This window comes from Schistocerca americana, chromosome 2 (assembly GCF_021461395.2).
Source record: "Schistocerca americana isolate TAMUIC-IGC-003095 chromosome 2, iqSchAmer2.1, whole genome shotgun sequence".
NCBI lineage: Eukaryota > Metazoa > Arthropoda > Insecta > Orthoptera > Acrididae > Schistocerca > Schistocerca americana.
The window spans coordinates 571,898,967-572,417,069 of NC_060120.1; the positions used below are offsets into that span (position 1 = coordinate 571,898,967).

At 39.8% G+C, this 518,103-nt stretch overlaps 2 protein-coding genes and 1 non-coding gene across 7 annotated transcripts; 1 reads left to right on the plus strand and 2 right to left on the minus strand.

The window, feature by feature from the left end:
• Positions 1-30,036: 30,036 nt before the first annotated feature.
• LOC124595801 lies at positions 30,037-315,140 on the minus strand. Of its 3 annotated transcripts, none has more exons than XM_047134690.1 (10): positions 315,102-315,140; positions 230,455-230,553; positions 210,760-210,899; positions 182,123-182,174; positions 179,095-179,235; positions 163,610-163,849; positions 142,732-143,085; positions 83,741-83,836; positions 61,032-61,189; positions 30,037-31,189 (listed from the first exon to the last, which is right to left on the minus strand). In XM_047134690.1, the coding sequence occupies exons 3-10, from the start codon at positions 210,880-210,882 to the stop codon at positions 30,398-30,400; spliced, it is 1,956 nt and encodes a 651-aa protein (XP_046990646.1). In that variant the 5' UTR covers positions 210,883-210,899; positions 230,455-230,553; positions 315,102-315,140; the 3' UTR covers positions 30,037-30,397. The 3 variants fall into 3 exon arrangements, with proteins under 3 accessions (XP_046990646.1, XP_046990647.1, XP_046990648.1); XM_047134691.1 differs by lacking the exon at positions 315,102-315,140 and adding an exon at positions 246,893-246,956; XM_047134692.1 differs by lacking the exon at positions 315,102-315,140 and adding an exon at positions 244,423-244,470.
• Positions 53,476-53,550, plus strand: Trnas-cga. Its single transcript has one exon. It is a non-coding gene; the product is annotated as a tRNA-Ser (tRNA).
• A 6,752-nt stretch (positions 315,141-321,892) lies between the features above and the next one.
• LOC124596091 (myoneurin-like) lies at positions 321,893-392,876 on the minus strand. 3 transcript variants are annotated; one of them, XM_047135085.1, is made up of 6 exons: positions 392,629-392,876; positions 362,465-362,700; positions 359,148-359,274; positions 358,410-359,055; positions 340,239-340,931; positions 321,893-324,731 (listed from the first exon to the last, which is right to left on the minus strand). In XM_047135085.1, exons 4-6 carry the CDS (start codon positions 359,034-359,036, stop codon positions 324,483-324,485), a joined length of 1,569 nt encoding a protein of 522 aa, XP_046991041.1. In that variant the 5' UTR covers positions 359,037-359,055; positions 359,148-359,274; positions 362,465-362,700; positions 392,629-392,876; the 3' UTR covers positions 321,893-324,482. The 3 variants fall into 3 exon arrangements, with proteins under 3 accessions (XP_046991041.1, XP_046991040.1, XP_046991042.1); XM_047135084.1 differs by lacking the exon at positions 359,148-359,274; XM_047135086.1 differs by lacking the exons at positions 359,148-359,274; positions 362,465-362,700.
• Positions 392,877-518,103: the final 125,227 nt, after the last annotated feature.

Here is a 518,103-nt window from a genome sequence, read left to right on the forward strand (position 1 = left end):
TCAAGGAGCTCCAGCACTTTCTAGGGACAGTTAATTATTATCGCCGTCATCTACCTCGGGCTGTGGAGATTCAGGCTCCACTGATGGACGCCTTGGCAGGCACCAAGACTTCTGGATCTTGGCCGTTCCATGGACCCCTGCTACGACTGACTCTTTCACTGACCTCAAAAATCTTCTTGCCGAGGCCTGCACCATCACGCATCCTCATCCCAAAGCGCAGCTTTTCATCACCACAGACGTGAGCGATGCTGCCACCAGTGCTGTCCTTAGCCAGACAGTCAACGGCCAAACTTCGCCTCTGCAGTTCTTCTTGCGCAAGCTCCCCAATGCACAACAGAAATATTCTGCGTTTGACAGGGAGTCGCTCGCGGTCTACAAAGTGATCAAGCGTTTTAAGACTGACGTTGAGGGACGCCCTTTCTATGTTTTAACAGACCACAAACCCCTGGCTGCAGCCATTTCAAACCTGCCAGCTGACCCGCCTCCTTGCCGTTTCACATACATGGACTTCATATCTCAGTTCACCACCGATGTCAGACATATAAATGGTGCTGACAATATAGTTGTTGATTTCCTTTCGCGAGTTGATGCCGCTCATTTGCTATTAGACCTCTCTGAACTCCCTAACCTCCAACTCACTGACGAGGACACACAAAACCTGATTTCAGACTCTACCTCTTCACTACACTTCGTCCGCACTACCTTCCCTGGCATTTCTGGTGAGATCTGGTGCAACGACAGTACAGGCACATTATGCCCCCTCATCCTAACTATGCTCTGTCGAGCTGTCTTCAACGCACTGCATAATTTAGCCCACCCCGGTGTTCGTGCATCCGCCCACCTCATAGCGGAGCACTTTATGTGGAGAAATGTCAACAAGGATTGCCAGCAATGGGCATGCTCCTGCGTTGCGTGTCAATGCTGCTGTGCTGGCCGAAGTGGCCGTGCAGTTCTAGGCGCTGCAGTCTGGAACCGCGAGACCGCTACGGTAGCAGGTTCGAATCCTGCCTCGGGCATGGATGTGTGTGATGTCCTTAGGTTAGTTAGGTTTAACTAGTTCTACGTTCTAGGGGACTAATGACCTCAGAAGTTGAGTCCCATAGTACTCAGTGCCATTTGAACCATTTTTTTGCCAACGCTGCAAAGTACACAAGCACACTTCACCCCCCCTCGGTGCCTTTTCGATCCCTCCTGGGTGTTTCCAGAATATTCACATTAACATTGTCGGCCCTCTCGCCCCCTCTAATGACTTTTGTTATGCTCTCTCCTATATCGACCGAACAACCCGCTGGGTCGAGGCTGTCCCCCTCCCCAATATCACAGCAGAAACTGTCGCTCTAGCTTTCATCTAGTCATGGGTATCGCATTTCGGATGTCCAGCTATCATCACGACTGACCAGCGCAGACAATTTTAGTCGGCCCTGTTCAATGAGATTTGTAACATTTGCAGCATCCGGCACATCTATACCACAGCATATCACCCGCAAAGCAACGGGCTAGTTGAGAGCTGGAACTGCACTTTCAAGGTGGCTCTTCAACGCCACGACTCTCTTTGGACAGAGGCCCTTCGCCTTGTGCTACTCGGCATTCGTGTGACCTATAACGAAGACCTCAAGGGCACAATAGCCGAGTTTGTATACGGCCAGAACATTGTTGTCCCTGGCGAACTTGTGAGCCCTTCTGCTTCTCGCCCTCAGTCTGACTTACCTTCCTTCTTGGACCACATTAGACGCCACTTCATCAACCTCCACATCCTTCCGCCCACCAGCCATTCCTGCCCTAAGGTGGTTCACGTCCTGAAATCTCTGAACAATTGCAAGTATGTCATGCTCTGAGATGACACTGTCCGTGCTCTCCTCCAACTCCCATATACCGGCCCATATCAAGTCCTCCGGCGCTCAGCCAACACCTATGACATCCAGATAAAAGATTCAGCTGTTACAGTCTCTCTCAACAGACTTAAGCCTGCTCATGTTGAGCCCGCTTCCACCCCTCTTCAGGTCAAGACCATGCCACTCACTGTCGTGGCTCACGACGCTCCAACCACTCCCTCCATGTCGGACATACTCACTCAGTCGAGTGACTTCCAGCTCCAATTGTCGAGCTCTTTTCCGACCTCGCCCTCTACTCTGGTCTCACGCACTCCGTCGAGTAATCACATGCTCCCCACGTCGAGCTTACCTACGGTCACGCCCTCGCCACTGGGCCCTTCTCCGGTCCCTTTGACCTCTCCCCCATCACCTGCCTCACCCTGTTGAGGTTTCTCATGCAGCCCCCCCCCCCCCCCCATCTTGAACGTGCCCTTGCTCGAGCTGTTTGTGCCTGTCCCCCCGGACATAATCCATGACATCTCTATACAACTACGCAATGACACACTGTTCGTCATGTGTTTCCCTTCACCTGGTGCTCATGACACAACCTCTCCCATTCCCTGCCACCTGGTGAAGTGTGTTCCCCTCTCGCCCGACGTCGACCTGGACATGCTTTGTGTGTTTGACACGCCCGGCAGAGACATCATTGTCGTCACTCCGTTCCTCCCACAAACCTCCAGCCTACCTGTTGCCGCACGACCAGCATGCCCAGTACGATGCCCGGTGCACTTCAACGACATCCAGGTTCGGTGGCCGGACCTTCCTTCACGACATCTACCCACACAGCTCCCCAACAACACTGTCGAGCTGACCATGGTCCGGCTCCTGCGGACCACCCCTGCTGACACCATAGTCAGCCCCCCCCCCCCACCCTCAGCCTCTCAGAAGTACTCCGTACTGGGGGGGGGGGGGGGGGGGGGGGACGGCTATGTGGCATCAATGAGATCGACACCAGTATTGATCTGAGCATCATCTTTGAACTGAGCAAAACATTATCTTTGTGTAGTTCGGCCATCCAGTTCTGTGTAAGCCTTACTTGTGTGAAGAGGTGAATAAATGAACTCCTGATTATAAGGTGTTGTTTGGTGTATCTCACTTGAGCATCCACCTCACATGAAAATGGAGGCAAAATTCTGACACAAAAATAATGGGTCTTAAATAATTTTAGCTGAACAGAAAAAATTACATAAATACTGAAATGGCTAATTACGTGAAACATTTGTACCTTTTACTAAGACATGATTTGTATACTTGCTCAGTAGTGTTCTAACTTTAAAACTGGACATTTTCAAGTTCTATATTGTAATATGATTATATTTACATTTGTGAACTTCACAGTCCTTGGCCTCAGACATTTAAATAGTAATTTTGCAAATAGTGGAAACTGAAAAACATTAAGCAAGCTCCTCACAATAAAATGTGTACTACATGCATATTAATACAATATCTGTCAAAAAGTACAGCAAAATTTTAAAAAATCAGTGCAAAATGTCATTATGTTTACATTACTAGGAAAATGAAGTAAAAATAAAAATAATTCAAATAATCAGTTTTGCATTTATACAGCAGGGAAGTGCACAAAACTTAACACAATGTTTCATAACAGTGTAATGCAAAACCAGCAAAAATGGATATCAATCAGACACAGAAGCAAAATATAAACTACATAAAATAGTATTACAACATTTCACAACAATTGTTTCAGTTCCCCAGAACTGGAAAAAATTTAATATTTGTAGCTTGCATAGCAAACTACAGTTCCATAACACAAATATACCTTCATTTAACAATACAGTATAAATTCCCAAAGTACATAAAATGTCAAAATGTTGTAAAGTATTCAGTATCACTTTACCTATTTAATTATATACTAAATTAAATTTTTCCTTTATAAAAGTGCTAATCAGTGCATCATTAAAAAAATGACATACTGTGCTGTCATTGTTTCATCCTCATGATTGTTTCTTTCATTTATTGCTTGTTTTTACCTTGTAACTAATTCACTTTAGCTGCTTGGTTACATTAAGTAGCTGGTGCTCCTTTTCTAGATCTTTGAAACTGGCTGAAAACCATTGGTGGAAGGACACCTTCAATAACGTAGTCCACAAAGTATTAAGAGTTTAATTTCATTCACTTTTAGTACCACTTTTATACAACTGAAAGTCACTGATTATGGCCAGGTCCAGCCTCATAAATTTCTATAAATACAGATAAATGAATAGCAACATATTGCAATAACTCATAGTTATTACTGTTCAGTCATAGAGCAGTAGATCTAACTTCATTAAGATAATTAGTAATTGTTTAGTGTGGCATAAGAATAATTACCATTATAGTTACAGACTGAAATGCTATGTAAAATGGCAACACAATCCAACTAGGATAACACAGTGCCTTCCAAGCTCAGAAGACACACCATGACACACCACAACTAAAGGGAATTGTACAATAAATGTATGCTTCCACTAATTAACACTGTCTATTGCTGTATTTGGTTGTTATTATAACAGTACATTATTGTCAAAGTTAACCACAGTCATGACAATTCACAGTGCGAAGTAATTACACAATAATCTAATCCTCCCACTGCAACCAAGAACCAGCAACAAAGGAGTGTCCCCTTCAGCACCAGTATGACCCCAGACTGGAATAACTGAACTGCATCCTTCACCAGGGCTTTGATTACCTATCAACATGCCCTGAAATGAGACACATCCTGCCTGAGATACTTCCCACCATTCCTGAAGTGGTGTTTCATTGCCCATCCAACCTTCACAACATCCTAGTCCATCCCTATGGCACTCCCAATCCCAACCCCTTGCCACAAGGATCATATCTGTGTGGAAGACCTGGGTGCAAGACCTGCCCAATCCACCCACCCAGTACTCTCTATTCCAGTCCTGTCACAGGTTTATCCTACTGCATCAGGGGCTGAGCCACCTGTGAAGGCAGCCATGTCATTTACCAGCTCTGCTGCAATCATTGTACAGATTTCTTTATTGCTATGACTACCAACCAGCTGTCCACCAGGATGAATTACCACCTCCAAACTGTGGCCAAGAGGTAAGTAAACCACCCTGTGGCACAGCATGCAGCTGAACATAACATGCCTGATCGCAAAGGCTGCTTCACCACCCATGCCATCAGGATCATCCCCCCACCCCACCAAATTTTCTGAAATGTGCAGATGGGAGTTATCCTTACAACACACTATCATTATTATCCTGACCTTAACCTGTGGTAACATACTGTTCCCACACCCTCCACCCAACAGTTACCACCCCCTCTGTTCTATTGCCTCCTCCCCATTCTTGTCTGCCACCAAGCACCCACACATGTTTCCCTGCTCCTCTCCTTTCTTTTCCACTTCCCTGTCCCACAACCTCCTGATACTGTGTCTGTACACTACCAGACAGCATTTGTCTCTCCCCACTCACACACTACTATCCCTTCTACTTCCCCGCCGGCTCCAGATTGCTGCTTGCATCCCACGTGATGCTGCATTCTGGTCTGAGATGCTGGAATGGGCATTCATGTGTGCATGAGGTATGCTTGCTTGTGTGTATGAATGGTTTGTGTTTCTCTTTTGCAGATGAACATTGTGGGTGAAAGCTTTATGTAAGTGTCTTTTAATTATGCCCGTCTGCAACTTAACATGTCTTCTTTATGGTAATTAGAAATTGATCTTCTCCTATGTTGCTGATATTCCTACCTGGAGTTGCCATTGTTACATGACAATGTTATTAAGTCAATAAGTGAGACACAACAAGACATGACATCTGAGTTTCGGTCTTCAGCATTCCTTGGGAGCTGTGAGCAGCCTGGGGTCTCTATGATGCTACTTGCAATGATGTCACAGGCTGCCTGCCTGCTGTTTGTGACACACAGCTCAAAAGGAATACCTTAGAGAAGAATACAGCAACTGTAGAATATGAAAATGAAACAATTCTAAAAACAAAATTAAGTTAATTATCTCCTTAACAAGAAACATTCTACTTCTCAACTCATTCCACTTGATCATTTATTTGAAGCTACACAACATGGACATAAAATCAACATATGTAAGGGAGACCTTGGATTCTTAAATATGTCACCCCTAATAAATGAAGAAGCAGGAAAGGAAGTAAAAAAGAAAACAAACCAACATATATAAAAGAGAAATACTTTTACAATATTGTGAAACAATAAATCAAGTTATGAAGACCTTGAACTCCTCCTTGTCTTCAGAGATGATAAGTGAGCCTTTTATTTATTTGTTTTACTTTTTTACATGTTACAGGAGTAATAAACAGCTGTAGTTGTGGTCTGAAACGTTTGTACCTTTACAACCTTAAGGTGATCAGTCAATGTATCACTTAAAATATATCAGTCACTTAGTACAGCACCTGTGGTAATTATCATTAGCAAGCTCATTAAACAAACATTAGAACCCAAGGATCTCAGTTTGTATTTGCATCCAAAGACATACATAACACTTCTTGGTATGTCCTTATGAAGCTTAGTTTCCATTTTAAAATCCAGTATAATCACTCCCAAAACCAAATAAAAAGTCATATACAAAAGGGAATAACATATCACAAACAATTTACGTCATGTGAATGTTAATTTCTCATAACCCATTCCTGATAAAACTTCTCTAAGTCAGAAATGATATTTAGCAACTCATAATATGGTTATAAGTGGACAAACTGAGGAAGGTTTAGTTTCTGCTCATTACGATGTTGTCAGTATTGATACTAATGTAGACATTCTACACCTCTTTCAATATATTGTTCACCCTTGGCATACCTAAAGCATGCATAACAACTTCATAATCGAGAATAGACTTCTCATCTTAGAAGTGCTACTTAACTCACTCTATATATGCATCAATATACCTTTATTGGTGTGGAAACCATCATAGGGAACAAAAACAATTTTTTTTTGTTTTATTGATGGGTTCACTGCCCAACTTATTACCTCATGTTGAGTTCAGTCCTAACATTCTCAACATCAGTACTTATAACATAATCACCTTCCTCTTGCTGCCACTCAGTGAGGGCACCTAAAACTCACACCATTTCATTAATACCATAACAGTATTAGCATACATTAGCCTTACCTCTGACATAATCAGTGGGTTACCATCATTATATCAACTCTGCTAAACTAACTAGATACTATTTCTGAATTAATTAATTAATTAGTTATAAAGTGCCTAATAAGCTTGTTACACCTTACAATTCTGAAAAGAAATGGACTGTTACTTAATCACTCTTTAATTTCTTATGAATGATCATAAATCCTGGGTATTATATATACACTTTTCTTTGCTGGTTGTTGAGTCAATTTATACTAAAAACTTGCTCATTGTCTTTCCACATTTGTCACTTCTCTTGCAACTTTTTAACAAAGACTACGTCTCCCATGCTCTATGATATAGGGGTGTCTTTTGCCCATCCCTTTTACCATTTTTCAGCTTCCCTAGTCATCTCTTCTTTAATAGTCTTTGTTGACATCGACTGGAGGGCAGAGTTTTCTTCTGGCCACTTAACCCAATTCAAGAAGGGTTCCCTGTCTACTTGTTGTCCTATTACCTCTACTGGTGACATCTTAGAGGCTGAATGTGACAATTCATTGAATTCTAATTCCAATACACTTACTAATTGTGTCCACTTTGAGTGTTCAGTTGCGCATTAAGTTCAGACCAACAGACCCAGTTACCATATAACCCTTTCTGATGGATTATTCTGTCCACTTGGAGTGTTCAGTCGAGCAGTAAGTTCAGAACAAATGTTCCAATTAATGTACAAAAATCCCACTTAATGTATAACACTTTCTGATGGATTACTTTGTGGATGGTAGAGTGAAATCAAAATATGATTTGCATTCTCACATGTCAAAAACTTCTTGAATTTCTTGGATGTAAACTGGCTCCCATTGTCCATTAACAGGTTTTTAGGTTTTTCCAACTTGTTTAAAACAGTGATCTCATTTACTATGCTGTTGTTGTAGCTTTTCTTAAAGGGTACAACTTCATCAACTTAGAGCAACACTTACAAGTGACCAGGATGAATCCCATTCCTCATGGCCCTTAGGCACTGGGACACAGAAATCCATTGCTACCAACTCCCAAATATCTCCTGGAATAATAGTACACAGCAATGTGTGTACACCCGAAGTATTTATTTTTACCTTTTGGCATATCTCACAGAAGCATAATATTTTCTTTACCTGTTAATTCATGGTTTTAAAGCTGCAGTATGTTTTCATATGCATGATACATTTCTTTCATCCAAAGTGTGCATAACCTGAGCAGCAAGTCGTATACTCCTAGCTCACTCATTTGTTACATAGTTTAATTCTTAATTTCTTTGCGTGTTTTTGGTACTTGCATTGTGTAATTCATAAATTTCGGGCGTATTATAGTATTTGAGAGTTGTAGCATCGCGTTTTAGTACCTGAATAGTGTAAATTCGCGTAGTCGTTTGTCTACTGTTTTGTTTTGAACGGCCAGTGTCGGTTGGTCGCAGTCAGTGTGCTCCCTGCCGCCGTTGGATAAGCAGCTGCAGCAGCAAGTCGTATACTCCTAGCTCACTCATTTGTTACATAGTTTAATTCTTAATTTCTTTGCGTGTTTTTGGTACTTGCATTGTTTAATTCATAAATTTCGAGCGTATTATAGTATTTGAGAGTTGTAGCATCGCGTTTTAGTACCTGAATAGTGTAAATTCGCGTAGTCTCCATCCGCCGCCGAGCAGTGTCAGCAGTGCGCAAGTAGCAGCATTACTGCATTTACTAGGCAATCTTGTATTTTAATAACCGTTTAAATTTTGTCGATTTGTTTGCGCTCTCTGAAGATTAGTTCAGACGTTCTTAGCAAAACAGTTTTTAGCATGGATAGGGACTGCAACTGCTGTGTTCGGATGCAGGCTGAGTTGGCATCCCTTCGCTCCCAGCTTCAGGCAGTGTTGGCTTTGGTCACACAGCTTGAGGCTGTTGCCAATGGGCATCACTGTGGGGGTCGGGATGGGGGTTTGTCGGGGACGGCCAGCTCGTCCCACGCATCCCGTGATCGGACTACGACTGTGGTTGCCCGGGATACTGCCCGCATTGAGGCTGATCCCTCACCTGTGGTAGAGTGGGAGGTCGTTTCAAGGTGTGGCAGGGGGCGAAAGACATTCCGGAGGGCTGAACGGAAAGCCTCTCCAGTTTGTCTGACGAACCGGTTTCAGGCTCTGTCTCAGGCTGATACTGATCTTCGGCCTGACATGGCTGCTTGTCCTGTTCCAGAGGTTGCCCCTCAGTCTGCAAGATCCGGGCAGTCGCAGAGGGTGGGCTTACTGGTAGTTGGGAGCTCCAACGTCAGGCGCGTAATGGGGCCCCTTAGGGAAATGGCAGCAAGAGAGGGGAAGAAAACCAATGTGCACTCCGTGTCCATACCGGGGGGAGTCATTCCAGATGTAGAAAGGGTCCTTCCGGATGCCATGAAGGGTACAGGGTGCACCCATCTGCAGGTGGTCGCTCATGTCGGCACCAATGATGTGTGTCGCTATGGATCGGAGGAAATCCTCTCTGGCTTCCGGCGGCTATCTGATTTGGTGAAGACTGCCAGTCTCGCTAGCGGGATGAAAGCAGAGCTCACCATCTGCAGCATCGTCGACAGGACTGACTGCGGACCTTTGGTACAGAGCCGAGTGGAGGGTCTGAATCAGAGGCTGAGACGGTTCTGCGATCGTGTGGGCTGCAGATTCCTCGACTTGCGCCATAGGGTGGTGGGGTTTCGGGTTCCGCTGGATAGGTCAGGAGTCCACTACATGCAACAAGCGGCTACACGGGTAGCAGGGGTTGTGTGGCGTGGGCTGGGCGGTTTTTTAGGTTAGATGGCCTTGGGCAAGTACAGAAAGGGCAACAGCCTCAACGGGTGCGGGGCAAAGTCAGGACATGCGGGGACCAAGCAGCAATCGGTATTGTAATTGTCAACTGTCGAAGCTGCGTTGGTAAAGTACCGGAACTTCAAGCGCTGATAGAAAGCACCGAAGCTGAAATCGTTATAGGTACAGAAAGCTGGCTTAAGCCAGAGATAAATTCTGCCGAAATTTTTACAAAGGTACAGACGGTGTTTAGAAAGGATAGATTGCATGCAACCGGTGGTGGAGTGTTCATCGCTGTTAGTAGTAGTTTATCCTGTAGTGAAGTAGAAGTGGATAGTTCCTGTGAATTATTATGGGTGGAGGTTACACTAAACAACCGAACTAGGTTAATAATTGGCTCCTTGTACCGACCTCCCGACTCAGCAGCATTAGTGGCAGAACAAGTGAGAGAAAATTTGGAATACATTTCACATAAATTTTCTCAGCATGTTATAGTCTTAGGTGGAGATTTCAATTTACCAGATATAGACTGGGACACTCAGATGTTTAGGACGGGTGGTAGGGACAGAGCATCGAGTGACATTATACTGAGTGCACTATCCGAAAATTACCTCGAGCAATTAAACAGAGAACTGACTCGTGGAGATAACATATTGGACCTACTGATAACAAACAGACCCGAACTTTTCGAATCTGTATGTACAGAACAGGGAATCAGTGATCATAAGGCCGTTGCAGCATCCCTGAATATGGAAGTTAACAGGAATATAAAAAAAGGGAGGAAGGTTTATCTGTTTAGCAAGAGTAATAGAAGGCAGATTTCAGACTACCTAACAGGTCAAAACGAAAATTTCTGTTCCGACACTGACAATGTTGAGTGTTTATGGAAAAAGTTCAAGGCAATCGTAAAATGCGTTTTAGACAGGTACGTGCCGAGTAAAACTGTGAGGGACGGGAAAAACCCACCGTGGTACAACAACAAAGTTAGGAAACTACTGCGAAAGCAAAGAGAGCTCCACTCCAAGTTTAAACGCAGCCAAAACCTCTCAGACAAACAGAAGCTAAACGATGTCAAAGTTAGCGTAAGGAGGGCTATGCGTGAAGCGTTCATTGAATTCGAAAGTAAAATTCTATGTACCGACTTGACAGAAAATCCTAGGAAGTTCTGGTCTTACGTTAAATCAGTAAGTGGCTCGAAACAGCATATCCAGACACTACGGGATGATGATGGCATTGAAACAGAGGATGACACGCGTAAAGCTGAAATACTAAACACCTTTTTCCAAAGCTGTTTCACAGAGGAAGACCGCACTGCAGTTCCTTCTCTAAATCCTCGCACAAACGAAAAAATGGCTGACATCGAAATAAGTGTCCAGGGAATAGAAAAGCAACTGGAATCACTCAATAGAGGAAAGTCCACTGGACCTGACGGGATACCAATTCGATTCTACACAGAGTACGCGAAAGAACTTGTCCCCCTTCTAACAGCCGTGTACCGCAAGTCTCTAGAGGAACGGAGGGTTCCAAATGATTGGAAAAGAGCACAGATAGTCCCAGTCTTCAAGAAGGGTCATCGAGCAGATGCGCAAAACTATAGACCTATATCTCTTACGTCGATCTCTTGTAGAATTTTAGAACATGTTTTTTGCTCGCGTATCATGTCATTTCTGGAAACCCAGAATCTACTATGTAGGAATCAACATGGATTCCGGAAACAGCGATCGTGTGAGACCCAACTCGCTTTATTTGTTCATGAGACCCAAAAAATATTAGATACAGGCTCCCAGGTAGATGCTATTTTTCTTGACTTCCGGAAGGCGTTCGATACAGTTCCGCACTGTCGCCTGATAAACAAAGTAAGAGCCTACGGAATATCAGACCAGCTGTGTGGCTGGATTGAAGAGTTTTTAGCAAACAGAACACAGCATGTTGTTATCAATGGAGAGACGTCTACAGACGTTAAAGTAACCTCTGGCGTGCCACAGGGGAGTGTTATGGGACCATTGCTTTTCACAATATATATAAATGACTTAGTAGATAGTGTCGGAGGTTCCATGCGGCTTTTCGCGGATGATGCTGTAGTATACAGAGAAGTTGCTGCATTAGAAAATTGTAGCGAAATGCAGGAAGATCTGCAGCGGATAGGCACTTGGTGCAGGGAGTGGCAACTGACCCTTAACATAGACAAATGTAATGTATTGCGAATACATAGAAAGAAGGATCCTTTATTGTATGATTATATGATAGCGGAACAAACACTGGTAGCAGTTACTTCTGTAAAATATCTGGGAGTATGCGTACGGAACGATTTGAAGTGGAATGATCATATAAAACTAATTGTTGGTAAGGCGGGCACCAGGTTGAGATTCATTGGGAGAGTGCTTAGAAAATGTAGTCCATCAACAAAGGAGGTGGCTTACAAAACACTCGTTCGACCTATACTTGAGTATTGCTCATCAGTGTGGGATCCGTACCAGGTCGGGTTGACGGAAGAGATAGAGAAGATCCAAAGAAGAGCGGCGCGTTTCGTCACAGGGTTATTTGGTAACCGTGATAGCGTTACGGAGATGTTTAATAAACTCAAGTGGCAGACTCTGCAAGAGAGGCGCTCTGCATCGCGGTGTAGCTTGCTCGCCAGGTTTCGAGAGGGTGCGTTTCTGGATGAGGTATCGAATATATTACTTCCCCCTACTTATACTTCCTGAGGAGATCACGAATGTAAAATTAGAGAGATTAGAGCGCGCACGGAGGCTTTCAGACAGTCGTTCTTCCCGCGAACCATACGCGACTGGAACAGGAAAGGGAGGTAATGACAGTGGCACGTAAAGTGCCCTCCGCCACACACCGTTGGGTGGCTTGCGGAGTATCAATGTAGATGTAGATGTAGAACCTAAGTTTACACGCAAAGTAGGTAATTCTATATTGTATTTAGGAATGCATAGTATTGTTCTTATGAAACAAAATTTCTTCATGTATCTTCCAATTTTCATCCTGATCTGAGTTGTTTTGTTGTACATTTTGAATGTGTCTATTTAAACCACTATCTTGATGCTGTAGCATTGTTAAGATTCAACTCAGCACTTTAATTTCTTTTCCATATGGACTCATGGTGAGGCTGACATGTTAAAATCCCTGGAATATCTAAATACCTTCTTCCAATTAAATTTCACATGGTCCTATTCCTAATCCCATGCCCCTTTCCTTGATGTTGATCTCGTACTCACTGAAGGCCAGTAACACACTTCTGTCCACATTAAACTTACGAACAAACAATATTAGTTACATTTTGACACTTGCCATCCTTTCCATGTGAAATGTTCCCTCCCATACAGCCTTGATATTCAAGGCAAATGTATTTGTTTGGATGCAGACTGTTTACAGCAATACATCACCACTCTTTCCTCATTCTTCATTGGACATAATTACCCTAACAGCCTAGTTCAAAAGCAGATTTCCTGGGTCATCTCATCCAATCCTGGTACTACTGATCCCTCCAAAAATCATAACCAGAACCATTATTCCCTAATATCATGCCTGAAATTGAGATACATTTTCTCTGAGATTCTTCCCATCCCACCTATAATAGCTTTTCGTCACCCTCCCAATCACAGCAATATCCTTCGCAGACCCTATGCTCCTTCCACAACCATTTCCCTACCCTGTGGCTCCTATCTCTGTGAGCATCCCTGCTGTGTGACTTGCCCTATGCACCCTCCTCTACCAACCCTGTAACTGGCAAAACATATACTTTCAAAGGAAGAGCCACCTGTGGAACAACACGTTGTAAACCAGCTATTCTGCAAAAACTGTTCAGCCTTTTACACTGGCATGACTACCATCAGTTTATCAGTTAGGATTAATGGGCGTAGGCAGATGGTGTATACTGGCAACACACAATGTCCTGTTGCAGAGCAAGCTCTACAACATGGTAGTCATGACCTCAGTACCTGTTTCACCAAATGAACCATCTGGATTCTTCCTCCAGACACCAGTTTCTCAGAACTCCATTGGAACTAGCACTACAACATGTCCTTGGTTCGTGAAATCTTCTCGGGTGATCAGCCGAGTAAAGGCGTCGTCTTCTTGCGAGAAGACGACGCCTTTACTCGGCTGATCACCCGAGAAGATTTCATGAATGGAATACGCCGAGAAAGTCTCAAATCACATGTCCTTGGTTCTCACCACCCACCTGGCCTTCATTTATGTTAATTTCTTCCATGTCAGCATTTATTCACAGCACCTACTCTTTTCTTCACTCTGTTTTAGTTTTCTAAATCTTTCATTTTCTGACCTGTCTATTTTTCGTCATCCCCCTCCCACCTCTGATATGTACAATGCACTTAGCTTTTCACTTTCGTTAACTTATCCATGATAATTTTAGCAGTAATCTCTGTCTTGCATATTATTCTGTCATCCACCTTTATGTTCTCAGGTTTTCAAATCTAGTCCAGTGCAGTCCCCAAAAATCAGTCTCTCCTTCTCTGTCCAGTAAGTCTCCCCAGACCCACAATTCTGAGTGACTTTTCCTAAACCTCTCCAGTCCTTTTCCTTCACCCCTCTTCCTACTTCTTCAACCCTTCTGTTGGAAGAAGGAGCCACTGGCTCTGAAAGTGTGCGTAATTAAAACTTTCCTTTATGTATGTGTTCTGCCACCGCTTGGTGAGCAGATTTTTTTCTATGCAATTACACCGAATATCTTTTTCATATTTATTAATTTTCAAGTAATGTATAGCAAATGTTCCTCTTTCCTTTACATCTTTGTTTGATTGTAAACTAACAGCTACTCTCAATAAGGCATCAGGTTCTATGTTGTCTTTCCCTTTCACATGCCTAATGGAAAACTTAAATTCCTGCAAAAAGAGAGCCCATCTGGTGAGTCTACTGCGTAAAAGTTTGCTTTTTAGCAGAAATATTATTGCATTAAGGTCACTATGTATTATAGTTTCATTGCCCACTAATAAGTATTTAAACTTCCTGAAAGCCCACACTAGAAATAACGCTTCTTTTTCTGTGATAGTATAATTCCTTTCATGGTTTGTGAGCATTCTACTGGTGAAATCTATTGGACTGTCCCCTAATGTCTGTTTCACAACATGTTCTTGGAATAAGGAGCATCCCAGACTGTAGTTGGATGTATCTGCTGATGGGTGGAATGGTAATGTGACGTGTGGATGAAATAGTATAGGTGAATTTTCTAAATTTTCCTTTATAGCGTTAAACTCCTCTGTGCAATGTCCATTTCAACTTCAAGATATGTTTGCTTTTAATAACTTCAAAAAGTGTGGTGCATTCAGTACTGCTTGGGGAAGAAATTTTCTATGAAATCCTATGTTAAATGTGTTTTATTCATCTCCTAATGTACAGCACTTCAGAACATATGTATTATGTACACTTATAATGTTACTTTGTGAAGAATTTATTTATTTAAAATTTGTAAAATTTACACTATTTATAATATTTGCAACCACTATAACTATCACAAATTTTTATTCCATTTTAGGGATCCAGGTCAAAGTATCACTTCATTCTTCATGAAATCTCCCACAGAGTAATAGCACCTCCCAATTAGAAAATCATGTAATTTGCTTTTTAAAATATTTATGTTCATATTCATTACATCATACCCTTTTGTTGTGTTGCGAGTTTTCATGGGTATATACTAAATACACTCCTGGAAATTGAAATAAGAACACCGTGAATTCATTGTCCCAGGAAGGGGAAACTTTATTGACACATTCCTGGGGTCAGATACATCACATGATCACACTGACAGAACCACAGGCACATAGACACAGGCAACAGAGCATGCACAATGTCGGCACTAGTACAATGTATATCCACCTTTCGCAGCAATGCAGGCTGCTATTCTCCCATGGAGACGATCGTAGAGATGCTGGATGTAGTCCTGTGGAACGGCTTGCCATGCCATTTCCACCTGGCTCCTCAGTTGGACCAGCGTTCGTGCTGGACGTGCAGACCGCGTGAGACGACGCTTCATCCAGTCCCAAACATGCTCAATGGGGGACAGATCCGGAGATCTTGCTGGCCAGGGTAGTTGACTTACACCTTCTAGAGCACGTTGGGTGGCACGGGATACATGCGGACGTGCATTGTCCTGTTGGAACAGCAAGTTCCCTTGCCAGTCTAGGAATGGTAGAACGATGGGTTCGATGACGGTTTGGATGTACCGTGCACTATTCAGTGTCCCCTCGACGATCACCAGTGGTGTACGGCCAGTGTAGGAGATCGCTCCCCACACCATAATGCCGGGTGTTGGCCCTGTGTGCCTCGGTCGTATGCAGTCCTGATTGTGGCGCTCACCTGCACAGCGCCAAACACGCATACGACCATCATTGGCACCAAGGCAGAAGCGACTCTCATCGCTGAAGACGACACGTCTCCATTCGTCCCTCCATTCACGCCTGTCGCGACACCACTGGAGGCGGGCTGCACGATGTTGGGGCGTGAGCGGAAGACGGCCTAACGGTGTGCGGGACCGTAGCCCAGCTTCATGGAGATGGTTGCGAATGGTCCTCGCCGATACCCCAGGAGCAACACTGTCCCTAATTTGCTGGGAAGTGGCGGTGCGGTCCCCTACGGCACTGCGTAGGATCCTACGGTCTTGGCGCGCATCCTTGCGTCGCTGCGGTCCGGTCCCAGGTCGACGGGCACGTGCACCTTCCGCCGACCACTGGCGACAACATCGATGTACTGTGGAGACCTCACGCCCCACGTGTTGAGCAATTCGGCGGTACGTCCACCCAGCCTCCCGCATGCCCACTATACGCCCTCGCTCAAAGTCCGTCAACTGCACATACGGTTCACGTCCACGCTGTCGCGACATGCTACCAGTGTTAAAGACTGCGATGGAGCTCCGTATGCCACGGCAAACTGGCTGACACTGATGGCGGCGGTGCACAAATGCTGCGCAGCTAGCGCCATTCGACGGCCAACACCGCAGTTCCTGGTGTGTCCGCTGTGCCGTGCGTGTGATCATTGCTTGTACAGCCCTCTCGCAGTGTCCGGAGCAAGTATGGTGGGTCTGACACACCGGTGTCAATGTGTTCCTTTTTCCATTTCCAGGAGTGTAGTTTGAGCACTGAAATTTAAGCAATATGAGGCAAGCGTAAAGTTTTTTTTATGTACTGTGTTGTATGAGTGTTCTAAATGGATGCTCAGTTGATAATAATGAATGAAACAATGTTCTGGGGTAACTCATCTTTAAGAAATAAAGTGTTCATTGCTCAAAAATGTTTTGTAAGAATGATATGTAGTTCTTACCCATGATCATTTCTTAGACATCTGTTTAACATGACTGGGCAGTCTGGTCACTGCTTCTCAGTATATTTATTCATTCATGACAACTGTGGTAAATAATCCACTGCAATTCAAAAGGAACAACAATGTACATAAAACCAGAAGGAAAACTGGCATCCATTACTCCACTTTAAGGTTGTCTTTAGTACAAAAAGGGGTGCACAATGTGGCAATTAAAATTTTTGATAACCTATCCAGTGATATAAAATGTCTGACACGCAATATCTACATCTACATCTACATGGATACTCTGCAAATCACATTTAAGTGCCTGGCAGATGGTTCATTGAACCGCCTTCTCATTTCTCTAGTATTACAATCTTGAATGGCAAGCGGGAAGAGCAAACAGCTATATCTTTCTGTACAAGCTCTGATTTCCCTTATTTTATCATGGTGATAGTTTCCCCCTATGTAGGTCAGTGTCAACAAAATATTTTCACATTTGGAGGAGAAAGTTGGTGACTGGAATTTCGTGAGAAGAATCCGCAGCAACAAAAAACACCTTTGTTTTAATTATGTCCACCCCAAATCCTGTATCATTTCAGTTACACTCTCTCTCGTATTTTGCGATAATACAAAACATGCTGCCCTTCTTTGAACTTTTCAATGTACTCTGTCAAACCTATCTGGCAAGGATCCCACACCATGCAGCAGTATTCTAAAAGAGGATGGACAAGCATTGTGTAGGTAGTCTCCTTAGTAGATCTGTTACATTTTCTAAGTGTCCTGCCAATAAAATGCAGTCTCTGGTTAGCCTTCCTCACATCATTTTTTATGTGTTCCTTCCAATTTAAGTTCTTTGTAATTGTAATTCCAAGGTATTTAGTTGAATTAATGGCCATTAGATTTGACTGATTATCATGTAACCAAAGTTTAGTGCATTCCTTTTAGCACTCATTTGGATGACCGCACACTTTTTGTTATTTAGGATTAATTGCCAATTTTTGCACCATACAGATATCTTTTCTAAATCATTCTGCATTTTTTTAATCATTTGCTGACTTTATTAGTTGGTAAATGACAGCATCATCTGCAAGCAACCTAAGACAACTGCTCAGATCGTCTCCCAAATCATTTATATAGATAACCAACAGCAAAGTGCCTATAACACCAGAAATCACTTCTGTTTTACTCGATGTCTTTTCCTCAGTTACTAAGAACTGTGACCTCTCTGACAGGAAAGCATGAATCCAGTCACATAAATGAGATGATATTCCATAAGCACGCAATTTTACTACAAGCCGTTTGTGTGGTACAGTGTCAAAAGCCTTCCACAAATACAGAAGTACAGAATCTGTCTGAAATCCCTTGTCAATAGCACTCAACACCTCCTGTCCAATAAAGTAAAATTTGAAAACAAACTGAAAAAGTTTCTCTTTGACAACTCCTATTCTGTAGGGGAGAAAAAAAATACTTATAAATGTTTAGCATATTGCCATATTTACAAATTACTTGGAGATGTGAATACAGAATGACACATTTGCACATCATTACAATTTATCATGCAAATGACTCATGGAACATGAAACTAACTAACTGGTTTAAACATAATGTGTTTTATTTTATTTATTTTTTATTTTATTTTTTATTATTATTTCTTTTTCTTATTTTTATTTTATTTTATTTTTGGTCCCTTGAATCATCAACAGTAGAGTGTACAAAAGATATTGACCATTCATTAGTTACTATACACATTCCTTGATTTTTTCTTTTTTTCAGATATCATTTTAACAAAAGATAAAATTAGACAATATTTTCTTACTCTCCACATTTTATAACAACAATCTTAATCAGTGATGCAGTTTTGTTTTCTAGGTATTCCCTTACTGTATAGAAGCAGAGTTCGACCAAATAATCCTTCACAGTTGGTTAGAATTTGTTTAAGTCCATTATTATTTTTGTGGATTTGGGTAGCGCATTGTACAATTTGATGCCAGGGGTGGAGTATGCCTTACTGTCATAGTGCTGTGTTTGTCTTTTGTACATGTACATCTTTATTTGTCTTGTGTGGTAGCTATGTACAGATTCATCATGGGTGCTTCTCAGTCTGCCACTGTTTAGTTTTTCTTTTATAATAATTACATTATCAAGTATATAAATACTTGGAAGTAGTAATATTTTATTTTTTGTAAATAGTGTCTTGCATGATGATCTTTGATCTAACCCTTCCATTAATCTAATAATCTTTTTCTGCAAGCTAAACTATTTCTGACTAGCTCCTCAATTTTCCCAAAACACTGCACCATATTTGAATGTTGAATGAACAAAAGCAAAATATATGGTCCTGAGATTATCATGTGATATACAGTTTCTTATTACTCTCATTGCCAAACATGTTTTGCTCAGTTTTTTGTTCGCATAGTCCACATGTGTATCCCATTTCATGTTTTGTTGAATCTATATACTGAGAAATTTTGTACTCCCTGTTTTCTCAATTTTTTGTCCACTTATTTCTGCAGGAGGATTTGGTGGTATCCTATTCTGAGTGGTGAAAATGTTCATTTCAACAGTTTTTTCAAGATTTATAATCAAACTCTTTGCATCAAAGTATTGTAGTATCTTCCCTGTGATGGTCTTAATGTCATTTACAAAGTTTTCTTTGCTACTTCCTGTAATTAACATGCTGGTGTCATCTGCAAATTGATATAGCTTACTGTTTTTACTGTTTGTATGTAAACTGTTTACATATAGTAAGAAGAGAATTGGATCCAATATGGAATCTTGGAGAACTCCATGTTTCACCACTAATAGATCTGACTGGTGAGGTTTGACTGTTCCATGTACTTCATGTGTTATCTCTATGAGCTGTTTTCTTTCATGGAGGTATGATTTAATCCAGATTTGCACTGCTCCCCTAATACCCCAGTTTGAATCTTACCTAGTAATTTATCATGACTGATGGTATCAAATGCTTTCGACAAGCCTAAGAATATGCTTGCGGTATGTTCCTGCCTATCTAGGGCCTGTAGAGTTTCACACAGAAAAGAAAAAATTGCTGTTTCAGTAGAGTGATTTCTGCTAAAACCACGCTGAAATGCCATTAGTGTATTGTATTTATTTATGAGATTTGACAGTCTTTTATAAAAGAGTTTCTCAAGAATTTTTGAAAACACGGACAGTAGAGAAACTGGTCTGTAGTTTGACACCTCTTCCTGGCTTCCTTTTTTGTGTAGTGGTTTCACTTAAGCTATTTTTAAACATGTTGGAAAGCTGCCAGATGAGAAGGACACATTTACAAGATACATCAGTGGTTCAGAAATTAAGTCCACAGATTTTTTTACATCACAATCTGGTATGTTTTCTACTCTTGATGAATGTTTTGATTTTAGAAGCTTGATTTCTTGCTGCACTTCTCGTGTATTAGTTCGTATGAGAAATATTGTGTTTTCTATCTATTCAATTTTTGATGTTATTTGTAAGGGATGTTTATGGGTGACCTTTTGCTTGATAAATTTTTCTGCCAAATTTACTAAGTAATTGTGAACTATATTAGCTACCTCCTTCGATTTGCAAATAGTGTGAGAATTTTCATTCAACTGTATATTATTAGTTTTTGTTTTGTTACTTCCTGTTTCTTTCTATACAATATTCCAAACAGCTTTCATTTTATTGGATGCATTTCTTATGTATCTGTCATTTCCCATCATTTTGGCACTTTTTATTATGTTCCTCAGACTTATTTCATAGTTTATAGACTACCTATCAAATTCTGGTGTTGTGTGTCATGATTTTGTAACTTCGTAGCAGAATTCTTTCTCTGCACATGATTTTCTGATACCTGTAGTGATCCATTTGTTTGTGTGAGTGATTTTTCATGTCCTAATTTTAAATGGAATTGCTACATCAAAATGATATTTAATTGCATACATTAAGATATTAAATTTGTCAGATATATTTCCAGCAGCATAAATTTGTTCCCACGATTCTTTCTTTAAATGATTTCTAAATATTTAAATTTTCTGATGTTTGTAAGATCTGGTCTCATATGTCTCATTCAATATTGAAACTTATGGTTCGTCGATAGTGGTCTCCAAGTCCAGTGTTTATTATTTCTGCTTTGTAATGTTGTTGATTATGGTTAATTATTATTTAGTCTATTGTGGATTTTGTAGAGCAAGTTCCTCATGTTGGGGAATGTATTGTGATTTTCATGTTGTAAGGAACTATGAGATTCAATAGTTCTGTTCTTATTTTATGAGGTTTGCTAAAGTCTATACTGAAATCACCGCATATGAGGAGTGTTTGTTTATTTTTTAAAGTTAGAATAAACGTTTTTTTCCATATGTTGAAGAAAGTTTTTTATGTCTTCATCAGGAGATCTGTAAATGCATACTACAGTTTTTTGTGTAATGGTAATTCTATGGATGATGTCTCAAAATCCTTTCCCTATTTAGTGTCTTCAGTTGTTCTGTATTTTTGTAAGCTATTCCTTTTCTGACAAAGATGCAGTTTCCACCACATTGAAGTTGCTTTTTACAAGTGTAGTCTCCCAATTCATAGTTTGTTATGTTTATAGTTTGTAATATATCCTCTCTTAACCAGTGCTCATTAAGACATAGCACAGAAGTGTCATTTAATTCATTTGAAGCATTATTTCCAATTCTATTAATTTATTGCACACAGACTGAACATTCTGATGGAACAGCATATAATTATGAACCATTTTTTTCTGGATTACTAGGTTGAGCACTTACCTTTGCTTTGCTTTCTGACTTCTTCACTTAAAACTTCTGGGCTGATAGTCTGTGGTCAATGTATAAAACTCTCCCCTGACGTTTTGTCTCCGACTGCGGGAGACATCCTCCAAGGTAAAGTGGCAGACTGACATGAGAACTTGAGGAAGCAGTGATTGTATAGGCAGTACAGAGGGCACCACTGTCCATCATGTGGTGTCGGCTATGAGACTGTCTCTGGTAATGCCACTATTCTCGACTGAAAGCAATCGACCATCACGCTTGCAATGCAATGCTGAAATCCAAATTTTATCCAGTTTAACATCTTCGTCTTTCCTGTTAAAATTATCATGGTGTTTATCAATCTTGATAGCCTATCTATACATTTGTGCTTAATAATGTGAGGTTTTAGATATGACGCTCATCTCGCAGAATTTTATTTCATGATCACCTTCCTGGTAAACATGGTCTGCTACAGCTGATTTATCCATGTGACCCATGCGGCAATTCCTCTTATGTTCAACAAGACAGTTGTTCACACTTCTCTTTGTGGTACCAATATAAACCTGTCCACAACCACAAGGAATTTTATATACCGCCAGTGTAGCCAAAAGGTGTCATGCATCTTTTGCCGATCTTAAATATTCTTTTATTTTCCTGGTGGGCTGAAAATAGATGGACCAACACACGAGTTAGCTAAACACCTTGCCTCATTGCTGTAATCTTCGCCTGAAGATGATGGAGATGCATTCCATCGAAACGTTGCTATGAGACGATGATGCTACTTGGCTGACAACCTGTGAAGACATCATATATAACAAGCTATCCTATGCATAGCGGATATTTTTCCTACCAATATTGTGGCATTATTCTGACCCTGCCTCACCACAACCTACTTTCAATACAATAGTGACTTTTACAAACAGATTGATGGGGTGGCTATGGGCAGTCCTCTTAGTCCTACTGTGGCTAACTTGTTTATGGAGGCTTTTGAACAATGGGCATTACACACTGCCACTAAGAGACCAGCCAGATGGTATCGCTAAATTGATGACATGTTTGTAGTATGGACACATGGAGCAGATGAGTTGGATGCCTTCCTGATACATTTATGCAGCATTAATTCAAAAATCCTATTTACTAAAGAGACAAAGAGTAATGGGCAATTGAATTTCCTGGATGTGTTTGTGATTAAATGACAGGACGGAATGTTTGGCCATAAGGTGTATAGAAAGGCCACACATACTGATTGTTATCTGCTTAAAGACTCCACCACCACCCTAGACAAAAAAAGAGGTGTAATGAAAACCTTGGCAGGAAGAGTGCACAAAATTTGTGAACCTGTTTATTTAAAAGATGAGACAGAATGTCTACAGTCATCTTTCATGAAGAATGGCTATTCTAGCAAGCGTATAAATCGAGCACTTCACTCTAGGCAGAGAATCAGGAGCAATGACAAACAATCGCCCAAAGGCACGGTTTTTCTTACATTGGAAAAGTGTTAAGCAAGTAGCGGGTGGAGCATATTTTCAGACCTGCCAGGAAAATAGAAGAATATTTAAGATTGGCAAAAGATGCACGACACTCTTTGGCTACAATGGTGGTATATAAAATTCCTTGTAGTTGTGGACAGGTTTATTTTGGTACCACAAAGAGAAGTGTGAACACCCATCTTGTTGAACATAGAGGAATTGCCGCCTAGGTCACACAGATAAATCAGCCATAGCAGAACATGTTTACCAGGAAGGTGATCACGAAATAAAATTCAGCAAGATGGGCATAATATCTAAAACCTAGTATTATTATGTGTGCTTGTATAGAGAGGCAATCTAGATTGATAAACACCATAATAATTTTAACAGGAAAGATTAAGGTGTTAAAATGTATAAAATTTGGATGTCAGGGTTGCACCACAAGCGTGACAATCAATTACTTTCAGTCAAGAATGTTGGCATTACCAGAGACAGTCTCATAGCCAATACCACGTGATGGACAGTGCCTATATAATCAACGCTTCCTTGAGTTCTCTTTGCAGTTCGGTGCTTTACCTCGGAGGATGTCTCCCGCAGTTGGAGACGAAACGTCAGGGGAGAGTCCTATACATCGACCACGGCCTATCAGACCAGAAGTTTTAAGTGAAGACAATGCTGATTGTGAAAGCCTACATTGTACTTCTGACTTCTGTTTTTCATTTTTTTCTAGTACCATTAGATGATCTGTTTTACTGGCGGAAATACATCTAATGTTTTTTAGTCTTATTTATAAATTATCACCCCCTTTAGTAAAAGTCAGTCTCTCTTGTTTCTTATGAAAGCACACACATCAGCCTACACTTTACTGAAAGTTTTGGTGCCTAATCTATTCAGATGGACATTGTCCTAGACACTTTTTGGTAACAAACTTATTAAGATCTATAAATACACTCCCTAAAGTATCACACAGATTTCACACCCAGTCATTTATCCTGTCTCTGTAGCTATCACTCACTGATATTTTGAGTAAAATTCCACTTGGATCCAGGATAGGTATTTTTGGTTGTTCTGATTATGTTTCTTGGTTTGTTAATTAGCTCACTTTCACAGCAGCTGCGAAGAGAATCCATACCCACATGCACAAAAGCATCTTTATTTATTTTGGTGCTGGCCGTTGTTTCACCTTCCTTTACTTTTTGTTGGTACTGAAATTGTTTTTCAGGTGTTTAGTCATCTGATGTAGCCCAATTCCATGTCGAACATTGATTTTACACTTCGGGACTTTGATTCGTTTCATAAGAGAATCGCCAAGTAACAGAAATTTGTTTTCGATACACTGCTTCTCTTCATAATTAGTGGTTCTCTTTATGTTTCTTTCATTTTTCCATTTGTATATCTTTGATAGTTTCACACGTTTTGAGTCGTTTTTTTCTTCATTTTCAGCATTTGTAGGATTATTTTTCGCTTTTTGCGTCATCATCAGAGAATGGTTAATATTTTGTTTATAGGGTTTAGTATACGATCATTTTTCACAACAGAATTTCTCATTTTCTTCATGAATTTCACTTGTAGTCCTACATTTAACAACTTCAGGGTATGTTTTCTTCTCTCTTGAAAGTTTCACATTTTTTTCTTTTAATAATGCAGTTTCGTTTCTGAGAGTTTCCATATCACTATTTAATTGCTTAATGGTTTTGTTTTTCGAGCTCACAGATTTCATCAGTTCCAACTTTTTTTCACATTCACAGTCATTACACAACCACAAAAAAATCGTCATTAATAAATTTTAAATTAACTTTTGCACATCTTTCATGTCACCAGAAGTTACATTTCAAACAAATGACGCCCTTCTGAACACATTTTGCACATTCCTTACATGCTGAAATGTTGTGCACAGGTTGTTTTGTGGATATTGATGTCTTACAGCACTGATCTATCACTGCCATCTTCTAAATCTCATCTAACTGTTTTGGTAAGGTCGCACAACTCTGTTAAATTCTCACATTCACCCATTGCTGCATCAGATCTGAGTTTGGCGATTGTCCTGTTCCTATACTTCCACATGACATAAATAAATCACTGTATTATCTTGATGCGTCCAAGCACTCAAGAGTCCAGTGCAGAGGTTCACTGTTGGTCATTGTATTACCGTCAACTACAACTAATTTTTATATTTAGCATCAATCCATCCACAGCGATTTCATTGGCTTTGCTTCCCATGGAATAATTTCTCTTTCTTGATCTGTAAACACCTTGGAGAGAGCACCCATATGACCCCCTCCCTGTTATTGTGAATAACTGTTAAAATTTTCAAATTTGAAAAATATCATATTAAGTACATTTTTTTGGCATCTGATACACTAGCATAGAGCAACTAATAAACCTGTATGAAAGAAAGTCATGCACTAAGAAATTATATTTTACTCAACAACGTGGCTCATTGTAAGAATGATTTTCATCTATGCAGAATGATCCAGGTTTTTGTCTCTGAGATGAGGACACTGGGTGCATAAAATGTAACATTTTTATGTTTCCATACTGTCAAAATTACAAATAGTTGTCAACAACAACCACAACACTCTCCTATCAAGCACACACTCCAACTTAAACATACAACACAATAGAATAGACTCCAGACTAATACTATAAATATGCACCAAAACATGTTAAGTCAAGAAGACAGAGATACGAAATTGTCAGCACAGCAATCTTACGTAGATTTTTACATCCATAGGAATTTATATATGTTTAATTTCTTAATGTTTTCAAATTATTACTGAAAATAATTCACAGAAATAATGATGATAACAATAATAATTATTAATTTAAATATCTTTCCAAAACTTAGAAAATGCATAGTTAGTTGTGATACTTGCTGACCATGTGTTTTTATGATCTCTTTACTAGAAAAATAAGAAGTAAATATTTTTATAATTGCAGGGAAATGTCTGTGTATAGTGTGATCTAGTCATCTTAGAGTATTGGATACTCTGAGTATTTGTATGTTTCGAGTACCCTAGTTATTTGCACGGAGTACTCTAGTTGTTTGCGTGTGTTGTTTATTCCAGTTCTAGCGAAAATAAGGCTCTGCCCAGTTGCATTACAAGCTGGAGGTCAACAGTGTGCAAAGATGGGAGCCAATAGAGGTGAAAAAATCTTCACTCCATAAGTCACTTCAGGCTCCAGTCACAACCCCCTATCCAGCTCAAAAAAGACAGTGGTGCTCTGTTGACAAAATTATGAACTACCAACTGAGATAAGACTATTCCTCCCCTCAAGACTACTACTGACACCTACTCCCTTGCAGGCAGGATCAGACAGCACTCCAAACACATATGATCAGCTAGCACTATGCTCATAGTGCCAGCACCAGTACCCAAACGTACTGATCATGATGACATGTAACTGGTCCTTTTCATCCGATAGTTGTTCAGATCCTCTGCTGAACCCAAGTATGATTACAGTCACCCAATTTAAGAACCTCTGGCTGTATAGCCATTGAGTAAAGGCACAGTCCCATGAAGAGTGCAGTCAGCATGTGAGGTGCACGTGGGCACTGACACAATACCACTGCACCACTGATAAAAACAATGACTGGTTGCCCATCAGTGACTCTCTCATTTGGTACATTATACTTTTATCTATGTACTAAATGGTTTTTCAGTGCCTGACCCTGCTTGTTTCTGTTTCACAATTATGACTATCTCGGTATGGAATTTACAATATATTTCACTGTATTCTGAACTTTATTTTGTACTATGTCATGACCAGCCATATGGAACTACATTTGTTTCACTGTTCTCTGTATCACCGTCTGTGGAAGTGATCATCACAAATGATCAGTGCAAGTTATCAACACCTTCTGTGACATACTAACACTAACCCTCCACTTTTCTGTAGTCTACTGTTCCTGTACTGATTACTGTTCATATATCAACTTATCTACAATTTGTTGCACCCCACACAGATCTACAACAACATGTATCATAGCTAATATAATCATCCCATCACAAACTCTTCTTGGATACTGGTCTGAATATGTTGTTGTTGTTACGGTCTTCAGTCCTGAGACTGGTTTGATGAGCTTTCCATGCTACTCTATCCTGTGCAAGATTCTTCATCTCCCAGTACCTACTGCAGCCTACATCCTTCTGAATCTGTTTAGTGTATTCATCTCTTGGTCTCCCTCTACGATTTTTACCCTCCACACTGCCCTCCAATACTAAATTGGTGGTCCCTTGATACCTCAGAACATGTCCTACCAACTGATCCCTTCTTCTGGTCAAGTTGTGCCACAAACTTCTCTTCTCCCCAATCCTATTCAATACTTCCTCATTAGTTATGTGATCTACCCATCTAATCTTCAGCATTCTTCTGTAGCACCACATTTCGAAAGCTTCTATTCTCTTCTTGTCCAAACTATTTATCGTCCATGTTTCACTTCCATACATGACTACACTCCATACAAATACTTTCAGAAATGACTTCCTGACACTTAAATCTATACTCGATGTTAACAAATTTCTCTTCTTCAGAAACGCTTTCCTTGCCATTGCCAGTTTACATTTTATATCCTCTCTACTTCGACCATCGTCAGTTATTTTGCTCCCCAAATAGCAAAACTCCTTTACTACTTTACGTGTCTCATTTCCTAATCTAATTCTCTCAGCATCACCCGACTTAATTCGACTACATCCCATTATCCTCATTTTGCTTTTGTTGATGTTCATCTTATACCCTCCTTTCAAGACACTATCCATTCCATTCAACTGCTCTTCCAAGTCCTTTGCTGACTCTGACAGAATTACAATGTCATCGGCGAACCTCAAAGTTTTTATTTCTTCTCCATGGATTTTAATACCTACTCCGAATTTTTCTTTTGTTTCCTTCACTGCTTGGTTTGAATATACCAGCAATAAAACCCACAGCAGTTGTATTTGACAAATCATTTACTAGTGCCCAAAGTCATATGTTGATTGGAGATGACATATTATGTACAATATTTCACTTTCATCTGCTGGGAGTGATATTTGGCTCTCAATTGAGATAGATCCCTTATATTTTTAACCTTATAAATAATTGTAATAAAATCAGCAATTTATTGAATCAATAATTTGACTTTGGTAAACACCCCCAAATTATAATATTTTACATCTCAGTAATAAGCTCCAAACGTAATATGGATGTGCTCTGCATTACAGTACTTATGCTACAGTAAAAACCAAAATGTTTTGGAAAAACTGGATATATTACAGTTTGATTACGCACACACTTGTGGGAGCTTTGAGATTTACCACAGGAAATGCTCTGCTGGTGGATGTCAAAGAAAAACCACTGCATATAAAGAAACTAATACTAGCAGGTAGATGTTTTTAGGACATTATAAGTGATAAAACTGCACTAAGCTATTACATATTTAGTGCAGCACACAAATACACCATGATATACTTATAGTACATAGCATGAAAATATTTTCTCTTTGATTAAACTAGTGTCAGTATTTGATCAACAGTATATAAACTCTCTGAAACTACTTCCAGTTAATTATATGAATAAACATAATACCTAGAAACCCAATATCAGTTCAAATTATACCATCTTCAATGATAAAACAGAAATTGAGAGTATCCCACTGGTAATCTACAACAGTTGTACTACACCTGTAAAACAAGAAAAATATATATTTCCACAATCTGTTTACAGGTGTACTACAGCATTTATAGCTGCAGCGAAAGAAATTTGTACCCAAAAAACACATATGCATAAGAAATTACTATTGCATACAATTCGCTTTTCAGAACCATAAATTAAACAACACTTCTGCTGTTTACACCATAAATATTGCTCAAAAACTAGAAAAATATTATAGGAGAGATGTAATAATAAACTTCCTGTGGTAAAAGGTCACTATAGTAAAGAACTTGACAAGAAAATTGATAATCTTGCCACGCAAACAGCCATAAACAATAACATTATTCACATAACACTCTCATGCCACAATTTTCTTAATATAATAAAGAACAAAACATATACAAAATGCCAAAACAGATGTACAGTAACAAGTATGTAGAGAGCTCAGATCTATAGATGCACTAGGAACATCATAATATCAATAAACATTATGCAGTGCAATCACGGCATTGTTTTGGTTCATCTTCATGAGTTGAACATAAACAGCATCAGGTTTCCTGGTTGTGACAGTAGTTCATTGGAAAATTTAAATCATGTGCTTCCTTCTTTAAGAATAAACCACATACATAAAAATTACTTTTTAACCTCAAACTGCTAAAATCATGTTACCCTACCAATGTAAAGCTAATTCTAACAGACTCCAGTTTGCTGATGTTTTCCCATATTCCATCTAGAAACTCATTTAACAACAAGTTAATACAATTACCATTATTTTTATCATTTAGCCAGTAAAACACATTGCTTCTGTGACTATATCACTCTACTATTGATGCAAAATATATTTTATATACTTTTTAAAAAATGCTGTTAACAGAAATTTGTTCAAGCTGGAGAGTTCTGTATGTGTATGTGGTGCTTAAAGTTTTGCATGCAGTGTGCTTTGTTTGAACTGTTACTTATTTGAGACAAAATTTGTTTATATTTTTAGTGTGATATTGTGACTGAACAAACTGAGCAAAATAAATACATAAAAATAATGCAAAAATTCAAACCATTTAAGAAAAAAGTCCAAAACCATAACAGAGTAAAAACGAACTGAAAAATAGGAGAAATGCCATCACAATTCAAAGATTTGTATTTTTTAAATTTAAAAATCTCTTTGAAACATACATTTGACAGTAATTTCAAAACTATAGTTGATATAATTCACATGAGACATTAATAAAATGTTACATTGCCTACTAGATATCTAAGTATAACCAGAAAGTCTATGGCTGATGAGTATGAAACAATGACAAAATAGAGATTGTTATTAGTGGCAAACAATATTCAGGCTTCCTCTTTTGTATTAATGAACATGAAAGGAGACACAATTGGACACAAATATAAATTAATTTTCTTTAAAAGCCATGCAGAATCTACATGCAACACTACAATGTGGAGGTAACCACATGTGGGATCAGGATATGTACAATAAGAAATTAGCATGACTCTAAGCTACATGGTGAACATTAAATTTGAGAAACATTTCTTTGGTATTGTACTGGCCTTGAATGGAATGGATTGTGGGTTATGGGAGTTTACAGTAATCCATCCAGGTCAAGAAATTTATCTACAGAAGTAACAAAAGCATCTCTTGAGAAAGCATGTGTATTTATAAGATGCTTAGAATCTTCATCAACAGTTTCTCTTGAGGAATGGGTACTGTGTTCATTTCTTTGAAGTAGTTCTTGCAAGCTCTGGTATTCTTGATCTAAATCACTTCTTGATTCTTTCACAGGAACATCTGTTATATTGCTAATATGTTCAGCAATATTATGGGCAGGAGCAGAAACTGATCTCTCTGTGGTATTATTAATATGTTCAGCAATATTATGAACAGGTACTGTTCTCTCAAGAAAAGCACTCATAACAAAATTATCCTCTGTAGTACTTAAGCTAACACCTTCTTCTTGTGCAACTAATTTCTTCATGGTCTCAATGTTCTTACACAGCTCTAAATAATCTGGAAGAGACTTGTATCCTGTCCATCTATTCACTCTTTTAGGCACTTTTAATTTTAAAGGTTGTCCTCTTACACTGCTCACACTTTTGTGTACATATATAACCATATCATCAAACTGTTTCATCAAATTGAAATTTTCATGACACTTTGTTTTAATTGGGACATCATTTTTCAAATTATATGGAAAACTAATATTAAAAAATTTAACAGCTGAAGAACTTCTCTTTATTGTTTCCTCTACAACTGTCATACCAATTTGAAAAATATTGTTATAAGTAGAACAGCTTTTATTTAGAGATGACAGTGCAGAAACAACTGCAATGTAGTCCACCTCTGAAACTGCCCTGTTGTACCAAACCAATGGATTCTGAAACAGAGTACAACAGCAACTTGAGATTGGTCAGCATCATTGTCAAAACATTTTTAATCAATTAAATCACAATCCGAAACATCTGTAGTGTAGATTCTACGTGTTGTTTCAAGGTATACTGGAAAATATTGAAGAATGTAACACAGACAAAAAAACAAATGCACTACAAGCAAAAATATTACATACACCAGGCAACAAAAAAAAGGGCAATATGGGATACAATGAGAGAGGACACTGATAGAGTCAGAGAACAGGAGTAGTACATAATTTTAAAAGTAAATGATACATTGGTAACAGTTGTGCTGTGTGCTATAAAACTTTATAACAAGTATTTTTTACCTGTTACTAGTATTGAAAAAAATGGAGTTTTCAGGCTCAGTTAATTCTGCCATAAAATAATTTAGAGCAGTCATTACACATAGCTTCAGTAACATGAAAGTGACTATTTCTGCAGCAGAAGAAGTAATATCCAGCACAAAATCTATAAATAGTGAAAAATGTCTAGTGGATAAGACAAAATATCAACAAAGGAAAATAAAAACTGTTCTTCTGGATTTAGTGAGATATTAAGTTACTTATGTAACCCATAGCTCATCACAACAATGCTTCCCATTTGGCTGAAACATGCCAAAATCAAGTTCCTATATAATAAAAGAGATAAAAGAACATCATCAAACTTCTGCCAAGTTCAATTATGTATGCATCCTCAAAAATTTTGTAAAAGTATAATTTGGATTCCTACAGGGTTCTGATGCTGAAAATATATACAGCAAGAATGTACTTAATTCATTAGATAATTAATTACAATCTAGTACTATTTTATGTGGTCTGTCAAAGGAGTTTGACTGCATAAGTTATTAAATGCTTTTAAGTTGATTAAAATACTATAGTATGATAGGAAATGCCATTCAATTGTTCAAAACATTCTCACTAACAGGAAACAACTGTGTCACTAGGAAAATTCACTGTACTATGGTATTAGAGCATCCTACTGGGGACTAATTATATCTGCTATTCCACAAGGTTCCATCTTAGGATCCTTACTTCTTCTTGTGTGAAATAAAGACCTTTCAGTCAATAACACTGCCATGTGCTAACTGTGTTCTGTTTGCAGATGAAGCAGATAAATAGCACAAAAAGTTTAGTTTTAAAAAACATGTTAATTAAATTTTCAAGGATATTAGTGAGCAGCTTCCATCTTATTCATTGTTGATAATATTTAGAAATATACATTATATGCACTTCATATCTTCGAATAAGCTTCTTCCCAGTTTATGACTTATATATAATGATAAGCAGATAAAGGAAATTGATGGTGTTAAATTCTGGAGACTACAACTAGACAATACATGGCTACAACAACCTAAGAATTATGTAGTGCAATATAGTATATACATATTTAATTGAATAGATAAAAACATCTACTTACCAAGCAGCGGCAGAACACACACATAAAAGACTGTTATGGTTGGCAAGCTTTTGGAGCCAGTGGCTTCTTCTTCAGGCAGAAGGGTTGAAGGGGAAGGAAGAAGGGTGAAAGAAAAGGACTGGAGAGGTCTAGGAAAAGGGGTAGATTTTGGGAAAGTCACCCAGAACCACAGGTCAAAGAAGACTTACCGTAGAGGATGAGAAGGAAACACTGATTGTTGGGGGCTGCATCAGATGAGATTTGAAAACCTGAGAGCTTAAAACATCATTCAACAGGATATTGCGAGTTGACAGTATATACCCACTGCCTATACCCTCAATTATGATGAATGGACATAGGCAGAGAGTATATACTGGCAACTAGCAATATCCAGTTTCTCAGAACTCTGCAGGTGAGAACTAGCACTACAACATGTCCTTTGTTCTCACCACCCACCTGCCCTTAATTTACGTTAATTTCTTCTGTCTCAACTTTTCTTCAGTGTAACTACTCTTTGCTTCACTCCCTTTTAGTTTTCTACTTCTTCCATTGTCTTTCCCGCCTATTTTTCATTGCCCCCTCCCACCCCCCTTATTTACAATGCAGTTAGCTTCTCACTCTTATTAACTTGTGCACGATGTTTTATTAGTAATCTCTGTCTTGTATATCACCCTGTCTTCCACCTTTAAGTTCTCAGTTTTTCAAATCTCATCTGATGCAGTCCCCAACTATCAGTCTTTCCTTCTCATCCCGTATGGTAAGTCCCCCCTAACCTGCGGTTCTGGGTGACTTTCCCAAAATCTACCCCTTTTCCTAGACCTCTCCAGTCCTTTTCCTTCACCCTTCTTCCTTCCCCTTCAACCCTTTCACCTGAAGAAGGAGCCCTGGCTCCAAAAGCTTGCCAACCACAACAGTCTATTATGTGTGTGTTCTGCCGCTGCGTGGTGAGCACATTTTTTATCTACCCAGTTAAATAATTTGAATATAATAGAGGGAAACATTCCACATGGGAAAAATATATCTAAAGATTCTGTAACTTACCAAACGAAAGCATTGGTACGTTGATAGAAACAATAACAAATACAAACACACACACAAATTTCGAGCTTTCACAATCCACGGTTGCTTCATCAGGAAAGAGGGAAGGAGAGGGAAAGACGAAAGGATGTGGGTTTTAAGGGAGAGGGTAAGGAGTCATTCCAATCCCAGGAGCGGAAAGACTTACCTTGGGGGGGAAAAGGGACAGGTATACACTCACACACTCACACACACACACATATCCATCCGCACATAACAGACACATAATTTCATCAATAATTAATTTTGTTGTTGTTATAGTATACACACATTTATATGTTTGTGAAAAGTTTGATGTTAACTTTTAAATGATTTATATTTCAAGTTTTTTACTTATTCCACATGCTTGAGGACCAGTTCAGTTAGGATCAAAGGAAGGAAGATTTGCATGTTGTAAAGTTATTGTTTTTAAGTGCCTCATGCAAAATGTTTTCTCTGTAGTTCATTTGTGAAATAAAATTTTCAATAACCAAGGTGACATTTTCAATGTATAAACTGCAAGCAATGTACATTTTTTTCTCTCAAACACAGAAACATAATGACCATTTTTCTTCAAAATGAGATTATACTAGAGTCAATTTACAATGACTGTTCCAAAACTACTTGTATTCTGATTAATAAAACAAAATTACTAGGTGTTTGGCAACATCTGATTGAACATAGCTATAGCTTGCCAGTGACTGATGTTAAATAAATGTTTAGTAATGATTATTGCTGGTTGTTGACACATCAAAGGTGGCTTACCAATGTCTGATTGTGGTACTATACCGAATGTCCATTTAAAGATTTGTGAAAGAAATTTTTTACATAATGTTGAAATACAGGTTTTTACAAAAGACAGGAATTGTTTGCAATACTAATTTATATTTGGCAATGAAGTTATTGTGTTTCATATTTGGCTTTGTGTCCATTAAACTACTGCTATTTTTAAAAGTAAATTTTTAGGTATGCAAAACTCATCATGTTTTCTCAGTAATACCAAATATTTTATGTACACAGAAATCAGGAATACAAAATGACAGTAATGGATTTTTAAAGGTCTACATTTTAAATTCCAAAAATCTTTGTGCCTTCAGATCACAATATTTGTGAAGAGTAATATTTCCTGAACTACTGAACATTGAAGGAAGATAAAATATTTTTAACAAGAAGAAAAACAAGGATTTATGCTGAGGTATGTCAGTCTTGAAAAAACATTTAGTAGTGGAGTCAGATTTTATAAGTGCACATGATTTTACTGTTCCAGTATATTAAATTTTGAAGATTTCCTCAAGAAAAATATTTATATACAGAATATTTAAAACATTATAATCAACCAAATGTGAATTATTCTTTGAACGTTAATGACTAAAATATAAATCATGTAACAGAATTTTAAGATTTCATGCAAATATGGTTTTTGGATTAGATAAGAAAAACGAAAAGAAAAAAAATAGTATTTATGTTAGAGCAAGTGGAATTATCCGATCTGGTTGTTTCAACATCTCTTCCTTTTAAGTATGTATTTCTTGTTTATATGACATGTTCTACATCCCTGAGGTCCCCTTCAATATGGATTTCAGGAACATGAATTACGTACATTGTGGCGTCTTCAGACAATAAGAAAAATGTAAGCAAGACTATGTGAGCATTGAATTTATAGCATCTTTTGTAAAGTGTGTGTTATCTTTGTACCTTTGTTCTTTGACAGTCAGGTTTGGTTCTATGTTTGTGTTGCTCTGTGGAGTCTATACATGTGTTCAGTTAATGTGTATTAGTTGTAAGAATAAAGTGTACAGTTCATCACATCCAGTATACATCCTTTTATTGAAGAGGAAATCATAAATTTCCCACAATGGTGACCCAGAACTGTAAGATTATTTTATACAAGTGTATAGCTACAAACCGTTCGCAACATGGCTTCCACCAACTGCTCTTCTGTAAAAGAAGAAACTCAGACTCAACAGCAAGATTCTACTACAACATCTGCAATGACTGCAAGCAACAGAAATCACATTGCCAATAGGAACATCAAGATTACTCCTTTTGGCCTACAAGTGCTTAATTGTTGTTAATGGATGTGGAAGCCACCTTCTGTTTCCACGGCATTATGTTGGGCATGGAACAATTCACCATAGTTACTGCATAATTTGACTTAAGTGTTAGTGGACAACTAGCATACATATTCCATCAAAAGTCTTTTGCAGTTCTAAAGGAAACAAGTTTGCATCATTTTGTGCTGCTGCCACAATCACAGCTCCATAAGATCATTGATGGTAAGGCAAATGTCAGTGGTTCTCCCTCCCAAGTGCTCCATTCACTGTGTGTGCTGGCTGGACAGGTCCTACTGTCGGAACAATCTCTCAACCGTTATGGCTCCATTGTTTACTTCTGCATGTAGGGCTATTTTATTAGCCTTCACAGATCTTTCCAATAGATGAACTTGGACACAGAGCTGATGCTATTGCTACTGCTTGTACAGATGTTTCCACCGCTGTTACTGGGTTACAGGGGAGTTGTCAATTGATGACAGCACAAATCTTGGAGGTCCAAGCTCTCTGCAAGGAGGAACAGAGTTCCATCATGCTGTTGCATAAGGCCAATGCTTCATTGTATTGGCTGATCTCCACTATTTCCAAACAACTGAGAGTGGCCTCCAAACAGCTACATGACCTCCACTGTATGGCCCCTACATGAGACAAGTGTGTTGCTGATACACCCCCTCTTCCAGCGAACAGTGTGATAGTTGACAATGACCTTGGCCTCTGGCTGCTTTGGGAATTTCTGGTGCTTACAGACCCAGACTTGGCTATGTGTAACTGCTGCCATTTAACTAAACATTTCATTCCCACTACCCTTGTCATCCTGTCGCTGCAAAGCCAAGATGCCTGCTCCAAATAAGCTGCCTTCAGGTCAGTCAGAATTTAATAAGATTCTTTCCAATGGTTTCGTGGTTCAATCTCACAGTGCATGGAGTTTGCTACTATACATAGCAAAAAAAGAGGAATAGTTCCTGGCATTTGTGTGGTGATTACAGAGGGTTAAATGCCCGTACCATCCTGGTTGGATACCCTGTGCCAAACAGAGCTCATTCAACAGCAATGTGGTTGACATGTGCCCTCAGTGTTGCCAACTGCACCAAAGCTATTTTTCAGAGTCCAATGGCCAAGTAGGACAAACATAAAACTACCAATTACAACATCATTCAGACTTTTTGAACACAACACTATGTCTTTTGGTTTACATAATGCCACACAAACTTGGCAGCACTTTATGTATGAGGTCCTCCATGGGTTGCTGTTCACCTTTTGCGGTATGGATGATATTTTGATCTACTTGAAGAGCCATGATGAGCACCACCAACATTTTCATCAAGTGTTCAAGAGGTTACAGAATTTAAGTTTTGTAATAAATATAGAGAAATACACATTTGCCAGACAACAGGTTCAGTTTCTTGGATACATGGTCTCACATGCTGGTATTATGCTGCTGCCTGAAAAGGTGAATGACATTATGTAGCTGTCACCCATCTTCAAAGGTCTCCAGTATGTCCTACAAACATCATTTGCCTCACTTGGACGCCCTTCAAAATGTTATTAACCTCTTACTAACTAGCAAAAACTCATCAGGCAAACAACACATCCTGTGGACTTCCACAAGCTTAACTGGTTTCAACTCCATGAAGAATGCACTTGCTAACGCCACATTGCTCATACATGCAGTTGCGATGGCAGCCATTTCTTCAATGGTTGACACAAGCCAGATTGCCATGTTTTGCAGCAATGTGTTTAATCTTCCTGGCAACCTCTGGCATTTTTCTCAAAAGGTCTGTCACCACAACAGCAATGTTGGACTGCTTTTGATATGGAGCTGTCAGCTATCTACTTGGCCATCAAGCATTTCCGGGTGTGGCTTGAGGGACACTTTTTTTGCTGTGTTCATGAATCACAAGCCCCTTACATCAATGTTCCACTAAGTCATACAGTTCAGCTCCCTGTGTCAGCGTCAGCAGGCAGATTTCATTGCACAATTTACCACTGACATCTGACACATCTCTGGCCAGGACAACGTCACCACCAACGATTGCATTGATTGCAGCTATAGACTGGACTGGGATGCCTTGGCTGCTGATCAAGATCCAGATCCCTCCCTTCGTCAGTGTCACCATGATCCATAATCAAATGATTTTGGTCTTGAACTCCTTTCTCTGCAAGGTACTCACAGAAATGTATGGTTGCAAAAATGTTCACCCCCTTATTCTGGCTAAATGGCACCACTTCATTTTTTACATTTTTCACAACTTGTCTCACCCAGGTATCATGGATAGCACTAAATTAGTGACTGATAAGGTCATCTAGGCTGTGTTGCAAAGGGATTGTTGGCAGTGGTTGACACAAATGTCAGTCTTCAAAAACTGCTTGCCATGTTTCTGTTCCTCTCTCTTCTTTGCCTTCCCCTTCAGGAAGATTTTCACACATCCACTTGGATATTGTCGGCCTCCTTCCCCCCCTCTTATGGTTTCTGCTACCTAGTGACAATAATAGATTCATAAGGTGGCCTGAGGCTTTTCTGGTCACAAACATTTCTGCTCCCTCCATTTCCCAGACCCTGCTTACTTCTTGGTTTCATGATTTGGCACCCCTCAGATTATTGGTACTGACAAAGGTAGTCAATTTGGTTGCCTTTTGTTTGACAAGATTATGCATGTGTATGAGTGTGGTCACATTGGTACTATGAGCTACCACCTCACCAGTAATGGGATAGTAGGGCACCTTCACCATGCTTTAAAGATGGCCTTGACATGCAATTATGTTTCTTGGCTTCACACCTTAACTGTGGTTCTTTAAGACCTTCACACTCCTGTAAAAAGAGGGTATCAGTTGCTCTATGGTCCAGCTTGTCTACGAAGAGTTGCTGAGGGTCCCGGGTGAATTTTTCCCCCACCCCTCTTCCTGACCTTCATGTTGGAGACTTTGGACTCTTTTACAGTTGCTGAAGAAAACAAGAATAAATCTACATCATGGAGGTACAAATACTGACCAGGTTTGTTTTAATGACCACATTAATTCATGCCACACTTTGTTTTGAGCTGATTACATGGAACTGATTACATGTTAACTGATTGGCGCTGGTGCTGCATGAATACTTCAAGCAAAACTGAGCATACAACAGTGGCTCCATATGGGCTTTATATAGGTTTTGCTACAATGTTCTAATTGTTAAAAACAGAATTTAAAGAATTAAAAATAATATTGATAGATAACAGTACATTAAACAACAGTGAATAAATTATAAAATAAAATTACATTATATAATGTATGGAATTCATTATATAGCAGTCTCATTCAGAATAAAAATAGTCAGATATGTAATTATAACAATACATATTACATTTTATTGGATTATTCATAAAATACAGAATATAAATTGTTCCTTGCATGTTCCTTGTGCTGGAGCATGCCTTCGCCAGCACACCGGTCAACACTACAAAACATTGTAAACCAGGCACTGAACTAAACATGCCTATGACAAGAGAAGACCAAACATGCTCTCAGGACACATGCTGATAATGTCCCCTGGGCAGCATTGCATATAGGCCACCGCCACTGACCGACCTGTCAATAACTTGATCTCAGTACCTAAGTATGTCACATCGGGACTCAGTTTGTGTTCCATCTCAATACATCACATTGTGCTCTTGTCTCCCACAGTGATAGTCATCACCTCACACCTTAGGGAATGTTAGCCACTGCTTATAGTTGTGATATGGACATGGACAAGATTCAAGAATTAGTACATGTTATTCGATTGCTGTTAACCACAGAACTTCAGATTGGACATTATGGAAGTTAAGTACTCCATTTGGTTCCTGTAATAAAGTGTATTTTAACCACATGTACATCTTGAGTTGTAATGCGAGGAAACTGACCACCCACCTATAATAGCACCCTCTCCCCTTCCAACCAGGAGCCGCAAAACATTACACGAGAGCACAACCACAACAAATGGCAATGAGTTAGATCAACAAGTTTAGTTGCTTTTCAAGTGTTCGAGGTTGCTGCAGGAGAACTGTTGTTACACTGATTCTATTTGTTCATTTGTTCTTTTGTTGCATGTATTAAAGGAGGGGAGCTGCAGAACTAATCTATTACTATTTTTAAAGGCTTTTCACATTACTTTTCTATTTGTCTTTTCATATTTTGCTGTAATTTGTTGGCGTTAGAATGGCTACATTGCCCCCTGCTCTGGAAATAAATCAGATTTTTCAGTTTCAGAACCAGTAGATCACCACATTGCTGTCTACTGTACAGCAATTGCTTGCTGCACAAGCTGTGTTAGCTGCCCAACCATCCAACCAACCGATTCAACAAGTGCCACCAAACAACATCCCACCATTTCAGCATTTCAATGAAAAAGAAGAGGAACAGCTTGAATATCTCATCCAGCTCCAGGCCCACTGTCAAGTCCATTGAATTCAAGGTACTGTGAAATCTCATTATTTCCTGTCTATTGCAGGAACCCCTGTGTTTTGCTTAATTCAAAGGCTCTTCCCTACATTATCTCCAGACACACTCCCCTATGATGAAGTAGTGAGTGCATTAAGTCAGTATTACGAACAACAGATTCAGGTCATGGCAGCCAGATGTTTTGCCTTAAGAAAAAGCCAGAAGAGATGTACCATCAGTTGTATACTGATTACATTGTCCCACTATTTTTGAAGTGTAAATTAAAATGTGGTTGTAGCAACTTTTAAAGTGACTCGATGATCCGTGATGTGATCACATACAATGTCCCTGACAGCAGAATTAGGGAACAGATTCTCAAGTACTCAGATCCTTTGCTGCATCAAGTGTTGCAAATATTAGAACAAATTGATTCCAGCGCCACAGCTGCCAATACATTTGATCAGGTCCTGATTTGTCGGCTCGAGTCGCATCTCGCCTGCGACTGCCCTATTCAGCTGCCAGAAGGAGCACACACACAGATGCGCAGACAGCCTAGTAAACAAGCAGCCAGGCCTGTAAATCTAGTGAAGTCTTGTCATCACTGTTTTGCTCACTATAAGTGGCAAGATTCCTTGTCATGCAACATGACATTACTCATGTGAAAAGAAAGGTCATGTCCAGGCAGTTTGCTTGCAATGGCAAAAGAATGCCAATGCTGTCCTCTCTCACAACAACAGGTCTCATGCTTATTCTGTGTGTGCAGTGTTTTCAAAACCAACTACAGTTTCTAGCAGTAATCCAAGTAAGGTTGTGCCCTCATCTCACCCCAGTGGAGTGCGATGCCATTCCAACAAACTATTTGTAACATTACAAGTTTTTGGCCATCGCGTTGACTTCCAATTGGACACATGTGCTTCTGTAGCTTTGCTTAATCATGGTACATACAAACAGTTAGGTTCCCTACACCTATCAAAATCTAGCATGCACCTCAATGCATACAACAGACAGGAAATCCCAGTACTTGGACAGTGTAGTTTGCACGCCACTTGCAAATCACAGTAGGGCAGTGAAATTTACTGTGTTGCAATCAAGAGACAGTGAAACCATTTTTGGCTTAGATTCATTTGACTTGTTTGGCTGCATCGAAGACAATGTAGTCTCAGTGAGTGCTTTTAATCCAAAAGACAGTGCAGCTAGATTGTTTAAGGAATTTCCTGAACTCTTTTCTTGTGGACTTGGAAAAGCTAATAATTTTGTAGTGCACATTACCCCGAAAAACAATACACAGCTTAAGTTTTTACAGGCTCAGCCCATTCCCATTGCTTTACAAGACAAAGTACCCAGTGAATTAAAAGAATTGCAATACAATTGTGTGATTGCTCCATCACAAGCAATGACTGGGCAAGTCCATCGGTTTTGATGCCCAAGCCTTCTGATCAAATTCACATTGACTTGGCAAAACTACAGTCAGTCCACAGCCAATAATTGACACTTATCTGTTGCCTCACCCTGAGGAACTTATGGACAGGCTTGGCGCAGGCCATTACTTTTCTAAGACAGATTTGCATGATGCTTATTTGCAGATACCACTAGATAAAGACTCACAGAAAGTGTTTGTTATTAAGACACACTTAGACCTGTTCAAGTATTTGCGTTTGCTCTTTGGCAGTGCCTCCACACCCACCATTTTTTATGTTACTTGGTACAGCTGACTACTCAAGTGCTGTTCTGTTCGAACTACCTGGGCAATATTCTCATCTCAGGTCATACGCCAGAGGAGTACATTGCCAATTTGCGTACTCTTTGCTGAGTGTTGTCAAATGCAGGACTCAAATGTCATCTCGAAAAGCGTTACTTTATTCAGACAGAACTACAATACTTAGGTCATGTGATCAACAGTCAGGGTGAGTACTACCCTCAAATCTCATTTACTTGCAATTCATGACGTGGCTGTTCCTCACAATGTATCTGAACTGCAGTCAGTGAGTGCTAGGCAAGTTGGCATACCATACTACGTACCTTTCATTATGAATGCTTCACATATCATAGCTCCATTGCAACACTTACATCAGAAAAATGTGCCTTTTGTGTGGACCAAAGAGTGTCACAATGCATTTCAGAAACTGAAAAATGCCTTGCTCAGTGACAGATGTTTAGTACACTTTGATCCTGCCAAACCAGTGATTTTGCAAGTAGATGCTTGCTCTTATGGAATCAGTGCTGTGCTTTTGCACTGAATTGGTGTCAAAGACAGATCTGTTGCTTTTGCCTCAAAGTTATTAACTAAAACTCATTGCAATTATTCACAAACTGAAAAAGAAACTCCTGTTATTGTATATCGTGCGACAAAATTCCATCACTATCTGTATGGTCACAAGTTCTATTTAGTGACAGATCACAAGCCTTTGCAGTCCTTGTTTCACCCATCAGAGCCGGTTCCTTCACATATTGCTCAAAAATTGCAACAGTGGGCTTTGCTTCTCCCCCAGAATCAGTACGAACTGGTGTACAGATCTATAGCACAGCATTGTTTCCGATCAGCCCCGACTCTGATTTTGATTCCTCTGATGCATCTTGTTGCCAGATTGACATGCAGGCCTCTGAATTGCTGCAATCTTTTCCACTGAATTACAGAAAAACTGCACAGGGCATGGAAGGGGACCGTAATCTGATGATTCTGTTACACTACATTCACATGTCTTGGCCTTGCTCATTGAACAGTATTCAGAACTCAGTAGTGTGCCGATACTTTGCTCATCGGCATAACCTTTCAGTACAACAAGGTGTGCTCTTAGTACACTCTTGACAGTGGACAATCACATGTGCTCGTTCTCACAATGTTGCAAAAGGATGTGTTACAGCTGTTTCACCAAGGACACTGGGGAACTGTTCACACTAAACAGTTAGTGCGCTGGCACTGTACTTGGCAGGGCATGGACACCTACACTGAACAGATGATGGCACAGTGCCGTGCATGCACGGAAAACCAGTCTGCTCCATCACAGACATTCTCAGCTTGGCTTAAGACTCAATACCCACGGCAACAAGTGCACATAGACTTTGCAGGACCATTTTGGAACACTCGTTGGCTCATAGTGGTAGACTCTTTTAGCAAGTTTCCATTTGCAGTGCCTATGAAGTCTATCATATCACATAACATTAAGCAAGTGTTGTTCTCAATTTTTTGCATTTGAAGGATTGCCTGAAGTTATTGTTATGGAAATAGACCTCAGTTCACATCAATTACTTTGAACAGTTTTGTGAATGAAATGGCTTTCACCATCTAACAAGCGCTCTGTTTCACCTCAGTCCAATGGAGAAGCAGAATGCTTTGTACACACTTTCAAACAACAGATGGTAAGCTTCACACCTTTCACACATGGGAACAGGCACTGCAACTCTTTCTCACCTCCTATCACTCCCACTCATGTGTCGGATCATCACTGGTGGACCTTCTGCATGGCCGCTGTCATCAAACGCTGCCTCACTTGCTGCACCCACCATGGCATCCAGCATTGCCGATGGTCCACAAGTATCGCTTTGCACCAGGTTCTCTATAGGGTTTTTGGCCAACGTCAGTGATGGGAATGGGGAGAGATCTAGAAACACACTGGCACAAATATGTATCTAACTGCAGGTCCTGATGGTTCGTAGTACCATCACCAGAATCAAATTTGCATTTGTTGTTTGCCACATGATTCTGCTGTTCTTCTTTCTCAGATTCAGAACCTCTAGGGGCCACCCATCCTTCACAGCCGTGCACTGGTGCCATCATGAAACCGCAGAACAAGTCAGTGGCTGTCTTACCCTCATCTCTGCTGTTGCTACTACCTGAATCAATGGACTTGCATGTGCCATTGTTGTCATTGTCCCAGGAGATGCCCTCAGGACTGAATGTGTATCCTGAGCAGTGTTTTTTGGAGGATGCTCCTCTGCTCTCACAAGCCAGATGGCGGGGTACAGCCAGGAGTACACCATCCTCCACAAGTACGGCTCCCAGCTCATCACTACATCCAGCTTCCTGCATCCCCTCCCTCCCCCCGCCCAGCCATTGTCATTCACATCTCCAGTACATCACAATGGTGCAGCATTTTGAGGGGGAAGAATGTGCTGGTGAACACCTTCACCAGCATACTAGTCAGCAATAACAAAAATTGTATAACAGGCACTAAACTAAGCATACCTATGACAAGAGAAGACCAAGACATGTCCCCAGGCTACATGCTGATAACACCCTGGGCCGCATGCACATAGGCTGCCACTGCCAACCGAGCTGTCTTAATATCTCAATATCTTAAACTCAGAATCTCAGTACGCCACTTCAGGACTCAGTCTGCATTGCATCTGAATAGTGCTCTAGTTTTCCACAGTGATAATCATCACCTTGCACCTTAGCTAGCAGTGAGGAAATGTTAGTCATTGTATGCAGTTGTGATATGGACACGGACAAGATTCAAGAATTAGTACAGGTTATTTGATTGCTGTTAACCAACTTCAGATTGGACATCACTGAAGTTAAGTACTCCATCTGGTTCCTGTAATGAAGTATATTTTAACCACATGTGCATTTTGTGTTGTAGCGGTTGTAGTGAGAGGAAACCGGCCACCACCTATCATACCACCCTCTCCTCATCCAGCCAGGAACCACAAAACGTTATGAGAGGGCACAATTACAACATTCCTAGTTGGGATGAGTTGGTTTACTTTCATAAGCAGCTTTAAATCACCCTGACTACTGTCAAACGACTGACAGCTCCTGCAAATTGGTGTGTTGTAAGAGCTCCTGAGAGTCATGTACCTGTGATACCTATATGGAGATATCTAATGTACTATCCTCTGCCATGGATCCTGTCTCCTCTGCAGGAAGTACAGGGTCAGTCATTCCTGTCCTCTTGACTGTGAGAGGCATGCCAATCGTTGATCTAGGTGTCCTGCACAAGGTGGACAGGGACCAGGGAGGACTCAGGGTGTTGTACCGATCCCCCTAACAAACAAGTCTGTGGTGCTGTCTTTCAGTTAAACTGAAACTTACCCAGTGGGACTCACTTCAAGTGTTTTAGCGGTCTATTAATCATCGGCAGTTTAAACATATGATAAATGATGGTATCTCTTAGGGAAATGACAGAAAAGTGCACCAGGTGCACTCAGTGTGTATGCCTGGGGGCCTCATTTGACATGTTGAAGAGGTTATTCCAGCAATCAATAAGGGAACAAACTGAAACCAACTGCAGATTGTGGCACACACTGGAACAAATGGTGCCTGTCGTTTGGGGTCTGAGGTCATTCTTGTGTCATTCCAGTGACTGGCAGAGAAGGTTCAGAAGACCAGCCTTGATCATGGAGTTTCAACAAAGCTCATAATTTGCAGCATTGTCTCCAGAACTGATCATGGGCATTTGGATATGAGTTGAGTAGAAAGACTGAACCAGAGACTTTGAAAGTTCTGTGACAAGCTAGACTGTGACTTTGTGGGCTTGTGCCATAAGGTTTGAGAATAGCTGAAGGATCCCCCTAAATGGGGCACCAGGGGTGGGTATAAAATGATAATTGGATCCTTCTATCCCCCACCAGTCTCATCTCCTGATGTAACCAAAAACTTCAGAGAAAACTTCAGTTCACTTGAACGTAAGTTCTCCAATCACACTACAACCGTTGGTGAAGACTTTAAATCATCCAACAATTAATTGGGAAAATTACAATTCTGTTAGTTGTGGTCATGATAAGACATCCTCTGAAACTTTACTAAATGCTTTCTCTGGAAACTATCTTGAACAGATAGTTAAGAACCCTATTCATGGTAGAAATATATAGGATCTAATGTCAACAAATGGACCTGACCTCTTTGAGGATCCCCACATCGAAACTGGTGTCAGTGACCATGACACGGTTGTGCAACAATGATTACCAAAGTACAAAGGAGAACTGAAACAAGCAGAAAGATATACATCTTTATCGGACTAGATAAAAAATCAGTAACATCATATCTCAATGAGGAACTTGAAACTTTCAGCATAGGTCAAGAGCATGAAGAGGAACTCTGCCTCAAGTTTAAGAAAACAGTTGACCATGCACTGATAGGTATGCACCCAGTAGAACAGTTCATAATGGGAGGTATCCTCCATGATATACAGTCACTGTAAGGAAACTTCAAAAGAAGCAGAGATTACTATATAATAGGTGTAAAACAGAGCATAGGGCTATAGATAGGGAGATGCTGAAAGAAATTCATTTGGCTGTCAAGAGAGCAATGCATAATGCCTTCAATGACTGCCATAGCAGAATACTGTCAAATGCCATTTCACAAAAATCTCAAAAAAATTCTGGTCATATATAAAGAGGGAGCAAAGTTAGTGTCCAGTCCCTAGTGAATGAGACAGGAACTGAAATTGAGGGCAGCAAAGTAAAAGCTGAAATGTTTAACCCAGTTTTCAAATGTTCCTTTACAAATGAAAACCCATGAGAACTGCCCCAATTTAATCCTTGTACCACTGAAAAACTGAATGAAATAAGTATTAGTGTCAATGGTGTTGATAAATAATTGAAATCATTAAAACTGAAGAAAGCTCCAGGTTCTGATGGAATCCCTGTCAGATTCTAAAATGAATTTGCAGCTGAGTTAGCCTCTGTTCTCACTATAATCTATCATACATCCCTCAAACAAAAAACTGGGGCCAATTCTTGGAAAAAGGCACAGATCATCTGCAAGAAGGGTAGCAGAATGAATTCACAAAACTACCATGCAATATCCTCGACATCGTTTTGTTGTAAAATCTTAGAACATATTCTGAGCTCAAACATAATGAGATATCTTGAACAGAATGACCTCCTCAAAGCCAATAGCACATCAATCATGTGAAACCTAACTTACACTTTTTTCACTTGACATGCTGAATGCTTTGGATCAAGGCAACCAGGTAGATGCATTGTTTCTTGATTTCTAAAAAGCAAATTTCTCAGTGCTATACCTACGCTCATTGTCACAGGTATGGTCATATAGGGTATCAAGTGAAATTTATGACTAGATTGAGGACTTTTTGGTAGCAAGGACACAGCTTGTTATCTTGGATGGAGAGTCAATGTCAGATGTAGAGGTAACTTCGAGTATGCCCCAGGGAAGTGTGTTGGGACCCTTGCTGTTCATGTTGTATATTGATGATCTTGGAGACAGTATTAATCGTAAAATGAGGCTTTTGCTGATGATGCAGTTATCTATATTGAAGTATTATCTGAGAGAAGACGCGTAAATATTCAGTCAGATCTTGATAAGATTTCAAAATGGTGCAGAGATTTGCAACTTGCTCTGAACATTCAGAAATGTAAAACTGTGCACATCACAGAATGAAAAAAACATAGTATCCTATTACAACAATACCAATGAGTCACTGTTGGAATCAGCCAACTCATACAAACCTGGAGTTAACACTTTGTAGAGATGTGAAATGGAATGATCACATAGGTTCACTCATGGATAAAGCAAGTGATAGACTTCAGTTTATTGGTAGAACACTGACGAAGTGCAATCAGTCTATAAAAGAGATTTCACACAAATCACTCATGTGACCCATCCTAGAATACTGATCAAGTCTATGAGGCCCATAAGAGATAGGACTAAAAGGGGATACTGAATGTATACAGAGAAGGGCAGCATGAATGATCACAGGTTTGTTTAATCAATGGGAGAGTGCCACAGAGATACCAAAGGAACTAAAATGGTAGACTCTTGAAGACAGATGTAAACTATCCCAAGAAACTCTGTTAACAAAGTTTCAATAACCAGCTTTAAGTGATTACTCTAGGGATGTACTACAACCCTCTACATATCACTTGCTCAGGGACTGTGTGGATAAGATTATAATAATTACTGCTCACACAGAGACATTGAAACAATCATTCTTCCTGCACTCCATCTGTGAATGGAACAGCAAGAAACCCTAATAACTGGTACAATGGGATATACCCTCTGCCATGCAACTCACAGTGGTTTGCAAAGTATAGATGAAGATGTAGATGTAGACGAAGACGTTTCCTATCTTTAATAAAAATGTACTTCATTTTAGTAAAACAATTTTTTTTTCAAAATTGAGTTGGGCACACAGGATATGTTTAGCAATTTCATGGTTACCCTTGTATTGCAATTAGATTTTCTTCTTTTTTTAATTGCATTAGTTTTAAACTATACAGGATGAAGAGAATTTCATGCACTCGGACTTCGCAGGGTGATTCCTCACATACTAGCAATACAAATATGTCTCTCATAAAATTTCATCCTGCACATATTTCTGGTGGTAAATGGATGTTAAAGACAGACAATTTGGCAACACTGTAATCACATACATGGTAACTATATCTGTTAGCAAATTGCAGCAGCACTGTGCAGCTGGTGCAATGGATAGTGTTTTGGGTGACCATGCAGGAGGTTGAGTGTTTGACTCTGGGTCATGGCATATTTGATTTTATTTTTCAGGTTCATTCTGCCATATAATCCTTTAGTATATACCATTTATCAAGCCACCTGTATCTGACATTTATATAGTGCAGTGTTTTGTAATGCTGAAGATAATGAAAATGTGATCAGGCACAGTTGAAACTAATAGAATAGCTACAAAAACAATATAAGTTTGGAGATGCTAATGATGACTGCACGGTTAAATAACTTAACATCTACTAGTTACTTATACTACATGTGGTATGTCTGCTCATATATAACACACACTAGCAACCAGTGACAATAATAATTTCCATATTAATGACCACATGACATTTACAAATGAATATGTTGTCCTCAAAGCAGATGCCCAAAGCAACCCCTACTGCATGTCAAAACATTGTGCAGTCTGCTGGATCATACAGCTCTGGACTCATCGCAACATGGCTGCATCCACAGATACAAGAGCAGCACAAACATGCATTGTCAGTTCTTCCACGTGCCAGTGAAGTAGAACACACAGGAAGAAATCCAGGTGATTTAGGTCAGATGAACAAGGAGGCCATACAACTGGACCACCCCATCCAAGCCATTTTCCTGGAAATGTTCTGTCTAAATACTGTCACACATTAATTCCAAAGTGTGGAGGTGCACCATCATGTTGGAAGAACCTCTGCCAAACATGAAGTTGTACATCTTCCAGTGCATTGGGCAAACAGCTTGAGTGGAATGCACAATCAGTCAACCGGTCAGGCAATGAGCAGGGACCCAAATTCCCATCTTCCAATTTCCACCCCAGAGGTTAATGCCAAAGTGAACTTTACAGTTATGGGTGACGTGCGGGTTAATGTCACATCAATGGTGGGCATTGTGCACACTGAAGACACTATCACAAGTGAATGCTGCTTCTTCTGACTATATTGTACTGTTTATGAAGTTGTGGTTGGCTTCCTATTGTTGCTGGAACCATTCACAAAATTGCAACCACAGACAACATCTACGGGATGCAGGTGTTGTGTTAAAGAAAAATGATAGGAGTGCAGCCCATGCTCGTACAGCACATCAACGACCATGTGTTGTGAGACACCAAGCTGCCTTGCTATGCTAAATGTACTCTGCTGGGATTCTTTGTGTATGACTTCCAGAATAGCTTCCTCAGAAGCTGGAGTACGGCGAGTCTGTGGAGGACCTCCGTCATGCAATGGTGGAAGAAGAGAGCCTGTCTCTTGAAGGTGAAGCTCCAGATGATGAAACACATTTTTATCTGGATGATGTCAACCAGAATAGCAAGCAGAAAAATCATGAGCAGAAACACCAGCCCAGTTATCAAATGCACCAAGGACTAGAAGCATATTCACATATTCGTCATTTGTGCATGTCATACATCTGCCACACTGTTTTAGGATTACAGAAGAAGAAACTACGATATGTGTGTGTGGATGTACATGGAGTCTGTCACAGGTGCATTACTCCATTACCAGCTAGTCCGTGTCTGGTGAACAGCACATGCAGTATAAACTTGTCATTAGTCACAGCAGGCTGTTCCACCTAACATGTATCACCTCTCTTACAGCTTTTGTTCTGCGTGACTCATATTGACACTGCTAATTGTGTAACAGTCATTTAAGAATTATTCTTTTTTCCTAATAGTAATGGACATCATGTTTCCACATTTCCATCATCATCATCAACAACAACAACAACAACAATAATAATAATAAGGCATCTGCTCCACATGTCAGTGGCTGCCTCAACCAACCTCCTGATCTGGAAAGTCAGGTTGTACTTGGCAGCATGTCATATATCTAACTACTAAACATCATGATGGTACAACAAGAAAAATCTCATTACCCCGGGCCCCAGTCAATAGACTGTGACCGTCATGAGCATCGGATTTCAGGGGCTCACAGACATCATGAGAAGAATCGGAGCTTCTCAAACTCCCTCACGACCAAATGCAAACACTACATCGGCACACTCAACTGATGAAGACAGGAAAGATGAAACAACTCACAGACACTCTCGAAAAATTTCAAATCAAAATATGTGCACTGCAAGAAACATGATTCACAGACGAAGACCATTTCAACATGGAGAACTTTAGAATATACAAAGGAAAACCATCAAGACAATTGAAAAACCTATGGCTTTTTAACACAGGATTTGCAGTATACAAGTCCATCACGGACAGCATAATCAACTTTTCATCACCAAACGAAAGAATCAGCACCATCACAGTGAAATCAGCCAACAAATCCTACACAATAATCAATGCACATGTACCGACTAATGACTACAACAGGACAAACTCGGACGAAATTGATGACTTCTGGACAACAGTGGAAGAAACTATCAGGAAAACTCCTGCACATAGAGTCAGAATAATACTGGGAGACTTCAACGCTAAACTCAGAAAAGAAAAGACGTACCACAGGAAAACATACTCCACACAAGGACACAAACAAAAATGGAAAACACCTGATAGACTTTTTCAAAAGCCACGAACTCGGCATTATGTCAACAAAATTCAAGAAACCAACATGGGAACTTACCACATGTAAATTCCCCAGCAGAAAGCATGAACTAAAAATCGACCATGTAATAGTCCAGAAAGACTCACAAAAAGAAATTTTGAACATAGACACACATAAAGGCTACTTCAACTCAGACCACCACCTACAATAGATCAGGATTCGTCTTTTGCCCAATAAAAGCTCCAGAAGAACAAAATTGTTAGACCAGATCCAGAATACCTTACTTTAAACCAGACATAAATATTAGACCAAATTAAAATGGAGAAAAAGACAGACTGGACACAACTTTCAGTAATAATCTGAGACGCCATGAAACTAGCACAAGCATAGCGTACAAGGAAAAACTGTTGGTGAAACCACACATGTGACCAAGCTATTGACCAATGAATCAGTGCATGGTAAAAATTTAGTAGCCATAAATCCCAAGAGAATTGTATGAACTTCCTGAAAACACAGAAACAATCAAGCAAAATCATTCGCAGTGAAAAACGACAGTATGATAAACGGCGACTGACGCAGATCAAATCGGACTTCACGAAGAACAATACAAGAAACTTCTACAGAACATTCAGAGAAAATATGACTGAATATCAACCACCCAACTTGTGCTTCAGAAGACTGGATGGAACCATAGAAACCAATACCAAAAACAATTGTGACATTCTGGCAAGTACTTTGAAAAACTCCTCTACACAGACCCCCCTATGGAAGAAATGATGACAGAAACAAGCACATACAATCCAGATAGTGAACCTCCAACCCTAGAAGAAGTTAAAGAAATCAAGTCACTCAAGAATCATAGAGCACCAGGAGAAGATGGCATCATCATGGAAATCTGGAAGATACAAGACCCAGAACCCACCAAAAACATCCACAGGATCTTGGAAGATATCTGGAAGACCATGAAAATTCCTGACGACTGGAAAACTGCCCTGATTCACCCACTACACATAAAAGGTGACAAGACTGACCTGAACAACTACAGAGGAATATCTCTACTACCGGTCACATACGAGACCCTCTATAAAGCTTTAATAAGCAGACTAGAATGCCAGACTGACCACTTGATTGGGGAATAGCAAGCAGGCTTCCGTAAAGGGCGGTCTTGTGTGGAACAAATTGGAACCTGAAAATGATTTTACAACACAAACAGAACCTTATCATTACCTTTGTCAACTTCAGAAAGGCGTATGACTCTATCGATTGGAAAACTCTCTTCAAAATTCTCGCAGAATACAAAGTAGACAACAAAACATGGACTACCATAGACCAAACCTTGACCAATACGACCTCCAAAGTAAAGTTCTGTGGGGAACTATCAGAGACCTTTGAAATTCACACAGGTATCTGACAAGGCAACGGCCTCTCACCTCTCCTTTTCAATCTAGTGTTATATAAGGTAATAAAAGAATGGGAAACATCACAACAGGGTATAAGCTTAGGAAACCTACAGATTAAATGCCTGGCTTTTGCAGACAACTTGGCGATTGTCACAAAAGGTATAAATGAAACAAAAGTTGCTATTGAAAAACTACACAAAATTGCTTCCAAAACTGGACTACAGATCCCTTACAAAAAGACACAGTTTATGAGCACAGAGAAACTCTCATCTCTGAACACAAAGTACGGCATGATTTACAAAATGGCAAACTTCAAATACCTTGGTGACACACTGCAAACGAGCAGACATAACGGAAACTCAAATGAAGAAAGAAAAACTAAACTGGACAAGGCATACAAAGTAGTGTGGCATCACTACAACAAGAAGTCTATCTCACAAAAAGCCAAATTATGCCACTACGAAATGGTGGAGCTCCCCGAGATACTATATGCAGCAGAGGCCACACTAATCCTAGGGCATACACGTATCAGACAACTAGAAAAAGTACAACAGAAAATACTTAGGAAAATATTTGACACAACTAATAACAATGTTTATTGGCCACTCACATACACTGAGCCTGCAGCAGTGTGGAGGATGGAGGAGGTGCAGCCTGCAGTGACTACAATCTGTTTACTCAAGTCTGAAACACGGAATTAACCCATATATTCTTCTGATTGAAACAGGTACTGTGTCTTGGTGTGAGTGTATCAAAATTTCCTAGTTACCATTTACAGATCATTTCCTGACAAGCCAAGCAGTTCTGAAATCTCTGTTACCCCTGTAATGAGCTCAATGATCATCACAGAGTACTATAAAATCCTTGTGCGGCTAGGGGAAAGCAACAGGGTAAATGTGATATGGATCTCTAGTAACACAGGAATTAGTGGCAATGAATGAGAGATGGACCTGCTAGGGTAAGGAGAATGACTATAGTGTATTTGAAACTGTTCACAGGAGAGCTTCTGTAAAGTTTGGAGGTAGGAGACGAGGCACTGGCTGAAGTAAAGCTGTGAGGATGAGGCGTGAGTCGTGCTTGGATAGCTCAGTTGGTAGAGCACTTGCCCGCGAAAGGCAAAGGTCCCGAGTTCAAGTCTCGGTCCAGCACACAGTTTCAATCTGCCAGGAAGTTTCATATCAGCACACACTCCGCTGCAGAGTGAAAATCTCATTCTGTATAGTGTATTTGTTGGACCAGAACCTGCTGTCCAAATCATTGTTAAGGTAATGGTAAAATCTAAATTACGTAGACAGATTGGGAGGCAGCAAACAGAACATTGGACTAAAACCCCAAAACATAAATGTGAAAAGCTAATTAATGATGCAACCATGATTAAAGAGAACTTTTATAATCCTGAGCTTGAAGATGAGGCAGATTAAACTCGTGGCAGGTTGAATGAGTGGCCATGGGAATTTCAAGAAACACCTGTACATGGTGGATGCAGGGAAAGAAGTCCATAAGTGTAGACTAAATGATACTTCATCACAGTTACTGTTTCTATGTGAAACACTGGAGATGGAGGTAAGAAATCAAATGAAATGCAATTACTCCAGCAAAAAAAATGCAATTACTCCTCCATAAGCCACTGGAGACCACAGGTCCCATATCACGAAAAGCTCAAAAACTATACCAAACAATCTCTGACATTTTGTCAGTGGATTTAGAGTTCACTCTGTATATAACTCATTTTGCAAAGATTCAAGAATTAAATTGGGGTGGTATTTCTAGATTTCCTTTTGTAAAGGAACACATAAATGGAGTTCAGTATTACAATGTTTGTTTCCTGCCCTCAGTTTTATTTCTTGTGTCATCTATGAGTGCCTGGTTATGGACCACCTTAACATATAACTGCACATTCTTTGGGTTTTGTTAGAGCTCTTTTTGTAAGATTCTGCTCCACTAGTCACTTAAGGCTTCACACATTGTCCATCTGACAGACAAACATATAGTATCATATCCATATGCTTTGTTTTATGCCGCTTGTGGACTAGTCACTTTATCTTTAGGATTTTATTTATGAAAATTGTATACAGGAGGATCTCTCCAATTGTTAACCGGTTTATTAGGTACACATTTATCCAGAGCTTGGTCAACAATTCTTCTAAATTTCAATTGAGTTTCTCTACATGCTCTTACCCAGAGCTGTCTTTTAAACTACGCTATGGGACTTGATATTACTGTCCTTTTTTTTTTTTAGTTTACTGAACTTGTAAATCTTTCTCCTTGGTTTAGTTGTTCTTTTTATTTTTGTAGTCACTGCTGCTACAACTGAATCATGGTCAATAATACAACTTGCAATGTGAGCATTACAAAGAGTTCAAGTTTATTTGTGGATACAAGATGTAATATATTTCTTCCATGGGTGGGCTCCTGAACATTGTGCTCTAAATAGTGTTCAGAGAGAGTGTATCATTTTATATTGCAGAATATCTTGTCACACTCATCACTTACAAAAATCTTATTGGCCCAATCAACTGCTGGAGCTTAAAGTCTTCTTCAATGACAGCAATATGATTGGGGAAATTATGTACTAGCAAACTGAGATTTTTTCTAAGGTTTCTTGTTACCTCTGTGAGTGTGTTTAGTGATCTATGAGAGAACTGAATTGTAAGTTTTTGCCCACCCTCAATACTGAATCTGGCCCAAATTATCTTGCAAGCAGCTTCAGTTTCTGTCTTGGTGTATTTGTTTTTCCTGTCCACTGCAACAAATACATCATACCTGTTTTCCACTATCCTATCCTTTCAATATGCACTCATATTTAAACCAAAAATGTCACTTCTGTCAATTCTCAGTTTTAGCCAGCTTCACTGCTTTTTACAGATGCTTCAAAGTCTGGCTCTTTGTTGCAACTGCTTTGGTAGCTGATGACAAGGATTATGATAGTCTCTTTTGTGTGAGTGTGTGTGTGTGGGGGGGGGGGGGGAAGGGGGGAGGGATGACATATCTTTTGGTCTTACACTAATGTTTCAGAGTATCCTGCAACTGTCAGGCTCTGGATCAGACAGAGAGTGCTCAAATCTAAGAAACCCTTCTGTGTACTCCACACACAGTCAGCTCCTCGGGTAGCAGTCTCTGATGTGTTGTGCAACCGCGACCTATTTAGGGGGACTTTACAATTTTCTCCTCTGTTATGCCATTCACGAAATTCATTGCCTAATTTGTCACAGAACTTTTGATGTCTCTGGTTCTAACTTTCCATTTAACTCAGAACCAATGAGCCACAATCAGTTATGGGGACAATTGAGTAGATTGTGAGTTTCACTGAAATTCCACAAATGTGCTGATCTTCTCAATCTTCTTTGCCAGTCATTGGAATGATCCAAGTTGGACTTCAGATTCCATATGACAGGCATCTTGTTTTCCAACATATACCTTAATCTGTAGCAGGTTGCACCTCTTTTCCTCAATGAGTGCCTGCACAGTCTATTCGATATTTTGAATGAAGCCCCTGTGTACACATATCAGATAATCCTTCCCATCCCTTGTTGCCATTTCCCTAAGGTCATTTCCCTTCAGGATAGAAAAGGCAACACCCAAGCCTCTGCAGCTGAATTAAATTATTTTTTTCTCAACAGCAGTCAACTCTCAAGTTGTGATAAAATATCAATCGCAAAATAATATCATCTAAACAGATATATTTTCTGTAAAATATGTTTCTACACACAAAATATAGAAAGCAACCATGTGAGAATCCCTTTGGAGGTACTAGTTAAATATGGAGTAAGCACACACATGATTAAAAACATTGTTTTACATTATTATGGTATTTCAGTTCTAACAAACATCTTCAGTCTCTGTCCTATTAGTGGTACACCTCCTACTGAGTGGAACCAAAGCTTAATTCAGCCAATAACTCAGAAACACTACCAGCCTTGGAGTAAACTGTTCATGAATAGCTGAGAGATTACCTTAAAACTTATAACATCCATGAAAAATACTAATCAGGCTTTGAAAACACCACAGTGTGGCACCTGCATCAATCAAAGTGACTGACATCAAAAATGTCTTTGACAGATGTAAAGTCATAATTTATAATTTTCACACTGATTGAACTCAGGAAGGAATTTGATGTGCTCAATTTGACATATTACTTATTAAAATGAAACAACTTAATTTCTCAAACAATGCAATACTATATTTTGACAGGTACCTCAAAAGAAGATGTCAAAGAGTCATCTGTATGTCAGAGAACTCATCACAGGAAAACATCTTTATGATTTATCGTGCAAAATGATCCATGGAAAATGAATCTAACCCACTAACTGTAGTCACTGGAATTGCTAAAAGTTCAAACTCTGGACCACTGCTTTTCTCATTCTATATCAATATTTCATGAGTTCTTTACTCTCTTAACTACTCAAGTGCTGGTGGTATCCAATCGTACACAAGCGCCAGCACTAAGAAAATTACTGCCGCTCGATCAAGTGTGAATCGCAATCTTTCTCTATGAAAAGTATAAACCATGGGTCTTGAACTAAACCCTAAGAAGTCACAGGTCATCCTCACATCTCATCAAAAGTTGATTAGTCAATATTTTTGTGTAAGTCCCTTCTATTCTTGTCAATGGTAGCCAGTAAACATTTCAAGAAACAGGAATAATCTTGGATGAGCATCTAAACTGGAATGGACAAATTTATGCAGGTAAAAGAAAATCTCTCTCCTATCTTCATAAAATACAAAAATTTAGAAAAATATGTCCAGTTTTTAGTCTTGCTTAGTATTTACCACTGTGATATAGTTCGACATGGCACTGATAAGGAAAACTCCACATGGCACCATCCGGAAATGCATGCTCACATAAGATATCTGTGGATTATATCAGTCCTTCCTATCCTCAGTTGGATGGATGTTAATTGGTAGATGGCATGATTTTCAAATGCTCTATTTCCTTCATCAGTTTCCTAGTCATTGGTGTGTTCAAAACCTCTTCTAATACATCAGACTTCTGTCATCATACTACAAGTACAATAAAAGATAAAATACATCTAGCATCTTGGCTGCACCTTTGCATAACACTAACTCTTTCTCCATTTCCTTCTCCTTTTCAGCCACACACCTGTGGAACAAATTATCCTGTAACCTGTGTCTTATCCAGAACCTATCTGCATTCAAGAGAAGATTAAAGCTTCATTTTTTTAATAACTAGTATAGCTTCCATCACTATGCTTTCCTCATTGCTTTCTATTTTCTTCTTTCCATCTTTCTGCTAATTTTACCCTAATATTCCTGGCATGCTTCCCTTTGTTCTTCAAGATGGTTGTTTCCATTTCATGCTCAATATTTTGATAAGTGACCTACCCATCTTTTCCAGGTACTGTGAGTTTTGTTGTTATGTGTACTCACTGTCTGGATTCCAACCAGACTATTGATCTTACTCCACTATTTATAGCTCAGATTGATTTCTGATACACACTACACCCTTTGTTGCTCTTTTGTTTTTAAGAGCTCGTACTGATATTATGTGAAATGTAAATTCATTCAGTGTTTTCCAACTATAGTGGATGTGTTTGCCAAGATTTTAATAAATTTAAACTGAAACCTCCATCCCTATTTATTTCCTTTATTTTGACAGACTCCTTAATTATGCTGTACCAGAAGCTTGCATTTGCACTGCAGTATTGGTCTCATTATACTTCATGACTATTACAAGGCAGTGTTTGGTGACAGCTAATTTACTTGGCTGAATATGTCTTTGACATTCCTTGCATCTCTGCTTGACTGTTCTGATAGTCTGCAAACATAAGATGTGCCCATTCACATGGAATGCAATACACAACCAGTTTTTGGAGACATAGATCATCTTTAACACTATACAGAATACTTTTTGTCTCATCTGAAGGGGGTGAAACACAATGGATGCCATGTGTCTGTAGGAGTCTACCAATTTACAATTTTGCTGGATATTAGGCCAGCAGAAAGCAGATAATCAATTTTTGAATTCTCTTCCTCAGTCTCAGTTTCAACCCTTCTCTCAGGCATTCTTGATTTTGACTGCCTCACCTATTCAGTTTGATGATCTGAGTACCCATTCTTCCGTAACACTATATTTAGGTGTTGTAATTCTTTGGTGATCAGAGTTTTTAGTATTGAATTTTTTTGTGATGGATGGTGATGCCTCAAGACATGGAGACAGAGGTCAATGTGTATAGATTTTCTCTATACATTGTGACTGAAGGATCCTACTGTTCTTCTCTTAACTAACACATTGAGGAAAGGATACTTAGCCTTCTGTTTCAACTTCCTTCATGAATTTAATATTAAAATGTGTGGAGTTTAAATGCTCCAGGAACTCTTTAAGCTTTCCTGCACCATGTGGCCACACTTTTTATGTGTCATCTATGTACCAATAGAAACACATTGGTTTCAACTTGGTGGATTATAGTGCTTCAAAGCAGTTCATGAATAGGTTCATCACAACATGCAATAACTAACTACCCAATCCCATGCCATCAGTTTCTTCATAGTATTTTCTGTCAAATGGTAAATAAGTAGATGTCACAACACATCTAAAATGTTAGATTAGAGATAAGATTAGATTAGTTTTTCGTTCCATAGATCTATATATTGTGTTCTGTTACACAATCGTCAAATTTTTCTGAGGTTAGTTCCAAAGAATCAGAAAGTTGAACTCTTGTAAAGAGGGAGACTACATTGAAACTGAGCATAATATCTGTATCCTCAGACTGCAGTTGACTACAGCAGTTTACAAAATCAGTGGAGGAGCAGATGTGGTGTTTGCACTGCCCCACATATACCCTGAGAACCTATTTCAGGTATTTTTCCAGGTATATAGGTGCACCAATATTACTAACTATGAGTCTTAGAGGAATAGCTTCATTGTGTACCTTAGGAAGGCTGTAGAGCTGTAGTGGCACTGCTGCTCATGTTTTAAGACCTTTAATGATGTTAGGTATAAAAGCTGGCCAGCCATCATATTCCCCAGAGACAGAAAATGCTAAGAGAATTTATGTTACACAGAATATCAGTATGAGATCTGAAAAATAAAAGAACATCAAAGGGCAAAATAGGTGTCAGGAATCAAATTCAGCTATAAATAATGGTGTGAGACCAACAATCGCTCACAGACTGGAGGATTCCAGGCAGCGAGTACATACAACAGCAATACTCGCAGCACCTGTAGAGCACAGCTGGATCTGCCACCACAATATTGTTGGTAAAATGGAAACAACAATTTTACAGAACATACAGAAGTGCACTACTAATGAACTACACCTAGAAAACCTGAGAGATCACGTTACCCTAATATTTCTTGCTCTTCTTCTGACCAGTCAATTTCTTCTTCACACTGATTCCTTCTGTACTGTTCGTCATTCACTTCTACTACATGTGGCTACTCATATTTGACAAAATGTAATGAGGAAATTGCTTACTGGTAATAAGACTGATATTCTTAAATTACATATATATGTCACTATACATTTTGTCACAATTATTATTATTGTTATTACTATCATCATTATATACTGCTCACGTAGCACAGAAACTGCAATGGGTACTCACTGAGGATGTCTTGTTAGACATAAGAGAGGGCTTGACGTCCCTAATCTTACAAGATGAAATTCATGAGTAAATAAATAAATGAAAGTTATTTGCTGTACATTTAAACTGTCAACAATTAATGTGTCCCTACCCTTGTACACTTGTTTCCTTGTAACATGTGTCAGAGCAAGTTGTTAACCTTATATATAGCCACACTGGATTCTCAGCACATTACTGTTTATGATTTAGGTATCTGAATTTTGTCCTATATTGAATATAGTTTCCATAATTCCATTATTATGAGTATGATACAAAGTGGAATGACAAATAATAGAACATTATTGAAGTATTAATGTGCAGAGCAGAGGTTTATTTACACACAGTGAAATTCATCTTTCAAATAGCTTAACAAATGTGCTACTGGAATGAGAAACATGGAAAAAATTATGTAGCATAGTCTACCTCCTAATAGTTGATGAAAAATTGAACTAGCAACCAAAAGTGTTTAAAGATTATTTTTAAATGAAGTATTTTTTTCAACATTTGATATTGTGTAGAAGATCCTATAGGATGAAATATAGCTCTCATGTTTTATCACGTGTAGTGATCATGGCACCTTTCATGCATCTGGTAATCAAAATTGTCGCTAACTAAATGATTCATGATATTCTTGGAAGCAGTTGTCAGTACCTCAGTTTGCTTTAAAAGGCTATGACATGAGTTCCCTGAGACACTCTACATACTTATCCAGACAACAAGGAATACTTTGGTATTCGTAAATGTCTCCAGAAGATGAACCCATAGCATACATGGTAAAAGAAGTTAGAAAATTAAGCAAAATTTGATTGACTGATATTTTTAATACTCTAAATTTTTTAATGAACAAATTAACTGCAAATAATGCAATGGAGCTGCAATGATGGTACAAAACATTAAGTAACTCATGTGATATAGAATGACAGTTATCATTAAAACTATTCTTCTACAGTCACACTGAAGGTACAATTGTTTTCAGTTGTGAACATTCATATGTATCACAGAAATGACATGTACAGATCTAGTATTATTTTCCATTTGATACTCACCTTTTCTTTTGATTTTGCTATATCAGTGTCAGCAAACAACACATCAATTCCACAACAGTGAGTCATAAGTTTCACAACACCCATAATTATTTGGACATGAATATCATGCACTGGGTTGTAAACAAGTAGGACTGTTGGGCGCCTGTAGCTGTTACCATCTAAAAAATTGAAACAAAGATATTAATCTGTGAAAAAAGCTACAGGAAATTGTTGATGCTAAATCATTGCTATGATACTTGTATCTAAAGCCATTAAGGCTCTTAAACAAACATGGCATATTATAACAGCTTTCAGTTTTCTCCCAGTTTAATGTTCATTTGCAGGTGTACAGATTGTTTATGTTTTGATTTAGGTAACATACATTACTGCTCCATGTCTTATCTTCTTCCAGCCCTCCATGCCCTAACAATTTTCTTGAGTTTCTGATCCATTCTTCGACAAGCATGTTGTCAAGGTTAATGCATATATTCATCAGTTTGGTTGCCCTTTCATTCTACCAAATGGAATCTATCACCTCCTTCATTATCTTATCATTTGTCATACTCTTCCCATGTCATGATAAGCATATTCAAGATTTGATGAAGTTTGTTGTATCTTAAGAAAACTACCAATGAGTTTGTAATTCAGTATCATGCCCTGTCTCTATTCCTTTGTCAACTCAGGGATTCACTGCTTCCTCCCCCCCCCCCTTCTCCCCTGCCCCACCCTCCCCACTTACAAGGGCTATTCATAACTTAACTTCCAACTGGCTATTAAAAACAGAAAAAATAGATAAATTCTTTTATCTACAATCTTTTCTCACATGTTGACATAATTTCCCCTCATAGTTACCAACCTACCATACCATAACACTGGCTTCTTTATTTCTCCATCAAAGAATGGTGTTGCCCAACACTTCAATCAGTCATTGATAGCATCCATGAGGCCACTGTTGGTCATGAAGTACTAAGCAGCAAGCCAGGCCTTTGTCCTGGGGAAGACATCTATGTCACTTGGCGCCATGTTTGGGCTATAGGGAGGATGTTGAAAAATTTTCCAGTAAAAAATTCTGAGTTTTCTTTCATTCAATTTGCAGTGTGGGGCCATACGTTGTTGTGAAGGAGAAGGATTCATTCAGTAATCATCACACACTATTTATTTTGGATTCACCTTTGAAGTTTTGTAAGTCTAACAATAAACCTGTGATTTCCTTTGCAATTTCAAAAAACTGTAACCAACATATTGCAGTTTGACAGTGTCTGCTTGAATTTCTTGAGTATACTGAGAGACTGATAGTGCATCCACTGTTTGAACTGTTCCTTAGTCTGAGTACAGATACTGCACCTCTGTCTCATCCCTACTCAGAAATTCCTTCCCCTCTAAATAGCAATGCTGAAGAAATGTCAAAGCTGAACCCATTCTTTCAGATTTGCGCGTATCAGTTAGAAATTTCAGAACACACCATGCTTAAGGCTTAAAAGTAACCTAATTTTATGTGATAATGTTAAAGAGTGTTGTTATCAAAATCTGAGAGAAATCTTCAGAAATTTCAGAAACTGTAAACTGATATCACATACAATTTCATCAAGTTGTTTCATGTGTTCATCAATCACATCTGAATGTCTTCCTCAACTACTTTCATCAGCCATATCAGTGTGACCAGCCTTGAATTTTCTGCATCGCTCTCTCACTCATAACCCCATCCCCATACACACAGCACAACTAATGATGAATCTCAATAGCATTGGCTCCTACTGCTTGCAGAAAGGAAATGGCAGAAAGTATCTCCGAATTGGTGGGTGGCTATATAATATTATTCAATTCAGTCACTTGCTGCTACACACTGTCAAACAAAACAGACAGCTGACTAACACAACATGACCTCCAGAGTCTTCTTTTCCAACCACAAAATGCTTTAAAGCTACAATTACTTGTTTACATTTAATAGCCAATCAGAGGTTTATGAAATGCCCTCAAATATACTCTATGCAGTTTTGATTCTCTTTTGTTGTGGTATATTGTTCTTAAGTGACTGATTTCAATATGAGAAGTGTTCTTTGAATTTTATTGTTATTTGTTGTTTCTTAAAACCCAGAAAGAATATTTCACTCTACAGCAGATCATGTGCAAAATAATAATGACTTGGTATAAGCTAACCATGACTACAACCAAACAGAAGAACTCCTTGGTCTTCTCAAGACACTGACACAAGTCCTGACTTTCATCTCTTAATTTGTTCATAACATTACTGCAGTAGTTTGCCATCCTATATTCTAGCCTTCACTATTGTAAATCTTTCAGGCTACTGCAATGACAAACTGAAGTCTTAAGATCAGACACTTATAGTGGAAGTGAAAATGCCACAAAGGCTGCCTACATCACTTTAAAAGTAATCTACACCTCTGACTTGTAGTTCGGGTTCCAGATACGTTTTTTTAACAATTGCTTGTGATAATATTTGTTCTAAAAGTAATTTATTAGTTGATTTATACCCATCTTCATCTTATGATGCTACTGTTTTGAATGGTCGGTTATCCTTGTGTTTATGTTTTGCATTGAAGTCTCTCAACTGAGCCGGCCGAAGTGGCCGTGCGGTTAAAGGCGCTGCAGTCTGGAACCGCAAGACCGCTACGGTCGCAGGTTCGAATCCTGCCTCGGGCATGGATGTTTGTGATGTCCTTAGGTTAGTTAGGTTTAACTAGTTCTAAGTTCTAGGGGACTAATGACCTCAGCAGTTGAGTCCCATAGTGCTCAGAGCCATTTGAACCATTTTTTTCTCTCAACTGAATGTGTTTACATCTCATGGCAAGCAGTTAGTCTTGGAGCAGATCTGAAAGCTAAGTACTGATAAATCTTTTAGTGTGCTGCAGTTAGTTATTTATCTTAGAGGTTTTCAAATGATATTTCTTGCTGTTTCTTGTGAAATATCTGTAGATAAAACTTTTGAAAACTTCACCCACTGTGTAGTAATCTGTTTTGCTGAGTGCACCAGTGGGCACTTGAAATTTTTGTTTTAGACAAGTATTCATGTGAAGTCTTTGTAGTAGTAGCATTAGTAGTTGAGTTGTAGTGTGATTAGTGTGGTGTAACATGGTATTCTTCGGAATACATGTTACACCTTTATCCTCTTAGGCTGACGATAGATGTTCACAGTAACTGCAAATATATTTTAGATAGTTTTAAGTGGGAAAGTGGGAAACATACTTTGGTTTAAAATGGGTACAGATGGGGTGCAAAAGCCACCTGTTCCAGACATAGCAAGGCACAATGGGGATTGCATGTCTCAACATGCTGTGGTGGCTCGCTTGTGCTTTGGCTTCATGGCTTGGTGGTGTCTTGGAAGTCTCAGAGGAAAAGAGGATGGCAAGAAAAAATGACAGAATGGCTGAAAATCAGTTCTGAGAATTGTTACTTCTGATTTAGTGATCTATATTACAAGCATTACATGCACATGTTGTGACTTACTGAAGACTATTCATTATGAAAGAACTGTTTGCTGTAAATTGTAATCAAGTTTAAGATTTTGTTGTAAATATGGAAGAGCTCACACAGAACTGCATTTGTCATTCAGTAGCTTGCATAGATTCAAGCTCTCTTTTAGCACCTGCACATCATAAAAAGGTGAAGAAGTCTGACAGCATGTCCCCATGGCACTGCACAGTAAAATCATCATAAAAGTAATAAACTTCAACAAAGGAGATCAGAAATTATTTAGGAGGTAAAGCAAACACACACACATCAGTGTGACGGATCATGCAGGGAGTGTAACCACACAACCAACCAAATAGTAACGCTTCAGTAGTAATAATTATATTCTTTCTAGATAGTAAAATTTGTAATCACTGTCATTAGATTATAAAAATGTTTTACTGTGGTAATAATGTGATATTTGTGCAAAGTACTTTTATTTAGCTGAATGGAGTGAGGAATCCAAGGGGCATTCTGTTGAGATCCTGTCCTGGAATTGCAGGATATGCAGCAAAAATAAATAAATTGAGGAGCAGAAGTGTGTAAGATCTGTGCCTATCAGGTGCATTCAGGAAATGCAAGTTAGGAACTAGATAGGATCAGAAGGGAGAAAGGGACTGGGATTGGGAACTGGCAGTTGGTTATAAGGCTGCTAAGAGAATGACATATTCAGACAATTTCATTTTGCGTATCACCAATGTATTTGATCAACATTACAGTTTAGTGCAGAGCAGTCTCTTGCTGCTGTAAGTGTAGGAAACATGCAGCAGATATCCACAGTTAAGAAGTCAGATATAAATTCAAATAGAAAGGAGAAGACTCTGCTGTTATATAGTTCTCATGGGAGTGGTGAGGCCAGCAATTGCAGGAAATGTTGGACAGTGAGTACCAGGTCACCAGCACTGTAAAGCCTACTGCAGGGTTGGTTCACATGATGGGTAACATATGGGAGTCATACAGGAAGTTTACAAAAGAGGATCAAATAGTGATTGTGGGTGGAGCTGGGAATAGTCTTAGCAGGTACAGGGAGTAGGGCACAGGAGTTGCCCTGGAAAAGACTGCTACTCATATTGGTGGCAGAAATGTGTAGCTCATCCAGCTGTTTCAGCATCATGATCATCCTCATCTTAATACTGTTGTTAGGCATATTAACATGAGTCTTGAGAAGGCACTGATGGTGAAAGGTATGCCTCACATTGCAGTGGTGCCATTTGAGTCTATCAACGGATTTTGCATTCCACTAGGCACGGCTTGTAGCTCAATAGGTATGGGAAGAGGACATTGGCATATTTTATTGTTGATAGTGTACAGGGAATGTGGGGGATCACTCATGGGAAAATTCCTGCAGTAGTTGGCATTACAGCTGCATATTTTTAGACTAAAGTCAGCTGATAGGTATCCTTGCTTAAGGGAAGTCTCTGTCTTCAAAAAAGGACAGGCATCAAAATCCTGAAGGAATTAGCATACATTTCCAACTCATACGGGTACTGGAGATAAGGTTAAGGAACTTAAATATGTTGGCCCTGGCATTTGGTATATCACAGTACCATTTACATAATGTGCCAATTCAGAAACTTCCTATACCAAGATACTTCTTAGCTTGCTATTTTTCAAGGACCTCTTTGCATAGTGTGCTTGTATGTGAAAAATAGTATTTCTTTTGAATAATAGTACCAGTAATAATAACAGTTTTTCAAGGCAATCTCTTGTTTTCACACATAGACCTACACAGCAAAACAATAAACTATGTCATCTTTTTTGTCATACTGAATACATGTATATTTTATTACACAATGTTTTAGAAAAGTTCTGCCTCTGAGGCTGCCATTTTCAGTACTGATATTATTTTTTGTGGAGTTACCAGAAATAGTAACAGGGATTTCATTGTCACAGACTACCAAAGATGGATCACTTTTACTGCTAAATGCTGTCGATTCAATATCACTATCACCATCACGATTACCAGTCGAAGTCCTTTTGTATTTCACTACAAATTTATCCATTTTAACAATTTTGACATGCAAGACTAAAGATATAATACACTCCTGGAAATTGAAATAAGAACACCGTGAATTCATTGTCCCAGGAAGGGGAAACTTTATTGACACATTCCTGGGGTCAGATACATCACATGATCACACTGACAGAACCACAGGCACATAGACACAGGCAACAGAGCATGCACAATGTCGGCACTAGTACAGTGTATATCCACCTTTCGCAGCAATGCAGGCTGCTATTCTCCCATGGAGACGATCGTAGAGATGCTGGATGTAGTCCTGTGGAACGGCTTGCCATGCCATTTCCACCTGGCGCCTCAGTTGGACCAGCATTCGTGCTGGACGTGCAGACCGCGTGAGACAACGCTTCATCCAGTCCCAAACATGCTCAATGGGGGACAGATCCGGAGATCTTGCTGGCCAGGGTAGTTGACTTACACCTTCTAGAGCACGTTGGGTGGCACGGGATACATGCGGACCTGCATTGTCCTGTTGGAACAGCAAGTTCCCTTGCCGGTCTAGGAATGGTAGAATGATGGGTTCGATGACGGTTTGGATGTACCGTGCACTATTCAGTGTCCCTTCGACGATCACCAGTGGTGTACGGCCAGTGTAGGAGATCGCTCCCCAAACCACGATGCCGGGTGTTGGCCCTGTGTGCCTTGGTCGTATGCAGTCCTGATTGTGGCGCTCACCTGCACGGCGCCAAACACGCATACGACCATCATTGGCACCAAGGCAGAAGCGACTCTCATCGCTGAAGACGACACGTCTCCATTCGTCCCTCCATTCACACCTGTCGCGACACCACTGGAGGCGGGCTGCACGATGTTGGGGCGTGAGCGGAAGACGGCCTAACGGTGTGCGGGACCGTAGCCCAGCTTCATGGAGATGGTTGCGAATGGTCCTCGCCGATACCCCAGGAGCAACAGTGTCCCTAATTTGCTGGGAAGTTGCGGTGCGGTCCCCTACGGCACTGCATAGGATCCTACGGTCTTGGCGTGCATCCGTGCGTCGCTGCGGTCCGGTCCCAGGTCGACGGGCACGTGCACCTTCCGCCGACCACTGGCGACAACATCGATGTACTGTGGAGACCTCACGCCCCACGTGTTGAGCAATTCGGCGGTACGTCCACCCGGCCTCCCGCATGCCCACTATACGCCCTCGCTCAAAGTCCGTCAACTGCACATACGGTTCACGTCCACGCTGTCGCGGCATGCTACCAGTGTTAAAGACTGCGATGGAGCTCCGTATGCCATGGCAAACTGGCTGACACTGACGGCGGCGGTGCACAAATGCTGCGCAGCTAGCACCATTCGACGGCCAACACCGCGGTTCCTGGTGTGTCCGCTGTGCCGTGCGTGTGATCATTGCTTGTGCAGCCCTCTCGCAGTGTCCGGAGCAAGTATGGTGGGTCTGACACACCGGTGTCAATGTGTTCTTTTTTCCATTTCCAGGAGTGTATAATTTCAAGCACATATCAAACAGAACACAAACTAACATCTAGCAATCTACATGTTCTGACTTCTGACTGCTTCATTGTTTGTTCGGTTGTTGAAGTCTGGAAATTCAAATTCAGTATAAGTTGCACCTTATCCAACATTTCACAAGGAAAAATTCTCTTGCTGACTGTCGCATTTTGTGATTGTTGCAGAGCTGTCAATTAAAGCACAAAGAACTTCACCAAGTTATTGTAAGTGCTGTCCATTTACGGAATTTTTTAGCTATAAGGGATGGGGCACTCTTTGCAGCAGGTATGTCAGCTCACTGGTAACGTATGTGGTTGAATCAAAATGTTTTCTCAAAAGAAAGTAGAAATAAAAATCATACTTCGTAATATAAACATTTTCACCATATCATACCCAACAAGTTTCATTTCTAATTATTTAATGCAATAATAATAATTAAATGTTAGTGCCTTCTGTTTACACTATTGACTTAACAAGCAGCATTCCCTTAATATTTCGACTTTTTTTGAAAATGGTCACTTAATTTATATGTCAAAGTGGATTTTAATTCCTACATGAATTCAATTAGTTGTTTGTTTTAAGATAACCTTTTTACAAAACTGTGTTACAAAAGCCAGCCAACCATCAATGCAGTGAGTGAGTTACAGCCAAGAAGCAAACCTTTATAGTGCCAATCCAGTTGGGTAAGATGAAAATGTGTACATATATACATACATATATTTAAAGAACTGTAACATAAAGAAAAAAAGAATACTGCAATTTTCAATGAGGTATGCTGTGCAAACCCACTCAAATTTTGGGGATTGCTTGAGCAACTGAGCATACCCGTAGCAAGTGCCTATGCCTGCAGTAGTTTTATTGAATGGCCCTAAAACATCAATCCCTAAAAATTTGAATGCTGCTAATGCTTCAGGTAACTTCTACAATGGTATCCTTGTTTGACATGACTCTGCTCCCTGTGTGCATTGTATGCAATTCCACGCATACAGGTTTACGTCTGTCTGCCTACTCTTTTATCAATGCCTTTCTACTACTCATCTATTGGTAGATCTGCAACCTTCATGACTCACTACTATGTGATAATGAGCTTCTTGTTGCACTCTATTCCTTAGCTTCACTGGTACCACTACCAATGATCCCAATTTCCTTTCTCTGCATAGCAACCCATCCTGCAAACAAAACTGTGTCTGCTTAAAATACTTGTTACATTCATCATCCACTCTCTGAGCAGTTTGCAATCCCTTATGTTCATCACCCCCAATATGTAATACTGCTACTTTTCTACTTGAGCCACCTGCATTTCCATACCTCTTCTCAGGTTTATGTGTGACTTCAAAAGCAAATTCACTTAGTCTTTGTGCCCATCGCATAAACCTAGTAAAAGAATCCTTTAACCTCAATAATCGTTTTAATGCCACATGACCTGTTATTATTCTAAACTTTAATTGTGCAGATAACATTTGAAATATATGATTCCATAAATAAAGCTTAACATCTCTTTCTCTCTCATGAACCCTTTCTTAACAATTGTGTCATTGGTCTGGAAATATCTGCAAATCCTCTTACAAACCACTGGTAATAGTTCCTGAGTCCCAAGAATGATTGCAACTCTCTTACAGATTCTGGCACAGGAAATTCAAATACAGCTCTAATTAATCTTGGGGTCTGTCTTAACCCGATCTAGGTATGCTACATCTTCCATCACAAAATTACGCTTCTTTGTACTCAATATTAACTTTGGTGCTTTAACCTTAGGCATATTTTCCTTAACCACTGCATATACTGTTCCATGTCACTCCCATAGACAATTATGTCATCAAGATACACTAAGCATTGCCATGGTTTTAACCCTCTGAGCACTCCATCCCACACTCTCTGAGATATTACAGTTGCATTTTTTAATCTGAATGGCATTCCCAGGATGCTGAAAATGCTGTTTTGTGTCTATCCTGTGGTGCAGCCTCCGTCTGGTCACTCTGGAGTTACAATCAACTGGAGGTACAGTTGTAATAATTTAAGTTGTCTGGAAAACTCAGATGTTATGTGATACAAGCTACTGTATGAGGAGAGAAAAGGTAGAAAAATGTCATGATTGGTGCATTCTAAAACAGAAATAACACAAAAATAAGAGAAGAAAAGTCAATTAAGAACAAATGTAGAGAGATTCAAAATAAAAGAAATTTAGCAGGGCAGTTGATGAGCAGATAGGGAGGAAGTAAATTAGGATGACGAGACAGTGGTAAGTTAGCTTAGATGAAAAGATGCAGAGAAGCAAGTCTTGTGAGAATTGGAGACAGTAAAAAAAAAGAGGGGGGGAGAGAAAATGGCAAGACAATTAAGATAATGGAGTTCACATTATGTGATCTTACTGAGTTTAGACACATACACTATGTTGGTATTTACTTATTTGTTTATACCTCTAGTTCGATAGGACCAATTTGGCGAGCTAATCTCCATGGTCATGGAACAAGTCAGTACATAAAATTACATGAGAAAAATTAGTACAAAATAAAATAAAATTTGTATGAATCCTGTGCAGATGACAAGCTGCTGAGTATATATTAGCATAATCAACAACATATGACAGGAACTTCCTTAATGTGGAAAGTTTGAGGATTACTGCTAAGATTTTTTAAATTCTTATGCTAGGCTATTGAAAATGGGTATTACTGCTAAGATTTTTTAAATTCTTGTCATAGGTTATTGAAAATGGGTGCAGCAGATTAATACGTGCCTTTGTCCTCAAGAGTCAATGATATATGGCCCAAACACAGAGTGCATTTCTTCCTACTATTAAGTGAGTGAAAGCTGCTTATTATTCTTCTTGAGAGACCAATATCAGAATCCCAAGACTGCTGTACAGGGGTCAGCAAGAGGTTCATGAATTTACACCACATATTGCTCAAACTGCCCATTTCTGAACCAATAATACTGTTTGTGAGTTACTCTGGACTATAGTGCCTAATGTCATAAGTGAATGAAAATAAACAAAGTAGACTAATGTTTGCATTGGGCTATCACTTATTTCAGATACCGTTCTGATGGTAAGTAATCAGCATTCAGTTTTTGAACTAAACCCTGAACATGAGCTTTCCATGGCAGCTTACCATCTATCTGAACACTTATGAGTTTGATGAGTTTGAATTATTCAGGCTCGCTAATCATATACCCACTCTGTGTAATCACAATGTCAGTTTTAGCTGAATTGTGTGTTAGAAACTGAAACTTAATATGATTTAACATACATTTATTTTCTACTAGCTGAGAAACCCAGTACTTCCTGAGTATTTATTTATATACATGCCCAAGACTTCATACACATGGAGTTTATTTTTGACTTACTAAGCTTCTACATAAACAATGTTTGAAGTAATATGATTGGGGACATGAATGAAGATATTGTTTGCTTCAGCAACAGGGGAGAGAGCCACATAGAACTGGCCATGCGAAAAGCATCTGATACTAAAGCCCATGCCAGCAATATGCAGCATCTGGCCTTGTGCTTTGTTTATGATCATGGCATACCATAAACCCACCAAGAATTATACATGTTTAAAGCTCATCAACTGAGTGCAATCTAGGGAGACAGGTGTGTGCATGTGAGTGACTGAGTGTATGTGTGTTTGTGTGCATGTTTTTCCAAAAATCTTGAAAAAGGAAGTTTATTCCGAATGCTAGCAAAACTCTGTACCTTTTGTTCGTGTAGCTGTTGACGATCCAGTGCTTCTGCCTTTTGGTGAGTCATCTTCTTTATTCCTAAATAATTCATAATTCTCAACCAGAACTTTCTGTATACACGCACACACACACACACACACACACACACATACACACACACATTGTTCTCCCAATAATAATACCTGAGGCAACCCCCACTTAACCTTGCCCCAATCAGATGCTACCTCACAGCCATTCTCATCACTGTGGAGAATGACATTAAGCTGTCTGTTCTTTAAGTATGAGAGGAACCAGTTGAGTACTACTCCCCCTTTTCCATAATGGTCCAACTCCTATAGCAATATTTTCTGATCAAAACAGTCAAACACCTTAGTTAAGTCTCAGAAGATGCCTAATGTTCACAACTTTTTGTTTAATCCATCCAGTGTTTCTCAGAGAAAAGAGAATATGATGATTTAAACTGTTAAACCGCTTCTAAAACCAAACTGTACATTTGACGCCAATAATGTGAAATGAAAAGACCACTTATCCTTATAGTAGCCTTTTCAATAAGTTTTTCAAACACTGATAGCACAGAAATAGGTCTAAAAGTGTCTTTATTGTCCCTTTCTCCTTTTTTATGAAATGGTTTCAGTACTGAGTACTTTAATTGTTCAGGAAACTGACTATTTCTAAAGGGAAAATTTCAAATATGGCTAATTCAGGGCTAACATATGCAGCTCAGTGCTTTAGTAGCCTGCCAGATACCCTGTCATATCCATGAGAATCCTTTATCAGTGATTTAATTATTGATTGACTCAGTGCTCCGCCCCACCCCCCACCACCACCACCACTGCCATTGCCAGTATAATGAGATGTATTTCAGATAGCGGTCTTGGATAGACGTTTTCTGAGAGAGTTGTAAGATTCCTTGTAAAAACTAAGTTTTTTATTTAATTCACCTGCTATATTCAGAAAGTGACTGTTAAGTAATGGGAATATACCTGCCTTGTCACTAACAGACCCATTTTTTCTACATACTGACTTTTTATTCTTGACCTTGTGCTGATGACTGAGCATATGGATTTAATTTTATCCTGAGAATCAGTTATCCTATCTGTATATCACGTATTTTTTGCCTTCTTCATGATGTTTTTAGCAACTTACAGTACTGCTTGTAATGTTCTATACCAGCTCGATGGTGACTGTTGCTAATGTTTTGAGGTAATTCCCTCTTTGTTCTACTTGATATCCTTATCTGATTACTCAGACACCTAGGTTGCCTGTTAGTGCCAGTAGCCTGTTTTAAATGATCTCATAGAAATCCTTTCTCAAAGAGCATGAAAATGTGTTGAGGAGAGCAATTCAGTTATTATTTATGTTATCAGATTTTTATGCACCCTGTCACTCTTGTTCCATAATGGGGGTTTAAAAAGTCACTGTTGCCAATGGATTAACAGTTGTAAATAGTTTGTAATTATATTTAACATGCATGTGTGTGCAAACTCCTTTTAGTGTTAAAATTTATACATTATGGTCTGAAAGGACATTTACCCCTTAACTCAAGCAATGTCCCTCTAGTAAGTATGAATGAACATAAATGTGATCTATAATTGTGATACTGTGCCCCTGCTTTCTGGTTGGAAAGTACACAGTCTGCATCAGATGATAAGAATTTAGGAACTCTTCCAACATTTTTTTCCTTGTACAATCTCATGAAATTAATACTGAAGTCACCACATACAGATAATTTTTGGTACTTTCTATAAAGTGAACCAAGAATTCTCTCTAGTCTGAATGGAAATGTTATGAAATCAGAGTTAGGGAAATACAGGTATCTATAATTAGAAGTTTAGTATCATTACATTCAACTGCTCCTGCACAATATTCAGTGACTTGTTCAGTACAGTACTTTTATACATCAACAGATTCCTATAATGCATTTGTTAAGTATGCTTTAAGAACTGGTCTCTTGCTCTACAGCAATTCAAATCTCATGAAAAATGTAATTTGCATATGTGTTAAGTTAGTACAAATATTTCTATGAAAAATAGAGTAAATATTCTTTCATCATTTAGTCATTCTAAAACAAAAGAAATGCAGTCCAATACTGTTTGTTTAAGGAAAATGTTTACTTCAGTATTGTGCTTGGTTTGCCAAGGATTGGCCTTATGTAGTCATGTTGATGAATCTGGCAGTCTTCTGAAATTATGTTCTGAGGATATACCTGAACTGAAACTATGGCTTGATTAGACTAGTTTCAGGTTGATGTCTCATGATATAATTAATGAAATTGTAACATTGTTAAGCATGTCTTTTTCAGAGAATTCTGATGCAACAAATAAAAGAATATGATTTATATGCAATAATTTTGGACGAGACACCTGATACATCAATTAGAGAGCAGATGTCTGTTTTTTATCACACTGTTGACCAAAATTTTGCTGTTCATGAGTTGTTTTGTGGTTTTTATGAGCTCACAATAACTGATTCAGTTATCCTGCTTAAATCTCTGAAGAATATATTATTAAGATATTCTATTTCTCTGAACAATTCTCACAGGTTGTCTGCAAGGGTTACAGTCAAGGATAAAAGAAATTGAACCCAGGGCTATTTACATTCACTGCTTAGCTCATTCGCCAAATTTTGTTGTTCAGGACCCATTTAATAGCATTTCAGGATTAAGAGATATTCTGTCAATTCTCAAAGATTTGATTTCATTTATTTGTGGTTCACCCAAGAGCCTTGGAAAATTCAAAAATCTTAAACAATTGCTTTCATATTCTCATGACAATGAAGCAGCTCAAGTTTTAAGACCATTCTGTCCAATGAGATGGTGCATGCGTATTGTGTCTCTGTTGTGCATAGATAATAATTATGAAGTTCTTTTGCAATTTTTTAGAGATACGCAAGATGAAAGAAATGATTCTGGTGCAGAAGCTAAAGGATTTCTAAAATATCTGCAAAAATTTGAAACTCTGTTTCATATCACTTGCTTGTAATTATGTAGATGCCGTTTAGTCTTCAACAGAAGGAGTTGGAAATACAGATACATTTTATTCACTTTGGGAATATGCTAAAGAAAAGTGTGAGGCATTGCAATTAAGTCTCTCACTGTCTCACACCCTAGAAAATTGTCATTAAAATTAGGAGGTAGTGACAAGCATAAATTATCATATATTCAAGAAAAGCAGTGAATTTTAGTTTCTGATGTAGTGGATCAAACAGTAAGCAGCTATAAAACAGATTTCCATCCAAGACAATGGCACATTTTGTTAAAATAGAACAGTTTTTATCAGGCAAAGAAGATATTAGTTACATTACTTCTTTTTACGGTGACTATTTTGACTGTGTAAAACTGATTCTTCATAGAGATATTTCGCTGGCTGTGGTAAAACAGCACAATGTTACACTAGATAATTTTGAAAGTGTAGTGCAATATTTGAGTAGGACAGAAGATGGCAAGTGTGTAGCTCTGAAGAACATGATACCAGAATATGTAACATTGTTGCAACTTCTTTCAACGATACCTGTATCGAAGTGTACCACAAAACAATCATTTTCTGAACTTCAAAGACTGAAAATGGACACCAGAGCCATCATGAACCAAGAACAGTTAAATTATGTAGCATCAGTGAACATTCATTCCAATCTCACAAGGGAACTGAAACTGGAACCTCTAATTAATTCATCAACAAAACAACAGTCTCTCCCTATTCAGGTGACTGAGCACATATTTTAAGTTAATTTTACATCATTTACATTTACTGCAACTATATAGGGAGGAAATATGAGTTTTAAAGTGTAACATAATAAGCATATCGCAAGATTTTCAGAAGTTGGCGCCTATGCCTGCACGGAATAAGTATGTACTCACAATCATAGATCATTTTTGAGAAACATAGAGATGGTCATGATGCCAAACTAGCAGGCAGCAACAGTGGAACAAGAACTAGTGAATAATTGGATGTTGAAATTTGGAGTGCCTGAAACAATAATAATGGACCAGGGAACAAACTTCCATGTCAGATCTATTCAAGAAATTGTGTAAGCTACTGAATGTGAAGAAGTTGTTGATGAGTCCTCTCCATCCACAAGCCAATGGAAGAACAAAAGAGTGCCTAGTACAATCGGGAATATGCTTGAATATTACACTGACTCTCATCACACCAATTGGAATGACTACTTGAAGATATGTGGTCTCCGCCTACAACTCAAAACAGCAAAAAATACCTTATGAAGTAGTATATGGTCATAAAATGCCACCACCATTCAACATATTGAAAGTGAAGAAAGGGGAGACTGGAGAGACTGTTAAGGAATTTGCCAGAGTGATTACGGAAATTTGGAAGAGAGTACAGAAAGCAAATACATAAGCACTGGAGAAACAGAAAGAAGCAGTAGGTCATACGGCAAGAATGCCCCAACATAAGGTTGGTCAGTGGGTGATGCTATCAACTTCATATACGCCAAAGAGAAAGGCAAAGAAGTTTTTTGCAAAGTATTGGGGGTCATACCAAGTGGCAGAGACTACATTGCCTCTACATGTGGCAAAGACTATGTTCCCATAAATGTCAAGATTCAATTGCTGACAAGAACAACAATTTGCATGTAGGGTGGTTGAAACCTTTTCAAGGAAGTCTGGGAGTTATTCCAGAGATAGTAATGCAGAACAGAAAGGGAGAGTGAGGAGAAAGGTATTTAAAGATGAACAAGGAGTTGTGAATGAAATGGTAATGAGGAACACATATGGATTAAGACCTAGAAAATAGTCATTTAATATTTTTTGGGGGGTTAGGTATTGATTTAGTGTAATTAGTATGAGGGCTATTCAGAAAGTAGGGAACGTTTCCATCTGATGCCGCTAGATGTGCACCGATCGCGTATATTTTGGTATGTGCATGCTCAGCAGTTCGGTCGGTATCCATCCATGACAGAGGGAACATCTCTGCATGTCTGTTTTTTTTTTATATTTGAATTTGAAGTGTTCATTGTGAGGTGCAGTCTGTGATAGGATTTTTGTTGGCAAAAAACCTAAAACCTAAAGAAATTTATCGTGAACTGTGCGAAGTGTACGGAAACAATGTAATTAGCAAATGTTCCATCCATAAATGGTGCATTCGGTTTAAAAACGGCTGAACCAATGTTCATGATGAAGAGAAGAGTGGATGCCTGAGAATTGTGACTGACAATCTTGTCACAAAAGTTGATGAAGCGATTTGCTTCACAATAACGGAACTTTCGCTTTCTTTTCCACAAGTTTCACGGACTTTGTTGTTTGAAGTTGTCACTCAAAAGCTAGGAGGGCATGACTCACTGGCTGAACTCTCAGGCAGCAGAATTTTATGATGAAGGTATTTCAAATCTTGTCCACCACTATGATAATTGCCTCAATGTGTTTGGTGACTATGTGGAAAAGTAGTATGTCAGTCAGATGTATATAATAAAATGTATTTCTTGTACTTGGTTTTTTTTTTAGTTCCAAAATGTTCCCTACTTTCTGAAGAGCCCTCATATAAGCAGCTGCAGAGCAGCAATGAATTTACAGGGGAGGAAAGTAATAGGTATTCCTGTCCTTAGGTGAGTTGCAGAGAAGGCGAGATGATGTGATTCATAGAGGGCTACTGATCTCCAGCAGGGTGGAAGCATTGCAGGAAGATGTAGTGGCCACCAGTCATCCCTGGGTGATACACGTGGTATTCAATGCATATCAGATGCATAATGAGGTGAGAAGATTGGAAGATGCATTCGACAAATTCCAACAGGGAATGGAAAGGAATGGCATATTCAAAGCAACTGCCAGGGTATGTGAGAGAATACATGGGGCAAATGAGAAATTAAAGAGTGAGATGACCTAGGTACTGGAGGTTATTACACATATGCAAAGGAAGAGAGTTTGGATCAACGCCGGAGGTTTATGAAAACAATATTTGGCACTGCTAATGAGGAAGACATTCGAAAGGTGAACGACACCATAGAAGACGTTAACTTGTGGGCAAAAGGGAACAAAGCCATGAGTGATTGGCACATTACGCAGATTGCAAATTTAGAGAAGGACATATTAAATAACATGCGACTACTACAAAAACTGACTGCAGAAGTAATGCAGTGTACCAGAGCTACAGAACAAGCAGTTAATCAGAATATCAGGGCACTACAACCTGAAGCAGAAGTCTTAGATAGGAAAGTAGTAATGACAAAATGGTTGCAGTCTGTAGAAGATAGAGTTTAGAAAGCATGAGGGAAAGTAACAACAGGAGGCTATCCAACAGGCTATTTAGATGGTCTAAGGAAAGCACAGAAAGATCTACTGCCAGAGTTGGAGTTTGTTTTAGAACCTGAGCACAAAAATTTATCTTTTTATTTTAAGGTAGCCACAGTATCAGTGAGAAGTGATGGAGTGAAAATTTCCATTTCCATTTCTAAACCAGTAGTAGGGAAACAAGCATGTCACAAGTGCTACATAGTTCATGCATATCCTGTTAAGTGGAGCACATTGAAGAAATATCTAAGAGTAGAAACAATGACTATTATTAATTGTAAATGACAAGGGAAGATATGTAGAAATGAAAGGAGCAAAGTTACAAAAAATGCTACCAAGGACAAACAATAGTTTGCTGAATATGGAAATAAGAGAGGGGCAGGATTCCTGCACAGTGAAATTGCTAATGAGACAAAAGGAGGTAAGAGAATGTAATAAAGAAGTGATTAAGCCAGAATTTCACTTTCAGCAGGTCAAGGCCCATTAGTTGTACGCTACTTTTGACAAGATTGTAGTAGTGGCAAGTTGTTTCTAGCGGGAGAAGCTTATGTCTGCAAAGAGACTAGAATTAAACAGGAGCAGTCTGTTATTAAATGGAACAGCATGTGAGATAATGGGGCATACTTTCCATCTGCCCACCATAATTTATACCAGGAAAATCAGTATTGAAAGACATACCAACCACCTCAGTGGCACCTGTTCTGCTGAGCATAGTAGCAGAAGGAAGATGAACACACACAGTGTATTATTAAGAATAATATCTTGTAAGTTTGGAATAGAGAACTAGAAGTTATTGTGCAAGAAGCCTAGTAATGAAATAAGTTCCATGGTATTTGAGTTAAGGAGCAGGTCAAGGGGTGCTGTAGAAATATGTAAAATTAAGTGATAGGGTTACAGAATTCTACTATCAGAATATTTCTTAAGAGATGAACCAAGGCCAGAAGGTTGAGTTACCAGAAACTTTAACATAAAGGATAATGTAGTTTGATTGACATAAGGGACCAGGGCAATGTAGCTTATAAACCATATTCAGTCAAACCAATATGCAAGAGTGGAAGTGAGTTGCAACAGAGTCAGTCGCAGGCAGGCAGGAGTGTTATGCATTGCGATGCAAAACACAGCCGATAGGTACTGTGAAGGAGCCAGCTGGGTGCAGTATAGCAACAGCCAACACTGCAATATGCTAGTGGAAAGATGGATACCTTTCCTCACTGGCCATGATGGATGTGTTAAGTGCACATGCCTGAAGCCCAAAATTAAGATAGTCTGGAGCATGTAAGTACTCAGCCATTCATGTATTAAATTATTCTCGTCTCAGTACCGCAACCTACACCATGAACCTGTGACACACGGAGCAACATCCCAGAACGCAGTATGGGGTCTACTATTTGATCACAGGATGGGACAGCCTACCCTGAGTCAAAATAGCAGGGAGCTGCTTGCTCACCTCCATAGTATCACCAGCAGTGCTGCTGTGCTTTCATCACAGTTGCAGCCAGAGGCATTGTTGACAGCAGCATTTGAGTGATGCCACACTCAGCCCCTCTTTTTGCGGTGTCAGTAATGGTGGATATTTATTGTTTAGCATGAGAGACAACTGCACATCTCCACCAAGCTGTTTCTGACATACTACAGCTGAGAGCTGGAATAAAAAAGTTAACTGAACAAATCCGCTGTCATTCTGTCATCTCATTTCACTCTCCACATGTGAAAATCCATGGATCATATAACAATCTGTTTGTATTCATAATTTTTTTCTCAACTCTTCCTACAAACAAAAACTACCTTCTGCTTTCTGCACACTCACTGATACCGAACCTTCCCTATGCTCTCCCATTGTGGTAAGAAAGCCAGAAAATTTGTAAAGGGAAATGCAACAACTGAATCTAAATGAAGTTGGAGTCAGTGAAGTTAAATGGAAATAAGATAAAGATATTTGGTCAGATGAATTGAGGGTAATATTTCTGTTTGATGTGTGTTGCCTACTGTGAAATACCCATTACAGTCACTGGCTGGAGATTGATTCCTGCCTCCTTCAGTTATCCAACATTTGACATTTTTAATATCTGGAAGGTTTTGGGCATTACAAGATTTGTAGAATATTGGAATTTGCCAGAACATTTTACACGTGTATAAATAGGCACACTCCTTGCTGAGGCAGGTAGTTCAAGTTGGTGTGTACTACTGTTTGTGCTTAATAACCAAGCTTTCAATGTGAAGTTGATGACCTTATACTTGTAAGTAAACTTGATTTTAGATTCTATATGACATAGGTTGGTGGGTATCCTTGAAATTGACAATGCCTTCCCTCTGAAAGGCTGCTCGAAAAGCTATTGTGTTAATGAGCAAAACCCCAAATACAAACCAGTACATTGCTCATACAGTCTCCATTGTCAAGGTCTCAATGGATGCAAAAGCATCAGTAAATCAGATATATACACTCCTGGAAATGGAAAAAAGAACACATTGACACCGGTGTGTCAGACCCATCATACTTGCTCCGGACACTGCGAGAGTGCTGTACAAGCAATGATCACACGCACGGCACAGCGGACACACCAGGAACCGCGGTGTTGGCCGTCGAATGGCGCTAGCTGCGCAGCATTTGTGCACCGCCGCCGTCAGTGTCAGCCAGTTTGCCGTGGCATACGGAGCTCCATCGCAGTCTTTAACACTGGTAGCATGCCGCGACAGCGTGGACGTGAACCGTATGTGCAGTTGACGGACTTTGAGCGAGGGCGTATAGTGGGCATGCGGGAGGCCGGGTGGACGTACCGCCGAATTGCTCAACACGTGGGGCGTGAGGTCTCCGCAGTACATCGATGTTGTCGCCAGTGGTCGGCGGAAGGTGCACGTGCCCGTCGACCTGGGACCGGACCGCAGCGACGCACGGATGCACACCAAGACCGTAGGATCCTACGCAGTGCCGTAGGGGACTGCACCGCCACTTCCCAGCAAATTAGGGACACTGCTGCTCCTGGGGTATCGGCGAGGACCATTCGCAACCGTCTCCATGAAGCTGGGCTACGGTCCCGCACACCGTTAGGCCGTCTTCCGCTCACGCCCCAACATCGTGCAGCCCACCTCCAGTGGTGTCGCAACAGGAGTGAATGGAGGGACGAATGGAGACGTGTCGTCTTCAGTGATGAGAGTCACTTCTGCCTTGGTGCCAATGATGGTCGTATGCGTGTTTGGCGCCGTGCAGGTGAGCGCCACAATCAGGACTGCATACGACCAAGGCACACAGGGCCAACACCCGGCATCGTGGTGTGGGGAGCGATCTCCTACACTGGCCGTACACCACTGGTGATTGTCGAGGGGACACTGAATAGTGCATGGTACATCCAAACCGTCATCGAACCCATCGTTCTACCATTCCTAGACCGGAAAGGGAACTTGCTGTTCCAACAGGACAATGCACGTCTGCATGTATCCCGTGCCACCCAACGTGCTCTAGATGGTGTAAGTCAACTACCCTGGCCAGCAAGATCTCCGAATCTGTCCCCCATTGAGCATGTTTGGGACTGGATGAAGCGTCGTCTCATGCGGTCTGCACGTCCAGCACGAACGCTGGTCCAACTGAGGCGCCAGGTGGAAATGGCATGGCAAGCCGTTCCACAGGACTACATCCAGCATCTCTACGATCGTCTCCATGGGAGAATAGCAGCCTGCATTGCTGCGAAAGGTGGATATACACTGTACTAGTGCCGACATTGTGCATGCTCTGTTGCCTGTGTCTATGTGCCTGTGGTTCTGTCAGTGTGATCATGTGATGTATCTGACCCCAGGAATGTGTCAATAAAGTTTTCCCTTCCTGGGACAATGAATTCATGGTGTTCTTTTTTCCATTTCCAGGAGTGTAGATCAGGCATTTTTTTGGCAAATACTGGCAAGGGCCAAGACAAAATAAAAACATTCTACAGAACAGGTGGAATGACATATCTGTTTTGTCAACATTTTCTTCTTGTTCAGATTATGCAACCCAGATCTGGGACAAATTTCAAGGCGGAAGTGCAGGGGGGGGAGGGGGGGGGGATATGTATATAATAGCTATGTACCTCTACACAAGAACCCCTCTCCCCTCTGTGGCATATAAAGAATCGTTAAGGAGAAAGCTTTTTGATCTACAATTGGAAACATTTATGTTGAAACTTCCTGGCAGATTTCATTCTGGAAACATTTATGTTATTCGTCACAAATATTATTACAAAGGATATTGTGTCAAAGAGTGTTATAGCTGCATATTTTTCCTCTCCCCTTTCTGTGTCAAAGTTATAGTCACAAAGTAAATCAAAATATGATGGAAACTGACATTGTTTGACACCTAATGAATGGTATGGCAGATAAGATCTATCAGGCACTCCTTTTGGAAAGTATCACCATAACAGAGGATTTCATTAAATGGTACCAGCACAATGTGGCAATTCACCAGCAAAGGACATACAAAAACACACAGACATACTTTTGAGTGTCATTCCGATGACTGTCACAGAAGAGTACCAGGATCTAGCACCACTTATACAGCAAATATTAAGTGAATAGATACAAGGATTTATGGCATCTGTTAATGTCAAATGCAGTTGACAGGAGGCAGCAGTTTGCTAAACCCAGCCAGATAACCTGTAGGACGAAGCTCTTTGTTGTACCATTGTCAAGGCCACTCCAGTCATTCCTGTAATCATATTGCGACTCCAGCTGTTCTCTCACCTGCCAAAATCAGGAAAACTAAATAAGGCAACCATATATGGAAGTGATGCTACCTCCATAATCTACAGTTACCACGACAGTGAGAAATCCACATTAACATTATAATTAACATTGAATAGCCACTGTCAGACTAATTTAGAGGTTTCTGTATGTGTCTACCTGCGATTCCTATCTTATACTTTTGTAAGAACTGAGATTGGTCCTGGTATTGTTATGAATATTAATAATTCTGCAAAGCAATTAAAGTATTTAAATGTAGTGCTGAGTATGGTATTTGAAATTTTATCATAAAACCAATTTAGAGCAATTCAATTAAATTCTGCTGGAGTGCAACCCAGTAATCACATGTTAGTACTGATACAGGATGTAAGAAGCAGACTATCACAAGAAAAGGAAACATTCTTTTCCAAAAGAAGTATACTAATATTGGCCATAAGCCTTAACTTGAAAAGGAAATTTCTGAGAACATCTATATGGAGCTCAGCAGCTTGATCACTGGGAAACTGGAGATGAAGAAGTATTTAAGAGTTGGTATCACAAAAGTATCATCAAATTTAAATGGACTGATAAGATAAGAAATGATGATGTTGCCTGCAGAAACAGTGAGGAAAGAGTATGTGGAAATACTTACTAGAAGGAACAGGATGATTAGACATTTGTTAAGACATCTGAAATTAACTTTCAGGGTTTTTTTTAAATACTTTCCATTTCTTATGCAATCATCAAGATATCTACTGCTGAATATAGACCTCCTATAGTCCTTCCAACAAACTGTAGTCCTTAGTGATACCCACTCATGCCACTTATGCAGGTTTTCAGTCACATCATGTTAAATAGGAGCATATTTTGGAAACCTCAAAAACTGATGCACAAAAATCCTATTCATTAAAAGCCTTGATTAGTTATACAGTCCTGATTTCATAATGAGACATTTTCTCATTATGCTATTATACCTGATCTAGTTCACAATCCACCATGTACATATTCACTATCATTTGCATATAACACAGATTTGTTGTGTCATCCTATATGAGTGCAGCAAATGTAATAGCAAGTAACTGACAAATCTATTAAGCTATTGTACATTTTACATGACTGTCTAGGGCAACAAACTCAGGTACATCACAAAATATTAAATGCTAAAAATATAATTCAGTAGCAACATACCCACTGTTCTGTGCTTTGTGGTGCAATATATGTATGACAATGCCAACACAATTAAGAAACACAATGGAACCACAATGAAAGGAAGAGCTGTGAGACCTGCAAGAAAAGTTGCTCATTACCAAAACAATAAGAACCACATTCCAATAAATACTGAAGCTCATTTATTAATTCTTATTGTAATTCAATAAACAAGTTACAACTGTACAACAGTTTAAGTGTGTAAATAAATAAATATTAGCACTTTATCCATAGAAACACACCTGAATTTAAACAACATCTTAATTTGTTTCATTTTTAAATGGTAAAATTTCTAGACAATAACAAAGAACTAAACTGCACACTACACAGTAGATTGTAAGAGGGAGGTTGTCATTTAATATTGCAGTAATGTTAAGGGCATTGGTAACAGAGCATAATACTATCTCAGTGAAACAAGGATGTGGAAATAGTTCAGCTACAGCCTCTCTCAACACGTAATCTCGACATTCACATATAACATTTGAGGAGAACCATCTACATGGTCAAGGAGAAATTGAACCCAGTTACTCTCAGTTACCAGGTCGGTAGATTAATACATTACATTCAGAACTATGAAAAAGGTTGTATATGTATGACAGGCTAGGAGACACCAGAAGGTTTCAGACTGATTACATAATGATAAGACAGAGATTTTATAGACCATGTTTTAAACATAAAAACACTCCCGGAGGCAGATGTGGACTCTTACCATAGTTTGTTAGTTATGACCTGCATATTAAAAGTGAATAAATCACAGAAAGGTGGAATATTAAAGAAGTTGAATCTGTATAAACTGAAAGAGGCATATGTTATTGAGAGTTTCAAAGGCACAATTAGGCAACAATTGGTGTAAACAGGGGACACAAATATAATGTGAGATGAATGGGTAGTGTCAGAGATGAAATAGTGAAGACATCAGAGGATCAAATAGGCAGATACACAAGATACAGTAGAAATATTTGAAGAACACAGAAAATATTGAGTCTAACTGACAAAAGCGGAAAATACAAAACTGCAACAGACAAAGCAGCAAAATGGAATACAAACATCTGAAACTTCTGAAGTTGTTATAATGCCATGCTGCTGTAAAAGTAATGTGCTAATCAGTAAATCTGAAGGAACTGACAGTTTGTTGGACAGTCCTAATTTTCTTTACACTAACGAGTCTAACTTTTTCAAAAGCTCACTAATCACAAAAATTCCATAATTTAAGTTTTGTCATTTCTACATCTACATATATACTCTGCAAACCACTGTGAAATGCACAGTGCAAACCATGTCCCATTGTACCAGTTATTATGGTTTCTTCCTGTTCCATTCACATACGGCATGCTGTAATTAATCTAATCTTGTCCTACAATCCCTACAGCTGTGATATGTAGGGGTTGTTGTATATTCCTAAGAGTCATGAGTTATAGCTGGTTCTTGTAACTTCGTGAGTAGGCTTTCTCAGGATAGTTTACGTCTATCTTCAAGGGTCTTCAAGTTCACTTTCTTCAGCATCTCAGTGACAGTCTAACAATGATCAAACAAACTTGTAGCCATCTGTACTGCTCTTCTCTGTTTATGTTCAATGTTCACGTTCTGTTTATGTTCAATGTTCATGTTCTGTTTATGTTCAATGCTAGTCTTATTTGATATGCATCCCACACACCTAAGCAATATTCTAGAATGTGTCGCGTGAGAGATCTGTAAGCAATTCCCTTTGTAGACTTATTGCATTTCGCAAGTGTGCTGTGAAGACTACCACCTCCTTTACCCACAACTGAGCCTGTGTGATTATTCCATGTCATACCCTGACATCATATTACATCCAGATATTTGTATGAGTTGGCCAACTCCATCTGTGGCTCATTGATATTATAGCCATAGAACACTACATTTTTTTCATTTTGTGAAGTGCAAAGTTTTGCATTTCTGAACAGTTAAAGCAAGTTGCCAATCATTGCACCACTTTGAAATCTTGTGAAAATCTGACTGAATATGTATGCAGCTCTTTCAGACAGTACTTTGTTATGGACAACAGCACGAAGTGCAAAATTTCTGAGTTTACTATTAATATTGTCCACAAGGTCATTAATGTACAACATGAACAGCAAGAGTCCCAACACACTTCTCTGTGGCACACACAAAGTTATTTACACATCTGACAATGACTCTCCATCCAAGATAAAGGGCTGCATCCTCACTATTAAAAAATCATCAATCCAGTCTCAAATCTTGCTTGATACCCCATAGGTAATAAGTGTAGATGTGGTACTGAGTCAAATGCTTTGTACAAAATCAAAAAATACTGCATCTACCTGACTGCCTTGATCTAAATCTTTCAGTATGCCACAAGAAAAAAGTGCAAGTTGGGTAATGCATGATTGAAGTTTTCAGAATTCATCCTGGTCGACATGGACAAAGTTATTTTGTTCAAGATATCTCATTATCTTTGAGCTCAGGATAAGCTCTAATAAGAATAACAAATCTATGCCAAAGGTATTGGACAGTAATTTGGTACATCACATCTTGTAACAGGTGATGACCTTTGCTTTCTTCCAACTACTGAGTGATCTAAAACAGATTATAGTAAAAAAAAAAAAAAAAAAAAAAAAGTATTGAATCTGATAGTGATTCCTCAAACCCTGTAGCTTTTATCAATTTTAATGGAATCAGTTGTTTCTCAACAAAACTGACACTAATGCTTGTTTCACTCATATTTTCAGTGGTATGAGGATCAAATTGGAGCAGTTTTCCTGGGTTATACCTTTGTAAAGAAACGTTTTAAAATGGGGTTAAGCATTACAGCTTTTGTTTCGCTACCCTCAATTTCAGTTCATGTCTCATTCACGAGCAACTGTACACTAATTTTGGCACCACTAACAGGCCTTACATATGACCAGAATTTCTTTGTGTTTCGTGAAAGATCATTCAATGAAATTCGTCTAAGGGCTTCATGCACTGCCCTATTGACAGCCAAATGAATTTCATACAGCATCTCTCCATCTATACCCATATGCTTTGTTTTACACCCATTATGCAGGAGTCCCAGTTTCTTTAGCGGTTTCTTTACAATGACAGTATACCATGGAGGTTCCATACCATTATGAACTGTTCTACTAGGTATATATCTGTCCAGTGCATGGTCAACTATTGTTTTAAACTTGAGCCACAGTTCCCCTATATGCTCCTGTCCTGTGCTGAAACTTTCATGTTCCTCATTGAGATGTGACACTACTGATTTTTTATCTGGTTTACTGAACATATATATCTTTCTACTTGTTTTAATTCCCCTTTGTACTTTGGTAATCATTGTTTCCACACCTTCCTCTTGGTCATTGATAGCAGTTGTGATACAGACATCCCCAAAGAGGTCAGGTTTCATTGCTCTCATTATCTCTAGGTATTTCCATCATGATTGGGGTTCCAAACTATTTGTGCTAGAGAAGGCATTTAGTAATGCTACACATGATGTCGTGTAACAGCCACAAGTAACAGAACTGCAATTTTTCCAGTTGACTGTTGAATGATTAAAGTCTTCATATGTGGTTACAGTATGACTGCGGACCTTCTGTACAAGCAAACTGAGGTTTCCTCTCAAGTTTTCGGTTACATCATGAGGTGAGTCTGGTGGGTGACAGAAGGATCAAAATTGCCTTTTTTTGCCCACTGAGTCTTGCCCACTGAGTGTTGCCCAAACAATCTCACATGCAGCTTCACTTTCTAACTTGCTGAATTTACATTTCTTGTCTACTGCAATGAATACACCACCTCCATTTCCCATTAACCCAACATTTTGATGTACACTTAAATTTTTCTCAGAAATCTCAGTGCTATCAATTTCAGGTTTCAACCAGTTTTCTGTACCTAGTAATATGTGAGCTTCACTGCTTCTAAGGAGTGCTTCAAATTCTGGAACTTTGTTGTGAATGCTTTAGTAGCTAACTATTATGATTTTAATCTCTTGCCTGTGGAAGGCATGCTTTTGGATCTTACAATCACACTTTTGGGTCTCCTACAGCTTTTGTTATTTGGAGTGGAGAGTTGCCTAATCTAAAAGAATCCTTGAGTGCACCCCTCACACAGTCAGTTTCTGATTTGTAGTGCATGCCTGCTTGACATTATATTTTCGTTACTCTAATTTTCTTGAATCAATAAAGCAATTGTTTTTTCCAAATAACCCACTAAGTAAAAACTTTACCAAATTATAGAAATTATAGATCTGGAAAATTTATATGAAAATAGGTGATCCTCTGTGTAGGTGTGCAATGTATCAATCCAATAGTACCTTGAACGTTAATACTTTTCTGTCATGAAGTTAAACAAAATTATTTCTGGAGGCAATAACTTGATATCACTATTAGATATGGCTCTTTTAGTATTAAACTAAAATATAATTACCACAGTCACAAAATATCCATACACCTGTCTTTATAAACACCTTCCAGACAGCAAAACCTCGGCAATCATCATAGTAATATCATGTGGTTAATAATGTTTTATTTGTGAACCTCTTTGGGAAAAGTCTGCAGTTCATTAGCATCCACATAACAAATCAATGTCACTTTGCACAAATTTGTGAATGTATAATGTTCACATTTGAAGCATATCATTAATATGTATCAATCTGTGAATTCAGTAACATGTCTTCATCCTGTATAGTTATTCTGCTAACTATTGCCATTTGTGAATTTATTGAATGGTGTACTAGCTTTTGTAGCTTACTGACCTGTGCACATACAGAAACATCCTACAATTTAAAAAAGGCTACTCATCACAGTAAACTCTAAGATGATAAATATGAAGAGGAACTGCAAGCCAAATTCTGCAATTTTGTGTACAACATTTAATAATCATTCATAATCATCAACAATAACAGGAGGAGTAGCAAAGCAAAAAATCCATCAAATTTATGAGGCAGAGGCAGGTCAGTAAATTCCAACCTCCACATATCCATCAGCACAAGTAACACCTCTCAATAAGCAATAATCACACTGGTGTCACTGTGACTTTGATAGTGTGTATCTGGGCGTCTATGTCATTGTGTGTACTTTCTATGAAAAACAGAGTCAGAGTGCAAAACCTAGTGAACACTGTTTCCTGTTATGTGTTCCATGCACCAGACATATGCCTACTATACATGAGTGGATGCTTTCTCTGATTTTATGTAGATGTCTGCAGGTTGAAATTTCCAAGAATGCAAGTAATTTCAAAAGAGAGGATGGCTATAGGCTTCCAGCATCACGGCTCCCTGCCATCAAGGAAGTGAATGTGTGGCCACAGTTTGTGAGCAATATAAACAACGTGCTGCAAGTCACCCCCGCGGACAATAATATTTTGTGTACACATTCCCTCCTTCTTGCTCTGTTCATTTTGCATCTAGCCAATGATGATGGCCAACCAATAGCAGTCAGAGGAATTTCAACCAATAACCCTTCTCCAGTGTAAGTGTGGAATAGTGGCTTTCTATCCAATGACGATTGGCCACTACTAGTATCCACAAGAGTTTAGCCAATAATGCCCCTTCTTCTGCATCAGTATGGGAATATTAACCTGCAATGATGGCCAGCAATGGTAGCCACAAGAATTTTGACCAATACTCCCACTTCTCCAGCACAAATGCGGGGAAACTCTCCTTTATAAGAGAATGTGACACTGGTCTCTGACAGTGTTCTAGCAATAGTGGCAAGAAGATACCAGCAGAGGGGTCAAAACATTCATTATTTTAGAAAGAAATACGATGCGGCCTAACAACCCAGAGGATTTTAACTTTAGTGGCAATGGTCACGAAAGCCTGCAGACTTACATAAGACTCTTCTTATCAATGTGCAGAAAAACTGATGCATGTTTTCCATCATTCCCCTTGTGTGAATGGGAAATAAACCACAATGTCATAAAAATGTGAATAAGTATCTTCACTTATGCTGAAAAACCTTGACCTTAACCTCACATTCTATAGAACAAGAAGATGATGTTTGGAACCACAAATGTATTGAAAAAAAGGTATTACAATTTTTCTACTCAGTGCAGCAGCCATTTCAGAGCTGTTATTTACACTGTTGTTCCCAAAACATATAATTACACATTTATAATCTGTTTCCACTATCTGAAAAAATGCCATTTATTCTAATTAAGTTATGTAATAATGGCTTTTGAATGGGATGTAGGGAATGGTAGTATTAGAAGCAGCAGTGCTGCAAAAAGCAGCAAGTTTATGGCAGCTCCTTGAGAGCTCAGCAGATAACATTGTCAAAAATCTGCTGATGCTTTTCTAGAATTCAGCGGAGAAGAGTCTTCAACTCACAGCATCCACAATGATGGCTGCAACTGCACAACAGGAGCCTCTCTTTCTTTCATAGGGGACTTCAGTGTCTGGGACCTATTCATGTCGGATCACAGCACACACTGTAGGTTTCTCTCTCTTGCACCATTAGGACTAGGGCCTATCACTCTTGTAGGACAAAAACACAATTTACCTATGATATCCCAAAACAAATTGCTATCTCCCTAAAGAAAAACCCCAAATGTTGGAGTGATGTGAATCCCCCCCAGAAGTCCATATCCTATCCACAAGGCACAAGTGATGGGTGATCCCACCTAACACTGATATCCTGCTTTCCAATGCCAAGAGCTTGGTGAAGAATGCAGGAGCAAGATACCCAATACAATTACATTTGACAGAGACAACAAAGATTGCACTAAATGTGCCCACATTCACAAATGTTGCACAACACTGCGATGTATCCTGTCAATAGGTAAATCACTAGCACAGACCTAGAAACAACTCACAATTTAATATCATTGCCAACACCTGACTAGCATAGCAGTAGTGATTAAACAGCAAGAGACAACTTCAACCATTCAGGGGCAGCACAGAACACAGCTACTCCAGGCAATGTACAGCCCATAACAAATCTGACTGGGTTTCCAGTACTCATGATAAAGTAAGGCGATTGGAGTCACTTAGGCAACACATTCATGAATAGGCAGAAGCCCCTCACTTACCACATTGAACTATCAAGGGAACACACAGCACTGTGAGTGCCAGTAAGAGCATATTAAATAAATTACTGAATTTCCTTAAAGAACATCTGAAGAAAAGACACAGCCAGGGCTGGTTCAAGAACATTTTTGCACACAAGTGACTTAGCATTTGATGCCCCCTCTCCCCTTTCTCTTTCCTCAAAAACTTTTGCACATGTCAGTTTTAGCTACTAATTGTGATTTACTCTGTATACAAATCTTGCACTTGGGCTGCTCTGGTACCTCTCTGAGCTTAGCGCTCCCAGTGGCTGCTACTAAGTGTGATCTTCTCATATAGGAATACTACAGTTATGGTGTCTCTGGTGTCCCTCTCAGCTTGGTACCCCAAGAGCAAGTGTGTTGCTCTGACCTTAAGCCAACTCTGGACACAGCTGTAAGCAGGCAATGCTATTGACAGACAAACATCAAATGTGACAATAAAAAAGAAACTCCTAAACCTTAGCTGGAACTACAAAAGTGTGAGCCAAATGATGGGGTTCCATGCACGCATATCACTTGCAAAACCCTGTGGAGTTGGCTTATATGGCTAAATTCATGACCATTTTAAAGGTAAATTGTCTTGTAAATGTGACTGTAAAGACAGAAATATTTGAATCAATAAATGTCCCCCTTCAGTGTCGCTACTGCCAGAAGTTGGGACATACAGCCTTACACTATGGCTTGGCACCACACTACCACAAATGCAATGGCAGCTACTGTGTCCAACAGCACAAATGAAGGCAAACCAGTGCACACATTTGCATCAACTGTGGAGGCTCACACATGCCCAACTACAGGGGGTGCATGTCCTACAAGGAGGCATAGAGGCTAGCCACCAAGTGGTGTGTGGCGGAGGGCATAATTCACGCCAAAATCGTATTTCCCTCCCCTCTGTTCCACTAGCATATCGCGCAAGGGAAAAATGACTGTCTGAATGCCTCAGTACGAGCTCTCATTTCCCTTATCTTTGAATTGTGATCATTGCATAGAGGCACAAAAATACCAAGAACATGACACCAATAACAGCATTCATTACAAAACCAGATCCACGAGCAGTGAGGTGTAGTGACTCCTTTGGGGTCCTGTGCACGGCGCAGAGCAGGAGGACCTTCAGCACCAATAAATCACACATGCCACATCACTAGCAGCAACAACATCACCCATACAACCAACACATGAAACAGTACTTGTATTGTGTTCAACACAAGAAACAGCTCATAACAGAGAATATGGACTACTGTAACATGCAGGAGGACAAGACAAACACACTCATATGATGGAAACTCAAGCCACAGAGGAGGGGGAAAAGTGATACATCAAACAAAATGGGCTGCTCACTAAATTCCAAAATCCGATCTTCACCGAGGATGTAGAGCATATATTATTACCACCAACTTCCAAATTGTGCAAAAGGGGAACACACCCAGTACCACAACAACAACACCTACAAGACAGCCAAACGCAATCACACAAATGAGACAGTGAGACTGACACACACAAAACACACCCCCTAACAATAGATATGTCACAGGTGTCAACAGATATGAATCATGTCACCAACACAAAAACCTGATAACACCCCACAGCCACATAAGACCAGTGGTCATAAAAGACCTGCCCGGCAACTCACAGTATGACACAAACACCTCACAATCCACAAGAGAGAGTTAGTTTTCACTAAAGTGAGGTGTCACAGGATGTGGGTGCTGCGATGTTTCCATATGTCTGGTTATGGTTGGCCGTCATGCCGGCGTGGGCATGGAGGGGCTCCATCTCTTGTTTTAAAAAAAAATGCTGTTCTATCATACTGACTGACTAGGTGACAGAGCAGAAAGTATAGCAAGTATTACACACAAAGATACTAAGCACAGGGCATTGACCTCCCTGAACTCAAAAAGCTAGAGGCCACAGCCCTCAGGATCAAGTTCAATGGAGCCCACATTGCACTATACAACTCACCAAGAGACATTCAGATATGTGACATCAGCATGCTACTCAAGACTGCCACTGCAAGTCGTCATTGGAGATCTTACTACTAACCAGCCTGAATGGAATTCATATCTGCATCAACATGGCAACAGGGGCTGTGATCCTGGACATCAAAAAGTCTTTCAACTATTTCCAGCACAAAGGACTCATTTTCAAACTCAACAACCATGGTTTCTCCATAAGAATCTTATGTGTCATACTCTCATGTCACACAAACAGAAGTTTCAGCACTGACATTCAAGAGAAACGACCAAGACAAAATTGCATACAAGTCAGAGTACTTCAAGGTAGAATATTAAGGCCCCTATTGTTTAACCTCTAAATTAACAGTATCCTAGTGACACATATCATGGCGATAGCCATCTACACAGATCACACCATCATCCTAATACACAATTGGAAACCATCAGACACTAATTCATGACTATAGACAGTACTCAGAAGTGTCAAGTTGTGGCTGGAGAAATGACATGTCAGACTAAACATCACACTTGTGTGACGCATTTCTGTTCACATATAGACTGAAACAATTGCACAAACACTGAAACTAGGGACAAATCACACTACAAGCAAAAACATTTCTGTGAGAAATTCAAGTATTTATGTGTCTGGTTGGACCAGAAAGTCACTTGTGGGGGGGGGGGGGGCTGGGGGGGGGGGGGGGCGCACATACAACAGATTACCAACAATGCACATGCAAGGCTCAGACAACTCTATCCAATGTTTAACAAGCAAATTACACTGAATAGGAGGGTGTCAGTGGCCTTGTACATGGCAATTATTAGACCAATGATAACATATTCTACACCAGTCTGGGGATTATGCAGCTAAAACACATCTGCACCACCTGTATGTCATATCGAACAAAGCTCTACAAATCTTAAGCAATGCTCCACAATACACATACAATGTGGGTAGGTGCAACAAATTCCGGTTTGAGGTCCTCATGGAAGTATTCAAGAAACTTTCCACACTTCTCTGAGACACCACTGAAGTTATTTCTACATCTGCTGATGACTCTGAATCCAAGATAAGTTATTTCATCCTTCCTACCAAAAAATCCTCAATTCTGTCAAAAATTTTGCTTGATGTCCAATATGAGTGTACTTTTCATAATAAGCTGAAATGTGGTATTGAGTCAAATGCCTTTCAGAAATCAAAAATTACTCCATTTACCTGACCAGCTTGATCCATGACATTCATGACGTCATGTGAGAAAAGTGCAAGTTGGATCATCATTGATGTTTTTGGAACTCACACTGGTTAGCATGGAAGAGGTTATTTTGCTTGAGAAACATCATTCCCTTTGAGCTCAGAATATGTTCTGAAACTCTTCTAGAGTTGGATGTCAAGGATACTGGATAGTAGGTTTGTGAATCACATTTGCTACCCTCTTTGCAGACATGTGTGACCTAGCTTTCTTTCAAATAATGGACACAATTCTCTGTCTGAGAAATCTACAGTACATATAGTTAAAACAGGGGCTAAATCAACCAAAAATTCATATATAATTTGATAAAGATCCCCTCACGCCCTCAACACCACTGAGAATATTTCACTGATCTATTAAATGGCTCCTAGATTTTCCTTTGTAATGGAATATTTTAAAATCGAGTTAAGCACTTCTGCTTTTATTTTGCCACTCTTAGTTTCAGCCTCACATATGAGTTACTGGATTTGTTGTCTGCCAAGGACCTCTTTGAGGCCTTCACATACCAGAATTACCCTCCCAATCTCATGCAGAAACAGATCTCCTGTGCCTTATCTCTCCAGTCACACACCATCTCCCAACATCCCACCACCCAGCCACAAAGGAGCATTTCCTTTGTGACTCAGTACCACCCAAGATGGGAGCAACTGAATCACATTCTCCGCCAGTGTATCGACTACCTCACTTTGTGTCCTGAAATGAGGAATGTCCTTCCCACTATCCTTCCCACCCCTCTCACAGTGATATTTTGCTGCCCACCAAAATTTAAAAATATCCTTGTCCATCCCTACTCAAACCTGCTTCCAACCCTTTGCCTCATGGTTCATGTCCCTATAGTAGACCTGTCTCATACATCCTGTCACCACTACCGACTTGCAGTCCAGTCAAAAGCATCATCTATCCCATCAAAGGCAGGGCTACCTGTGAAATCAATCATGTGATCTATAAACTAAGCTGCAACCACTGTGCTCCATATTATGTAGGCAGGACAACCAGCAAGTTACCTGTCCACATAGATGGTGACCGACAGACTGTGGCTAAGAGACAGCTGGACCACCCAGTTCTTGAGCATTCTGCCCAACACAACATTTTTCACTTCAATGACTACTTCACAGCCTGTGTCTTCTGGATCCTTCCTACCAACACCAGCTTTTCTGAATTCTGCATCTTGGAACTTTGTTAGTCACTGTCCTTCACCCTCCTATACCCTTACCTGTTCCTACTCCATCACCACACAGCCTTATGTTCCGTCAATGGACACACACAGTCTTTTTACTTCTCTCCTTTTCAGCCCTCCCTCCCTGCCATTATCTAACCTCATGACTCCAGCTAGCTGCCACACCCTCTCCCTCTCTCATCCCTGCATGCTCCCACAAGCATGTTTAGCATCAAGTATTTGTAGAAGTCTGAACAACTATGGAGATACTTCAAAATATGTCAGCAATGATCTTTCAGCAAAGTAAACTAATCTTGACATCAGTAATTTCTACATTGGCAGTGTATCATCTGCTGGATTATTGCCAGGTCCCAAATTAATTATAGTGTCTGTTCACCATAGCCCTGACAGTAATACTGATGTCATCACAGAGGCACTAGACAGAACAATCTCCCATTTGCAAAAATACAGTCAACATAAAATTTTTATCTTTGGGGATATTAACATTGACATTAGGGTCACAACAACAAAGGGCTTATACTTGCTTAATGTCCCCAGGTCACACAAAACATTTTGCACAAATAAAAAGTCTAAAAGACATATCTGGACAATGTTATAACAAATGCAGAAAGAAATGTGTAAGAAATAGGGCTTTTTAATACCCTGTATCTATTAGATCATGAAGGGATATTGTTAAAATTGCTGACAAAAAATCCCACAGAGTAGTGTGAAAAACCTAAGTAAGTTAGAATTTTTAATGATTCTCATATCAATGGTTTCAGATCACAGCTGTGTATGATGAATGGTCCAACTTCCTGTCTCAATTTACAAATGTTGATGAAGCTTTTGGTAGCTTTGTTAATCTTGTATCTAATGTGGTTAATTAGTGCTGCCATAAAGTATTAAAAGGACACACAGGGAAACCAAGCAAAAGTAATCATATTAGTTTACATTGATGGTTCCACCTGACCTCAAAAAGTCAAGAACACAGGTCATCAAACTCTATAACATATAAAAGAACAGTGAAGAAGATACATTTCAGTACCTTTAACTAAAGAAAAGGTACTGATCAGAAATTATAAAATAGAAGTGAATGCAAATGATAACTATATTCAGCAACCACAAAATAAATGCAAGGCTGCTTGGAGAATAATCAAAGCAGAACTGGGTAATACTAACAGAGGCACTTTTGACACTGCGAATATAACAAGCAATGAAATGAGCAACTCCTTTATTAATTCTGGTAACAAGGGACACCCCACTCAACAAAATTACAACTATAAATCAGGCATTAATAAACATTTAGAAAAAAAGTTATTCATATCACACAACAAACATGCAATGTCATTCAAGTGGGCAGAAGCTGCTGCCACTAATGAAGCATGAAAGAATCATGAAAGAAGGTTGTATACATGGAAGAGGTCTGGAGACAATGGAAGGTTTCAGATAGATTATATAATGGTAAGACAGAGATTTAGGAACCAGGTTTTAAATTGTAGCACATTTCGAGGGGCAGATGTGGAATCTGATCACAATCTACTGGTTATGAACTGTAGATTAAAACTGAAGAAACTGCAAAAAGGTGGGAATTTAAAAGGATGGGACCTGGATACACTAAAAGAACCAGAGGTTGTACAGAGTTTCAGAGAGAGAGTTAGGGAACAACTGACAAGAACAGGGGAAAGAAATACAGTAGAAGAAGAATGGGTAGCTTTGAGAGATGAAGTAGTGAAGGCAGCAGAGGATCAAGTAGGTAAAAAGATGAGCGCTAATAGAAATCCTTGGATAACAGAAGGTATATTGAATTTAACTGATGAAAGGAGAAAGCCTAAAAATGCAGTAAATGAAGCAGGCAAAAAGGAATACAAACGTCTCAAAAACGTGATTGACAGGAAGTGCAAAATGGCTAAGCAGGGATGGCTAGAGGACAAATGTAAGGATGTAGAGCCACACATCACTAGGGGCAAGATAGATACTGCCTACAGAAAAATTAAAGAGACTTTTGGAGAAAACAGAACCACTTGTATGAATATCAAGAGCTCAGATGGAAACCCAGTTCTAAGCAAAGTAGGGAAAGTAGAAAAGTGGAAGGAGTATATAGAGGGGTCTATACACGGGTGATGTTCTTGAGGACAATATTATAGAAATGGAAGAGAATGTAGATGAAGACAAAATATGAGATATGATACTGTGTGAAGAGTTTGACAGAGTAGTTCCATTAGAACTACTGACAGCCTTGGGAGAGCCAGACCTAACAAAACTCTACCATCTAATGAGCAAGATGTATGAGACAGGTGGAATACCCTCAGATTCCAAGAAGAATATAATAATTTCAATCCCAAAGATAGCAGGTGTTGACAGATGTGAAAATTACCGAACTATCAGTTTAATAAGCCACGGCTGCAAAATACTAACAAGAATTCTTTACAGACGAATGGAAAACTGGTAAAAGCCGACCTCGGGGAAGATCAGTTTGGATTCCATAGAAGTGTTGGAACATGTGAAGCAATACTGACTCTGTGACTTATCTTAGAAAATACATTAAGGAAAAGCAAACCTACATTTCTAGCATTTGTAGACTTAGAGAAAGCTTTTGACAATGTTGACTGGAACACTCTCTTTCAAATTCTGAATGTGGCAGGGGTAAAATACAGGGAGCGATAGGCAATTTACAATTTGTACAGAAACCAGACAGTGCTTATATGAGTCAAGGGGCATGAAAGGGAAGCAGTGGTTGGGAAGGGAGTGAGATAGGGTTGTAGCCTATCCCCGATGCTATTCAATCTGCATATTGAGCAAGCAGTGAAGGAAACAAAAGAAAAATTCAGAGTAGGAAATAAAATCCATGGAGAAGAAATAAAAACTTTGAGGTTTGCTGACAACATTGCAATTCCGTTAGAGATAGCAAAGGACCTGGAAGAGCAGCTCAACGGAATGGACAGTGTCTTGAAAGGAGGATATAAGATGAACTTCAACAAAAGCAAAATGAGGATAATGGAATGTACTCTAATTATACCGGGTGATGCTGCAGAAACTAGATTAGGCAATGAGATGCTTAAAGTAGTAAATGAGTTTTGCTATTTGGGGAACAAAATAACTGATGATGGTGAAAGTAGAGAGGATATAAAATGTAGACTGGCAAGTATAGATTTAAATGTCAGGAAGTCATTTCTGAAAGTATTTGTATGTAGCGTAGCCATGCATGAAAGTGAAAAGTGGACGATAGATAGTTTAGACAAGAAGAGAATAGAAACTTTCGAAATGTGGTGCAACAGAAGAATGCTGAAGATTAGATGGGTAGATTACATAACTAATGAGGAGGCACTGAATAGAATTGGAGAGAAGAGAAATTTGTGGCACAACTTGACTAGAAGAAGGGATGGTTGGTAGGGCATATTCTGAGGCATCAAGGGATCACCAATTTAGTACTGGAGGGCAGCATGGAGTGTAAAAATCATAGAGGGAGACCAAGAGATGAATACACTAAACAGATTCAGAAGGATGTAGGTTGCAGTAGGTACTGGGAGATGAAGAAGCTTGCACAGCACAGAGTAGCATGGAGAGCTACATCAAGCCAGTCTCTGGACTGAAGACCACAACAACGACAACCTAGTCTACACAAAAGAAAACCAAGAGAGCTACAGATTGATGCAATCATTCCATTGTTACAATACACATCACAAAGAAAAGATTGATCATGCCTTTACAAGACTAAACAAGATTCACAATAGCTCTACATACCATGGAGTAAAACTGTTCAACGCACTGCTACCAGAAGCACATCCTACCTCGTTAAAAGCTCATTGAAAATGTTCTACAAAATGGGTTTAAAAAAAAGCTTCCTTTGCCATAAGGGAATGTTTTGACTGTGTAATGCAAGATCTAAAATTTTAACTTATACTCACTGTATGTTTGTATGCACTTCTACATGATTTATCTGTTTACCATACAGCGGACATGTTGAGTCGTGATAGGCACAAAAAAAGATTCACACAATTATAGTTTTCGGCCATTAAGACCTTTGTCAGAAATAGACACACATACACACATGCACACACACACTCACACAAGTGCAACTTGCACACACGTCTGCAGTCTGAGGCAACTGAACAACAGATATCACAATGCAATGCGAGCAGCAGCACCAGTGCAGGATGATGCACGATGGGGGTGGCGACTGGGGGGGGGGGGGGGGGGTAAAGGGGAGGCTGGGGGAAGAAGCAGGAGGGATAGTATGGAGGGGGTAGTAGATAGTGAAGTGCTGTAGTTTAGATGGAGGGCAGGAGAGAAGGTTGGGAGGGAAGGGGGGGGGGGGATAAGTAGTGGAAAGGAGAGAAATAAAATACTGCTTGTGGGGGTGAAATGACAGCTGTGTAGTGCTGGAATGGGAACAGGGAGGGGGCTGTATGGGGGAGGACAGTGACTAACGAAGGTTGAGACCAGGAGGGTTAAGGGAACGTAGGATGTATTGCAGGGAAAGTTCCCACCTGCGCAATTCAGAAAAGTTGGTGTTGGTGGTTAGGATCCATATGGCACAGGCTGTGAAGCAGTCATTGAGATGAGGGCATATCATGTTCCGGCAGCGTGTTCAGCAACATGATAGTCCACTTGTTTTTTGGCCACAGTTCATCGGTGGCAATTCATGCTGACAGGCAGCTTGTTGGTTCTTATGCCTACGTAGAATGCAGAACAGTGGTTGCAGCTTAGCTTGTAAATCACATGACTGGTTTCACAGGTAGCCCTGCCTTTGATGGGATAGGTGATGTTAGTGACCGGACTGGAGTAGGTGGTGGTAGGAGGATGTCTGGGACAGGTCTTGCATCTAGGTCTATTACAGGGGTATGAGCCATGAGTTAAGGGACTGTGAGCAGGGGTTGTGTAAGGATGGACAAGTATAGTGTGTAGGTTCAGTGGACGGTGGAATACTACTGTAGGAGGGGTGGGAAGGAAGAAGGAAGAAGAGGAAAACAAATTTTGATTCATCCACTAGCATTACCATAACTTAAAAATATGTACACACCACAATAACAGACTAATTACCTATTAATAGCAGTTTAAATATTATCACTGGAGTCTTCATTACAGATAATGCTAAATTAAAATCAGTGCCTAAAATGCACTTGGGTTTGTCTGTGTGACCCAAAACTTGCATTGATCAACAAAAATATCGCCCAAATGGCAATACCTGCAGTTTTTTTAAGAAATTGTTCAGCATTCTATCATTAAAAGCCCAAATGGAAAATACTGCCCAATCTGGTCATCAGGGTGGTACTCAGTTATGAAAACCATTTCTGGTATAAAATGATAGGGTGCGGTTTGTGGAGAGTGGAAAGGGTAGGTGATGACAGCACAGTCTATAGTTCATTTGTTTCTAAAAGATTTTTTCAGTGACTGCTTGAGTTCATCTGAGCCAACTGCATTCTGCATGTCTGCCCCCCCTCCCTCCCCTTTCTTTCATCCACAATCTATTTACACTGTTTCAATACTATAGTAACTGATGACAGGAATTTCATGCACAATTAACTCTTAAAATATGCATGCATTCATGCACTAGCAATTGACCAAACATGTACATTTAAAGATAGAACATACAATATCAGAATTTCGTCTTTTCTTGTAATGCATTTTATTTTACTTTAAAACAATATACACTCCTGGAAATGGAAAAAAGAACACATTGACACCGGTGTGTCAGACCCACCATACTTGCTCCGGACACTGCGAGAGGGCTGTACAAGCAATGATCACACGCACGGAACAGCGGACACACCAGGAACCGCGGTGTTGGCCGTCGAATGGCGCTAGCTGCGCAGCATTTGTGCACCGCCGCCGTCAGTGTCAGCCAGTTTGCCGTGGCATACGGAGCTCCATCGCAGTCTTTAACACTGGTAGCATGCCGCGACAGCGTGGACGTGAACCGTATGTGCAGTTGACGGACTTTGAGCGAGGGCGTATAGTGGGCATGCGGGAGGCCGGGTGGACGTACCGCCGAATTGCTCAACACGTGGGGCGTGAGGTCTCCACAGTACATCGATGTTGTCGCCAGTGGTCGGCGGAAGGTGCACGTGCCCGTCAACCTGGGACCGGACCGCAGCGACGCACGGATGCACGCCAAGACCGTAGGATCCTACGCAGTGCCGTAGGGGACCGCACGGCCACTTCCCAGCAAATTAGGGACACTGTTGCTCCTGGGGTATCGGCGAGGACCATTCGCAACCGTCTCCATGAAGCTGGGCTACGGTCCCGCACACCGTTAGGCCGTCTTCCGCTCACGCCCCAACATCGTGCAGCCCGCCTACAGTGGTGTCGCGACAGGCGTGAATGGAGGGACGAATGGAGACGTGTCGTCTTCAGCGATGAGAGTCGCTTCTGCCTTGGTGCCAATGATGGTCGTATGCGTGTTTGGCGCCGTGCAGGTGAGCGCCACAATCAGGATTGCATACGACCAAGGCACACAGGGCCAACACCCGGCATCATGGTGTGGGGAGCGATCTCCTACACTGGCCGTACACCACTGGTGATCGTCGAGGGGACACTGAATAGTGCACGGTACATCCAAACCGTCATCGAACCCATCGTTCTACCATTCCTAGACCGGCAAGGGAACTTGCTGTTCCAACAGGACAATGCACGTCCGCATGTATCCCGTGCCACCCAACGTGCTCTAGAAGGTGTAAGTCAACTACCCTGGCCAGCAAGATCTCCGGATCTGTCCCCCATTGAGCATGTTTGGGACTGGATGAAGCGTCGTCTCACGCGGTCTGCACGTCCAGCACGAACGCTGGTCCAACTGAGGCGCCAGGTGGAAATGGCATGGCAAGCCGTTCCACAGGACTACATCCAGCATCTCTACGATCGTCTCCATGGGAAAATAGCAGCCTGCATTGCTGCGAAAGGTGGATATACACGGTACTAGTGCCGACATTGTGCATGCTCTGTTGCCTGTGTCTATGTGCCTGTGGTTCTGTCAGTGTGATCATGTGATGTATCTGACCCCAGGAATGTGTCAATAAAGTTTCCCCTTCCTGGGACAATGAATTCACGGTGTTCTTATTTCAATTTCCAGGAGTGTACAACAACCAGTTTTTTTTTTTTCAAATTCTGCACCGACTGGGGTGGCTCTGTGCACTGAGCCCCTGAGCTAGGAATCCCTGGATTCAGAAGACAAGGTGGTTCGTACCCATCTGCTGGCAACTTTGAAAATGGTTTTGTGTGGTTTGTCATTTTCAATTTAGGCAAATTCTGGGATTGGTCCCTTACTGTAGGGCACAGGCATCCCTTCTGAATTCATTACTTTCCTGTCAGATTCCAATTCCCTTAAAGATACAGTCTCTCTGCTTAAATGACAAGAGCAGCATTGAAGGCAACCCAAACATCTCTTTGGACACACCAGGCACTAAAAGCCACAAGATAAATAAATAACAATCCAAATTTGTCTTGTATAGGCTCCTGTGTTTGTCTGCCGAGACATTCTTTAATGCAAAAAATGATCTTTCTACATTGCAGGAAGTGATAGATGCACACTTGAATGAGGAAATGAGGGAAATTGTAAGGCTGAATAATTCCAGAACCTATGCATTTATGCCACAAAAAAGTTTTCTAGCTTCTCTGATGGTCATAGATCTCTTCACTGTAACAGTTGTGGCAGTCACAGTCATATTTATTGTCAAGCATTCTTTGCTCATCATGTGTGCAGCTTGAACACTAAAATGTTATTCCTGCTGAACCTCTAATAGTGGTATTATGTTTTACTTGACTTGCTGGATTGGCCTCAGGTGATGTGGAGTTGATTGTCCTAACACTGCTGTAGAGTAAATTATTTCCACAGCACAATTGGCCTCTCATGATATGGAGGTGAGTTGTCCTCAAGCTGCTGCAGAGAAAATTGTTCTCACAGCAGGTCAGGCCAAAATTTTGTTGGCCTGTGGCATGGTTGGTGGGCTAGTTCCATGTTGAGCCAATTGTGGGATTGACCCACTTTTCATACAAGACATGGGCACTCTGCTGGATTCTGCACTACAAAAGTGGAATTCCAGTGTCTCTGTGCAGCAGATGAGTTGAATACAGCCTTGGGAGGTGCAAAGCAGTTTCAGAGATTGGTTCTGCACTCTCTGCTATGCAAGTCAGTGGCCTTCTCCCAAACCACAGCTACATACTCCAACACTGTCAGTAATGATTACAGTGTCCCAAAAAATTCACACTCAACCATCCTTGACTGCTTCCTCAGCTAAAAAACAGACTGACAGAAGAAGAGTGTAAAATGACCTTGGAGGGAGAATGGAGATTGGAGCATAACTACTTTTTAGTGTTTTGTGAAAAAAGTAACAAGATTATTTCACTAACAAAACACTACAGCAGCTTATTTTCTAGAACTTTATTAAGTTCACAAGACTGGTTTTGGCCTTTAATTTAGGCCATTATTAAGTTTATCTGAAAGTTATGCTGTAGAGAAGCAATGTCAAATGACCTCATTTGACTTTGCTTCTCTATAGCATACACTTGATAATGGCCTAGTATAATGGCCAAAACTGGTCATGTGAACTTAATAAAGTTGTAAAAACAGCAACTGGAGTGGCATTTCATCAACTACACAACAGTAGCCGCATCAACAGTAACATCCAGACATGGAAAAACCAATAATGAGAATATTTCTCTGCTTTGCGAAAACTCCTAGATCATTGTTGAATAAAACTGTTTGTAATTCTTCATGGAAATTTTCAGAATAAATGAAAAACATGAATCTTTTTAAGGTCCTCTTTAGCAAAATCACCCCTACGCCCCCCCCCCCCCCCCCCTTTTTACAAAATCCTGGCTGCATGCCTGCAAGAGATAGTGGCCATGAGTGTGTGTGTGCTGTTTTTGTGTCACTGTGTGTGTATGTTGTCTAATGCAGAAGAAGGCTTTATGGCCAAAAGCTTAATTATTTAGTACTCTTTTTGTTGTCACTGTCTGCAACTCAACATCTCCACTATACGGTGAGTAGCAATCTACCATTTTCAGAATATTGTCATTATTCCGTCCTGGATTTTTCATTGTTTTATTACTATCTGTTTGTGATAAGAACTGCTATTTATCACATGTGAACTATAAATTTAAAACACTGGTTGCTGATATATGTTTATTTGTCTGTTTTCCCATGTACCCAGCAATATGGACACTGAGTAATATAATAACAGTGCATGAAGAACTAGAAAGGACAATCTACAAAGAGATACCACATGGCAGTGGTTGAGGATTTCTGAAAAGGAACTCGCTTTTGTAGTGAGTGTGACATATCTGCAACTACATCAATACTCTGCAAGCCATGTGATGGTGTGTGGTAGAGGGTACTTCTCGCCATTTACCAACAGTTCATGGGATGAAAGACTGTCAGTAAACTTCTGCATTAGCTCTAATTTCTCAAATTTCCTCACTGTGGTTATTTTTCAACATATGTAGGAGGAAGTAACACATTATCTGACTCTTCCTGGAATGTACTCCCTCATAATCTCAAATGTAAACATCTCTGTAATGCACAATGGCTCTCTTGTGGTATCTGCTAATGGAGTTTGATGAGCATCTCTGAATGCTCTTCACATTGACTAAATAAAGTGGACTACTGTTCTTTGGATCTCTCTCTCTCTCTCTCTCTCTCTCTCTCTCTCTCTCTCTCTCTCTCTTCTGAGTCCTAGCTGCTAAGACTGATGAGCAGTACTGAAGAATTGGCCTAACAAATGTGTTGTACACCACTTCTGTCATGGATGAGTTACATTTCCTTGAGATTCTTCCTATGAATCTATGGCATCTGCTTGTCCTAATATTTGTTTTATGTGGTAATCCTATTTAATACATCTCCAGATGGCTATTCCTAGATACATTGAGGGAGACATTGTTTCCAGCAATTTGTCATAAAAAGCATAATTGTACCACAGTGGATTTCTTCTCCTATCTGTGTGCAATATGTTAGATTTATTTATGTTCAAGGCCAATTGCAAGTCCCTGCACCATTCAGTTATCACTACAGGCTCCTGACATTGTCAACAGCATCATCTGCAAGCAGCTGTATGAAGCTTTTGACATTTTCTGCTAGATCACTTATATATGCTTTAAACCGTAACGGACCCATCACAGTTACTTATGGTACTTACTCTGGAAATTCCCTTCACATCTGTGAGTTTTGTTCTCTTAAGAGTGACATGTTGAGTTCTCTTTATAAGGAAATCTTGAAATTATTATTATTATTATAATTATTGTCATTGCAGGACAGTATAAAATGCCTTCTGAAGTCAAGAAACATGGCACCAACCCAAATGTCAATGTCTATTGTGCTGTGGATCTCATAAATGAACAGAAGGAGCTGATTCACAAGGTGTTTGTTTATGGCACAAACGTTTATTTTTATAGAGGAGCACAAAACATGTTCCATAAGCCTACAGCAGACTTACATCAGTGATATAGGCCTACAATTGCGTGTGTCAGTCTTATGACCCTTCATGAAAATGTAAATAACCAGCACTTTTTTAAAGTCACTAGACACACTTTGTTGCTACAGTGACCTATGATAAACTGTTACTATAGGAGGAGCAAGTTTCTTTGTACCATCTTGATAGACTCTTATGAATGTTTCATTTGTTCCAGATTATTTTCCACTATAGTCGTTTTCCTATTCCGTGATCACTTATTTCAATATTTGCCAGTTTGGCATTCATACAATGATTACAATGATTACAAGGAGAAAATGTATTATCATATGCCTTGGTGAGACAATTTTGGAAGACCAGGATCAGTATTTTGGCCTTCTCTCTGTCATTTTCCATTCTGATGCCAGTATAGTCACTGAGTGACTGAATAGATGATTTCAAACCATTTTGATTTTACATAAGAGCAAAACCTCTAGGGTTTTTTTAGCCAGATTGATTGGCAACATTTCCTTTCAAAGTTATTGAATGCTTCTCTGACTCATCTCCTTACGTTCATTTGTGCTTCATTCAGCTTTTGTTTGTCAGCTAGGTTTTGACTTCTCTTCAATCTCTAATGAAACTCTCTTCATTTATGTAGCAGTTTACTAACATGGCTATTAAACCACCATGGGACTTCCCCATCCCTTAAGGCCTTGTTCAGAACATACTTATCTATGGCATACTGAAGAACAATCTTTCATTTGTGCTTTACATCCTCATCCTCAGCACTGAATATTTGTTGTTAACTTCCCAGATACTTAGTAATTTCCATTTTGTCATTTTCGCTAACAAAAAATATTTTGTACCTTTCTTAAGTCATAAAACCTTGATCACTGATACTATCACAGCCTTACGATTACTGAAATCCTGTCTACAATAACTGAGTTTAAAGTTCAAGTCTGTTTGTTGCTAGGAGGTCTAAGACATTACTTTCATAAGTTGGTTCTGTAACTATCTGCTCGAAATAACTTTCATATAACACATTCAGAATAATGTAATACAAATCCATGTCTCTGGCACCAGTTTTGATTGCATGACTCTCCATTCTATAGCTGACCTACAACAACAGAATGTTCAGCAAACTTATTCACAAAATTCAGCAAGTTCTCACTGAAGGGCTCTGCCACTACAGTTCCTAATGCACGCTGTCCCATTTTCGACCCACCTTTAATATATAGCTTCACCTAAATTAATTCACATTCAGAATTCATGCCAACCTCACTAGGTATTATCAAATTCTTTACTCCAATAAATATGCCACTACCTTTGGTGTCTAACCAATCTGAATTTAATTGCTATCTGGTACTGGTTTCAATCACCTTCCTGTTCCTACTACTATCTGGGCATCATTTCCTTTAATAAATTATACTTATTCTAGGACCTTATCATGGATGCTGCTGCTGTTTACTAATAACATATCAACCTCTCTATTTCTGACCTGCAAGAATGAACATTCTCTGAGAGTAATGTGCTGGTTTATCTTCAAGTTTGGCAGGCAACTCATCACTAAATACAAGGGCAGGGAGTTCCTCTGACCTAAGAGACCTCCACGTGCATGCCATACATACTCTGCTACACTTCCTGCTTGCAGTGTAAGCCTCACCCGTTAAGGGGAACCCTATAATTCTCCACCAGATAGCAGAAGTCAAGAAACTTGCATCCGATACCATCACAGAATTATCTGAGCCTTTGGTTTAGATATTCCACTCTACTCCAAACTAGAGGACCATGATCAACTCCAAGTACAATGCTACAAATAGTGACCTTAGCATCCTCCCTGCATGCAATGCTAGCTGCCTTCTCCAAATCAGTCATCCAACAAAAGGAAATCAGGATGGCCTCAGAACCCAAGTGACAGGTGTCATTTGTACCAAATGAAACATGATTTGCAGCCAATTGCACCCAGTGCATTTAATAACTACTATCAAAGCCTCCTCCACATCTTGGGCGAGACCCCCTGGCACACTAGCATTCTTTCCTGACTTACTTGCTACTTCTCTGAGGGGCTACATTATCTGTTTAACATTGGAGTTCCCAATGGCTAGCATACCTGCCCTCTGTGCTTGTTTGGAATGGGCAGGAGAATCGGCCACTGGCCCAACAGGAGAGACATCCCATACTGTCTCAGAAGTGTTATCAACACTTAGTAGCACCTCATACCTGTTGCTAAGGATAAGGAACCAGCAGTATGGCCACTTCTCACTTTTGCCCTCTGCCCAAAGTCATGCAAACCCACCACTCACTCATATGTAATGGCTGACCAGTCATATGTTGCATATCGAAAGATGCAGAGACAGAGGGTTACAATGGGATTCCAATGGTACCAAAGGTGTTGCAGGAGTCATCACTGGTGCAATCGTGCCACTGCAGCATTCGGCAGTAGCATGAAACCTGTTGACTCTGGCCAACATAGCTTCCAGACTTTTACAGACAATTCTCCTTGTGTCCACACACAACTAGTACAACCTCTATGCATACTGTATGGTGTAAAAACTATATAAAATATCAAAGTCTACAAACAAAGCAGTCAGAACTAACTGGAAAAGAACAGATAGACCACCAAAAAAGAGAAAGTTACCAAACAGTGGTACTGTTTAAGTTGAGATGTTTACAAAGTATAAATGAAAAGAATAAACAAACAGGAAAATTTGGTCTGCGAAGTTCTCACTATATGCTAAGGTTACAAAATCTGCACACTATTAAAACAGATATAACTACTGAAAACAGATGTATCAGTAGTTATTTTTCACAAGAAACTCAGCGTGCATGAAGGCTACTGCAGGAAATAAATATGCAAGCTCTAACTGTATGAGGGGCATTTAATAATTAATGCAACACATTTTTTTCTAAAAGCAGGATGGTTTCATTCAGGATTCCAATACACCATTTTAATTTTCACTCTTTCAGGTAAACAACCCTATTTTTTAACATGACCTTCATTCAATGTGATGGCCTTGTACCACCTTTCTGGGAGGGCTCATTTGCCTACATGGTACCATTCTAATGGTTGACAGCAGACTTCAACATCTTGCTGTTGCAATAACCTGTTCATCACATGTGTACTGCTTCCCATGGAGTGCACCCTTCTTTGGGCCAAACCAATGGAAATCAGAAACTGCAATACCAGAGTTGTAGAGTGGATGAGGAAGAACAGTCTGGTGAAGTTTCGCAAGCACCTATTGCATGAGACTCCTTGCATGAGGCTTTGCTTTGTCATGGAAAAGGAGAAGTTCATTCGCATTTTCATGGTGATGAACACACTGAAGTCATTTCTTCAATTTCCTGAGCATAGCACAATACACTTCAGAGTTGATCATTGTGCCATGAGAGAGGAAGTTAAACAGAATAACCTCTTCAGGTCTCAGAGGACCATCACCATGACTTTACCTGCTGAGGCTGCGGCTTTGAATTCTTTGAATGAGAGGTAGTGTGGTGCCACTCTATGGATTGCCATTTTGTCTGCACTTAAAGTGATAAACCCATGTTTCATTGGCTGTGATGATTTTCAACAAAAATTGTCACAATCAGCCTTGTAACATGCAAGTAACTCCATATAAATGGTCCTTGATTACTCTTTATGATCTACTGTTAGGCAGTGAGGAACCCAGCAGGCACACATCTTTGAGTAACCCAACTGGTGGATGAGTAAGTCAGCACTACTAATTGAGATGTCCACTTGAGAAGCATGGTGTTTGATTGTGATCACCTCAAATGAGAGTGTCGTAGCTGCATGCAGCCGGTTGGCATGAGGAAGATCATGTAGGTTCATGCAACCTTGTTGTGATGAGATGCCTCACCCAAGACTCACCATGTTTTAGTTCACTGCCAGGTGTCCATAGACATTCTGCAAGCACCTATGAATATCCGCAGTGCTCTGGTTTTCTACCAAAAGAAATTCAATTACAGTTCTCTGCTTGGAATGGACCTCCATTACATACATAATATTTAAAGCTGTGTATAGTGCCTCCACCAAATGGAACTTCATGAAACTAAAGGGACTGAAGTGGAAATATTCCGTGATGTTCCACAAAAAATTCCACATTTTAAAAACAAAACTTCCCAGGAAAAAAGTGGTGCATTACTAGTTAACTCCCCTTGCAAATAAACACTAGCCAATCAGATAAAAACAAAGATAATATTCACTTCTTGGCAGAAGCTTGTGAAAAAAGCACTGAATTGAAGTAAATGCAGTGTACTAACACAAACTGCTGGCAGTGCTGCTACTGAATTTTCCCCTCATTTGGGTAACTGGACTTAGACTGACCAATATAGCACTGTTTACAATAGTTGCACTTTCAAAGTGAATCAAATTACAGTGGTGCTAATTGCAGTGTGAAGCTACACAACAGATTGTCTGCAGCTCATGGTCGTGCGGTAGCGTTCTCGCTTCCCACGCTCGGGTTCCCGGGTTCGATTCCCGGCGGGGTCAGAGATTTTCTCTGCCTCGTGATGACTGGGTGTTGTGTGACGTCCTTGGTTAGTTAGGTTTAAGTAGTTCTAAGTTCTAGGGGACTGATGACCATAGCTGTTAAGTCCCATAGTGCTCAGAGCCATTTGAACCATTTTTACACAACAGATTCATCTCACACAAAAGCTACTGCAGGAAATAAATGTGCAAGCTCTAAATTAAATAAACACTAGCCCATCAAATAAAAACACATATAATAATCACTTTTTGGCAGAGGCTCATGAAAAAAAGTCACGAACTAAACATTGTGTACTGACACAAACTGCTGGTGCTGCTGCAGCTGTTGAACATTCCTCTCTTGCCTGGGTAGCTGGACCTAGACATAATTAAAATGTCAACTTCATTGTTTTAGCTCCACAACAAACAAGGAATGAACTGAGTCATTTCAGATTGTTTGTACAAAAATGCTGAAAAATTTAAAAATTATAAAACCATACACGAATTTTTTATTTGTATTCTGAAATTTGTAGTTTTTTTTAATTTTAACTAAACTTTTTGTAAAATGCTGATGAGCTTTACATTCATTATTTAATCTATGTATATTATAAAGAATATTTGTATGCTTTATCTCATAATATTTCCTTATTTCAAAATTTCTGTGTAAGATGATGACTGTAGTATGTAGGTGTTTCTTTTACAATGGTTTACTCAGTTGAATTTTTTTCAGTATTTATCTGCATAACCAAAAGTGAGGTAATGCACAGGAGCAAGGTGGACACATCCCAACTGTTCTAGTACCACTGCTGACAGGAGTATTATTTTTTTTCTTTACTTGATTCTATTGTATGAATAACAGATGTACATTTGTTATATAAATTATCTATTTTCTTATTTAAGCAGAGAATCTTAAAGTTTTATTGTCCAGAAGATAATTTCATGATTACTGATGCTTATAGCTTAATTACGGGCAAAGTTTAACCAATTTGTAAAGTGTGGTCTGGAGAATTATGTGTCTAGTAATTGGATTTAGGACAGAAAAGACAATGATTTAATAACAAGATTCAGAAAATGCTGAAGAACCAGAAGTTGTTGTGTTCTTAGTTCAAAAGAGAATGCATAAATGATGACAAACAAAAGTTAGTAGAGATTTGTCTGTCTGTGAAAAGATCTATGCTGAATCACAAAACTGCCACCGTCATAAGTTATCAAAAGATCTGGCAGAGATCCTGAGAAAATTCTGGTCCTACATAAAATCATTAAGTCGGTCTAAAGCTTCCATCCAGTCACTAATTGACCAGTTTGGTGTGGCAGTTGAACACAGAGAAATGAAAGTCCAAGTTTTAAATTTCACATTCAAGAAATAGTCCACTCACGAGATTCATACAAATACGGTCATTTGACCATTGACCAGACTGCCATATGGATGACATAGTAATCAGCATCCCTGGCACAGAGAAACAGCTGAAAGGGTCGAAAACAAATAAATCACCTAGTCTGAAAGGAATCCCAATTCAGTTTTGCAAAGAGTACTTTATGCCATTGGCACCTTACCTACCATCCATTTATCAAATCTCTCACCCAGGGCAAAGTCCCAAGTGACTGGAAAAAAGTGCAGATATCTCCTGTATATAAGAAGGGCAAAAGAGCAAACACACAAAATTACAGGCCAATATCCCTAACATCAGATTACTGCAGAATCCTTGAACATATTCTCAGTTTGAATATAATCAATTTTCTTGAGACTGAGAAGCTTATGTCCACAAATCAGCATGGTTTTAGAAAGCATTGATTGCGCAAAACTCAATTTGCACTTTCCTCACCTGATATACTGAGAACTACAGATGAAGTGCAACAGGCAGCTTCCATATTTTTACAGTTCTTGACCGCATTTGACTTGGTACTATATTGCAGGCTGTTTAAGTGAGTACAAGCATCTAGAATAGGTTCACAGATATGTGTGTGCCTCAAAGTCTTCTTAAGTTATACATCCCAGTATATTGTCCTTGATAGCAACTGTTTATCAGAGGCAAGGGTATCACCAGGAGTGCTCCAGGGAAATGTGACAGGACTTCAATTATCCTCTATATACAGAAATGATGTAATGGACATAGTGGGCAACAATCTGCAGTTGTTTGCTGTTGATGATGTAGATTGTAGATTGTATTTTATTGGTCCTGTTGTCTACATAGCAGCTTATGCATAAGACATTGGACAAGTCAAGTTATAAATATACAGGCTGAAAGTCATTTCAAGGCATACATATTTAAGCTTACAATAATACACTTTACACATAAGTATTTATATAACACATTTCATAAATTTAAATATTCTTCAATGGAGTAAAAGCAGTGATGCTGTAAATAGGACTTTAGAGATTTTCCAAATGTATTGACCTCAGTGATAGCTTTTATGTTTTCAGGAAGTTTGTTATAAAGCTTAACTCCCATGTGAAAAGTACCTTTTTGGCACAGTGTCAGATTAGATTAGATTAGTTTTTCGTTCCATAGATCCATCTTGATGAGATCCTCGTGGACGTGGAACATGTCACTTCTCAACCAAAAAAAAAAAAAAAAAAAAAAAAAGGCTGAAATAACAATACTAACAGTATGAATATATACAATACATCATTTGTTTCTATTAAAAAATTCGTCAATGGAGTAGAAGGAGTTAGCCACTAGTAAGTCTTTCAGGCTCCTTTTAAACTGTTCTTTATTTGTAACTAAATTTTTTATGTTTGCTGCCAAATTATTGAAGATGAGTGTTCCTGAGTAGTGGACCCCTTTTTGAACTAAAGTAAGTGCTTTTAAGTCCTTGTGCAGATCATTTTTGTTCCTGGTATTGTGCATATGAACTGAGCTGTTTGCTGGAAAATGAGATATATTTTTTAGGACAAATTTCATTAAGGAGTAAATATACTGAGAGGCAGAAGTTAGTATACCCAGTACACTAAGGTGTCAAAGCTCAGTGACTCTAGTAAGATACAACATTACTTAGACAATATCTCTAGTTGTTGTGATGACTGGCAGCTAGCTCTAAATGTAGAAAAATTTAAATTAATATGGATGAGTAGGAAAATCAAATCCATAATGTTTAGATACACCATTAGTAGTGTCCTGCTGGACACAGTCATATTGTTTAAATATATGAGCATAATGTTGCAAAGTGATATTAAATGGAAAGAGCATGTGAGGATTATGGTAGGGAAGGTGAATGGTCAACTTCAGTTTATTGGTAGAATTCTAGGAAAGTGTGGTTCATCTGTAAAGGACACTGCATACATGCTAGTGTGACCTATTCTTGAGTACTTCTCAAGTGTGTTGGGTTAAAGGAAGACACTGAGGCAATACAGAGGTGGGCTGCTAGATTTGTTACTGGTAGGTTCAAACAACATGTAAGTGTTACAGAGATGCTTTGGGAACTCAAATGGGAATCCCCAGAGGGAAGGCGACATTCATTTCAAGGAACACTACTGAGAAAATTTAGAGAAACGGCATTTGTAGCTGACATCCAACATACGAGGCGTATTTTTCAAGTAAGTACCGTTTTGAAATTTAAAAAAAGATGTGCTAAGATATCTCAATAATTTTATTTTTACATGAAAGCCTATACCTTAATCTACTTTTCTACATAATTTCCGTCAATATTGAGGCACTTGTCATAACATTGTACCAGTTTTTGAATACCCTCCTCACAGAAGTCTGCTGCCTGACTTGTTAACCACTGCATCACCACTGTTTTGACTTTGTCATCATCTTGAAGACGCTGACTGACCACATGTTTCTTCAATTGCAGGAACAGATGGTACTCACTGGATGCAAGATCGGGGTTTTACGGAGGATGATCCAGAGTTTCCCATCAAAAAGATGTGATGAGATCTTTGGTCTGATTCGCCACATGGGGACGGGCATTGTCTTGCAGCAAAACGATGCCCTTGCTCAACTTCCATGGACTATTGCTTTGATTCTCGTGTCGTGTAGGTCAACCATGTTTCATTGCCCATAACACTTTGGCTTAAGAAATCATAACCATCATTGTGGTACCGCTCAAGGAAAGTCAATGCACTGTCTAAACGTTTGGTTTTGTGCACATCTGTCAACATTTTCGGTACCCAATGTGCGCAAAATTTTCAGTAATTCAAGTGCTCAGTCACAATGCCATACAAAACACTATGAGGAACATTAGGAAAGTCATCATGCAAGGAGGAAATTGTAAAGCGTCTGTTTTCTCTCACCTTATTGTCCACTTCCTGCACCAAACTTTCATTAACAACCAAAGGACACCCACTCCATTGTTCATCATGCACATTTGTGCGGCCATCTTTAAATGCTCTCACCCACTTTCATACCATTCCATTACTCATAATGCTTTCTCTGTAAACTGCACAGATCTCATGATGAATATTGATCACTTTTAGGCCTTTAGCACTAATAAATCTTATAACAGCCCGAACTTCACAGTCGGCGGGACTCACGATTATCGGAGGCACCTTAAACATTCAGTACACAACGTAAATAAGAAGGAATCAGACTGTAATGGTGTCAGTGCATGGACTAAGGTACAGGCTTTCATGTAAAAATAAAATTATTGAGATATCTTAGCATGTCTCTTTTTAATTTCAAAATGGTAGTTACTTAAAAAACACGCCTCGTACATTGCACATAAGGCTAAGATATGAGAAATTAGGGCTCATAAGGAGGCATACAGGCAGTCGTTTTTATTTAGTGAAAAAGGAAAGGGAATGACTAGTAGTGGTATGGGATACCCTCTCCCACACACCATATGGTTTATTGTGGAGTATATATGTGGATATAGATAGAAATGATTTTTAAGAATAAATATCCATAATTTCAGGATCAACACAAATGCATGTAGACAGAATTTGGAGTAAGCTAATATGTGGCTTTGATTGAATCAATGTACATCATCTGAAAGACCTTGGGTTCCTCTTTTCAGCAAATAGCTTACTTTTTCAAAAAACTTCCAATTTCTAACAGTAGTCACAATCAAATTTCTCATCTTCTAGAATGACATAATTTTAACTGGCAATCCCAAACACCGGTTGACTTGTTTTGTAGCCCTAATTTTTTTGATTGCAAAAATGCCCACTTGTATGAGATATACATGTTATTTTGCTAATTACTTGATCTATAAAATTTGATATTTTAACAATTTTTCTGGGAGTTGTGAATCCCCATGGAAATACATATCTTATTCAAAATGTAGTCCTCATAATACTGTCAATTTCTCAGTTATCCAATCTACAATTAAATTATGTTACTCTTCTGATTTTTGTAATTCCATATCAATTAATTTGGTAGCTTCTTGCTATAAAGTAATGTAGAATAACGGTTTACAAATGTTATTCTTACACACTTCTATAAATAGTTGTACTGAACAATGCTTCAGTCAGTTTCTATTTAGTTATTAACATGCAAACATATCAGTGTCAAATCCATCTGTGATTTTCATTCATTTCATCAACATCTCTGAAATCCACTTTTCTGTTAGGCAGTCGCTGTGCAGTATCGACAATGTCTTCATTGACCACATATGGCATGCCACATTCTACTTATACACTACTGGCCATTAAAATTGCTACACCATGAAGATGACGTGCTGCAGATGCGAAATTTAACTGACAGGAAGAAGATGCTGTGATACACAAATGATCATATAATGTAAGCTTTCACGGCCGGTATTGTCTTCACTTAAAATTTCCAGGCTGATAGGCCGTGGTCGAAGTATAAAACACTCTCCTGACATTTCGTTTCCGACTGCGGGAGACATCCTCGGAGGCAAAGCGGCGAACTGCCGCTTTACCTCCGAGGATGTCTCCCGCAGTCGGAGACGATACGTCAGGAGAGTGTTTTATACTTCTGCATTTCTTCTTGTGGTAGCAGTTTTAATGGCCAGTAATGTATATTCACAGAAGAAGCATTTAAACCAGTTGCCACAAATGTATACTTTGCCCAGGCAGAATCTTTACTGTGATATGGCATAATCTTTTGGGGAAATGCATCTGCCACCAAAAGTTGTTTTATATGCCATAAGAAAATTGTAAGAGCCATAGAAAATATTGCCTCAAGAAGTTCATGCAAGCCCTTATTTAATAAACTTCACATCCTTCCACTACCATATCTATGTATCTTACAAGTAATGATAATTGTTAGGAAAATCTTATAAAATAGTAACAATCTTGTATCAACTAACCAGGGTACCCATCTGTATAACACAAGGAGAAAGCAGGATATTTTATTTTCAACGTGCATGCACAACACTAAAACAGAATGAAGCACTGCAAACAGGAAACAGACTATACAGTAAGCTACCTAATAACATTAAAATGCTAAAAGTTACTTCAAAATTTAAAACTGCTGTCCATAAATATTTATTGCAAAAGTGTCGTCATAGTATAGATGAATATCCTTAAACATAAAAATTTGTTTCCAAATGTTAAAAAAAGAATGAATAAAATGTTAATCAAAAGTTTTACATAAAAAAACTGATTGAATTACTTGTGTTAAATATTATGTATGAAAGCTAAATTTTCAGCTGTGATAATATTAAGCCTAAATCAATGTAAATATTCTTATATAATTTTAAAATGTGTAGTGTAAATCACAGTTTGTCCAGTAACATATTGTATACTTTGTCCAACAAATGATTAAAAGGACCAATAAAAAATGAAATGAAATGAGAACGAAATCATATCTCCAAAATACTGTTTTATGTATTGCATAGTTTTTCTATGATGAATTTTGGAATGTTAAATCCTTTGCCAATTAATACTGAAATATGCTAATTCCATTAAAAAGAAAGTGGTAATTTAGCCACTGCAATAATGGAAACTTTAACACTAATGCACAAATGCTTTATAATTTTATACGAAAATATGGTTGCAATATGTACTAAAGTACAGCAAATTAAAAATTGTTTACATTATGAACAATCTATTTCATCATTAAATATAATTCAATTAAGTTATGGTCTTTTATAAACTTATTATTACTCCAGTCACTATCATACAATGATTAATGTGAGTTGAAAATGTAGCTATAACTATAGATATATGCTTATGTAAAGAAATTACATTATACCATTATCTTCAGCAATCATCTTTAATTGGGTACTTCAATATACAAATCTCAGTGTATTACATTGTAATATCATTTAGTTTCAATGCATATGATAGACATAGAGGAGTTATGGGAAAAGTTTAAATTGATTGTCAATCATGCTCTGGAGAAGTATGTGTCAAGTACATAGATTAAGGATAGAAAAGACCCACTGTGGTTTAGTTCAGTACAAAGAAAATTCTGAGAATACAGAGATTGTTGCACTCTCAGTTCAAAACTGAACACAGAAATGCTGACAGGCAAAAGTTAGAAGTAATTTGTGCATCTATAACAAGATCAGTGCTCAAAGCATACAACTCCAACTATCATACATTTGTGAAAGATCTTGCCAATAATCCTAGAATTATCTGCTCCTACCTAAAATTGCTAAGTGTTTCGAATGCTTCTATTCAGGCACCTACAGATGAATCTGGTGAGTCAATACAAGATGGCAAAAGAAAAAATTAGTTTTAAATTTCACTTTCAAAGAAAATAATTCATGCAGGAGGATCATACAGACATACTATTGTTTGGCTGCCGCACAAACTACTGTATGAAAGATATACAGACAGACATTCCTGGTCTTGAAAAATAGCTGAAAGATTTTGATAAAAAATAAGTATCCAGTGCCAGATGGAATCTCAATTTGGTTTTACAGAGAGTACTCTTTTCTATTGGTTCCTTACTAACTTTGCACATGTCATGAGTTTGTCGCCCAGTGAAAAGTCCCAAGCAACTGGGAAAAAGCATGGGTGGCAGCCATATGTGTAAGAAGGGTAAAATAACAGACCCACAGAAGTACAAAGCAATACCCTTAACATTATTTTGCTGTTAAATTCTCAAGCATATTCGGAGTTTAAATATAACAAATTTTCTTCAGGCAGAAAAGTTTCTATCCACAAATCAGCACAGACTAAGAAAGCATTACGAAAGTGAAACTCAATCTCACACAATATCCTACAAATCACAGATGCAGGACAACAGGCATACTTCATATTCTTAAATTTTCAGAAAGCATTTGACACAGTGCCACACTGTAGACTGTTAATGGAGGTTCCAGCATATGGAGTAGGTTCTCAGATATGTGAGTTACTCAAAGACTTTTCAACTAATACGTAACAGTATGTTGTCCTAGATGGCAATCGTTCATCATCACAAAGGTACCACCAGGAGAGGCCCAGGGAAGTGTGACAGACCAGCTGTTGTTCTCTACTATATATATAAGCTATCTGACAGATTGGGTGGGCAACAATTTGCGACTCTTTGCTGATGATGATGTAGTGTATGGGAAACTGTAGGAGGATACAGAATGAATGGATCGAGTTTCTATTTGGGATTGATGAATGGCATCTCGCTATAATTGTGGAAAAATGCCGATGAGCACAAAAACAATCAAATAATGTTCAGATACAGTATTAATGGTGTGCTGCTTGACGCAGTCACTTCTGCTAAATATCTAGGTGTAACACTGTAAACCAGTATGGAATGGGACAAGCATGTAGGGAGTGTGAATGATTGGCTTCAGTTTATCGGGAAAATTCTCACAAAATGCATATCATCTAGAAAGAGACTGCATACGAACTCTTGTGTAATCCATTCTTGAGTATTGCTTGAGATTTGACATCCCCACCATGTTGAATTAAAGGAAGACATTGAAGCAATTTGATAGGATGCTGTTATATTTGTTATCAATAAGTTTGATAAACACACAAGTCTTACAGATATGCTCCATGAACTAAAATGGAAATTCTTGGAGAGAAGGTGACACTCTTTTCAAGAAACTATATTGAGAAAGATTAGACAATCAGAATTTGCAATAAAGTGCACAGATATTCTATTGCCACCAGTGTGTACCTGGAGTAAGGACCACAAAGACAAGAAATGAGAAATCAGGGTGTAAAGTTAGTGACCAGTTACTGTACCTCATTGCACAGTTCACTTTCAGAAATCTTCATCAGCTAATTAACAGGCTTGTTGAGAGTAAATACAGACTCAATATCACAACACAGTCAACTAAACATCTCTTTTGTTTACATTTATTGCTTTAAGCCAATGATGATCAGCTTTTAATTAGTAACATATTACATGCCTGCACTTCAAGTAATCCATTAGCGGCTTAGCAGAGTAGTAATCCATTAGTGGCTTAGCAGAGTTTTTAAGTGCTAATATGGATAATGAACATAGTTACTTTACAACAGAAATTGCAAACTCTGAATAACATAGTGTCACACAAAATGTACACTTTTTCATTACATGTAACGAACTAAGACACTAACTTCACATTTTAATTGATTGGTGCTAACTGACTAATGACATAATGACTGTACACTTTGAATAGCAGACCTAAACTAATAACATGGCGTCTATTCTCATTGAATGTTTGTTCACCACTATCTAAAAATTGCATGATGAAAGATAGATTGTGTTTGAGTTCAATGTTTATCTTCATTGACTAAGTTTTTGTGTGTGACACCGTTTATAGATGCTGGAATTACTGAACTATACAAACTGGTAAAATACTAAGCTATTCCATTTTAAATATTAACATAAATCAACTTAAAAAACAGGAAAATTAAAATGGACAAAGATACAATAGGCAGTGAAGTGAGCTTGTTTAACTAATATCTAGATAATTAGAAAATGGCAAAATTACTCAATTACTCAATTTACACAGCAACGCCCAGTCCATCCTTAGGTCAACCCTGTTCCCAGTTCTGTAAGATGCTGGCCTTCCCACTGTGGATAACCCAGAAGCAAGACATACCTGAAACACTCTCTTATGACCCAGCACAATTTAGTCACTAGCATTTCTTGTTCTAATCAAGGTAGGGCCACATGTGAAAGCTGCCAAGTTATATACCAATTGGGGTGCACTCACTGTACTTTATCCTACACTGGGATAATGCTGGACCAACTGTCTACACACACAAATGACCACTCTGCTCAAGTGCATATTAGAAATAACAAAAGATCTATGATACAACATTCACACACTCAAAAGCCTTGGCTAAGTTGTCTCATATGATGATGAAAAGTTTTAAAGGAAATGAAAATAATGATTGAGAGGATAGGCAACCACTCTCCTTAAAGACCTCCTTCTTTGAAAAAGTGAGGAGTTTTTAGAAGGCATACAAAGATACACATGTTAAAATACGGCATAGCACTATAAACATCATTTATGAAGATAGGAAACAGTAGGAATTCTACACAATGCTCAGGAACAAACTTATTGTTCATTTTAGTGCCACAGGTAAGTTGTAATTGTTGCTTGAATGTAGTATGTGTTGCTTGGCAGCGCCTGTACTCTGCTTTAGATGGACAGCAATTGTTAAGCAGCTAGAGCCTCAGGTTTGTACACTGGATTTAGATTAGCTTCTCTTATGTGTTTCCATTTGAAAATAAACAGTAAATAAGTTATGTGTGAGTGCAGTGGTTTTTTTTAATAATTCCTGTACTGTATATTGAGCAATCAGTAAAGGAAACAAAAGAAAAGTTCGGAGTAGGTATTAAAATCCATGGAGAAGAAATAAAAACTTTGAGGTTTGCTGATGCCATTGTAATTCTGTCAGAGACAGCAAAGGACCTGGTAGAGCAGTTGAACGGAATGGACAGTGTCTTGAAAGGAGGATATAGAATGAACATCAACAAAAGCAAAATGAGGATAATGGAATGTAGTCGAATTAAGTTGGGTGATGCTCAGGGAATTAGATTAGGAAATGAGACACTTAAAGTAGTAAAGGAGTTTTGCTATTTGGAGAGCAAAATAACTGATGATGGTCAAAGTAGAGAGGATATAAAATGTAGACTGGCACTGACAAGGAAAGCGCTTCTGAAGAAGGGAAATTTGTTAACATCGAGTATTGATTTAAGTGTCAGGAAGTCATTCCTGAAAGTATCTGTATGGAGTGTGGCCATGTATGGAAGTGAAAATGGATGATACATAGTTTAGACAAGAAGAGGATAGAAGCTTTCAAAATGTGCTACAGAAGAATGCTGAAGATTAGATGGGTAGATCACGTAACTAATGAGGAGGTATTGAATAGAATTGGGGAGAAGAGGAGTTTGTGGCACAACTTGACTAGAAGAAGGGATAGGTTGGTAGGAGGGATCAAGGGATCACCAATTTAGTAATGGAGGGCAGCGTGGAGGGTAAAAATCGTAGAGGGAGACCAAGAGATGAATATACTAAGCAGATTCAGAAGGATGTAGGCTGCAGTAGGTACTGGGAGATGAAGAAGCTTGCACAGGATAGAGTAGCATGGAGAGCTGCATCAAACCAGTCTCAGGACTGAAGACCACAACAACAACTACAGCATGTACTGGTTTTTGTATTTACCAGAAACAGTCTCATGCATATTAGACACAGTAACACAGTAATGTATTTGGATGCCATTACTAATGCCACTGATTCAATTCAAAAAAGTCGGCATAAAAAAATAACACTCAGTAGTGCTTCACAGCCTATGGCGACAGCACTAAGCACAAAGATTATTGAGCACCTAAAGTCTGAAGTTTGTGCACTGCTCCTGGTTTAGTTTTTATGTAAGCACATCCTAGTCTTTGACTTAACTCATTTGCTCTTTAAAGATCTAAGTTCAAGTATGAATCTGCAGGAATTGTGATCACTGCAAGACTGTGATGAAGGTGTTGGCATTTGTTCATGGATAGTTGGATGCTGCGTTGGCCACTGTTGACCTGACTCACATAGCCAAAGCCAATGGTGGTGTGGATGGAATGGCACCACAGCCTCCAATTGCAGATGTGCAACAGAGGTAGCAAGCTACTCTCATTGCTGTCATGGTTTGCAGAGAACCCAGTCCAGCATCAAGCAGTCATCTGATGGTGGCAAGCAAGATGTGTTCAGATCTGGACCTCTTTCATGAGGGATGTTGTCTATGACTAATGGCCAAAAGACTAGGCCCCTACCAATACCTCTAGATAACAGGTGTCAGGCACTTCTCACACTGACAGCTAGATGGAGCCAAGAGGTCTTGCATCTCCAGCTTGTGCAGTATTCTCTCCTCTGACGTGGTCTGGGAACCTGCAGTGGGGAAAGATTGGCTTGTTAGATGCAAGGAGCTTCACTGTTAGGAACATGATGGAATCTTTTACGAAAATAGTGTCATAGGAGAGAGAAGACCCAAACATGCACTCAGTGTGAGGCATTGTGCTCTGGAGCAATACACAGTACATTTTACAGTCGGCTGCAGATTGTCATTTGTGATATTTGTCATCTAGGTTCAGAGACCTTTCCAGTTCTGTATTAATGACTGGTGGACGTGGTGAAGACAGCTAGCCTCACTCATGATGTCTCTGCATAGCTGTTGATGTGCGGCCTTAGTACAGAAGTGATCAAGGTCATCTGGATTGGAAAGTCTAAACCACAGGTTCCTTCAGTTCTATAATGAGAGCACCTATTGATTTCTTGAACTATGCCACATAATAAAATTTGTAAAGTCATCTTGGATAGATCAAGTGTGCACTTTAGAGTGGAAATCAGTCCACTCTTTTAAATGATGGTGTATTTTCAACAAACTCACAGAACTCTCAAAGAAAGTAGTCAACCTCCCTGCCCCCCTGCCCCACATCAAACTAGGAACTGAGAGTTTGTTAATATCCAAAGTGGAGAGCAAGACAGTTATCAACAACACATGGAAAAGATTTTGGGAAAGGTGGATTACCCTATATTGGTGTGTTCATGGCAACAAGTAGAAGCAGTAGTTCCAGCTGGGTGACTGTGAACTACCACGAGCCAGCATAACCAGGGTCAGAGGACATACTTTAGTAGGTGGAAATTTCTACAGATAGCCAGATTGGGACATATCAGTTTAGAGAGTCATCTGAATATAGCTTAAAATAGATAGAATATAAATGCACCAAGCATATGATAATAGTTGGAGGTGAAACAAGTACTGTATCATTGAAAGAAGTACAGAGGCAGCGAATGTGCCGGGGCTTAACCCCAGTTCATTACTACCAGCACCACGTCATGTAACGCAACTGTGCTTGACATACAAAGGATTGCACCATAATCTAATGGCATAATTAAAAATTAAAATAACTTTCCCAAACTTTGTCAGTGTATGCTTAGATATATTAACAATAACATTTTAAAGTCTCAGACTGATCGAATGAATATGTCAGGCAAAATATATGATATTATTAAAAAAATAAGTGGCACTAAATTATAAAACCAGAAAGCTAAAACTGATCAGAATATGCAAAACTATGTCACAATTCAAAGTTGCAAGCCTCAAGTTGATCAGAGCAAGATTTTTTGTCAAAATTGGTGTTTTTACAAAAAATTGATGGCACTTAACATCAGACTAAAAAATATGAAAATTCATATTTAACCTAAGTTACATGTAAAAACCTGCTATGTGTGACACCAATAAGCTACCTGTATTAGTTTTCAGTTTATTTATTAAAAACCAAAAGTCAAACACCTGCATGTGCTGTGCTTTGGAGGAGCAGAGCTGGGCAGACATGAAAGCATTTTCAGTAAAAGTAGGAAGTGAACTCAGGAGAAATGTAAACCATCCTGGATTGCTTAGATTTCATGGAAGTTACTGTCTGTGTGCCACCCGTAATGTTGACAAAACTGTGTGGCAATTGGTGAGATAATTTTTTTCACTTTTAAGTAAACAATTAACTTTAGAAGATTTGAAGTCAGGGTGATAGACCATTTTACTTGGAACTTCCTGTAGAAGTCACATCTGAACTATTAATAGTTCTGTTTCTGAAAGTGATATTATTATTATTATTATTATTATTATTAGGGATATTATTATATTTTGTGTGTGTGAACATTTACAGAATATATGAATCAGTTAGAACTCAAAACTTTCATCTATAGTCATAGTTCCTGATCCTGCTTAGTAAATAGCAAATAGGAACATTTTCCTTCAGTGAGTACAAAGAGAAATGTGGACTTGCAGACTGGAAATTATGTTCAGTACGTTCTCCATCACCTCCTGGCTGACTGCAAAAATAATTTGCAGGCTCTTCAAAATGGCAAAGGTAGGTGTAAGCATGCGCAGACAATTTAAGTGCCCGTTATAACAACAGTAAAAAGAATTAGGATATTTATCTGATGCTCCCCATACAGTTTTAATCAGCCAGGAGATTGAACTGTGGAAGTGATCAGTACAAAACTGGGAATTCGTTTGGCACTAACAGGATACCAACGAGGAACATGCCAAAACCAGTGCAAGAAGAGTTTTAAGATTTGCTCAAGAGTGTGGACTAAAATGTGAATGTTAGCCACACCACTGGTGCTGAGATTAGAAGAAGATGTGCATCATCACAGAGTTGTGTGGTCCTGCAAGTTACCTCCAAGCTACTGCATGTGCTCATCGATGCCTAGGCCCCACTGCGCTACTGCTGTAGGTGATACCTGCTGCCATCTCACCATCATAGCTGCTGCTGCTTCCTGCATTACATCACAATGTATCGCATCACATCTGCGGGTACACCATGCCAGCATCACTTGCCAGGTCAAGCAATTAAGTAAAGATGAGAATATTTATGGTATTTGATAACTGCTCGTAACAGCTATTAAAAATGGAATCTAATAATAAGGATGATTTGAAAGTTAAGACAGAACCAGTATCTGATGATGAATCCTCAGAAACAGAAATTAAAATTAATGAGGATAGTTCTGTCAAAGTAATAAATCCAAAATCTGAAGGTGATATGTCAAAAGTAGAATCAGAAGTAAATTTCAATGTTACTGCAAAGTTAGAACCATTTTCTTACAATTATGTAATTGAAGTTGAAGTCACACAAGAAAAGAATTAATAGAATTATCATATGATGAAAGTGAGTTCAATATTTCTGAAATTTAGCCAAGTTAGGGAATGCTAGAAACTCCTTTAAAACCAGATGAAATGCCGAGTAGTAAGGTACAGGCACCAAATTGGATGCAGTTACTGTTTTCTGTGCTTGAATCACATCAAAAAGAACTGAACAATAATATGCAATCCAGTAGTAAATACTTAAATAAGGTTGAATCTAGTAATAATGAACTAAGGGACAAAAAGAACTCAAAACTGAGTAACTTAAATAAGATTGATTCTAATCACCATGATAAGCAAATCAGCTACAGCTAACTAAATTGCATAGCATTTTCAAAAGTGAAATTGGTGAAGTTCGCAAAGATTTCAAAGATGCAGATGACATGGAACGAGACTGTTGGAAAGAATAGGTAATGAATCCAAACTTTGCTCTAATTGGTTTGAGGAAGTAACTAATAAATAAAATGCTTGTCAGAAGGATATTAAGAAAGTGAAATCTGTGTGTGTGAAATTATGTGAGGATGTTGAAAAATATTTTTTCTGACAGAGTGGAAGCAGAAGAATGTGAATGTTAGAAGTATGGAAGATCAGAATACATGATCTAATTATCACAGTGAAGGCCATTGTAGAGGTAAAGGAGGTAAACAAGCATCATGCTTCCACAATAATTATTAAGATGAAGGTAGGAATATAAATAATGTACCACTGATACAAGATGGAAAGCAGAATGCTACCCAATCTGATTCTGAACCGAATGCATACAATAGGCAGGTGTGGGAAACCAAACCCCATCTATGAGGAAACCGGCATTCACCAGGCAGAAACAGTAACACAATCAGTAACAAAAACATAGACCACAGTTAGTCAGCACATGCAAAATGATGACAGGGGTGATAAAACAGGAACAGAATATAACATTAATGTGCTAAACCACTCTCACTATCTAGTTCATAGCATTTTGGACACATTAGACAAATGGGACCAGAAGGAGAAAGAAAACATTACAGATAATAGGGAATAACAAATTGACTGGTTTAAGTCAGATGAGTTCGAAGATGAAGTAAAGGCTTACATCTTTGACAATAATGGTAATCTGAAGGCTAAAGTTTTAGTGGAGAAAGTAGAGTCAGTTTTGCAAGATTCTGAGGAGGAGGAGTTGTTGGATGAAGGTGGTAGCAATAATAATGAGATCAGATACATATTAGCTGTATTGGCCTGCCATAAACTGTAAAAGCAAACAGTATTATAGATAACAAGGTTGCACAGAGATGGAGTTGCTGAGAGGAAGAGATTAATTTAGCTGATGTGCAGCAAACAAAATTGGAGGAATTCATCAAGTGCTTCAATTTAAAATTGGTGGACAGGTTGCAAAAGGCAGCTGCAGATGTAGAGGTTGATGACCCTGTGAATATAAGCATAAATGTACTTGCAAATGATCAAAATTACTTTAGTTGGAGACAGGCTGAAAAAGATTTATTAGAAGACTTTCATGAGGACCTGTTCAAACTAGAATAACTTACCCTACTATAAAAACTAACATCTCAGGAGTAACACTGTGTTGTCTTTTTGATAGTGGCAGCAAATCAAGTGCTTTGTACCAAGCATTCCTTGACACTATTCCTCATAAGAATGACTTAACTGTCAGAAAGTAAGTGGTTTAAGAATAATAGGTACTACTGGAAAAGTTTAGACCAGTACAGCATGAAGTGTTGATACCAACTAGTATAGGTAACACAATAATAGATCATCCTTGTTTAATTGTCCTCAGTTAAGTCTCAAAATGTTGAATGGTAAAGACCTTTAAATGAAATATCAAAGAAAGATTTACTTTGATCAGAGCTGTGTTAACTTTACCAGATTCTCGAGTGATTATGGAGTCTTTCATTTGAAATTATGTGGGCAGAAACAATGAAGCATGCGAACTGTCTTTGACAGTAAAGAGAAAGATACTAAATTTGGAAATAACGTCCTGCATGCTAATGCAGAAGAGAACTATATCCTGGAAGCAACAGAGCTAAGATACTGTCAACAAATCAAACTTCTCATAAAAACAGGGCAGAATTAAGGGAAGTGTTAACCACTCATCACAATGTATTCCCAAATATACCTGGTGAAGTTCTATATCTACATCTACATCCATACTCTGCAAACCAGCATGAGGTGCATGGCAGAGGGTACATCCCATTGCACCAGTCATTAGGGTTTCTTCCTGTTCCATTCACGTATGGAGTGGAGGAAGAATTGATTGTTTGAATGCCTCTGTGCTTGCAGTAATTATTCTAACCTTATTGTCATGATCCCTATATGAATGATACATAAGGGACTGTAGTATATTCTTATAGTAATCATTTAAAGCTGGTTCTTGAAACTTTGTCGATAGACTTTCTCAGGATAATTTAATCTTCAAGAGCCTTCCAGTTCAGCTCCTTCATTATCTCTGCGACACTCTCTCATGAATTAAACAAACCCGTGACCATTTGTGCTGCCATTCTCTGTATACACTCAATATCTTCTATTAGCCCTAACTGGTACAGGTCTCACACACTTGAGCAGTATTCAAGAACTGGACACACAAGTGATTTGTAAGCAATCTGCTTTGTAGATTGATTGCACTTCCCCAGTATTCTACCAATTACTTGCAGTCTACCACCTACTTTGGCCATGACTAAACCTACGTGATCATTCTATTTCATATCCTTACAAAGTGTAACACCCAAGTATTTGTTCAAGTTGGCCAACTTCAAGAGTGATTCATTGATATTATAGTGATAGGAATACTACATTTCTTTGTTTGTGAAGTGCAAACTTCTACATTTCTGAACATCAATGCAAGTTGCCAATCTCTGCACCACTTTGAAATCTTATCAAGATCGGGTTGAATATTTATACAGCTTTTTTCAGATAGTATTTCATTATAGATAAATGCATCAGCTGCAACAAGCCTGATTTTACTATTAATATTGTGTGCAAGGTCATTAATATACAACATGAACAACAAGGCTCACAACACACTTCCCTGGGGCACACCTGAAATTAATTCTACATCCGACAATGACCCTCTATCCAAGATAATATGTTGCATGTTCTCTACCAAAAAGTCCTCAATCCAGTCATAAATTTCACTTGATACTTAAAGGGTATGAATGCCTTTGAATGAAAAGCCGGGCAGGTATTTTTCAAGAAACCTCATCAGATACATGTTACAAGAAAGCAAGCTGTTACGAAAGAAATTCAATGTATGTTGGCATGGTGTGTCATTGACCAAGTGACTATTGAGAATAATAATCCTCTTGTTGTGCCTAAGCATGGCAGAAGTGTCAGATTAATACTGGATGCATGCTGGCTAAATGAAATTGTAATGAGAGAGTGGCTGTCCTCAAAATATGGATGAACTCATACAAAAATTCTGAGGAGTTATGTATCTTACATCAATGGACATAACATCTGGCTACTGGAATTTGCCCCTGGCAAAAGAATAATGTAAATATTTAGCTTTTTGGATGAAGAAGTGTGCTACCAATATAAAGTATTCCCATTTGGATTAAATATTTCTGTGTGTGCCTTTGTAAGAATGACGGATCACATGGGGCAGGAATTGTTAGATCAGATGACTATTTATGTAGACAACTAGCTACACCCAGCGAACTTTGTTCTGTCTCTGAAAATCTTTATATGTTATAGCTGAGCAGGCAAATGTTGTTTTGCCATATAAATTATCTCTAGTCTATACGAATAATGTATACGTGTAACACAATGTATACCCGGCAAACTTCGTTCTGTCTCTGAAAATCTTTATATGTTATAGCTGACCCAGCAAACATTGTTTTGCCATATAAATTATATCTAGTCTATAAGAATAATGTATATGTGTAACATAATGTATACGTGTAACACAATAGCCATTGTTGGCAGGAGCTCATGACACAAACAATAACAATGGTCGAAAACTGTGTATGGAGTAGGAAAAGGCTTGGAGGAAGTCTGGCAGTATCAGCCACTATTAGTTCTAGCATTTCTATGGTAGATCGCATGGATTTAACAATAACAGCTGATACACGGCTCGTCCATGAACATACAAACCTAGTGGCAATTTCGTGTCGAAACGTGTTCGCCATCATTATGGATAAGGCCAAGCACATATGCATCAATTTTTATCGTATGTAAACATATTGTATGATTAAATTCTTTTAGAGAAACAAAGGAGAGCACAGGAACTTCTTTGTTCCACTAAAAGAATTTGATCATACAATATATTTCCGTACGATAAAAATCGATGCTTGTGCGTTAGGAGTAAATGTCAGTTTGGCGAATGACGCATGCTACCTAGTTAAACTTCTCGATCTAGTTACGTTGATTCAAAGAGGGATATTTGAGTTGTTGCATTTAGTACGTTTTCTTCAATTACCTATCTATCGAATAGTGAAAGATTATCACCGGTAGACACCTGGCGGAGATAACTGATCAAGTGATAATTGATCAGTTATTGACCAGGGTTGAAAATTATTAAATTACTAAAACTGCTATTAAAAATAGGGGTTGGTAGTAGAAGGGTGACAATTTAGGGTTGCGTGTATTTTGTAATGCCGCATCAGAAAGAAATAAAAATAAAAATTTCTGTCAAAAAAAAATTTTTTTGGGGGGTGGACCACCCTTATCACTTAGGGGTATGAAAAATAGATTATGACCGATTCTCAGATGTAATGAATATACATGTAAAATTTCATCAGAATCGATTGAGCCGTTGCTCAGTTACCGACCATGGTTGAAAACTATTAAATTACTAAAATTGCTATTAAAAAATAGGGGTTGGTGGTAGAAGGGTGAAAATTTAGGGTTGTGTGTATTTTTTAATGCCACATCACAAAAAATTAAAATAAAAAGTTCTGTCCAAAAAATTAAGAAAAAATTTTGGTGTGGTCCACCCTCATCACTTAGAGGTATGAAAAATAGATTATGACCGATTCTCAGACATATGGAATATACGTGTACAATTTCATCAGAATCGATCGAGCCATTGATCAAGTGATAATTGATCACTTATCGACCAGGGTTGAAAACTATTAAATTACTAAAATCGCTATTAAAAAATAGGGGTTGGTGGTAGAAGGGTGAAAATTTAGGGTTGTGTAAATTTTTTAGTGCCACATCATAAAAAAATAAAAATGAAAAGTTCTGTCCAAAAAATAAAAAAAAATTTTGGATTGGACCAACCTTATCACTTAGGGGTATGAAAAATACACTCCTGGAAATGGAAAAAAGAACACCCACCATACTTGCTCCGGACACTGCGAGAGGGCTGTACAAGCAATGATCACACGCACGGCACAGCAGACACACCAGTAACCGCGGTGTTGGCCGTAGAATGGCGCTAGCTGCGCAGCATTTGTGCACCGCCGCCGTCAGTGTCAGCCAGTTTGCCGTGGCATACGGAGCTCCATCGCAGTCTTTAACACTGGTAGCATGCCGCGACAGCGTGGACGTGAACCGTATGTGCAGTTGACGGACTTTGAGCGAGGGCATATAGTGGGCATGCGGGAGGCCGGGTGGACGTACCGCCGAATTGCTCAACACGTGGGGCGTGAGGTCTCCGCAGTACATCGATGTTGTCGCCAGTGGTCGGCGGAAGGTGCACGTGCCCGTCGACCTGGGACCGGACCGCAGCGACGCACGGATGCACGCCAAGACCGTAGGATCCTACGCAGTGCCGTAGGGGATCGCACCGCCACTTCCCAGCAAATTAGGGCACTGTTGCTCCTGGGGTATCGGCGAGGACCATTCGCAACCATCTCCATGAAGCTGGGCTACGGTCCCGCACACCGTTAGGCCGTCTTCCGCTCACGCCCCAACATCGTGCAGCCCGCCTCCAGTGGTGTCACGACAGGTGTGAATGGAGGGACGAATGGAGACGTGTCGTCTTCAGCGATGAGAGTCGCTTCTGCCTTGGTGCCAATGATGGTCGTATGCGTGTTTGGCGCCGTGCAGGTGAGCGCCACAATCAGGACTGCATACGACCGAGGCACACAGGGCCAACACCCGGCATCATGGTGTGGGGAGCGATCTCCTACACTGGCCGTACACCACTGGTGATCGTCGAGGGGACACTGAATAGTGCACAGTACATCCAAACCGTCATCGAACCCATCGTTCTACCATTCCTAGACCGGCAAGGGAACTTGCTGTTCCAACAGGACAATGCACGTCCGCATGTATCCCGTGCCACCCAACGTGCTCTAGAAGGTGTAAGTCAACTACCCTGGCCAGCAAGATCTCCGGATCTGTCCCCCATTGAGCATGTTTGGGACTGGATGAAGCGTCGTCTCACGCGGTCTGCACGTCCAGCACGAACGCTGGTCCAACAGAGGTGCCAGGTGGAAATGGCATGGCAGGCCGTTCCACAGGACTACATCCAGCATCTCTACGATCATCTCCATGGGAGAATAGCAGCCTGCATTGCTGCGAAAGGTGGATATACACTGTACTGGTGCCGACATTGTGCATGCTCTGTTGCCTGTGTCTATGTGCCTGTGGTTCTGTCAGTGTGATCATGTGATGTATCTGACAACAGGAATGTGTCAATAAAGTTTCCCCTTCCTGGGACAATGAATTCACGGTGTTCTTATTTCAATTTCCAGGAGTGTAGATTACGGCCAATTCTCAGATCTACCAAATATTCATATAAAGTTTCATCAGAATTGATCGAGCTGTTTCAGAGGAGTATGGCACCTAACACTGTGACACAAGAATTTTATATATAAGGATATACTGTTGGCAGCTCCCACATGGGAAGAACATATCAGTCTACCAGACAGAGTGCTAGAAGCTATAGAAATATGAAATTAATTTAAATGTAATTAAAGTTTTAGAAGACTGAGCATCTTAGAGTCAAAATAAAATTCTTGGGCCATGAAATTAGTAGGGAAGGTATATTATCTGGTCCTTCCAAATGATCAGTCATTAAAAAGTTTGAAGCACCCAGGTATAAAAATAAGCTCAAGTTAATGTTCAGTTTATTCAGATCCTATTACTGTTTTGTGAAAGACCACATGTTTAATGCACCTTGTCTACTCCAGTTGTTGAAGAATAATATGCAAAGAGTTTGGACTGAAGAGCGCCAGTCTGCTTTTGAAGAATTAAAGAACTATTTGATGAGTAATCTGCTATTAGACCATCCAGATTTTTTCAAAAGCCTTTTGCATGTCAGTTAACACAAGTGGTTATGGGATTGCAGTAAAGATGTTTGAGATGGAAACAGAATGCGACCAAGAGGAACATACAACAATCACATTTGCGAGCCATTCACTGTAACCTGCTGAGAAAAATTATGGAATTTTGGAATTAGAGGCACTGGCTGTCATGCTGGGTATGCAAAAGCTTGAGCATTGTTTGTCAGGTCACAATATTATAATATGTAATGATCACAAGGCATTTATGTTTTTAAAAACTTGCAAATTGAGACATCCAAGACTAATGAGGTAGGCTATGTACCTTCAGCAGTTCGACCTTGACATACAAGGCAAGAACAATATGGTAGCAGATGGGCTATCAAGAAGTGGTCAGTTATGCAGGAAATCAGAAATTCTGCTTGCAGATATGAATGAGATGGGCTGGTCAAGGAAGAGAGTGCTTTGAAGAAAGTAAATAAAAAACTTAAGAAATGAGAAAAATAATGATGATCAGTTGAGGTTAGTCAAAAGCCTTTTAGAAGTCCCTAATTATCCAAAAGTAGCATTGTACTATCGCCTCAATAAAGGAATTTTATTCCAAAGAAGGAAGTTAGATTTATCATAATGGAAGATATGTTTTCCATCCCAACACTTGGATTTGCTTATAGATTGCATGCATCTGGAGCCAAGAAATGCATTACTAAATTAAGTGAGAAAATGATTTTTGACAACATGCATCGTACACTAGCAAGAAGGCTAGCATCCTGTGTTGTACGCCAGAAGGTAAGTGCAGTAAACAGTGCAAGGAGTGTGCACAACCTAGAACCGAGTAAACTTCTGGAATTATGTGCGGCCAATCTTTTAGGTTCTCTATAAATATCTAGAAGAGGATTTACTCATGTTTTTGTGGTGATTGATGGTTTTAGCAAGTATGTCAAACTATATCCAATAAAGAGAGATAATGTCAAGATGCTGGTAGACAAGCTGGAGAAGGACTAATTTGTTAAGATTGGAAAGCCTAAGAGTCTGTTATCAGATAATGGTCCACAGTTTGCATCTGAAAAATTTAAATTATGTCTAGAAAAGGCTGGAATTCGCCATATAACAGTCTCAGCATATTTTCCACAGAGAAATAGGAGCAAGAGGTTATGCTTGAAGTAAATAGGTTATGTAGAACTTATTATGCAAGAAAGCATTTGACTTGGGCTGATAATATCAACAACTTTGAAGAAATCATCAACAACCTTAAACATGATGCAAAAGGCTTCACTCCTTGTGAACTAATGTTTAACCAGGAACCCCAAAACATCCTTTCAAACATGGTTGATTTTCCAGTTCTATCTCAGAGCTCTATAGATGAAAAGAAACAACACGCTAGGGCAAACACATAAAAGAGACCTGGACAGAAGAAGACTATTTGTAACACTGGTGAACTAGTATTAGTCAAAACTAAAGAAAAATCTAAGACAATTTCAGTGAAAAAAAAGAATTTTATGCATGTTTATCAAGGACCACTCAGGATAATAGATAACACTCATGCAAACACATACCAATTGGAACACCCCAAAAATAAGAAAGAAATAGGTCTACAAAACATTGAGATCTGAACGCTTTCAAAATTGACAGTAATTAAATGCCACTCTTTGGCAGATACACAGTTTGGCATACTGTGCGGTCCTGGCTGGATGACACTTTATTTCCCTTTCAAGTTTCATTCTCCTCTTCTGTCCTATCTGTAGTAAGTACAGAATATATGACTTCATGTTGTACACATGCTATTTGTTTGTAATGTCTTCCTACTAAGTAAGAATGATTCCCAAAAATGACAATACCCAAAAGATGACTTAGAAGAGAATATGAGAGGTAAACTTGCAAAAGTAAATTCTAAACATTAAAATAACAGTGGGTAATTTATGAGTGCCAATGATATAAAAATTAAGGCTGAAGGAAATGAATAGCAAATAATATCCACAAAAAATGATTAGTTACAACAAAATACTTTGTGTTAAGAGAAGCAATTGAAGCTAAAAATTCATACAGTTTGAAAGAATAAGGTCTGCATAAATTAATAATATACATGTTGGAAGTAATGTTGCCTGTAAGTAAGAGAGATTAATAATGTGGTGCCAATAAAGGCAAGCGAAAGCATTTTGACATTAATTAAAGGAGGTGTGTGAAAGTGGTGTGAAGATCACACCAAAAAACATGTAAATAATGAGGTCAGTAGGCTAATGAAGGTAAAAGAGAGAAAGAAGCATTGAAATATGTTGGAAAGTGAAATATTGGGATAAATGAAAATAAGGAAAAATAGGAGTAATGAAGTCAGTAAGCTGACATTTAATGTAACATGGTGGAAAATTGTTGTATAATTCCCTCAAGTCTCGTAAAAAGGGCTGAGAAATGCAAATGGTCAATTAACAGATAAATATAGACAACAATACAATTAAAAAAAAGTGTGTTAAGAAATGCAGATTGTAGAGTATTGGTAGCATATAATAAAAACAATTTTTTTTAATTATGGGTGTGACAAAGCAAAGTAACTGCTGTCAAACAAACAACCTCTTTAGCATACCAATCCATATGATAATCGAGCTATATGAATAGAGCTTACAAAGGTTATTCGATTTTCTAAGTGAAGTAACAACATCTAAAGTAATGACATAAATTGCAGACTAGCTCAAAGTGGAGTATTTTGAAAACCTATGTTGACTTTCAGATCATAATAGTTATGGTTTTAAAAAAGTTGCAAAGTTCATGATTCAAGCTTAATAATGATGTAACTAGTTATAAGTGAGGAAGAGTAATATCACAATTTTATGAAGCAGCGTATTGCAAATAATCATTTTGTAGAGGTTAATAGTAGTTTACCAAATAATGAATTTTTAAAAAGAAAAAAATCTTTATGATAACTTACTTAAATTATAGAAGGAAAATTGAATATGGAATATGTTTTGTCCTCCCTTAGATATAAGTTGAGGAAAGAAGCCTCTCAGGGATACTGATGCTTCATGAAAGACAACCTACAAGCTGTATGGAGAAAGATGTGAGAACACCAACCACAATGACCCTTCCCCTTCCCTTTTTTGTAACAGTGTCGAAAAGGATACCAACCATAGTGACTTCCCAATCTCTGCCTTAAATTTTTTTAATGAAAGTGATTTGTAAAAACACACACCACAGTTCCTACAATTGTGATTAAATGAGTGAGCACTAAAAAGTGAAATGTTTTTGTGTTTTTCTCTTTCAGGAAAGACTGAATACTCTAAATCAAAAACTTAATTTTGTCATAGTATAAAATTTATTTCAAGTTTCCGGGCCATTTTATATGCGGTACATTATCTGTAAAAATCCACTACATTTTATTTTTCTGTGTGTGTTTTAAATATATGGTTAATTTTGTGGGTGTAGTATTAAGTAAAATTTAGCTAAAATCAAAAGGTCAACTATAGTAACGTCACTTGTTTCTAATATTTCATTTCGTTCAAAAGTAAATTTTTTCACCAACACAAGTAAGGGTCCAGGAAGTGGAACAAGTGCTGTACCATTGTAAGAGGTACAAAGGCAAGCAAATGTGTCAGGGCTTACACCAGTTCAATACTTTTACACCACATAATCATGATGCACCTGTGCTTAACATACAAAGAATTGCATCATAATCTAATAGTGAAAGTGAAAATTAAAAACACTTTTCTGAACTTTGAATTATTTAGGAATAAAGGAGACAACTCACTGAAAGGCAGAAGTGCTGCATCAGCTTCACTAGCTTTCAGAACGTACTTTCTTTTTCAAGCTTGTGGGAGAAACATGCATGCACACACTCACACACACACAAACACACACACGCACACACACACACACACAAACTGAGCACAATGTAGGGAGACAGGCATGTGCATGTGAGTGAGTGAGTGAGTGTGTGTTTGTGTGCATGTATTTCCTACGAGCTTGATAAAGGAAGTTCATTCCAAAACTAGCAAAGTTCTGTATCTTTCGTTTGTGTACCTATCAATGATGCAGCAGTTCCACCTTTCAGCGAGTTGTCTCCTTTATTCTGAAATAATTTGTAATTCTCAAACAGAACTTTCTGTACAATATTATTTTCTGATCTTCATCAGTGTATGCTTAAAAATATTAATGATAACATTTTAAAGTCTCAAAGGATCAAACAAATATGTCAGACAAAATATACAATCTTAAGGGAAAAAAGTTGTGCTAAATAATAAAACTAGAAAGCTAAAAACTGTTCAGAATATGCAGAAGTATGTCACAACTAAAAGTTAGAAGTCTCAAGTTGATCAGAGAAATATTTTAGTCAAAATTGCCAATAAGCTACCTCTATTAGTTATCAAGTTATTTACTAAAAAAAAAGTCCTTATTCATAATAGCTTAGGTACCATTTGTATTTGTAACAGAAAGTTCTAATTACACCACTTGATTATACTCATGTTATAGTACAGATGTACCTAGTTGCAAGGCTGTATTGTAGAAATAACTAAGGTTACAAGGAATTTTAAAGAGGCAGTTCAGAGGTCATGTTCCAGTTGGTTCCATTCTAAAAATTCTAGCCATCAATGTTTAAATGCAGTTGAAGTAAAACTTTTTCAGTAGCTAAAGCAAAGTTAACTTTTTTTATTTAAAAATTAAGAAGATTGTAAATTGTTAAACAATAGAGCTATTAATTAATACATGTCTGAGAAAGGGGGCATTTAGATCCTGCTACTTGTGCATAGGGTGGTTGATAGCAGATTTGAGATATCAATCCGTCCGTGTCAGTCAAATGTCTGTGTGCCCTGTGCTTCAGATGACAGGTCTGGTGAGGCACGGAAGCATTTTTGGTAAAAGTAGGAAGTGAACTCATGAGGACTGTACACCACCCTGCTGCACGGCAAGTAACAAGATTATTTTTCCACATTCAAGGTGAGAAATTAATTTCTGATGATTGGAAGTCAGGGTGATAAACCATTTTACTTGGAACTTCCTGTAGAAGTCACCTCTGAACTGTTAATAGAGCTGTTTCTGAAAGGATTATTATTATTATTATTATTATTATTATTATTATTAGGGATATTATTATATTTTGCATGTGTATGAACTTATGCAGAATATATCAATCAGTTAAAACTTAAAACTGTTATTTATAGTCATAGTTCCTGACCCTGCTGAGTAAATAACAAGCAGGAATATTTTCTTTCAGTGGGCATAAAGAGTAATGTGGACTTTTCAGACTGGAAATTATGTTTAGTATGTTCTCCATCACTTCCTCACTGGCTGCAAAAATAGTTTTTCAGGCTCTTGTAAACAGCAAATGTAGTTGTAAAGCATGCATACACAATTTAAATGTCTTTGCATAATGACATAACGGAACACTGACAATCTTGATTATTTACCCGCAACTCCACGAGTTTACCTGTACAGTATTGAGAGGGAAAACTATGTACACTTTATCAATGGTAAGGACAAAGAGTCTTGTGATGTTATACTGAATACGTTATCTGACAACTGCTTTGAACAACTAGCCTGACAACATGTAATGGAAATCTTTTAGAACTTCTGGTTACAAACAAACTAACCTTTTTAAGAGTGTCATCAATGAGAGAGAGGTTGGTGACCATGATTATATTGTGGGGGCTATGGTCACCAACAGCAGAAAGGCCATCAAGAGATAGAAGAGATTATTTGTATTTGGCGGAACTAATAGACAGTCACTATCAACTTGCTTAAAAGACAAATTGAGAACATTTGGCACAGATTTGACAAACACAGAACAGTCAGTGTTAAAGCTGAAATATATTATAAACCACAATCTAGATAAAAATGTTTCAAATAAAGTTGTAAAAGATGGAAAATACCCATCTTTGCATAATGATAACATCTGCAAAATGCTCCAGAAACAGAGACTCCAAATATCTTGGTACAAAAGAGATAGCAAGGAAAGTGATGGAGGAAACTTAATAACAAGTAGTATATTCATAATGAGGACCATTCTGAAAGCCTATAATAATTTTCAGCAGTAAGATCTTAGTGAAAGATCAAGCATAAAAAACTGTGGCAATAAATAGATCCAAATGTTCCATTCAATCTCTTGCGGACCTGGAATTGAATATAGATGCAGCAGACAGAAAGCAGAAATATTAAATTCTGCATTTACAATGTACTTACATATTATGCAGATATTTACCAAACCAATATCTGACCACTGCACAGACTCAACAACCTTTGCATTGAAAAACAATTAAGATTATCTAGATGAGTATGGCAACAGACCGCAACTTGAATTTTACATTGAATATTCTATGGCAATAGCACCTTTCCTAACTTGTATATATTGTGAATCTCTTCTGCAGTTAATAGCCTCATGTGACTGAAAAAGAGACCAGGTCACTTTGTCACTTACATTTACAAAAGGGTAAAAGATTGTATGTACAGTATTACAGATCAATATCTCCAATATTTATCTGTTACAGGACCCCAGACACATTCTAAGTTCAAACATTATGATGTCTCTAGGGAAAAGGAAGCTTCTCTCAAACAGTCAGCATGAACTCCCCCCCCCCCCCCCCCCCCCCCGCCCCCACCCCCCCTCACACACACACACAAAAACCCTTGTGCAAGACACTAATTATTTTATTTATTCACAACGTTCTGCATTTCCCAGATACATGAATTATATGACACAGGACAATAATGTTAATTCAGTAATATGGAAAACATATTTAAAACTTTAAATTTTTGGAAGGGGTCTGCAAAAATGCTGTGCATGTTTAAAGGAAACTGCCTACAACACACAAGTGCAAGCAGTTGTACAGTATTATTCCAGTGTTTAGAGTCCTTACAAAGTAGACATGACAACAGACATTGAACAGATTCAGAGCTACACTGCTAGGATTGTAACAGAATGTCATGACCAATATAAAAGTCTAACAGAAATGCTCATGTCTCTTAACTGAGAATCTTTGGAAGAAAGATGACCTAGTTTTCATGAAACCTGCAACTATCATGTAGCCACCATCACATACTTCATGTAGGTAAGAGATATTAGGGCACAAACAGAGCATATGCCCTTGCTTCATAAGCAAATGGAATCAGACACAAAACTGATAATATTGCTTGAAGCACACTCAGCCATGCACTACACTACAGCTTGTGGAGTATATACATTGAGGTTGATTAAAAGGTCAAAACCCCATTTTATTACCTTATTGTTGCTGTGGTCTTTAGTCTGATTACAGGTTTCATGCATCTCTTTACACTACTCTACCCTGCATGAGCCGCTTAATCTCTGAATAATTACTGCACCCATGTCTTTCTGAATCTGCTTACTGTATTCATATCTCTGTCTCCCTCTATGATTCCCCCCCCCCCCCCCTTTCCACCTGCCACATCTTCATCCAACACTAAATTTGTGATCCCTTGGTGTCTCAGAATGTGTCCTACCAAACGATCTCTTCTGTTGGTCATGCTGTGGCAGAAAATCCTTGTCTCCCCAATTCAACTCAGTACCTCCTCATTAATTATATGATCTACCCAAATAACCTTCAGCATTCTTCTGTAACACCACATTTCAAAAGCTTCTATTCTCTTCTTGTTGAAACTGTTTGTCATCCATAGTTCACTTGCATACCTGACTACACTCCATACAAATACTTTCAGAAAAGACTCTCTGGCACGTAAATGTATACTTGATGTTAAATTTAGAAATGCTTTTCTTGCCATTGCCAGTCTACATTTTATATCATCTCTACTTTGGCCATTATTGGTTAATTTTGTTGCCCAAACAGCAAAACTCATCCACTACTTTAAATGTGTCATTTCCTAATCTAATTCCCTCAGCATCACCTGATTTAATTCGAGTAGATTCCATTATCCTGGTTTTGCTTTTGTTGATGTTCATCTTACATCCTCCTTTCAAAATACTGTCCATTCCATTCAGCTACTCTTCCAAGTCCTTTGCTGTCTCTGACAGAATTGCAATGTCATCGACAAACCTTTTAAGTTTTTATTTCTGCTCCCTGGACTTTTATTCCTACTCCAAATTTTTCTTTTGTTTCCTTTACTACTTTCTCAATGTACAGATTGAATAACATTGGGGATAGGATACGGCCCTGTCTCATTCCCTTCTCAACCACATCTTCCCCTTCATGCCCTTGACCCTTTAACTACCATCTGGTTTGTATACAAGTTGTAAATTGCCTTTCACTTCCTGTATTTTACCCCAATACTCTCAGAATTTCAAAGAGAGTATTCTACTCAACATTGTGAAAAGCTTTTTCTAAGTCTACAAATGCTACATACACAGGTTTGCCTTACCTCCACCTAACTTTCAAGAGAAGTCATAGCATCAGTACTACCTCGAGTGTTCTTACATTTCACCTGAATCTGAACTGATCTTCCATGAGGTCGGCTTCTACCAGTTTTTCCAATATTCTCTAAAGAGTTCATGTTAGTATTTTGCAGCCACGACTTATTAAACTGATATATTTGTAATATTCACACCAGTCAGCATCTGATTCTTTTTGGAATTGGAATTCTTATATTCTTCTTGAGGTCTGAGGGTATTTCACCTGTTTCCTGTCTCATACGTATTGTCGTGGCTTGCTCTCCCAAGGCTATTTCTAAGATAATGTTGTCTATTCCTGGAGCCTTGATTTAACTTAGGTCTTTCAGCACTCTATCAAATTCTTTGTGCAGTATCATATCTCCTATCTCATCTTCATTTATGTTCTCTTCCATTTCTATAATATTACCCTCAAGTACAGCTCTATATACTCCTACCACCTATCAGCTTTCTGTTTTCCACCTGAGCTCTTTATATTCATACAGAAGGTTCTCTTTTCTCCAAAGGTCTCTTTAATTTACCTGTAGGCAGTATCTGTCTTTTCACTGCTAATATATGATTCTAAGTGCTTATATTTGTCCTCTAGCCACCCCTGCTTAGCTATTTTGCACTTTCTGTCAATCTCATTTTTTAGATGTTTGTATTCCCTTTCACCTGCTTCATTTAGCGCCTTTTTGTATTTTCTTCTTTCATCAATTAAATTAAATACCTCTTGTGTTACCCATGGATATCTACTAACCCTCATCTTCTTACTTACTTGATCCTCTGCTGCCTTCATTTTTTCATCTCACAAAGCTACCTATACTTCTTCTAGTATATTCCTTTCCCCCGTTCTTGTCAATCAATCCCTAATGCTCCCTCTGAAACTCTCACCAACTTCTGGTTCTTTCAGATTATCCAGGTCCCATCTCTTTAATTTCCTACCTTTTTGCAATCTCTTCAGTTTTAATCTACAGTTCATTACCAATAAATTCTGATCAGAGTCCACATCTGTGCCTCGAAATGTCTTATGATTTAAAATCTGGTTCCCAAATCTGTGTCTGACCATTATATAATCAGTCTGAAATCTGCCAGCGTCTCCATATCTCTTCCACATATACAACTTTTTTTCATTATTCTTAAACTGTGTTAGTGATGATTAAATTATGCTCTGTGCAAAATTCTACCAGGCAGTTCCCGGTTTCATTCTTTTTCTCCAGTCCATATTCATCTACTGTTTTTCCTTTCCTTCCTTTACATACTATTGAATTCTAGTCCCCCTTGACTATTAAATTTTCATATCCCTAAACTATCTGAATAATTTCTTTTATCTGATCATACATTTCTCCAGTCTCTTCATCATCTGTGAAGCTAGCTAGCATATAAACTTGTACTATTGTGACGGATGTGGGCTTTGTGTCTATCTTGACAATAATAGTCCATTCATTATGCTGTTTGTAGTAGCTTATCAGTGTTCCTATTTTCTTATTCATTATTAAACATACTCCTGCATTACCCCTATTTAATTTTGCATTTATAGCCCTGTAGTCACCTGACCAGAAGTCCTGTTCCTGTTGCCACTAACACCCGCTATATCCAACTCTAACCTATCCATTTCCCTCTTTAAATTTTCTAACCTACCTGCCCAATTAAGGGATCTGACATTCCATACTCCAATCTGCAGAACTCCAGTTTTCTTTCTCCTGATAATGACATACTCCTGAGTAGTCCCAGCCCGAGATCAGAATGGGGAACTATTTTAGCTCTAGAACATCTTACCCACAAGGATGCTATCATCATCATTTAACCATACAGCACATCTGAATCCCCTTGGAAAAAATTAAGGATGTATTTCTACTTGCTTTCAGCCATTCACAGCACCAGTACAGCAAGGTTGTCTTCATTGATGCTACAAAGCCAGATCAATTAATCATCTGACTGTTGCCCCTGCAACAGGCTGTGCCCCCTCTTCAGGAACCAGATGTTTGTGTGGTATCTCAACAGATACCCCTCCATTGTGGTTGCACTTACCATATGACTATCTGTATCAATGAGGCATGCAGGTCTCCCCACCAATGGCAAAGTATGTGGTTCATGGGAGGTTCATTATCTTATGCCTAAAAACTTCTTTTGGAAATTTAATCAATCAGTCTAACACTGTCTACGCTTCAAAAAATATTTGACATTTCAATATGATCGCTAATGATTAAACATTTATACATAGGCCACAAGGTATTTGGCTCATGTCGAGCATATTTCTCACTAATTTAACATTTTAAAATCACAGTTGTAAAATTTATAATATTGACTAATGATTTTATTTCTTGCCTCAGCCTTCTACACCTTTGTCTTTCACATCATCTACTGACACTTACCTGTCTTGCTTGGTATCAACAAAACAGACCGAGCCACACACCAGTTACTGGTAGAGCAATTATGACAAACAGCTTCTACAGTGACATAGAAGCAAGTCTCATTTCCACTATTTGGTACTTTTAACACAATCTCTTCCTCATTTATATCTGTCTTGATTTTTTCTTCAGTAGTACAGTATGCCTTTGAACATTCAAGTGTTTTGTTTAAATTACTTTGACAAGTGTGACATTTTTTTATAATGTAAGAGCTGACTTGGTAATCCACAGGCATTTTCTGGATATGGATTGTTGAAAATGACAATGCTTTTTCATCAACATAGATAAAAGTTTGATGTCTTGAAATATCTAAAACATCTGTAACAAAAAAAAATTAAAAAGCATAAGAAAAATAAAATACTTTGAAACGTAAGCCATAGCTACAGTTTAATGAAGAACCTGGTACAATGGATTAGTGAAGTAGTTGATACATGCAGATATTTCTTATTTTCCAAAAGAGTCAGGAGACGGTCTCTTTGGGATTTTAACAGTATTATGAAAAGGGTAGTTGCTACTCCCCATTTAGCGTAGATGCTGAGTTGTAGATACGCACAACATAAAGACTATCACAAAATGAGCTTTTGGCCAACAAGGTCTTTGTCGAAAAAAGACAACACAGACACACACACACACACACACACTTGCAAATGCAACTCTGGCTTCAGCTGCAACAGACTGTGGTCATATTTTGTGTGTGTGTGTGTGTGTGTGTGTGTGTGTGTGTGTGTGTGTGTGTGTGTGTGCACGTGTGTGTCTGTTGTCTTTTTTCGACAAAGGCTTTGTTGGCCGAAAGCTCATTTTGTGACACTCTTTCTGTTGTGCCTATCAGTAACTGGACAACTCCCCTATGGTGAGTAACAACTATCTTTTTCATAATATTGTTACATTCCATCCTGGATTTCCATTCTTTGGGATTTTAGCTTATCCACGTGGTTTTGCGTTTTTTAATAACGTATTTTGAGTGATAATATGAGACTTTTTTATTCTGAAATTATTTTTCATAAATGTGCTAATTTAGGGTGAAAGTCAAAAATATGCATGTATACGATAAGCTAAAAATATCCATGTATAGGATACTTCACTGTTTCCATAACATAAATCCACAATACAAAGTTTAGTTTATATATAAAAACTGAATTGTTTACAATTTTACTTATATGATGAATCACTGTATACAGTTGGGCAACTGTTGAAGCCTGATCGTGGCCGAGATTAAATAATATAAAAGTGAAATTAGGAGGAATGTAAAATGCACTAGTCTTCATCAGGAAAAGTATTACATTATGCCATTATTTTATATGGAAGAAAAAGTTAGATAAATTCCAATGTAACAAACTACGTTAAGTCATTTTCAAGTAGAAAAGGCAATTATAACTGACAAGTGAGCATTTAATAATGTAATATCACATTCCAATTGCTTGAAAGACACAAAGGCATACTGGCAGAGGCCATTGGTGACTGGTTATGTGGTGACTGATTTATCTTTGAAATAAATTGAAGTTAAGAATATTAGTGTCAAGTTATTTACCAAAAACTGACTCAACACATCCAACAAGAAAGGTATATAACTCACAATTTGACATTACTGTTACCATCACTCACATATGGTGCTAATACTAAGTCATTTCACAGGAGAAATCTGGTGGAAGGTGGGGATCCCCCCGAAACAAATAAGAAGCTTGTATCAAGAAGGAGAGAACCATCACAAACTGAGTGGTAAGGTGCATCATCTAGAATAACTGATGATAATTTTCCCAGATCTTTTATTTAGTGATTCTATAAATCTCTTTGTAAACATAACATGGCTCATTTCTTCCTGATAATCTCCTGTCTCATTTGATTTAATAATCAGGAGACCTTTCAAGAGAAAACCTTGTAGGTGCCTGGATGACAAAGAATAAGTCTGACTGCATTGCCATAAGGCATTGTCATTGTTCCTTTACTTGTGTCACCCTTCCAGCCTTGCTTGATAACATGACCAAAACTGACCCACATCTCGTCAAGCCAAACTACATTGAAGATATTCATGCCACACAGATCTGGCTTAAGAAAATTGGCATCATGATTAAGCTATGTTATACATCTCGATCAACAGCTTACAGCCATAGAAGTGCCCACAGTAAAATCCTAGATAAACCAGTACTGTGTAGAACTGCCTTGAAAAAGAAATGATTCCATAAGCATGACCAATACCATTGTGAGTTTCAGAGTTTCCATTCCATGATAATAAACGTAAACGAGATGATGAATCACATCCTCAGCAAATCAATCTGTATTGGTAACCTGCTACAGGAACACACTAACAAACTCTAAAAACTTTCCACATGGGGGGGATCTACTTCACTGCTCACTGCAACTTCTCAAATACACTCCACAACACTACAGTGTGAAAATTGATCAGTAGATGGCGCTGTATGTGTCACAAAACATAAATGAAAACACCTATCATGCACATGACCCAGTGAAGTTGCTATAAACATGCCAGGTGCACGGCTTTTCCTCCTTTCACATCTGCGACAATTGCCATGACTGTCTCAATGCAGGATTGTGCCCTGCTTGTAAAGCTGTATTACAAGAATGGTGACTTTGCAAACGCTGCTCTCCAGAAGTTCCAGACACTGAAAGGTTTGAAAAAAAAGCATAGGTCCAATGACTGCCGTGGATCTGGAGAAAATGATTTGGGAACTTCAAAAGACAGGTTCTTTTGGTGTGCAACCTGGTAGAGGGAGGAAACAAATTGACTCAATGTCAGTGGAAGCAAAGACCACAGCAATGCAGGAGGAAACAAGTGGTGTTGTGCAAATGTGTTGTGCATGGAGAACTGCTCGAACATAGGACATACTCTTGGGCACAGTGTGTAAAATCCTATGAAACATCTTTTCTTGCTATCCATTCAAAATTAAACATGTGCACAAGTTGCTTCCTGTTCACCTGCCAGCAAGACACCTTTGCTTTAGAATTTCTTGCTTGGATGGAAATGGACAATGATTGGCTGTGGAAGATTTTGTGGACAGACGAAGCCCACTTCCATCTGACAGGATATGTCAATACACAGAATTGTCGAATATGGTCAACACAAAATTCACACGCAAATCAACCAGTACCACTTCACCCTGAAAAGGTCACTGTGAGGTGCAGGTTTATGGCATTACTTATCATAGGGCCATATTGTTTTGAAGAGAGAGGTGCTTCCAGTCCTGTTACCTGTACCATCACTGGTAAGCACTATGAGTGTCTTTTGCACAACCACATCATTCCAGCTCTCCAACAGCAAGGATGTGTGGATGGGATCATTTTTATGCAAGATGGTACACCTCCGTCCATTGCAAATCCAGTTAAACAGCTGTGCCATTTTGGAAATGCTAGAATTATCAGCCTCCGTTTCCCTACAGATCACTTGATCTTAATCTGTGTGATTTATGGCTGTGTGGATATCTGAAAGACGTGTTCAGTGTTCTGATTGCAAACTTATCTGCACTGAAGGCATGCATTGCGCAACACATTCTCAATGTGACCCCTGAAACACTTCAATCAGCTGTGGAACATGCTGTTTCTCGATTTCAACTTGTTGCAGAAAATGGTGAACAGCATATTGAATATGTTTTGCACCAGTCACATGGAAATTAATAATCAGATTTGATTTTGATTGATGCTGTTAATGTGGTTTTTGGCCTCAGGACAATTAAAAACTGATGTGATTGATGTTTTATATGCAGTTTTTGGCCTCCGGACAATTAAAAACCGATTTTTCCCATCCAATGTGATATGACCAAGCCATGGTGGATGAGCTTTAATAACTAACAGTATCACACCTGTACGCCCATGCACACTGAGTAGTACAGTTTGTTTAATGTCAAATGTATACGTAAGGCATTGTTGTAAGATTCATTTGTAATTTGTAGTTGACCACTATTAAATTATTATGCTTACAGCACCATCTATTGCTATATTTTCTAACTATTTATTTTTCTTCTACCATATGTTTTCCCCCATCTCCGATAATATTTTGTTGCAATTTTACGTCATTGTGACCAGTGGTGTTACTTCTACAGCAGTTTGAAAGTTTAACTTTAGTTATAATTACCCTGTACTTTTGAGCACTCCAACTTTCAGCAAAGCTATGTCCCATGATCATATTGTTACTTTGAGAATGTTGCATTTTAGTGACAACTCGGCCATTTGTGGAGATGACAATTTGTTTAAAATTAGGAAAATAATTGATACAGTTTGTGTGGCATTCAACATCGTGTTTAATCTATTCAAAAAGCTCTGTGTCGATGAAAGCCTATTGTTGTTCAAAGGTTGCTTATCTTCTAAACAATTCATTCCTTTGAAACGAAGTAGATTTGGAATCAAAACATTTGTGCTGTCCGACTGTAAAACTGGATACATCTTGGATTTCATTGTATACACAGGCACAACAACAGAAATTGAAGTCAGAAATTGAAGTCCATAATTTGAGGAAATCTGGTGATATAATGACAACACTAATGAAGCTATACAATGAATGAGAACAATTGGCATACAGGCCCAGACTTGTTCCTCTGGCTTGACAACCATAGAACAGCAGCATGCATACTGTATGTAGCAATGGGTGAGGAGAAGTTAAGTTTATGTCAACTGACACAGTGCTTGCCATCAAGTGGTGCAACATGAGAGAAGTGTTGATGGAACACTATAGATACATGTGGCATGGGAAAGACAGACATGAAGACTGGTGAGATAGTAATGAAGCTTCAATGTGTTGTCGACTACAATGCAAGTATGAATGCAGTAGAACATTCTGACATGCTATTAAGCTCAGATGGATCTGTGCATAAATCTGTTAAATGATACAAAAAGTTCTTTTTTTCTGCATTGTGGACCCTTGTGTTTTGAATACTGATGCTCTTTACAGATCATTGACAAGAGGGAGAAAGCTACCATTAGCAGATTTTCATTACATCTGGTACAAGAACTTGTGGAAAAATTTGCTACAGAATGGAGAAGAGATAGGAAAGGAAGATGCTCTGATGACGAGAATCCTCTGCAATTTACTGGAAGGCACTTTCTGAATGTTGTTCCAAGTGACCAGTCCAAGAAATGTAGACTATGATGTAGATATGAAGTCTGCTGAAAACAGAATATGTGGCAAGAAATGAAAAATGAATGCAAAACATGCAATGTACTCTTGTGTGTTGTACCATGTTTGGAAACATACCACACAAAGAAGAACTTACAGCTAAGTTGCTACATCTGGAAGATAAAGTTAAGCCCTTACTTCTGAAAAAATTAATTAAAAATTAAAAAATTAAAAAAAACCAAAAAAATGAAAAATAAGTACAAAAACTTAAAAAAACATTTTTAACTTTGCCACTGCTGATCTGAAGCCTGAATGAGAAAGAAGGATGGGAAATATAATACTGTAAAAAATAAATAAATAAACAAAAACATATTATCTGAGCTTGAAGAGCCTCTCCAGATGAATTACTGCACAGACAAACACGTTATGTAAGAACATGTAAAACATCCAGTCCGAGCTGACAAATGCAGACTGGATGCTTCAAGTCCAAGACCATAATGAACAAAACAAAAGGAGTATTATTCATATTGATCATTTCAATCATGAATAATGAAAATCATGAAAATCCCATAGAAAAAAGCTCTTTCAGTATTTCCAGAATTTTCCAATTTTCTGGACAACTTTTCTGAACTTTTCTTTTATACAATATATGAAGATTAACTTCATTACATGATGGTCAGTTGCACACATGAGGCACAAAAGGTCATTAGGAATGGAAGGTAATGTTTAATTAGGTAGTGTAGATGCTTTAGTATTTCCTTATGGAATTCTTAAATAATAGTTATACATCATCATTTATTCCTACTGTATAACAACAATTGTGTCCTGAATAAAATGAATTCAGAAACATTGGCTTTTTGGTTTTGAAGTTTCCCTGGGTATAATTCATTGCATTAATCATATCAAAATATAGTGATTAGTTTTGAAAGTGGGTCTCGGTATCCCGATGCTTACCTTGAAAGTTGTTTGCTGTTGAATTATTGTGCTAGTACAAATGAACATCAATGTTTAATCATTATGGATTCTCCAGTGTTTATATCATAAGGTGTGTACAAAAAGCTGATAATTAAGTATCAGTATGTCAAATGAAACTCAGATGTGTACAGAGACCTTATGATGATTTGCAAGAACTATTTGCAAATGAAAGAAAGCCTTTCATGAGGAGTTACATGTTCATAGCATAAGCAGTTTCACTGTGTATATCATATCTGTCAAGCAATTCATCCCCAGATTCAAAGCTATAGAATAAGTATCCAGATACATTGTGTTTATTTGTAATGTTGGCAATCACACTCAGACTTCCAGACAGCTGTGTTCACACTGACTCCAGAAATATTCATCACAGGGCAAAGTTGGCTCAACGAAGAGCTTAGGCACAGACGGCAGTCCACAGAAATGGCTGTTAGCACAGGTAAATGTATTGGGAATCTCAAGGCCAACAGGACGTGCAGCTGCAGCAGCCAAAGGGTTAAATATTTTGGCATAATGCTTCCAAGCGATAAGAAATGGAATGAGCATGCAAGGATTGAAATAGGGAAGGCAAATGGTCAACTTTGGTTTATTGGGAGAATTTTAGGAAAGTGTCATTCACCTGTAAAGGAGACCACATAAAGAACACCAGTGCGACCCATTCTTGAGTACTGGTCAACTGTTTGAGATTCCCATCAGGTCAGAGTAAAGGAAGACATCAAAGCAATTCAGGGCAAGCTGCTAGATTTGTCACTGGTAGGTCCAATCTACAAGCAAGCTTGACAGAGATGCTTCAGGATCTCAAATGGGAATCCCTGGAGGGAAGGCAGTGTTCTTTTGGAGGAATGCTATTGGAAAAATTTAGAGAATCAGCATTTGCAGCTGATTAAAGAACAATTCTACTGCCACCACCATTAATTTTACTTAAAGGCCACAAATATAAGATAAGAGAAATTAGGGCTCATGAGGAGGTATATACACTCATGCTCATAAATTAGGATAATTGCAGAATGTGGTGTCACACAACATGCTACTACACACAACTGGTGCTAATAGCATAGGCACATAGGGAACACACACGACACAGATCTGTAAGTCCATGGTATTGGTGATAAGTTGAGAAAACCGTCCTGAAACACATGCTACAAAATGCCACTGTTTCCTGTGCATGCACCCTGACATCAATATGGGATATGATCACCATGCGCATGTACACAGGCCACACAATAGATTTGCATACTCTGGATCGAGGGTCGAACAGCTGCTGGGGTATAACCTCCCATTCTTGAACCTATGCCTGTCAGAGCTCCTGAAGTGTTGTAGGGGTTTAAAGACATGCAGCAATACGTTGATCGTGAGCATCCCAGACGTGCTCCATGGGGTTTAGGTCTGGAGAACAGGTAGGCCACTCCATTTGCCTGATATCTTATGTTTCAAGGTACTCCTCCACGATGGCAGCTTGGTGGGGCCGTGCATTATCATCCATCAGGAGGAAGGCGGGGCACACTGCACCCCTGAAAAGGTGGACATACTGGTGCAAAATTACCTGTTACCAGTTCCTCTGTCAAAGACATGCAGGGGTGTACGCGCACCAATCATAATCCCACCCCACACCATCAAACCACGATCTCCATACACGTCCCTTCCAAGGACAATAAGGGGTTGGTATCTGGTTCCTGGTTCATGCCAGATGAAAACCCGGCAAGAATCACTGTTCAGACTATACCTGGACTCGTCAGTGAACATAACCCAGGACCACTGTTCCAATGACCATGTACTGTGTTCTTGACACCAGGCTTTACAGGCTCTCCTGTGACCAGGGGTCAGTGGAATGCACCTTGCAGGAGCATGTAGAGAACCTTTGGCCCAAGTTTAAAAGAATAGTTGACCACGCACAGAATAGATACATACCCAGTAGAACACTTCATAATGGGAGCAACCCTCCAAGGTTTACAGTCACTGTAAAGAAACTTCTAAAGAAACAGAAGTTACTGCATAATAGGTGTAAACAAATCATAGTGCCATAGATAGAGAGCTGCTGAATGAAACACATTTGGCTGTCAAGAGAGCAATGGGTGGTGAATTCATTGACTACTGTAGCAGAATATTGTTAAGTGATCTTTCACAGAACCCAAAGAAATTCTGGTCATATGTAAAGGCTGTTGGTGGCACCAAAGTTAGTGTCCAGTTCCTGATGAATGAAGGTAGTAACTGTTCTCGAAAGAACAGATACCATTGATGACTGTGCAGCTTCTCTAGAATAAATGATAATTAATTGAAACCCTCAGCTGCTGACAGGTGTTGTTGATATACCTCGATGGGGACGGCTGAAAATGTGTGCCCCGACCGGGGACTCGAACCCAGGATCTCCTGCTGTCCCCATCGAGGTATATCAACAACACGCATCAGCAGCTCAGGGTTTCAATTAATTATCATTTATTCTAGAGAATCTGCATGTTCATCAATGGTATCTGTCCTTTCAAGAACATTTACTATCTTCATATATATAGTTAAAGGCTATCCAGCCATTGATCTTTGTCTGTGTGAATGCACACAGGTTGCCCGAACTCTTACGAGAATCGTCACCTTAGTGTGCGCACGTAATGAGTAGATGGGCGAATATCTATTAGGTACATTATGTACGTAGATTGTGGACAGTTGGGAATGTGGGTCTCACGGGAAGTGTGCAAGGGATATGTCCCTGCAGTTGCACTATTCATCTGTGTCCTCGGTGCCCCCTGCCACGTAAGCAGGAGATCCCAGGTTTGAGTCCCAGTTGGGGCACACATTTTCAGCTTTCCCCATCAAGGTATATCAACAACACCTGTCAGCAGCCGAGGGTTTCAATTAATTATCATTTATCCTAATGAATGAGACAGGAACTGGAACTGAAGGGAGCAAAGCAAAAGCTGATATGGTTAACTCTATTTTCAAATGTTCCTTTGCAAAGGAAAACCCAGGAGAATTACTCCATGGTGTTGCAAAACAGCTGAAATCATTAAAATTGAATTAAGCTCCAGACCCTGATGGAATCCCTGGCATATTCTATACTGAATCTGTGGCTGAGTTAGCCCTGCTTCTAACTGTAATTTATTGTAGATCCCCTGAACAAAACACCATGCCCAGTTCTTGGAAAGAGGCACAGGCCACACCCACCTGCAAGAAGAGTATTAGGAGTGGTCTACAAAAGTACTGTCCAGTATCTTTGCATCAATGTGTTGTAGAATCTTAGAACATATTTTGAGCTGAAATATAATGAGGTATCTTGAAGAGTGTGACCTCCTCCATGCCAACCAGCATGGATTCCAAAAACATTGACCATGTGAAACCCAATTCGCACTTTTCTCACATGCCATACTAAAAGCTTTGGGTCAGGGCAATCAAGTAGATGCTGTATTTCTTGATTTTGCTCAGTACCACACCTATGCTTATTGTCAAATATATGATCATATGGGGTATCAAGTGAAATTTGTGACAGAACAGAGAACTTTTTAGCAGGGAGGAGACAGCAAGTTATCTTTTATGGAGAGTCATTGTTAGATGTAGAAGCTTCCTTCAGGTATGCCTCAGGAAAGTATGTTGGGACACCTGCTGTTCAAGTTGTATATTAATGACCTTGAGAGTAATATTAATAGTAAAATCAGTCTTTTTACAGATGATGCAGTTATCTACAATGAAGTACTGTGTGAAAGAAGCTGCATAAATATTCAGTCAGATCTTGATAAGATTTCAAAGTAGTGCAGAGATTGGCAGTTTACTTTAAGTGTTCAGAAATGTAAAATGTTGCACTTCACAAAACGAAAAAATGTAGTATCTGATGACCACAATATCAATGAGTCCCTGCTGGAATCAACCAACTCATACAAATACCTGGGTGTAACACTTTGTAGGGGTATGGAATTGAATGACCACATACATGCAATCGTGGGAAAAGCAGGTGGTTGATTTCAATATATTGACAGAATACTGAGTGAGTGCAATCAGTCTGCAAAAGGAAATTGCTTACAAATCACTCATGTGACCCATTGTAGAATATTGTTCAAGTGTGTGGGACTCATACCAGATAGAACCAACAGGGGAAACTAAATGTATACAGAGAAGGGCAGCATGAATAGTCACAAGTTTGTTTAATCCCTGTGAGAGTGCCACAGAGATAATGAAGGAACTGAATTGGAAAACTCTTGAAGATAGACATAAACTACCCTGAGAAAGTCTATTACCAAAATTTCAAGAACCAGCTTTAAATGATTACTCTAGGAATATACTACAACTCCCTATGTATCACTCACATAGGGATTGTGAGGGTAAGATTAGAATAATTACTGCACACATTCAAACAATTATTATTCCCGCACTCCATACAAGATTGGAACAGGAAGAAATCATAACAACTGGGACAATGGGATGTACCCCAGCCATGCACCTCATGGTGATTTGCAGAGTATAGATGTTGATGTGGACATAAAAGAACTTCACCAGATGTCAGATTTGTCCACTGCCACAGTGACCCCATTCCAGAAATCCAACAGGATATCTAGTCTCTCCTCAAATTCCCAGGCCCAGGACCTTTCCCCTGAGGCTGTCTCTCTCCTCACCCCTGCCACTCCCCACACATCTACATTATAAGTGTTTCGTAAAGTCCATAAACCCATCCACCCAGGGCACTCCAAGGTGGCTGGTTATTGTGTCTCCACTGAGAGAAGCTTTGTTCTCATGGACCAAAACCTTCAGCTCATAACTTGTAACCTACCCTCATGTATAAAAGAAATCAGCCATTTCTTCCACTGACTCTCCACAGTCCCTGCACCATCTTGATCCTTCCTACCAACACCAGCTTTTCTGAACTGCGCAGGTGGGAAGTCTGCTGTAATCCCCCTGGTCTCAACCTTCACTATTCCCTGTCCTCCACACACCTACCCCATTCCCTGCTTCCACTCCAGCACTGCACAACCTTCTATTCCACCAAAGCATCCACTAACCTTTTTCTCGTCCTCTACTTCTCTCCTTTTCCACCCCTGCCTCCCCCCCTCCTCCCCCCCCCCCCCAAAAAAAAGGTCAAACCTCCTGCTGTATCTAGCGACCCTACCCCATCCCCACCACATCCCTGTATGCTCCCAGAAGCAACACTACACCCTCCCTCACCCCGATCCTGTTACCCCTGCTTCTGCCATCAACCACAGTCACTCCCAGGCCAACCCCGGTGGCCAGAGACAGTATTCATGTGTTTCTGTGATATGTGCTTGCATGAAAGTGTGTGTTTTCTGCTTAAGAAGAAGACCTTTTTGCCAAAAGCTTAAATGATTTCATTGTAAATGAAACCATTTTGTTGCTTTTCAGATTTGATAAAGTTACATCTGCAGGCATACTTTTTCATTGCTTTCAAATATTATTTATTGTAAATTACAAATAATGTTGATAATGTTATGGTTCACACATTTAATGCCCATGATTAATTCTAAAATACTTTTCAGCTGTATTTAGGTTGGATGGTTTTTGCACACTTGCCATTTAAGTTATCTATGGAGATGTCATGCATATTCACTCTTGCTGAAAGGGAAGATATGGTTTTATAATTACTGAAGTTATAAAGCTGTTTCTCCTAAAAAAAAAATTGCAAAATTACCAGACAGCTCTTCAGATTGGTTCAGTGCATTTATTTGTTCTTATTTGAATCCTTTATTGCAGTCATGTAGTTAACATCATGTTAACTGAATTGTCCATCAGTTCTTAGTAGAACAACATTATAATGAATGAAAAGCACTAATTTGCATTTGTTCTACAGTATCAATTCATTGCGTTAACCAGTTTTCAGCTTACAAGGCCATCATCAGACATTTACATTACATTACATTTATCATCAAAATATCCACGGGTGTGCTGCAGGTCTATAGTGTCCAACGGGCACAATATTTCGGCGATCATACATGTCGCCATCATCAGGTGAACTGACGGACTGAGCTCCTGTGAACATGCTGGCACGGAGATCCGTACGCTATGGCTGCTCAGAGGGAACTGGGTTCGGTCGCGGCGGTGGCAGATTTAAATATCCTCCGCCCGCGGCGCGCTCCCTCCGCCGTCCGCGCCCCGCACCACGGTCGCGCGGTGGAACAGATTGCGACGGCGTCTGAGATGACATCGGAGTGATGGCTCTGTCCACCCTGGTCGTCACAACTATACTTTTGCTCGATTTACTGTTGATTAACCCAATCGTTGGTTCCCAAGCCTTGCTAAGATTATAGCCACAGTCACGGTTTACGAGGTCGTCATTGGTGTGAATTTTGATGGCCTCTCTAACAATGCTGTCCCAGTATCTCGACGTCTGTACTAGAATCCTTGTGTGGTCATACTCCATGGCGTGATTTTCTGACACACAATGTTCAGCGACCGCCGACTTGCTCGGATACATCAGTCGAGTGTGCCTCTGGTGTTCACGGCATCGATCCTTGAGGGTACGCATAGTCTGACCAATATACGACTTGCCACATTGACAAGGAATCTGGTACACGCCGGCCTTCCTCAAACCGAGGTCATCTTTGGCGCTCCCCACCAGTGCACGAGTTTTATTTGGAGGACAAAACACAGTTCTGACCCGGTGTTTCTTCAGAATGCGGGCGATTTTCCCCGAGAGTGCGCCTGTGTATGGAATAAATGCAGTGCCTACCTCCTCCCTCGTGACTTCATCCATCTCAACAGGTTGTGCTGCAGTGGTTGGGCGGAGAGCATGTTGAATCTGCCACTCTGAGTACCCATTTTTTCGAAATACAGTTCTCAGATGTTCCAATTCCTGGGGTAGACTCTCTGCATCATAGATAGTGCGCACCCTATGTACTAGAGTTTTAAGTACCCCATTCCTCTGTGATGGGTGGTGGCAGCTGTCTGCGTGCAAATACAGATCAGTGTGCGTAGTCTTCCGATACACCCCATGACCTAGGGTGCCGTCAGCCCTTCTCTTGACCAAGACGTCAAGGAAAGGTAATTTACCCTCCGTTTCAGTCTCCATAGTGAATTTGATGTTGGGGTGTATGGAGTTTAGATGTGTAAGGAAGTCAAGGAGTTTATCCATACCATGTGGCCAGATGACGAACATGTCGTCCACGTAACGGAAAAAGCAAGTAGGTTTCCATACGGATGATGACAGGGCTTCCTCCTCGAAGTTCTCCATGTACAAATTCGCTACCACCGGTGAGAGTGGGCTACCCATGGCGACTCCCTCCGTTTGTTCGTAGTATTCTCCATGCCGTCGCAATCTGTTCCACCGCGCAACCGTGGCACGGGGCGCGGACGGCGGAGGGAGCGCGCCGCGGGCGGAGGGTATTTAAATCGGCCGCCGCCGCGACCAAACCCAGCACTCAGAGTGGCCGAGCCTTGGTTGGAGAAATGGCGTGTTAGAGTAAACGTCAACAAGTGCGAAGCCGTTCTGTTCACTAGAAGACCGAAGCAACTGCGCAAACACCGCTACTGCAGACCAATAACTCTACATGCACGTCCAATACGTTTCCGCGAGAAAGTCAAATACCTCGGTGTCTGGCTGGACCGGAAATTACTCTGGGGGGACCACATACAACACATGACCAACCGAGCTAGCGCGAGGCTCAAACAGCTCTATCCTATGCTCAACAGGCGTAGCACACTGAACAGAAGGGTGTCGAGGTCCATGTACATGACACTTATCCGACCCCTGATGAGGTACGCAGCTCCTGTCTGGGGATACGCTGCACCTACACGCCTGCGCCGTCTGCAACTCATACAAAACAAAGTACTCAAAATCATAAGCAATGCTCCACGATACACACGCATCGCGGACCTTCACCGGGAATACCGACTTGAGACTCTCACGGAGGTAATCCACAAACTCACCACAAGACTATACAGAAACTCCAGACATTCGCAGAACCTGTTTATTCTGAATCTGGGGAACTACGACCACAACCATAGATGGAAACATAAAAGACCAAAAGATATACTTGTAAGGACATAACATCTATGGCCAAGCATACGCAAACATAACGGCACAGGCGAGCCCCTGTTAATCAGACGCCATTACTGGATATCCAGCTGGAATACACTGCCGAATAACTGGCACCACACAGGGAAGCCGTACCGTACACTGCATGCAAACAAGCTCCACACATCCCCCACACAGTGAGATGATCTATGGCCGATCTCCCACTACTGTATAACGATCTTGATTGTTCCAGGAATGCAGCAGCAGCAGCAACTGGGACACATCGCCATCGCTTGTCATGGTAATGATGCATGATACCTATACTAACAAATCCAACCTTGCATGAGCTATCGCAGCTAGTAAGCCACTACTGCTCTTACTACCCATCCCACTGTCGCAGAGGTTTTTTTCCCACGGCACGAGCCATGGCACTTTTTTCCCTCTGCTCTTCAAATCGCTACCCTCACTCACGTTTCGTCCACTATCTATCACCTGATGGACCGTGTTAATGCGTAGCCTTACCCAGACGCACGGACAACATCACAGCCCAGCATCCTGTGATCCACTTACTAGACAACTAACATGTTAACGGAGGTGACAGTAGAACTTTTGGTTTGGTCACCACGTTGGTGCGGGCGTGGAGGGGCCCCATCTCTTTTTTCTAAAGACCGAACCCAGTTCCCTCCGAGCAGCCATAGCGTATGGATCTCCGTGCCGGCACGTTCACAGGATCTCTGTCCGTCAGTTCACCTGATGATGGCGACATGTATGATTGCCGAAATATTGTGCCCATTGGACACTATAGACCGGCAGCACACCCGTGGATATTTTGATTATCAAATACGCTGGGAGAAACTCAAGAATCGCATTACATTTATCATTTTCCATGAATCCCTTGGAGAGGAGTCCCAGGGATGTGGAAAGAATCAAAGCTAGTTCTTTTCCCCCTTACTCAGATTTATGGATATTGTACAATTCTAATGCAGACCGGGGGCTGTGAGCGATAATCCTTGTGAAGATATTCATTGATGGAGCAGAAGGAGTTGGCCAACAGGAAGTTCTTTAATTCACTCTGAAACCGATCTTTATCACTTACAAGACCTTTGATATGCTCTGGTAAGTTATTGAATATATGAGTACCCATGTATTTGACTCCTTTTTTTACTAATGTTAAGCTTTTATAGTTCTTATACAGATTGTTTTTGGTTCTGGTATTATAATCATGTTTTGCACTATTTTGTGGAAAAAGAGACATATTGGAAATGACAAAGTACATCAATGAGTATATGTACTGAGAAGAAGAAGTTAGAATACCAAGTTTCTTAAAGAGGTCTCTGCATGATGATCTAGGACTGACACCAGATATAATTCTAATGACTTATTTCTGAATTTTGAAAATGTTCTCTTTGTGAGAGGAGTTTCCCCAAAAGAAGATTCCATAACTCAGTGAATGAAAGTAGGCCAAATAAACTAACTTCCTCATTTTTAAATCGCCTACTTCTGCTATCATGCATACTGCAAATGTAGCTGAACTAAGGCGTTTCATTAGGTCTAGAAAGTGAGTTTTCCGATTTAGGTTGTGGTCAGTTTGTAGCTCTAAAAAATTGAAAGTATCTACAGCTTTAATTTCATTGTTTGAATGCATTATACTTATATGGTCAGGTATTCTTTGTGAGGTACTAAAGTGCATGTACTGGGTCTTGTGAAAATTCAGTGATAATCTATTTGCTGTGAACCACCCATTGACACTTACAAATGTTTCATTAGCTGATTGGTCAGTGAGATCACGCGTACCGTTTTTTATACCAATACTTGTATCATCTGCAAATAAGACAAAATTTGCATTTTGTGACACTGCAGATGGAAGGTCATTAATACATAATAAGAACAACAAGGGACATAAAATAGAGCCCTGGGGAACCCCTTGTCTGATGGTTTCATATTTTGAATGACTATTGTTATGTGGTAAGCCTGATACAGACACACAGCTTGCTACTCCTGTTATCCCATAATATTTTAACTTTTATATAAGGATATCACGCTTAACACAATCAAAAGCTTTAGCCAGATCACAGTATATTCCAAGTGGTAATAACTTCTGATTTATTGATTCTAATATATCATCTGTAAAAGTTAATATAGCTTGATCAGTTGACAATCCTTTCCGAAATCCAAACTGATTGTGAATGAGAATATTTTTCTGTACTAAGTGTTTATAAAGTCTATTATACATAACCCTTTCAAACACTTTTGAAAATATCGCCAATAATGAAATGGGATGGAAGTTTTCCACTGATGATTTCTCTCCTTTTTTGTGTAATGGTTTGACAATAGCATATTTAAGCCTATGTGAAAAAGTACCACTGTGTAGGGATTCACTACATAAGTAACTCAGTATGTCACAAAGTTCTGAGGAGCAACATTTAATTATGGTAGTGCTGATTTCATTATAACCACTGGAACATTTGTTTTTAAGAGATCTAATAATATTAAAAATCTCTTTCGGTGAGGTAGGATATAGGTGAATTTTGTCAAACTTCTGCGGAAATATATTTTTAAAATATTTTAAGCTGTCTTTTGAGGAACTATGGAAATCTAAGTAGTCTGCTACTGAAAGGAAAAAGTTGTTGAAAGTGTCTGCAATTTTGGAGGTATCTCTAATCAACTCATTATTTACATTTAACATAATTTCCTCATTTGCCTGATTAGTTTTTCCTGTTTCACTTTTTACTATGTTCCATATAGTTTTTATCTTGTTATTAGAGGCATTTATTTTTTCTTGAAAATAAATACATTTTGAGGTTCTGATTACTTTGTTTAAAATTTTACAATATAATTTGTAATGTGATTTAGCTCTGCAGTCATCGTTTTTCCTTGACATTAAGTACAGTCTTCTTTTTGTTTTGCCAGATACTTTTATTCCATTCGTAATCCAAGGTTTTGAAACATTTACTCTATTTGCGTTGATTACTTTCTTAGGGCAGCAATTTTCAATGTGACCTATGACTGTATTAGAGAAAAAGTTATATTTTTCATTTACTGCAGGTGAATTGTATACATCTTTCCAGTCTGTATTCCTCAAACAGTATTTTATACCTTCAATAAATGTTTCATTTATTATTCGTATAGTTTCTGCCTTCCTGTTATTAGTTGAATCAGACCCCACTATATTAAATGTAAGAAACTGGGCATCATGATCTGCCATTAAATATTGGATTTATACTACAATTTGCTAGTGTGGTAGTATCTATGAAAATGTTATCAATAGCAGTGCTGCTGGTACCCATAACCCTGGTTGGAAACTGTACTAAGGGAATGAGATTATAAGAAGTGGTAAGAGACTCTAGTATGGATCTTGAGTAACTATCCTCCAGAAAATTTAAATTAGAATCTCCACTTAGTATGAGTTCATTATTTTTAGAAGTTAAGACATTTAATATTGCATCAAGCTGTTTCGTGAATAGCTGGAAATTACCAGTTGGAGCCCTGTATATTGTGACTATAATTATTTCTACTTTGTGTGTTTCTACTTGTGAGGCACATGTTTCAAAAATGCTGATCACTACAGTATTTAAGAATGTCAATGTTTTTATAATTGTGACCCTTTCTAATGTAAGTGGTAACTCCTCCTTTCTCCATCCCTTTTCTACAATACTTTGGAGCTAAGGTATACCCTTCCATATTAAGCATTTCAATTTCACTACCTAAATGATGTTCAGAAATACAAATAATATCAAAAGGATTTGTAGACTGTAACTCATCTAAACAGATCTGAAATTCATTAATTTTGTTTTTTAAGTCTCTGATATTTTGATGGAGCAAATTTAATGTTACTTTTTTTTTGTCTCCACAAGTACTATGCTCAACATTTTCAGATACATCTTGTTTCAATATCAAATGTGCCAAATAGCTTTCCATCCATCCCACTACCCAGTGCAGTTTCTCTTTGTTATTATTCTCTAACATTTTACTTTACTTAATGTCTGTCCTTTCCTTTCTCTTCTTTCCTATGTTTGATTGTCACCTTCCAATCTGCACGTGAATTGACTTCCATGCCACCCAGTATAAACAATCTTAACCACGCGCAACACAAGGCTATGTGACCACACCAACTGTTGGTTAGCATCTCATGTCCCACATTCTTTCTGTTGATACAACTATTCCTGGAGCTTCAAATTGATCACACTACCTCCCTTCACCCTCACAATTTTTGCATGTTTTTCTGTACCTTCCTGGGCCACACAAACTTCGTTATATCCCTCACATAAACACACCCTTCCCCCTGCTCCACCTTCCCTTATTCAAACACACACATCTTGACATAATATAATAGAATTACACATGCTGCCACTTCTCTTCACACATATCCACCCACAGACCTGCATCCCACTATTATCATTTTTTTTGTTTATTTTTCTCTTTGATCCCTTGTTTTTCACATTGATTTCAGTTTGTTTTCATCTTGTACTAAATGCCTTACTCCCTCAGGTTTCACCTTTTTCCACTATATGACTGTTTCACCCTTTTTGTGTTTTTTTTTCCATGTGTTTTTATACTTTTTGTATCCTCCACCATGGATCCTTGCTCCTTTCATTTGTGCTGATATAGAAAAGTTTCCCTGTCCCAGCTGGAAACCAGTTTCACATACTGTTCCTGTATTGCTGCATAGCTCATGGAATCCACACCAACAAAAGGCCTTATCATCAAATTGTCCAATTCCAGCAGATACCCCTCATTCCACAATAACATCTACCTTTTCAAATTCCATCAGTCCATAGTCCTCACCAACCTAGTCCTGCAAAATCATATAAATGAGGCCCAAACCTCTTTGCAATACATCCTCTTCATCTATTAATTATCCAACTCTGCAATACAAAATTTCTGCATTGCATCTGGCAGACTGAAACAATTGCTTTTCAGGAACTAGAGCAGCAAGCACAATGCTACCTCCAAAAACTCTCCAATTTGTTCATCTTAAACTCTCACCTTTGACTACCACTAATCACTACCCCTACTACAAAAGCCTCAATGAAACCTACCATCTTAGTTGCCAAGCCCTGCCTTGCAAACCTACCACACTGTCAGAAAGTTTGTCCAAAAAAAAAATGTGTGTATGTTTTCTAATGCAGAAGCAAGGCTTTGTCCTCAGGCTAAAATATAGCAGTCTTTTTCATTATTGTAGCGATCTAGCATTTCCATAATGTTCATGTGTTCCCCTTTCTCATTCATAAGGAAATGATGGGCCTATATGCAAAACTAATATGTATGCTAGAGATGCTAAATGAAATGTTTAGACTGAGTACCCAATTATGCAAATCATGGTTCCAGAGAGAGAAAGGTAACTAAAACATCTGTCTGGAACATTTTTTTTAGTCTGTCATCACACTCTAGGATGTTTTAATATGCATACTCACATGAGGCATAATTGTTAAGCTTTAATCATCACCTTGAAAAATAGTTTACTTAATTTTTTTGTTTGTTTGTCGGTACATGTCTGTGGTGCTGGTAAACATCAAGATCATCATGACACAATACCACATCACACTGCTAGAAGAGCCACAACAAAATGGCACAGCTCACTGATACAGTGGAGTATCAGCCAGTAATTTGTTTTCTATATATAGAAGGGAACAATGCTGCAATAATTCATAATGAGTTTGTACAAGTATACAGCAACAATTCCCTGCCACATGACACAACAGTTGGTGAGGGGAGGGAGGAGGGGGGCAGCAGATGCTTCCAGTGTGGTCAGACAAGTCAACTGATCAAGAACAAAGAATCAGACCATCTCTATGTGAAGAACCAGCAATAGCATTGGAGTGGAGGGCCTTGCACTTGAATACCAGTCCATCACAATTTAGGTAATAGTGGAAAAGGTGAAAATTAGTCATGGATCAGTTTTCCATTTCTTGAACCTGACACTCGTATGTTGACACCAAAGACCACCAAACCAAGGCAGAAGCTGAAATGTTGCAGCTGTGTCAGTCTAAACCAGGTGACTTCTTTAGCTGCCTAATCACATCACATGTTAGTCACCTGCTTCAACAAACAATGTATCTAGCCTATTTTACTAAAATCCTCAACAGTTAAGAATGCAGAGGGCAGTGACTTTTTTCTTAACACAGAAAATGTGTGATACTCAATTGTGTTCCTGAAAATGTTCTGTTTCTGAACTTCTTTTTATCAACCGTGATCTAATTTCTCTCATTTCAGATACCGTTCAGTAGGTTTTTTTTTCTTTTTTTGTGGTACCTCATTTTTGTGTATACTGTCGAGCGCCCATACCATCCAGAATCATTACCTTATTATTGTGTTCAGCAACCGCCACCTTCAATGTGCATGTCTGCCCACATTAGACCACAAAAAATTATTGTATCTAGTGGTTCCAGATTTTTAAAGTAACATATTAAAAAAATTACATAGAGAACACAGATTTCTACAAAAGACCAAACCACTGAATTTATACCGGCTCTTGGTTTATTTAGATAAAACGTTGATTCATGCACAAACTAATGTAAATAAATGTCACAAAATACTGGTGTGCATGGTATATTCTTGAATAAATGTTCTGATCACTGTGTAAACATTGCTAGAAATTCATCATGTGACAGTGTTATGCTTCAAAGGACAACAAAGCACTTGCTGTTGCAATGTTTAGTGCTCTCCTTCATGGGTATAAATATGAGTTTTTCATGTTGCTGGTAAGCACTTCCATTCTATTTCCTGTTAATACCCATTTAGCAGTGATGCATAGCATTACATCCATTTTAAATACTCCTGTCAAAAACTGATTAACTGTCTATGTTTACAGGAGAACCAACCACCATACTTAAAATAAATGAAAAGTAAAATAAAATCATACATACGATCTCCTATCTCGTTAAAGTGACACTGTGGAAGAATAAAGTGGAAACTTCCAAATTCCATAGTATCTCTGTTCTGGTCTTTCAGGAAGTAGTCTACTTTCATTTGTTCTCCATAAAGATCATTTTCATGCCATATGCAGTCATAAAACAACATAAAGTTGTCATTTATACTAGCATTATGGATAAATTGTACGCAGGAAACATAATTCTTCCCCTCAATTTTGAATCTAAAGGCAGCTTCTGAAAAGAAACATATGATAAGCGAGCTGAGTTCATTCAAATGTATTTCTCTTATAAAATACAAAGATTGAAACTATTGGTACTCATCTGTTCACACAATTAAAAAAGTACACAGTCCTCAGCATAGATTTATAATATAGTACTGTTATAATTTTAATTAATAATGTCACTGAACAAAAACTTCAGATTTTGTTTATGAGTTTCAAATTACTGTAATTTGATTTAAAACAGTTATTTTGTTTTAAATTTTGCTAGGACTTCAAAAGTGGGAAGAGTGGCTGCTCAATGTTTTACTTATATGAAGTTATTGCTCATAAAATAATCATTAAATGGTACATCAATTAATCATGGTCTGTATTCAGAAATATATGGGTCAGCTTCATTTCATATTTTGAATTTACATTATAACGTATTGTAGATGTTAACAAAACAAAATAGTAGTTTAGGATGATATACTTTATGATAACTTATAATTATCAGTTTTATACAAATGCATAAACCATCAAGTGAGACGTTGGTCAATAATAAAGAAGTTAAAAATATACTTTGATGTTACTGAAGGGCTGATTCACTCATGAAACTTACACAGAATTGTTGCAACAGAAAAATCATTCTTAAGAGCAAACCAAAACAAACATCAGTTCAATGGAAAATCAGTCCAAAGTTGCAAATTTCACTTTTTTTATTCATTTGGTGACTGGGTTCGGGTCATACACATTTTCAAATCATCATAACATAGTCAAAAATGGTATTTCAAAACACACAAAAACCATGTCAAAAATGTTCTTGGCTTTGGTATTTTCAGAAATATCATTTTTGACCATGTTATGGCGATTTGTAAATGGGGCCTGTGACCAAACTAGTCACTGAGTGAAAGTGAAATTTGTAACTTTGGACTGGTTTTTGTTGTACTGATTAACAGAAGTTGTTAACCCACAGCTGTTCCAGTATGCTGGAAGTTTGAATAAATAAACATATCAGAAATTAAAAACAAAACAAAAAATACTCTGTATTGTCAGGTACTTAATAACTGAATGAAAATAACCAATTTTTGAAAATAAATACCAGGTGTTGTAATTGTGACATAAAGTCATGCAGGAACAATGCAGCATTACTGCAAATTAATATGAGTGCTGCAAAATTGCTGAATTGCTTGCTAAATGAAATGTCACTATAGTCAGATCCATGAATGATGGCAGTTTGCACATGTTGAGGCACAGACGAGGACTGCATTGTTGACAATTCCAAGTGACAATTGTGTTAGGTGCATGTGCTTGCTTTCCACTTGAAAAAACTATATATCCTACAAATTATGTCTCTCCCTTGCTTATGCAGAATGTATCACTTACCATCACCATCAGCAATAATAACTCGCAACAAATGGAATAAAAATTCACTAAACAATTCACTACAATCATGTTTAATCCTCACATTAGCTACAGCATTCAGAACAGAGTGCTCAAAACACTCCTGAATGCTCACTGGCTGTCAGAGAATGCATGACATAGTTGCGCAGAACACGCCGTTCGACAGCCACCTATTGTTGCGAGTTATTATTGCTGATGGTGATGGTAAGTGATACATTCTGCATAAGCAAGGGAGAGACATAATTTGTAGGATATATAGTTTTTTCAAGTGGAAAGCAAGCACACGCACCTAACACAATTGTCACTTGGAATCATCAACAACCAACTATAGTTAAAAAAACCAGGGTTTGTATATCTTATGCATATTATTTTATAAGTCTATCCTACTGATTGCATTTTATACCAAAGTAAAAATTGTTTTACAGTGTGTTGCTTAACTTTCTTGCTTTGTATACCTTTCTGTGAGTTATAAAATCTACTCACCAAGTGATAGTAGAACACACACATAAAAGACTGTTGTGGCTGGCAAGTTTTCAGAGCCAGTGGCTCCTCCTTCACACAGAAGGGTTGAAGGGGAAGGAAGAAGGGTGAAGGAAAAGAACTGAAGAAGTCTAGCAAAAGGGGTAGGTTTTGGGAAAATCACCTGGAACCACAGGTCAGGGTGAGAAGGAAGAGACTTCTTGGTATGAAACGGGTGGCAGCTGTCAAAGTGGAGGTATTGCTGGTGGTTAGTAGGTTTGATATGGACAGAGATACTGGTATAGCCATCTTTGAGGTAGAGCTTAACATTTAGGAAGGTGGTTTGTTGGGTTGTGTAGGACCAGGTGAAGCAAATGGGGGAGAAATAGTTGAGATTCTGGAAGAAAGTGGATAGGGTGCCCTCACCCTCAATCCAGATGGCAACTAGGGAGGAGGTTGTTGGTTTGGAATCTGTCGGGCATCACCATGTCACCATGACCAACAGTATCCTCAATCTCCTCCCAGTCCCTCACCTCATGGCTCATATCCCTGTAATAGACGTGGACGCAAGACTTGTCCCATACATCCTTGCAACACCACCTACTCCAGTCCGGTCACAAACATCACCTATCCCATCAAAGGCAGGGCCACCTGTGAAATCAGTCATGTAATCTACAAGCTAAGCTGTAATCACTGTGCTGTATTCTATGTGAGCAAGACAACCAACAAGCTGTCTGTCCATGTGAATGGCCACCGACAAGCTGTGGCCAAGAAACAACTGGACCACCCTAGTGCAGAGCATGCCGCCCAATTCAACATTCTTAATTTCAACAACTGCTTCAAACTCTGTGTCATATGGATACTTCCCACCAACACCAGCTTTTCTGAGTTGTGCAGGTGGGAGCTCTCCCTGCAGTATATCCTACATTCCCGTAACCCTCCTGGCCTCAACCTTCATTAGTCATCACCCATCCAACCCCTTCCTTGTTCCCACTCCAGCACTACACAGCCCTCTATTCCACCAAAGCACCCAGTATTTTTACTTCTCTCCTTTCCTGCTATCCCCCCTCACCCCCCACCTCTCCCCAGCCCTCCATTTAACCTCCTGTCTGCACCTAGCTGTCCTTCCCTCTCTCCACCTCATCCCTGCATGCTCCGCGGCAGCAATTCACCATCCCCCACCTCTACCCTGCTATCCCTCCCCCTCTTTGCCCCAGCCTCCTCCTCACCCCCAACCCGTTGCCTCTCCCATCATGCACTGCTGCTGCTGCTCACAGTGTGGCTTCAGCTGCCGGAGACTGCAGTCGTGCGTGTGTGTGTGTGTGTGTGTGTGTGTGTGTGTGTGTGTGTGTGTGTGTGTCAGCTATTTTTGAGAAAGGTGTTGTTGGCCGAAAGTTTATTTTGTGACAGTCTTTTTGTTGTGCCTATCTGCAACTCAGCATCTCCACTATATGGTGAGTAGCAACTATCCTTTCCATCCTGGATTTTCCACTGTTTGACTTTCATGGTATATCTTCATATCTGCTGAATAGTCTCTTTCGCCTCCTTAAATGGTACATCATGCTTTAGTGTAAGTGCTATGGTTTGTGCTGCATGTGCACAAACATGTACAATGTTATACAATTCTTTGTGAGTGCTGCCAGGTAGACATGACATCAGGTCTGAACAGCAGGTGGAATTTGACAATTCCACATGCTCCCAGCCTCACTGTGTGGGTCTGCTGCACCCATCCTGCATGCTGTCAGTGCAATTCCAAGTGGCCTCTTCAGTACTGTGCATGTAAACCATATGTCACACGTGACCAGTATCAGTTACCTCTACTCTCTCTATAGTACCTCATGTCAGAGGCACCATGTTCAGCAACTGAGTGTTCCAGCGTTCTTTTGGTCACAATCTGGCACTGGATATTTGTACAGACAGACAGTCTTTTAGTTGTTGTAAAATGCAACACAGTGGTTGCAACTTATTTGGTAGATCACATGGCTGCTTTCGCAGGTGGCCCTGTCTTGATGGAATAGGAGTCGCCTGTAACAGGACTGGAGTAGGAATATTCCTCTTGTGACTCAGTAGCACTCATGATGGAGCAACTGAACCACACTCTTTGGTAGGGCTTTGGCACTCACAAAGGAGTGAGGTAAATGAAAATTGTGATGGATATCTTGCAGTACTGCACTGTTATAGCCAGTATCTAGTAAGATACGTTTTGAAAGTAGATGCACTGTCTTTGTAAGAAAGAGTGAAAGTTAATAATAGTGTGTTCTGCTGAAGCTGTAAGGACAGCTGAAAAGGCACTATGAATTTTGGTGAAATGTGGAAGGAGAATTATTTATTACAATGCCCAACAAGGAGGGGAGGAGGGTATGAAATGAAACTTCATGGTTTGAGCGGGTACATGCTGTTATTTCAGTGATTATGAAATTAAGTCACATTTACAAAGAACCTAGTAGTATGAGCCCACTTATCATTATGATGTTGCACCCCTCTGGCCTGGCCACATGATCTTATCTTGTTGGGAAGGGAGTCATAAAGCTGTTCTATCCTCACTGCATTCTTAACTGTCATTGATATCCTGGATAATGGCACTAGAACTGTGTTGACATCTGAGGTGGTCCCACGTATGTTATGTCAGGGACAGATCTGGGGTTCTTGCCTGTCACAAGAATGTCTTAACTTTACACAGACAGCTCACATGTCGTTATGCATTGTCCTTTTGAAAAATAGTCCCACAATACTGTTGCATAAGCCATCACATCAAAAGTAACACATGATGATGCAAGACATCCATGATGTACTGATTTCTTTGCTGTCTGAGTTCCTTCAATTACTACCAGCTGTGACCTGTCATCATACTTGGCTCCCCACACCATGATGCCTGCAGTAACAACACTGTGCGTCTCCAAAACGTTGGAAGACTGGGAACTATCCTCAGGTCACTGCCATACTTTTTGATGATGGTTATGCAGAACAGTCCAGAACCATGACTTATTGCTGAACATAATGCAATGCCATTCATCAGCAGTTCATGCTTCTTTGTCATGCCACTAAAGTGTTTGAGAATTTCTGCATAAATTCTAGAACCACTCAGCCTTCCACCATCTTGAACACACGATATTTTAGATGTGAGTGTGAGAAAGGAATCCTATCGACTGTGCATCACCTGTCTGTGTGTGCAGGTGTGAAATCAGTTGAGAGCAAAAGGTCAACACAGCAGTTGAACGGCACCAACAAGTACTTGTCAGGCAATCCTTGTGATTCATAGTGAAAGCACACAGAAGAACCAAGGACTTTCTGTGTTATTCGGTGCTGTTTGTAATTGTGACTATTGATAGTGACATAAGAACAATTTAACTCTGAATTGTGAAAATAACTCATATCTTGGACTTGCTGGAGGCAAGACATATTTTTACAATATGTTTGTAGTAGAGACATGGTTGTAAAGCCAACTCTTTTCTAAATGGACTTAAATCTGTTTCTAATGTGAGACGATACGAGTTACTTATGAGAAGTTAAATGTTTATGTGTGAAGTGTGAATTTTGATCTTATGAAGCTCAAATATATCAATAGTTATAGAAAAGTATTCTTTGAGTACCAAATTATTTTGCAAGTGGTGAGAGAGTATTTAAGGTTCCTGTAACTAGCATCATTCTTCGGAGAAGAAGTTTATAAAGATTCCAAAAGCAGAGAAGAAGATCGGCTGTATACACCAAGTAAGCTGACTCATATAAAAGAAGTGGGAAGTTTGCACATACACTTCACACACTCTTAGTCATCAAAAACGTTAGAATGTGGCAACCATGACAGGACTTTAAAAACAGGAATTTTAAAACCAAAAACAAGAAAGGTGTATGTTGTATGTTGCCATAACAACCACACCAAATGCGATAAAGATTTTGCTCCGAGACTTCAGAACATGACTGAGTATTCAAAAGAGAAAAAAATCTAAATTGAGAAATAGTGGAAAAGATTCCAGTGTGTTTCTTTAACAAGATATATGCTGAGGTCACTCTGATTAAGAAGATCTGGTGTAGAGAGTACACAGCTGTCACAAGTAACATGGGGACGCAGACACTAAAACCAAAATCCAACGCCACCGGCACCAGTTGCTGTTCACTGGTGCTGACCTGCTTCCACTTCTGCTCACCAACACCTATGTGGAAACCAACAACTGCCGTCATTGGCACCAGTTGCTGTTCAGCAGTACTAATCACACATCCGCTCATTGATGCTGCCCAGATTCTATGCCATGTTAGTGTAAAACACAACTTTATTGTTTTAATACAATGTGGTATAAACCATTTAATGAACTTTATTAATGTACACTCCTGGAAATGGAAAAAAGAACACATTGACACCGGTGTGTCAGACCCACCATACTTGCTCCGGACACTGCGAGAGGGCTGTACAAGCAATGATCACACGCACGGCACAGCGGACACACCAGGAACCGCGGTGTTGCCCGTCGAATGGCGCTAGCTGTGCAGCATTTGTGCACCACCGCCGTCAGTGTCAGCCAGTTTGCCGTGGCATACGGAGCTCCATCGCAGTCTTTAACACTGGTAGCATGCCGCGACAGCGTGGACGTGAACCGTATGTGCAGTTGACGGACTTTGAGCGAGGGCGTATAGTGGGCATGCGGGAGGCCGGGTGGACGTACCGCCGAATTGCTCAACACGTGGGGCGTGAGGTCTCCACAGTACATCGATGTTGTCGCCAGTGGCCGGCGGAAGGTGCACGTGCCCGTCGACCTGGGACCGGACCGCAACGACGCACGGATGCACGCCAAGACCGTAGGATCCTACGCAGTGCCGTACGGGACCGCACCGCCACTTCCCAGCAAATTAGGGACACTGTTGCTCCTGGGGTATCGGCGAGGACCATTCGCAACCGTCTCCATGAAGCTGGGCTACGGTCCCGCACACCGTTAGGCCATCTTCCGCTCACGCCCCAACATCGTGCAGCCCGCCTCCAGTGGTGTCGCGACAGGCGTGAATGGAGGGATGAATGGAGACGTGTCGTCTTCAGCGATGAGAGTCGCTTCTGCCTTGGTGCCAATGATGGTCATATGCGTGTTTGGCGCCGTGCAGGTGAGCGCCACAATCAGGACTACATACGACCGAGGCACACAGGGCCAACACCCGGCATCATGGTGTGGGGAGCGATCTCCTACACTGGCCGTACACCACTGGTGATCGTCGAGGGGACACTGAATAGTGCACGGTACATCCAAACCGTCATCGAACCCATCGTTCTACCATTCCTAGACCGCCAAGGGAACTTGCTGTTCCAACAGGACAATGCACGTCCGCATGTATCCCGTGCCATCCAACGTGCTCTAGAAGGTGTAAGTCAACTACCCTGGCCAGCAAGATCTCCGGATCTGTCCCCCATTGAGCATGTTTGGGACTGGATGAAGCGTCGTCTCACGCGGACTGCACGTCCAGCACGAACGCTGGTCCAACTGAGGCGCCAGGTGGAAATGGCATGGCAAGCCGTTCCACAGGACTACATCCAGCATCTCTACGATCGTCTCCATGGGAGAATAGCAGCCTGCATTGCTGCGAAAGGTGGATATACACTGTACTAGTGCCGACATTGTGCATGCTCTGTTGCCTGTGTCTATGTGCCTGTGGTTCTGTCAGTGTGATCATGTGATGTATCTGATCCCAGGAATGTGTCAATAAAGTTTCCCCTTCCTGGGACAATGAATTCACGGTGTTCTTATTTCAATTTCCAGGAGTGTAGTTATTATACTTAAAGTTAATTTAAAATGCTCACAAGGTCTAAAGCTTGTAAAATTATGGATCACGTTCAGCAAGTTAGAGAGATGTCAGAACCGGCCATGGCTATGAGAATTACTAAATAAGGGCCTGACTGGTCTGAGTCAGTAAATCTAATTAAAGCTCAGAATCTTAAGACAGACTCATTACATTCTAACTAAAATGCTCAGAGGGAAGCTTTGAACACCCAAAGTCTTAAGTTCGACTCAGTAAATGCTCAATTAAATGAAGCTTTAAATGTTCAGAGTCTGCAGTTAAATTCTAAACTAGATGCACAGAGTGCGACTTTAAGTAGAGAACTAGACTCGGTGAAGTCCCAACTGAATGTCCAAACAATGGATTTAGGATTGTTAAATGTTAAAGTCGACTCACAGAGCAAAGAATTTGATAATCTATGCAAAGGCATGGATGCTTTAAAGACTGAATTTGACACCTTGAATAGTAAAGTAGAGGATTTGAAATTAGAATTAAAGAAAGAATTAACCAATTCATTGGATATTCATGCAAATCAACTGTTCACTGACTTTAGTCAGAAACAGAATGATCAATTAAATGTAATAAAGTAGAATCAGAAATCAGTGAAAAATTAGGATCTTTCGAAAATGTGTGTAAAGTTAAATTTAGTGCTGTAAAGTAGGGACTGAGTATTTTAAAAGAAAGTGTAGATAAGCAGAGTGAGTTAATTCCTGTCATTCAATCACAAATTACATGTGTAAGTACACGAGTGGATAATGTAGAAAGAAGCTATAAAGAGAAAATAGCAAGCCCTGATATCATAAATGTAAGTAATTTGGAAGGACAATTTGAAGGGGTCATAGACTGAAAAGTCACCAGGAGAACAACATCTGGGAACGTGTCACTATGGCTTCTCCCAAACTTACTGATACCAGAAATGACATAGACAAACTCTGGAGAGAATTCAAACTTATACAGGATCAAGTAGAAAAACGAGTAACTTCACCTAATGTGGTGTTAGCTAGTGAAGTAGTGACTGATTTGCAGTGGGGAGACTTTCAAAAGAACTTTAAAGAGAAGTACTGGTCTGCACTTGCTCAAGTGAAGTTAATATCAGATCCATGGGATCTGGGTGGAGTCATCTAATCCCCCCAGGGATGTTAACATTCTGAGTTAACGGGCGGAGTGACAACCGTCGGATCCCGAGTTGTTTTTGGTGTTTCTTCCCATATAGTTTTCCCGCACCAAATTCCTTTAAAATCTTAAACTATTCTGTAGTCTATTCTAGAATCTTAAACTATCCTGTAATCTTTACTGTACTCTGTTCCAAAATCTTAAACTATCATGTAATCTTTACTTGGTAAACTGGATATGACAATAAAACAAATACAAATTTAGATGAAATAAATGGAATAAGAATATTATGTTTGTGAAAAATATAACATAATGTGATGAACTGAACAGCTGTTATACTGTAGTGTATAATTTTCTACTTTGTATAGAATTTTTTATACCTTTTAAAAGATGCGATGTAGATGGGAGGGTTTGTATAAAGTTTTAAAGGGGTGGGTAATATAGATGAAAGCATGATTTACCACAAACAGATACATCATGGCTAACACAAAACACCCATCACACCTTTCAGACAACCCTCACAAACAAGTGTGCCTGATTCTTCACCATTTGCCGTTTCCATAGGGTCGCTAAGATTTCCTTCGGGGACCTCAAGGGTGAAGGTGGGAACGCCCATTCTGTAGGAGATGATTTAACACCAAACCTCCTCTGGTGTCTCACCCAAGTACCTGCGAGGTAGGGATCCTAGGGAAGCGGGGTGGGTAGGGGACCTATCTATTTTTCCACGAACACACATCCGCATACACACAAGAAGACATACGTGCACACACATATATATATATATGAAAACTACGACAGTTCTACATCACTTCATCACTTATACATATACATAAGTATCTAAAAAACTAGGACAATTCTAAATCGAGTATATATGAGAAGGAGGCATGAGCGAAGGAAAAGAATGCAAGTAAGAGTGGAATTGGTCATGGTAGTCATGTAAGAAAAGTCAGTATAATAAATACTCTGATAAAGTGACAAATTGTAGCATAGTGGGGTTCTAATAGCCTGAGTAAACATTTTATCTATTGAATAGTGTATACAGACATGGCATCTACTGGAAGTATAGAAGTTAATACATATAGGAGGACTCTAGGGATTAGATGAAGTATTAAGAAGTATATGCAGAGTGTAGAGAAGATTTATAACTTTACCAAAAAATACTTAATTTATAGTATGCATAGGAATGTGTACTGGGGTAAAGAACCATGAGGCCGACTCAGACAGGATGAGGGGGCATACCTAACATTTGCTAAGTACACTGGGCAGGCATACCTACTTGGAGACAGGATGACCTATGGCCTGAAAAAACAGGAATGTTTGATAAAGGGGCATACCTTCCAGAATAGAAAGAGGAAGTGCTCTCATAAGGTCAACCCACAAGCATGGTATTGCTACTGATCCTAGGGAAAAGGGACAGTATTGTGACAAAAGTCACAAAATTTTGTAGAGATTATTCTGGAAAGTTTGAATTCTAGGCACAACGAGCATTATTACATTTTATGTAAGTTCACGAGTGTCAAAAAGAACACTTTCATTTTGCCCAGAGTTCCTCTAAACTACAACTGATAATGAAGCTAGTACATACTAAAAAAAGGTAGTATAAAGGATAGAAATAATAGAATACTCAAGTGTCTTGAACACCTGAAGTTTACAATCAGAAATAAGGAAAGAGTCCACACAATTCTTAAATATTATAAAAGATGACTAAAAACACAAAACATGTTCAGGTCTTGATGTCAAGGTGAAATAAGAACAGAATAAAGGAACGCTCAACTAAGATTGTTCTAGAGAAAAAAAAGATTGTTGTTGAAGTGGAAGGTGTATGTAGAAACACGTACGAGTAAAGTATATTGCTATCATATGAAATGTTGTTGTGAGTGATGTTATGTACATAATGATTATGTATAAAATATCGTGTGTCCAATCTGAAGGGGGGGATATGCAGTGTTTCGAGAATTTCTGCGTAAATTCTAGAACCACTTGGCCTTCCACCATCTCAAACACATGATATTGTAGACATGAGTGGGAGAAAGAAACCCTATCTACCGTGCATCACCTGTCTGTGTGTGCAAGTGAATCAGTTGCGAGCAAAACGTCGACGCGGTAGCTGAACGGCACTGGCAGGTACTTGGCAGGCGATCCATTGAAGTCGTAGTGAGAGCACACAGAAGAAGCAAGGACCTTTTGTGTTATTCAGTGCTGTTTGTACTTGTGACTATTGTTAGTGACAAAAGAACAATTAAGATTCTGAATTTTGAAAATAACTCTTATCTTGGACTTGCTGGAGGCAAGACGTATTTTTACGATATGTTTGTAGTAGAGACATGGTTGTAAAGCCAACTCTTTTCTAAATGGACTTAAATCTGTTTCTAATGTAACACATACAAGTTACTTACAAGAAGTTAAATGTTTATGCGTAAAGTGTGAACTCTGTTCTTAAGAAGCTCAAATATACCAATAGTTATTGAAAAGTATTCTTCGAGTACCGAATTATTTCACAAGTGGTGAGAGAGCCTTGAAGGTTCCTGTAACCAGCATCATTCTTCGGAGAAGAAGTTTAGAGAGATTCCAGAAGCTGGTTATTCAGAGAAGAAGATCGGCTGTATACACCAAGTAAGTAGACTCATATAAGAGAAGTGAGAAGTTTGCACATAGACTTCACACACGCTTAGTTGTCAAAAACGTTAGACCACCACTCCAAAAGCAGCTATTTTTGTTTTGGTGTCAACAGCAGCCTGCACATGGAATGGTAATTCCACAGTCCAGCTGCTACTACTCTCTATCCAATGGGGGTTGTTACAATGAATTTTGTAGAGAGACCATTACTTGTTCTCACATGGCAGGTGTAGATGTGAATGTGTTATGATGTTCTCGGTGCACAATATGGCTGTCATCTTTAGTACAGCTCAGACATAAGTGACCAGAATAATAATGACAGGTATGCCTGCACAAGGCAATGTGTCACAGTGGTTAAATTACTGGACTCATTTTGGGGGGACAATACTTCAAATCCCCATCTGTCCATCCAAATTCAGGTTACTCCTGATTTCCCTAAATTGCCCCAGCAAGTGCTTGGATGGTTCCTATGAAAGGGATCAGCTGACTTTTTTTATCCTTCAAACATTCTGAACTTGTGCTCCATCTTTAATGACTTTTATGTTGATAGAACATTAAACCCTAACCTTCCTTTCTTCCTTTTGAGTATACTTGCCCTGATTTTGCCATGCTGACCAACATCAGACCACTGTCACAGGCAAATGCACCAAAAATCTGGAAACTCAGACCACTGTCACAGCCAAATGCACCACAAATCTGGAAGCTACACAATTCAATACTCCAGTCAAACAGAGACCAACACTGAGGCCCCTCTCAAACTATGTCAGGTGCTGAAAACACCTCAAATGCACACACATTTTCTCCATGTCCTTCATAGTGATAACTCAGCATCTTATGCTGTTCATGTATCTCACATATCCCACCAGGCATGGTAACAACACTAAACATGAACAGCACTAATACAATGTGGGGCCCATTCTATCTGCCATTGAGAATTGCAACTCTAATCATTTACATACCCACTGAAGTTACATTGACATCTGTACATGGCCTTCGGGTTTCCCACTTTTTTGACAGACAGTGTCATATGAGAACTATCATATCAGAATTAACAAAATAATAATTGAAGAATATGAAGGAATAGTATGTAATTTTTAATGTTAGGGTTTTGTTAGGTACCTTGTCAGTGGACAATCAGAAGTTATAAGAAAAAGTAAAGTAAAAGTAAAGTGATATTTTTTAAAGTAATATATACTATGCATCACACAAACTGGTAAAACTAAGTAAACAACGCATGCTGTCACACAAACAAATTAACACACTAGGTCATTGGCACAATAGTCAGATTAGTACCCATTAAAAAAAGAAAAGCCTCAATATGTATGCTCCATCCACATTCACATTTTAGTGACTGTTCAAGTTAAAAATGAACTCCTCACAAAAAAGAATTGGATAAATATGCTAAGAAACATCAGATTGAAGCAAGGACATGGCATAATGAGAGATCAGTAGATAAATCAAGAGAATAAAATGAATATAATGTAAAGAAGTAAATATTTATAATGGCATGATTTTGGTTTGTGACTAATTTTCTTTCATTGAAATTACTAGTATGTATTCTCTTTCAGAATAATAGTACACCATGAACATAATCTTCCTTGTAATTTGGGTATTTTCTTTCTCTCTATGTGTATCTTATAAAGTATTTAAGACTTATTGTTATAAAATCATATGGGAAACTGAACTGAAAGAATGTAGACTGACATTAATATTGAATTTATATAATAGGCATTAAATGACATGAAAAGATTAATTAATTGCATTTTGAAGATAAGTTTGTATATAATATGAACAACTATCAAGCAACAGAAAATAATTAGCATGGTTTATATAAATTTACAGATGTAGAATTCTTCTCTTTGTTTTTTCCATGTCATTGAGGAAGTAGACACTGAATTGTGGTAGCAAAAAGGACTCGATCCAAGGACATATAAATGCTGGGGGACAACCTAAGAAATGGACTCAGAGAAGGAAACTAAACTAAGTATAGTTAGTGGCAAGGATAGCGGAAATGGAGAGGTATGAAAAAAATTTAAAAAAGTGGCTTCATATAAAGTACCAAGTTTTTGACACTTTTAAAAAAATTGCAGAAGTCCTCAAATGTTCAACACACAGATTATATGGATGCATCAAATTGTAATTGATAATTCTGCACTTTTTAACATTTTTAAAAAAATTTCATTTTGCATGACAATGATTAGCTTGCCATATCTTGCAATATCTATATGTAAACGTATGATATATGTAACGGTCAGTGGTAACCTGGCCAAAATTTCTGTATATTTAATGTTTTGTGACAACCTGTGGTTTGTTATGATTTGACTGAACTAAAAATTTATTGTGATTTTTAAAAAATTGGATTATCCAGTTAGCTATTTATAATGTCTATCTATATAATCCAATGTGTGGTGAGGAGATGCAGCAAGCTGAAATAACTCCGTCTTGCTACAGTTCTGCTCCTTAAATACATAATTTTTTGTCCATTACAAATGCAATACATATACCATGTGTACATATAGCAGCAAAATTTTTATTTATGCTGCTGCGACAGTGTAAGTTTAAGTGTATGAATGTGTGTACTTTTGCTGGAGAAAGAGCCACAGTTGGAAAGCTAATAAATGCCATTTACTGTTAAATGTGCTTACACTTCACACAAAAGTCTGCTAAAGGTGAGTGGTTGCTTTTCCTTTATTTTATGTATTGTTCCATCCAAGAATTTCCAGTGTTGTTATTCAGTATTTCATAAGTTATTCATAGTCAACATTTCCATTTTCCAGGCTGTTCCAAACTTAAAATGTAATCACCTCAAAATTCTACTTTAATAGTTTTTTAGCTGCAATTACTCTGATTCCAAATATGAATAATTTCACTAAAATAATTTGTTAGTTAATAAAATATTCAAATTATAGAAATTGCCTTTCTACATTATTCTTTAAAGGCTTTGTAAATCCCAGTAGACATTAAAATTTCTACATCATGGTAAACAACACCTATATGTGATTAAATAGACCTTCCTGAGTAGTAACTGATAATACTCTTCTGGGATATGCAGCCAGATAATGTAGTCATCTTGACTCAGTATTTCAATGGACCAACAGGCCACTATCTTCATATGAGTATGCTGATGCATAATCTCGCTGGAACTGTGTTTTACAAGAGTTAACAGCAAGACTGTACATCAGCACACTCACCTGAAGATGGTGGCCAGTTTGTCTGTTGAAATATTGTATCAAGATGACTACATTATCCAGCTGCATACCCGAGAAAAGTATCAACAGTGCCTATAACCTTCCCAGTTTCAGATTCTACAGCTAATAGCTAATCAAGATAAATTCACCATCTACATTGTGTTTGTATGTTTTACTTTTGCTGTCTTTTCTGTTAATATCCAAATGTAACAGGTCTGTATTTTCATATTTTTTAATATTTATACCCCACTCATCTGAGATATAGGTATTGCGCACAAACCAACAATCAGTGGTGGGCAAGTATTCAAACAGTTCTAACACTATGTTATTTGTTTTAATCAGCCTGCAGTTAGTATTTAGTAAGTATGGTTCTAAGTCATGACTGAACAGTCAAGATGCATGTTTCTTATGTTAATCTTTCCCACAACTGAATTTGTGTGACCACTCATAATCAATGTAGCTTGCAAGTTTGATCCAGAAAATTGATGTTGATATATTACAATAAAGGTGATCATTGGAACCAAGTTTTGTGCCAATAAATGGGAAATGAATGGAAATGGAAATTCTACAGTGCCATTTACATTTATTCAATAACTGTTAACCACATCAAATAATCACAGAAGGGGGAGTCAAAAAGCAATTCCTTAGACTTTTGAGGCATCAAAAAGGTCAGTAGCACTTCAGACCCTAATAATAAAAGAATATTAATTTAATGTCATGTTTATGCCCTACATGAGATTGCACAAACCTGTCCAACTCCCAGAGTTTATGGTAGCATTAAGGCCTGTTCGTTGATAAGCACCATTATTGTAGCAGTATGTTTTTAGCTTGAAATGTCTTCCATTGAAGGGTGGACTGTTCCATGAAGGAAAACTCATATCCCAGCATGCTGCAAAAAACATTAGTTGAACTGATGTTCAGTTCTGTATTTACATTTTGTAGAATGAAATATAGTTTTCAATAGTTTAGAACAAAATAATGGTTGCACTCACATAAACTTTTAAGTGTTGTGTTGTGATGCAGGCACACACACACTCACACACACACACACACACACACACACTGAAGAGCCAAACAAACTGGTACACCTGCCTAATATCGTGTAGGACCCCCGTGAGCATGCAGAAGTGCCGCAACACAACGTGGCGTGGACTCAACTAATGTCTGAAGTAGTCATGGAGGGAATTGACACCATGAATCCTGCAGGGCTGTCCATAAATTCATAAGAGTATGAGGGGGTGGAGATCTATTCTGAAAAGCACGTTACGAGGCATCCCATATGTACTCAATAATGTTCATGTCTGGGGAGTTTAGTGGCCAGTGGAAGTGTTTAAACTCAGAAGAGTGTCTCTGAAGCTACTCTGCAGCAATTCTTAATGTGTGGGGTGTTGCATTGTCCTGCTGGAATTGCCCAAATCCATCGGCATGCACAAAGGACATGAATGGATGCAGGTGATCATACAGGATGCTTACATATGTGTCACCTGTTAGAGTCATATCTACATGTATCAGGGGTCCCATATCACTCCAACTGCACACATTCCACACCATTACAGAGCCTCAACCTGCTTGAACAGTCCCCTGCTGACATGCAGGGTCCATGGATTCATGAGGTTATCTCCATACCCATACACATCCGTCCACTCGATACAATTTGAAATGAGACTCGTCCAACCAGGCAACATGTTTCCAGTCATCAACAGTCCACTGCCGGTATTGACGGGCCCAGGCAAGGCATAAAGCTTTGTGTCATGCAGTCATCAAGGGCACAGCGATGTCAGAGATTTGATGTTTTACCAGATTCCTGATACTCACGGTACATGGTGAAATGGCCGTATGGGAAAATCCCCACTTCATCACTACCTCAGGGATACTGTGTGCCATTGCTCATGCGCTGGCTATAACACCACATTCAAACTCACTTAAATCTTGATAAGCTGCCATTGTAGCAGCAGCAACGACTGCGACAGACACTTGTTGTCTAACATGGGCATTGCAGACCACTGCATGGTATTCTGCTTGTTTACTAATCTCTGTATTTGAATGCACATGCCATACCAGTTTTTTTGGCACTTCTGTGTATGTGTGTCTGTTATAGACACACACACACACACACACACACACACACACACTGTTGGAGATTTTTAATGGCACGTATACTGTGAGTTCATATACCCTGACAAGCTGAATCAGGCCTCATCTGGAAAAATGAGAAACAGATGATCCAAAAGTCTTGATTCCACTTCACTCAGAAACCACTTGCATAGTTAAATGGATGGAAGTTCATCTGCAGGCTTTAACTCATGCACAACAGTAAATTTTTAAGAATGGCAGGTCCTTTTTAACAGTATTTTGACAGGAAAATCTCTTAATTCCCACTTGCATAGATAAAAGGCATTGGCATTCCATCAGATTTTGTTCCAGTATTTTCTGCACTTGAACAGTGTTATCTTGTGTTCAAATTCTTTTATTCACTACAAAGCCCATTTCACACCATTTTGCCACTAATATTTGTGTTCGAGGTTTTGTCGAAACACTTCCAGTCTTAAACTCTTGCATATACAGTATCATACACATTTCCTGTAACTGTGCTTTGTGTAATACCTGACAATGAACATGTGCTGTTTTATCATGAGTGCCATTTTGTGTTAACTTAACTGGTCAACAAACATGTCTGCTCCTCTCAGTCACTCAAACATAATGACACAGTGAAGTTCTTGGGACAGACTGTGCAGAAAATGCATGTGCAAAGACAAAAGACAGCATCCAATTTCCAGCATTTTCCCTGACAGGCAGATCTCCTGTTCATTAACATGTATCAATTTCTCACAGTCTTATAAATATTTTCTGGGACAGATTTATTTTGCTCACACAGTATTATTTACAGGTCTATATCTTAAACATGACTTACCAATAAATTCTGGTACGAGCAGCTGGAGTTGGCGATAATGTGTGGGTAAGGTGTGCTTCTTTGTGTGAATGAATGGTGTGTGTTTCTCTTTCTTTTTCTGATGAAGGCTGAAAGCTAATGTGTACATGTCTTTTAATTAGGCCTGTCTACAACTTAAGGTGTCATCTTTATGGTAATAGTACTCTATCTTTTCCTACGTTGTTGATATTTCAACCTGGAATTTCTATTGTTTTATTTTACCAATAAAAATAAATTACTTCAAGCATTTCATTGTCTAATCTAAGGGAGAAATAAAAAGCATGAGGCAGGCAAGATGTTATTAATCATCTTCCAGTCAACCAAACAACCTGCATTTATTTTAAAATATTCAAACACAAAATGAAGGTGCTGAAACTCAAGATTTAAGCCTACATGATGCTGGAAATCCTACATGTATTACAATGCAACAGGTAAAGGTAACCACTAACTATATATCTGAAGTGGTGAGCTTCAATAAGCATATAAACAAGGACTGGAAGATTCTAGTTCAGCTTGCATACTTCTGAGCTTCAATAATTGAACAACATAGTTGAGTTTGCATCTGTATCTTTAGGTGTGCTGAACAACTGCAAGCACTCATGAGGTTTTTACTATGTTCCAGCTACTGAGCATGTGACTAAATATCACTCAGTGTCTCCACTACACATACTATGATTATTTTCACTCAACACATTATGCAAACATCTAGATCAAAAGATGACTACCTACAACATGACATTACAAACAATGACAGGATATCTCCAGTTTTCATTCTATCAGCCTCATCCAGTTTTTTTCTGTTCTGACAATCTCTAGGCTTTTGAAGTACGTAGTATTTGTTATTTACCTGTATTGTTTCTTTCAATTACAGCACTGCATCCACCTTGACTTATGCCCATCTGAAATAAAAGACAGACCTCATAATCAAATGACACAGTACACTCAATTATCATAATTATATCTAATAATAATAAGAATGATAATAATAATAACATTCTGTCACATTAAGGCAACACACACACACACACACACACACACACATATATATATATATATATATATATATATATATATATATATATATATATATAAAAGATGAGGTGACTTACCGAACAAAAGCGCTGGCAGGTCGATAGACACACAAACAAACACAAACACACACACAAAATAAAAGCTTTCGCAACAAACTGTTGCCTCATCAGGAAAGAGGGAAGGAGAGGGGAAGACGAAAGGAAGTGGGTTTTAAGGGAGAGGGTAAGGAGTCATTCCAATCCCGGGAGCGGAAAGACTTACCTTAGGGGGAAAAAAGGACAGGTATACACTCGCACACACGCACATATCCATCCACACATACAGACACAAGCAGACATATTTAAAGACAAAGAGTTTGGGCAGAGATGTCAGTCGAGGCAGAAGTGTAGAGGCAAAGAAGTTGTTGAAAGACAGGTGAGGTATGAGTGGCGGCAACTTGAAATTAGCGGAGATTGAGGCCTGGCGGATGACGAGAAGAGAGGATATACTGAAGGGCAAGTTCCCATCTCCGGAGTTCGGATAGGTTGGTGTTGGTGGGAAGTATCCAGATAACCCGGACGGTGTAACACTGTGCCAAGATGTGCTGGCTGTGCACCAAGGCATGTTTAGCCACAGGGTGATCCTCATTACCAACAAACACTGTCTGCCTGTGTCCATTCATGCGAATGGACAGTTTGTTGCTGGTCATTCCCACATAGAATGCATCACAGTGTAGGCAGGTCAGTTGGTAAATCACGTGGGTGCTTTCACACGTGGCTCTGCCTCTGATCGTGTACACCTTCCGGGTTACAGGACTGGAGTAGGTGGTGGTGGGAGGGTGCATGGGACAGGTTTTGCATCGGGGGCGGTTACGAAAGCTTGTATTTTGTGTGTGTGTTTGTGTTTGTTTGTGTGTCTATCGACCTGCCAGCGCTTTTGTTCGGTAAGTCACCTCATCTTTGTTTTACATATAATTTTTCCCACGTGGAATGTTTCCTTCCATTATATATATATATATATATATATATATATATATATATATATATATATATATATATATATACAAACAAACACAAACATACACACAAAATTCAAGCTTTCGCAACAAACTGTTGCCTCATCAGGAAAGAGGGAAGGAGAGGGAAAGACGAAAGGATGTGGGTTTTAAGGGAGAGGGTAAGGAGTCATTCCAATCCCGGGAGCGGAAAGACTTACCTTGGGGAAAAAAGGACGGGTATACACTCGCACACACACACACATATCCATCCACACATATACAGACACAACAATATATATATATATATTGGCAACTAACAGAGTTAGAGAATACACATTCTTTGGTTACTGTCCTACATTAACATTCACCATTAAAATCTAATGGTTATATCTACCACCAATTATCAGTTTCAATAATTCTTCAAGATTATGAAAATTTGTTAATGAACAGGGAAGTGTATCAGACTAATAAGTAATAAATTAAGTATTGCCCACGAACCACAGACTTTACCAAAATGGAGTGGTTGTGCACCTCACTGATACAGTTAGCCATACTGTAGATGCCTTTCTGTGGTGATACTATGAATGACTGAAAGCAAGTGCATGTAGCTCTATTGTATGGTTAAATGATGATGGCATCTTCTTGGCAAAATATTCCAGAAGTTAACAGTCCCCTATTTGGGTCTCTGGACAAGAGCTATCAGGTGAATGTCATCATCAGGAGTAACAAAACTATCATTCTACAGATCGGAGCATGGAATTTTAGATTAAAAATGGAAATGGATATGTTGAAGTTTGATATAGTGGGAATTAATGAAGTTTGGTGGTAGGATGAACATGACTTCTGATCAGGTGAGTAAAGTGTTATAAATACAAAATCAGACAGGAGTAATGCAGGAGTAGGTCTAACAAAGAATAAGAAAATAGGAATATGTGTAAGCTACTATGAACAGTATAATGAATTCATTATAACAGCCAAGGCAGAAACCTACACCAGCAATGTAAATTCGTATGCCTACAGGCTCCATGAATGAAGAAAGGATTCGTGGAATGTATGGGATAAAGGAAATTATTCAGATAGGAAAATTCAGTTGTGATGGGGGACTACAATTCAATAACAGTAAAAGGAAGAGAAGAATATAATATAGAATATTGTGCTGTGAGACTAAAATTCAATAACAGTAAAAGGAAGAGATGAATAGAACATAGAATGTACTTATTGAATTAATGTTACTACAATTATTGTATTTTAGTTGCAGATCTCAACTGAATTTTCCTACCTGAATAATTTCCTTTATCCCATATATTCTTTCAAAAATTGTGGGAGCATACAAGCTTTAGGAAAGGAATGCCAGAGGAGTCCACTTAGTAGAATATTTCACAAAGCATAAGTTACTCAACACAAACATATGGTTTGAGAATCATGGAAGAAGACTGCATATGAGAAGTGACCAGGAGACACTGGATGGTTTATAATGATAACATAGCAATTTTGGAATATGTTTTAAACTGTAAAATATTTACAAGAGCAAATGTAAACTCTGGCCATAAATTACAATTAAACTGAAGAAACTGGAAAAAGGTAACGAATTTTGGAGATTAGACCTGGCTAAGTCAAAGGAACCAGAGGTTGTTGAGAGTTTCAAAGGGAGCATTAGCCAAGAATTGACTGATACAGTCAAAAGGAATACAGCAGAAGATAGACGAGCTGCTTTGAAACATGAAGTAGTGAAGGCAGCAGATTATGAAACAGGTAACATGGCAAGACCAAGTATAAATGGCTAGAGGGCAAATGCAAGGCTACAGAAGTATGTATAACTAGGGGAAAATAGATTCACCTATAGGAAAATTAAAGAGACCTCTGGAGAAAGAAAAAGCAGCTGTATATAAATCAAAAGTTCAGATGCGAACAAGTACTAAACAAAGAAGGGAAAGTTGAAAGGTGGAAGAAATATACAAGATGAGTCACCTAAGAATTGCACCGCAGATATTACGGAAATGTAAATCGCTATTACTGTGCAGTTTTCACACAATGGATTGATAGGATCTTATATTGTTAGCCAAAAACAGATTGTAATAATACTTAGAAAGTGTATTTTTGGTGCAAACATACACTTTTTAAATGAAACAACGCCTATTAACATTAACAAAATAAAAGTAGGGTAAATTAGAATGTCAGAGGTGCTCATTGCAGATCCTATTGCGAGTCATTTATGAAATATCGCATTTTGAAAAGTTTCCAAGGGACACTTGTTTCTGCCATTCAACCTGTGTAGTTGCTAGGTATGATTTTGTTAGGTTTGCTTACAGTATGCCATGAAATCATCGAGAATTTGGCAACAGCTGTAAGACTCAGTGTTATATATCACTCCAGAAGAGTGGTGTGTATCACTGTGCATTCTTACCAACAAATGATACTTACAAATGAAAAATTATAAAACGAATTATTATAGAGGACAGCACAACTATTGCACAGTTTTATTCTTTCATTTGCATGTGGAGAACAAAGCCAAGGGACAACACGTTTCTTCAGAGTAGGACAGTGACTGCAGTAACTTTGTGAGAGTAAGTACTTGCACAGGTGGAATATCAGAAGTCCCTGAATCTCTGGTCTACATTGCAGAAGCGTATTGTCCACACAATAAGTGTGTGTGTGTGTGTGTGCGTGTGCGTAGAAGAATCTATGTTGTTTACAGAGAAATACTGATAAAGACACTAACTTTAGCTCTATAATGCAGCTGTCCACAGCAGTGGACACCTGACATTGTCACTTCTTTGGCATTCTTCATCAATCCTGAGGCTGCAAATGCGTGCAGTCTGCTACAGTGGATACTCCCTACTAGCACTGCACCCTGTGTGTATTTGCAAACTCAGGATTGATTAAAAACACCAAAGAAGCAACACTTTCTGCTGCCCACTGAAGTGTGCAAGCTCAGGATTGATTAAAAATGCCAAAGAAGCAACATTAAGTGCTGTCCACTAAAGTGGACAAGTCCACCACATGGCTAAAGTACTACAACAAAATGTACAAAATGCTTTAAAACAGCTGGGAGAAACTGATGTGTTATTACTAACGAAAATACCATGGCTTTTATAATAATAAGCCACAGACTAAAGGAAAACAAAATATTGTCTAAAATACTAAAAAATAGCAAATTATTATATAAGTGTATATAAAAAGATGAAGATGTAGATGAAGACGAAATGGGAAATAAGATACTGCGTGAAGAGTTTGACAGAGCACTGAAAGAACTACTGATGGCCTCGGGAGAGCCAGTCATGACAAAACTCTACCATCTGGTGAGCACGATGTATGAGACAGGCGAAGTACCCTCAGACTTCAAGAAGAATGTAATAATTCCAATCCCAAAGAAAGCAGGTGTTGACAGATGTGAAAATTACTGAACTATCAGTTTAATAAGTCACAGCTGCAAAATACTAACGCGAATTGTTTACAGACGAATGGAAAAACTGGTAGAAGCCGACCTCGGGGAAGATCAGTTTGGATTCCGTAGAAATGTTGGAACACGTAAGGCAATACTGACCCTACGACTTATCTTAGAAGAAAGATTAAGAAAAGGCAAACCTACGTTTCTAGCATTTGTAGACTTAGAGAAAGCTTTTGACAATGTTAACTGGAATACTCTCTTTCAAATTCTTAAGGTGGTAGGGGTAAAATACAGGGAGTGAAAGGCTATTTACAATTTGCACAGAAACCAGATGGCAGTTATAAGAGTCGAGGGGCATGAAAGGGAAGCAGTGGTTGGGAAAGGAATGAGACAGGGTTGTAGCCTTTCCCCGATGTTATTCAATCTGTATATTGAGCAAGCAGTAAAGGAAACAAAAGAAAAATTTGGAGTAGGTATTAAAATTCATGGAGAAGAAGTAAAAACTTTGAGGTTCGCCGATGACATTGTAATTCTGTCAGAGACAGCAAAGGACTTGGAAGAGCAGTTGAACGGAATGGACAGTGTCTTGAAAGGAGGATATAAGATGAACATCAACAAAAGCAAAACGAGGATAATGGAATGTAGTCAAATTAAGTCAGGTGATGCTGAGGGAATTAGATTAGGAAATGAGACACTTAAAGTAGTAAAGGAGTTTTGCTATTTAGGGAGTAAAATAACTGATGATGGTCAAAGTAGAGAGGATATAAGATGTAGACTGGCAATGGCAAGGAAAGCATTTCTCAAGAAGAGAAATTTGTTAACATCGAGTATAGATTTAAGTGTCAGGAAGTCGTTTCTGAAAGTATTTGTATGGAGTGTAGCCATGTATGGAAGTGAAACATGGATGATAACTAGTTTGGACAAGAAGAGAATAGAAGCTTTCGAAATGTGGTGCTACAGAAGAATGCTGAAGATAAGGTGGGTAGATCACGTAACTAATGAGGAGGTATTGAATAGGATTGGGGAGAAGAGAAGTTTGTGCCACAACTTGACTAGAAGAAGGGATCGGTTGGTAGGACATGTTTTGAGGCATCGAGGGATCACAAATTTAGCATTGGACGGCACCGTGGAGGGTAAAAATCGTAGGGGGAGACCAAGAGATGAATACACTAAGCAGATTCAGAAGGATGTAGGTTGCAGTAGGTACTGAGAGATGAAGAAGCTTGGACAGGATAGAGTAGCATGGAGAGCTGCATCAAACCAGTCTCAGGACTGAAGACCACAACAACAACAAAAAGATAATGCTCAGTTTCTTTAATAGATGTAGTGTTATCTTCTAAGACTTATTTTCCTGGCTATCTTTCAACAACATTTCACATAGATTTCATTTCGTTGTCTGATCTCACACATGCTTTAATACCTATAGAAATTACTCTCTTCAGAAAAATTCTTTCAAAAATGGTTGCAAACTTATTTTTAAAAAAGGTTGAATTTATAATTGGCATTAGGTACACTTTACAATTCACCCTAGTGAACATTTTTAAGCCTACCTTAAAACTTTCCACTGTTTTGTCGTTAATCATTCTCATTGTTTACATTAAGTGTTTCTAGGCTGTACTTGTAATGAAGTTATGTAATGTGATTAACAGTGTATCGTGATCTGTCATTCTGTTTATAACTAGGTAAGCATGTTATTGTTTAACTTTGCTTTTTGTACAAATACATTATCTTCCAATGTATAACGGCCATTCAATAAGTAATGCAACACATTTTTCTTCTCAGCCAATTTCAGTTGAAAAAATGCAGAATTTGTTGTGAGACATCATGCAATATTCCCACTTCAGCTCCTACAGTCTCATGAAGCTCTAATAGGTGACGGTGCTATATGCAGCCTCCAAAATGGAGTCTATAACAAAGGTTCATTCCAAGCAGAGAGCTGTCATTGAGTTTCTTTTGGAGGAAAACCAGAGCATTACAGATATTCATAGGTGCTTGCAGAATGTCTATAGAGCCTGTCAGTGAACAAAACCATGGTGAGTCATTGAGTGAGGTGTCTGTCATCATTGCAACCAGGTTGAGCAAACCTGTCTGATCTCCCAGATGCTGGCCAGCTGTGCACAGCTGTGACTTCTGCAATGTTGGAATGTGTGGACAGTCTCATTTGAGGTGATCGACTGATTACGATTAAACATTTCATTGCTCATCTGAACATCTCTGTTGGTGGTGCTCATGTACTTGTCCACCAGCTGGGTATTCAAAGGTGTGTATCCACTACATTCCTTGCTGCCTAGCAGAAGACCATAAAATGCAAGAAAGGACCATCTGTGCAGAATTGCTTGTGCATTACAAGGCTGACTGTGACAATTTTTTGTCACACATCATCACAGGTTATGAAAATGGGTTCACCATTTCGAACCAGAAAGAAAATGGTAATCCATAGGGTGGTGTCACACTACCTCTCCTCCAAAGAAAAAGTTCAAAGCTGCAACCTCAGCCAGTAAAGTCATGATGATGGTCTTCTAGGAATCTGAAGGGGTTATTTTGTTTGATGTCCTCCCTCATAGTGCAATGATAAACTTTGAAAGGCATTGTGCTACCCTCAAGAAATTGAAGAAATGACTTCAACATGTCTGTCATCACAAAAATGCAAATGAAGTTCTCCTTCTCCCTGACAATGCAAGACCCCACACAAGTCTGCACACTGAAGAGGAACTTACAAAACTTCATAGGACTGTTCTTTCTCATCCACCCTACAGCTCATACCTTGCACCTTCAGACTTTCATCTGTTTGCCCCAATGAAGGATGCACTCCATGGGAAGCAGAACATGGATGATGGGGACATTAGTGGTGCAGCAAGGTTTGGCACCAGCATTGACCATTACAGTGGTATCAAGCAGACATACAGACCCTCCCAGTAAGTTGGTCTAAGGCCATCACATTGAATAGAGATTTTTTGAAAAATAGGGTTTTGTGGCCAAAAGAACAAGGAATAGCAGATGCCACAGCACCCCAAATAAAATCAACCAGCTTTCATACTACTTCCTTGATTTTTCATGAAAGGAAATTTATAGTTGACACTAAACCAAATGTGCCCAGGAACCTATCTAAAGTACATTTTCTGTGAGATTATTTTAATAAATTTACAATGAAGTTGCCACAAACAAATAATCATTCTGAAAGACAGCACAATAAAACATCAAATTCCATCATGGAAATTTCCCAATTACCCAGAAAAGATTTAGAACAACAAAAACGATTACACTGCCCATTATTATCCCATAGAAAATTTACTGATTTCTGTATTTTTGAATTCATATTCATTTTTTATGAAAGTGAAACTCCTACTTTATCAATCAATGCAGTTAATTTGTAACCATTTATTACAAGATTGAACCCCCATTGGTTATATGATGTTCAGACAGACAAGTGACATCAGTTTCTTTCCAACTACTATCTTCCAAACAAACTAACAACTCATTTACTTTATTTTTTATATGCCTAATATTCTGATGAAACAATTTCATTCCCTCTGCTCTTATGTGATGAAATGAGAGTCACTGTAACTTTAATTTCCTTTAATACTTTTTGTGTGAATCTTTAATTTAACCTAAAATGTTCATCTCACCTGGCCCCAATCACCACAGGGATTTGCCTTTGTATGCTCTTAGACCCCCTCATGCTTTTTTATGATAGATCTGATAACTTGGCATTACCTCTTGTATTCAGGCATGGGCCATGATGAGTTATCCCAATCTCCTCACAGCACCCACAGGAACAGCACCTACATGAGGTCTCATATCCACTCTAAGGAGAATTCCCACATATGTTTTTACTCATTTCACATGAGAGTTAATCTAAGATTGGTCATGGCATGACCTAACCTTTTAAAAAACTTACATTTGCGTGAAAAGTAGCTGCTCATTTTTTTCAGGGCAGCCCTAGTACTGTAAGATTCAACAAAGATTATGTGAAAGAACTTTGCTCCTCTTGTAGTAGCAGTTTACCATAGTTCACTGGAGAAATAAAATGTACCTGGCAACTGGGAAAAAGCACATGTCATTCCCATTTCCGAGAAGAGTCTTAGGACTGATGCACATAATTGTAGGATTATATCATTGACATAAGAAAGATCATAGAACAGATGCACATAATTATGGGCCTATTTCATTGACATCAATCTGTTGTAGTTATGGAACATGTTTCATGCTCAAGAATTGGATGACAAAAATCTTCTCTATAAAAATCAACATGGATTTTGCATACAGAGCTTTGTGAAACTCAACTTGTTCCGCACTCAGATTCATGCCATGTTCCTTCACTTCAGGAAGGAATCTGACACCATTCCACACAGCCGTCTAATGAAGAAAATGAGCTGACAAAGTATCAGACCAGTTTGTGACTGGGTCACTCCACACAGCTCACAAAGTATCAGACCAATTTGTGTCTGGGTTCAGGACTTCCTTGCAGACAGAACTCAGCATGTCACTCTTAATGGAACAAAGTCTACAGATGTAAAGGGAATTTCTGGGATACCAAAGGGAAGTGTGATAGTACTGTTACTAATTACAAAGTATATAAATGATCAAGTAGAAAGTGTTGGAAGCTCTTTAAGATTCTTTGCAGATGATACAGTTTTCCATAAGAAAGTAGCAATCCCAGTAGACCGTATTGACTTGAAAAATGACCTACAGAAGACTGATGAATGTTGCAGTTTCTGGCAGTTGACGCTCTACATAAATAAATGTAAGATATTGTGGACATACAGTAAAGGAAATCCACTACTGCACAATTACACTACTGATGATAAATTGCTGGAAACCATATATGAAGTAAAATGTCTAGGAGTAACCATCCAAAGTGATCTTAAGTGGAATGACCACATAAAACAAATAGTAGGAAAAGCAGATGACAGCCTGAGATGCCTAGGAAGAATCTTAAGCAAATTTAACTCAACCACTAAAGAAGTGGCTTATAAGGCACTTTTTCAACTGACTCTTGAGTACTGTTTAGAAATCTGAGATTCTTACCAGGTACGAATGTTAGAAAATATAGAGAAGATCCAACAAAAAGCAGTGCATTTCAACACGGGATTATTAAGTCACTGCAAGAGCCTTATGAAATGAACATGAGAAAACAATTCAGGAAACTAGAGATAATACAGACACTTACAGACAATCATTCAATCCATATGGCATTCATGAGTGGACCAGGGAAGGAAGGATCAATTAATGGTACCAGAAGACCCTCCACCACACACCATCAGGTGGGTTGCAGATTATGGAAGTGGATATAGAGGTTTCCAGCCTGAGTGTTTCTGGCTCCCCCACATATCAATACCAAAGTATCTTTGGTTAAACCTCTACAGATTTTTTCTATGTTTCCTGTACCTAAGATTAGCACTAGGTTTCACAATACTCACCACCTGGTATCCTGAACTTAATGTTTCCTGTAGCTGCCAGACTACGTCTCTCAAATGGCCACCAGAACAGAACTCTTCTTTTCCTAATTTCTCTCTCTTTACCCCAACTCTTCTGAAAGATTCCCAGCACTGTTTTTCTGCACCATGCACCATACATTCATTTTTATCTGTATAAGGTTTACTTAATTCTAAATTTGCTAACAAAGTTTCCATTCCCCCCACCCTTCTAATTCTTTGTGAAAGGTATAAATGTTTTCCTTCTCTCCTGTGTTTTTCTGATCTTTCTGACATAATCTACAGTCCCATGGAAGATACTTATTGAGTATTTCATTATCCTCCCCACTGCATGCCCAGTGAAACCACAATTTATAACATTCTGAAAACACTCTTAGTTTAATTAACCTGTAACGACATCCACATCTGTCACACCTGGCTGATAGTTTTTATAAAACTTTAACACAAGATTTCATCGCATGAAAAGAGTAGATTTAGTGAAATAAAAAATTATATGACAGTTTACAAACATTTCTCATGAGTCATACTGGGTCCAGAAATCTATATGCTGACATGAGAAGAAATGTGCACTTTTTGCACCATTTCACTTTATTTAAACAAATGCTAACACATTAAATAATGCAACTACACTTAAATTATATTTATGCCAATAAGAAATGTCTGAAAGTAGTAAATCTCTTGCTTATGACAGCAACCTAATTTCCCTTCAAAGGAAACATAAATTAAAATCTGTTAACTACTACTGCAACCCCAAACTTGTGTTTCCTCTTTATTAATACTCTGATGCACATTCAACTATACTTGTTCTTCTACGTGAAGATTAAGACTTTTTGCCCATGCATCTTATTTTGCTCCTCCCAGAATACAGTAGATTGCTCTTTACTACACTATTCATTGCAGCAGTATTAATACCTTCCAGTTGAAACCATTGTATCCATCCTAGCAATAATTCTCCTATTATCTGCCAACAAATTACTTCAAATGGCACTGTCCTTGTGATGAAATGAGGTACTGTAAGTCATTTAAAATTAGCTCAAACTCTTGGACCATTTGCACAGACTTAAAATGGTTATTCACACAGTGTGTATGGTATAGCCAACCAAGTTCCTTCATTCCGTACTCTGGTAGTTTCATCTGAAGATAGGATCTTGATATTAAAATGTAGCTTACGTCTCACAAAAGTAAAAAATCTTGGCAATTACCCAGAGTATATTGTTGTCTAGTTTTATATTTCCCAGTATGTAAATCAATGGAAAGACAACCACTCACCAAAACAGATTGATGTGTGGAGCATAGTAACATATAACAAAAAGCAGCATTCACACTAGTTTTCCAGCAGCAGCTTGTCTCCAGCAACAGCACATACATTCAGATACACAACCACACAGACATTCAAATGTACATTCCCACAGCCACAGCAACATTAATTATAGATACTTGATTACTAAAAGCAGTTTTCTGATCTGAGGAAGGTGGGGGGGGGGGGGGGGGGGTGGTAGAGAAGGATGGCAGGAGGGGGTGGTGGGAAAGAGGCAAGTCTTTGGACAGATGATATTGCAGTTATATAACAATATAAAAAAAAGTACAGAGGGTGCAACAAAAAGAGATGAGGGAAGAGGGAGAGGGGGGAAACAGGGGAAAAGATGGGAGGGCAGGGGGAAAGAAGACAGATGGGTAAAGAAGAGAAGGGAGAAAGGGAGGAGAGAGAGAAGGGAGAGGGGTTGAAAAAGGGGGCAGGAGAGAGGGAGGGGGGAGAGAGGAAGGGAGACAGAGGGAGAATGCCCACAAGGGGGAAGGGGAGAAGGAGGAGTGGTGGGAGAGAGCAGAGCATGACATGGGTAGAGAAGGTGTGGTACAGATAAAAGAGGAAAGGGAAAAGGCAAGGTAAGGCAGTGGGAACATGTTAGCAGAGATTTAGCCTAAGGGGATTGTGACAGTGTAGGATTTGTTGGAGAAACAATAGCCATCTGCATAGTTCAGAGAAATTTGTGCTGGAAGAGAGTATCCAAATGGCATACTTAGTATGCAGCTGTTGAAGTATTTTGCACTGTGGTGTACAGCATGTTCAGCAACTGGATGGTTAAGTTTGCAGTTTGACACAGTTTGGTGGTGGACATTCATTGCAAGTACATAGTTAGTTACTTGTCATGTGTGCATAGGATGCTGTAGAGTAATTGCAGTTACATAACATGTGATCCTGCCTTTTATTGGGTAGGAAATGCCTGTAACTTAACAGCAGCAGGAGGTGTTGGCTGGGTGTATGGGACAGGTCTTGCACCTTGGCAAGCCACAAGGGAATGACCCATCTGGTGCAGGATTGGGAATACAATTGGAATAGGGATGGGCAACGATATTCTGTAGGTTGGATGGGTGGCAGAACACTACTCTGGGAGATCTTGGTAGGATTTTGAGTAGGATAATCTCATCTCAGAGCACAAAGTGAGGTAGTCAAAACCCTGATGGCAGATGTGGTTGAGCTTTTCAAGGCCATGGTGATTCCCAGTGATCAGAAGAGTGCTAGCTGGTAGTTGATTAACAGATTTACTGGTATCAAAGGAGCAGGTGGCACAGGAGATTTGGCAGATCAACTATTTAGGAGATGTCTGTCAGTAAAGGCACTAGTAAGGTTACTAGTATACTTCGACAATTCCTGATTTCCGCTGCAGATGGGGGAATCAGGGATTGTGAGGCTGTAAGGAAGATACTTTCTGACATGGAATGAGTGACAGCTCTCAAAGAGGAAGCTCTGTTGGTTGTTAGTGCACATCATATGGATCAGTTTTGGCAAACTAGTCACTTCATAAAAATCCAATTATAGTAAATGTTGTAGTCTTATGCAAGGCATATAAATAAAATAAAATAAAATCATTAATTCTGACAACAAAAGTATTTAAAATAGCACCTCTGCAACTATGGAGAAGCCCACATAAATCTTCAGCTACAATGTCTCATAGTACATACGGTAAAATATTAAACAATTTGAGATGCTGAGCAATCAAACAAACATTGACAACTTCTTTAGTTCAAGTGTATGATTGAATAAAATTATCTATTGGTAAGAACACACTTTTTAGCTCTACAGCATGCTAATCTGAAAGAATATAGCATAAAGTTGTGTCTAATTATTCTTGTAAATAAGTACTGGCATCCATATTCCTCTAGCCTGCACTTTTAAAAAGAAAATTATCTCTTGACAATGGCTCCTTTGAAGCCTTTTGATTTCAAGCTCATGATAATTTCATCTTTCCCTTATGTGGCCTCTTATAGAAAATGTGTATGAACTTGGGTATTTGCTTCTAACTCAAAATCTTTCTAGCTAATTCCCACAGACAGCTTAGATACAACAACAGATGAACGTTTTGGTCTCCCTAGAGAACACTGATTTCACAATCTCTTGGAGAAATATGGCCCACACTATTTAGTATCTTACTCTACACCAAAAAAAGTAAAAGCCTTCAAACAAAAACTTGAATTTCTTAAATGCCCGCATTACAAATAAAGATTTAATCAGCTAATGGAAAGATCACAGTATCACAGTATTTTCAGTAAACATCACAGAACAATTTTAGTTTATGTATGGTAGCACTGAACTTTACTCTAACAGTAGACATTAGAGAAAATAGACTTGCTTAATATTGCTTTTAGTCAGTGATTACAAAAATTACACTGTGCTCTCCATACACTGAACATCCAAGGAAAACTTATTTAAGTTTCAAAAATATAGAATATTTGTATGCTTTTTGGTGAGTATAAGCTTTATTGAACTGAAGACTAAGCTGTGTGTCTGTGGAAGATTATATAAACATGCACACAAACACTCAGTACTAAGTTAATTTATATCTTATCATCTTGGGTGTAGTTCAATTTGAACAAAGGGTATACTGTAGGGATGTGTTATCAATCGTAGATTAATGATGAGCTAATATTGGCTGCTTGTTGCCCCATCAGCTGATGGATAAATGAAGAACTGGCTATCACTACAACTTCATTATTAAAGATGCAGCACTCTAAAGACAGTCTGTCTCCTGCCCACTTTGGCCTATCATGTGATGCAGGTCCCAGAACTATTTATTTTTAATTGCTTTCTCGAAATCTTTTAGTTTCTTATCATCTTCCAGCACACTTTACGGGACAACTGTACAATTTAAATGATTCATTGTAAACTGAATTATCCAATCATCCTATTATGTCACTGAAGCTTATTGGAATGGTTTTATAAATTTTATTGGAAGTAAACTACAAAAATATTTAAACATTTAAATATTTAACCAACCTCCTCTCTTCCTGAATTTAAATTCCAGCCATTTTCCATAGGGCTTTTCATTTATTTTATGGCCTATAAAGCATTCCTATTCAGATAATATTTGAACCACCTCTCTCCAGGGCTTATCAAATTGTCTGATCTTTCATCATGTGCTATGTCACAAACAATTTTACAGGATTTCTTATCACACTATCACTGATTACATTATAATAATTAAAGGATTTCTGATTTACTGCCATCTGACATCACAAAAATTTGGTCATATGTTAATTACTAAGCACAATGAAAGTTTTCTTGTTACAGGCCAAAAGGTTAAGGCCCTTCACCTGAGCTATGGCTCTTCCACGGACACTTGTGGCTATTCCACTTTCCTGTTATGCCATGTCTATGCTACTAATTAAAACACTTCTCTCTGAATGAAAGATATTTACTTATGGACATCAGAAAGTAAGTTACACACGGTATCCCATGCAAAGAACATTGTGCAACAAGAATGACACATAGCCAGAAGAGAGTATATGTCTTGGTTTCCTGTGGATATTGTTCTGCTATGGTATGGACAATATGTTCATCACAGTGGGGCAGTGAAATGGTGAAAAAAAAAAAAAAAAAAAAAGGGAAAGCACTCCAAGCTGAAGTATGTGAAAGAGTAAAATTCTTGTGGGCAAAATGCCTAAATTGTAGCGAGCAAGTGACAGCTTTACTGGACCTGTTGCATTAAGAGATGGACAGTGTACAGTACACAGATGTGCTGAAGGACGCTGGGAGAGTCGGAACAGATGACAGAACTGAAAAGCCTGTGTCTCCAGATGTACTGTGTGGCCTGATACAGAGCAAAGAGCTCCGCAGTAAATACTGAGCAGTGTTCTGGAAGTTGATACCAAAAAATGTTGGTGGCAGTGATGAAGGCACACCCAGCACCATGGTCAGTCCGAGAGCCATTAGTGTGGATAAAGGTACTACCATGAAGTTCTATGTGAAGGTCGAGAAAATTATGGAGATAGAGCAAGGCTCAGAAAGTATTGTTACAAAGAGAATGAAGGCCAAGATGGACACAGGCTGCCGCATGAAGCCAAGATGGTGAAGGGTTCACACCCACTGGAAAAGTGGCAGGCAGCATGAAGTTAAGCTCTTGGAGCAATAGCTGAAAGCAAACTCCAGGAGGTAATAGAGAAGAGGGATGTGTCCCTTACTGGCAATCAAAAGAATCATCAAAGAAGGAGGTGTAGAATGGGTGGCTAGGCATAAGTATTGGCTGATGAGAAAATCACGGTGGTATGACAGTGGTTCGAGAGCTTCTGCATACACTCTCAACTGGGCTAGTGTAAAAGACACCAGTGGCCAAATGGATGCCACAATGGTGGATAGTATTCAGACAGCATCAGAGGGACAGATGTGCAGATGCATGAACGAAACACCTTTAGACTAGTTTCAAACAGACAAGTGACCAGTACAAGTGGAGGAGGGTAGTCCATTCCGCCCTCCAGGAAGTACTACTGAGGACACATAGGGCACTGAGGAACCAGGTACAGTGGGCAGCCAGGTAATACACCTGGGAGGACCAAGAAAGTTTCCTATTGAGCATGAGCCCCAGGAATTTACTAGTTTCAACTAGCAGAAGACAACAGGTCCAAGATGTAAAGAAGAAACTAATTGTGCCACCAGAAATTCATACAAATGGTTTTGTCAGTTGAAAAGTGAAAGTGATTGTTGATATTCCATGACTAAAGACAACTGAGACAATGCTGAAGACACCACTCATGGAGAAAAGTCTGTGGAGAACTCAATAAATGGCAAAATCATCAACGAGAAGGGAGCCGGATATGCCAGACGGGAGACAGGCAATTATTGGGTTAATGGTGATAGCAAAGAAGACGATACTCAGGACGGAACCCTGAGGCACACTGTTTTCCTGGATAAAGGTGTCCAACAAGGCAGAATCTACACATACCTTTAAAACTTGGTCTTTTAAAAATTACTGAAGGAAATGTGGCACACAGCTACAGAAGCGCCATGTCCAGAGAGTACAGAGGATACCAGTCCTCCATCAAGTGTTGTAGGCTTTCTCTGAATTGAAAAATATGGCCACACTCTGGGATTTCTGCAGAAAACAATTCATGACTTGGATTGAAAAAGTGGGAAGATGGTCAACTGCATAATGGCATGCTCAAAATGCACACTGTGCAATGGTTAGTAAACTGCAAGACTCAAGCCACCGTACCTACTAGACATGAATCATATGTTGCATCACTTTGCAAACACAGCTGGTGAGAGAAACAAGGTGATAATTAGAAGGAAGGTGTTTGTCCATACCAGGCTTATGTATGGGTATGACAGTGGCTTCACGCCAATGTCTAGGAAATGTGCCATCTGGCCACATGCGATTGTACATATGAAGTAGAAAGTGCTTGCCCGAAAGAGAAAGGTTCTGCAATATCTGAACGTGAACATTGTCTGGCCCTGGGGCAAGGGATTAGGATGAAGTAAGAGCATGATCCAGCTCTCTCATAGTAAAGGCTGTATTGTAGCACTCATAATTCTGACAAGAAAAGGGTATTGCCTGAGCCTGCTCCACTCGTTTCTGGTGGAGGAAGGCAGAGTGATAGTGCGTGGAGCCCAAAATCTCCACAAAATAGTGGCCCAAGGTGTTGGAGGTAGCAATAGGGTTCCTATGTCATCATCTGCTATGGTCAGATGGGGTATGGACCTTAGTCCCAGAGAGCTGTCAGAGGTTGGCCCACATGACAGAACAGGGAGTGGACCTATTAAAAGAAGTAGTAAATGAAATACAGCTAGCTTTTTTGCTATCCTGAAGAATGCAACAACACTGTGCACACAACTGCTAATAACGAATGCAGTCTGCCATTGTAAGGTGATTGTTAAAAATGCAGAGAGCATGTCCCCATGTGCAAACTGCATTGTGGCATGCTTCAGTCCACCACAGGATCGGAACATGGTGCAGCAAAGACGAAGTGTGAGGAATGGAAAATTCTGCAGCAGTAAGGATAACATTAGTAAGATATTCTACCTTGTCATCCAACTGGAGAAATGTTGTTCATCGAAGGTCATCTGGGAGGAGTAAAGCCTTCAGTCGGCATTGGAAGGCTGCCATTTGCATGTGCACATAGGTGGAGTAGGAGTCAGCAAACAGATAGCAAACAGGAAATGGTCACTTGAGTATGTGACAGAGAGAATGGAGCTCTTGAGATGATGGGCAAGTTGGACAGTGCAGAAAGAGAAGTTCCAATAGGAATAGGTATGCATGGAGTCTGAAAAGAAAGTGGGTGCACCCATGTTAAGTCAGATGAGGTTAAGGTAATTCAGAAGGTCAGACAAGAGGGCACTTCTCTGATGGGATCTGGGTGAGCCCCAAAGGGGATGGTATGCATTAAAGTCAGCGAGCAACAGAAAAAGGTGAGGGAGTTGCCCAATCAGCTGGAGGACATCTGTCCTGGTGACACCGAATGACAGAGGGATGTAAACAGTACAAAGTGAAAAGGTGAAGAGAGGAAGGAAAATGTGGACTACAACAGCTTGAAGATGGGTAGTCAAGGAGATGGTTTGACTATGAATGTCATCCCAGGTGAGCAGTGTGGCTCCCCCATGAGATAGAATGCAGTCCTCAGGGTGAAAGGTCAAAGCTGACTGGAAAGATATGTGAGAGCTTTAAGGGGTCATGAGGATGCAATTTTGTTTCCTGGAGGCAGAGAACAAGAGCAATTCCAATAGCAGCCATAAGTCCCCTTTGTTGGATCAAAGGCTGTGAACATTCCATTGGAGGAGAATCATGACAAGGAAAGGTGAGGAGAGAAAAAATGAAGGGGTGTCACCTCAGCAGTTGCTGAGTGCCAGCCTTCAAAGACTGACTGCTACAGGGTGCAGAGGTTGAAGGATCCTGCTCCATGAGATCTGCAATTTGGGAAGGTAGCAGCTCAGGCAATCACTTCTCCCTGAGCCTGGCTTGTACCAAGGGGTACGTGCAAACCCTACCTGTCAACCTGGAGCTGGGAATTACATGTTACCTAGTCACCTGTTATGCATCAGACACATGGGTCAGCCTTCAGGAGTGGACAGGGAGGAAAAAGAGAAAGAAGAACCTCAAAAACCAAAGCAGAGGAAGGATAAGAAAAGGGGTACAAAGAAAAAAAAAGGAACAAAAAACAATGGAGAGACTGTTCTGATGTTGGCTACTGCGAACGCAGAACACATTCCCAGAAACATCCCAGATATGTAGCCCAAGGGAGGGGAAAAAGAATAGCAAGAGGATAGATATGCAGCACAGGAGGGGAAAGATACTGCAAATTTTGGGGCTCTGTGGTAGCCAAGCACAAACATGCCAAAGAGCAGCGAGCCCCCTGGGAGGATAAGATAATGTGGGAAATCAAACGCATCGAAACTGGAGACAAGATAATAGGGGATATAGAGATGAAAACTTAAGATTGCCTCAATGAGGGTCCACAGTTTTGGGGCAAACAGATCAAGTAATTAAAGGACTCTTAATTTTAACTGGAGTAAAAGAGGGAAGTTGAATAACAGCAAATGGGACAGAACAACCAATCAACCTGCCATATGAATAAATTAAAGTTTGACAAAATGTTTTAGTTGATTCTTTAAAAAATAAATGTGATCATAAAAATGTAAGAGAAAGAAAGATTGACACTGAGACTATGTCTTAATTTTATACATGGGCAGAAATTGAGTACAAAATATACAAGAAGGAATTAATGAACATAATACTTCTGAACTGGGGAGATTATTTGAAGAGAAGGAAGGTGACTAGATGAATGTCAGTACTGGGCTGCAACAACCTGTTGATATGATGCTAAGGGAGAACAAATTGAGAATGATGATGCTCAGAGCAGTTATGACTAAATTAATGAAGATAATTTTAATGGTGATGAGGAAAATAATGTTGAAGGCTGTGAAGTCAAAGATAAAGATTATACTGAAGTTAATGTATATGAGCTATGAAAGTTAGGTGATGGTGAGGTTTCTGTTAATGTAGTAGTGGGGAATGAGATTGGTAGTGAGGAAGTACTGGGTGGTTATAAGTAAAGTGCAGCTACTCCCAGAGGTCCAGTGTGGGTTGTAATTATTGTATAGCATCAAAACATGTAGATATTGTAATGTGTCAATGCAGAACCAATTTATGCTGGGAAAAGATTTGTTTCAATTTTAGTCACAACATATAAATCTGGCACTATGAATGCAAGAAAAATGTATAGAAATGTGATGGATTAGGACCTGGGGATGAGCAGAAAAGGTCAAGCAACAGAGAAAGGCATAATATTGAATTTATTATTAACCACAGCTTACACAATTTGTTCAATAAGAGCACCGGAGATGTTGGTAAAATGTTGCATCCATAAAACAATGTGATCAACAGTTGCTCACAGCAGTTCAGGTGAAATTTTAGCAATGTGTTACTGTATCTTGCCTCCGGATCAAGTAGACACTGGACATGACCCTAGTAAATGCATTCTTTTAGATATCCCCAGAGCTAAAAGTTGCATGGGTTCAGATCAGGTGACCTTGCGGGCCATACATATGGAAAACCTCTGGAGACAAAATGTTCATGGAAGATTGCATTAAACAGATCTTTCACTGTGTGAGTGACATGAATTGTTAACCGCTCTTGCGGTAAAAACAGTGGTATCCACACAGTTGCGCTCATCCACAGCAAGGATCACATGCTGTTACAAAGAGGTTTTGATAACATGCAGACATCATGGCATACTTGATAGGCCCTCTTGGTTTATTCTCTTCAAAGAAAAATGGACTGAGGATAAAGATTTTTGTCAGTCCACAACACAAAGTCACATACGTGTGCAATGGCTTTTCATGCACAATATGCAGTTTAACAGTACTCCAAATTGAGCAAGTTTGTGTTAACTGCTGAATGCAGCAATGTAAAATGTACCTCATCATTCCTTGGAATATTGCCCAGCCACAGGTCATCAATTTCAGTCCATGCCAGAAACTGAAGAGCAAATTAAGAAAATTGCTACAGATCATGTTTCAGTTGTTGTGCTATCTGGATATTGTAATATCGCTGTAAAACAGACCACACAACTTTCCATACTGTTGACCATGGGATGGACAATTGTCATGACACTGCACCAGCACTAACATTACGTGGGGCATGTGCTGCATGGTCCATTACAACAACAGAAACCATGTCAATAACTTAAATTGGGATAGAATGCCTTCTTCCTCCAGAAACCACACAAAGCCCACTCGTGTTTTTGAATTTCATTAGCATCATCTTTAAACCATTTAATGACATCAGGTCTCTGCTCAGATCTTTCAGTCAGTGATACTCTCTCAGTGCAACACTATAACTGTTGTTGTTAATATAACACTGTTTCATTAACAGCACATGGTCTCTCTCTTCGTGATACCCATTCTGTTCTCTAATGTTATGGCTTGTCAAATTATGGTATGAATGTCATACCATCATACAGACAATATAAATTTCCAGATTTGCACCTAGTGACCACAACTGGAACCAATTAATTTTCCAGCACACAATGGTACCGCACTAATGCAATAGCATGTCTACCTCGTTTCAGTGCCATACAATAATTACATCACACAATGGGCCTCTGTGAATAGCTGCACTTTAATTATAAGCACCCGGTATCAGAGAAACAGCTGTTGTCTACCACTACTTGTCAACCATTAGTCATTGAAGGATTGGGAAAAGAAAATAGGGCAAATTTGGATCAGGTAAATTTAACCATCAGTTTAGAAGCGAAAGGAGAAAAATTTTTAAGATTAATGTGGAATGATTATGGGAACAGCAATGATAAAGAAAAATTCTGGGAAATGCCTATTCTTCAAACTAGTGCAAGAAACAGAAAAACTGATTAAATAAAAAGTTGGAAACAGGCTGTAGATGTTATAATTGCAAAGGCTTCCATGGGCAGAGTCAGTTGACATAAAAGTTTCCTGAGAATCTCATTGCATCGTAATATAATAAACTTTTGTTGTTCATATTGTGAATTAATTACCTATCAGATAATACAGGGTGATCCAAAAAGAATACCACAACTTTAAAAATGTGTATTTAATGAAAGAAACATAATATAACCTTCTGATATACATCATTACAAAGAGTATTTAAAAAGGTTTTTTTTTCACTCAAAAACAAGTTCAGAGATGTTCAATATGACCCCCTCCAGACACACGAGCAATATCAACCCGATACTCCAACTCGTTCTACACTCTCTGTAGCATATCAGGCGTAACAGTTTGGATAGCTGCTGTTATTTCTCGTTTCAAATCATCAATGGTGGCTGGGAGAGGTGGCCGAAACACCATATCCTTAACATACCCCCATAAGAAAAAATTGCAGGGGGTAAGACAAGGGCTTCTTGGAGGCCAGTGATGAAGTGCTCTGTCACGGGCTGCCTGGCGGCCGATCCATCGCCTCGGGTAGTTGACGTTCAGGTTTCATAACTAACCTTTTTCGTAGGACTCTCCATACAGTTGATTGTGGAATTTGCAGCTCTCTGCTAGCTCTGCGAGTCGATTTTCCTGGGCTGCGAACAAATGCTTGCTGGATGCGTGCTACATTTTCATCACTCGTTCTCGGCCGTCCAGAACTTTTCCCTTTGCACAAACACCCATTCTCTGTAAACTATTTATACCAACGTTTAATACACCACCTATCAGGAGGTTTAACACCATACTTCGTTCGAAATGCATGCTGAACAACTGTCGCCGATTCACTTCTGCCGTACTCAATAACACAAAAAGCTTTCTGTTGAGCGGTCGCCATCTTAGCATCAACTGACGCTGACGCCTAATCAACAGCGCCTCAAGCGAACAAATGTACAACTAAATGAAACTTTATAGCTCCCTTAATTCGCCGACAGATAGTGCTTAGCTCTGCCTTTTGTCGTTGCAGAGTTTTAAATTCCTAAAGTTTTGGTATTCTTTTTTAATCACCCTGTATTACTAGTAGCCTCTGAATAACTTGACAAGCTTTCAAATTAGTACAAAGATTAGCAACATATTAGAAATGGATAGATAAAAAAATCTACTCATGAAGTGGGGGCCGAGGACACAAACACAAAAAGATTTTAACTTTTACAAGCTTTCAGAGCAAGTGGCTCCTTCTGGCAGAAGCGTTGAAGGGGAAAGAAGAGGCGTAAAGTAAAAGGTGGTGGCACGAGGACACAAACACAAAAAGATTTTAACTTTTACAACCTTTCAGAGCAAGTGGCTCCTTCTGGCAGAAGCGTTGAAGGGGAAAGAAGAGGGGTAAAGTAAAAGGAGTGGAGAGGTGTGGGGAAAGGAGTACAGTTCAGAAAATTCACCCAGGAGCCCGGGTTAGGGGAGACTTATCAAATGGGATGAGAAGGAAATCCTGATTATTGGGGACTGCACCAGACGAGATTTGAAAATCTGAGAGCTTAAAGGTGGAAGACAAGGTAATATCCAAAACAGAGATTACTACCAAAACATTGTGCATGACTTAATAAGAATGAAAAGCTAAGTGCATTGTATGTAACATAGGTGGGAGGCGTGGGGATGAAAGATAAACAAGTCAGAAAATGAAAGATGTAGAAAACTAAAACGGAGTGAAGAAAGGAGTAGTTCCAGTGAATAAATGCTAAAAGGGAACGAATTAATGTAAATTAGGGCCAGGTGGGTGGCAAGAACCAAGGACATGTTGTAGTGCTAATTCCCATCTGCGGAGTTCCAAGAAACTGGTGTCTGAGTGAAGAATCCATACCGCGCGTGTGGTGAAAGAGGCACCACAGTCATGACTGCCATGTTGAACAGCATGCTCTGTAACAGGATGTTGTGTGTTACCTATATACACCCTCTGCCTAAGCTGATTCATCCGCACATCTCATGTGTTGAGATTTCGTCATTGTCTGAAGATATAACCATAGCCATTTGGCGAGCCGTATCTGTCGACATTCTCATTGCCTTGTTCGTATGATCAATTATGGTCCTATTAAGCCAAAGAGTGTTGCAAAAATTTAGGTTTGAACTTAATGTATCTCTTGAATTTGAATATGGTAATGGTGCAGAGGATAATAATTTTAAGCAGATTGAAGGTATAAAGTCTAGAGCTAGTTAAGGTATTTTGAATTCCATGAACTGTAAATATACTAATGTTATTGTGAGTAAAGCTGTAATAAGGACATATGGATTTAATGCCATGTTGGCAATTGAGCATACATCCACAAGTTCCATTGCTGATTCAAGTAAGTCAATATGTTCCAGTGTTTAGGAGACATTTACTAACAATGGTTTCAGTCAGGAAGAATGGACATAGGAAGTGGCTGTATACAGCAACACACAATATCCTGTTGCATGGCAGTCATGACATCAGTGCCTGTTTCACTACACACGCCATCTGGATTCTTTCCCCAGACACCAGTTTCTCAAAACTCCGCAGGTGGGAACTAGCACTACATCATATCCTTGGTTCTTGCCACCCACCTGCCCTTAATTTACATTAATTCCTTCCAATCCAGCATTTATTCACAGGAACTACTCCTTTCTTCACTCCATTTTAGTTTTCTACTTCTTTCACTTTCTGCCTTGTCTATTTTTCACTATCCACCCTCCCACCTCTGTTACGAACAATGCATTTAGCTTTTCACTCTTATTAAGTCATGCACAATGTTTTAGTAGTAATCTCTGTCTTGGGTATTACCTTGTCTTCCACCTTTAAGCTCTCAGATTTTCCAATCTTGTCTGGTCAAGTCCCCAACAATCAGTGTTTCCTTCTCATCCCATCCAATAAGCCTTCCCTAACCTGGGGTTCTGGGTGAATTTTCTGAACTTTACACCTTTCTCTAAGCCTCTCCAGTCCTTTTCATTCATGTTCTTAATATATATTAATGACTTGCCATTCTATATTCACGAAGATGCAAAGCTGGTATTTTTTGCCGATGATACAAGTATAGCTATCACACCCAACAGTCAAGAATTAACTGGTGAAATTGTAAATGATGTTTTTCAGAAAATCAATAAGTGGTTCTCTGCAAATGGGCTCTCATTAAACTTTGACAAAACACAGTATATGCAGTTCCACACAGTAAATGGAATGACACCATTAATAAATATAGACTTTGATCAGAAATTGGTAGCTAAGATAGAATATTCAAAATTTCTAGGTGTATGCATTGATGAGGGGTTGAACTGGAAAAAACACACTGAGAATCTGCTGAAACATTTGAGTTCATCTACTTATGCTATTAGAGTCATTGCAAATTTTGGTGATATACATCTGAGTAAATTAGCTTACCACACCTATTTTCATTCTCTGCTTTCGTATGGCATCATATTCAGGGATAACTCATCATAGAGTAAAACAGTGTTCATTGCACAAAAGCGTGTAATCAGAATAATTGCTGGAGCTCATCCAAGATCATCCTGCAGACACTTATTTAAAGAGCTAGAAATCTTCACTGTAGCCTCACAATACATATATCCCCTTACGAAATTTGTTGTTAACAGTCCGAATGAATTCAAAAGTAATAGCAGTGTACATGGCTACAACACTGGGAGAAAGGATGATCTTCACTACTCAAGGTTAAATCTAACTTTAGCTCAGAAGGGGGTAAATTATGCTGCCACAAAAGTCTTTGGTCACTTACTTAATAGCTTCAAAAGTCTGACAAATAGCCATATAGCATTTAAAAGGAAATTAAAAGAATTTCTTAATGGCAACTCCTTCTACTCATTAGATGAATTTTTGAATATAGTAAGTGGGTAATTTCCCAACCTCCACAATAAAATTAAAAATATTGAGTGTCATGTAATATTTTGTGTAATGTAATGTCTTGTATAGACACCTTTTATTAACCTGACACGTTCCACATCATTACGAAATGTCGTATTCATGATCTATGGCACAAGTACTAATCTAATCTAATCTAATCTCTAACCCCTCTCCTTTCCCCTTCAATGCTTCTGCCAGAAGGAGCTACTTGCTCTGAAAGCTTGTAAAAATTAACTCTTTTGTGTGTGGGTCCCCCTCCAGCTGCTTGGTGAGTAGATTTTTTTATCCATCCATTTACATTATATTGTCAATAACTGATTATTTTTATTGTTATTTTATCAATCAACAGTTAGAGCAAAACTCTATTTGTTCAAAAAATCATAATTTTTCTTTAAATCTCCTTAACGTTTCAAGCAAAATTGGTATTTCAATGACAAATATTTCCACTCACATTACATTATCACGATGAAAGGGTTTTCCACATTCAAATCCCATCCAGAAAGTTCACAAATAGATAAGTTGTTTTTTAAAAAGAACTAGTTTTCATGCCTATTCACAAAGTCACACATCTTGTACAGATTTTATGTGCAACATTGTGTGACGGGGATTTTGTGATAAATAAAAACTTGATGCATTTACTTTTAATTATGGAAATCTATGATACTACTTGACTACTTTTGGATCACAAATTTAGCATTGGAGGGCAGCGTGGAGGGTAAAAATCGTAGTGGGAGACCAAGAGATGAATACACTAAGCAGATTCAGAAGGATGTAGGTTGCAGTAAGTACTGGGAGATGAAGAAGCTTGCACAGGATAGAGTAGCATGGAGAGCTGCATCAAACCAGTCTCAGGACTGAAGACCACAACATCAACTTGACTATTAGCCATGTCTGAACTTATTTTTATTTATAAAGTAACAAATTCATGGTTTTTATATGTTTATGAAGTTTGTTAGTACTTGGGCGAAACTTTGATTCATATACATTTGAAATTTTGCAAGTTTGCATTTATGTTGTCAAAAATCAGTATAATCACGTGATAGTAAAGTAGAAACGAATGTAAACAACTGCAACATGCATAATAGTAGACAAAAATGTTCTTTTATACACACATTCCGACAACTGGTTCAAAATGGCTCTGAGTACTATGGGACTTAACTTCTAAGGCCATTAGTCCCCTAGAATGTCAAACTACTTAAACCTAACTAACCTACGGACATCACACACATCCATGCTTGAGGCAGAATTTGAACCTGTGACTGTAGCGGTATTCCGACAACTGATAATGCCCTCAGTATGGGGTGTGGACACCTCTGGCAGCAATACAGACCCAACAAACCACAGAGCATGCTGTGAATGATGTCATCAATCCCCATGTTCAGGAAATAATACCCATTCTACCTGCAGCACTACTCGCAAGTATTGGAGAGTGGTTGGTGCGTGCTGACATGATGCAGACATGCTCTATGGGATTCAAATTAGGAGAGCGAGCAAGCCAGGTCATTTGTGCAATATCTTCCATTTCCAAGAACATATCTATCACGCGTGCTCTATGAGGTCGAGCATTATTGTCCAACAATACAAAGTCTGGGCCCGCAGCATCTCACAACAATCGCACATGAGGTCGCAAGATCTCATCATGATACCTGACAGCAGTTAAACCTTGCTGATTTAACTGTGTAATTTTATAAAGAGTTGTTTGAGTGGTCAACATAATCCCTGCCCACACCATAAGGGATCATCCTCAATACAAGTCTCTTTTCACAATGGTTGGGTCCCAAAATCATGTTCCATGTTCCCTCCAGATGTGAATCAGTTGAGAATCACTGTCCAGACCAAATCCGGACTCATCTCTGAAAGGAACATTGGCCTATTGTTCGACCGTCCAGGCGACATATTGACGGCTCCACCCTAGACATTCCCTTCTCTGAAGACACTTCAGAGGTACACATACAGCAGGTCTCCTACAATAAAGGCCACTCTGCCAAAGCCTTCTGTACACTGTTTACCTTGCTACAACACATCCAGTGGATGTAGCGAGGTCAGATGCCAGTTTCCGTGCAGTACTAACACAGTACCATCGTGCCCTTACAGCCAATTAACAGTTCTCTCTTTCTGATGTTACATGTGGTGAGTCCTGCCCTGGTCTTTGGAATACAGTTTCAATCTCTATAACCTGTCACAGCATCCAAAAAACAACAGAACAATTCACATTAAGACTTTGGGTCACATCAGTTTGCATCTGTCCTGCTTACATTCTCCCCATGGCCCTCCACCACAGAGAGCCTGGTAGGCATCTTCTCTGTACCAAACTGCACTGTCTGTGACTGTGGAAACAGTGACTGTGGATGTAAAACTACCCGAGATCACTGCCATGTTTGTCCGCTGACCACACAGGACATGATTGTACAGACATCTGTTAACAGCTTCTACAATTACATCGTGAATTAGACACAGGAAGGGGGAAATAGTGGTTTGTTGTTTTAATTTTTGACACCAGTGTATTTCCGTCTTCATGTCAATAGTCACACATGCTACAATTTTCTATTATGAAACACACTTAAAATATGAGCTCATAATTTATTTTTACTTTGTAAAGTCATTTGATGCTGTCCAAGACAAATGTATGTATTTATATGTTTTTGATTTAACAATCAATATCAAATCAAATTAAGAATGTAAAATAAAGTCAGTCACTTTAAAGATACATACTTTATTTTGATGTCTCTGCCAATGTTTGTCATATTCACAATTACTGAAAATAATCTGCATGTGTGAATTATATCCACCTAATTTCAAACTATGTTAAAAATAAAAAAGCAAAACATTCTAGTTAATAATTTGATTTATCAAACTGTCTGGAAGCTTCTAGAGCAAAATGCAATCCATATACTACCTGTTTTTTGGCGACGTGAGCATCACTCTCATTTTGTGCCTCTCACCAAGAACAGTGTGTTAGGGTCTTTGGCATGTATCACTATGCAGTACATTTGTTCACAAAATGTTTTGTGGTATATTATGAAAATGAATAGTGCTTTTGACTTTGTGGCATGTGACATTAATATGAAATAATTTACCAGTGGAAACAAGTTACAAAATTTCAGCCTTGTCTGTTCAACAAGTATGGTTCTGATAATTTTTATTAAGACTATGCAGCCATCACAACCCCTACATGCTGACACAATTTGCAAGTTCAGCACACGATTAAAAGTATGTGTAAAGATTCCTTTTTAAACATTGTCTACCTTTATTGCATGTAAAGTGGTTAACACTTCAAAATAATGCTATTTAAAACTGAAATTTGCAATACTGAAAATTAAGAGAGGATTTTTATAGGGAAGAAAGAGATTTTCCAACAATGAGGACACTCATACAACAGTTCTTAAATGGCTCCAAGACCAAGGAGCAGATTTCTATTTTTGAGGAACTGAATGACTGGTAGGCCACTGTGACCATTGTCTACAGAGAATTGGTGAATATGTTGAAAAATAATGTCATTCATATGTGTCATTCTAAAGTGTAGTGCAGCATTCAGTAAAATTTACTTGGCCTGCCATAGTAATTTGTAGGTTACTTTATAAAGTTCCACTGTATTTATAATAAACAGATAATCAAATCAAAATATAAATATCACTGTACCTGATGAGCACAGTCTAAAGTATAAGAGCGTCGAGGTCTACATAAATTGCTTCTACTCTCAAGACTGTTCGTCTTACCCATCCATATTACAAAGAAACAGGCTCCTACGAATTTCCATTCCATCTTTCCAATGGGAATACCTGGAACATATGTATAAGAGAAGTCAATGAATATTAAACACAGTAATAAATTTTCTTGTTACAGTAAAAACAGAAAAAGTTATCTCAATCTAGTCTGTGTCAAACCCAGTTCTCCACATTAGCTTTCTGAGAAAGACTAGGTTCAAGTTTGATTCCTGGTTGAGTACACAGTTTTAATCTGCCTGAAAGTTTCAAAACAGTCCACACTTGCTCTGGAGTGATAAATTCATTCTGATCCTGAATTGCACACTCCTAAAATCAAATGAAGTACTAAAAATTATACTTTATTTTTAATCATTCATCCGCATTCTCACCTTCCTTTTCATCATTCTCATTGTTTCAGTGTAATAAACTAGGTTTGATGACTATCTGTATCTGTAAAACAACATATGCAGCTTAATGATGTGTGGGTATTCTGTTTTGCTGATCTTGCGCTGATAGTCTATGAAACACAAAAGCTCTCTGTGTTTTCCTGCTCTGGTGGATGTGATGGCCAGTGAGATTTTAATAAATTGTGCCGGACCCCAAGCATTTAAATTGAAAACTATGTCCCTATTCACTATGTTTACTGACATCTTTATTTCAATTGATTCATTAACTATACTATACCAGAAAATTGGCATTTGCACCACGATACTGGTCTCATCATATTTCGTTTCATGATTACATTCAAGACAGTGCTTGCCAACAACTTATTTGCTTGGTTGTTTAAGTCAAGTGTGTCATTGATGTTTCTTCCATCTCTCCTAAACTGTCCTGATAGAGTGCCCAACACAAGACATGCCACATTTGCATGAATGTGATACACACCCAGCTTTCAGAGACACGGATCACCTTTACTATTGCAAAGAATACTTTTTATCTTAGTTGAAAAGAGTGAAATACACTGGATGCTGTATTTCAATAGGAGACTGCTGGCATTTTCAGATATTGGGGCAGCAGAAGATAGATAAGCAATTTTTGTCTTCTCTTCCTCTGTCTCAATCTCAGGTTCTCTCTCAGACATTCTTGATTTTGATTTCATCATCCATTCAGTTTGATGATCTGAGTACCCATTCCTTCAGAACTCTATTTGTAGGTGTTGTTATTCTTTGTCAAGGCTATCCTTGTCTGAAAGTGTTCAAGCTCTACAGCCTAGAGTTTTCCGCACTGAATTTCTTTGTGATGTGTAGTGATGCCTCTATGCATGGAGACAGAGATTTTTATGCGTAGGTTTTCTATATACATTTTGTGACACAGGGATCTGTCTGCTGCTCTATTAAGTAACACATTATGGAAAGGTAGTTGGTTCTGTTTTTCAAGTTCCCTCATGATGGATAGAGTTTAAATGTTCCAGGAACACTCCCTGTGGCCACACTACAACCATGCTGTCCACATAGCAATAGAAACATTGGCTTCAATTTGGCAGGTTCTAATACCTTTGCTTCAAAGTGTTTCATGTATAGTTTCTCCACAAAAGGTGATAATGGAACACCTATTGACACACAATCAGTTTGTTAATAATATTTTCTGTTGAATAGGAAATAAGTTGATGTCAGAACATGCCTATCATCAAACTAAATGGGTAATGAAATCAAAATCAAAACACCTGAGAAAGAAGTTGAGACTGTGAGTGAGGAAGAAAAGCTACAAAACCACTTTTCTACTGTCTGCTGGCCCTACATCCAGGAAGATAGGCAGACTCCTACAGAAACATAGCATCCAGTGTATTTCGCTCCCTTTGACTAAGGCAAAAATATTCTTTGTAATCTTAAAGATGATCTAGGTCTCCAAAATCAGGTTGTTTATTGCATTCCCTGTGAATGTGGTATGTCTTTATGTGAGGCAGTCCTTTGGAACAGTCAAGGAGAGATGCAAGGAACATCAGTGATACATGTGACTAAAACAGTCAGATAAATCATCTGGCATTGAGCACTGCTATCAATATAATTATGAAATTAAATACGATGAGATCAGTATCATGATGCAAATGACAAGTTTCTGGGACAGCATAATTAGGAGTCTATCAAAATAAAGACATCAGTGAATTAGTAAACAGGGACAGATGTTTCTACTTAAATGACATTTAGGGTCCAGCACTCAATTTACTAAACTTTCACCAGCCATCAGATCCACCACAGCAGAAAACACTGTGAGAATTACTGTTTCACATATTATCAGTCTGAGCTCTGAAAAACAAAGAGTATCAAAACACACAGAGAGTGTGGGAAATCAAACATGGCTGTAAACAGTGGCACAAGACCAACAATAATTCACAGTCTCTCTAGAGATCCGGCAGCAGTTAGACATAACAGCAGAACTTGCTGCATTTGAAGAAGATGTCTGGGTGAGTCATAAAAATATTGTGTACAGAATGGAAAAAATAAGTTGTCAAAATACATGGAAGCACACAGTTAATCTGTCATGCTAAGGAAACCTGAGAGATTACATATGCAACTGCTTGCAGCATCTGAAGTTCGGTGAACTAGTCCGGATGCATTACAGCAGAACACACAGCACAGGCAAGGCTGGTGCTGTGTTTGGTACTGAATTTGATTAAATAATGACAGACTTCAATAGGCAGAAGTTAATTAATCCAGTGAACAATATTAAGTTGCCACAAAAGAAAGGTAAATTAACTTTATACACTGGTCAATGAAAACACTGGTTAATGAAAATATAGTAGGAGTGAAATATGGACCATTTGCAAGCATATTACATGATAACATCATGCAAAAATACTATGATGACTTAACAGAAATACATACTGACACATCTGAGAGGAATAATGACTGACACTGGACAAGAAATAGCACTTTGATGTGTATATAGAGTTTCAACAATTCCAAAATGCCATATACAACAAGTGAAGAAACTACAAGTCATGAATATAGGACTTCAACTTCAAAGCAAGTGTGCTACAGAATATAGATGATCAAACATTGTGACAATCCATTGTTTGATTATCTATATTTGCCAGAAAAAATGTTAGTATACCTGGACAGATGACATTGATTTTGAACTGATGACAGCATAAGCCATCAAGGGTAAAGTAGTGTTCTGACAGTGGTTTCAACAGCATCCACCAACAGAAGGCACAGTGGCATAGCTACCACAGTGCCATCTGTGTGTACCCTTTAATACTGAACACTCACAGACAGAAGACTCAGTATGATGCAAACATGTTAAGCAAGCAGGCAACCATGCCACAGAGATGTATTCATGCATCCTACAGCCAAATGAAGAGGTTTGAAAGGCATCAAATTGTGGCCTTCAGGGATTTGTCAAACAAGTTGGATCTAGAATGAGATTTTCACTCTCCAGCGGAGTGTGTGCTGATATGAAACTTCCTGACAGATTAAAACTGTGTGCCGGGCCGAGACTTGAACTCAGGACCTTCGCCTGTCGTGGGCAAGTGCTCTACCATCTGAGCTACCCAAGCACAACTCACGACCCGCCTTCAAAGCTTCAATTCCGCCAGTATTTCATCTCCTACCTTCCAAACCTCACAGAAGCTCTTCTGTGAGGTTTGAAAGGTAGGAAACGAGGTACTGGCAGAATTGAAGCTGTGAAAGTGGGTCATGAGTCGTGCTTGGATAGCTCAGTTGGTAGGGCACTTGCTCGTGAAAGGCAAAGTCCCGAGTTCGAGTCTCGGTCCGGTACAAAGTTTTAATCTGTCAGGAAGTTTCAAGTTGAATCTGTTGCATCAGTTGTGCAATGATGCTGGTACCAGTGGTCATGTTGTAATAAAACTGGTTATAGTGAGATAAATGTACTAACCAATCTTGTATCATATGAAATTACCAATTCCCAAGTTGAAGACTCAAAACCTAGAAATCCACTACTGTATAGATATACAAAAGTGTATAAACGTCAACATGTATTGAATTTATGGTGATGTAGCTATAAGGGGAGAAATAGAACTAGAGATACAGGGGAGATTAGATGTCTTTGTCTTTAAATATGTCTGCTTGTGTCTGTATGTGTGGATGGATATGTGCGTGTGCGCGAGTGTATACCTGTCCTTTTTTCCCCCTAAGGTAAGTCTTTCCGCTCCCGGGATTGGAATGACTCCTTACCCTCTCTCTTAAAACCCACTTCCTTTCGTCTTCCCCTCTCCTTCCCTCTTTCCTGATGAGGCAACAGTTTGTTGCGAAAGCTTGAATTTTGTGTGTATGTTTGTGTTTGGTTGTGTGTCTATCGACCTGCCAGCGCTTTTGTTCGGTAAGTCACCTCATCTTTGTTTTTATATATAATTTTTTTATATATAATTTTTCCCACGTGGAATGTTTCCTTCCATTATATATATATATATGTGTGTGTGTGTGTGTGTGTATTCTGATGAAGGCCAATTTGGCCAAAAGCTTTGTTTGACAGTCTTTTTGTTCTGCCTATCTGCAAATCAGCATCTCCTTTTAAACATTAACATTTATTTGCTCAAGAAAGTATGTACATCATACAAATGCATCAACAATATTTAGTAGGAAGTACACCACACCGTTTTACTTTATACTTCGCCTTCTGTTTTCGTGTACAAAATAAATGTAGCATACAGCTGCAGCATATTTGAGGAGCCTGGCTACCAGAGGCAACAACAGGTGTCTTGTTGTTACAGTGACATGAACCTACAATGTGGTATGTGGTAGCGATGTTCTGTTTTTCTACAGATGCACTGCCTAATCCTGAAGTATCTGTCCCATAGTAATCATATGTTCTAGAGTGTGTTCTAGAACGTGTTTATTATTGATTGTGTATCCACAAACAGGACACAATTCAATTTTATTTATTTATTTATTTATGTCCTGAATCTTTGAGGTACATATACCATACCTTAGATGTTGGACAAAATGACATTACATTAATATACTGTTACATTGATTGTATACTTTACATTTATAAATTGTTACATTTTTATATTGCTATATTGTTACATTACATTTTTATATTGTTACAACCGAAAATTTTTCAAGATGCTGTGTTACTGAGTAATTTTATAACCTTTAATCACCAATAATTGCATGGATATTCAAACACACTCACTTAGAAACAATAGCTGCCCACATGATAACAACTCAGTATCTCTTATTCGACCGCTGTGCCGTGACATGTGGCCAGCGCCGTTCATAGCTATGTGGTGCTCCCGCGCTCAGCCGAGTTGCGGAGTGCCTCTATTGCCGTTTGCGCGTACTGTCGTGGCGGCACTGTTAAATGTCGTAGCACTGTCACAACGCTTTTCCCCCTTGAAAAAACAACACTCACTTCCTTGGAGACATGGACAGTGTGGAGACATCCATGGCCTCTTGTGAGGCCCCGAGAAGATCCCGCGGAGAGACACGAGAGTATGGTTGAAAATGTCCAGGACAGAAACTCGTGCGTGGAACGTGCCTCCTGGACGAGATGATGGGTGAAAACTCCGGAGCAGCATCCATAGGTGTCGTGGACCTGGGGGTGTGCTCCAGCGAGATAGGTCCCGGAGAAGGCGGCGTCGCGACTGGGGCCGGTTCCGGCATACTCGGAAGCGGTAGCGACGTCGGTTGCATCAACACGTACGGTAGATCGGCAACAGTGACAGGACTGGCTTCTCGGGCTGGTGGAGGTGAAGGAAGGGGCGGTGGCACCGGCGTGGCCACCACTCATGGGTGCATCCGGTCATAATGGCGAACAACCATGCCGTCGTCCATACGTATTTCACAAAGCCAGTGGCCGCGAAGAGCCTTGACCACCCCTGGAATCCATTTATGGCGAGATCCATACCCTCGTGCCCACACGTCGGCGCCCACCGAGTATTTTCCCGCACTAGGGGACACAGCACAAGGCCTGACAGGGTGAAGCAGGTGCAGTAGAGTGCGCGGTTGGCGGCCATGCAAGAGTTCAGCAGGGTTGCGATTACCCAGAGGCGTGAAGCGATAAGAACTAGGAAATTGCAGCAGAGTGTCATCTGTGGAAAAATCACTAAGGAATTTTTTCATCTGGCTTTTGAAAGTGCGGACAAGATGCTCGACCTCCCCATCCGATTGTGGATGGAAGGGCGGTGCTGTAACATGATGAATCCCTTGTCCAGTACAAAAATCACGGAAGGCCTGCGAAGAGAACTGAGGGCCATTGTCCGTAACGATCGTGAATGGAAGACCTTCTAGCGCAAAGATTTTGGACAAAGCCAGCGTCATCACCGCAGTGGTGGGCGATGGACATCGAACAACAAATGGAAACTTCCAGAAGGCGTCAATCAACAGTAGCCAATAAGTACCGAGGAAGGGGCTGGCAAAGTCAGCGTGCACCCGTTCCCATGGGTGTGCCGGATCAGGCCACAGAGAGGGCATTGTACGAGGTGCAGCCAGTTGTTGAGCACACTGACCACACGCAGCAACCATGTGGGCGATGTCCGAATCAATACCGGGCCAATAAACGTGCCTGTGGGCCAGGGACTTAGTCCGAGAAATACCCCAATGGCCTTCATGCAACAGTTTGAGTACATCTTTGCGAAGAGAGGCTGGCACCACGACCCGTGGAGATGCGCCATCCGTGGCCAGAAGAACAACACCATCACGAACAGACAGACAAAGGTGCAAGGCATGGTAGTTGTGAAGGGGATCTGATGCACGGCCCTTGGTCCTGTCCGGCCAACTCAGTTGAACAAAACCGATCACCTGACGCAGGACCGGGTCCCGCGCAGTAGCTGACGCGACCTGCGAACCTGTAAGTGGAAAACCCTCTACCGCATGACATTCTTCCTCATCAATGTGGAAACAGAGTAGTTGATCACGATTGAAAACCGGATCGGGGCCCATCGGCAATCGCGACAATGCGTCAGCGTTGGCGTGCTGGGCTGTGGGGCGATAGCGAATCTCATAGTGAAAACGAGACAAGTATAAGGCCCAATGTTGCAGGCGGTGATCTACCTTATCCAGAAGCGACGCCGATGGGCTGAACAGAGAGACCAGCGGCTTGTGGTCGGTGATGAGGTGAAACTTAGAACCATACAAAAAAACGCTGAACTTTTTTAGAGCATAAATGATAGCGAGCGCCTCCTTTTCGATTTGAGAGTAACGCCGTTGCGCATCGTTGAGGGTCTTGGAAGCATAGGCGATGGGTTGTTCCGACCCATCCTCATACCGATGGCGAGAACAGCCCCTAGGCCATACTGTGACGCGCCAGTTGCCAGAACCAAGTGCTGACCTGGACGGAATGTGGCAAGACAAGGTGTCGACTGCAAATGAGCCTTCAGGCGGACAAAAGCCTGCTCACACTCGTCGGACCAACAGAAAGGGACGTTTTTGCATAACAGCTGATGCAGAGGATGAGCTACCGCCACCACAGATGGAATGAATTTGTGATAATAAGCAATCTTGCCTAGAAACGCCTGAAGATCTTTGACCATAGACGGCAGGGGTAGAGCATTAATGGCCACAACGTGCTGACGTAGAGGACGTATACCCTCACGGGACAAGTGGAAACCAAGATACACAATGGAGGGTTGGGAGAATTGTGACTTGTCCAGATTGCACCTCAACCCAGCCGAATGCAAAACCCAAAACAGTGAACACAAATTGCAAAGGTGCTCCTCAGTGGAGGCCTCTGTGACAACAATGTCATCCAGATAGTTTATGCAGCTGGGAACGGAAGCCGTGAGCTGTTCCAAAAACCGCTGAAAAATGGCCGGCGTGCTAGCGACGCCAAATGGTAACCGCTGGTACTGATACAACCCACAAGGAGTGTTGATGACGAGAAATTCCTTGGAAGAAGCATCCAACGGCAACTGATGGTATGTCTCCGATAAGTCAAGTTTGGAAAAGAACTGGCCCCCAGCGAGCTTGGTAAATAACTCCTCAGGATGGGGAAGAGGATAAGTGTCAATGAGGCTCTGAGCGTTGACAGTGGCTTTAAAATCACCACACAATCGCAGACTCCCGTTTGGTTTAGAAACCACCATGATTGGCGATGCCCATTCGCTGGAGGCAACAGGAAGGAGAATCCCTGAAGCTGTTAACCTGTCTATCTCAGCCTTGACAGGTGCACGCAATGCCACTGGAATAGGGCGGAAAAACTTAGGGTGAGTTGTAGGTTTAAGAGTAATGTGGGCTTCAAAATCCTTGGCACGACCCAGACCAGCAGAGAGCACGGACGAAAATTCAGAACACAATCCATCCAGCTGTTGATACGGAATATCCTCAGATATGAGGTGCACATCATCATCAATGGAGAACCCAAACAACTGGAAAGCATCATAACCGAACAGGTTTTCAGTGCCCGCATGATCCACCATATAAAACGTGAGGGGCCTAACAACAGACTTGTAGGCAGTGGAAGCATCAAACTGGCCAATGATAGGAATTTTCTGTTTATTATAAGTTCTCAGATTTCGTGTAACTGGAGACAAGGGAGGGGAGCCCAACTCCAAATACGTGTGAGAATTAATGAGAGTTACTGCAGAGCCAGTGTCCACTTGCATGCGAATGTCTTTATCCAGAACACGAACAGTAACAAACAACTTATTTGGTTGAGAAAGCACACAGTTAACATCCATGTCCGATGCCTCGTCCACGTCGACAGGAACTTTAGGGGACTGACACACAGAAGCATTGTGGCCTTTTTTCCTACATGAATTACAAGTGGCCCAACGTTTTGGACATGCGGCCCTGTCTTGCTGTACGAAACAACGTGGACACGAAGGAAGTGCGGAACGAACCTGCTTTTGTGGTTGCTGTTTTCGCTGCAAGCATTGCGGCCCAATGCGACGTTGTTTACGCAAGTGAACGGCCACCACATCTTCGTTCTCCTGTGAAACAGGCAAATTGTCCGTGTCGAAAGTTGACTGTACAGCGCCTACATCACACCACGCGTCTATTTGCGCGCCAGCAGCATGAGACACTTCAAAGGATTGAGCGATGCTTAGAACTTCCGACAACGACGGGTTTGGCAGTTGTAGGGCACGTTGCCAAACTTCTTTATCAGGAGCAAGCCGTACAATAGCATCCCTAACCATTGAATCAGCATAAGGCTCATGATGAGTGTCCGTGATGAACTAACATTTCCTACTCAGACCGTGTAGTTCTGCCGCCCAAGCCCGGTAAGATTGATGGGGCTGTTTACGACACCGGTAGAAAGCCACGCGGGTGGCAATGACGTGGGTGTTTTTTCGGTAATAGTTAGACAATAAGTCACACATTTCTTGGAAGGACAGAGAGGCAGGTTCCCACAGAGGGGCTAACTGAGATAGCAGCTGATAGATCCGTGGGGAAATACAAGATAGAAATAACGACTTACACATAGGAGTGTTGACAACGCCAAAAGCCAAGAAGTGTTGCTGCAAACGCTTCTCATAATCCTCCCAGTCTTCAGCGGCCTCGTCGTAAGGAGGGAATGGAGGCGGAGAAGAGGAAGACAGACGATGAGTAAGCAACGTCAACAATGCCTGAATAGCAGCCGTCAGCTGTATTTGTTGTTCAATGAGCGCTTGCATAAGCTGTTCCATGTCTGCCCCATCACTAACACACAAATCCACAACGCAGTGAAAATATCCGACCTCGTCGCCAAAAAGTGTTATAATCTTTAATCACCAATAATTGCATGGATATTCAAACACACTCACTTAGAAACAATAGCTGCTCACATGATAACAACTCAGTATCTCTTATTCGACTGCCGTGCCGTGACATGCGGCCGGTGCCATTCGTAGCTAGGTGGCGCTCCCGCGCTCAGCCGAGTTGCGGAGCGCCTCTATCGCCATTTGCGCGTACTGTCGTGGCGGCACTGTTAAATGTCGTGGCACTGTCACAACAAGTAAAAACAGTTTTCCAAGAGATATGATGTTACAGATTTTTTAAAGCTGTGGATTTTGTTTATAGCCTTTAGGTTACTTGGCAGCTTATCAAACAAATGTGAACCTGAGTGATATACACCTTTCTTGCACAGTGTGGTATAACAATGATGTCTGTGTATGTCACTATTTGCCCCTGTATGGTGTTCACGTACAGATTTATTTTTGAATAAATACATTTCCATTTTTTAGCATTCTTTTTTTTAGGAACATTACAACTTCTAGTATATAGATACATGGTAGGGGTAGAATCCCCAGTTCTTTAAAGAATGGTTTGCATGATTTTCGGCTGTTAGCATTTTCCATTATCCTCACAATCTTTTTTTGTTTCTGGAATGTGGTTATGCTATGAGGAGAATTTCCCCATAATATGATGCCATATCTCAATAGGAAGTGTATGCAAGCGTAATACACTGCTCTAACTGTTTCAGGACTTGTGTTGTTCCAAATAATCCTCATCGCATAAGTCATTTTGGATAATTTAGAATTTAATGAAGTGATGTGGGAATTCCATTTAAGATTGTCTGGTAAGTAGGTGCCAAGAAATTTTGTTTCAGTGACACTGTTAATTCTTTGGTTTTCCATGGACATGTTTGGTTTTAATAGGTTTTTATTTTGTTGTGTATGGAAGTGTACGAGGACTGTTTTTTGAGGGTTTATCAGTAATTCATTCCTCATAAACCACTCTGTGACGTTTTTACTTGTGACTTTAGCATTTAAACTTAGAGCCATTTCATTTTCACCTTCAATTAATATGCTTGTGTCATCTGCAAATATCACTGGTTCGGAGTGTTTAACATGTAGGGGGAAGTCGTTTATGAAAATTAAGAAGAGAAAGGGACCTAAAATTGAGCCTTGTGGTACACCATGGGTTAATGTGGAAGGTTTCAATTGATAAGCTTGGAGTTCGTTTTTTCCCATGTTTTTTACCTCTGTTATCTGAGAGCGATTTTCTAGGTAGGATTTTAGCCACTCGTGTGGCAGGCCTCTTACACCATACCACTCTAACTTTCTTAGGAGAATTTCATGGTCTATTAGATCAAATGCTTTTGTTAAATCCAGAAAAATCCCTGAAACATTTTTGTGATTATCCACTGAATTTAAAATACGATTTATGAGGCTAAAAGTGGCTGTTTCAGTACTGCACTGAGGCCTGAAGCCATGCTGACATCCTGAAACCTTCTTTTTTTTTTTTTTTTTTTGTTAAAGAAATCAGTTAGTTGTAGCAGAACTAGTTTTTCAATGATTTTTGAAAAACCTGATAGGAGTGACACAGGCCTATAGTTGATCATCTGCTGCCGATCGCCCTTTTTGTAAAGGGGTACAACTTTTGCAGTTTTTAACTGTTGTGGGAAAATACCACTTGATAGTGAAGAATTGCATATATCTAGCAGCGGTGTGAGTATCTGTTCAGCTGATACTTTTATAATATAGTCTGGCACATCGTCGACTCCGGCTGAATATTTATTTTTTAATGACTTAATGCTGTTTAACAGTTCTTCCCTACTTATTAGTTTCTTTCAGTGCCATTTCCTTCTCAGGAACTAAAAAAATAATAATAAAATAAAATACCTAATGCTTCAAAATATATTCCTCATGAAAATCTAACACAAACAATGCTGTGGCTGCAATGAGGAGCTTCATGGGTTCATCTGATGTGTGATGCATGCATGTCAAAACATGAAACTCTTTCAACATTCACCACACTTACTTACAAAATATATTTCTGAATATTACTGCTGTGGAAGATCACAATATCATGAACAGACTGCTAAGATATACATAAAGCAACCACAGGTTGTCAAATAACAGAAACATCTACCCATTCATTATCGATGATCCTTTGATTAGTCCAGGGTCTTGTGAATGCTGCTGCTTGAAACCTATCCAAATAACATCAATCAATCAATTTGTTTTTCTTCTCCAATGAAGCTAACTTCATCATCTTAATAAAATATTTTTTAATCAAAATTGTTTCATGCAGGAGAAATAACCTAGTCCTATTGCACCCTTTCTAATGTCACACATAAATGAAGCAAATATTAAAATAAAGATTAGGAGAATACAAAATGCAGTACAACATGAAGTAATACATTTAGAATAGACACCACTGTCCATTTACATATTTAGTAAGCAAGATCATTAGAGATGTAAGAATCAAAGTAGAAGTAAGAAGCAGAAATGCCCAAGCAAAAAGTGCCTTCAGTAAAAAGAAGAAGCTATTAAGCACAAAAATTAACAGCCCCAAAAATGAGGAAAAGGCTTCTGAAAATATATTTTTGGAGTGTGGAGCCATGTGGCCATGAAACTTGAAATCTGGGGACTGAGGAAGGAAAAGACAGAATTCCTTTAAGAAGTGATGTTACAAGTACATCCTGAAAATCACATGAACTGATAAGATGATGAATGATAGAGTTCTCAACGCATTCCAGTCAGCCCACAGCGACTGTTGCATCTCTCCAGAAGTTGTAAACTTTTTCAACTTCTTTGTGTGACTCCTGCTTATAAGATAAAAGAAAAAAGCAGATTACAATCCATTCCATAAATATGGCAATCAATGTTAAAACCATCATCACCAATCTCAAAACTGGATTTTCAAGCAGTCACAGAATTTCTTCGTAAGTCAACCTGCCCCCACTTTATGACACACTTTTGCAAACAACACAACCAAAGAAGCATACTGCAACAACAAATATGCAGGAACTGATCTTACATGTTAATATGTTTTTCGAGTCACGTAGCACCTTGTGGAAGCAGGAACATCCACTAGTGGCTCTCTGAAGTAGTACAAGACTGAGCAACTAACTTCAAGCCATAACTGCTCAGAAGCAATGCATTGTGAAGTAACTATAAGGAAAGCCACACTTGGACATTCTTCGAGTGCTGACTGGTAGGGAAACACAAAGCACATGTAATTTCTGTGGACGGTCACTGGAATGTGTTAAAAGAGTAGAAAAGAGAAGTTTATGGAAAACTATTAAAAATGAAAAATCTAAATTACTGGCCATCTTCTGAAGAAGTGGAGGGGAGACTCCTGAAAATAACAATAGAATTGTAAGTCAATGTGGAAAAAAGTGAAGGCACTAGAAGAAGGTTATGACGGAAATACATACATCAAATTACAAAAGGTGTCAGCTATAATTTCTTCAAAGTACTGAAGAAAAGGACAGGAATGAAGTTTGCTGTTATCAGTGCTGTTGCCAATGACACTTCTAGCAACCAGTTCTCAGACTAAGCATAAGGAAGGAAGGGAATGACAAATTATAAGGTTTCCTACAGCACATAAATTCAATTCATCACAACTTTGTTTTCATGAAAGAAGTGATAATGGAAAGGAAGCTACCATTTTTTCATAGTGTTGGTTTGGAAGAAAGCAGTTAGTACCAAGGGACGAAATGTTTACCACCAATCCTTTCATACAGAGCTGTCTCTATATGGTGATAGTCACCACTGACCAGTGCAGAGCCAATGCTACACAGTATTCATACCCTCTTAGATTCTGAAAGATTAATAGGCAAACTAGAGCACCTGAAAACAGCATTCCCAAGCAATGGTTACAACAAAAATCAAATTCACTATAGCATAATGTAAGAATTTAATAATTATATATATATATATATATATATATATATATATATATATATATATATATAATGGAAGGAAACATTCCACGTGGGAAAAATTATATATAAAAAACAAAGATGAGGTGACTTACCGAACAAAAGCGCTGGCAGGTCGATAGACACACAAACAAACACAAACACACACACAAAATTCAAGCTTTCGCAACAAACTGTTGCCTCATCAGGAAAGAGGGAAGGAGAGGGGAAGACGAAAGGAAGTGGGTTTTAAGGGAGAGGGTAAGGAGTCATTCCAATCCCGGGAGCGGAAAGACTTACCTTAGGGGGAAAAAAGGACAGGTATACACTCGCACACACGCACATATCCATCCACACATACAGACACAAGCAGACATATTTCAATATGTCCAAGGGACCCACTTCCTTTCGTCTTCCCCTCTCCTTCCCTCTTTCCTGATGAGGCAACAGTTTGTTGCGAAAGCTTGAATTTTGTGTGTGTGTTTGTGTTTGTTTGTGTGTCTATCGACCTGCCAGCGCTTTTGTTCGGTAAGTCACCTCATCTTTGTTTTATATATATATATATATATATATATATATATATATATATATATACACTATAACTACATACTATATACTATAACTGCTAGTCTTTATGATCCAATATTTCAATTGCATCATACAGACCCGCCAGATTAACCGAGAGCACTAATGTACTGCTTACTGGATTCGGGAAGGCGCGCCGGCCCCATATCGAATCCACCCAGCCGATTAACGATGAGGGCTGGCGTGCCGGCCAGCCTGTGGTTTTTAGGCAATTTTCGACAATCCACTAGGTGAATACCGGGCTGGTCCCCATGTCCTGCCTCAGTTACACGACTCGCACACATTTGAAAAATGTTCGCACTATTTCATGGCTTACACTAGACACTGACTGCTGGGGTACACTACTTTCATCCCAGGGAGTCTGGGGTGGCAACAAGAAGGGCATCCTGCCACCCTCTGACACTAACACTGCCAGCTCCATGGTAACTGGGCCGACCCCACGTTGAAGTGGGACAAAAGCCCAAGCAAATGGTGATGATGATTTCAAGTGCAATATACTATTCTTAAATTTTATTATTGTTTCACTTTATGAGTGAGTGTTAAGTGCAATACAACCTTTACTGATTTAGTACTGCTATTTGATTTGATTCATTTAGACACAGAGTGAATTGGCATTAACAACATTTTCGTGAACAACATGAAATACATTTACCATGACAAACTGAAATACTTAAAAGTAATGCATTCAGACCACTATATTTGTAATATTTTGAGCATGTACTGTAACCTTTGAATATACGTCTGGAGGATACTAATCCAAAAACTCCTCTCTTAGAATAAAAACTTGAAATATTATAGTGTTTGTAAACTTTGTAATAATTTATGTCACATTATGTACAGACATGGATGAGTGTGTGGCATTTTTGGAAATTTATTTCTTTTTCATTTCCCTGGGATGAGACGCATACCAAAGTGGGTTAAATATTAGTATAGAGAGTTGCTGGGTTCGAATTATGTAAAATTTTGGGCAGAATTTAATGTAATTGGACCAACCTTTTTTCCAAAAGTTCTCAATTTTTGATAGGTTTCAGTTGAGGGGTGTAACAAAACAGTGTCTGTCACTCAACTGCTCTTTGATTCTAATACAGCTGCACATTGCTCTAGTGCTCAACACATTTTTCCAACCTAAGGGATTTTTTTTTTTAGGTCATCAAAAATGCCTTGCTGGAATGATTGCATAGGAAAGGAATCTCACAGAAGTGGTCAAACTGTATGGACATATCATTGGCGGTAAGGGCACATATAAGTGATTTACTTATGGAGGGTGAATTTACTGAGGAACCTCATCACTGAAAGAATATGAGATATGCTGATCTTGTAAGAGGCAAAATTTATTTGAATGATTCATCAATGTTTCAGTAACAAGCACAACCAAGAAACATCTGATCATTATTGGACGTGTCTTAACACATGATACAGATTATTTGCAAAGGTAACTGTGCTATCATTTATTTGAGAAAGAGAGTACTAATTAAACCAGTGGATTATTCAGAACTGCTTTATGGAAACTGTGAACATATGGAGATAAACGAGACTAGAATTTGATAAAAGCATATTAATTATCTTAGGAAGTAATAAATGCATTGTACGCAGATGACATGTCCTCATTCACTTCCTTCAGAAATAAGGTGACCAACTTTTCTGTATTTTCTGGGATCTCCCATATTACAGCAATTTATTTTTTTAATCTTCCTGGTTCCCTTGTTCCCTGTCAGTTTGTCGAGTATACTTCATCAGTGATCTCTGCTATGAATATTAATTTCATGTTGATTGCTTTTATTCCTAGTCTTGATAGTGTGTACTGTACTACTGGTTGGAAAAAAGAGATATGTTGCTTACAACAAATACCCTGAGAAGCAGTAGGTAGTATATCCGGTTCTCTGGACACGTTTCAGCATGCTGTTGTTTTCACCACGAATGAGTCTTATTACATACTTAAGCACTCTACAAATTTTCTCTTGGTTTGTGGCGTTACACCAGAATATGATAATGTATGACATGATAAAAATGAGAAACATATGCCAATGTTTTTTGTAAGAAAGCATGATGTAGCGGTGTAGATGAAATTTATCGTGACTAACTCTTCTTTAAACCTTTAAAATCATGGTTAGGTGTTCATAATCTCCCTATAAACCAGGATGTTGTTCACCCTATACAGAAATAATGTGAAAATTTAGGTACACTTTATCATAGACATGTTTCCAGAGTAAGTTAGATGCACAATATATTTTGTTTATTAAATATAGAATGAGACTTGATTGTAAACTTTCCCTTCCCCCACCTTTCTTCCTCTTAACAAAACTGAGGCATTTGTTAAATAACTGATCACATACTAAAAATTAAAAAGAGGGTAAAATTACGGCCCAATAACTTTTTATTTAATATCTATACATGTGGTATCAGCTGCAAATTGTTTGCATGAAGACTGTTCATTAGTAAATCTCCACAAAATATGCACAGGAGGAAACAATTTATTTGCGGTCTCTTCTAGGATCATATATTTCAAAATTTTAATGATGAACTGCATCGAAATGCAGAATGCCCCTCTCTTAATCTCAGCCGCTTAAGTTGAGTGAGCATTTTTGTTACACATTTGTACTTACTAAACAAACCTGTGACAAAATATGATGACCTTATTTGAATATTCTCTATTTCATCACTCCATCCTATCTGGTAAGGATCCAGTAATTATGAGCAATACTCAAGTACTGGACGAAAAGGTGTTTCGTAATCTACATCTTTCATGGATGGACTATGCTTCAAAATGTTCAAATATGGGTGACTTCCTAAGAGACCAAACTGCTGAGGTCATCAGTCCCTAGGCTTACACACTACTTAAACTAACTTATGCTAAGAACAACACACACACCCATGCCCGAGGGAGGCCTCAAACCTCTGGCGGGAGGGGCCATGCAATCCCTGACATGGCGCCTCAAATCCTGCAGCTACTCTGCACGGCTGCTATGTTTCCTAAGTACTGCCGTAATGAATCTCAGTCTGGCATCAGCCTTTTCTGTGATAGTTTTATGCTGTCCTTTCACTTGCAATTGTCACATATTGCATACTCCTAGGCATTTAACGACTGCTTCCAAAGACTGTCCAACAATCACGTTATCATCCAATAGTCGGTATTTCCACCTGTTTATTTGCAATATGTTATATTTGCCTGTGTTTAGGGCTGGCTGCAATTCCGTGAACCAAGTGTTGATCCTCTGCAGGTCTCCCTGCATTTTTCAACAACTTCGTAGCGTTGTGACATCTCTATACATAACAGTGTCACCAATGAACAATCATATGGAGCCTCTGATATAATCTATTAGTGCACTAGCTTCTGATGTAATCTATTAGTGGAATAGTTATGGTCCCATAACACATCATTTTCTATTTTCATGGAACTCTTCAATCTAATCACAAAGCTCATCCCATATTCCACACTAAGCACAAGTTTTTTCATTGGGTAACTGTGCAGTTACCTTCTGCAAGTTGAGGTACATGACATCAAGCACCACTATCTACACCTTCCAGGTTCTGGGTATTGTGTACAAACAGAGTGAGCTGTGCTCAACATGATCACTGTTTTAGGACTCCATATTAATTACAACAGAAGAGATTTTCAGTCAGCACAAAGTCACAATACACAAGCATTAGACATGGTCTAAAATTCTGCAATGGACTGGTGTCAATGGTATAAGCCAATATTTGTCTGTATGTGTGTGTGTGTGTGTCTCTGATAACAGGAATAGCACGTGGATTTTTGAAATCACTTAGAACACCCATTCCTCTAGTGACTTATGACAGACAGACACTACAAGAGTTGTAATTTGTTTTGCATATTCTATATAAAACCATATACATATTTTGACAGGCCAAAATGCCTTTCCTTTTAAAGATGAATTAGTTGATTTTCTAGTCCATGGTCACTTATTTTGACATATTTTATTTTGGCCTTTGTGTGATAATTTAAAGGAGGAAGCTCAGTATCATCTTCCTCAATGAAACAATTCTCGAAAAAGGAACTTTGTATTGTGGCCTTCTCTCTAACATCCTCCATTTCAGTGCCAGTATGGTCACTGTGAGTCTCCATAGATCTCTTTGATCCATTTACTGATTCAATATAACATCAAAATTTCTTAGGATTTTCTGTCACTCTGGTGACAGAATTTAACTTTCAAATTTGTTGAATGTTAATTTTTGGTAAATTCAGTTTTTGTTTATCAGTGAGGCTTTAGCTGCATTTAAATCTGTAGAGAAGCTCTCTTTGTTTTTTGGTGCAGTTTTCTAACATCGCTATCAAATGAGAGTGGGTATTTTCCATCCCTTTGCTCAGTACATACTTCTCTAAAGTGTAACAACATTATGAGAAGGAAAGTTGCTACTCACCACATAGCAGAGATGCTGAGTCACAGATAAGCACACCAAAAAGATTCTCACAATTGAAGCTTTTGGCTATTAAGCCTTTCTCAACAATAGGCGCACGCATGCATGTACACACACACACACACACACACACACACACACACACACACACACACACACACACACACAAATGCAACTAACACACACAGCTGTAGTCTCAGATAACTACTGAAACCACACTGCATTTGCATGAGTGTGCGTGTCTATTGTTGAGAAAGGCCTTAATGGCTGAAAGCTTTAATTGTGAGAGTCCTTTTGTTGTGCCTATCTGTAATTCAGCATCTCTGCTATATGGTGAGTAGCAACTTTCCTTCTCATAATATTGTTACATTCTATCCTGGATTTTCCATTGTCTAAAGTGCATCATACAACAATCTTGAACTTCGTTCATTTAAACTCAACTTTTTCAGCCTCACTCACAGATGTATGCTTAATGTTGACTGCTCAAGCAGTTTTCAATCTGATTCTTGTTGCACAATTTTGCTTTCCATTCATAAAGACACACATGTAGCCAGTGATGATATAATGGCCTTATGATTAATGGTTCTGTGCTCTACACTAACTGAGTCAAATAGTTCAAGCCTTTTGTAATGAAGATATCTGAGATGTTACCCTAATGAGTCAGTTCTCTGAATAACTGCTGAAGCGAATCAACAGATGAAGGTTGAGAACAAGTTCGCGATTCCTTGTCCCTACTACCTGCCATAATCACTCAAGTCTCCCAGTCTACACTGGCAAGTTTAAAATCTTACCCTAATACTATAAAATGACCAGAAAATGTATACCCAAGCTTCTTCAGGTTTTCCCTGAAATGTCATGCCACTGTTCTCCCCAAGGGAGTTGTATACCAGTATGGATACAGTACCCTTTACACAATATTTTGAAAGGTAACATATGTAAGCACCTTATAAATTCTATATACAAGAACTATAACATGGATTTTACAGATTATCAAAAAATATCTTCAATGAAGGCTTACAACCAAACTTGCAACTAAACAATTATTGAGAAACATAAATTCTGTAACAGACACAATGCATATTACATGTAAACAAACCTCTGAGCAATAAATCATGGAAATAGCCATGTTAATTTCCATAACAAAACAAAAGATAAAAGTTACAAAGTGTGTAAAATGTTACATTATTGATAAAATTACCTTTGGAACTTTATGTCTCATCTGAAAACTTAGGAGACAGAGACACTGAAATTCTTCCTAGTTTTGGTCAGTTCTATCCCAACCAGAAAATAGCCAGATCTGAAATATCAAAATTGCATCGTAATTTTGAATTCGAAAGCATAGGTGGTTCACAAAATTGCTCACAACAGAATTACTTTTTTATTACTTGTAAATTCTTATACAGAACATAAAACAGATGTAACCTATTCGTAGTAAAGCACAAAACTGCAAAACACCTGTTTGACAATCAGAATGGAAAAAGATGCTGAAATCAAATTAAGTAGACCATTGTCAACATGATATAAGCATCGTATTCCCATAAATCAATAAATCAATAAATAAATAATCACACTAATAAATATCGATAGTTACTGTGAGCATTATTCTCAATCTGTGTGTTTCACATTTTTCTAGTTTTTGTAATGGTATTAACCTGCTTCAAAAGTGTGTAAACTAAAACCAGAATAACAACTCCAGCCTGAACCAGGAGGTTTTACGAGGTCTTTGACATAATGGTGCAGATGACGCAGTTGGTTGTCAGTGATGCTAAAGTGTTGATGATCACACTAAAAACTGTTGCCATCACTAATATATGTGAATATCCTAATCAATTGCAAAAGTGTATCATAATCTGGAATTAAACCATCTGGTGGAAAATGACATCATGGCCAAGACTATTTATTTAAAGGCAAATGTCAAACATAAACCTGCTACCAGACCCATTTTACAAGCTTGCACATGAAGAAGAAGCAGCAGCCTGTGAGATTACTGTCAAAACTTTGACATCGCAAAGCAAAGTACAATTAATTCAGCTACTCCTTCTTCACTTTGTCCAAATTTAGATACACTAAGGTAGAAGACTAGTGCTAAAATTTGGTCATAACCAAAAGGTATTAGAACAGGTAAATGAAGCAATGTTAGAGGTGATCTATAAAAGCATTCAATTATCATTTTTAATCCACCTTCAAAACTTGTCTTCAACAAAATTATTTCACATTTGAGCTCCATACTAACCTCACTAGGCATTAAACAAGATGTGTCTGAAAACTTTGGTGAATGGTCCCATATGTTAAAAAATGCAGTTGTTAAGATGAGGCACCCATTGAGAGCTATGTCAGCAAGTGTGCAAATCACCAAAGCAAAGCAGTAGCTTCGTCACTAATAGAGTCATTGTAATTACTAAGGTCACTGAAAAATGGAGTGCAAAATGGAGCAACACATTGACACAGATTTTGGGTTCAAGTTAAGGAAAATGGTGATGGAGACTAATGAAATATTAGTGCAAGTGTACAGTGTCGATGCTTTGAGCAGAAGTGTGTGTCTGAGTGGTTTATACACTTTAGATATGGAAAAGAAGTTGTCGAAGATGAGCCACATTTGGGTCAACAATCAACAAGCACAATCTCAGACAGCATTGAACAGTCTTGATGGATGTTTGTTGATGATGGGCAGCAATCTTTGAGAATGATAGCAGAAGAATTGAAGATAAGGAAATACAGTGCAAGCACTATTGTTCAGAAACATCTAAAAAGGTGGAATATTTGTGCCCAGTTTGTACCACACATGCTGACAGATGAGCTGAAACAAACCCAAATGGAAACATCTGGAGATTTCATCAACATGCATGACTATAATCCACAGTTTACGAATATCATCATTATAGGAGATGAGACCTGATGCAACCAATACAATTTGGAGACCAAGCAACAGCCAATTGCATGGTGATCATCATCTTCCCTGGCCCCCAAAAAATAGGTCGACTGATAAAATCCAACGTTAAGATGATGTTGATCACATTTTTTGAGAGAAAAGGGCTTGATCCATCATGAATTTCTACCTGGGAGTCAAACTATCAACACAGAAGCTTATGAGGGATTTTTTAAATGGCTGTTGCAATGCATCTGGTAGTTTTGACAGGATCTGAGCAGGAGTGTACAGTGGAATTTCCTCCACGGAAACACTCATTCCCACAGTGCAATCCATGTGGTCTACTTTCTCACTCAATGTGACTGTTCTTGTACAACCTCCTTATTCTCCAGATTTGGCATCAGCAGACTTTTTTTTGTTTCTTCACCTTAAATTAGCCCTGAAAAGCTTACACCTCGCAGACATTGTAGATATCCAACAACAACTGGCCAAAGAGCTTCAAGCAATTCCACAAGAAGCACATGCTGACCATTTATGACAGCTTTGAAACTAATGTCATGAGTGTCCAACCTACGTTTGCAATATACATTTCACTTAGACTTCAGAACTTCATTGCTATTAATATTCATGATATAATGTGAGAAAAACTGAAGACTCACATCTGCTACAACTGTGTAAAGGAGATGTGCTACATCCTGAAAAAACTTGATGAATTACACCACAAGAAATAATGACACCTTAATACTCTCTCCTTTCTCCTGATGTGCTGTGGTAAACAAGTTGTACCATGTACCAATCTTTGCATCGGAAACACACATTAAAACACCAACAGCAGACAGAATTAAGCACCCTGGCCAGCAGACTCAGTCCCTGTGCATGGGAGTGGGTGGACAGCACTGTGTGGTCTAGAGCTAAGTCCATCAAGAATACAGCCACACCATAAAAATCTCTTGAATACTGGCCACCAGGCAACTCAAAGAATCAAGCAGGGATGGTCATCAACTTAGCCACCAAAGAACCACATACCAACTCCCTGTCAGTTCCCAGCAATAAAATCACATGAGCTGTGGCTAGACATTCTCCTAAAGCAGCTAAAAAACTCATACATGTATGCTTAACTGACAAAGAGCAGCATCTCAAGAAACAGACGAGGCAGCCTTGAGAGATTTGAGGGAAGACAGTGTATGATAATTCCTCCAGAAAACCAGTGCTATGAGCCCATATTGCTACCAAAAGAGCTCTACATGGAAAAGATGAAAAACTTTATAACCAACCCTATCAATGGCACATCAGAATAAGATCTCACTAAGAATGTCTTTAAGAGAATGTTGACAGTTTTGATCTGCTGAAAGAGGCAACCTGGAAGTTATGTCTTTAAGGACTTATACCTCAAAGAACACATAGGCATTTTCAAACTCATAAAGAATGTGTACTCCTTTGTACCATAATCAGCAACATTGGGGCTCTACATATGGTCTTTCAAAGTACTCATTACGTATGTTCCCAATCCAAACCCCATATCCATAGCTCACAGGTGTTTCTACTGTGGCTTAGTCAATTTACCTTCATGACACCGATACACCAACATTTGATATGGTCCTAGTTGCCTGGCACACCAGATGAATCTGTAAAGCTAATCATTAAAACAATTCACGACAGACCTCTTTAGGCATGTTCTTAGCCATGTCTATTTTCTCTTTGATGGTGAATGCTACTTTATAAAAAGACCAATAGAGTAACATCTTATCCATGACATCACAACCAGCAGATGGAGCATTTTAAAAATGAAGCAATGAAATCAGTCATTTGGAAGACAAGTTGCCCTTTTTCTATTTAGAATTTGGTCACACAAAGAGACAAATTAGAAATTTTCTACACTGTCTAAATTCAGTACATTATAACATAACTCTTACCCAATCAGCCACATTATAGAGAAGTTCAGCCATTGAGCAAGCATGCCATTTTTCATAACATTAGTAGGTGCACAGCATATATTGCACACATGTAAAGAATAGCTGTCTTTATGTTACCAAGGTAAACATGTATAAGCAAAATTACCATTTAATCTTAGTTTAACTAAACAATGATAAAATAACCTAATACAATATGAGATAAAGCACTGTTTAACTAAACAGTAATGAAACAAACTTTCATTTATACCATTCTGTTGCCAAGGACAGATGTTCCCCACAGTAACGGCCCATTCAAAACATTAAACAGCACAGTTGTATCAGAAGCCAGCCAACTACTTATTTGATTACCAATTATCTTATAGACAATTGCCTTATTGTGGGCTTGTGCCACTAGCTTGTATTCTGGGTCATTTTTTTGCACACAACATAAATTTTTTCTCATCTAGCCTACTTTTCTTTATATTACTGCTGACCACCTCCACGTATGACGACTCAGTTTATCACTACGTTAGCTGAAACAATGTTGAAGGAATAGGTATGGGCTCATAATTGTGGAACTACAATGGAACAGTGCAAAGCAATTTCATTTGCAGTTGGCGTGCTTTATACATAGGTTTGCCCACTCGAGGCTTAAGGGGTGTTGCATATTCCACTTACCTGGCAATATTATAACTCTCCATTTAGTATGTAAAAGTCATTTTGGATTAAAAGTTAAATTTCCATACAAATACAAGTTAGTTGAAAAACTAACATAGTCATGCTGAAGATTATAACATTAAAAACATTATAGGAACCCTCAGGTGAAAACAAATAATGGCAGAAGTAAAGGCAAAAATCATCATATAACTGAGTCATAGACAGGCGCACAAACAGGGACATCCTACCCAAGATCTTTCACACCCCTCCTAAAGTGGTATTCCACTGCCTGTCCAACCTACACAATTTTCTGGTCCATCCGCATACCACTCCCATTCCCAACCCCGTGCCACAGGGGTCATACCCTTCTGGAAGACCGAGGTACATGTGCACAGTTCACTCTCCCAACACTTTCTACTAAAGTCTGGTCGCAGGCTTTTCCTATCCCATCAGAGGCAGAGCCACCTGTGAAAGGAGCATCCCTGCTGCAGTCACTGTACAGCTTTTTGTGTCAGCATGACAACCAGCCAGCTGTCCATCAGAACAAATGGCCACAGGCAAATTGTGGCCAAGAACAAAGTTGACCATCCAATGGCACAACATGCTTGAATCCAATGGCTGCTTCACAATGCTTGCCATCTCGATTCTTCCCTCAAACACCAGTTTTTCTGAATTATGAAGAGAGAAAGAGAGAGAAAGGGGGAGGGAAGGAGGGAGAATGTATATATGTGAGAATGTAAGTGTATGTGTATGTACGTGTGTTTATGTATATACACTCCTGGAAATTGAAATAAGAACACCGTGAATTCATTGTCCCAGGAAGGGGAAACTTTATTGACACATTCCTGGGGTCAGATACATCACATGATCACACTGACAGAACCACAGGCACATAGAGACAGGCAACAGAGCATGCACAATGTCGGCACTAGTACAGTGTATATCCACCTTTCGCAGCAATGCAGGCTGCTATTCTCCCATGGAGACGATCGTAGAGATGCTGGATGTAGTCCTGTGGAACGGCGTGCCATGCCATATCCACCAGGACATGCAGACCGCGTGAGACGACGCTTCATCCAGTCCCAAACATGCTCAATGGGGGACAGATCCGGAGATCTTGCTGGCCAGGGTAGTTGACTTACACCTTCTAGAGCACGTTGGGTGGCACGGGATACATGCGGACATGCATTGTCCTGTTGGAACAGCAAGTTCCCTTGCCGGTTTAGGAATGGTAGAACGATGGGTTCGATGACGGTTTGGATGTACCGTGCACTATTCAGTGTCCCCTCGACGATCACCAGTGGTGTACGGCCAGTGTAGGAGATCGCTCCCCACACCATGATGCCGGGTGTTGGCCCTGTGTGCCTCGGTCGTATGCAGTCCTGATTGTGGCGCTCACCTGCACGGCGACAAACACGCATACGACCATCATTGGCACCAAGGCAGAAGCGACTCTCATCGCTGAAGACGACACGTCTCCATTCGTCCCTCCATTCATGCCTGTCGCGACACCACTGGAGGCGGGCTGCACGATGTTGGGGCGTGAGCGGAAGACGGCCTAACGGTGTGCGGGACCGTAGCCCAGCTTCATGGAGACGGTTGCGAATGGTCCTCGCCGATACCCCAGGAGCAACAGTGTCCCTAATTTGCTGGGAAGTGGCGGTGCGGTCCCCTACGGTACTGCGTAGGATCCTACGGTCTTGGCGTGCATCCGTGCGTCGCTGTGGTCCGGTCCCAGGTCGACGGGCACGTGCACCTTCCGCCGACCACTGGCGACAACATCGATGTACTGTGGAGACCTCACGCCCCACGTGTTGAGCAATTCGGCAGTACATCCACCCAGCCTCCCGCATGCCCACTATACGCCCTCGCTCAAAGTCCGTCAACTGCACATACGGTTCACGTCCACGCTGTCGCGGCATGCTACCAGTGTTAAAGACTGCGATGGAGCTCCGTATGCCACGGCAAACTGGCTGACACTGACGGCGGCGGTGCACAAATGCTGCGCAGCTAGCGCCATTCGACAGCCAACACCGCGGTTCCTGGTGTGTCCGCTGTGCCGTGCGTGTGATCATTGCTTGTACAGCCCTCTCGCAGTGTCCGGAGCAAGTATGGTGGGTCGGTCTGACACCCCGGTGTCAATGTGTTCTTTTTTCCATTTCCAGGAGTGTATATATAACAGAGGGAAACATTCCACGTGGGAAAAATTTATCAAAAAACAAAGATGATGTGACTTACCAAATGAAAGTGCTGGCAGGTCGAAAGACACACAAACAAACACAAACATACACACAAAATTCAAGCTTTCGCAACAAACTGTTGCCTCATCAGGAAAGAGGGAAGGAGAGGGAAAGACATGATGTCTGCTTGTGTCTGTATATGTGTGGATGGATATGTGTGTGTGTGCGAGTGTATACCCGTCCTTTTTTCCCCCTAAGGTAAGTCTTTCCGCTCCCGGGATTGGAATGACTCCTTACCCTCTCCCTTAAAACCCACATCCTTTCGTCTTTCCCTCTCTTTCCCTCTTTCCTGATGAGGCAACAGTTTGTTGTGAAAGCTTGAATTTTGTGTGTATGTTTGTGTTTGTTTGTGTGTCTTTCGACCTGCCAGTGCTTTCGTTTGGTAAGTCACATCATCTTTGTTTTTTGATATATATATATATATATATATATATATATATATATATATATATATATATATATATATATATATATATATATATATATATATATATCTTTATGAAGGTTGTTGAGATTGTGGAGGAATGCAGATAGAGTGTCCTCATCCTCGATCCAGATTGCAAAGATGTCATCAATGAATCTGAACCAGGTGAGGGGTTACGGATTCTGGGCAGTTGGGAACGATCCCTCTAGACGGCCCATGAACAGGCTGCCACAGGATGATGCCATATGGGTGCGCATTGCCGTAACCTGGATTTGTTTGTAGGTGATGCCTTCAAAGGAGAAGTACTTGTGGGTGAGGATACAGTTGGTCATAGTAACCAGGAAAGAGGTGGTAGGTTTGGAATTTATCAGGTATTGGGAAAGGTAGTGTTCGATAGTGCCAAAGCCATGGTCTTTAGGAATGTTAGTCCAAAGGAAGGTGGCATCAACAGTGACAAGCAGAGCACCAAGTCATAAAGGAACAGGAACTGTGCAGAGTCAGTGGAGGAAATGGTTGGTATCTTTTGCAGATGAAAGGCCGAAGCTGTTGCTCTATGAAAGCAGAAATTTTCTCGGTGAATGGGGCATCGTGGGTGATTGCGTTTGTGGACTTAGGAAGCATATAGATAGTAGGAGTGGAGGGAGTGATAGGGGTGAGGGGAGAGATGGACTCTAGGGAGAGGTTCTAGGATGGGCCTAAGGATTTGAGAAGAGACTGGAGTTCCTGCTGGATTTCTGAAGTGGGATTACTGTGACAGGATTTGTAGGTGGATGAATCTGAGAGCTGGTAGAGTCCTTCTGCGAGGTAATCCTTGTGGTTCAAAACAACAGTTTTGGAGCCTCTGTCAGCAGGTACATTTATAAGCCTTTTTAGGTGGTGGATTGTGGTTCTTTCTGTGAATGTAAGGTTAGCCTGCATGTTGAGAGATTTGAGGAATGATGGTGAGACCAGGTTCGAGGTTAAGAAACTCTGGAAAGTCAACAGGAGTAATTTGGGGGCAGCGGGAGTGGATCTTGTATGGATAGAGGGGTGAGCTGAGTTGCGCAGGGTTCAACATTGGACTGTGGTTGAGTCTGTTTGGTAGCATTGGTGTTTCCATTGCACTGATCAGGAGAAAGAGAGAAGGTCTTCAACAAGTTCAGCTTGATTGAATTTGGGAGTGGGACAAAATGTGAGGCCTTTGGAATGGACTGATACTTCTGTGGGCTAAGGCTTTGAAGGAAAGGTTCATGACTGTGTTCTTGGTCTGCTTAGACTCTGGATTCTGTATGTAGGCAGTTTTTGAGGGTGGGATAACTATAGTAGGTTTGCAAGGCAGGATTTGTCAGTTTTGGCGGGATGTGGGCAGGTTTAGAGGTTGTTGTAGAGATGGTGGATAGTGATAGTCCAATGTGGGAGTAGAAGGTGAACAGGTTAGAGAGTTTTTTGACATGGTGTTGTGCATGGTGCTCTAGTTTCTGGAGAGCAAGAGTTTCCATGTGTGATAGAGGATCCAGGAATTAGGGATTACATAGCAGCAGAATTTTATGGATGGAGAGGAGGTATTGTAATGAGGTTTGGGCCTGATTGACATGCTTTTGCAGGACTATGTTGCTGAGGGTTAAGGACTGGCAGAATCTTAACAGATGGAGGTCATTGTGAAACGAGGAGTTACAGCTGGAAAGGGGTAATTTAGTGATAAGGCCATTTTGGGGGATTTCAAGAGCCAAGCAACAATGCAGGAACAGTACATGGACTGGGTTTTGGCTGGGGATAAGGAAACATCTCTGTACTGGTGCAGATGGAAGGAGCAAGGATCCACGGTGGAGGATAAAAATGCAAAAAATACGTATATAACATAGAAATACATGCGAAAAAATTCGAGAAAATACACCAAAATACGTAGGTAAAATCAGGAGCAGAACAGAATGGATGAAGTATAGGGAAATAAGATGAACCTGAGGGATGGGCCGATGGAAAAAAAAAAAGAAAAAAAAAGAAAACTGAAAACAGTAGTGGTATACAGGATGGAATAAAATCCATTAGGCAAAATCAAACACTGGAAAATACAACAAGGAATGATGACAGTATTATGAAAAGGATGGATTACTACTCATCATATAGCAGAAATGCTGAGTCACAGATAGGGAAGACAAAAATTCCGTCAAACAATAGGCTTTCGGCCAAAAGGGACTTCATCCAAATTAGACAACATACATATGCACACACTTGCAAATGCAACTTATATACACATGACCAGGGTCTCTAGCTGCCAGGGCCAGACTGCTAGCGGCAGAACATGACAGGAGAAGCAATTTGGGTGGTGGGGGTAAAGAGGAGGCTGGGGTGAGGAGGGCAGGGTGGGGTGAAGGACAGTAAAGTGCTGCTTGTGGGAGCATGCAGGGATGAGGTGGAAAGAAGGTACAGCAGCTAGGGAGGTTAAACTGAGGGCGGATGGAGGGAGAGGGGGGTGGAGGGAAGAAAGCACAGCAGAAAAGGAGAGAAGTAAGAAGACTGTGGGTGTGTTCGTGAAGACAGACAGCTTGTTGGCTGTTAAGCCCACATAGAATGCAGCACAGTGGTTGCACCTTAGCTTGTAGATCATGTGACTGATTTCACATGGTAGCCCTGCCTTTGATGGGATAGGTGATGGTTGTGACCGGAATGGAGTAGGTGGTGGTGGGAGGATGTATGGGACTGGTCTTTCATCTGCGTCTGTTACAAAGACATAAGCCATGAGACAAGAGGTCGGGAAAAGGGATTGTGTAGGGATGTGCAAAGATATTGTGTAGGTTCTGTGGGCAGCAGAAAACCACTGTGGGAGGGGTGGGAAAGATAGTGGATGGGACATTTCTCATTTCAGGGCATGACAAGAGGTATCAAAACCTTGGGGGAGAATGAGATTCAGTTGCACCAGTCCTGGGTGGTACTGAGTCACAAGGGGAATGTTCCTCTGTGGCTGGACAATGTGAATTTGAGGGGTGGAGGATGACTGGAGAGATAAGGCATGGAAGACCGGTTTCTCTACGAGGTTGGGAGGGCAATTACAATTTGTGAAGGCCTCAGAGAGACTCTTGGTATGTTTCAAGAGGGACTGCTCGTCACTACAGATACAACAGCTACAGGTGGCTAGGCTGTAAGCAAGGGACTTCTTGGGATGGTATGGGTGGCAGCTGTCAAAGTAAATGTATTCCTGGTGGTTGGTAGATTTGACATGGACGATGAAACTGATGCAGCCATCTTTGAGGTGGAGATCAATATCAAGGAACATGACTTGTTGGGTAGGGGTGGACCAGATGAAGTGAATGGGGCAGAAGGTGTTGGCCAGTTACTGTGTCCTCACTGAGAGAACCTCTGCTTTCTGTAACTTACCCTCTTACACAGATGATAGCAACCATTTCCTCCACTGACTCTGCAGGGTCCCTTTCCTTTACCACCCAGTGCCCTGCTCATCACTACTGATGCCACCTCCCTTTACACTAACTTTCCTAATGCCTATGGCCTTGCCACTATTGAACACAACTTTCTCCAACACCTGATGAATTTCAAACCTACAGCCTCCTTCCTGGTCACCATTCCCAACTGTATCCTCACCCACACTTACTTCTCCTTTGAAGGCATCACCTACAAACAAATCTGGGGTATGGCAATGGGCACCCACATGGCACCATACTCTGCCAAACTAGTTATGGGCCATAAAGAAGAATCCTTTCTAACCACATAGAATCCCAAACCCCTCGCCTGGTCAGATTCATTGATGACATGTTCATGATCTAGATTGAGTGAGAGAAAACCCTATCCACATTCCTCCAGAGCCTCAACACCTTCTCCCCCATTCATTTCACCTGTTCCTCCTCAACCCAATGAGTCAGCTTTCTTGATGTGGAGATTCACCTCAAAGGTACCTCCATCCATATCAAAGCTACCAACCATCAGCAACACCTCCACTTTGACAGCTGCTATGCATTCCATATCAAGAAACCCCTCCTACACAGATTAGCAACCCATGGCCACCATGTCTGCAGTGACAAGTGACCCCTCTCCAAATATGCCAAGAGTCTCTTTGAGGCCTTCACAGATCATTATTACCCTCCCGAACTTTCCTCTTGTGACTCAGTACAACCCAGGACTGGAGCAACTCAGTCACATTTTCTGCCATGTGTTTGATTACCTCTCATCATGCTCTGTAATGAGGAATGTCCCACTCCTTAACCTTCCCACCCTTCCCACAGTGGTTTTCCACTGCCAACCAAACCTACACAATATCATCATCCATCCTTACACACTCCCTGCTCCCAATCCCATGCCTCATGTCTCATGTTCCTGTAACACACCTAGATGCAAGACCTGTCCCATACATCCTCCCACCACCACTACTCTGGTACGGTCACTAGCATCACCTATCACATCAAGAACAGGGCTACCTTGAATCCAGTCATGTGACTTACAAGCTAACCAGCAACCATTGTGCTGTGATTTATATTGGCATTACAACCAACAGGCTGTCTGCCCACATGAATGGCCATTGACAAACTGTGGCCAAGAAACAGTTGGACCTCCCAATTGCTGAGCACATTGCCCAACACAACAATCATTATTTTAATCACTGCTCCACGGCCTTTGCCATCTGGACCTTCACTACCAACACCGGCTTTTCTGAATTGTGCAGGTGGGTACTATCCCTGTAATACATCATTTGTTCCAGCAACCTTCCTGGCCTCAACCTTCATTAGTCATTGTTGTACACTCACCTATTGCTTTCCCTGTTCTCACTCCATCACTGCACAGCCCTCTATTCCACCAACACAGTCAGTCTTTTTACTTCTTTCCTTCTCTGCTGCCCTTCTCCCTATCCGCCGCCATCCTTGTAACCTCCCAACTGCGCCAAGCTGCCCTACCCTCTCTCCACCTCATTACTGCATGCTCCCTCAAGCAGCACTTTATCGTCCCCCACCCCTACTCTGCTATCCCTCCGCCTCCTCACCCCATACTCCTTAGCCCCACCACCCAAATTGCTTCTCCCATTATGCGCTGCTGCTGGCAGTTTGGCCTCAGCAGCCGGAGACTGTGGTCTTGGGTATCTGAGTTGTGTTTGCAAGGGTTTGCATGTGTATGTTGTCTCATTCATATGAAGGCCTTTTTGGCTGAAAGCTTACTTGTCTGACAGTATATTTGTTGTGCCTATCTGCAACTCAATATCTCCAGTATACAGTGAGTAACAACTTATTCTTTTCATAATGTTAATCTTCATATACACTGCTTAATTAGCAAGGTCTATCATTTTTAAATGCAATAACATCATACATCTTTACACAGTTTATATCTACCATATGGTGTACCTACACACATTTTGTTTCTGTTTCATCATACATATGAACACATTTATTGATTAACTAATTAGGTTTTTTCCATAGTTTTGCCTGTAATTTAATTTCCATCACAGCTACACAAATTTCGATGACAACAGCAGAAAGATCAGCTCATTTTCTATAAGGATGATGTACCACTTGTATGAGGGAATGCTGAACAATAATGTCTCTGAACTTTATATGTGAAAACTCTGAAAGGTTTTCAAATAAAACAGAAGTTGTTAATGTTCTATAACTTTTTTCTTCATGTATACAGCAGAAGGCATGACACACCAAATTAAAGAGTTCAATGATATGATTACTTTGATATATAGGTCACTCAAGAAGTGAAGTATTTAGTTAGTTAATGAGTATAAAAGAAACCTGTAATGGTATTAGTATAGTATAAATCTTGTTACAGTTACAATAAAAAGTTGTTACAGGTTCTTTTCCACTCATTAACTAATTAAAAACTGCCACTTCACTTTCATAGTCCATTTATATCAAAATAATTGTCTCACTGAACTCTCTAATTTGTGTGCCATGCTCTTTTGTATGTTTAGTAATTTGTGCTCCATTTGAAAAAATGTGTACCACAATGATAGCCTTTGTGCCAACTGCTAATGCCACTCATGGTGTCATGTCCAGATGCTGAGTAGCCTATCAGATAGACGTGTGTCTGCCACAACCACATTGCTCCAGCTATCTGCCACCAAAGGGCTCCAAACTGCAGCATGTAACATGGAATGTGCAACATAACCGTCAGTGTGCCACAGACAGCACTCTGTAATCAAGTATCGAATTTGAAGAGTTCATGCACATCTTGAGCACCCTCTCCTTCTGCAAGGCAATCCCAGACCACACATGTGTGATGAGACATCTTTAACGATCTAATGCCTTCGTTTCACTGTCATCGATCATCCTCCATACCTTCAACGCTTGGCCTCATCCGACTTTAAACTGTTTCCAAAACTTAAAGAACACTTACAAGGACTTCATTTTGACAATGATGAAGCACTGCAAGCAGAGGGCAGGTCGGGCTCCACCAACAAAGTCAAACATTCTCCAGTGACGGTACCAACAAATTGATCTCTCATTGGGAGAAATATGTTCATCATCAGGGTGACTATGTATTGAAATAGATATGTAGACATGAAGAATAAAGATGTAGACTGTTAAAAACATTTGTGTTATTTTAAAAGCTTTAAGAGTTTTCACATAAAAACTCTGGAGGCATTACTTATCGGCATGCTCTCATATGTATGCTGTACATTTTCAAGGCGCAATTAACGAAGGCTCTCACTGTGTGAAAATTGCTTTGACTTTAATTACAACTGCGGATGAACTATCCACCCAAAAATTTATTATAAAATATCATTTTAATCAACACAACAGCGAACATCTTGTGGTATCTCTTAAGTTTTATGATACCAGTAGCACGTAAAAACAGAAAGCTGTTCATAAGACAGGTGAATGATCTTACCAGTTGCTCATCGCAATTAAGGGAAAACCCCAGTATTCAAGGGTGGCCATACCTGTGGGCATGGGGAAGCCGTGCCCCTCCCGCAACCCACCCCCTCCAAACGGCTAGATCCCAGTGAAAGGAAAACATATAGTGTAATCGGGTGTTTTTCTTTCAAGAAATGATTTATAATTCGTTATTGTGCAGGTTTTTAAGAGTCAGAACTGAAACTTTTTTTATATGGATACTTACAAGTTGTCATTCATCTTCCAAAATATTAAAAATACTGCATACTCACAGGTCTAGGCCCCCCTACAAACTATCCTATAGGAGCCCTTGCCGGTACTGTCAATAACAGAGGACTGCCATCTTCTCCTGCTAACTGGAGTCAGTCTCCTGGGCATGTTTGAAGAGGCAAGACGTCTCACTTCAAATTGTGATTTAGCTGCTTGTTTCCCGACCTTATTTTGCTGTGACTCGGGACTGTAGCTCCAGCACAGCTATGAACAGATACAAGCGGTATTTATTTAAATTTGTAGTAATTTTCAGAGCTTGAGTCATATTTAGATCGAAATAACAATAGGAACTAGACCTTCAGCAGTCCACGATTAAATGTGTGAAACTGACTAATGGACAGAAACAAGTTTTGATTGATAATCTCGTGACTGGGCGACATTATTTATAGGCCACCTATACATATAACCAATACACATTAAAGTTCGCTTTCTGCTCACAAGGATTTCACAGTGACGTTTCTCTAATGCCCTTTTCTCATTTAACAGACCACATACATTTTCTCGTGGTGGAAGTGGAATAAACAATACACCCATTTTGTTTGCATTGGACGGTCCATGTATGTTTTTCATCTGAAGTGAGAAGTAAAACATGGTTCTCTTTTCAGACCACTCTTCCTCCTCTGGATAACATTTGCAGCTGTAGGCCTATACTCTGCATCCTTACTTTTCGTCTCGCATCTTCCACAGTCTTACAAAACGCAGCTTCGTTGGAGACCATCTGATTCCTACAATAGGTCATTTTCGTCCCGCCAGTGCTACTTTAAAACGGTAAGGTCGTGCACACAACTTCCGTTCTACGTCACGATTAGCCTAAAGGCCCCGTAAATGATCCAACGTGTTTGACAAAATCGCTCTTATCTAGCCACGTTCTGTCAATGTTTGTCAGTTTAGCTTCTCAAACAGACGCTGTTAGTGTTCATGAGTATTTTGACAGTAGTGAGAACGGTCACAAATACGGACAAAGTAGTCCTGGCATTGATTTTGGCACTGTGTTTGAAGAAGAAAACATGACCCTTGTCCAGGGAATGATTAAAATGAGAGATTTGCCCACGGAAATCTGCCAAAGGAAATATTACTCTCAGAACCCAATGATTACATCAACTTTCTTTGAATGGACAAAGTAACATTTAAAACTTGTTAAGGCCGTCCTGGAAGGGCAAACTTGTCTCTCAAGTTCGCTCTTACCTAGCTGCGGATGTGTCAAAACAAGCCTGTACATATAGCAAGAATGCTTATCAATTTAACCTTGCTTTGGAAGCAGACGATTTTCGTGTATGCTATGTTTGGGCACTAGTGGGGAATGGCTACAAATGCAGATAAAGCACTTCTAGTAGCACCACAGTCGTAGCACGGAGAGCTGTATCAATCCAGCCCTCGGACTGAAGATCGCAACAACAACAGTGACTCAGGTATAGTGTTCAAAAGAAGCAAATACGACGTTGGTCCAGCGAATGGTTTAAAATAAGAGAGAAATATACAACTGAAAACCTATTAATGGAAATGTTACACTCAGAACCTGATGATTACATCAACTTTCTGCAGACGGACAGTGAAACGCTTATTAACTTGTTTAGCGTTACTGAGCATTCACATTGAAAAAAGAAGACACAACCATACGAAAATCTATTCTCTTCAACTCGGTCGCTATTGAGAGTTCATTAAAATACAACTTGGGAACATATAGCCCACATCGTCCGTGGAAGAACCGCAAAATTTCGATTTATTTTCATTCCACTCCCATGACCGATTACCTTACTGTTTGGTCCCCTCCCCACATTATCCAATCCACTCCCGCTTGTATGTTACTGTTTGCGTAAAATACTGATTTTATTCTATAACCTCTTCTTGCGTGATACATGGCTGGAAAAGCTGCGATACCTCTACAAATTTTGGTCACTGTCAGTGCCATTTTGTACTTATACTTGTTCGTAGTTTCCACGGTTGCGGAAACTCACGATACGACATAAATTCTAATAAATCAAATTTCCGCTAAACATATGCGGTGAAACAAAGACACAGACAACGCCCGCTATCTAGTCAAACTTTTCGTCAATCGGAGTTCCTATCAACCGCGTCATAAGATCTATGATTGACACACAAGTCAAACACCACCATATTCGGTCAAATATTTGGCAAGCATGACCAAATTTGACAAATTGTTTGATCGTTTACTGGGGCCTTAACACTGTCGACGAGTAGGAAGCAACTACTGTGTTACCATTACTCGTCATACTAAATTGAATATAGATTTGTACGGCCAGTACAGCACTTAATGTAAAAGCGCCGACTTGATTTCTAACGTATGCTACCCCTGAGATCGGACTGGTATTCGCTGCATTTCAGATCTCTAATAATTACAGCCTACACTTCAGTGATCTAAGAAGTTGAAGTATTGCCACACGCTACATGTCTGTATGCGCCACAGAAAGAGGTGCCCATTTAAGACAACAGAAACAGTACGTAACAGTAGACCTTAATTTAGCTGCTAACGAGTCTTCACTGGCAGTATCCGTCAAAACCACAGCTAACCTATCTTCTCTGGTTATGTAGTTTTCATAGCTGTGAATATTGATTCGTCGCGAATGATATTGCCGATGCTTTGCTTGAATCTATTCCGAGTGATTTTGTTATATTTTTAGTTCCCTTGCTCGTCAAAGTATTTCTTCTCCAATACTTATCACACATCATTTTTATGTATGTGACGGTCTTGATCCATATTGTGGTTTGTATGTATAATCACAACGCCTAAATTCTTGACAACGCCGTGGTGTAACGACTGTAGTTTTTGGCTAGTAATGTCAAGGTCCTGGGTTCAATTCCCAGTACTCACTTAAGTTTTTTATCTGATGGAAAGATCTGGAAGTGGGTTCCTTCTGCCTTGGGAAACCAACAGAAAAGCTACTTGAATATAAAAGGAGCAAAACTGACGCGCGAATCGCTGACGTAACGGTTTACGTCGAAAGGCTTGCTTCAGGATAGGTGACACATTTGTTAACAGCAGAAGCACCAGCCTTTATTTTTTTCGGGTTAGTGAGCGAGATGTTCTATCCATTACAATTACAGATCTTATTCTTTCCAAGATTCCGGACCAGTTCTATAGAATTTAGTCGAAAATGTGTGGCGGAACTAGGAAGGGAACCTTTCCTTGCAAGATTTTTTCACTATAGTTGGGGTCAAGCCTGTTCTCGCATCTACGTCACGCATTCTCCGACAACCAATATCAACGCCACCTTCTAGGTGGCCAATATGCGCTCAGTACTGTTCTCGGATCTCTGCTGAGAAAGTGGGTGCCAACGTGAGCATTAAACGCACCGTAGCGAGTTATTTAGTGAATTTTTATTCCATTTCTTGCGAGTTGTCATGGTCGATGGTAGAGATAAGTAACAAATTCCACACAGGCAAGTGAGAATCATAATTTGCAGTAAACACGCTTTTTTCTAGTCAGAGCACGTGTATGCGCGTACGGCAGTCGTCGCTTGAAACCGGCAAACAGTGCAGTCCCCGTCCATATCTCGAGCTGCGCGAACAGCCATCATTCATAGATCTGACTATAGAATAAGCTGGAGTTGGAATTTCTTTGTCGCTCCGTATTGTTTTTATTTTTCTCTCCACATCTCCATGTACGTAGCAGGTTGTTTTCCTGTTGCAGGCATAGTAAGGAAGAGAACACGAAATTAAATTCTGCATTTACAACAATGAAATGCTGACCCGCCACTCCTGTTTGTCAATAGTCTTCCTACATGGTCACTTCGCAATGTTTATTCCCAGTGTAGCGTGTAAGAATCCATGGTTCACCTAAATAAACTACTGGATGCTTTAATTGCTATGCTACGTTTTTCGTAAAGAAATCTGTGGGGTCACTGTGACAAAAATGGTCACTAGCTAAGCGTGGAATTATCTGTGACTGGGACAGGTAGCTCACTTTAGGACATGTTACAAGGTGTACACAGTGTGTTGTTTAATATTCTAGTACCGCATACAGTGTATTACTGGTATTGGTGCGTTCCCTTGTCCTATACGAGGGAAACTTTATACATTGGTGACTCTGACTACTGTGAACATAGCGAAATTTTGTCCACAGATGCCATATTGTATATTAAAAAGGCAGCCATTGGACATGAAACCTGTTTCGTTATCTGGCGCACTCGGCCTTACTGATCCTTTTTCATAATCATCGTTCAGTGTTCTCATTATCTTCAACAGCAGACAGTGTGAAGAACTGACTAGGATGCTAGTGCATATGTGATTCGCAAGACATGGTGAGCATAATACATCAGTGGGCACCAACGAAGCCATTATTAATGAACTTATGCTTCGAATCTACTCTGGCAAGATTCAGTGGTGCTCTGCATTCAGTATTCGTTTAGACAGATATTGCACAACCACATCTTCTGCACTTACCGCTTCACGATTGTTGTCATCTGATGCAATCTCTTCACAAGCACAACAGTTGTGCAATGTCGACACCATGTTTGGTGCTACAACCACATAGCAGTTGGTGGCACCGGTCACACCCTACTATTTGGCATACATCATCAGACTACAGCACAGTGCCAATCTACACCTCAACCCAAACATCTGCTTTTCCGTCTCAATCAAGTGACATTATAGTTTGCAACAGTAGAGTGTGTCTTTTCTTTTTTGGGCATAATGGAGGACAATTCGAAGTTTGTTGTGCTGATCTGCCGTACTGCCAAATATTCTGAACTAATTAGTGACACCATACTCATCCCTTGCAGTAGTAACAAGTACGATGCTGTGAGGCAGCCTTGCTACAACAGGTTGCTCGCACCCCAGAGCAACATATGTGCCAAGTGATCTATGAACAGTTTTCCAGGGGGAGTCTCCTTCTCACTGGTGTCACCGACTACATTCCCTGGTGAAGCCTGCTTTGACACCAGACTTAACATTCTGGATGCTGTAGACCATCAAATTCCCAACTCACCAACAGCTAGCAGTGAGCACGCATGAGGGGTGAAAATTGTTGGACAAGAAACTCACCTTAGCAGACAGATTGTTTATGGTTACGTAGCACAGGCAGCATATCAGTGTGAGTAGTCCTGCTCCCGCCACCCTACTGGCTGGCACACACGCTGAACAAACCTGGCACCACCCAATTCCACACAAAGCAGACTCACAGATCCCATACCAAGTGCTGTACCACAGAATGCACACAGCACCCCACTGTTAGCAGACAATACCATGTCAGCTGGTTCCACCACCTTGTGGCCACACCACTGTTGATATCACCTGCAGTTTAGCACCACTGCTCACACTTCCGCCAGCCCTACTCACTCCCAAACAACAAATGTGGGTCACAGTAGGCGTGATGGCTTATGGCGCAACATCAGGTTTCCTTCCTCTCCTCCATAATGTTGACATCCGCTGAAGAATGTCTATATATTCATGATCAATTTACAAACATGTATTTCCTTACTGACACAGGTCCAGATGTGTGCACAGAGCCCTCACAGATGTTCAAACCACACTCTGAAGCCCTTGGTTTGCAGCTCCATGCAGCTAACTACACTAGTACACATCATAGCACTCACAGGCAAATTACACTGCCATTGGACTTACTTCATCGTTGATGCTTTCCACAGATTTCATCTCTGTACCAATCCCAACCAGGCTGCCTTATTCCACAATGCAACACACCAGTCCATCCCAGGGCTTTTTGCTGTATGTCTGTGAGCAGCTCTGATGCCTTTCACATGCTACCTTGGACAATGTGACCATGGCCGCAATATTTGCCCACACCCCTTTGTCCTGGCCAGATGAAACCATACCACATGACCTGCTGTGATGACACACACCACAGATTAGTACAATGCTTTGCTCGTCATCCCGCCCAGTTCAGAAAATGCATTCCAATCTCCCGCATGAAACGTTCCAGGTTAGGCTCTGTCAGTGTGCTATCAGGAACAGTATGACACATTGCATCAATATGACCTGAGGTCCACTATTTGTCACAAGGTATGGTATCTTGTATCTGCTCTCTTCCATGCAGCTAAGGTAGCGGTAGACAAACTATTGCACTCGAGTATCATTTGTCCTTCAGACAGTGCTTGGGCCTCTCCTATGAAGCTGGCCCCTACAAAAAACAGTTGTGGTGCTTACAGGACTCACACTACTCAAGATGGCTTCACCAAGATAGTTTCACCGTGCTGAACATCCAAGACACACACATTCTCGCCTTTGGGGGATAACATGTTTAGTTTGATAGATTGACATAAGGCCTATTATCAAATCCCCATGCACACAGACAATGTCACCAAGACTGCTATCATCACATCCGTTGGCCTGTTTGAGATCCTTATCATGTCCTATGGACCAAAGACCACAGCTCAAAAGCAGCAACAGTTTATTGACATAATGCTTTTCAAGCGCAATTATTGTTACATGTACCTCTACCATATCTTAATTTTCTCTGCCGACTCTCAAAGCCATGAACAACACCTTGAACTCATTCTCACAGCCTTCTGTGATGCAGGGGTGATGATCAGTGAGGAAAAACGGAATTGCAGAAGCGACAAGCAACATTTCTTGGACACACCCTCAATGCTACTGAGATCAAATCAACACCAGACCACACTGAACTCTTTCAACAGCTGCAACTGCAGGTTCCTCAGAATCCTCACTTTCTATAATCAACACTTAACACAAACTGTCAGGTTTGAGCACCCCTGACCAATGACCTTGCAGGGCCATACACACAAGGGAAATGGAAACTTGTCTGGACTGTGGAGATGCAAACAGTGTTCAACCACTTTAAGGAATGTCTCACAATGGCTGTTCCTACTTCTAGCTTACCATCACCATGGACATGAGTGATTCAGCCAATGGGGTGGTCCTCCAGCAACAGGTAGCATGCAACATGCACAAACCTCCGTTTCTTCTCCAAGAAACTTATAGGCTCTCAAACAAAATGGTCTGCATTCGACCAAGAGTCACTTGCTATATACAGCGTTGTGTGCTACTTCTGAAAGCACATTGTGTATCATCATGTCATCATCTACACTGACCACAAACCACTGAGAGCTGCGGTACATCAATCCACCACATTTTTGTGATCTCAATCTTGTTGCCCAGTATTCCACTGACTTTTGTCTTCTTCATGGAGTGGACAACATTGTCACCAATTAGCTCTAACACATACACATGATCTCTCTCATTCACAAATACAGATGACTGTCCGAGGAACAAGAATGAGACCCAACAATTTCTGTGTCTTCAGGAATTCTTCCAGTTTCAATATTAAACGTCAATCAATTACTGGTTCGGATGCCACCATTCTCTGCACTGTATCGCAGCACAGGTTTCAACCACCTCTCCCCACATAGGATGACCAGTCTTTCATCATCTCCACAACCTCACTCATCTGGAAGTTTGACCGATGATCTCGCTTGTCACCGACTGCTTCGTTTGGCCTGTCATTAGGAGTGACTTCCATCACATAAACTTGGATCTCATTGGACCCCTGCCAGAGTCAATGGGGCATAGGTATCTAATCTCTTTGACTGATTATGTTTCATGCTAATTGGAAGCTGTGCCGGTCACATACATCATGACATGGCTCGAGTTTTATGGTGGCATGGATATCCCATGACAGTTGACCAGATACTGTCAGAACTGCTCAGGTTCATCACTTTGAATCTTCGCTCTTCAGTGCCCTCTGTAACTTTGGTGGCATCTCCAGCCATCATACCATGGGACAGATATGTGCCATGGCCCTTCTATGGGTGCTCCTCGATGTCTGTACTGTGTTTAAAGGTGACTTACATTCCTTGCTCATAGAAATATTCTGTAATGAGAATGTTACCAGCAGAATTTGTTCAACTGACTTCTACATCTGACTCAACAGATCTCCCCACATTAGTACAACATGTCAAAAACTACTGCTATTCACTAATGTCTCCACCATCTGCACACACAGCCTCAAAGCCATCCATTCACAAGAAGCTTGCAAACCGTGCATATGTTATGCTTCGGAATGATGCCATACAGTTGGCCTCACAGCTGCCATATATTGGGCCATTGCGAGTATTAAAAGGCTGACACCTGTGTGGATCCTCTCTACCTTGGATGACACAAGTGCTCTTCAGGACAACGAATCTCCCCTACCAGGCTCACGACCTGGTGAGCCAGCAACTGTTACAGTCAACATCCACAACTTTCGACCAGACAAAGTTGTGGTAAAACTGGCTGACACAGAGCTTTTGCTTGTAGGTAATCATGTGGTTCTGAACTTTGCGTCTACACTGATCACTACCCAACACACCCATACCTTCTGCCTGCCACCAATTAGATTTTGGTGCCGTGTCCTTCCAGCCATCTCCAGCAGGCAAGCTTACTCTCACCATCACTCTGCTGGCTAACTGTCCACATCTCTCACTGTCACATCTTCACCAAAGCTACCACCACTGCCCACACGATTCACCACTACCAATGTCAGGTGCCGTCTCCTTCAGCTCTCAGTACCTCACACTACCTCCATTGCCTCCCACCACATCTCACAGCATATCTTCTGGATTCAGGCAATAGCAATCAACAAGTGCCAGCAGTGCTCGCCATTCAACATGGTTGACTTCACAACACACCTTCCCGTGTTCCACAATCTGTGCCTGTGTGTGGGAAAAGGGGGGGGGGGGGGGGAGGGGTAGTAGGTTGTATGTGTGTATGTATGTATGTAGATGTAGACACCATGACAATAGGATCACTGACTAGTGTTCCACATGGAAGTGTGGAATGTCTGTGACTGAGACAGGCAGTTTGCCATAGAGCATGTTACTTGTTGTACATAATGTATTGTGTCATGTTCTAATAAAAGCATTATACCTGCATATCATGGCAGGTGTATTATTGGTATGTTCCCCTATCCTACATTCTGGCACCTTTAAAATCAAATCCCATAGAATGAAAACTTTTCCTCCGAGTTTCTTCACTAGCCTAGAAGTCCAGCTCTGTGTGATAAAAGCTGTGAGTATCGTATGTCTTTGTATTGTTCATAATATCACAGAAATTGCTGTCTAATAATACATTTATCTATAACTTCAATGAAATGTTTATTGTGTGTATTTTGCTTATTCTCCTTTGAATCAGATATCTGAATTCTGCTCCACTCAGCATAATGTTGCTCTTTCTGTAATTTGCACACCATTGACTTGATGGTACTTTTGCTTGTTAACATTTGTTTGAATCTTTCATCACCTCTTCTATTGGCACCATCACACCTTTCTTCGTCTCATCACCAGTAAAATTAATGACATTAACAACAAGTTGTCGCAATTTTCCATGAAGATATTTCCACTGACCACTTTCTGAGCTGACACTGAGAGGTAACAAAGCATACTGCTTTGAACTGGAACATGACTGTATCTCATCATGTTACCAAGTTAGTTCCAGCATTGGCATTTCAGCTTTTTATAGTGAACTCACTCCTTTTTAATACCATTTGCCTGGCAAATGAGTTATTTAGCTGGCATCAAGAGGCGTGGCATTTCTCAGTAAAATATGACATATTTTATGGCTTTTTTTACTACAACAAAGTATTAAAATCTATACTGATGCATGGAAATCATTTGCTTTGATTTTAGAGTTGAAAACACGCTTTAATATCCCATGAAAATATTTTATTAGACTGAATTAAGTAGCACAACAAAGCAAAGTAAAGCTGTGCTGGTGCATGTTCTGGGTTCATCAGCTTACACATATCACAAAACCAAAAATATGACTACAAAATACAAACAGTTAAGAGCGTTATTGGAAATGCTGTTTTATCACAGCGAATACCAGAAAAGTATTCAGACTTCATAATCTGTTCTAAGCAAAGCAACTTTGATTTATGGTGGATAAATCGGAAGTCATATGCTTCACAGTTGCAATAAATAATGTGCCAGTGACTTAAATGAGGAGAGCAACAGTAAACTTCTATTCGGTGCCATAGCTTGTAAGTATATTACTGTGCAGATATTGTTATCAGGAGAAAGAAAACTGGCATTCTACGGATCGGAATGTCAGATCCCTTAATCGGGCAGGTAGGTTATAAAATTTAAAAATGGAAATGGATAGGTTAAAGTTATAGTGGGACTTAGTGAAGTTCGGTGGCAGGAGGAACAAGACTTTTGGTCAGGTGAATACAGGGTTACAAATACAAAATCAAATAGGGGTAATGCAGGAGTAGGTTTAATAATGAATAAAAAAATAGGATTGCGGGTAAGCTACTACAAACAGCATAGTGAATGCATTATTGTGGCCAAGATAGATACGAAGCCCACACCTACCACACTAGTACAAGTTTATATGCCAACTAGCTCTGCAGATGATGAAGATATTGATGAAATTTATGATGAGATAAAAGAAATTATTCATATAGGGAAGGGAGACAAAATTTAATAGTCATGGGTGGCTGGAATTCGATAGCACGAAAAGAGAGAGAAGAAAACGTAGTAGGTGAATATGGATTGGGGGGAAGAAAGGAAAGAGGAAGCCAACTGGTAGAATTTTGCACAGAGCATAACTTTATCATATCTAACACTTGGTTCAAGAATCATGAAAGAAGGTTGTATACATGGAAGAACCCTGGAGATACTAAAAGGTTTCAGATAGATTATATAATGGTAAGACAGAGATTTAGGAACCAGGTTTTAAATTGTAAGACATTTCCAGGGGCATATGTGGACTCTGACCACAATCTATTGGTTATGAACAGTAGATTAAAACTGAATAAACTGCAAAAAGGTGGGAATTTGAGGAGATGGGACCTGGATAAACTGAAAGAACCAGAGGTTGTACAGAGTTTCAGGGAGAGCATAAGGGAACGATTGACCAGAAAGGAGGAAAGAGATACAGTAGAAGAAGAATGGGTAGCTCTGAGGGATGAAGTAGTGAAGGCTGCAGAGGATCAAGTAGGTAAAAAGATGAGCGCTAATAGAAATCCTTGGATAACAGAAGGTATATTGAATTTAATTGATGAAAGGAGAAAATATAAAAATGTAGTAAATGAAGCAGGCAAAAAGGAATACAAACATCTCCAAAATGAGATCGACAGGAAGTGCAAAATGGCTAAGCAGGGATGGCTAGAGGACAAATGTAAGGATGTAGAGGCTTATCTCACTAGGGGTAAGATAGATTGTGCCTACAGGAAAATTAAAGAGACCTTTGGAGAAAAGAGAACCACTTGCATGAATATCAGGAGCTCAGATGGAAACCCAGTTCTAAGCAAGGAAGGGAAAGCATAAAGGTGGAAGGAGTATATAGAGGGTCTATACAAGGGCAATGTTCTTGAGGACAATATTATAGAAATGGAAGAGAATGTAGATGAAGCTGAAATGGGACATACGATACTGTGTGAAGAGTTTGATAGAGCACTGAAAGACCTAAGTCGAGTGGTGAGCAAGATGTATGAGACAGGTGAAATACCATCAGACTTCAGGAAGAATATAATAATTCCAATCCCTAAGAAATCAGGTGTCGACCAATGTGAAAATTACGGAACTATTAGTTTAATAAACCACTACTCCGAAATACTAACACGAATTCTTTACAGATTAATGGAAAAACTGGTAGAAGCCGACCTCGGGGAAGATCAGTTTGGATTCCGTAGAAATGTTGGAACACGTGAGGCAATACTGACCCTACGACTTATCTTAGAAGAAAGATTAAGGAAAGGCAAACCTACATTTCTAGCATTTGTAGACTTAGAGAAAGCTTTTGACAATGTTGACTGGAATACTCTCTTTCAAATTCTAAAGGTGGCAGGGGTAAAATACAGGGAGCGAAAGGCCATTTACGATTTGTACAGAAACCAGATGGCAGTTATAAGAGTTGAGGGACATGAAAGGGAAGCAGTGGTTGGGAAGGGAGTAAGACAGGGTTGTAGCCTCTCCCCGATGTTGTTCAATCTGTATATTGAGCAAGCAGTAAAGGAAACAAAAGAAAAATTTGGAGTAGGTATTAAAATTCATGGAGAAGAAATAAAAACGTTGAGATTCGCCAATGACATTGTAATTCTGTCAGAGACAGCAAAGGACTTGGAAGAGCAGTTGAATGGAATTCACAGTGTCTTGAAAGGAGGATATAAGATGAACATCAACAAAAGCAAAACGAGGATAATGGAATGTAGTCTAATTAAGTCGGGTGATGCTGAGGGAATTAGATTAGGAAATGAGACACTTAAGGTAGTAAAGGAGTTTTGCTATTTGGGGAGCAAAATAACTGATGATGGTCGAAGTAGAGAGGATATAAGATGTAGACTGGAAATGGCAAGGAAAGTGTTTCTGAAGAAGAGAAATTTGTTAACATCGAGTATAGATTTAAGTGTCAGGAAGACATTTCTGAAAATATTTGTATGGAGTGTAGCCATGTGTGGAAGTGAAACATGGATGATAAATAGTTTGGACAAGAGAGAATAGAAGCTTTTGAAATGTGGTGCTACAGAAGAATGCTGAAGATTAGATGAGTAGATCACATAACTAATGAGGAGGTATAGAATAAAATTGGAGAGAAGAGAAATTTGTGGCACAACTTGACTAGAAGAAGGGATTGGTTGATAGGGCATATTCTGAGGCATCAAGGGATCACCAATTTAGTATTGGAGGGCAGCGTGGAGGGTAAAAATCGCAGAGGGAGACCAAGAGATGAATACACAAAACAGATTCAGAAGGTTGTAGGTTGCAGTAGGTACTGTGAGATGAAGAATCTTGCACAGGATAGAGTAGCATGTAGAGCTGCATCAAACCAGTCTCTGGACTGAAGACCACAACCACAACAACAACTATTGTGAAGCTTGTCCTGTAAGTACCTATCAAAAACATTATTCACATTTTTATTGTGAGAAAAAGAAAGCTGTGCGCCAAAGAAAGTGAAATGAAGTATTTTACTTAAATACATTCTTGCATCAAAATATCAAGGTTTAAAAAATGGGATGATTTATTATATGCATATTGTAGAAATAAAATCTCAAATTGTTATATATGCATTCAGTGTAAAAGTGCATTCAGAAACTATTTCATAATGAGATGCATAAAGCTCACTTCTAAATTTTTATGCTTTTGCACTTCCTGGAAGGTTTGGCTTTTTGAGTATCTATATATTTTCTCTCTGGCTGTTAAAACCAATAAAATGAAAGGTCATAGCTTAGAGAGGCACAAGTTAAAGATTAGCTTGATGAAGTTATGAATGACACAACAAATGGTTACTGCTGTGAGCCTGTAGCAAAAAGATGTGCTCCTCAGAACCATGCTAAAACAAAAAAGCATTGTGGTGCTATGATACCATTCTCAGTAGCTCACAAAGGAAACAAGAATACCAGCCCATTATTAATAATGAGAAAACAAGCCATGCTGAGGGTATTCTTGCACCGTTCATGTGCACACATACTCCTGTAACAGCAATTGATCATCGTGATAAAATTTGCTGTTCCAAATTCCCAAACAGTAACACAGCCAAACAGATTCATATGCACCACACTAAATGTAGTGCTATTATTTGGAAGTCATTTCACTCAGGATCTCACAAAGATATAGGTTATAGGCACTTCAGTTTGCTTATTGATGAGTCAATAGACATTGGCATAAGCAAATATTTGTACTACAGTAAGAACTATGGGATGATTTTTTTGTTATTTTTTTTTAACTTTCTGGTATTGAAAAAGGCATGTTATTTTTTATGTATTTTGCATTACGAACAGTCTAACTAAATACAATCTTAAACTGTTTAATCTACAAGCACTTGGAGTACAGAATGGTAGTGTAAATGTAGGTATTGTGAATGGAGTATATCAGAAGTTGACACAATATGTGCCAAATTTAATTTTAGTAAAGTGTATATACCACTCATTACAGCTAGCATTATCAGCCACATTTGCAAATAAGCTTCCACACTATCTTGTCAATGAAATTTATAAAGAGATTTATGGTTTAATTAATGGTGACAATAACGTACTGAGATTCTTTAAAGCATGTACAATAGGGTCAGCTATGGTGTCGACCAAACTTCACGTGTATAGTGTATGCGAGGCGTTTGCGGGCCAAGGCCCAGCCTGTCACTCAGCTTTGCTCTGCCTTCTCGGAAGTACTCGGAACAGTGTGACATTTTGTTTAGCATTGCAGTGCAGCATTTTTTGATCAGCACAACTCTCTGAGTTTGGCTGAAGCATGGTGTCAGTGCTGTTTACCCTTCACTATTTGTTTGTGGTATGAAGGACGTTCACAGGTCCGATGGCTGTTTGCAAAAAAAGAGGCTGTTCAGCAATCTGTCATCGCAATCCTTTAAAATGAATGGGAATGACTGAAGAGAGGGATGAGAATTTTGAATTTGTATAAGCAACATGTACTGCGTATTTGCTATGAAACAACATCACAATACTGTGGAGAAAGAATTTAGAGATTTAGCTGACGATGAAAAAGCAAAAAATTACAATTGACAGAAGCGATATCATTGTTCTGTACATCAAGAAGCACTTTGTGCTAAATTTGCAGGCATGGAGCACTTGAAGAAATAGGTAGTATGAATAGGAAAACTTCTGATGTTGCACAAATTATTTCATTATAAGTTGAAACAGGTTTCAATAGGATTGAACAAAGAGCATGGAGACTTAATATATTACTGCAAAGAATGTTGGCTGAGTCATGGGGTATGCCTGAAATTTTCTTTCAATATGAAGCTCGCTATTATGAAGGAAAAAGCAGTGCAAGAACGAAAATTAGAACATCCAGAATGAATTGTAGACCTTGTATTGTATTTTAAGTGCTCTTGGCTGCACACTCCCACAGTTCACATTGGAAGATAACTTCTCTCCAATTTGATGGGGATCCATTTAAAAAGAAAATCATGTTGTAGAAGGAACATGTTGTGACAAAGACAGTCCAGTTCCCTAAGCTCACTGGTGATAAAGAAAACATAAGGTTTCAAGAATTCATTGTGGCCTTGAAAGAATTACAAGGATAGTTTTATAAAGTTTTGAGAACACTGTCAGTCTTAGATCTGTTTTTGAGCTGTTTGCAAGACCATTTACTGTTTCAGTTGAAAGCACCCCTATGCAAGTGCAGATGTAACTGACTGACCTGCAAGATAACTCCAGTTTTAATGAAAAATCTTTTTATGTTAAAACTGCCCAGGACATCTACTTTGCATTCCTCAAACAGAAATTCCAAGACCCCATAATGAGGTTGTAAAAGTTCAACAGTATTTTGATTGACATATTCGTGTGAAAGACAACAGAACTAAAAACTAACATGGAGGCTCAGCAGAGCAATAAGAGTCCAAAGATGATGTTGATCGTGGTCGATATGACCTATCGATACCACAATTGGAACAAACCAAGCGGCATGATAATAGCTGTCTTTGGAATGTCTTCCGTTGCTACGGGAATCTGGTGATAGGCATGTTTACAGTCAATAACACTGAAGATTGCGGCACCCGATAACATATGAGTGAAATCATTTATGTTCGGCACTGGGTAATTGTTCATGACGGTACGAGCATTGAAGCCTCTGTAGTTGCTGCACATTCAGAAATAACAGTCGTGTTTGGTGACAAGGTGAATTGGTGAAGACCAGTTGCTGTCTGACGGCTGCAGGATACCTGCCTCCAAAAGTTTGTTAATTTGCTGCTGGGCCACACGCAACACAATGGGGTTGAGGCGTCTAACCTTGTGTCTAATATGAAGGGTGGCAGTGGTAACTATCTTGTGTGTCGTTCCGTCAGTGACGGAAGAAACTGAGAACAACACTCAAGACTGAGCAACGTCCTGATGTGAAGTTTTTGGACGAGTGGGGTGCAACGAGACATAACCATTCGTGTGAGTGGGAAAAGGCAGCACGGAAGTCACATGCCTATTATGTGAGCACGGCATGCGCTTGTTTGGAGAGGTTAGGATGTGCAGCGACTCTCTGTTATCAGCCTTGCCTTGGGTAACCAGAGTGGGCAAGAGAGGCGTTGGCATCACACAGGGGAACAGCGATGCCCGCCGAGTCACATGGCTTTTACAAATAGGTGACAGCACATATTCTACTGCACATTGACTGTTAGACAGATATTTCTTTCAATTTTTATTTGTGCTCTGATTAGACATGTTTCTAATAAGGACCATGCATCATTTCAGGGAATTGCTAATAGTTTATTCCACAAGATTCTTGACGGAATCTGTGAGAAATGGGACACTCGATGGTGACACTTTCTGTTCATGAATGGAGGACATGGTTGCAAGGCTAACTGAAGAGACAGGATGTCTATGAGACATCTATAAGAAAAGAAATTGCACATTAGAGTATTGTAAAATGAGAAATACAGTAACTAATCCTTGAAAATTTATACAAAACTATACTATTCAAAGGTTTATTTCAACTTCCTGAATGTAGATTATGAAGACTCATATTGTATATACTGCAATATGAACACAATTTAAAATTTGTTGAATAATTCTATCAAAACCTCTTACCAATACTAATTAATGTATTTATGTCTTTGCTTCACTATGTTCATACACAATTTGTGTATACCATTGAGTACTTACATATTTAGCAAAATTAATGTGTTACATAATGAAACCACTCTCTGTGACTTCATCTAAATTTGTAACAAGCAATGGACAGTCCACATTGGAATATCAACAATATTGTGAATATTGATTGCTACTCACTGTAAAGGTGACACATTGAGTTCCAGTCAGGCACAATGAAAAGACTATTATGTATAAGCTTTTGACCAAAGCCTTCTTCAGAATGGAAAAACAGCATACACATTGACATAACCAAGTACACCTGACACATACATGACCACTGTCTCCAGCCAGAATGCAACTTAAATCTGTGGAATGGGAGAAACAATATGAAGTTGGACAGAGAAAGGGGAGGTATAGCAGGGTAGGGTAGGAGAAGAGGAACATAACAGTGAGGCAAGCTAAACTGTGTGGAGGTGACAGGACATAGAGGGTGGAAACAGTTAGATCAAAGGTGTGGGAACAGTAATTTACCAAAGATTTAGACGAGAATGGTTTTAGGATTGGAGAATATGTTGTAGGGACAACTCCCACCTGCATAATTCAGAAAAGCGGGTGGTAGGTGGAGGGTTCAGATGGCCCAGGTAGTGAAACAGCCATTCAAATCAAACACGTGTTCAGCTCCATATTGTGCTGAAGGGTGGACCACTTTGCACTTGGCCATAGCTTGGCAGTGGCTATTCATCCTGGTGGACAGCTGGTTGGTAGTCATACCAATATATAAAAAGTGAGCAATAATTGCAGCATATCTGGTGTATGACATGAAAGCTTTTGCAAGTCGTTCAGCCTCTGATAGGACTGGAATAGCAAGTATCAGGTAGTGTATTGGGCAGGTCTTGCACCTGGTCTTCCATAGGGATATGATCCCTGCTACAAGGAGTTGGGATTGGCAGTAGCATAGGGATGGACTAGCATGTTGTGGAGAAAGAGTGGGTGATGTGACACCACTTTAGGAGGGATTTTGGATACCTCATTTCAAGGCATGGTAATAGATCATCAAAGCCCTGACTAAGGATGTGGTTCAGTTGTTCCAGTCTGGGATGGTACTGGGTGATGAAGGGGGTGCTCCTTTGTAACTAGTTGTTCGGGGTGGTGGGAGGATTTGGGATGTGTGGGGATATGGCACAGGAAATCTGTTTGTGCACTAGGCCTGTGATATAGTGCCTGTCTGTGAAGGCTTTGGTAAGACCATCAATATAATGTACAATGGAGCCCCTGACACTGGAGATACACTGTACCTTAGTGGCCAGTCTGTATTGGAGGGATTTTTTGATGTGGAAGGGATGGCAGCAGTCAAAATTCAGATGTTATTGGTGGTTGGTGGGTTTAATGTGGACAGAGGTGTGGATGGAACCATCAGAGAGAAGGAGGTCAACATCCAGGGAGGTCATATGCTGGGTTGAGGAGGACCAAGTAAAATGTATGGGAGAAAAGGATTAGAGGTTGTGATGGAATGAGAATAGTGTGTACTGGCCCTAAGTCCAGATCATTACAATATCATCAATGAACCAGTGCTGGACCAGGTGTTTTGGGGTTACAGGAGGCAAGAAGGTTTCCTGTAGATGGCCCATAAACAAGTTGACACAGAAGGCTGCCATGTGGGTGCCCACAGCTGCTCAAATGTCTTATGGGACTTAACTGCTAAGGTCATCAGTCCCTAAGCTTACACACTAGTTAACCTAAATTATCCTAAGGACAAACACACACACCCATGCTGAGGGAGGACTCGAACCTCTGCCGGGACCAGCCGCACAGTCCATGACTGCAGCACCTTAGACCGCTTGGCTAATCCTGCGTGGCCCCACAGCTGTGTTGCTGAGTTGTTTGAATAATTTCCCTTCAAGGGAGAAACAGTTGTGTGTTGGGTTATAGTTAGTAAGGTATATGAGGAATGAGGCTGTGTGTCTAGAGTGTGAAGGTCATTGGGAGATGTAGCATTCAAAAGTGGCAATAGCATGGGCATGAGGGATGTTAGCATATAGGGAAGGGATGTTAACAGTGCTGAGTAGGGATCCTGGAGGTAAAGGGTTGGGGACAGTAGAGAATTGGTGAAGGAAGGGGTTGGCATCTTTGATGTGGGAGTCTAGATTTCAGGTAGAAGGTTGGAGGTGTTGTTGGTGCTCCCACTGAATGAATTTTTGGGAAGAGATCAAGGCTTTAAGCAGGGACTAGCAGTTATGTTGGACTTCTGGGAGGAAATCACTCTGGCAGAGTTTATAGGTGGAGAAGTGAGACAATTGGTGGGAGCCTTCCACCAGGTAGTCACTGCAATTCATAATGAATGACTGTTATGAAACTTGCAGGACTAGAACTCCTGCAAGAAAGGATACTGTGGAGACATGGCTTAGCCTCAGCATGGAGGATGTTTTAGAAACTTCCACTACACTGCAGTTAGCCATATCCCCACGTATCTCTTCTTCCAGGAGTGCTAGTCCTGCAAATTTTACACAACAGATCTTGTGAAGTTTGGAAAGCGGGAGATGAGGTACTGGTGGAAGTCAAACATAAAATATCATAAGTAAAATCAACAGCTTTTGTAACAAACTGCTTTTAGATCTAGAAAGCAAGCCAACTTGTAAATATGTTTCATTGCAGGCCACTGATGGTTTGGTGACAAAGATATGCATTTTTTTGTAGTTGTAAAGACGAATTTAAAATACCTCCAATAATTTCAGAAAAGAGCTCAGAAATGTCCAGCTTTTTTTAAAGAGGTAGAAAAGGGGGAGGGAGTGGAGGGGGCAATGAGTGGCATACAGAAACAGTGTGGTGAATGTCATTAACAATTTACTTATAGTGTGTTCATTATTGTGCTAATCATAACTGTGTTTTTTGTTATGTTCATTATTTTACAGGCATTAGAAATTATTGCACTGATACTTTACAAAGAATCAAGAGTGCCATCACCTTAACATATCAAACACCCACAATTTTCAGAGGAATGCCCATGACTCTGAACCAGTTCCATATGTCTGGAATGTTGCCTTTTGGCAACCGATTTTCTTACCCAATTTGGGGAACTTTTCTTTCAAGAAATATATGAGTGGAGAGCATATATATTGCCAGCAACTAACACAGTTTTCATCCTACTATCAGCCATACTAACTTCCTGTGGAAATTATAAATGAGTTTCAAAATCCAAAAATATACTACAATAAACCCTAAGAGTATTGCAATGTACAACATACTTTCAGCTAGAAACAGTCACAACTTCTGAAATCCATTGCCGGTAGCTTCTGGCCCCCCAGTCCTGGGTCTGCAGATAAATCATGAAAATCCACTGATTTATTCCACACATGAACAAACCCTGCCTCCGGATGGATTTGAGAGTCTAGATCCAATAGGTGGTGCCTGCCCATCAGTAGAAAATGATGGGCTTGATACTGGCAGTCCAGAAGCACCAAAAATGTCCATGGTCCTGGCCCACAGTTGTTCCCAATTGCAGAAATCTCTTCTTCTGTGGTCTGCTAGTAGACCCAAGGGACTAGATCCAACAGACAGGGACTGCATGTTAGTGGGAAAAGATGGGCCTGAGATCAGCAGGACAGATTCATCAAAAATATCTGCAGACCTGGCCCAAAGTCCTGACTCATCACAGAAAACCCCTCATATCTAGCCAACTAATAGACCCAGCTCCAGGCAGGTCTGAGATACAAGACCTGATGAGCCAGACCTACACATTGGTGACGCCTGAGATGGGCGGGCCAGATCTGTCAAAAACATCCACAGAACTGGCCCACTGTTCTGATCTGGCACAGAAGTCCACTTGTGTGTTGCCAGCTTTGGTGGATGGCCTATTTTAGCAGTTACACTACCGATGCAGACCAGTTCAACTGACTATGCATTTGCGTTTACTTCCCCCTGCTCATGCTAACATGCAGAACATTAAGTAGCCAAATATGGGGATACAATGAACATAAACTCTTAAATCTGTAACACCTTCCTCATTTGTACCAAATTTGCTAATACTATTGCAAATGGGTGTCTCATTGATATAATTATGCAAACCATTTTTATTTGTAGTGTTACAGAATGAGTGAATGAAGTTAAGAACTCAGTGGTTGCTAATGACTAACATCAACAGACTAAATCTAAAGTCTTCTAAAATGTTTGTGGAATGCTTTTGGATGTTCAAAATCACCTGAAAGTTTTTTAGGATGAACTCTGAGTAAACTTCCCATTAGAAGATGCAATAGTTCTTCAGTCCAATATGTGTCTACACAAAGTTTTGGGACTGAAAACTTTTGGAAGAGACAACATTTTTTTTAAATACAAAATAGAGTTCATACTGCAGCTCACTGGCAACTTTGCTTTCAAAAAAGTGTCAGCAGATGTTGGAAAACTTTTTTCATCTTTCTACACCAACCATAACTATAGCATTTACAAACAAATAGTTCACCTGTATTGCTCTCTGAGGCCACAGGAGGCTTACAAAAAACTAAAGACATATAATAGCCAAAAATATATCAAAGAAAATGTAGAAAGTAAATTAATTTTGAATGTGCTACAGGAGGTGGAGCTAACATGGAATCACAATAAGTTATCTGCCAATATCTACAGCAGAATTGATTTCTCAGTTTTTGCTAAACAACATTGTGATTTGGAAGTCTTATATCATTATACAGAAATAAAGAAAATTTTAGGAGACATAACACACAAGTATCCTATTTGAAGATGGTAAATCTTCAAACAGCAAACAAACTTTCTGATGAGGTGTTTGAATATAATAACAGTTCTGACAACTAATTTAAGAACAACAAAATGTATATTTGTTTAATAAATGATGAATAGCTGAAGCAATAAATGTAAACGGATTTCAAATGTACCTATCATTTGTAATTCCTTTTGTTTGCAGATGATGAATAAACATTTTCATTTGTGTAAATGAATAATGTTTAGAAAAAAAATTTTATTTGCTATTCATGAATAATGAATAATAATTTTATCTGTATCCATTATTCATCATTCAAATATCTGCCTCGATATCTGAATCACGCCAGCACGATAGCTCAGCATGTTTGGTCAAAGAGCAGGTTGGTCTCTGTAATAAAAGAATTGAGTGAAGTGATCAACAATGACCTTCAAGGGAGGTCACGTGACATCCGCTACGACCAAAAACAATGAACAATGCAGGAAAAAAAAAAGTGTAATGAGTAGCGTTTGGGAGTCCTCGGTGATCTAGTGGTCAGAGGGTCTGGGTGTTCCAGCACCTCGGCTGGGGCTATTCGCCCCCCGGGCCGAGGTTCTGTCCCTGGCTGGCGCTGGAATTTTCATATTTCTCTGCACTAGCCTAGGACATGTGGAGCATGCTGGGAACCCCCATGGTTCAAATGGTTCAAATGGCTCTGAGCACTATGGGACTTAACATCTATGGTCATCAGTCCCCTAGAACTTAGAACTACTTAAACCTAACTAACCTAAGGACATCAAACAACACCCAGCCATCACGAGGCAGAGAAAATCCCTGACCCCGCCGGGAATCGAACCCGGGAAAACCCCCATGGGGTCCATGCTTTGATCCCATGTGGCATTCACACTGAAACTACAAACTACAGCTCGATTCATGCCGGCACGGTAGCTCAGCATGTTCGATCAGAGGGTTAGCTGCCCTCTGTAATAAAAAAACTGAGTCAACGGCTCAACAATGACCTTGACAGGTGTCATCAGACATCAGCACCGAACATACTAGAACAAAATGAGAACAATTAAAAAAAAAAAAAAATTGTCAGTGTGACGGACTGCCGTCCTAAGGGGCCTGGGTTCGATTCCCGGCTGGGTCCGAGATTTTCTCCGCTCAGGGACTGGGTGTTGTATTGTCTTCATCATCATTTCATCCCCATCCGGCACACAGGTCGCCCAATGTGGCGTCAAATGCCACCAAGGTGGCCAGACCTGCCCCCTAAGGGGCCTCCCGGCCAATGGCGCCAAATGCTCATTTCCATTTTCCATCATTCAAATAAATTTTACCCAACTCTGGTGGCAGTGGAAGAACACCATATATGCCAACACTGTAGATTCACAGCCTATCAACAATGAATGCAAGTGCATGTTATCTGTATGCCTGTAGACAAGCATGTGATGTCCACATAGCTGTAGACAAATGTTCACCCACTTCTGTAATTAGGCAAGGCAGCATCAGTCATCTTCAGAAACTTCTGCTAATCTTTGCAAAGTTATTCTTGCTCTCTCTCAAACACCTTCTTACATTTAATACTTGTACCCTGTTTGGGGACATTTCTGACCCAACATTAATAGGAAAGTTAATGGATGTATTCAATTCTGTTTATCTTGTGTGTAATTGTTGCTAGTCTCCCATTGGGTGCCTCCCCAGGTGACAGATAGGGGAATGCTCACCAGATATGGTGGGTATCGTGGAAATAAAATACCCGTGGTGGAACAAAACTTGCAGCTGCTGTCTTGTAGCATGATAATGGCTTATCAAAGTCTAAAGGAAGAAAACCTTGAGAATAAATTACCTGGTCCCCCAGGCTGGGAGTTGTGCAGTGGGCCAGCTCCTCACTCAGTGAAAAAATTAACATGCTAAAAAACCTAATAATATGCCTCAGTAAAACTGGAATCTTGGATGACAAACTGGCAAAGAAAAAAGGAAAATGACATTTGGATGCTGAATGTGCATGATATCTCCACAAAATTGAATATATTACTGACAGAATTTGGCAGTTTCGAAATGGATGTTGTACTCTCTGAGACCTAGTGGAAATGCAAAGAAGAAGAACACAGTAATTATGAACATACCTGAAGTGGGGTGTCCAAGGTGGTAAGAGCCATAGCAGGAGTCTCCATTATGATAAATAAAGCATGGAAAAAGAGAATCACTAATCCAAGTTTTAGAAAATGAGGTTAGTAAGGTATTAAGAACAGAAAAAAATGGTAAATCACCTGGACCAGGCCGCATCAATCCGGAGCTCTTAAAAGTTGGTGGTGACAGAATTGTGAAACTAATAACATGGTTATCCAATAAAATGATACATGGAGATTCAGTACCCAAGGGAATGAACATGGATTATATTAATACTATATTTAAGAAAAGGGATTGCAAAAGCTGCTCCAACTATTGAGGAAATTGTGTTAGAAACTCATTAATGAGAATTTTTGAGAAAATAATTAAAAATAAGCTGAAAATAAATTTTAAAACCCAGGAAGAGCAATATGGCTTCACAGCTGGTAGATCAAGCGTAGACCATATTTTCACATTACGACATATCTTAGAGAAACATGCAGAAAAATCAAATAACATACAATTAATATTCATAGATTAATATTCATACCTCACTAATGGTCCAGATGACTTATACAGGGTGGTCCAATGATAGTGACTGGGCCAAATATCTCATGAAATAAGCGTCAAATGAAAAAACTACAAAGAACAAAACTTGTCTAGCTTGAAGGGGGAAACCAGATGCCGCTACGGTTGGCCCACTAGATAGCACTGCCATAGGTCAAACGGATGTCAACTGCGTTTTTTAAAATAGGAACCCCCAGTTTTTATTACATATTCGTGTAGTATGTAAAGCAATATGAATGTTTTAGTCGGAACACTTTTTTCACTTTGTGATAGATGGCACTGTAATAGTTACAAACATATAGCTCATAATTTTAGACGAACAGTTGGTAACAGGTAGGTTTTTTAAATTAAAATACAGAACATAGGTACATTTGAACATTTTATTTTGGTTGTTCCAATGTGATACATGTACCTTTGTGAACTTATCATTTCTGATAACACATGTTGTTACAGCGTGATTACCTGTAAATACCACATTAATGCAATAAATGCTCAAAATGATGTCCATCAGCCTCAATGCATTTGGCGATACGTGAAACGACATTCCTCTCAACAGCGGGTAGTTCGCCTTCCGTAATGTTTGCACATGCATTGACAATGTGCTGACGCATGTTGTTGGTCATTGTCGGTGGATCACGATAGCAAATATCCTTCAACTTTCCCCACAGAAAGAAATCCAGGGATATCAGATTCAGTAAACGTGTGGGCCATTGTATGGTGCTTCAATGATCAATCCACCTGTCATGAAATATGCTATTCAATATCGCTTCAATTGCCTGTGAGCTATGTGTTAGACATCCAGCATGTTGGAAGTACATCGCCATTCTGTCATGCAGTGAAACATCTTGTAGTAACACCAGTAGAACATTACATAGGAAATCTGCATACATTGCACCATTTAGATTGCCATCAATAAAATGGGGGCCAATTATCCTTTCTCCCATAATGCCACACCATACATTAACCCGCCAAGGTCGCTGATGTTCCACTTGTCGCAGCCATCGTGGATTTTCTGTTGCCAAATAGTGCATATTATGCCAGTTTACATTACTGCTGTTGGTGAATGACACTTCGTTGCTAAATAGAACACGTGCAAAATATCTGTCATCGTCCCGTAATTTGTCTTGTGCCCAGTGGCAGAACTGCACACAATATTCAAAGTCGTTGCCATGCAATTTCTGGTGCATAGAAATATGGTACGGGTGCCATCGATGTTGATGTAGCATTCTCAACACCGACGTTTTTGAGATTCCCGATTCTTGCACAATTTGTCTGCTACTGATGTGCGGATTAGCCGCAACAGCAGCTAAAACACCTACTTGGGCATCATCATTTGTTGCAGGTCGTGGTTGACATTTCACATGTGGCTGAACACTTCCTATTTCCTTAAATAATGTAACTATCCAGCGAACGGTCTGGATACTTGGATGATGTCATCCAGGATACTGAGCAGCATACATAGCACACACCCGTTGGTCATTTTGATCACAATACAATAGCCATACATCAACATGATATCAACCTTTTCCGCAATTGGTAAATGGTCCATTTTAACATGGGTAATGTATCATGAAGCAAATACTATCCACACTGGCGGAATGTTACGTGATACCACATACTTATATGTTTGTGACTATTACAGCGCCATCTATCACAAAGTGGAAAAAGTGGTCTAACTAAAACATTCATATTTCTTTACATACTACACAAATATGTAATAAAAAAATGGGGGTTCCTATTTTAAAAAAACACAGTTAATATCTGTCTGACCTATGGCAGCACGCCATCTAGTGGCCCAACCATAGCACCATCTGGTTTCCCCCTTCAAGCTAGACGAGTTTCGATCTTTGTAGTTTTTTCGTTTGAAACTTATTTCGTGAGATATTTGACCTGGTCACTATCAGTGGTACACCTTGTATATAGAGGCAAAGAAAATTAAGGAGGTCAGTACTTTCTGCTATATGCGACCCATTTTAGGGACGGAGAGAAAATCAGAGGTAGAAATTAATGAGAAAATACGCAGTGGAAGGAAGGTCACTGGGTTGCTCAACTCAACCTTATGGAGCAAAACTGTAATAAACTGAACCAAACAAAATCACATATAAATTGATACGAGAGAGAATAGTTTTCTAGAGAATGGAGACACGGACTGCTAATCTGAAACACATAAAGAAACTGCAAGCAGTAAAATGGACTTCTGGAGAAGATCAGCAAGAACTTCTAGAAAAGAAAAAGTAAGAAACAATGAAATAATAAAGAAAATGGAAGTAATAGAAGGAATACATAACAAGATGGATAGAAGGAAGTTACAATGGTATTCGCATGTAAGAAGAATGGAAGAAGCCACAATTCTGAAAATGATCCTGAAATGGGAAATGGAGAGAAAGAAGAGAAGAGGACACTCTATGACCACCTGGCTCCAAAATGTGTAATTAACAATGAGAAAACTTGGCACAGAGGAAGAAGGTATGTACGACCAAAAGACCTGGAGGGACATCCTGATGGGATAAATTAAGATCTTCTGTAACAGATTTAATAATTTCCAGGTATTTGTTATGTTGGAAAAAAAGCCTTGTATAGAGGAAACTCTCAATAAATATAAAATAACTCTATTTATAAAATCTTCACATTAGAGAAATGCCCTTCTGGAAACATTTTACATGCTGTACGTGAATAAATCATTCTAAACATTGAAATTATGTTCACTCACAAGATTTAATGAGACTGTGGCCATAATGTATCCCTTACAGGAATTACAATATTTTTATTTCTTAGTGTATTTTATTTTGGCAACGGCCTTGCCACAGTAGATACACCGGTTCCCGTGAGATCACCGAAGTTAAGCGCTGTCGGGCGTGGCCGGCACTTGGATGGATGACCATCCAGCCGCCATGCGCTGTTGCCATTTTTCGGGGTGCACTCAGCCTCGTGATGCCAATTGAGGAGCTACTCGACCGAATAGTAGCGGCTCCGGTCAAAGAGAACCATCAGAACGACCGGGAGAGCGGTGTGCTGACCACACGCCCCTCCTATCCGCATCCTCAGCTGAGGATGATACGGCGGTCGGATGGTCCCGATGGGCCACTTGTGGCCTGAAGACGGAGTGATGCTAGTGTATTTTATTTTACCAATTCTGCTGTTGTTGTTGGCATGACTATTGCATTCAAATTTATTAACAGGAAGCAGAATAAATTGTTGATTACATCCAGTTCCTGTATTTTCTCCTTACAAATATTGTTGTTAGATATGGTGAATTTTTACTGATAAATGATATGTAGAAGATACAGAAATAGAAATGAGGAATTTACAAAGAGTGCTGCATAGGGTGACCACATTGAAATACAGGAAGAAGTCTATGATGTTACCAATGCTAAAATAAGTGTGAGTGGTTTGAAATTTTAGACATGTCACTTGCAGTAAAAATGGTGAAATATACAGTACTATTCATCCAAAAGTAAGAAACAGCGTTCCAGAAACATTCCTAGGCAGAGTGCTTCAGTGCTTCTAAGAATAAGAGAAATAATTACATCAGAGAAGATTTTTTGTTATGATTTTTTGCTGTGGAGATGAGAAGAATTAATGTGATAATACCAATAACTGTGAAAAAGAGCTGAAGGCAAAACATTCTTATCTTGAAATATGGCAAGAGAAAGATGACACAGAATTGGCAGCTTTTCTCAGCCTTCTGATCATGTACCGTGTACAGAAAGACAATGGTAGGCCTCTTCCATGACTTTTGGTCTCCTGAATATGAACTCTCTTTATTTGGGGATTACTACCATGTCTGAAATTGATGATAAAGATACATGCAGCACAAGAATAGAAATCTCACAAAATAAAGAAGAGTCTTTATGAGCCATATTTGAGATGTTTGTTGGAACTTGTATTTCATCACACATACCAGGGACTAATACTACATTGGATGAGCATTTGTGCATGTTTAGAGGAAAGTGTGGCTTCAAAGTGTATACACCATCAAAACCAGAAAAACATGGTATCAAAATAGAGGCTCCTGTAGCCTGTGAGGCACAGTACATAATAAATGCACACAGGTCATGTAGGCAACGTTGGAGAGACCCAGCAGGGCAATAGAGTTGTAACCAACTTGATAGATCACTTGAGAGGCAGTGGAAGAAATACCATGACTGATAATTTTTTCACTAGCTATGAACTTGGTCAAGATGGAGAAATGCCAGAAGAAATGTTACCATCCAGGGCTAGAGAAGAATTTCCCAGTATCTTTTGGATTGCCAGGAATACACTGGTGGTATCATATGTTCCAAGCAAAAATAAAGCTATCATTCAACTGTCTACACTGCATGAAAAATTCAACACCACTTCAAATTATCAGCAAAAGCCAAGGGTTATTTTATTCTACAACAGCATAAAGTCTGGAGTAGACACCATTGACATGATCGCAAGGCAGTATTCAACTAAGCACAGGGAATGGCCTCCTGAAGTTTTTTTTTATGACATGATAGATATGGCAGGCATCAGTGGCCATATTCTGTACTGAGCATAATCCCTACACATGGAAAAAAGAGCAGAGCAAGGAGACAATTTCTAATAGACCTTGCTAATGAAATAGCAGCACCCAAAATAAGAACAAGGTTACAGAACCCACAGAAAAGAACCAAGGCCATAACAGATGCAATAAACATAAGTGGATTTCATCATTTGATAGGATCTGAAGCAAGAATTCTCAGAGAGAAGAGAATGGGGAAGAAGAGATCTAGATGTGTCTCATGCCCACATGAGAAATATAGGCAAACGAATCAAATATGTGATAACTGTGATGACTTTGTATGTAATGATCATTTAATCGAAAAAATACTTTGTAATAAATATACTGATCATTCTGTGAACTAGGATTGTGAGCAGTTGAAATGAACACTAGAATGAGAAAGTGGTTAATGTTCTCTGTAATATTTATCCTATAATTGTTCCACAATTTCTTTCACTGTGGGACGGTGTTTCCTGCAAAGTTCTTTTCATGATTCATGTAAGTATGCAGCTAAAAATTCCTGGACTTCATGTAATAATCAAGTGATTCTGCTTATCAAGTTATTAATTATTTTATTACAACAAACACAGGAAATAACAATAAAATAAAAACAACTAAATAAATAAAATACATTCATTTTTTAAGAACATAATACATGTAGAAATTGCTGGTGTCACACATGACCCCTAATGGAATTTATATGATTATGGAAGAAACTGGGTGTAACGGTTAAATAAAGTGTTCTTCAGTAAGCAATTTACATTTAATTAACTACAAGAACTCTGCTTAGATGTACAATAGAGAGATGAGGCCATACATTCACAGACAGTCGTTCTTCCCGCGAACCATACGCGACTGGAACAGGAAAGGGAGGTAATGACAGTGGCACGTAAAGTGCCCTCCGCCACACACCATTGGGTGGCTTGCGGAGTATAAATGTAGATGTAGATGTAGAATGGTTTATCAACCCTTTTCACTCCTCCTGTTAATTTATAGGATAATTGATGCACCAGCAGATGACCCAATCTTTTGAATATTGTAATGTAATCTGTGCTGCGCAATATGGCGTTAGATCTTCCCTTTCTACTGCAAAAGCAGTTGTTGACTACTTTATAGCAAATATATATAACTGCTTTGTGGATACGTCACTAAACGGTGTGATACTGCTGGATCTAAGGAAGCCTTTGATACAGTGTCCCACAATATCCTAATATGAAAGCTACAGTATTATGAATAGGGGAGAACACTGTCCTCCTATTGCAGTCATACCTAAGCAATATGAAACAGTTAGTGTTAGTAAATAATAAAATATCAGATTCTTTACCTCTTGGAAAAGGTGTGCCACAAGGCTCCTTTCTTACACTCTTTCTGTTTATCAGTCAGTACAAGATCACGCTAATTACTTAGAATACCACCTGAATGAGTTAAACAGAATGTAGCAATAGCAATAGATAGGTGTATGTCATGGTTTCAGGCTAATACACATAAATAATAGCTAACAGGAAAAAAAATACTTTTAATTTAAATACCCCACAATTGAATTGTGTACCAGATGCTCATATGTGATTTATCTGCTGCAAAATCCGAGAAGCCATGTTAGTAGAACAATTTCTGTATGCATATTTTGCTTTCTTCAGTTTCCATCTACCATGTGGAATTATGTTATGGGGAAACTGGGCTGGATCAAAGACGGTACTTAAGTAACAAAAAGAGACTATCAGATGCATAGTAGGACCAACAACATGAGAATAATGTAGATATTACTTTGAGAAAATGAATTCTATGACAGTTCCAAGTATTTATGTTTATGGCTGCCTAGTATACGCTAAAGAAAACGTGGATAACTTTGATCTTAGGATGTCAATGCAGCACTACAAAACAAAAAATGGACATGCAACTGACAAGCCAATTCAAAAACATAATAACCAAATTGATGAAAGATACAGCAATTTATGCAGTGAGAGATTTGAAAAATTACTTGAAATTTTGATCCGAAGTATCAATATGAAATTATAATTGTTATAGTTTATAAAGTTTTTAATGTGATATGATGATTTACCATGGCACCCTGTATTAGATTTGTGAACATTAGATCTGTAAAAAATGGTCAGTTTGTATAACAAGGTACATTGCTAAAGTAATAACTATGGTTAATGCCATCTTGTAACGTAATTATAACTTAATTCCACAAGGAGCCATAGAAGGAACATATTGTAACTATAGATGTATATAAACTGCATATGACAACACCGATTACATGTGAAAACGTTTAAAGGTGAATAATTAGTTTACTCTACATCTAAATCTATACTCTGCAAACCACTGTGAGGTGCAGGGCAGAGATACATCCTTTTGTACCAGTTATTAGGGTTTCTTCCCATTCCATGCATGTGTGGATAGCAGGACAAATGATTGTTTGAATGCCTCTGAGTGCAGAAATTATTCTAATCTTACCATTGTAATTCCTATGTGAGCAATACATAGGGGATTGTAGTATATTCCTAGAGTTGTCATTTAAAGCTGGTTTTTAAGAAGTTGATAGTAGACTTTGTCAAGGTAGTTTGCATCTGTCTTCAAGAGTCTTCCAGTTCAGTTCCCTCAGTATCTCCATAACAATCTCCCATGAATTAAACAAAATGTGACTGTTCATGCTGCCATTCTCTGTATACATTCAACATCTCCTGTTAGTCCTATTTGGTACAGGTCCCACATAAATGAGCAACATTCTAGGGCAGGTTGCACTAGAGATTTTTAAGCAATCTCCTTTGTAGACTGATTGCACTTCCCCAGTATTCTACCAATAAACCAAAGTCTACCACCTGCTTTACCCATGACTGGGCCTATGCGATCAGCCCATTTCATATCCCTATAGAGTGTTACACCCATGGATTTGTATGAGTTGGCCAATTCCAAAAGTGACTCACTGATATTATACTCATAGGAGTCTACAATTTTTTTTTTTTTTTTTTTTTTTTTTGTTTTGTGAAGAGCAAAATGTTACATTTCTGAAAACTTAAAGCAAGTTGCCAGTCTTTGCACCACTTTGAAATCTTATCAAGAGCTGACTGAATATTTATGCAGCTTCTTTCAGACAGTACTTCATTATAGATAACTGCATCATCTGCATAAAGTCTGAGGTTACTATTAATATTGTCTACAAGGTCATTAGTATACAACATGAACTGCAAGGGTCCCAACACACTTACCTGGGGTACACCCATAGTTACTTCTCTATCTGACAATGACACTCTATTCAAGATAACATGCTGCATCCTCTCTACCAAAAAGTCCTCAATCCAAACAAAAACTTCTGTTGATACCTCATATGATCATAGTTTTGACAATAAGTGTAGTTACTCAGTTCTATTCTATGGAGATATGTAAAATGTTCATTTCTATACTATTTCTTATACCTGAAATCTGATGGTTTCACAAACATATTGTCTTTTGCATGTCTATAAAAAATTCACCTTTTTTCCTGCAGGTAAGAAAATATCCATCATTAAGTCCTTGCAATAACGATGAAATCCAGTCATGCACATTCATAACAAACACAGTGAGAATTTTGCTGCAAGTCATTAGCGTGCATTTTATTAGTGTAATACAGGAAAGTGGTTATGGCAGATGGGTGTGGCCGCTCCATATTTCTTGTCAAAAGTCTCAGGGGATGCCACATAGGCATTTATCTAGATCTCACTACACTGCCAGCCTTTGGGGGGAACAAGCTGTTTATTGCTGTTGTGCACATCATATTCTCCTCCAATGTAGAAAACAGACAGGAATATGATACAAAGAATATTTCTTTTGAGGATATCATCATTCTCATTAAAGTTTCTAAATGAAAAAAAATTAAATTTTCCATAAATTGAGTAAAAGTACTGCTTGCAGTGATTTTTAAACCATAAATGAGATTATCTGTTGTTTGAGTGTGCAATTTGGTTGCAACTGACATCATAATATCATTTGTGAGGTCAAATATGGCTTTGTCTATCAATAAGCATTTTGAGAGGGATAGGGCATACAAATATTTTGGGGGTGCAACCTTTTCATAAATGGACATAAAACAACTTACATGAGAATACAAGCAAATAGACATGTCAAAGCAGATGATCTTGATATTATGCTTGAGGATTCCAGCATTTCAAAAGTTCATTGCAGCAAATTTCTGGTACTGATGGTGGACAGTCTCATGACATAGAAGACTCAAATAGATAAAAGATGCTCAACAATTAGCACAAATATATTTCTCATGAGAAAATTGTCACAAATTGATCATTACACTTTGCTAAAAATGTATTATGCTCTGAGTTATCCACATATCTTTACTGTATACTTGTATGGGGTATTATAGCTAATATATACATAAGCACATTACTTAAACTCTGAAAGAAAGTGATTAGGCACATTGGAAACTGTCACCAAGAATGTACTGCAGAAATAAATTAAAAGAACTGCAAATATTGACAGTGCCTGCTCTGTATATATATGAAACAATTACATACCTAGAAATAAACTCTACAGTTTTCATGAACAAAATTATACATGACTACAGTACTAGATGTAATGATAATTACCACATGTGTTCAAACTTCCAAACAGTATCAAAAACTTATAAAACAGTACCTGTTTTCAAGCAAATACCAGAAGACCATCTGGTCTCAGTTCATTGTCACAATGTAAATGAGTTCTTAGATGGAAGCATAACAGTGTAAAGGAGTTTCCTACATGCAAGAGCACAAAATTCTTAAATAATAGTCTTCTGCATACTCCATGTAACTAATATAAAGACATTGTTCTGTCACTGTTAAGTAGCACAACTGTATGTATTCTTTTTAACTCTGTCTGATATGTGTAATATTATTTGTATGTTGTAAACTCTTAATATCTTTAGAAATGTCTCAAAATACTGTATACAGGGTGTTACAAAAAGGTACGGCCAAACTTTCAGGAAACATTCCACACACACGAATAAAGAAAAGATGTTATGTGGACATTTGTCCGGAAACGTTTAATTTCCATGTTAGAGCTCATTTTAGTTTCATCAGTGTGTTCTTCCACCTACGCTCAATGGAGCACGTTATCATGATTTCATATGGGATACTCTACCTGTGCTGCTAGAACATGTGCCTTTACAAGTACGACACAACATGTGGTTCTTGCACAATGGAGCTCCTGCACATTTCAGTTGAAGTGTTCGTACGCTTCTCAACAACAGATTCGGTGACCGATGGATTGGTAGAGGCAGACCATTCCATGGCCTCCATGCTCTCCTGACCTTAACCCTCTTGACTTTCCTTTGTGGGGTCATTTGAAAGCTCTTGTCTACGCAACCCCAGTACCAAATGTAGACACTCTTCGTGCTCGTATTGTGGACGGCTGTGATTCAATACGCCATTCTCCAGGGCAGCATCAGCGCATCAGGGATTCCACACGACAGAGGGTAGATGCATGTATCCTCACTAACGGAGGACATTTTGAACATTTCCTGTAACAAAGTGTTTGAAGTCACGCTGGTACGTTCTGTTGCTGTGTGTTTCCATTCCATGATTAACGTGATTTGAAGAGAAGTAATAAAATGAGCTCTAACATGGAAAGTAAGCGTTTCCGGACACATGTCCAGATAACATATTTTCTTTCTTTGTGTGTGAGGAATGTTTCCTGAAAGTTTGGGCATACCTTTTTGTAACACCCTGTATATCATTGCTTTTATGCACTTACCAAATTCTTTGTAACATATCCAAGTATATCCTGATGTGTCCAATAGCACTACCAAAAGTGATCCAAGGATGAAAAATAAATAAATAAAAATGAGAGCTAACTAAAGTCACTGTCTGGAAAATGGGACTGTTGACATATTCCATAATAGCTCATTTTTTTCAAATTTGGAGGAAAATCTCAAAGTCATGAAATGGGACAGTAAGTGGAAATTTTATGCTTATTTCCAGTTTTACAAGTCAGCACTATTATTGTACATTTCAGTCTTTCAACAAATATGTCAGAGGAAAGAGACTCATTCCATTGATAGCTCAAGGTGTGAACTTCCAAGTCATTATAAGATTTCTTTTTCTGTACTGGATATGCTCATCATTTTCTACAATTGAATGACTTTTGAAATGTCTTTGTGGATATGAAGAGTGGAAATGTGACACATTCTAGGTGTCATTTTTTGCAGTGCCACTGTATTCATGGCATTCTTGTCGATGTACCCTAGACTTGTTCCAAGTGTCAAATCATGGAGCAAATGTTTCAAACATTCATCACTAGAAGATGCCGGGTCATTGTACCAAGCAGTACTTCCCTCAGGAATTCCATCAGCTAAAGCTATGAAATCATTCCATGTAATTCCAATGCATGCATCTGTCTTTGACTTTAAAGATGCTACTGAAACATTGTTTTTAATGCAAGCAGGGACACAATTCTGACTGGGGAGAAATCACATATGAGGTTCCCCAAGGCTCAAATTTAGGTCCACTACTGTTTCTCTACATCTAATGTACAACAAATGGAATCAGTTCTTTTTGCAGATGACACCAGTATTGTAATCACTCCCAGTATACAAACAGAAATGGAAGAAATGGTGAACTAAGTTCTCAAAAGTATCATTGACTGTTTTTCTGCAAATAGTCTCACCCTGAATTTCACAAAGACACATCATATTCAGTTCTGTACCTCTGCACCAGTTATAAGTGTAACACATGGTGATGAAATAATATGCTGAGTGGCCAGTGCAACAGAATGTCAATCCTAAGGGCCCGGGTTTGATTTCTGGCTGGGTCGGAGATTTTCTCTGCTCAGGGACTGGGTGTTGTGTTGTCCTAATCATCATCATTTCATCCTCATCAATGCACAAGTCACCAAAGTGGCGGCAAATCAAAAGACTTGCATCCCGCGAATGGTCTACCCAACAGGAGGCCCTAGTCACGTGGCATCGTAGGGTGGAAACTACAAAATTATTAGGTGTTCATATTGATGAGAATTTAAATTGGAAAAAACACATTTTGAAACTCCTACAACAACTCAGTTCTGCCACATTTGCACTAGAATCATAACAAATTTTGGGGAGAGAGAAATCAGTAAGTTGACATATTTTGCTTATTTTCATTCAGTAATGTCATATGGAATAATGTTCTGGGGTAACTCATCTTTAAGAAAGAAGGTCTTCATTGACCAAAAACATGTTATAAGAATAATATGTGGTGCTCATTTGCGATCATCTTGTAGACATCTGTTTACGGAGCTGGGCATTGTGACTACTGCTTCACTGTATATTTATTCCCTCATGAAGTTTGTTGTATATAATCCACTATAGTTCAAAAGGAACAATGAGATACATAATTAGAATACTAGAAGAAAAAATGGCATTCATTACTCAGCATTAAGGTTGTCTTTAGCACAGAAAGGGATGCACAATGCTGCAACAAAAATTTTTGACCAGTTACTCAATGATATAAAATGTCTAAAAGACAGCATGGTCAAATTTGAAAATAAATTGAAAAAGTTTCTCCTTGAGAACTCCTCCTATTCCACAGAAGAATTTCTGTGTTTGTAATGTATAAAATGTGGTGGTTAGGAATTCCTAACTCAATCTGTATTTCTTTTTTTCTATTTCAGGGGGAAAAAAATAATAGTTCTATGGTGATGTTTAGAGTACAAATAGATGTACTAATTAATTTGCAATATGAATGTAAAATGACTCATTCAACATCATGATGACTTATCATGCAAAATGATCCATGGAACATGAAAGTAACTAACTAACCAACATAGACTAAAAGTCTACTCCCAAACTCCTCATTACATGGCTATGAAAATTTATAATAAATTAAAAATGAATAACTTTCATAGTCTGGAACTAGGTTTACTAAAGATAAGATAACATGTCATCCAAGTGCAAAAATATTATTATTCATTCGTGAAATTTATAAAAGGTTATGAAAATTTCTTTGTTGAATAATAAACAAATTTTATATGATTTTTGTAAATTGGATTGTTTTTGTTCTTTGTTTGACACACTGTATGTATCTCTGGTCCATCAACAATGTAGGGAAAGGCAGATTGCTACTTACCATAAAGAAGACACATTAAGTTGCAGACAGGCACAATTAAAAGAAACTTACATAAAGATATCAGCCACAGCCTTCATCAGTAAAAGAGAGACACACACCATTCATACACACAAGCAAGCACTTCTCATGCACACAAGACTGCCAACTGCAGCATCTCAGGCCAGAAATGCTGGAGTTGGCAGCTTTGTGTGCATTTTAAGCACTGCTATATGAACTTAGTATGTAGCATAATATCTCACGTACAGACAGAAAGTTTAATACAATTATTAGAATGTAAGTCTTATACGAGGGGCAGTCAAATGTAAAAAAAATATCCGCCACAATAGGACCACGAAATGGCTACATTCAAAAGTTATCACCAATCATGTTCAGACATTTATCCCACTGAGAGACATCACAGTCAATTCCTGGTTAAAGGAGAATGTGGTTGGGCACTGATGGACCCACAACCACATCCACTCTTGCACTTTCTCATTTGACTGAAACCAATGTCCATACTTTTCTTTCTTCAGGCCACCTCAGAATTGAAAATCACATGGTGAAAAGATCCAGGCTGTATGGAGGATATTGCACTGTTTCCCAACCAAATCACTGATGTGTAGCCTTTGTCTAGTTGGCAGTGTGAGGGCAGATGTTATCATGCAACAGAATGATTCCATCCAACAGCCCAAGGGCAAATGGCAAAGTCATCAGTGGAAATATCCCACATCTACCCCCCCCCCCCAAAAAAAAAAAAAAAAAAAAAAAAAAAAAAAAAAAAAAAAAAAAAAAACTACTTGCACAAGTTCTAGTGAGGTCACTATGACCTTCTTGTCCACCTGCAGGGGCCCTCTGCTCATTCCTATGTTCCTCGAACATAGTTGAAGGCTATGCTTCAGTGATCTGGTTGGCAAACACTGTAACATCCTCCATACAGCCCTGATCCTTCACCATATGATTTGCACATCTTTGGCAACATGAAGAAAGACATGTGTGGACATCAGTTTCAGTCAGACAAGAAATTGCAGAGTTGGCATATTTGTGGCTGACCACATTCTATGAAACAGGAATTGATCATCTCGTCTCCTAGTGGGATCAATATCTCAACATACGTGGTAAATACTTTTGAATGGAACCATTCCATTGTCCCATTGCGATGGGTGCTCAGTTTTGACTTGACTGTTTGTGTTACTATTATTACTACAATTTTAATATCTGAGCACTTGTACCTCAATTTTGGTTCATACATTTACATATAACTTTGACTGTAAGCCTTATGACCATTTACTCTGATAATCTGAATGCTCTGTATCCTAGAGAGACATTCATGTTAAGTATACATGGAATTAAAAATAAATAGATAAATAAAATGAAAGTATGAAAGAATTCTGTGGTATACTTGTTAAGTGTCAGAGCTTAGACGATTAATGTTGCTGAAAACTTCAAACACAAACTGATTGAACTTTGGACATCTCCCTGTGCTAAAGCTTATAACAATGAGAATATAAAGCTGAGCTCGAGACAGGGTGAGAACAAAATAAGGGATAAGTAAAGAGGAGACCTGCTCTATATTACGACATCTCAAGCTGCTGAGATGCTTCACAGTGAAGGTGTATAGGCAAATTTTTGAGCAACCATATGATACACAATCATGACAGTGCCTTCAAAAGATGAAGAAAATGTTCCTCCCCCCCCCCCCCCCCACCCACCCACACACACACACACACACACACACACACACACACACACACACACACACACACACCCAGACATACTTCATAGGTAAGATGAAGTTCGACAAGAGTGTTGCCTCTTCTACATGGTGAAATCAGAAGGCATGTAAAAACATCCACATCAGTGTTAAAATGTATCATTTAATCAATGATAGCGAATGTTTATTCAGTAATGAATAATATTTCTGATGGTTATAGTAATTAACAAAGAGACAAGAGAAAATATCAAAACACCCTTGTGGGAAGCTGAGTAAAGGAATAATGTGACATATGTCAGTTCTCGATTTCATGTATGTATAGATGATTTTCTACCAATCCGTAACAGCTGCTTTCCCAAGAAAACAGCACATGGCATCACTAAGATATAAGAAAAGACTAAGATTACAAAAGAAATCAAAACATCATTTGCAAGGAAAAAGAAATTGTATGAAATCATTAAGACAAAGAGAGAAACAGGACTTATTTCATATTACAACAAAATTGTCATGTTAAAGGAAAGTGATTAAAAAATCAAAAACCTCTGTATAATGTCTGAAATTAATAATTCAGACAGTAAAATTAAATCTATGAGGGAAATTGTTAAAAGAGAAACTGGGAAATCAGTTAAGGAATGAGAGGTCACTGTTATTAAAGAAAACAGCAAAACAATATATTACAGCAGTTTGGTAGCCAACATATTTAATAATCACTTCCAAAAAATAGCTCAGAATCAAAACATCATTTGCAAGGAAAAAGAAATTGTATGAAATCATCAGAACAAAGAGAGAAACAGGACTGATTTCATATTACAACAATGCAGTTTGGTAGTCAACATATTTAATGATCACTTCCAAAAAATAGCTCAGAAGGGTGGTGTGGACAGTTCAATGAATAAAACAGAGACTACAAGCAAGAAGCAATGCCACACAATACATAAACCACAATTACTCCATGCTCCATCACAGTAAAAACTCTCATGGAATTGATAATATCTCAAGTAAATTGTAAAAATTGTGTTGTGTTTTTACAGTACATCCTAGATTTTCCATTGTTTAAAAATTGTGTTCTTCACATATATGCACAGTATTCAGTCACATACACAACACTGATCAATCTCACTACTAATCTCCCACATGAAGGTACTGGCAAGATTGTGTATGCAGAACCATAACTCACATTGCTCAAAACAATGGTCAGTTTCAAACAGATCTCTCTACAAAAAATGCCATTTTTTCAATTCATAGATCATATTATATAAAATTTAAATGACAAAATATTGTCAACTGGTATATTCCATGACTTATCAAAATCACTTTATTCTGCAGCTCACAGTTTTCTCACAGAGAAGATCAGTTATGAATTATGTGAAAACTATCAAAGGCTTTTAAATAAAACAAATGTTGTTAATATTCTCCATCTTTATTCTTCATGTCTATATATTTATTTCTCAATGTAGTCACTCTGAGAACAAACATACTTCCCAAAAAGAGACCAGTTTGTTGATACCGTCACTTTAGAGTGATTGAGCCACAACCTCTCCACTGCTTGCACTACTTCATCACTACCACACTGAAGTCTTCAAAGATATTCTTTAAGTTTTTGAAACAGACGAAATTCAGATGGGACCAAGTCAGGACTGTATGAAGAATCAATGACAGTGAACCCGGGGTGTCAGACCATTGCAGTCCTCAAGTGTGGTCTGGCATTGTCATGCTAAAGCGAGGGTGCACCATGTACGAACAAACTCTTTGAATTCGAAACTTGATTACAGCACACTGTTTCTCAGCCATTGATATAGTTACAGTTACACACTACCATGTTGCACAGCAGAGGCTTGCAAATATGTAGGTCCAAAAAATAAAGATGTAAACTGTTAATAACATTTGCTTCATTTAAAAATCTTTATAAGAGTTTTCACACTAAAAATATGAGGGCATTACTTCTCAGCACGCGCTTGTACAATGGTATCAGAGATCTTGCTTCTAACTGGTTTTCATACTACGTATCTAAAGGATCCAGAATGTTGCATTAAGAAACCTAGGATGTGTATGCAATAAACAGTATCTTCATAATATGGAATATTCACTTTACGTGTACCACAGGGACCTATATTGGTCCACTCTTGTAACTGGTGTATACACAGCTGGTCATTAAAATTGCAACACTAAGAAGGATGGCAAATAATGAAATTTTACTTGTGGCAGTATTATAAAAATGATAGATTGCTACTCACCATGTAGGGGAGATGTTAAGTCACAGACAGGCACAACAAAAAGGCATTAGATAATTAAGCATTTGGCCAAAAGGTCTTCTTCTAAATTACACACATTCACACAAGCACAATTCATAAACATATGACCACTGTCTCTGACTGCCAATGCTGGGCTGCGAGAAGCTGTGTATAATGGAAGAAGCAGTTCAAATGGTTCAAATGGCTCTGAGCACTACGGGACTTAACATCTGAGGTCATCAGCCCCCTAGAACTTAGAACTACTTAAACCTAACTAACCTAAGGATATCACACACATCCATGCCCGAGGCCAGATTCGAACCTGCGACCGTAGCGGTCACGCGGTTCCAGACTGAAGCGCCTAGAACTGCACGGCCACACCGGCCGGCCAAAGAAGCAGTCTGGGTGGTGGGGGTAAGAAGGAGGCTGGGGCAGTGAGGTGGCAGGATAGGAGGGTAGGGTGGATGACAGTAAAATGCTACTTGTGTCTAATTCAGAAGAAGGTCTTAAGGTCTTTTGGCAAAAAACTTACTTGTTTAACATCTTCTGTTGTGCTTCAACATCTGATGAGTAGCATCGTTTCTTTTTCATAATCTTGTCATCCTGGAGTTTCCATTCTTTGAAATTTTACTTATTGTGTATATACATAATACCCTGAAGACTATGTTATTAAATTCATGGGTGATTTACATATATACAGAATGTGAAATTTAGAACACAGAGCTCCACATTAGCAGCAACAATGGCTGTAACCCAGCTGGGCATCGAGAACTGCTGACAGATGCAGGTACATCACCCCATCCTGCTTCAACTCTGTGCCAGAGTCCATTAAATGTAATGATTGGGAGGCAACTGCTGGTCTACAAATCCATCAGCAAGACCATAACCAAATGTTTTCAATAGGTGAAAGATCTGTGAACGTTCTAGTCAGTGAACACACACAAACACCTTCAGCATCAAAACAGGTCAGTACAGCACTCACAGTATGTGGTCTTGTATTACCTTGTTGGAAGACAGTAAAGTGCTACTTGTGGGAGCATACAGCGATGTGATAGGGATAGGGTGGGGCAGTTAGAAGGTTAGACAGGGGGTGGGTGGAAGGGAGAGGGGAGGTTCAAAAGGGAGTGGAAAAGGAAAGAAGTAAAAAGACAGTCTATGCATTGGTGGAATAGACAGTTGTGTAGTGCTGGAATGGGAGCAGGAAAGGGGATAGGTGAGTGAAGGATAGTGACTAATGAAAGTTGAGGCCACGAGGGTTACAGGAAGATAGGATATATTGCAGGGACACTTCCCATTTTCCACTTGCGCAGTTCAAAATAGCTGGTGTTGGTAAGAAGGGTCCAGATGGCACAGGCTGTGAAACAGTCATTAAAATGAAGAATGTTGTGTTGAGCAGCATGCTCAGCAACTGGGTGTACCAGCTGTTTCAGCCAGTTTGCTGGTAGCCATTCATGAGGACAGACAGCTTGGTTGTCATGCCCACATGGAATGCAGCACTGTGGTTGCAGCATAGCTGGTTGATCTCTTGACTACTTTCACAGGTAGCCCTGCTTTTGATGGGGTAGGTGATGTTTGTGATCAGACTGGAGTAGGTGGTGGTGGGAGGAAGTATGGGACATGTCTTGCACCTATGAGGTGGAATCCAAAGTTTTTGGGACTGGTGCTGCTATCTGGACAGTAGTAGTAGTAGTAGATCTTTGCACCACTAGGTGGTGAGAGCTGCATACTTGATGAGTCAGTGTGTGGAGTGGCATTCAGCTTGGAGGACATGTTGTGTGTCCACAGTGATTTCTGTAATACTCTGTGTTTGGTGTGTGGCAATTTTACGATGGATCCGTGAAAAGAACAGCATGCGTGTATCAAATTCTGTGTGAATCTCAAGAAAAATGCTTGGGGGACTGAGCACGAGCCATACATGTGTGTTTGAGTGGCATGCCTGGTTCAGGGCCGGCCATACAGATGTCGAAGATGATGCTCACACTGGAAGGCCCGTTAGCCACACAACGCCAGACATTGTTGCCAAACTTCAACAATTTGTTCGTGCAGATCAATGTCGAACCATTCAAGACCTTGCAGATGAAGTGGATATTGGTTATGGGACATGTCAACGAATGTTGACTGATGAATTTGGCATGCATCGTGGCGATCAGAAGGCACAGCATGTTGAAATGTGCACGGACCTTCGTCAGACCACATCTTATGATCCAACCTTCTTGTCACAGGTTATCACCGGCAACGAGAGCTGGATTTACGGTTATGAGCCAGATACAAAGCAACAATCGTTCCAGTGGAAGAGCCTGGGCTCTCCAAGACCCAAAGAAGCAAGACAGGTGACGAGCAAAGTGAGGAGCATGATCATCGATTTCTTTGATGCCAAGGGAATTGTGCACAAAGAACTCATCCCACCCAACCAAACAGTGAATTCCATACACTACTGTGACTTTTGTGACAGCTCTGTGAAAACGTGTGGCGATGACAGCCTGAACTTTGGCATCAAGGGAACTGGCTGTTGCAGCACGACAACATGCCCTGTCACATGTCCTTACTCACCAGGACCTTTTTGGCTAAAAACAACATGGCAGTTGTACCCCAGCCACCGTACTCAGCAGATTTTGAACCTTGCAACTTTAAGCTATTCCCAAAACTGAAACTCAAGTTGAAAGGCCATCAGTTTGACACTCTAGAGAGGATTCAAGAAGCATTGCTGGTGGTGATTAACAACCTCAAAGAACAGGACTTCCAGAAAACATTTGACCAGTGGCAGAAGTGCTGAGACCAGTGTGTACATGCGGATGGGAACTACTTCGAGGGTGACGGTGACCATTAGTTCAAAAGTAAGGTTTTCAACAGATGGCAGCACCAGTCCCGAAAACTCTGGATAGCACCTCATAAGTCTGTTACAGGGATGTGAGCCATGTGGCAAGAGGTTGGGAGCAGGGTTACAGTATGCGTGGACAAGATATTGTGTAGGTTTGGTGGGTGCCAGAATACCACTGCAGGATGGGTGGTAAAGACACTGGGTAGGATACTCCTCATTTCAGGTCACAACAAGAGGTAACCAAAACTCTGGTGCAGAAAGTGATTCAGTTGCTTCTATCCTGGGTGGTACTTAGTCACAAGGGAAATACTCCTTTGTGGCTGGATGGTGGGAATTTTGGAGGTGGTGGATGTGCCTGTCTGTGACTCAACGTCTCCACTATACAGTGTGTAGCAATCTATCCTTTTCATTATATTGTTATTATTCCATCCTGGATTTTCCATTGTTTGATACTAAAAGGGAAAAAAAGTATTTAAATTGTTCTTCACTCAACCTTTGGTGTGGCACAGAAAGGAGTGAGGTGCTCAGTCAAAAAAATCATCGACCACTTTCCCACTGATGTAAAGAATTTAATACAGAATAAAATTTACTTCAAACAGAAGCACCTGTTTGATGAGCTCCTTATACTTCATATAAGAATTTCTGAATGTCTAATTAGTACAAGTGTGTTTTGTGTGTGTGTGTGTGTGTGTGTGTGTGTGTGTGTGTGTGTGTTTTGGGAAGGAGGGATGGGGGGAGGGCAAGAGAGAGAGACAGGGAGAGAGAGGTTATTGGACATGGTTAATTATAAACCACTGTATGTAAAAAAATAAATAATTAAATAACAAATAACCTATAACATAATATCATGTTGACTGTGAGGAACCCATAAGAAATAAAGATCAATATAGTCTTCCATTCAGTGAATCACCAATCTCCTCTCTTTGATGAATAAGTTATTTACTAAAATTATCTACAGCCACTTACAAAAATATTAGTTTTAGTTAGACAAAGGAAAAATCAAGCTTTATAATTACATATAATACAATGGGCCATTCACAAGTTGCGAATGAAATTATAGATCAGAGGTCATTGTGCTTGCCATCAATGCAGCAACAGAAAACAAGAGAAGCTATCAAGTTTGTGCAGAACACACACAACACAAACAGAGAAGAATATTACAAGCTCCTTCTGCCATGGCTGCTAATGCTACCTGTCCAGTGGGTCCTACCTGTTCTCTGAACAACACTTGAATTATTTCAAGTTTTGGCTATGGACAAAGCAAGACACATGTATGCTATTTGAACATGTGTAAATGAGTCTAATGTTTAAGGAATAACTTAGCTTGTGGAAGTTATTGTCTGTGAAAGTTGAAAATATATAGTGATTGAACTGAAATGTATTTTATGAGTACCAAAATTATTTCAAGGTCTAGAAAAGTATTTTAATAAATTCCTTTAACCAACTACAGCTTTCAGAGAAGAAGCTTTTGGGAGATTGACGTAGCTGATTACCCAGAGGTAAGGATCGGCTACACACAATGTGCAAGTTAACTGAATTGAGAGACGTGTGTGCCTTGCAACCCAATACCACACTGTCTCTTGTCGTCCAAAAAAAGTTAGAACGTGGAGACCCAAGTGACAGGACCTGAGAAAACGGGAATTTTAAGACAGAAACAGGAAGAAGATATTATGAGTTTCCATAGCAACCATGACTAACATGATACGAGAACTGTTTCCAGTAATTGTATTGAGTCCAATAAACCAATGGAAGAAAGTTGTGAGTGCAACACAGTAAGAGATAAGAGAAAGTAATAGAGGCAAAAAACTTGAGAGAAGACCTCAACCCTTCGACTAAGAAGACTGGATGTGAAGAGTAAGCAGTCTTCACACACGTACATCGCGCCGACACCGACACAGTAACCAGCCACCGATGCCGACTTAACCAGCTGCTGCTCACCAGTGCTGACTCTACGTCCAATCACCAATGATGACACTGAAACCAACATTCACCGCCGCCGGCGCCAGTGCCGTCCACTGGCATTGATTACACATTCGCTCACCAACGCAGCTAAAACTCTATGCTGGGTGAGTGAAAAACAATAATTATTTGGTAACGTTGAGGGAACTGTTGAATGATAAATTGTTAGTATAGTTATTATACTCAGAGGTCAATTTTTTTAATGATCACCAGAGCTAAGAGTAAAACGAATATGGATCAAGAACAGCTACTAGCAGAACCAGTCACAGCTATTAAAGTGACTAAGGATATGACAGACTGGTCTGAATTAGTGAATTTAATTAAAGCTCAGCGAGCAGATTCAGCAGCTGTAAACGCTCAAATTGCTGCTTTAAGAAAGAAGATAGGCTCAGTACATTCTAGATTAGATGCTAAGTTAGATGACCAGACAACAGAGTTAAATGCTAAAAATGCTTCCTTGAGAGATGAACCGAGTGCGAATTTAAGTGAAAAACTAGAAGCACAAAATGTAATGCTAAGTGAAAAATTAGATGCTCAGAGTGAAATTTTAAGTAATCAAAGTGAAACCCTGAACAGTCAAGTAGCAAATATATTTTTATTAAAGACTGAATTTGACTCTTTAAATAATAAGGTAGAAAATCTGAAGTTAGATTTAAAGAATGAACTCACTAGTTCTTTGAATACTTACATTAATCAACTATTTACTGAATTTAAATGGAGACAGGATGAACAACTTCAAGATTTACCTAAAAAATTAGAACTTGACATTGATGATAAATGTAATAATGTAGAAATGGAACTGAGCAAAAAACTAGGATCGTTTCAATGTATATGTAGTGTTACATTTGATGCTGTAAAACAAAGGTTACACACTTTAAAGGAAAGTGCTGAAAAGCAGGACAAACTAATTCCTATAGTCCAATTGCAAATTACAGGTGTCAGTACACAAGTTGTCAGTTCACAAGTGAATAATATAGGATGAAGTTTTAAAGGAAAAATAGCCAAATTTGACATTATAAATGTAAGTAGTTTGGTGGAACAATTTGAACTAATTAAAGATCGAAAAGTTACAGATAGTATAATCTCTGGAAAGATTTCAACGGTTGCTTTTTCCGATCTTAATGATGCAAGCAAAGTTATGGACGACTTGTGCTAAGAATTCAAACTTGTCCATGACAAAGTAGAAAATAGGATAACTTTATCTAATGTTGTGGTTCCTATTAAAGTGGTAATTGTTTTGTTGTGTGGACGCTTACAGAAAAAATTTAATGAGAAGTATTGGTCCGTAAGCAATCGAGTGAGGTTAATGTCAGATCCATGGGATCCGGGCGGAGTCACATCTGTCCCCCAGGGACGTTAATATCCTGGTGTCAACAGGCAGAGTGACAACCATTGGATCCCTAGTTGTTTTCGGTGTTTCTTCTGTACTATTTATCCTGCACTGAATGCCCTTCAAATCTTAAACTATTCTGTAATCTATTCTTGAATTCTTATGCTATCCTATTATCCACCTTTAGGGAGACATATAAGCTGATCAGTTTTCTCTTGCTTCTGCATCCTTGTCTTTACTTGGCTGACAAGCAATGGCTACTGCAAGTCATTGATATCGAAGCCATACTGTTTCTTGTAGTAAAAGCAATAAGTGATTGTATCACTATTCGTGGTCTCAAATGGGTTACGTGGGCTTCTGTTCCACGCTATGTCATCAACTCAATAAATTTCGTTGTTATATCGAGTCAGGACTGAAGCACCTATTACTGTTTTCATAATATGTTCCTTAGAAGCAGTTGGATTCTGATTTGATATATCTCCAATTACATTCAGAACATACCGTGTTCTCAGTATTTGGTTGTTAGTGCCCGATAAGTATTTAAGTCACCTTCATGCTCTGCTCAAGTCAACGGTGGTCTCAAATCCTGGCACCAGAGTATAGTTAGGTCTTATTTTCACCTAAGCTACTCTTTGAAAGTATTCTCTTATCTAGTTGATCTATGTAAACCTGTGTGTAGATTAATAAACAGCAAAGAATATTAGACTAATAGAAAATGGAATTTTATATGAATTATTACATAAGTGTGATGCCATGATACATAATTTTACCTTTATGAGGTGTGATTTGTAGGGGATGGTTTGTATTAGTTTTGGAAGGGGTGGGTAGTGTAAGTACTAACATGGCTAACACACAACACACACCACACCTTCCAAATGACACTCGCAGACAAGTGCGACTGATTCTTCATCATTTGCTGTTCCATAGGGGTTGCTAAGAGTTTTCTTCGGGGACTTCAAAGGTGAAGGTGAGAATGTCCATTCTGTAGGAGACATTTAACATCATACCTCATACAGCTTCTTTCCACTCAAATACCAGTGAAATAAGGATGCTGGGGAAGGGAGGTGGGAAGGGTTTCCTGTCTTTGGGGCTCTCTTCTTTCACTTCTTCGATCTTAGCAACCATTTCTACTTTTTCCTTTCTTACTTCCCATCTGAGTACCGGTCTCTTTTTCCCCTCTTTCCATATGCATATACTTCTATCACTGAAGTCTTTCTTATTTTCCATGGTTTCCAACAACCTTAAACTTATTTCATATAAGTAGGCCAAAGAATCAGGCTACACAAACACACTTCTGCATAAACACACCATAACACGAAGATGCGAACAATGAAAATACAGATTAAAAGGATGTGAGAAATGTCAAGTGTTGTAGGGGGAAGAATGTGCACATAGAGAAATGTGTACTTATGGATGTTGATTGTGACGGTTCTACATCGTCTAGGTACTTGAAAAAAAACTATCATGTTCATAAGGAGCATAACTAATGAGCATAAGTCAGGGAGGAACTAATTGTGATAATTATTAAGGAATGTCAGTCTAACAAATATTCTGACAATTTGCAGGATAGTGGGACTCTAATAACCTAAATAAACATATTATATATTGAATGGTGTATAGAGACATAGTATATACCAAGTATGTATAAGTTGAAAAGTAGGGGAGGATTCCAGGGACTAAATAAAGTAGCAAGAAGTGGAGATGAGACTAGAGACTTTTGAATTACTGCAAGTCTTGACTATGAACGAAGCAAGACACAGGTATGCTACTTGAATGTGTGTAAATGAGTCTAATGTTTAAGGAATAACTTAGCTTGCAGAAGTTATTGTCTGTGAAAGTTGAAAATATATAGTGATTGAACTGAAAAGTATTTCAATAAATTCCTTTAACCAGCTATAGTCTTCAGAGAAGAATCTTTTGGGTGATTGACTTGGCTGATTACCCAGAGATGAGTATCGGCTACACACAACATGCAAGTTAACTGAATTGAGAGATGTGTGTGCCTTGCAACCCAATACCACACTCTCTCTTGTCATCCAAAAAACATTACAATATATAGCTGACCCTCACCCAGGACAGTGGATCACTCGGTCCATGGGTCGATGAAGAACGCAGCAAATTGCATGTTGACGTGTGAACTGCAGGACACATGAACATCAATGTTTTGAATGCACATTGCAGACCATGGATTCCATTCCCGGGCCACATCTGGCAATCTATCCTATTATGCTATTTAGGAATAAAGCAGATGACTCACTGAAAGGTAGAAGTGCTGCGTCATCAACAGATACACACACAAAAGGTACACAGCTTTACTTTGATAGCTTTCAGAATGCAATTCCTTTCTCAAGCTGTAGGAGAAATATGCACAAATACACACACACACACACACACCTGTCTCCCTACATCTTACTCATTCAACTGCCAGCTCCTTCCTGGCCCACGGTGAGTGTACTGATGTGAGGAGAAGGTGCAGGGTAGGGTGGGGTGAGGGATGGAGAGAGACGGGAGGCAGGAAGAAGGTTGGGGTTAAGTGTCTAGAGGCTTGTGGGAGAGTGGGGAGCCATCTGTGGGCTAGCTAGGGGTGCAGGTGGCAGATGGTTTAACACTTGGTTTCACACACTAGGGCATGAGATGGCAGTATATAACTAGCTGGATAAGTAATGTTCATAATATAGTAGAAAGTGGAATTAGTATATAAAAGTGTTTTTTGGTTTAAAAAATAAAAGTATTTCGGTTATTACATGAAAAGGTGTGAGGGACTGAGTCAGAGGTTTATGGTTCACAAAGAGTTTTGTCTGAGAATCAGTAATTGTCATGGAGAAACATATTGTCAGTATAACATAAACGAAAGGGCTTCCATGATCAGTGATTACCTGTTTAATTAATGGGGAAACACCATGTTGTGATTGTTGCTTCGGTTTGAATGTGAAACAAACATAACTGTTAAATGAGACTGGGTGAGTGAAGCACTGTTAGGGAAGCATATTACGTGAAAAAGTAATTTGAATTTTACTGTTATTATTTCAAAGTGATATATTTCATTCTCAGATTAAATAACTTTGAAATTTGCAATGCACAAGAGGCACACATTTGCTTTAGGAATATGGTCAGGTTCGTTTCGTAACAAAACATGATCTCTATGTAAGGATTCCAACTTGAGTCCACTAGTCCAATAACTACAAAATTTAAGTAGAAAAGATATTAACAAAGAGAGGAGAGAGGGAGCTCTACATCTGTCATGGTGCCAGGGACTGTAACTTTATATTTGGCATACCATTCCTGGACAATTGCTTTTTGGTGAAGAATGGAGAGATGGTATGCAATAATTGTAATTAACTATACACAATAAAGCTATGAATCTACCTGTGGGGAGAGTAATGAGAATGTGCCATTGCAAAAAAATGTTTATACAACAAAAATCTATAGCATGTTGAATTTCAGTGGTTTGATACAAGAGACGAATTCCACATCATCTTGGATTGCAGTGGTTCAAGACAACCATCATGATGATGCAAAAGAGTGGTGCAGTTGCTGCTCCACACCACAAAGCAGCAACCATCAGGTGTAATAAAAAATGTAAGTATTGCAATAAGGCCAGTTGCATGTAGTTTGAAATTGCTGCTGTAGGCAAACCGTTTAAATTATTTGATGTGTGATGGGCTTAATACGGAAGAAGTTAGTTAGACCTGTATTTTGTATTTTTTGACTTTGAAGTGTAAAAGTGTTGTTAGAAAAGGAACAAGCACCAGTTGATAGTGTTGTTGTGGGAGCTCTTCCTAGTGAAGATGGAATAATGATACTATTAAATGCGATAAAAGAATTCACATAAGTAACTAGAATGAATCTAGGTAGGAATTCACAGAATATGCAGAAAGTCAAGAGAAGAAATTCAAATAATTTACAGAAAATCATGAGCGAAATGAAGTCAGTGTTTAAGGAGCATAAAGAGGAAATGAAGTGTATAAATTAGGAACGTCAAGAGTACAAGGTGAAAATATTTAAGGGGAGTCAACAGAAAATGGTGAAGACATCTGAAAAAGACAAGAAGAGAAACATAAAGATGTATGTTATGAAATGCAAAATTCACCTACTATTCTTACAGACTGTACATCACCTATCATTTATTTCTATTTTTATTCTTATTTATTTATTTTTTCTATTGACATAAATAGAGTAAATTAGTTTATCACATGAGTAATGATATTTTGTTGATTACAGTATGTTAAACAGTCATAGAAAAGGTTCACAGACATGATGATCTTGCTACTGTTTTTTCCATGCAACCTTTGCATGTAACTTCTGCAGATTTTACAAATGTGCCTTAACACTAGTAAGATTAAGATGTGCAGTATGCTGTGAAGCATTTCATAGTTTTACTTTTATTTAACCCAGCTGTATGGCAAATTCCATTTCTATGTATCTTTATTGGCTGCCTATCAGATTTTTTAAAAAAATGTAAAGATTGGAATTTTCATTGTTGGGATGAGTGAATGTGAAATGCATGTAATATTTCTGCCATACTGCAATATAATAACTCAGGAGGGAAACATTGCTGTGTTATTCATTGGTTATTCATTTTTCTGTGGGATTTATGGTTTCTTTTTCTTTTGTTTTTCAAAAAACTTTTGATTTTCAAAAAACTTCTTTCTCACATTTTTTAAAAAATTCTATGGGGGGATGTAAGGAGTACTGCTATACGGTACTTGCTCTCTGAATGTATCGATAGTGTACTCCTCACTTAATTGATGTCTTTTGGAACTTTTGGAGCCAAGTGTGCCTTCTCTCTGGGAAAGCACTGTCTTGCTGTATAATGACAACAGTGCCCCAATGCTAGGGGTGTCTTGGAGAAACATATTGTTAGTAAAATGTAAATGAAAGGGCTCCCGTGACCAGTGATTACCTGTTTAATTAATGTGGAAATGCAGGGCAGCAATGGTTGGTTCAGTATTAATGTGAAAATGTGCAGAAGCAAATATAGACAGAGTAATTTGAAAAGTATAGTTATTATTTCAAAATGACATCTTTGAGTCTTCAATTAAATAACTTTAACATTTGCTACATATGAGAGGCATATACACTTTAAGTACATGGTCAAGTTCATTTTGTAACAAAGTGAGATCTTTACATAAAGCTCCCATACATGAGTCTGATATTCACAAAACTAAAGTAGAAAAAAACATTAATAAAGAGAGGAAAGACAGAACTTTACAAGAGAAAGTATCATGAATATTCTGTCAGGATTTAACACTAATAACATAGTAATTTTTGGATATGCTAAGTAACATTTTGAAAATTTTATTGAAATTTGTCTTTTGGGTTCAGTGAAGCGAGTATTGTGCTTCAAGCAAATATACAGGGTCATATAGAAATACTTCCATCCCCTTAGCTCAATTTGATTATTAAGAATGTTATGTAATGCTAATATAGGAATACATAAGGCATTATTTTACCATTATTTTAAATGTTATTTATTGTGCTATTAGGATAACTATTTGTGTTTCTAATAGGTAATGACTGTCTGACTAGATGAGAAACATTTTATTAGAGGTGTCAGGTTAGGAGTTACTAGTGTACTAAAATAGAGTTTTTTGACCGTTGTTTTACATGTGTGATTGCTGTATGTAACAACATTCGAGGACACTGGTCGACGTGGCTGAACATAGACTCACAATTTGAACCTGTGAAAATAGGGAACTGAATTACAATAAAATGAGTTAATTAAGAGTTAGCAGAACAGAACTTGAAAAAACATTGAAAAGAATATTGTTGTATATTTCCGTAAAAAATACTAAAAATTTGTTTCCAGTTTGAAGAATCTAGTATACGTGATAACATTAAAGTATGCATAAAATGTATATCTTCTATAACTGATGTCAGTGACCAGTTTTAACATATATTTCATTTGTGTATGCAATACTGTAAATTTGTAGTTTACAAAAAGTTTACATTTTTTAATTTGGGATTTATATTGGAAGGTTTTTATCTAACTGTCTGGACAGTGGATTATATACTCAGCTATTGGGTGGTATCTGTATATATGACCCAATGTGAGGCTTGCGTGACATAGCATGGTGAATTCTCCCCATCTGTTATGTTTTTTATACTCTCACTAATAACCCATTTTTTGATAATTTTTATCTTATTCTCAATACATTTATCTACTGACAGGGAACACTTAGATGAAAATCTCAAGATCTTATTTAGACTTAATTTTACTTGAATTTACTCTTCAGATTGTCATTCTGGTTGTTTTGTTTACATTAAGATAATTAATTTTCATTAGGGCACTCATAATTTGAAAATGAAATTGAGTGATATTAATACTACAGTGCAACATACAAAGCCCAATGAGATAATGGGCAGGATACAAAGGGATGACCTACATCTTTCGAAAGCTAAGCATTCCAAATTTCCAGTAACCTATCTTAAATTACCTAAGAACAGTTATCTTCCAAAATAATTAAACTTAAATTTCTGACCACTACAAATTTTCATTACTTGTTTTGCTCTACCAACTGTTAGAATGTGATTTTTGGCTACATACTTTCATTACCTTAATTTTTCTGCACAATGTGACATGCAGAACTAAATAATTAACTCACTGCTTAATAATGTCATGTAATTTACACTAATTTGCAATATGACAATCATATATGCAAATGAGGGGATCGACATCACAATGAATAATACTGTCTATGCATTTTTCTAAATTTCTAACCAACAACATTTTCTACATGCCAAAATCACACTGGATATTGTAGTTCATCAAAAACAGTAAAACTCACCCCAGTCAATTCTCTAAGCAGAATCTAATTTACAAAATAACAGTTTATTCTTACACCCATCTTCAAGTAGTCAGACATCACCCAAAATTGGCAGTTTGCTGTTAGGAAACCAAAGAGTAAAACCTATGTCAGGTGCACTCTCAGTGTTGGCTCACACCAGTCATGCATGTTCTGTACATGGAAATGCATGCTCTGACATCCACAAAACTCAAGAAATTTAATGTTTAAAGACTTCTGTAACATAAATTAAGGAACATTTTATTGAAATTTGTTTTGATTAACAAGTGATGTGAAAAATCATTGTCATCAAAACAAATGATGGTTGGACACAAAGATTCTCATTTTGTACTGAATTAAATGAACTACTGAAGCACAATCATCTATAATAAATCACACAGGATTGTGCTAACTGTGAACGGTAACTTTTTGTGTAAATGTGACCTATGTTTTGTGGCACAGTTAAACACTTAACTTTGCCAATGAACTGTTTGTTTATAGGTAACTGTACGTCCTTGTCTGGTTCTGTGAACTAAGAACTCTTCTTAGTTGACAAACTGGTCGCCATTATTAATATTCAAACTTTGTGAAGCTCAATGTTTGCATTAGTGTAATCTAAATTATGGTGTCATGAAAATCTTTGAGCCGACACCATCCCACTCACATTTAGACTTTCAGCTTTGCAGTGATCAAGAGTGGTGCTACCGAAGAGAGACTACGCAAAACAGGTCAGTAATACTACAATGTGTTCAACAGATGTCATGTATTTGTCATTAGTAAATAATAATATCAAATGTCAGTATTAGTATATCAGAGAGCCATAAAACTGTTGCACTGAATTACAAAGAGTGACACAAAAAAAATAGAAATAAATACAATACATCTTTTTGCTTATGTATCTCTATCTGATTTAGAGATAGTCAAACAGATATACCAGGTGTAAAAGTATGGAACCAGAATTTCTGTATAGCTGGAGCTACCCATCAGTGTAGGGCCCATGACACTGCATCTGCAGCGCCATCTGCTTCCTGTAATGGCTGACGACCAATGTCAACACACAGTAACCCAAGTTCTGTACATCAGTATCTGTTTCAAAGCCATAAACATGTTGAGTTTTGTGCCTATGAACTGTGTTTTGTGGACAGCATTGGTTTTCCATTATCAATTGTGGGAAACTGCTGCAGAATCTCACTGATTGCTTGTCAAAGCTTTTGGGAAAACACAGTATTTCACGTGGTTCAAAAAATTCAAAAGTAGTGATTTTGACATCAGAAACTATGAGTGCAGGAAACCACTGAAAAAGTTTGAAGACGACAAATTGCAGGCCTTATTGGATGAAGATAATACTCAGACTCAACAAGAACTTGCGGAACAATTGAATGTGATGCAGAAAGCAGTTTCTCTTGAGCTGAAAGCCATGGGCAAGGTGCAGAAGATGGGAAAAGGGTTCTGCATGAGCTGAAGGAAAGACAGCATGCTAATTGAAAGACCGTTTCTGAAATGCTGCTTGCTAGATATGAAAGAAAGTTGTTTCTCCATCGAAGAGGGACAGGTGATGAAAAATGGATATATTTTGCGAATCCTAAGTGTCATAAATCGTGGCTGAAACCAGGCAAACCATCAACATACACTGCAAGACCAAATTGCTTTGAAAAGAACACAATGCTCTGTGCTTGGTGGGATCAGAAGGGTGTCATCTATTTTTGAGCTGCTAAAACCTGATGAAACTGTTAATACAGATCACTACCAACAGCAAATCATCAATTTAAATTGAGCATTACATGAAAAACAACCAGGGTACGGAAAAAGGCAATACAAAGTCATATTGCTCCATGATAATGCCCCATCAAACACAGTAAAATGAGTGAGGGAAATAATTGAGGTGTTCATTTGGAAAATACTAGGGCATGCGGCTTATTCTCCAGACTTGGCTCTGTCCAATTATCATCTATTTGCATCACTGGGACATGCTCTCCCTTAACAACACTTCTATTCATATGAAAATGTACTAAAATGGCTCTCTGACTGGTTTGCTTCAAAAGAGGAACTTTTTTTTTGGCATGTCATTCACAATCTGCCAGAAAGATGGGAGAAATGTATAAACAGCAATGGAGATTATTTTGAATAAAATACAGCTTATCAGTTTCAAACATCAGATGTGTAATTATTGCAACCAAATTCTGGTTTCATACATCTACACCTGGTAAGTATCAATTCAAAATTGTCTACAGAATGGTAGATTTTAGAAAGTAGCTGATGAAGTGAGAACTGCACTGAGGAGACACGACGAGTACCATTTATATAATACAGAGGGCATGAGAACTTTAAAAACATATGTAGAGAATGAACCCAACTTCAATTTTTCTTCTTTCATGTTAATGATTTTCTATGCTTAGATGTAAGATTTTGATGAGATTATTGGCTAGGTGTAAACATTTTATCACTTTTTTTGTTCAACACATATTAAAATTGGGGGGGGGGGGGGGGGGCACATGTAAAGTTATAGCTCTGTGTAACCAATACAAGTTGATTTCACTAAATGAGGACAAACAGCATGAAATGATCACTGAGAGGGTAAGGACCAAGGAAAGTCATATGGGAATATGGTCACAAAAATGAAAAATGTTCCAAGGGTGGTACACCCACTTGAAGGTGGATATAAAGGTCTTTGACAGTGCAGGTTTCAATGACTGAAAGCATACATGAGAACACACCAAGCAAGTGGGAATGTTATGCCTGTACTAGTGTTTTAGCTCCACATTACAGAGGCCAGTGAGCTGGAGCACCATCACATAATAACCACATGTCACTGAAGACACGTCTTCCAGCAGGGAAGGCAGGGCCAGGCACAGGAAGATTAGGTACGCCCCACCTGTAAGGCACTGTGTGCAAATGACTGGTCTCATGAGGCAGTCACAAACCATCCCCACCCAAATATTGAGGCTGAAGAGGTGCTGATAGTTGTTGCCACATTATTGTGGAGATTCTCCGTAGCCCACAGGCTGGTGTTGTGAAAATAGGCAATGTAATGTAATGTAATGAAAATCTTTGGGAAAGTGAATGTCTTTTGTCATGAACTGTATAAAGCAAATTTTGAAAAATGTGTTCATGATGATGTTGAGAATACTTTGTCTGCAGAAGAAGCCATGATTAGGAGGATTCAGGACGTCCTTAGGGCAATTGAGAATTGAAGTAATGATGATTATTGTGAGGTGATAGGATTGTTATGAAATTCTAGAACTCTTGGTGGATTATTGTGATGAAATGTTAGGGTTATGTGTGGATTATGAGTATGTTATAAAGTCAAAGACTTTGAAAAGATTAAAGTATATAAGGAATATAATGATGAAGTTAGGGATTAATAGTCATGAAACATAGTGGATTCTGTCCACTAAGTCGTGTATTAGTAATTTATGTAATTGTAAGTCTGTTCATTGACAACATGAAATGCAATGTGTTAATGATAAATCTGTTGGCATAACAAGGACTGACATAGTAAAAATATTATCTGCAATGTGAATTAAGTACTGGGATTTTGGCATCAGTACCAATGAAAAAATTTTACTGTCATGGGATAATGTGGATAATGTGATCAAATTTTTGTTAGTTAACATTAATTTACAACATGATTTTGACTTTAGGTTGTAGTATAATTTTAGTCTGAAAACACAAGTGGAAATTCTAAGATCATGTATCTAGTTTTGTAATAGCATACTTTCAAGATTATTAATTTTATGTTTTCTTGAACTAATCATGTCTGATTACTGATAATCATTTTTCCCTAATTTGATTCAAAAATATTTTCTATCCTAATGATACTGATCATACTGAGACACATATGTTTTAAGTTCAAGATAAAATTTCATGATGCTTTCTCAGATATGTCTAGGTTACATGACACTTGCACACATTTATTATGCTACTTCATTAGACTATGGAAAGTCCAGGTTGGAATATCAACAATATTATGAAAAAGATAGATTGCTGCTCTCTGCAAAGATAACTTGTTGAGATGCAGACAGGCACAATGGAAAGATTGTTAAACACAGAACTTTCAGCCAAAGCCTTCTTCAGAAAAGAAAAGAAAACACACACACACATTCTCACAGACAAGCACGCCTCACGAACACATGACAGCTCTCTCTGGCTGCTGCAGAGAGAGCAGCCAAGTGTGTGCGAAGTGTACTTACCTGTGTGAATGTGTGTGTTTCCTTTTCTTTTCTGAACATGACTCTGGCTGGAAGCTCACTGTGTGACAGTCTTTTCGTTGCACCTGTTTACAACTCAGTGTGACATCTCTATGGTGAGTATTTATGAGTGTTTATTAGACTATGATTACAAATGCCATGAAGGTTTACAAGGACAAAAAACACAATTATTAAGAGAGGTTGCAAGTTCTATATATATGTGTATATATATTTCACAATTGGTGGCCTCCCCTTGATATATATATATATATAATTCCCGGCAATCTGTTGCAACAATTATGCATATAATAAGTTGTTGAAAGACGTTTGTCATGGAAAAACTGGCGACTTCGAACATCATTATGTTTTCCGCAAACAAAGTTGTATTTCACAAATGTTATTAATTGTCTTCATAATGTTAACCACGTATAGTTAACGGAAGACGTAGAAACGATATTCCGAAACGAATACGTATAGCGTAAGTCAAACGTTCGAATTAGAATAGAGACCCCACGAACACAAATTTGCTGTGGCAGGTATGAAATATAATCTCCATTACTCGCTCGTTACACTTGAATGACAGATGTTGAATGGGCCGAAACGAGCCACCGCATAACAGCGTAGTTGCCTGCTAACTTCGAAAGAAGGTAGATGCGGTCCCTAGCGCAACTTATAACATTGTCGAAAATCAGTGCGGACGGGAGAGCTTTGGTACACCCTGTTAAAAGAAATGGAAAAATGGAGGCGGTACAATTGGAGAGCGATCCGCCTTCACCAACATGCATAAGCAATTCATTAATACTTTTTCTATATATATATATATATATAAGGACGGGTATACACTCGCACACACACACATATCCATCCACACATATACAGACACAAGCAGACGTCCGCTGCTTGTGTCTGTATATGTGTGGATGGATATGTGTGTGTGTGTGTGCGCGAGTGTATACCCATCCTTTTTTCCTTTTTTCCCCCCTAAGGTAAGTCTTTCCGCTCCTGGGATTGGAATGACTCCTTACCCTCTCCCTTAAAACCCACATCCTTTCGTCTTTCCCTCTCCTTCCCTCTTTCCTGATGAGGCAACAGTTTGTTGCGAAAGCTTGAATTTTGTGTTACAAAAAACTAATAATAAAAAAAAAATTGCATGGCGCGAGATTCGATCCGGTGACCTTCGGATTACGAACCCGAGCGCTTACCGCTGCGCCACGACGCTGTAGAAAATTATTAATCGTCGAGAGTATTTCACCGCAACGGTTTCTTTTAACTGTCGATTTTCTCAACAACGGCTGAGAAGTGCATCTTGGTGCTTTGCCACATTACACCTCTGGCCATGAGCTTTTATTATGCACAGTATGAATCGAATCTGAATTTCACAATTGGTGGCCTCCCCTTGTGAGTATCAGAGCTAATCACGGCTGTTACTTTGATAGGAACTGCTGATAATTCGAACAAAAGACAAATGTAATGAACATATTATACTAGAGAGACTATCATAAGTAGATATGATACTAATCAACAATAGAATGTTATGCTGAAACTAGGAAGCCACAAATTTCAGAGAAGCTGAAACTGTATATTTATACATGTATTGCAAAGATTTAGTGAAGACCATTAATTTTGTACTTATATATTAGTTAAAAAACAGTTACAAAAAATATATTTGCTCAATATACAGATTTGCATAGATGTATGTGATTCAAAAGTTGTAAAATTTCAGATAAAGAATCTCACTTTCTCAATGTCATTACATTTAGTCTATAAATCACATATATATTTTCAAGAAAATTATTATTTTGATACAAAAAAATATTTTCACTTCTTTAAAGACAAAATGTTATAATGCACGCAAACACAGGTTTTCAGTTTTGACATGAGAGGATCAATTCATTTAACTTTCATAACTGTTACATCTTGATGCTGGCATAATCTCTCTTATTTTTCATATGCATAAGATTATAAGGCAGGAAGGGGCATCGAGATGTGACAGCCAAAATAGGAGAGTTACATAACAAAATACCCATTAATGGATTCAAGTAGGAGTAGGCAACATATTTTTCAGTTGAACTATGCGTTACTTGAGATTGCTTGAGTATTTGATACACTATATTTTTATTTTGTTGAGCAACACTTGCAATTATGTTTCTAAGAGGCCCACACACTAATCTTTGTTTAAGATCATTTAAAGCAGTTTAACAACTCTGCATTTCATATAGTAAGTCACAAAAATGTAAAAATCAAATCTTTGAGTAAACACATTTCATTTCAGTATATTTATTCATTTTAATGTCGGTTCAATTATTTAGTACAAATATTTAGCTAAAATTTGCATTGTAGAACCCTAGAAAATAATGTAAAACATGTCGGTGGGTGCCAAGAATTACCTGAACATTTAATCTGCTAATGTAAATTTACAAATGTATTGATGAAAATAATGTACACAATAACTGTGATTATTCATGCAAAGTATGTTTTCACATCTGGTGTTTATTTCAGTTAAAATTTCTGGGCTGACAGGCTGTAGTCAATACATAAAACTATTTCCTAATGTTTTGTTTCTGATTGCCGTGGGCGCATACCTCTTGCCAAAATATGACAATGTGCTATCTATGTCACATAAGTGTTTAAAAGATTCTACATCTCGTCCTGTCATAACATGATGTAAAATAATTTTTTGCTGCTTTACCTCTGAAGAAGTCAAATGCAGTCAGAAATGAAACATCAGGAAACAATTTTATATAAATCAACCACAGTCTCTCAGCCCAGAAGCTTTAACGGAGAACTTTGATTGTTATTCATTTTATGTGAGGGCCAGTGCCACGCCGATTTGAGAAAAGTTAATGAAGCGCCAAACCCTGTGGAATCCCTGTCAGTTTCTATACAGAATTTGTGGCAAGTCAGCCCCCTCTTTTAACCATAATATACCATAAAAACCCAAAACAGAAAACTGAGCCCAGCAGTTAGAAGAAAGCACAGCTCACAACTGTCTACAAGAAGGGTAGCAGAATCAATCCACAAAACTATCATTTGAGTAAAAATGACAACTATCTGATGTTGAATCTTAAAACATATTCCTTGCTCAAGCATAATGAGGTATCTTAAACAGAGAGACTGAATTGGGAAACATCAGTTAACTACAACCCTACTTTTACCTTTATTAGATGGCATTTTAAAAGCTATGGCCCAGGGAAACAACATGGATACATTTTTTTCTAAACTTCCAAAAAGCATTTGCCTCAGTAGTACATCAACACTTATTAATGAAAGTATGATCATGTGGCGTATAAAATGGAATTAGTGTATGGAGTAAGAACCTCTTGGTAGTGCAGATACAGTATGTCACCTTACACAGTAGGTCATGGACAGTTGCGGAATTAACTTCAGGCATCCCCCAGGGAAGTGTGTGTATGACAGGTGATGTAGTTATCTCTAATGAAGTACTATTTGAAAAAAGATGCACTAACTTTCATATGATTGTGAAAAGATTTTGAAGTGGTGTACAGATTGGCAACTGGTTTTAAATGTTCATAAATGTAAAATTGTGCAATTCACAAAATAATGGCCATTAAATTGCTACACCATGAATGTGACGTGCTACAGGTGCAAAATTTAACCGACAGGAAGAAGATGCTGTGATATGCAAATGATTAGCTTTTCAGAGCATTCACACAACGCTGGCACTGGTGGCAACACCTACAACATGCTGACATTAGGAAAGTTTCCAACCGATTTCTCATACACAAACAGCAGTTGACCGGCATTGTCTGGTGAAACATTGTTGTAATGCCTCGTGTAAGGAGAAGAAATGCGTACCATCATGTTTCCGACTTTGATAAAGGTCGTATTGTAGCGTATCGCGGTTGCGGTTTATCGTATCGTGACATTGCTGCTCGCATTGGTCGAGATCCAATGACAGTTAGCAGAATATGGAATTGGTGGGTTCAGGAGGGTAATACAGAATGCCGTGCTGGATCCCAACGGCCTCGTATCACTAGCAGTCGAGATGACAGGCATCTTATCCGCATGGCTGTAACGGATTGTGCAGCCACATCTCGATCCCTGAGTCAACAGATGGGGATATTTGCAAGACAACAACCATCTTCACAAACAGTTCGATGACATTTGCAGCAGCATGGACTATCAGCTCGGAGACCATGGCTGCGGTTACCCTTGACGCTGCATCACAGACAGGAGGGCCTGCGATGGTGTACTCAACGACGAACCTGGGTGCACGAATGGCAAAACGTCATTTTTCAGATGAATCCAGGTTCTGTTCACAGCATCATGCAGGTCACATGCGTGTTTGGCGACATCGCAGTGAATGCACATTGGAAGCATGTATTCATCATCGCCATACTGGTGTATCACCCGGCGTGATGGTGTGAGGTGCCATTGGTTACACGTCTCGGTCACCTCTTGTTCGCATTGATGGCACTTTGAACAGTGGACGTTACATTTCAGATGTGTTATGACCCGTGGCTTTACCCTCTACATTCAATCACTGCAAAACCCTACATTTCAGAAGGATAATGCACCACCACATGGTGCAGGTCCTGTACTGGCCTTTCTGGATACAGAAAATGTTCAACTGCTGCCCTGGCCAGCACATTCTCCAGATCTCTCACCAATTGAAAATGTCTGGTCAATGGTGGCTGAGCAACCGGCTCATCGCAATACGCCAATCACTACTCTTGATGAACTGTGGTATCGTGTTGAAGCTGCATGGGCAGCTTTACCTGTACACGCCATCCAAGCTCTGTTTGACTCAATGCCCAGGCATATCAAGGCCGTTATTATGGCCAGAGGTGGTTGTTCTGGGTACTGATTTCTCAGGATCTATGCACCCAAATTGCATGAAAGTGTAATCACATGTCAGTTCTAGTATAATATATTTGTCCAATGAATACCCGTTCATCATCTGCATTTCTTCTTGGTGTAGCAATTTTAATGGCCAGTAGAGTAGTACTGGTATTCTTCAAGTATGATATCAGTGAGTCACAATTTAAATTAGTCGATACATATAGGGTGATTTCATAAGGAAGGAGAAGGGTAAATGTATCAGTTTGAGGCAAGGAACCATGGTCTGAAATGACAGAGTTGAAAGGTATAACCGAAAATCTTTCTAATAGCTCTGACAGTATAATATGTGTGCTGCTACTGCTGTTGCTAAGTCTGTAGGGTAAGCAACTTTCAGAGTTGGTGGTATGGACCAAAACAAGACAAAAATGTCTAGTGAATGCATGCTCTAAAATGCATATCTTAACAACTATGAGTACTCATTCATCTTCAGTACTGTGAAACATATCTCTTCTGCTGTGAGCTCTTTGGTTTCCATATTTTTGGTGGCTGTAGTATGGACCACAAAATAAAATCAAAAATTCTTAAATATTGGCTCTACAATGCATACCTTAAGAGCTATAGCACTTTTGTCGGTAGAAGAGATGTGTTTCACGGTAACAAAGATCAACAACTGCTTAAGGTAGGCATTTTAGAGCCCATGTTTACTAAATGTTTTTACTACCACCTCTGAAAGTTGCCTACCCTACAGTCTTAGCAACAACAGTAATGGTACATGTATTCCGCTTTCAGAGGAATGAGAACGATCTTTGGTTATAACTTTCAACTAGACCACTGTCCCTTGCCTTAAACTGATACCTTTCTCTATCATCATGAAATCACCCTACATGTGTTGACTAATTTAAATTGTGACTCACTGATATTGTAGTCATAGGACACCCGTAATATATTTTTGTGTTTTGTGGACGGAATATTTTTACATTTCTGAAATCAGTTGCTGACCTTTACACCAGTTAAAAATCTTTTCAAGATCAACTGCATATTAGTGTATCACTTTTCAGATAGGACTTCATTATAGATAACTACATCACACTGAAAGTTTGCAACATCATCACAGAGTCATCCTGCACAAATACTTGGGTGCAACATTTTGCAGGGATCTGATGTGGAATGATCACACAGGCTCAGCTGCCAGTAAAGCAGATACTATTGAAAGCATCCTCTGCCATTTGCTTCTCAGTGATTTGCAGAGTATGGATGTAGAGATGGATGTTGCAAGTGTTATTAATCTGTTTTAGAGTGACATACATGCCTTGGAACTCTACATTTCTACTTCAAGCAATCACACCCACTGAAATTTGAACACCATTTCATATGTATCTTTCACATTTGGTTCTTCAAGAGTTAAAATGTAGCTGGATGCCACTACATTAATATTTGCCTTAAGGAAATTGGTGTGTAGCGAGCAGCACAAAGTGTGGAAAAAGAATGAAATGTTCTGTCACTGTTGAGATCTGTGGGGACAAAGAAACAGCTTGGCTGGAAAAATAGAGGTTGACACCAGACAAGAAACTCAAATCCACTGACATGGAAACTGCAAGTGCATATGAGATTATTTGGGTACGATTTAGTACCAAGTGTCAGAATAAAATTATAATTATTATAACTGGAGCCTTCTTTTGACCACACATTCACCCCCAAATATAAACGAGAAATTTAGATAAAGCTTTATCCAAACTAACATACACCTTCCCCCGTCATTAGATGAGACCTCAGTCATCGAATAATTTAATGATATAACTACAGTTTCTAAGAGCATTCTCTGAAAATGGCTTAGAGTAGATATTTTGAAGTCCCACTGATGATGGAAATATAATGGATCTAATGTTAACAAGCATAATGACCTCTTTCATGCTGTCCAAGAGGAAATTGGTATCAGTATCCATGAAGGACTTGCAGCAATAATTACTCTGAAAGTTCTATGGTCAACTAAAACAAGTAGGAAGATTTATATGTGAGTAAACAAGATAAAGAGGCGGTAGAGTCATATCTTAAGAAGGAGCTTGAAAAATTTAGCTCTAGACAGGAGAATGTAAAGGAACTCTAGCTCAAGTTCAGAACAGTAGCTGACCAAGCACTGAAGATATATATAAGATTACCTTGTAGAACACTTTGTGATGGGAAGAACGCAGTCTCTGTACAACGCAGGGACTACTGTACAATAATTGTAAAACAAAGCACAGAGTTATAGACAAAGATATGTTAAATAAATGTGTTTTTCAAAATGACAGTGTGTGAATCCTTCATTGACTACCGTATTAGACTCTTATCAACATACAAAATATCTCTCACAAAACCAGAACAAACTCTGGTCATATACGAGGGCTGTCAGGGGAATCAAATTTAGTGCCCAAACACCCATGAATGACAAATGAACTAACATTGAAGATGGCAAAACAATGGCATTGAGAAATCTCTAAAACCATTCTTATTACACAAGTTTGTTGTCAACAATCAAAAAACAGAATACAGTATTTCTGAATGTGAAGTAGGAAGAGAGAGAGAGAGAGAGAGAGAGAGAGAGAGAGAGAGAGAGAGAGAGAGAGAGAGAGAGAGAGAGAGAGAGAGAGAGAGAGTGTGTTTGTGTATGTGTGTGTTGTTTTCACATGTGTGCGAGTGTGCACATGCACACTTTTCAGGGAGGGCAAGAGGGATCGAATAACTAACTTACTAGCTGGCCCCAGGGCCTGACAAGATCCCTGTCAGATTCCATTCACAATTTGCAGCTGAGTTAGCCCCTGTCATAACTATAATATACCACAGAGCCCTCAAACAAAAAGCTTGGGCCAGTTGTTTGAAAGAAAGAACAGCTCACACTCACCTACAAGAAGGGTGGTAGAAGTTGTATACTAAGCTACCATGCAATATCGCTGACATCCATTTCTTTTTAGAATCACTGAACATATTCTGAGCTCTAACATGACAAAGTGCTTCAAGCAGAAATACTTCTTCCTTCTGAACAAGCAGGAACTTCGAAAACCTTGGACACGCAAAATGCAACTAACACTTTGAAAAACTCATGAAAAGCAGTGAAGCTCACATAATACTACATACAGAAAGCTGGTTGAAACCTGAAACTGTTAGCAGTGAGAGTTTTGGGGAAAATTTAATTGTATATCTAAAGGACAGGCAAATGGGAAATGAAAGTGGGATATTTTTCGCAGTATACAAGAGAATCCAATCCACCAAGACAGTAACTGAAGCTGCATGTGAGATTGTTTGGGCAATACTCAGTATCAGGGGTGGGCATAAAATGATTATTTGACTCTTTTATTGCCCACTGGACTCATCTCCTGATGTAACCAAAAACTTTTAGAGAAATCCTCAGGTCATTCATATGTGAGTTCCCTAATCTTACAATAATTGTTGGCGGAGACTTTAATCATCCAACAATTAGCTGGGAAAACTACAGTTTTTTTAGTGGTGGGTGTACGACATTCTGTGAAACTTTACTAAAAGCCTTCTCTGAAAAAACTACCTACAACAGATAGTTTGGAACCCCACTCATGATGGAAATATATTGGATCTAATGGCAACTAATAGACCTGACCTCTTTGAGGATGTCCACATTGAAACCAGTATCAGTGGCCATGATAGGGTTGTGGCAACGATGATTACCAAAGTACAAAGGACAGCTAAAACTAGCAGGAAGATATGTATGTTCAGTAAACTAGATTAAAAAATCGCTAGTGGCATCTCTCAATGAGGAACTTGAAACTTTCAGCACATGGCAGGAGCATGTAGAGGAACTCTGGCTCAAGTTTAAAAGAATAGTTGACCACACACTGGATACCTATGTACCCAGTAGAACAGTTCACAATGGAAAAGGAACCTCCATGGTAAGCAGTTACTGTAGAGAAACTTCTAAAGAAACAGAGATTATGGCATAATAGGTGTAAAACATAGCATAGGGTGATAGATACACATTTGGCTGTCAAGAGAGCAATGCATGATACCTTCAATGACTACTTTAATAGAATATTGTCAAGTGATCTTTTACATAACCCAAAGAAATTTTGGTTGTACGTAAAGGCTGTTAGTGGTACCAAAGTTAGTGTACGGTCCCTAGTGAGTGAGACAAGAACTGAAATTGAGGAAGCAAAGCAAAAGCTGAAATCTTTAACTCCATTTTAAATGCTCCTTTACAAAGAAAAGCACTGGAAAATTGCCTCAATTTAACCCTCGTACAACTGTAAAGATGAATGAAATAAGTATTAGTATCAGTGGTGTTGAGAAACAACTGAAATCGTTAAAATTGAACAAAGCCAGATGGAATCCCTGTCAGATACTACACTGAATTTGTGGCTGAGTTAGCCTCTCTTCTAACTACAACAAAAAACTGTGCCCATTTTCTGGAAGAAGGCACAGATTGCACTCGTTTACAAGAAGGGTAGTAGAAGTGTTCCACAAAACTACTGTCCAATATCCTTGGCATCGATTTGTTGTAGAATCTTAGAACATAGAGGTATCTTGAACAGAATGACCTCCTCAATGTCAACCAGCACAGATTTTGAAAACATCGATCATGTGAATCTTAACTTGCACTTTTCTCAAATGACATACTGAAAGCTTTGGATCAAGGCAATCACATAGATTCTGCATTTCTTGATTTCCGAAAAACGTTTGACTCAGTACCACACCTATACTTATTGTCAAAAGTATGATCATATGGGGCATCAAGTGAAATTTGTGACCGGATTGAGGACTTTTTGGTAAGGAAGATGCAACATGTTATCATGGATGGAGAGTCATCATCAGATGTAGAAGTAACTTTGGGTGTACCCCAGGGAAGAGTGTTGGGACCCTTGCTGTTCATGTTTTATTCAATAACCTTTCAGGCAATATCAATAGTAAAATCAGGCTTTTATGAGATGATGCAGTTATCTATAATGAAGTACTGTCTGAAAGAAGGTGCATAAATATTCAATCAGATCTTAATAAGATTTTAAAGTGGTACAGGGATTGGCAATTTGCTTTAAATGTTCAGAAATTAAAAATTTTGCACTTCACAAAATGAAAAATGTAGTATCCTATGATATAATATCAATGAGTCACTGTGGTAACCAGCCAACTCATACAAATTCCTGGGTGTAGCACTTTATGTGGGGATATGAAATGGAATGATCATATAGGTTCAGTCGTGGTTGATTGGTTTATTAGTAGAATACTGGGGAACTGTGATCAGTCTACAAAGGAGATTGCTTACAAATCACTTTTGCAACTGGCTGTAGAATGTTTCTCAAGTGTGTGGGACTCAAAACAGATAGGACTAACATGGGGTATTGAACATATACAGAGAAGGGCAGCATGAATTGTCACAGGTTTGTTTAATCCATGGGATAGTGTCATACAGGTATTGAAGGAACTGTGCTGGAAGACTCTTGAAGATAGACATAAACTATCCTGAGAAAATCTATTACCAAAGTTTCAAGAGTCAGCTTTAAATGATTACACTAGAACATACTATAACCCCTACGCATTGCTCGCATACGGATTGTGAGGATAAGATTAGAATAACTACTGCATGCACAGGGGCATTCAAACAATCATTCTTCCCACACTCCATACATTAATCTACTAGGAAGAAACCCTAATAGCTGGTACAATGCACCTCATGGTGGTTTGTAGAGTATAGAAGTAGATGCAGACGTAGATGTAATTTGTCCACAATTTTTGGACAACATAGCCCCAGTTTGACAGGAAGAAGGGTGATCAAAAATTAATGTATGACATTTGGAAAAATAAGTTAAAATTAAAAAGGGAGAAGATTATATGTCATGAAGACGATCGACTATGGAATGACAATGAACAGATGCAAGGCAATCAGAACTAGAAGCAAATGATAGAGAATGCACAGTCAAGAAAAAAAAAACAGTATGACAATTTGCAAAATTTTTAAGAGAGTGGAAGAGAGAAGAACTAAATAGAATGGTAGACATTTGATGAGAGTGAAAACGTATAAGTTAAAAATACGCAGAGAATGAGAGAAGTAAAATTTCATCCCACCATAGATTGGTTTTCCTCCCATTATTTATAGCCTTGAATGACTTTTATACTAAATTTTTCATTATTCTCATATCTCCTTACCTTTTTGTCTGTATTGCTGGATGGAAGAATATCTGGTTCCAAAAATGAGTTATTTTGTCACTATCTGTGAGCATCTGCCTTCTTGCTGTTTAATAAATACAATCGTCTGACAGTGTGCAGAAACATATCTGACAAGAAAAGCACAGTGCATAGTAGGAAGGCTTATTCTTAAAATTTTATGATGCATATTACTTGATCCCAAATACGTCTTTCTCACATAATGATTACAGCAGTAAAATTAAAGAAGTTTCAGTTTCTATCGAGGTAGTCCAACAGTTTTTCTTAGTGCACCAATTACTAATGGAATAGCTAGGGTTAAACTGATGTAACCTGCACAACACATCATATAATTGTTTTTTCGATACAACTATAAACTAAGAATTGATTGTATCAGAAATCCAAAATAACCATGGCAGGAGGAAGGATAAATGGAACAGAAGAAAGCCTGCATAGTGCCACTGTCAAAAAATGGTTCAAATGGCTCTGAGCACTATGGGACTCAACTGCTGAGGTCATTAGTCCCCTAGAACTTAGAACTAGTTAAACCTAACTAACCTAAGGACATCACAAACATCTATGCCCGAGGCAGGATTCGAACCTGCGACCGTAGCGGTCTTGCGGTTCCAGACTGCAGCGCCTTTAACCGCACGGCCACTTCGGCCGGCGCCACTGTCATTCAAGGTTCTATTAATCTCAAAGTTTTCAGAACATTGCCCCAAACATTTGCTTCATAATTTTTTTTATTTCTCCATATACAAAACTACTGGCCAGAATGGAAACAATAGATCAGTGCACTGGAGGTTTGTCCAGAGCTGACATAATTTTATAGTCCTAAAACATTTCAGACTGCAAGTTTTATATTATTTTCTTGTAGTACAATATTACAAAAAGAAGCAATCAAACAATGGGGACTCCAGAATGGAATACCAACAATTTTGGAAAAAATATAGACTATTCCCTAATATTATAAAAAGGATAGATTCTGTCACCATGTAATGAAGATGTTGAGTCACAGACAGGCACAAAAAAAGGACTGCTATACATTTAAGCTTTCAGTCAAAAGGCCTAAAGTAAAAGATACACGCATATTTACAGAAGCATAACTCATACACACATGACCACTGTCTCTGGCCTTGGCACAGTGCAATCTAGCTTCAGCAGCCAATGACAGTAGTCATATGTGTGAGAGTTCTGTTTGTGTGAATGTGTGTATTTTCTACTTTAGAAGAAGGCTTTTCAGCTGAAAGCAGTCTTTTTCTGTGCCTATCTGCAACTCACCATCTACTCTATAAGGTGAGTACCAGCCTATCCTTTTCACAATATTGTCATTACTCCATCCTGGATTTTCCATGGTTTCATGCAGTATGGCTATTCTTTTCATTTGACTTGTAGTTAAAACAAACATTTATCTATTGGTAGTGCATCTGTATATTACAAAATAAAAAAAAATAAAAAAACATAAAAGGGTATCACATCCTGAACTGTAAACTCAAATAATTCCTTGCAACAAGTGAATAAGGATTTTGTACCTAGTAATAAAAAATTAAATTTTTACTCCATTCCCATCCTGGCCTGCCTGGCCTTGCTCTGGGTCTCAAGAAGTTTTGTCTCTTAAGTTGAAACAGCTTTGTTCCTGTTATGTCTTTCCTTACACTTACTGGAAAACAAAAAAAATCTGCACTTGAAAGCCAGCATTTATTTTTCCTTTGCAGTGTTTTTCATATGTGTCTCTTCTTGACACTTATGTAAGTTTACTACTTACAGCAAAAATCATATACAAAAAGAACCACCTATAGTTGTGCTTCTCATGCACAGAGAGTGCTTTGGATCAGGGCAACTAAGTCAGTTCCATACTATCTCCTGATGATTGCATCAGTTGTTACTCAAAAAGAGGAAATATGAAAAATAAATATTTGGAGAAGAAGTGAAATGTGTTCAGGTAAACATGCTGTAAACATCCACACTAATTTTCAAATATAAGTTAAATAATTAGATGTGTAGTTAAAATAATTAGTTAATTAACACATAATGCAAACACACAGTTGAAGAGGAATGGGAATATATTTAAATACTGTGTTATACCGAAATTTCAAGCAGATGGAGATATTATTCTTAAAGAAATATTTGCAGGCAAAATAAACTGCAAGAGTTGTCAATTTCGCATCTTTTGCAGAGTAATATAAGTTTTGGTGGTTAAATTACGGCAATATAAGAATAATATTGGTTTTAATTCACAGTTAACTTGCTTAAATAAATTGGAAAGAGAGCACTTCACAAAAACTGCAAACAATGAAACAGTAGCTGGGCAAAGGATCTACATGTAGCACTTATTTTAGTGTAGAGGGGAATGAGCTCCTTACCATAAGATTATCCTACAGTACTGCTGCAGCTCCTTTAAGAAACTGTTGGCATAAAATAATCTGTCAAAATATACAAACATATGCAGATAACAGTTATCAGAAATACTGCTGAAATGTTATCTTATCTCATTTTATCACTGCCTCAATATTTGTTTTCTCAGAAAAAACTAAAGTTTTCTGCTTTCTACTGATTTATAAATAGAAATTTCTTAGAAACAGGTAAGTGAAATTACATTCCTATTGCAAGTCCTTCAGGTCTGAGTTGTCCTCCTATCAACTGAAAAACTCCATGTACCAAAAGCAAATGGACACAATTTCTATTTAATATACCTACAGTGCTATATACAGTTTGTTTTGCATATATACTCCATGTGTGAGACAAAAAATAATCATCATGGATATGTAATACATCAAGCATCAGATGAGTAAAAACAATCAGCTCGGGCATAGCACTTTTATAGATTATTGTAATTACAAATAAGCACTCCACTCATAAAGAACAAGCTTTCAAAAATATTTTTGTTTCTATTTTAATTAGTTAATTTATTTAGTGTTATTTTTTAGTTTATTCTGTCGTTTTCATTTCAAAATACATCAGTACATGCTTTCAAATTGTTTTTCTATAGTACATACTTGTCACTCATGTCTAATAAATTGCAAAATTTCCATGTGAGCTGTCTTCTGTATGGACATATTGCAACATATCATACTTCTAATTACTGAAACTTGGGTCATTTTTAAAAGTGGCTAATACCTGATAGGAGTTATTACTGGAAAGACACATATCTTGTATACTCACAGTTAAAACTACTGTCTGAAATAAGTATGGGTAAAACTATACAAAAGCAGGGGGCTAGGGACACATAACATGTGGGATTAAAGTGCTGAATATTTTTCCAGAGAGACCTCTACATAGGGCAGATAACAAGCTATAATTTTATAACCACAAGTATTGTCACTCAGATACAGTGATTCTTCTAGATATGCTGTTGTTTTAGCAAAACTTTGCAATTGCTTGAGAGGACCACCACTTAGCTGTCTTTGTATGTACTACTGTGTCTTGATGTAGGTACAAGTTATGGCACACTCAGTCAAGGTTATGGAGGTTTGTCAAAATAAAATGCTAATATACTATAAGTTTAATTTTGTCAATGCTTTAAGACCCTATGATATCTTCTGTGCCAACTGTAGTCCTACAATGTATTTCTCCTGCATTGATAATTTTATCATGAATACACTGGTATCATCACAATCACAATCATCATCATCATCATCATCATCAATTATTGCACTTAGGCCTACATAGAAAAACAAACAAACAAAAAATACAGGACAAAAGAAAAAAACAGTGAACTATACATAATTAAGAAAGGACACATCACAAAATGCACAATGAAAAAGGGTGGTCAGTCATAACAAAGGAGATACCTACTGCAGGTGGTAATCCATCATTGCCGAACTCTAGCTTCATCTTCCACTGCTGCCAGGTCCACTTATTTATGGATTGTTAATACTCGATCCCTCCATCATGTCCTTGGACGTCCCCTCAGGCATTTTCCAGCATGTTAAGAATGGAAGACTCAGTATGGGAGTGATCTAACAGCTCAAAGGATGTGCCAAACCACTGTAGTCCCTTGTGCCCTAGTGTGGCTTTCGTAAATGCTGGGACAGGTCTTCATTCATTCTTCATTCACAAATTACCTTCTATGTATTCGTACCAGGGTATATAGATCTTTCATAGTACCTTCCTCTCAATGGCACAGATTGCTTCTTCAGTTGTTATTGATATTAGCCACATTTCACAAACTAAAAAAGTACCAGCCGTACTAGTGTCATGTACAGCTGGATCTTATTCTTCTGTGACATCAATCATGACTTGAATAAACTGTTCAGGCTAAAGAATTTGCAGTTAGCAATATTTGTTGATGCACTTATTTAGTGACTTCACTTTTATTGTCAGTATGGATCCCAGGCACTTGAATTTTTAAACTTGTTCAAAGGTATGCCCATCAACAACAGTGGAAGGAATGAGAACCTGACAGTGTGATACAATGAGATATTTAGTTTTATCATCATTCACAACCATTTCAGTTTTCTTCGCATTGTGGAGAAATTGGGAAATAACAGCACATACTTAAGGCTGGCACCTACAATCACAAGATTGCCAGCAAATGCCAGGATTGCATTTGCTTTCACTAGCTCAATTTCTATGATTCACTCAGTGTCATGGCTTACTTTTTAAAAGATAAAGTTGAATATTATTGGCACCAATGGATCTCCTTGCTTAAATCATTTCGAATATTCAGTGGTAGCGATAGTAACTATCGCTATAGATGCCACCCTCCCTGTACGCTAACATTCCTAATGCCCATGCTGAACCAAACTTGCCAAGTTGATAGAGATTAGCAAGCTATAATTACTTGGATGTATTTTGATGGGATGACAAATTCCTCTTAACATTTTTCATAACATGGAACATTCAATGTTGTCATAATCTTGTCAAACATCAAGGAAGATAGGGTGTAATTCCTGAAGGTTTTGAGTAGTGACCGGATATCCTGCTGGATTTCTGGACAGAAATCTTTAGGACCACCCCAGAACCTCTCCCAGAGTCCATATCTCTACCCACTCCTACCACTCCCCGCACCCCTACCTTCTACATACTTCTTAAAGTCCATAAACCCAACCACGCAGGACACCCCATTAAGGCCAGTTACTGTGCCCCCACTGAGAGAATCTCTGCTCTCGTAGAACACCACCTTCAACCAGTTACCCGGAACCAACCCTTCTACATAATAGATACCAACCATTTCCTCCAATGAGTCTCCACAGTTCCTGTCCCTTCATCACATGGTGCCCTGCTCATTACCATAGATGCCACCTCCTTGTACGCTAACATTCCAAATGCCCATGGACTTATTGTTACTGAGCACTATCTTTCCCATCACCCAACAGATTCGAAACCAACAACCTCATTCCTAGTCACCATACCAACTATATCCTCACCCACAATTACTTCTCCTTTGAAGGCATTACCTACAAACAAATCCAGAGTACGGCTTTGCGCACCCCCATGGCACCATCCTATGCCAACTTATTCATGGGCCATCTACAGGAATCCTTCCTAAAAACCCAGAATCCTAAACCCCTCACCTGGTTCAGATTCATTGATGACATCTTTGCAATCTGGATCAAAGATGAGGACACTCCATCCACATTCCACCATTTGCTTCACCTGATCCTACTCAACCCAACAAGCCAATTTCCTAGATGTTGACCTACACCTAAAAGATGGCTACATCAGTACCTCCTTCCATATCAAACCTACTAACCACCATCAATACCCCCACTTCGACAGCTACCAACCGTCCAAACCAAGAAGTCCCTTCTGTACAGCCTAGCCACCTGTGGTCATCGCATCTGCAATGATGAGCGGTCCCTCTTGAAATATACCGAAGGTCTCACTGAAGCCTTCACAGACCGTAATTATCCTCCCAACCTTGTACAAAAACAAATCTCTTATGCCTTATCTTTCCAGTCTCCCAACACCTCCCAAAGTCCCACAGTCTGGCGCAGAGAAGCATTCCTCTCACAGCTCAGTACCACCCAGGGCTGGAGCAACAGATTACATTCTCCGCCAGGGTTTCACCTAGCTTTTGCCATGTCCTCAAATGAGAAATGTCCTACCAACTATCCTTCCCACCCCTCCCACTGTGGTATTCTGGCATCCACCATATCAACACCATATACTCGTCCATCCTTACACAACCCCTGCTCCCAACTACTTTCCACATGGCTTATACCCCTGTAATAGACCTAGACGCAAAACCTGTCCCATACATCACCCAACCACCACCTACTCCACTCTGGTCATGAACATCATCTATCCCATCAAAGGTAGGGCTACCTGTGAAACCAGTCATGTGATCTAATCTATAGGACCACTGTGCTACATTCTACATGGGCATGACAACCAACAAGCTGTCTGTCCATATGAATGGCCTCTGACAAACTGTGGCCAAGAAACAAGAGGACCATCCTGTTGCTGAAGACGCTGCCAAACATGACAGCCTTCTTTTCAATGAGTGCTTCACAGCCTGTGCCATATGGATCCTTCCCACCAACACCAGATTTTCTGAATTGCGCAGGTGGGAACTTTCCCTGCAATACATCCTATGTTCCCATAACCCTCCTGGCTTCAACCTTCATTAGTCACTGTCATCATCCATCCAGCCCCTTCTCTTTCACTATACAGTTGTCATTCCACCATCACACTCAGTCTTTTTACTTCTCTCCTTTTCTGATACTCCCCCCCCCCCCCCTCCCCACCTCTCCACCGCCCTCTGTGTAACATGCAGCACTTCACTGTCCACCACCCTCAACTATACTACCCATCCCCCTCTCCACTCTCCAACCCAGCCTCCTCCTTACCGCCCGCATCTCGTGGTCGTGCGGTAGCGTTCTCGCTTCCCACGCCCGGGTTCCCGGGTTCGATTCCCGGCGGGGTCAGGGATTTTCTCTGCCTCGTGATGGCTGGGTGTTGTGTGCTGTCCTTAGGTTAGTTAGGTTTAAGTAGTTCTAAGTTCTAGGGGACTTATGACCACAGCAGTTGAGTCCCATAGTGCTCAGAGCCATTTGAACCATTTGAACCTCCTCCTTACCCCCACCCAGTCGCTACTCCCACCACGCACTGTTGCTGCTGCTCACAGCATGTTTCAGTTACCCGAGACTGCAGTTTTGTGTGTGTGTGTCTACTGTTGCTGAAGGCCTCAATGGCCAAAAGTTTTATTTGTGACAGTCTTTTTTGTTGTGCCTATCTGCGACTCACCTTTTCCGCTGTATGGTGAGTAGTAACTTTCTTTTTCATAATACTGTAACATTCCATCCTGGATTTTCCATTGTCAAAAATAAGAATGAGATTGACATACTTTGTCTGTCTGAACACCATATAACTGTGGGGATGGAAAGTGTCAGTATATATGGTTATAATTTAGCATCTTACACTTGCAGATCTAGTGTGGATAAAGGAGGAGTTGCCATTTACACAAAACAAAACCAAAAAATATGTATATCAGAGATGAAATTAACAACTCAGGCAATATAATCAAATCAATATGGAATGTTGTTAGAAGAGAGACAGGAAAAGTAACTGCTGGGGTAGGCACCATAAATATTAAAGAGAATGAGACCATCTTAAGCAAGGTACACAAGTAGCTAATGTATTTAACAACCATTTCTTAACTGTAGGTGAAAAAATTGGTGAAGATAGTTCAAAAGAAAAAGCCAACCAGTACATGTAAGGGTCAGTTTTGAGAAATCCTTGTCAGATTAATTTTCATCTAAGAACCTCTTGTGAAATAAGAAAAATCATTAAATCTTTGAAAAATAAATGTTTGTTGGAGTAGATGACATCTCTAACAATGTATTAAAACAATGTGGAGTAGTTATACTGATGTCCTGAGTCACATCTGTAATGCATCACTAGTTCAAGATATTTTCCCAGACAGGTTAAAATATGTCACTGTCAAGCCTCTCAACAAAAAAGGAGACACCACAGATGTCAATAACTACCAGCCAGTGTCCTTGCTTACAGCATTTTCAAAAATTGTTGGGAAAGTAATCTACTCAAGAGTGGTTAGCCATCTCAACAGTAATAGGATACTCAGTAAATCACAGTTTGTATTTCAAAAATGCTGTTCGACTGAAACAGCAATATACAATTTCACTGCCCACATAATAGAGTCTTTAAACAGTAAAATGTCACCAATAAGAATTTTCTGTGAAGCAAAAAGTTTCTCTATATGGATTAAGTGATTTAAGGAAGTTTCCCACTTCATCTAACTGGGATGAAATTACATTTGGTGTTCCACAGGGTTTGATCATGGGTCCCCTTCTGTTCTTGATGCATGTGAATGACCTCCTTTTTTATCTGACACAAGAAGCTAACTGACACTGTTTCCTGATGATACAAGCATCATTATCAATCCACTAAAAGAAACTCCAACAGAAAATGATACAAATAATGTCTTTGGAAAAGTTATTGATTGGTTTTCTGTGAATAGGCTTGTTCTGAACTTTGAAGATACACAGTACATCCAGTTTTCTACAGGATAGTTTACATCTATCTTCAAAAGTCTTCCAGTTCAGTTCCTTTAACAGTATCTCTGTGACACTCTCCCATGGATTTAACAAACCTGTGACCATTTGTGCTGCCCTTCTCTGTATATGTTTAGTGTCCCCTGTTAGTCCTATCTGGTATGGATCCCACACACTTGAACAATATTCCACAACCAGACACACAAGTGATTTGTAGGGAATCTCCTTTGTAGACTGATTGCACTTCCCCAGTATTCTACCAATAAACTGAAGTCTAGCACCTGCTTTACCCACGACTGAACCCATGTGATCATTCCATTTCATATCCCTACAAAGTATTACACTCAAGTACTTGTATGAGTTGGCTGATTCCAACAATGACTCACTGATATTATAGTCAAAGGGTGCTATGTCTTTTCATTTCTGAAGTGCAAAATTTTACATGTGCATGTACATGATGGTAATTAAAAATTATAAGTCTGAGTACCAATCAAAACCAATGTCTCTCAAGGAAAGTATTGATAGGCTATTAAAATCAGATTGTAAATGCTTTCGCAGTTAATTTATTAGTGTAAAACATTCATCTAGAATCCAAGGAAAGGAATCCACAATTTACAAAAGTCAACATTAAAACACAGCAAGACAAACCTTTATATGCCTTAAAGAAATGAGTATCTTTTATAAAGAAGTAACACAAATGAATAAGACAATACTAAATTACTAGTATTTTTCTCAAAAGTTACAATATATCAATTTGCAGTTTATGTTATGTTTAACTATGGCATATTAACAAATTATAGTTTCCTTATAAGTAAGAAAGAAAAGAGTACACCTTAGCAGACATAATACCTAAGCTTTCCAAGGCACAATAGTTTTGTGTCATAGCAAATGTCTTACTTTAATGTTATGATGCAGAGGTACAGTACTTGGATGAAGCAAAGATTATATCAGAAACGCAATGCAGACCGTTTTGTACAGTTACTGCGAAATTTCGTGGACACTTTTCAGTCTGAATACATGAGACTATTCTTATACCCTGAGTAACATGAAATCAATGAAGGGAATAAAGGAAGAATGGTTCTTGACAAAATGAAATAATGAACTGGAGAACTAAAATTTTACTCCTACTTGAAAACTGCTGACAGATGACAATTTTGAGAGAGCATCATCTGCTAAAAGAATGTAAATGCAAATATGCAAGTGATATAAAACCAATTTGTAGAGGTACAATTTCCCAGCAGGTGGTTCAGACACACTGTTTTACAGTTGTATTATCCAACACACAGACTGCCTGCTACACTTGTGCCCGTTAGGCTACCCGTATAAGAAGGAAGTGACAAGGCCATGCTGGTTGGTAATAGAAAAATATTAACTGACTGTGCTGGCCAGAAGGGTTTCTTGATATACTTGGGGGTACCCAAAAAACAGACTAGTGGAGCTTGTGTAGAATGTATTTCTGCCACTAGGTGTGTATAGCGCAACTCATTGCCAGTTCAGTGCCCCCATGTTGTCAACCTCGCTTGTTCTGTTCACCTGCAGTGATTGTTTTTGCTAACACTGTTTCATTCTTGTTTCATTTTTTATAATGGCAAGTTTAAGTGAACAACACGCAGCTGTGAAATTTTTTTTCTACTCGGTCAAAATGCTGCTGAAACTGTTTTATTGTAGGAAACAGCTTACCAAAATGAGGCTACTGAAAACTCAAGTGTAAAAGTGGTTGCTCAATTTATAAATGGCAACATGTTGATTGATGACAAACCTCATTCTGGATGTCCGTCAACTGCCCAAATCACCAGAAACATTAAAAAAGTTCAAGAGCTTGTGCTCACAGACCATCGACAGACAATTGACCAACTGTCAGAGATTAGTGGGCTATTTCGGAGGTCGGTTCAGCCCATTTTAATGGAAGATTTGGGAATGAAAAAGGTCGCTGCCAAGTTAATTCCTTAGATTCTGACTGGCAATCAAAACAAATGTAGAGCTGAAACATGTCATGCTTGGAAACAACAGCTTGAAACTGATTCAGATTTTCTGTCAAAGGTCATTACTGGTAATGAGTCATGGTGTTATGGTTCATCAAAAAAGACCCCATATGCACGTTACTCGCCTTACCTGGCCCTGTGCGACTTTTTCTTATTTCCACACATTAAAAGGGGATGGGAGGACACCAATTTGCTAACACTGAAGAAGTCAAGAAAAAACCAGAGAGGAGCTGCCAGCCATTTCTAAAGATTACTACAAAAATGTTTTGGATAGAGGAAGGATCGGTAGGACAAATGTATTAGTTGTAATGGAGAGGAGTATTTTGAAGGGGAGAAGGTTGTTTCGTAAGTAATTTGAAAATATATAACTTGTAAAAACTAGTTCCTATTTTTTTCATTTTTTAGGTGGGGGGAGGGGGGGGGGGTAACCCTTGTATGAGTTATAATCACTGAATCTGCATGGGAACAATGCTTAGTATGTGAAAACATATCATAACCCAAGATTTATAAAATACACAATAAAAATAAACTACTAATAATGGCATCTGTTTCACCAGTCACAGCACTGAGGCTACTGCTTAAATTGCTAACTTTCTAATGGTCTGCAGACTTTCTCTCTAAAAGTCCATCAATGCAACTAGAGCTGATGGCACCTGTGAGTGTCCATGTTGTCCTTATCTAAATCACTTTTCATTTTTAAAACCACCACCATATTTCATACACTGCCAAATTGTTTACACTCCTGTATGTATTGATTACACATCTTCTGCGAAACCTTCATTAACTTCCTTTAGTTTTTGATACCTCCTCTTGTCACAATACTTCATGGAAAAAGCATTACAGAGCAGATACAAGCAGAAGGAAAGAAGGCTAAGGTATAACAGGTTGAAGATGATGAGATCATTAGAGATGGGATACAAGCTAAGATGGAACAATGGAATCATGCAGAACTTACAGCTAGATGGTAAGATGGGAATTTGACTCCACTCCTCCAAAATTTGAGTTCAGTGTACTGATAAATGGACAGTCTCGGGACACACACACACACACACACACACACACACACACACACACACATACACACACACACAAAGCTAATAATGAAGCAGTAAAAAGGAAATAAAGACAAACCATAACCACATGCCTAAATAGTGTTACACTGCCAAAGGCCAAATAAAATTAAAAAAATAAATAAATCATGACCAAATGAAAAGAAAATCACATCTTTCACTATCACTATCATCTTTGGTATTAACTGTCACATTCACATTTAATATATGAAAAGTTCAGAGTACAGTATGCATTAAGAATTAACTTCCTGTTTAGACACTGCCTGGATAGTACACTCCCCAAGTTGTCTTACAGAATATAACAGTTCATCTGTATTTGAGTCCAAAGTTTCTGCTGCACTGACTGTTGAGTCAGTATGTTTCTGCTGTCCAAATGAAAGTGATGATAAATAGCTGGTATCTCCAAATGGAAGTGATGACTCTCCCCTTCCTACTTCTCGCAGTTCATCTTCTGTTACTGCATTATTTGCACCACTGGAAACCTGAAAAATAAGTCAGTGTCAGTCTTCACAGAAAGTGACTCACGTTACTACAGTCATTTTCATAATCTAAACACAAATAAAGGTAGCAAACAAGCAAAAGAAGAAACAATGAATCATAGATAAATGGTAATACCAAAAGTACACTAAGTCACAAAATCTGATGGAAAAATTAATATGAAATGATGAAAATATGGAAACAAATCCTATAACAAGTGGCAGAACAGGGAAAAGATGTAAATAGGGACTCAAATACAAGTATAATGATTTCTTTCAAAAAGAAAAGATTCTGCTCCCAAAAACCACAGAAAGTGCTAAGAAGATCAATTGTGTGTTACATCACCGCCTTTCTACACTCATAATGTGTCTCAAATCTAGCTCCCATTTAATCTGCCTAGATTCCTCCAAGATATTCAACACAGTATCACACAGTCACCTGATTACTTCATCTACATCTACATCTATACTCGGCAAACCACTGTGAAGTATATGGCATGCAGTACATCCCAGTGTACCAGTTATTGGGGTCTTTTTCGTGTTCCATTACTTGGAGTAACTTCCTAAGTTTTTGTGAAGACATGAAGAATTCCTGATGTTTAGGAAATAGGGCAACCAGAGTTTGTCAGAAATAGAGGTAATGCATCAGTCTATAAATCAGGGTAAAAATTCAAATTTATCACTGCTAATTCTATTGCTCATGGCTAAGTATTACTGAAACTTGGGTGATCTAAATATAATTTCCATAACATGTAGTGAGTAGTGAGTTCTGTTAAAAATGAAGAAGTACAAAAGGTGTGTACTTGTGATGCAGTTCAAAAGTATGTTGTTGTGATTATAAAAGACCTGTTTACATGATAGGAATGGTTTGTTGAAAAGTTCAAGGAACAGTTGGAACAACATGCTTCCCTGAAATGAAAGCCTGTTTCTTCACTATAAGAACTAGCATATGAAAGACGCTAAAAACAATTCTCCTGTCTTTGTAGCATATTCTAGGTGGGAACTATAACCTGATTATACTTCCTTTCATGATTGATTCAGAAAACAAATTGCCTCCTGACAGACACCAAACAGTAACTGAACAGGAATGTCTGAATCACTATACAGTTGTTGAAGTGAGGTAGAAACCATTCAAAACATGGCCCATCTTTCACTTTTGAGAAATAACTAAATAAACAAGGAAAATTAAGTACTAACTCATCAAAGTCATAACATGGAAGGATCTGAAACATATGGCTCTGAGTCAGTGATATCTACCAGCTGGGAACATTTATGTTGAGATATCTCTGGGATAAGACACTATCCCAAGAGAACACTGAACAGGCAATGTGTCTTCAATATAATTCTTTGCATAGTTAAAACTGTTATGAAACACTCTAGTTCCAACAACTGCTCCAACAACTTCCTCATCTTCAGCAATGTCTTCAGTCACTCTCTATCTTTAGAAAGGGTGGGAATGATTGTGAGTAGGCTGTCTCTCATTTCCAAGCACATTGCTAGATAAAAATATAGCAAAGTATATGGTTTGCCTGTTACATCCTGGGATGGTATTGGGTGATGAGGGGTGTTTCTTTGCACCTGGTTCTGCCAAGGGGAGGGAGGATTATGGAAGCTTGAAGATGTGGTGTGAGAAATCAGTTTATAGGCTAGATTTGAGGGATAGTACCTGTTTCTGAAGGACTTAGTGAGACCTACAACATATTGAGCAAGGCAATTCTCATCATCACAGATGTGTTGCCTATGGGTGTGGCAAGACTTTATGGGGGTGATTTTTTGGTGTGAAACAGATGACAGCTGTCAAAATGCCCATAGTAATGATCGTTAGTGGACTTGACATGAGCAGAAGTATGGGTGGAGCCACCCACTTCTCAGTGTCCCCTTCCTCTGTTCTTTCATCTCAGCCCAACCCACTCGCTGACAGCATCATCATCATCATCATCATTCACTGCATGTTTTTAGTGGTTAAAGTGCCCTTGTGTCACACTTCTATTTCGGGCAATTGCTGGCTCTCCCTCCTGCATTCCTATCACATACATCTGCTGCCTCCATCCAAACTGTCGGCCAACCTTCCTCAACTTCCCTGACCTTCCATCCAATTTCGTACCTCTCTTCACTCCTTACACTTGGTTACCTACCAAACTCCCATCCTAGCATCGTGTATTTGGCTGACGTAATATCTCTCTCTCTCTCTCTCTCTCTCTGTGTGTGTGTGTGTGTGTGTGTGTGTGTAAAGGGGGGGGCAGGAGGGGGGCTAGATGTGTGGATGGGTGAGTGTGATTGGGTGGGAGAATGGGTGTGTGTGTGATTGTGAATGTGGGTGTGGCTGTGGGTGGGTGGGTGTGCATGGATGGATGGATGGATGGATGGATGGATGGATGGATGGGCGTATGCATGCACACATGCTCATGTGTATGTGTGCATTGGTACTCTAGCTCAAAAAAGAAATCATCCAAAAGTTAGTGAAGCTCTCAGTCTTCTCTGATGCCTTGCATGCCTGTCAAAGACTCAATGCCTCTACTATTCAGTGAGTTGTTACCTTTACTCCTAAATTATTTACAACACAGACAAAATTTCATTTATACACAGAGAGAAAAGAGTACGGATCAAGGACAGAATGCCAGATTGGATACGTTTCCATGATAACTTCTCTAATCTTACAGATGACGCAATGCTATTTCTTTTAAGGTAGTATTGCATTACTTTAGAAATTTAATTATTTCATTTTCATAAGTAATATATCAGAGTCAACAGCAAATCATACCAGCCTAACTTTTAAACCTTTTTTTTCAGTCAGTTTTGTACCCTCTCTGTGCCTCTACCCTAGGGAGAAGCCAATCTCATCAACCTCTCAGTATAGTCATGAACTTTGGCACTTGTCTTTTCAGGCATCTTGTTTCCCTTCATATTCACTGTGGTTTGAAATGATAAATTTTAGTTTAACACAACATTCTAAACTTATCAATTGATTTTGGGCTAGATTTTATGAGGTACAGATACCTCAAAAGTCACTAAAACTTGAGCATAACTAACGCCTTTTTTGACATAGTGGTCATTATCATAATTACACTTTGGCTCAGTATTATAACACTAAGTTCCACATTCTTGTCTGAGACTATCATCTTAATTTACGTTGTTGACATAAACTCAAAGTTCAGTTGTGTTGCCAGTGTCAACAAATTTCTCAAACCTGTGTACAAAACACAATACACTAAATGTGGATATTCATTTAAAAACCTATATCATTTCATCAATTGCTAACTATATATGAATGATGAAGAACTTTGAAGCTCGGGTCCAGAGCAGCTTTTACGTGTATGTTGTAAAGGTTATTTTTAACATTTTAATGTCAACCTAAGGTGCATGTATTTATTTTCTTTTATTTACTCAAACTTTTTTGCTGAACCAGTTTTGCACATTATTGCCAATCATATTCAGCTAGACCATATATAGTCAATGGGTATTAAAATACATCATCTAAATAGTCTCTTATTATAACCTGTTATATACAGCTTCTAGTATGCTGATATGGCAAACAATGACGAGTAAAATATGGTCAGTAAATTGTGTTCAAAACAACTGTGTAAATGCGAGTATCTTGTGTGTAAAGTGCAAAAAGTTGTGTCAAAAAGGTGTAAGTGCTTGCAATGCATGCGTACTTAAACTAAAAAACATAAGTCCAATTGCTACAAGATTGGAAACAAAGCAGGGTTGTATCAGTAATAAAAAAGTATCACACAACATTGTGGAATTACAGCATGAGATTTCAAGAAAAAACGAAATTATAGGGGTGCCTAAAAAAGAAAACTGTGGCCTTTTGAAGGAACTCAAAATGCTGGAATCTAAAGTTAGTGTACTTGAACTTGTTATCCACAAAAATGAATACAATGAACAGTGCAAAGTTCCACACAAAATGAAGAATGAAATAGCAATCAAACACTGTAAACACTCCAGTGAAAATCTACAGTTTGTAGAAGTTGCCTATCTGATAAAAATTCGAAAAGTCAACAAAGCTCAGCTGGTGAGGGCGATAAAAGTACAAAAAACAAATTGGAAAAGACAAATGGAGGTATGAAACAGAAAATTCTTCTGTTAGCAGACAGTCATAGGTGGCATTGTGAGAGACTCTTTAAAAAAAAAAAAAAAAAAAAAATATATATATATATATATATACAGCCCAACTCTCATACGTTTTCATTGAAAAAACCAAATGCACCATTTAGAGAAGTCATGAATAATGTGGAAGGCAAGATCACAAATATCACAAAAGATGACTATTTGATCATCATGGGTGGAGCAAATGATACAAAAAACACGATTCAGGACTTCACAGAGAGTGTTGCTGGTCTATTACAAAAAACAAAACATATTAAAGTCATACTCTGTACAATTTCTTAGAAATTTGATGAGTTACACTGTAACAACAAACTATATCAAATCAACAACTGTTTGCTAAATGCGACTCTAAAGCACAGTCATGCCAACACTGTAAATGTGAACACATTCCTGAGATGAAGTGATTGTGTAAAACACGGTTTGTGTGTGGTGATGAAGGGAAAAGAAAAGCTGTGTTGACATATACAATTGGAAACAAAGTCTAACTATAGCCAGCCACCACAGATAAAACCAGTCACAGAAGAACATAAACTCCAACAACCAAGTGCAATAAATCAAATGAAATATGCATACATAAAACCCAAACAAGATATGAAACCAGCACTAACATTAGAATTAGCTGCTGAAGAAGAAATGAAAATATCCCCAACGTCAGCATCAACTACTGGAGGAAGACACAGGGACACCTAAACAAAATGTGTGTGTTTTTTTATGGAAAAACACTCAGCTAAAAAGATCAGACTCAAGGAAGAAGAAACCACAATCCTCCAGACATTCACTCCCAGAAAAGAAGAAAGAGACACCATCATTTGTACAGAAGAACCTCCCATTGCTTGGCAACCCAGAGGAAGATTGAAGACAGCCTGCATAAAGTATGAGAACTTTACTGCACATCAGAAGAAGGAGGATGCCAACTCAGCATCACATTCATCCAGGATTCATAAAATGGAGCAGTAGAAGCAAGTAGGCCCCAAATTTCAGGAACCTGTAGTGTTTCACCAAAATGTGCAGTCCCTAACAAATAAACTTGATGAATTTCAAGTACTACGAGAGAATGAACTTAAAGATGTTTCAATCCTGTGTATAACTGAACAGTGGCTGCAGAAAGACACACTGAAAATAGTATATCTTCCAGACATCACACTAGGTAGTTGTTTCTGCAGGAAAGCAAAAGGTTGTGGCGGCAACTGTATCTACATTATAAGTGATATCAAATTTGTGTCCATTCAGTTCCTGGAAGATATTCCCAGAGAAAGAAATATGGAAATATCAGGTATTGAACTGTTAAATGAAAATATGGCCATAATCTGTTTGTACAGGGGCTCCGATAGTGACATGAACACTTTACTACAAAATTTAGAATACCTCTTTCATAAATTATCAAAAAAGAACAGAGGTCTCATTATTAGTGGTGATTTTAATATTGATTTTTCTGTAGAATCAAAACTCAAACTGACATATTGAACCACCTATTAACATTTAATTTGAAATCTACAATGGAAATAGCAACATGTACAACAAACACTTCAGCCACAACAATAGACCAAATATTTACTGGTATTCTTACAAAATGTAACGCAAAATGTTTCACCACAGATTTTGGAGATCATATTGCACAGATAATATAAGTGAACATAGATCACCCTGTACATCCTAACAAAACATTAGTAGCCACCGAGCGAAGTGGTGCAGTGGTTAGCACACTGGACTCACATTTGGGAGGATGGTGGTTCAAACCCACGTCCAGCCATCCCGATTTAGGTTTTCCATGATTTCCCTTAATCACTTCAAGCAAATGCCTGGATGGTTCCATTGAGAGGGCATGGTAGATTTCCTGCCCCATCCTTCTGATGGGACCAATGACCTCTCTGTTTGGTCCCCTCCCCCCAATCAATCAACCAACCATTAGTAACCACTGCTAGAAATATCAGTGTACAAAACATAAATACATTTATTAACTGCTTAACTAAAGAGATGGAGGAAGTATACAGCTGTAGCAATACTAATGAAAAATTTGATAAATTCCTAAGCACCTTCCAGCATTACTTTGAACTGTGCTTCCCAAACAGAAAAAAGAAAATCTAGGAAAACATGCAAAAAGTAATTGTATAACTTCAGGCAAAAAAGTTTCACTAAAAGGAAAAAGATTTCGCTGCTATAGCCATGCAAATCAAAACAACTCCAAAATTTGATGCATATTTTAAAAGAGATAAATAGATCCTAAATAAAGTTACCAGAAAGTCAAAAAAGCTAACAAATTATGCCTGAATGGGAAAAGCTACAAATAAAATGCAAGCAATGTGGGCCACTGTTAGGACAGAAACGAAAAACACAGGAAAGACACAGTAACACAAATCTCCTTGAAAATGGAGACAAAATTTCTGACCCCCACAGAGTAGCTGATGCATTTAATGTATATTTCACAGAAACAGCAAACACATTGATGGAACAACAGCAGAAAACAGCTTCTGGAAACAGAGATGGGTAAAAAGTTAAATTAAAAAGCAATCTTTTTGTATCCAACAGATGAAAAGGAAATAATGAATATTAAAACGGAATTAAAGTCAAAATTTTCTTCAGGTACAGACCATGTTCCTGATTATATTGCACATACTTTTAAATATTCTTTTAAATATAAAAGAATGTGCAACATAGCTGACTAAGCCCATAACTCATCTTTGCAACTCTTTATTGTGTATTGGTATTTTCCCAGAAAAACTAAAAATGGCCAAGGTAAGACCTCTTTAAAGAAGGGAGACAAGACAAATGAAAAAAAAAACTACACACCAATATTCTGGCTGTCCGGTTTTTCTAAAATACTGGAAGAAGTTTTTTACAAAAGACTGATTTCATTCATAGAAAAAAATAATTTTGTATCAAATACCCAACATGGGTTCAAAAAAACTCAAATCAACAGAAACTGCCATTTTTCACTTTGTTAACGAAGCCTTGATGCAATAGAACAGAAAGAACACAAATCAGCAATATTTGTGGACCTCACAATAGCTTTTAATGTGATAAACCACAGCATACTACTTGAAAAATTGGAGTATGTAGGAATGAGAGGCCTGACACATGAGTGGGTGACATCATACCTGAAAAGCAGAGAGCAGATAGTTGAAATCATGTATCAGGATGAAAACATTATGTACAGCCAACAATCTAAAAGAAAAGAAATTAAGTATGGTGTTCCCCAGGTTCTATCTTGGGTCTAGTGCTGTTCTTAATATTTATCAATGGCACAGAATCATCTAGCCATTCCAGAAAATATATAAAATTTGCAGATGACACACATGTATTGGTAAAAGGCAAAACTGCTGCAGAACTACAATATTGCACCACACACGTTACAAGATGGTCCATTACAAATAATCTTATTAATAACACAGAGAAAATTGTTGCACTGCACCTTCACACCACACACAATAAAAATCCATTAAGCTCCACCATAAACCTATTTCATAAAAACTTAGAAACTGTAAACTCAAAAAAATTCTGGAATTCTGGACTCAGAACAATATGAAGTGGGACACATACATCAAATACATCAGCAAGAAGTTTAGCACAATATCCTATAGCATAAAAGATACTAGCTAGGTGTAAACAAAAGAAACACTACAAAATGTGTATTATGCCCAGGCAGTATCACTACTGCAATATGGGATGATTTTTGGGGGAAATACGCCAATAAGCAAAAGCTGTTTCATAGCACAGAAGAGGATCATGAGGACAATTGAAAATGCCTCATCCATAAATTTTTGCAAATCCCTTTTTAAAGCACTCCAGATACTAACACTACTATACCTGTATGTTCATGAGATAATTTCATACATAAAGAAAATTTCAGAAACTAAAAACCACTTAGCATGTACAAATCAAGCAGTCCACACACACAGCAGCAGGCAAAAATCAGACTTCCACAGCAAACATGCAAGCACAACTCTCAGGCAAAATGGAGCACTGCAAACTGGCAAAAAACTTTACAATAAACTTCCTCACAACATCAAGAAAATAAAAGAACACAAAAATTCAAAGTGGTCTTGAAAACATATTTACAAGACAGGTGCTATTATATGATAAATGAATACCTGTTAACATAAATTTAAACAATTTCCTTTGGTAAATGAATATCTGTTGACATAAATTTAAATTGCTTCCTTTCTCATATTACATATATCAAACTGCTTTTGTTATCTATTGTACTACATATTAGTACTTACCAAACGAAAGCGTTGGTATGATGATAGAGACACTAACAAACACAAACACACACACAAAATTCAAGCTTTCACAACCAACGGTTGCTTCATCAGGAAAGAGGGAAGGAGAGGGAAACATGAAAGGATGTGGGTTTTAAGGGAGAGGGTAAGGAGTCATTCCAATCCCGGGAGCGGAAAGACTTACCTTAGGGGGAAAAAAGGGACAGGTATACACTCGCACATACACACATATCCATCCGCACATATACAGACACAAGCAGACATATATGCCTGCTTGTGTCTGTATAGCGAAAGCTTGAATTTTGTGTGTGTGTTTGTGTTTGTTAGTGTCTCTATCAACATACCAACGCTTTCGTTTGGTAAGTTACATCATATTTGTTTTTAGATATACTTTTCCCACGTGCAATGTTTCCCTCTATCTTATTCATACTACATATTAGGTTGTACTAGTCTATTAATGCATTGTATTTCATTTATTTACTGTACTGTATCATGTGCTTAAATTATTTATGTCATTGAATCAATCTTACTGTTATGTAACAGTATTTAAAATTGTGTACTAACATACAAAGTAAGCTGTATCCCACATCATATATTTGATGAATGGATGCTTAACAAATAAATAAACAAACATATTACAAAGTAATTGGACTGTGCATGTTATGGCTTGTATGTAACAAAGTAAACACTGTCGATAGTTCATGGTGTTTGGGCCTGGGGCAGCAAGAAAGCATTGACTTGTGTAGATGAATGTTCTTGAACAGCTCCCTAAGTGTTTAAGAGGGTGACAGAAAGAAATGCTTGTGCCAGAGAAGCAATATCACGTATTTCTACATCTGAAATGTTTTCTGGTGGGATACTATTTTATAATTTCAAACGTGCTGTATCCTAGATACCAAGATTTGGTTCACTTACAAAAGCAAAGCCTTGACTGTCAGTCTAAAATTACAGCTGATCAACTCTTGGCTTCTGTTGGTCCAATGGCTGTTGCTAAGAAGTGCATGTAATAACAGTCACTGAACTGTCACTGCCTTTGAGTGCATACATTGCTTTTTCACACATCCAACTATCCCCAAAAACATCAAAATGCTGCATCATGGCAGCAAGTCACAGACTCAACATAAAACAATGACCTCTCCAAAGAGCCACTTATAAGAGCTGACCATGTTATTGAAAAATAGTTAATGATATCTCTACTAATCAATAGCTCATTCATTATCCTTCTTGAGACTCAGTAGAAAGTCACCTAGGGCTTTTAGCAAATCACTCTTACATTAATCAAACCGCTTGCATAGTTGTACATGTTGCAGCTCTGTTTATGGGACAGGGAGGGCCACCAGCCTCAGATTGAATCTGCCTGGTGAGTTAACAATGAGGATCAGTGTTCTGGCCAGCCTGGATGTGATTTTTAGGCAGTTCCTCACATTGTACTAGGTGAATACTGGGCTGGTAACCATGCCCCACTTCAGTTACATGATTTGCAAACATTTAGAAAACATTTGTTCACTTTCACAAGGATAACATTGCATGCAGACAGTTGGGTTGCACTTATTCCATCCCAGAGAAGGGGGGGAGGGGCAGGGGGGGAGGAGTGATGTCAGGAAGGACATTAAGCCATCTCTTAAACTAACCATGCCAAATCCATTCATAACCACACCGACACTGCACCAATGTTGGACAAAGGGGCAAGAAAAAGAATAAGACTCTTATGTTATTCTCATCGATTTGGCTTCTTTATAGCCAAAATATGATGATGCCAACTGAAAATTCTGGGATTTTGAAGCTGTAGAAGTCAATGCAGATCAGGAGCAAGCTGGGAGCACAACAGTGTGTAATGGATTCGAGCTAATGATACATTAAAAACCTATGATACCAGCAGGTGTCGGTATCTATGTATACATACAGAAAAATTCATCTAAGAAAGTGTGTCCTTAAAAATCAATTATTTAATGCCAAAATATTTACATTCCATGTATTTGAAATAATGTTGAAAATATAGCATAACTTTTTTTAAATTCAAGCATATTAATTCTGCTAAGTATGTACCAGCCATTGTCTCCGACAAAGATCTAAACTCTTTGTTTTGCATAGTATTTCCACTGTTCTTGTTTCTGTACAAATTTGGTGGGAAGTGGTTGTAAAATAAAATTGAGTTCAATAAAATTTTTTCTGGGTTCATGACCGCATTGTCAATATATATAAAACTACCAACATTTCGGTCCCTGTTGCAAGCGACCTTCTTCATGGTGTGACCAAAATGTCAGTAGTTTTATATATGTTGACAATGCGGTCACAAACCCAGAAAAATTTTATTGAATGTGACAATAGCCATGGAAGCCTACGTTTATAAAAGTGAGTTGTTTTTTGAGGCTGCAGACAGTGGATGTATTTTTTGTTTCGTTTCTTCAAGCTGTACCTTTATAAAATGTGACATGTTGCAGAATAGAAACGTCTAAATGTTCAGACACTTCATTTAGTATTTTGAGAATTGCCTGATTTTCACAATCATTTCAATGGATAATTTTCTTTCTGGAAATAAACCTGCAGAAATTATCATACCTCCAAAGAAGACAACAAAGCCAACGTTAAGGTAATCAGCTAAGTGCAACTTCGTATTTTTATACGTGGATGTGTCCTTCGATGCAGATTGGATGACTAACATCTGGTCTAAGGATAAGTCATTCAATATGCAGCATTAAAGAGGCACATTACAAGGGTAAGTCTTTATGGAAACGATTCTCACATCTTAGCTTGGGGAACTCATTGAGGTAGCTGCCACTAAGATGTCCACAGGCATCTTTTATCTACTCCACTAAGCATTTGAGAATGAGAAACAAGGAAACACCAAATGGCAGGTCATACTCAACAGTTTTTGCACAGAGAAGATGCCCCATCACATAGTGCTGTCTCACAAACTGGAACTAATCTCTCTCTGAAGTAACTGCAGTTACCTTCTAAAATTATGTTTTTGATACTTTGAGAATATCGTAGATATCACACAAGCATTATTAAAAGCATTTTTGTCTTGGTAACAGAGATATTATGAGATTCCTTTGGTATTAAGTTGCTACAGTTAGAACTGAGGAATCTGCCTCTGTATAAGAGTGCGAGGTGTGGCTGACTGCCATGGGGGGTCCAGGTTCGATTTTTGATACTGGCAAGAATTTTTCTTTGGTTGTAGGACAGTAACAGGTTGCACTCATAACTGTAGTACTTCTGACATTCTGTTTGTGACACTCTGAGAATATCCTACATATCACACAAGTTTTATTAAAGCATTTTTGTCTTGGTGACAGAGACCTTATGAGATTCCTTTGGTATTAAGTAGCCACAATTGGAACTGAGGAAGTTGCCTCTGTGGGTGAGTGCTAAGTATTGCTGACTGCCGTGGGGGGATCCAGGTTTGATTTCTGATACTGCCAAGAATTTTTCCTTCGTTGTAGGGCCACAACAGGTTCCACTCAGCCTCATGAGGCCAACTGAGGAGCTACTCGTGCATGTACTAGCAGTTCCAAGGTCAAGAAACCTGACAACACCTGTGAGAGTGTTGTGCTGACCATATACCCCACCACACTGCATCCAATGATACCACTGGCAGAGACTAACACAGCAGCTAGTCAGGCTCAATTGCCCGTCTAGAGTCACAATGCACAACTTTAACTTTACTTATCAGAACAGCTCCTTGACATCCGTTCTGTGGATTGGAGACGAGCTAGCGGCGGCTGCATTATGCTCTGGGGAACATTCACATTGGCACCCATAGATCCAGTGGAGCTCGTGTGAGGCACCAGAATGGCAAAGGAGTATTGCACACTGGTTACAGACCACATACACCCCTTCATGACAAGCACCTTTCCCGATGGCGCAGTGGAATTTTTCAATAAGATAATGTGCTATGTCTTGAGGCCAGGAGTGTGATGGAGTGGTTTGAGGAACAAAGTGGCAATTTCCAATTAATGAGGTGCCCCCCCCCCCCCCCCCCCAACTACCCATATCTGAACCTGACTGAACACATCTGGGTTGTGACTGAACACAACATCAGAGCTCATCATTTAAGCAAATTAGCAATTTAAGCAAATTAGGTGACTTGTATGTGCAGATGTGGTGCCAACTCCCTCCAGCGACCTACCAAGCCTCATTGCTTCCATGTCACAATGCGTTGCCACTGTTATCTGTGCCACAGGTGGACATACCAGCTATTAGGTAGCTGGTCATAATTTTCTGGCTGATCTGTGTATTTTTCCCCAATGTATACAGATATTTTGACTAGGTTGGGATGAGCTAGTGACTCATCACTTTGCCACTAGATGGCATATGTGGATTTCAGCCCTTCTTGACTCAGCCAACGTCACTACACCAATATGAGTCCACAAGTTCAGCTTTTCTGTTATGAGTGTGACTAAGCATATAATTGTACCTTATGTGTAATCTGTACTGATAACACATAGGAAAATAACCAGCTGTAGGAAGAGTTAACTAGCTCTGTCAATCGTGGTAACATTACCTTAAGTAGAACGGCAGTCAGAATTGAGGGACCAAGACTGCTGGTGCAAGACCATCAACTTTGATATTGGCACAGAAACACTCTGCACTGATTCTGAGGTAATCCTTGGATTGATAATGCAGGATTCAAGAAAAAGAAAACTAGTTGCAATAGAGTTATAAAAACTCAGAATTAAGGTTTCCTTTGATCTGAAGGTGTACAACAAATATTGTCACTCACTACTCTCATTATTTACATCAGTCTGAAATACACAGATGGAAAAAAATCACAACACCAGAAAATAATTAATGTAGAGTAATGAAATTTTGGGAATACGTTTGTCTAGGTATCATATTTAAGTGACTAAAATTGCAAGAACACAGGTTAATGTGTGCACAAGATAAGCCATTGCAAATGTAATTAATAAACAGTGTAACTGCCGGAATGTTGAATTCAAGCATGAAGATGTGCATGCGTTGCGTTGTACAGGTGCTGGATGTTAGTCTGTGGCATGGAGCTCCATACCTGTTGCACTTGGCCAGTCAATACAATGATAGTTAATTTTGTTTTGTGGATGATGCCGGAGCTGTTGCCGGATGATGCCCCGTATGTGGTCAACTGAAGATAGATCTGGTGATTGAGCAGGCCCATTCAACATGTCGATACTCTGTAGTGGATGTTGGGTTACAAAAGCAACATGTGGATGAGCGTTATCCTGTTGAAAAATTCTCCATGGAATGCTGTTCATGAACAACAACATATCAGGCTGAATCACCATATTGATATACAAATATCCAGTCAGGATGCATGTGATAATCAAACGCATTCCTGTTGTCATATGAAATCGCACCCCAGACTATAATTCCAGATGTAGGTCCAGTGTGTCTAGCATGCAGATAGGTTGGTTGCAGGCCCTCAGCTGGCCTCCTTTTAACCAACACACAGCCATCACTGGCACCAAGGCAGGATCAGCTTTCATCAGCAAATGCAACAGACCTTCACTGTGCTCTCCATTGAGCTCTTGCTTGACACTACTGAAGTCGCAAATGGCGATAGTTTTGGATCAGTGGAATGCACACTGCAGGGCATCTGGCTATGAGTTGTCCTTGAAGTAATCGTTGTACCACTGCGGCTTCAACTGCTGTTCAAATTGCTGCTGCAGATGCAGTATGATGTTCTGGAGCCATACGCCAAACACAATGGCATTCCCTCATGGTAGTACCAGATGGCCATCTGGAGCATGGTCTTCTTGCAACTGTACATTCTAATGATCACCACTGCTATCAATCATGTACAGTGGCTACATTCCTGCCAACTCTTCCTGCAATATCGCAGAAGGAACATCCAGCTTCTCGTAGCCCTACTACACAACCTCACTCAAACTCTGTGAGGTGTTGATAATGGTGTCTTTGTCACCTTAAAGGCACTGTTGACCAACATCAGCTTGCCACATACAATCTCAAAGGTTATGACCATTACAGCATGTATTTAAAGCAAACCTGAATGGTATTCTGTTTGCGGTGCTGCTAGAACCACTCTTATGTGACTGGCACATTTTTCAGATGTAGAAACACACTTACTAACTCTTTTTTATGTTGCCCAATTGCTCCTTGGTGTCGCAATTCTTTTTCACAAAGGTTATCTTGTTACAAACACTGCATCAGAATTTTTTTATGTGGATTTTTCAGTCACTTAATGCTAATTTGGTTCATAAACAACACAAAGAAGACTACTATGTTTCACTGAGTTAAGTGATGCAATGGTATGGCAGTAGATTCACATATGGGAGAAAGGAGGGTCAAATATCTGTTTGGCCATCAACATTTGGGTTTCTGTGGTTTCCTTAAATCACCTAGCCATATGCAATGATGGTTCCTTTGAAAAGGACACAGCAAATTTCCTTCCCAGCAAAAGCTTGTGCTCCATCCCTAATGCCGCCATAGTTGACAGGACACAAAGCTTGAATTTTCTTTTCTTTCTCTTTGCTGTATTTCAGTTTGCATTATGTACATTAATCATTTAAAGTAGGATATTTCAAGAGGCAAAGACCAAATAACACCAGCTAAAAGCTGTTATCACAAAGCACACCTACCACAGCAATCTCCTATAAAAAGTTGAACATATGATTCTGGATCATTAAGGTTCAACCAGTAGGAGGATGACAGAAATGTGCCTTCGATGACATCCAAATAAAAATAATGCTTCACTTTTTATTTCCACATCAAAACTTGTAGCACAAAATTAATTGTAATATTTAGTACTGACTCAGACTTTTAAAATTGGTATTCGCAATAGTGTTTAGGAGGTACGACAAGTACTCTGCATCATCAACCTGTGTCTCTGGATCACTAAAAGAAAACAAACAAATTGTTCAGCAGATCATACTGCTGCTTATCAAGATGGGATATTACATTTAGTACATTATGTGCATGTGTTTGGTTCAGTGTATTAGAAATTTTATCTTGTATTTGGCCTAGAATATGAGTGGTCACAGTTATGTGTTCAGATGAATGTAACAAGTAACAGTATTTGCTGTATCAAAATAAACCTGAATAAAGCAACAAATGACAATTAAAAGATTACATGATTAATTTCATAAATACCTAAATATTTCTAATTTTACAACTTCAGAAACATGCACATGTTTGGGTACACAAAATAGTTTTGTCCAAAAATTATACAAATAGAGCTCAGTACCTTTTGTGTTAATATGTAACTCTGATATTTCCTATCTTTTATATCCAAAGCATGGTATTTCATCACATGCAGCCTAAGTTTATCTTGACGAGTAAACTTTCGTTGGCACAAAACACAAATAAATGGTCTTTCTCCAGTATGGACACGGCGATGTCTGGCAAGGTGAGATGCACGACTGAATGATAAACCACAGTATTCACATTCATGTGGCTTTGCTGCAATCTCACTTCTCCTTATTAATGTTGTAACATCAGAAATATCACTGCATGAGAGATAGGTACTGACAGGATTGTCACAAACACTCTGTTTCACCTTATAGGTATCCTTATAATTCCTTGTATCACTGTGTATTGACATCACTCTATAATCCACTGCGCCTAGCTGTTCTTCTTTTATTTGGATCTCAGGGATTGTATGAATAAATTTGTCATCAACAGATTTACAGCGCAATTCTTTCATAGCTGATTTATCAGTAAAATTTGACTGTGGTTGCAATGAAGTATCAACATCATTTAAAGCATTTAAAGTAGAGTCATCAGTTTTGCTTGGCAGTCTCGATCTTTGTCTATCACAAAGCATCTTTTCATCTTCTGAACTCCATGACAGAGAATCCTGAAACTCTACAGCCTTTCTGCGAGTTTTCAAACCATTTTTCCTCCGATGGCGCTTCATGGATTTACATTTCAGTTCTGCCTGTCAAGAATGAAACGCACATCCATTAATGATACTAATGTGTTACAATAAGCAAAACTAACAGCAGATTTCCAAACAGTATAACTAAACCTGGAAGGAAATAAATACTCTTCAATAGGAGCACATATATGAAGGAGAGAGTATCTGATAATTCAGATGTGATACTAATGAAAAGTTTCTGTGGCTGTACCAGTTAGCCTGTTGGGTGAAATTAGGTTAACTTTACATTGATGTATACAAATTTCCTATTTTCAGCAGTTTACTCAACCATGACACTTATTTATTCACAAATCTTTTTCTACAAACTTGATAATGAAGCAGAGCCATTGAACATTCCAGGTACTCTGTACTAAATGTAGAAGTATTGCTGAATGAAATTAAACAATCAACACTAGAAGCCATACTGCCAGTACTTTTAACCTGTGTGCTGCAACACTACAATTTCAAGATGTATGTTCCCTTTTTTGTATACAAACCTCCATGTATTAACTATATTTGTGCAAAACATGGTGTTTTGGATGACTTGATGTTGCTCTTTCTAGGGACAAGATTCTTTCAATGAAGGTTTGGAAATTTGCTAAAATGAACTTGAGTCATATGAATTATTTCTGAAAGTACAAACATGTGCAACTACCTATCACTTGGTCTTTGTTGGTCTATAAATAAAGAATTAAGCCGTTTCTATTTTTGAACATATAAAATAAAAAGGTCCAGACAGCAGATGAGTATTTTACATTCTTCATCACTTAAGAGTTGGTTTCTTCCTGTAGAACTAGTCCAATTGAAGACTTTCTGAAACCGTAGATATGAATCAACAGTGGGTGGACAGAAAGGTAGTAAAGAGAAAACTGGAAGCGTGTGAAATAGGGTATACAGGAAGATGTTAATAATTAGATAAGCATATTAAATTTCAAATGAAAATGTTTTAGATACAATATGTGAAGAAAGAAATATCTGGAAAATGATAGAGAGAAAATGATAGACGAGAAAAAATTCTCTTATGGAATCCAGAACTAATTATTATAATAAAGGAGGAATTAACTGAGAAGAAAACTGTAGGGCAGCATAAAACTTTGAATATGCATTGCAGATTTCTGGGTAATTATTATAATAAAGGAGGAAGTAACTGAGAGGAAAAATGTAGGGCAGCATAAAAATTTCAATATGCATTGCAGATTTCTGGGGACTTAAGTGTAATAAGTAATGTGGCACAGTGTAGAAAGAAAGAATGGATGTTATTACAATGGCCGCTTACAACCTAGCCTTGTGTATAAAGATGAGGCATAAATGAAACATTGCTTCTGTGAATATATGATATTACACAATAGAAGTTTAACCAAATCTAGATAGCTTTACAAGCTATACAGAAATTGGAAAAATTATCAATTTAAGCCTTGATTTAATGGTGCACAGGTAAAATTAAGATGAGAATGTCTGACCAGAATAATACAGAACAACATACAGTATAAATCCCTAATTTCAATGGTATAATATTAAGATTCAGTGTCATGACAGCTTTTGATACTAAAAAGGAAGATAGTTGGCATTTTCAGTCAGTAGATTATAGCAAATCTGACAAAAATTAGAAATGAAGATAGAAAATCTGGAACTGTTAATTGAAATGAACAGCTAGCCTACTTAGCTCTAATAGGACAAAAATTTACTGAAAATAAAATTGCCAGGTGTTTGTGTCGGCCTGCAAACATTTGAATAAATTTTAATTGGTATTCACTCTGTCTATGTGACAATAATTCATTTCATTTCTTCCCTTCATTACTTTCTAGCTATCATTAGGTTTTCAGATGTTAGCAACCTTTCCTACTCATATTTCACTGTCCAGGTGTGTGTGTGTGTGTGTGTGTGTGTGTGTGTGTGTGTGAAGTGTTTTCTACATGTACCTCTGAAGACCATTACATCGTATGTCAGACTGGTGTCAGTGAGTAAGGGATCAGCAATGCGTATTGCCACTAACAAATTTACAACACAGTGTCTCCCATTGTGTTATCGTGGAGACATTAACATTAGGTCATTCTACAAACTTTCACTTTCTGTTGTCTTATGGAACTATTTTCTAACACAATGGAGCAAAAGTAAATTAGTATTTATTCTGCAAAAACGAGTAGTTAGAATACATTTTAACTCATTTCCTAGCAAAATGGTTCAAATGGCTCTGAGCACTATGGGACTCAACTGCTGTGGTCATAAGTCCCCTAGAACTTAGAACTACTTAAACCTAACTAACCTAAGGACATCACACACATCTATGCCCGAGGCAGGATTCGAACCTGCGACCGTAGCGGTCGTGCGGTTCCAGACTGTAGCGCCTTTAACCGCTCGGCCACTTCGGCCGGCCATTTCCTAGCACATTTCCCCTTTAGTGCTATTTGTTGTTGATACTAACCATCAATTGCAGATGAACTGTGTTTTATACAATCATGATACAATACATAAAATAATTTTCATTTAGACTTAGGCCAAATATCTAGAGTTCAGAGGGGTTTTCAGTGTTCTGGAGCAAAGTTCTTCATCAACCACTGTGTTAACATAAAAAATATTGACAATAACTACACGTTCAAAAGAAAACTAAAAATTTTCCTTGTTATCTGCCCTTTATCTGATTATCTACATTCAAGCCCTGAAGACTATCATAAGCTGCATGACAAATAGTGTTCAGTGTAAACAGTTTTACAAATTTTGATCATTGATATTCTTTGATATATATCAATGTCATTGTGTACACATTACATTATCAATGGAAGATTAACATATATATATATATATTCGTCTTCCCCTCTCCTTCCCTCTTTCCTGATGAGGCAACAGAACAGTTTGTTGGGAAAGCTTGAATTTTGTGTGTATGTTTGTGTTTGTTTGTGTGTCTATCAAACATGCGAATGGACAGTTTGTAGCTGGTCATTCCCAAATAGAATGCGTCACAGTGTAGGCAGGTCAGTTGCTAAATCACGTGGGTGCTTTCACAGGTGGCTCTGCCTTTGATCGTGTACACCTTCCGGGTTACAGGACTGGAGTAGGTGGTGGTGGGAGGGTGCATGGGACAGGTTTTACACTGGGGGCAGTTACAAGGGTAGGAGCCAGAGGGTAGGGAAGGTGGTTTGGGGATTTCGTGGGGATGAACTAAGAGGTTATGAAGGTTAGGTGGACGGCGGAAAGACACTCTTGGTGGAGTGGGGAGGATTTCATGAAGGATGGATCTCATTTCAGGGCAGGATTTGAGGAAGTCATATCCCTGCTGGAGAGCCACATTCGGAGTCTGATCCAGTCCTGGAAAGTATCCTGTCACAAGTGGGGCACTTTTGTGGTTCTTCTGTGGGAGGTTCTGGGTTTGAGGGGATGAGGAAGTGGCTCTGGTTATTTGCTTCTGTACCAGGTCGGGAGGGTAGTTGTGGGATGCCAAAGCTGTTATCAGGTTGTTGGTGTAATGGTTCAGGGATTCCGGACTGGAGCAGATTCGTTTGCCGCGAAGACCTAGGCTGTAGGGAAGGGACCGTTTGATGTGGAATGGGTGGCAGCTGTCATAATGGAGGTACTGTTGCTTGTTGGTGGGCTTGATGTGGACGGACATGTGAAGCTGGCCATTGGACAGATGGAGGTCAACGTCAAGGAAAGTGGAATGGGATTTGGACTAGGACCAGGTGAATCTGATGGAACCAAAGGAGTTGAGGTTGGAGAGGAAATTCTGGAGTTCTTCTTCACTGTGAGTCCAGATCATGAAGATGTCATCAATAAATCTGTACCAAACTTTGGGTTGGCAGGCCTGGGTAACCAAGAAGGCTTCCTCTAAGCAACCCATGAATAGGTTGGCGTACGAGGGAGCCATCCTGGTACCCATGGCTGTTCCCTTTAATTGTTGGTATGTCTGGCCTTCAAAAGTGAAGAAGTTGTGGGTCAGGATGAAGCTGGCTAAGGTAATGAGGAAAGAGGTTTTAAGTACGGTGGCAGGTGATTGGCATGAAAGGAAGTGCTCCATCGCAGCAAGGCCCTGGACGTGCGGAATATTTGTGTATAAGGAAGTGGCATCAATGGTTACAAGGATGGTTTCTGGGGGTAACAGATTGGGTAAGGATTCCAGGCATTCGAGAAAGTGGTTGGTGTCTTTGATGAAGGATGGGAGACTGCATGTAATAGGTTGAAGGTGTTGATCTACGTAGGCAGAGATACGTTCTGTGGGGGCTTGGAAACCAGCTACAATGGGGCGGCCGGGATGATTGGGTTTGTGAATTTTAGGAAGAAGGTAGAAGGTAGGGGTGCGGGGTGTCGGTGGGGTCAGGAGGTTGATGGAGTCAGGTGAAAGGTTTTGTAGGGGGCCTAAGGTTCTGAGGATTCCTTGAAGCTCCGCCTGGACATCAGGAATAGGATTACCTTGGCAAACTTTGTATGTGGTGTTGTCTGAAAGCTGACGCAGTCCCTCAGCCACATACTCCCAAAGATCAAGTACCACGGTAGTGGAACCCAAGTCCGCCGGAAGAATGACGATGGATCGGTCAGCCTTCAGATCACAGATAGCCTGGGCTTCAGCAGTGGTGATGTTGGGAGTAGGATTAAGGTTTTGTAAGAAGGATTGGGAGGCAAGGCTGGAAGTCAGAAATTCCTGGAAGGTTTGGAGAGGGTGATTTTGAGGAAGAGGGGGTGGGTCCCGCTGTGACGGAGGACGGAACTGTTCTGTTCCAGGCAGGGTTCAATTTGGATAGTGTCTTGGGAAGTTGGATCATTATGAGATCCATCCCTCATGAAATCCTCCCCACTACACCAAGAGTGTCTTTCCGCCATCCACTTAACCTTCGTAACCTCTTAGTTCATCCCCATGAAATCCCCAAACCACCTTCCCTACCTTCTGGCTCCTACTCTTGTAACCCCCCCCCCCCCCCCCCGGTGTAAAACCTGTCCCATGCACCCTCCCACCACCACCTACTCCAGTCCTGTAAGCCGGAAGGTGTACATGATCAAAGGCAGAGCCACCTGAGAAAGCACCCACGTGATTTACCAACTGACCTGCCTACACTGTGACGCATTCTATGTGGGAATGACCAGCAACAAACTGTCCGTTCGCATGAATGGACACAAACAGACAGTGTTTGTTGGTAATGAGGATCACCCTGTGGATAAACATGCCTTGGTGCACGGCCAGCACATCTTGGCACAGTGTTACACCGTCCGGGTTATCTGGATACTTCCCACTTACACCAGCCTATCCGAACTCCGGAGATGAGAACTTGCCCTTCAATATATCCTCTCTTCCCGTTATCCACCAGGCCTCAATCTCCGCTAATTTCAAGTTGCCGCCACTCATACCTCACCTGTCATTCAACAACATCTTTGCCTCTGCACTTCCGTCTCGACTGACATCTCTGCCCAAACTCTTTGCCTTTTAATATGTCTGCTTGTGTCTGTATATGTGTGAATGGATATGTGTGTGTGCGAGTGTATACCCGTCCTTTTTTCCCCCTAAGGTGAGTCTTTCCGCTACTGGGATTGGAATGACTCCTTACCCTCTCCCTTAAAGCCCATATCCTTTCGTCTTTCCCTCTCCTTCCCTCTTTCCTGACGAAGCAACCGTTGGTTGCGAAAGCTTGAATTTTGTGTGTATGTTTGTGTTTGTTTGTATGTCTATCGACCTGTCAAAACTCTAGCTTTCACAACCAACAGTTGCTTCATCAGGAAAGGGGGAAGGAGAGGGAAAGACGAAAGGACGTGGGTTTTAAGGGAGAGGGTAAGTAGTCATTCCAATCCCGGGAGTGGAAAGACTTACCTTAGGGGGAAAAAAGGACGGGTATACACTTGCACACACACACATATCCATCCACACATATACAAACACAAGCAGACATATATATATATATTATTTATTATTATTATTGTTGGCGAATTTTCCCTAAAAGGAAATCGTTAAGCTTATGACTTTGAAGGCTTGTTCTTCTTGTCCTTCCAGTACTCCTTCATTCTCTTGGAGAGGGCCTCTTTTCTCTCCTCAGACCATTCTTGTTTGGTCCGCTGTTTTAGCGCTTCTGACTTTACTTCCCAATTGTCTATGTGTTTTCGGAAGGTGCTTCTGTCTGTGGTGTTTGTGGTGCCAATTGCTTGTAGGTCTTTTCGGACTCCTTCCATCCAGGGTGTCGAGACTTTAAGTGTCTTGATGTGTTCTAGAATTTTCTTGGTGAGTCTTGTTTCAGGGAGTCTATCTAAATGTCCGTAGAATTTAAGGCGCCTTTTTCTCATATCGTTCTCGATGTTCGAATATGCTTCTACTGTTGAGTTCTTCTGTAGTCTGTAGCCATCTGGTGTGGGTCTTCCTCCTAAAATTTTCCTCATGATTTTGCGTTCTTCTTTTTTGATTTCTTCAATTTTGATTTTCCTGTTGAGTGCTAGTGTTTCGCTGGCATACAGTACTGCGGGTTTGATCACTGTGTTATAGTGTCTGATCTTGGTGTTTCTGGAAATGCATTGTTTGTTGTAGACGTTTCGTACCATGCCTAGTGATTTCCGTGTCTTCCGTTGTCTGTCTTCGTAAGCCAGTTTCTCTGTTCCGGTCGGTTCGATGATTCCGCCTAGGTATCTGAAGTGTGTGACCCCTTTAATTTTGCCGTACTTGGTTGTGATGTCGTCGCCTTCTCTTGTTAGGACTTGCGTTTTTTCAAAAGAGATTTGTAGGCCGACTTTCTCGGCGCATTCTTTCAGGATTTCGATCTGTGCTTTTGTTGATGTTGGGTCATAGGTCAGTATCGCTAGGTCGTCTGCGAATGCTAGGTAAGGGATTTCCAGTCTTTTCCTTCCTAATGTGACTGGTCTCCAGGTGTTTTGTCTCCTGACTTCAGCTTCCCATTCGCTCATTACTTTGTCCAGGACGATGTTGAACAATAGCGGGGATAGTCCATCTCCTTGTCTTAGGCCAGTGTGGATTTCAAAGGGGTCCGAGATTTCGCCCATGAATTTGACTTTGGATTTTGTATTGGTTAGTGTCTGTTCGATTAGTCTTCGGGTCTTTTGGTCTAGGCCTTTTTCTCTGAGGATTTGGATGAGGGACTTTCTGTCGATCGAGTCGTAAGCCTTTTTGAAGTCGACGAAAGTGCAGATGATTTTTTTGGGGCTTGTCATGTGGGATTTTATGATTGATTTCAGGTTGAAGATTTGTTCGGGGCAGGCTCTGTTGGGTCTGAAACCCGCTTGGTATTCCGAGATGGCGGGTTCCAGTTGTCCTTGCGTTCTGGTGAGAAGGCAGGTTGATAGAATTTTGTAGATGACCGGTAGCAGGGAAATTCCTCTATAATTGTTTGTGTCTGTCCTGTCACCTTTCTTGTGTAGCGGGTGAATGAGTGCGGTCTTCCAGTCGTCAGGTATGATTTCGGTTGTCCAGGTGTTCTGTATGATTTGTGTGATTTCGTTTAGCGAGTTTGGTCCTAGGTTCTTCAGCAGTTCTGCCGTTATTCCGTCTTCACCGGCTGCCTTGTTGTTTTTCAGTTTCTTTATGCAGTGGAGGATTTCTTCTTTTGTTGGTGATGGTGAGTCTTCCGGTGCGTTGGCCGGTTCTCGGGGTTCGAAGGTTGAGTTAGGTTCCGGGCAATTTAGTAATTTTGAAAAGTACTTCGCGAGCTCTTCACAGTTTTCTTTGTTGGTAAGTGCCAGTTTTCCGTCTTCTTTTCTGAAGCAGAGGTTCTGTGGTGAGTATCCTTTGACTTGGTTGGCGAACGTCCTGTAGAAATCCCGTGTGTTGAAATTTCTGAAGTCTTCTTCGATGGAGTTTAGCTGATCGTTTATGTATTTGCGTTATATATATATATATATATATATATATATATATATATATATATATATATATATATATTTATTTTTATTTTTATTATTATTATTTTTTTTTTTTTTTTTTGTGGTTCCAAGCATTCTCTCTGCAACCTGCTCCCACTAGAAATGTTCTTTGGCATTTCCTCTTTGGTCTGGTGCACCAGGCCGAGTGCTGCTGTTATGTCTTTGGTCCAGTGTCCCCATCTGTGTGCTGGTGTTTCATCTATAGTCCAGTGCAGCTTTAAGTGTTCTCTTTGTGGCCCTCTCCCACTCCAAGTGTCCTGTGACATTCCATCTTCTGTGCACTGCACTTGGTGCTCTGTCTGGGGTTCATTCCTCCTGTACATGCCATCAGTTCTTCTGTTTGTGGAGTTCTGTTGCTGTCCCCTTTGGGTTTTCAGCAACTCCAGAGCAGGATCCAAACCTCTATTGAGTATCTAGTGTCTTCTTCATCACCTTTATCTCTATAGACGCTTTTATAACACTATCCCAGTATCTGATGGTCTATGTCAGAACCCTTGTTTCATCATAGTTCATGGAATGACTGAGTTTCAGCCAGTGCTCAGGAATGACTGATTTAGGTGCCTGTCTTAATCAGGTGTGCATCTGATGTTCTTTGCATCTGATGTCCACTTTCCTATTGTTTGGCCAATGTAAGGCATGTTACACTGGCAAGGTATTATAAAATCCTCGTTTTCATAGTCCCAGATCATCTTTCACATTTCTCAGTAGTCCTCTTATTTTGGCAAGAAGACAGAACACACACTTGATGTTATGCTTCCTGAGAATCCCGCTGATTTTGGCATAAATAGATCCCACATAGGGCAGGTATGCCAGCGTCTTTGCCTCATCTTGTTCTTCTTCTAGATCATGTGGCAGCATGGCTGGTTGAAGAGTCTTCTGAATCTGTTTGCCTGTGCATCCATTCTTGCAGAACACTGACTGTACGTGTTCTACTTTTACTCGCAAACTATCTGGGTCTGACAAGGTGTGTGCCCAGTGGACCAATGTCTTCAGAACTCCATTCTTCAGTGCTAGGTGGTGACAGCTGCTGGCTTGCAGGTATAAATCAGTGTGTGTAGATTTGTAATACACACTGTGTCCAAATGAAGCATTTGTGCCACACTTGACAAATACATCCAGAAATGGCAACTGGCCATCCTTTTCCAGTTCCATATTTGAGTGACGTGAGTTTAGACGTTCCAGAAAATCAGTGAGCCTATCCCTACCATGAGGCCAGATCACAAAGGTATCCTCCACATTCCTGAAAAAGCATATGGTTTGTATCTAGCCATCTCTAATGACTTCTCCTCATATCTGTCCATGAACATACTGGCAAGGTTACACCTTCTGCTTGCCTGTAATATTGGCCCCTGTACGTATGTTGAGACAGAGATATAGTACTAGTTTTTACCAGGATTAAGCATGACATCAACTCCAAAAATCATGCCACTTGTGAGAGGCAGGATTTGATACAATGGGCTAGACGTGGTAGCCAGGAAGTTCTGACACTTTTGCCTATACGTGGCAGCCTCCTTAGTAGCTAAAGATTTGGACAGGGTAGACAGAGCCTCTTGGTTCTAGCAGTTTATCAGGACAACAAAATAACTCAGCATGTTACCATCTCCACTCAGTATTTTCACTCCACCTAGTCAGTGACTTGAGCATGTTCATATTGACATCAATAGATCTTTACAAGCATTGAAAGATATTTTACTGCCTGACATTGATTGGACATATTGACCTGAGGCCTATCCAATGGAAGGTGCAACAGCAGCATCTGTGACCATGATGCACTTTCACAAATGGATTGTCTGTTTCAGTGTAGCCCTAAGATACAGAGAAAACAGTTTGAGTCACACGTCTTTAAAGCACTTTCAACATTGCCTGCCATGAACCAGATTTTCGCCTAGCATTGGACTCCTAATGGTACTGTGGAACAGCTCCACAGTTTTGGAGCAATTAGTCATTAATTTTCAACCTGGTATGGCCCATAACAGATAAGGCTTCTTTCCTAGTAGTATGACTATGTGAGTACATTTCCATTATTCAAAATAGAAAACAAGGGGGAGGAGGAAGAGAGAAAAAAGATGTCTCTGCCATGGTTTCCTTTGAATAAAGAAATAAGTAGTAAAACTACTGTAAGTGCAACATGCCATGAACTTACTTTATGGTGAGAAAATGCAAAGGAAGAGAGGCAAAATTTTAACAAAAGCTCTGGCATGGAGGCTGTGCTAGGTATCAGTTATAGTATATGACAATTTGGATTGTATTGTATTAGTAATAACAAGTCAGAATGTGTGTTAGAAACTATGTGATTGAGCCTACATGCTGTAATATGAGATACAATATCAAATAGGATTATTAGTACTGAAAGGTTACAGCTCACATAAGCATATTAGAAAAATCATCATGCCACAGAATTAGTAGACTAAATAGAAGCCAGTGCAGTTAACACAGAAAGAACAAACCGTTGTGAAAAGTATGTGCACTTTGACATAGAACTGTTTTTTGCCTTTTGGGAGGATAACATTGTTAATTATGCAGTTACTGATGTTTGTATAACCATAGTTTTGACTCTATGATGATAATTATAGTTAATGTTGCAGAAATGTTGAGTTATAACAATAAGATCAGAGTGGAAAAAAAACAATATGTACTATCAAAATCGAATCAGAATCACAGCAATCAGGATTGCTGGGCATTAATGTAATGGACAAGAATACCGGAATTGAAGATGCTATCAAAACAATTTCACATTCATGGAAAGCTCATAAAATTGATAAAGGTGTAAATAAAGAGTGAAAAATATGACATAATTCAGGTACGAGTGACAAAAGACGTAAAACGAGGTCTCAAACCAGTAATAGAAAAGCAAAATCGCATAACACAAAACATATAACCAGAATAGAAAGAGGCAATAACAGATTAAACTAGAGCAGAAAGTGAGAACGGAAGAGCAGATGACAATAGTAGAGAAAGAGAAATCTAGGCATAAGACAACATAGAAAAATGCCAAAAACATGAACCACTGTGAGAACAAAAAAACCACACTTAAAGCATATTTAAGGAACAAATAGAAGTAATGGCAGTCATAAGGAAGGGGGTTAATAAAGAAAGAAATATGATTGAGGAATTGTGTAAAATGTGATGGGACTGTAAGCATAAATCTAAATATCTAGCTAATATAATTTAACCAAGTGCTGATTTTACAAATTTATTCCACGAGGAATCTACATTTAGAAAATAGTTAACCTACCTTTAAAGGCATTTTTCCAGAAATGTGACTTAAAAGCAAAACAATCCAGTGCATAACCAAGTTATTTAGAAGGACTAGCTGAGATGAAAATACTAGAGCTACCTAGAATTGAAATCAGCTTTTGCAAGATAATTAATTTTGGAAACAACAAGACACCAAAAACCACACAGAAAGAGAGGACAAATAGCACAGAAAACATGGAACACTTATCAACGACATAGGAAGCAGTGAGCGACAAGACATGACATTTGATCCAGTTGGTGCACAAGACTGACTAGCAAGACTACAAACATAAAATGCTATCTTAATCACATGATATTTGCTTGTAATAGGGAAGAAAAGACATCAGAAAGAAAAGAAGATGACACACTGACAATTTTTGAAGAAATAAGAACAAGAAGCCATATCATGAAATCCACACTAAGAGAGACTGGACATGACAGAAAATACTGTGGCAGCAACATGTGAAACAAAATGTATCAGTGAGATATTTTAATGTGAAACATCTGCACATAACAATGATTTGTTTTTGAAAAACACCGAATGGGTACAGTATTGTTTGAAACCTTATCTATGAGTTTGGAAACATGCCAGCATTGTACTCCATTGTATTTTTATTGTTCATTTGTTTATGAAAGCAGTTAATGTACGAGACTATGGAAAAGTCAATACATTACAAAAGTTACTTTTCTAAGTTTACATCTTTAAACTGCATGTCATTCTCATATATACACTACATTTCAGTTAAATATTGTTCAATGGAGTAAGAGCAGTGTTGTCGTAAATATAACTTTAAAGAGTTTGTACAGATTTTGGCCTAAGTATTTGTTTTAATGTTTTTGAGAAGTTCATTAATGTGGAAACACTCGGACCATACCGGCACCTTGGTGGCACACACCACAGGCACAGGCATCATTCTATTAAGGTGTGTTCACTTGACCCTGCTCTCAGGACTCTCAGTATATAATATCAGATTCGACCTGGCATTGCACTCAGAATATGCATGGAACCTTTAAACAATTTTTGTTAGCATGATTTTCATTCTTGTGAGTACTTATTTGTGAGTGTAGTTATTACACAAATGGCAATGAGTTCAGTTGAATGGTCACAAGTTTCTTGCCAAAGTGATGACCTTGACATGCACATCCTTGTTGGTAGCACTTCAAAACTTACTGCAGCAACAGCTGGAAATGCAGCATCAAGAGCACGTGGCCATGTTGGACAGTGTTTCAATCAGCCTGTTAGCATGACCTCAACACTCGTTAGCTTACACATCACCTTTCCCCACCTATGATGAGGCCATTGAGGGTTGGGAGGCACATGAGAAATGTCCACTACAACACTTCATGGCCTTCAAAGTAATGGATGATGATTTCATTAAAGCACTCTTCCTGTTGTGGATCTTTTCCCAAATGTACCGCTTACTAGGAAAGTTAGCCGCTTTTCAGTGTCCTGCACTCTTTTTATTTAATGAAATGCGTCAGTTGTTCATGTCATATTACCACCAACATAGCCAAGTTATTTCCATGACATGGGAATTTTACCAATGCAGGAAGGAATCCTGTCAATTAAATCAAACTTGGGATGCAGAGTTACAAGTCATTTCATTACTCCCCAGTCTAAGGAGTCTTATGCTGATACTATGATTCTGGGTGCAATCATTCAATCAGCTCTCAATAAAGAGGTCCACCAATGGACACTGCAATTTGAAGACCCCATTTTATAAGAAGTCCTCTCCATTTTAAAATTGTATGACATTACTCTTTCACCAGGCTGACAGATTCCTGGATGGAAGCAGCTGCTGTCAACTTAGACAATGGTAGGCACTCATGTTCCAGTATAGCTCTGGAAGTGGAAATCGTGGTGGTACAGCATTTCCAAATTCCACATTCCAGACAAACAGCTCCGCAAAGTATCAGTATTCTTGCCACCACTGTAGAAAGGACACAATGTGGCAGTATGCCAAGCACAGTCAGGACTGATTGCAGTTTCAATCTCTCAATCTAAGGACATGAACATCATTAGCCCTGCATGTGACAGTCTTGCTACTGTTTCTAAAAGCTGTTCATCAATGTGCATATTAATGAATCACCATATGGTTACAAGTAGATACGGGCACAGAGGATCATTTATTAATTGTAACTTATATCTTTGACTCTGCTCTCCTTCATTGTCTTCTACTTTGCTCCATCCTACAATTATAACAGACAAAAAAATCTTTATTATTGGACAGTATACAATGAAGATGGTATACAGGATGGTGGTCCAGCAATTGTCCGTCCTTGTAGTGAACAGTATTTTTACAGAAACTTTGTTTGGCTTGGATGCTTTTACAACATTGGGACTCACAGTTGCTGGTTCGATTAGCCTGGTTTTTGACCTTGTGTCATATTAGGAATTGGATAAACTGTGCAAGGAATATCTGGACTTTTTTTCACTTGGGTTACGTAAGTTCACAGATGTTATAGTGTATATTACTGTCAAATCCAAAGCACAACCTCATTTCTTCAGGACTAGGCAAGTACCACTTGCACTTCATGATCAAGTCAAGGAAGAACTCAACAGGCTGACTGCTTTGGATTTCACTGAACCCATATAGCCCAGCCAACAAGCTACACTGTTAGGGATTATCAAGAAACTTACTGGCAAGCTCCATCTATGTGGCAATTTCAAGGTTACTATTAATGCACAGTCTATGGTCAACACATACCACATCCCACATCCAGAAGACAAAATGGCTAGGGGACAGCATTTGTCTAAACTGGATTTGTCAGAGGTATAGTCACAACTTCCATTCAATGAAAGGTCATGAGAGTTAGTTGTAGTCAACATGCTCTATTGGTGTCTACAGGTACAACCAGTTGGTTTCTGAGAGCTTCAGCCTTGTTCCAACTTTTTTTTTTTTTTTTTTTTTGAGCAACTCACACAATGTGTTTCTTGTTGTGTAAACTACCTACATGACATTATAGTTTCAGGTTGCACCACAAAGGAACATCTCCAGAATCTTGATATGGTACAATATCTGTGACTTTAGTACCTGCACCACCTTCTATTTGAATAAACTTGCACTTGAATGTTATGAAGAACACCGCCTACCAGCAAAGTAGTCTTAGAAATTATAGATTCAACTCTAATATTCATTCATTTATTTATTCACATAATGTATTCCATAAATACTATTGCAACAGAGAAGCTTCAGGGATTTGCAAATTGTCAAATTATATAGTACCAGGAAAAAGCAGCCCCTGTGGGCACTTCTGTAAAGTGTAATAACATCAAATTATGACTAGCAGTATTCTAGCAATACTGATAATTATGGGAATTACTTTGATATTACTTTACACTCTGCAGGTGCAGATGAAGTAAAATGGCCACTCTAAGGGACATTATCACTGAATCAAGGTTATTGATAGAAACTTGTCACTTACACATTTTGAATCTACCTATTATGGGGTATCACACCAAATATTTTTAAGCAAAAAAGAAAATAAGATATAGGAACTTATATGCATTTTTTTCTGAATGCTTACATAGTGCTCACTTTTCCCTACCTAGAGCAGTAATGTGGCCAATGCCATCACAATAGTATACCCCATTCGTTGTTCTGATTTTTTTATATTTTCTAGGTGTGCCACCAAAGGCTGAAGCACACTGGTTTCAGTCAGTTTCTATATTAGATCAAATATAACAACAGAGATGGTTTTAAATAATATCAATTAATCAATTCAAAATTATCACAAAGGGACAGAATGACTGTTGGTAGTTTTGATATAAAAGGGTTTAGAAGTCAATCTGACTTGTGGTATTATGTGTGATACATGGAAGTAACTAATTATTATTGTGGAATCACCTTGTCACTTTTCCCTGTCAGACACCATATCAGCATAAGTGGCTCATAGACTAAACTATCCAACCAAAAGAAACAAGGATCTACATTTGCAGGCCAAAACATATTGTTTAAACATTGATATGATAGTAAAGTATTAATTTATGTATGAGTGAGGTAACAAGAGTAATATAAATAACTTATCTTACATCTGACAATTGAATATCAGAAAAATTTTCACTAAAAAGTAACTGAACAAGCTTCCTTTGCCAAATTCACAGGCAACAATGTCAGTGCATATTAGACTTATAGTCTGACCACTTCTTGACAGATAGCAGCACCATTCTGACAAACAATATGCAGTGTAGTTCATTTGTGTAAGATTTAAATCTATAATTTGTGTATTGGTCTTGTGGTTTTTAGAAACATGTAAATAAAGTTAGTTTGACTTTGTGTTGTAGAGAGGTTTTACTGCTTTTCTTATTTGACTGAAGACTGTGATGAATAAGTAACAAGGTAGTGCCAAGAAACCAAATAGTATATGTAAATTTGAATGAATGTTTATTCCTTAGCGACACTGGAATGAGTGCATCAATTTCAAACAAATTTATTACACATATGACTTCATATCTGGAAACAACATTGTTGGGATAAGAATCCCTTACAACTCACCAGAATATCCCTGACTTCTGTTTGCTGCAGAATCCTTGAGCATATTCTCAGTTTGAATATAATAAACTTTCTTGAGACAGAGAAGCTCATGTACACAAATCAGCATGGTTTTAGAAGGCATCATTCAAGCAAAACTCAGCTTGCCCTTTTCTCACATGATATATTGAGAACTATGGATGAAGGGCAACAGGCAGATTCCATATTTCTATATTTCCATAAAGCATTTGACACAGTGCCCCATTAGGCTATTAACAGAGGTATGAGCATATGGAATAGGTTCACAGACATGTGAGAAGCTCGAAGACTTCTTAAGTAATAGAACCCAGTATGTTGCCCTTGATGGCAAGTATTCATCAAAGACAAGGGTATCATCAGGAGTGCCCAAGAGAAGTGTGATAGGATCATTGTTGTTCTCTATATACATAAATGATTTGGTGAAAAGGGTGGGCAGCAATCTGCTGTCTTTTTGCTAATGATGCTGTATATGTATGGTAAGATGTCGAAGTTAAGTGAATGTAGGAATATACAAGATGTCTTAGACAAAATATCCAGTTGGTGTGATTAATGACAGCTAGCCCTAACTGTGGTGTAAGTTAACACAGATGAGTAGGGAGAACAAACATGTCATGTTTGGATACAGTATTACTAGTGTCCTGCTTGACACAGTAAAGTCATTTAAATATCTGGGCATAACATTGCAAATCACTATAAGATGGGATGAGCATGTGAGAACTGTGGTAGGGAAGGCGAATGGTCAATTTCGGTTTATTGGGAGAGTTTTAGGAAAGATTGGTTCACCTGTAAGGTAGACTACATATGAGACACTTGTGCAACCTATTCTTGAGTACTGCTCAAGTGTTTCGGATCCATACCAAGTCAATTTGAAGGAAGACATTGAAGCAATTCAAAAGCGGGCAGCTAGATTTGTTGCCAAAAGGTTTGAACAACACATAAGTGTTACGGAGATGCTTCAGGAACTCAAATGGGAATCCCTGGAGGGAAGCCAATGTTCTTTCCAAGAAAAACTGTGGAAAAAATTTATAGAACTTGCATTTGAAATTGACTACTGAATGATTCTATTACCGCCAACATACATTGTGCGTAAGGACCACAAAGATAAGATACAAGAAATGAGGGCCCATACAGAGGCATATAGACAATCGTTTTTCCCTCACACTGTTTGCAAGTGGAATAGGAAAGGAAATAACTAGTGGTGGTACAGGGTACCCTCCGCCATGAACCGTTCGGTGACTTGTAGTTTAGCATTGTAGATGTAGATTAACACAGCACAAAACTTTGTTGTGAAGACCATTTTTAGTTTCCATCCAGTAGCAAGAATAAATAAATTCTTAGATGAATTAACCCTTTAGCAAGAAACATAAGTTAACTGTAGCAGAACATGTTGATCTCTAATTCAATCTACAGTATTTTTTAAAAATGCCTCTTTTTCATATGTCATTCTCTTCCCATTATAACCCAAATTCTTCGAGAAGAAATATCATTGGGACTGTCACCAATCAGCCTAGGAATTGCAAAAATGTGGACTCAGCACTAACACATTGTTTTCTATTATCTTAATCCCACTTCCCCTCACCCTTTTCACTAAGAAGGCTATAAATGAATTTTTTCCTGATATTTAACTACACACAAAGTTGTTGATGGTATTCCAGAGTTAACCCCCTGCTCCCTCCCCCTGCCCCCCCCCCCCCCCCGCCCCCCCACTCACTCACTCACTCACTCACTCACTCACTCTCTCTCTCGTTCCTATAAACAGAAAGCTTGGATGTTAATTATTGACTAAACTGTTGTCCAAATAAAATAATTCTGCAAATCATCTGTGTACTTTCTGCAGGTGACATTTCTGTATGCATCAAAAACCATATATAGCAAAATGTTTTCAGTTAGAATAGAAATAAGAATAGCTTACCACTGAATATGGTGAAGATACCATTATTTCCTGATCCACCTCACTTGTAGAGTTGTCAACCTGGTCATTTGTGTCCACAAGCCTATTGCTGCCTTCCACATCATCCTCTAAACCATAATTTTCTCCATTCTGTCTTGTGTCTTTCAGAACATGTAAGTCAGATTCATCCTGATACTCATGATCATCATTAGTGGGCAACATGGTAGATGAATTATGCTGATCCATTCCAGAATCATTTTCTAGTCTGTCTGTGTCTTCTGTAACATTCTTCACTGCAGCTTGAACAAATCCCTTTACCTTAAGTTCATTTGCTGTTTGTATGATATCAGAAATATCTTCTTCTGGAACATCAGTGGACCCACGGTACATAAGCTGAAGTAATATTTGCATCTCATAACATGATATTTCTTTTAGTATAACAACAGGATGTTCACACGGGTTTTCCTGAAAAACAGTCTCAAAGTACGGGCTGCAGGCAGATAAAATTATTTTGTGTGCTTTTAAAGTACCATCCTTGCATGATATTGTGACGTCAGCTAAGCTATGACGATTGTAGAATTCGTAGAGAACTGTTTGCAAATTGGAGATATGATTGTCCCAAACTACATGCAAGTGACTGCTGCCCATGCTTTAGATGAAACAAAACCTGTAACACAATGAAACTGCTTTATATTTACACTGAAATCCAAAAGCATGTAAGTGACAAACATCGCATTTTTTTTATTTTAAGACACTCACATATAAAAAGGATAAGTAGATAATCCTGGATTAAACTTATTTCCATCAAAACCGGAAGTTTTTGCTATGCTTCATAGCGTTCTAAGCAACTTCAATGAAGTCTTAAATCTTACCTATCACCATCAAACTGCAACAATAAGAACTAAAAAGGAAACTGTAACAAGAATTTTTGTTGGCAGACTGTAACTTCTAAAATATTATGTAAAGTCCTCATGTTGTGCTGTGGGGCAATCTGTACTGCTGTAAATGAAGGGCACATTTCGTATGCTTTGACTGCAGTATAGAAACTCTTACTGTTCCAAGATGACCAGTTTCTTATAGTGTCATCATCTGATCTTATGGAAGCACAAAAGGTGCTCCACATGTACACATATCTTGATAAAAAACACACACTTGATAAAATACACATAGTTGATAACATTCTCATACCATCCATGTATATTCACATGTTGGACATGACTCTCTCAAGCTTACCGCACAAGTGGAGTGTTAACACAGACGTGGCAGATCCACTACAAAGTTACCTATCTCACTGTTGGATGATTTTAGTAAAGTGCTGTGTGGAAAGCTTAGGAGAGTCATGTCCAATACCAATATGCATGAATGGTATGAGCATGTTTTTGTAAACCATCGTCGCCAGTTTTGTAAAGTCTCATCACTACTGCTGTGGAGACCGAGTTGCCACTGTTGTTATGGCAGGCCGAGTTTGTGAAATCATGAAACGGCTTCTTGTACAGTACACCGCTGAGGCAGTTTCTCCCTCCCACTATTACACAGCTATGCCCCAGGGTCAGGTAACAGGATAGGAGAATGGATGTTCTACAACACTCCAACAAATTACTAACAAAGTCACACAAATGAGTTAAAAAAGGTTCACTTGTTTTTGTGACTTGTCAAATAATGAAATCTACAACACTGTGTGTAATATAACACAAAAGAGGCTCTCAATGGCTAAGTGCAAATAATCATAGCAAAACTTCACAGTACACAGCAAATGCAATTTACAACTGTCTGTTCACTTCTGAGAGTTCACTAAACGACATTCCCTGTCTAGGTCAGCTCTGGATGATGATCTACAGCCAAGTGGACAAGAGCTGCTCTTCTATCTTCCAAGTAGGCTTCTGTCCGTTGTTGTTTTCATTGGCGGATTGTATGCAGCCGGCAATTGGCCAAGGCAAAGTTGATATCTTCATCCACAGTGTCGCACATGGCGCTGGCGGAACTCGTGCAAGTGGCGAGTTTCTATGGCATTAGTGCCAGATTCATCTTTTGCCCTGGCTGTGCCTTGTTCAGATGACACAGCAGATATTATCAACTATGTGCATTTTCCCAACTTTGTCTTTCTTTTTAATCAATATATGTACATTTGTGGAGTGCCTTTTGTGCTTTGACTTCATGTAATGTAACACGGAACTTTTGAAACAAGTTCTATATCAGATGATGGCAGCATAAGACTGTTGAAACCAATCATCTTAGAACAATGAAAGTTTCTATACTGCAATTGTGACATATGAACTGAGTTCCTCATTTCTAAAATATTACATGGCATGGGAAAGAATGTGCAATTAATCAACAGGCAGAAGATGAATTACACAAATCATCCACTTATCAAAGGAAGAATCACTATATAAATAGATTGAACTATTGTTTTTAAGATGAAGCTAACAAGGGGACCCTCCATACTGTAAACCACGGATTTTGATGTGCTTCAGATGTTACAGAGGCACTTACCCTGGCTATCCGGTTTATAAGCGATGGGCCTTGGTTTTTGAGAAAATCGATTTTGAAGTTCATTGCACGTGTTGTATATTTCGAGTAAGTCAGTGTAGCACAGTGGTAATGGTTCGTTGCTACCGCTGTGGAGGTACGGAGTTCGAAGCCTGCTCGTGTATCTTCCCCCCCCCCCCCCCCCCCAAAAAATCGACCGAATTTTTCAATTTCATTTCAAAAAATATAAGCAAACAGTGTAAGGTTTGTGAAATTATAAAGATATATTCAGTTATTAATTTTTTTCAAATATTCATTCTGTTTGTGGTTCACTTCATATTCTCCCAATTCATCTTCTTCATTGAAATCTATCAATTCATAATCAATAATGATCTGTCTTTCAGCCAAGAGATCCTGTATTGTGATACATATTTCACTGCCAATTGCAACGGAAGTGGCAGAGATCACACTAGGCGGTGTATTTGTTACGAGATTCAAATCACGGAGTAGATTTTTGATGTATTTAATGCATTCGTGATTCTTCATTCAACTCCTCTACTTGCGGATCTTCTGCTAGCTGCACTACTGCAGGAACACTTGGTTCTTCCATTTCACAAACTTTTTCTAACACACGGCACTAGATACGCTTTGCGAGCAGCTGACGCCGGAAAACCTAAAGGAATGCAACTCGCATCCTCATTACTTTAGGAGATGAGGTTCCCATTATGGATAACGGTATTCATGGGAGAGGGATGATAATGGGCGGAGATCGATTTCAGGTAATACAAGAAGTGACCGTTGTAAGAACATTTGGAACTCCAACTGCAAACCACAAACGGAATGAATATTGGAAAAAATTGATAACTGAACATATCTTTATAATTTTGCACACCTTCCACTGTTTGTTGATATTCTTTGAAATAAAATTGAAAAATTTCAGTCAATTTTGAAAAAAAAAAGTACAAGAGCAGGATTCGAACATGGTACCTCCACAGCGGTGGCCACGAACCCTTACCGCTGCGCTACGCTGACTTGCTCGAAATATATGTAATGTTACGGGTATACAATGCACGCAATGAACTTCAAAATCGACTTCCTCGAAAACCAAAACCTGTCGCTAAAACACCAGATAGCCAGGTACTCAGTGCCCATACAACATATTTGAAGCGCATCAAAATCCATCATTTACAGTATAGAGGGTCCCCTTGTAAGACACAAAATAACATCATAAAGAAACTAACTGGCATACAACCTGTGGTGCTAAAGCATCCAATCTCTTGACTGCAGCTTTGTCACTAGTATACCCAGTAGCTGAATACAGCAACACAATGCTCATGCAAGGAAATTAGACATCCATGTGAATGAATCAATGAAAATTATTATGGGTATATTAAAATCAACACCAATCCCTTGGCTGCAGACCATCAGTAGCATTCTGCCACCTGAATTGTGACACCAAGAAGCAACCAATGAAGAATGGAAGAAGCTGCATCACCCTGACTACCCCCAAGACCTTTCAGATTCATACAGTCTTAAATGACCCTCCTCCAGACTGCTTGATATCACACACTAAACTGTGGCATTATGAAAGAAACAACAGGAAGTTTTACCTTAAAGAAGAGTGGTACAAGAGATGAAATGCGGCAACATAACAACATCAAGGTGTTCAAGATCCATCTGCCAGTCTACTGGGTTTGATCAGAAGAGAAGTGACAACACTGAACAGGATAAGAACCGGTCACACCAGGTGCAATGCTGTGACATGCAAGTGGAAACTCCAAAATCTCCAGCCTGCGATTGTGGGACCCAACAACAAACCATCTGGCATACTGTCACAGGATGCTCTCTGAAAAAGAACCCAGACCGTTAAGTGTCTTTATTAATGCTGCTCCCACTATCAATTGGATTCATTCAATAGATGTTGAACTCTGATTGACTGTTTTAATTAACAGTCCTACTTTTTTAGTATTATTGAATTATTAATTTTCACAATTTAAACATATTAGCTTTGATCCTAAATTCATAAATGTATAATTGCAAACTACAAATATTTCTTAATATTTGTTGTTGTCATCAGATGATACATAAATAAATAAGAATATAAATTTTTGATGACACACAACAACTAGGTAATATATGCCTCTATGTGTGATGGTTACATGTTTTTTGAGGTCTCAAAACATATTCTGAAGCTATCCATTCACTCACCTGTCAATGATGATGGGTGATATGTGTTGTTGAAAAAAGCCGTAAAGTATGGTTGACAAATGGCAAGGAAACTGATGTAACCTCTTGTACATAAGCATAAAAATATCTGTGAATGTAAAAGCAGTTTTTTGTCTATTGAATGAAGTTTTAGAGATTCAAAATAATTTAAAGCCCACAAGAAGTGAACAATGCAGCTTGCAATTTGAAACTCTTCTACATCAGCTGTATTTAATGAATCTGTTGCAAAGTGCTTTTTTTCTTTAGAATAGATGTTTGCTCCGGCCTGGTTAAAAGCACCCAATGAAGATGTTATGAAAAAAACTTTGGGGTATTTACTTATTCTAAAATATGAAAATTCTATTAAGCCTGGGATTAGTTTCTCACTTTATTGTCCTATTCCGGCCCCACTCACATTCGTTTTTAATCACCGTTTATGAAACTGATTAATGCTCAGTTGCTTTAAATACAAGGGTGTGCTGAAAAGCAATGCCTCCGAATTTTTTATGTGAAAACTCTTAAAGCTTTTTTAAATAAAACAAACTTTCTTGACATTCTACATCTTTATTCTTCATGTATACATGTTCATTTCTCAACATAGTCACCTTGGCAACGAACACATTTCTCCCAATAAGAGAACAGCTTGTTGATACCATTACGGTAGAACATTTGACTTTATTGATGGAGCCACAATCTTACCTCTGATTGCACCAATTCATCAGTATCAAAGTGAAGTCCTCAAAGGCATCCTTTCAGTTTTACAAACAGATGAAAATTGAATGGGGTAAGTTGGTACTGTACGGACGATGACTGATGACAGTGAACCCAAGATGTCAGACTGTTGCAGAAATCACAGTACTCGTGGATGGTCTAGCAGTGTCATGCTAAAAAGAGAGGGTGCTCCATGTGTGGATGAACTCTTCGATTTCGTGCTTTCAGAAACTCAATCACAGACAACTGTTTCTCATACACTGATACGGTTATGTTACACATCACCATGTTACACCCTACACTTTGGAGTCCTCTAACAGCAGAGGATTGCAACTTGTGTCAGCATAGTGGGAAAGTCAATCAATTAATATACATGACATGTAATACCTCAACTGATATTGAGAACAGAATAAAAAATTTCTAATCATTACTTTTCAACATGCCCTTGTACACACTCTATTTCAGTATCTGTCTTTGGCTTATGTACAGGTTAGAAATGGTGTTACCATTTATGTATTTTCAGTTTTAATATGAACAATTACATTAATGTATTGTTCACATTATACTCCGAGTATATCTATCATCCCATAGCTGTAGGTCATTACTAACTGCAAACTTGTAGAAGGTTATTGCCATATCCATCATATATCTGATCAGCTTCAACTCTTGTCACTTAACAGTGGTCTGCTGAAATATCAAAACCTATTTTATCAAATAATGGAACTGTATTTTTGATCAATCATTATCACCCCACAGATACAGATTCACTCTCGCCCTGAAAATGGAGAAAATTTGATACTTTTTGCACTATCTTTCTGCTGACCGTCATTCCTAGCTGACACATACCCTTTATCGATGAGTGACACACTCATAAGAAGACTAGTCATAAAGGATTAATTACCACTACAAAAAATAATATTTATGTAATTAATTTCACGTCTGTGTGTAGGTATATATCAGCAGTCCTGGTACACACTGAAATCCCTGAACCACAGCACGACGCTAGAGGAGCCATAATAAAATGAGACAGCCCATCTTCACTTTATCAGCACGCTGCATCTCTCTGTTCTGGCAGCATATCATGTTATGATACTGTGGGACAGAGATTTCAGTGTGTACCAGGGCTGCAGACATATACTTGCCAATAAAGTTGTTAGTTGACGATTAAAAAATATGACTACCCCTTATACTCTTCCAAACAAAATTCTTCTAATATTATTGTTTAATTTCAGTAATTACAGTACACATCTCTATCTGAAGACCTCTGTAATGCCATGCAACATTTTTAGCTCCGACTTAACAACACCCTGTCTCTTGGAATGTTCATTTTTATTTCAGTGGGTTCACACTTAGTAATCCCCACACAGTTGTACAAACGGTAAATTATTTGGTATAGAAGAAGCTTCCATAAAATTAAACAGATAGCACTGAATGTAATTAAGCTTTATAGCAGTTTCCATAACTTTCTGCATACCTGTCTGTGGGGGTTGGGTTATTTGGGGGAAGAAACCGAACTGCGAGGTCACTGGTCTCATCAGATTAGGGAAGGATGGGGAAGAAAGTCGGCCATGCCCTTTCAAAGGAACCATCCCGGCATATGCCTGGGGCGACTTAGGGAAATCATGGAAAACCTAAATCAGAATGGCCGGATGTGGGATTGAACCGTCATCCTCCCGAATGCGAGGCCAGTGCGCTAACCACTGTTTCACCTTGTTCGATATATACCTGTCTGTTTCCTATTCCACTAGATAATCATGCCTAAGAGGAACAACTGTCTATACCTCCATATGACCTCTATGCCTCCATGTGACCTCTGATTTTAGCATCATTTCAAGAGATATATGTGGAAGAAAGGAATTACCTGTCTGTCTCTTCTTGTCTTCTTGGGACATACGCTCTCCGAATTATAATGGTATGTCCCTCCCTATTACATAATGCCTCTCCTATAGCTTTTACCACTGCAGTTGGATGAGACTATCTACAAAACTTTCACAGAATGATATTTCCACTCTGCAGCAGAACGTGCGCTGATGTGAAATTTCCTGGCACTGTGTGCCAGACTGAGACTCAAACTTTCGACCTTTGTCTTTCACGGGTAAGTGCTTCACTGACTGAGATACCCATACACAACTCATGATCCATCCTCACACCTTTACTTACATCATAATCTCATCTCCTACCTTCCATACTTCACAGAAGCTCTCCTGGAAAACTTGAAAGGCTGGCACTTCTGGAACACAGGATATTGTTGACAAAGGCCATTGGCCAAAAGCTTTATGTGTGAAAATCTTTTTGTTGTTCCTATCTGTGACTCAGCATCTCTGCTGAGAATATGGATCTCAATACCTGTTATTTCGATTTTGGTATATATTTAATAATCAGAAGGAGGAACCATAGTATGATCATTCTTAGCGAAAAATATTGGGATGACATATTTAAGTACTTCTACATTCTTTGTTGTCCTCTGTTTTCACACCAATTGGAAAAATGATTTTTGTCAATTTACTAATTATGTAAAACTAAATATACCTTGGAATTTTTATCAGAGCAGTAGATAAGATTTTTACTCTTGAATTCACTGAATGCTCCTCCTCCCGCTCTGTTTACACTTCCAGTGTTGTATATCAGCAGGTCTTTGGCTTCATTTAAATACATCATGAAGGTCTCACTCTGATTTCATAGCATTCTAACATGGCTATTGAAGCACTGCATCTATTTTCCGTTCCTCACCACTTAGCTCAGCCCATGTGACTGCAAAGTATATTGTCCAATGTCCTTTCATTTTATCAAGTGATACTTATTTTCAGCTAAAGAAATACATGTCTGATATTGACTTCTTGAGTTTCGATTCAGGTAAGCTCATCAAAAAGTTGCAACATTTTGACAAGCTTACCTGTCTGGAAAATCAGGAACAGAATATAAAAACATTACTATACTCATGAAAACAAATTAAATGAGTACCTCTATCATTAAATAAGTAAATTCATTAGCATCCACCCATCATAAAATTCTTGTTTCCATGTCTCAGTGGTTTTTTTTTTTTTTTTTTTTTTTTTTTTTAACTTTGTATTGTTAAGTGTGAATTTTGACAGAGAATGATACAAAAAATAAAACTGTTACCATTTCTGGTGACTGCTCATCATCTTCAGAATATCATAAGACTAAATTAAGATAAGGCATGGAATGGATCAGACTAGAAAAAAATCATACTGAATTTTTTAACAATAATATGAATAAGATAGATTGCTACTTACCACATGGAGGAGACACTGAGTCGCAGACAAGCACAATGAAAAATTTGTCTGGGCCACACAACTGGAGACATGGCCACACGTGCGCAAGTTGTGCTTGTGTGTGTGTTATTTTTCTATTTTGGAATAAGTTCTTTTTTGTCTGAAATCTTATGTGTTTGGCAATCTTCTTCATTGTGCCAGTCTGCAACTCAATGCTTCCTCTATGTGGTGATTATCAATCTATCCTTCCATATTGTTGTTATTCCATTCTGGACTTTCCATTGTTTCATACTGAATTCTTTGTATCAAAATAAAAATTATCTGACTACAATTCATTTACAGGAGAATCAACTCCAAGTACTGCCAGCTAACATTTAAAAGTAAGAAACTTTTAGTTTCTCCACCAGGTACCTTTGTCTGAAATCTTCTTGATGGTTAACAGAATCTTCTGTCGGTTCTTGGTAGAACAACATTATAATAAATGAAAAGCACCAGTTTGCTTTTGTTCTACAATATTACTTTTATTGTTAACCGTTTTTCGGCTTACAAGGACATCTTCAGACATTTACTGAGTATTATCACCAAAGAAGTTACAATGTTTGCAAACAACATTGGACGAGAAGTAACATGTCCAGACTGAAGTAGAAACATACAGTAACATCTTTGACAGTGTCATGGTAATGCAATGAAAAAGTAAAACTTGAACAGTACATAAATAACAATGGAGTAGACAGGAAAACCTCTAACACAAAATAGGAATAGCATGTCTACATAACAGTTTCTATTAATAAACAAAACTAATAAAATAAAATAAAATTAGTACTAGACAAGGCTACATCAGGAGGTATGAGACATGGAGAGTGATACACAAACCAATTAAAAGAAGAGACAGTTATCAATGTAACTATAGAACACATAAGGAACTTAAGCAATATCAATAAGATAAACAGAAATTGATAAAAGATAAACAGAAATTGATGGTCTCTGATACAATTGTTGGCTTATTAGAATGTGATATGGAATTCAGGAATTCCTGCACATTCTCCTCTTGCTTCATTTTATAATATGAAGGCATTTTGCTCTCACTTCCAGGAAGACTGTGAGATTCTCAAATGATGGCCTGCACTTGAGCCTCCACAATGCCAAGTGCCTGTCCCTGATTGTGGAGCAGCACTTTTCACTCCAGCAGGGTACAGGATGTCTTCATAGTTGTCTTGAAAACTTTGCCATACTGGTGACAATATCACATTTCTGAATGATCTCTACATTGAAATACACCAGCTGGCTCTACACCCAGTTTGTATTGCTGAGCAGCCACACTGGTGACAGTCTTTCAAGAACTGCTCTGTCCAGCACTGGTGTCCCAATAGTAAATGGTAGCTGGAGAGTAGATAACTGACCACTTCCCGCAGAGCAAATTGTACAAAACATGGAAACCATAACAAAAGATCAATCACTGGAACCCTGCGGAGCTGAACTGCGTGTTCCGTCCCATATTCAGATGACACAGTTCTTCTCCAGCCAAGTGATGCTCAACAACTCAACCCCAGATGCAGATAGTGGAAAAGCCACAGAGTATGTCGTGTGGAGAAATGAGGAATGGCTGCAGAGTTCTGTAATAATATTAGAGAGACTCTTGGTCATATGATATACTGAGGCAGGTAGAGGAAACGTACAATTACTCTATGCTGCACGCACAAATGCTGTAATAGTAACTACTTGTAGGTTAGCGTTGACAAGCTGTATACATTACATACAAAGATGGCTGCTCCTCTTTCAGTTCTCTCCCCTTCAGCTCTCTCTCCAGTGTGGCTGTCCTTCCTATGGTGGATACAACCCCTTAGCACAGGGCTACAAATAATGTAAAATTTGTTGCTTGTAAATGCAAGCACAAAGATCTGACCTATCCTATCAGGCTAACTTCTTCCACATGTATCCTGAACCATTTTAAATTCCACTTTAACATAGCAGACATCTTAGCAGTGAGGTTTTTATTTCCTTTGCCTAGGTATTAACACCACAGAGCACCAGCTTCACTTGGGAGAAGGGCACAGAATAAAATTGGTATTCTTGAAGGAACTATCGTTGCATTTGCCTGAGTTTTCTAAAGCAAAGAAAATTTTATAGGAGTGTACAGACTGGCTATTACAATAACCATGCTTCCAAATGCGAGTTAAGTGTGCTATCCACAACATTGTCTCACTCAATCTTTCCCCCTATCTTGAAGGGGTGGAAATGTTTGGTGTCTTATGGTGAGACTTGTTAGTTCTCTTCAGCAGCTCTGAATTTCTGTATTGTTTGTAGTTTCCTCTTCGTCAGGTTCTTCACTACACAAACAGCATGGATGGATAGACAGACGGCTTTGAGTTATTTCTTTCTGTTCTCAACCTCTTCACTATGCCTTTATCAATCACTGGAGATAACTTCTATCAATGTGAACAAACTGCTCAATTTTGATAGTTCTGTCTCAATAGAGGATTTTGCAGCTTTTTCTGTGAGCTTTGCTGGTCATGTGAGGAAAATAACTGTATCCATGGCAGGGCACTGATGACCTTGCTCTTTAGTGCCCTCAGCCACAAATCATCATCATCATCATCATCATCATCATCATCATCACAATCATCTGTATCCATGGCAACTTCATCATTGCAAGTGTACTTGCATGTGAAGATGCTTGTGGCAGCTTCAGTTAGTAGTAGATGTGTTGAAAAACCCCTTATCTAAACTGTCGTATTGGCCACTGAAGCAAATGGCATTACAAAGGTTGATGGTTCATGAGTCAAACTTTTTATGTAGTTTATGGAAACGATATTCTCCTCGTTACTTTCATTTCCAGAATTTTGTTTTCACCCAAATAAGGGTTGAAAAAGTACAGGTACCTTTGCACTTCACACAGAATAGAGGAACAGAACAAAGATTACTATCTTCATGAGCAGCTTGGTCACATTTTACTACATTGCACATCCATGGCAAACTGTGTCCATAATACCGACACTTGAGACCAGTGCATTCCATTAGGAAAAACTGGTCTCACTTTTGGGCAAATGAACCTTGCCTGGAGAATCATCATCAGAACAAACATTGTTATCTTTTTCAAGCTCACAATTCATTTACTAACTTCACAACGTACTTTATTTCTATTCATGTCAACATTTCCCTTAAAATATATACGCATTAAATCTTCCCATGACAAGACACCCTTGCTAGAATTGAAGGTGAAGTACAATTTGGTCACAATCATGTACTCACAAAACACTTTTCTTTTCTCTATATGTTCAGCTAGAAATGGCTGTTTCTACTAGCAGTGTGCCATTTCTCAAGAGCTTGACATATTTTAATGTACTTGAACACTGCAGCCCTTGCTATAGCAAGGTGACACTTTTTCATAACCACCTTCCTTTTTCTTAACAATTAAGAATATAGTTGAGTCATGTTATGCGTCCAGCTACTCATCAGCATTCTTTTCTGAGGTGAAGTTTGCCTTGAGTAATTGGGAGCCCTTTTTGTTGAGTGGGTTTATTGCTCCTTGATCCGATCCTGTTGGATCTTTTTTATTATATGTAGAATTACATGACATGGCAATACCACGATTAACTAGGGATGTATAGTAATAATCAAACTAGACAGAACTTGAATATGCCTTCTATACCTGGTCTGCAGCAGGTGCCCCAAAGGCTGCCAGCTAACAACTGTACCACAACAGCATTCTACTACCATCAGCATGTAATACAACTTGAAAAAATAAAAAAAAGAGGTAGGCCAACATAATTTGATGGTTAAATCATGCTCCCATTCCACCACCATGACCCATGGTGAATATTCAATCACACAAACGAGTTTATGGTTTACAACTGATGAGCAGCACGTACCAGCGTTCTGCTCAAAAAACCTGGGATTGCCAAATACAAAATCAGCCAACAAGACTTAGCTACCTACAGCACTCAGAATTTGGAATTACCCAGGACGCATGTATGGCTTACTGATTGCTACAGATATGGCACTGCTCCATTCTGTGTGTGTGTGTGTTGTGTGTGTGTGTGTGTGTGTGTGTGTGTGTGTGTGTGTGTGTGTAGAGGTACTCTAACTCGCTGGGCAGCACATGCCACTGTAAAACTGGAAAAAAAACGCTTAGACAGAAAGAGCTGTATGAAGAGGGTCATCTGGGAACATATTTTTCGAGATGTTTGAAGATTCTATGCTTCTTTATAATACCATAAACTTTATGCTGAATAAAACAATTAAAAGGTACTATCTGCATAGCAAATCCTGTTATATAACTGCCTCCAGTAGGGCCAGTTATCAGGATTCACATTTCTCCAGAAACCATGCTGGAAGAAACTAAGAGACCTTTCAATTTTGGAAAGCACATTATTCATTAGTTCTCCTCTGGGTAGCAACTAATAGTAATACTGTAATAGTTAGCTAGTGATTTATGGTTCTTACCTGGTTTGAGAAGCCATTTTTTTTAATCCTTGAAATATTTAAAGAACATGACTGGTTACCCTTGTCTCATACGGTGTAATGAATTTGCTTATTACAAAGTACTTTGTTTACAGTGCCAGACAGAGTGGACACCACCTCTGCCATGAAGAAATATCCGTTATTCCCCTCTTCACTGTTGGAAATGAAATCCTAACTTTGTTTCATTGTCCCTTTGCTGCAATGGGAGGCTGAATCCTAACTAAGCAGCTAAAAAAAGTAGCCTCTGCGTACTTGCAAACCTTCAAGGACAGCAACGAATGAAAGAATAAGCCTACCTATGAAACTAAAAAAATAACTTTACTGTGAAATAAAAATAAAACAATAACCAAACTTAATGCAGTATCTACAAAAATGCACAACTGTGCTGTTGGCTAGTATTCAGTATCATGTTGCTCCACCACATGCATGTAACATGCTGCTCACAATATTATCAACACATTGTTGTTGAAACATGGCCCATTCTTCGATGCTGCACTACTGAGGTCATTCTGTCGATTAGGAGGGTACATGCAACAGCACACTGCACGTTTCAGATGGTCCCAAACATGCTCAATTAAGAGGGTAATCCCAAAAGTAAAGTCTCCTATTTTTTTATAAGTACATAGACCTGTTTATTTCTACAATGGTTTACAAAAGTTTACAGCTTGAACATCTAGCTATTTTGCGACATCATCACCATAATCACCATTTCTGTCGATGCATTTTTTTAGATGCTGTGGCTGTTTTTGTATGCCCATGTCACACCAGCTCGCCGCCATGTTGTTCAGAAAGTTATGAACCTCTTCTTTCTCCTAGTTGTCGGGGCTGAATCGTTTCCCGGCGAAATGTTCTTTTAATCTAAGGAACAGTAATATAGTCACTGGGTACTAAGTCAGGACTATAGAGTGGGTGGGTGATTATGTTCCGCTGAAACCGTTCCAGGAGAGCAATGGTTTTCCGAGCCATGTGTGGGTGAGCGTTGTCATGGAGAATGTGTACGCCCTTGCTCAACATTCCTCTTCTTCGGTTCTGAATTGCCCGTTTGAGTTTTTTCAGAGTCTCACAGTACCTGTCAGCGTTAATCGTGGTCCCAGTGATTCAGCTCCAGTGACGAGGTGAAAGAAGAGGTTCATAACTTTCTTGTATGCTCACACCATGCACCTGCTGTCTCATAGTTTCAGGAGAAATATGGAATTTGGTATTTTTGGCCAGTCTCATATACAGTTGTAGAGAGTGTATCATCACTGTTGAGGTTAATTTGTGGGCAATACAATATAGAGACAGACAGGGCTGGTGGTCTGGTGACAAAGTGTGTGCACGGAAAACTGAAGCTTGTGAGGTCGAATCATGTTCAGAGTGTGGAAAATTTCAGTCCACGTTTAACCTAGACTTCATGTCAGTGATTTGCCAGAAATGACACATGGTTTGAATTTCACATTAAACTGTAAGTGCTGTTTACCCGTAGGAATACTGGGGTTAGTTAGGCAAGTATCAGGTGGCATTTAATTTAAAGACTTACAGCAAGCAATTGAGCCACTGTGGTTATCATCATCATCATCATCATCATCATCATCATCATCATCATTTTCTTCTTCTTCTTCATGATCAAAACATCTTGCATCCAATTGTCTAGCCCTACAGTTAATGTTTTGATGTTGAGTTTATCTTTCAAGATGGCAATGGATGAGCACACTGCGCCCACCTCATGAACACCTTCCCCCAGGAAGGAGCTATCAACTTAGTGAAAGCACCTGCACACACAGTTGACATGAAACTACGAAGGTAATCCCAAAAGTAAGGTATCCTATTTTTTTTGTAATTACTTAGACATGTTTATTTCTACAATGGTTTACATCAGTTTACTGCTTGAACATCTAGCTATTTTGCAACATAATCACCATTTCTGTAGATGCATTTTTTTTAGACGCTGTGGCTGTTTTTGTATGCCCATGTTATACCAGCACGCCGCCATGCTGTTCAGAAAGTTATGAACCTCTTCTTTCTCCTAGTTGTCGGGGCTGAATCGCTTTCTGGCCAAATGTTCTTTTAATCTAGGGAACAGGTGATAGTCACTGGGTACTAAGTCAGGACTATAGGGTGGGTGGGTGATTATGTTCCACTGAAACCGTTCCAGGAGAGCAATGGTTTTCCGAGCCATGTGTGGGCAAGCGTTGTCATGGAGAATGTGTACGGCCTTGCTCAACATTCCTCTTCTCCGGTTCTGAATTGCCCGTTTGAGTTTTTTCAGAGTCTCACAGTACCTGTCAGCGTTAATTGTGGTCCCAGCGATCAGCTCCAATGACGAGGTGAAAGAAGAGGTTCATAACTTTCTGAACAGCATGGTGGCGAGCTGGTATGACATGGGCATATAAAAACTGCAACAGCACCTACAAAAATGCATCGACAGAAATGGTGATTTTGTCGAAAAATAGCTAAATGTTCAAGCTGTAAACTGATGTAAACCATTGTAGAAATAAACAGGTCTAAGTAATTATAAAAAAATTGGAGACCTTACTTTTGGGATTACCCTTGTAGCTTCATGTCAACTGCGTATGCAGGTGCTTTCATTAAGTTGATTGCTCCCTCCTGGGGGAAGGGCACAGTGTGCTCATCCATTGCCATCTTGAAAGATGAACTCAACATCAAAACATTAACTGTAGGGCTAGACAATTGGATGGAAGATGGTTTGATCATGAAGAAGAAGAAAATGATGATGATGATGATGATAATCACAGTGGCTCAATTGCTTGCTGTAAGTCTTTAAATTAAATGCCACCTGATACTTGCCTAATTTACCCCAGTATTCCTATGGGTAAACAGCACCGACAGTTTAATGTGAAATTCAAACCATGTGTCATTTCTGGCAAATCACTGACATATGAAGGCTAGGTTAAAGGTGGACTGAAATTTTCCACAGTCTGAACATGATCTGACCTCACAAGCTTCAGTTTTCCATGCACACACTTTGTCACCAGACCACCAGCCCTGTCTGTCTCTATACTGTATTGCCCGCAAATTACCCTCAACAGCGATGAGACACTCTCCACAACTGTATATGAGACAGGCCAAAAATACCAAATTCCATATTTCTCCTGAACATATGAGACTGCAGGTACCTGGTGTGAGCATACAAGATTTTCCTGATAGATATTTTGTAGCCAAAGTTCAGAAATAAATAATTTCATTGAGTGGAAATGAAATCTCATATTAACTTTGAATACAAATGAACAAGCTTTATCAGTAGAATTTATGTATTTTTGTTATCCAGAATAATCATTCAGAATATAAAGTTTTAATTTTATGTAAGAAAACTTATTAGGGGATAAGTACTATTTTGTACTCATCATCTTATATGCGTTGTATTTAAAGCCTCAAAAGATCATAATTGCCAAGTTCTGGTTTTTAGAAAAAATTAAGTTGTTCTACAGATAATAAGAATATTCAACAAATCAAGGGTTTGCAGACTAATCTGAGCTGAAGATCACAATAAAGTAACTTAAAATATAAATGAACCCTTGCACTGGCCATCCACACATTCTTCTACAATAATCAAGTGTCACACAAATTCTACACTTGTCAACGAATACAACCTGATGCCACTATACAGGATCCATTCCAAATGTTCCCTTGTTCATCCTTTTTTCATGCACCACACTGCTGGAGGGCTTGTACCGCTATTCATAGTGGATGCCTAAGGACAGACTGATCGTTTTAAGACTTGCATACTATATGCACCTACAGAGGCCTCCCATTGGCTTCCAGAACTGGAACACACAGTTCTTTTGTATGCTACTTGAGGCACCTTTCAGCCATAATCTGCAGGTAGCAATTATTGGCTGGTGGCTTAGACAGTGGGCAACCACTAAAAGGCATATTTTCAATGTTTTGCATCTGATAATGCAGCTGAATGTTCAAATTATGTTGCTGTGACATATACCAAATCAGTAAACAGCTTCACATATCAATAAGTTCTTCTTACCATGAAGTGACAACGTACACACAGTACGTTGAACTAAGCCAATGAGACAAGTTGTCAGAATGAGCAGTATATGCAAGCCAAATTGTCCCATTAATAATTGGAGGTACAGTATGTTTTACTGAATTACGTTGACAATGAAGGGTTTTCTTTTACCTTCAGCACACAGGAGTCTGTACATAGTGACCGGAAGTGGTCAAAAGTGGTACTGAAAAAGTACACACAAAAAAAACTGTGTAAAACGTCAGGTAGGTACACAACATTTTGTGCAATTTAGTTCTGTTGATAAGACCAATGAAATATATTGTTTCAGCCTGTATAATGTCAGTGTTGTCAATAGGGGGCTCCCATATCCCAAAAAATTGGTATTAGTGAGCTCCTCACACAGATAAATTCCTGCCACTATCTTTCTTTAATTATTTGAATTGTAAATTTTGACAATGGGATGTTCTCTCTGACTTGTCTTCACTTGAACATTGTAACCTTCTATCCCTCATGATAGAGCAATAACTTTCGCTGCAACAATACTGATAATCTTGTAAGCTAGCTAAGAGATTTTGATGTGAATACATTAGCATCACTTCACATGACCTACCAAGCCCTACATTATCTATAAGTTCAAGCTTGAGTTGTTGATTGCATAGTATCCAACTAGTCCTGCTACCATTTAATTTTTGTGGTTTCCTTCAGGTGACTGCTCTTTCTAATAACAGAACCTCAATGCCACATGGCTGCTTAGCTCTTCACCAGCTTTTCACTGAGCAGCATCAGCATGGCGAGAAATGGTTTTGGAAGAATCTGTCTGTACTGATCAATTTTGCGCACTGACTTCGTGATAACAGAAGCAACAGACGAGAAAATTAGCAACTGTTGGTGCTTCTCCACCATTATACGAGGGCCGTTCAGAAAGTAACCTCCGGTTGATTTAAAAAAATACACCAAGTTAAATAAAAGTATTTTAATATATACATCTTACAACTACATCTTTGCACTATTTTTCTACATAGTCTCCATAGCAAATGAGGCACTTATCGTATCTCTTCACAAGCTTTGAAATTCCTTCTGCATAAAAATCACCCGCTTGTGCCTGGAGCCAGCCTGTGACCGCATCTTTGAGCTCTTCGTCGTCATCAAACCGCTGTGACCCGAGCCATTTCTTCAAATGCATGAAGAGGTGATAATCACTTGGCGCCAGGTCTGGGCTGTAAGGTGGATGGTTGATAACGTCCCACTTGAAGGACTCAAGAAGGGCCGTTGTTCTGCGAGCAGAGTGAGGACGGGCGTTATCGTGCAAAAAAACGATACCGGAAGTCAGCATACCACGGCATTTGTTCTGTATAGCCCGTCGTAACTTTTTTATTGTTTCACAGTACACGTCTTGATTAATGGTCGTACCACGTTCCATGAATTCAACCAACAACACCCGTTTGGCATCCCAAAACACCGTTGCCATCAGTTTTCTGGCAGAAAGATCTTGCGAGGCTTTTCTTGGTTTGGTAGGCGAATTTGAATGTGCCCACATCTTTGATTGTTCTTTTGTCTCAGGGTTCACGTACTTAATCCAGGTTTCGTCACCGGTCACGATTCTGTTTAACAATGGTTCTCCTTCGTCCTCATAACGTGACAGAAAGTCTAATGCAGAGGCCATTCTTTGAGTTTTGTGGTGGTCGGTAAGAATTTTGGGCACCCATCGTGCACAGAACTTACGGTAACCCAATCTTGCTGTCACTATCTCGTACAAGAGAGTCTTAGAAATCTGTGGAAAACCAGTAGACAACTCCGACATTGAGAAACGTCGATTTTCACGAACTTTCGCATCAACTGTCTGAACGAGTTCGTCAGTCACCAATGATGGTCTACCACTCCTCTCTTCATCATGAACGTTTTCTCGTCCACTTTTAAATAAACGTACCCATTCACGGACAACTCCTTCACTCATAACTCTTGGTCCGTACACGGCACAAAGCTCACGATGAATAGCTGCTGCAGAATATCCTTTGGCTGTAAAAAACCTTATGACAGCACGCACTTCACATTTGGCGGGGTTTTCTATTGCAGCACACATTTCAAACTGCCACAAAAACTAAACTAGCGCAGGTACGACGTTCACTCGACCACGGCTTGATGCCGACTGACCTGTTGAGTGCGCGAACGCACAGATGGCGTCGCTACTCCCCCCACAACCCGCACTGTGACCAATCGGAGGTTACTTTCTGAACCGCCCTCGTATATTGCAGTCAATTTGAAATTCTTAGTTCTTATATTTTGCATTCTACAGCATGGAACTATAAGTCTCTTCTACACACTATACATTTATCTAAGCAGTCAACAAAAGGCAGAGGTTATATGTATTCCATTCCATCTTCATTTTACGATTCACCATACTTGCAGCAAATTGAGATACTTTTACATACCCAAGTGACATGGCAACAACACTTGTATTTCTAGTTGTACAAGAAGTTAGGAATGCAGGATTGTACTTTAAGATTAAGAAATCCTTACGTGGTGTAGTCTGGTAGCATTGGGAACTAATTGTGTGCCTGAATGATTCTGTACTTCATTGTTCCACAATCACTTTTCTCAACACTGTTTTTCCATCACTTCTTGATGTATTCTGGTAGCATTGGGAATTAATTGTGCATATGAACAATGCTGTACTTTACAGTTCCACTATCACTTTTCTCAACATGGTTCTTCCATCACTTCTTTATTTTCTATTGCCCTATGAGATCATTAATGTCAATCAACAACATGTCACATGTTGTTGCTGGTGTGGTCTTCAGTCCTGAGACTGGTTTGATGCAGCTCTCCATGCTACTCTATCCTGTGCAAGCTTCATCATCTCCCAGTACCTACTGCAGCCTACATCCTTCTGAATCTGCTTAGTGTATTCATCTCTTGGTCTCCCTCTACGGTTTTTATCCTCCACACTGCCCTCCAGTACTAAATTGGTGATCTCTTGATGCCTCAGAACATGTCCTACCAACCGATCCCTTCTTCTGGTCCAGTTGTGCCACTAATTCCTCTTCTCCCCAATTCTATTCAATACCTCCTCGTTAGTTATGTGATCTACCCATTTTAATCTTCAGCATTCTTCTGTAGCACCACATTTTGAATGTTTCTGTTCTCTTCTTGTCTAAACTATTTATCGTCCATGTTTCACTTCCATACATGGCTACACTCCATACAAATACTTTCAGAAATGACTTCCTGACACTTAAATCTATACTCAATGTTAACAAATTTCTCTTCTTCAGAAACGCTTTCCTTGCCATTGCCAGTCTACATTTTATATCCTCTCTACTTCGACCATCATCAGGTATTTTGCTCCTCAAATAGCAAAACTCCTTTACTACTTTAAGTGTCTCATTTCCTAATCTAATTCCCTCAGCATCACCCGACTTAATTTGACTGCATTCCATTATCCTTGTTTTGCTTTTGTTGATGTTCATCATATACCCTCCTTTCAAGACCATGTCCATTCCGTTCAACTGCTCATCCAAGTCCTTTGCTGTCTCTGACAGAATTACAATGTCATTGGCGAACCTTAAAGTTTTTATTTCTTCTCCACGGATTTTAATACCTACTCCGAACTTTTCTTTTGTTTCCTTTACTGCTTGCTCAATACACAGATTGAATAGTATTGGGGAGAGGCTTCAACGCTGTCTCACTCCCTTCCCGACCACTGCTTCCCTTTCATGCCCCTCGACTGTTATATCTGCCATCTGCTTTCTGTACAAATTGTAAATAGCCTTTCGCTCCCTGTATTTTACCCCTGCCACCTTCAGAATTTGAAAGAGAGTATTCCAGTCAACATTGTCGAAAGCTTTCTCTAAGTCTACATATGCTAGAAACGTAGGTTTGTCTTTCCTTAATCTTTCTTCTAAGATAAGTCGTAGGGTCAGTATTGCCTCACGTGTTCCAACATTTCTACGGAATCCAAACTGATCTTTCCCGAGGTCGGCTTCTACTAGTTTTTCCATTCGTCCGTAAAGAATTCACGTTAGTATTTTGCAGCTGTGACTTATTAAACTGAATGTTCGGTAATTTTCACATCTGTCAACACCGGCTTTCTTTGGGATTGGAATTATTATATTTTCCTTGAAGCCTGAGGGAATTTCGCCTGTTCATACATCTTGCTCACCAGATGGTATAGTTTTGTCAGGACTGGCTCTCCCAAGGTCGTCAGTAGTCTACTCCTGGTGCCTTGTTTCAACTTAGGTCTTTCAGTGCTCTGTCAAACTCTTCACACAGTATCATATCTCCTATTTCATCTTCATCTACCTCCTCTTCCATTTCCATAATATTGTCCTCAAGAACATTGCCCCTGTATAGACCCTCTATATACTCCTTCCACATTTCTGCTATCCCTTCTTTGCTTAGAACTGGGTTTCCATCTGAGCTCTTGACGTTCATGCAAGTGGTTCTCTTTTCTCCAAAGCTCTCTTTAATTTTCCTGTAGGCAGTATCTATCTTACCCCTAGTGAGATAAGCCTCTACATCCTTACATTTGTCCTCTAGCCATCCCTGCTTAGCCATTTTGCACTTCCTGTCAATCACATTTTTGAGACGTTTGTATTCCTTTTTGCCTGCTTCACTTACTGCATTTTTTATTTTCTCCTTTCATCAATTGAATTCAGTATCTCTTCTGTTACCCAAGGATTTCTACTAGCCCTTGCCTTTTTACCTACTTGACCCTCTGCTGCCTTCACTATTTAATTCCTCAAAGCTACCCATTCTTCTTCTACTGTAATTCTTTCCCCCATTCCTATCAATTGTTCCCTTATGCTCTCCCTGAAACCCTGTACAACCTCTGGTTCTTTCAGTTTATCCAGGTCTCATCTCCTTAAATTCCCACCTTTTTGCACTTTGTTCAGTTTTAATCTACAGTTCATAACCAATAGATTGTGGTCCACATCTGCCCCTGGAAATGTCTTACAGTTTAATACCTGTTTCCTGAATCTTTGTCTTACCATTATATAATCTATCTGATACCTTCCAGTATCTCCAGGCTTCTTCCATGTATACAACCTTCTTTTATGATTCTTGATCCAAGTGTTAGCTATGATTGGGTTATGCTCTGTGCAAAATTCTACCAGACGGCTTCCTCTTCCATTTCTTACCCCCAGTCCATATTCACCTACTATGTTTCCTTCTCTCCCTTTTCCTACTCTTGAATTCCAGTCACCCATGACTATTAAATTTTTGTCTCCCTTCACTACCTGAATAATTTCTTTTATCTCATCATACATTTCATCAATTTCTTCATCATCTGCAGAGCTAGTTGGCATATAAACTTGTACTACTGTAGTAGGCGTGGGCTTCGTGTCTATCTTGGCCACAATAATGTGTTCACTATGCTGTTTGTAGCAGCTTACCCGCACTCCTATTTTTTTATTCATCATTAAACCTACTCCTGCATTACCCCTATTTGATTTTGTATTTATAACCCTGTATTCACCTGACCGAAAGTCTTGTTCCTCCTGCCACCGAACTTCACTAATTCCCACTGTATCTACCTTTAACCTATCCATTTCCCTTGTTAAATTTTCTAACCTAACTGCCCGATTAAGGGATCTGACATTCCACGCTCCGATCCGTAGAATGCCAGTTTTCTTTCTCCTGATAACGAAGTCCTCTTGAGTAGTCCCCGCCCGGAGATTCGAATGGGGGACTATTTTACCCCCGGAATATTTTACCCAAGAGGATGCCATCGTCATCTAATCATACAGTAAAGCTGCATGCCCTCGGGAAACATTACGGCTGTAGTTTCCCCTTGCTTTCAGCCGTTTGCAGCACCAGTACAGCAAGGCCATTTTGTCACATACATTAGACATTTACTTTTAAACACACTCTTCTGAGATTACTACTGCATAACAATTTAGTGGAGTGTGAGGTGCCTGATGTTTGCTGAAATAGTTTTGAATTTCAAAAGGAAGGTGATTACAAAAAGTAGAAAGACGATTTGCATCAGAGAAAGATTTATTCTTAACATTCCCACTGTCAATGAACATATTACTATACTTCAATGCAGGCATATATCTCACTAAGAAACACTCTGCTACCACATATTCCATAACAGGTATAGGAAATGGGAAAAAGGATACTGGTACATGTGTACTTCCTGCCACATGCCATACTGAGGTTTACGGAGTACCAGAGCAGATGTGTAACATACACTTCTCTCTCATGGTAATGATAACTATGTTCTAAGTAACAATGTGTATTATATTACTATTACTTTCTCTTAGTGTCAATAAATTTCAACCATGACGATATAATACTCAGCTTTTATTACTGTTTTAATGCAGCTGTTCCGTGGCAGTTAAACACAATCACTAGAATCTGTATGATGAAATGAGTAACTTTTAAGTAGATACCTTCGGTGTAGTAAAGCAGCTTAAATCACTTAATAAAGGCAAGTCTTATAGTCCAGATTGCATTCCAATTAGGTCTCTTTCAGAGTATGCTGATGCAATCATTCCATACTGACCAATCATATACAAATCACATATAAGATTTATACATAAAAAACTGTAAAGTTGCACAGGTCACGCCAATTCTCAAGAAAGGAAATAGGAGTAATCCAATGAATTGCAGACACGTATCACAGACATTACATGCAGCAGAATTTTGGAACATATACCGTGTTCCAACATAATGAATTAAGTCGAAGAAAATGGTCTAATGATACAGTCGGCACATATTCAGAAAATATCATTCTTGTTAAAAACAACTAATTCTTTATTCACACGAAGTAATGTGTGCTCTCAACAGGAGATTTCGAACTGATTCCATATTTCTAGATTTCCAGAAGGCTTATGACACCATTCCTCACAAGAGACTTCTAATCAAATTGCAAGCCTACAGAGGATAGTCTCAGTTGTGCAACTGGATTCACAACTTAGCGTCAGAAAGGACACAGTTCACAGTAATAAATGAAAAGTCATCAAGTAAAACAGAAGAGTCATCTGGTGTTCCCCAAGGAAGTGCTATAGCCATTTCATTGCAACTAAACTATATAAACAAATTAGGAGACAATCTGAGCAACCCTATTAGATTGTTTGCAGACGAGCTGTCATTAGCATCTAGTAAAGTCATTAGAAGATCAGAGCCAACTGTAAAATGACAGGCACTTAGTAAAGGCATGCATGCATGGTGTAAAAAATGGCAATTGACTCTAAATAAGCGAAAGTGTGAGGCCACTCACACGAGTACTACAAGGAACTCATTAAATTTCAGTTACACAATAAATGACACAAATCTAAAGGCTGGAATTACAACTGCAAACAACTAAAATTGGTACGATCACATACTTAATGTTGTGGGATAGGCAAACCAAAGACTGTGTTTTATTGATAGACCAATTAGAAGATGCAACAGGTTTAATGAAGAGACTGCCTACACTACACTTGTCTGCCCTCTGATCGTGTGTTGTTGTGTAATATGGGATGCTTACCTGAAAGGAATGACAGACATCATCGAAAAAGTCTAAAGAAGGGCAGCTCACTTTGTGTTATCACAAAATAAGGGAGAGAGTGTCATGGATATGATAAGCGAGTTGGGATGACAATCATTAAAACAAAGGCATTCTTTGTTCTAGCAAAATATTTTCATGAAATTTCAATCACCAACTTTCTCCTCTGCAAAAATATTTAATTGATACCAACATACAGAGGGAGAAATGATAATAACAAAATAAATCGGAACTTGTACAGAACGATTAAAGTGTTCATTTTTCCCATGCAACGTTCGAGAGTGGAACAGTACAGAAACAGTCTGAATGTGGTTTGGTGAACAAACTGCCAGGTAAATAGTGTAAATTGCAGATTAGTCATGTAGATGTAAATCAGTGAATGGCATATATAGCCCCACTGAAATTCACACAGAAAAAGCCTAATTAAACAAAAGTGAAGCAGGTGACTCAGGGCTTCTCAGTAATGATTGTTTTGTCTTTACGCTCCCGCATCCTCTAAGAGTGCACCACATCACAGGGTTGGAGTTTCTCTCATAGGTTTTCCACCAAATCCTTCTGATTCATGACATCAAGTCATGATCTTTGTTCACTTAGCAGCTCTTGATTCATCAAACCCAGTATCCAACACTGTTTAATGAGATGTCTGCCTTTTAAATGCTCAAGTGTGTAGGTCCCACACGAAACAGAACAGGGGATATTGTATGTATACAGAGATGTGCAGCAAAATTGGTCACAGGTTTGTTTGATCCATCATAGAGAACCAAGAAGACACTGAAAGACATGAAGTGTAGGACACTTGGAAGATAGATGCAAAGTATCCCTTGAAAACAAACTTTGAAAGTGTTTCAAACAAACTTAAAACAGAGCACACAGAAACATTTACACAATCATCCTTCCCGTGCTCCGTAAATGAGTGGAATGGGAAAAAGACCTAATAACTGTGTAACATCATAAATTAAGGGTCGACCTGGGACAGCAATCGCACAACTTGCGTATGGGCCGCTAGACGCCGCCGCAAGCGTTAAGAGTGCATTGCGATCGCAGGCGCGCGTGTTGTGTACGAGACGCAAGGTGCTGCCACGAGCGCAACCGTATATAAGTGCCGACGAAGTTCAGCCAGCTCTCATTTTGTTGGCATCTCATTTTTGCCTATTCTCTCATTTGCTTAGTTGCTTACCTCTTATTCGTTTATGGCTCATGTTACTGTGCTCTCTTTCAGCCATTCTGATTGTTTTGATTTACTGAGAAGTGCTCATTTTGGCATTTCACTTTTGCATATTTCTCATTTTGCTAATAATATGCTCCTTAGCTTTTTACAATTGAATTGATTAACATAGTCTCATGTACTGTTTGTTCATTTCAGCCTGTTCATATTTTGATGTTCTTTAAATACTGTAATAATTATCGGAAGCATTTCTTCCCTTAAACTTGTGTAAAGTATTCTCGATGTAGGATTTGTTCTGTGACACAGACGTAAGGTTTTGAATATAAATTATATACGAAACTGTGCTTTAAAAGGAATTTATTTTTTCAGTTTGTACTACATCAGACGACAATTTTGTGATATGAGGGAGAAATCTGAGGGGCAAACCCATGGAAATAGTCTTAAGTGATCGCCTTTAAAAATAAAAATTTGTGTGACACTGAAAGACGTGACATGCAGGCACCGAAAATATATATGTATAAAATTATACATTACAACTGGTACAATGGGACATTTCCTCTGCCATGCATTTCACAATGGTTTGCAGAGTATAGTGGTAGATGTGTGTGGAGACATGCAAAGCTGCCCACAAGGCAGCAGTGATCTAGACATAAAGCATATTGTATGCAGCCCTTTCATAGACCCACTTAGTCCTCTGGGAAACAACTCTGTCAAACTAGCTGAAAAATTCAAAAATAATTTTAGCTGTTTTCCATATTATTTTCCTTATTAATGGATAACATCCAATAAGGTTTACAATAAGAACGTCGACTAAAACGGGATGTAAGTACTGGTAAAATCACTAGGGCCAGGGAAACTTCTTTCAGAAAGAGAGGGTGAACGCAAAGTATATCATACCTTTTCAATTTCTGATACAAACACAATTAAGCCCAGCACAACTGAAACCAGTTCTTGAAGTTACGTCATTAAAGCAACTCAAGTCTGACCAAAAACTGTGTGTGGATGTTTCTATAAATGTAAAACTATTAAGTCCTAGAACATTACAGAAAATACAGAAATCAAACCTATACCTTCCAAGTGAACTGGCCAGTAAACTATAATCACATTCCTCTACATCAGAATTCTTACTGGCTAGTTAACTAGTTAGGTACAGCATGCAGCTCTGACACCTAATCCCTCGTACAGTTGTTTTGGTAAAACTTGTTTTAGTGTACTGTAATATGAAAAGGCATTACCTTTTTGTGAGTGATCCACTTACCATCATCAAGTAATATATTAAATACCTGTTGCTACAGAAACTATATGGCATTATTAGGTCGATATACACAGACAAAGCAAACATTTAAACTGTTGCAGTGCACATCAGACTTCAAATGAGAAAAACTATGGGGTAGTGGGAAAGAGGAAAAAAGTCTCTCTCTTTCAATGAGGGCGAAAAAAGTGGATTACTTTGAGAGAGGGCAAATAAACTGTAGTGAAGCTGCAGAGATATATAACAGAGAATTTCAATTCAATCAATGGGCAATATACTGCCTCTCATCACTGTGTTTCCTTTTCTGAATAAAAGGTAGAAACAGAAGCTTCAAAATAATGATAATAAGTTGACCAGAAGTGAAAAATAAATTAAACATACATATCTGGTGTGTCTCATAATATGGTCAATACGGTAGAAAGGCCTTGGTACAGATTGAGAACACTTTGAATGTGTAAAACAGTAAACTCTAGCTTCACACATAAGTTCTACTGCTCGAGCTGTAGAGCAGAGCTACTATTATATAATGAACCATAGCCTTACACACCAAACGGCCAGCAAATTTTTCAGTCTTATTTATGAGGTTTTCAACAACCCAATGCCTCTAATATTCAGTGAGCTGTTACCTTTACTGCTTATTACAGAGTTTAAAAAATATGTAGGGATATAAAATAGTACTAATAGGATACAGGGTAAATGCAATGAAGCTACAAACGAGATTCCTTGCAACAAAAGATTAACAGAGAATATTGAACACACACACACACACACACACACACACACACACACACACACACACACACGGGCTACAGTAATAGTCACACGTTTACATGACTGTATTTTCTGTGTCTCGCATAATTTTTTAAATGACTCCATATTAGCCATCGACTGTACTATTTATTGCAATATCCTCTATTCCAATTTTAACATTAAATCATTTTTAAGTGGTTATAGGTACTGAAAAGACAGCTGTAGTCTTTTTACTAATGATTACTACTATTGTGTTTTAAGCTCCACCACTTGAAAATGATGTAAGGTCAAAAATTCAATGTGGATATTGTAATAAATAGTATAGTCAATGGCAGATATAAAGTCATTTAAAAAGTAACAGGTATATTTGATCCATGGCAGAACATCATGGAAATGCCAAACAATGTGCACTCCTCAACTATCAGAGCACTGAATACAGTAGTAAACTATCCTAACAGCTAGCTCCAACAACTAAGGAATCTAGGAATATACTACATTCCCCTACATATTGCTTCCACAGGGATAATGAAAATATGATTAGACTAATTACAGCAAACACACAAGCATTTAAGTAATCATTCCTCCCACACTCCATACATGACAGCAGTCCTAATAACTGGTACCAGTACAATGGAAAGTACCTTCTACTTCATAGTGGTTTACAGAGTACACATGTAGACAATGAACTTCAAAAGAAAAGGGTTACTTCTGCCATTGGTGTTTCAATTTAGTATTCAAAACAAATAATTCATGAAACAGTACCAGCCAATGAAAAGTGAAACTAACCACACAAAAAGTATTTTTTTAATTACTTGATTATTGTATGTAAATATGTTGCAGCAGAGTTCATGGTTGCCTATACTATAAAAACTATACATGGGAACACAGTAACTACCTTGAAACAGTGACTGCAAACCTAGATTTCCGCTAATAAGAAAGAAATAATTTCAGAAGGCAAGTTTTCGTATGTATAGTATGATTAATTTTCTGTATTTGTGTTTTTATAAATTCTGTAGCATTTCTATTAGTAATTCATAAAATTTACTTGTGCTGTAATCGAAACATACCATTTAACGCAGAGAAAAATTGTATGCTTAGCTGTCATATTCCATCACAGTGAAATCTAGAAGTTCATATTATTTACAAAACAGTAATGTTATTTTCAATGCAATTATGTTTTATAAGTAACAAATACTAATCAAAGTCATACTGTATGCCAGTAATCGACGCCCAACCCCCCCCCCCCCCCCCATGAATGATGTACCTTGCCGCTGGTGGTGAGGCTTGCGTGCCTCAGTGATACAGTTAGCCATACTGCAGGTGCAACCACAACAGAGGGGTATCTATTTGAGAGGCCAGACAAATGTGTGGTTCCTGAAGAGGGGCAGCAGTCTTTTCAGTAGTTGTAGGGGCAACATTGTGAACGATTGATTGAACTGGCCTTGCAACATCAACCAAAACAGCACTGCTGTGCTGATATTGCCAATGGCTGAAAGCAAGAGGAAACCAGAGGTGTAATTTTTCCCGAGGGCATGCAGCTTTACTGTATTATTAAATGGTATGGCATCCTCTTGAGTAAAATATTCCACAGGTAAAATAGTCCCCCATTTGGATCTCTGGGTGAGGACTACTCGGGAGGATATCGTTATCATGAGAAACAAAACTGGCATTCTATGGATCAGAGTGTGGAATGTAAGATCCCTTGGGCAGGTAGGCCATAAAATTCAAAAAGGGAAATGGATAGGTTAAAGTTAGATATAGTGGGAATTAGTGAAGCATGATGATAGGAGGCACAAGGGTTCTGGTCAGGTGAATACAGGGTTATAAATACGAAATCTAATATGGGTAATGCAGGAGTAGGTTTTATAATGAATAAAAAAAATTAGGAATGGAGATAAGCTGCTAAAATCAGAATAGTGAATGCATTATTGTAGCCACGACAGACACAAAGCCCATGTCTACCACAGTAGTACAAGTTTATTTGCCAATTAGCTCCGCAGATGATGAAGAGATCGAAGAAATGTATGATGTGGTAAAAGAAATTATTCAGACAGTTAAGGGAGATAAAAATCTTTAGTCATTAGGGACTGGAATTTGACAATAGGAAAAGTAAGAGAAGGTGAATATGGCCTGGGAGTAAGGAATGAAAGAGGAAGCCACCTGGTAAAATTCTGCACAGGGCATAACTTGATCACAGCTAACACTTGGTTTAAGAATCATGAAAGAAGGCTATATATGTGGAAAATGCCTAGAGAAATCAGAAGGTTTCAGATTATATAACGGTCAGACAGAGATTTTGGAACCAAATTTTAAATTGTAAGACATTTCCAGGTGCAGATGTGGATGCTGACTACGATCTATTGATTATGAACTGTAGATTAAAACTGAAGAAACTCCAAAAAGGTAGGTATTTAAGGAAATGGGACCTGGATAAATTGAAAAACCACAGGTTGTAGAGATGTTTGGAGGCAGCATTAGGAAACGATTGACAAGAACATGGGAAATGAATACAGCAGAAGAAGAATGGGTAACTTGGAGAGATGAAATAGTGAAGGCAGCAGAGGATAAAGTCGAGGGCTAGTAGAAACCCTTTGGTAACACAAGAGATATTGAATTTAACTGACGAATAGGAGAAAATATAAAAATGCAGTAAATGAAGGAGGTAAAAAGGAATACAGACATCTCAAAAATGAGATCAACAGGAAATTTAAAATGGCTAGAGGACAAATAGAAGCATATATCACTAGGGGTAAGATTGATGCTGCCTACAGGAAAATTAAAGAGACTTTTGGAGAAAAGAGAAGCACCTGTATGATTCTCAGGAGCTCAGATGGAAAACCAGTCCTAAGCAAAGAAGGGAAAGCAGGGCAATGTAATTGAGGACACTATTATGGAAATGGAAGAGGATACAGATGAAGATGAGATGGGAGATATGATACCATGTGTAAAATTTGACAAGTCAAAACAGGGCCCCGGGAGTAGACAACATTCCATTACAACTACTGACAGCATTGGGAGAGCCAGCCATAACAAGACTATTCCATATGGTGAGCAAGATGTATGAAACAGGCAAAATACCCTCATACTTCAAGGGGAGTATAATAATTTGTATTCCAAAGAAATCAGATGCTAAAAGGTGTAAAAATTACTTAACTGTCACTGTCATAAGTCATCGATTCAAAATACTAACACGAAAAACCGGTAAAAGCTGACCTCGGAGGAGATCAATTTGGATTCCGTAGAAATGTAGGCACATGCAATGCAGTACTGACCCTATGACTTATCTTAGAAGATAAGTTAAGGAAATGCAAACCTATATTTATACCTTTCGTAGATTTAGAGAAAGCTCTTGACAGTGTTGTCTGGAATATCCTCTATCAAATTCTGAAGGTGGCAGGGGTAAAATACAGAGAGCAAAAGGCTATTTACAATTTGTAAAGAAACCAGATGACAGTTACACGAGCCGAGGGGTATGAAACAGAAGCAGTGGTTGAGAAGGGAGTGAGACAGAGTTGTAGCCTATCCCTGATGTTATTCAATCTATATTTTGAGCACACAGCAAAGGAAACAAAGGAAAAACTCGGAGTTGGATAAAAACCTTGAGTTTTGCCAGTGACATTGTAATTCTGTCAGAGACAGCAATTAAGGTCGATGCCACTTTATGGCCACAGAGAGAGAGAGAGAGAGAGAGAGAGAGAGAGAGAGTTCTTTCAACAGAAATTTAATTTTGAAATATGCAACTTGTTAAAATGTAATGCAAATGTCCCATTCCATTACACTGGAATGACCCAACAACTACTATGGAAATCTGAGTCTGCACATATTCAATTTTACTTATCCTTTGCATTACAAAAACTAGTATGGTACATTGGGGCAAATTTAAAAAAGTCTGCAAGTCATTAGTGAGCAGAACATTTACAAAGTTCCATGCTGCTTGAAACTGAAAAGAATGCACAGCAACACCCTGCTGAACAACGAAATGAATTAAGTGGCAATTGCTAATTACCTGTTTGTAAATACATGAATGACAAATTAAAAAGAAAAATGTTAACATATTCTTGATAATTTCATACTAGCCTGTCAAGATGACTTGGCTAAAACTAACTCTACAGTTCTGCACTCTGAAAATACCAAGCACCTATTGAATATTATGCCAATAGCCCTTCAAAGAACTTTGGAATTCCTACAAAGATTTCTGAATATAATCATGACTTGGCTTCGATACACAGAAGAGTGATTGCAGTTACATCATTACAATTCTATATTCATGCATGAAAATTATGTGCACACTGCCAGCAGACTCCTTACTCTGATGGGCATGCATACTAACAATTGAAAATATACCCCACTACAACATCTCCCATGTCATAATGACTTTCTGAAATGTCTGTAGCTACCGTTAACAATAACTGCCGGTTTACATATGCTGGTAATGTGGATGTATATTTTTTGTGACAATTTATCATTAAAGATGAAAAAATAATAATTAACGTGGAGTTATACCATATGTGACCAGTGTTTATCAAACTGCAGTAGTTTCTTCCTGCGTATATTCGAACAATGTCTGTTGAGCAATATAGTGTACATACTTCCCAAAATCTGGTTGGAACAATAACAAAATTGACATCTTGGTGTCCTCGACCAAGTTACACTTCTGACGTGAAAATAACGAAGTGGATGTTACTAGTAATTGCCACTACCATATAAAATGGCATTGCTGGATGCAGCAGCTTCTTATCTGGTGGCAAGGCTGGCACTTATTTCTTGTCACATTCATTGGCGATGTACAATAATTTGCAGACAATGACTATCATTTAAATTGGCAGCTCTCTTTAAATGTAATAGTCAAATGAAAAGGAATGCAGGCAGGTAGGTGCAACTCCCCGATATGATGTCAGTGTACACCAAAACTGAGTTTCACAAGTGAAACTACTTAGTAGTGGCAATTCAGTGATGGGATTCCACTAGGATCTAGCATGCATTTATAAAAAGGAGAAAGCTTACAAAATCCTAAAGTGACTTATCCCCCAGTATCATTACAGTACCTAATTTTTGGATTCTTATTTGGTCAGACTGCCCCAAGAGGTTGGGACAGTTCAAAAAAGTATGTAGCTAAGGATATTCAGCAACCAAATTAAAAGAGCACATCCTAAAAGGTAGTGCTAATACCACACAAAAGTCTATTCCTTGAGACATAAAAACCTGTTTTTGTTAGGCTAAGTACCGAAGCATACAATTAATTATGCAGACACTTTCATTTCCACAGATTTGAAGCATAAACTGAGTAAAATGAACACCGTTGACTGATATCACATAAAAAGAATATCAGTAATTGTGGTAGTTGACACAATGACAAACCTGCATTGTATAGCTAACTGGTGTACAAATCAACAGTGCTGTTCAACTCAGAGGTTTGGTTCTTAGTGAAGGAAGGAATTGGAATTACCAGTATTTACCTGGCAAGGAAACAAGAAGTAGCTGCATAAAATTCATGATCATGAAACATCACAACAATGTCCTGGATTCAATAACATCTCTTTATGTTGAATATCATAAGAGAGCAGGCATGTGACACTCACTGTCATTGCCCATCCATCTGAGAGCTTGGCCATGAAATAGACATTTGTAGCCCACCAGATGGTGTTTGACTGGAGAGGGGCTAAATACCAGTACTGGATACAACCTTCTCTCTTCTCTACCATCACCAGTTGCACACCAAACATACTTGGTATGAAAAGAACTGGAATGGCATTCACTTGGAAGACTTGCATGACGCAATGGGCCACACAAAGTGCAGAGTATGGAAAACCATGTTCAGAGAATTTAATAGCATGGTCTGTCAGCTAAAATATTACATAGTTTCGTCATGGATATTTTCCTCCACGCTACGAAATACATGATTGGCAACAAGGAATAGATTAATAAATATGTAAAAAGAAGCATACATACAAACTGTGCCGCCAGGTACCACACATTCACAAAAAATTTGCTGGGATTATATATGAAAAATAAAATCTATATAATAAATTTATGAATTTGGGTAAAGTAGATATTCTGCCATGTGCTGCACCTGAAAATGTTAGTGATGAGAAAACACAGTCAGGGGTTTTGTTTCCCAGCCACAGTTAGCGTCTGTGCTGTTTTCTCAAACAGCGTTTTCTTGTATCACGTTCAAAAGCTGCATCTTGCATTTGAATATCACAAGGGAAACATATGTTTTCATAAGTAACATCAACGTCGCAACATTGGTAATGGTTTGCGCTGAAATGCTACGTTACTGATAGTTGTGTATTTACAAAACCACACTATAGCAAGTTCCCAAACCGCATTCATTTGATCACTATACGAAGGATAAAAATTCTACACGAGTTCATATTTTATCAAAAAACATTTGCGTAACAAATATATACAAACTGGAATCGGACACTAGAATTTCCCCGCAAACAGCTTAGCATCAGCAGAATTACTTGCAGTCCCCTCACTTTGGAGAAGTCTCGGGCCTAGACAATACAAAATAATGCGTTAGTGATCAATATTTTGGTACCTTTCTGCTAGAAAAGAACTACATCGTGCTGCACACTGTCTCCGCTACTTTAATTTCGAGTGTTGGCCAACATATTCCACATGTTGGTCTAATAATACATTTTATGGATGCGAGTTGTTTGATATTTACTACTTCAATTACTAAACGAAAATTAACGTTTCATTGGACGCATGTTTTATTTTCGTCACACACAATTCTTCAAACATCTATAACAACACATACACGACTTGTGTTTCTTAACTGTTTACGACGAGATTATTGATCAGCAACAATTTTTTTGTGACGAGCCAACGATGTAAAAAATCCAGTGATCTCATTAGATGGATTTGGGGGCAGGCAGGCATCGCGGTTGCTGATTGGCTAATATTAATGATGTCATAGAGGGCTCCATACAAGACATAATTGACCATAGACATACATGTCTGTAAGTTGGAAATGCTCTGTTATCTGTGGTGTATGTACTTCGCGTCTGTGCTCATGCCATAAACGAGCCACGTACATCACAGACATCTATGCCTGTGACGTCCATAGAGTATGTATAGCTATGGAGTAAGCAAAATCTATGCGCATCTTCTCAATATCAAAGCGGGTTCATGTCGAGATTTTGGGACGACGCTGCTTGTGTCTACAACTTGTGGTAATAGCTAAACTTGAATATTATACTACTCGCCCTGTTTTTTATACTGTTTCTTCATATTTGAGTTTTAGTAACAGCTATGTTGCAGTATTGTCATCGCTACGGATGTAAAGAGAAGTATGTGAAAGGAGGACCAGTTACTTTTCATAGGCACATACAACAAATGTATAATTGTAAATGTCATATCGATATGAGCCACTTTAGGCCTCTATGTCGAAAAATATAGAGATATGGTATTATATAGTCTTTTAATGTAAAGATAATTTCTGCAATTTTGTGACAGTGTGTTTTTGAGACAAGTGCTAGATAAATTTCCAAGTGTGTTTAAGTAAATTGCCAGTCAGTGTATACACATCGGTAGGCTGTACTATGTTCATATGGAGATAAGTGTGATTAATTTCCTTCACTTTATGCAGGTTCTCAAACTCACACATGTAACTAAGTATTTCTGCATGAGACATATTTTTATACAGCGTCATTGTAACTTAATTAATTAGAACAGATTCAACAATATGAATCAGTGCAATAGAAAACCTACAAAAATATCTTTGGTTGTCACTTCTTTTATTACTCCAAAATTCGAGCATTGATCTTGTATTTTTTAGTTTTTGTGCTTAGTGTATGGTTTTACTTTTCTGATGTGATGGCAAAAAATGTTGTAGAAACTTGTCTATAAAAAGCAGAAGGGTAAAAAAAAAGTGTGGGGATGTAGCTGCATAGACTCTCCAGGAACAATATTGCTGCCCTGAGGTAGCTCAACTAACCTCTCTGGACCTACAGTTAGTTCGCTCTAATCAATGTTTGTGACAACATGTTTTTTTTACCTTGTAGGGCATAAATATATTTGAATGGAATCCTATAAACTGTTAGTTGTTGTTATATGTAACTACTATCCCAAGTACCGTACTTCCTACAGTGGTGACCTGGAAATTTCAGCCGCCCCGCATTTAAAAAGTAAAATTTCCCGCACTGGTCCAATGCCCTACAATGCCACAGCTACCTCCAAGTCAACCATTTCCTGCTCGGAGGGATGGCAGCCTCACCTCTTCGTCAATGCCTGTGAATTCCACGATCTTTCCAGGCCTCAGTTTGGTACAATTTCGCCAAAACCTGGACGAAGTGTCCAATCCAGCAGTGTGTAGTTGGTGATGATATTTGGTTTGTGGGTCACTCAACTGCACAGTCATTAGCACCCATTCAAAGTCCCAATTTTTTTTTACACTCCAATTTTTTAGGCGGTTCACTATCACGAATGAGGATGACGAAATGATGGGGGCAACACAATCACCCACCTCCCAGGCAGAGGAAATCCCCAACCCAGCCGGGAATCAAACCCAGGACCCTGTGATCCAGAGGTAGTAATGCTAGCCACCAGACCATGAGCTGCAAACTCAGTGTGTAGTTAACCAACGACAATGATTACATATGCACTGCATCTACGACACCAGAGTCACATTGCTTCACACCAAACCGGCCAATGACGTGTTGAATTCTACCACTGACAGCACTGTAATGATGGCGAGTGACTATTTGCCTAGCAATTCTGATGTGACAAAAAATATGATTCCAGGCAAACACTGGCTTCCTGCTGCCCCAGTCATCATACATATAATGCTCCAAGCTTCCACACAGGAAATAATAACACTTACTTCTTTGGACACTCCTTTAGTGACAGTGAATCTACATGCATTAACGTTCCCAGCGTTCTGCAAAACTATCTGCACCCACCAAGAGTGCCATGATAGTTGGCCAACAATAGCCCCTGCTAAACAATCCTCAAACAGTTTCCGGCTATTTACCCCCTCCCATACAAAAGAACATGACATAAAAGTGAACTACGCAACACAAACTATGTCATCATGCTGCATTCGCCCCTGTCATCATGTTGCGACCACTGCCACATCACCTAAGTTATTTCACATCTCCACCATCTGCCCCGCATTCACTTGTAACCACCACTGCTATGCTCGGTGTGCACACACTGCAACTCCTCCATGGATGTGTAGCACTGGGATTCAGCACAACTGCCTTACAAGATTCATTACATCATGAGCATACCATGTAATCACAGCATCTGACAGCTCCCATGGACCAGCCGGTCATGCCCACCTTCATACTTGGCCCACGTCTAATGCACTGCACATACCTTTGTCTGATCAGAGCACACTCCATCCTGAAACTCCTACACCTGACATGCCTACCATAAGGCGCAGCCCTTCGCTGTTTTACATAAATGCCACTCCACAACGTCTCCGTTTCTGCTTCTTCTACCACTCCGAGCAATGCCCACTTCTTGATCATGCCAGCCTCACATAACCATGGCCCTTACAATTCCGCATGTCCTCAACCTAAACTCCCTCCGTTAATTGTGGATATGCGTACGCTGTAGTTCGCAGTTAGTGAGTGCATAATGCTATCTGCAGGCATCACAGAGAACAATGACAAATTACTGGTACTTTTCGATCACCTCAGTGATTAGCGATTTTCTGCTTGATGTGCACATGCAAACTAACGAGTATGAGACTGTCAAGGCACCTCTGCTTCAACCTCTATCCTGCTTGCCAGAGGAACAGCTTTATGGAGTGATAAGAGAAACCTTCTCAGTCACAGTAAGCCTTTTGCAATGTGGTGCAAGCCTCGACTGCAAATTGGCATGAGCCTTCTCCTCGATCATGCCCTGTAGACTTCATGACTATCAAAACTGCTGGAGAGCATTTAAACAGTGATGCTCGCATATGAAGACACGCCACTAGATCTCAAACTATGTCTGGTGACCGAAGGCTAGGTCACTCCCAGCACAGCTTGTTGATTGACTCTCATCGTGACCGCACTACAGCTGACAGCATGTCCACCTACATTGCTGACAACACACAACTCCAACCGAACCTAGCCAATGCCCCACCTACGTTCCCAGCCACTTCTATTTGCCTTCTATCATGAAGATGCCAGCTATCTGATTTCTACCAGGATTCACTGAACCTTACTGAGCCCTTACCCGCTACTGCTCTGTGTGGTCTCCCAGGTGACAAACATAAACAAACACCTTCAGTGCACACTGGCACTAATGCACCTCTGCCCGTTCACCAACCTGTGCTTGCCAGTCAAAACACTGTGAATCAGCTGGGCACTACACCCATCCACGTGCACCACTTCTGCTGGTTCCCCATTTGCTTTGACTCTGACATGCTACGTTGCAGACTGCCTTGGTCATACCCAAACTTATCTCGTGGCCTGATACTGGTGCACAAAGTGGCTCATGCTCTGCAAGTTGCGGCAAATCGCCACTTCAAGATAGCATCTGCAAGTCTAACTTACGACTGGATGGCTCTCGCCTCTTCATTTACGATGCACAACTGAATTCTTACCTTCTTGTTGACACCAGTTCCAATGTTAGCACAATTCCACTGTCTCTCGCTCTCACTACACTTTCACCTTCATCCATGCAACTGCAAACAGTTAATGACTCTGTGATACCAGTCGTTCGCACAAACCTCATCACTCTCGATCTTGGCAACCACACGCCTATGTCCAGGACGTTCTTGGTAGCTGAAATGGTGGAACCTGTCTTGGGAGCTGACTTCCTCAGGCTCAATCATTTACTGCCACACCTGAACTGCGCTCTGCTCCTGCACCACAATGGTCTAAAGCTTATCAGGAGCAAGATCTGTGATTCCCTTCCTGCCAGTGATATACCGTCATGCCTACTTTGCAGCCAGAGACGCCTCTTGATCTTATCTTGAAATGTAGACGATTCCGGATGAGCTCTGCATGACATATGCTAACACTCCAAACTGTAGTGTTCCAGCTTGGATACGCAGCAACCAATGACCTTGGCTCACACACTGCTGAGATATCTAACAAGCTTCGTATTGCTCAACAGCAGCTCACCACTTTGCAACAGCTGCACCCACTGCCTGACAACTTCAAAAGAGGTCAGTCAAGTGCCATTTCCAAACTGTGCTCACCTGACCGCACCCAGTGTTATTGACAGTGCCTCTGCAACAGAGTTGTTCATTGACGATGGTGTTACAATAACGCCTATCGCTATTCCCTTGGTCTCCATGCCAGCCCATCTGGCTGCAAGGGGTTTGTACCATCTGGGATGTGGGACAATTTATCACATCAACACCACTCCTGACCCATCGGTTTGCCATTGCACTGTTCCCTCTGCCTGCCTCCACACAAACTCAAGTGGCAAAAGCCATCTTGGACAAACTCTTGTGTGCTAGAACTGTTCAGCCATCCATCAGTCCCTGGCCTTATGCTATCAAGCTCATCCTCAAAAAGGATAATGGCGATTGTGTGGCGATTATTGGCACCTCAACACTTGGACTATAATAGACTGCTACCATGTACCGATATTAGAAGACTTTTCTAATGTAACATATTATTATTATTACTATTATTTGTGTTTTGTCTTTTCTGAGCAGAAGAGGGGTGATCCGGAACCAGTATTGTCATACCAAGCTCTATGTACAATGGCAGTAACAAGAAAAAGAAGAACTTAAATTTAAATGCTGAATATATTTCTTACATATTGAGGGTCTGTTGACATTAATGCCAGTTAAAGTTCCCTCAGGATATGTGTACCTTCCAATTTCTTTCAATTATTCTTTCAAAATTTCTTTTTTAATTATTCAAACAGGAATTATTAATCAGTTCCCATTATATATTCATTTTATTCCCCCCCACCACTATTCAATGGCGACCTTGACAGGACGGCGCCAGGCAGAATATGAACAGACCTCTCAACTGTTGAGATAAAAATGTTTTGAGACAAATGATCCATTTTATCGTTACAAGAAACGAACGAGGCCTTTGTTGCATTTGTTACAAGTCCGTGAGATCGGAACTATTAAAAACTTGAAGGAGCAAATTAAAATTAAATTCTGCCTACAAACGAGATACGCTGGGAATGTGGATTTCAGCAGTTAAGGTAGGAAGTTGCTATGCTGTATGCTTATATGCCCGCACTTGGCGCCATCTCTCTCACGGTAGGTAATCTCTTTTTCTTCCAATTAATATCTTTAACGGAAAATGCATTTCTACAGGGAAGACGAAAACTTGTGTAAAGTCAACATTAAAGTACAATATAATTCATTCAAATTCTGAAAGACTGTGTCAGAGAATATCAGGTTCATTAATGAATATGCATACAAATCTGCTTTAATTGAAAAGTAGCAATACAAAACAATTTCATGTTTAAATTTTTTTCTTTTCATTATTTTGTTAAACACAGTTCACAATGGAGTCAAACGAAATGGCCTCTGTTGAAAATTCATGACAAAATGCAACCCCAAGATGGCGGAAATCCGAGCTTGGCAACAACTGAAAGTAACGTGCCAAATCGTGAACTGGGCAATGGCTACCAAAACAACCAGGTTAGCATCCCAGAATTAAAAAATGATGGCAGTGGTGATATAATTAATCATGATGTCACTTTTCTGACACTCGATCAGACAATTTCTCAGTTCTCACCAGGAAACGTTTTTCCAAATAGTGAAACTGAAGGGCACGACAGCGAAATTTCCTCTGACTACTTGCTCGCTACATCGCGAAAGCAAGAGCAGGAAACAGTTCAAAAAAGCACTGTAAATACTAGAGATACCCTCAATTTGACACAACTAGTGCAGCTAATAGCACAATAGCTTACAAAACAACAGGAATTTCACGAAAATAGAGGACAACAGTTTGCACAGAAAAATCAGGCATTTAACGATTTCAAGAATGGTATTAGTCAACAGTTGAGTGAGGTGAGCAAAACTAAATGCGCTGAATTATCTGATTAGTTATCTGGTAATTTCATAGAGCTCGATAAACAACTAAAACAAGAAGTAATTACCGACATGTTCCGCAATACAAATACATTAATGGAAAAAGTAACATCCATAGATTGTAAACAGGAACCGCTTGCAGGTGAGTTGCAAAACCTTAGTGGAACATATTTTCAAATTAAGGAGACACAATCCAAAGTGGATGCATCGGTAAAAAATGTGGCGAATGCAGCCAGTGAGCAGTAAGATCTATGCAAAATCCTACCTACAGAGATTCACAAGTTGAGTCCAAGACTAGATCAGCTACGTTTAGAGTCAGAATTTGCCAAAAAACAGATAGATAAGTTACGTGCAGATGTAAAGGAAATAACTGAAAAAGTTGAAGCTGGGATTCTGAATAAGAGCAGTACCCTTGCTGAAAAGGTAGTGTCAGAACGTAAAATTTATGTAGATACTGTATAAGAAGCTCTAAAGGAGGAAAAAAGTCAACTCCTAGCTAAAATAGACTCTGGGGTAAAGGAACCAGAGAAAAGGTTACGAGGCAGTGTTGCTAAAACTACTGCCATTCCAAAACGCCATATGACAGAAAACATACCTATGTTTTTGGAGAAGTTAGGTACCTTCACTGGTTACCCTCAATATGGGGTTACCCGTCAAAGGAAAATAGCGAAGTTTGCATAATGCAACAACCCTTGCTGGCAGTTGCACCTGTCGAGCAAGTGCAGTTTCCATGTGCTACCCCACAAGTGAACATAAACACGCCTGTCACTGACAGTGCGGCGTGTTTGTCAACATCACTTGCAGATGAGGGATTACTTAGGCATCGACAATTTGCGATATTTACTTTTGAAGGGAACAGAACACACCCTGTGGTCTTTATCAGAGCATTTATGCCTCTGAGCACTACGGGACTCAACATCTTAGGTCATAAGTCCCCTATAGCTTAGAACTACTTAAACCTAACTAACCTAAAGACATCACACACACCCATGCCCGAGGCAGGATTCGATCCTGCGATCGTAGCAGTCCCGCGGTTCCGGACTGCAGCGCCAGAACCGTACGGCCACCGCGGCCGGCCAGAGCATTTAAAATGTTTTACCTCATACATGGACTGAAGCCCAGAAAATTAGATTTGTTGTTGGATACACACAGGGTGACGTTCTGCTATGGCTATAGACATGGCTAAATCCTACATGGCTAAAACCAGGTACTGCACGAACCTGGTATCTCAAGTAGACGTGCTGAAAATTTTAAAGAGCTGTCATCCCGCCCACATAGGGAAAAACTCATTACCATCCCGGAACACGACACCAAATACTTCCTATATGTACTGGACTTAATATATTTATTATAAGAAGAGAGACCAGTGCAAACGAAACCTGTTAATACGCCGATAGCGACACAGAGATTTACAGACCAACAAGTAAACAACAGATTCGTAGTACAACACGGATGGCAACCTTACCCCATACAGACGTATGGCAATGGTAACGGTAATTCCAATGGCAATGGAGAAAGTTGTAAATACAAAGGTGGATATGAAGGAAATGGGCAAAAATTTAGCAAAAACAATTACAATGGGCGAGTAGCGTACGGCCAGCCTGTTCAATATGTGCAGACACAAGTTACCAGCAATAACCAGCCGATCGCTTGGCAAACGCAAAACAATAACAGACAACCAAATAACCCACAGACAGCGGAATGCGGCCAGCAAAGTAACACACATATACCGAATAACACGCAGAGGCAAAGAGAATTTCAGTCGAGAGACTCTCAGGACACTAATTGCCATAACCAAGCACCAATGGTCAACATAGTGGAAGTTACACCTAACCTAGAATCGATACCACCGCGACGCTGGAAATCTTGAACTGATCATGGTAGGCCCCCGTTCTGTGGCCTTGGAGGGGAGCGGGGGCATGAGCTTGATCGAGACTTGCTTTATCAGATACGATCATGATAATGATGTGAGAGATGATCTGTATCAAGATAATGAGGGTACGCAGAAAAACTTGACAGAGAGCAAAGTACAAACTACTATTAAAGCCAAATTATTTGACCTTGATGTACCAATTGTGGTTGACACAGGTGCTACAACTAATTTGATGTCACAGGGATTCTTTCAAGAATTGAAGAAACATGGATGCACACCCACACTGCCAGTGCAAAATTGCAAGGTACATTCTACCACTGGTCAGAAATCGAAAGGAGTCAAGATACAAAGCTTAATTCCTGTACAATTAGGACAGTTTTATGTACGTTGTAATTTTTTGATAGTAGAGAAATTAATAGTTGATTGTTTAATGAGTATGGATACATTTAGGACATATCAAGTACAAATTGATATTTCACTGTAAATAACCAATTATTTGTAACAGACCTAATCAAGGGAAGTACTAATAGATGTAAAACTGAAGTTACCCACGACCTTGAAGTCCAATTGATAAATCCCATAGTTACGTTTGTCAACACATACAATAAGGAACAGTCGTCAGCAGAAGAAATAATCGCCGACACAATAAGCACAAAGGTAAGTGAATCTAAGTGCTTGTCTAAAGAACAGCAAGCGGAACTTTAGGAACTAATACTTGCTTATACAGGGTGTTACAAAAAGGTACGTCCAAACTTTCAGGAAACATTCCTCACACACAAATAAAGAAAATATGTTATGTGGACATGTGTCCGGAAACGCTTAATTTCCATGTTAGAGCTCATTTTAGTTTCGTCAGTATGTACTGTACTTCCTCTATTCACCGCCAGTTGGCCCAATTGAAGGAAGGTAATGCTGACTTCGGTGCTTGTGTTGACATGCGACTCATTGCTCTACAGTACTAGCATCAAGCTCCCGCACATTTCAGTCGAAGTGTTCGTACGCTTCTCAACAACAGATTCGGCGACCGATGGATTGGTAGAGGCGGACCAATTCCATGACCTCCACGCTCTCCTGACCTCAACCCTCTTGACTTTCATTTATGGGGGCATTTGAAAGCTCTTGTCTACGCAACCCCGGTACCAAATGTAGAGACTCTTCGTGCTCGTTTTGTGGACGGCTGTGATTCAATACGCCATTCTCCAGGGCTACATCAGCGCATCAGGGATTCCATGCAACGGAGGGTGGATGCATGTATCCTCGCTAACGGAGGACATTTTGAACATTTCCTGTAACAAAGTGTTTGAAGTCACGCTGGTACGTTCTGTTGCTGTGTGTTTCCATTCCATGATTAATGTGATTTGAAGAGAAGTAATAAAATGAGCTCTAACATGGAAAGTAAGCGTTTCCGGACACATGTCCACATAACATATTTTCTTTCTTTGTGTGTGAGGAATGTTTCCTGAAAGTTTGGCCGTACCTTTTTGTAACACCCTGTATACACGTATCTGAAAAAAAGACCAGGTACTACTAAGGATTTCGTGTACAAATGGAAGTGTGTCCTCACAAAACTTTTTGTTCTGCCTCATACACTGTACCATGGACAAAGAGGGAAGTAGTAAGAAAAGATATTTGAATGGGACGTGAATGAATGGGGCATACTTCAACCATCACTTTCCCCTTATTGTAGTCCTTTCATAGCTGTAAGTAAGCCCGATGGCAAGGTGCACTTGGTACTCGACACACATAACATAACATTAATAAGATTATTGTGCCAGTCCGAACACGTCCAAACAATTTAGAGGAACAGCTTACGAAATTCCATAATGTTAAATTTCTTACTATAATCGACCTCCGGTCTTCATATTGGCAAATAATACTACATGAAGAAAGTGGGAAGCATACCACCTTCGTACATGGAAGCATGAGCTTCGAATTTCAAGTATTACCGTTTGTATTGAACGTAAATGGAGGTATATTTATCTCTGCACTTGACAGAGTGCTAGGATTCGATTTTGAGTAAGGTAACAGTATACATGGATGACCTTGCAGTCGTTACACCTGCTTGGGTAGAACATTTAAGATTAATTGATCAAGTATTGAGCCGTTTTTCCGAATATGGAGTGACAGCAAATCTCAAGAAATCCAATTTCAGACAAGAAAAGATAAAATTTTTAGGACACACAATCTCTTCGGAAGGCATACTGCCACATCCTAAAAAACTTGATGCCATTAGGAATTGTCCTATTCCTCAAAACAAGAGACAATTAAAGGCATACTTAGGCCTAGTCTTATTTTTCAGGAAATTCATCCCTAATCAACTTATGAACAGTGATGCTTTACTCCATCTTACCCGGAAAAACAGACCTTGGTTATGGGACAAGAAATGTGAAACGGATTTTGAGAACATCAAGCAAGCCTTATTAAATGCTAATATTTTATCTCAACCAGACTTGAATAAGAATTTTTGTATATGCACCGATGCATCTTTTCAGGGTCCGGGTGCATGCCTTTTTCAAATGGTAAAAGAAGAGGTAAATCTCGTCCTGAAAGTAATTAGCTTCACCAGCCGCATGTTATGCGAAGCTAAATGGTCATATTTAGTTATGGTGTTGGAAGGTTTGCTCTAATTTGGTCCTTTAAAAAGTTTGAATATTTCCTTTGGGGTAAACACACAAAAGTATACTGTAAGCAACAGTCCCTTTAACATCTATGGTCATAAGTCCCCTAGACTTAGAACTACTTAAATCTAAGGACATCACACACATCCATGCCCGAGGCAGGATTCGAACCTGCGACCATAGTGGTCGCGCGGTTCCGGACTTAAGCGCCTAGAAACGCTCGTCCACAGCGGCCGGCCCTATTGTTTTTGTTAACTTGTAAATTCCTACACCGATGGATACCCATGTGGTGTACGTATCTTCAAGAATTCGATTATGAAATAGTATACGCAGAAGGAAATCAAAACATAATATCTGATGCTCTTTCACGACTACCACAAGGCATAGAGGAATTCAACGATCCTTTAGAGCAGGAAGATGAAATAAGAGCTATGTTGATGGAGGACAAAACACTACAACTATGCTATATCCACATGTGTAAACACATGGAGCAAGTACAGCAGGAAGACAAACGCTGGAGATAGGTAAGAGGGAAACTTACGCGAAATGGCGATGAAAAGTTAAAAAGGTTTATCACTATTCACAAAGTTGTTCTGTTCCATAGGAACCATCCCGAACAAGAACAATGGCACATGTGCTTGCCAGAGGAATATGTAGATGATTTTATCTTATACAAACACAATACTAGTGGCCATTATGGCACTGCAAAATGCACTGACAAAATGGGTAAATATTGCTATTTCCCCAACCTTAGATGAAGAGTACTACAGGTGGTAAGAAAGTGTGTTATTTGCCAGAAAGCAAAACATTCTAACATCTCCAAACAGATAGAACTACATCCCACTGTGGCTAAAAGACATCTAGAAAATGTATCGTTAGACGTGGCTGAACCCTATCCCAGAGGTAAGGAGGGAGTAAAATATATAGTAGGCCTGTATGACACTTTCACCAAATACATAAAACAGTATGTAGTACAGTATGTAGTACAGTATGTAGTACAGTATGTAGCCAGTTCAGTTATAAGACTGACCAAAGAGGATTATTTTGCAAGATTAGGAGAACCAGAAGTCATGTTAACAGATAATGCCTCATATTTTGTTGGATGTAAATGGAAAGAGTTTGTAGATTCCAACCAAATCAAACACATTTTAGCATCATAATTTCATCCCAAAGCATCCCCCATAGAAAGGGTGTTCAAGGATTGCACTCATGAACATGGGTAAAGACAAGCGCTTTTACCCACACAAAGACCTGAGAACGTTTATGTATTGAGGAAGCGTGTAAGGAGTGAGTTATAACTGTCCATTACATTGATTAAATACTACAATGTACGGCCGGTGTCCCCACTGAATAAGTGAGAACAACGAGGTGAAATAAATTCCTCGGGCTGCACTATATCGAGGGTTTCACAAGGATTTGCCTTTACAGCAAGTGAGCTGATGTTCAATTGCAAACAAGTAGACGAGTGGGAAAAACTTTTGCCCAAGATACCCATACCAGAATTACCACTGAGTGATAAAATGCGACAAGCCTTGAAACCTGGGCTAAATCTGGGAAAGGAATTTATGACAGAAAGCTGAAACGACAACACATTTTTATATAGGACAAAAGGTGTTACTTGGAACACATCCCAAATCCACAAAAGTTGGAAAACTGAACCGTAAATCGCAATTATTATACACTGGATCATACATAATTACAAAAATCACCTACCCAGAGGTATATAGATTGCACTCATGAACATGGGTAAAGACAAGCGCTTTTACCCACACAAAGACCTTAGAACGTTTATATATTGAGGAAGCGTGTAAGGAGTGTGTTATAACTGTCCATTACATTGATTAAATACTACAATGAGTATCGAAAACGATTTAGCCAACTTAAGGCTATTCTTCGCGTTGTGCAAGATTGGAAATAAATAGGCACTCAGATGAAACTTCCTGGCAGATTAAAACTGTGTGCCGGGCCGAGTTCGAGTCTCGGTCCGGCACACAGTTTTAATCTGCCAGGAAGTTTCATATCAGCGCACACTCCGCTGCAGAGTGAAAATCTCATTCTGGAAACATCCCCCAGGTTGTAGCTAAGCTATGTCTCCGCAATATCCTTTCTTTCAGGAGTGCTAGTTCTCCATGGTTCGCAGGAGAGCTTCTGTAAAGTTTGGAAGGTAGGAGACGAGGCACTGGCAGAAGTGGAGCTGTGAGGACGGGGCATGAGTCTTGCTTGGGTAGCTCAGTTGGTAGAGCTCTTGCCCGTGAAAGGCAAAGGTCCCGAGTTCGAGTCTCGGTCCGGCACACAGTTTTAATCTTCCAGTAAGTTTCATACCAGCGCACACTCCGCTGCAGAGTGAAAATCTCATTCTGGAAACATCCCCCAGGTTGTGGCTAAGCTATGTCTCCGCAATATCCTTTCTTTCAGGAGTGCTAGTTCTCCATGGTTCGCAGGAGAGCTTCTGTAAAGTTTGGAAGGTAGGAGACGAGGTACTGGCAGAAGTGGAGCTGTGAGGACGGGGCATGAGTCTTGCTTGGGTAGCTCAGTTGGTAGAGCTCTTGCTCGTGAAAGGCAAAGGTCCCGAGTTCGAGTCTCGGTCCGGCACACAGTTTTAATCTTCCAGTAAGTTTCATACCAGCGCACACTCCGCTGCAGAGTGAAAATCTCATTCTGGAAGCACTCATATATCGATAGTAATGATATGATGGCGAAACATGGGAGCTCGTGATTGTTAGTCCGAGTTTGCAATAATGCCATGTTTTGCTTGTCAATTAAAGAAGCCTCCTTATCCTCCAAATAAATATGCTGTGGTTATTAAATGTTAAGGTAACTTTGAAATTGAAATAATTTTTTAATCTGGTACTCAGGCACTATTGATAATTATAAAACTCATTGTAAGGCCTTCGCCATTATTAATACTTGTCATGATGATTTATGAAGTTTTTAAACAGACTTAATTTATGAAATCCCTTCGCACAAGTTATTTAGTGGTTAACAGGACCCAAGCAAACTCCATATTATTAAATTCATTCTTAGCAACAATAAGCTTCAGTCGCTGCTGCTGCGAATGGCTGTAAACCACTTGGAAAGGGGCAGTCGTCTAAAGAGGTGAGTGCAAACCTTAGGACCAAAACAGAGACACTGACACGCCACATGTCATGTAGTCTAATCCAGTAAATTCCGTAGCACAAGCCAGATTCTGTATCACATGAAAATTCTCATTCAAAAACGCAGTCAGATAGCTTAGCTATTCATTGCTACAGATTCATCTGTTCTTGTAGTTTTTCATATTCAAATACGCAATCAGATAGCTTATTTAAACGTTAATTTTAAGTTTTTCATGTAACGATCTGTTGAGCGCTGAAATGACAGTGAAATTGACACTCATACAACACGCACAAGGTGTTATGCAGGTTAGGTTCCGATTACTGATAGCTCAGATTTCTTATTGAGTCCATTTTCGCAAACGAACATAGGCCACATCTGTTGTAGGCACATTACGTACATGCTGCAGGTACATTACAAGGCTGTATATCCTCTAAGTTGTATATATGTGTAATAATAATAGATTTAGGATGCTGGAAAGTCACATTTCACAATTTATGTTGTTAGTCGATAAGGAAGATTTTTGTTCGTGTTTTTTTTTTTTACATATCAAATGTGCAAACGTTTGGATGAGTGGTTGTAACACGGAAGAATCTTACTTTTATGTGTCTATGGACGATACTCTAAATACAATGCTTCATCTTGTGCGTAGCCCAGTTGTAAACAAATAAACGAACTTGTGAAACACACAGTAGCATACAATTCAATACACAACTCTACATCTACATTCCAAGTGGTATAAGAGCGACACAGCACATGCGAATTGGGGAGCAAGCTAGTCAACAAACAAGCGTGTGCGCCCCAGAGAGGCACAGCTGGGAGTGTTGGAGCGCCAAGAACAAACAAACCCGACGAGATACAGCCTGCACTAGCGTTAGTAAAGCCTATTGCATAAACAGGAACATAGAGAATTAAGAGAGAGAGTCTATACTACAACTACCTACACTGTACATACATAACAAGATAAGTTAACGGATTACATACATAGGAAAGGGTTGCTGGACTACAAAATATTTACTTAAGCTATGCTACTATATACATTATATCTATATATGTACAGCATATATAAATTTAAATATTGGAAGTGCACCCACTGATTATACTTGATGGACCAGAAAGGCCTTGCAGCAGGTAAACAAGCGAGTGATGCACACATGACATTAAATAAGTTTTGTGATAGCACAACTGCACACTGAAGTGAATATATGCTTGAACATATGAAAAAGGTATTAGTAGCCATCGAGCCACTATACACTTATCTATGAAGATTTAGTTTTAATTTAGTATTAAGTTTTTCTCTTCCAAGGAACGATGCATCGACACGTCCTAAAGTGAAGAAAGATAAATGCTTTTAGAGTGTTAGGTACCATATAAACATAAGACAAGCCCACACCGCAAAATAAATCTACTTATAAGTTATTGATATGTATGTATGTGATAGTGTGAAAGTATTTGAAGAAGAAAACAGTTGTAGTACGTCACGTATCACAATGCTGAAGTAAGGTTGAGCGCTACCAAATAATCAAGGGGTCGAAATCTAACTACTCATGAAAGCGTCGAACACCTGGTTTACATTGAAATTTTTATGTACGTTTGTTACATATGTAAACACTGTTTTACACTTATTGTATGTAACACTCATACTGATGATACAACTCTGTATACCTCAGCATATGAAATTGTAATCCTTCATACAATGAACATAACAAGTAAATACTGAGCTGCACTTTTAAACACTGAATAAGTATTTGAAATGATTTATATCGTCAGGTTTGAGTTGTGTTTATAAACAACAACCTATTTTGTTCTTGGGAACACAGTAAAGTCTATTAAAGAGGTGGGACTGAGCACATAAATGCCTTTCCGTGAAATTTTCTCTAGTGTGTAGAACCTATCTGGTGAATGCTAGAGAGGCGAGGCAATGCGTAGTTATCTGAGTGGCGCGTAGTACCTGTTGTTTACTTCTTTAATTCTTTGGAATTGATATATATGCTCTGACAAGAAGTCATTGTAAATTGAAATGAAAAGTATGTCAATTTAGGCCATAAAGGAAAACAGAAAGAATGTCATACGAAGCATGTATAACCAAATGAGTGTAATATGTGTACTCATATAATTGGAATCGAATAATGTAAGGAAATTGTAATTTAACCAAATGTACTAAAACAAAACGATGAGCAATGAAAATATATATACGAGGGCAGTTCAATAAGTAATGCAACACATTTTTTTTCTCGGCCAATTTTGGTTGGAAAAACCGGAAATTTCTTGGGGTATATTTTCAAACATTCCCGCTTCGTCTCGTATAGTTTCATTGACTTCCGACAGGTGGCAGCGCTGTACGGAGCTGTTAAAATGGCGTCTGTAACGGATGTGCGTTGCAAACAACGGGCAGTGATCGAGTTTCTTTTGGCGGAAAACCAGGGCATCTCAGATATTCATAGGCGCTTGCAGAATGTCTACGGTGGTCTGGCAGTGGACAAAAGCACGGTGAGTCGTTGGGCAAAGCGTGTGTCATCATCGCCGCAAGGTCAAGCAAGACTGTCTGATCTCCCGCGTGCGGGCCGGCCGTGCACAGCTGTGACTCCTGCAATGGCGGAGCGTGCGAACACACTCGTTCGAGATGATCGACGGATCACCGTCAAACAACTCAGTGCTCAACTTGACATCTCTGTTGGTAGTGCTGTCACAATTGTTCACCAGTTGCGATATTCAAAGGTTTGTTCCCACTGGGTCCCTCGTTGTCTAAGAGCAAAGGAGAACCATCTGTGCGGAACTGCTTGCTCGTCATGTGGCTGAGGGTGACAATTTCTTGTCAAAGATTGTTACAGGCGATGAAACATGGGTTCATCACTTCGAACCTGAAACAAAACGGCAATCAATGGAGTGGCGCCACACCCACTCCCCTACCTAGAAAAAGTTTAAAGCCATCCCCTCAGCCGGTAAAGTCATGGTTACAGTCTTCTGGGATGCTGAAGGGGTTATTCTGTTCGATGTCCTTCCCCATGGTCAAAGGATCAACTCTGGAGTGTATTGTGCTACTCTTCAGAAATTGAAGAAACGACTTCAGCGTGTTCGTAGGCACAAAAATCTGAACGAACTTCTCCTTCTTCATGAGAACGCAAGACCTCACACAAGTCTTCGCACCCGAGAGGAGCTCACAAAACTTCAGTGGACTGTTCTTCCTCATGCACCCTACAGCCCCGATCTCGCACCGTCGGATTTCCATATGTTTGGCCCAATGAAGGACGCAATCCGTGGGAGGCACTACGCGGATGATGAAGAAGTTATTGATGCAGTACGACGTTGGCTCCGACATCGACCAGTGGAATGGTACCGTGCAGGCATACAGGCCCTCATTTCAAGGTGGCGTAAGGCCGTAGCATTGAATGGAGATTACGCTGAAAAATAGTGTTGTGTAGCTAAAAGATTGGGGAATAACCTGGTGTATTTCAATGCTGAATAAAACAACCCCTGTTTTAGAAAAAAAATGTGTTGCATTACTTATTGAACTGCCCTCGTAGAAGGGGGAGGAGAATGTGTTACAGACTATAATGTATATAAGCGATGATAATGGCATGACAGCAAATGAATTATGCAATTGTATTTGCACTACAGAAACCTTATGTAATGTAACTGTATGAAAGACACTCAAAAATAAAGTGCGAAAACATGAAACCTGGCTGCAAAGTGTTAAGTGTGCATGTGATGTACGTGGGTGTGCGCATGTTAAACTAAAGATGGCAATAGTTCGTGTAACATGAATTTTCTGTGCCCATAAACGTCGTAAAAGCGGCTAGAAACCTACCTTGTTGGCAGATGTCGGATGTACGGCCGGTGTCCCCACTGAATAAGTGGGAACAACGAGGTGAAATAAATTCCTCGGGCTGCACTATATCGAGGGTTTCACAAGGATCACGCCACTGAACACGAGCTTCACAAATTTGTACAGTGAAAGTTGCTGTAAACGAATGACACGGACACACTGGCCTCGTATTGAACATGTGAGCGCGAAATGGGACAATAACAGACGTTGAGCTGCGCATGCATGCTTCGCAAGCTAAACACTGTGAAGACACTGACTAACAACAATGGGACTATGCGTTCACAGCAAGCACTTTGTTAGGAGAGAAAACTTATTTATTTATGTGTTAAAAGGAGCTGACATGCCCATGTGAGTTGGTAATCATACAGGATAGCTCCAATGATCGAAAATATAGGCTACGCCCATACCGGTGAGAGTTATCAACCCTCAGAACGGAAAATAAGCTCGGACACTGGGCACCTCTATATGACGGCAGTGCACAGTGGGGGGCAATTACAACGGATCATATTATTTTGTTCTTTCTTCGTTCTTTTCCTTTTATAGGTAAATTAATGACTTGCCTTGTGGCAGAGATAATGTTTTGATACAAAAAAAGAGAAGAGATACGCCCTTCAGTTGATTAATTTCTGCCTCTACACCTCTTTGTTTCTACAAGTGGTAGTGGATGGACGTATGAAAAGCTCCGTCATACCAGTATTGTTTAAAATGTGTATTTCAAGCATACATAAAATTGCTATGAAAAGTTATTAGGAAAGTATAGTTTCATTCATATATTCACGTCGATCACACCTGTCTGAGCACCATTTCACCTGCACCGAGTATCCTGCATCAGGAGGTTCGGAGCAGACAACAGGAATTTGCGCAAGCAGCGGAGGAACTATCCTGCATCGGCATTGTTATAATCAGGACTAATGTGAAGCAGTACGTAATTCAAAGAATGAATACTGATCTTAAATATATTGACATTGAAGGTCTGTTGGTATTAGTACCAGTTAAAGGTCACGCAGGATATGTGTAGAGATTTATAAACTACCTTCCAACTTCTTTCAATTATTCTTTACATTTAGTTTCTTTTTAATTATTCAAGCAGCAATTATTTATCAGTTTCCAATATTTAGTCACCCACCTATTCTGACACTATTCAGAATCCATGGACCCTGCATGTCAGCAGGGGGCTATTCAAGCTGGTGGAGGCTCTGGAATGGTGTGGGGCGTGTGCAGTTGGAGTGATATGAGATCTCTGATACGTCTAGATACGACTCTGACGTGTGACATGTATCTAAGCATCCTATCTGATCACCTGCATCCATTCATGTCCATTCTGCATTCCGACAGATTTGGGCAATTCTAGAAGGACAATGCGACCCCCCTCACTTAAGGAATTTCTACAGAAGGGCTCCAGGAACACTCTTCTGACTTTAAACAATTCCGCTGGTCATCAAACTCCCTAGACATTATATCTGGGATGCCTTGCAACGTGCTGTTCAGAACCTTCCTCTCGTTCCACCCCCTCGCACTCTTATAGATTCATGGACAGTCCTCCTGCACTACTTCAGACATTAGTTGAGCCCATGCCATGTCGTGCTGCGGCACTTTTGAGTGCTCTACACGATATTAGTCAGATGTACCAGTTTCGTTGGCTGTTCAGTGTACATGGGAAAGTGTACAAGCTCACTACTTAAAAAGAACATTTAAAATACAGAAAAGAGCAGTGGTTGTATAGCAAAAATACCACCCAGACAGACTTGTAGACCACCTTTTGGAAATTTGTGGTAAGGACTATGGGACCAAACTGCTAAGGTCATTGGTCCCTAGGTTTATGCACTACTTATTATAACTTAAACTAATTTTGTGTTACGGCTAACACATACTCCCATGCCCGAGGAAGGACTCGAACCTCCGAGCGGGGAGCCGCACGAACCATGACAAGACGCCCAGACAACATGGCTACCCCAGACCACCTATTGTACACCATAGTATTATGACAGGTGTACTCACTATATGTACATCAGAATATGGCTGTGAGAGTAAGTGAGGAACATCAAGTACATAAATATGTACATTCTTTGACAGCCGGCCGCTCCTAAGTTCCCACAGATTGCGACATGTGACACTATAACATGGCTACGCTGACAATCGACTTAAGTCTGACTATCTGCACAACCTGGCAGCAGAGTACGTGGTGGTAGTTCCTGGAAGAAGCTTTCTGTTCGAGTTCTAATACTACATCTACGAACAAGGCTAGTCTAGCAGTAAGCCGAGCGTCGTCTCAAAGCAAAGTCTGGTACTTGAAACCACTCGCTGCCTAATTTTGTATAGCACCTTTCATCTGAATGCTTAAGTCCTGTTTGTCATAGTAGCACAGTTACGATGTACACACATCAAAAAAAGTTTTGCATAATCCTGGCTCCCAGAACTCCTGAAGATAGACGTTGACTGTGGATATTGTATTCGGACATGGAGGAGATACAGAGAGACAGGAATAGTCGATGACATGCCTCGCTCAGGCCGCCCAGGGCTACTACCGCAGTGGGTGCGGAATAGGCTGCATGATGCGCATCTTCACTCCTGACGTCCATGGCGAGGTCCATCTTTGCAACCACTACACCATGCAGCGCGGTGCAGATCCCAACAACATGCCGAATGGACCGCTCAGGATTGGCATCACGTTCTCTCCACCGATGAGTGTTGCATATACCTTCAACCAGATACTGGTAGGACACGTGTTTGGAGGCAACCCGGTCAGGCTGAACGCCTTAGACACACTATCCAGCGTATGCAGCAAGGTGGAGGTTCCCTGATGTTTTGGAGTGGCATTATGTGGGGCCGACGTACGCCGCTGTTGGCCATGGAAGGCGCTGTAGCAGCTGTACGATACGTGAATGCCATTCTCCGACCAATTGTGCAACCATATCGGCAGCATATTGGAGAGGCATTCGTCTTCATGGACGACAATTCACGCCCCATCGTGCACATCTTGTGAATGACTTCCTTCAGGATAATGACATTTCTCGACTATAGTGTCCAGCATGTTCTCCAGTCATGAACCCTAACGAACATGCCTGGAATAGATTGAAAAGGGCTGTTTATGGACGACGTGACCCACCAACCTCTCTTAGGGATCTACGCCGTATTGCCGTTGAGGAGTGAGACAATCTGGACCAACAATGCCTTGACGAACTTGTGGATAGTATGCCACGACGAATACAGGCATGCTTCAATGCATGGGACGTGCTGATGGGTATTAGAGGTAGCAGTGTGCACAGCAATATGGACCATCACCTCTGAAGGTCTCGCTGTATGGTGGTACAACATGCAATGTGTGGTTTTCATGAGCAATAAAAAGGTCGGAAATGATGTTTATGTTGATCTCTATTCCAGTTTTTCTCTACAGGTTCCGGAACTCTCGCAACCGAGGTGATGCAAAACCTTTTTTGATGTGTGTATTTGACTTTCTGTCACATTGGTAATAGCAGTGCCACCCAAGAATATTTTTGCGACAGATTTCTGGGCAGACTGTGTGCCTTTTAACACGACATGTACCAGAGCTCTTTGGGACCCATTTACTGGAAACGCAGCGACTGCGCGTGTCTACGCTACGCTAACTCTCACCTTGTCGAAAGCGTAAGCTACCGATCATCGCTCTGGATAGTATAAAATGCTTTATGATGTTGAGTGATGCTCCACAGAAAAGGACTACGATTTGCATTTCACTGTCGATAGCAAGGAAGGCAGATCACTTCTTCTAATCTGCTGAATACTGCATTACACTAATATTCAAATTAATTCAAAATTAATTTTATATTTTGTGATCAAATCAAAATACCTTAATACTTTGCTTAATTTTATTAGTGCTTTATATCTCGTTTCTTTATTTATAAGCGATTATTCATGCAGTTTTGTGGTAAGGAATCCATATGTTTCAGCCAAGCTATAATGAGTAACTACGATGAAATGTGTTTCACTTTCGTTGTTTGATTTGTTCAAATGTGTGTGAAATCTTATGGGACTTAACTGCTAAAGTCATCAGTCCCTAAGCTTACACACTAATTAACCTAAATTACCCTAAGGACATAGACACACACCCATGCCCGAGGGAGGACTCGAACCTCCGCCGGGACCAGCCGCACAGTCCATGACTGCAGCGCCTTACACCGCTCGGCTAATTCCGCGCGGCTGTTGTTTGATTTCTTACGGTAAATGTACGCCATAAACTGTGTGAATACTTTGCAGTGTATGTTCTATAGCAATGCAGGCACACTGCACGTATGCACATATGGATTCATGGAAAACTTAAGGCTGATCGAAAGTGATTTTTAACGTGTTCAATTAAATTTAAACCAACAAAATTGCCCAGCTTTAAAGCTACCCAGAGTGGAAGAAAGTTGTTAACACCAGTGTCAGCGAACGGCTACAGGGGTGCCGAATTGCTGTTACAGAGACTTCTTTCAAAAGAATCTGTATTAATCTGTATGTTCACTTTGTAACTATTCCCCTGGCGTATGGTTTCTACGTGACGAACAAAACTCGGATTAGTATCGTTGAGGGCAGAGTCCAACCTCTTCAGAGACGTTTGTATAGTGAAACAGCTTGATATTCGCCAATTAGACATCTATGACCAATAACACAGCTTATTGGGTCGGGCTTGCGAGACGACTTAATGTGTAAAGGTTTTCATCAGATTTTGTTATAGAATTTCACCTATAAATGTGCAGTACCGTTAAATAAAATGAAAACAAGAGAACATGGAGGGCACTGTTCTACACCACGATTAGAAATGGCACCTCACACTGCCCTTGCATCGAAATACATGGGTGGCCCCACTGAGCTAACGAGACCCTATTGGCAGAACTTCTCTCTCATGGCCTTGGTCGCTGAGCCCCATAACGCAACGTTAAAGATGTGGTATCAATAGCAACGATGCCACAGCATAGGTTCATAAGTTGGCACTACGAGTCACCGACAACAGCGCACTCTAGCTCCAGTTTCAGCCCGTTTGATCAAGAGCAGACGGCCGGGACACTTAGCTTCAGCTTAAGACTGTGCTCATCTGTACAAGTTATGTATGCCTCTGTATACATATTCAGGCTCCAGTAAACCAATTTTACTTAATTGCAGTACCGACGTATTTTTCCTGTTCCTGCTCCTCCCCAGGCGGCATACAAAAGTTGGCGACGAGGTTTCCCTTTCATTTCCTTTTTTGCTCGGTACTGCTTTCTTTTCGTGCTAGCCTCAGTATAAGACTTGCAATTGTGTAAACCATGGCTTCGCCACAGGAACAGATTTCGCTGTCCGATCTTGTACGTTTTCAGTCTCAGCAAATGACGCAGCTGCTTGCTGCCATAAATGGACTGGTCACACTATAAAGTGCAGCTACTTTGGCGCCTCCGACGGTGCCGCCATTTCGTGCCTTCAATCCTGACGTTGAACGCTGGCAAGAATATATCGCCCAGCTCGAGGCACACTTCGCAGCATACAACATAACAAGTACAGAGCGGCTTGCCTTTTTCATTGCCAACGCGGGTGTTGTGTTGTACCGTGTGCTCGTGAAATTGTTTCCCACCAGCCGCCCAGAAACTAAAACTTACTACGAAGTGATTGACGCTTTGAACTCCCACTTCCGTGACAGTGTAAATGTGGTAGCTGCACGCTACAAATTCTTTCATCTCCGGCGTGGCCCTACTCAGTCCAATAAATCTTGGTTAGCGGACCTTCAGAGACTAACTTCTGATTGTGACTTTAATTGCTCTTGTGGACGTTCATATGCGGATATAATGGTTCGAGACGCTATTGCGCAGAATGTGGCGGATCACCGCATCCGCGAGCAAATCCTCAAATTTCAAAACCCGTATTTTCAGGAAGTAGTGGACTTGCTAGACAGACAAGAGACACTAAGACACTGCTACATCCGCGTTCGACGTGACCTCTGGCGTGTGTACTGTTGGCCAGGCGCAAATTGAGACGCGTATAGCGCGTGTGGCGCGACGTAGCGCAGCGCGTGTTTTTGCAACATCACAGGTTCAAATGGGACGCGCAAATTGCGACGCGACGCGACTGGGACGCGACACGCGCCTGCGCCAGGTCGCGCAGCGTTGTGGTTGAGGCACAGTTTCTCGCGCCGCGCGTAGCGCTTGCCTCGCTAGCAGCGTGGGAAATTTGAGGCGGGGAGCGGAAAAGCAGGCCGGCCATATGCTCACATCGGAACGGCGCATATCAGCAGTGGTGGTATTGCCAATACGATAAATTTTGCCTTACTGTGTACTGAATTTTATTGCCTTTTGGTAGTGTTTCGTTTTTCCCCATAAAAAAACGCTCAGCTTTCTTCGCTAGCACGCTATACTTTTCTGTTATTTATATCTGCATAGTTTTGTTTTGTTTTTCTTCTGTCAAGAAAAATGTATACTTCAGTAACTGACCAGCGATTGGCCGCTGGAATTGCACCACATGCCTCCGCGATGTTTTCAGATCGCAAGAAGGGACAGAGGGTTGAATAAGGAAGCAAGGAATATTATAAAATCGTGTGATTAAGAATCAAGGCAGGGAAGTAAGGCAAGGTTATATTCTCGCAGCCTAGTAAACTAGCGTATCTGTACGATCTGTTACAAAAATTTTGAAAGGGATAATCTCCACAGGTGTGATCTCTTTGTGCTTGTGGTAATAAGAGTCCAAGATCTGAAGTATAGAAGTTTCACTGTGATTACTCTGATATGGATGTAATAGTGCAATACGACACACTGTACTACAAGCATGTGAACAACATATTTCTACTGCAAGCTAGAAACAGTCGAAAAGCAGTCACAAATAATGTTTTAATTGGTTCGCCGTGATGAGAAAAAGCATTTCAATTGTTACATGGACATTATCAGCATTAATAAACTAATTATACAACAACAGGCTACACAAATGAAGAAAATGGTCGGTATTATTACGAAAGTAGGAATATCCAAAAAGAGTGTTATGATTAGATATATTTAATTTGTTGAAATGTGCTGCTGACAAAGGCAGATCTACTTTCATGGCAATGTTTTTCGAACTCCATCTCACAAGGCGCACATGGCTAGCTGGTGCATTCCTGTCGGGCGCATTATCCTTCGCTGCTGACAATACACTGACCATTGTGTTGTGCGACAGACCAATTGTTTATTTTTCTCAATAACAACTATTTTATTCGCGATCACGCATTGTCAGTTTGGCAAGCCCTAGGTGAGTAAACAGTATCTGGCATGTGCCTATCATTCCGCCTGAAGGAACGCTCGTCATTATTTTAATACTGCTCAGATCAAGAGAAGGAATAAAATCCTTTGGTAAATTTCCATTCCAGTCGCTCAGTGTTAAAAATACGATGGGTTACGGGGATTCCACCAAAATTCCAACAGAATTGCCAATCTGTTTTTGTGTGAGTTGTTAACCTTTTCTCATTCGAAGAAGCATCACCATTTATGAGTAAAGGCTACATTTCTCTTGGTGACTGGTTTAATTGTACTTCCTTTGTCACAATGTAATTTGCCCGACTCATCTCACAGCAGCTATTGAGACAGAATTCCGAAACGGAGGGCCTCATTAAACAAGTAATTGGCAATCACAGAGTTCAATAGCTTACGAAAAACCTCATAGTATCGGTCTGCGGTAGCATAAAAGAAGAAATTTCATGTTTATTTTCATATTAGGAAGCTCTTGTTTCGCTAGCTGTCGATAACTCTTAAAAAATTACAGTCACTGGAGTGAAATAAATAAAAAAAGAAGTATAAATAGTGATATATCGCCATAGATAAGAAAGTTCCGTGTGTTTAATAATTGGCAAAACACTCTCCTCCTTGTGTGCTATCATTCGCCAAACTTTCGTTTCGATGTCTCGAGCGGTTTAGGAGATACGAGAGATGATGCGAGTATTTAATTCTCGCGGGCGTGAGATCGGAAGTCACCGCGCTACATGGGATGCATTTTCTCGAGATCGGAGGCAGATAGAGATCTCCTCCCAAGTCTAAACAAAAATTCAGCATGTTAGCTAAATTTCATACGCAGCAACATATGGTGTAATACGCACCAAACGCAAAATCATAGCGATCCCTAATTTTCGTTGCAAACTTTTTGAGTTTTGTGTAGTGTCTTACTAAAATGTGCACATCACAATAAGAATGGTCATTAGCGAGGTGATGGGCACTTCGTCACGAGGCTGACATATAACGCTACAAGTAAGGCAAAAATCATATATTTTCGGATAATAGTTTCTGTAAAATCGTTTGAGAAAGGTAAGAGGTTGCGCGCGCTTCGGTTCAGTCAGCGCAGAGCGTCACCAGTCGGCGCGTGCGAAGTACGGTGTACGCGTCGCAATATGCGCTGTACCCGCGCGACCTGTGCGGCACGTGCGTGTCGCGCTGTTGTGTCTTGTCATGTCACACGTGCTATACGCTTCTCAATTTGCGCCTAGCCTTTAGGTTAGGTTAGGTTAGGTTAGGTTAGGTTTTAGCGCGGCACAACACGTGCCCTTCCACCCAGCCACGCCGCGCCGCTCGCGCGCACGTAAACATGGTTCAAACCAGGCACCCTCTAAGAAACTGAAATCATGTCCGCACTGTTCTCGTGCCCACCCACGGGACAGTTGCCCATCCCGTCAAACACAGTGTTCTTTTTGTAATAAAAAGGGACATGTACAAGCCGTGTGCAGTAAGAGAAACTAATTCACAACTTGTCTTCCGTTCGCGTGACTCGCGTGGGCGTCACTGCAATGGCGACCGCCATGATCATGATTCACATCTGCCTATGGACGTTAATGCCATTTATTCAAAGCCTTCTGCGTCACGTACGTCAACGGCTCGGTCGTGTGAATCAAGTTTTGCCAGACACTTCCTCTCGCAATCAGCGTGATGTGAGGAAACTTTTTGTCACTTTGCACATTTGTGGACGTTCTGTTCGCTTGCAGCTGGACACTGGTGCGTCAGTTTCTTTGCTGAACAAATAAACGTATGACTTGGTTGGTTCGCCCCCGCTTCGTCGTTCGCATTCCACGTTGACTGCATTTACTGGACAGGAAATCTCAGTGCTCGGCGTGTGTAGTTTGCAAGCCACGTATGGTGCAACGTCCCGCACAGTGTATTTCCATGTGCTCCGCTCTAGTGATGCTACGAACATTTTTGGCATGGCCGCATTTGAACTTTTTATTGGCCTCGCAATTCAGGACAATGTACTTTGCATCAACGCTAGTGTTGCCGCACTATGCGATGATTTTACTGAACTCTTTTCTGATGGCCTTGGTTGTGCCACAGACTTTGCAGCGCATGTTGTAGTTAAAGACAATGCCATGCCTGCCTTCCGGCGGGCACGCCCGGTACCGCATGCACTGCGCGACGCCGTAGCTTCTGAACTTAAGCATTTGCAAGACATTGGTGTCATTGAACCTGTTTCTGCTTCGCCATGGGCTTCGCCTATAGTGTGTGTGTGTGTGTGTGTGTGTGTGTGTGTGTGTGTGTGTGTGTGTGAAGAAACCAAACGGTCGTCTCCGTATTTGTGCTGACTTTAAGTCTACAGTAAATCCCCTGACAGTGTTACCTACGTTTCCCTTACCGCGTCCTGAACACATTTTTGATAAGCTTGGAGCGGGAAAATTCTTTTCCATGATTGACTTGCGGGACGCATACTTTCTGATTCCACTCGACGAACAGTCGCGGCGCTATTTTGTGATCAACACCCACCTTGGCTTGTTCAGGTTTCGCCTCCTTCCGTTAAGTTATGATTCGGCTCCTGCTATTTTTCAGTCTTGCAGCAGCTGTCACTGTCCTTGGTTGCTCAAATTATCTGGACGATATAGTTGTATCAGGTCGTACCCCTGACGAACATTTGCAGAATTTGCGTGCCTTATTTACTGTACTTTTGCAGGCAGGACTAAAGTGGAACAGGGCCAAATGCAATTTTTTTCAAATTAAGATTCAGTATTTAGGACATATGATTAACGGACAGGGTATCCACCCCTCGCCGTCACATCTCAGTGCCATTAGAGACTTGCCAGCACCTAGGAACTTGAAAGAACTTCAGTCTGTGTTGGGCAAAATTGCATATTATATTCGGTTTATACAAAATGCAGCGCAGATTGCAGCGCCTTTGCATCGCCTTCGGCGTAAGAACCTTCCTTTTGCTTCGTCTTCGGAATGTGACGCTGCTTTCCACAAGCTCAAATCTGCTTTGTTGAGTGATCGCTGTTTGATTCCTTTCGAGCCCTCCAAAGTGGTTGTTTTGGCTGTCGATGCATCTTCTCACAGCATCGGAGCGGTTCTCTCGGACCGCATTAATTCTGTCGATTGCCCGATCGCTTTTGCGTCTAAGTTGCTCAATTCTGCCCAGCAAAACTATTCTCAAATCGAGAAAGAAGCTTTAGCTATTATCTATGGATTAACTAAGTTTCATGATTTCTTTTTTTTTTTTTTTTTTTTTTTTTTTTGTATGGTCGCAAGTTCTATTTGGTTACCCACCATAAGCTTTTGACGTCGTTGTTCCACCCGTCAAAGCCAGTTCCGGCCTGTACTGCCCAAAAGTTGCAAGGTTGGTCTTTGTTTTTGTCCAACTACAATTACGAAATTTTGTTACGGCCTACGGCCCAGCATGGCAATGCTGACGCTTTGTCTCATCTAGCTATCGGTCCTGACGAAGTGTTTGATTCTTCCGACCTGTCCTGCATGTTTATTGATTCGCAAGATAAGGAATTAGCTGATGGTTTTCCGGTGGATTTTCGTCGCATTGCTTCCGCGACAGCCGCCGATGCTTCTTTGCGGATTCTTTTGCAGTATATTTGTACTCAACGGTCTCCATCTGCTACGCAGATTCGAGATCCACTTGCTCGACTTTACTTTGCGCAACGTCACAACTTGTCCGTACACCACGGTGTTATCTTGTTACGAACTGACAATGATCAGTCTCATGTGGTTGTACCTCGTTCGTTGCAGTCGGAAATCTTCAGATTGCTGCATCTGGTCATTGGTAGGGTGGCCAGACGTCCGGATTAATCCGGACATGTCCTCCGATTTTAGCCCTTTGTCCGGGGTCCGGGCGGATATTTACAGTGTCCGGCTTTTTCGCAAAGTTGAGCGTTATACAGTTAAATTTACAATTCGTCCCGTTCTATTGCTCTTTCCTTAAATAGTTTAACTACTGGCACAGCCTTTGTGATAAACAAGCACGAAGGCGGTGTTAGTAGGTGGCACCAGGATTGTCGATGTTATCGTTGATCTATCTATAAGCAAATGCAAATATCGATTATTTAAAATTTTCGTTTCCTATCTTCGCTTTGTATTGGCTTGACTTCCTGTAGTGCACGTGTGATTTGTGAGTAATTTTTAACCGAGTGAGCTACGTAAAATATTTGGCTATGCCTAAACGAAAGTGTACATTTTCTGATGTCCTTTCCTGCAAATATGCGGCTATAAGAAAGGGAGAAATGAATTTGAAGCGGAATGTATGGTATGTGGATCTGGAACGTACGTCTCAGTGGCCAATAAACGTAAGAAATAACTCGACGGATTAACTGTCATGGTTTTATTTTATTGTTTCATAGTCATTCGATTTATTTGTATTCGGAAGGTTAAAGTGCAGTTTACATGTCGTTAGCTGCTGCTTGAATTGTAGAAGTTGGTAGCAGTGCATCGAATGAAGGGAGGTGAATGGTCTTACGTTCTTCGCTTTGTAAACAATTCCGTGTTGTTGACATAACAAAACAATTGACGCAACACTGTCGCCACAATAAATGTTTTTAATTATTTTTATATTGCTCATTTAACCACCACCACCTAACTACTAGTTTTACCAGTAATTACCGGCAGTTACGTGACTCGTCCAAAGCTGACGGGTGGTATCCTCATCTGCAGTTGACCCGTTTGATGTGTCCTCTTTTCTCTTCCTTTGTCCTCCCTTTTAAACAATTGCATCTGGTACCCTAGTGACGGGGTATAGTGCGGACGGAGCAATTAGCGCGTCGTCACTGCACTTGGGTCGGCATTGATAAACAAATTGAGAATTTGCTTGCTGTTGTGCAGAGCATCAATCTGCTCCCAGCCAGCGCTTCTTTGCGTGGCTGACACCTACTGCACCTTGGCAGCGCATTCATATTGATTTTGCGGTTCTTTCTGGGACACCCGCTGGTTGATAATTATTGATACGTACAGCAACTTTTGTTGTACCTATGTCTTCTACTACGTCTGTCAGTACTATTCTGGCTTTGATGTCTATCTTTTGCTTTGAGGGCCTTCCTGAAGTTGTCTCCGACAATGTCCCCCAATTCGTGTCCCCAGAGTTTGAAGCGTTCTGTGCTGCTAATGGCATTCTCCATCTGACCTCAGCCCCGTTCCAATCCCAGTCGAACCGTGGCGCTGAACGCTTCGTGCGTACGTTTAAGTCGCAGATGAGGAAGTTGCGTGCCACGCACTCTGGACTTTCCTTGCTTCCTATCGCTCTCAGCCGCGTGGCACCCGTTCCCCAGCGGAACTGCTACACGCCCGCGCCCAGCTGTCGCTCCTGCAGCTATTGCACCCGCCGCTGCACGCTCCCGCTGCATCGCCTCGTTCTGGTTTGGCGCCGCATGATTTGGTGTTCCATCGTGTTTTCTCTGGCAGGCAGCGCTGGGAGCAGGGGCGCATTCTTCGCCAGCTTAGCCGCGACTTATTTCTCATTTCTGATCCCTCCCGCACTATCAAGCGACACCGGAACCAGATTAGTTTGTGCCATCCTCGGCTTTCTGCCGCTGGTTGTTTTCCGTCAGAATTGGAGGCTTCGCAGCTTCCGCTGCCTCAGCCCACGACTCCACCGACGGCGCCTCCCCGTGCGCGCCTCCCGTCGTCGCTGCTGCCGGTCCGGTCACCTGCACCGGATGGACGCCTCTCGCCGCCGCCGCGGTCCCACCTTCGGCCGCCGCCGCCGCCGCCGCTGTGTTCCTCCGCGGAGCCGGAACAGATGGACGCTGAGGCTGTCGTCACGCCGCCGCCGCCGCCCACGGAGGTCGTTGCTAGGCCTCCTCATCTGAGCATACCCAGTGACGGTGCGCGGCCTGGGCAGGTTTTCCACGGGGCGTTTTCCTCGCCCCCTCGCGAGCAATTCGGGGTCAGGTGGACAGCGTGCCCTGGCAGTTCCGCTGTCCGCCCCCTCAGCTGCGCCGCCCCTGGGTCCCTCCACCCGCCGTCAGAAGCCATACTCAACGACAGTGCGTCGTTTCAGGGGGGAACAATGTGGTATCGATAGCAACGATGCCACGGCATAGGTTCATAAGTTGGCACTACGAGTCACCGACGACAGCGCGCACTAGCCGGGGCGGGAGAGCTCTACGAGCTCAGCTCCAGTTTCAGCCCATTCGATCATTTGTTTTGGGAACTAGTAGTGTAGACTAAAACAAGAAAAAAAAGTCCTGTAAACATGTGCTCTGAAATGCATTCCTTAAGAGCTATGACAACTTGCTCATCTTTGCTACTTTGAAACACAACTCTTCTAATGATCAAGTGCTCCTAACTTTTAAGGTATGCATTTTAGAGCACATGATTGCTGGACATTTTTTCTTATTTTGGTCCATACTACCAGTTCCCAAAATATGGAAAGCAAAGAACTTGCAGTAGAAGAGATTTGTTTCACAGTATCGAAGATGAAATATTGCTCGCTCTTAAGGTTGTAAGTAGGCTGTTTAAGTTTTTATGTTGATAACGTCATATAGCGCTCTGTATGAAAATCACTGACTGTGCTTTGTGCAGTCTGTGGCTGGTTTGCATTGTTGGAATTTGCTATTGTAGTTGTAGTGTTGGGCAGTTGGCTGTTAACAGCGCGTAGCGTTGCGCAGTTGGAGGTGAGCCGTCAGCAGTGGTGGATGTGGGGCTTGAGATGGAGTTTTGAGAGCGGATGATCTGCTCGTGTGTCCATCAGAGACAGTAAATTTGTAAGACTGGATGTCATGAACTTTTGAACACTATTAAGGTAAATACATTGTTTATTCTCTATCGAAATCTCTCATTTGCTAACTATGCCTATCAGTAGCTAGTGCCTTCAGTAGTTAGAATCTTTTATTTAGCTGGCAGTATTGGCGCTCTATTGCAGTAGTTAGAGTAACGAAGATTTTTGTGAGGTAAGTGATTCATGAAAGGTATAGGTTATTGTTAGTCAGGGCCATTCTTTTTTAGGCATTTTTGAAAGTTAGATTGCGTTGCGCTAAAAATATTGTGTGTCAGTTTAGTGTTGATCAGAATAGGAAAAGAGCTAAATGTCGTGCACGTTCAGTTCTGCTCAGCTGTTTGAAAAGCAAATAATGTAAGAGGTTTATCAGCACAGTCATTCATAAATTTTTCTAAGGGGGCTTTTCAAGGTATGCATTTTCGACTCTAGGTTTACTGAGACTTTTTTGCTTCTAGTTCGTGTACTTTCAACTTTATGCGTTTACGCCATTAATTATGATACACCCTGCATAATTTCAGAGCAGGGATAGCAACGCTAGTGATATTAGATTCCACTCGTGCAGCATATGGCATGAGAAATATTGATGTGTATAATCTTCCATCACAATTACAGTTTTCCTAAAATACTAACGAATGAAACACTTACTCCGATGGATTGCAGCGAAAGCTTTTTTAAATGCAATAAAAAGTAATTGAAATCAATCCTGCCCCACACGAACGAAACAGTAAGATATTAAACACTTTGCACCTGGAAATCGACTGTGTCTATGTGCAGACCTGTGCCAGATACAAATATAATTTCCTGACTGCCACGAGAGTGTGGAAGTGCGTTGTTTTCGGTGGAAGCAAGAATAGAGGCTGTTAACTAAGTCTTCGTACAGTACAGTACAGTACAGTAATCATTTCATTCGAGGTTTCAGAAGACGAGAAACTGAAAATTATGTTCATTAACACAGTTCAACTAAATTTTAAATGTGGGTAATGTGCAATTCTGCGGCATCATACGGTTTTCACCTTGAGATCTGTACATATCAGGCGTACTAACTTGCCTGTTCATTGCTTTGGTAATGTTCCCCACTTGTTTGGTCCGTAAACGATGGAAACAATCTGAATCCGTCACTGATGGTTCTTGGAATCCTTCCAAGTGTCTTCGTGCGTGTTCTTGCTTGATATTCGTGAAGCTAACCATTGTGTCTACTCCTACGAGGTATTCGATTGACATTGCCAGAAGGCTCACGAATTGTATTCGAAATCGAATGTCACAAGTGAAACACGCACTTGAGTACCCAAAACTTCCATGTTAGTTTACGTAGCAGTGTAAATAAAAACAAGAAGGAACCTCAATTATCCTGTGGCATAACTAATTCGAACAGCAGCAAAACAAAATTATCAAACAGTCTTCCATCTACAGTTGTAATATAATCAGCAGGTGAGGCAATGGTAAAACATGATCGTGATTACATATTCGATTGTTGAGTAACACTGCCGCACGAATTTATCTGTCGGCACAGTGTAAAACCAACAGCAATTCTTGCGGAATTCTGCCTGCGACGTCGGCCACCCGTCCTCGTCTTTTCGTATTTGGCTTTTCCTATTCCCCTGAACACAAGACGCCGAGGCAAACAGGCCACATCCTATTCTTATAGATTCACTCACGTGCTTCGTTACCAAATAGGGTAGGGATAGCTCTTTGGGGTGAACACGCAACACTAATAATAGTAAAAATAACAAACTAATAACGGATACAGTTTATTGCATTACGAAAGAAGGTTGACGATTGAAAATTAAAATAGGCTGATCGTTCAGTTGGTGCGATGCAAAGGTTTTCTCATCATTTTGTTGCTAAATTCCGTTCTGGTTATTTGCGGCGAAAGAACAAAAATACTGATGCGATATAACTCGATAGTCCCACGCGATCTGAACCAGCAACTGCCCTCGTCTTATACCACGAGACGAGCATGGCGCCTCGGAGCAAACATGACACTGCTTCGTTTAGCTCTGTCATTGCTCTGGCGGTAGTTAATGCAGACAGTTCACAACATGAAATATAAAATCGTTTGAAGGCTAATCATGGAATGGCCTCTCTAGAGCGGAAAAATTACGAGATGACTATTCAGATTACTTCATCAGTATGAAAAGGGAATTTATCAGAATCATTGAGCACCAATCCCGAAAGTGAGCGAACAATCACGAGGTATCGAACGTCGTCAGCAGCACTGTCAAGTCTTATCTGCACTAGCAATATGAACAACTGCATGGATAGCTCACTATGTCCTCATTGCTATCCATTGCTTCCTTCAGTGGAGCTGCGCTACCAGACGCCGATCTGAGGGACCGTTTCAAACCGACGCCATTGAAAAATACAAATGAGTGGCACACATATACTGACCGACTTGCTGCGACAGCTTAATTTTAAAAAAATCAATAATAATTAAAAAAATGTTCGCAAAACTAACTTGTCCGGAATTTCAAGCTACTACGCACCGTTGACCTCAAACGGGCACTATCTACATCCGGTCTTCCGTCTTGCACAACAAGAATATAAGGAATGTCACCAAAATGTATAGATCTACATCTGCATCTTTATGGATACTCTGCAAATCACACTTAAGTGCATGGCAGAGAGTTACTCAAACCACCTTAACAATAATTCTGTTACTCCACTCTCAAACAGCGCGCGGAAAAAACGAGCACCTGTATCTTTCCATGCGAACTCCGATTTTCCATATTTCATTATAACGATCGTTTCTCCCTATGTAGGTCGGCGTCAACAAAATATTTTTGCATTCGTAGGAGAAAGTTGGTGAATGAAATTTCGTGAGAAAATTCCGTCGCAACGAAAAGTGTCTTTGGTTTAATGGTGTCCATCCCAAAGCCAACATCATTTGAGTGACACTCTCTCCCCTGTTTCGCGATAATACAAAACGTGCTGCTCTTCTTTGAACTTTCTCGATGTACTCTGTTAATCCTATCTGGTAAGGCTCCAAGACCACGCAGCATTACTCCAAAAAAGGACGGGCAAGCGTAGTGTAGAGTCTCTTTAGTAGATCTGCTAAATCTTCTAAATATTTTAGCAATAAAACGCTATAAAATGTTATTAAAGTGCTCTTGACACTTATCGTCCCATAACCAAGGCCTATTTTTTCGTAACAAGTTGAGTAATGCATCACTGTGCATCAGTTGCTGTGGTACGAACTTAGGAAAAATGGACGCTAGCCTTAAAAAAGCTTTTAGTTTTTTATTCCTTGGAGCTGGACAATAGCGTATGGCATCAAGTTTTTTCGGATCAGGTAATATACCTTGTTCTGACATATCTCATAAAAATTTGACTTGCTCCTTCCCAAAACTAGACTTTTTTAAATCGGCTGTTTCTCCGTAATCTGCAAATCGTTGAAACACCTGTTCAATGGGCCTTATACGTTCTAACCATGTGGGTGTGGCTATTAGCATATTGTCTACATAAACAGTGACTTTGCTAAGCAATTCTGGTGCCAAGACCTTGTCCAGTGTAGATATAAACACACTTGCACTAATGTTCAGTCCAAATGGTAGAACACGGAATTTGTAACTTCTGCCACCACAAACAAATGCTGTATATTTTCGACTTTCTTCATGGAGCTTCATTTGTCAGTAGGACAACTTAAGATCGAGTATACTGAAGTATTTTGTATTGGAAAACTTTAAAAGCTGTTCGTCCAAGTTGTCTGGTGTTGTGCGTACTGGTACTAATATCTTATTGGTATCTCTAGAATCGAGAACTAATCTTACTGACCCATCTGTTTTACTTACTGGTAATGTATGGCTACAGTAGGGTGAAAATGAAAGTTTTATAATTCCTCATTTAATCATATGATTGATCTCTTCCTTTACTGCCTCTAGTTTTGCCCATGTGGATAAACTTCGGATTTATATTCATACTCTCTGATTACTTATGACTCCTTACTGAAAACATTTGCATACTTAAATAACAAGTTAGAAAGTTCTTGTGCTTGCACATAATTTAGTGCCTTTGATTCACTTAGTTTCTGCTCTATCATTTCGTGACTGACATCAGTGTTTGCTTCTTGTTCAGGGTCAAATTTGTTTGTGAAATACACAGTTAGAAAGGAATATTTTACTATTACTTTTGACTCTGGTCCGTTTCTGTTACTTTCATCAGGTGTTTTGACAAAATCAATAGAAAAAATCTGACCCTTTACATGAAAGTGGCATTTACCATTACCTGTATAATCTGTTTTTTTTTATGTTCTAAACGTGTACAAAAAAAATGATTCAAATGGTTCTGAGCACTATGGGACTTAATATCTGTAGTCATCAGTCCCCTAGACTTAGAACTACTTAAACCTAAGGACATCACACACATCCATGCCCGAGGCAGGATTCGAACTTGCGACCGTAGTGGTCGCGCGGTTCCGGACTGAAGCGCCTAGAACCGCTCGGCCACCGTGGCCGGCTAAACGTGTACATGCCAATAAGATAATCAACTATGAGTGTCAATTATAAGAAAATTGCAATTCACTGTTAAATGTTCAGTTTGTAATGGAACAAATGCCTGGTACCTAACCAATTTAGTCTTGAAACTTCCTGGCAGATTAAAACTGTGTGCCGGACTGAGACTCGAATTCGGGAACCTTTCGCGGGCAAGTGCTCCACCAACTGAGCTACGCAAGCGCGACTCACAGCCCGTCCTCACAGCTTTACTTCCGCCAGTTCCTCGTCTCCTACTTTCCAAACTTTACAGAAGCTCTCCTGCAAGTCTGGGTCCGGCACACAGTTTTAATCTGCCAGGAAGTTTCATATCAGCGCACACTCCGCTGCAGAGTGAAAATCTCATTCTGGAAACATCTCCTACGCTGTGGCTAAGCCATGTCTCCGCAATACCCTTCCTTTCAGGAGTGCTAGTCCTGCATGGTTTGCAGGAGAACTTCTGTAAAGTTTGGAAGGTAAGAGACGCGGTACTGGCGGAAGTGAAGCTGTGAGGGGGGGGGGGGGGGGGGGCGGAAGTCGTGCTTGGGTAGCTCAGTTGGTAGAGCACTTGCCCGCGAAAGGCAAAGGTCCCGGATTCGAGTCTCGGTCCAGCACACCGTTTTGTAAGACACCAAACGGTCGAGGCATAGCTATCAAAATACAAGGCACGCTGTTCACGAACATATACGCCCCTCCAGGATCGGAAAATAAAACTAGAGCGAGATTTTTCAAATAAGACGTTTATACGCTAATTAACGAAAACTTCGACAACCTAGTACTCGGAAGTGACTTCAATTGCGTCGTGGCGAAGGAAGATCAGATACCAACAGCCAATATGTGCGTAGAATTAGACGAAATAATCAGAAAAACGAAACTCGGAGACGTGTGGAGACTGAAATATCCAGACGCAACTGAGTTTATCTTTTTCTACAGAAAGGGAAAGAGTAGGCTCGACAGGATAGTCGTTTCCAAAAATTTAGAAAAAGGTATAGAAACAGGTATAAAAACAGTAGAAATTAAGCCCATAGTGTTTTCGGACCATAACTGCCAAATTACAAAAATACTTCTCCCAGAACGGAAGATAGATCATCGCTAAAGCTTCTGGAAAATGTCCACCAACGATTTAAGACACAACATTACGCAAAGAAATCATCGACATGTGGATAGAATGTTTAAGGAAAAAATTAAACACACAATCACCCATAGAATGCAAAACCGTCGCTACGAAAAACGATCATAAAGTACAGTGCGGAAAAAGCAATATGGAAGAAATGGACCGCTGACTTCTACACAGTGCATGAAAGACGTAATAAACGCCCAGACAAACGATCACCCAACCCTCCTGAAGAGGAGGAGGATATTAGTGTTTAACGTCCCGTCGACAACGAGGTCATTAGAGACGGAGCGCAAGCTCGGGTGAGGGAAGGATGGGGAAGGAAATCGGCCGTGCCCTTTCAAAGGAACCATCCCGGCATTTGCCTGAAGCGATTTAGGGAAATCACGGAAAACCTAAATCAGGATGGCCGGAGACGGGATTGAACCGTCGTCCTCCCGAATGCGAGTCCAGTGTGCTAACCACTGCGCCACCTCGCTCGGTCCATCCCTCCTGACAAAATTAAGGCGCATAAAAACAAAACTAGTAAATATGCAGAAAGAACAAACTGAAGAAATAAAAAGAAGCCAGCCGTTATGGACAGTGGAAGAAGAACCGGTCACATTTCACCATATACACAAAATAATCCGAAGGACACAACAAAAACAGATCAAACACCTGCAAAAAGAAGACGGAACCACCAAAGAAGCGCCAGCAGAGATCCTGAAGCTTGAACACGAGTATTTCAGCCAACTCTTCAAGCGAGAAGAAGCGAGCGAAGCAGCAACAGACACCCTACTCCACGACTTGCCGGACATCCTGACAGACAGAAAAGGCGGAGCTGGTGGCAAACATGGAAAAAGACGACGTACACAACATTGTCAAATCCAGTGCGGTTGGTAAAGCCCCAGGAATGGACGGAATTCTAACGGAATTCTACATCCAGTACTGGGACATAATCGGCGACACGATCACCGAAGTCGTCAACGATATAATACAGGGAGAGAAACTGCCAGAAGACTTCACAATGGGAAACATAATACTAATCCCGAAGAAAGATGGGTCCCAGATTTTTCAAAAAAATGGTTCAAATGGCTCTGAGCACTATGGGACTTAACATCTATGGTCATCAGTCCCCTAGAACTTAGAACTACTTAAACCTAACTAACCTAAGGACAACACACAACACCCAGCCATCACGAGGCAGAGAAAATCCCTGACCCCGCCGGAAATCGAACCCGGGCGTGGGAAGCGAGAACGCTACCGCACGTCCCAGATTTTTTGGAAGATTACTGCCCCATCACGCTGCTAAACGCAGATTACAAAATAGCTGCGCGATGCGTGGCGGACAAACTAAAAAGATATGGCAAAAATAATAAGCCCCACCAGACATATCGATAGACTTCCACAAAGCGTTCGACCGCGTGGACTACAAATTCCTATTCAAAACGATGGAAAAATACGGCCTCGGCGAACCATTCATTAAAATCATTAAGAATATCCTTAGGAGTGCCACATCAAAGGCGTCGGTAAACTGCCGAAATACGAAAGTCATCCAAATACAGAGATCAGTAAGACAATGATGTCCCCTCTCGATGGGTTTGTTCGCCCGCTGCTAAGAAAAATAGAACACACCATAACAGGAATCGCGTCGCCTGGCACCACACCGAAATGCAAAGCGTAGCTGGCGATGTTGGTCTCTTCGTGGGAGACAGAGAAGACCTCAACAAAATAAGCCAAGTCCTTCAGACTTTCGCGCAAGCAGCAGGAGAAAAAAAAAATAACAAAACTGCCCTACTACCGATTGGCAAAAAAAGATGCAAGACGAAAGTACCTGGTACAAGGCTGCCGAAACACAAAGTGGCTGGGCCGGCCGCGGTGGTCTCGCGGTTCTATGCGCGCAGTCCGGAACTGCGCGACTGTTACGGTCGCAGGTTCGAATCCTGCCTCGGGCATGGATGTGTGTGATGTCCTTAGGTTAGTTAGGTTTAAGTAGTTCTAAGTTCTAGGGGACTGATGACCACAGCTGTTAAGTCCCATAGTGCTCAGAGCCATTTGAACCATTTTTGAACAAAGTGGCTGGGGCTGAAACTACACTCGTGCCCGATGAAAATGGTGGCACAAAATTGGAGGGAAGTGTTACACACGATAAGACTCGCCAGAACGAATGGCAATAGAGCTGGACCTATTCGAGAAGGCGAGGCTCATTAACGAGCAACTCCTGTCCAAAGTATGGTTCCTAGCACAAGTGTCCTACCCGCCAAAGGACAGCAATTCACCTCAGACCATCATGAAAATGTCAGACCTGTAATGAAAACGATACCCTGGAACATCGCTTCCAATGCGGAGAAAAGAAACAAATATGGGAGACATGCAAAGCGATGCTGGCACTGATAAACAGAAGTACACCTGAAAGGTTAAAAATCAAACTATTAACCGCCCCGGACATAAAACTTTTTCCCAGACCAAAGAAACAAAGTACCACTTGGATCCTAGGTCAAACAGTGTATGCTATAATAGAACAAAACCAGGAAGATGTCATGGAATACCTCTCGTACCTATGGGACGAAAACAATAAAGCTGAGGGTGGGCAGCGGCCCACGGCAACGCCACCGCCGCTGCAGCCCGCGCCACGCCTACCAGCTCTCGCGTCCGTCGGCCGTCGTAATTTAATATGTTATTTATTGGTAATGCTTATTGTTGCCGACTTACGTGGTGGGCCTTAATGAAACTGATATTTCATTTAATTTTGACTGACAGTTAAATGCTTTTGTGAAGTTCTTTTTTTTAACAATATTAATCTTCAGTATAAATTATTTTTTACGTTAATGAACGTTAGACTCGCTGAATCTTAAAACATGAGCACATAAGTTGAACAATGGAATAAACTTTTCATATTAATTTCCTCGGCTAGTTCAAAATGGTTCAAATGGCTCTGAGCACTATGGGACTTAACTACTGAGGTCATCAGTCCCCTAGAACTTACAACTACTTAAACCTAACTAACCTAAGGACATCACACACATCCATGCCCGAGGCAGGATTCGAACCTGCGACCGTAGCGGTCACGCGGTTCCAAACTGACGCGCTTAGAACCGCACGGCCACACCGGCCGGCTCCTCGGCTAGTCATTTCACTTTAAAGCAAAATATCTATAGCTGTTAATTACAATTGCGCCCCCCCCCCCCCCACACGAGAGAGAGTATTTCTTCTTACCTCCGTTAACCATTGCATTGTAGTCGGAGTCCTGGCTGTGGCACTGAAAATAAGAATCTTAAAGCTACGTATTTTCTGCAACGTCGGGCGGCTGTGAAGAAAAATGTATATGTTAATAGCGAGCAAGTTTTTCGCTTCCGCTAATTTTTGTAAGTTAATATCGCCACGTAATGGCGTCGTTGGCTGCATCGGCCGCTGCGATTGCTGCACTGTAAATTACTTGAATGCAGGTTAATTCAAGGAAGGCAGACATGAAATCGGGATCACCGCTTGCAGATGAAAAGTGAGCAATAATATTAAATCAATAAATTATCTGCTTAATTAGTACAAATATGCTTACATTTACCAGCACTCGCAAGATGTCCGTCTACACACAACCAAGACAAGAGAAGAAGTGAAGGCGACTATAAATTAACAGAAGAGCGTATCTTGTCGTCTCTTTAGATCATTTTGTTATATTTCTTTGCCCTCGAAACTTACACAGAGAAATTATTATAATACGGATACATAAGAAAAATGCATATTATTCAATTTTTAAACATCTCTTCTTTATAAGTACTGTCTTTTAAGTCTTTTCTTATTATTTCGCTGGGGACGCTATGCAGCCATCCCAAAAAAACAATCAAAGTGCTTCTGTGAAGTTTTCTTTCGGTGCCGAGTGCAGTGTTTGTTTTGTGTTCAGTGTTACACCAATGCCCTCGCTGGGAATAGTTTAAGCGAAATCAAAAGCAAAGGCAAAATCACCCTTCTTACACCAAAGCAATAATAAGCAAATAATCAATTGTCAATTCTATGTCCTCGTGTTTTTCTAATACATTAGAAAATTATTGTCCATATTTATCGCTGCCAAAAAACTCATAATTAGAAACGATCAAGTCCATCATTATGACACAGAAAGACACAAATTCGACAAAATTTCAATACAAACGGAAAAGATTTTAGAAATGAAAAAAAATGGTTCAAATGGCTCTGAGCACTATGGGACTTAACTACTGAGGTCATCAGTCCCCTAGAACTTACAACTACTTAAACCTAACTAACCTAAGGACATCACACACATCCATGCCCGAGGCAGGATTCGAACCTGCGACCGTAGCAGTCGCGCGGTTCCGGACTGCGCGCCTAGAACCGCTAGACCACCGCGGCCGGCTAGAAATGAAATAAACGAACTCAACACAGTAACGCAATAAAAACAATAGCTATGAAAATGTAAACTGAAAACGAAATGTAATGAATTCTAAAACTTAACTTATATCTACTATATATCTTTGAATTGAATAAAGTTCTACGTATTGGTAAAAAAAAAAAAAAAAAAAAAAAAAATCTGCCAGGAAGATTCATATTAGCGCACACTCCGCTGCAGAGTGAAAATCTCATTCTGCAATTTAGTCTTTCTGCCAGTAGCAGTTTGCTCGTTGCAAATTTTGGGGAGGAAATTTGACTCTCATCTTCAATTCACAGGAAAATGCATTTGACATTTGACATTAGGTTGGTAGTCGATCTGTATCTAAAATTAACTGTGTGTCAATTATTTTCCCCTTAATGACTGCTTGTACTTGTTCTTCCTGGATATTATTCGTTGTATCTATCTCACGCTGATACAGATCATGCTTGATGTCACCTTGTTTGTCAAATCTTACGAAACATGTCTGTTTTTTTGCTTTGCCCACACTCCCAGCTTTAAAAGCTGTTCGTCCAAGTTGTCTGGTCTTGTGCTTACTGGTACTAATATCTTATCGATACCTCTGGCATCTAGGTCAATAGCCTGAGGGTTAACTACGACCGGTTGGTGTTTTCCTACAGCGTATTGTGACATAATTCATTACCTCAAGTAATTTCAGTTAGTTGCACACTTCGCCAGTTTGTGTTGTTGGCTGCTATGCCGTTATTTTCCTGCCCGAAGGTCGGCTGCGGTACACCATAAGGCACGGCATTGTTGCGTTTTCCCACTGCTGCGGCTGTCTGTTTCTGTTTATATTCAGCATATGGCCTTGTGACGGTGGATTGTAATTCGATCGTGTATTGAAATTACTCCTGTTGTTTTGAAGATTCCTTTTAAATCGTTAGTTTTTTCCGTTCCCGTTACCGTACTCGTTCCCGTGTGTAACTTTTCTGTTGTGTGTACCAGCCTTGCTGTGTGTTAAGATCACGTTTCACTGACTGACTTACATAACTATGTTGTTGTTGTGCCTGATTTTCTGTTTCTCTATTCGGTACAGGTCTTTCCTCATAGATTAAGTGGTACAGGTCTTTCCTCTCGATTAAGTCGACAGAATCAAGCACTGACAGAAAATATTCATTGTCGTGCTCTGGCGTTGTGACTAATCTTTCTCTAATGTACGATGGTAAACGACTTCTCAAAATTTTTAACACGTCTACCTGTGGTATTGGGTTCGTCCAGTAGCGTTTCTTGTTCAGGTATTTTCCAAAGTATCCGCGTAGACTGCCGCATTTGCCAATGAATGCTGCAGGATTAAAAACCTCGCGTCTGAGTCTCTCTTGTACTGCCTCAGAACAGTATTTGTCGAGGAAAGTTCGTTCAAATTGTGTATAAGTGCTGCAACGTTTGGCCACTTTAGTTGCCAATAAAGGAACGTCAGCTTGCGTATATCTCACGACAAACCTGATTTTCTGTGCTTCCGTCCAGTGAAATACATGACAAAAAGCACTGATAAATACTGAGTTCATTCTTTTCTCTTCAGTAGTGAATGTAAGAAACTGTCGAAGTCTCAGCAAACCTTCGTCTTCAAAAATAGTTGAGACACGTGGCATTTTCGGCCGCATTTATGTTGTTATTGTAGTTACCTGTAATTCCGGTTGGCAATTGCTCAGGTGTTGGAGTTATTACATTTTGCACTCTACAACTGTCACTGGTACTTGTTGTAGGACTCATAACAATTTGTGGATGAATACCGGCAAGTTGTGGTCTTTTTCACTGTAACCTGTGTATTATTTACATACATATTTCGAGATCAGGTAAAACTTTCTTCTATAAGATTGCGGACCCTATCTCACGCAGCTTGTAGATTAGTGTTTACCTTGTTTACTATTTCACATTTTTTCTGAATAGCCTTTCCTACTACATCTGTGTATAACACAATCGGTTACTAAGTACTCTGCAATGGTATTACTCTTATCTAATGTACCAGCTTCAACTTGACTAATGATATCACTTAGAGTTTCGTTGATCCTCTCTCTCTCCTTCTTAGCACACTCTGAGTCAACTTCTAATGTTGCTACCCTTAAAGTAAGCTCCTTTACTGCTAGAGGTACACCTTCATAGTCTTTTCTTTATCTGTTGGTCAACTAGATCATGATGGTCGTTAAAAGAATCTATCTTTTGTTTTAACTTCAGGAAGTACTTCATGCTTTACTTGTTTTTCCATGTCATCCAATTTTCCGTCGATTTCAGTGTGAACATTTTTGGCTAAGTCATCGAATTTCCGTGAGATGGTGTCTTGCAAATCCTTGAATACTTGTTTTTATTCTTATTTCATAGTACTGTTTAGATCTTGTGTAACAGGGTTTTTTGCCGTTTTACTTTGTTCATATCTTGTGTCAAATTATCAATTTTGGTATTCATATCTGGTTTCATATCACTGAAATTTGAGTTGATACTAATTTCGTGCCATACCAGTGCGTCAGTTGTACTACAGTGGTTGCTGTCAGCTGAACTTTCCATATTAATGTTTGTGTTGTGAAGAAGCGGTGTTTGTAACGTGTTGTCAAGATTCGTATTTGTATCGCTCTCCAATGTTTCATTCATGAGTAGTATATCACTATGGGTCATGCATGACTCTCGTCAATTGTAAACATTGTGCCGTCAAGGTTATTCTGCTGTGGAGCGTCGCTATCATTTGTCTCACACTGCGACACTCATATCTGACATACTTACACCTTCTACAGTAGGCATGTATGGCGCCTGAACTTAAATAGTTCCATCGCGCAGTTCTGCGCTATCTTGGCTGATTGCGTTTTCGCTATTACTATCAACAATGGGCATATATTTTTCTGCCATGTTGTATAAATATGCAAAAAATTAAAAATTTCAAAAAATGTTAAAATTTCATATGCTTATTATTGCACTTGTTAATTGTAATTTACGCGATGTCAAAGCCTGTTTTATGTCTATTATGACACGCAAACTATTGTGTCGCAATTCTTTATGTTTTACTGACCGCGTATCACACTGAAAAATTCTTGCAAATTTTCCACCATAAAATTCAAGGAAGGGAATAATGAGGAAAAAGTTTCTATCTAAATCAAAAGAGACGCTACCAAGCGTAACCATGCAAGCAACTTGCGTAGCCATTTCACCTTTGCTGCGCCGAACAAAACAGCTTACTCTGGAAAATTTTACGCAACCTGGGTACAGTTATTATTTCTTTCTAAAATTTTCTTCTCGGTTTTTGCCCTGTTGCTGTACTTGCTCCCAATTGTGATTCACACAAACGGGAAAGAGACAGTTTTTATGACTAATAACATGTCACTTCTGACTACAACACATCAAAAAATTTTCCATCATCCCGGGTCCCAGAACTCCTGAAGATAGACGTTGACTGTGGATATTATATCACAGACACAGTCCCTTTGACTGTTCAGAGGTGTCACTAAACCTGCCCAAATATGTAAACAACCATGCATGAGCCTATTACACGGAGGGGGTCCGACAGCTGATCAGTTCCAGTCATTCCACCAGGAAGGAGGTACACGGCTCGTGTTGTCTGTAGTTCAACCATGCCTAGACGGTTAATACCACCGTTCGATCGCGTCCGCATTGTTACTTTGTCAGGAAGGGCTCTCAATAAGGGAAGAGTCCAGGCGTCTCGGAGTGAACCAAAGCGATGTTGTTCGGATATGGAGGAGATACAGAGAGACGGGAACTGTCGATGATATGCCTCGCTCAGGCCGCCCATGGCTACTACTGCAGTGTATTACCGCTACCTACGGATTATGGCTCGGAGGAATCCTGACAGCAATGCCACCATGTTGAATAATGCTTTTTGTGCAGCCACAGGACGTCGTGTTACGTCTCAAACTGTGCGCATTAGGCCGTTTGATGCGCAACTTCATCCCGACGTCCATGGCGAGGTCCATCTCTGCAACCACTACACCATGCAGCGCGGTACAGATGGGCCCAACAACATGCCGAATGGGCCGCTCAGGTTTGGCATCACGTTCTCTTCACCGATGGGTGTCGCATATGCCTTCAACCAGACAATCATTGGAGACGTGTTCAGAAGGAACCCGATCAGGCTGAAAGCCTTTAGACACACTGTCCAGCGTGTGCAGCAAGGTGGAGGTTCCCTGTTGTTTTGGGGTGACATTATGTGGGGCATACGTACGCCGATGGTGGTCATGGAAGGCGCCTTAACGGCTGTGTGATACGTGAATGCCGTCCTCCAACCGATAGTGCAACCATATCGGCAGCATATTGGCAAGGCATTCGTCTTCCTGGACGACAATTCGCGCCCACATCGTGCACACCTTGTGAATGACTTTCTTCAATCCGGACCAATAGTGCCTTGATGAACTTGTGGATAGTATGCCACGACGAATACAGGCATCCATCAATGCAAGAGGACGTGCTACTGGGTATTAGAGGTACCAGCGTGTACAGCAATCTGGACCACCACCTCTGAAGGTCCCGCTGAATGGCGGTACAACATGCAGTGTGTGGTTTTCATGAGCAATCAAAAGGGCGAAAATGAAGTTTATGTTGATCTCAATTCCAATTTTCTGTACAGGGTAAAGGTTCCGGAACTCTCGGAACCGAGGCGACGCAATTTTTTTTTGCTGTGTGTATAGCAATAGTTAACAAACCCTACTTACAATCCGTGCCCTGAAGTCCTGGCACTTAGGTCACCAGTTGTATTAGAGTGAAGTATTATTAGTAAATTATTAGTATTATTATAAATATTCCGTGTGTACGAAATTGTGCTATTCGGACTTCGTCTCTTACATTTCAATTGAAGATGCAGGCAGCCGACTCGATGAACACCAGAACGTGTCAAAAAATTAAGTACTTGATACTCTTGTTAAGTCTTCTCTCACTCAGAATCACATACAATACATAACACTCGTAGCACGTCATAGTTCGAGCAATACATCTTAACCATCGTTCTACATACGAGAGAGAGAAATAAAATCATGTACAAAGAAAATTGAATGATATTTTTTGTTCATTTGTCTGCGCCTTACCGCGCATTTATAATTAATGTCTTTGCTGACGGTTATGGTCGATAGCTGTTTCATTTTTCTAACTAAATTTTTACTTTACCGTATCCGGAGGGTCTTTCGCCATGTACCTACACAGCACATGGACATGTTCGCACATGTAGCACTTAAGACGCTTGTTACTCTTTACAGTTACTCTTTCATAGTAAACTGCACATTTGTACGAGGGTCGACTAAAAAGCAATGTCTCCACCTTCGTAACTCTTTAACAGTTCGCAGAATTGGTCTGTGGCAGGTACTGGCTTGTTCCGTAGCCTATTCTCTGCAGCTCCAGTTGGCGGGAAGTCTTAGCATTGAACGGTTGTGTTGTTGGAGTTTCATCACAGAATGAAAGCAGTGCGCTGTTGGGCGAGTAAGTTTAAAGATGTTTAGGCGGGAACATCTGACCTGCGTGACAAACAAAGAGTTGGACGTCCTGTGACAGCAACCACCGAGTTTCACAAGCAAAATGTTGACAGATTGATTCAGGACCATCGTCATGTCACTCAGAGAGAAATTGCAAGCACAATCGGCATTTCACAAAAACGTATGGGTCACATTATTGTTTTGCTTGGCTATCGGATGATCTGTGCACATTGGATATCCCGGATGCTGACTCCTGAAAAAACGACCCGCGAGACTGTGGTTGCGGAAAATAGTGTCGACTTCTTCCGTGACGGCTTCAGAAAACTTGTTCATCGTTGGCAGCATGTATCCAATTGGCTGGTGATGATGTGGGAAAAAGAGTATTGGTAATTAAAGATCACATTCTAAGGATTATTTCTACGTTTGATTTATTAAGATATTCCCATCCAAACCCAATTAACGAAAGTGGTGGCATTACTTTTCATGCAACCCTCGTAAATCTCTTTCTGTTTGAGTGACAAGTTACATACATCGTGGATTCACTTCAACGACGTATACTGTACAAATACAGTGCAAATGGTTTCACTGTCGACAAGAATGTCATGTGCTGTATTTTATACATCATAATAGGAACAAACTACTGAGGTGGGGATCAAAATTAATGGGCAGAAGATAGACATACTACATTATGCAGATGATACTGCTATAGTCACGAAGACAATAGAAGACCTAGAGGAAGTCCTCAGAACAATGGAAAAACTCTATGCAATCAGTATGGATTGAGAATAAACAAGAAAAGAACTAAAGTGATGTTATGCAGTACAGGATCAGAATATGAACCTCTGAGAATGAGAATTGGAAGAGAGAAGCTGGAAGTGATAGAGGAATTTACTTACCTGGGAAGAAAAATCACAAGAGATGGTAGAAGCCGGAAAGAAACTTGGACCAGAATACAAAAGGCCAAAATTGCATTTAATCGGAGTAGGAACTCACTCACCAGCAACATCAACAGTCTGAAAATAAGGAAACGTAACATGAAAGGTTTCGTTTGGAGTGTGACCCTATACGGATGTGAAACTTGGACAATTGGAAGAGAAGAGAGAAGACGGCTAGAGGCCCTGGAGATGTGGTGCTATAGAAGGATGATGATCAGCTGGAGAGACAAAGTAACAAATGAAGAGGTGCTTAGAGGAGTACAAGAAACCAGATCTCTGTGGAGGCACATCCAAACAAGAAGAGACAAACTTGTAGGGCACATCCTACGACACAACAACATTATTGAAACAATAGCAGAAGGAGCTATTGAGGGAAGGAATCGGCAGGGGCGACCAAGGATATCATACATCCAACAGATCAAGAATGATATAGGATACACACATACGTGTAAATGAAGAGGAAGGCTGACAGAAGAGAGGAGTGGCGATCTGCTGCAAACGAACCTCAGGGTTGAACACTAAAAGCAGAAAGAATAGCAACATAGCATGAGGTACTAACTCACAATGGAACACGTTCTATAAAAATTTTTTTTAAAGACGGGAAGATAAGACTTACAACTGTCGACACCACTTATCAACAATAAAGACTAATTTGTACGATTGAGAGTTTTTTCTTGAAATTTGTTCTTAAAGTAATCGAAGTTTCAGTAGCTAAATGTGCCGGAAATGGAGTCTCTGACTGAATGTTTGGCATGTAGTGAAATGCTTGAAACATTTTTTGCTCTGGGAACAAAGCAATTTCTTGTCGAAAGGATTTAATATGGGTGTACAAATCTGGCAGTAACTGGTTTTTCTCCTTGTTATTTTAAATTAAGGTCGTTTACATCTTTAGTTAAGTCTGTATAAAATGATAACTTCTATAACCACCAATTGTTTTGTAACCCTGTCAGACGGCGAATCCGTTCAGTCAAGAAAATTTCGATTTATCTTCGGAGCTCAAAAAATAGCGTCAGAGTTTTTCTGGATCTTAGCCAGCGTACTGCTGTATAATACAGTATGTCGTTTTCTTCAGCCTCTCCAGTAAACTTACGGAACTGACGATGATTGAGAGCATATGATTTTATGTAATTAACAGCTGGCATGACTGGCTTAAAGTTTCTGACAGATCCAAACACTTTCCGAGCAATGACTGGTGATGAATGACGCAAAGTACGATTAATTATTCTGATCCACCATCATTTTCTACCGGCCTTGACACGAGGGCAACAACACCTTTATTTTTTTCCACACAGGTTTTTGCCACCATCAATTATGATAGTTTTTCCATTGAAGATTGTTTTTCTGGGCAGTATTTCCTACTCCTTTAAAAATTTCTTTTCTTGTGACCGCGTCGTGAATGCTAAGAACGTCAAAAAGCTCTACATGCACTCCATCATTTTTGCTTATCCCTCGATTAAAAATTAACGCCTATGCTACATCTGAAACATCTCTTGACTCATCCAGAGCCAAAGAGAACTATTCTATGTGTCGAGTTTTCTCAGACGATTGAGTTACATTTTGAGGAGTATCATCTGCTCTTCGAGCCACAGTCTTTGCTGACAAACTGATGTTTTTACATAAATTAGCTTTTCCTGGACATGTTCCTTCAATTGCCGCAATCATGCAATTCTTTATTAATTCGCTGTCAGTAAATGGTTCTCCGTGTTTTGCCGTTGAATGAGCCACGAGTTGCTGCTTCTCGTTCAGAGTTTACCTTTTTAAACAATATTTGCTGAGATTTCAAACCTCGTTTCAAACACGCATATGTTTCTAACCGTTGGCTTCCTGTAAATTTGGAATAACTGCTCTTTAAAATTTCTACACTCAGTACCTACCATCAGTTTCTTTTGTATATTTACAAAAAATCACAAAAAACGGATGTAACTGCAAATCAAGAGATGCCAATGAATATTATTAAAAATGTGCGTTGCGGGTAAAGAATCGCAATGGGTTTATCTTTAGGGCATTTTAATTAAATTAAATACTCACTGTTGAAGACACTGTATCTTCACTGACAAACTATAGTCATCAAACACTGTATTCCCACTATATTTTGCTTGTCAGATCGCACATGTTGCCAATTCCCACAAAATTGTTGTGTACTACGTCACTTATCTTCTCTACTCTCTGGAAGACGTCACTGCTATACATTTATCATTGTCGGAAGTAGTCGTACCAATACGTAAAGCTTTTCACAGCGGCAATGAAATGACCTGGAAACTAGCTCGTAAGTACCAACAGAAATTGAGGAGTGGAGTCCACCCACGCACCCTGCGCCATAGGTATCTCAATCACCGCCTAGTCCTGAGACGAAAATTTACACCTAATTCAACACTACAGCATGTTAGTATGATGAGCTATGGCGTATCCAACTTTTCTTGCGTCATGCCAGCTGTGACCGCAGGGACGAAGAGGTAACCACTGTTGCCGCCGCAGGCGAGGAATGTTGCGGTGGGAAGATCCCGCAGCGCTTATACCACATGCAGCTCGCGCTATATTATGACCACTTGCTGTGATGCTAATGATACACCGAAACAGCAAGGTTTCGTGAAAGCACGCTACAATGACCTTCACGAGTGATATTTACTTGCAGCAATGTGTATGAAAAGAAATTAAGGCCGTAGCTCAAGGTCAAACAATAATGCGCTCATTGGGTGGTTATTGTTGCAGTGCCATTCAGTGTCAGCTCGTCAAGACTGGCAATTGTGGTAGCAGTCATGAAAACCGGATTTGTAGCGATGAGTTCAGAGCATTTCTAGGGTAGCAGGCCTCAAGAAAACATACACAGACTATAGCTAAGTCTTGGCCCTTGGGACTTATTGGAAAAGCCACTGTGGACTTTAGGCTAAAATGTTTGGAGACTCCTGTTGTAAAGATTTAGGACACACTACATAATTAACGTTAGGCTGACTAGAACAAATAGCTGAATCATCCGGAGAAAGTACCAACAGAGTATTATCATCATTTGGGATGTCATTCATGCAAATGTTGTAAAGGATAATCCCAAGTACAGAGCCCAGAAGAACCCTTCCTTTGATGTTCGGACTCTACACTTCGACCTAAGCTAAGAATGTTATTTCTGTTCTCTAAGAACGAAGCTATTAACTTGGGGTCAGCATTCGTAGAAGAGCAGCACGAATATGAGTCCTCCGTGTCTTTCCAATGTAAAAAAAAAAAAGTTTCGCAAAGATACGGTCAAATTTTTATAAAAGAAGTAAAACAGATCAATTGAAAGATTTGACGCACCTCGTATAATGGTCGAAATCATTTACAGCAAATGATGCTCGTCAAATGTTTCTCTGATCTGTTTTATTTCCTTCATATTGATCAGTCATTTCACTGAACGTTTGACCATTCGTTTTATTCAGTTCTTTTTATTTTCAGGTTTCGTTCAGAATGTATGGAATATAATATATTTAAATATCTGTTGGTGTTCTATTATTATTATTATCATCATCATCATCGTCATCAGTATTCCCTTACAGAACTGAAATTTTGTTTCCTGGGGAAGGAAAAGTTTTCTTTGTGCTGTAATGCTCTTAGATTACTTTTTATTGATTCCAGAAGCAAGAAAAATACTAAAATATGTACTCGTTTTCAAAATATACTTTGTACACTTGACCTCTTTTTATGGACTAAGATAATTAATTTTGAAATATCCACCGTTGTAATAAATAAACTGACAATTCAATAATTGCCACGCAGAATAACAATAATAACATTCATGTATTAGCGCAATATAACTAACCAACCACTTGCGTATATCCTAGTGGTCACAAGCAGCTGTGCCCTGCTACATTGATATTTTGGTTCAATTCTTGTGTCCGATTCCACTCGTCGGCTTTGGGAAATGACATCATACTGAAGGCAGAGACGCTACATAGAGGCAGTCTTTGAAAGTAACTGATTCGTAAACAAACGAATGTAGCATACAATGAAATTAGAATCAATGTTCACGTGATTAATTACTTAGTAGTAAATTACATCGAAAACAACACTGAAGGCAACGAAAATAAATAAGTACAGCAAAAGAGAATTATACATGTCTGAGATAAATTATCGTAATTTATGCTCGAAAGAAAAGCACAGAGAACCTTTAAATAAATTACAGTATAGCCCATGATGAAGTCATAATGTGTGAAATAGCGTTAATTTTTAATAATTATTATTGAATCTAACGGGACCATTTATTTTTATTTATAGTACGTCATACATCACAAACCTTACATATTTTATGCATAGGTTAATTACAGATTGACATCAAGACATTTAATATAATCAGTTGCCTCCTCTGTTCCAGCGAGGAAATCGTTGAAGGTTCCCTTGTAGGCTCGAACCGGGTATTCTTCCACTATGTGTCGGACTATTTATTTTTCAGCGCTGCAGTCGCAATTTGGTGTCGGTATCGTTCCCCATTTGTAGAGGGCGTCAGCGCATCCTCCGTGGTCAGTACGTATGCGGTTTAGAGTTGTGCACACTTTGCGTGACTGGTGGAAGCCAGGCAGTTTCTCAGATGTCATAATACTTTGGCGTTTTGGTGGGCAGTGTTCTTGCCAATGTTTCCACAGATTGTCGACAACATCAAAGTTGGAGTTCATCTCTTTAGCAGAGAGTAATGCTGGTCTTCTCGGTTTAAGTCTTCTGCGCTCCAAGTTAGCTATGTCGATGTGTGTGGGCAGCTGTGGGTTATTAGTTATCTTGTTGAACTCACTGAGAAGAGCGTTTTTTCGTTGCGTTCTGGGGTGGTATGTGGCTCACGGTTGGCAGCCATACAGTGGGCATAGATTTCATTGTGCCACTGACGATACGCATGGTGTCATTTAGTACTACATCAATCCTGCTTGTATGCGGGCTGTTAATCCACACAGGAGCGCAGTATTCTGCCACCAGGCAGACAAGCCCAACTATTAATGTGCGGAGTGTGCTCGCTGTGAGGCCCCAAGTGGTGCTGCACAGTTATTTCTTGTCCTCATTTTACCTGCAGTCTTTGTCAGGTGCTCCTTGTAAGAGAGCGTCCTGTCCAATGTGACTCCTAGGTATTTGGGGTATTTGTTATGGCTAAGGCGTTTCCCTTCAAAGATGATATTAAGCTCCCTTCTTGCTGAGTGGTTGCAAAGGTGGAATCATGACACTTCAGTCTTAGTCGGATTCGGCTGCGGTCTCCATTTGCAGAAATAGCCATTCAGCAGCTTCAAATCTGAGCACAAGGTGTCTTCAGTAGCCTCAAGTGATTCAGGGTTGCTCAGCTATAGCCCAATCGTCTGCATAGCCAAACTTCCTAGATTGTGTGTTTGGAATGTCAGAAGAATAAAGATGGAAGAACAATGGAGCAAGGACTCAGACTTGTGGTAGCCCGTTGTTGAGAATTTTGGTAGAGCTTATTTTTGTTTTCCAGTAATCACTTGAAAATGTCTCCCAGCAAGCATGTTATCGACGAGTCTGATGATATTGCTGCGTGGGATTATTTGTATGAGTTTGTATAGCAGGCCTTGTCTCGAGACAATGTCATAGGCTGCACTCAGTCTATGAATGCAACTGATGTTTTTTTGCTTTTCAGGTTGCCTGCCTCTATATGTTTTGTCAGGGAATGTACTTGATCAGTTCAGCTTCTATTAGGTCGAAGTCCTGATTGTTCATCTGGAATCTATTCCAGTATTTTTGGGTTCAGTCTGTTATACAGGAGTCTCTCGAGCAGCTTGTATAGGACACTGAGCAATGCGATTGGCCTGTAACTCTTCCGCTGGTCGCTTGGTTTCGCCGGTTTAAGAAGTGCAATGATCTTTGAGTTCTTCATTTTCTGTGGTATGTTCCCTATTGACATTATACCGGTATTTGAGTAAAATTCTGCAAGCCATTTTTTGGCATATTCCCCACAGTGAAGAAGGAATTCTAGGTGTGTTCCATCTAGTCCAAGTGCATATCCCGCCTTGACACTCTTCAGCGCTTCTCTGACTTCACTGCTGGTAAAATCCGAGGAATACTGGTCCAAAAGTGTGCTGTTTTTCTTAAGAGCAGTAAGTTCATGGGGTATTATTCTTGTATGTTTCTTGTCCTTTGGCGCTCTAGATGTTGCCTGTATGTGATCTGAAATCCTATTTGCAGAAATATCTGTTGAGTTATGATGTAGTTTGTTAGCTGCACCTAGTTTTCGGTGGAGAGACTAGGCCTGTCTACTAGATACCTTGAAACCAAGCAACTTAACAGTTTTAATCCATTTCTATCGTCATGCGTTGTCTAGGCTGTGTAGTAGGGTGTTTACTTTCAAGGAATCTCTTATACTTATTTTCGCATTCTTTGTCCCATCCTGGTACATATTGTTTATGGAACCCTCTTGGAACAGCAGCTTTCGCTGCACTTTTACACCTATTAGTCTGTCATAATTACTCGCTGTTGGGTGAATCCATCCCAAGCACTTATCCAATTTTTCCACGCAAATATCCCCCTTTGCCTTTTTGAGATTCCACCTTGGTCGTGGTACAGTTGTTATTGGTGGGATATTGATTCCAATTTCAATCAAGACTGGGTGATGTTGGCTACGAGGGAAGTTTGTTAATACAGGTCTTGTAGTTCTTAGTGTTGTATGGTTATTGCCAGTCGTCACGAAGCATAACTTTGGATTATATTCCTTTCTCCAAGCTGCTGACCTAAATGGTCCTTTAGCCTTTGGGTCGAAAACTAAGAACAGGTTGTTACTCTCTGCCCAGTTAGTAAGAGCCTCGCCATTTCCATCAGCTGTTCTATGTTTTCACGGAGGGTGGTGGCTATTAAAATCCCCCACCTATATTGCTAGGTGTGGCAGGACGTCTTGAGGCCAGAGAATGGTTGGTGGTTTATACACATTGCTCGCTGATAGATCTCCCATCTTGACAACAACTTCATGTATGTCGCCATGCTCTGTTGCCGAGCACAAGTGGACATCTCCATTCGATGATCGCACATACGTAGCCACGCCATAAGCACGATGATACGTTGCGCCAACTAGGTTGCAGCCTGGAATCATACCTCCCCGTTTAAGTTGGTCTTCGTCTTCACGTGAGTTTCCTGAACTGCAACGAGATCAATGTTGTCATCACACAAAATCTTACTTAATACTTGGCATTTAGCCCAGCTTACTCCTTCTATATTGATATGGCAAATCTTGAAGATAGGTCCAAGGGGCCACGTCTGCTGGCTCTGAGAGGAGCATTTTCTATGGCCAGTCATAATGGTTTGACCCATATTTGTGATATACGATGTACAATTAGCCAGGAGATCAGCGATCATGATCAATGATTGTTTGGCCACCTCTAAGTGGCTGTTTTTTAGCACCACCCGGGAGACACGTGTAGCTTATGGTATGCTACGGACGCGAACAGCCATTATCTCCCTAACGGGACCAGTATACAAGTAACGAAAATTCACAAAAATAGGGTCTAACTAATATTGGACTCGGTAACTAGAATTAAGTTACATGTGTGAATTGTCGTTACCGATTCCAACTATTCTATGTAACATTACGTAGTTCGTTTTTCCAGCAGATGTGTGCACTGAAGTTTAATAAGATTTCTGCATTTGTAATTGCTCTCTGAACTTTTGTGGAAAAATGACTAATATTGGAATTGGTAACTAGAACGGACCTGCATATGTTAATTCTAATTACCGATTCCAACTATTCCACGGTTCGTCATTTAGGCCGTTCTAAAAACAAGTTTGTGCACGAAAGTGTTACAGGATTTCTACATTTGGTATTACTCTCTTCAGAACTATGAAAAAAAGAAAATTTGGAATCCGTACCTACAATATTTGTTACTTTTTCGTAGTATTTCTGAGATCAATAAGAAATCTAGAAATCCTACAAAACAGTAATCCACAGATTTACTGCAAAAATGCCCAAAATTATGGGTCATTGAATAGTTGGAATCGGTAACTCGAATTGACCTCCTCTATAGGTCAACTCTATCTACCGATTCCAACCATTCGATACTTCATTAACCAGATTGTTTTTACAGCAGGTATGTGCACTAATATGTAGGCTAATAGGATTTCTTCACTTGTAATTGCTTGTAAGGTGTATGCTTCGCCGGCGATGGGCGAGGCATGACAGAATCTCTGACCAGAGAGTAGTTTATCGTTAGTTGTTGCTTGTCGCGAGTCTGCGCTAGTCTGCGCGAGTCGACAGTAGAAGTCAGTCTGCGCGAGTCTGCAGTAGTAGTCAGTAGGATAAAGTAGTAGCGAGTGGACGGTAGTAGTCTGCGGGTGTCGGCATGCGTCGGCTGTGCCCTCTGGTCGCGACTCTGGTCAGGATCCTGGACGATGAGTATTGTTGTAGAAGGTAAAGAAGCAGCATTCCGCATATTTAATAATATATGTTAATTGTAATTTAATTTGTTCAGAAAAAATTCCCCAATAATAATTTTATTAAGTAACTTTTTTAAAAAAAGTATTCATTTCAATTTAAAGAATTTTTCCACTCTTTTGAAGAAAAAGCATTCATTTCGATTTAAAGAATTTTTCCAATGCATTATCATTACTTCCAAGAATAAAAAAATATATATACGCCAGCATTGCACGAAGCTGTGTCGATAAATAAGAGCAGATATATAATTGCAGTTTTATTGAGGTAATACAGGGCCGAAGGTCAGCGCTGCTGTCCTTATAAAATTTACCAGATATTATTATTTCTGTTAGGAGGTTACATTTCGTTCATGGTTCATTATTTAATTAATATTATTGTGTGGGTTTTTGGTCAATTTTCATTTATCAATTTTGTGGGGAGTTCACGCATGGCTCCATTTTCTTGATTTACATTTAACATTTCTGTGGGGAGGTTACATGCTCTCTGAAATAAGGGCGAAAAAGTTACTAATATTGGAATCGTCGATTCTAATTACCGATTCCAATTTTTGCTATATCACGGCAGTAGTTTTAGAGAGCAATCACAAACGTAGAAATGCTATTACATTTCAGTGCATACAAGTCTTGCAAAAATAATTTGCGTATAAATCATGGAACGGCTGGAATCGGTAAGTGGAATTTACGTATAAAGGTTAATTCTAGTTATCGATTCCAATATTCGTTCTTTTTTGTGGATTTTCATTAGTTGTGATCTGGCTGTTCTTATACTATTTAGTGTGCCGATATCTCCACATTTCATGCTGTTGTTCCGTATCTGTCGTTATTCATTTCATTTTCCCGTTTTTCTGTTATAAAAATGGCTCCAAACACTATGGGACTTGACATCTGAGGTCATCAGCCCCCTAGACTTAGAACTACTTAAACCTAATTAACGTAAGGACATCACACCCATCCATGCCTGAGGCAGGATTCGAACCTGCGACCGTAGCAGCAGCGCTGTTCCGGACTAAAGCGCCTAGAACCGCTAGGGCACAGCGGCCGGCTTTTTCCGTTATAGTTCACTTTCTCCCCGGCCAAAACGCCAATTTTCCGGCGCTTCTCCCGTTAGATCTAATAATTAATAGTAAAATTAACGCTATTTTATACTAGTATGATTTCACAGGGCGGTTTACTGTAATGCAACTTAAGGTTCTCTGTGCTTTTCTACTCGCATAAATAACGAGGTTAATTCTTACCAGACACGAATATTTATTCTTGTTCTCATTTATTTTCGTTATATCCATTTCCACAGAATTCATGACTAAACAAATAACCGCGTGAAATGTGATTGTAATTATATCTTTTCTTTACACGTATGATCCGTTGCTCTCATACATTGCCTATAGGTCGCGTCTATGCCTCAGACATGACGCCATTGCTCAAAGCCGACGAGTGGAATCTGGCACTATAATTTGTCCCATGAGATTTCCACCAGGGAAAATATTTCTTTTTCAATAAAGATACAGTAAAATTTAGTGTACACAATTTTAGCATGTGGGTCTGAAAGGGATATGCATCAGAATAAAGTAGGGAAGTTTCAATTTATGTTGTAATTTGATATTATATTATTTTTTCGACATGAAAGAAAGAATTGTACAATATCTAAAACAAAGTTAATCAACCTGTTTTGCCCATTGCCCACTTTTGTATCTCTGTTAGTAGCAAAGTTTTCTAATCGCCGCCAGTTCCACAGTAATGGTGATTCATAAAGTAGGCCGCGCGAACGCTACGTTCGCAGGTTCGAATCCTGCCTCGGGCATGGATGTGTGTGATGTCCTTAGTTAGATTTAAGTAGTTCTAAGTTCTAGGGGTCTGATGACCTCAGATGTTAAGTCCCATAGTGCGCAGAGCCATTTTTTTATAAAGTAGGTAAATAACCTGATAAAATTTATAAGGCAGCGTTACAGGTAGCCAAAACGCATAATAATAACCATTGTCGAAATACTTTGTCAAAAATTTATGAAAACCTAATGAAAATGTATTTTAGCTCCCAACTGCCCCCTACCCAACGTAAAAGCTGTAACGCCTGCTAGTTGACTTTAGGGACCAGGTTGACTACTATTGATCTACTCTGTGCTAACTTTCTATACCCAAAATAGCTGGGGCGTGAAGGGAAGATCTTTTCGACTCTTCATTTACAGATACAAAAGCAAGCGTTCGAGAAATATTTCAAGCTTCCCTCAAACCAAAAATAAAGTTTTTCTTAATTACCCTGATTACCTGGAAGTAATTAAATCCTTTTTTGCACAACTGGGCCCCACGCGGGTCAATTTGGTACCACATTTGCCCAAAACTAAGTGTCACGCTGTTCAGTTTGATACCCCATTTGTCTATTCCCAACTCATCGTTTGGTTATGAAAATTCAGACAAAAATTCGTTGTGGAATTTCTAGGGTCTCTTGTTTTTGCTCTCCTCAGACATTCGATCATTCCCGTGTTATAATATACACTCCTGGAAATGGAAAAAAGAACACATTGACACCGGTGTGTCAGACCCACCACACTTGCTCCGGACACTGCGAGAGGGCTATACAAGCAATGATCACACGCACGGCACAGCGGACACACCAGGAACCGCGGTGTTGGCCGTCGAATGGCGCTAGCTGCGCAGCATTTGTGCACCGCCGCCGTCAGTGTCAGCCAGTTTGCCGTGGCATACGCAGCTCCATCGCAGTCTTTAACACTGGTAGCATGCCGCGACAGCGTGGACGTGAACCGTATGTGCAGTTGACGGACTTTGAGCGAGGGCGTATAGTGGGCATGCGGGAGGCCGGGTGGACGTACCGCCGAATTGCTCAACACGTGGGGCGTGAGGTCTCCACAGTACATCGATGTTGTCGCCAGTGGTCGGCGGAAGGTGCACGTGCCCGTCGACCTGGGACCGGACCGCAGCGAACCACGGATGCACGCCAAGACCGTAGGATCCTACGCAGTGCCGTAGGGGACCGCACCGCCACTTCCCAGCAAATTAGGGACACTGTTGCTCCTGGGGTATCGGCGAGGACCATTCGCAACCGTCTCCATGAAGCTGGGCTACGGTCCCGCTCACCGTTAGGCCGTCTTCCGCTCACGCCCCAACATCGTGCAGCCCGCTCCCAGTGGTGTCGCGACAGGCGTGAATGGAGGGACGAATGGAGACGTGTCGTCTTCAGCGATGAGAGTCGCTTCTGCCTTGGTGCCAATGATGGTCGTATGCGTGTTTGGCGCCGTGCAGGTGAGCGCCACAATCAGGACTGCATACGACCGAGGCACACAGGGCCAACACCCGGCATCATGGTGTGGGGAGCGATCTCCTACACTGGCCGTACACCACTGGTGATCGTCGAGGGGACACTGAATAGTGCACGGTACATCCAAACCGTCATCGAACCCATCGTACTACCATTCCTAGACCGGCAAGGGAACTTGCTGTTCCAACAGGACAATGCACGTCCGCATGTATCCCGTGCCACCCAACGTGCTCTAGAAGGTGTACGTCAACTACCCTGGCCAGCAAGATCTCCGGATCTGTCCCCCATTGAGCATGTTTGGGACTGGATGAAGCGTCGTCTCACGCGGTCTGCACGTCCAGCACGAACGCTGGTCCAACTGAGGCGCCAGGTGGAAATGGCATGGCAAGCCGTTCCACAGGACTACATCCAGCATCTCTACGATCGTCTCCATGGGAGAACAGCAGCCTGCATTGCTGCGAAAGGTGGATATACACTGTACTAGTGCCGACATTGTGCATGCTCTGTTGCCTGTGTCTATGTGCCTGTGGTTCTGTCAGTGTGATCATGCGATGTATCTGACCCCAGGAATGTGTCAATAAAGTTTCCCCTTCCTGGGACAATGAATTCACGGTGTTCTTATTTCAATTTCCAGGAGTGTATATGCTGTAGCACGGCACACCGGTGGCGTATCGTGCCATGCCCAGCACACAAGCCGAACTATTTCTGTTTAGAGGAATGCTTCAGAATGGAATGCGTTTCAGGTAGGGTGATCATATCTAGCTGGGACCTCGTCGGTACACTCTGAGATGGGGATGAAGAAATGAAGTAAAAATGTATTTAATAGAATTACTTTTGTAAGACGTGTATATTTCTAATGTCTATTGTCAAATCACAATTTATGAAAGATCTTTATATTTTATTAATAGGATTAAGTAGGAATAATTAATAATTGTCATGTTGGAAATAATTGTGGTAGCAGGGAATGTCTGCACCAAGAGAGACCGCAAATTGATATAATTTTAAAAAGGGTGGGAGAGACCGCGTATGGATACATTTTAAGAAAAGAGCGGGAAAGACCGCGCATTGATACATTTTGTAATGGTAGCAGGGATTGTCTGCACCAGAAAGCATTGTTGGCAGGAGAGACCGCACTTCAGCGTTCGTAGGAAGTCAGTAGTAAGCGAGATATGAAGCGAGTTGGTAGCAGGTCTGAAGCGAGAGGTTGAGAGGAGCGGTGTGCCTGCCAGCCACCAGCTATGATTTACAAGAGATTATAAACGGATGTACAGAGACATCAGCTAACTATTATAATAAGAGGAACTAATATTATTGAATTAATTTTTTTGAGAAACTCAAGACTACTGAAGGTATGTTTGCGCATTGCTAGTTGTAAGATCATTGTAAAAAGGAAGTCCCATTCGAACGTTTGCAAAATCATTTCATTCAGAATATAATTAACTTTTGCCGGCAATATTGCATTTCTAATTATAATCCATCCCAAAAACCATCAACGTAAAACTTTGCAAAATTTTATTGTTGTCAAGAGAAAGTTTAACTATGAATTACGTAACTTCAGTGAAATTAATTAAAGAATGACGCCAGCTTTGCTATTAAAGAATAACTTCAGCTTTGGTAATAAATACAGCCACTTATTACGACAGCCCACCAGCAGTTAATAGAGTATAGTAAACCAGAGGAAGAATATTCATGTCGCAGTTCGATGTAGCAGTCAGATGGCGATCCAGTAACAGTAAAAAAGGTAAGGAACAGTTTTGGGTTATTGCAGATAACGACTGAGGACCACGACGACGACACGTTCTATGTTTCGTCGAAATAATCAGAAAATCACTTTTAATAAGCAGCAATTAAATTTGTATGCGAAGATTGAGAAAGAGAATAAATTTCAAAGGGAAGATTTCATTTGTTATTATTAAGCAAGAGATAGAAATCCTAAGGAAAGGTTACATAGGTTATTGTAAAAGGGAAGGTTATCATTAACAAAAGAGTTAATGAGGAGACGGGAAGGTTTCACTAGGCGACATCCAATCGGTAAGACTCTTTAGTGAATTTACTGTGAAAATGAATATACTGACTCTGACAATTGCATGAATAACCTAGTGTTAATTGGCGCAACGCTTATACTAAACTGTATACCTTTAATTCCCAGCCAATCGGCAATTCTGTTTGCTCTATTGATTCTGCGTTGAAAAGTGTTTGTTCAGTGTTTAATCCGCTTTAAACAGTGATATATTTTGTTGCGTGTGCTAATTATAGACAATGTCGCGCAGAATAATTACTCGTTCTCAAAGTGATAAAAGTGTAGAAAACACTGACGAGAAATTCTTTTCAGGAATAGACAGAAACAATACGTGTGAAAAACCCGATAGTGAAACGTTAGGTGAACAGACATTCGAGATTAGTAATAATATGGAATCTTTCGACGAACAATCAACTTCAGAAATGCCAACTGATAATGAGACATTAGTGCTAAATAATTGGTTTTTAAATACAACAGACGCTACACAGCCACAAATTACGCGTATCAGACAATAGTTTCAGTAACGAAACCACTATAATGCAGTCAAACAGTGTGACTCCATTACGTGCCGAAACAGATTCAAACGGTACACAGCTAACTAATATGCGTAACAGATACCACACTTTTATTGACAAAAATTCCGAAACCACAGAAGAGGTGACACGATTACAATCGGCTGAGGATGTTCAAATGAACACAGATGTAGAACCTTTAACAATGAATACAAATACACACAGAAGTCAATCCGAAACGGATCCAATAATGGCATTTTTGCTACAAATGAGACAAGACATGAATGAAAACTTTAACAGAAGGGCACAAGAATCAGCAGACCTATAAAACGAAATCAAGGCAGAACGCACACACACAGATCAGAAATTAGACAAAATGTACCAAAATGTAAAACACGAAATCAAACAGAAAGCTAAATCATCTACAGTATCACATATTCCACCACTGTATCCCATCATACCGGTTAAGACACATGGCAGCAGTAGATCTCTTCGGTCAAATCCCCAGAACAAGTAAAGGTTATAGTTATATTCTAGTAACCATAGAACTGACATCTAAATTTGTAACATTTTCTCCACTAAGGAAAGCAACAGCTAGATCAGTATCAAGATCATTTGTAAGAGATTTTCTATCAATAGTAGGACATGTACAGAAGGTTATTTCTGATAACGGACCACAGTTTAGGTCAGACATATGGAAATAAATGGTAGAGAGTAAGAACATAACACCAATTTACATATCAAGATATCACAGTTCTTCTAACCCGTTAGAAACAATAATGATAAATTGTACTGAAATGCAGGAGGATCTGCAGCGAGTTGACGCATGGTGCAGGGAATGGCAATTGTTGTAGAATTTTAGAACATGTTTTTTGCTCGAGTATCACGACGTTTTTGGAAACCCAGAATCTACTATGTAGGAATCAACATGGATTCCGGAAACAGCGATCGTGTGAGACCCAGCTCGCTTTATTTGTTCATGAGACCCAGAAAATATTAGATACAGGCTCCCAGGTAGATGCTATTTTACTTGACTTCTGGAAGGCGTTCGATACAGTTCCGCACTGTAGCCTGATAAAGAAAGTAAGAGCCTACGGAATATCAGAGCAACTGTGTGGCTGGATTGAAGAGTTTTTAGCAAACAGAACACAGCATGTTGTTATCAATGGAGAGACGTCTACAGACGTTAAAGTAACCTCTGGCGTGCCACAGGGGAGTGTTATGGGACCGTTGCTTTTCACAATATATATAAATGACCTAGTAGATAGTGTCGGAAGTTCCATGCGGCTTTTCCCGGGTTCGATTCCCGGCGGGGTCAGGGATTTTCTCTGCCTCGTGATGACTGGGTGTTGTGTGCTGTCCTTAGGTTACTTAGGTTTAAGTAGTTCTAAGTTCTAGGGGACTGATGACCTAAGATGTTAAGTCCCATAGTGCTCAGAGCCATTTGAACCATCCATGCGGCTTTTCGCGGATGATGCTGTAGTATACAGCGAAGTTGCAGCATTAGAAAATTGTAGCGAAATGCAGGAAGATCTGCAGCGGATAGGCACTTGGTGCAGGGAGTGGCAACTGACCCTTAACATGGACAAATGTAATATATTGCGAATACATAGAGAGAAGGATCCTTTATTGTATGATTATATGATAGCGGAACAAACACTGGTAGCAGTTACTTCTGTAAAATATCTGGGAGTATGTGTGCGGAACGATTTGAAGTGGAATGATCATATAAAATTAATTGTTGGTAAGGCGTGTACCAGGTTGAGATTCATTGGGAGAGCCCTTAGAAAATGTAGTCCATCAACAAAGGAGGTGGCTTACAAAACACTCGTTCGACCTATACTTGAGTATTGCTCATCAGTGTGGGATCCGTACCAGATCGGGTTGACGGAGGAGATAGAGGAGATCCAAAGAAGAGCGGCGCGTTTCGTCACAGGGTTATCTGGTAACCGTGATAGCGTTACGGAGATGTTTAACAAATTCAAGTGGCAGACTCTGCAAGAGAGGCGCTCTGCATCGCGGTGTAGCTTGCTCGCCAGGTTTCGAGAGGGTGCGTTTCTGGATGAGGTATCGAATATATTGCTTCCCCCTACTTATACCTCCCGAGGAGATCACGAATGTAAAATTAGAGAGATTAGAGCGCGCACGGAGGCTTTCAGACAGTCGTTCTTCCCGCGAACCATACGCGACTGGAACAGGAAAGGGAGGTAATGACAGTGGCACGTAAAGTGCCCTCCGCCACACACCGTTGGGTGGCTTGCGGAGTATAAATGTAGATGTAGATGTAGAATTGAATCTCAATGTAGACAAGTGTAATGTGCTGCGAATACATAGAAAGATAGATCCCTTATCATTTAGCTACAAAATAGTAGGTCAGCAACTGGAAGCAGCTGATTCCATAAATTATCTGGGAGTACGCATTAGGAGTGATTTAAAATGGAATGACCATATAAAGTTGGTCGTTGGTAAAGCAGGTCCCAGACTGAGATTCATTGGAAGAATCCTAAGGAAATGCAATCCGAAAACAAAAGAAGTAGGTTACAGTACGCTTGTTCGCCCACTGCTTGAATACTGCTCAGCAGTGTGGGATCCGTACCAGATAGGGTCGATAGAAGAGATAGAGAATATCCAACGGAGAGCAGCGCGCTTCGTTACAGGATCATTTAGTAATCGCGAAAGCGTTACGGAGATGATAGATAAACTCCAGTGGAAGACTCTGCAGGGGAGACGCTCAGTAGCTCGGTACGGGCTTTTGTTGAAGTTTCGAGAACATACCTTCACCGAAGAGTCAAGCAGTATATTGCTTCCTCCTACGTATATCTCGCGAAGAGACCATGAGGATAAAATCAGAGAGATAAGAGCCCACACAGAAGCATACCGACAATCCTTCTTTCCACGAACAATACGAGACTGGAATAGAAGGGAGAACCGATAGAGGTACTCAAGGTACCCTCCGCCACACACCGTCAGGTGGCTTGCGGAGTATGGATGTAGATGTAGAAAGAGATCGGGAAACTTTGTAGAATTTATTGCCACAGAAAGCATACAACATGGGACGAATACATTTCACAGTTTCAGGAAGTAATAAATGCAATACCTAATGAGTCAAGGATGCTCTCAACAACTGTAATACTGACGAATAAGGACCCACCGAATAAACTTACTGAAATGATTACTTTTCCAAAGAAGCGTAGACTCCGTCATCGTGAGATAATAGACATGGCACTAGCGAACATTAAGCGAGCTACAGATCGTCGGAAGAGACAGCAGAAGCAGGTAAGTAGATTACGCAAGTACGAGATTGGCGATAAGGTACTAGTTCGTACCAATTATCTGTCACATAAACGGAAGAAACGATGCAAAAAATTTAAACTTCTACACGCAGGACCGTACCGAATTCGAAATATTCCGCACGCTAATTTAGTACACATTGAGACACTCAGAACAAAAAAATCGAGAGGAAACCATCATATGCCGAACATAAAGAAATTCTTAAAATAGAAAACCTTCTTACAGGGATACATACTGACAGAGTATAACAGTGAGCTTTTTGACACATTCCAGTAAGCCTGAATGCAGTGAGCTACTAATGGGTTATTTACGTGCACAACAGGTCACCTTGATTCTACCGCACATAAATACACTGAACATTAATAGCAGTCTTAGAAGCGTTCTCGCAGGACATTTATTTCACATTATGTAAGGTAAGTGAAGCAATTAACAGGACTACTTTAAATGTAAATGTATAACACGTACAAATAATTTTCATACAGTAGTAGCAATTAGATGTATTCTTTAACCCGTCCATGCAGTATTGTTGTCATAGTTCACCAAAATAAACGTAGTTTTAATTATAATATAAGTATTGAATATGGAGATATGTGGATAAATGCTTTACAGGTCATGATGAGAGCTGACGCGATATTCCAGACGCAGAGAGATGTTGAAGTCATGCCGTGCGCTGATGATTATTAACAATGAATATTTTTATTATAGGCTATGCACAGAGATGACACGAGGTACAAAGGAGAGAGGAGAATGAAGATGTTAGTATGTAAGGAATATAATTTAGTAATGGTTTATTTTGATAACAGGTGACACAGCGTAGCGCAGCACTACAGATGGAGAAACCACATTAAATTGCTTACTATATGTACTTTTCTATTCGAAAAATTTTTTCTGCATTGAACATGATATCTTTTACATCAGATACATGCATAGGAAAAACTGGTCACACCAAATGTCAGCATACCGATTCGCACTCTACATAAAATACAAATGTTTTCTCATAAATAACAATGACGATGTGTGCTACACAACTCAAACATAATATATAGTCGACTGACAATATGACTCATAACTGACGAACACATTACCGAACATACTGAAGTCACAGAAAGTGACATATTTTGTCAAAATGTACTTTCATATTTCAAAAACTGTGAATTCACAACCTGTGAAGTAATATAACAGTGTCTTTATGTAATTATTTATATGAGCACCAGATTATGATTTATTTAGAGTCACAGAAAGTGACATAGTTTGTATAAAGGTACTTGTCTATTTTATTTAAAATGTTGATGCCTAAATGTACTACTAAATTCCACTTCCAGAAATATTTGTTTATGTTATTGACTGCCAGGTAATGTAATATGTATTGTAGGCTGAATTCACTACAGATCGAAAATTTGTTTTTTATGTAGTTGTTTAAAACTATAAACTTATTCTACAGTTACACAAGGTGACATATTTTGTCCTTTTAAACGTAAAATAAATATTTTTTTATGAGCACAGAGGAAAGAGATGATGTAAAATTTGGTAATAACGGTATCAACCATATCCGTGAACCTTTTGACAAAACGATTATACCTGTACCTTAATTCCTGTGCATCCCCATGGTTATGGAGCACAAACAAAGTGAATAGTGACCCACGTTACTTCAATCTACGATGTTTTCTATGAGGTGTCGGCATACCAAGATGCACACCACAGTCATGATGTACGTCAATAGGTGCTTGCATACCAAGAAGCACACCATCACTACTAATGGACAATTGGAGTTGGAACTTGCACCTGATGTAGCTGCGGCAACTCAGGCAATTCGATGGTTAACTTAGTGTTTGGTTACATTAAAACTATGGATCAAAGAGACGACGGAATCACATGGCGAAACCTGGTGTTGTGCTATTTGAGGGAAAGAAACAGACTTTTGAGTGCATTCACAGACAGTTGCCTGTGGTTTGACCCTGCTATCCAATTCCTTTTTTTCCCTTCCTTGAATATGGTACTAATAGATGCCCATTTATAATGAAACATAAACTATGTTCTAATTTTTACCATCCATTACTATTAGAAATATAAATAACTTTTACTACCTGATGCACACTTCCAGTTTACTTAATCATATTATTTGTATATTTTTATGTATACTCTTTTGAATATTCTTTTTGTTAGACTTAGGAAAATAAATTCTTATGACAGTATATCTACGTGCTTTGTTGAAAGAAATATTCTATCTTTAACTTACTTATTACTACACATATTTCTATAATCAAATTTTCTCTTTACATCAAGTCCAAATGACTTAATGACGTAGGAAAATTTTAAGGAAACCAAGTGGAGGGTTATGTAAGACGTGTATATTTCTATAGTCTATTGTCAAATCACAATTTATGAAAGATCTTTATATTTTACTAATAGGATTAAGTATGAATAATTAATAATTGTCATGTTGGAAATAATTGTGGTAGCAGGGAACGTCTGCAACAAGAGAGACCGCAAATTGATATAATTTTAAAAAGGGTGGGGGAGACCGCGTATGGATACATTTTAAGAAAAGAGCGGGAAAGACCGCGCATTGATACATTTTGTAATGGTAGCAGGGATTGTCTGCACCAGAAAGCATTGTTGGCAGGAGAGACCGCACTTCAGCGTTCGTAGGAAGTCAGTAGTAAGCGAGATGTGAAGCGAGTTGGTAGCAGGTCTGAAGCGAGAGGTTGAGAGGAGTGGTGTGCCTGCCAGCCACCAGCTATGATTTACAAGAGATTATAAACGGATGTACAGAGACATCAGCTAACTATTATAATAAGAGGAACTAATATTATTGAATTAATTTTTTTGAGAAACTCAAGACTACTGAAGGTATGTTTGCGCATTGCTAGTTGTAAGATTATTGTAAAAAGGAAGTCCCATTTGAACGTTTGTAAAATCATTTCACTCAGAATATAATTAACTTTTGCCGGCAATATTGCATTTCTAATTATAATCCATCCCAAAAACCATCAACGTAAAACTTTGCAAAATTTTATTGTTGTCAAGAGAAAGTTTAACTATGAATTACGTAACTTCAGTGAAATTAATTAAAGAATGACGTCAGCTTTGCTATTAAAGAATAACTTCAGCTTTGGTAATAAATACAGCCACTTATTACGACAGCCCACCAGCAATTAATAGAGTATAGTAAACCAGAGGAAGAATATTCATGTCGCAGTTCGATGTAGCAGTCAGATGGCGATCCAGTAACAGTAAAAAAGGTAAGGAACAGTTTTGGGTTATTGCAGATAACGACTGAGGACCACGACGACGACACATTCTGTGTTTCGTCGAAATAATCAGAAAATCACTTTTAATAAGCAGCAATTAAATTTGTATGCGAAGATTGAGAAAGAGAATAAATTTCAAAGGGAAGATTTCATTTGTTATTATTAAGCAAGAGATAGAAATCCTTGTTGTTGTTGTTGTGGTCTTCAGTCCTGAGACTGGTTTGATGCAGCTCTCCGTGCTACTCTATCCTGTGCAAGCTTTTTCATCTCCCAGTACCTACTGCAACCTACATCCTTCTGAATCTGCTTAGTGTATTCATCTCTTGGTCTCCCTCTACGATTTTTACCCTCCACGCTGCCCTCCAACACTAAATTGGTGATCTCTTGATGCCTCAGAACATGTCCTACCAACCGATCCCTTCTTCTGGTCAAGTTGTGCCACAAACTTCTCTTCTCCCCAATCCTATTCAGTACTTCCTCATTAGTTATGTGATCTACCCATCTAATCTTCAGCATTCTTCTGTAGCACCACATTTCGAAAACTTCTATTCTCTTCTTGTCCAAACTATTTATCGTCCATGTTTCACTTCCATACACGGCTACACTCCATACAAATACTTTCAGAAATGGCTTCCTGACACTTAAATCTATACTCGATGTTAACAAATTTCTCTTCTTCAGAAACGCTTTCCTTACCATTGCCAGTCTACATTTTATATCCTCTCTACTTCGACCATCACCAGTTATTTTGGTCCCCAAATAGGAAAACTCCTTTACTACTTTAAGTGTCTCATTTCCTAATCTAATTCCCTCAGCATCACCCGACTTAATTAGACTACATTTTATTATCCTTGTTTTGCTTTTGTTGATGTTCATCTTATATCCTCCTTTCAAGACACTGTCCATTCCATTCAACTTCTCTTCCAAGTCCTTTGCTGTCTCTGACAGAATTACAGTGTCATCGGCGAACCTCAAAGTTTTTATTTCTTCTCCATGAATTTTAATACCTACTCCGAATTTTTCTTTTATTTCCTTTACTGCTTGCTCAATATACAGATTGAACAACATCGGGGAGAGGCTACAACCCTGTCTTACTCCCTTCCCAACCACTGCTTCCCTTTCATGTCCCTCGACTCTTATAACTGCCATCTGGTTTCTGTACAAATTGTAAATAGCCTTTCGCTCCCTGTATTTTACCCCTGCCACCTTTAGAATTTGAAAGAGAGTATTCCAGTCAACATTGTCAAAAGCTTTCTCTAAGTCTACAAATGCTAGAAACGTAGGTTTGCCTTTCCTAAGGAAAGGTTTTATAGTTTATTGTAAATGGAAGATTGGCATAACGCAAAAGAGATATAGAGGAGACAGGGAGGCTTCACTTTACTTAGAACACGATTACATGGAACTTGGTGTAGCAGAAGTAATTGGTACACAATATTTTTCAGAAGATGTCGCCTTCTTCAGCAAGTATTTTTTCCCTTTTGCATATTAATAAAACTCCAGGCATGTCAGCTTGTAGTTAAACTTGCACTGTAAGATGAATTATGGCGCTAGATGTTCGAGGTGTTTGCATGCAACATGCAACGCCATCTGTGAGGCGACCTTGTCATCATAAACTTGTTGACATAAATAAAACTAACTGAGGTTGCATTTAGATGTTGCGCTAACAGATGGCGTTACTTCAATACTCGGGAACAAACTGGATCTTGTCGGGATATCGGGACAAGAAGGTCCATAACGGTGATGGTCCCAATATGTCGGGACAGATGGTAAACCAATCCTAATCTCATCTTTTCCTGCAAGCTATCTACCTCAGTTATGATAATGGCAATCAGACAGTGTTTACTGTGGTAATGCATTGTCCGCATAGATGTGAAGTGCTTATTAAATCAGTTCCAGTTTTCAAATTTTTAAATGAACAGACCGCCATTTGACTGTATTGTTGTTTATTTAACTACGACCTGGCCCACGTTGGCAAGCAACTGCGGCCTTTATAACGTCGTCCGTGTTAATTCGCCACGTGTAGGCCGCCACAGTTCGCACACTCTGGCCTGTGTTGTTTATTTAACTACGACCTGGGCCATAATTAAATAAACAACAATACAGTCAAATGGCGCTGTGTTATTTTCGATGTTATTGTATGACTGTTGCTCAGCATCATTAAAAACTGTTTAGTTTTGCTGCAAAAGCCATATCTTATCACTTTTTTTTTCACTACTACTGTAATTGAGCTTGTAACTGTTGAAAGTAAGTGGAGGATCATAACTCTCTGTGTGGTGTCTCTTGCCAGGGAACGAACGAGACGGGCTTCATCAGGGGTTCCGCCGACCCCTAGGTAGGCTGGTAGGCTGTACGTACTTGGCCTCCTTGACTTATGTGGTTTGTGTAGATATTTCTTCCCTAGCCCTTCTTTGTTCTCTGCAGTGCAGCCAATTGTGGGGCCCATGACAGGTCGGACTCACTGCTCCCGGCGCGGACGGCGTTGGGAGCGCTTTTCTCTGACAGCTGTTGGGTAGCCGCCGGCATGGCGGTCAACACTGCCTCGACAACTCTGCAGTATATCGGTTAGGTAAGATTACTTTAGAGAGTGTGGAGACGACTGCAGACAGCTCTCCTTCTTGCACAGCGGTTGCTGTGCTGTGGCTGGGTGCAGCTGGATTCCGGGTGACAGCTGGGATGTTGCCACTCCTGCTGCCTCCTGACGAGGTGGTATCTTCTTTGCGCGTTTTCTCCCTGGGGAGGGGGATATCACCGCGTAAATCTTCTGGTGTACCCTTTCGAGCACGCTTGCCGGCGCGATCGCGTCGTCTTCTGTTGCCCCCTTCAGTGGTGGCGGTGGCTGCATCGGTTGCTGGCGTCGTCCTCGCCACCTGTGCGCCTGGGTGCGGACGGCGAAGAGAGCGGTCGGCAGTCTTCGTTTGCTGCCCACGTTGGCAAGCAACTGCGGCCTTTATAACGTCGCAGCCGCAGTAATTCGCCACGTGTAGGCCGCCACAGTTCGCACACTTGGGCCTGTGCGTACTTAAGCCGTCGGCACATGTACCATGCTGTCGAACGTTAACGTTGAGCATGCCAAGTTCAACGTGTTGCTGAACGCTCAGGAACGATGCGACTTGTGCATACGGTATGTAGGCTCCAACGTGGTATACACGATCGCAACGCACTCCTGTGGCACTTGAGGGATGTTTCTAGCTCATAAATCACACTGTTTACTCAACAGGCACGCGTAAAATTCCCACGTTAGCTCTATTAAAACGCACATTTCCTCCATCGTTCACGAAAAGGAAAGTACCATGTCCAGTCAATATGGGCACAGGCATATTAAAGTTCCATTACAAACAGTGCGGTACAAATTTGGAATACTTCTCCGCAAAAGATAAACATTATTTCATCATTTCCACATTTTAGTAAATCCCTAAGGTCAGTCTTGCTTGATTACTGTTCATACCAGTAGCAGAATCTTTGCAACATATGAATTACGAATAGTAAAAGAAAAAGGAGCAAAATGTCTTCATACAAGTAGCGCAAGATGTCCTGTAGATAAAGCCAATCGAACAAAGTCACCCCTCAAAAAAAGGTGGACTTACGTTTACATAACATCAAATACTATAGTATATACTTATATTAAACTAATAATCAAGTACCAGAACCTAATAAAAACGCAAATGTTAGGAAAAAAAATTTGTTAATGTCAAGATGCGAACCATCACCCCAAGCAGCAATTTTATACAGGACAGTGATGCTACACATTATGCTTTTTTTTTTTAATCTCACTTTGTTCGTTTTCGTTCGTTGTATCTGCTCGGGGCGGACGTCGCCAGACACCCGTTTCAGTTCGTCGTTGATCCATCAATTAAGTTTTTTTTTATTACAGATGGCAGCTAACCCTCTTTTTTTAGCCCTCTTTCTCTTTTTTCTTTTTTCCTTTCTTTTTGAAAACAAAAATGAAAAAAAGGAGAAAGGATTTTGGAAGGTTTGTTTTTCTGTTTTTTATTTTTGTTTTATTTTATTTTTATACAAATGGATAACGGAAAGCCGTTCCTCTTCAGCTACATAAACAGAATAATAGGAAGTCGTCCCGTTACGACTTAAGAATGCTCCATACTATAGCCTGCTGCGAATTTTTCGATGACTGTCGACTCGTTGCTGTGTTGTTCCCGTTGTTTGTTCAATCTCATAAAAAATGGGACTGGAAAGAGGTGCTATGTTTATCTTCTCATGTCATCGATAATCCAGCTGCGAGGCGGATTATGGAATGCGCTCCAAAGAAAATTAGAAAAATATTGCCTGTATTTAGGGTTCTTGGTGACCGTACAATGTCGTTCGTTGAGGTAATACCAAAAATCGGGTACTGTCTTTTCGCCATTACCGAATAGGTAGTGAACAGCGTGGCCGCTAATCGTTCGTTTTTGCTCTTGGGAATTACATCTCATCGGGGAAAAGAAGTGATCGGGTAGTTATCCTGTCAGGAGTCGTGCGTGTGAGAAAATCGAATATCTGACGCACCAAATACCAAACGTCCTTTGCCGACCCGCATTCGAAACGATGTTCATCCGTGTCAATCACTTGGCATGTGGCACACAAGGGTGAATCGGCGAGGTGGATGTGATGTAGGTGGGACTGGTACAACTGTTTCCCATTATCAGTTACGTACATGCAGATTGCACGTCAGTATTAAGGGTGGTGGCACTCACTGCCTGCCACACTGCACGCCACTTTGTAGTGGGGGGTTTGCTTTCAATCACATTCGGCATCCTGTTCATTTGCATGGCAGCATATATCGCACTCGTCATCATCAAGCGTGTGGGTGGTAGTGCAGTATGGATGTAGCTTAATTCAAGGAAGAATTGGCTAATGTACGAGGGCAGTTCAATAAGTAATGCAACACATTTTTTTTCTCGGCCAATTTTGGTTGAAAAAACCGGAAATTTCTTGTGGGATATTTTCAAACATTCCCGCTTCGTCTCGTATAGTTTCATTGACTTCCGACAGGTGGCAGCGCTGTACGGAGCTGTTAAAATGGCGTCTGTAACGGATGTGTGTTGCAAACAACGGGCAGTGATCGAGTTTCTTTTGGCGGAAAACCAGGGCATCTCAGATATTCATAGGCGCTTGCAGAATGTCTACGGTGATCTGGCAGTGGACAAAAGCACGGTGAGTTGTTGGGCAAAGCGTGTGTCATCATCGCCGCAAGGTCAAGCAAGACTGTCTGATCTCCCGCGTGCGGGCCGGCCGTGCACAGCTGTGACTCCTGCAATGGCGGAGCGTGCGATCACACTCGTTCGAGATGATCGACGGATCACCATCAAACAACTCAGTGCTCAACTTGACATCTCTGTTGGTAGTGCTGTCACAATTGTTCACGAGTTGGGATATTCAAAGGTTTGTTCCCGCTGGGTCCCTCGTTGTCTAACCGAACACCATAAAGAGCAAAGGAGAACCATCTGTGCGGAATTGCTTGCTCGTCATGTGGCTGAGGGTGACAGTTTCTTGTCAAAGATTGTTACAGGCGGTGAAACATGGGTTCATCACTTCGAACCTGAAACAAAACGGCAATCAATGGAGTGGCGCCACACCCACTCCCCTACCAAGAAAAAGTTTAAAGCCATACCCTCAGCCGGTAACGTCATGGTTACAGTCTTATGGGACGCTGAAGGGGTTATTCTGTTCGATGTCCTTCCCCATGGTCAAACGATCAACTCTGAAGTGTATTGTGCTACTCTTCAGAAATTGAAGAAACGACTTCAGCGTGTTCGTAGGCACAAAAATCTGAACGAACTTCTCCTTCTTCATGACAACGCAAGACCTCACACACGTCTTCGCACCCGAGAGGAGCTCACAAAACTTCAGTGGACTGTTCTTCCTCATGCACCCTACAGCCCCGATCTCGCACCGTCGGATTTCCATATGTTTGGCCCAATGAAGGACGCAATCCGTGGGAGGCACTACGCGGATGATGAAGAAGTTATTGATGCAGTACGACGCTGGCTCCGACATCGACCAGTGGAATGGTACCGTGCAGGCATAGAGGCCCTCATTTCAATGTGGCGTAAGGCCGTAGCATTGAATGGAGATTACGTTGAAAAATAGTGTTGTGTAGCTAAAAGATTGGGGAATAACCTGGTGTATTTCAATGCTGAATAAAACAACCCCTGTTTCAGAAAAAAAAGTGTTGCATTACTTATTGAACTGCCCTCGTAGAATATAGGTGCTGGGATGTCCGATATCATCACAGGGGGTGCGAGTGAGGTTGGTCGTAAGGCCTCCAGTAAGAGACTTGTGAGGCACATCAGGCTTCGTCGCCACAAGTGCAGGTGACAGCTGACAAACAGGGGGGCTTCGCTCTGTTCTGAACATGACAAAGGCCTAAACCTCCTCTGCTCCCCGGCGGGAGGGTTAGGGACTCGTAACGAATCTTAAATAACATGCCCGTATTAATAAAGGACCCCAAAACCGCCAACATGCGGTGAACCAGAGTAGGTGGTATCGGGAGTATCTGTGCAAAATGGGGGATACGTGGCGCCAAATGGACGTTAGCATATCGCGTCCGTTGCAGGAGGTCTAGATGTCTAAGACGGTGGTCACTTGTTCGTGCTCTCAACTGATTCAATAAACGCCTGTAGTTAAGGGCTGTTGAACGCTTCATGTCAGATGTGAATTCAATGTGAAGACAGCGGATTGTGTCACTGTTTCGTAGCGGTGCGACGCTCTCGTCAGGTAGACCTCTGCCTACAGACAGGGCGTGCGATTTGTGGAGATTGAATTTGCTCCCCGATGCCGCGCCGTAGGTCGCCACCCCGCCAGTGCTGCACGAACATCGTCATTACTGCGAAGAAGAAGTACCAGATCATCCGCACAGGCAGTGCAGCAAACAGTGTGTCCACCAAGGGACATCCCAGTCAGGCGTTGTCGGAGGCCGCAGAGGAGTGGTTCCAAGACGAGGGAATATCACCGAAAGAGGGCAGCCTTGTCAAACCGATCGCTGGATCTGTATCGGCAGCGTGAGACGGCCATTATGTAACACCTTGGACGTCGCGCCGCGTGGGAGACGCATCATTGCCTTAACTATGATGTCCGGATACCCCATGTGTCGCAGTACCTCCATCAAAAATGTGTGGTCGGCTCTGTCAAAGGTCTCGCTAGAGTCGAGTGAGGCCAAAACTCCTGGCAGTTGGCGAGCTTTGGCTAGCGTGATCATATCTCGATATCGGCACAGTGCAGTGCGAATATTATGGTCACCATCTAACGATGCCTGGTCCTGCGATACAACACATTGTACCGATAGCTTTAGGCATGCCGCCAGAAGCTGGGTGAAAATCTTCAAGTCACTGTTGAGTAAGGTCAAGGGGCGATAATCACTGATCCTGGATCCGCCTCGTGGTTTGTGTATGGGCACAATCAGTCCTTCTAGGAACGCCCCAGGGATCTGCGTCGTGGGAGACATAAGATCGCGGCAAATATCAGTCCATGCTGGTACCAGCAATTGCTCATATGTCCGGTAAAATTCCAGAGGAAGGCCATCAGGTCCGGGGGACTTATGAGCAGCACCCGCCCGTATTGCTTCAATGATTTCCTCCTCCGTTACATCTGCAGTCAAATCCGCCGCCGCTGTCGGAGAGATCATGCCGTAAGTGAGTTGAGAGACTTCGGCGATCACCTTTTGGGGATGCCATGTTCCGAGTACAGCCTAGTGTAGTGAGCAAGAAGGGCGTTTCTTATATCGCGCTTGGTATCAAGGCGCCGTCCGTTTTGCGTCGTGATAGCTTGGATCAGTGTCCTGCCTCGGCGCCGTCGTTCTGCGATGACGTGGTACATGGACGGTTCCTCCTGGGCCACTCTGTCTTGAGTGCGCACTCTGACGATCACACCCTTAAGGTGGCGCAGAGTAACCACCACGACTAGTGATGGGGAGCTCGTGAATGAGTCGTTCAAATGAACGCTTCACTCCAGTGAAGTGTGAACTAACCACTCAATTTCAATGAACTGGTACTTCAAACTCTTCACAGATAGCACACTCCACACTTTTTTCTAGTTAACTCACTCTCTTCCCCTCTCCCTCTCCCACTACATCGGCACAACGCCTTTCATTCTCCCTTCACTTCAGTCCTCCCTCTACTGCCTGTCGACGGTTCGCGCGGTGTTTGTAGGGAACGATAGGTTTTGGAGGGGTTTGGAGGTTAGGGGCGAGTGGAAGGCAGCGTCAGCTGCTTCCTCCAGTGCTGACATCATTACCCGTGACTATTTGAACAGTTATACTTCGCGTCTATGGGTAGCCTACCGTTGGCAGCGCTTGCAGACAAATGAATATTAAAGATACAAACGAAGAGGCTGGTTTTGTGAGCACGCACAGCCAACATGAAAATGAAATGCTTACCTTGTGAGTCAGGAACTGAAGCATGCGTGGAATCCACGCTTGAAAGAGATTCGTTCATGTAGGAATGTGTATCTTGTACACGTTATTGAAATAATTTCACTAAATGACAATTTGAGGATTGTCCTAATTAAATTTAAAAAAATACGTATATATTTATGAATAAACATCAACGGATTTGGCGAATGTTCTGAGATTTCCGTTTAAAAACTTGATTTGTTCCACTTTTTTTCCTGTCAGGTGATTTTTTCTGTCAGTTATAAGATGTCCTGCCTTTGAGAACACTCTTTCACACGGCGTGGAGGTTGCAACAATACATAGTCGTATTTTTGCAAGTTCAAAGAGCGAGGGGTATACTGACAGCCGTTCAGACCACCGCTGAAGTGGATTGCCTGGCCTCTGTAGCAGGGGCTCTTGTAAATATTTGTCCACTTCTACTATTGCAGCTCTCGGGTGTGGATTACTCTGCAGCCTGGAAAACACTTCATCAAATTCGAGCCAGAGACTAGAAGTAGATTCAGTGATTGGAACTGAGATTGTTGCAGTAGCAGTGGATGTGTTCGTCACAAATTTCTCTCAGTGCCTGATCAGGTTTAATTTCACTTTCTCAGCAGAATTTTTATCAGAAAAACCATGTAATTTAAACCGGGGATCCAATGAAGTTGCTCCTGCGAAAATGGAATTTTCCTCTATATTTCTAAATCGTCGTTTTAGGTCTTCAGCTAACTTTTCGGCCATCTGTTGCACGTCACATGAATTTCAGTGTTATTAACAAACCTGCAACACCATTTTTTCAACGAGCGACTAAGGAGTATAACTTTAGAAGCAGTGACAACATTTTCACTTGACATTTCCTCGGTGCAGTCTTTGAAAACTTTCAACAGGTCACAGGCTTGTGTTACACTTGCAATGTCTTCTGCAGTCAGATTTGGAAGATCCGGATAATTCAGAGTGATAACTGTCATTAGGGAATTCTTAACCTCGATTATTCTTCGCAGCATATCATAGGTTGAATTCCTTCTTGTAACAGTGTTCTGTTTTAGTGTCAGAACTGGCTCCTTTAACTGTTCCTGCATCTTCTTCGGTTTCGTGCAGGCCTGCGAACTTCTTTTAAAAAATTCAACAATTTTTTTGCTTTATTCAGAATGGGTTGAATGTGCAGAAGCCCATTCTGAACAATTAAATTGAGTGTGTGTGCAAAGCAGGGGATGTGTTTTCAGGCTGTGAGTCTTATAGCTGCCACAATATTAGCAGCATTGTCGCTAACAACACACACGACTTTTTCATGGATGCCCCATTCCCTTGTGACATGTCGCAGTTCTTCGGAGAGTTTTTCTGACGTGTGCCTTTCGTCGTATTTAAAGCACTCTAGGAGGGAAGACGCCAGCTCTAGGTCTTTAACGTAGTGTGCTCTCACCGACAAATAGCTCTCATTTGTGGTTGAGGTCCACCCATCCACGGTCAGCACAACCCCTTCCGCAGAATTAATTTTGACTTTCACAATTTCTTTCATCATGGCGTACTATTGTTGTAGTAGTGTATTGGAAATGGTCTTCCGAGCTGGCATTCTGTAAGCACCATTCAGTTTGCCTACCAAACTTTGGAAATGTTTGCTTTCCACTATGTTGAAGGGCAAATAGTCCTTTCCAACAGTCTCCAGAAGTGCGAAATCTATCTCCTGATTTCTTTTGTTCGAAAGAGGTTTCGGAAAATACATAGGTAATGTTCCGTGATATTGATGTCTGCTGTCTGATAATGAAGTGATACTGTTATTTTCTGGCACCGACTGCTGTTCACTTCTGTCAACTGCTGATGTTGGCTCCTGATTGTCCGGGTTATTTGTCCAAGAAATATCGGAAAATGCAGGAGCAGGGGGCGCTAAGCGCCTGACTGACAATGACACTGTTGGATGCAGCATTCGAACATGACGCTCTAGATTAAACGTATTTCCTCCTTTACATGAAATACACTTAGAACAACAGTTGCACTTTGCTTTCCCATCACCTAAATCGGCGAAGAAACCCCAAATTTCACTACTTTTACGCAATCGCGAGTTGCTAGCTATTGTATAAGAGTGAACAGACACAAAAACTGATTTCCGGATAAAATAAAGAGGGATTTTACCTGAAATCGTACCAATGAGTACAGGTGACAGTTTACGTTTCGAATTTGGAGGGTTATTATTCTCAACAAAAATAAAATCTACAGGAAAACTTCTGAATAATTACTTAACGTAGGTATATAAACTTTGTTCAAAAAATGGTTCAAATGGCTCTGAGCACTATGGGACTTAACATCTATGGTCATCAGTCCCCTAGAACTTAAAACTACTTAAACCTAACTAACCTAAGGACGTCACACAACACCCAGTCGTCACGAGGCTATAAACTTTGTGACAGTAGTAAACATACTCATTCTATTTTGGATTAAATTTTAAAAGGAACATAAAATTGGACTGCATTTCGTTGGTAGCCCTAGTTTTCAGTCCATGAATAGAACAAATAAGGTTTCACTTGGCAGATAAAGACTTTTTTGGGCACTTCACGAAAAAATGTTGAGCAAGATTAAATGTAATACCTTCTTTATATGTGACAGGCTTCTCTGTTTATCTTTCCTTTGTCCCCTTCGACCATGCTCTATTTAAGTTAACTCAGACGTTGTAAGATCGTAAAACGTTGCGTGCACGTTACTGCATAGTTCGGCCATTTTTTGGTAAAATTACGAAGTATTACGAAGCTTTGCGATCTGTAGTTTTCCCGGCGTATTTCCAATTTGAACAATATTTCGGCAGGCGTACACGCTGCGTGTACGTCTGCCGAAATATTGTGGAGAAATTACGACGCTGCCGGGTCGGATACCCGAGAACTGCTCAAATTACAAAGCTTTATTGTACGTGCGAGGCGAAGCGAGCGTAGCCGCGACTGAGCGGCGAACTGGGCAACTTCTCCAGGCTTCCGTACTTCATGAATGAACTACTTCATTTGAACGCTTCACGGCAAAGAGTGAAATGAATGAAGCGGTTCACGGGAATGAACGAGTTCGAACCATCTCTACCGTCAATGTCATCTTATAGCAGCAGCCCGCTGCTAGCCATAACAAAAACAGACGGCAGTATCAGATTGGTGTTGGATGCGCCGGGGTATCAACAATATAATTATACCCGTACGGCCGAGACCTGAAAACACTGAGGAGCAAATCCAGGCGTCAAAATACTTGACAAGCTTCGACATGTTCTCTTAAAACCAGGCTCTAGGAAATATACCGCCTTTATATTTCCCATTCGGAGCTACCAATTTAGAGTTTTGCCATTTGGGCTGAACGTCAGTACAAGTGTATTTATTATGGCACGTGACAATGTATTAGAGACTGACCTTTTGGAAAGGGTGACTGTCTATGTAGACGACATTTTGGTAGCATCAGAACTATGGGCAGAAAACTTGGAAACGTTACACCGTGTCTTAGAAAGGTTCTCTGAGGTAGGTTTTACCGCCAATCTCACGAAATCCAAATTTGGGCGATAAGAAATTAAATTTTTAGGGCACCATATTTGTCTGGTGGGTATCTTACCTAAACCGAAGAAATTACGTGCCACAAACGAGATGCCTTATCCCAACAACAGGACGCAATTAAAAGCGTTTATAGGAATGGTATCATTTTATAGGCGTTTTGTCCCTGCTCAGTTGTTAAATAATTAGGATGTGTTAAGTCTGTTGGGAGAAAACGACCATGGGTGTTCACAGATGCATGTAAAAGAGCACATAATCATTAAAGAGACACTGGTAAATGCTGAAATACTCCCTCATCCTAACATGTTGCAGGATTTTTATATTGCGACGGATGCTTCCTTTTTCCGGGTTAGGCGCCTGTCTGTTTCAAGCAGACAACACAGGACAAGAGACAGAGATAAAAAATAATTAGATTCGCAATTCGAGTCTTGAATTCGTGTGAGAATATCTACTCCACTACGAAACTGGAAGCGCTCGCAGTGGTATGGGCATTAAAGAAATACCACTATTACGTCTATGACAAAAGAACAATGATATTTTGTGACCACCGGGCACTTAGCTTTGTACTTATGTGCAGGTTGCTTTATAAACGTCTTACGAAGTGGGTTTTGGCAGTCCAGGATTATGGTTTCCAAATTAGGCTTGTCATAGGCACGGATAATGTTGTTGCCGATGCATTATATAGGTTACCACAGGGATTACCCGAGTTTGCGGGATTGGTTTAACAATCAACTGAATTCAAAAGTTTATTGTTAAGACTCCAACAGAAGACAAAATACTTACGTATGTACCGAGAAATCAAAGAAATGCAATGAGCTGACCCGATCTGGGAAAAAATAATTAGCTCGTTGAGGAATAATCCAGATGGAGAATTTAGCAAACTTTTTAAGATGCACAATGACCTTTTATAACACAGAATGCATGAAGCTTCCGAGAACTGGTGCATCTGCAAAACCTAAAAAACCAATAAACAATTTAACATGGTACACCCATGATTATTGGGGACACTTTGGCGGTAAAAAATGCACTGCTATACTAACCAGGTATTGCTATTTACCTAATCGATATAGGAAGGTCAAGGAACTTGTGAGGTCATGCGTTATCTGTCAGAAGACAAAACCTAATACACATAGTATTAAAAATGAGCTGCATCCAATCATTCCGGCAGAAGCTATACAGACTACAACCGTGGATGTAACGGGAAATTTGCCAATAACTAGAGGCGGTGTAAAATATATCATTGCAGATTTTGATATCTTTTCAAAATTTATAAACACATAGCTCAACCTCTAAGACAATTATCAGAAAACTCGTGACCGATTATATCCCGAGTGTCGGAAAAGCGAAAACTCTTTTGACGGATAATGCCAGTTACTTTAAAAGTCAATGCTGGAAGCAGTTTCTACGGGACCAAGCGATTAGACATATATCAGTATCATATTTTAATCCTAGCGCTAACCCCATAGCACAATGTTTCCGTGAATAAATAGATTCGTCAGAACCTATGCTGCTAACCAAAGACTAAGTGGGTGGAACTTGTACCCATCTTTGAAAAGATGCACAAAAATGTACCTCATGAGCCAACAGGATACACACCCTGTGAAATTGTCATGATAAATGCACCTGACGATGAATGATTGAAGCCTCTGCCGCGAATTCCAAGGCCAGTATCGAGAGAGCCGAGGTTACTATAAGCCTTGCTGTCACTGCAACACCATGCCGAGATCAGGAAAGCGAAGTTTGATAGCAATCTGAATAGAATATATACCTACAAAACAGGAGACTTGGTTATGTTGAAAAACCAGCCCAAGGCTTCTAATATTAAAAGAATAAATAAAAAGTGGCAACTTTTATATACTGGGCCACACCTAATAATTAACGTACCACATGACGGTTGCTACCTATTAGCACACCCGGAGACAAGAAGGTGCGAGGGTTGTACCTTCCTAAAGACTTAAAGCTGTTCATATTTCTGAATGAAGAAACTGATACTTAACTGAGTGCAAAACCCAACTGAATTGTAAGCAGTTAGTAGTTTATAAGTTATAGTTTAAGTGTAGTTAGAGGATTTGATTTTCAATTCATATGCCTTTGCATTTCATTTTCATGCATTTGTATATATGCAGTAGTATATAAGTGTGTATATCTGTAAGCTATTTGTTTGAATGGGATGTATGTATCTGCAGGTATGCCTCTGGACAAGGTTATATATAGTTAATGAATCAGATTTGTGGCTCATGGCACAAAATTTTACTAGGCATTTTGCAAGGGTTGCCTGGAGTCTATTCCAATCGCGATTTGCTGAAAAAAAGTAGGTCTACTGCAATGATAAAACTTGTCATGTTAAAGAGAAAGAAAAAACGGATGTTAGGCCAGATTATTAAATATCAGCCTAGAAGTGCTTGCAGTCGTACCCTCTCATGCAAGGCAACTGCAATAATCGAAATGAATTTGAATCAGAGTTGAATGTTTACTGATGTCAAGCCGGCCGCTGTTGCCGAGCGGTTCTAGGCGCTTCATTCAGGAATCGCACTGCTGCTACAGTCGCAGGTTCGAATCCTGCCTCGGGCATGGATGTGTGTGATGTCCTTAGGTTAGTTAGGTTTAAGTAGTTCTAAGTTCTAGGGCACTGATGACATCAGATGTTAAGTCCCATAGTGCTTAGAGACATTTGAATCATTTACTGATGTCAGATATATAAATTTACTGACCTCTCGAGTCCAGAAAGACGAGTTGGCCAGACTTTCTAAATAAGATGTGCTAGCTATTACAAACACTGCTTAAATAACTTCAACAACAAAAGGCACTGATTTATGTTATATGTGGAATGAGAAACTGAGATCAAAGATGGATTCTTCTTTTGTAAATAGAGCATTATGTGCTTATAATTTCCAAGCTCTGTGTAAAACTATGCGGACACTCAATCAGTGATGTGAGGATAAAGTGATTTACGAGTTGGAATGTAATATAAAAGTGAACTGAAAGACTCTGTAAAAGCACAGCGAAAACGAACTGTATTTCGCAGTTGACGACTGTCGAATATGTACAGTAAACTAGTGTTGTTGTTGTTAAGGTCTTCAGTCCTGAGACTGGTTTGATGCAGCTCTCCATGCTACTCTGTCCTGTGTAAGCTTCTTCATCTCCCAGTACTTACTGCAACCTACATCCTTCTGAATCTGCTTAGTGTATTCATCTCCTGGTCTCCCTCTACCGTTTTTACCCTCCCCGCTGCCCTCCAAAGCTGAATTAGTGATCCCTTGATGCCTCAGAACATGTCCTAGCAACCGATCCCTTCTTCTACTCAAGTTGTGCCACAAACGTCTCTTCTCCCCAATCCTATTCAATACTTCCTCATTAGTTATGTGATCTACCCATCTAATCTTCAGCATTCTTCTGTAGCACCACATTTCGAAAGCTTCTATTCTCTTCTTGTCCAAACTATTTATCGACCCTGTTTCACTTTCATACATGGCTACACTCCATACAAATACTTTCAGAAACGACTTCCTGACACTTAAATCTATACTCGATGTTAACAAATTTCTCTTCTTCAGAAACGCTTTCCTTGCCATTGCCAGTCTACATTTTATATCCTCTCTACTTCGACCATAATCAGTTATTTTGCTCCCCAAATAGCAAAACTCCTTTACTACTTTAAGTGCCTTATTTCCTAATCTAATTCCCTCAGCATCACCCGACTTAACTCGACTACATTCCATTATCCTCGTTTTGCTTTTGTTGATGTTCTTTTATATCCTCCGTTCAACTGCTCTTCCAAGTCCTTTGCTGTCTCTGACAGAATTACAACGTCATCGGCGAACCTCAAAGTTTTTATTTCTTCTCCATGGATTTTAATACCTACTTCGAATTTTTCTTTTGTTTCCTTTAATGCTTGCTCAATATATAGATTGAATAACATCGAGGAGAGGTTACAACCCTGTCTCACTCCGTTCCCGACCACTGCTTCCCTTTCATGCCCCTCGACTGTTATATCTGCCATCTGCTTTCTGTACAAATTGTAAATAGCCTTTCGCTCCCTGTATTTTACCCCTGCCACCTTCAGAATTTGAAAGAGAGTATTCCAGTCAACATTGTCGAAAGCTTTCTCTAAGTCTACATATGCTAGAAACGTAGGTTTGCCTTTTCTTAATCTAGCTTCTAAGGTAAGTCGTAGGGTCAATATTGCCTCACGTGTTCCAATATTTCTACGGAATCCAAACTGATCTTCCCCAAGGTCGGCTTCTACTAATTTTTCCATTCGTCTGTAAAAAATTCGCGTTAGTATTTTGCAGCCGTGACTTATTAAACTGATAGTTCGGTAATTTTCGCATCTGTCAACACCTGCTTTCTTTGGGATTGGAATTATTATATTCTTCTTGGAGTCTGAGGGTATTTCGCCTGTCTCGTATATCTTGCTCACCAGATGGTAGAGTTTTGTTAGGACTGGCTCTCCCAAGGCTGTCAGTAGTTCTAATGGAATGTTGTCTACTCCCGGGGCCGTGTTTCGACTCAGGTCTTTCAGTGCTCTGTCAAACTCTTCACGCAGTACCGTATCTCCCATTTCATCTTCGTCTACATCCTCTTTCATTCCCATAATATTGTCCTCAAGAACATCGCCCTTGTGTAGACCCTCTATACACTCCTTCCACCTTTCTGCTTTCCCTTCTTTGCTTAGAACTGTGTTTCCATCTGAGCTCTTGATATTCATATAAGAGGTTCTCTTTTCTCCAAATGTCTCTTTAATTTTCCTGTAGGCAGTATCTGTCTTACCCCTCGTGAGATAAGCCTCTACATCCTTACATTTGTCCTCTAGCCATCCCTGCTTAGCCATTTTGCACTTCCATGTCGATCTAATTTTTGAGACGTTTGTATTCCTTTTTGCCCGCTTCATTTACTGCATTTTTATATTTTCTCCTTTCATCAATTAAATTCAATATTTCTTCTGTTACCCAAGGATTTCTAGTGCCCTCGTCTTTTTACCTACTTGATCCTCTGCTGCCTTCACTACTTCATCCCTCAAAGCTACCCATTCTTCTTCTACTGTATTTCTTTCCCCCATTCCTGTCAATTGTTCCGTTATGCTCTCCCTGAAACTCTGTACAACCTCTGGTTCTTTCAGTTTATCCAGGTCCCATCTCCTTAAATTCCCACCTTTTTGCACTTTCTTCAATTTTAATCTACAGTTCATAACCAATAGATTGTGGTCAGAGTCCACGTCTGCCCCTGGAAATGTTTTACAATTTAAAACCTGGTTCCTAAATCTCTGTCTTACCATTATACAATCTATCTGAAACCTGTCAGTATCTAGTATAGTTTAAAAATTTCCAGTGTACATGGTGAAACTGTGATAAAAGTGTAATGTATTATGCAATGATTACTGTCATAAATAGTATTAAAGTCACGAACAAAACAGACGTCCTATGGATGGATAATCCAATGTGGACTGTGCTAAGTCGCAATACTTGTCTGACAGCGAGCGGCGGATTCCGAGCCAACAGTCGAACGCTACAGGCGACGCAAGTGCCAACATACGAACCTTAAAAGGTACCACGGCGATGTACTCGCACCGAACGCTCACCATAGTGAAATAGTGCAGTGCAAAGTTTGTAAACACGAAATAAAATCATTAATTAATAAGGAAAAATGGAATAAGTCTTGATAAAAGCCGAAACCTTATTTGAAGGACGGGATCTCGTACGTCCAAACACCTGTTTATCGGAGACATAAACAGTTTACACATGTGAGTCAGGAGCGAATGAAGACTAGTTACGTTTCCTTTCAGCCCCTCCTATATGTGTATTTGTCTCGTTACGTAAATGAACTGATGCTCGGCGAAATATTTGCATGTCGTGCGCGAGGCGTAGCGGCGACCTGGCGTTCTAGACCGCACAGCTGACGGGCGCCGTGCGACAACCTATCTTCGGCTGTCACCGCTGACGTCAAAGCACGTCATCGAACCGTCGCCCCATGCGGCGTGCTGCCGCTTACACTGCTGCCGTCACGTACGGACGACTCGCCGTTCGCGCATCTCAACAATTTCATCACTACCGACGAGGATTGCTTCGACAAAGTGACAATACATGGTTTTGTTCGACGAAACGAGAAACACATATTTATGAAAACTTTCTTTTCATCAAACATTACGTAAGGATGATACTCATAACGAAAAACAGATTTTTAAAACAAATATATACAAATGTGACTTCGTTGATTCTGTAAATTGTGTGCCAAGACATTACGAAACTACACTTGTGTTGATGGCACAGACACATACAATATATCGATAAATAATACAAAAATGAAGACTTTTTTAAAATGAACCTTTTTTCAAAGTCAACGGATGGAGTACGTATTCTTATTCACTGTCCATTCTTATTGTCAATATCTCTCTCTCTCTCTCTCTCTCTCTCTCCCTCTCCCTCTCCCTCTCCCTCTCTCTCTCTCTCTCTCTCTCTCTCTCTCTCTCTCTGTGTGTGTGTGTGTGTGTGTGTGTGTGTGTGTGTGTTAATCCTTTTGTTTTATTTTGATTCCAAAAGTAATAATGACGAATAACGCGTTGGTGTCAACAATCCGAAGACTCCGGGCGGGGTTTTCGGCCCGTTTTGGTTTAATGGTCATAGATTTCTGATTTGCAAATATCAAGCTGTTTCATTATACAAACGTCTCTGAAGAGGTTGGACTCTATCGTTACCGATACGAACACGGGTTTTGTTCGTCACGTAAAAACCATACGCCAGGAGAATAGTTATAAAGTGAACATTCTGATTAATATAGATTCGTTGTAATAAATCTCTGTAACAGCAGTTAGGCGCCCCTGTAGAGATTCGCTGACACTGGCATTAGCAACTTTCTTCCACTCTGGGTAGCTTCAAAACTGGGCAATTTTTTTGATTTAAATCTAATTGAACATCTAAAAAATCAGTTTCGATCAGCGTTAAGCTCTCCATGAATCCATATGTAGATCTCAAAACGTGCATTGTTCAAGTGGTTCAAATGGCTCTGAGCACTATGGGACTTAACATCTATGGTCATCAGTCCCCTAGAACTTTGAACTACTTAAACCTAACTAACCTAAAGACATCACACAACGTGCATTGTGCTCTCATTGTTATAGAGCAGTGGTTCCCAACTGGTGGTCCGCGGACCCCCAGGCGTCCGCGAGCTATCCCAGAGGGGGTCAGCAAGATGCTATTACAATAAAAAATATATTAAATATATCTCTTATGATAACAGATTTTTCTGTTTCGGCCGCTTCCTGCGTGAGCAGAGCTTTAGCGATCGCTAACCTCTGCGTCTAGCGTCTTCCTAGAGCCAACTGACACATAGAAAACGCAAAAAAATACTCTTAATTTGGCCTTTTTTAGGTACTTGATACTGTGATATGACAAGGTACCAATAATGCTCGATGGGGGGGGGGGGTCCTCGAGAAAATTTTGTTGGGAACCCCTGCTATAGAGCATGAGCCCCAAGGCATTCACAGAGTTTATGGCATACATTTACCGTAGCAAATCAGATAACGACAGTGAAACTTATTACGCCGCACTGGCTTGATTGAAACATACGGATTCCTTAGGACAAAATTGCATGTGGAATTGCTTCTAAAGAAAGAAGCGAGATATAAAACATTACTAATAACAGTAAGCAACGTAGTGAGTATTTTGATCAGATTACAAAATACAAAACTAATTTTGAGGCACACTCGTTTCTTGTATACTAGTGTAAACACTACTCATCATATTAGAAGATGTGATCTGTCTCCGTTGCTATCAAATGCAAATCGTAGTCATTTTCTGTGGAGCATCGCTCAACAACATAGAATGATGACCGGTAGCTGACACTTGAAACAAGGTGCGAGGTAGCGCAGCGCAGACGCCACTGTCGCTGAGTTTCCAGCAAATGGTTCCCAAAGATCTCTAGCGCATGTTGTGTTCACGGGCAGAGAGTCTGCGTGGAAACCTGTCGCAAAAATATTCTTGGACGGAACTGGTATTACCGGTATGTCGGAAAATGGCTCTGAGCACTATGGGACTTATCATCTATGGTCATCAGTCCCCTAGAATTTAGAACTACTTAAACCTAACTAACCTAAGGACATCACACAACGCCCACTCATCACGAGGCAGAGAAAATCCCTGACCCCTGCGGGAACCGAACCCGGGAACCCAGGCGTGGGAAGCGAGAACGCTATCTCACGACCACGAGCTGCGGACGGTGTGTCAGAAAGTAAAATACATCGTACCTATGTCTCTATTACACTCAGAACTTTAACATTCAGATGAAGTGTACTATAAAAAATTAGGCAACGAGAGCGGTTTCGACTGCCATACTTTGCTTTGAGACAACGTTCGGCTTACCACTAGAACACAGGTGTACGTAGATGTATCGTGAGAGCTCGAACAGAAAACAAACTTACTCCAGGAACTGCCGCAATCTACACTGCCATACTTTGCTTTGAGACAACGTTCGGCTTACCACTAGAACACAGTTGTACGTAGATGTAGCGTGAGAGCTCGAACAGAAAACAAGACTTCCTCCAGGAACTGCCGCAATCTACACTGCTGCCAGTTTGTGCAGATAGTCGGATTTACAGGGTATTATCAGCGTAGCCATGTTTATCTGTCACATGTCGCGGTTTAAAAATGGTTCAAATGGCTCTGAGCACTATGGGACTTAACTGCTGAGGTCATCAGTCCCCTAGAACTTAGAACTACTTGAACCTAACCAACCTAAGGACATCACACACATCCATGCCCGAGGCAGGATTCGAACCTGCGACTGTAGCGGTCGCGCGGTTCCAGACTGTAGCGCCTAGAACCGCTCGGCCACACCGGCCGGCTGTCGCGGTCTGTGCAGACTTTATGGCGCAGGCCACCGGCCAGGTTTTACGTCAAAGAATGTACATCTTTACTTAGGTGACCTTCCCCACTCTCACAGCCATAATATTGTGATATATATACAGTGGTACATTATTACTATATATAGTAGGACATATATGGGAACACAAATAGGGTCACCAGGTGTCTGGCTTTAATCACACATGTCTGGCTATTTAGGACCGTGTCCGTCAAAATATATACAATCTAGCCTGTCCGGCTTTTATTAGGCTTTTTAGCGATGATGTAGAGATCGCACAATCAAGGCCAATTCCAAACTAATAACGTAATCACTGGGAGTAGGTATAGGAATCCAGAATGAGATTTTCACTCTGCAGCGGAGTGTGCGCTGATATGAAACTTCCTGGCAGATTAAAACTGTGTGCCGGGCCGAGACCCGAAGTCGGGACCTTTGCCTTCCGCGGGCAAGTGCTCTACCAACTGAGCTACCGAAGAACGTCTCACGGCCCCTCCTCACAGCTGTACTTCCGCCAGTACCGCGCCTCCTACCTTCCAAACTTTACAGAAGCTCTCGTGCGAACCTTGCAGAACTAGGACTCCTGAAAGAAAGGATATTGCGGAGACATGGCTTAGAGCTTCTGTAAAGTTTGGAAGGTAGGAGGCGAGGTACTGGCGGAAGTAAAGCTGTGAGGACGGGCCGTACGTCGTGCTTGGGTAGCTCAGTTGGTAGAGCACTTGCCCGCGAAAGGCAAAGGTCCCGAGTTCGAGTCTCGGTCCGGCACACGGTTTTAATCTGCCAGGAAGTTCCAGGTATAGGAATGATAAAGAAATGTACCATAAGGGTGTATATATATATATATACGCCAACGAATGCTATTCTTATGTCTGTGTCTATGTTTTTCTTTGTAGGCTAAACGCACAAAACACACATTGTGACGACTCTATCAGCAGAGCGATCGAGGCGAAGTAGAATGTTCTATCAGCCGATGCCCCGACACACTCGCACGTCGCTTCTACGACCCGTGGTGTGTGTGTGTGTGTGTGTGTGTGTGTGTGTGTGTGTGTGAAACCCATATGCGAACGAGAGTTAATCTGCGCGACGCCTTCTCCAGAAGAATAGATAATTGTTTATTTTGGTTATTGAAAAACTTTTGGTTTTTTTTGACACGGGAAGAAAAACTAAACAATTAACGGGACTGTGCACTTTCCATCATATCTGTCAAGTCATAAGGCTGTTTATTAATTTTTTTGTTTTGTCTTGTTTATGCACGTTTAAGTTTCATATCGCATAAAACAGTCTGTTACTGATTATATTGAAAATACCCAAATGGTTGTATTTCTATTTAAAATAGGTAGACCGATTTATAGGACAAAGTGTCCAGTTACTTATAACGCCGGATCCAGCTTTTCTGTTCTTTGACCTGGCAGCGCTTAACACAAGTCCATAACATATTGTGTAGAGAGTTTTTTAATCCTCAACGTTGGCTCTTTTTGCATGAAAAAAACCGGTGTGTTTTATCTTTTTACTCAGTACATCCATGTGCTCCAATGACGTCAAATGCCCATCTATAATGGTTCATACAATTTTTGTGATGCTTATTTCTATAGCTACCCCTCTATTTAATTTAATATTTACGTTATAAATTTCTCTGTTTGGTTAGGAACACTTCCTACATTGTTATACACCTGTGGTCGTCTAACAGCGGCCCCAAGTCGAGTATTCGTCCGGTCTACTGTTTGTTCTCAGGCGTATTTTATAACTTGTACCGGTATCTAGCAAATAACAGCCGAATCCAAAAAACATCAATTAACGTTAAGAGCCTCTTAAAGGGTGTAGTTTTCGTGCTTATTAACAAACAAAAATAGTTACAGAGACAGGAGTGCTGAAAAGTAACTATTCAGAATTTTTTATCTGAATATTCGTAAACATTTGATTCTTCAGTTTCTCCCGGCGTATTTGTTGCTCAGGTCGTCAGCGCACCTGACGATTGCGACATGTCTGATCGCCGAAATATTGTGCCCGTTGGACACTATGAACCGGCAGTATACCCGTGGACTGTTCGAGCAATTCTTAAACATTTTTAGATAAAGCGTATGTTGTTAAAGTTGTGTATCGTTATTCTTCGTGTTTACATACACTGACTGAAAAAAAACGCAAAGATAATCAATGTAGGGTACGAAATTTCAGGAATACATTTGTCTAGGTAACATATTTAAGTGATTAATGTTTCAAGTTTACAGGTTAACGTAAGCGCGAGATATGCCATTGCAAAGGTGAAACGCTGATACATTAATAACTGATGTAATCACCAGACTGTTCAACACAAGCATGCAGACGTGCGTGCATTGTGTTGTACAGATGCCAGATGTCAGTTTGTGGGTTAATGCTGTTTATGGACGACGCTGGAGTTGTCGCCCAATGATGTCCTACATGCGCTCGACTGCAAACATATGTGGTGATCGAGAAGGCCAAGGCAACATGTTGACACTCTGTAGAGCATGCTGGGGTACAACAGCGGTACGTGGGCGATCATTATGTAGTTGGAAACACTCCTTGGAATGCTTTTCGTGAATGGCAGCACAACAGGTCGAATCACCAGACTAACGAACAGATCTGCTTTCAGGGTGCGTGAGGTACGAAATCGCATGCCAGCCCATAACTCGAGGTGTAGGTCCAGTGTGCCTAGCACGAGGACAGGCCTGTTGCAGGCCCTCAACTGGCCTCCTTGTAACCAACACATTGTCATCTCTGGAACCGACGCAGAACTGGTTTTCGTCAGAAAACACAACAAACTCCCACACTGCCCTCCAATGATCCTCGCTTGAAACCAATGAAGTCGCAAATGGCGGTGGTTTCAGGTTAATGGAATGTACGCTACAGTGCATCTGGCTCGAAACTATCCTTGCAAACAACTGATTTGTAACAGTTCTTTGTGTCACTGGTGCCTGCTGGTGCTCAAAATGTTGCTGCAAATGCAGTGCGATGCTCCTAAGCCATACGCCGAACACGATTGTCCTCCCTCACGGCAGTGCCACGTGGCGGTCCGGAGCCCGGTTCTCTTGGAAAGGTACATTCTCGTGACCAACGCTGTCAGTAATCATTTACAGTAGCTACATTCCTGCCAATTCTTTCTGCAATATCACAGATGTTACATACAGCTTAGCTTCTCGTACCGCTGTTACACGACCTCGTTCACATTTAGTGAAGTGTTGATAATGGCGTCTTTGTCGCCTTAAAAAAGCATTCTTCACTAACATCAACTCAGTCTCAAAGGTAAGAACTCTCACAACCATTACAGCGTGTATTTAAGGCAAACCTGATTTGCATCTTCATAGTGGCGCTGCTAGCGCCACTGTTATGCGACTGGCGCGAAATTTGGTTAGACGTCATCTATCAGGTGTAGAAACACGCCTAACAACTTTCGTTTATATCTCACAACTGCTTCTTGGTGTTGCAATTGTTTCTCCGTCAGTGTATTTACAGCCCTCTGCCGCTAAAGGGCTCCGAATTGTAGCGTGAAACATGGCGGTATGTAACATTAACTATGTCGGCGCGTGAGAAACAGCGTGCTGTAGTAGAGTTTCGCGTATTAGAATTCATCCACACATCCTTCATACAGGAGTACCAGACCACACACGAGCGACGCGACCGACATCTGCAACATCCGACGCCTTCGGTTCGCTGTTATTTATCATGCGCGATACAGTCCCGTCGTCGCCCATCCGACTTTCATCTGTTTCCAAAACTTTAGGAAGATCTTTGAGGACTTCACTTTGATAGTGATGAATTGTTTACTGTTGATAAAATGGGTCAAATGGCTCTGAGCACTATGGGACTTAACATCTGAGGTCATCAGTCCCCTACAACCTAGAGCTACTTAAACCTAACTAATCTAAGGACATTACACACATCCATGTCCGAGGCAAGATTCGAACCTGCGACCGTAGCGGTCACGCGGTTCCAGACTGAAGCGCCTTGAACCGCCCGGCCACACCGGCCGGCGGTGACTGTTGAGAAATAACTATGTTGACATGAAGAATCAAGATGTAGAATGTTAATAACTTATGTTTTATTCAAAAAGCTTCAAGAGGTGTTACTTTTCCGGACGCCAAAGTATTTTGAGCTACGCTTAATTTTAACTGACGCTGGTGAATTCGGCCGTGAGCTAAGTGAGGTTTGCTTCTTACCCCAGGGGCAGGGGGGTAAACAGCCTGGTCGCTGCGGGGTTGTGAGAGTGGGAATGTTTTAATGTTTGTCTTCCAGTACTGACAACTTAGACAGGCGCGACTCGTACCAATCCATTGCTAATTTTGACGTGGAAGTAACGTGGATTCGTGAATGCGCATTATAGAGATGGTTGTCTTCAAAAGCGGTTCATATTTCGAGCAAGTAATACAACGCGACGAGTAGAAGAAAAATTACATCAAAAACATTTGATAAACTTTTGCTATCGTGTGTCATATTGCATAATGCACTGAAATGTAGGTACAGTTACTGTTATTAATCATTCGCTCGCACGGACAATACAATAACACTTCATCAGGCAATACAGTGTCATGACTTTGGGATATCAGCAATATGAAACAGAGGACAGTCGAGACGAAGTGTTCCGAATGGTACAGGCTGTGAACGAGCCGTACACACGGCCCACGGACAACGTACTGCGCCTTAACTGTAGATATCCTATTGCCGTTCGTAGGTAGATTACCAATTAATAATAAGGGCAGCACGTATGCCGCACTTGTCAGTATTGGTTCTTGAGCAAAATGTTTGACGACCGCTGTTTAAGACTGAGTTTTAACAAGGTTGTTTTGTACCAGATAGTTATTTACAGTTTCAATATGTGTGATTGCTCCCGTTTGAAGTTCCTCTTTTTGTCTCACAATCAGTCGTACAGACAATTGTTCTGTAATCATCAGACACTGTAAGATTCTGCTTTATATCTTCTGGGGAATCATTCATATAGACAATTTATTCAGGTGCACATGATTGTGTATGGAAGTTAGTTTGATTTGTAATACTGAAGGCATCTCTTCCTATAAAACCTCGACCTGTACCTACTGTTGCATTCAGTATTGATGACAACACAACTGAAACCGCTGGCAGACTGAGCCTTTAGCTGTGATTTTATTCTTTTTTATCATTATGTAGATCAGCGGTAGTCAACTTTTTTTACCGGCTGCCCACTTTTGTGTCTATGTTAGTACTAAAATTTTCAAACTGCCCACCTGTTCTACAGTAATGGTGATTTATAAAGCAGGAAGTAACCTTACTTTATTTAATTTATAAATCAGATTTATAGCAAGTTAAAAATTTTATGAAAACCTAATGAGAGTATTTTAAAACCCTTACCACCTCCTCCCGCCATGAAAGCTGGAACACCCAATAGTGGCTGGTATGTACGAGGGTTGGAACTTAAATAGTGGTAACTATTTATTCACAACCGATACAAAAGAGTTACGTGTTTGCACCTGTTACTGTCCCTCAAAGCCGTCAACAGCGTTGTGTAGAACCCGTTGCCAGCTTTGTGGAAGGCGCAGTATACCGTTAGCAGAGCCTGTTCTGTTGATGGTACGAATGGAGCGGTCTACTGCCTGTCGAATCTCTGGAACAGTTCTGAAGCTAATGCTACGAAGTGGTTTCTTCATCTTCGGAATCAAATCAAGCATCACGATTGGTTCCGCATGACTTTAAGGAAATGCAGAAATGGATGCGTTACGACGCTGCTCAGACGCACTTGGAACGCTATGAGCGCGAAGATGAGGCTTTCTTACGCCGTATCGTAACACTGGATGGGACATGGGCCACATCGTACGAGCCACAACTGAAACGCCAATCCAACGAATGGCGTCATTATGGGTCGCCGCGAAAGTCGAAAATGCGTCAGAGCCACAGTATGATGAAAGTTATGGCGATCTCGTGTACGACTGTGATGGTGTTATCCTAACACATTACGTTCCTCCACGGCAGACCGTTCAGTGCACAGTAATACTGTTCGTTTTTGGAGCATCACCTGCGACCAGCTTTGCGAAAGAATCGGCGACACTTTCCGCGCAGCCCACTCATTTTTCTGCACGACAATGCGCTGCTGTGGCTGCTCTGTTAGGTCGATGGGACTGGGAAGTACCGTACCATCCACCATACTCCGCGGACTTAAGTCCTTGTGGCTCTGATTTGATTCCAAAGATGAAGGAACCATTTCGTGGCATTCGTTTAAGAACTGTTCCAGAGATTCGATAGTCAGTAGACCGCTCCATTCGTACCATCAACAGAGCAGGCTCTGCTAACGGTATACTAAGCCTTTCGCATCGCTAGCAACGGTTTCTACGCAACACTGGTGACTGCTTTGGACAGTAACATGTGCAAACATGTAACTCTTTTGTATCCGTTGTGAATAAATAGTTGCCACTATTTGAGTTCCAACCCGCGTACCAGACTGACTACCACTGAAGGTGCACGAGCGGTGAGACAAGGCATCTCTGACGCAGCGATGAAGTGGGGATTTTCCCGTACGACCATTTCACGGGTGTAGCGTGAATATCAGGAATCGGATAAAACATCAAATCTCCGACATCGCTGCTGCTGAAAAAAGATCCTGCAAGAACGGGACCAACGACGACTGAAGAGAATTGTTCAACGTGACAGAAGTGCAGCCCTTCCGTAAAATGCTGCAGATTTCAACGCCGGGCCATCAACAAGTGTCAATTTGCGAGCCATTCAACGAAACATCATCGATAGGGGCTTTCGAAGCCAAAGGTCCAGTAGTGTACCCTTGATGACTGCACGAAACAAAGGTTTAGGCCGCGCCATTGGACTGTTGATGACTGGAAACATGTTGCCTGGTCGGTCGAATCTCGTTACAAATTGTATCGAATGGATGGACGAGTACGGGTATGGAGACAACCTCCTGAATCGATGGACCCTGCATGTCAGCAGGGGACTATTCAAGCTGGTGGAGTCTCTGTAATCGTGTGGGGCGTGTGCAGTTGGATTGATATAGGACCCCTGATACGTCTAGATACGACACTGACAGGTGACACGTGAGTATGCATCCTGCCTGATCACCTGCTTCCATTCATGTCGATTGCGCCTTCCGATGGACTTGGGAAATTCCAGCAGGACAATGCGACACCCCACACGTCCAGGATTGATACAGAGCAGCTCCAGGAACACCCTTCTGAGCTTAAGCACTTCCGCTGACCACCAAACTCCCCGGACATAAACATTATTGATCATATCTGGGATGCCCTGCAACGTGCTGTTCAGAAGAGATCTACACCCTCTTACGGATTTATCGACAGCGCTGCAGGCTTCATGGTGTCAGTTCCCTCCCGCACTACTACAGATATTAGTCGAGTCCATGCCACGTCGTGTTGCGGCACTTCTGCGTGCTCATGGGGGCTCTACACGATATTGGGCAGGTGTACCTCTTTCTTTGGTTCTTCAGTGTATAAGCCTGGTATTATCACACGCTCAACTGACCTTCCAGCGCACAAGTGTGAACATAATAAACCAAAACCTGCAATGACACCACTTCTGTGACAAACTGAAACATATCAATAAACTTTCTTTCCTCCTTTTTGCGTGTTTTAATCACTGCACCATTCCCTCCGGTTATTGTGTTAACATAAGAATGACATGCACCATATATATTTTCCTTGCAGATTCTTTCCGTCGATTTCCTTATTTTCGTCCGACCTGATGTGTCATACTACAGAATCGATAGAGGTGAAACTGAATCTTTGGTGAGGGCACTGGACGTAGGGAAGCAGGAGGTGCCAATCCCAACTATCCACAGCAAACGAACACGCAGCAACTAGAGTGGCCGCCACGAAATTAGGTACCTTAAGGTCACATTGGCTCTCTGCAGTCCTGCTGTGATTCGCCTACATCACAGCTTTGTTGTCATATGTACACTGTTAATAGCGCATTAGATCAGCACGATCTGAATGTTCTGTACTTCCGTTGGTTATCGTGTGTTCATATGTGGTTTGAGTCTTCCGTGGAACAGTGCATTGACCTGTATTTGGTACAAACGAAATGCAAGAGCAAGTGACCACATGTAGTGCTACTCCGGTTGGTGTGTGTAAACCTCTAAGACATCTAAAATTATCGTATTGAACCTATTGAAAATATTTTGCTGGTCTGACCAACAGTGAAGAAGCCAGAAATAATATAAATTGTCCACAAATTAATAAAATGACAACAAAATACTGTGGTATTTCTGAATCAACTGTACTCTCTATTAACGGTGTAGTAGCATCATCAGAATCTCTAGATTTGAGCACATGTTTTGATTCTCCAAGAAGGGGATTAAAATGAAAACGGAAATTAACAGAAATTGACGATTTTGACAAAAAGTTAGTGTGTAAAACTGTACTTAGGTGCTATGATAGAAGAGAGCATCCGACAGCTAGGCAAATACAGAGTGATCTCCGTGAAAAAAAATAATTATTCCGGCTCAGAGATCTCCGTTCTTTGTTTTCTCCACTCACTTTGTTTTTGTTCCAGAAAGTATAATAATTATGATGATGATGATGACAAATTTTTATTGGAATGCAGAGACATTGCAACAGCAAGAACGGAGTTCTGCATAAAATGTACCTACTGCACACTGAGGACGACAGTCTTGTAGTATACTTCGATAAAACTTGAGTTTCAGAAAATAACACGAAAAAATATATTTTGCTCGACTTCAACGAAAACACTGGCCTGAAAGTACCTACAGTTACTTTTACAGCGCATACTTGCGACTTGGATGGTGGGTGCAGTGGCGAAGGGTCGGTAAGGGTAGAAAGTAAACGTTCTGGAGTTAAGGAATATACTTTGTCCAATCAAGGCGAACTGTCGGAATAAAAATCCTGGCCGTGGCCCGAAACCAGCAATGACACCACTTCTGTAACAAACTGAAACATATCAATAAACTTTCTTTCCTCCTCTGTGTTCATACTGCTCGTGACACCATAAGGATGTCTTAGGTGGTACCAAAATTAATTTCCTAGTTTTGTTTACAGTTTTCTCGCCGAAAGTTTCTGCAGGGTCTGGCAGAACGCAAATTCTTCAGCGCCGACACTTTTCGTTACACAGGCAGAACAAGTTCACACCTCTTACTGCATTTTATTTTTTATCTCAGAATACTTTTATATTTTCACGATAAAATATACATCACCTGCATCTATAAACTTTAAGAATGTTTATATGTTGTTTTTAGTCCAAACATACCAGTGGTTCTGTTTTTTTCCACAGGCTGAAGTGAAAGAATATTTTCCTTCAAAATTTCTTGTAATGTTAGTTATTATTTATTTATTTATTTTCGTAGCATCAGCAAGAACTTTCTTCTGGAATGTACTCCATCATATTCTTGACTAAAAATAGAGATGTCTATTATTGTTTCGGAATTTTTACTGTAATTTGAAATTATCACTAATTGGCAAGGCTGTAATACAGTGCCTGTTTTTGTGGCACTGCTGTAGTCAAGATAATGAAAATAAAAATTCTAGTGAGTTACGGTACAAGAAACAGTTCCACATGATTTTGCTTCTCCACCAAGCACATTGAGAAAGAAGCTTGGTAATTTAAATGAAAATGTAAATAGGCTGACCGTGGAATCTCGCTCTGTAAATACAGATAATGTTATTATTAGTGCAGATATTCTTTCTACATTTGTAAGTAATAAAACTGGTTGTAAATATTGTTCAGCTGCAAATTCTTTGTACATGGTAGAAGATAAAAGTGTTTGGTCTGTACTGTTTGCAAGTTGGTGATTACACATAAAATTTGCAATGAACCTAATTTTCAACAAGAATTTCGGAGACTACAAGACACATCTACCATGATACCTATAAATTTAAGAACGGTTTATGACATGAGGTGCATCAGCGAAGGACAGCATATTGCAGAATTATTGTATGGAATGTGGATTTGTCATCCCCACCATTCAAGTTCTTCAATTACTATGAGTAATTTTAAGAAAGTTGAAAGATGTAAGTGAAGGGTGTGTGAGAATTGCTGTGCAAGAAGCTGCGTCACTAAAATATGAAGTAAAAGACACTTGTGTATCTATCGATGGCATCTGGCAGAAACGTAGCCATGCCACTTATCTTGGTGTTGTTGCTGCAACATCATCTGATACCGGTACAGTTGCTGATGTAGAGGTTCTGAGAAACTATTGTTGAGGGTGTGTAAACGTGACAAAAGCTATGTTGGGACTGATGAGAGGATGGAGATCCAGTGTGCTGTTCAAATTTTCAAACAGTCGGTACATGAACATGGCGAGCGTTGCTTACAATATCTCGGTGATGGTGACAGTAAAGCTCACTACAAGATTAACAAATCGAAGCCCTGTGGTGATGGAGCTGAAATTGTAAAAATGGAATGTGTAAAAATCGCACATCCAAGCAGTATAAGACTGCAGGTTTGCACCAAACCATACATTTTGTTTTTCCACCATGACTTTGAGGTCTGTGTCAAGTATTAAACCGGCGTTGACACATTTTGATCCATCGTCTCTCACAGAAAGCTCGACATCACATGGTATAAGTTAAGCTGCTCCCACAACACACAGGACAGTTGAAATAAAAAGACAGAGACATCTCCAAACCACATACAATTACAGCAGTCCAAAGGAGATCTATGTCCCTCAGGATGCATTCATGTCTGTCATCCAAACATTCTCTTTATCCTCATTATTTTGTAACATACAACAGAGAAATACTAAGAACTATGAAAATTCCACTAATGTCACCCAGTAGAGAATTGAATAAGATATTACCAAGTCCCTCCCTTTCGATACATGAAAGACAAACAGCGTGTACATGCTGACATCAAGCATATGCAGCGATCCTATTAAATATACAGGTATTGGTCCGCTGGAGCTGATAGCCAGTGATCGAAATCGCCTGCATAGACTGGTGTAAAGTTTCTTCACCCATGCTGTAGGAGGACCATATCCCACAGACTATCAATTGCAAGAGAGGGACCTTATGTGATTCGTTCATAAGCAGTTTGATACATTGCTTTTCTGCTGTAACAGATCCAAGCAGTGTATAGATTGATGTAAAGTTTCTTCACCCATGCTGTAGGAGGACCATATCCCACAGACTATCAATTGCAAGAGAGGGACCTTATGTGATTCGTTCATAAGCAGTTTGATACATTGCTTTTCTGCTGTAACAGATCCAAGCAGTGTATAGACTGATGTAAAGTTTCTTCACCCATGCTGTAGGAGGACCATATCCCACAGACTATCAATTGCAAGAGAGGGACCTTATGTGATTCGTTCATAAGCAGTTTGATACATTGCTTTTCTGCTGTAACAGATCCAAGCAGTGTATAGACTGATGTAAAGTTTCTTCACCGATGCTGTAGGAGGACCATATCCCACAGACTATCAATTGCAAGAGAGGGTCCTTGTGTCATTCGTTCATAAGCAGTTTGATACATTGCTTTTCTGCTGTAACAGATCCAAGCAGTGTATGACGACAGGTTTGTACATGGCCATACATTTTATTTTTCCACCGTGACTTTGAGGTCTGTGTAAGTGATCCATCGTCTCTCACAGAAAACTGGACATTGTATGGTTTAAGTTCAGCTGCTCCCACAACACACGAGATAATTGAAATTAAAGACAGATATTGTGTTTCTTACTGACAAAAATGTGAGAGACACGGCAAGATATGAAACCTCCAAGAGTCTGCAGCATTGTGGATTGTCTCCAAACAGTTTTCCGAAGGTGATGCCCTCTGCCTTTAATCTCATGTTCCACAGTGACAGCGTAGCAGATGTCTCAGTGTTCCATTTTCAAAGAGACCAAGAGCATTGATTCATCATATTGGCAGGACATATATCACCCAGGTATATGATAACAGTGTGTCGTTGATATGTATGGCCTACAGTGCATAAATGATCGTGGAACAAGAGGTTATCTGCTGGATTTAAACCCATAGCCCAACTGGAGGATCATCAGTTATCAGTCGCACTGGTGGAGGAATAAAATGATTTTCAAACAACCAGGCGAGCATGTAAGTACCATTCATTCACATTTTTGTCGAATTTACCTCAGTTTTACATATTTTCCATCAATTTTCGCAGTTTTATCGGGTTTCCCATCATTTAAGCGCATTTCATCCAATTACTCGACTTACAAACCACCACTCTCGACTACTTGTCACGTAAACAAAACGTCTCATCATGTCGATCTCATGATGCTATCAGCCAATGACATTTGAGCAAATGCCAGTCACTCTTCCAAAGCACAAGAGGCAAGAAGTTCACCCACTCCAGCACAATTATACAAGTATACAATTGAGGAAATGCTGATGATAAGCAGGGATGAATTTAATAAGTGCACAACATGCAAACACACAGCTGAGGACTGTATCTATAGCCTTCTACACCGTGAGTGGAAAGGAAACACAATGGATGAGCTTAGGGTGAATAATTTTAGACAAATAATGGCAATGCAGAGGGATGGGATGAAGATGCATTTCAGAACTAATGCAGATAGATGGTTGTCCTGAAAGTACCTATCTTTTCTGAAATGGCCAGAGGTGTCCAGGTCTCATGTGAGTTAGTTCATAATATCACCACCAGAGGGCAGTGTTGTCCACCTACCCCCCACACTACATCCCTCAGGAGCCAATAGGACTGCAGGAATGCTGTATCTGGTCATGTGATCAGTACAATGCGTATATAGGGTAGATGCCACAGCTCGCCAGTCTCAGTCAGTCTCTTTAGAAGAAGAACCATATATGTAGATTAACTACAATTCCATTTTTTCCTTTGTTCAACTCTATTTTCTTTGTCTGTGTGGGTGCTTATTTCTTCTTCTTCTCTGATCAGCAGTGACCTCCAACGTGTCCAGACCAGCAGCAGAAATGACCACTGACTTGTCAGGATATACAGTAACCTCCAACATGTCAGGACAAGCATCAACTTCAGCACCATGGGATCCTGTTGGGCACCTGGGCAGCATGCTGAAGCGAGACAGTGTTGTGCTGTTGTGCTCAGTGACGAATACACCCATCCTGTACTCAACTCACAGCAATGTGCAGGTGGTCATAACCTGCACTGTACAGGTCAGTATTGGTTGCCAACATGGGAGCCATCTCAGAAGATTTAGATGCACTGCTAGAAGAACAAGGTGTATATATTATAGATGAGGAGCTAGCAGTTCCACCGAGCGCTTTAATGCATTTAGCTTCAAAATACAATTTAGCATCTACAGGTTCAAAGCGTTTAAATATCAGTATACTAGCAGCTGTACAAGCCAATGACTGGTGTGTGTTGTTAGAAATCGTAAATGTATTAAAAATGATAAAGTTCAGTTTACTGGACATGAATGGGATGACATGAAATATGCTGAAGCCTCTATCAATCTATACATAACCACCGAGTATTATCCCAACTCATACCCCACCAGACATTAACTGTGGTGTTGTAACTCTCTCAATTACAACAGTGTATGATGACTCTGCACTCTGTGTGAAATCAGGGAACGCAATCATTTATCTGCAACACTCTGTTACACACATCTTCAGTGTAGGGATGACATTATCCTGTGTTTTGGAAAGACAGAACAGACGATTGCATTGTGTTAAAAGTGCATATAGAGACATTGTAGACTATGACTGCTCATGGCTTCAGCTGCTGTGGGCAGTACCACTTATTCAAATGAGGTTGTCTCAATAATTTCAGAGCCTAGAGAGAGAGGTATAATCGAATGAGTACAGTGACAGTAGTTCGAGAATTGCACAAACCAGCATGCAAAACACACCCTCATAGGCTTGTTCTTATTAAAGGTTTGGATGACTTATGACAGGCTGATCTTGTACTAAATGAGCTGCTTCACAGGCTGTACCTTATATTCGTTTCGCTCAATATTTACAGTTAAGTCATGTACTTTCTTTTCAATTCCATCAACTTTTAGAGCTAAATTGTCTACTTCCTTTCTCAGAATGATGTGGTTGTATGTCTCTAGTTCCTTACCCCTAGCATGTAATTCGCTGATAAATCTCAGAAGGGTGTGGGCATATGTCTCTAGCTCCTTAACTTTACGTCCTAGAGACTGAAATTTTCCATCTATGTACAGACACATTCTCTGTCTATGCACATATATCCTATCGGGCTGAGTGCCTGACATATCTGCAAACTTGTTCATAGTATGATGTACACTAACATATTCACCACTTTTTTCATACCTGTGTACGAGGGTTGAAGCTTTAATAGTGGCAACTATTTATTTACAGCTTGTATAAAATAGATACGTGTTTCAAAGTTTTACTGACGTTCAAAGTAGTCATCAGCTTTGTGTATAACCTGTTGCCAGCGAGTGGAAGTCGTAGGATACACTTAGCAGTGCCAGTTGTGTTGACAGTTCGAGTGGCACGGTCTATTGCCTGACGAATTTGAAGCAGTACTGAAGCGAATGCCGTTTAGTGTTTCCTTCAGTTTAGAAACTCGCAAGGGCTTAAGTCAGGGGAGTGCAGTAGGTAGTATACCACTTAGCAGCCCCATCAATCAAACAAATCAGTAACAGCATGCACTGTATGTGCTTGAGCATTGTCCTGCAAAATGATGGTCAGGTCCTGCAGAAAGCGTCATCACTTCTGTCTCTAAGCTGGTCGTAGGTTATGTTCCAAAAATGAACAGCACAGAGACAGAAGTGATGACGCTTTCTGCAGGACCTGACCATCATTTTGCAGGACAATACTCAAGCATGTACAGTGCATGCTATTACTTATTTGTTTGACTGATGGGGCTGCTAAGAGGTATACCACCTACTGCACTCCCCTGACTTAAAGCCTCTCGAGTTCAACTCGATTTCTAAACTGAAGGAAACACTTCATGGCATTCACTTCAGACCTGCTACAAATTCGTCGGGCGGTAGACTGTGCCGCTCAAACTGTCAACACAATTGGCCCTGCTAAGAATATCCTACGACTTCCACATCGCTGGCAACAGGTTATACACAATGATGGTGACTATTTTGAAGGTCGGTAAAGCTTTGAAAAACGTATCTATTTTGTACGAGCTGAAAGTAAATAGTTGCCACTATTAAAGTTCCAACCCTCGTATATAGAAACCACTGGAAATTTCGTCTATACCTTCTGTCATTCAGTTTTCTCAGTTTGTCAACAACAAGAAACCTGTACTGTGTATGATTCCAGCAATCTGCACATATCTTTACAGTATCATTAAATGACACGTCAGCTCCTACATGTGCCTGATAAATGTGTTTTAGATTCAAATTACCTTGTCTGAAAGCTATAATGAGATTTGCATTATTGCTCACAAACTGTTTCAGGATTCTGGAATATGTCTGATTCAAATAAAATACGTCAGTGCCGGTATGACGACCAAAGCAGAAATATCATAGAATTTGATCTCGGTTTTCCACAGTAACATCATCAAATATGAACATTGTGTTTGGCTTTACTTTTTCCAGCACATGAATTTGACTGCTTTGACTGATTGTCGTGTATGTTACACCATCTACACCCTGCAGTATCTTTTGCAGTTGCTTGTACTTAGATTGAAACAGAATTTTTGAAAATACAGATACATGCTCAAAGCAAACGCTGTCTGATGTGTTAGCAGTGGCATGAGAACATTTGTCTTACTGCAGTTGGGAGGACCAACAGTTAATGGCTCTTATGTTATCAGGAGAATATCCATTCTTCTTCTTCATCCAGTCTTCTACCACACCATCGCAGGACCAGACTCTTACAACGAATTCCTGATGCTTCACCGACCTTGCCATCATACCAATTACATCACGTCCTGACATGGAATGGCATTTTACAGAAAAACGAACACTTGTAATAATAATAATAATAATAATAATATGTGTAGCCATTATTGCACAGTCATCTTACTGACTGAGCTACTGTGACTACATTACAAAAAGATGGTTATGAAGTAAGAAATAACACACAGGATTTGTCTTAGCCCAGTTGGAAGGACCAACAGTTGATGGCTCTTATGTTATCAGGATGGGGTATCCATTTTTCTTCTTCATCCAGTCTTCTACCACAACATCACAGCATTTTTGAAAATACACATACATGCTCAAAGCAAACGCTGTCCTGATTCAGACTGTGAAAATGCATTGGAAAGGAGAAAAAAGGCATTTCAAGAATATAACAGTAAAAAATCACAAGAAAGTCTACATTTATTTAACGAGGTTAGAAAACAGGTTTCAAAATCTATTAGGCAAGCAAAAAGGAAGTACACAAAGGCACAACTGGATGCCATAGAAGAAAATTTCCAAAACTATAATACAAGAGACTTCTACAGAACTTTCGCAGATAAAATACGAGGATATATCCCTCAAAATTTATGTTTCAGAAAACCAGATGGTAAATTAGCCCTAACAAACCAGGAAAACTGTCAAGTATTGGCTCAATATTTTTCTAACCTACTAAATTGCCCAGAGCCTAGTTTAAGGTTTCCCAAAGAAATCAGTGCCAACGCTCAACCGGATTCATTACCACCAACACAGGAAGAAATCAAATGTCACATTAAAAACTTAAAAAATAATAGAACATCTGGCGAAGATGGCATTGTTGCAGAGCTATTAAAAAACCTAGGACCAAAGACGTTGCAAGAGCTCACAAAAATAATAACAAAAATATGGGAAACAGAAAAATTACCAGAGGATTGGAAATGTGCCCTTATTCACCCGTTACATAAAAAAGGAGACAGAACAAATGTCAATAACTACAGGGGAATCTCACTTTTACAAGTCACCTACAAAATTCTCTCAATATGCCTGCTGAAAAGAACACAAGAGCAGCTGGAATGCCAAATTGGTGATTATCAAGCAGGCTTCCGCCCCGGTCGCTCATGCATAGAACAAATATTTAATTTAAAGGCAATATTAGAACACAAAGCAATTAGAAATGCCCCCATAATTTGTACATTTGTAGATTTTAAGAAAGCCTATGACTCAATTGACCGGCAATCTTTGTTTAACATTTTAGAGGAACTTGGACTTGACTCCAAAACACTAAGGCTTATCAAAGAATCACTGACAGACACTGTATCTAAAGTTAAATTCAGGGAGAAATCTCTGAACCTTTTCTCATAAAAACTGGAGTACGTCAAGGTGACGGGCTATCTCCACTTCTGTTTAATATAGTCCTGGATAAAGTCATTAAGGAATGGGAAAAAGAATTAAAAAATCAATCCTACTGGAAACCAATCCATCCTGGTAGAACCAAAGACAACGTGGAGATATCTTGTTTAGCATTCGCGGACGACTTGGCCATACTTGCAGATGATGAAGAAATCGCCACCAAACAAATAGAGATCCTTAAGGAATGCGCGGATAAAGTAGGTTTACAAATTTCGTTTCAAAAGACAGAATTTTTCTGTACGAAATTCCATATACACAGTTTGAACACAAAATATGGAAAAATAAATAGAGTAAAACATTTTAAATACCTAGGTGAAATTTTGGAGCCAACCGGAGGAGAGAAAGTTGCACAGAAGATCAGACAACAGAAAATGAAGAGAGCATATGGTATGACACATGAAATATACAATAAAAAATGCATCTCCTCGAACACAAAAATCAGACACTACTGCGCAGTAATTAAGCCAGCAGCACTATATGCTAGTGAAACGCTCACACTCCACACAAAATGTGATTTAGAACGCAAAATTATGAGAAAGATTTTAGGTCTAAAATTAACAGAAGAAGGATACCGGATACAATCAAGAAGAACCACAGAAACTATATCAAACCTGGCAGCAGACATAAGAAGGCGAAGATTTTTATGGACATGTCACTAGACTTCCCCCCTCACGACTCACCAACAGAATTCTCACTTACATAGAAAAAGTCAAATCAACAACACCATGGATTAGCCAAGTAAAATTAGATTTACAATATTGAACTTAAAGATGTCAAAGATAGAAAAACTTTTAGAAATAAGGTGGAAAAGTGGATTGTATTGTCGGAGAAGGAAGCACTAAAGAGACCAGGAACAAAATGGACAGAAGAAAGAAAAAGAAAACATGGAGAACGAATGAAAGAAGTATGGAAGAAACGATGTCAGAAAGCTTTGCGTGATCCTTCTGGGTCCATTCGCGATAAGTAAGTATATATATATATATATATATATATATATATATATATATATATATATATATATGTGTGTGTGTGTGTGTGTGTGTACACAAAACCGTACTTGGTAAGTTCTGCACTATATATATATATACGGTTTTGTGTACATGCGGAATTCAGCCTGAATTCTCTCAAACTTAATGGTTGTTCTTTAGTTTCTTTTGACACTGTATGGATATGCTGGTGTAACTCGGTCAGCATGCACACTGTTCACTCAGAGATAGTCTAAAATATCTTTATACACAATTTTAACACAATGCAGTCGTTTGTTCTGTCTTTCCAACACACAGGATAATACCATCCCTAGACTTACGATGTTTTTAACTGTGAGGTGTTGCAGATAAATGATTGTGTTCCCTGATTTCACACATAGAGCAGAGTCATCATACACTGTTGTAATTGAGAAAGTTACAACACCACAGTTAATGTCTGGGAGAGTTATGAGTTGGGATAATACTCAGTGATTATCTGCTGATTGATATGGGCTTCAGCACGTTTCATTTCATTCCATTCATGGCCAGTAAACTGAACTTTATCATTTTTAATACATTTACGATTTCTAACAACGCACACAAGTCATTGGCTTGTACAGCTGCTAGTATACTGATATTTAAACGCTTTGAACCTGTAGATGCTAAATTGTATTTTGAAGCTAAATGCATTAAAGCGCTAAGAGGAACTGCTAGTTCCACATCTATACACCTTGTTCTTCTAGCAGTGCATCTAAATCTTCTGAGATGGCTCCTATGTTGGCAACCAATACTGACCTGTACAGTGCAGGTTATGACCACCTGCACATTGCTGTGAGTTGAGTACAGGATGGGTGTATTCATCACTCAGTGGTATAGACAACAACATATCACTGTCCTGTTGCAGCATTCTGCCCAGGTGCGAAACAGGATCCCACGGTGCCGATGCTGATGCTTGTCCTGACACATTAGAGGTCACATAGGTCCCAACAAGTCAGTATTTGTTGCTGCTGCTGGTCTGGACACATTGGAGGTCACGCTGAACAGAGAAGAAGCAATAAGCATCCACAGAGACAAAGAAAATTGAGTTGAACAAAGGAAAAAAATGTTACTGTAGTGATTTTATATATATATATATATATATGTGTGTGTGTGTGTGTGTGTGTGTGTGTGTGTGTGGAGTTGTAGTGAAGCTATATATACACTTACTCTTACGGTTCTTCCTATACTGCTGCTGCTGTGTGCTGCACTGCACGATCTCGACTGCTGCTGGTGATGCTTCATGGTTCTTTTTCTTTCAGAGACTGACTGAGACTTGCAAGCTGCCATGTCTGCCCTATACACCAAACGTTGTGACCACCTGACTGGGTATAGTATTCCTGCAGTCCTATTGGCCCCTAAGGCATGTGGTTGGGGGTGGGGGTGAAAGAAAGCTCCTTCTGGTGTGATATTATGAACTACCTCACTCTAGACCTGAACACCTCTGCCAGTTTCAGAAAAGGTAGGTAATTCCAACGCAAATATCTGTCTGCACGAGTTTTGAAATACATCTTCACCTCATGCCCCTGCATTTCCATTAGTTGTCTAAAAGTATTCACCCTGTTCTCATGCATTATGTTTCTTTTCCACTTGTTATGTAGGAGGGTATGGATACAGTCATCAGCTCTGTGCTTGCATGTAGTACACTTATTAAATTCATAGTTGCCTCTCACCAGCATTTCCTTAATTGTGTACTTCGATGCTTGTGCTGATTGGGTGAACAGCTTGCCTCTTGCACTTCGGAAGACTTACTGGACATTTCTCGAATGATCTACAGTCCCAGAACAGGCATTCAACGGTATGAGTTGTGAGTTGAAACTTATCTCCATCCTGCTGCATATTACTTATTTGATGAAGAGTACTTGTGTTCTTCATACGCTCATTCAGTATCATTACATTCCAATAATCATGCTATGGACAGAGGCCTCAGGTGCATGATTACAGCTCATATATCCAGCACATATATAACATCCACTGGACAAGTAGTATTCCTTAAACACTTACGTCTGTCCTCCCAGAAAGTTTGGGACAGACTGAAACTCCCTCACAAGCAGAGAAGGGGAGGGGATTTGGGGTAGTTGGGGAGGGATGGTGGTGGGGGTGGGTAGGGCCAATAGTGACAGCTGGTGGTGATGTTGTGAATTATGTCAGTTGGACCTGAAGGTGAACATACTAGATGCAGCTACTGTCTATGTGCTCGATCAATTGCAACTCAAGTGGTAGCGTAATGAGAGGAGGATGATAAGGAGATTTTAACATCCTATTGACGATGAGGTCATTAGAGTTGGAACACAAACTCAGATTAGGGAAGGACTGAGAAGGAAATAGGGTGTGCCCTTTCAAAGAACCATCATGGCATCTGCCTAGAGCGATTTAGAGAAATCATGAGAAACCTAAATCAGGATGGCCAGACATAGCTTTGAACCTTCATCCTTCTGAATGCGAGTCCAGTGTGATAACCACTGCACCATCTCACTCCGTTGGTAGTGAGAGCATCACTGCATTTTGTTAGTGTGGGTTACCTATATCAGGGGCAAGCATACATTCAAGGCAAACCTATTATTCTCTTTTGATTGACAGGTCCTTAACCTACTGTTCAGCTATGTGTTTTATATCCCCTGGGGATAATCCATCCCACCGAAAAACCCACCCACACCTCTCCTTCCTCCACCTCCCCCCTCCCTTCTCTCCCCCTCCTCCTCCTCCCCTACCACTCAGGGAATGCCCCTCGCCAATACAAGCACACTTTTTATACCAAATTAATTCACAATTAATTAAATCGATGAAGTAATTAACGCCTCCCAAACTGGGAAATCCCCCAGACCTTATTCTACCCTACCCTACCCATACCCCAAGGCGATGTGTGGAATATTGTTTATTTAAACAGTTTAAGAGATACAAGGCGGTGTATGGAATATGGTTTATTTATTTATTTAAAGAAATTAGTAGGAATCGATTGCAGTGTATGGAATATTGTTTAAACAATTTAAAAGGACTCAGTCTGTGCTGGAGAGGAAGGATATCACGATAGGAAATTCAATCAGTGTCAGTTACATAGCAAAGATTTTCAGGGGTTGGATCTCTTTTTTATTTGATGGGGAAAGCTCACATCCATCAACTACATGTCCTAATTACGTAATTACACTGCTGCAGATTGTGTTGTCTTGTTGGAAGATAACTCCTGGTGCATGCTCACAATGACGTGCAGGGATCGACTGAGTTAACGCACAATGCCACGACCATTCGAGTCCCGCCCAGTCACCCCTCGTACCCTCCCACCGCAACACTCAGAAAAAATTGGCAGAAAAAAGACGCACTCTGTGCTGGAGAGAAAGGATTTCACGACATGAAATTCAAATCAATGCAATAATATATTGAGGCATGTTCTTTATTTTTTAGCAGTTTGCAGGAGACAGGATTTTTCCACTTAGATAGAACTCACGTCTGCACCCCTGCCACCCCTGATTCCCATGATGTAATAACTGTTATCACCGAGGAATGAAATTGTGTCAGCTCTCGCTTTGTCTCCAGCATTAGGCAATAGGAAAGGAACACAGATGAAAACCTCCATCTGCGTGTTTGGAGATATTCGTTCACACACACACACACACGCAAATAGGAAGTAGGCTCTTGAGACAGATAGAGAGATGAAGTGGGACTAGAAATTCCCCAACAATAGAATGCTGTCTATTGATGCTTTGTTTGGGGGATCCGAAATCAAGGAGGTCGATATCCTCTCCTTGGTCAGTGGTATTTACTAACGTGATCTGTAATTATGACACTGAGGGGTTTTGACCGAAGTGGCGGCGTTCGGATGATAGACACACACATGGCATGACTGATTGTCCTCAGCAGGTTATAATCCACTTAGCTGAACAATAGGTTAAGAACCTGTCAATCAAAAGAGAACAATAGGTTTTGCCCTGAACGTATGCTTGTCCCTGATGCAGGCAAGCTGCACTAACAAAGTGCACTGCTGCTCTCTTTACACTGTTACTAAATCAAATTTCTAAAATAAACAATGTACCACACTGAATACAAAATAAAGATTTACATCCATCCTATCCAGCAGCCCAGCACAGACTGATTTGTTTTACCACCTATTTCTAGATAGGGGAATGGGGGAGGGCCAACAGCGCACTCTGGTGGTGATGTTGTTAACTAGGTCAGTTGGTCTCCGGACCTCAAGGTGAACACACAAAATATGATATTCCCGCCAATAAATTTGAATTTCCCGCCAAAATTTCAATTTCCCACCATGGGTGACGTTAGGGGGGGGGTGAAGTTAGGTTAGTGGAGGTAGCCAATTTGGCCTACTTTCCCACTAAAATTTGAATTCCCATCATGACATCAGTGCATTGTTGCCCTATCTATAGCCGCCACTGCAGTCATGGACTGTGTGGCTGGTCCTGGCAGAGGTTCAAATCCTCCCTCAGGCATGGGTGTGTGTGTTTGTCCTTAGGATAATTTAGGTTCAGTAGTGTGTAACGATTAGGGACTGATGACCTTAGCGGTTAAGTCCCATAAGATTTCACACACATTTGAACATTTTTTTTATGGCCGCCGTCTTGGAGCCGCCATCTTGAATAAATCTGGCTACAGTGCAGAGTGGGGTGATATGATGTTTGGCCTAGTATTATCGTGAATCCTGTTACACTGCCTGCACCACATAACGCGTATACTGCTTCTTAGTGTAGGAAATATCCATCAGCAGAGAAGGGGTGCAAAATCTATATCGCATCAATGCGGACAGCAGTCACACAGTACTCCTGCATTCGTAGATTCTGAACAAAACTCCAGATGATCTCTCTACGCATCTTGTAACTGTTCCTCTGTCGTTAACCATTCCTCTCTGCAATATTGCATCCGAGTTAATTTGGAACTGACCAGAAATAGGAGCACACTATGCCCACTACATTCGATGTCTAATTAAGAAACAGAACAAGCTGGGTTCCACATAATCAATACACTTTCATATTTAGCTTTCAGAAGAAGCATAACATGTGCTCCACACTTGCACATCTGGTCAATGTCTGTGACATACATAGACTGGTATTCTCATTCAAATACCGTAACTACCATCCTGTGAAGACTGTTCTGTACCAGTCTTACTCACATGACCCATCCAATTACACACGATCTCTCTAGATGTATGTATGCAGAGGAGATTAACACCCTTTACTGGTACGTAGGAGATACAAGCCTGATACATTTGAGTGTGTTGTAGTGATATAACAGACAATTAAGAAAATGAAGAACTGTACGGTTTGTGCATGATGGAGATACAGACAGAAGGAGTTGGAAACAATTGACGTAAATCACTTGAGCTATCGATTCCGTAGTATTGTTGTAGTGTTTGATTTCATATCAAGAATGCAAGGGAAAGAGAAAAATTATTGTAGAACATAAATACACACTCTTAAGGCTACACGGTTCTGAACTTCAACATGCTAGAATGTTAAAGCAGTAAGGTTTCTGATATATACTGAAGAGCCTAGAAAATTGTACATCTGCCTAATATCACGTAGGACCCCTGTGAGCATGCAGACGTGCCGCAATATGACATGGCATGGTCGCGACTAATGTCTCAAGTAACGCTGGAGGGAACTGACACCATGAATCCTGCAAGGCTGTCCATAAACCCATAAGAGTGTCCCACCACTCATGCGCCGATTGGAGCACCACATTCAAAGTAACTTAAAATCTTGATAACCTGCGATTGTAGCAGCAGCAACCGATCAAACAATTGCGGCAGACACTTGTCTTATATAGGATTGCCAAACGCAGCGCCATATTGTGCCTGTTTACATATGATTCAAATGGCTCTAAGCACTATGGGGCTTAACATTTGAGGTCATCAGTCCCCTAGACTTAGAACTACTCAAACCTACCTAACCTAAGGACATCACACACATCCATGCCTGAGGCAGGATTCGAACCAGCGACTGTAGCAGCAGCGCGGTTCTGGACTGAAGCGCCTAGAACCGCTCGGCCACAGCGGCCGGCCTTGTTTACATATCTCTGTGTTTGAATATGCATGCCTATAGCAGTTTCTTTAGCTCTTCAATGTGTGTGTGTCATGTGGAATGCAACACTGTTAGTACCCCAATGCAGGAAATATATTTTCAACACCTGACATACATACAACCTGCAAGTCTATCCAACTCTCACTATGGCGGAAAACTTCAAGATGATAAAATTACTATCTTCTACACCGAAGGAAAATAAAAACGTAGATTTTTCGTGATACGTGCAATATATAGCTTTCCATTGGTGCAAGCGCTCACTGTTCACATCTAGTTGTGATTCTGAAATTATGCTTTGCCCGCATCACTCCCATAAAATGATCATTAGCAACAGAAAATACATGAAACAACGGCAACTTATGAGGAAACAGTCAAATGCATAGCAATGGTGTTTGACATGTGAAATCACACGCCATGCTGCACTAACTCTGTGCACAGAACACAGTCTCTTCCATTCACATCTGTCATGCAATTGTGTACACAGGTATTGCAGTACTTGAAAATCCTCTGCCACTGATTTCAAATCACTGAAATTACAGAACTAAATACTCGATTTAGATCGAAGAAGTGGCAGGGACATGGATTACTTTGCATACATCTTCGTTTGTCTAGATGAGAGGGCTGAATTTGATTTTTCCTTCAGTTTGGTGGACATGATTCATCACACACGTGCTGGAATACCTCTTCTGACTGTGGTATGGAGAGGTTTGCTGTTAACGACTGCAGGCAGATAGCACTCTAAGTCACACACAGAACATGCAATTCTAAATGAGTCGAATGCAGGTTATACCAATCAACTGATACACTTCAAGAGAACATTGGGGAAAAATGGTTAAATGTGTCATAAATGACCAGGCGCAGCATCTCCCTCTCTCTAGAATGCATTATCAGTCTACCATTAAACCATACTTTATTACAAACCATCTCAACCGATTACCCAATCTACTTTCTATCATGCTTTTAACATAGATCCATGTCAGTTTAGAGGCAGATGGTTCTCTTTTCCTGGAAAGCATCAATGATAGAAGTCAACTTTTATGTAAACCTATTACCTCAGCAGGCATACAGCAGAATGTTGTTAAAATCTATTCTGTAACGTATGTGCTAATTGACACTGCATGGTTGTGATTGGTAGGGAGTACAAAGAAGCACATTGTAAATATTGTTTGTTTGAGTTCAACCGTGCAAGGTGGTGCAGTGGTTAGCACACTGGACTCGCATTCAGGAGGACAATGGTTCAGACCTGCATCTGGCCATCCTGATTTGGATTTTCTATGATTTCCCTAAATCGCGTCAGACAAATGCAGGGATGATTCCTTTGAAAGGGCATGACCGACTTCCTTCCCCAGCCTTCCCTACTCTGATGGGACCAATGATCTTGCTGTTTGGTCCCCTCCCCCAAATCAACCATGTTAGAGTTTAAAACACGTAAACAGTCTTGCACAGAGTCAAACACAAATCTATTCTTTAGTATAGTGCAGACCCTCAGCTGGTAATACAAAGCTCTTTAGCTGGAGACACTTCATAAAAATCTATAAGGTGATTGCCAATAACTGTGGGGTCACACCTGGGATTGTGATCCGACATACATAAATTTATTACTCTTCATTTGGTGGTCATACACATTAAACAATCTATTCCAGCCGTCTTATTGCTGTCCACGAAAAACGCCTGTTTCCTTAGTCCTCGGTGCTTCAATGTCAACTGTCTTCCTCTTGCTATCACGTACTCATTCCCAGGTACAAGAATTTTCCTGCACCAAGCATACATGGAAGTCCTCCTTCATTCTTCCGCAATTTCCCTGCATTTTGGCGTATTTTCCTTCAATTTATACTTATTTTCGTAATTTTACCGATTTTATCACTTCTGCTCATGTGATCATAGCATCACTATTTCGCCATATATTCTAAACTTGATTGTAAATGTAGTACAGTGCCAGCCGGGGTGGCTGAGCGGTTCTGGGCGCTACAGTCTGGAATCGCGCAACCGCAACGGTCGCAGGTTCGAATCCTCCCTCGGGCATGGATGTGTGTGATGTCCTTAGGTTAGGTAGGTTTAAGTAGTTCTACGTTCTAGGGGACTGATGACCTCACCAGTTAAGTCCCATAGTGCTCAAAGCCATTTGAACCAATTTTTGTAGTACAGTTGTCAACATCTAGCGCGCTGCGCTATTTTTCTGTATGTATGTGTGCCTGTATCGGTTTCATGTAGCCCCCCCCCTCCCCCCCCCCCCACCCCCACACACACAGATCATACTCTGAAAATACCGCCGGTGAATCCACCTTCAGACACAGTCCTGGACGTATAGCAAGTGAATCCACCTTCAAACCCTACCCCAGCCGTAACACATGGCGGATCCACCTCCGAACCCTATCCCGGCCATAATGCATGATGGATCCACTTTCCAAACCTATCCCAACCATAACATGTGGTGGATTCACCGTCGAACCCTATCCCTGACGTAACGCGTTGTGGATCCATTTACAAGCTCTACCTTGATCCTATCCCGAACCTAACCTGAGCCATGGGGGCCCCCCACCTGAAACCAATACAGATACACACACATAAAGAAAAAGAGCACAATTATTGTAGGTACGCCATGTACATCATCTGCATAGCAGCCAGTGCCTGAATGAGAAGATCATCGGTGCATTATAACTGCTGTTCTTGCTTCAGTAAGTGATATACACATTCTGGTTCAGCAGATAAGGAAACACTCACAGTAAATGTGTTGAGTACCATTTGTTTGTCCACTGAGCTTTTTCTGAAAGTGCCAGGTCAGGGTGTATGTCTTCTGTTTCTCACTGCTAATCATATCAGCCAACTTTGTATCTGTTAAGAAAGGGAAGTACAGTCTAAAGAAAGTCAAACATACAGTCTGCCAATTTCGAAATTACATTTGGGTATAATCCGACATTGTATACTTAATATGTATACAATTTTTTGCGTTCTACATGTTTTTTGAGAATGAATCATTTACGGTATCCAAGTTGTGATTCATTCTACTAGCATCTCGACAGGAATGATTGATTTGATGTGTTAAACACTGTGAATGTGCGCCCCTGTAGGTATGAATGGAACAGTCTGGCTTGTGACAGGGGATCCGCCTTATTAACGGTATGTATAGGAGACCCTTGTGCCACACTGGATCGAACGCACGAGAGACGCCTAGGAAGACGGATCCTAGGTATTCCCGTTGCTACGTGGCTTCCATCCCTTCTACTAGATGTAGGAGTTGTTGGGTAGTGAAATGGTTTCTTCGAAATCCGAACTGCTCGTCTGGCAGGAGTCGTTCTAGTTCTACATGTTGTACCAGTTTCTGTAGATCGCTGGACGACCGTACTTATCCTCACCGGGAAGAAGCTATTGACCGACATATTTTCGTGGCGAGATGAGTTGCGCACTCGCTTTGCTTGTGCGGCTCTGTGTCGATACTATACAATATATCAGCCATCTAGGTCCATCTTCTATGGCGGGCATTCAACTTCCGCGGAGCCTAATACCTCACATGTAACTAACTAGCTGCCTAACAGTCTTCTTCGAATAGATTTGCACAGTCGTCATTGTTATGGAACTTTTTCGGTCTTGTTTTACGTGTTGCTTTCGCTCTTCCCGTCATCACTGTGTTTATATATCTATCTACCTATATCCGCTTTCAACTACGTTGCATCAGCGCGGTCTTGCTATGTAAAATATTCTAAATATTCTCAAGAACTCAGATATAACTGAATCAGAAAGTGACCGACCAGGTTCAGAGGGCGATTTTCTGCCAGAGACAATTGACGTCTGGTACTGTAAGACTGAGAAGGAGTAATTTCGGTTCACTCGCAAACAGTTTCAGTATGTTCTGAAAGAGAGAGGAGGGCCTACTTACTGCATATGGTCGCCACCAATTGGACGAAGCCTATCAGTGCTGTGCGCTTATTTTAGATATTCTATGATGTGTATCATAAAAAAAATGCTACACAGAATGAGATACTCAAAATGAAATGAAATGCACCACGTGAACCGTACTGTTGCAGGAGCGAGGGAAGCGGCAGCCAAGTACTTCATAGACGTTTTTTGTGCCACAGATGTTTCCTTGGGTGACCTTCGGTCGTATTTTTGGGGGCTCTAATTTTATCAGGGATACAAAGACAAGAGAGTGATTCCATGTAAGTATCTGATTTCTCCTCTTTGATAAGAAGTTCTCCTGATCTAGTATTTCTAAGGAATGGAAGAAGTTCGTGGGAAACTGCCTCCGTTGTTACCTAATTTTATCAGGGATACAAAGACAAGAGAGTGATTGCATGAAAATATCTGATTTCTCCTCTTTGATAAGAAGTTGTCGTGAACTCCTATTTCCGAAGAATGGAACAAGTTCGTGGGAAACTGCCTGCGCTGTTACCGTCCCAGAGAAAATATTACGATTAATGGATAGTTACTGCCAAGCAAAGGAAGGTGCAGGTGTTAATGGTAGACAAACCCAACAAATACGCACTAAAATGTTGTATAGCTATAAACGTACCTCGACAAGGAGGAAGACTGACCAGACAGCTATTTCTAAACCAGGGAAGTAGCGTGACAATAGATGAATTATTCTTACCGCTTCAGCGTGGAAAAGAAAACTTCGACAGAAGGAAGCGTCTTTAGTGGGAACAGTGAACAAGATTTTCGGTGGTGGTCCCCAGTTGCGTACAGAGCAATAGGCCCGGCTTAAATCCCTCGATGTTCTTGGAAATGACTGATAAATATTTTCACGAAATGCTACAGAAAAAATTTAGAGAACCGTCATCTGCAGGTGACTGCAGATGATTGTACTGCCGCCAACGTACAGTTCTCGTGAGGCCCGCAGAGAATAGATAAGGGGAACTGGGCTCGTACGGAGACATACAGTGCGAGAGGAGCAGGAAAAGCAATAAATAGCAACGATACTGGGTACTCTCCGCCCTGCACTTTATGGTGGGTTGTGGTGTATGTATGTTGATGAAGATGATGCACACTGACAGTGTTCTAAGGAAAGAAGAATAAAATAGTCGCTATTCTCAGCACACTACATCCTGGAGTATCAGTGAGCGATGAAGGAAGAACTATTAATTCTATTACTTTCTATAACGCCGCGCCGTGAAGTCTGATGTGGATATCATTGATTAAATAATGCATATATGCTTAGCTACGGCCGCTTTCAGGAGATCGCAGTTACAGATCTTTTTCACTAACAAGGGGAGGCCGCCAATTGTGAAATTCAGATTCGATTCATACTGCGCATAATAAAAGCTCATGGCCAGAGGTGTAATGTGGCAAAGCACCAAGATGCACTTCTCAGCCGTTGTCGAGAAAATCAACAGTTAAAAGAAACCGTTACGGTGAAATACTCTCTACGGGTAATAATGTTCTACGACGGGTAATAATGTTCTACAGCGTCGTGGCGCAGCGAGCAGGCAACTACGCTGTTATGCGGCGGCTCGTTTCGGCCCATTCAACATCTGTCCATCAAGTGTAACGAGCGAGTAACGGAGTTTATATTTCATACCTGCCACAGCAAATTTGTGTTCGTGGGGTCTCTGTTCTAATTCGAACGTTTGACTTACGCTATACGTACGTATTCGTTTCGGAATATCGTTTCTACGTCTTCCGTTAACTATACGTGGTAAACATTATGAAGACAATTAATAACATTTGTGAAATACAACTTTGTTTGCGGAAAACATAATGATGTTCAAAGTCGCCAGTTTTTCCACGACAAACGACTTTCAACAACTTATTATATGCATAATTGTTGCAACTGATTGCCGGGAATTATATATATATGTGTGTGTATATATATATACACATTTGAATTACAAAAAACAAATACTAAAAAAAGGTTGCATGGCGCGAGATTCGATCCGGCGACTTTCGGATTACAAACCCGAGCGTTTACCGCTGCGCCACAACGCTGTAGAAAATTATTAATCGTAGAGAGTATTTCACCGCAACGGTTTCTTTTTAACTGTCGGTTTTCTCGAAAACGGCTGAGAAGTGCATCTTGGTGCTTTGCCACATTACACCTCTGGCCATGAGCTTTTATTATGCGCAGTATGAATCGAATCTGAATTTCACAATTGGCGGCCTCCCCTTGTAAGCTAGATATTATGGCAGGAATAAACGCATGTATTGTCCATAACTAAAATGATTTGAATAAGAAGGCGTTCATTCTTTAGCTGGTAAATGAATTCACGTGCAGACAACAACAAAGAGCAGAACAACAGTGAGATAGACTGCAGTGTTGCCAACTCTAAAAAAGCCCGAGTCGCTAGATTCAATATCAAAAGTCGCTAGAAAGTCGCTAAAACTGATTTTACTAGGGGTGTACTGAAAATTTCGTGCTGTGAATGATGAAATAAGCCAGTGTGGGGGGATTACTGTCTCATACGTAATTGCTATATTGTCTTAATTGAATGACGCATCGCTTGCAACAACATACATATAAAATACGCTAACGTTTAATTGAACATTTATCATAATTGACGCAACACATAAATTGTTGTTTCAATCATAGTAGTCAAATATACTCGAAATATACAACTATATTTGTAACAAAAGAAAGCAAGAACTCAAATTAGGTTACAAAATATATACATACCGGTATGTGAGCTATTCATCGTCGTCACTCAGAACATCGAATAACTCTTCTGTTTCATGTTCTGACAGAACTGTAGTTGATTTAGAGGGCTGAACGTCGCTCAAAAGATGATGTTGCAGTTCGACTGGTTTTATCGCAAAAGAGTAACTTTTGTTCGTTCCAATAAGCTCCAATGCGTCTGACGGTATGTCAAAAGATGCAAAATCTTTATTTTGTTTCTTCAGCTGGTCTCTCAATATGATCAAAGTATTAATTGTATTTAACGATAATCTGTTACGTTGTTTAGTTTTTATAATGTTCATAGAACTGAATATTCTCTCCACTTCTGCATTTGAATGCGGTAGGCATAGAACAGTCATTGCTAGCTGTGAAATCAAAGAAAAAGGATTCTCCCCTGCGGCATTTTTATACTGCAAAACCTCACTCCAAAATCGAACAGTGTTAGTAGTGTTATTCCACCTAATGAAGTTGATATGCCATTCTTGCAGCATACCGTCTATGAAATCGCCAGTAAAACCCAATTCTTTGGCTACATCCGCTACAGCGCTATTTTTATTCACTTTTAGTGTTTCTTCAACATTCAGCATTGACATTTTTTTTCAGGATTGTAACGTTACTTGGCGGTCTTTGTTGATTTTCTTTTATGAGTTTCAGACTAAACTGAATGCATCTCTTCTTCAAATAAACTTTATTTTCTTCAGACAAACTGTTCAAACATAAAGCCAAGGTTCGGATTTGCGTACATACATTCGCTTGGAATTGGTGATGTCAACAAATCAACAGTTGGAAAAACTTTGTTTTGTCCCAGTGACTGCATGAGAAAAACAAGTGTATCTAGTAATTTAGTGGGGTCATTGTCTTCTCCTTCAAAAGTTTTTATTGCTATTTGTACGTCATGTTTAAGCATGTTTAAGTTAAAACATGTAAAGATGATTTGAGTCGTCACAATACATTTGGAACAAAAGATCGGCAGTGTAACAATTGTCTTGAACCACGGCAAGTGAAAAATGTAGCTTTACTTCTGCTCCAGAATTCTTCGTATTGCTGGTTCAATTGAAAGCCAACGTGTTGCACAGACCTTCAAAATTTTTAGTGGCTGTTTTCCACAATTTATTGTCTCATAAACCTTTTTATATTCCTCTTGCTTTTGGGTGAAATGGAGAACCAATTGTAGGTTTCCCATACAAGAAACTCTGTTTCTAGGTATGGTATTCACTGAAGCGTGCGAAACTGCAAGCTGAAGAGAGTGACAAATGCAACGAATCAATACCAAATGCTTCAAACCATGTTCTCTCTCAAGTGGCTCTAAAAGCCCATTGTTTATTCCAATCATTGCAGAAGCATTATCTGTGCCAATTCCTACCATATTAGCGATTGGAAGTTTGAGATCTTTCAAAGAATTCACAAGAGCAGCAGCCAGATTTCTTGCATCTGCAGTTTCTACTACAGCGAGTTTGAGAAATGCTGATCTAATGGTTTGGTTGTTTACACTATAGTTCCGTATAACGATACCTAGCATTTTAGATATTGATACATCTGTGGATTCATCTATTAGTACACTATATTTTTGGTTACCTATATCTTCAACCAATGATTGTATAAAATATAGAGCCAAAACTTCAGTTATAATGTTAGTGCACTTTGTATGATGTAATTGCATGTTTTTAGCGCCCTCATCACCGGAACACACCTTCTTGCACAGTATTCCTAAATGATCTACAGCTAAAATAGAACAATGTTCAGCAATAAATAAAGGAAGGGCGCCTTCCGCTCTGCTTGCTATTCTGCCTGTAGTTTTCGGAACAATTTTCACAGGTAAGGTGGTTTGTGTTTTTTTAAATCAATTTTTTGTTTATGCTTAATAGTATTCGAATGCGTTCTAATATCACACAATTTAGCATAAAACTCTGTTGCACATACTTGAAATCTTGCCTTGGATAAGTCTCCAACGACTGGTTTCAGCCACCCAGTGAATTCAGGTTCTGCTTCTCACGCATCCCGATATTTTTGAGCGTACTGCTTCTTCTGCGGTAAATCCATTATGTAAGCTACCACAACATAAGTTTCACCAATTTATAATCACTGAAAATACATTAAAACTCAGGTCAACTAGAGGTCATGAAACAATCTACTCGCTCGGTAACTCGATATCAGTCCTATTGTTCATTGTTTAAAACGTAATAAAGTCTGAGATACCCCCACCGAATTGTTCTTGCGTTACCACTGTGCATGTGGTAATAATTTGAATGCGAGTTAAGATTTCGAAAAATTAGAGGTTGCTGGACAGAAATGTATTTTATTATACTTAATATTACGTATTTTTTTGTCAATTCGAAAAATAAAGGGAGTTCAAAAGTTGAAGAATTATAGATCGATACGCTATCGACGACAACAGGCTAGTGGGTAATGAATAATGAATTGCTCTATAGTCAAGGTTTTCTTACTTTGTAGGCAATTCCCACATTCAGGTTTACTAAATGCTGAACAATGCTACACGATCTGCTAACAAGGGAACCTCCCCATCGCACTCCCCTCAGATTTAGTTATAAGTTGGCACAGTGAACACAGATCAATCGAGAAAACAGCAAGAAGTTGCGTGGAACTATGAAAAAAATAAGCAAAATATACAAACTGAATAGTCCATTTGGAAGATAAGCAACATCAAGGATCATGTGAGCTCAGGAGCGCCGTGGTCCCGTGGTTAGCGTGAGCAGCTGTGGACCGAGAGGTCCTTGGTTCAAGTCTTCCCTCGAGTGAAAAATTTATTTTCGCGAAGTTATGATCTGTCCGTTCATTCATTGACATCTCTGATCACTATAATAAGTTTATAGTGTCTGTGTTTTGCGACCGCACCGCAAAACCGTGCGATTAGTAGACGAAAAGACGTGCTTCTCCAATGGGAACCGAAAACATTTGATCGCAAGGTTATAGGTCAACCGATTCCTCCACAGGAAAACACGTCTGATATATCCTATACGACACTGGTGACGGCATGTGCGTCACATGACAGGAATATGTTGTCGACCCACCTAACTTGTACACTTGGCGAATGGGTAAAAAGATTATATCTTGCCCGATTTAGGTTTTCTTGTGGATGTGATAATCCCATTGGAGAGGCACGTCCTTTCGTCTACTAATCGCACAGTTTTTCGGTGCCGTCGCAAAACACAGACACTAAACTAATTACAGTGAACAGAGACGTCAATGAACGAACGGACAGATCATAACTCTGCGAAAATGAAGAAAGTAAAATTTTCATTCAAGGGAAGACTTGAACCAAGGGCCTCTCGTTCTGCAGGTGGTCACGTTAACCACGGGACCACGGCGCTCCTGAGGTTGCACTGTCCTCGACGTTGCCTATCTTGCACATGGACTACTCAGTTTGTATATTTTGCTTATTTTTTTCATAGTTCCACACAACTTCTTCCTGTTTTCTCGATTTATCTGTGTTCAGGTTTTCAAGGCCTATCCACTGTGCCAACTTATAACTAAATCTGAAGGGGGTGCGATGGGGAGGTTCCCTTGTGAGAACTTAATTTAACTTAGTAAATCTAGAACAAAGTCAGTGTAGTGCCCATTCTATAGTTAAAATCTTAGTTTTGTTAATGAAAATACTGTCCCAAAATAGTTTTGATTTGTACTTCAAAAGTCGTCAGTACTCCAAAAGTCGCCAGATAAGTCGCTAAATAATTTTTGTCGCTAAAAAGTTTTTTTTGTCGCTAAGACGAAGGCAAAAGTCGCCATTTCTAGCGACAAAGTCGCTAAATTGGCAACACTGATAGACTGTCTAAGAAATGACTGTATGAACGCACAAATAAAAAAAAGCAAAAGATTTGCAAATTGGAATGTACGAAGGATAAAGACCAGTGACATCTGTGATAAATGCCTGGAGGGGAAAAGCGTCCTTTGAAATTAACTCGGAAACAATATTTTTTATAAACAACTGAAATAAATTAAATAATAGAGACTTTAGAAATATGTCAAATTTCGGGGTAGACATGATACGTATCCAAAAAAATTAATCTGAAACTATGAAAGTGTTAGAAGTCTAACCTTTGCTGAAATGTGTATTGACGTACAGATTAATGGAAAATAGTATAGAGTTTACATTAGTCATGTTACGGATTTTCAATCCAAATCTGATTAGAGGCCATATGCCCGTTTTCCGCTGGACCAAGGGTGTCAAATTTTCACTGTTCTAGTGGTAACATAGGTATGAGTTGCGACCTCTGCCACGTCGTAATTATTTCGCAAGATTCTAAACGTACGTACTCGGCTTCAGTTTTGAAGACGAAGAATGTAATGTTTGCATAATGTGTTTGAACCAACTGTTTGGTTCAAATAATCGACATTCGATAGTTCCAATTTATTCAACTTACGATCTATCTAAACTACAACACAAACAGTCCCATTAATGTACATTGTCTGTAAGGATTCGGTAAGGGGATGTGGTTTCCAACGATCTTTCCAAACTACAACACAAACAGTCCCATTTATGTGCAATGTCTGTAAGGATTCGATAAGGGGGTGTGGTTTCCAAGTGCCCCCCCCCCCCCCCCCCCCACACACACACACACACACATCCAACAAAACAAATACGCGCTGGTCACATATTCCCCTTCAGTTACACCCTAGATCACGTGATCTAGGGTTACACATTACACAAACATCTAGAAAACGTTCTCACGTTTGAACATGAGATTTACTTTACTGCTGCTGCTACTACTACTACTACTACTACTAAACATTGCCGAAACACGTAAAAATGCTTAATGACGAACCACGGGAAGCACGAGAAATGGTAAAGAAGAAGAAGAGTATAACTACGGTACCAAATACGTTCAGCGATAAATCTGCATATATTCATTATATTGTCGTAGTAGTAATGAGACGCTGTCTAAGATTTCTTGTTTTGTGATAATAACAATCATAGATCACTATAGTGGAACGAAACGGGGTAAAAATGGGGCAAGGTTAAATCGCTGCAACATTTTAAAGAAGAATGGAGCGCATATTCGTGTCCTCAAACCCTGACTAAAATATTTGAGAGTTCTCTTACATTATTTCATATGGGTACAGGGATTGCTCTTTTCAAGGTTAGTTCCTTGCCAGACAGGTTATTGTTCCACTACTTAAAGTTCTCGATCAGAGATTTAACCACGCTGAAGCGGACTATTGTATTACGTGTACGAAATTAGTTGCTGTCATTTCAATCATTTACAACAACAAAAAATGGTTCGTGAAAAGACTTCGGCC

What these genes read in the sequence shown, in the direction of transcription:
- LOC124595801 (XM_047134690.1), bottom strand. Translation starts at nt 210,882, where the DNA reads ATGGAATGGAAATTCGTAGGAGCCTGTTTCTTTGTAATATGGATGGGT. An exon ending in GTTGATACCAAGCAAGACAG is followed by an intron (nt 83,837 to 142,731) that starts GTAAGTGTCAGT and finishes CTTTTCTTGCAG; the next exon opens with GTCTCACAGCTCTTCCTTTC. An exon ending in TAGCAAAATCAAAAGAAAAG is followed by an intron (nt 31,190 to 61,031) that starts GTGAGTATCAAA and finishes ACTCTGTTTCAG; the next exon opens with AATCCATTGGTTTGGTACAA.
- LOC124596091 (XM_047135086.1), bottom strand. Translation starts at nt 359,036, where the DNA reads ATGGGCAGCAGTCACTTGCATGTAGTTTGGGACAATCATATCTCCAAT. An exon ending in TATCTTCACCATATTCAGTG is followed by an intron (nt 340,932 to 358,409) that starts GTAAGCTATTCT and finishes CATTCTTGACAG; the next exon opens with GCAGAACTGAAATGTAAATC. An exon ending in GTTACATATTAACACAAAAG is followed by an intron (nt 324,732 to 340,238) that starts GTACTGAGCTCT and finishes CTTATTTTTCAG; the next exon opens with GTTTCCAGTGGTGCAAATAA.